Here is a 576,716-nt window from a genome sequence, read left to right on the forward strand (position 1 = left end):
ACAGTGTTTTACGAGAAATCCAAGAGATTACCCACTCATCTCCACCACTCGGGTTGCGCTGGACTAACATCACATAACAAATGGCTTGTAAAAGGTGTCCAAATCTTCTAGATGATTCAACCTAAATAAACTGTCTCCTGTCTGGGATTTTGGTGCCATATCATTTCATCGTATCTGCCTGACCTTCGCCAAAACCGGGAGAAAAAGGCTGAGATTAGGATAAGAATCTAGGAAGCAACACATTACTTTCACTCCCTTTACAAACTAGGTTTGTTTCTGTCTTTTAGTTAGCAAAAAGCAGAGGGCTGTTAGGAAGGTTTGGGTCAGCGGCCTTATGTTCAATAAAGACTGTTAGCTCTCAATATCACTGGCATTTTGGGGAAGGGGGTGAAACGTTGAAACTAAACACAGAGCTCCCCTCATATCTTGAGGGGCGGTCACACAGTTGTCCTGAACCAACAGCGCCTCAGATCTCTGGCCACACTAGGTGTGTGTCTTACGAAGGGGAAAAACAAACTTGCTAGCCAACTGACCTCACCATCAGTCAAAGGGTCAGTAGACCCCATCGAGATTCTTAAAAAACAAGACCATTAACCAACCTTATGTTTTCACAGATTATCCCTAACAACGTCATTGCTTCAACTGGGGGCTACAGGCTTTTTGGGCTATCGGATGACCAAACACACGTAGTAACTGAGCTCTTCCTAGGTATTTCACGTTGTAAAGGGCAGGCGAGATTGCCATGGATCAAGTGTTGACTATGTCCTGGCTACTACATCCTTTATATGTATCCCTTCTTTTTCATCAACACAACCCTGTGAGGTGTGTGGACAGTGAGTTCCCGGTGACAGGAGCTATTGAAGCACGTTTAAGGAGTGTAAGCAGGGGACGGATGAAAGCCTTGCATCACTCGGCAGGGGAACAAAGTGGGCAGTTTCTGAGGCACTTCTTCATTTCCATTTTTTTTAAAGATATAATTCACATACCATAGAATTCACCCTTTTTAAGTGTACCATTCAATGACTCTTTGTGTATTTGCGAAGTTGTGTAACTGTCACCATCATCAAATTCCGGAACATTTTGATCCCTCCATACTCATTTGTATTCTCCCATCTCCCAGCCTCTGGCAACCGGTAATCTGCTTTCTGTTTCTATGGAATCACCTATTTTAGACACTTCATGTAAATGAATCATACAATCTGTGGTGTTTTGTAGCTGGCTTCTTCACTTGGCGTGAAGTTTCCAAGGACCATCATGTGGTAGCGTGCATCATTCCTGTTAATGGCCAGATGATCTTCCATGGTGTCGATGTGCCATTTTGTTGACCGGTTCATCAGCGGATGGACTCTGAAATGCTTTCCACTCTGAGGTTTGATGAACACAGGGTTCCTGTTCCAAATCCAGCCAGGACACTAACATGTAGGACTCAGTTCACCACACTTGTAGCTTCTTGGTGGACATGTCTGTTGACAGACCACTGCCTAAACTCCACGGGGCAAATGGAACTAATTTCCCCTGACAGCCTCCCTCCTTCACGCTTCCCCACTTCTGTTAATGGCAGCACCACCCAGGTGCATGAAACAGTCTTTTTTTTTTTTTAACTCCTCCTTCTCCTGCACAGTGACTTACACGCCAACATTTGTAAATCCTACCTCGACTATACCATTTCCCCCTATTGTCATGACCAATTTCAAGCCTCTTATTGGCTATTCACTCAGCTTTCCACTAGCTTTACTATCTACTACCTGTCCCCTTTCTACTCTACTCAGTGTGATTCAGTTGCTGGATTTATCCTTTTTATGTTCAGCTGTGTCCAAACCTGTCCCAAGATCAAACAGCTGGAATGAAATGCAAATTTCTACCCCCTGGTCCAGCGTAAGTAACTTGCAATTTAGTAAGGGAGAAAGGCAGAAGAGCAATAGTCATGCACTTGTCTTTGCTATTTGATCGTAAACACACGTTTAAGGGAAAAACTGTTTCCACAGCAGGATCATAAAGACAAGGCTTTGGTGGAAGCTAGACCTCCCCTTGAATTCTAGCCATCCCCCTAGGGACATCGGAATCACCACAAGCTTCAGTTACCTCATTTGTAAAAAGAAAAAAAATAAAGGGCGAAAAACAGAAAAACCACTTACCTCTCGGGGTGCTTGTGAAGATTAGGGGTAATGTACATAAAGGGACAGCACCTGCCATGTACTTCGTACGCAATGAACGGTAGCTGCTACTTTCATCCTCCCCAAGATACGGCACACTGCTCTGCAGAGTGGGTACCCAAACATACTTGTCCTGCTAAGTGGCAATGCGGGGGGCTGGCGGACTACAGGGGGAAACCACAACTGCAGAAAGAATTGGACAAAGAGAACGGTAACCAGTGGCTGCAGAAAATGAGAAAAGGGAGCTTGGGAAGACAAGCAAGACATGGACAGATAGGTACGTTCTAGGCTGGTGTCGGAGCAAAGGGTGAGGCAGGAGCCCCTGGAGGCAAAGGGAGGGGGGCAGGGAGGAGGCTAAGCCTGAGTGGAGGCAAAGGGTCACGATGGGTAGGAGAGGGAAATTAAATTGGCCAAATGAATCATGGACATCTCAGAAACCAAGTAGAGTTCAGTCTCCATACAGCAGTCCCCAGGAAGCCATTACGGTTCTTGTGCAGGCAAGTGACATGAGGGTAGTTGTGGGTTTTTGGAAAACGGGACAGGAAGCGAGGCGCATGACAGGAGAGCAGGAACTCCTGCTCGTGCTGGTGTTTTAGATATCCCCATGTACAAAATGACCTGGCCACAGCGGAACAGAGCAAGTTGGAAATCAGAAAGCCGTTTTGAAAGAAAGAAAAGAATCACAGGCCCCAGTAACAAATACTATAAATGACCCCCACCTTTTGCCTCTTTCCCCTAAGGCCAACATTTTAATTTTTTTTCCCCTCAAAACATCTTCAAACACCTTGCTCCTCCAACTCCTCGTTTTCTGAAACAAAGCTAGGAATAAACTGACCAATTAGCCAGGCAACCCTATAGTCACAGCTGCCAAGGTCCTCTGACCCAAGATAGAATGATTCCTGGTTATTTTCATCTACCTGCGTGTGCCCGGTCTTAATTGCAGTTCGGCTCTTCTCTGGTGAGACAGGAAGGAAAACTTTGAGAATGTAAGCCCATCAATCATAATTCACATTTACAGCTCCAGAATCTTCCCCACACACTCCTATTAGAGTGCAGATACCCCACAGGAAGCAAACATTAGGCTCTATATGTATTGCGGCCAAATGTCACTGAAGGCCCAATCAAGTTAGAATTTATTTCAAAGAGGCTACTTTCCAAAAGGAAGAAGAAAAGGTCGAGAAAACCTGAGGCTTTTACTTTCAATAGGTGGCAAAGGCATAGGAACAGTTTTGTTGTGCCTCTTTTCCTTCCACTTGAGCTGTTTATAAATATTTGATTGCATGAAAGCTTCCAAGTTCTCTGGGACTGATTCTTGATGGCTGGACCAGTTTTTCGGATGGTACATTTGCTGGCTAAATAATCAATCCAGCTGCCTCATGTTCCGGGCACTCAACTTTTGTGAATTTGCCAAATTTCATAAACCTTTCAGAAGAGGCCATCCATCAGGACGGGAGTGGGAATGGAGGTAAGATCTGTGTCTTGTGCTCACTTTGGCAGCACACACACTAAAATTGGAATGATACAGAGAAGATTAGCATGGCCCCTGAGCTAGGATGCCACGCAAATTTGAGAAACGTTCCATATTAAAAAACAGGAAAAAAAAAAAAAAGGATCTGTCAGTCTCTCCTCAGCCATTGCTCAAAAGTCTCCTCTGAACCAGGAATGTCAGATCTGCTTCCACAAAAGCCCTCAAGGTTTTTGGCAGTGAGATCGGGACAAAAGGAAAAATGTAAATAATGCCTCATCAGACTAGGTCATACTCAACGAACGAGAGGACTCTATCAAAAGAAGAGATGCCAAAGAAGAGAAGAAATAGAAATTTCCAGGGACAGACTTCAGTGAGTGACATGAAAAGCATACTCTTATTTGGAGAAACACATGAGGCCAGGGGAGGCTACAGCTCACCTGGGACTGCCCAGTGAGCCACCGCTAAGCTGTGCCTTTGTGTTCCTGTGTCACCAACTTCGAAGACTGTCAGGACTAGAGGGACCAGAGGAGAGAGAATCATCACTGAGAAGGCAGAGGTCCAGATGGGGTAAATGACACCTTCCAGGTTAGACAATGAGCTAATGAGAGCAGAGAGTAGAAAGGACTGAAGGTTTGGTTTGGTCATGCTTGCCTGGACTTATGGATGGCTCTCTTCCCATGGATAGGAGGGGAAGTCAGGGAAAACCCCAGAAACCCTGCCCCACATTGCCCTTCAGACCACGATGTCTGGGCTACAGGGTTTGCATTCTCCAGGAAAGGTCTCAAGGTATATGAAATTCATATTCATATTTATATATGAATATGAAAATCACTTATGCTCTTTACTGCAGTAGATATAGTAATATATGCATTTTTAGGAAGATAAAACACAAAGTCTCATTAAATAACCACAGTGTAATTCAGTTTCTCATTAATTAAAAATGTAAGCAGCCCATATATTTTAAGGAAATAAGGATGCTTCCAGACTACCAAGATCTAGCTAAACTGGAAGATAAACCCAGTAGTAACAGCACACTGCAAACGGAAGGAGGCTTTTAGCAAGACGAAAACCACTAGTTACACATGATGGTGAAACTTCTGGGACGTCTGCTATGACCACACTCGACCCCTTTATAATAGTACCAAAGCAGCACAAGTCTAATATACAGGTTTCTTAAAACCAGGTTTTTGGGGCGCCTGGGTGGCTTAGTCCGTTAAGCTAAACCTAACTTCAGCTCAGGTCATGATCTTGGAGTCCTGGATCGAGCCCTGCATCGGGCTCCCCGCTGAGCGGGGTGTCTGCTTGTCCCTCTCCCCCTCTCCTCCCCACCACTCATGCTCTCTCTCTCAAATAAATAATCTTTAAAAAAAAAAAACACAAACCAAAGTTCTTACTAAATCACCAAGTTTTTTTCTTTCTTTACATTTAAAAGAACAACTAGGTTAAACAAGTATATTATTATAGAGGCTAGCAACCAAGTTTTAAAAAATGAACATACATTCTCTCCCTCCTTCTCATTCTCTCCCTCCTTCCCAATCTCTCTCCTTCTCTCTCATTCTCTCTCTCTCTCTCTCACACACACACCCCTAAGCCTAGAGTTTGGATACACAAAACCATTACAAAACATGAAATATGGCTGCAGTAGTAAGAGAGAGATTTACATATTCTAAATTCATTCATTTTTCACCTTTCCTGCTTTAAGTATTTAACTCCAAGAATAAAATACCACCACCACCACCACCTTTAGAGAGACACTGAATACATGCTTGGAAGTTTCTCATTCACTCCCCATAACTCTGTTAAGTATTATTAATCCTGACCTGCAGCCAAGGAAATGGAACCCAGGGGGTAATCTGCTCGGGGTCACCCAGCAAGTGAGCAGAAGAGCTAGAACTGAATCGAACCGTTCCGGCTCTTTTCACCACCCCGACAGTTCTCAAAGTATGGTCTGCAAACCCCTGGTGGTCCCCAAGACTTTTAGGGATACAGGGATTCATAACTATTTTCATTCAACTACTAATTTGGAAACATGTGTCCATCACCATGAGACTTTTCCAATGAGCTCAGTTGTTGATATCAATGTATGTGAGCTTTTGATCCTACATAAAGAAATGTGTCAACATTTGAAGGCCTGCATAGTTCAGTAAACCAGTATTTTCCAAATTACCAATACAGGATATTACAAAATCCTGCATAGGTACAAGACCCCATTCTTCACACACTGAAAGTATAAAATGGACTGATGGATTTTAGTGTCACAAAGTATAAAGAGTTTGGTGATCTGGCCTTAGATTCCACACTGCTGCTCTCTTTTAAGAAACTACCACTTGTCGGGGCACCTGGGTGGCACAGTCATTAAGTGTCTGCCTTCGGCTCAGGGCGTGATCGCAGAGTCCTGGGATCGAGCCCCACATCGGGCTCCTCCGCTGGGAGCCTGCTTCTTCCTCTCCCACTCCCCCTGCTTGTGTTCCCTCTCTCGCTGGCTGTCTCTGTCAAATAAATAAATAAATAAAATCTTAAAAAAAAACAAACAAACAAGAAACTACCACTTGTCAAGTTTCAGTGTAGAATCGAAATACCCACCATCATCTGAAAAGGCTATTAAAATACTTTTCCCTTTTTAAAATATGTCTCTGTGTGAGGCTGGATTTTTTTCATATACTTCAACCGAAACAACACATAGCACACCAGATTGCAGGCAAAAGTAGATACGAGAATCCGGTTGTCTCCTACTACGGCAGACATTAAAGACATTTGAGGCGCTATAAAACACTCTTCTCATAAGTAATTTTATCGTGGAAAACAGTTATTTTTCATAAAAACATGCTAGGGGGTTACAATTATTTTTAAATGAATTAATGTTTTTCATTGGCTTTCTCATTTCTCATGATACATTTTCTCTGTCTCATGTCTAATAAGGTAACTGTCAGTAGGTACAACCACATAAACACAAGCTCCTCCCGAGGCCCACAACAATTTTTAAAAGTATGAACTGATCCTGAGAGCAAAACGATTGAGCACTGCTGCCCTTCATCTTTTAAAATAATGATAGCAGGAAAAAACTACTCTGTACGGATGCTTCTGCAAAACATTTTAAGAATTTCAAGAATTATCAAGATAATTTTAAGAATTATCAAGAGGTACCCTCATTATTGGTCTTGATCAGAATGCATTCGGTGGCCCCAACCCTTTGGTCCCATGTACAAAGAAAGGGATCCCCTGGAATGAAATGCCGTAAAGAAAGCCTTAAGTTATAGGGAAATCCAAAAGCACCCTAATCAAATGAGGGGAAAAGACCTTAGAATAGAAAGAGAGCTCTACCTACCTTAAATGATTTCACACCAAGGCCTCGGCTGACACTCAGGGAACGATGGTGTCTAACAATATGTGGGAAAGCAAACAAGCCCCTTGATGGCTAAAATCAGGCAAGCGCTTGTTGTGAGCAGGACGAATTGTACTTGACATGACAGAAAAAAAAAAAAAAAAAAAAGGAAAAACCTATATCTAGCTATTTATCTGTAAAAAAAAAAAAAGGAAAAACCTATATCTAGCTATTTATCTGTAATGTTTTAGGACATTCGTCATAGTAGGAAGACATCGCGTTCCATTGAAAAGCAACTACTCGTCGGGACAGATCTACCTCTGAGTCTTGTGGCTTGGGAGAGGCAGCCAAAAGTGAAAGAAACTGCTCCCACGAGAGACAGTGCTCCTCCAGGAGCCAGTGCAAATGGAGGAGGTATTCACTTCCCCCCCGGCTATGCTCGTAAACACACCTGCAACTAGGAACAGGTTAATTTCCGCAAAGTATATTTGAAGAGCCATACTTTTTAAAAGGCTTAACTTAAAATAACCTACAAAACACGAAGCATTTCTTGCTACGCTTATTAGATCAGCCAAATATGCCCCTGAACGACTGAAAATTCAAACATCACTCCAAGAATAAGTCAAATGATACCTCTGTGTCAAAACCAACATACCCAAAAGCCAAACTCGGCGAGCCTTCAGAGTTGAAATGGGATCCATAAAAGCACAGAAATGTTGCTACTTTAGTCAGTCCAGCGTTGGGGATAAGAATGGTAGTAAAGACATCAGATTTTCATTTAGGGTAGCAGTAAGCCAAAGTTATTTTCAAGTGAACCATTAATCCCACTGATTTATACACTTAAAAATGGTTAAAATGACAAATTTTATGTGTATATGTTTTACAATTTAAAAAAATATACCCCAAATCACTCAACTGTACACTTTAAAGGAGTGAGTTGTAAGATATGTGCATTATGCCTCAATAAAGCTGTCCCAGGCGCCGCGACATTCCCGGCTGCTGGTGTCCTCGCGAAGCTCACACGTTAAGAGGTCAGCTGGCCGGTCTCACCAGGAAAGATGCTCTCACAAGCAGCAAATGGGGGACGGTCGCTGCCCGTAAGACTAATTACGGCCTCCTTGGTGCCTAAGCTTTTCCAGTGTAACTTGCAGAAGGCCGCTCAAGAAGAATATAAATAAAAAGTCGCATCCTTGGTTCCTTTAAGCATATTTAATATTTGAACTCTCATTTTCTATTTTCCCAGACCCCAGAAAACAGAAAGATTTTAGATGACCAATATTTTGTTCCAGAAACATACAGCCTTATCAGCTAATTCATAAAAGAGCTATTTTACAAAGGTACATCTGGATAATTAGAACAATAAAGTCTTTTAGGCATTTCAAAATGTGATCAGTAAAAATACATGATTATTAATAAAGTTTTTTTTAAAGATAGTTCCAGATTTTTTTAAAAGTAATTTCTGTTAAAGAGTACATGATTGTATGGTGAACAAGGAAAATAAAATGTTCTAGTAGGAAGAGGCTTATTAAAAATAACCAAGAGTGTGCACATGACAGTTACCACTTTTGTAGTACACCTGCTTAGCCGTTGGCACCTGGGAATGGCAGACAGGGCTTTCTTCTACGAGGTACGTGTTTTTTTCTCCCTACCAATTTATTATCAAAACCATCAGTACCAGTGGGGAAGGCCTAAGGAACAAGGCAGAAGAAACTCTTTTCTCGAAGAAATAACCATTTTGCAGATCGCTGAAAAGGGGTGGGACAGTCAGAAGAAAACAGGATTTACAAAACAAAAACTATAACGGTAGAGGGGGAAAACACTAGCCAGCAGAAGGACTAGAAGGTCCTGCCCAATTTTCTATTTTGAGGTCCTCTGTACACACTTCTCAGGGACACCCTCTGTGACATACAGGGAAGGAAATATTGACCACAGCTCCAGCAGCTCAGGATAACAGCACACACCGCCTTCAGAGAGGACGGCTTCCAGTTTGAAATACAGAAGCTCCGTGTAATACACCAAATTTACCAACATCACACACACAAACACCAGTATGCAAGGAAAAGACAACTCACAGGAAGCATAATTATTGTCTTTAGCTTCTAAAAAGAAGAACAAAATAATAAAATAAGCTTTTCTCCTTTAATCATATTAGGTTCCCCCTCTCTCCTCCAAAAACAAATAAAAAATTGTTTTAAAGAGACACATCCTTGGGGCGCCTGACTGGCTCTGTTGGTGGAGCATGTGACTCCTGATCTTGGGGTTGTGGGTTTGAGCCCCACGTTGGGTGCAGAGGTTACTTACAGATAAAATCTTAAAAAAAAAATAAGATAAAGAGGCACATCGTTTCTAACAGTGGTTAGAAGTTGTTTTGGGGAACAGGAAGCCAAAAAGCTAATGAAATATACCTTCTTATGGTACAATGTAATAAATAGTTACAGTTTAGGTTCTAAAAGCCAAGACAACTCAGGCAGTCCAAGTTAGCTGATTTTAAAGTGTGCAAAATATATGGCTTCTAGGGCTGTAATCATGATTTTAAATTATAGCACTTTGGGGGCTTGCTGATTTGCCTTGATTAACTCTGTTCTCTGAAAAGGAAGGAGACACTCCAAATGTAATTTGCCACTTAATAGCAAAGGAGCCATTAGGCCCACAGAAGAGAGCACAGGGTCACAGCAGGTCACTTGAACGGCTGAAACGCAGCACTCCTGCTCTGGGGAGGTTGCTTTGCTCACCACCCTTAAATCCAGCGTCTAGTCAAGTAACTTTGAGAAAACAGCTCTGATGGTGACCACTAGCACTCAAAGACAGGATGAATATCTCATTCCATCATCCTGAAGGGCAGATACCGTAGCAAAGTAAAGTGGATGTGATTATAAAGGCCAAAAGAAAAGGTGGGTGTGGGAGAAGTCGGGCTGGCTAAGATAAAAAGAACACTCAAAACTGTGGAATCTTTTCAGACTTAAGACTTTGTTTTGGGGCTTCATTTAAAAATCCAGATACGAATTTATTTGGAAGTGCAAGAGCTATGGTCAAAGCATTTTTCCAGTTAGCCCAGTTAAACTGCAGGAAAAGAAAAGCGAATTGTTGTTACGGACAAGATCTGGCTGAGCTAGAACAGAAACTTAAAAGTTTCTTAAATGAGTGCTAGAGAATCAAGTGATTACTCTGGATGGTCTGAACTTAAGGTGAAGTTCTATTTTTTATTTACCTTTCTCCTGATTAAATACCAGCTGAGGACACTGGTGGCAGGTGGCTACAGGTGTGCTACCAGTTCAGTTGGGAGTGACCACGTTGTTTCCAACAGCATGTAACCATTCTGTTTCTACTTGCTTCCCTTAAGAGATAGAGAAAGTTCAAGTCCCAAGCTTCACTTACTAGCTTCTGTTTCTAAAATTTTTACGCCTATTCTGATTTAATTGATACTTGGTCTACAACTCAAAATAGCATTCTAATTTAGAGATGAGGTCCAACGATCTAAGTTGAGCTACTTAAAAACCTAGGTCAGGTTTGAAAAGGCAGGAAGTGGGAATGTGGACACAGATGAGCTTGTTAAGTTGTAGTGGTGTTTATGAAAGTAGGAGGGAACCTTTATCACTTGCGGTGAGAGTGCAGGGGAAGAGTAAAACGACATTCCGATCCCGATTACCCACAGGGTTCAGAGGGCACTACTGAAAGATATGAGCAGTGGAGGAACACTTTGCGTATTAACAGAGTTTGAAGATTTGACAAATGATTTAGTTCTAGTTGGCAAAAATACTCCAAAACATATATACCCGATGCACAAAGAAAACCACAGAAAGCCAATATAACTGAAGGAGTTCTCGAGTCCCGGTTCTGAAACATTGATCCACTGTAGGGTGCTGCCGATACTACAATTCATGCTAGAGCAGGCAGTTAGCAACCCCTTGCCCACAGTTTCCAGTGTATGCTCTGGTCTGCTATTGTTAAGGTCAGTCATGCACCAGCGTGGAGAACGTTCTGGCAGTGAAGTCAGAGGAAGTGCTTCTGGAGCTGGTTTGAGCAGCTCTGCCTTCTCCACCACATCCCTCTCCACTCCGCTCGTGGCTCTCCTCTTAACTCAAAGAGCCCTTTGGCACCATCAGTGCAAAATTAATATTAGAGTCAAACCTCCAGGTACTAAAATTTTACTGGCCTTATATTCAGCAGTACCCGTGGCTAATGATAGCCATGGTTCAACTCAGTAGTGATTCAGTTAGCTACCCTTCCCAGACTCTTTCCCCCACTCCCAGGCCCGCCCTGCCTCAGCACCCCACCCTGCCGCCATCTGAAGCATCTCCATTTGTTTGTTTTTTCCTTCCTGCTCAATCTGCAGGGATAATTTTACACAAGTGCCGAAGTCTCATGTATAATTATAAAAATGAAACAATACCAAGAATAACAAATTTATAGCCAAGAAAATAAAATTTGCTTTTGTCTCCCTCCCAAATCCCTACCCTCAACAGAAAAGAAGACAAGAGAAGAAAACACACCCATTTTCAAGTGCCTGCTATTTAGTACACTGAGGATTTTCTGTTACTTGGGGGTGGATCCCAGCTACGGAGAAGAGGTGCTTGCCTCAGGCGGGAGGAAGCCCACCTAACTCTCTGCCCACCTGGGCAGCACACAGCTCCAGTCCTCTGCACACAGGAGCCATGGGCATACTGTGCCTTTGAGGTGCCCTTCCAAGACCAGGACAGCAGAGGGCATGGAATACAGTTGCATGAAGGCTGGATGCTCCTCCCTCCCCCGGCTTCCTTCCTCCTCTCTGCCTCTGGACCCAGCCTCCTAATACCTCCTCCGGAACTCTTGGCTTCAGGAGCAACTGACCCTCGGGTGTACTAAATACGAAGGGCTAAAACTCTCACTACTCAATTAAAACAAAACATGGCAAAATAAAAATTAAAATGTGCTTTCAAATACGGAATGAAGTCAAATAAATACATCTGATTTTCTCTTTTTCTTAAGTCTAAGTAAAATTTCATATCCTACACCCAAAGCTCTATACATTTGGTTTTTGTTCTGAATCAAATGAATTTCCGATCGTGAGGAGAGCAGAGTGAGGGCGTCGGGACTCCCTCACTGACAGACTAGTGCAGCTGCCGGACTGTGAAGAAGCAGTCCCACTCTGGGAGCCCGGGCACATGGCCACCCCCGGGGGCTTCACAGGCAGACCCTCTGTCACACACTCTCTCTGCGTCCATGGTGGAGCCAAGATGGGTGATATACAAGGCCGATGCTCAAAGTCCAACAACCTTCAGTCACCTCCAGGACACGCGGCTCTAACTTTTATCTGGGAAGAATAAAGATACGGAGATCAAATTAAGAAGAACAAATTAACACTCAGAGAATACCTATGACATCTGTGCATCTCGGTATGTCTTTCTGGATCAGAGCGGCCTCACTGGAAAACAGGTCAAGCAAGTGAGGACGAACTGCCGCACTGAGCGGAGACCCACTTGCAGTCACGGGGAGACAGCGCTCTCGCGGTTAGGACCGGCGCCAGGGTACAGCAAGGCCCCAGGGCCACGAGCCTCCCTCATGGCAGCCCTGGCAAATCTCTCAGGAATCCAGGATTTACCAGGCTTACCCCTGCCCCGATTTCTGCTCTTGCAAAGGTGAAGACGGAGGGGATGAGGGGTTGGGGGCGGGGGAGATGGTGCAGGAACTGACAGCCACAGCTCCTCTTAGAAGAGGAAGAGCAGAGTCAGCAAACAGCCTCTGCTTGATCTATGATGTTTGGAAACAAGCGGTTTTTTAAAGACAGGAAAGAAATGGAATCTCAGAAGGTTTCCACTTTTAAAGAAGAATAAATCATTTCATTCGATGTACTGTTCAGGCAGAATGATTCGAGAGTCGGGAATCCACAATGTTCACATACCTGAGTGCTTGTCTGTGAGGGCTGATCCAGCCAGCCTTTGGCAAAGCATGCTGTAACTTTCTTCCACCTTCTGTAAAATAAAACCCATAGGATTTTCATTTGAACATCGTAATTTTTCTTTATGAAAACAGGAAAGCAAGCTTTTTCATATTACCGGTACATACTTCTGGATTTCCACATCAACGTCCTTAAGAATTTTGTTAGTGGGGGGGAAAAGTGAATTCCTTTTACCTGCTTCTCCCTTGAGTGAATAACTGAGAACTTTCTCACGTAAAGGTGATTTTCCCACCCCCAGAGTCGCCCTGAAAATGGTCCCACAGGTGACAAGAGCTCTGTTAGAGCCAACCTGCCCACAACAGCCCCCTGGATGCCTCATCAGCCCCAGGATGACACTACCTACAGTCGCATGAAAAAGGGAAAACCTATCACATGGAGTTGAAAGAAAAACTAAGGGACGCGAGTCTTGAGCTAAAAGGCTAAGAATACTTTTAATGTTGTCCCTAAGGCTTCTAACTAAATGAAGTCATGAAAAAACGTTTGGGCTCCACTGATGACAAACTTTAGGATTAAGTCCTTTTCTCAGAAATCACCACAGAAGTCAGTTTTGAAATAGCGGCCCGTACAGGGACGACCTCAACTCCGACTCACAAAACTCCACTCAGGCCCAGCTCTCCAGATCATGGGGGCCGCTACAGCCAACTTCTGTGTGGCAGAGCGTCTGGGAAACTACCCCCGTCTAACGATTCATGGGTAATTAATAAGGAAAGCATTTCCTAGCCGAGATTCCTAGCGACACAAACCCCGCCTATGTCATTGGTTTGCTGTTCACGGCGACCGGCCAATCACCCCAAACATATCTGGGGTCTTACGCTGAGAAACCCACACAAGCAGGCAGTCTACAGCGCTACGACGTTTTCTGTTCTTGTGATCCGCAACCAGAAGTGCCGTGCTGACCTCGGCTTTTTATCCAAGTCTATTCACGGTAATGGTCAAAGAAGACAGCAAATCCAGAACCTGAACGAGCTCACCGGCATCAGCATTCCGGTTATTCTCGACCTCCTCCCTGCATGAAATACGTTTCTCTACCCAAGCCACGAGGACACTGAGCTCTGAGGTACCTTTAAGTGTTCAAGGTCAGCCTCGATCTTCCGAATGTACTCCATGATCTGGCTCTGAGAGTCTGCACAAGAGGGGGGACTCTGGATCTCAAAACAGGAATCCTCCATAGCCCCCCAGCGCTGCTGGAGCAGGAATTCGGGGGTGAACGGTGAAGCCGCCCCGTCGGAATGGGCACGCTGGGGCGAGTGCTGGTGCGGGCGAGCAGAGTCTGTGGAGGGGATGCCTGCCGGGGGCGGCGGGGGGAGCGAGGAAGCAACGTCCTCATCCGTGGAGCTCTCCTGCACCGCTTCATAGCCGTCAAGAATCAGATAGTTTCCTATGACAGACACAGAACAGCTTGATGAGCTCCGTGCCGCCATCCTCACGTCAAAAAATAGAGACGGGGTGATATGCTGACAACCTTAAAAGCCGTTAAAGAGGGAGAAAAGCCATTAATTCCCCACCTCCCGAGTTCAGTTTTAAGTACATCAGAATCTTCTCACTTCAGGCTGAAGCTAAACTTAGCAAACTTTCCTGTAATTTCCGAATAATTTCAGATTAGTTAGCATCTTAAAAGCTGGAAGCTACAAAGTCCCTGTATGATCTTGCCACCGCTTCCCCAGCCACAGAGCTCTCGCGCCTCATCTCCCACCGCCTCCTCCCTCCCCCTGCACGTGGGCCCGGTTCTCTGCTGCATCCCCTGCTCCCAGACGCCACAGGGCTTCCTCCCCCACTGCCCGAGCCGCTCTGCTCCCATGCTTCCTCACACAGGCCCTCCTCCCTGACCGTCCTGTCTGCCCCTCGGTCTGACTTACGTTTCCTCCTAATTCTTCTTACCATCTGACATCTGTGGGTTTACTTATTTTACCATGACACTTTCCTCACTAGTACTTAAGCTTCGCAAGGATAGTGGATCTTTCTGTGTTTTATTCAATGCTGTATCTTCCAGCACCCAGGATGGGGTCTGGCATGAAGCAGATTCAGGAATTATTTACCGCATGAAAGAGTAAGTCACTCACTCACTCACACACACACACACACACACACACACACACACACACACACGATAATGCGTGGATACCCAAACAATATCCATAAGCACAGATAATAACGATCAAGATCAAAGTTTAAACGTGAAAGAAACTTGCCTGAGATGCGCAAAGTAACATCCTCTTCCTTCCGAACCGCCCCATCACCTTCTGATGGGTTATCATCACTATGTGCTTCACGGGCATCAAAAAAGTGCTCTCCACTCTCATCGAGACTCCCTTCTGGCTCCGCAGGAGGCATCTCTGGGGTCATAACCATGTGGTCCATTACTAAAATGTTACTTGCCTGGCTCTCTTGGAATGCCAGTACCACTGAATCCCGCGGAGCCGAAGATTCAGCTGAAGTCCGTGGACTGTAACAAGTTGCAATGTCACCAATTCCAGTTCTAAAGGGCATCTGTCCTTCACCAGGAGGACAGGCCTTACTATTCTCAGAGTTCTGGGCTCCACCGTTTGTCTGCACCCCTGAAGACGCTGTCCTGTATCTTGGGAAATGTGGCCAGTCTTCCTGAGTGCTCTTCTCAGTCAAACCCAGCTGTTGGACTAGCAACTGCTTCAGCAAGCCCACTGGAAGATTTCGGGAGGGAGGGAAAAAACCACACATTCACAACAATAACTGCAGACTGCCAGAACTAAATTAGTTTATGGAGTTATCCATTATTTCTAAGAGTAAGTGCCTTTTTAATAACATAGACTCAAAATATTAATTTCATGCGATCATTTTTTTTGTTTTGTATTGAAAAACAAAATAAGGCACCATCTAGAGAAGATTTAATATGACACAAGACTTGGAAAGATGTAAGCCTTCTGAATGGGGCGGCACTCCTAAATCACCAAGAGCATGCCTGCCTCTTTTCTCTTCCACATAACCTGAGTAATACCCCAAAGGTACTTCTTAAAAGGATGTTAAGAAGCTGTGTTATGCTAGAAAAGAAGCCCTCCAATTTTGCTTTTTCCAGAAGCAGACACTGTATACACAGGTGTTATTTTTTTCTAATTTTATTAGACACACAGAATGTTTATTTTATCATTTATAATAATAACCCAAGGAATCTCCTTAAATGGTGAAGAAAATAAAGCTGGCCTGAAATGAGATTTACTTTCAATGATTTGTCAGCATGAATCCTTCCAAAGGATAAGAAAATGTTTCTGAGTTTTTAAAAATGCCCTTACTGGTGGCACACGTCCCTCAGGCTGTTGAAAAGAGAAGCAACTCAATTTTCAACGGGCCAGTGTACACTGGGAGGCCACCCCTACAATGACAGTCCCTGCGACAGTGTCAGTCAAACCAGCAGAAATCCTTCTGACTGCTCATTCAGGAGTATCGACAATAAATCAGATCTTAGAGAATGTGATCAACTCCTGACTTTTCACTCTGGCTTTATTTCTATCTTCTGCGTCTTCTGACAGTCTCCACTAGTCTTTGGCCCTCTGTTCTTCCCCTCTACCCACACTTCCCAAGGATGCTATGCATTCCTATGACTCTGACACTCAAATCCATCTCCTCCCTACCCTCTCAAAAGCCCCAGGCTTAAAACTCCAACTTCCTGCTCGTTACTTCCTCTTAAATAGCTTGCCAGTTTTAAAATTGAGCCCATAAGCTCTGGCAAATAGAAAAAGGGGAAAAAAAGAAAGTGTGGCAGTGGGGTGTGGTGGTCCTTTCTGACTTTGATTTCGGACAAGAACATTGAAATCATCTAAGTATTCCCTCTTCTTTGCCCTTGCACCAACCCAGTTGATTGTTTTATTTGTCGACTCTCACTTGACTTTTATTCCTGATACCATTCTAGTCCAAAGCCTTTTAACCTCAAGCCTAGACGACTACAGCGGCTTCACACTAGCCACGCCCTCCTGGCTCATCCCATTCCAACCCTTCTTCCACCCTCTCAGCCTGAGCCATCTGTTCTCACTAGTCGTACCCTAGCTTCAAAACGTCCAATCGTTCTCAGCAGCTACAGCAACCCTTCTCAGCCTTTCCCCTCCTCCAGTACACCTGTGAGACGGGACAGGCTCCCATTTATAAGTGATTCTCAGCCAGGCTGAAGAGGGAGGGGGTAGCAAACAGAATGGCAAGGGCCACCCATCTTGTGGGTGTGCGCTGTGTGTGTGTGTGTGTGAGTGAGAGAGAGAGAGAGAGAGAGGGTGGGCCAGGGTTGAGAGTACTGCAATCTCTACAAGAAATTTAAAAGAATATCTGTAGTTTGGAAAAGCACGTGCTGTGCCATCCTTTTTCTAAAAAAAAAAAAAAAAAAAGAGTGAGCACGTGTGTGTGTGTGAGAGTGAGGGAGGCATAGAAGAAGAGAGGGAGAGAGGGAGGGAGACAAAGAGAGGGAAAGAGAATCTTAAGTAGGCTCCATGCCCAGTGCAGAGCCCAATGTGGGGCTTGACCTCGTGACCCCGAGACAATGACCTGAGCTGAAGTCAAGAGTGGGATGCTCGACGGACTGAGCCACCCAGGCACCCTGTATGTTGTGCCATTCTTAAAATCCAGAGGACTCAATGTGGTGTTGAAGGTTCACAATGGCTGGCCTCAGCATCCCGTCTCCTACCTTTCCAAGCTTGTCTCCAACACCTTGCACTAAAGTGGTCTGCTCACTGCTCTTGGAGCGCCCTTGGGGCCTCCTGCCTCTGTGCTTCTGGTCCTACCATTATTCCTACGTGTATAGCCTCTACATACCCCCGAGTCTTACCCATTCTTCAAGGCAATAATCACCTCTCTCTTGTCTCCTGATGCGTCCCTCTCTGGTCACCACAACCAGATCCGTTCTGACACACCTGCACCCGTTACTTTAAAAAGTGGGCGGTTTTCTATCATCTTCCCAACTAGATGGTAAAATTCTTTAGGGGAAAAGTCAGAGTTCCCACTTCTTCGGGCTCTCCCTAAGTGGCTGCACAGTACAGGACACAACCCTGGTACTTCACAAGTATCTGTGTTAACTCATGAATAAAACTTACAATTCCTCAGTGCATCCAGTGCCCACCGTTCTTCCGAGGCAGGCAAGTGTGGGTCTGGGATTGGGATCTGATAACTTGCTCCGGCTTCCTGCAGAGTCCCATCTGCATGCTGCTCCTTAGCAAACTGCCTCTCGGCCACAAACAGATCATCTACCTCGGATTTCCCAGAGGTCCCCAGTGAATGAGACTGAGGTTTTGACGACATTAAGGGAGACTCTAATCCCAAATCTCTGTCTGTTCAATGGAACAGAAAAAGTAGAATAGATCTTAAACAAAGCTTTAAATTTTTAACGTGAAGCATTCAGGAAATACTTGGAACAAGATAAATACGAGAGCACAGAGATCATCGGCTGTGAAGTAACATACGCAGCGCTCAGAGCACTGTTACGAGGGCACAGAGCAGGCTCCCAAGCGCAGTTTGTGAAAGCCAACAGCTGATGCGCGAAGCTGCACACACCGAAAGACTTCCAGTTTCTCTGCATTTTCCTAAGTCACACACAGACTACATTCTTCCGGGTAAACCTAACAGACCAGTTTACCTGGACTCTGCAGACCAGGGACCGAAATGCTGTGGTGTCCCACCTTTAACTTTGGAGCTGCTTCTTCATCGTTGTCTCCTCTGTGGAAGAAAGAAGATTGTCTTTCAGCGTCGTGAGGTGCCTAAACGTCGCTTCAATGAAATGTAAGAATCACCCATTCCTCTGCTGACCACGACCCCGAGTCCTCCTGCGATGCAGGGGCACACTCACTCGCAAGGTGGTGACTGTGGCAACGGGATGGGCTTTGCGGATTGTTCCTTCACGGATGCGGCCATCCGACAGATTAGGTCTTGCCAGCTGCAGGAGTTCAAAAAGGATCCAAAACCCAACAGGGAAAGAAAAAGGAAAAGAAAATGCCCTTTAAATACACTCAGGAAGAAATAACAACAGAAACAAACAAACTAGAAACCAAACTGAGCCAATCCAACAAAAAACCCTACTTCCACCAGTGTCTTTATTTCGGCTCTGTAAGTAGAGATCATAAAAAACGCTGTACCTTAAAGACAAACCTAATAACATGGATACACTACGCATTAAAAAACTTCACTTGACAGTTCTGAGAATTTTTCTTTAGAAAAGATACTTTCAATAGCATAGAATCAAAATAAGGGACATCAATCTAAAGAGGAACACGTTCTTAGAAAAACACCTTGAAAAGAAGACAGGAGAAGTGCTTGTTTCAATATAGTTTTTGGTTTCCAAAGTAGTATTACAAAAACCAAGTTAAGTTTATGGACTACTATATTCAGCATAATAAAAACTATTAGAGCAAGGTAGCTCTATCTTATACATACACAGTCTTTTCGGAAACTGTCTGTGCCACCAGTTCATAAATTTGGGCTCCATTGTCTGACATAGAGATGACAAATAAAGCTTTGTTATCTGGAAGAAACAAGACAGAAATTACTCTAACAACATGAATATGACCTACAGAGGCCATGAAGATGCTTCTAGGGTCCCGGTTTATTCTGCACCCTAATCTGGGTCAAGGTTAATGGGCTCACTTTGTAAAAATTCATCAAGCTATACATTTAAAATTTGTGCAATTTACAGCATGTTATACTGTATATATTATACTTCAATAAAACCAAGATCATAAAAACTAGCACAGATTCCACAGTAACATCGTAGAAACAAGGAGGTGTCCGTTTACCTGACTTACTGAACACTAGGATGTTTTTGCATTTATTCTGAATTGCCCTTTTGCTAAACAGTTAACTTAATAATATTCGATAAATGTTGGAGAAGAGAGGTCATCAGTTTATCTTGCCGTTATGGAACTAACACATTTTAAAAGGGATTCCACTGTTACTACAGTTAACAAATAATTTGCTAACTTATACTGATTTCAAAAAAACCCAAACTACACCCACCTCTCCATTTTTGTTTGTTTGTTCTTTTATCACAAATCAAAAAGCATACCACTCTAAGGAAAGCTTTTCACTGGTATTACCTCTCAGTTCATCATCTTCCTTGGTGTCTGTCAATGATTCGAACATGGAATAAAGATCAAAGTAGCATGCAGGAAATTTCCAAATGCCAAAAACTGCTCAGAGGAACCTAGGCTTCTCAAATTATTTGGGGGCATAAACTCTTAATTTATTTTCTAAGCAGTAAATACATTCCATTTCATTTGTCTAAGAATATGAAGAAACAAAACTCTATACCAGTCGGGCTATTTGAACAATTCCGAATGTCTCATGCAACTTTACGACGAACCTGAAGGTTACTGTCACCCCGCGGACATACTTGCCTGTTGCCACTTGTCGAACCAACACTGTACTCAACTTAATGACAGGGCTAAATGTGTGTTTGCTGTCAGCGGTAGACGCCAGAATCTTACTATGACATCTTAACACCAGTCTGTCATCCTGCTTTTGTAACAATACAAGAATGTCTTCCAGCAGCAACGTGTATAGATCTAGAAATCAAAATGGAGAGAAGGTGATTAGCACAGAAACTGAAATGTGTTTTATAAACTTTGTAACAATTTGACAGAGAAAATTTATTTCTGTTAAATCTAACACATTTTAAAAGTTGACTTGATATTGTCTTTTTTAGTTTCATTTTTTAATAATTCATTTTTATATTGTATCACACCAAAGTGTCACTCTGTGACTGACAAGGAAAAAAAAAAAAAAAAACACCATGATTCCTCACCACAGATAGTTTGAAATGGAGTGGTTTAAAGAAAGCTTATTAGAAAGCTCATTAGAATACACGAATGATGAAGACAGGACTGAATCACGACAAACTTTTCTGCTTCAGCCCTCTGAATATTTAACGTACTTCACCTAGAACAAAATAACATAAGCAGATCTTCTGCAAAAATTACACAGGGCAGCACTGCTCACTGCTGTCACTGAAACCCATGAACAGCTGTCTCTTCTCGAGGGGACTTTACTTTCTCCACCCTCCCCCAAACTGACGGACATTACACCTACCAATAGTTTTATCTCGGTTCACCTTCCAGACCAATGGCCCTTCATGAATCATCTTCCTTTTTGTTAAATCCAAATTCTGCCAAAATCAAGAGAATTACACACAAATTATTTCCAAGCACTTAGTGAGATGACTGGATTCCAGACAGTCTCTTTTCAAGAAATGCCGCATATAAAAGATGCTATTTACCTTCACTATCATTATTGGTATCTGCCAACTACTGAACATGGAATAAAGACCAAGTTACAGTAAGCTCCATATAATTTCTTAAAAAGTTAGAGGTATCTCGCGGAAAAACATTCAGGAGTGCTGCCTTCTAAATCTCACACTAAATACATCCTAATCGCTTATGAAAATGAAGTGGCAAACATTCAGCCACTGGATTCGCAGCCCATCCCCTAATTTTTCTATGAATAACTACATGAGGATTAGGCATAGCTTGTCGATCTGTAAGAGGCCTGTAAGTGCCAGGCTCTAGTTCCAAACAAAGTTCTAAGGAACAGAACCCATGAAAAAGTCCAGGTCGTACTTGACCTTGCTCTATATAGTAATAATTTATTTATTTTTTTTAAAGATGTATTTATTTATTTGAGGGGGGGACGGGAGCGGGAGAGGAAGAGAGAGAATCCCAAGCAGACTCCCCGCTGAGCATGGAACCCCATGTGGGACTTGATCCTGGGACCCTGAGATCATGACCTGAGCCGAAATCAAGAGCTGGATGCTTACCCCACTGAGCCCACCCAGGTGCCCCTAAATACTAATAATTTAGTAAGAGAATGATCTCTTAGTATAGGTAGCTCTAGAAAAATCTCATTCTCTGGAAATGAAGGGGCTAAGTATGTTAAGCATACTTTTTGATAAGCTGCTATATATGATATAAAAGTCTAGTTAAGCAGCCACCAAAAAAATCTACCAAACCTACCACCTACTGAAACAGTACAAGACTGAAAATCCTAAGCAGTTCCTTAAAACAAAAGCTTCACATAATAGAAATGGCAAACACAAAATACTATCCTTCCTGTAATGGTTTCAACTTTAATGCTTTTGAAGAACTTCATGAAAAAAATTATCATGTTTTACTCAATAATATGGAAAGTTCCCAGAGTAAACACCCTTACTTTCATTCAAAGTATAAGAACAAAATAAAATTAAAGAGTTAATGTTCCTTAAGTCTCCCGCAAATTCCTGTTAAAAAAGTTAGTTTTATACAAAATATTCCTCTAATGGAAGACTAAAGTCATCTTCATAGACCAGATGTTAAAAAGGAAGAACAGAATCATAAATATAGACAATCTATGCTACAAGAACTTCTTCAGGTGATGGATGCCCCTCTGAGATGTTAGTAACCTGCCAGGTCTTCAGTAAATTGTATTTTTTTAAAAATTATGATCAGACCATCTCTCACCCTGAGCTCTTCCACGTTTGGGTACTCTGACAACTTCAGATTGGAGGTATCCAGACGACGCTGATAGTCTTCTAAACGCTGAAAATTAAGACAAGATGGAGGCGACGTTACTGCTTTGGATATCAATGGTCTCCCTGTTCGGAAGTCAAATGGATGTTTTTTACTTGCATGTTACAGAGCTCTCTGCAACACTAGACATAATTGACAGCTCACTTTCTTTCTTTCTTTTGGAGAGAGCACAAGGCAGGAGGATCAGAGGGAGAGGGAGAGAGAAACTCAAGTGGACTCTGCACTGAACATGGAGCCTGACAAGGGGCTCGATCCTACGACCCTAAGATCATGACCTGAGCCAAAACCAAGAGTCAACGCTCAACCGACTACACGCCCCAGGTGCTAACAGCTCACTCTTTCTTAAAATACCCCTCTTACCTGGCTTTGGAGACATCACACCCTCCTCGTCTTCCTCTTCCCTCTTTGGCTGTTCTTGCTCAGTCTGCTCTTCAAACTCACTGACCTCTAACCAGTTTATGGCTATTTTTTGAATATGTAAGTATGTACATGGTACAAAATTTGAAAAGTAATATAAGGCACACAATGAAAATGAAGTCTCCCTCCAATCCTGTCCTCTTGCTTCCCCACCCCCAATTTTCTCTAAAAAAGCAATCCCTAATACCCATTTCTTAGCTAGCCTATTAGAAAAATTCTAAGCAAAGAGAATATATGCATATGTAAGTATGCTTGTTTCTGTACATGTTGTGTGTATATACATCCTTTTAAAAAAGATATGGTAGTATAATATATTAATATACGTACTACTCAAATGGTAACATGATCATACACATCTCTGTGTGTGTGTGTATATCACTCATCAATGTATCTCGGAGATTGCTCCCCATTAGCACATATAGAGAGAACTCACTCTTTAAATGGCTGTATGGTATTCAGCTCTATGAATGAACTACAGTTTCTCTAACTATACTTTACTGATGGACATGTAAGTTACTTCCAATCTTCTCCCATAACAAATAAATACTGTGATAGCATGGCCTTAAAACATACATTTTTATAAACATGTGTAGATACACCTGTAAGATAAATTTCTTAAGAAACAACTGTTAGATCAAACCGTATGTGAATTTTCCTCCATATTATAAAAATGTCCAAGTATACAGAGAAGTCTGTATACTTTTTTGAAGAGAGGTGTAATGGTAGGAATATGGGTGTATAGTGAGCACCCCTATACCTACCACTTACATTCCGGTTAATACTTGATCTATTTGTTTTATCATAGGTCTGTTCATTCCTCTAACTATCCATCAATCCACCACATATTTTGAATGCATTTCAAAATAACTTACAGATGTAAGCACACTTAACCTTTAAACATTTTAGCGTGCATATCATTAACAAGAGTTCGATATTTATAGTTATTTTTAAAGTAAAATTTACATACAGTGAAATGTATACATTTTAAGTGTACCTTCCACAAGTTTTCTCATATGCATGCACCTGTGCAGACTCCTAGCAAGATATGAAATATTACTAACACCACAGAACATCTCCGCATGCTTCCTAGTAGTATCTGTCCCCACACGCCCACTGACAACCACCTTCCTGACCTTTTTCCCACCACTGATCAGTCTGTTCTAGAAGTTCTAGAAGTTCATAGAGATAAAATTACATATATACACTCCTGTCTGCTTTCCTTCACTCAGCATCATGTTGGTGAGATCCACCCATGTCGTGCATATCACTAGTTCATTCCCTTTAACTGCTGGAATTTATTATCCTGGTTTATGACTGTACCTCATTTGGTTTATGCTAGAAACATTCCTGTACAAGTCTGTGGGCACAGATCTTCATTTCTCCTGGGTAGATCACTAGGAACAAAATCGCTGGGTCAAACGGCAGATGTATGAATATGTGCGTTCTTAATTTTAGGTACATACTGCCAAAGTGCCCTCTGGGGTGTTATCATTTTACACTCCAAACAAGACATCTGAAAGTTCCTGTTTTCCTACAGTCGCATCAACAGAGCTGTGGTCATACTCAGTTCCTAAGAAATCATATCCATGTCCAGGGATTCAGTTAGTTCTATATACGCTCCCAGTCTTCCGTTCTTCTCTTCGGCACAGTCCTCTGAGAGGTGGATCCATAGAGCCAAATGTGTACCACACATTCTCACCTCATATGCCAAACCGAACTCTGCAGCTGCCCCACAAATCCGGGGCTTCTTCCCTCAGCCTGTCCACCCAAATGTGCGAGCCAGAGACCTGGGGCTTATTCCTACCATCACAACTCCTCCAGTCCTTCTCTAAATCAGTCACCACATCCTGTCAGTTACCTGCTAAATACCTCCCCAGTTCTTGCATCTCTTCAGCCACCGCCATCTGTCCTGAACCGCTGCAACAGACCAGGCTGAGCCCTTTCACCCTCTCCCTGCCCCCTTCAACCCGTTCTCCATAGACTGGCATGAGTGGTACTTACAGGCGAAAAATCTGAACATGCCACTCTTCTTCTTAAACGTCTATAATGAATTCCTACGGCTCTCAACATCAACATCTTTAACAGTGTCCACAGGAGGGCCCAGTACGACTGGGCCCTGACGTACTGTACCTCATTTCACACCACTCTGACTTTGCTTTTTAGGCACGATCTGTACTAACCTCATCTTTCACTTCCTCAAACAGGTCATGCTTCCTTTTTACCCCAGGACTTTTGTATATGCTGCTCCCTCTACTTGTAAGGTTGCTCCCTTCCACATTCTTTTGGTTTATTTCCATTCATTTTTCAGAGCTTGGGTTACATGTCAATTCCCGAAGGTAGCTTTCTCCAATGGCCACCACCCAACACCCTCAAACCAGGCTCGCTCTGGACCCTCCCACACTAGTTACATACTCCTAGCATCCCCAAATTCTCCTTCATAGAGGCTATCACAAGTCACATAAAATACTTGCACTAAAATCTGTTCAATACTTTCTATCCTGCTGGAAAACCAGCTCAGTGTGGGCACTTATTTATTTACTTAAGCACCCTATATCCTACACTCAGTGTCCACTCAGCATTCAGATGCTCTAGAAATATTTGTTGAATGGACAGATGAATGAGAGCGCAAACAAGCAGCTAGAGATGCTCAAAAAAGCCAAATACAAGTCTGATGTTCCACCACAAAGTGGTCTGGACCCACCTGCTACATGAATAGCTACCAAATGCCCCACCTGTCCATCATGTAATGGTAATTCAATGATTATGTCACAGATTCTAGGTAACACTAACTTAATACTCTCACTACTTCATCCTCTCACCCTTCATCATTCTTGCTTTCCCCCTTCTTACCTGTTTATTTTCTGCCTCCTTGACAGCCTGATTTACATAATTCAAGATCTGACGACAGTGATCTGCAGCTTTCTTCACCTTCTCCCTTTCCGTTGGCCATTCTAAGCATGCAGGGAAATCCAGAATGTAGAATAAAGGAAATCAGAAAGGAACATAAATATAAATATAAATATAAATATACATATACATATGTAACTATAAATATATATATATGTAAATGAGATATCAGTTTATGCCAACAGTTACAAGAACATACTAAGACCTTGAATATTTTTATCCCGGTCTAAAATCTATGGCCCAATCTCAATTCAGATAATCTTTGGACAGGTGAGACATCTTATGACAGCACATTAAAACATAAATACTCATCTTTAAAAAGAAGTCATTGTATAGAATCCCATGTTCAAGGAGATATGCTTTAAATCAAGTATCAGCCCCCCTGTGTTACGCATTTCAGGGGGTGGGTCTCATTCATGTTGTAAGCTATATAAATAGGACCCCTTCTCCCCCTATAATCTCCCCTGAGTGCAGAGCCAATGTGACTACGTCCAGTGGACCTGTTAAGCAATAATTTTTTAATGATAACACAATTCACAATAACTTTAGAATAAGTTTCTTTGAATTTGAGATTACATTTATTTTATCTATTTATTTGAGAAAGAGAGAGTGCCAGGATGAGGGGCAGAGGGAGAGGGAGAAGCAGACTCCCCACTGAGCAGGGAGCCCAATGTGGGGCTCGATCCCAGGACCCTGGGATCATGACCTGAGCTGAAGGCAGACGCTTAACCAACTGAGCCACCCAGGCACCCCTTGAGATTACATTTAAGGAAACAAAACAGATTACAGCATTTGTATCATTGAAAGATGAAATTCACCAAAATGTGTTGAGATTACATCGAGGCCTACAATGTAGAGAATGCCAAAACTGGAATCTTTAAAATCAGAATCATCTGAACAACAGTACACCTATACTAAACAGGTATATTAAAGTATAAAAATTCACATGTATGAGTATTTTCAAGTTCTCAGGCACAGAAAACAGGAGTTTGATTTAATAAAATTATTAATGAGAACGGAATATAAGAGCCTAAAGCTCAACTGAGAAACTGGGATTCACTTCCTGGTGGTAACAGATTGGCTGGGCTTAATGAAAGTACATGTACAGACAGAGAGCATCACTTCACCCAGGATAAGATTTCTTCAAAGCAAGTACGATATACGCTATAGGAAGGAGTGGACAAAGTGCACTTAGTCTGTAAAGCGCCAGATAACCAATATCTAGGGGCTAAATTGCTCTCTGTCACAACTACTTAATTCTGCTTGTTGTAGGGCAAAAGCAGTCAGAGACAATTTGTCAACCAATGAGCACGACTATGTTCCAATCAAACTTTTTTTTTTTAAGATTTTATTTATTTATGTGACAGAGATAGACAGCCAGCGAGAGAGGGAACACAGCAGGGGAGTGGGAGAGGAAGAAGCAGGCTCCCAGCAGAGGAGCCCAATGTGGGACTCGATCCCGGAACGCCAGGATCACACCCTGAGCTGAAGGCAGACGCTTAACGACTGCGCTACCCAGGCGCCCCCAAACAAACTTTTTTTACAAAAATAGAGAATGAGCCAGATTTGGCCCACAATTCGTAGTTCGCCAAATGCTGTGTTTAATGTGCTACTAATGGAGCACATTAAATCAAAGAGCCTCAAGAAGACTGGACTGGATCCTGTTAGAAAATGTTGCCAGACTCTGGAAATGGAACCCTTGGGCACCAGGACTGCGAGAGATTATTTAGCTGGTCGTGGGGTTTTCTGTTTTGTTCCTAAGCTTTTTAATTCCAGTGAGAATGCTGTACCTGTGTATTTGGCAATATTATCCAACAGAAGAGGGTACTTGGTAAGCCTCTGCATTTGGGTAGGAATGATATCCTTCAGCTGCAGACGACGACACAGAGGATTACTCTCAGCATCCTAAAATTAAAATAAAATAAGTGAATTTGTGATTCTTATTAGGACTGTAGTTACCCATCATGTGCCATATATTCATCATGGATGCGTCTAACAACATCACCATTCCGGTTATTAAATCAAGACTTAAAAGATGGTGAGGTGTACCATGGCCACGCTATACTTCTGCTTTCTCCTTTACTCACGTAATGGGGGAGGGGAGCCTTTATCACTAAGCCAGTGGCTTCTTTCTCACGTGTAAGCAAAAACCAAGAACATCCATAATCAACCTTACGTACTGCTTGCTTGTGATAAAACAGTTTTATCCCCACATATTCATTTTCCTATGACTAGCATTCCTACCAAAAGTCAGTCGGCTGATTTGCTATTTGCTATTCCAAATAGGTACCATGGATCATCAGGCTGGGTATACCCCAGCTCATCTCTACCAGGGGGTCTGCAAACTTTTCAGTAAAGTGTCAGACAATAAATGCTCGAGGCTGTGCATGCCATACAGTCTTTGTCACAACTACTCACTCTGCCGTTTTAGCACAAAAACTGCCACAGACAGTGTGTAAAGGAATGAATGTGGCTGTGTGTAGTCAAGAGGTCTGAGATGGCCTTCTAGATTCCCCTCCTCCGGCGTGCACACCCTGTAATCACCTCCCCCGGAGTGTGGACAGAACCTGTGAACACGATGGGTTATCACTCATCTGATTAGGTTACTATCAGTGAACTTTGTGTTGATCAAAAAGGAAAGTGTTTCCTAGGTGAGTCTGACTTAATCAGAGGAGCCCTTACAAGAAAGCTGCCAGAGACACACAATCCTTCTGGCCTGTGAGAAAGGAAGCAACTATCTTGTAAACTGCTGCAGGGGCCACATGGTGAAAGAGATACGGGCATTCTCTAGGAGCTGAGAGCAGTTTCTAGCCAACGAGGACAAGGCGACAGGGATCTGGGTTATACATTTACAAGGACATGAATTCTGTGAACCACCAGGGAGCTTAGAAGAGGACCCCAGTCTCAGAGGAGAACTGCAGCTCCAGCTGTCCCCTTCCTTTCAGCGGTTGCAAGCATGCAGGGAGGACACAACCAAACAATATCTGTACCCCGAAACCACAAAAACTGTGACATAATACGTTTGCATAAAGTTGCTACGTTTGTGGTAATTTATTCTCCTGCAGTAAAAATTTACTACACTGTGTTCCAATAAAACACCACAAAAACATGCAAGAGGCTGGATAGGAGCTGTGGGCCATAGTTCACTGACCCCTGATAGATACCAATATATATACCTCAATAAGCACGACTGCTGGCACACTCTTCTCTGGGCTAGTTACAAGCCCATTCTCCTGCTCTGACCATATTACTGTAACAGCTTACACGGGACATTTCCTGACAAAATCTCCACGGCAATGTGGACTTCTCTGTCAAGTATTTTCATCCTGACATATATTCTTTATTATTTACCATTCCAATACCACCTTTATACTCTCCAGGAACTTAAGAGCTAATGTACGCCTTTAAAGAGGGTTAACATAATCCTTGTAAGAATCTTAGTCTTAGAATTCCCCCAGTTTAGTCTCTATTTGATAAAAAAAGTTGCATTATTTTTTTTTTTTCTTATATGACTCACTCAACTCACTTGCACAAAGGTCTGGAATCGAGAATCCTTTTTCTGACGAGACTTGATCATTTCCAGGGCGAAAGGCTGGTTACTGCAAAAGGTAGCAGCAGCGTGCTTCAACTTGTCCTCTCCTGGTCCACTGAACTGTGCCAAGAATGCAAAGAACACAACAAAGAATGGCAGACGGAGCTTATCTAAGGCCAGGCAAAATGAGAGACAACCACGATCCTTTCAATATTCCACAAGTGCTCTCAAGTGACAAGAAACGGAGACCTACATATCTCTGTGGACTATCAGTGTTTCTCCATTAAAAAGGTCAGACCCTGACACATCCAGATCTTTTCTGGTCACATTCCAATGTTTTCCTGCTCACAGCCTCCCACAACTTATGACCTTTCCAGTCTAGACCACTTCTAAAGTAAACAGAAAGGTTGATACTGGGGGAATAGGAGACACAAAAGGCTTAAAGACTGAGATTAATATTTATTTGATTTTCTTAGAATCTGACAGCTTCACAAAAGTTACTAACTACTCCAGGAAGAAAATCTGTGGGATTCTAATTGATGCTTTACTGTGTCATACTACAAACTTTCTGTCTCAGGGGCACCTGGGTGGCTCAGTCGGTGGAGTGTCTAACTCTTGGTTTCGAGTCGGGTCATAATCTCAGGTTCTGGGATCAAGCCCCAAGTCAGGCTCGGTGCTCAGCGCAGAATTCGCTCAAGATTCTCCCTCTCCCCCTCTGCCCTTCATCCTGCTCATGCTCTCTCTCTCTAAAATAGATGGATAGATAAATCTTTAAAAGAAAATTTCTGTTTCAAGTTGAGTAGTGTGCTGCCAAGCCAAGAGAACTCGGTTACAACTTTCACTGCAAGAAACAAAATGAGCCACACTATCACCGAATTACTGTAGGGTAAGCTGGGTTTTTCAAGGAAGTTAAATCCCCTTCGTAACGATAATGCCGGAGCGGGACTCGAGAAGATGCTCTGGAAAGCTGAGTAAATGCAAGATGAGTGTGGACTGTCGTTCCCTGATCTTTTCTGAGACAAGTGGCTGAGAGAAGCTCTCCTATGGGATTAGTAGATTCTCAGCCACGATCTCAACAGCAACGAAAGGAGTAAGATGAACACTGGTTTAGTCAACTTTCTAGTATTCAATCTCTTAAAAAGTTATCATTGTATAGCAACCAAAATCCTGCGGCATTTTCTCAAGCAATATGCATACCGAAGTAAGTTTCTGTGGGCATATCTGAACAGTTCCTGTTGAACCTGTGTTAACATTTTGAGAACTATGTCACGTGCTTCACTATTACTCACAGCCTTAACTACAGTACTTTGTTTCAAAGTCTGGATCAAGCCCACTCTCCCCTAGGAAAATTTTCTGTATGTCCTAGTGTGGGTCTCCCTGCCAGATCTTCCCATAACAACCTGTACTCTCCCTTTTTTTGTAACTCTTATCAAACTTGAAGGGACAAATGACTGCTTTCCCCCTGGTGGTAAGTGCCACCCAGGCAGGAGCCATGTCCGCTGTGACTGCCAGCACCTCGAACAGTGTACATACTGCGGGCTGCATTCTCGCAAAGACTCAGACAGAAAAACAGAATGCGACAAACAGCTATGATAGTCTCTGAACTCTCTCCTTATATATAAGTGAATGAGATTAAGTAATTTTCACTTTTCTACTTTTGTGGTGGTAGTTCTGGATCTACAACTGTTTAATTTTTTAAAGCACAATTCTGAGATTTGGACAACAGAAGATAGCGAAAATTCTACATTTGTTACATTATTTTTATCAAGATTTGTTTTACCCTCTATTTGTTAAGACACAAAGAACTAATATCTTTAATGTGATGAAAAAAGAGCACTTGGTTTGAATAAGCACTTATTAAAAAAACATTAACGAAAAAAAGATACTAACCAAGAGAATACATACTTGGACCCCTTTCATCTTTGCAGTAGCTTTGCAAAATGGATGAGTTTGCATATTTGGAAAGATTACTCAACCTTGAATCTGATCTTCAAGTGTCTATAAAAACATTAAAATGAAATAGCCAATTTCCTTACCCAGGTCAGCAAATCTTCCCCAATCTGATCAATAACTGAGGTCTCATTCCTCTTTCGAACAGACTTCATTTGCTCATTCAATCCAACTAAGGGGGAAAAAACAATGGAAAATAATTAAACATACACTCATTTTAGTCTGCATTTCTGGTTGTACTGAGAACCTAAGTCTTAAAAAAAAGGATTTTCACAGTAGTATAGCTGCCTCTAGTCTCCTTAAATATAAATGTGAACACATTTCTTATGCATACAGATATCTGTGCGCTCTATCTGAAAAACAGGTGCCAAAGCATAAAACAATGTGGAAACTAGCATATTACATACAGCATAGGAACATCAAACGTGCATTTAACTTCAAGACTCTGTCATAACCATGCTCATAAAGAAATTTAAATAGAACAGGTGATTCTGCCCACTGTTCCTCTCAAAATGTTTATGTTCACAGGCAGTGGACATAATAACCTGAACTTGTCAATGCATGCTGGTGAAACCTAAGATCACCCACAAAGACATAAAAGGCATCAATTTGGTAGGCAGGTGTTGGCAGGTGTTGGCAGGTGGTGATGGCATCCTTGACGAAAGAAAGCTTGAGAATTACGGATCACAGAGATGGAGTGACTTACAAAGAGAGGAACTGTGTCTACAAAAGTCTAAGATGACTATAACCAAGGAAAGCCAGCAAGGTAGAATTTTTTATGTATTTACTCAAGCATTTCAAGCAACAACAAAAGTATTTAATTCCTGAAAATTATCCCATTGTGAAATTATACACTGTGTATTACATGTACAAAATACACACACACATACACAATTATATGGGATATATATATTTAAAAACATATACAATGCAATTGATAAGAAATTTCCAAGGGTAATTTTAACTATTCATATTTTTCATCTTAGACATTAACTTTAGACCCTAAGTCCTGTGGTCACACTTTGTATACAAAAGGCTGATGGTGCAGGTGGGTGTCTGGGGAGGGAGGTATCCAACGACCTAATCACTTCTTTATGTTATGTGCTCACATATAATTATGTAATTTCAGGAATGCTAACATGGATACACTTAGAAGATTTTATTGTTATGGGGCTTTTATATACTCACAATCTTTCATCTATTAAAAATGTTAGGGACAAAGATCAGAGTTGACTTTTCTTACTATGAAGTTGAAGAATATCTTCCAAGTTTGAAAAAATTTTCCGTAGTTCTGAAGGTGACAGAATTCCTTCTCTGGACACTCGCTGATAGAATACTTGATCAAGAACTTTCAGTGTTCGAACATGAGCTCTTTCAGTGTAGAACAATTCTAAGCAGAAAAAAAGGATATATGAAATGTTACCCCTTTTAGAATAATTCCATGAGACCAAACACTGGTGTTAGCTGGAATTAAGCAGCAAATGAGCTCTATAATAATTAAAGTTTTGAAAGGATGTAGTCTCTCTCGTGTCACTTTCTTGATTCCATGAGACCCTCCTACATACTGGCTCTAACTGCTGAATGCTGGCAAATGAAAACTATCATTCAAAACTATTCTGGGGGCATCTGGGTGGCTCAGTCGGTTAAGCGTCTGCCCTCAGCTCAGGTCATAATCCCAGGGTCCTGGGATCGAGTCCCACATCGGGCTTCTTGTTCAGTGGAGAGTCTGTTTCTCCCTCTCTCTCTCTCTCTCTCTCAAATAAATAAAAATCTTTAAAAGAAAAAACAAAAAAACCCCAAACTATTCTGTGTATTAAAGTTAGCAATGTACTCCGAAGTCCTTCTCTGTTTTCACAATACTACCCACCAATCACAGCTACATCAGAAAGCTGTAAGCCCCAACAGCGTATAGCCTTTCAATTAAGCCCTCTTCAGAAAGAACATTACTTTTGGTTATCTAATTTGCCTATAAACCCTCATGTCTGAGGCTAGACTTGTTATTTCACCACGCCTCAAAGTTATCAGACACAGGAAGGGTATTTATTTCAATCGCATCCCAGAGATGGCGGAGGGCATGGCATCCATGTCACCCACATCTCTATCACATAGATGCTAGGGTAAAATAAAGAACACTGCACTAGGATAAAGGGACACCCAGATCCCAGTTTCCTCCCTATCACTTATCAGCTAGCTGTGTGACCTTGATTAATTCAACCAATCACCCTGAGCCTGAGCTTCCTCATTTATAATCTATGCATAAAAATAACTTAGGCCGAAAGTAAAGCGATGGACCAAGGTTGTCTTAATGACTGTTCAAGATCTATAATGCTATGAATCTTAAATATCCTGAAAACTAAACACCTTCTCCTTTTAAATTATCATTAAAAATCATAGAATCATTTGCATTTTTTGAATTGGAAAGCTCAAGGATCATCTATCTAGTTTAATTTCCCTTTGTATGGAACAAAAGGCTAGCAGAAACTGTGAAGCAAATTCTAAAGCTCAGGGGCTTGTTTTAGTCGAATAAAACTCACTATACGGGAACAACAAAATCTAATTAAACTCACCATTAATTACTTCCTGTCTTTTGATCTCAGAAGGCTTTAGTCCCAGTAACACTTCTCGACTAACGAGCTGTTGCCAGTTCGGTGGGTCTGTCTCTAAGTCATTTTCAAACTGTTCATCCTCACTTTGACTTTCTCCAAAAGCTATGCTGTCAAACCTGATGAAAAAAAAAGATGAATTCTATTTGAGGACATCAGATGGACAGTGGGAAATAGCACAAGTTTGTATATTACAGTAGATAAGTCCTATATCTGAAGTAGTGTTTAGCACAGGGCTGAAACATCACCCTCTCCCACAAAATGACTTACATGTGCTATATATGTATCTCTATAGATACCTTTTGCATGATTTCTGTTTATTAAGAATTTTCTTTTATACTATCTAACAGATTTGTGAGCAGGTTTTCTTTTCCTTTAAAACTAGGATGCTTGAGAAAAAAAGATATATTTCTTAAAGTATGCCTCTACTGAAAGTTACTTTAGGATTACTCACTTTCGAAAGGGCTTTGGTGTCCCATGTTCAGTCACCCTAAAACAATGGAGAACAAAGAGTCAACATGAAAACAAAACAGTAATCAAGAAATTCATGCCAAGGGACCTGAACACACATTTTTCCAAAGACATACAGAGAGCCAACAGACACAAGAAAAGATGTCCAGCATCACTCATCATCAGGGAAATGCAAATCAAAACCACAATGAGATATCACCTTGTCAGAATGGCTAGTATCAGAAAGATAAGAAATAACAAGGGTCGGTCAGGATGTGGAGAAAAAGGAACCCTTGGGCACTGTTGGTGGGAATGTAAATTGGTGCAGCCACTGTGGAAAACAGTACAGCGGTTCCTCAAAAAATTAAAAATAAAAGTACCATACAATCTAGTAAGTCCACCACTGGATATTTATCCAAAGGAAATGTGTAAGTCAAGGGGATGAAAGGCACCGCATAGGGAATGGTGTTGTAACAGTGTTTTATGGTGACAGACAGCAGCTACACCTGTGGCCAGCACAACATAACACATAAACTTGTTCAATCACTATGTCCTACACCTGAAGCTAAGGCAATACTGTATGTCAACTATACTTCAATAAAAAGGAGAAAAAAATTTATGCCAGGGATACTCAAAACTGGGTTAGACTACAGTGGCTGATAAGTAATTCTTCTGGATATTCTAACGATTTAATATAAATTAAAGACATTTCAGTACCTAATATTTACTACCAATAAGTTCTAGTGCTTTCCCCCCCAAAAAAACATGTGGGAAAAATGCTACAAAGTATGGCAATAGTATACAATGAAACAGCCGAAGCCACTCTTAACCTCCCCAGCCCCCAAAGATATCACTGAATCACCTTTCCACTTCCCATTCCTCCTCCTGCACTTGGTCCAGAGGAGGAGGTGGGAAATCAAAGACAGTATTCGGAGTCCGAGGGGTGCCATCTACGCAGTCTCCAGATGCTGGTGTTTCTCCAAGTTGCTTTGATCCTGAAAAGACAAAATTCGGACACTCAGATGGTGTTAATGAAGATGATTCCCCAAAAAAATCAGTCCCCAAAGAGAACTTCAACCTATCCATAGCCTCACTCTTATTTAAACAATTGCATGTTAGTTAGAACCCAAATTCTGATATATAAATTTTAAAATGCCCTAAAAAAAACAACCAGGAGTATCATTTTTTTTTTAAGATTTTATTTATTTATTTGACAGAGAGAGAGACAGCCAGTGAGAGAGGGAACACAAGCACGGAGAGTGGGAGAGGAAGAAGCAGGCTCCCAGCGGGGGAGCCTGACGTGGGGCTCGATCCCAGAACGCTGGGATCACGCCCTGAGCCGAAGGCAGATGCTTAACGACTAAGCCACCCAGGCGCCCCTGGGAGTATCATTTTTAAGCAACTTTAAAAAAAATCAACATAATGGGGTGCCTCAGTGGCTCAGTCAGTTAAGCCTCAGACTTGGTTTCGGTTCAGGTCATGATCTCAGGGTTGTGAAATGGAGCCCCAATGTGGAGTTCCACACTGGGCACGGAGTTGGCTTGAGATTCTCTCCCTCTCCCTCCCCCTCCGCTTCTTCCCCTGTGTGTGCACACACACACTCTCTCTCTCAAATAAACAAATAAATAAATAAAAATTTTAAACATCAACATAAGACATGGAAACTCAGAAGAGCATACGATGAGAAACATTCTCTCACAGTCATCTTTTTCTATCCCCTGTGCCAATTTTCTTCAACCACATTTTACTTATTATGGGGGTCTAATTAGAAATAATAACCTCATAATTCTATTTCTTGATTTACTATCTTTAGGTAATATCTATTTCTTTCTCCTCTGAGGATTCTGCCCACTTATACTTCCCACCTTCACTTCCCCATTTCTTCCCAATGTTTAATATTATTATTACTAGTTGGGTTATTGCTTATTACCTAATTTAAATGATAGAATTATAGCTACACTTGTTCCATCAAGGAGTTAGTACCTTAACTCTCTTCCATATCAAATTAGGTATTTAGTACCCCTATCCTTCCCTGTAATTGTATTTCTTTCCTTCTACCGTTCACTTCTTTCAACTACATCTTTCCTTGTGTCATTAGGAGGACTTTCTACATTTCCATGATCTGCAGCCACAACTAAATATTCTGTGCCTTGCCTATCTGGTTGATTCTAAAGGTCTGAAAACTCAGAGGGCTTATGTTATTATGCCAGTCTACATACTGTCATACATAAAATACAATATACAATATATTACATATACATATTATTCCTAACCAGGCTAGGAGATACGTTAGTTAGGATTATGTTTCCTTTTCTGCTGGTCCAATGATGGAATAGAAATAGAATGTTCATTCCACCAAGGTCATCGATTCCACCACTTACTTTAAGATTATGCCATTTTTTATTTTGTTTTATATTTCTTCCTTTCTTCCACCTCCCTCTGTCCCCCCTTCACTCCTTTCTTTTCCCCCTTCCTTTCTTCCTTCCTTCCTTGTATGGTGGCCACAGCTGGAGCCTGGGTAATCTCCGAAGGCATACTTTGTTTCACATTTAAATCATGACTTAACTTTCTTGAACAACTTTGATTTTCTCAGCATTTCTAAATGACTTCATTACTATCAAAGCACTATCATTTTATCAAGTCTCAGATTTCTTCATTTGCTACATCATACTACCAACTGCTTAAAATCTCCCTTTTTCTTATCCCTTAGTCCTTGAGTTTAATCTGGAGCCCCTGCTCCCTTGGCCTGTGACCTAACTATCGTCTGAGACCTGCCTGCCCTTCACCACTTCCCTGGGATGTTTCTGCTATTTCCTAGACCCCATAACATTCTCTTCATTTTTCTCTCATTTTGCTGGACTGTGTATCTTCAAATCATGTTCAAGGAAAGGGTGCATTTCAATTAACATCTGAATCCTGGCATATCTGAAAATGTCTCTGTATCTTCCTTCATTTCCGATGGGTAGCTTGGATGGACATAGAATTCTAAGTCCAGTAATTTTCTTTCAGTAAGTTGCAAGACCTGGCTCCCTTGTATGCTAGCCCCTGGTGTGATAACGAGAAATGTGATGCACCATTAATTCCCATTTCCCTTCCCTTCAAAGCTCTCTCTCTCTGGTGCATGGAAATTTCCAGAGACATTCTAGGTATGGCTCTTGTTCTTATTATTGTTATTACTCTTGTTATTATTCATCATAGGTGGTTCCCTGTTAACTCTTTCTGTCTGAAGCCAAGTCTTCTTCCCTCTGAGAGAGGTTCTATCATTTCTCTAACTGCCTCTCCTCCCTTTCCTCTGCTGATGCTTCATCAGAGAGACAGGCATCAGACCTCTCAAAGTGGCTCGCTACATAATTCTTGTCTCTCTGATTTCTATCTCTTGACATTTCTGATATATGTTCTCAAATATTTCCTTGACTTTATTTTTAGGGACTTTTTTTTTTTTTAACTCTTGGCAGCTGTGGTGGTTTGAAAATATGTGCACAAATTCTTTGCTACTCCTCCCTCCCTTCAGGGGTGGAGCCTAATTCCTCCCCACTTGATTGTGAGCTAGATTTAGGGGCTGGCTTCTAACTTGCTGAAGTGAAAATGTGCACCTACAGAGACTAAGTCGTTAAAGGTATGGGGGTGCCTTTCTCGATCTCTCTTTTGGATCACTTGGGGGAAGATGGCTACCATGTCATGGAACATTCAAGCAGCTCTATGGAGAAGCCCCTATATATGGTGAGGAGCCAAGGCCTCCAGCAAGGAGCTAAGCCCCTCTGCCACCAGCCACCTGCATGAGCGCAGAAGCAGGTCTCTGGCCCCAGCTAAGCTTTCGGATGACTGACTGACATCTTGACTGCAACCATAAGACAGAATTGCCCAGCTAAGCTGCTCTCATGTTGCTCGCAAACCAAAAACACGACATCATAAGTGTTTTTTGTGTGAAGTTACGAAGTTCTGAGGTAGTTTATCACAAAGCAGTTGATAACGAATACAGTAGTTATTGTATTGTATGTAATAGTTATATTAAATCATTTTTTTAGTCTCTGAGTGCTCTTTTCTTCATAGCATTATTATTCTTGTTTTATAGATACAATAATTTTTTAAATTTCCCCAACTATACTATCTCATTTAGAGTTTTTTTTTTTTTTTTTTAAGTTCATGTCTTTTACCTAAGTTAGTGTTTCCTGCTAAGGGCAGTTTTTCTGTTTATTTTGTATTCTCTTTTTCATACCATTAATAAATTAGTTGGGCATTATGCATTATCTTAGGTCTTGATTCTAACAAGCAAATCTTGCCAAGAGTGAGGAGTACTATTCATATCTGAGAGTGCAAGACTGGGTAGCTGCTGTGGCTTTCTGTGGCAGCTGTATGGAAGTAGGTCCATTTCCGCTGGGAGCTCTCTGGGCAGGGTGAGACCTTGGCATGTTTACTGTCAGGCTTTAGGCCCCCAAATGTTAGAACGCCAGGGAACTGATATCATAGAGGACTCATCTCTCCCTACACAATTCATTCAACTTCTCTAAAAGAGAGCACACTCATTTTCTTCGGGTACATAAATGACGGAAGATTTATATTCTACCATGCAAGGATCAGGAACTGCTGACATCATTGTTTTGATTACAGACCTTCAATTAATTCATTATTTTCGGCTTTACTTCTTACTCATGCATTCCATAAGACATGCCAACTCGGAGCCCAAAGTCTCTCCAGGGTTCTGATGGGCAGACTGGCTTCCACCTGGGACTCCTTGAACAAATTATGGACTCCAGCTTTCTCTATGTTGTTTTACCTTTCCAACCACTCTGGTCCACTTTTAATGTCCCCCAAATTTGTTGAAATCTCTTACATGTTGATAACATCTTCTCTTCCTCTACTTCCTTTCTCTTCATGTTTTTTATTTAGCTGCTATTGGTTACCTATCTACCTTGTTTTTATTCAGTGAGAGCTGGGAGCCATGAATTAATGCGTGTGCTCAACCCAACATCTTCAGAATTTCACAGAAGACAAAACCTCCAGATTTTTCTATAAATGTCACCTCTTCTTCTTTGTCTTAAATCCACGCTCCCCTCTCCTCCGCCCCATTCTGCTACAGCCCTCTCAAATAGAGACGGATGTTTCCAACATACACTGTGTACTTCAGGGTAGAGATGAGATAGATACCCTTGTTCCTCAATACTACTTTTAGACCATTATCTTGCCTTCTTATAAAAATCCCTTGCTGCACTGAGGCTCTCACTCCTAGGTATTATCACATGCTCTCCCCCTCCTCATGACAATCATCTGGCAATACTGAACCTTCGGCTGCTGGCTCACAGTTTTCCCCTCCCTGCTAGTATCACATAAGGTGACCTCAAAACCTGGGGATGTTAAGGTATTCCAACTCCTGGCTTTTTGGTCCCTTACTTTCTTCATCTCTAATAACTTCCCCTGGGCCACTTCAGTGACTACTCCCACAGCTTTATCCTTGACTTTGTCATACGAGAAACTGGACTACTTCCAAAGTCACTAATATAGATAGGCATTCCCGTCTCCAAATAAAATCACTGATTCTCCCAGTTCACTTAAGAAATCCATTAAAACAAGTATGAAGAAATATGGTAATAAGCTCTTTTCCCAATGACCTATAATTACTTCACCTCTATCTCTACTCTTCAAGTCCCCTTGCCCTTCTCTCTCTGCTAATAACCTTGCCCTTCATACACACTTTGCCTCTCATCTATACTCTCCTCAAAACTTTGTCCTATTAGTTATATACAGTCTATCACCTGCATCTTCAACCTCTTCCTCTCAACGAGCTTTCTTTAGTATTAAAAAAAAAAAAAAACTCTAGTAACTCAGAGTTTTTAGAAAGTCTTCTTCAGGCTCCCCCCACATCGGCCTCTAACTACTAAGTCCCCCCAACACTCCTTTTACCCTTGCATTACTGGATCTGGCACAATTTCAGTTTTTATTCAAGTGATTATCTCCCCATGAGACTACACAGCGCAGGGTAGGAATCTCTGTATAATTATTGTGTGCTAACAACTGATACAAAGCTAATGCCTGACAAAGACCTCAGTCAATATTTCTTTTTTTTTAAAGATTTTTAAAGATTTTATTTATTTGACAGCCAGCGAGAGAGGGAACACAAGCAGGGGGAGTGGGAGAGGAAGAAGCAGGCTCCCAGTGGAGAAGCCTGATGTGGGGCTCAATCCCAGAATGCTGGGCTCACGCCCTGAGCCGAAGGCAGACGCTTAACAACTGCGCCACCCAGGCGCCCCTCAGTCAATAGTTCTGAACTGATGAAAGCTCAAAATTATCATTCAGCCTGGATTTACCACTGGTTATGGAACATTAAAATGTTAAAAATAAATTAAATTGGGATTCTTGATTGAAATAATATGCCACTCTGTTTCTCAGTGTGATTGCTGTAAAATCCTGACACTTTGTTATGGTCACACTATAGCATTAGCTCACCTGTATCATTCTCTTTCCCTCCTTCCTGGGAAAGAGTGGCCCCTGAAGCCACAGAGGACATGGAATTGGCTGGCAGGTATCCGACGTCCGTTCCTTCACCTGCTAACCCACTCTGGCGCAACTTAGCAGGGTCCTGAGGCTCAGGACTCACGGAAGAGGGTGTGGATAAGTGCTTTGGGTGCCGCTGTTTCTGTAGCTCCATGGCCCTGCCAACTGAACAGAAAGCAGTGGTTAACAATCTATGCTGCAAAAAAGCTAAAAAAAAAAAAAAATGATGTAAAGGATCTAACAAAATGTCTGGAACATGGTGGGCCCTAGGAAAATACGGATTATTGCAGAGTAAGGAACAGACAGACAGATAGGAAGAAATGGCAGAAGAAAGGAGAGAGAAAGAGCACAAAAGGAAGGAAGGAAGAAAAAACAAAAGAAAAGAAAGTAAAGAAAAGGAAGAGGAAGGAAGAAAGAGAGGCAGGCAGGGAAAGGTGGAGGAGGGCTGGAGAGAAGGGAGGAGAAGGTAGAAGATGAGGGGGAGAGACAGGAGGGAGAAAAGGAGATGCGAGCAATGGTGGGGGCGGGAATGCTGAAAGACAGAGGCACACAGACCTGCACTCACTTGTGAGAGTGAAGATGAAGGCTGTTAGCTCTGCGAGCTCCTGGCAAGTTCCCTGCCCCCCTCCCCAACACTTGCAGCTTCATCACCCCAACATGCCTCAGAGACCATGGAGACTGCTCACAGCCTGCTCACTACGCCTGCTCACATCAGGAACCAAAAAGTGAAACACACTCACGTCATCATCACTCATAGCACCGCACCCCCTCATGCAGCTCTGGACATCCCTAATCCTAAAATTCCTCCTCCCCTCATTCCTAAATTCTTCTTCTACATCCCTTGGAACTCACGGTCAGGATCTGTGAGATACTCCATCCTCCTCAACCTCTTCTCTAAGAATTTCCCTCATCTTCTCAGTGCTTCTCAACAAGGGGCACTACCGGTGTCTGACTGAGAATTCCTCATGGTGCAGAACGTCCATGTCACTGTACCATGACCCTGCCCCCACTCCAACCAGGCCAATATTTTCAAACATGGTGCTGCCCAAAGACCACTACGTGACCCGATTTCCCTCCCTGAGGTTCCGCCCTCCCTATTTCTCCCCCAGAGCAGTGGGCTCATCTCTCTCCATTAGGCCTGAGAGTGGAGGGAGGTCAGGAAATAAAGCACAATAGAGAGGGGGAGAAATCGCAGAAGTATGGAGAGCAAGTAATAAGTGTATAGAAAAGATGAAACAAAGAATGGTGGAGAACTCCATGCATGTTTGTTTTTTTTTTTAATTTAACAAATAGAAGTTGAATGCAAACAAAATCAGAATAGGTAAGTAAATTATGTTATGGACAACTGCTAGGATACTGCCATTAAAGAAGATGTTTAAGATAATGATAGAGCCACATGGGGGTAGTTAGTCCAGAAATAACCTTGAACGCAAACAAGGCACATTGGAAGCTCTGTGGAATCATTTCAAGAACACCTTTCTCCAGCAATTCATTCTAGCTAACTAAGCCTCTAAAGGGAAGATGGCAGGGGTTGGTGAGAATGCCGCTTTTCCAACTTAACATACTTGCACTATTGTCATGACGGCTTGGTCTCCTTGGGGGTCCCAGGATGCTGGGGAATCCTCTGCGCTTCCCTTTTTCTTCGCCTTCTCGATCTTTCTTCATACTCTGCTAGAGTCGAGATGCAATCAGAGAGGTAAGAGATACATAACAGCACATTTCTTCTGTGGCTTTCAAATACAGAAATGCAATTCTAATGGGCAGCTGGAAGAACTGGTTAAATGGGAGTGAAGGACACTCACACGAGGCGCTTGGTAGAGGCCGGCACACAGTACCGCGCACACATCAAACTCAAGATGTCTTTCCAACCCCTTTAGAGCTGCCAATCTTTGAAAACCAAGAGGCAGTTTTATAACACATCTACTGGGAGCCCATTCCAAGCAATTTATTCATCCACTGAATGAGTACTTAATAAGCTCTTAATGTGGGAGGGCACTGTGCTAAAAGCTGGGGATATGATGGAGGCCCTCGCCCTCACACAGCTCCACAGCCTCACAGAAAGTAAACAGAAACATCCATAAGGACAAACTGTGACAGGTGCCATACAAGGAAAGACAAAGGCCGTGACAGGATTGGGATGGCATTCTGTATAAAGTGCACTCCTCACAGTCTCACCATTACTTTACATGCCTGGATTTCCCGCTAGACTTCTGAGTTCCTTGAGAACAGGGGCCATATCGCACACCTGTCAGCATGCCCAGCGCTAGCCCACTGAAACAGTAAGGACTAGAAAGGAAAGCACTGCAGCCCGTGGAAAGCAGCACAGAGACCGAACACACTATTATCCAGCCTTACCTTGATTTTTGGAAGGAATCCAATCCGACCCCGCTTGTGCTCCAAATTTCGAGGTTCTTTCACTTTTACCCCCAAATGCTTCATGTACATAAGGATAACATACTGCATTGTTGAACTGGAGGAAAAGGATGAAGTCAAATAAGAATTCTGAGAAGGGAAGGTGGAAAGAATAAAGATATCGAATAGCTTCAAAAACCCCCATGTTGCAATCCTTAGAATTCACTCATCAAGTAAAAACTAAGGAAGCATCTATTCATTGCAAACAGAAGAGGATTCTACTCAAGACACTAGAATATTAGTCGAAGAAAATTGAGGCCACCAGAGGGAGACAGTCTGAATTCTGAAGTTAAAAGAAAGGAATCCTAATTTCAGATTGACAGGAGAAAAGAGAGGGTTTTTTCCCCATAATATTCTAGGGGGAAAAAACCAGTTATATTACCTCTTATCTTCTTCTACAGCCTGAGCAGTCATCCTAAAAATAAAAATATTTCAAAATTAAATACTGATGTTTAATGAAAGAGTTGCTATTAACTCAGATACCCAAAACAACAGAACAGTACCGAATGCTTTGGGCCACCCTCAGTCTCTGTCACCTGGCATAAAACACCAGAAGAATTCAAACCCCTCCAGGGACCACACGCTTTTCTCACTCATGTCATCAACTGTCAGTGTTTTCTGGGCTGAAATAGTTTCAAAGCCTATGAACGGATACCACTGCAAGTGCTCAACCGTTTTTGATCAGTTGGAAATTTTATAGTTACTCATTTTATCAATACCCAGAAAAAGAAACATAAGAACTTTTCTAAACATCAGCAAAAATTAAAAATTACAACATGAAAACCCCAATACATAGCTCCACATACACAACCTGACACCCCTTCTACATTTGCTCCAAGTGTGCTTTCAGCATAATGAGCATCTCAGGAGAGAGGGCATGGCCACAGATACTTCTGTTACTTACAACACTTCTTCAATTTTGGCAACGATCTGTTCTGCACATGCCCGTTCCTTCTCCAAAGTGACCCGGTCCTTGTCTCGCTCTGCGTCAAGTTTAGTCAGTTCGCTTTCAGCCAAGGTCAGCCCCATGCTACGCTTCTGCCTAAAGGAAACAAGACAAACTTCCTGAGGTAGCCCAGAGAAGAAAGATCTCCCTCTGGAGATGCTTCCTCAGAGTTTCCGTAGCTATGAGTTTCTAGCAACAGGCAAAATGTCACAGTTTTCTATTTTGGGGCCCCTGTCACCTGGGACACCAGAGAAAAAGAATTCTGGAGGCGATCACTCAACAGAACATGCACCCTGAGGGAGCACGCTTAGCCTAGAAGAGCAGGGAGCTCAAATCCTGAAAGCGTGTGGAATGGGGACTATGGACTCAGTACCACTCCAACTCTTTGACTCCAGGTGTTCATTTATGTTTTAATCACAGTGATAAAGACTACATGCTAGGCCAAGGACTTCACGTGTAACCTTTTCCTACCTCAAAAGAAGGTTCATTCAGAATGACCATATCAGCTTCTATCACCCACCAAGCTTACCGAAAATCTTCCAAGTGCCTCTGAACTTCTGGGTGGACTCTTTCCTGCATAGTTTGGATATAGTGGCGGTGCAGATCCTCGGGTATAAGCTCAGGTCTTCTTTTTTCTGCATAAAGAAACGGCAAGGAGCTGTATGATTTAAAGGTATATTCTGTGTGTTACAATGGGCAACATATCAATGCTATTTGGTGAGAACTTGGAGTAGGACAAACAGAAGGTCTTCAATGCATTTTATGTATTTTACCTCACAATACAGATTTCATATACTATCCTTTAAATGTATTACAGACTCTCTCTCTGTTGTGATTCAGATGCTCTACTGGTCACCTCATGACAGATAAAACCTTTAGAGATGAGCTGAGCTACGACTACACAGACATAATTCTCCAGGATACCGATGCTCCACACTTACCTAGATCTACTGATATTTCATCAGGCACAGAAACTTTCAGGTGCTAAAACAAAAATGCAAACAAAAAGTCAAACCCCAAGGAGGACTTTCCGAGAGTATACATAGTACTTGTATAAAGCGAAGAGATGCGACTTGGATAGCTGTTTTTACAATCACATGCAGGTGTAAGCTCACTTATCCCATCCAACTGTCACAGCTCCAGAAGGTCCCACTATTTAAACTTGAAAATAAGCCCTTGCCCCAAGGATCATGCTATACGGGAAATATCTGTAGTCACTGGTTAATATATTCAGTTATACAACATCTGACTCAATACAGCTAAAACCTAAACTGTGTGTATACTGAATGAAAAACTTAGTCATACATAACCATGACGTTTTTTTCCTGTATTTGAGACTATTGCCCACATATTGCCAGTAATTTACTTGTAAAAGTTAAAGAACCCTCACTACATTCACGCCCCAATGAGGAGGTATCGGATCAATGTTGAGGCTTTGGAGTATTAAATCGCCAATAACCATCTGTAGTTTTTACTGCTGAGCCAACTGAGGTAACTGAGTCATAAATAACTTCTTAGCTAGGATTTTCCACATAATAACTGCAGTTTCTGGTCTCATTACCACATAGTTGTGTTTTCCCTCTCATCAATCTGGGAAATGTCTTGGGAAAAAAACTTATTTTGCATTTAGAGAAATAATCTTAACCTCTTCGTGCTTACTTTGTATTGCATGCCTACTTAAGTCATCTACGGCCAGAATCTGAATAATTCCTGTAAGATCTAAAGCTTTACCTTTGAAAATAAGTCATTGCTGAAAATTACAAGATCTCTAATATGTCTGAAGAACGTGAAATAGATGTCAAAGTTTTCTCTTTAACTGAAGTTGCCACACAGTAGCTCAAATCAACTGCCCTAGAAGTACTGATAGCACAAATGCAAAAAAAAGATTTACATGCTCATTTCTGTATTTATATGAAATAATTGCCACCTGTGATATAAAAGAATAATTAACAAATAAATCTATCAGCGTTCTTACACTTTAATGTTGATAAATTTAATACAGATCATGAGCAGCAAAATAAAGATTTGACTTAGCTTGGAGCTCTTAAGAAATGTGAAATTAACTTCTAGGGACTTACCCAAAGTAAATGAAAACACTAATTCCAAAAGATATATGCGCCCCTATGTTTACTGCAGCATTATTTACAGTAGCCAAGATACAGAAGCAACCTAAGTGTCCATCGACAGATGAATGGATAAAGAAGATGTGGTAGATACACATAATGGAATATTACTCGGCCATAAAAAACAATGCCATCTAGCCATTCACAACAACATGGATGGACCAAATGGGTATTACACTAAGGAAAATGGTCCACCCAGAGAAGACAAATACCATATGATTTCACTTATATGTGGAATCTAAAAACGAAAACCAATGAGCAAACAAACACACAAAAAGAATAGAAATGGACTCATAAACACAGAGTAGACTGATGGCTGCCAGAGGGCAAATGGGGTGGAAGACAGGTGAAATGAGTGGTGGGGATTAAGAGGTACAAGCGTGCAATTATAAAATAAGTCACAGAGTACAACATTCATTAGTGATAAAAATCCTCCACAAAGTAGGTCTTGAAGGAACATACCTCAACATAATAAAGGCCATATTTGAAAAACCCACAGCTAACATCAGACTCAATGGGGAAAAACTGAGAGCCTTTCCCCTAAGGTCAGGAACAGGACAGGAATGTCCACTCTCACCACTTCTATTCAACATAGTACTGCAGTCCTAGCCACAGAAAGCAGACAATGAAAAGAAATAAGGGCATCCAAATTGGTAAAGAAGAAGTGAAACTTTCACTATTTGCAGATGACATGATACTATATATAGAAAACCCAAAGACTCCACCAAAAAACTGCTGGAACTGATCAACAAATTCAGTAAAGTCGCAAGATACAAAATCAGCATAGAGAAATGTGCTGCATTTCCATACGCTAATAATGAAACAGCAGAAAGAGAAATTAAGAAAACAATCCCATTTACAATTGCACCACAAATAATAAGATACCTAGGAATAAACCTAACTTAAAAGGTGAAAGACCTGTACTCTGAAAACTAATAAAAGAAACTGAAGATGACACAAAGAAATGCGAAGACATGCCACGCTCAAAGATTAGAAGAACAATATTGTAAAAATGTCTCTATTACCCAAAGCGAAGTACATGTTCAACGCAATCCCAATCAAAATACCAGCAGCATTTTTCACAGAACTAGAACAAACAATTCTAAAATTTGTATGGAACCACAAAAGACCCTGAATAGCTAAAGCAATCTAGAAAAAGAAAAGCAAAGCTGCAGGCATCACCATTCGGGGCTTCAAGTTATATAACAAAGTTGTAGTGATCAAAACAATATGGTTCTGACACAAAAAAAGACAAAAACAAATCCACAACTATATGGTCAACCGATCTTTGACAAAGCAGGAAAGAATATCCAGTGGGAAAAGGACAGTGTCGTCAATAAATGGTACTGAGAAAACTGGGCAGCAGCATGCAAAAAAATGAAACTGGACCACTTTTTTACAACATACACAAAAATAAATTCAAACCATTTTAAAAATCTAAATGTGAGACCTGAAGCCATAAAAATACTGTAAGAGAACACAGGCAGTAACCTCTTTGACCCTGGCTGTAGCAACCTTCTTCTAGATATGCTTCTGGAGGCAAGGAAAACAAAAGCAAAAATAAACTACTGGGACTACATCAAAATAAAAAGTTTCTGCACAGCGAAGGAAATGACAAAGCTAAAAGGCAACCTACGGAACGGGAGAAGATATCTGCAAAGGATATATCCAATAAAGAATTAGTATCCAAAATATACAAACTCAACATCCAAAAACCAAATACTCTAATTTGAAAATGGGCAGAAGACATGAACAGACATTTCTCCAAAGAAGACATACAGGTGGCCAACAGACACATGAAACAATGCTCATCATCACTTACCATCAAGGAAATATAAATCAAAACCACAATGAGATATCACCTGACACCTGTCAGAATGGCTAAAATCAACAACACAAGAAACAAAAGGTGTTGACAAGGATGTGAAGAAAAAGGAACGCTCGTGCACTGTTGGTGGGAATGCAAACTGGTGCAACCACTCTGGAAAACAGTATGGAGGTTTTTTAAAAAGTTAAAAATAGAGCTCCCCTATGATCCAGCAGTCACACTACTGGGTATTTACCCAAAGAATACAAAAACACTAATTCAAAGGGATACACACACCCCTATTTTTATAGCAGCATTATGTACAATAGCCAAGATATGGAAGCAGCCCAAGTGTCCACTGACTGATGAATGGATAAAGAAGATAGTGCATATATAGACAATGGAAATTATTCAGCCATAAAAAAGAATGAAATCTTGCCATTTGCAATGACATGGATGGAGTTAGAGAGTATTATGCTAAGTGAAATAAGTCAGTCCAAGAAAGACAAATACCAAATGATTTCATTCATAAAACAAATGAGCAAAGGGAAAAAAGAGAGAGAGACAAACCAAGAAACAGACTCTTAATTAGAGAGAACTGAGGGTTACCAGAGGAGTGGGGTGGGGACTGTGTTAAATAGGTGATGGGGATGAAGGAGGGCACTTGTGATGAACACTGGGTGATGTATGGAACTGTTGAATCACTATACTGTACACCTAAAACTAATATAGTACTGTATATAAATGAACTGGAATTAAAAGCTTATAGGGAAAATAATAAATAAGTTATGGGGATGAGAAGTATAAACAGGAAATACAGTCAATAATACTGTAATAACTTTGTATAGTGACAGGTGGTAACTACACTTTCCGTGGTGAGCATTATGTAATGTACGCAATTGTAGAATTACTATGTTGTACACCTGAAATTAATATAATACTGAATGTCAACTTCAATTTTTAAAAAGGAATATAAAATTTGAATATATTTCAATATATTGTCATTTTTCATGGAAGTAAATTATCTTAACAAGTATGATGTGTAATATTTTAAACAATGGCAGTATAATCACAACCCTAATGAATTCACTCAATAAATATCTGAGTGATCAGTCTGTGCCAGGATCTATTCAGTGTTGGAGAAACAGCAAAGAACAAAAGTATCTGCCCTCATGGGAGCTTTCCATTCAGGGCAGAAGAGCAGGGACAGAGACAAAATAAATAAAATAAAAGTTCTAGGGACAACAATAACACAGGAAAGATGACAGCAAGGGAGAGGGATAAAATTTCACATAGGCTGGTCAGGGATGGGCTCCCTGAGAAGGCAAGTGTATTCCACCATGTGGAGGTGTGTAGGCAACTTTGTAAAGAAAAACAACAAAAATGGGGCAAGAGCTGGAGGGAGAGGTGGAGCCAAAATGTTTCTGTGTATGTCTGCTTTAGGCAAACTCATAACGTTTGCATGCTAATGTGAATGATTCAGTAGAAAATAGAAAACTGACAGGGCCACAGAGGACGACAACTGCTCGGATCCCATTGTTGAGCAGGTGGGAGGAAATACAGCTCAGGTGAACAGGGGAAGAGTAGGGCTTGGAGAAAAGAAGCAAGCTCTGCATGGCCTCAGGAGAAAGGCCAGAGCATATAGGATGATGAAGGTAGGGGATATCTGTGGCAGAAGTTCTCCTGCAGGTACTTCAAACTTCTCACAGAAACTGCAAGGTCCTCCGCTGAGAAAGGACAGGAGAGGAAGCGATGAGGTTTCGGGAGAGGGAAGGTGGGCAACAGTTATCAGAGAGAGAGGTGAACCTGTGGAAGGCCCAGGGAGCAGTAGCACAATTACCCAGGAAGCATTAAGGGTTGTTACTTACCCTACGGCACAGCTAAGAATAATAAAACTCATTAGTTTAAAGACCTTATAAAGATTTCTACTAGTAAAATAAAACACTATTATCATTTATGTAAGATCTTTCTACCACTTTTTAGTTAAACTTGTGCCTCCGAACTTCAAAGAGGCCAACCGGAGTTCATTATGCAAGTATTATCCTTTGGCTCCTAATACATATGTATGCATATCATTTGTGTTCTCTTTTGCACTCTCTTAATTATGCACCGTATTAACTCCAATATACATATGTACCCCCTAACACCTACTGTGAGAATTCATAGCCTACAACTCATTTAGAAATGATAAAAGTAACAGTCAAGAGTAATCAGTAACTGAGATACAGTACAGACATCAGAAAGTCCAAAAAAATAAAATCCAAAACCAGGGGAAGGAAGACTGGAAGTAGGAGTCCAATAACTCAACATACTACAGCAAAGATTATATAATATTAATTGGTAACTTACTGCAGATCGATCCAGGAAGAACTGATGAAACTCAAGGAAGACACGACGAGTCTCCTTGGAATTGGTCTGCTTGTACAGGTCTGAATAGAGATAACACAGCTGTAGTAGAGGAAGAAATGGGAAAGAGAGAAAAAGGGAGAAATCATGAAAAATGTCATCTGCTAGATCTTCAGCAAGTAGGAAAGTTTCCAACAAGTAGGCCACTACAAGCAATGTCATCATTACCATGCAACCAAGTTTTAAAAAAATACATTGCATTTTAACTATCTTACATCTATCCTGATATATTTAGAAACGCATCTTGCAGAAGTGAGAGGTTTTATGGTATAAGAATCAGTGTAAGAACTCTGAACTGGCTAAATGGTCAAACACGTTACCAGCGTCGCGGGGTCAAACTGTGAGACCACGTGGTGTAAGAAAACAGCCAGGTGAGCAGGGCGAGATTTCAGCAGCTCGATGCTCTGGAAACAGCTGCACTGCCCATTGATCTAGGAGAGGAAGTACCAATACATCAAGAATTCCACCACACTGGTGCAAAATGTAAGGTAAACTCAGTTAAATACAACTATCCAAATTTTACTTTGACCTACCCTAAAAAAATTCAAGATTTTAAAAATTTCACTGGAATGTATTAGCACATGGGCTTATGGAATCTCTTCCCCTGAAAATTAATAACCTCTTGGAAACAGGTTGGAAGAAAGACTATCTTAGGAGAATGCAAGTTTAGAAGAAGATGATGATCGAGGAGCTCAGATGTCTACATATCAGGATGCAAAAAACAGCATTAACAACACTTCTAAAAATGAAATGGGAGGTTTTCTGCCTGTTAATGAAATAGATGTCTTCTTTTGAGCTAACGCAGAAATGGTGGTATGAAAATGGAGATGTATAATTTTAAGCAAGACGACTCTGAGAAGAACTGTATGCTCCCTAACTACACTGAACACAAAAAACTAGTTAAACCTAAAGTAACCTCGAATCACAATTTCCACTTAATTTCTCACATCTCTAAATAGAGAAGAAAGTTAATCTAAACAAATAATACCAATTCTTCATGATCTCCTTCAGAAAATACAAGAGGAGGGAACACTTCTCAAGTCATTTTAAGAGGCCAGCTATAGGGGCGCCCGGGTGGTTCAGTTGGTTAAGTGTCTGACTCTTGACTTCAGCTCAAGTCATGATATCATGGTTGTGGGATCGAGCCCCGCGTTGGGCCCTGGGCTCAGGGGGCAGTCTGCTTGGGATGCTCTCTCTCCCTCTTCCTGTGCCCCTCCCCCCAACTCTCTCTCCCTCTCTCTTTCTAAATAAATAAGTAAATACAATCTTTAAGAAAAGAGCCAGCATTACCCAAATATCAAAACCAAAGATACTATAAAAAAAAAAATGACAAACGAATAGTCCCCCATAAAAACTGATGTAAAAATCATCAGCAAAATAATAGCAAATTGAATCTGACAATATATACAAAGGAAGATACATTATGACTAACTGTGGTTTATCCCAGGAATGCAAAGCTGGTTCAACATGCTAATATCAATCAATGTAATTTACCATGTTAAGAGAATATGTTTAAAAAAAAAAAACTCACATGGGGTGCCCGGGTGGCTCAGCTTTCAGCTCAGGTCATGATCCCAGGGTTCTGGGATTGAGCCCCACACTGGGCTCCTTGCTCAGCAGGGAGCCTGCTTCTCTCTCTGCCTGCCACTCCCCCTGCTTGTGCCCTCTCACTCTCTCTCTCCCTCTGACAAATAAATAAATAAAATTTTTTAAAAAATAATTCATGGGGCGCCTGGGTGGCTCAGTCATTAAGCGTCTGCCTTTGGCTCAGGGCGTGATCCCAGAGTCCTGGGATCGAGCCCCACATCAGGCTCTTCCGCTGGAAGCCTGCTTCTTCCTCTCCCACTCGCCCTGCCTGTGTTCCCTCTCTCGCTGGCGCTCCCTCTCTCTCTCTCTAATAAATAAATAAATAAATAAATCTTTTTTAAAAAATTAAAAATTAAAAAAAAAATTCACATGATCATCTCAATCATTCAACAAAGTTCAACATCCATTCATATGGAAACTCTGAACAACCAGAAACAGAAGTAAACTTCCATAACCTAATAAAAAGCACCTATAAAATACCTATAGCTAACACCTCATTTAATGATGAAAGACTAAATATCTTTCTCCCCAAGGTCAGGAATAAGGCAAGAATATCCTGTCTCACCACTCCAATTCTATCTCACAGCGGAAGTCTTAACCAGGGCAATAAAGGTAAGAACAAGAAACAAAAGATAAACAGATTGGAAACAAATAAGTAAACAAGGAAATAAATATGGTTATCTATGTAGAAAATCCCAAAAAGTTATTTTAAAAAGCTCCTAGAAGTAGCATATGAGATTATTAGCAAGACCGTGGGACACAAGGACAAGAATCAAGCCAGTCATATTCCTAAACACCATCAATAAACAACTGGAATTTTAAATCAGAAGAATATATATTTAAAATTACATCCCCCTCTCCCAAAATGAAATACTTAAGTGTAATTCAATCAGTCCTTATCACCTTTAAAAGCAAAGTCATTTCTACTGGTAAAAGTTAAAATAAACAATCCAAGTAATTAAACAATTAATCTTAGTTCTAAGACACAACCTTAAATCTTCACAAACAGAATTCCAATCTTCAAAAAGCATTCATTTTCACAACAAATCAAAAATGTCAAAGAATTAATAATTCGTGTTTTAGAGAAAAATGTCATCACCTGTTCATGTTCAGTACCGAAATCATCATCCTCTGCTCCAATAATATGAGGTGCTATACGGGGAGAGGGACTCCCGATGAGTGACTGAGTATCCTGGTAACATTTAGAGAAAAGGAACAGAAAAATTATCTGTTGGTCAAATCAGGGAAAGAATGAAGCCAAATCATCAAAAAGAAACGGTTCACTAAAACTGATTTCGTTTTATTTATTTTCTTTAAGTGCTTTATTTTCAAAGAAGTGGTTCTCAAATTTTCAAGGCAATGAATCACTTTAGCAAAGAAAACCACAACAGTATGGACTGTTTCTTGGAGAGAGAGAGAAAAAAAAACACTTCCTCTGGAAATAATTAACACCTTTTGCTCACTACACTCTTGGATATCTGATTCTAATCACTGTGTGTGTGTACTCCATTCATTTCATATAGACCTTGTCACAGGCAGAAAGTTGGCTTACGTAAATAATTACAATTCTAAAGGGCTAGAGTAGGAAAAGTGAATGAAGACCACAGGACAAAGGAAAAACGAGAGTGGAAATGGTAAGACGAAGTGAGGAGAGAGGTTAATACAAAGACTTCTATTAACATCGCATAATTGAAAGCTGTTCCTGAACGCTGTTTTTTCATTTTCAATTCATTTTCATAAGTGCATAATGCAGGGTTTTTCAATCCTGGCGCTGCTGACATTTGGGGCCGGATAATTCTTTGTTGTGGGGGCTGTCCTGTGCATTGTACGATGTCGGGCAGCATCCTGGGCCTCTACCCACCCACTCCATGCCAGCGGCAGCCTCCCAGTCATGACAATCAAAAATGTTTCCATACACTGCCAAACGTTCCCTGAGGGACAAAATCACTCCTGGTTGAAAATCACTGGCATAATGCAACGAAATTTTCAAGTAATCACACAAAATTAAAATCATTTTGTATAGAAACAAAGAACTAAAATTGCAAACATAAATTGTAGGCTGGCAGATCTCCCTCCCATGCAATAGCTCATCCATTTGTCAGCTCACTCACAAAGCTGAATTTAGCATGAAAAAGGCAGAGTAAGGGCATTAACATATAATGTAAAAAATATGGGAGGGTTGAAGACCATAAATACTAAAATCTAAGGCCATGCAGTATGAAGAGGAATACAAATTTGGGGAGATCGGGGAAAGAATATGTTTGACTCAAACCTGACAGCAGCTGAACATGCAGGATGTGGGGCTATCCTGATTTGGGGGTCGTCTGTATAGTAGTTAGAGCCGAAGCTATGCCCATGGATCCAGTTATAAACAAAATACTCTGTAGCTGTCGTCTCCCCTCCTTAGGTGTGGCACAGATCTCTATATCTGCATCTTCTAAACTTGATTCTGCGTTTTTTAATATTTGTTTTTTGAACCCCAAGGCTTTAGTCATTTTTTTAAAAAATGGTAAAACAAGAGAAATATGTTTAGAGTGGTGTCAGATAACTTTTGATTTTATAGCTGTTTCAGTGTCTCTGATTTTTCAATAGTCCTTATGTTGCTAATAACTGATGGGTCACAATATGCTGTTAAATCCTTTACCATAAAACTTGATACAAATCTAATTAAAAAACAAAATCAGAACGCCAAAAAGTATTCACTTCAGAATATGCAAAACCCAGCAATTCCACTTCTGAATAAATACCCAAAAGAACTAAAAGAAAGCACCTAAACAGATATTTGTATGCCCACGGTCATAGTGGCATTATTCACAATGGCCAAAATGTGGAGACAACCCAAGTGTTCACTGACAGATGAGTGGATAAGCAAAACGTGGTCTATACATACGATGGATTATTATTCAGCCTTGAAAAGGAAGGAAATTCTGAAACATGCTATGACATGGGTGAACCCTGAGGACATAATGCTAAGTGAAACAAGTCAGTCACAAAAGGACAAACACATATGATGCTTCTCATGTAAGGTCCCCAAAGTAGTCAAATTCAGAGTAAAATGGTGGTCACTCAGTGCTGAGGATAATGGGGAGGCAGGGTTGAATGGGTACTGAGTTTGAGTTGGGGAAGAGGAAAAAGTTCTAGAGCCAGATATGGTGATGGCTGTACAAGAGTGACAATATAACTTACTGACAATGAACTCTGTACTTAAAAATTACTAAAATGGTAAATTTTATGTGATGTGTATTTTACTACAATAATTAAAATAACATTAAACCACCTAATGACGCCAACCAATTATCATGGAGTAGCTCTCTATTTATCAAATCTTTATTAATAAGTTTAAGCTTTTTCTCTCCCAACCTGCACCCCCACCCCATCCACGTTTCTCAGGTGTATCTGTCACTGAAGTAGAAGGAAAGCTAAAGAAAGCACTACCATTTCATGGATTTCATACTCACAGTGTCCTGAATCACTTCGCTTTTCTCTGCGTTTTCCTCTAGATAAATCCTCTCTTTCAGGGCACTCTTGGGACTCTAAAAAAAAGACATTCAGTTCATTTCAATAGGTTCACCAAAAAGGGATAAGGAAAAACAGGGTGAAAAAATAAGGTTCTGAATTTCACATTTGTATTTGAAACCACTAAATATCTTTCATACGATACCTGGCTCTACTATTTGTTTCCCTGACTTTGGCAAGACACTTCTTCTCTCAGCTGTTTTAGTTTTACGTTGATAAACAGCATTACACTAAGAGAACAGTTGTACTTCATCTCTAGGCCTGAGGGCTAACTTCTACCAAGTAACCCTAACTAGATGTATTACGTTCCTCAAACTCAATGTCAAGTCAAACCCTGTCTTTATTCACCTCTTCTAACCCCCTTAGCCCCCAGCTCTTTTTTCTATGCAAGTTAAAAGCATTCTGGACTATTTATATGAATAAAATTAAGCTTCTGTCTATGTTTCTGTATCATGTGAAAGTGATCTGCGGATTCTTATAAAATTTACGTGGTATGTTTGGGATGTCCTAATATAAACCAGAAACAATATGATGTACAGAACTTCAATTCTGGAGGATGAGGAATATCCCAAAGCAAAGGAGCCATTCTGCAGAGCAGCTGAAAATGAGGTATGAGAGATTTCTGTGAGAACGCCAATAGGGAAGATGCATGCTATTTATACATATACCAAGACAGCACTAGATAAAGCTTCAAATACAAACCCCACCCTGGAGAAATGGAGGACTTTGGGTCTGGGGCAAGAGACATAAAAGATAAAGCTAGAATACTCTTGTCACACCAAAAAGTGAGAAAGTTACCCAAGTTACCGGGCAGGCATGTTAAAAGAATACTGAAGACAACTCAAGGGAGCTCCCACTGCCCAAAAGAGGGACAGTTTCAGCAACAACAAAAAGTAATGACTGCAATGGACTAAAACACAATAAGCAAATATGTTAAAGTCTACGAATTCAAAATATTACACACATATGCACATGCGCACACCCCCCGCCACATTAGTGACCATTAGATTTTGTTAGGGAACTGACTCCTCTGGAAACAGATACATAGAGGGATAAGAATCAAGTATTTATCCTGCATTTCCTATATAAGCTATATTTTAAGGTAACCTAAAAGCTAGTAAGAGATAATTCTTTGTAAAATAATTCCACTAGTGAGTACAAAAGGAATGACAAAATTATAGTATCATCCTTTTGAAACCACTAATTAAATAATGGATGCAGGCATTTTGATCATCAATGGTAAGAACATTACATAAAAGCTTAATGGAAAAATTGATTATGAAGGAACCATGCTGACATCATCTGAACACCTTAAACAAACCTACAGTCACAGAAAGACAACCAGACATTCACCTCCTGATGTGATGTAACAGGATGTACACAGTCCCACCCATGAACTGTTCTTGCCAAACAACAGCTCCTAATCTGATCAAGAGTCTAGATCTCACTAATAGCTTTCAGGAAATATATAGAGATGAACACATTAAACGACATCATGAAAATACAATTAAAATGTGAGTTTGTTTTACTGGGCACATGACCCAGTTTCTGTCATAAAAAAATAGCAAGAAACAAAAAAAAGAGGAGGTAACAAATTAAAAGACTTATGAACCAAAGACTGAAGCCCTTGACTAGATCTGGACTCAGATAAACCAACTGCAGAAAGATCATTATGAGACAATTAGGGTAATCAAATTGCATATTAAGAAATTTGATTTTATGATAATGCTATTATGGCTGTATTTTTGAAAAAGTCTTCTTTTCTCTTAAAGACACAGATTAATGAAATAATCTCTTGGATTTACTTGAAAATACTCTAGGATTTGGAGGGTGTGAAGAATGGGGGACACAGCCAAAACAAGTCTGAGCATTTGTTGATGACTTCTGAGGCTGGGTGATCAGGTACATAGAAGGGATCGTTGTGCTGATGCTAGTCTCTATTTTTGAATAGGTTTAAAATGTTCCCACAATAAGTTTTTAAAACAACAGGCACAAAATCATAATGATCAGAGAGGCAGATGCTCTGGATTTTAGAGGATGACTGTGATGAACCAGCTTCTGTTGTGAGAATAGGGTGTGTGGGTATGCTTCAAAGCCTTCTCCGAGGTGACCATACGCAGGGAGCTTTACAATAATAATGATATCACAAACACTACAAGAAGATTATTTTATAAAAGTGAGCAGACAATGGGGAAAAAATTAAAGGCACTGATTGAAAAGACAGGAAGACTGATTGGTTCCAACAGCCTCAATACAGTACCCATGGAATAAACATGGAGCACATCTTCAGCTTCAAAGAGACGCTTGTAGGCATTAAACTAGTTTGTTATGCGTTCCGTGACTATCCTAGTCTGCACTATATCATCTCTCACCTGGATTTTCACAACATCCTTTTATTATTTACCTGGCTTCAGTTTCCTCATCTATAAAATGGCCATGGTGCTTCTTTGATATTATTGGGAGAATTTAAAAGAGTATCTGTACAGCATGAGGCACAAGTGCGGACACAAAGGAGGTGGTCAATAAATGTTAACTATTTATTAGCCACTCAGTGCACATTTGTTAAGGAAGCCGAGACAGATCTCCCTGTCTCTTTATGCTAATTCACATTCACACTGACATGTTTGGTATTTTTTTTTTTTTAAGATTTTATTTATTTATTTGACAGAGACAGCCAGCGAGAGAGAGAACACAAGCAGGGGGAGTGGGAGAGGAAGAAGCAGGCTCCCAGCGGAAGAGCCTGACGTGGGGCTCGATCCCAGAACGCTGGGATCATGCCCTGAGCCGAAGGCAGACGCTTAACGACTGCGCCACCCAGGTGCCCCCACACTGACATGTTTCTGATTGCACCTCTCCCCTGCATGCAAGATAAAGCCCAAACTCTCATTCATTCTGTTGTTCATTCAAATACTTATTAAACACCAATCACATCTCAAACAGTCTCAAGTCACTGGAATGCCTATTTCTATACTTGCCAATTCACTCTCGGTTTCATAAAGTTATATTTCTAAGCCACACATTTTATTGTGACATTCCTCTGAATACACAATAAAATTCCAATTTTTCTTTTGTGCCATTTGTTGTGAATTCCTAATTGTAGGATCTGTCAGGCTTTGGAGACATAAAGTCAAATAAGACTTTCCCTGTCCTCTTAAGAAACTATCTAATGGTAGAGACGAAAACAGAGAGGAGAAGCAGCACTAAGTCTAAAAGGAGAATGCAAGAAGGATTCCTAAAAACAGTGCTGCTAGAACAACGTGAAGCCTTTTACAACCTGAACTCAAGCCTTTGTTTCTAAGATAAACGCCAGCCATTCCATCCATAACCCTAATATACCAGTAAAATTTTCAATGCTCTCCCAAAATGTTATGCATTTCTACTCCTCAGTACCTTTGTTTATATTTAGAGTACTGGTACTTTAGAGCTAGATGTAGGCAGATCACCTATTATCTGGGTAAGTGAGCAAATTAGTTAACTCCCTTTGGCCACAGTTTTTTCTTTCATAAAATTATGTTAACAATAGTACTACTTCATAAAGCTGTTTTGAGAATTAACTAAAATAAGGAACGTAAAACACTCATTACAGCATATGGTATGTATGCCCAATAAATGTTTCTTTCTTGAGACAAAATTGAAAATTCTCATTAAAACCTTTAGCCCATCCAATCATAAGACTGCTAGCATTATCTTTCCAAAAACAAAAACAAAAACAAAAACCTCAAATTTTCCTTGAATGAAGTTCTGAGTCATTGGGCCTAAGCCTCAAAGGTGGCCTGAATGATGGCTTTAACCAGTGGCTTTCAAATTTTATATTACCATGACCTTCAATAAGAAATTTTATATTGTCAACCAGCATGCGAACACACACGTGCACGTACATGTGTATCTGACAAAAGTCACAAGACGTAACACTTACCTTATCTACATTTTGCAAAGCATTATTTCCTATTCTATTCTTTTCTTTTTTTAATGCTAGTCCTAACGCACTAAATTGAGTCTGTGAGCCACAGTTTCAAAACACTGGTTTAGACTATTGTCCTCAACACTTTAAAAAAGGGTGTCTGTTTTTAAGTCATTATTCCTATCACTGCATACTACTTACAAAGAGTTGTTGAGTAAGCAACAGTGAACCTAGCTCGCAAGTACTCATCGACTACGGTGGTACATCATAGTTAACTTGAAATGTTTTCTTAGGATCTTCCTAACAAATATCCATCTTCACCTGGCAATTTGGGGGTTAATCAGGAAAGTGTTACTAAACAAGGGCTATTAACTCAAGTCTATCTAACAGGACTAAGGCTTTTCCTCTTTGTAATGGCAAAGTGCCCCATGATTCAAGACTGAGTCACTCTGACCACAAATGGAATATTAACATGCTCTTAAAGATATCAACAGTTGGCCTCTTGGTTCAGTAAAAAAAAAAAAAAAAACACTAGCATTATTAACTTCTCAACCCACAAACAAGAGGCCTGCTGGGAAATTCCACCTCCTCAAAAGAAACATTTGGCAACGTGGACCTAAGGGAAAAAGTGAACTCTAGAATTAAAAGCTTATATACGACAGTGTCCAGAATTTCTGCTCATCCAACTGCTATACTAAAGGTGGTGGTGATAAACGGTGGGTAATAAGACAACACCTCTAATTCATGTGACTTAAAATCAAATATGGAAAGGAGCGGTAAAGAAGAATACGAGATCAAGGTGCAGAACACGTACGTCTGCGCTGTCACTACTGGGCCGAGAAGCGTCTCCACTGCTAGAGTCAATTCTGCTTAGTCCATCACTAGGATCAGCTTCCACCTCACTGACTGTCAGTGCGTCACCTAAAGGCTTGGAGGATGTAACTGCAGCTCCATCCTAAAACAGATTAGACACACGCACACACACCAACACAATAAAAAAAACTCGTTAGTGACTGCATAAAGAAACAGACTTGCACTGTCATCTAAAGGAAGACTTGTAAAAGCTGGCCACTTTGATGTGATCAAGAATGCTTAAACCTCTAAAAATTTAAAGCATAAATAACTACTAAATCTATGGTTCTAAGACGGCATGATCTTAAAGACAGGGAAAGTGATATTTTAGCAAGGAGAAAAAAAGTTCAAACTTCTGAACAGAGCAAACAGATAAAGTAGTTGGTTAAATTATATAATTCATATTTCCTGCCTATTATAGTAAAGATTATTACACTATAATTTCTGGTTAACTGCCTCCCAACACTTTAGAATCTCAATAAATTGCCAATTCTGGGACACAATGCTGTAATATAATATAGGCTTTTAGACCAGGAACCATGTTTTTATTGTTTGAACAGAATAAGAATGTTGTCTTCGCTCAGTAATTATAACAACATAAAACTGTCAACATTACTGAGGCATAATACTCAAAATCTCATAGAGCTAATGGGATTGAAAGTAATGAAAAAACCTAAATACTGTGTAACTGAAAGTACACTGAACCAGGAAGTCAGGAGACCGTACAGCTGTGTGACCTTGGCTAAGTCATTTAGCCTGTTTAGGCCCTAATTTTCTCAACCGCATGATTTTTTTGACTTCAAAACGAGCAGATGAGGCTACATGATCTCAAAGAATCCTTTGAGTTCTATGAAACTGTGGCTTTCACTCACAGACTCAGGAAGCATAATAAATCAACAGCTTTTACTCATTTCAAATTGTACGGGAATATGTCTGTCCATTTTGCTTTAAAATGAGATACAAAGAGCTTTTCATATCCCAAACCTGAATATTACAGAATAGAAATCTGGTTGAGCTACTGTTTCTAATAAGACCATCATCTCCAGAACTTACACCTGTGTAACGAGTTCTGTTTAAATCTAGTTTAAAATTTCCGTGAAAAATATAGTCATTAAGAATATGAAAGTGCTCTGAATTCATGAGACTGGGTCGAAATTCCAGTTCCATTGCTTTTAAGCTACATGACCTCAGACAGATGATTTAAACTCTGAGTTCCTCTAAGTGAAATGTAAAATGGGGGCAAACAACAGTAGTATCTAATCTGGGGGAGGGGGATGCTGTGAAGATCAACAAGAAAATGCTTGTTCTGTATTTAGCATAATGCATGTCATTCTACAAAATCTTAGGTTCCTACTTAAAAACATTACTGCCATTCTCTTTCAAAATGGGAGAATGAGCCTTGAAATGTAAACATATGTATCTAAATACATTTTAGTAGTTTGTCACATCAAAGCAAAAGCACTCAATTCTTTTTAAAACTATTATGGAACAAAGAAACATGATTATCATGAGCAAGCAAAGAATGAGAAGCCCACATTTCTTTTAGCTAATTATTATTTCTGTAACATGCAATACAGGACATCCTCTTGGCCTATGCCAGAAAAAATAACTTTTAAAAAAGGCAACTGCGATATTCTCTAACACATTCCCAGAAGAAAAATCTCCTGCAAAAAGTTGGGTAGCACTTTTAATAGTGATGCTACCTGAGCAGAGCCCGTGGCTTTGGATAACTGCTCTTGCAGCTGAGGAATGTGTTTCTTGGCCTCTTGGATCTCTTTTAGCAATCTTTGGGCAGGTGTTCGGTTGTAATCTTCCTGCAATAACTGAAAAGTTATAAAAATATTTTGAGAATTAATTACTTATGTCAAGAAAATATAGAAAAAGTCCACTCTTAATAAAATAGCGGATGGCACTGGTTACAATACTGCTTGACTGTCATCACGACAAATAACCAGCTCAACGCAGGCCCACTCACATTTTCACTGGCCTGTAAACAGCCCCGTTTCTAATTTAGTACCTGTAGCCGTTCCTGTTCTTTCTGTAACATTTTTCTCAGAATTTCTACTTTCTGGTTATGAACCACATTGTTTTCCTCCTAGAAGAGAGATAAAAAAAAAAAACCAACAACAACAAACAACCAACCAATACACGGCAAGTGAAGCTAAAATAAAGAGCGGTTATAAGACAGGCTGTGAGACATGACACTCAAAGTCGGAAGGTTACATGGAAATTTCAGCCCTTCTATTTCACTTTTTCTAAACTAGGTTCAAGAAAACATTAAATATTGATATGAGCTGGAGAAATGAAGTTGCCTTAAGTACAAGAATAATATCTTACACTTTCCGTCCTTTGGATCTGTACTGTCAATCCCCATGCATGACTCAAATTCCCAGTACTTCCTGCCTGAAATATTAAGACAGCTCCCTAACTCATCTCCACCATCTCTTCTTGTTTCACAACCCTGTAATATTTGATCTAATTAGCCTTCCTCAAATCCTGCTACAATCACATCACTCTCTGCGCTCCCCCCCCCCCGCCCAGGAAATTTTAATGGATTCTTATTGCCTCTCCAGTTACATGTAAATTAGCGTGGTAGTTGTGATTTTTCAAAATAAATAGTCTTACATTTTCAAGCCTCATATCCTACTGCTTAAATCCTTAACAGGCACCAGCCAAACAAGAGTCCAGAACTTCCCCCCAATACTTGGTGCTTTCTTGGCTCCATCTCTGTTTATTCTACTTCTTTTTACCTGGGCTCCTTTCCTCCCCATTGCCACCCCTTAAGTGTTCCTGTTTTTTCAAGACTCGATTCAAATAATAGTTTTCCATAAAGTCCTTCCTTATTACAACTGGATATGCTTCCTCCCTCCTCTGAATTGTCACAACTTAATATTTTCCCCCTCATAATGTCTACATTCTGCCTTGGTATTATAATTATTCGTATACTCTTTATTCTATCTCACACAAAACAAAGGTTTAAGTATCTACTACATGCCAAGCAATATTTCAGGCACTGGGGACACAACAATAAACAAACAAACAACACTCTGTCCTCTTAAAGTATATATTCTAATTTAACTAAGGACCTCGAACATAGGGTATCTTAATTATATTTTTGTGAATGGCACCCTGTTTTGTATATGGCAGCTGTTAAATATTTCTTAATTCAATCTGCTATCCCAACATTCCGTAATAATTTCAAATTATTATGTAATTTTTTTTATATTAGAAAGCTATTTTCCAGTATCTTGAACTTAAATTTATCAGATCAATACTTTAAAACTCTTAATATAAAGCAAAGGCATCATTACAAACTAAGCATTTAAAAGAAGTTTTCCCCCTCTTACCCCCATGAGCACAGGACTAGTAATTCTCTCCATGTTCCCAGATGCTCCAGGTGAATGAGGGGATGTCATGATGGGAGACATATGTCCAATGACTGATGGCTCTACTTCAGAATCGGCGAGTGGAATCTGGGGCGACCCAGGTGGGCGTCCCTGAACAGTGAGAGCTACATAGGAACCAGCTTGCAGCAGGGAGAGAGGAAGGAAATATAACACTGTCAAAAACCTATTTACAGCATTTCGCTACTTCATCTTTGACAGTTCTGTAAGATCCAGTTATGTGAGCAAGTCTGATCATCTGCTAACCATTGCTCCACAGAAAAAGAAACCAACTTGTCATTTCTTTTTTATGATGCCCTTAAAAATCTAAAAGAACAATTCCACTTTCAGACAGCAAATTACTATTCCTAAAATCAGATATTATACAAAGGCAAATAAAATTTATAATCCCGAGAATTGTTTTTAATTTAGGAAAGGGTGAGTTAACAGCAACCATCTACTAACGGTTATGTTCACTTAATTTCTTTAATGTAAATTTAAGAGATCATCATATTTTGAGATGATGCTAATTAGTCAGGGCTTAACTAATTTTCTGGAATATCATGATGCAATTTTAAATTAACTTGAAAAAATGAGTAAGACAAAAAAAAATATCCCACGAAAACTGGAAAAGAACCAGCAATAAATTAGTGAGTTTTTATTTTTAAAATGTGGAGAAGACAGAAGTTCACCAGGCATATTACAGGAGGAAGAAAGTACAGAAAGCAAAACCAAGCCTGACCAGAGGGACCTGGCCACAGACATTCGTTATTTATCTAGCATCGAGAAGGAGACTTTCCAAATCAATGACTTATCTAGATAACTGACCTCTGAATGACAAAATCTTCCTCTTAGACTTTTCAGTAGAACTTCTAAATGTATTTCACACTTTTCTCCCTATTTAACTGTCCATGGAACTCACTGTCAATTATTTCAGTGTCTGAGGTTCTAAAAGCCTTTATTTATTTATTTATTTTTACACTTAATGGTCACAAATGCTGATTCGGGAGTATTTTAGGGACATACACTTTTTAAGGTTTGTCAATCGTATTTGTCTCTGTCAGAAAGTCACATATTATAGCTTATTTACTTATCATGTATAAGTAAATATATATATACTTATATATAAATAAATATATTTATTTACTTTACTTGCCTCCACTAGCTTCCTATTTCTTCCCTTCTCTTCTTCAGCGATGTTTAAAGTGCTTTCATTTGAAATCCCTCTTATCATGTCCAGAATGTGCGTTACAGAGGAGGACAGGAGGGACCGATACAAGTGGAGTCCACAGGTGTGAGGCACTGCAAATTTAGATCTGTTCTGGAGGCTCACGGTGTTTGATGCTTACTTTAAATTTTTAGCCAGCTCTCAGTATTAGATAAGTCATCTTATCTGCTATAGTGCTAGGTTTTACTTTTTTTAAGTAAAATTTACACCGGAATGAGGAAAATATATAACCTAAAAAGCTAAAGAAATAATTTTATTCTTTACACTCTGCAATAGTTATCGGGCATGTATTTACTTATTATCATAAACGATAATATTTATTAGCACATAAAAATGTATAAATCACAATCTCATTACATAAATAATCAAAATGATTCAAGAATGGGATCTAATTTTGATCGTCCCATTTCTTTTTAAAAAGTACTAAAGTGAAGAACTATGATCACAGGGACCACTGAGAGCCCTGGTAGTCTGATGAAAAGGTAAAAAGGATTTAGGGGTTGCTTTAGTTAAACAAGAAGGTTTTAGTATGGCCAAGAAGGAACTCAGTTTATTAAATTTATTCTAAAGATGTCCACTCTATGAAACAGAAATAGGATTAAATAAAATAGTAGTATTTTTGCTTGGCCATAAACAACTATCTCTTATCTGTAGTCTACTGTGGAAGAGTTTGAGACAGAAGATTCTAAATTCTTTTTTTTTTTTTTTTAAAGATTTTATTTATTTATTTATTTGACAGAGAGAGACAGCCAGCGAGAGAGGGAACACAAGCAGGGGGAATGGGAGAGGAAGAAACAGGCTCCTAGCGGAGGAGCCTGATGTGGGACTTGATCCCAGAACTCTGGGAACACACCCTGAGCTGAAGGCAGACGCTTAACGACTGTGCCACCCAGGTGCCCCGAAGATTCTAAATTCTTAATTCTGGAGACTTCCAAGAGATCACTACCCTGGATTTTATGTAATGATTTACTTATCTGAGGAAACATGACTATGCTAGATGATTTTTAAAGTTCCATTTTTCATCTGGGCCATTCCATCTGAACTCTCAATCTCTTCCCCCTCAGATGACTCACGTATTTCTTTCAAATATATGCTTTCTATATTACCAAGAGTGACAAGGATTTTATGATCAACCACGTATATGAAGTGGACAAAAGACAGTAAATTATCAATTTTCACCTCAGACTTCCTTTAATACAGGGTTAAAGCAAACTTCAGCCAAGAGGCTAAATCTGGCCCACAGACTGTGTTGATAAAATAAAGTTTTACTGAAATACAACCACACCCACTCATTTACATACTGATGATGGCTGCTTTTGCGTTACAAAGAGAAAATAGAGTAGCAGACCATAAGGCCCACAAATCCTAAAATATTTACTATCTGGCTTATGACATAAATGTTTTCTAACCTTGCTTTAAGGGATTCAGAAACCAATGAAAACGGAGAATAACATTCACCTACATTTGATTAGCTTCACCACTTCCAAATGGTTTGAATGAGTCACCAGAGTTCCATTCACCTGTAAGAAAATGAAAACAGCATGTCAGATACATTCCACTGAGACTGAATATATTGACGTTAGGAATTATTATACATAATACAATGAATTATAATATAATATAATATGCAGAACTATATTAAAATATGTATATATTTGGTTCAATATTCACTTTTATCACTATTCTATAATGTATACTCAGCAACAAAATGAACTTGAATACAAAACAAGGCCTTGATTTAAAGGACATCAAAAGTTCCCATGAAAAATGACAAAACATACCATGCAACAGGTTTTACGAGTCGTTCACAGTGAAGGGCTCTTGCAAACAAAAAAAGACCTCTTTGCAAATTCACCGATTTGTCAAAATCATACTAATTTTTTAAAAGATAAAAAAAAGCAATATTTTCACAATTCACAATATTTCCACAATACACAACTTACTTTAAGTTTTCCCACCATGACCTAATCTTTACAAAGGAAATTAATTTTCAAATAGGCTAATTGTAGGAAATGTTATCCAAAGTCTCCACTAAACCAAATTACAAAAAAATATCAAACATGGAACTAATGTTATTTTTCTTGGTGCAAGTAATACTAATTTTTACAAATTCAAATATATCAGTGTCTAAAACAGCAGTGAAAGTATACTAATCACACCCATCAGAGATGATCACTGTTACACATGAAGTTTAATCTCTGAGACACTATTCTAGCATATACACATCAGAAACAGACACACACATATATACATCATAACTGCCTTTTTTTCTGCCAATAAATACTTTTTGTTGTATGTGGTTATTTTTCAATATAGATACACATAGACCTAATCCTTTCTTTTTAACAGCTGTAGATGAAATGTAATTTCTTTCCCTAGCCCTCCATTTATGCACGTTTGCACGGTCTACAATATTTTAAAAAGATTTATTTATTTATTTGAGAGACAGAGAGTGAGTGAGTGCAGAGGGTAGCGGCAGAGGAAGAGGGAGAGAGAATCTTTTTAAGCAGACTCCACACTGAGCACGGGGCCCAGTTGGGCTCGATCCCATGACACTGAGATCATGACTTGAGCCAAAACCAAGAGTCGGACGCTGAACCAACTGTGCCACCCAGGCGCCCCTACAAATTTTCAATATGATAAAGCTGAAATGAATTTCCTGTACATAAATCACTTCACATTTGTACACTTACTTCCATAGTAAGTTCCTAAAAGCAAAGTTGCTGGTCAAAGGTTATATACTTTTTTTTTTTTTAAAGATTTTATTTATTTATCCGACGGAGATAGAGACAGCCAGCGAGAGAGGGAACACAAGCAGGGGGAGTGGGAGAGGAAGAAGCAGGCTCATAGCGGAGGAGCCTGATGTGGGGCTCGATCCCATAACGCCGGGATCACGCCCTGAGCTGAAGGCAGACGCCTAACCGCTGTGCCACCCAGGCGCCCCAAAGGTTATATACTTTTTAAAAGTATAATTCTGGGGGCACCTGGGTGGCTCAGTCAGTTAAGCATCTGACTCTTGGTTTCAGCTCAGGCCATGATCTCAAGGTAATGAGATCCGGCCCTGCATCGGGCTCTACGCTGGATGTGGAGCCTGGTCAAGATATTCTTTCTCTCCCTCTCACTCTGCCCCTCCCCTGCTCTCTCTCTGTCTCTTAAAAAAAAGTGTGTAATTTTAGATACATATTCACAAATTTACATCCAAATAGATTCCATCCAATTTATACTCACAAGTTTAGGAGAGCAGCCATTTTACCATACCTAAACTATGTCAAAGGTACATTATCAATAATGTTCAACATTTCTGACAACAAATATAGTTTCACCTATTATTTTATTTTTATTTTTTTTTAGGATTTTATTTATTTATTTGACAGAGAGAGAGACAGCCAGCAAGAGAGGGAACACAAGCAGGGGGAGTGGGAGAGGAAGAAGCAGGCTTCCCAGTGGAGCAGGGAGCCCAATGTGGGGCTCGATCCCAGGACTCCGGGATCACGCCCTGGGCCAAAGGAAGATGCTTAACGACTGAGCCACCCAGGTGCCCCTTTATTTTATTTTTTAGAGAGGGAGAGAGAAAAGGGGAAGAGAAGAAGAGGGAGAGAGAGAATCTTAAGCAGGATCCATGCCCAGTGCAGAGCCCAAAGCGGGGCTCAATCTCACAACCCGGAGATCATGACCTGAACCAAAATCAAAAGAGTCAGATGCTTTACCAACTGAGCCACCCAGGCCCCCTTCACCTATCATTTTATTTTATTTATTTTTTTAAAAAATTTTTATTTATTTATTTGACAGAGATAGAGACAGCCAGTGAGAGAGGGAACACAAGCAGGGGGAGTGGGAGAGGAAGAAGCAGGCTCATAGCAGAGGAGCCTGATGTGGGGCTCGATCCCATAACACCGGGATCACGCCCTGAGCCGAAGGCAGATGCTTAACGACTGCACCACCCAGGCACCCCGTCACCTATCATTTTAATGTCTACTTCTTTGTTATTAGTGAGGTGAGACATAGCCTCCTTAAGATAGTATTTACTTCAATTACTTTACTGCTTGATAAAATTCTTTGCCCTTTTTTCTATTAGGCTATTTATTTATTTTTCTCTTAGGAATTTAAAAGTGCTCTTTACAAGTAAAGTATTCTACTCTGTAGTAAGTTTCAAATACTTTTTTCCAGATAGTTGTTTGTAAATATATTCATCGTGCCTTTTCCTGTATAATAATTTGATTTTTTAAGTATTCAAATCACTCAATCGTCTCAAGAGTAATGACTAACCAATCCACTCTTCTCATACTGGTCAGAATTCAAGGCCTGTTTCTGGACTGATAGGCCTATATCTAGACTAGAGCAACTTGTTTTGAATTAATCCCTCCCATCTCATCTTGCACAATACCCATATACATAACACTTTTTTTTTTAAGCTATTCTTATACTTCTATAAAATTCATTTGGAAGACTCATCAGTTTGACAAATGACACATCTCCCCTGTCACATTAATATATTTTTATGAGAATTTCTTATTAACAGATTGGTTTGGAGAGAGATGATCTTCATCAAAGTGAGTTACTTCCCTATCTAAGAACACACATGACTTCACTTATTCACGCCTTTTATTATGCCCTTCAGTAAAGAGTAATATTAATTTTAAATGAAATGTTTTTTTATGATCAACAAAGATATCATATATAATGCACTGTTTTTTATAAAAATCCAAGTGAAAAAAATCAAATATGGTTAATATATGCTGTTTTTAAATCTACCATAAATTCCATAATAGTCTTTTCCTTACCTTGATGATTCGATCACCTGTCTGTACCCCAGCCCGCATGGCTGCTCCATCTGTAAGAGAAATTATTTACTTGAAATGTAATTCATTTGCATGTACTGGTAATTTTCTTGAAAGAGAGGCAGAATAACCAAATGGTTAAAAACATGTGCCTCTGCCACTCACTAGCTGTGTGACCATGGATTGATTTTATGTTTTTTTTTTCCACTCTAAGCCTTAGTATCACCTGTACAATGGGGATAAAAAAAAAAAATACCTACCTCAAATTACAGCATTCAATATATGGTAATAGAACATATTATTATTATCATTTTGGGAAAAGTGGATGTTTTGGAGCATATAACCATTTCTTTAATCTGGTCTACCAAATATCTTGGTGTCATGAAGAAATAAAATTCCACAAACTTCTCTAAGTGATGATGTAGAAAGCAACTATGAACAAGGAGTCATACAGTTTCTAAAACTATGTAAAACTGTTTTCTTTCTAGTACGTACAAAGAAAATCCACTGGGGTGAATTCATGCCTATAACTAGGACACTAAAGACCAATCTAACACAACAGGCCATATGACCTGCAGTATGTGATTATTTTATTCTGGTCAATAGACATTAGGCTTTTTTCTTCTTACTCTGTTTGCTCCCAAATGACAAGACTGTTTTAAAAAATGCCTTGCCTTCTTTGACAGACTGTACGAAGACTGGATTGTCTCCACTGACCGTCAGCCCAAATCCATTGTCATCCTTCTGGATGATCACGCAACGCTGAACAAGACCTGCACAAGAACCACAGGGTAAAGAGAGAAGAGAAAATGGGAGAGAAAAAGACATAATCATGTATTAGTAACGAACTGCAATGAACTATATTCTATCTGGAGAGACACAAGACGGCACGTGAAACCCGGATCACAAACCAGAGTACTAACCCCGTAAACAAAACAAACACGAGAACATCACAGAGAGTCATATGTATTGGTTTCTCACTGGAGAGGCAGAGTGGAATTGCTCCGAGATTAAAAACAGCTACGGCAAAGTGGAAAAGATGAAGTATTAGAGACGAGACAGAAGGAAGGCCTATTCACCTCTCTGCTATTTCTTTGTAACATGAAATCCTCCCCACTGCCCTGTGTTTTTGGTGCCCTAATTGGTGTTTAAACCCAAGAAAATCAAACATTTTGGGACATCAGGCTAGAAGCATCCCATGGTAAACCCCAGAGAAATCCAATCTTGCTCTCAGAAAAATAGACTACGTAAAGAAAGGTGGTGCTTGCAGAGCACGGCAGCTCTCCTCCCAAAAGGGAGAAAGAACAAGTTCAAAGCAAAGAAAGACCTGGGCTCATAGAATAAATAAACAGAACAGAGAAAAAAGTAGAAAAGATAAAGAAAGAACCTTTGAGATCAACCAATTCATTTCTTTCAACTTACCTGATTCCTACAGGAGAATTTTTCTTCTAGCAAACAGCAAACAAAAGTAGTCAAGGCAAGGTGAAAGAAAGAGGACCACAACCAGAGGAACAGGGATGTCCCATCACAGAACCCTGATTAGTACCCAGGACTGTTTGATCATAGATCAAGATCTGAAGATCCTGAACTCTGTGTAAGCCAGAGATTTAATACTTTCAGCTTTGCAGAATCTAAATGTTTCACCAAAAATCAATATATAAAACATGTGAGATAATGCAAGGATACTGCTGGTTGGAAAGCAAAAATTTCTTCAAAATAAGGATTTTTATACAAAGAGCATGACCTTTTAAATAAGTCTGATGTACAAAACAAAGGATATGTTAAAGATTGCATATTAATGAATACATATATTTCTTGCTGTTAATAAAATGTCACAAGTATGTAAGCCTGCTGCAAATGAAAGCCTGAAATAAGGGGATCACAGTACAGAAAACACGGACCATGAACTTACAATCCTACACAAAAAATTAACTTAAAGCAAATCATGGACCTAAACACAAAGCTACAACTTTTCATAAGAAAATACAGGAGAAAATCAAGACCTTAGGGTAGGCAGAGATCTTTTAGGATGCAAAATGCACCAACCATAAAAGAAAAAAAAAACTAAGAAATTGGACTCAAAATTTTAAATCTCTGCTCTTCTAAAGACACTGATAAGAAAATGAAAAGGCAAGGCACAGAGTGGGAGAAAACATTCATAATACAAATATCTGATAAAGGACTTGTATCCAGATTATACTTAAAAAACGACTCTATAATTCAATAATGGGGGGACACATTGTAAAAAGAACAAAAAATTCTGGGGCACCTGCTTAGTAGAGTATGCGACTCCTGATCCTGGGGTTGTGAGTTCGAGCTGCATATTGGTCAAAAAGATTACTTAAGAAAAAAAAAAAAAGGACAAAAGATTCGAATAAAAAGCACAAGGAAACATACCCCAGTGACCAAAAAGCACATGAAAAGGTGCTCAACATCTACGGTCATCAGGAAAATGCAAACTAAAAACCACCATGAGGTACCACTGTACACTAACCTGAATGGTTAAAATTAAAAAGACTGATAATACCAAATGTTGACAAGGATGTGGAGCAACTGGAACGCTCACGCATTGCTGGTGGGAGTGTAAAATGGTACAAATACTTTGGAAAACAGTTTAGAAATTTCTTATAAAGGTACAGAGTTACATATGACCCAGCAATTTCACTTCCAAGAGAAATGAAAACTCATGTCCACATAAAGACTGGTACACAAATATCCATGGTAGTTTTGTTCCTAAGAGCCAAAAACTAGAAACTACTCTAACATCTATCAACAGATTAACGGGTGAACAGTCATATATTCGTTATAATAAAATACTATTTAGCAAGGAAAAAAAAGGAATAAATTATACATGCAACAAACATGGATGAATCACAAAAATATCATGCTAAGCAAAAGAAAGCAGATACAAGAGAGAGTATATACTATATGATTCCGGGGAGAACAGGCAAAACTAAAGGACAGTAACAAAAAGCAGATTAGTGGTTGCCTAGGGACACGGTGGGGAGGAAGGGTGAGAATGACCACAAAGAGACATGAAGGAACTTTCTAGGGTGATGGAAATGTTCTATATCTTAATCAAGGTAATGGTTACATGAGTGTATTCCTTTGTCAAAACTCATGAAACTGTACATTTAAAAGGACTACAAGTTATTTTTTGTAAATTGTACCTGAAGAAAGTTGATTTTCCACATCAAAATTTGTTAGCCCTCAATTCTAGAGACTACTATACACCAAACAGTATTTGAATTAGCAAATTCACCACTCCCACAAAATAGTAAATTGTAATGGGGGCAGAGGAAAGAAACCTATCAGAATTCAATCTTTGACTTAATCAAGTAATTGGGAAAAACTATAACTAGAATGGGTATGAATACATAAAATCAAGGAAGAAGCATTCTTTATTAATTTCTAGTACATAATACAATAAATATAAGAGTGAGAGACCCTCAGGATTGAATAAGGACAATGTTTTACTAGAATCTTTTAAAATCCACGCCTGGTTTTGGAAACATAAACATTTGATGATCTCCTTTACAATTATCTAAAATTTGAAAATAAATAAGATATTGTGACTTCAAAATAAAAATCAAGACAAATGCAACACAATATAGATTTTTCTCATACTAAATCAATGTTCCCCAGTTCTCCCATCCCACCTGGTAAGAGCTGAATGAAAATCAGTGAATTAAAGGTTTCTAATGGGGTTTGCTGTGCTCAGCCACTGGGCTTCTTAAACAGACTGTTTTTCTGATCCCTGTAGAGAACAGGATGCTTGTAAAAAATGAGGGAGAGGAGTAGTGGGCATTAAGAGTTTGCTACATTTGGGGGCACCTGAGTGGCTCAGTGAGTTGAGCGTCCAACTCTTGGTTTTGGCTCAGGTCATGATCTCGGGGTTGTGAGATCAAGCCCCATGTCAGGCCCACGTTCTGCAGGGAGTCTGCTCAAGATTCTCTCTCCCTCTCCCTCTGCCCCTACGGCTCTACATTTGTGTATTTCACTTGTATATAATATCTATTAATTATTTAGCTTAATGCCTGACAAATATAAATTAGGACTCACAAATGTTAAGTATTTTATTATGATTAGGGGTACACTGCCCTTAGATTTTCCTGCTCAGAAATATATTACTCATCTATCCATGCCATAAATTAAAAAAATCAATTAAAAACAGTTTCATGTTAAACTCCTATCGTTAATGCAAATGCTCCTTAATGGATCAATCCTCATTTATGTCTTTGTCTAAATTTTGTTTTAACAAACAAGCAAATTAGTTTTGGATGGGGAAGGAATAGAGAAGGGAAATATTATAGAGCAGGGCTTCTTCTAAGAAGGCAACTTTAAAATATAGGAGACAGTAAGAAGGCCTGAAGAAATAAATCACCTTCTCTTGTAAGCTTTTCCTAAATATCCAGATCAGGTTAGGTACCACCTTACAGACAGTGCCCCCTATTTACTCCCCTAGTATCATTATCACTCCCAATTGATTGTATTTGTTTTTACCCACTCACTAGATTACATGCTTCAAGAATGGAGGGGTTCTATTCTTGTTTACAATCTTATTTCAGGAACTGGCAAATGTTCAGACATAGAAGGAAATTTTTTTTAATTGCTCATGAATTAACAAAAATTAGAAAAGTTGAGGAGTGTAGAGATGGATGGAAGCTCAGAGAGGGAGGTCACTGACACACAGTCAATTTTAGCAAACATGCCTAGGGTCCTAACAGACTGCTAAAAATTGAGTAAATGTAGTAGGATTACTTCAGAATATTGCAAACTTGTTTTCTATGATTCAAAATTGTCCAGCCTGAAAACTTTCCCTCTTAATATCAAAAGGAGATGAGGAACAAAGGATAAGGAGGGAACAGAGAAAAAGCTGTGTGCATATCCTATTCATCCTTCTCCTCTCCCCAACCCTACTATATTGTCCATTTATTATTATTCTATCTGCTAATCCGAGAACCTGATATACTTTTAACATATCAGATCATATAGAACCATAAGAATCACTAGAACAATACAAAAGGAAAACATGCCTTCCAAATACAGCCAAATCAGAATCTCTGCCATTCAAATTGATACTATTCTGTCCTAGGAATCTATGCCATCTGCATAAACTTGGATTTGGGGGTCATAATTAAGTAAAAACTAAGCTACCATGCCATTCAAAATTCAGAGATCCAGTTTTCCAAATGCTTAGACCTACTATGTTCCTTCCCATTCAAAATCAAATAGAACGCTTTTTTTTCCCTCGAGAGACATGTTCTACTTGTAGACCAGAAGCTGTTTAACCCACCTCAGAGGAAAAATTCTACCTTTCACACCCTTAACACTGAAATCACAAATACTTCACATTGAAATCACTGATACACCAACACTAAAATCACCAAGGACTAAATTATCACATTGCTGAAATGTCCTTTTTGACAAAAATCCACTTTTTTGTTTTAGCAAATTTGCATCGAACATCTGTCTACCAGTTATTTAACATGGTAGTCTGTGGGTGTTGTGAGGAATACAAAACTACTACAAGTGTGTGCCCGCAAAGAACTTAAAAGCTTGGCAGGAAAGGACAACAGAGACTTAGGGAAACAAGGGCAGTATCTAATGAAGAATCAGAGTATGGGACAGATAACGGGCCCCATAGGTTTTACAAAAGAAGGGAAAGTTAAAAGATGAGCCCTAACTCCAAAATAGCCATTTTCACATTTCATTAATTAAAACCAACCAACCAACCAACACCTTCCATCATTTTTACTTTTTCTGGTTTTTACACACTATACATATAGTCCATGGTTTGTTGGTTGGTTTGTTTTGCTAAATCACTTATTGTCTGTTAGAATTATCATACCATGTGTTTACCTCTGAATATGAGTTTTTCTAAGGTCACAAGTCACTTTAGTGTGAGCTGCATCCAAGCACTATGTGTGAAGACAGGCAGAGGGTGTCCAATAGGTAAGATAATGATGAGGCTCAACCACCCCTGACACTCGGTCATGGTAATACTTCTTCATTCTCATCATTCTTAGTGCCACAGAAGATTTCTTTCACAACTATCTACTTTTTAAGGGCATATGGAGTATAGGTAAACAAGTGCATCATCTCATGAACTTACCACAATTTATTAAGATTCTTCTTTTGTGCTAGACTGTGAACTCCTAGAAAGCAGGCACAGATCCTATTATTTGTGTATCTCTATCCCTCGTCATAGTGCCTGGCATACAATAGGTACTCAATGACTATTTACTATGTAAATTTGAATTTATTCTAGATACAGGACATTTTAAATCATACCCAATCACTTTTTAGGAAAAAGTAAAATCATAGCCCTGAAAACCATGCAAAGTAGAGAAATATTTGTATAAGGACACTAACCTTCTGCCCTGCCTAAATTCTAACTAAAACAATTTGATTTCCCACCTACCCTAAAATAAGTCCTCTAGTTACCAATACATTTTTATTTATTTCCTGTCTGTTAAGTATTATGCTATCTCACCTGGAAGCCAATAATAGATCTCATGCTTCATATCATCAGTGAAATAAAAATGTTCTATAAAATTTATATAAATACTACCCTTTCCTAAATTTTATTTTCTCTTTATAACAAAGGACATTTCTTTTTCTTGTTATGACTGTGGTATTTGAAACCAACATAAAATGACTGTTTCCTACTCAAAAAATAATTACCAAGGATGGTATTTTGAAAGTGAAAAAAATTAAGCCTTTGTAAGGCTCTGGAGTGGGGAGGGGAAGAAGTCATAAAAAGGTACTCTGAAAAAGAGGAGAAAGTACTCTCAGATTTCACTGTAATACATTCCTGGAAAAAGCAACAACAATAGTACCAAACAGCAAATTATGGAAAACGGAGCGTTCAATATGCGAGGCAACATGCTGAACCTTCCATATTGCATTTATTCTAGTGAAAGCATACTAGTCTTTCTTCACCTTTCATTTTATTACATGACCAAACTTCTCTAAGTCTCACCTCTCAAGAATTAGCTGCAGGGAAGGGTGTGGAGAAAGACCATGTGCAACCTCATAAAAACAGCTCATTTTTAAACTGCTGCCAGACATACATGTTTTATGAGTAAGACCTCAGATAATCCTTTGATTAAGAAGCTTCTGGATTCTAAATGCACAATGCTGCCAGCAAGAGGAAGCTTTAACTTCCAAGTATGCTGATTTCATTCTTTTAGACTATTAACAGCAGTTTAAGACTCAGATATCTAAGTTATGTTTTCTTCTGCCTTGAAATTTTTCTGAAAAGAAGAAAAATCCAATCAAGATGAGTCAACAACTTATGTTATCAGTTCTCCTTACTAAAATACTTCATTCTGATATCAATAATCACTCATTCAAAACTCATTAACTGAGTGCCTCCACCGTGTCAGGCATTATGGGAGATGCAAAGATGGACAGAAACACAAATATTAGATACAAAATAGGATGTGAAAGGTTAGACCACAGAGCAGCGGGGCAAACCTAGGAAAGCCCTGTGTTGGAGGCAGTATTTGAACTGGGCCGTGTAGGATAGAGAGTTATGGGAGGTAAACCATTCAAGACAATGGGAACGGCATGAGCAAAGAAAGAATACCAAGCCACATTTGGAAAGGGAAAATTTGGAGGAGAGGCTCGTACCTATAGGTAAACAATAGTAGAAGTAAGGATTAAGTATGGATTAAGGCATAATGACAAACTGGAGGGGTGCCTGGGTGGCTCAGTCGTTAAGTGTCTGCCTTCAGCTCAGGGCGTGATCCCAGAGTCCTGGGATCTAGCCCCACATCAGGCTCCTTCGCTGGGAGCCTGCTTCTTCCTCTCCCACTCCCCCTGCTTATGTTCCCTCTCTCACTGGCTCTCTGTGTCAAATAAATAAAATATTCAAAAAAAAAATTCACTTTAAAAAAAAAAAGAATGATAAACTGGAAACAAATTATAGCACATTTTAATTAACTATTTGTACTTTCCTAGTAAGTGAATGACCAAATCCTTACTTTAATAATATAATCTAACAGACAGTAGAATGGAGAAAAGGAAGTGAATCAATGTGAAAGAAAATTATGAGTCTATGCAAATAGTCTTATGATACGATGGAAAACTGAACAAAACAGTGGCGACAGAACCAAAGAGTAAGAGATGAAAGATAATGTGATGGTGGAATCCACGGGACCTGGCCAATTGTTGACTCCTGAGGACGGGGGAAAGAGAGCAGTCAAAGAGAACTTTAAGAAAACAAGACTAGGTGAGTGGCAGAATGGCAGTGCCATGAAAAGAATCAGGGGAATCATGAGGAAGACTGATGTCTAGCCACAGGGAACAAGCATGAATTGCACATTGGTCATTCTGAATTTACAAGATGGTCAGAATGAAAGTATTCAGTAAACAGTTAAAAATATAAGACTGGGCACAGGGGAAAAGATCAAGGGCAGGCGTGCGGGCCACACCTACATCTATAAAAGGGAAAAAGCAATCAGTAAAGAAAGGACAAAACAACTGCAGAGAGAAAAGAACCAGATTAATGAAATATTACAGAAACCCCCAAAAAAAAGGATGTTAGCATTGCCAATGTGTCAGAGGAAGGTGAGAACTGAGAAAAAGGTGACAGATTTTTAAGTAGGATCTTTGGTTTATCTTCCAGATAGTATGTGTTCAGAAGTCAGACTTCAAGAGGCTAGGAAGTGGGTGACTTATGAGGACACAGAAGTTTCATGTTGTACAATGCTCTCTGCCAGGCTGAAGAGGAAAGCAGAAAGAATAACTTGGGGACTTTTACCTTTATACATCTGAGAAGGCTGAACTTAAAAAAGGTAAGAATTTTTAAAAAATACACTCTGAAGGGCACCTGGGTGGCTCAGTCGATTGAGCATCTGCCTTTGACTCAGGTCATGATCCCGAGGTCCTGGGCTCGAGTCCCATGGCGGGCTCCCTGCTCAGTGATCTTCCCCCCTGCTCATGATCTCTCTTTCTCATGCTTGTGCACTCTCTCTCTCTCAAATAAATAAATAAAATCTTTAAAAAAAAATAAACTCTGAAGTATCCAACCAGGACAGTTCAAGTACTAACAGTTGGCTTCTGTTATGGACTATCATTTGTGTGTCCCCCCCCAATTCATATGCTGAGCCCTAACCCCTAATATGTAATGGTATTTGGAGGTGAGGCTTTTGGGAAGTAATTAGAATTAGATGAGGTCATAAGAGTGGGGCCCTCATGAGGGCTTAATGTCCTTATAAGAAGAGACACCAGAGAGACTGTTCTCTCTTCACCTGTGCTTGCACCAAAGAAGGACCATGTGAGCACAGAGCAAAAAGGTGGCCATCTGCGAGCCAGGAGAGAGCTCTCGGCAGAACCTGGCGCCCGATCTCATACTTCCAGCCTCGAAAAGGGAGAGAAAATACATTTCTGTTATTTAAGCCAAGTCTCCGGTATTTTGTTATAGCAGCCCCAGCAGATTGAGAGAGTTTCAAAAAGACATGGCTTACTTTTTGTACATAATCCTATCAGCTAGAATCTCTTCACGAAGCCAAGATGGAAGGCAGGAAGAGGCTGCTGTCCAACTCCACCTTCCCCCGCTAACTCTCTCATATCCCACAAAAATCCACATTTCTCCATTATGATATTCATGAGAAAAATAGAAAATTAAGAATAATTGAAATTGTAGATCAGAAACACGATCTGCACATGACCAACAGACTCCAAAAGGTACAGAGGGAAAAATAAGGAGAAATGGAATGAATACTGATATACTGCCAGGGCAGAAACTTAACAAGAAAAGTCAACGCAAAACAAACACTTGGTTTTCTTTTAAAATGTGCAAAGTAAATCTATCTCACCAAACAGCTCTAAAATTGGCTAAGACAGTTCAAAATAAATAGTTTGTTAAGTGAAGAACTAGCGTTTGTCGAAGTATCGAGCTAATGAATTCTTCCCTAAGACAGTGCAAAATCTCCGAAGTCAGAAGTGGGCGTGGTAAGAGACCCTACACCCAGGCAATGTCGGCAGCTGGTATGACTCTACTCAACCATATTCCATTATTTCCTAGCTTTTCTTGATTCCCTAGAGATTCTTTTTCATCTGCGCTAACGGCACAGTCTAAGGATGTCTATTCACACAGGTGATAAAATATTTGTAATGTCAAAGAGATTTAAGTTAGCACACTAACTCTGTTCTATCAAGTCATCCCTTTTATACGTGCTTTTTAAGGACCCATGGCTCAGTACCTTCCAAAAAAGGTATTTCGAGGGTTTTCAAGAAACAAACATACCTTATAAGCCACACCTTATTTCCCCATTACCACTTAAAAATGTTTCTATTACTAACAAGTGAATGGCATGTCTGAACTAGTGTTAATATTCCTATCACTGAAATATTAACATCCAAATCAAACAGCAAGCCTTTGCATACATACCTATCAATCTAGCATCCAAATCAAACATCCTAGCATCCAAAGCAAACAGCAAGCTTTTGCATACATACCACAGATCTAGGAAAATGGTGGGGGAGGTGAAATACAACATTGCAAAGGCTACTAGAAAAGAAGGGAGCCAACAAAGATAGTGTTCACATTCCTAAGAAGAGAATAAACGATAGGAAGCTCTTTATATAGAACAGAAAGACAGTCTTGAGAAATTCGGAAGCTATTTCTTACCTAGGAGGAGACAAATACTTTGGTATTTGGTACCATACAGCATGGTACACATTCTGTCTTGAACTACTGCAGAAGATTTAGCTACACACAAAAAGGCACTGGTCACAAAAACTGAAGCCAAGAACTATATTTATTTATTTATCTAACACAGAAGCAATAACTGGTTTAAAAACCATCACTGAGGCCTCATAATATTAAAAAGCATGTGATACTATGGGCTTAAGTGTCAGGAGATATAAATGATAAAATGTCTTAAAGGCAAGGATGGGCACTTTCATGTATTTTTTTGTCCTTTCATGTATGTCAGGCTAGGAAACAGCTACATCTGGGGAAACTACCATTTGATAGACTCGTGGCTCATTTAGAGAAGACCTGGTTTTCCTTTGAGGCCAACTCTGGAATCATCTTAAAAAATATATAACTTATTAGTCTTTCAGAGATTATTTTAAAAGTCTTGGTTCCAAGCAGTGTTTCTCCTATTCACTTTTCTCAAAGCACTAATCGGATGCCAAAACAAGGCAAGAGGGCAGGTAAAACTGTGCAGAGGAAAGGGAAAAACATGTATGAGCTTCACAAACATGGTTTATATTATCTTTGGAAGACAGGACACAGCCTAGAAATATTAGTGCTTCAATCATCTGTTGCAAAAGTTAACCATTCAGATTAAACTTGCTCTTTGTGAAAATTATTTTTAAAAGGTGTCATTTTGACATTTTCCTATTCAGAATAAGCTTCAGGGAAATTTATGAAAGGCATAAGCAAATTCTTCAAGCCATATAAATAAAATACTTAAGGTATTTTTGCTGTTGTGGATAAATCATACATAAACAGCATTTCCAGATGATGAGGCCAATAAAAAGAATTTAAAAAATCAAATAAAAATTCCAAAGAATTGGTAACACCTCTAAGTCACACCAGCACTCTGCTTAGAGGGAAAGACTGGTGCCATGAAATTCTACATGATCCAAACACAGCAAATGGGACATGGGAAGAAGATGCCAAGAATTCAAAGCCCACCCATGTTATGTGGAGGAACCCAACTCAAACATATTAGACATCATCACTTTCCCATCATACACAAGATAAAAGAGAAGATGGGTCATGTGGCCTACTCTTACTCTACGATGTTAGTTTCTAGCAACCTTAAGCTTCCCAGTGGCAGCCACATTAAAACCCCAGGCTCCCTTTCCCTGCAGTAGGTCATGCCATGCAGAGCAGACACAAGGAAGGCTGCAGTTATTTACTTAAAAAAAAAAAAGAAAAAAAAAAAAGAAACAGCATGAAGCAAGCTCCAGAGGTGCAAGGCTGAATTGGCTACATTAGCTTACCATATATCTCGGATCTACTCTCCTCTGAACTAGACTTTGTCTTCTTGGAGGAGCTATCTGCACAGAGCGGGAGAAAAGGAGAGAGATATAGAAAATATGGAGACCAATGTAAGGGGAAAAATTCATGGGGGGGGGGAAAAGAATGAATCATGATCAAGTTAAATCGTGCAAAACGCAAAGTATGAACATCACAGGTGACAGCACTCAGAACACTCACGAACAGCACAAGTAATGACATATTTTAAAGATCTATTGAAGAAAAGACAGTGCAATAAAAATATCTTCAAACAAAACAACACATGAATAGTCTACAAAATATATCATCTGACAATCATAGAGATGACAAAAGCACTAAAAGCTATAATAATCTCATTTTGAAGCACCGCGTACCACTTCGCAAACTCTGTCTTTGGAGATGGGCACACCACAGAGGAATAATACAGAATAAGCCAATCTAACAAGACTCTAGTGTTTACATGAACACAGGGCAGAAACTCATTAACAAGATAATAACTAATCATATTAATAAAAGCCTCTGAGCCCCATGATGTCAAAATTAGGTGTCAGAAATTTAAAAATTATCTTTTAATGGAGATCCAGAAGTTATACCCCACCACCAAAGCCTAAATAAATTGATGATCGGTATTTCATTTTTACCTACGACCCAAGATGCAAGTAAATTATTAGCTATTCACTTCCTATTCTTCCCTTTCTGGATAGTATTTGTTATTTTTTTTTTCAAAATACTGGTTTATACTGAAAGTATGAAACATCTGAGTTAGACACAAAAAATACGCTCTATTAAAAATCGTATTTCTAAACAAAAATATCCAAAAAGATACATTTTATTTATGTATCCATGACATTAGCAATTACCTACTTTATCTTTTGTCATAGGAACATACAACTGAGTAAAACAGTAGGTACACAAAGAACACTTATCAGTTTCAAATGACAAAAGTGAAATTATCCAGCATTTTTTATAAATTAAATGCTGTGACTTTATAAGGAGAAAGCAAAAGCCCATATTTTACAACAGGAGTTCAATCTATTTGTATAAAATTAAGAATATAACTAGTCAGAAATCTACTAGCATGAAAACCTCAGGAAAGAACAACACGACTTAAAAGACTCTCCGAGTTCAGAATATTTTTGCCTGAAGAAAAAGGGATCTCTCTATTCATCTGCTTACTCTAAAATTAGATGATCAATAATCTCTGAAGTTGGATTTTATCTAATACTCCAATTTACCATGATCACACATGAATCTTTAAATGACTACAGAAATCTGTAGTTTTTAGAGCTTTGATTTTATGAGATACTACTGTTCACACTTAATGATTTATTTTAATACTAAGTCCTTGGTCTGACTAGAATCTCCAATTACGATATAATGACTATTTTTATTATCGTCATTGTTTTTGAATAAAAGACACTCTACAATGATGCTTCCTAGTGGAATCCATAGTGTTGAACGTTAAAAATGCTGCATTCCTCCTGAAAGCACAGGTTTTATATTATATCATTGAACAAGAAGGAGAGTCGGAAACAGACCAAACAATAACTCCTGAGGGTTTCAGGTAGTTATATAGCTTAAGTTCAATTATTCTGAACGAAACTACTCTCAATATTCTTTGGGAACAAAGTGTTTTACCTGTAGGATCAAAATCATGTGATGCACTGCGCTCAACTTTCTGCTTCTTATCTGTTGGTGACTCTCGGTTCAAAATACTCCCATGCCTAAATTAAAGTAAAGCAGTCAAATATTTACTACAGGCAAATCAACAGAATAACAACTTAATTTAATTGCAAGTGTGTCTTACAAAGAGAATCCAAGTAATCAGTTTACCTTATACATCTTCCTAAATCTGACTTACATTTTTCAAGAAGTTTTAAATTCAGTCTATGCTATGTGTAATAAAGAATCCAGTTATTTGGTTATAAAAAGTGCTTAAAAATAATAAAAGCAGTATTTAGTATTAAGTCTATTTTATTCTTAGAAATAACTTATGTTGGGGATGCCTGGGTGGCTCAGTCGGTTAAGGGTCTAGCCTTCGGCTCAGGTCATGATCCCAGCGTCCTGGGATTGAGTCCCACATCGGGCTCCTTGTTCAGCAGGGAGTCTGCTTCTCCCTCTGCCTGCAGCTCTCCCTGCTGGTGCTCTCTGTTTCTCTCTCTCTCTCTGACAAATAAATAAATACAATCTTAAAAATAAAATAAAATTACTTAAATTCTTTCAGTTGCTTTCACAGGTTACTATGACTTCCATTGAACAGGTAAGAAAACAGTGCCTGAAAGTAATTCAACACTTTCCCAGGCCTGACCCTACATCTACTATGGTCAGGTTCAAAATCACTGTGTAAATGTAGCATGGATGAGAATAGTTAAAAAAAAAAATCAGTCTTAGGCAAGCCTCACTAAAGTTCTAGCTACAGAAGTCAGGCAGGCCCAGATGACACTAGAATTATTATTTTTCCTATGGCCTACCCAATTATACTGATCAGATAATGGCAGGGCAGCAAATAAGACCCTCACTGTAATGCATACTCTACTAATTACCTGAAATGCCAAGATTAGCATTGGTATCCTGGACCATGCTGTCACTAAAAATGATAAAAGTACTAACATAATTAGGAATGATATACTACTTACATCCTAAATAATATTCATGACAACTAGGATGAGAGAGCAGTGAGAATAAGCACTGAGGAAAAGGCATTTAGTCCCAGGACCTGAATACATAGGGAGATATGGCTGTGAGCACCGGCATATTTGAACATTTTGAATTTTTTCCTTTACTGTCTTAAAGTAATTAAGACTGATTCAGTTTGCCAAAGTTCATTAACTAAAGACAGCTGTAGTTACCCAAGTGATAAAATACATCAAAAACTGGCAAGCCATTTACACTCCCCAAGCTACTCACAACTGCAAACAGTCACAATAGATTTTAAAATTAAATCTCTTCATAGGGAGTGACCTTAACTATCAATTTGAACAAACTTTTAAAATGCTTATATTAAAAACATTGAAAATGTTATCAAAACAATGCTGTCTTCCAGAAAAAATATGCAACACCTGCTATATTTTAAATTTGTAAAACATTTTGATATTTTAAACTACTTAAATCCACATTTTCAAAAGCCACAAAAATCCGCCATAATTTCAAAGGAATGCTTCTAATTAAGATTTAACCTAAGCATATGAAGGGCAACTGAACAACTTACCTTATAGGTTTTTTGAGGGGAAACCTGAAACAAAGGAAAAAGAAAGGAAAGATGTAGTTATTTCAATTATAAGATTATTAAATTTATTCATTCTACTAAATCAGAATAAGAGATTTAAAACTTACGCTAACTTTCCCAAAACAAGATTCAACCAACAGGTGGAGTAAGAAGCTGGATGCTATTTTTTAATAACTCCTTTGTTAAATCTTTTTTTTTTTCCTTTGTTAAATCTTAAATTGCAGGTGCATTTACCATGAGCTGTCACTGAGTATGGGTTCTCTTTTTAAAAATCTAAATACGAATAGCAACAGCTAAATTTACTGAGGGTTTACTACATGCTAAGCACTATTCTAAGCTGTTGACATATGCTATCTCACTGAACCCTAAAAAATATCTATAAAGATATTTCCATTTTACAGATTTTTAAAAACTAAGGCAAAGAGAAATATCTTTTTTTTTTTAAAGATTTTTTATTTATTTATTTGACAGAGATAGAGATAGCCAGCGAGAGAGGGAACACAAGCAGGGGGAGTGGGAGAGGAAGAAGCAGGCTCATAGCGGAAGAGCCTGATGTGGGGCTCGATCCCATTAACGCTAGGATCAATCACGCCCTGAGCCGAAGGCAGACGCTTAACCGCTGTGCCACCCAGGCGCCCCCAAAGAGAAATATCTTACCATTAAAATACTATACTTAGTTTCCCTAGCAAGGAAAGGTTTCTTCCTGTCCATCACCTCTCCCCATACCCCAAGATATCTGGGTGCTGATTACTGCTCTACTGATCTGTGTCTACTATCCTTTGATCATAATCAAATCACAATTCTCATTTATTTATGTTTAGCATTTATAAGAGAAGTCTAGAGAAAATACCATTGCAGTACTACCAGTTACTAAGAATATGTTCCAAAAGTAGAAAGCAAAGGGTACATCTTTTCTTTCTTCAGTTCTATAGGCTATTAAGAACTGCATTTCTTCCTGGATGCCTTTTTTGAAAGAAACATTACTGGAGGCTTCTTGATAAGAATTTGACGTTACACATAAAGTCTACAAGTGTTTTCGGATTTCCTCCCATTCCCCTTTTAGGATCTGTCATTTCAGAAATTACCTCAACCCACGGCATTTTATGTAAAGATTATTTAGCCTGGGTAACAAAAACAGGATTTATTAAGAATATCAATAAAATTGTTAGTTTTTTAAAAAGGTTATTAGTAAACATAGTAAGAAACAAACATAAAACAATGATACTTAAATGACTATTTATCATGGAGATAGTTTAGTTTTAAAAAACCTCTAAAGTACAAGTTTAATTACAATTTCCTTTAACTCCCATATAAACCAGAATTGATCCAAAGAAAAAGACAAAGAATCTAAAAACTTCCACAATAAGTGCATGTTAACTCACAACAAAGTTAGGGATAACAAGGAAAAGAGGTCCTGGGATAAGAGTAAACTGCTCTAGAGAATAGACCGACTACAAAAGATCATCAAATTTTCAGAAATAGGAAGTTCATCCTTACTTGTTGGGGGAGTGTGGGGAGGTAGGAATATGTTTTTTTAATTTAGAAATGAACATAGATGCTGGCAGAAAAGAATTCCCAACTGAGTTTCTACAAAGGATAATACCTGCAGTTAGCAACCTTAGCCACTCTTCCTGATAGCCATTATAAAAACTCCGACCCCAAAACAATGCTGCTTGCGTCAGGACTGCAACATCCAGGGAGATTCTGGTAAAGAATCCCGGAAGTTCCCAGACTACTGATTGTAAGTCAGCTTCCTGAGCTGCTTTCTCTTACGAGGGAATGGAAAAGGAGGGGAAAGAGGACGATAAAAATGAAAGGAAAAGATGAAGAACAAGGACGACTGTACAGAAAAATTTGCTTAACATAATCTATTTACGATATTCTTAAAGTACAGGTGAAGAGCCTCTCTCAAACAAAAATGTTTACATCACAGTACTTTTTCCCTAATCACTAAATTCCACAATTCGCCCAACACTAGGCTGATGAAACAATTCTGGTGCACAAAATCCTCTATTTTCAAGTCCCTGTCCGTTCAGTAACCCAATCATGCAATCGTGACAACCTCCTCTGGTTCTGTATCTATGGGAAAGAGTATGTATCTATGGGAAAGAGCTGTAGTGGAATGCAGAATAACGTTGGATGTGCTTAATCACATTGTATCTGGCTTTCAAAAATATCATATTGATGACTTGGACATTTAGCCAACAATGAACATGTTTGTGCATATTGACATATGTGTGTATGTCTTTTGCCAAATTAAGACGAAGTCCAAGTGCCAATATGAAGAACCGTAATTTAAAAGGGAAAGTGTTGTCAGAAATTAGAGCCATTGGGATAACTAGATGCCCTTATTTTGGACTACCTATACTAAGCATACTTGAATGCCACAAATCCTAACCAAGGGCCTTAAAGTTCACAATTACACTTACTCACTTGACTCAGGATGCCTTTTTCTTATAAGTTCTGAGCTCTAATATTAAAGCCCTAGGTAGCACTACAGAAGCTTCCCCAAAGTTTTTATTTTCATACTCCTCCCAATATGTTATTACAGTGTAAAGGGAGCTGTGATTTGGTAATTAAATAACCCAAACCCAATAAATAATATTTGCTTTAGTAAAACTTCCAGTTTTAGCCAGGTTTAACTACACACACACACACACACACACACACACACACACACATACATATATACACACACACACGTACACATATTTAACTATATAATACATACATACATATACATGATTTTCTAATTGGGATATCCCCTTAAGACTGTTAAAGAGAATTTCTTCTAGATTAAAAACGCTACAAAGGGCCATCAAAGTTTGTGTTATCACGTATTTGCTTAAAATACATAGCCTATTAGAAGTCATTTTCTCCATTTACAGATGATTTTTTTGTGAGAAGAGAGCTAGCCTTTGACATTACTCCTGAAAGAAAGTGTCCTGAAAGGAAAAATTGAGATACCACACTGAAACCTTAATTCCTACCCTCTCTCTCTCCTTCAAAGTATTAGATGTTTTTTCTCTTGGGTTTAGTTATGATAAAGAATTTGGGACTCTGGATGGTTCTTCATAAGGGATGACTGAAACGAGGAGAGTTAAGTTCAGGGTCCCTATGCTGGATAATGGGCAAGTTTTCATTAGCAAACAATGTTAGCTACTAAATTTAGAATTCTCAATAATTCCATTGTACGATACATCCTGACCTTAGCAATGTGAAAAGGCAGGATGAAAAGCCCGTGCACCTTGGAATCAATGAAATAAAGCACTAGCTTATTGGAATTCATGCCAGTGAGGAGAGTTTCTAGACAAAGATCTCTGCAAAACAGACTGCAGTTAAGAGAAGTCTAAGGCTCACTCCTCACAAAGCGATGACAAACATCAAGGCAAAAAATACAGCATTCCAATACCGTTACCGTCCGTGAAAACTGCGTGTGATCTCAAGGCCTCAGGGACAGGGGCTCCTCAGAGAAAGAATAACGAGGTTTGCACTCCAGTTTCACAATTTAAAAGGTGCTTTTACACTTGTACAAGGTGCTCAGACTCTCCAACAATCTTCTGTAAAATAGTGATAATACCAGTCCCTACCTTACAATTTTGTTTTGAGAATTAGAAAATGCGAAGCATTAAATGAGAAGCACTGCCTAGCACATAATAACCACTTAATTATTATCTGTTAGAACAAAAATAAAATCTAAACTTTAGAGACTTAACTTGAAATTAAGTAGAAAAGAAAAATAAACTTAAAGACTAAGAATATTCAAATAGGTTTTTAGCTCAGAAAAATCCACAGAAATGCATAATTCAAAGCCAATGATGAAACTATAGGTTTAACTTGCCAAGTCATATAAAATTAACGTCAATACTCAAGTTAACAAACTTCCCAGATGTTGCAGGGTAAGAGAAAAGATCAGGTTACAACCAAAACTTTTAATTTTCTTAGCAAGTAGGGTCAGGGATTTTCTTTCTTTTTAGGCCTATGAAATTGTGTTGACCATACCTGCCACTTAGTAAGAGAGTCCATTATTTCCGCATCTCCTTTAAAGTATCAAGAGTGATTAAGGCATTCCATGTCCTGGATGTAAATCAAGTTTTTTATTTATCTATTTCTACAAAATAATTTAAATAGTCTGAAGCGCAACACTAAAATTTGAAATTACTCCAATATGAATATGAACCAGCTAGCTCTGGTATTATATCATTTTTCACAAAATAACAAACAAAACAGCTAAAAGGGCATTTGTCTGCAATACTTAAGTACCCTTAAGTATAGGGATTTAGAACATACTGCTGACTTCAGCTACACTGTTAAATCAATCTTTAGATCTCTGGACAGTAAGATTCATAGAACCAAAAGTAGTAATGACCACTACCACTCCTATCCCTCCAAAAAAACACCAGTCATAAATCCTTTCACCACCTACAATTTATAACTGGTCTAGCTTAGACTCACTAAAAGAACTAAAAATTATGGAAATAGCAAAAAAAAAAAAAAAGTCTGAAAATTATCTACCATCATACCTTTTTATTAGGAAATAGATCAAAAGCATGAAAACCTGCTAGCAGAGCTGGCATTAAATATTAATTATATCAGAAAGACTCAAACAGAAGCTACAGCTGACAGGATGACTCACGGAGAATTTTCATGGTGTTGTTATTAGTTTTAAACCTCTGGACCTTGCAATACAAAACCACAGAAACAAGGACCAGGAAGCTCAGTTCTGGTGTAAAACCCAAAAATGATTCACTACAATGTAATGTAAGAAGATCTCAAATTAATTTCTTAAACATAGCTTAGGATACTGCCACTTTTACTGAAGAATGAGCCTTAGTAAGTGGCTCTTCTTTCCTGGACACACTTCGACAAATCAAAGAGTGAATTCTAAATTAACTGCCTCTGCCAGATATTATAAATTGGATATTGGATGTTTCTGAACTGAGAAAAGTAATTCACAATAAAAATAACATCTTATTTATTACATGCTCTTTTTCCCTCATGGACAATCTGGAACAGTATCACTTATGGGAATATCTCCCGTACAGTTCCTAAATAACTCTCCTCTGAGGTCATGAGTATCGTCATTAACCTATGCCATGTCTTTTTAGACTTCTAATTATTCACTTCAAAAAACCAAGCAAAGGGAACTGCCAGAAAAAAGTATGAGAACCTCAACCCACTTAGTATCTTCATTCCATTCAACACCATTCAAACTATCAAATCCATGCTTATATGAGATATTAACACCATTAAACAAATATAAACAATAAACAAACTGTGGAGTCTACAGAATAATCTCAAAATTGACAAAATAGTGATGATTACATAATTTTTGTTGATAGGGATTTATATCTTTTTTAATTAAAATTTTTATTTAAATTCAATTTAATTAACATACTGTACTGTTAGTTTCACAGGTAGAATTTAGTGATTCATCAGTTGCATGTAACACCCAGTGCTCATTATTTCAAGTGCCCTCCTTACCCCCATTCCCTGCCCCAACTCCCCTCCAGCAACCCTCACTTTGTTTTCTAGAGTTAAAAGTCTCAAGGTTTGCCTCCCTCTGTTTTCATCTTATTTTATTTTTCCTTCCCTTCCCCTCTGTTCATCTGCTTTATTTCTTAAATTACACATATGAGTGAAATCATCATGATATTTGTCTTTCTCTCACTGACTTTCTTTGCCTAGCAGATAGGGATTTAAACCTTAATCTTATTTCATAATTCCCTCTTTCAGAATTTGTTTGGAGTGGTGGTTCAAGACGGCAATGTAGGAAGATCGTAAACTCACCTCTTCCCATGGACACAAAGATTCAACAGCTAAAATGGAACAATTTCCTCTGAAAAAGTTCTGAAAACTAGATGAACAGTGCCTCTACAACAAAAGATAAAAGGGCCACATTGAGACAGGTAGGGGAGGCATAGACATGCTCTTGCCAAAACCCATCCCAGGTGCAGTGATCCACAATCAGAAGGGATCTAAAAAAATATGGAACTTTTCCCTGAGGAACAAGGGGTTTGTGCCCCACATCAGACACCTCAACCTCTGGGTCATGCACCAGAGAGATGAGTCCCCAAAACTGAATATAAACGGGGATTAGGTCCAGGAGAACCACAGAAATGCAGGGAATTGAGAACCCACTCTTAAAGGGTCACAGGCTGACTCACTCGCCTGAGACCCAATCCAAAAGCAGCAGTTTGAAAGGCTCCTAGACCATATGTGAAGGAGACCCAATTACTCATCTTAAAGCAACTGCCAGAGGGGGAGGAACCTGTTGGGACTCTCTCCATGAAGAGAAACATTGGAAAGTACCATTTTTTTGATCACATTCCACCTTGCTAATGCTACCTTGCTGATTTTTACAATCTCCCTCTAACCTGGTATCCCCCACAGTGCCTAACCATGCCACAGACAGGCAACCCCCCCAACTCATGATGCCACAGCCCCCCCACAGCCAGCAGGCATGCACAGCACACACAAGGGATGCCCCTTGAGAGCCTGGCTCTGGTGACCAGGAAGACTGCACTTCTGGGTCCCCTGGGTCATCTCCTACAGAAGGCTACACCTTTAAAACTTGGAGATGTAGCTGTTTTGCCTAATACACAGAAACAAACACAGAGACTCAGGCAAAATGAGGAGACAGGAATAGATGGCAAACAAAAGTACAAGACAAAACTTTAGAAAAAGTCTGTAATGAAACAGAGATAAGTAATCTACCTGTTACAGTTCAAAGTAACAGTCAAAAAGATGGCCACCAAACTTGGGAGATGAACAGATGAACACAGTGAGAACATCAACAAAGAGAAAATACAAGAAAGTACCAAAAAGAAGTCACAGGGCTGAAGAATACAAAAACTAAACTAAAAAAATACACTAGAGGGGTTCAACAGCACACTGGATGAAGCAGAAGAACAATCAGTGAGCTACAAGACAAAGCAACAGAACTCACCCAAACAGAGAAGAAAGGAAAAGGAAAAGGAAAAGGAAAAGGAAAAGGAAAAGGAAAGGAAAGAAAGAAACTTTAGGAAAAAAAAAAAAGATATGTTAAAGGACTTTTGGGATAACATCAAGTGGAATAACACTCCCATTATGGGGGTCCCAGAAGGAAAAGGGGGGGCAGAAAACTTATTTGAAGAAATAATGGCTGAAAATTTCATTAACCTGGGGAAGGAAACAGACATCCAGGTTCAGGAAGCACAAAGAGTTCTACACAAAACAAACCCCAAAAAATCCACACCAAGAAACATTACAATTAAAATGTTGGAAGTTGAAGATAAAAAGAGAATCTGAAAAGCAACAAGAGGAAAACAATCTCTTATGTACAAGGGAAACTCCATAAGTCTATTGGCAGATTTTTCAGCAGAAAATTTGCAGGTCAGAAGAGTGGCATGACATATTCAAAGTACTGAAAGGAAAAAGCTTCCAACCAAGAATATGCTACTTGGGTGGGTGGCGGTGGGGGGGAGAATACTCTACCTGGCAAGGTTATTATTCAAAACAGAAGAGAGAAAGAATTTTTCAGATAAACAAAAGTTAAAGGAGTCCATCACCACTAAACCTTCCGTTAAAAAAATGTTAAAAGGACTTCTTTAAGTAAAAAACAATGGCACTAATTAATGACAAGAAAACATATGAAAGCAAAAATCTCACTGAAAAAGGTAATACATGTAGTTAAGGTAGTGGATTAATCACTTATAAAGCTAGTATGAAGGTCAAAAGACAAAAGTAGTAAAAATATCTATAACTACAATAATTCATTAAGAACTATAAGTTTTTGCTTTGTGGTTACTGTGAGGTTCACAAATAACATCTACGTATATAACAGTCTATTTTAAGCTGATGACAGCTTAAATTTGAATACATTCTAAAACTACATTTTTACACCCCCCATGTTTTATTTTTGATGTCACATAAGATAAAAAGTTGTAATGTATTTGTGAACCTCACAATAACCACAAAGCAAAAACTTATACACAAAATGAAGAGAAATCTGTACATAACACTAAAGAAGGTTATCAAACCACACAGGAAGAGAAAAGGAAGAAAGAAACAGGGAGGAACTACAAAAACAGCCAGAAAACAATTAATAAAATGGCAATAAGTACATACCTATCAATAATCACTTTAAATGTAAATGGACTAAATTCCCCAACCAAAAGGTACAGAGTGGTCGAATGGTTAAAAAAACAAGACTCATATATATGCTGCCTACAAGAGACTAATTTCAGAAGTAACACAGAGACTGAAAGTAAAGGGAAGGAAAAAGATATTCCATGCAAATATGAACTGAAAGAAAGCTGATATAGCTATGCTTGTAACAGACAAAATAAACTTTAAAATAAAGACTTTAGGGGTACCTGGGTGGCTCATTTGGTTAGGCGCCTGCCTTCAGCTCGGGTCATGACTCTCAGCAGGGAGTCTGCTTCTTCCTCTCCCTCTACCACTCCCCCACTATTTGTGCTCTCTCTCTCTCAAATAAATTAAATCTTTAAAAAAATGAAGACTTCAATAAGTTAAAGAAAAGCACTACATAATGATAAAGGGGTCAATCCAGCAAAAAGATATAATATTTATAAGTATATATGCACCCAACATAGGAACACCAAAATAAATAAAATAAATATTAATAGACCTAAAGGAAGAAACCAACAATACAATAACAGTAGACATCTATAGATAATCATCCACACAGAAAATCAATAAGAAAACACTGACTTTAAACAACACATTAAACCAGATATTCTTAATAGATATATACAGAACATTCCATCCAAAAGCAACAGAATGCACATTCTTCTCAACTGCACATGGAACATTCTCCAGTACAGATCACATGTTAAGCTACAAAACAAGTTTCAATAAATTAAAGAAGACTGAAATCCCATCAAGCACCTTGTCCCACCACAGTGGTATTAAACTAGAAATCAATTACAAGAAGAAAATGAAAAAACATAAAAATATGGAGATTAAACATGCTACCAAAAAACCACAGGGTCATCAGAGAAATCTGAGCAATAAAAAAATGTCTAGAGACAACTGAAAACAGAAATATGACATACAACAATCTACAGGATACAGCAAAAGCAATTTGAAGAGGGCAATTCATAGCAATACAGACATACTTCAAGAAACAGAATAGGGGCACCTGGGTGGCTCAGTCGGTTAAGTAGCAAACTCTTGGTTTCAGCTCAGGTCCTGATCTCAGGGTCCTGGGATCCAGCCCTGTGCCAGGCTCATGCTCAGCAGAGAATCTGCCTCAGGATTTTCTTTCCCTCTCTCTCTCTCTCCCCCTCTGCCCCTCTCCCCACTCATGTGCACATATGCACACATTCTCTCTCTCAAATAAAGATTTATATAAAGATTTTATATAAAATACGTTAAGATTGAATGTTCAAATTTTATAAACTGAAGCGAGAACTGTGAAAAATTTGTTAGGATGAGCTGCTTTCTGCACATTTGCCGAAGGATACAACTGTACTTCTGAAAGAGTAGAAAGTCTTCGTTAGCTTTTACCTTTTGTATTGAGGTGTCATTGTGACAAACTCCACCATTAATCTTAACTTGAGAACTTTATGAAAATGTAAAATTAAAATATAAAATGTCAAATAACATTATATCTTCTATGATATAAAAAAGTTCTACTCAAAATGTAAATTCTTATATATCACTTTAAAGCACATATATGACACATTTGCAGTTTGTCTGAATTTTTATTAAAGAAAAAATCTAAAACATCCATAAAAATATCACTCCATAGCAAGGAATAGCAATTGAAAAGAAAACAAAATATAATGGATTTATCTTAAATGTTCCTAAACATTTCTTACCAAGTGCCAACACAATTACAAAAATAGGAATCTTATTTTGAAAATCTTAGGAGAAGAAAAAAGTCAGAATTACTAACACCCAAATCATGGAGTATTATTCATGAGCTCTGTTTACCTTCAGGTATTGTACTTGGTATGCACTCATTCCTTAAATACAAAGAAAGCTCATTCACCATCATATCTATACCACAAAGCTGAATAGACAGGATTTGCCAAAAAAAAATCACAGCACAAGAAAACACAGGGAGTCAGAGAAGTATAAACTTAGTTCCCATATACTCTAAAAATGTTCACAATTTCCTTGAACTAAACCGACATAGGCCTATTTCTTATAAAGAAATAAAAACCTCATATACTTTCCAGGAAGAAATCTGAGGATTGTTCACATACCATGTTTTCTACTTATAATTTTTCATATAAGAAATACATTGTAAGTATTTTCGTTACATATCCTTAAATTTATACGTCATACTCCTTAGTGAAATATTTCCATAAATAAATAAAACAGGCTATACGAATATAAAATATCGGTAAAGACAAGACTAAAAATTGATCATAGCCAAAAAATTATATTATTAGATATATATATTATATTATAATATATACTATACTATGAATATAATGAATGTTATAATGCAATTTTTGGCTTTAAACTAGAGACTTCTCTTCACAAAATGCTTTGATTCTGGAATCAAATATTAACAGTTCTTCAATTCCTCTTAGCTATCCACTTAGTTTATCATGAAACCACACTTTCTTTCTTTTTAAAAATATTTATTCATTTGAGAGTGAGTGGGGGTAGGGGCAGAGGGAGGGAGAGAAGCAGACTCCCCGCCGAGCGGGGAACCTGATGAGGGGCTCAATCCCAGGACCCCTGGATCATGACCTGAGCCGCAGGCAGACACCCAACTCACTGAGCCAGCCAGGCGCCCCTGAAATCACATTTTCTATACCAAATCTGAATACCCCAAACTTTCAAACCAGCACAAAGGAAAAAAGACCTCTGATTCTGAGGGGGAAAAGGTGAGAAAATTAGTTCTATGCATGCTATTTCACACTTTCTTTTACAAGAGTTTTTCTTGGCCCAAAACCATAGAATTAAAGTAGGAGGTATATTCTTTATCAGTAACAATAGCTCACCACAGCACTGATTTTGGAAAGTTGGAGGGAAAGTGTTTTAAATATTCTGACATTCCTCTTACATCACTCCAGAATTGGGAATCACTGCTTTACAAAGTTCAGTTCATTTTTAATTCACTGACATTCAGTTCTATTTTCTCCCTTAGATGCTAAAAATGTGACTTATCCTAATACACTTTTAACACGTAAGACTACTGACGTTAATTTCTAAATAGATCTATGTTACTATTTTTATAAATTTTCTGGATAATTCCTCTCCCTCAAGGGACTGAGGAATGAGACTGTTATCTTTCCAAAAGCGTAGAGTTTCCTATAATGCAATGGTTTTCTACTTTTTCACATGAAAAAATACCTCCTTGGGGTACCTGGGTGGCTCAGTCCATTAAGCATCTGCCTTCAACTCGGATCATGATCCCAGGGTCCTGGGATTATGCCCCACATAAGCCTCCCTGCTCAGCAGAGGAGTCTACTTCTCCTTCTTCCTCTGCCCCTCTCCTACTGGTTCTCTAATATTTTTTTAAAAAGATGTATCTTGGGGCGCCTGGGTAGCGCAGTCGTTAAAGCGTCTGCCTTCGGCTCAGGGCGTGATCCCGGCGTACCGGGATCGAGTCCCACATCGGGCTCCTCTGCTATGAGCCTGCTTCTTCCTCTCCCACTCCCCCTGCTGTGTTCCCTCTCTCGCTGGCTGTCTCTCTGTCACATAAATAAATAAAATCTTTAAAAAAATAAAAAATAAAAAAAATAAAAAATAAAAAGATGTATCTTTTCTTTATTCCCAAAAAATACATGTATAAAAATTTTTAAAGTAAAAAGACAAAATAGAAAATAAAAATCACCCATAAACTCAATACCCAGCATTTTTATGAATACGTTCCCCATCTTTTCTAAAGATACAGATTTTTCTATCTGCATATGGTGTAGATACGGTGCATAAAATTTCTTTTTATAAACATTACAGCATATAGGACATATTGTCTGGTAATCTTTTTAACTAATAAAACACTGACATAATTTTACATTATTAGATATTTCACTACAGCACTGGTTTTAAATTGTGCTGCACACAACCCTAAGGATTTAAAAGACGTCCCTCAAGGAGCAAAACTGGGTAGATGAGGACTCTAGGTTCCCCATACATCAGAGCTTCTTAGCTTTTTTTTTTTTTTTTTAAGATTTATTTACTTATTTAAGAGAGAGAGAGAGAGCATGGTGGGGAGGGGCAAAACCAGAGGGAGAGTCTTAGGCAGATTCTCCACTGACCGCAGAGCCAATGCAGGGCTTCATCTCATGACCCTGAGATATGACCTGAGTCAAAACCAAGAGTTGGATGCTTAGCCAACTGAGCCACTGAGGTGCCCCCAGAGCTGCTTAGCTTTTATTTATATGTTAAGCTTCCAAATAAGATAAAGATTTGAAAAAGAGATTTCTAAATAAATAATTCCTGATAGCTGCAAAGTGGTTTGAGATATGGCTATTTACTTAATTTAACCAATTCTCTTTTGTAAATATTTGGACTAGGCCCAGATTTTTCAGTAAAACAGACATTGTTGTAACAAATAACCCTGTAACTCAAGCTACGCACTCCCTCTTGATTTCTTCCTTAGAATGAATTTATCTGGAGTAAGGAATCCACATGGGAGTTTGGACTAGAAGAGTTTGTGTGTGTACCAGGTAAACAGAAAAGAGGACCCACTACTCCCCTATCTCAATTCCACGGACTGATGCCTAACCCTTATGGAAAGACACAGGAGCAAGAAGCTGAAGGCGCCATTTTGGAACAGACTTTTTAAGACAAAGGGCCAGAGTAACATTACTTTGGTGTCCAAGTTGACAGTTTTTCTCACAACATACATGAGAGAGAGTCTCTGTTAGAAGCGAAAAACAGGGGCATCTGGGTGGCTCCGACGGTTCAGGGTCCGACTCTTGGTTTTGGCTCAGGTCATTATCTCATGGGTAGTGAGCCATGTGTGGGGCTCCGTGCTCATCAGGGAGGCTGCCTGAAGACTCTCTCCCTCTGCCCCTCCCCCTTCTCTAAAATAAATAAATCTTTTTTTTTTTAAAAAAAGTGAAAACAATGGTGCCTGGGTGGCTCAGTTGGTTGAGTAGCTAACTCTTGGTTTCTGCTCAGGTGATGATCTCAGGGTCGTGGGATAGAGCTCCATGCTCAGTGGGGAGTCTCCTGGAGAGTCTCTTTCTCTCCCCCCTCCCTTTGCCCCTCCCCCCACTTAATACACACCTGTGCTCTCTCTAAAAATAATAAGTTTTTTTAAGCGAAAACAAAGCAGGGAACCACATAAAACCAGTTAGAGGCATGTTATCCACAAACTGAATAAATACCAAAAAGCTACATTTATATTTTATTAATTATAACACCATCATTACTTTTGAAAAAGTAAACATGGATGTGTAAGATGCACTACTTAATGCGTTGCGGGAACTGCACTAAGTGCATATAGAGAATCTCAGTTCCCCTGCAGTAAACATGAAAGCAATCCCTAAACTGGGAACTACTGTATTTGTTATGGGTTGAATTGTGTCCCCCACAAAGGTATGTTGAAGTCTTAACCCCTGGTATCTGTGAATATGACCTCATTTGGAAATAGGGTCATTGCACATGCTTTGGATGTCTTATCTAAGAAGCCTTTGCTTAACCCAAAGTCACAGAGATTTTCTAATGTATTTTCTTCTAGAAGTTTAATGACTTTCAATTTTACTTTTAGGTCTATGACATTTTGCATTAATTTTGGTATAGGGTTACGAGTTATGGATAAAAGTTTATTATTTTGTACATGAATATCCCATTGTTTCAGCATCATTTGTTGAAAAGACCATCCTTTCTCCACTAAATTGCCTTTGCACTTTTGTTAAGTATCAGTTGTCCATATAGATGTGGGTCTATTCTGGAATATCACAGAGGTGAAGTTTCCTTCTCATCACACATCAAGGGATGTACAATACCAATATGACTTGTCACTCATAATGTTTGGTCAAGGTAGTGTCTGCCAGACTTCGTCCTGTAAAGTTACCTTTTTTCACTTTTCATACTCTATTCTTTAAAAGCAAGTCACTAAATCCAACCCACACCAGGGGTTGGGAAGATTAAGCTCCACCTCCGAATAAGGGAGAATTGTACACATGCTATTTGGAATTCTATAAGGAGTATTTCTGTCTTCTCATTCACTTCTTGATGCAATCATTTACGTCAATACTGAACTCATGTATATTTATTTTATACTATGAGCTCTAATCCAATACTATATTACTTATTTTCTTGCTCAAATTATTTCAGCGTAAGCCATTCAGAGATATTTTAGTTTGGCACCAGTTTCCCTTTGACATGCCCCCAGCCTTTTGTGTTTTCTGAGCAGTTCCTTGCTTCTGGCACTACAAGGTGCTCTAGACTCATCTTTTATTTTCCCTACTCCAACCGTAGAATCAACCATTTCTCTAATGAGCCATTTTATTGGGGAATGGAATTAAGAAACCACGATCTGGGTTCTGGGTGTGCTTGCTGTTACTGCTATGCCTTCTCAACAGACAGCACTAGAAAATCTGTAATTGCTTCAGTATCTATCCATCTATATATCTATATCTTTATTAAGCTAAACATGAGTTCATACTGATGTCTCTAATTCTAATCCAGTACTACAGGGTTCATTCATCCTCCCTCTTAATTAACTTCGCTATCTGATACTGAGAAAATTAGTTTCCACCAACTTTGTATTCCTGAGATAAACTCCACTTGATCATGATGTATTATTCTTTTTATACATTTACATATATGTGTGTGTATACAGGTGTATATGTATAAATGTATGTATGTAGCTGTGTATATACATATAACTACATAAGTGTGTATTTGTGCACACGTACATATACATACATATATTTTATATGTCCCTATACACATAGTTATATACACATATATGTTTGTATATTGGTGGAATTTATAAAATTCTAAACCATATTTCATCTAAGTTGTTAACTTTATTGGCATAACGCTATGCATAATATTCCCTTGTGATCCTTTTAATATCTGTAGAGTCTGCAGTGATGTCACCTCTTTTATCCCTGAGAATGGTAATGTTTGTCTTCCCTCTTTTATTCCTGCTCAGCCTGGCTAGAGTTTTAACAATTTTATTGATATTCTCAAAAGAAACAGATTTTGCTTTCACTGATTTTCTCCACTGTTTTTCTGTTTCTACTTCATTGACTCCTACTCTGATTTTTATGATTTCTTTTCTTCTGCTTACTTTGGTTTCAATTTACTCTTCTTATCCTAATTTCTTAAAACAGAAATTGATGTCATTGACTTTAGATTTTTCTTCTTTTCTAGCAGGTGTTTAATGTTTTTTTTTTTTTAAGTAATGGTTTAGTGGCATCCTGCAAATTCTGATAAATTGTGTTTTTATTTTAATTCAGCACAAAATAATTTCCCATTTCCCTTTTGATTTCTTCTTTGGCCCACAGGTAATTTAGAAGTGTGTTGTTCACTTTCTAAATATTTGGGGATTTTCCAGAGATCTTTCTTTTATTCATTTCTAATTTAATTCCACTGTGGTCAGAGAACATACTCTATATGACTTGATCCTTTTTTTTTTTTTAAGATTTTATTTATTTATTTTAGAGAGAGAGCCTGCAAGGGTGGGGGAGGAGCAGAGGGGGAGGGAATGAGAATCTGAGACAAGACTCTGCACTCACCATGAAGCCAGACACAGGGTTTGATCCCACAACTACAAGCTCATGACCTGAGCTGAAACCAAGTTGGATGCTCAACCAACTGAGCCACCCAGGCTCCCCCTGACTTGATTCTTTTATTTAAACTTATTCATGGCCCATAATATGGTCTATCTTAATAAATGTTCCATGTATACGTGCCAAAAAACCCCCACAAAAAACAGTGTACTACATTGTTGGACAGAATGTTCTTTAAGTGCACATGGATCAAATTGGTCAATAGCGTTAAGTATTCTATGCCCTTACTGATTTTCTATTTCTTTCAATTATTGAGAGATATTGAAATCACTGGTAATAATTGTGGATTTGTCTATTTGTCCTTGCAGTTCTTTCATGAAATTTTAAAGCTCTGTTACCAGATATATAAAAGTTTAGAACTGTTATATCTTCTTTTTCACTTGATGCTTTTATCATTATGTAATGACTTTTTTTATCCCTTATATTTTTGTTCTGAAGTTGACTTTATCTGACATTAATGTATCACTCTAGCTTTCCTTTGATTAATATTAGCATGGCATATCTTCTTCCATCCTTTTAAACTACATGTCTTTATGTTTAAGGTGTGTTTCTTGTACCATATAGGTAGGCTTTGCCGTTTTATCCAATTTGATTATCTCTGCCTTTAATTGGGGTGTTCAGACCATTTACCTGGTAGTAAGTAGTAAGGCCATTTACTGGCTCACATAATGTAATTATTGATATGTATAGGTTTAAGTCTATCATCTTGTGATTTCCTTTTTGTCTCATCTGTTCTGTTTCCCCTTTTCACTTTTTTTGTTTTCTTTTGGATTAAATTATTTTAATTAATTGATTTTTAAAATTACCTTAATACTCTGTTAACTTGTCTCCCTCACTAGACTTTAAATTATCTGAAAGTGAGGACCATGTTTTATCTGATTTTTTATTCTAATTTACTGGTATACTGCTGAGCATATACTAGACAATTCAATACATACTTACTAAATGAACTCATTCATTCAAAATACTTGTATTTAGAAATCTGGAAGACATAAGTGATTCCCAATCCAGACCACAATCCTCCTTTTAACTCCAATTTTATTCAGTTATCTACCACTTAGATGATTCAAGGGAAGCTGACTCCTTTTGCAGCTACAGAGATGGGCCTTTTTGCACTGAATGGTAAATTCATTGTTGAGTAAGTAACCGATTCAGAAAGAGACAAGGAGAATAGAGACAAAGTTTGCTAAAAACATCTGTGAAAGTATTTTCTTACTCTTAAGAAAGAACACGACACTTCTTTCCTCTCTCCCACTGGACAGGAATGAGAAAGCAAGTAGCCCTGCTACTTAGCATCCATCCTTAAGAACTAGTTTAAGATGAAGCGGACATTGATGGCAAGAGTGGAAAATTGGAAAGAACCTGAGCCCTTGACACAGGTAAGCCACTAGATCAAAAATCCCTGAACCCTACCTCTGGACTTCTTTTTATGTGAGCCAGTAAATGTCCCTACTACTTAGGCTTCCTGTTACAGGCCACCAAACACACACTAAAAGTTACACAAACAGCAACCTGTGCCACACACTGTTCTAGTCACTGGAGGTTACATCCAGGAACAGATAAAGCCTCTGCTCTCAAGAAGCTCACATTCTACAAGAAGAAGACTGGACAAATAATTGCACCAAACTGAATCAGATAGTGATAAGAGCTATGAGAAAAATAAAAGAGATGTGACGGTGACTAATAGGGTTAATTCTGTTTATTCACAGAAGATTTCTAGGGCATTTGAGCTGAGACCTAAATGAGGTAAAGGCGCCAGCCATGAGAAGATCTGCGGCCAGAGAATTATAGGCAAAGGTAATAGTAGGACAAAGGTCCCAACGGAGAAGCAGCTTAGTATATTTGAGAAATACAAAGTCCACTGTGGCTTGAGCGTAGAAAATGACCAAGAGAGTAGTAACGAGATGAGATTAACAGATACAGACAGGCACCAGATAATTTAAGAATGTGAGCCATGTTAATGAATTAAGATTTTATTCAAAGTACAGTGAAAACAAGAGGGTTTTAAGGCAGGACCTAACTGATGTGTTAAAGGAACACTCTGATGAATGAATAAGCCTTCATATGGCACAAATCTGAACACCAAGAAGGCCAAATTCAGTGGTTACAGTAACAGTGTATTCTGCCCCAAACAGCAATACCTATGAAGCACCTAACATGTGAAGAACACTACACAAAGTTCACAATGTTGCTTCATTCTGTCCCCACCACATATGAATTCCACCTTACCTTGAAGTTAGATTTTATTTTTTAAAAAGAATAAAATAAAGATGGGGAGGAGAGCTGCTAAATTATCATTTCTTCCTAATTTCTCTAGATAAGTATGAAACTCATAGATGTAACTTTTTTTTTTTTTTTTCTTTTGGAAAACATAACATGACTGAAAGGCATCTGGTAAACTTAGAACTATAGTTCAGCCATTTAGTGTCTGCCCAGGCAAGTGTTTCAGTCCTGTTCTAACACAAGTATTTGGATTTTTCCAAGAGCTGATGTCAGGGCTTTTCACAGAGACAGAACAGCATTTACAGGCCAGAGAAGGAAAAAGGGTTTCCCCAGCAGCTATGCTCAATGTGGCCTTTGTACTGTTCCACTGCTAACGGCAGGAAGACCCTGCTAGATAAAGCTATTTAGTTCCTGAAAAAAATTCTACCCTGGGAGGGTGAAGGAGGATGAATGGCCAGATTCTCCATTAAGGGAACCCAGCTTAGTTTTCTATCAGTGCTCAAACCCAAATTTAAATGAGCTCATCATCAGAACAAAGGTTTCTGAATTCTTACAAGAAAAAAAAATTTCTACTGAACCTGTATTTAAAGAGGAGATGAACTGGCTGGAAATAATTGTAAATTAGAGAGGTGAAGAGTAACACAGCAAGCTGTTGCATATTTCCTGGGGTTGGACTTCCTGAAAAATACTCATTTGGAAAAAATGATTAGTTGAGAAACACTCCAATACCTTCAAGTTACACTGGGTAGTTACAAATTATGCTGGACAAACTGCTCCAAATATATGTCCTCCATTATTCATAAGAATAATGCTTAACAGTTAAAAGCATGATAAGAGCTAAACTTTACTTGACTAGTTCCACTACAGTTCTTAACATATGCCAGTCTCTGCATTAAGCACTTCACGTATATTAATTTAATTCTAACAATAATTCTAAGAGATAAATATCATTTTTAGCTTCATTTTATAACAGAAAAATGTGAGGTTCAAAGAGATGAAGGTAACTTACACAAGTTACCAGTAGATGGAGGACCTTTAATTCAAGCCTTCACAGTCTAGAGTCCCTTTCTCAACCTCTAGACTACTGCATTACCACAAAACATTATCTTCCCTTTGTACAGCTTTTTCTAGTTAACCATAAGTTTTCACATGAGTGAGAATCAGAAAATTAGATCTGGTATAACTACAAAATATTTAGCTAGAAAAGTATTCATACCCTTTATACAGTTGCAGGCAAAGATAAGCCAACATAAACCGGTTACAAAAGAACTCCCAATCCTATAGAATCTGTGTCTCCAAATCCCAAAGCTGAGTGGAGAATTCAGTTAATATCTATGTGCCATATGGGCAACTCGCCAGCTACACATCATAAAGGAAACCTGTTTCCACCTGAATGTGTTTCTTCAAGGCAACACTCTCACAAACCACTGGTTCTTTCAATAAATATGCATTAAATTCCAGGTAAAGATGAAAGATAATAAACAATTTTACTCTACCAGCCTTCCTCAACACTAAAAGCAAAAATAGAAGGGGGAAAAATCCATCTTCTATGAAAGAAGCGCATGATTATAACCTTAAACCATTAAATACAAAGCATACTTGCCAAATCTACTAAATTTTGGATCTATATCAAAAAAGTCTTGGTAGACTGGACAGGAAACCGATTTCTTGAAACGTAAGGATCACATATCTGAGATGAAGATCTAACTGTCCTTTGATTACGAAGTCAATATCCAGGGGCGCCTGGGTGGCTCAGTCGTTAGGCATCTGCCTTCCGCTCAGGGCGTGATCCCAGATCTCTGGGATAGAGCCCTGCATCAGGCTCCTCCGCTGGGAGCCTGCTTCTTCCTCTCCCACTCCCCCTGCTTGTGTTCCCTCTCTCGCTGGCTGTCTCTCTCTCTGTCAAATAAATAAATAAAATCTTTAAAAAAAAAAAAAAAAAGTAAGTCAATATCCAGTGTAGGGATAGAACAAGGGAGTAGGGGACCCTGTAGAGACTCAGGACAGCAGGAGGAAGTAAAATTAAAGAACAAAACATGCTGACATATTCCTAGGCTTATGATACCGCTGGAGGTAAAGTGGAGATAATGAGGGAAAGACAGAGCACCTGCCATCAGAACACAACACAAAGAGCCCTGTGACCTCAAGAACATTGCTATGAACCACAAAGGCCTTTTGAACACAGACAGAAAAGAACAGTAAGCAACAGAAAAATAGAATAGTTAATAATAACAGCTAACATTTACTGTGCATATAACATATGCCAGTTACTGCTGTAACTATATTACATACATTAACTCATTTAATCCTCAGTAAATACTATTATTATCCCTGTTTTATAGATGAAGAAACTAAGGCACAGAAAGATTAAGAAATTTGCCCAAGGTCAATTAGTAAGCAGAGAAGCTGAGATGTGAACCCAGACCTTACAGTTCTTGTTCTTAATCACTCTGCTTTATACAAGTAAAAATAATATTCAAAAATATACCAGAAAAAATCCCCCAAAATACAACAGAAGTGAATTCTGAACAACATACCATACTATAAAAACAGACACAAAATAATCAACACTAACACATACATTGCTAAAGTTATGAAAATATAAGATTTCTAAATAAAGAGTTATAGGACAAGAGCATTTTTCACAGAACTAGAACAAAGAATCCTAAAATTTGTATGGAACCACAAAGACCCTGAATAGCCAAAGTAATCTTGAAAAAGAAAAGCAAAGCTGCAGGCATCACAATTCCAGACTTCAAGTTATATTACAATGCTGCAGTATAAAAACAGTATGGTACTGGCACAAAAACAGACACATAGATTAATAGATCAAAACAGAAAACCCGGGGCACCTGGGTGGCACAGCGGTTAAGCGTCTGCCTTCGGCTCAGGGCGTGATCCCGGCGTTATGAGATCAAGCCCCACATCAGGCTCCTCTGCTATGAGCCTGCTTCTCCCTCTCCCACTCCCCCTGCTTGTGTTCCCTCTCTCGCTGGCTGTCTCTATCTCTGTCAAATAAATAAAATCTTTAAAAAAAAAAAAAACAGAAAACCCAGAAATAAATGCACAACTATATGGTAAATTAATCTTCCGCAAAGCAGGGAAGAATAATGCGAAAAGGACAGTCTCTTCAACAAATGGTGTTGGGAAAACTGGACAGCAGCATGCAAAAGAAAAACTGGACCACTTTCTTACATCATACACAAAAACAAATTCAAAATGTATTAAAGACCTAAATGTGAGAAACGAAACCATAAAAATCCTAGAAAAGAGCATAGGCAGTAATTTTTCTAACATTAGCCAAAGCAATTTTTTTTTCTAGATGTGTCTCCTGAGGCAAGAGAAATAAAAGCAAAAATAAACAATTAGGACTACATCAAAATAAAAAAGCTTCTGCACAGCAAAGGAAATAAGCAACAAAACTAAAAGACAACCTATGGAATGGGAGAAGATATCTGCAAATGACACATCTGATAAAAGGTTAGTATCCAAAATATATAAAGAACTTACAAAGTTAAACACCCAAAAAACGAATAATCCAGTTAAAAAATGGGCGGAAGACATGAACAGACATTTTTCCAAAGAAGACATACAGGTGGCCAACAGACACATGAAACGATGCTCACCATCACTTACCATCAGGGAAATGCAAATCAAAATTAGTGAGACATCACCTCACACCTGTCAGAATGGTTAAAATCAACAACACAAGAAACAAAAGGTGTTGGCAAGGATATGAAGAAAAAGGAACTCTCTTGCACTATTAGTGGGAATGCAAACTGGTGCAGCCACTCTGGAAAACAGTATGGAGTTTCCTCAAAAAGTTAAAAACAGAACTACCTTATAATTCAACAATTGCACTACTGAGTATTTACCCAAAAAATATGAGAACACTAATTCAAAGGAACACATGCACCCCTATGTTTATAGCAACACTATTTACAATAGCCATATGGAAGAAGCCCAAGTGTCTATCAATTGATGAATGGATAAAGAAGATGGGGTGTGTGTGTGTGTGTGTGTGTGTGTAATGGAATATTACTCAGCCATAAAAAAGAATGAGATCTTGTCATTTGCAATGACATGGATGGAGCTGGAGAGAATATTGTTAAGCAAAATAAGTCAAAGACAAATACCACATGATTTCACTCACATGTGGAATTTAAGAAACAAAACAAACAAGCAAAAGAAAAAAAGAGAGAGAGTCTCGAGGCAAACCAAGAAAGAGACTGTTAATTGCAGAGTACAAACTGATGGTTACCAAAGGGGAGGGGGTAAAGGGATGGGTGAAATAGGTGATGGGGATTAAGGAGTGCACTTGTCATGATGCGCACAGGGTAATGTATGGAATTGTTGAATTACTATATTGTATACCTGAAACTAATACAACACTCTATGTGAACCAACTGGAATTAAAATAAAAATTTTAAAAACAGAGTTATTTGAATACCTAGACAAAAAAATTTAAGTCATGGACAAGTGGGAAAGATTAAGTTGGCCTCAAGATTTCTCCACAAAAGACTCCATATGCCATAAGATGTGACTCCAGTGTGAGAAGATAATGATACAACGTCTAAAATTTCTTTAAAAAGCTTTTATGCATACTGGAAATTAAGATAAGGAATCTGTAAAGAAATAAAGAAACAAAGCACCTAATGAGCCCTTCTTGGAGAGAGAGAGAGAGAGAGAGAGAGGAAAAAAAAAACTACAAAGACAAAATCCACCCAATAAAAATATCCTCAAAATGAAGAATTCAGGAATGTAGAAGCTACAGTACATGGATTGAGGGTGAGCACTGGATCAATTAACATACAGAAACAAATACCTGTAACAAAAGCCACCCTTACTGCCATTCAATAAAAAATTAGTATCTCCTCAATGGAGAATTCGTCTTAATTTTGTATCCTCACTATACCCTATATGGTACTCCTGAATTCAGACAGTATTCAAAAAATAAATGCTTTAAAATAATGATCATCTGATATATCACCAACCCAGTCAGCCCCCCCACCTGCAGGAATATAAGCTTCATGATCTCTGGTTCACTGCTATATCCCAGGGCAGGGCTACACATAGAGCAAGTGCTCAAGACGTATTTGTCTAATGATATAATGGGTATTAGACTCAGGCAAATGGACTTCCTCTATCTTCTGGGCTCTAAAGAATTGCTATTTGGGCAAATGCATTTAGATATACCACTGGCATCTCAAATTCAATAAATCCAAAACTAAATTCTCACTCTGCCTCTCAAAACTTGCTTCTCCATCTCAACAAATAGACTTTCATCTACTTACCTGATCTAGTCAGAAATCTAGAAGTCATCAATGACACCTTCCTCTCCTTCCCCACATTTGATAGACCCAACTCTCCATCCACCCAACAATACTTATTGAGCACTTACTATATACCATGCATTGTTCTAAAGGCTGAAGACAGAAAATAAATAAGTCTCCTTTTTCAAGGAGTTAACACCATCATTGCGTTTTACAGATTTTACATTCAACAGATATCTCAGATTTGCTTATTTCTGACCTTCGCCATCGCTAGCTTAAGGCTAGCCACCTTGTCCCAAGCCTAGACTACTGTAATAATTTAACAGGTCTTGCCACCTCTATTCTTGCACACATCCTCCAATTCATTTTCCTATACAGGAACCATCTAATTTCAAAACACAAATCTTAGTATGTCCCTCCCCTGCTTAAATTCTTTAATTTCACATTGCATTTAGAATAAAATCTCAACACCAAACATGGCATGCAAAACCCAAATATAGAATACAGCTCCTGTTACCTTTCTAATTTCAACTTCTACCACTCTCCTGCTCACTTACTATGCCCCAGCTACAGTGGCCTTCCTTTAGTGCTTTACATGCATGCTTCCCCACAAAAAGGATATCTTGCATGCTGCTCTATCTAGGACCCTCTCCCCACTAACCCAATTCCTGAGTATACTTTAGGTCTTTGCTTAAAGGTTACTACCTCAGAAAGGCCTTTCTTGACTTCTTTCCCCAATTTAAATTAGGTTCCTCCTGTTATTGTCTGCCACATTTACCCTGTTCTCTCTCTCTCTTTTAACACATTTTATACTTATTTCGTATTTAATGTTGGTTTATATCATGAGGCAGCTCTATGAGTACATGGTAAATTCAGTCCCTGACACAGCTCCTCAAGGTGTTCAATAAAGATTTCTTCAATGAATTGATTCAACCATGGAAAAGAGACACGTGGAGAAATTCTAAGCAAGGGAAGAAGCACATGCTGATGTGTTTGGAGAAAATCCAAGTAGCTCAGAATGGCTAGAGCATGAGGGTTAGATTGGGGGAGAGTAATAATGTCTGCAGAGGGAACTATAAACCATACAGAGGAATAGAAAGGTTCTTAACCCAGACTTCGGCTTCTAAAGGTATTGAACATTATGGGGTGAGGGAATCTCTAGAGACAGTCTCAAAAGAGGTCCATTAAAAAAGAGGTCTCCTCCAAAGAACCACTGCTAGAGACAATGCAGGAACACTGACAGGTTTTAAGCCAGGCACTAATATGATCCAGTATGTATTTTAGAAATATTGCCTTGGAAACAAAATGAAGAATGAAACCATGGGCCAGGAAACCAATTAGAAAATAGTAATAGTACAAAAATGATGAGGATCTAAACAATATCAAAAGCAATAAAGAAAAAGGAATAAATACAAAAAATATTACAGAAATAAGCACTGAATCTCTAGCAGACCTAGAAAAGGAGGAGTGAAAGAAACTCCCAGGATTTGGGCTTAGATGACAAAACATTTGATTGTACCAATCACCACAGAAAGAAATACAGAGGAAGTTTGGGTAAGAAGCAGTTTTGTTTGTCAAGGTAACTGCAGGACACCATAGTAGATGTGTCTACTAAGGACTTGAGTTCAGAGAAGAGACCAGTTTGGAAATTCAGATTTGGATGACATCAACATGACAGCAGTGTTCATGGGAACAGGTGGGATTCCTCCAGAGATTCACTTAACATCATCTGTAAAATGTTAAGGGTTAGACTCAACCTGAAAGACACTTCTAAAGTAATGTAATGTGATTTTACTCATTAACTGATTTTTATGAAATCAAAAAAAAATCCATAAACTAACAAAAAAAGTTTATTACAGCTGATCCTTAAACAACACGAGGTTGAACTGCACAGGTCTACTTACATGTGGATTTTTTTTTTTTTTTAAGATTTACTTTTATTTATTTGAGAGAGCAAGCACGTGTGTGAAGAGTGGGGGAGGGGCAGAGGGAGAAGGAGAGAAAGAATCTCAAGTAAACTCCCCACTGAGCGTGGAGCCTGACTTGGGGCTTGAATCAGGACCCTGAGATCATGGCCTGAGCCAAAATCAAGAGTTGGACACTCAACCGACTGAGCCACCCAGGTACCCCAGGATTCTTTTCTTGATAAATACAGTACAGCACTATAAATGTCTTTTCCTTACCACGCTCTTAGTAACATTTTCTTTTCTCTCACTTACTTTATTTGTAAGAACACAGTATATAATACATAGAAGATACAAAATATATGTTAATAGACTATGTTACCCGTGAGGCTTCAATCAACAGGAGGCCATTAATAGTTAAGTTTGGGGGGAGTCAAATGTTATACATGGATTTAACAACACCAGGGGTGTTAGTGCCCCTTACCCCCATGTTGCTCAAGGGACAGGGTCAACTCTATTTTAAAGTTCATATTATATATCTATAGTTTCTACTTCCTCATCATGTTCTTACAACATATTTGAATTCAAATTTAAGTCACAACTATTACAGAGCAGAGAAAATACTAAGAAATTGTTTAGTTATAACTTCTCTTGCAATGCCAGAATTTTGGCAGTGGTAGAATTCTGTTAAAAAGGGTATTATCATACCGAAAAATACTGAAAGTCTTTGTTCTTTAAAAATGTAAACGTGTTTTTTTTTTTAATTTATTTATTCAACAGAGATAGAGACAGCCAGCAAGACAGGGAACACAAGCAGGGGGAGTGGGAGAGGAAGAAGCAGGCTCATAGCAGAGGAGCCTGATGTGGGGCTCTATCCCATAACGCCGGGATCACGCCCTGAGCCGAAGGCAGACGCTTAACCGCTGTGCCACCCAGGCGCCCCAATGTGGTGTTTTCTAAATTTTTTTTTTACTTAATTTGAACAAGAATATTATCAATTATGTTTCTAGTTCTTACAGCAATAAACATTCATAAAAAGCCTAACCTGATTACTGGCATCTACAAAAATCTATGCCTGACATCATATTTATGGTGAAGAATAGAAGGCTTTTGCTCTAGGTCAGGAACAGGACAGGGATACCCCCTCTCATCACTTTTACTTAACACTGTACTATTACTACAGCTAGTGGAGTAAGGCAAAAAGGGAGGGAGGGAGGGAGGGAGGGAAAGGAAGGAAGGAAGGCAGGAAGGCAGGAAGGCAGGAAGGCAGGAAGGAAGGAAGGAAGGAAGGAAGGAAGGAAGGAAGGAAGGAAGGAAAAGGAAATAGAAGGCATCCAGATTGGAAAGGCAGAAGTAAAACTGTATTTATATACATTACATGATGATCTATACATAAAATTCTATGAAATCCAACAAAAAACCTACTAGAACTAATTAATAATTAAATTTGCAAGATTCAAAAATCAATAATCAACTGTATTTCTGCATATAAAATACTAGCAATGGACAATCAGAAACTGAAAATGAAAAGATAATACTACCCATGATAACACTAAAATATTAAATACATAGGGTAAATCTGACAAAAGATGAGTAAGACCTGTAAACTGAAAACATAAATGGCTGACAAAAACTGAGACCTAAGTAAATGGAGCTATATGTCATGTTCATGGACAGGAAATCTCAACATTGTTAAAATGTCATTCATCCACAAATTGATCTACAGATTCAATGCAATTCCAATCAAAATCCCAATAAGCTTTTTTCCAGAAATGAATAAACTGATTCTAAAGTTCATATGGAAATGCAAAGGGCCTGGAAGAGCCAACAACTCTGAAAAAGAACACAGCAGGAGGACGAACTCTACTTGATTTGAAGACTTATTATAAAGCAACAGTACTCAATACAGTGTGGTATTGGGGTCAAGAGACACAAACAGATCAAAAGAACAGAGATCCTCATGTCTATGAACAACTGATTTTTGACAAAGGTACAAAAGCAATTCATTCTTTCCAACAAATGGTGCTGGAATATTTGGATATCCATATGCAAAAAAATAGACTTCAATTTATACCTCACACCATATTAAAAAGTTATCTCAAAATGTATTCCAGCCTTAAAAGTAAAGTTGAAACTATAAAGCTTCTAAAAGCAAACACAAGGAGAAAATATTGATTAGGAAAATATTTCGTAGATATATATACTAAAAGCACAATCCATAAAAAGAAAAACTGACAGACTGGAATTCAAAGTTAAAAACTTCTGATCTTTGAAATGTGAACTATATTATCAATAAAGCTATTTAAAAAGAGAGAGAATACTGAAAGAATGAAAAGACAAATCAAAGACTGGAACAAAATATTTCCAAATCAAATATCTAATAAGTGACTCAGATCCAGAATATATAATAAACTCTTACAACTCAGTAATAAAAAGACAGCATACCTAAAAACAAGACTTGAACAGACAATTCATGAAAGGAAAACATATGAATGCTAATAAACACATGGAAAGATGTTCAACATCACTGATCATTAGATAAAATGCACATAAAAACTACAATATGATACCATTATACACCCACTAACATGAATGAAATTAAAAAGACTGACAACACCAAATACTGGTGACACTGTGGAGTAACTGGAATATTGCTGGTAAAAAGTTAATACAATACAGCCACTTCAACAAACAATTTGGCAGTTTCTTTAAAAGTTAAATATACTCCTTCCACATGATCCATCCATTCCACTCCCAGGTGAAATGAAAACATATGTCCATACAAAGACTTGTATGTCCAACATAAATTTATTCTTAATAGGCCAAAACTTGAAACAACCAAATGACTACCAACACAAAAATGGATAAACAAATTATGGTTTATCCATATGTCAGAGTATTACTCAGCAATAAATAGGTATGAACTACTGATACACACAACATGGACAAATCTTAAAATATGCAGAATTTAAAAAGTCAAACAAAAAAGAACATGCCATAAGATTCCAATGATATAAAGCTCAAGAAAATGCAAACTAATCCATAATGACAGTAACAGTGGTAACTGGGGATGGGTGAGCAGGATTCAAAGGGAAGAACTGCAAGAGGCACAAGGAAACTTTTGGGGTGATGAATATGTTTATTATCTTAATTATAGTGGAGAGTTTCCCCATTGTATACAAAAACCAAAACCTATCAAACCGTGTATTTTAAACATAGTTTATTATACAACAATTATACCTCAGTACACCTGTTAAAATCTCAAAAAGCCTAATGTTCAAATGAACCAAAACTACCAGTAAGCATTATATCATACTTCAAGAAATATCTCAAGCAAAAACTCGAAGGTCTGAATATTTTCTACCCATTGTAAACTGACAGCTTTTGAGAGTATACATAAATTAAAGGATAAACCAAAAAGGAACTTTGCTGTGTGTTTGTTTGTTTGCGTATGTGGAATCATCCAATAATGCTTAAGAAAAGTATTTTTAAATATAATATTGGGTAATCCTCTGGGTCATTGAGTTCTATACTATCAATAATTTTGCATGGAGAAATGTTAGCAAATTTACTTGCGTAAATTTGATTATTTTATAGGTTCTCTTCTTTTCAAGATTCTCACACTAATTAATTCTTCAAAAGATCACTGTAATAATAAAATATTTTTATCCCCAACAGACTGTGTTGGTATTAAAAAGTACAAAGTCACTTACATATTTTACCAATGTACTATACAAGTCTATTATTCATTCTTTCATCCCATTATTCAACAAACGAATTTATTACTGCATACTCTGTAGTCAGGCACTTACCTAGGTCCTTGCAATATATCTGGGGTAAAGGGAAGAGGGACACAACAGACAATAATGATCTTAATAAATAAAGGTTTACTGTAACATGTTAGAAGGTGGTATACATTATAACGACACATTAATGAGGCTCTTTTCTATAAGCTGCACATGAAAATCTCCCACACTGAACAGAATCACGTTAGAGCTGAACTTTAAGGTGACTTAGTTCAATCTCACACCTGACAAATGATGTTAAATTATTTACAGAATCACCCAGTATTTGGCAGAGATTAGGATCCCTATATCTCGTGTTTGCTCCACTGGCATCACTCTTTGTGATGTCAAATAATTGTGATAAAATGTTTTAATCTGCTCATATGGAAACAGTGGAAAGAGTTTTAGGGACTTGACTGGCCTAGGCTTCATGGTTTTGTTATATTACTTAACCTCTCAAAATATAAATTTCCTCATCTAAAAAAAGGGATGGTCATAATTTTGTGACCGGGTTGTTATGAGGATTAAACGTAGCACTTTATGGAAAATACCTACATGTTAGTACTGAGTACATAACCAGTACTCGTATCCTAGCACCAAAAATAGTACATCACATGCATGAGTTTTTTATACCCCTCACTAGACTATAAACCTCACATGTATCTAAAGCACAGAACATAATATAAACAATAAGGAATTGTTAATTTGTTAATATTCTAAGGGGTCAATCAGCTTTCAAAATGTGGCAAACAGCAGGATTACTCCTATCACCCTGATGGAGATGATCAAATTAACTGAAAGCTTCAGAGTATGCTTAAAAATGGTTTCAGGCTGTCTTTTCTAAACAGAGCTGTCTGTAGCACTAAACACTTTTTAGTGTCGTAAACTATGGTCCTGAATCTTTCTGTCCACAAGAAAATAACTTCCACGGTGAAAAACACATTCAGGACGAAACAAAAAAGCCTGCAGCATTTCATACCACTTCTTTTCACATTCATGCCTCTGCTCTTGTATTCACAGATATGAATGCAGGAAAAAAAAAAAAGCAGAAGGCAATTCCAATGCCATCACATAGCAATCCGGCAGCTTCTTCATATTTATAACCAACATTTTAGCTGACAAAGGCAAAAATATCACAAACTGAACAAAGGATAAAATAATTCAAATTGATAAGAGTGTTTGGCACCATGGATATAGCCTTTCCCAAATGACACTATGTTTCATTTTAGTTTCAAATGAAAAAACAATCATGAAGATTACCCTATAAAAACATTCCCTCCCCCCACCACAGGATTAATCCCTGTCCTCCCATATCCCATCCGAGGTCCCTTGGGTATCAAAGGGAAACCACCATCCTGAAGCTTCAGATAATTAAATCACAATTTACAGAATAAATCAAAGTTCCCTAGCTAAGATTCAAGAGGAGTTATGTCAATTCAGTGCTAAAAAGGTAAAGGAAGGATGCTGCTTCCTATCCTTTTGAATAGGAATATCCCTGCAATGCTGGATGTTAAAACCTTTGTTCTCAAGCTAAGCAATTAAAGCACAGATTTTCAAAACTAGAAATTTTCTTCCTTTATGTCAAATTAGGCTTTTTAAAAACATGAATAAAACCTTAAAAGCCATTTTAAGAATAATGAACAATGTAAAGATATCCTCTTCCCTTTTCAATCTTGCTCCTCTGTGATAGGTACATCCCTTTCACTGAAGCTATTTTTCTACCATTTTGCTACATTTCATACACCACCGAGAAAACAAAGACTGCTATAGATTACCTGGATCACCGGACAAATCAGCAGACAAGTAAAAGCTCAAAAGGCTTGTTTCCATGGAGTAAAAGAGAATGAAATCCTCACCAAAACACCACTCCCTTAGCAACCTTAAGCTTTTCCTTTATATATACACTCGACATCCTTGGAAAGGCATTTGCCGGATGATTTTACTGCCCACAAGAGGGATGATATGAAGAAACCCCACCTCTTCTCCCACCCCCCGCAGTCGTCTACCATCATCACCCGAAGCCCAACACTGTGCTGCTAAAGGAAAAAGGCAAAGAGCAGCATCCATGAACACGACTCTAGGTTACACCACAAAAATACTTAAATGATAAAGAAAGCGAAGATTTAGCTGACAAGTTTTTTTCTTTTTAAGGGAGAAGGCCAAGCGGCTCCCACAAAATTAAAAATTCTTGTAAAAGATCTAATTGTACAGCCACAAAAATTTATTTTCTTCAGAATTTCCTAAAGTATGATTTTTAGAAAAACATAGTGTCTCTATGAAAAATGGAGTTCCTCAAATATCTTAAAATTTTGTTATTGCTCCTGCTCCTTCCCCTAAAAGCAAATCAACCAAATAAATTAAGATTTACAAAAAGGGTCTCTTTTTATTGGAAGTGTGACCCCTTGAACGACAGTCTGGGACAGGCGGTGGGTAGAGAGGAGAAACAGATAAAAAATGGGAGGAGGAAAAATACTTTCTGCCCCAATAAGCCTAATTAAGTTTGTAAGCAAGGCTGGGAAGATTGAAATTTCTTCATGCTACTTTGTCTGTGTTTGATTATTGTAAATCTTCCCTGGTCTCTAACTATGCCCCAGGCATTATGATGTCTGGCACTCTGTTAACTTGCATCCCTGCCACTTACAGTACAATGAGGGAGGGACAGAGACACACACACATTCAATTTAATCCCTGGAAGCCATGTAATTTTGCTAAAACAATAATTTGCCTCAAATACTGCTCTCTAACAAAGGCATTGCCACACTAAGAAGACGCGTTAGTCTCTATTTTCCTTTCCTGAAGCATCAACCCAATTTGACAATTTGCACACACGTAATTTCTGGGATCAGTACATTAGTAATGAATAACAAACATATTCTTTGTTTGATAAAACATATTCCCTAAAACATCTGAATGTATCTGATTTTAAGTGAAAACCCAGTAATCATGGCACTCGCTTAAATTATAGCCTAGGGTTCTATGAATTTCTAAACAAATTCACAGAACCTCAGAGTCACAGTTAGTGATCTATGAAGAATCAGCTTCCATGGAACCACACCTTGGTGAATGCAGTTTGTAAAAAATAAACAAATAAAGGAAGAAGAACCAAAGGATAGATAGATGAGTAGATTTTTAGGTTTGCTAAACTAGGGACTAATGATTTTAATGCTTTCCCTGGACAATATTAACAAATTTATTGAATTTATGACTTATAAGGACTTCACTGAGAAGCACTGATACAACTTAACATACAACCATGTGACCCAGAAATTGCATTCGGAGGTCTTTTACCCAAATGATGTGAAAATTTCTGTCTCCAGAAAAATCTGTCTGTGATGTTTATAGCAGCTTTACTACCTCATCAGTGCTAAAAATTGGAAGTAACCAGAATGTCCTTCAGTGGGGGAATGGATAAACTAATTCATTCATACACGGAATATTACTCAACAATTTAAAAAGAAGGAAATATCATTTCACACAACTTAAGTGCATTTTGCTATGTTAAAGAAGTCAGATGCAAAATCCAAAGATTTTCATATCATTACATTCACAGGACACTTTGAAAAAAGCAAAATTAAAAACAAATTAGATGAAAACACAGATTAGCAGTTACCAGGGATTAGCAGAGGGGAGAGCAGATGCCTACAAAGGGGATGTACAGGGACACATTTAGGGTGCAGGACCTTCTCCGTACGATACTACAGGTGTGGATACATGACCCTACTCCTGAGTTAGAAAACAAAGAATTGAACATTCTGAATAGTGAGCTTCTATGAATGCTGACCAAATAACAACAAAAATCCATCAACCAAAATGTTGGAAGACTCCAAGATGAAATGCAGAACCATGATAAATGAATCTAACTGCATTACAAATTATGACATAACCGTCCTGAAGGGGTGGGGGGAAAATGAGCTGACCTAACTAACTTTGGAAAGTGATGTTTTCAATGGAAATTGTAAGGCTAATGACAAAAATAAACACTGGACTCTAATTGGAAGGTTTGTTTCTCATGGGTACACAGGTTAACAGTCCTGAAATAGCTTTTCATGTATACTGGAGCTGAACAAATAAATAAATGGATATATGGTTGCTGGAGCCAGGTTTCTCGCTGTGAAATTCACACATAAACAAGAAAGGAAGACTAGAGTGAACCCTGTGGTACTGGATTAAAATCAGATATATCAGGAAGAACTCATGCTTAATATATATACAAATGGATACAAAAACAGTTATAGATACGTGTGTATGCATATATATAAATATACATATACATATATATATATATATACATACATATGTTACCTAGCTCGGTCCCTTGAGAGGGCTTAAAAGCAATGGCACCCCAATAACCATGAGCATACCCAGTACCCACAGTTTGGTTTCTAAATACCATTCTCCTGTAAAAGGACTCATAGCTCCTTGGGGAAATGGCTGCAACTAGGGCAAAAAAAATACAAAATGAGCATCTTAAGAGTACCAGAAAATAAGGAAGTACTCAAAAAACAAAAAAGATAGAGGCAAGTGCCAACCTGAAAGCTTTTCCAATGGTCAAAGCTGGAACAATATGAGCAATAAAATAAAAATATGGTACTGGATTAGAACTCAAAGTATAAAATAAATATACACTAGTCCACACTGATATCAGTAATTAAATAAATAACTAAATGGAAGAAGACACAAAAATCTTCCTTACAGAAGAATTCTAAATCATATATATAGATACTTCTTCCTCCTCTAAGTGTGGATTGCATGTTAAATGACTTGTTTCTAAAGAACACAGTATGGAGAGAGAAAAAGAGTAGCTCTGGAGGGGAGAAACCTGGCAAACACTACCTGAGTTAATAATACCACCAGTGAAATCATATGGATGTCATGTAGACATCATATACCTCTGATACAAAATGAAAGCACTTCATCTCTGTCGTATTCTTTCCAAAAACGTATAACCCTAATAATAAAAAACAGAAGCAAACCCAGACTGCAGGAAATTCTAAAAAATAGTTAGGCTAGTACTCTTCAAATCTGTTAAGGTCATAAAATGTAAGGTAAGCCTAAGAAACTTTCACAAACCAGAAGAGACTTGGGAAACGTGAAAACTGCAACGTGGAATGCTGAATTGGATCCTGGAACAGAAAGAGATCATTAATGGAAAAGCTGGAGAGACCCAAATAAAGTCTGTAATTTAGTTAATACCAATGTCAGTTTCTTAGTTTTGATAGATGAACCATAGTAATGCAAGATGTTAACAATGAGGAAAATTAGGTGTAAGGTATATAGGAGCTCTCAACACTATCTTTTCACCTTTTCTGTAAATCTAAAATTATTCCAAAATAAAGAAGTTATTGAATAGTATATAATGCTATAAAGTTAGTATAGTAGGTACCCTTAGGTAGGACTTGGATTGTTGATTAAAAACATTCCCACAAAGAAAAATCCAGGCTCAGACAACTTCACTGGTGACTGTTACAAACATTTAAAGGAAGAGATAATAACATCCTACACACACTTTCTGAAAACACCTGACACTTCCCAATTCATTTTCTGAGGCCAACATTACACTCAGTATCAAAACAAGGCAATGACATTATAAGAAAATGAAAACCAATACACCTCATGAACACAGATGTAAAAATCTTCATCAAAATACTAGCAAACCAAATCTATCAATATATAGAATGAATAATACAAAATGACCAAATGGGGTTTATCCCAGGAATGCAAGGTTGGCTCAACATTCAAATTTCAATGTAATTCGCCATATCACCAGGCTAAAAAACAACCACCATATATATCATCCTCTCACTAGATGCCAAAAAAATTTTTACAAAATTCAATACCTGTTAATGATAAAATCTCTCACAAACTAAGATAAAAGATAACTTCCCCAAACTGATAAAAGGTATCTAGAAGAAACAAACACATAACATCACACTTAATGGTAACATATTAAATGCCTTCCCTCTACAATTGAGAACAAGGCAGAGATGTCTACATGTCTATGCTCACAATTTCTATTTAACATGTCAGCCAGAGAGATAAGACAATAAAGTAAATATATAAAAAGCTTACAGACTGAAAAGAAAAAAAAATACAACTATCTTTAATCACAGATGACATGATCATCTATGTAAAAGATCCAAAGAAATCAGAGTGCCTGGGGTGGCTCAGTCGGTTAAGTATCTGCTTTCAGCTCAGATCATGATACTAGGGTCCTGGGATCAAGCCCCAAGTCAGGCTCCCTGCTCAGTGGGCAGCCTGCTTCTCCCTCTCCCTCTGCCCCTCTCCGTGCTTGTGCTTTCTCTCTCTCTCTCAAATAAATAAAAAACCTTTAACAACAAGATCCAAAGAAATCTATATTTTAAAAAAATAGAATAAGGTTATTAGTAAGAGAGCAGCACACAAGATCAATATACAAAAAGCAATTTTATTTCTATATACTAGCAACAAATTAACAATTTTTAATTACCATTTACAATAACCTCAAAACACATAAAATATATAGTGTTGAATTAAACTGTACAAGACCTATACACTGAAAACTATAGAATTTTTTGAGAGAAATAAAAGACTTCAATACATGAAGAGTGAGACTATGTTCATGAATCAAAAGAGTCTGACTCTCCCTAACCTGATCTACATTAGACACAATTATCCTTAAAAATCACAGCACTTAAAAAAAAAAACAAATGGACATGCTAATTCTCAAATTCAGATCCATTCAATACAAAGAATCTAGAAAAGCCAAGACAATTTTTTCAGAAAACAACAAAACTGGAAGGCTTAACTATCTTCTTTCTAATATTTAAGATAAAATTACAGTACTCAAGACATAAGGATAGTACACTGAACAGAAGAATACAATATAGAGACAGCATAAATAGATGCATATGTAGAGGACTGAATCAGTTTTTAACACAAATGCCAAGGTAATTCAACAGGAAAAGAATAGTCTTTTCTATAAACAGCACTGGAGAATATGCCAAAACACACACCCACACACACAAACAGACCTTAATCTTTACCTCACATCATACACAAATGTTAACTTGATATATATCATGGGACTAAAAATAAGAGAAAAACTATAAATCTTCTAGAAAAAATTAGGAGAAAATTCTTGCAGCCTTGGGTTAGGTCGAGATTTTTTCAGGTAGAACCCAAAAAGCAAAAATTTTATTTTTATTTTTTTCAGAAGAAGGTAACAAACTGAACTTAATCAAAATTAAAAACTTCTATTCTTTGAAAGACATTATTAAGGAAATAAAAAGACAAGACACAAACTGGAAGAAATATTTTAAAAGCGCATACCTAATAAAGGACTCATAACCTACATCTTGATAATAAAAAGACAAGCCAATTTTTAAAAGATGTGAACAAACACTTCACAAAAGAAAACAAATGGCAAAAAGCACATGAAAAGTCCTTAATATCATTAAGAAGAGAAATGCAAATAAAAAAATACAATGAGATGGCCATTCATACTCACTTTTTTTTTTTAAAGATTTTATTTATTTATTTGACAGCAATAGAGACGGCCAGCGAGAGAAGAAACACAAGCAGGGGGAGTGGGAGAGGAAGAAGCAGGTTCATAGCGGAGGAGCCTGATGTGGGGCTCGATCCCATAATGCCAGGATCACGCCCTGAGCCGAAGGCAGACGCTTAACCGCTGTGCCACCCAGGCGCCCCCATTCATACCCACTTTTAAGACTGATAATACTAAGTGTTGATGAGAATATGGAACAACTGAAACTCCTACCTTGCTAGTGAGAATGTAAAATGATATAGTCACTTTGGAAAACAGTTCAGCAGTTTCTAATAAAGTTAAACATATACTTATCATATAGCTTAGCAATCCTACTTCAAGGTTTTTACAAAAGAGAAATGAAAATGTAAATCACACAAAAACTCAAGTGCCAATGTTCAGATTTATTCAAAATACCCCAAACTGTAAATTCAAATGACCATCAAAAGATAAGTGGATGAAGAAACTCAGGCATATTCGCACAATGGAATAATAAGGCAAGAAAAAGAAACTACCATAACTTGCAACAACCTGGATGAATCAAAAAAGCATTAAAGAAGACAGATACAAAAAGATTATATACACTGTATGATGCACCTACATGACATTCTAGAAAAGGCAAAAACTCCTGTGACAGCAGACCATGGTTGTCGGAAACTAAATGAAAAGATGCATGAGAGAGCTTTCTGGGGTGATGGAGATGTTCTATATCTTAATTACAGTAGCGTTAGTTAAAAACTGTATAAACTTATCAAAGCTCTTCAAAATACACAGGGAAGGGAGGGGTAGAGGGAGAGAGACAAGCAGACTCCACACTGAGCAAGGAGACTGCCCTGGGGCTTGATCTCAGAACCCTGAGATCATGACCTGGGCTGAAACCAAGAACAGGACGTTAACCGACTGAGCCACCCAGGTGTCCCTAAGTCCATAATTGAAATAGCTGATGGGGCGCCTGGGTGGCACAGCGGTTAAGCGTCTGCCTTCGGCTCAGGGCGTGATCCCGGTGTTCTGGGATCGAGCCCCACATCGGGCTCTTCTGTTGTGAGCCTGCTTCTTCCTCTCCCACTCCCCCTGCTTGTGTTCCCTCTCTCGCTGGCTGTCTCTATCTCTGTCAAATAAATAAATAAAATCTTAAAAAAAAAAAAAAAAAAAGAAATAGCTGATAAACTAATTTCTCTAACTCACTACCTAAAATATAAAACCAAGTTGTTGTTTTAAACATAAAATCTTCAGAATTCCACAGAAAAATAAACCTTTATTTCAAAAATAAAATTTGAGGGGCGCCTGGGTGGCTCAGTCGTTAAGCATCTGCCTTGGGCTCAGGGTGTGATCCCAGTGTTCTGGGATCGAGCCCCACATCAGGCTCCTTCCTAGGAGCCTGCTTCTCCCTCTCCCACTCCCCCTGCTTGTGTTCCCTCTCTAGTTGGCTGTCTCTGTCAAATAAATAAATAAAATCTTAAAAAAAAAAAAAACTTGAAAGGCTGAGCACTTTAAAATTTTAATTCTTAGCTCTGAATGTGTTAATCATAAAAACATTTAACATTTCAATGAGCACTATATCAATGTGATGACATACTTCAACAGCTAAAGCCCAAGCAATTACCAGAGCAACTCATCTAACAAGGATATTCATACCAGAACATGACAACACTCCACAGCAAAGAAACCTGACGAACACTACATCGGCCAGGTGATCAAGGTCATCAATAGTCATAAACTGTGTTGATATTACTACCCTTGGTATAATGTGATGAAAATGGCACCATACCTCTGTTATCTTCCTTCTAACAACTCATAACTCCAGTCTAATCATGAGGAAAACAGACAAATTGAAATTTAGAGGCATGTTATAAAATACTTAACCAGTACTCCTCAAAACTGTCAAGATCATCAAAAACAAGGTAAGTCTAAGACACTGTCACAGCCAGGAGGAGCCCAGGAAGACACAACTAAATGAAGTGTGGTATCCCTCATGGGATCCTGGAACACAGAAAGGACAATAGGTAAAAACTAAGGAAATTAGAATAAACTTTGGACTTAATGAATAATAATATATTAAAACTCAGCCATTAATTTTAACAGAAGTACCATACTAATGTAATACATTAATAGTAGGGGAATCTGAAAATAAGTATGAAGTACATGTTCCTCTCTGTATTAACTCTTTAATTTTTCTGTAAATCTAAACCCATCCTAAAAAATGAACTGTAAAAAAACAAAACAAAAACACTCACCTTCCCTCACCCTCCCTCCACTACCAATTTAAAAAGTCCATTGGCAGAAGAACTTAGAACACTACAGGAAAAGGAAACGAAAGATACCAGGGGAAGAGAATCAAGAAGACGACTGTACAGGTGTTAATTTAAAAAACATTAGTACGGCTTGAGTAGAGAACTATGTTATAAAGCTTTTCTTTTCTTTCTCTCTCTTTTTAACTATTTAGTGGAACAAGAGAAAGCATAAAAAGAAAGGTCAAAAGATGATCTAACAGGGATGTTAAAAATACTCTTCCCACTGCTTATACAGCTGTACTGGTGGTGTTTTGACGTCAATCTCAAGACTCCCATGGATTGTAACAACAATTCATTCTTTGGTGTTTGCTGTATAAATTTCAAAGTGAAACCCACTTGTTAATGAATGTTCACAGTTTCCATGATGAGAAGACTAATTTTGCTTAAAATCTGAGAAATACAGTGGCTAACAATGGGGGGGGAAGGAAATAGCGAGGGTCCTTTTGAACATGCTCATTTAAGCTTAAGGGAAGTCTTCTCTCTCAGCCCATTAAGTCATTTATCTTTTCTTTCTTAATCTTCATTGGGAAACTACAGTGAAATACCAATCTCTTTCATTTCTTTTACAAATCTGAAAAAGATTTGGTTGGGTAAAAGCAAATTATTAATGTGCCCTCAACTGAGGACTGATATCCAAAAATGTCTGAAATTTCAGTCTGCAATATCTGTGTTTTGTATGGTAGATTTAACTTAATAGAGTTATATTAGTGATTTGAATCACTAATCTGTATGATTCAATGTAATCAGTTATTCATAAAAGCATATTCTTTGTTAAAACCATCATATAGAATCTTCACTATCTCAAGTAAATATGTTTAAAAAATTTTTTTCTAAATTTGCAACTACAGGAGAACTGATTGTTATATCAAAATTCACAAGGTTAATTTCGCATTTTGGAAGGTAAGTTCTGCTATGTTATATATGCTGTATTGTTTTTTTAATTAAGATTTTATTTATTTATTTATTTATTTGAAAGAGAACGAGAGAGAGAGAGAGAGAGAGCGGGGGAAGGACCAGAGGGAGAGGGACAAGCAGACTCTGCGCTCAGCTTGGAGGGCTCAATCTCAAAACCCTGAGATCACGACCTGAGCTGAAATCAAGAATTAGGGGCTTAACTGACTGAGCCACCGAGGCACTCCATGTTGTATTCTTAGCTTTGTGAACCTTTGGAGCTGAGCAGGAAAATCAGCTAGAGATGCTCAGTAGTTCACTAAAGCTGTTTTAATCAAGTATCCTAACATTCACATACATATTCAGCTGTACACAACAATCCCAACTTTATCTCCAGAAGTACCTCCCTACCCTTTAACGGTGATTAAATCAAAAGGAGTGAATGCGTCTTCTCTACTCAAGGAAAAAATATGCCAACAATGTCAAAATTACAGAACGGTTACAGACATTTTTTTTAAAAAGTTCTAACTATGCAATTCATTTTTATGAGTAAAAGCGTATCTAAAAGTCAAAGCAGCTCTCCTACACCGAACAAAGGCTGCACTCTGAAATGATCATTGAAGGACACAGGAGACATGCAGGAGGAGGTGGTTAATGACAGCTATCAGATCATATTTAAAGGCAGCACAATAAAGGGAAGACATTTGACCATGGGTAACCATAAAAATACGTTTTTCATATTTTAATTTTTTTCTCAATGTCCATCACTATCAAAAAAATAGTCGTTCATTGAAAAGAATACGGAAAAGAAACATAGAAAGGAAAAAAATCACCTGAAGTCTTACCACCCAACATTATTCTACTAAAGAAATTATTATAAACCTATATAATAAAATATGGTACAGCCACAAAACATAGGCACTCACATAGAAATAAAACATATTTTAAAAGTATATTATTGGGGGCGCCTGGGTGGCTCAGTCGTTAAGCGTCTGCCTTCAGCTCAGGGCGTGATCCTGGCGTTATGGGATCGAGCCCCACATCAGGCTCCTCTGCTGGAAGCCTGCTTCTTCCTCTCCCACTCCCCCTGCTTGTGTTCCCTCTCTCACTGGCTGTCTCTCTGTGTCGAATAAATAAATAAAAATCTTTTTTAAAAAGAAAGTATATTATTGCTAAAGGAAAACTTCAAATTACAAAACAGTACATATAATTTCATTTCTGTAAAGCAACTTAATGGTTGCTACATCTAGTAAATCAGATTAAGCAAATGGGTGAAGAGAGGGAACCTGTCACTTTATACCTTCTTCTATGGTTAAAAAAGATTAATCTATAGTTTTAGGGGCACCTGGGTGGTGCAGTCGGTTAGGCGTCTGACTCTTGATTTCGGCTTAGGTCATGATCTCATGGGATCCAGCCTGAATCAGGATCCGGCCTGAATCAGGCACTCAATTCTGGAGCTGACTTGGGTTTCTCTCTACCTCTCCCTCCGCCCCTCCCCCCATCTCTCAAATAAATAAATCTTAAAAAAAAAACAAAAAACCAAAACTATAATTTTAGTATTTAAGCTGCTAACAGTTACATAAAGGTTCATTATGCTATTCTAATTTAATGTACATCTAAAATTTTACATTAGAAAATATACATAAAAGTGTACTTTACATATACTTCTAAGGAAAAAGAATGTTAGAGATTAGCATCCTGAGGAGGCTTTTGTTTGTGTCTGCATTTGTTTTTAATTCTAGAGGCAGGTATCTCAGCTAGATCCCCCCATAAAAAATTATCAACCACCTACAATTTAATAATTAAAAAAATATATTGTTCAATAAATGAAGTAGATATTACAGTAGATATTACAGATAAAGAGACAAAAGCTAAGTCAGAGAAACTAAATAATCTTAAGGTCACTCAGCTAACAAATGGTAGAGAGACAGAATTTGAAACCAGATATATCTGAATGCAAATTCTGTCTATCGATAGTTGGAAAATTTTGTGGGGGAAAACCTTACAAAACTTGAACAGCTGTCTTATCTCTAAGAAATAAACTTCAGTTTCCCATAAATAAATCTTTTAAATGCAAGGAGTTAACCAAGAAAGGATTCCTATACCCTACTGCTCACTTGCCTAGGAAGATCAAGCTATATGAGAGCAGATCAAACGCTGCAAAGCAAACCGATTAGTAACACACCAGGGCAAAGGTCAGCCAGAAAGCGCTCTGTACTGAGCTGGTATATGACACAGTGTGTGTGTACTGAAGCACAAACAAATATAATTCAGAGGCATTAAATAATATCAAGCCCATGTTAAAGATGGTATCTCTATTAGAATATGGGAGAACTTTATTTCCTGAATACAAAAGAAAACATTATCAGCAGATCAGAGCAGTAAACAGTTCTACTGAAACCCAGAGAGTAGTGTTAATGGTGACTGCTTAAATAATGAGGTAATTTACTATCTTTTGTAATTTACAAGGCATTTTTTACTGTAGTAGTGGTTACTTTGTAGTTATTACTACTTATCTAGTGTTCTCTTAAAAGCTTTAGTGGATTTCAGGGTGCCACCAAAAATTCCAATATTCAAAAGTATGAAGGTAACATAAAAATGTTTAGAGTACCACTTTTCTAGATTTTAATCCAAGTTCATGCCTTATAGATTATAAAATTTCCAAGTAACAGTAGTTTAGTCCATGCAAAGGATAGTTTTGGTGAGTTACACTCTTATCCCTTCAGGTTTTTACCAGAGGTCATTAGAAAAGACATTTTAAAAAGTTGCTCATAACTTGTTATAAAACTGTTGCAGGCGACACTGAACCCGTTTTTGTCTTGAAATCTATGTGAATAATAATTTTTTATGAAGTTAATGACAAATAATAAAAATTTGGCTTGTTACAAAGGAGGAAATACACCCACCAACAACCAAATCATATTTCTCTTTTTCCCACAGCATCTGATTTTTAAAAAATTTTCTTTTATTTAAATTCAAGCTAGTTAACATATAGTGTATTATTATTTGGGGGGATTTAGAATTTAGTGTTTTATCAGTTGCATACAACACCCAGTGCTCATTACATCACATGCCCTCCTTAATGCCCATCACCCAGGTACCCCATCCCTCCACCCATCTCCCCTCCAGCAACCCTCAGTTTGTTCTCTACAGTTAAGTGTCTTCAATTTCTTTCTTTCTTTTCTTTTCTTTTCTTTTCTTCCTTCCTTCCTTCCTTCCTTCCTTCCTTCCTTCCTTCCTTTTCTTTTTCTTTCAAGTTTTTAACCCACAGGATCCTGAAAGCAGAGAGGCTTACTCACAATGCTTGTATCAACCCTCATAATTCTCATATTCGCATTTCCATCACTGTAAAAACCTGATTTTCTATTTTCATTTTAATGTCTTCAATTGGGATCTGTGTGTGTATGTGCATGTGTGTTCTTTACTGTAAACCACTTCACATCCTTTTGGGATGTGATACAGAGTATAAGCATTAAAAATAATTTTCAGGGGTGCCTGGGTGGCTCAGTTGTTCAGTGTTTAACTCTTGATCTCAGCTCCGGTCTGATCTCAGGGTCTTGAGGTCTTGAGTTCAAGCCCTAGGTTGGGCTCCACACTGGGTGTAGAGCATACTCAAAAAAAAAAAAAAATAATAAGTTCTAGAAGTCAAAATAAGTTTATGTATTCAAGGTATTTTTCTTTAATAGTATTGATTTTAATAAATATCTACAGTCTCATTTTGGAAAATGGACTCCCCCGCATTAGAAATTACTCTTTTTTGCATCAAGTTTTTAATTGGGAAAAATGATCTAATCTCATTTGAACCTGTAAGGTGGGCAGTGTAAAAGTAAGTATGACACTCCCTATACAGATTAGGAGAGGTAGGCTCAAATAACATAACAAAAAAGTTGACATGGTTAACATATCTTTGAGGGACAAAGCTGGGATTCATTTCCAACAATTCTGACTCTCATATGTTTTTCTCTACCACATCACCTTACATAGGGCTTTCAGCCAAGACAACATAAAATTAAAATATTAGATGATAAAGGAAGCACAGAGGAAAGGAGATGGGAATGGGATTTGGCAGGGGGAAAGAAAAAAGGAAGGGAGAAAGAAAGGAGGAGAGAAGAAGGAAAGGGGGAGAAGGGAAGGAAAAGAGGGAGACCAATAGATCTTCATAACAGCAGTGAACATCATTAAGGCTCTAGGAATTAAACTTAACAAAAAATGTTTTGAGACCTTTATGAATAAAATTACAAATTATCATTGAAGAACATAAAAGAAGACCTGAAATTTCTAAAGAAATACCATGTTCATGTACAGGAAGATGATATCATAAAGATGTTCATTTCCCCTAAATTTAGCTAAATGGTCAATGCAATTACAATAAAAAACTCAGTGGGGCTTTTTATGAAACCCAACGAGCTAATCCTAAAATTTATATGGGAAAAGAAAAAGCCAAGAATAGCAATGAAAATATTGAAAAAGAACTGGGTAAGGAGACTTACTCTACTTATAGGCTTAAGTATGGAGTTTGGTGTTGGTATAGAAACAGTCAAACCAGTGAACTGAGAGTTATTGGGTGGGGAATGGGGTAACTGGGTGATGGGCATTAAGGAGGGCACTTGATGGAAACCAATGAATCACTAAATTCTACCTCTGTAACTAAAAAACAAAAACAAAAACCAGTCAAACCAGTAGAACAGAACAAAAAGCTTAAGAGACATACGCACAAAATATGGAAACATGATATAATGACAAATTTAGCACAGCAAATCAATGGGGAAAAGACAGACTACACAAAAGGGCCAAGACAACTGGTTATCCATAAGGAAAAATAAAACAATCATACCATAATCATATTTTATTAATTAAAAACACCAGTTGCAGAATATATTCAACATGAATTCAATTTTTATGAAGTTAAAAAAATATGCCCTTCAAAGCTCTATAATGTGTGAAGTTACATTAACTCTGTAGAAAAAGTATAAAAACATGCATGAGAGCAACAAACACCAAATCTACCATAGTGTTTACTTCCGCAGAGGAAGAGAAGAGAACAGGATTAGGGAAAAGTACACAGGAAAGACACAACTTTACCTGTAATTTTAGTTCTTCCCCTTCCCCAAAAAATGACGCTGCTTGGTAGCAGGTACATGAATATTCATTATACTATTTTCTTTTTTTTGGCTTCTGCTTGAAATATTTCACAATGAAGTAAAATGAGAGAAAAGAAAATATTAAAATTAGATGTTTCAGCTAATTGAGGCTTCTATTTAGTAACACTGAGAAAGCATAGATTTTTTCCTTTTTTAAATTTAGAATTAATTCACGGAAAGGATATTCTGATATTCCTCCAAAATCCTACTTTTGTTTAAATTGCATCACTCCAATTAATCTCTCTAAAATGACAAATGTAATATTAAAAAGGGCTATGCCACCAGTTCACTGACTTAAAACTCTATAAAACTTATCAGCAAGCACCAGTTCCAAAATAGCTGTCCCTTATCTCTGAAATTCATTGTAAGTTTTTAATTAAAAACAAAAGATTTGTGTGTACACTTCTGTAGTCATTAGTCACTGTATAAGATCACACTGCTATCATGGAAATAGCTAGAAACCAAGGACAAAACCAATTCTACTTTTTCAGCAGCTAAAGAATAACACCTATGTATTATAAATGCTGAAGGCCGGACACTATTTATTATAAACCTTTTTTTTTTCAGATTTTATTTATTTATTTGACAGAGATAGAGACAGCCAGTGAGAGAGGGAACACAAGCAGGGAGAGTGGGAGAGGAAGAAGCAGGCTCATAGCGGAGGAGCCTGATGTGGGGCTCCATCCCATAACGCCGGGATCATGCCCTGAGCCGAAGGCAGACGCTTAATGACTGCGCCACCCAGGCGCCCCTATTATAAAACTTTTCTAAAAGGGAAACGTATGTAGGAAAAAAAAACATGGGTTTTGGTACCGATCAGACTGAGGTCAAAACCTGGCACAGCCATTCAATGCTTTGGGTGACCCTGAGAAGCTTACTCAACTTCACTGAACCTCGATTTCCTCACAAATAATTAAAATAAGGACTTGCTTTACAGGAATGTTGTGAGGATTAAATGAGATAAGCATACAGCCCAGTACTTAGGAGATACCACGTAATAAACAAATACTGATTCCCTTTCATTAAAAATGCCCCTCAAATAAAAGATACTATCTTAAATTCCACATTCCACCTAAATTTTCTTCTCTATTCCACAATACAACCTTTGGGTCTTATTTTATCATTAAAAAAGTATTTCAACACATTTTTTAAAATTATTAAAAGCATGTAAACAACAGAATCTTTTTGTGCTGTTCTATAATCCTTGGAAAACTCCCACTGACATATTTTTCCCCAAAACTACAGAAAAAGTCTCAAAAGTATTCACATATCACAACAGTTCTGAGATGTGCATAGCAGAATTGCAGATCATAAATTCTTTCCTTCCCATGCTGTGGGATTCTTACTTCTGTAATCCCCAAAAGAATCAGATGCGGTGGGACTACTGCAAGTAAGAAGCAATGAAGCTTCCTAAAACCCTACTTTGCAATAACATAGTAATATCCAGCTAAATTTTTTTCTATGTGTTTCTATCCACCTACATGGAATATACGTTATCATGTGACCTCCAAGTAAGGAAGACTGGTAAATTTAGAATTAGGTAACTGGAGTCAGGATCTGGGGGTCAGACAGTGATCATATTAATTTACCTGCTGCTCACAGTCAGAAAAAGTAAGAGATCAGCCAATACTTCTGTGGAAAAATAAGGAACCTCATATTTGATACACAAAACCAGAGCATTCACTGTATTATTTGATTACCCATAGCATCATGAAAAGATCTTAAAAAGAAATCTAAGGTAACTCTCCCAAAGCAGATACATTTAAATTTAAGGATTTTATTTATTTGAGAGAGAGAAAGAGAGAGCACTAGCGAGAGAGCACAAGCATGGTGAGGGGCCAAGGGAGAAGGAGAAAATTTCAAGCAGACTCGGTGCTGGGTGTGGAGCCCGACATGGGGCTCAGTCCCATGACCCTGAGATCATGACCTGAGCCAAAACCAAGAGTCAGACGCCTAATCGACTGAGCTACCCAGACACCCCCAGATATGTTTAAATTTAAATTAAATGTGGAGTCATCAAGAAAGATATTGTCTTGTTTTTAACTGACCCTTTTTCCAGAGTCTTGCCGTGGAGGAATAGTGGCAGGTTCTTTTCTTTCCTGCCTCTTTTGTTATTGTTGGAAATGCTAGCAGGGATACATGTGATTTCTTCAATTTGACCTAAAAATTACCCTTCCTTACTTGGGAGGTAACCTTTTTCGCTAAGATTATAGCTTCAGGAGTGGTGCCCATAAATTGGCGAGCGAGTCAGCTAATGCCTATCAGGACAGCCAGGTCCACTGACTGGCAATCCACAGGGTGACAGATGTCAGAAACGTATTATCTTCATAGTCCTATCACGTATATGTTCTTAACCTTAACAAATTAGAAAGAGGATCTTCAACAACATAGAGGATTTAAAGAAGTATAAGGAAAACAGAACCTGAAGTTGTTAATGACCACATGAAATTTATATGTTCCACAAATAAGAATACATTTTTAAGGGCCAAACTTTCATCTCAAATTCTTTATACTTATATTAAACATCTGGGACAGGGACTTCCTACAGCCCTCATTTTCTTTTATCCCTCTATCTTAGTGGTCACTACAGTCCTCTGCAACCCTATCACCGCTGCCCCAATTCTGTCTCCCACGGTAGCTTCCCAACTGCATTCCTAGTCTCAAGATTTACTTCCCTCTCAGGGCGCCTGGCTGGCTCAGTCCGTAGAGCGTGTGATTCCTGATCTTGGGGTCATGAGTTCAAGCCCCATGTTGGGCCAAAGAATTACTTCCCTTTAGGGGCGCCTGGGTGGCTCAGTCGTTAAGCGTCTGCCTTCAGCTCAGGGCATGATTCCAGAGTCCTGGGATCGAGCCCCACATCAGGCTCCTCTGCTGGGAGGCTGCTTCTCCCTCTCCCACTCCCCTGGCCTGTGTTCCCTCTCTCGCTGGCTGTCTCTCTCTCTGTCAAATAAATAAATAAAATCTTTAAAAAAAAAAAAGAATTACTTCCCTTTAATCATCTTTCAGAATATTACCTTAGTTTTTCATTAAAATAAAAATCAAATAAATAAATAAATAAGTACTAGGTAGAGTTTTCACTTAAAAACAAAACATTTCTAATTACAAAAGGAATATATACTCATCATTGAAAGCCTGGAAAATACAGATAAATATAAAAAGTAAAACAAAAATCATCCATAACCTCACAACCCAGAAACATTTTAAAAATTAGTACATGACCTAGAAGCCTATATATTAAATATTAAACACTATATATGTTTTTTAAACCATAATCGGCATTATATTTGAAGTTTTATCTCCTACTTTTCACATGCCATGGGGATTTTCCCATTAAAAATTACTTGAAAATGTCCTCAGTTCTTGAATATATAATATTCTATCAAATGTCATACATTAACCCTGGAGTCCTGATAGCTCCTTGCCATTACAATCTCTAGGTCTACCTCTTGAGAGCACTAGGCTTAGATTGATTCCTCTTTGCCCCTACTACAAATAATGGTGGGGTTGACATCTCTGCATAAAAATTGACAACTAAAGCTTTATTTCCTTTTATATCTTGAGATATATACCAAAATTGGCATTACTAGATCAAAAGGTTTAAATACTTCTTAGGCTTTTGAGCTATATTGTCAAATTACTTTCTATAAAGTTTAAAACCAATTTATATGCTCAATTGCAGAGTATAAAAAACACTGCTTTACCACAATCCTCCCTGACATGACATATTTGCTTAAATTACAATTAAAAAAAGAAAAAAAAAAAAAAGATAAAGTTCCCAACACAGCAAGGTATGGCCTCAGAGATTTTTCTGAAATTTTCTGCTTGGTACTCAAGATTACGCCTTATGCTATAGAACACTATAACTCTTAGTTTGGGTTTACTTGTTTATTCATTCATCTATTCAAATATTTACTGCCTACTGCCTTCTAGGTATGGAACACAAAAGTGAATCAGACAGACAAGCTCAGTAAAGCTGGAAAAATTAGTTCCATGATTTCTCCATCCAAAGCACAGTCCTCTGCGCTATCAAATTCCCTCCCGACCTTCTGGATCCAGTCTGGGCTCAATTCTTGAGACGAGGCTGTCCCTATTTGACCAACATGACATCTGAGGTAACTGAAAGTGATGAGACATGTTACTGGAAAAGTTAGACAAAGGTCATATCATGAGTAGTCTTAAATGCATGTTAAGGAACTTGCCTTTAACCTGGAGGCTACTGTTTCCCACACTTAAATTCTACCTTGCTGATCTGCCAGTCACATAACCCCTGAACTATTAGTTATTTAATGTTTTCCTTTAAGTACTACTGCTTTCATTTCAGAAGAAAGCCTTATTTCACTTTTATAAATAAAAAGCCAATATATTTGCCACAAATAGAAGGCAACAGTAGACAAAAAAACCAAAAACCATTATTAAAGTTTTAAAAAAGTAAAAGTGAAATGCAAATAAAGCATTCTTGGAAGTAGGAATACTAACAATTAGCACACTTGTTACATGGACATTACAGCAAGCAGCCTTGAAAAAGAAGCATTTCAATGTTTCCTTCTCTTCAAATCTCCTGAAGTCATGACATGCCTTTAGTCATAGAGTAAAATCTGTCCTATTCAGTTCACTGATACTACTGATTGGTCACTTAATGGGAAAGAGCAGTTAAAGTAAGGAAGTGTTAAAAAAAATAAACAAACACTCATATATACCTGAAGCTTCATTCCAATTTAAAATATGTAAGTGTACATTTATTCACCAATTTTTAAATGTAGGATCAAGGCCTTTTCCTTAAATAAGGATGTGTTGACTGGAGTGCCCTATTATCTTTCTTGTATAAACTGTACTAAAATACCTCAGCTATGATTTATTTCCTGTTTCAGTTTCCTTACAGTGGAGCAAGAAACTAAAAATACTCACTAGACTCTACTTTTTTCCCAAATAGCTAGTAGTTGGTTTTCAGTCACATCTAAGAGGACAGCAATTTCTATAGTGACAAGTCTCTACTCGCATTTCCAAAGTGCACACAACTCAGTTGTCACAGAAATACCTTTCTTTTTTATGCTCGTATTTCATCAGTTTTCATAATATTTAACTAAACTATCTAATTCCAATACAAGTACAACAGGTTGGGATTCTGCAGTTCAAACGAAAGCAGAAGTATTCAGACATACTATGAAGTGGACTCCTGCACACAAGTATTTAACCCACTGCAGGTAAAAGTCATGCTCTACAGAGGAAATGGAGTGAGTCCTTTAAATTGAGGTTCACCAAGAGATTTCAACTATTGTTTCTCCCCCTTCTTCTTCCTAAATATATTGGTCACACATGACTTGATCACATTTAGCTACCCTGGATGTTAGAGGACTTCACGAATTCCAAGATGACCACCCATCTTCACCACATTTCCTCCAACAGTTCTGTAACGGTAACTGGCCACCTTGAGATGCTCCAAAATTGGACCTTAACATCAGGAATGATACTCTCCCTGGGCACTTTTGCAGCATCTCTGATGCTGTTATCTGCATGCTTTCTGTCAGCATTATAGATTAAAACATTCATTAAAAATTTTATGGAGATGGGGAGAGAGGGGAGTTAAGATGGCGGAGGAGTAGGAGGAGTAGGGAACCCCTTTTAAGCCGGTCCCCTGAGTCGAGCTGGATAGGTACCAGACCAGCCTGAACAGCCACGGAATCAGCCTGAGACGCAGGAAGATACATCTGGATCTCTACAAATGAACTTCTCCAGTGCTGAGTATTGAGGTACGAAGCGGGGAGCCGTGAAACTGCGCACGGGAGCCGTGAAACCGTGCACAGATATCGGAAGATAAACGGAAGGGGAGGGAGCCGCCGCGTTCGGCCGCGGGGAAGCGGTAGCCACCTGCACTGGGGAGCAGGCGGACTAGGGGACCGGACCGGGAGGGAACAGACTGAGACCGTGAGCCGGGAACGCGCGCCACCAGACTGAAAACCGGAGCTAGGGTGTGCTCACTGGCACCAGACTGAAAACCGGAGCTAGGGTGTGCTCACTGGCACCAGACTGAGACCAGGAGCTCCGGGAGCGCGCGGGGCAGCTGGCGGTGTTAGAAACACAAAGGACAGAGACGCGCCGGCCCTGGAAGTGAGGGCTGGGACGCCAGGTATGGGGTGCACATCCCGGGACACTGCAGGGTTGAGCAGTACCAACAGAATCAGAGTTAAAGTGGCCAGAACATCAGTGGAGAACGGTCCGCAATCCCTCTGTTCTGAGACAGAGGCTGAGATGCGGCTACTGCTGCTCTGACTCTCAGAAGAGGCACAGCAAACCGCCAGGGAAAGCCGCCAGAGAACAAAAGCCTGGAAATACCGGCTCACAGGATGTCCATCCCCATCCCCCCTCGCAGGGGACACGGAGACTCTACACAAACAGGGTTGCCTGAGTATCGGCACGGCAGGCCCCTCCCCCGAAGGCAGGCTGAAAAATCAAGAAGCCCACATCCCTAAGATCCCTATGAAACAAGGGCGCATGGCCTGGGTCCCGGTCAATAATATGGGCTCTGGACAACCCCGCAGCCTCTCCTCATCAGAATGACGAGAAGCAGAAATCCCCCCCAGCAAAGAAAAGACAATGAGTCTGTGGCCTCTGCCACAGAACTAATGGATATAGATATAACCAAATTATCAGAAATGGAATTCAGAGTAACAATGGTCAAGATGATGTGTAGACTTGAAAAAAGTATTAACGAAAACGTTAATGAAAATATAGAATCTCTAAGGGCGGAAATGAGAGCGACTCTGGCAGAAATTAAAAATTCTATCAGCCAAATGCAGTCAAAACTAGAGGATCTGACTGCCAGGGTGAATGAGGCAGAAGAACATATCAGCGAATTGGAGGATGGGTTAGTAGAAGACAAAGCTAGAATAGAATCTGGACTCAAAAAAATCCACGCTCAGGAATGTAGGTTACGGGAGATTACTAACTCAATGAAACGTTCCAATGTCAGAATCATTGGCATCCCCGAGGGGGTGGAGAAAAACAGAGGTCTAGAAGAGATATTTGAACAAATTGTAGCTGAAAACTTCCCTAATCTAGCAAGGGAAACAAACATTCGTGTCCAAGAGGAAGAGAGGACCCCTCCCAAGCTCAACCACGACAAACCTACGCCACGTCACGTCATAGTGCAATTCGCAAATATTAGATCCAAGGATACAGTATTGAAAGCGGCCAGGGCAAAGAAATTTCTCACATACCAAGGCAAAGGTATCAGAATTACGTCAGACCTGTCTACACAGACCTGGAATGAGAGAGAGCATTTTTAAAGCTATTTCAGAGAAAAACATGCAGCCAAGGATCCTTTATCCAGCAAGGCTATCATTCAGAATTGATGGAGAAATAAAGACCTTCCAGAATCCGCCACTGACCAATTTCGTAACCACGAAGCCAGCCCTACAGGAGATATTAAGGGGGTTTCTATAAAAGTAGAAAGTACCCAAGAGTGATACAGAACAGAAAGTCACAATCTATATAGAAACAAAGACTTTACTGGCAACATGGCATCATTAAAATCGTATCATAATCAGTCTTAATGTAAATGGCCTAAATGCTCCCATAAAGTGCCACAGGGTTGCAGATTGGATAAAAAGACATGACCCATCCATTTGCTGTCTACAAGAGACTCATTTTGAACCTAAAGATACATTCAGACTGAAAGTAAAGGGATGGAATACCACCTTTCACGCCAATGGACCTCAAAAGAAAGCTGGGGTAGCTATTCTCATAACAGACAGACTGGATTTTAAACTAAAGACTATAGTTAGAGACACAGAAGGGCACTATATTATTCTTAAAGGATGTATCCAACAAGTGGATATGACAATTATAAATATATATGCCCCCAACAGGGGAGCATCAAGATACACAAGCCAACTCTTAACCAGAATAAAGAGACATATAGATAAAAATACATTAATAGTAGGGGACCTCAACACTCCATTATCAGCAATAGACAGATCACCTAAGCAAGAAATCGGCAAAGAAACAAGAGCTTTGAATGCCATACTTGACGAGTTGGACCTCATAGATATATATAGAACACCACACCCCAGAACCAAAGAATACTCATTCTATTCTAATGCCCATGGAACATTCTCAAGAAAAGACCATGTTCTGGGTCATAAAACAGGTCTCAACCGATACCAAAAGACTGAAATTATCCCCTGCATATTCTCAGACCACAACGCTCTGAAATTGGAACTCAACCACAAGGAAAAATTTGGAAGAAACTCAAACACTTGGAGACTAAGAACCATCCTCTTCAGGAATGATTCAATAAACCAGGAAATCAAAAATCAATTTAAACAATTTATGGAGACCAACGAGAATGAAAACACAATGGTCCAAAACCTATGGGATACTGCAAAGGCAGTCCTAAGGGGGAAATACATAGCCATCCAAGCCTCACTCAAAAGAACAGAAAAATCTAAAATGCAGTTTTTATATTCTCACCTCAAGAAGCTGGAACAGCAACAGAGGGACAGGCCTAATCCACGCACAAGGAAGCAGTTGACCAAGATTAGAGCAGAAATCAATGAATTAGAAACCAGGAGTACAGTAGAGCAGATCAACAGAACTAGAAGCTGGTTCTTTGAGAGAATCAATAAAATTGACAGACCACTGGCAAGACTTATCCAAAAGAATAGAGAAAGGACCCAAATTAATAAAATTATGAATGAAAAAGGAGAGGTCACAACCAATACCAATGAAATTGGGAGGATTATTAGAAACTTTTATCAACAGCTTTATGCCAATAAATTAAGCAATCTGGAAGAGATGGAAGCCTTCCTGGAAACCTATAAACTACCAAGACTGAAACAGGAAGAAATTGATTTTTTAAACAGGTCAATTAATTATGAAGAGATTAAAACAGTGATAAACAACCTTCCAAAAAGAAAACTCCAGGCCCAGACAGTTTTCCTGGGGAATTCTACCAAACATTCAAAGAAGAAATAATACCTGTTCTCCTAAAGCTATTTCAAAAAATAGAAACAGAAGAAAAGCTACCAAACTCATTCTATGAGGCCAATATTACCTTGATCCCCAAACCAGGCAAAGACCCCATCAAAAAGGAGAATTACAGACTGATTTCCCTAATGAATATGGATGCCAAAATCCTCAACAAGATCCTGGCTAATAGAATCCAACAGTACTTTAAAAGGATTATCCATCATGACCAAGTGGGATTCATCCCTGGGATGCAAGGGTGGTTCAACATTCGCAAATCTATCAGTGTCTTGGATTTTATCCAGAAAGAAAAATTCAAAAATCATATGATTCTCTCAATAGATGCAGAAAAAGCATTTGACAAAATACAGTACCCTTTCCTGATTAAAACCCTTCAGAGTGTAGGAATAGAGGGTACATTCCTCAATCTCATAAAAACCATCTATGAAAAGCCTACAGCGAATATCATTCTCAATGGGGAAAAGCTGGAAGCCTTTCCCTTAAGATCAGGAACACGACAAGGATGCCCACTCTAGCCACTATTATTCAACATAGTACTAGAAGTCCTTGCAACAGCAGTCAGACAACAAAAAGGGATAAAAGGTATCCAAATCGGCAAAGAAGTCAAAATGTCTCTCTTCACAGATGACATGATACTCTACATGGAAAACCCAAAAGAATCCACTCCCAAACTATTAGAAGTTATAGAGCAATTCAGTAATGTGGCGGGATACAAAATCAATGCTCAGAAATCAGTTGCATTTCTATACACGAATAATGAGACTGAAGAAAGAGAAATTAGGGAATCCATCCCATTTACAATAGCACCAAAAACCATGTTACCTTGGAATTAACTTAACCAGAGACGTAAAGGACCTATATTCTAGAAACTATAAATCACTCTTGAAAGACATTGAGGAAGACACAAAAAGATGGAAAAATATTCCATGCTCATGGATCAGAAGAATTAACATAGTTAAAATGTCTGTGCTACCCAGAGCAATCTACACTTTCAATACTATCCCGATCAAAATACCGATGACATTTTTCAAAGAACTGGAACAAATAGTCCTTAAATTTGTATGGAACCAGAAAAGGCCCTGAATCGCCAAGGAACTGTTGAAAAGGAAAAACAAAGCTGGGGCATCACAATGCCGGATTTCGAGCTGTACTACAAAGCTGTGATCACAAAGACAGCATGGTACTGGCACAAAAACAGACACATAGACCAATGGACCAGAATAGAGAACCCAGAAATGGACCGTCGGCTCTTTGGGCAACTAATCTTTGATAAAGCAGGAAAAAACATCCGGTGGAAAAAAGACAGTCTCTTCAATAAATGGTGCTGGGAAAATTGGACAGCTACATGCAAAAGAATGAAACTTGACCACTCTCTCACACCATACACAAAGATAAACTCCAAATGTACAAAAGACCTCGATGTGAGACAGGAATCCATCAAAATCCTAGAGGAGAACATAGGCAGCAACCTCTACGACATCAGCCAAAGCAACCTTTTTCATGACACATCTCCAAAGGCAAGAGAAACAAAAGATAAAATGAACTTGTGGGACTTCATCAAGATAAAAAGCTTCTGCACAGCCAAGGAAACAGTCAAAAAAACTAAGAGGCTATGGTGACTAACATAATATAATAAAAAAATCATTAAAAAAAAAAAAAAACAACTAAGAGGCAGACCACGGAATGGGAGAATATATTTGCAAATGATGGTAAGGATAAAAGAATGGTATCCAAGATCTACAAAGAACTTCTCAAACTCAATACGAGAGAAACAAATAAACAAATCATAAAATGGGCAGGAGATATGAACACTTTTCCAACGATCACATACAAATGGCTAACAGACACATGAAAAAATGTTCAAAATCATTAGCCATCAGGGAAATTCAAATCAAAACCACACTAAGATACCACCTTACGCCAGTTAGAATGGCAAAAATTGACAAGGCAAGAAACAACAATTGCTGGAGAGGATGTGGAGAAAGGGGATCCCTCCTACATTGTTGGTGGGAATGCAAGTTGGTACAGCCACTCTGGAAAACAGTGTGGAGGTCCCTTAAAAAGTTAAAAATTGAGCTACCCTATGACCCAGCCATTGCACTACTGGGTATTTACCCCAAAGATACAGACGTAGTGAAGAGAAGGGCCATATGCACCCCAATGTTCATAGCAGCATTGTCCACAATAGCTAAATCGTGGAAGGACCCGAGATGCCCTTCAACAGATGACTGGATTAAGAAGATGTGGTCCATATATACAATGGAATATTACTCAGCTATCAGAAAGAACGAGTTCTCAACATTTGCTGCAACATGGACGGCACTGGAGAAGATAATGCTAAGTGAAATAAGTCAAGCAGAGAAAGACAATTATATGATTTCTCTCATCTATGGAACATAAGAACTAGGAAGACTGGTAGGGGAAGAAAGGGATAAAGAAAGGGGGGGTAATCAGAAGGGGGAATGAAGCATGAGAGACTATGGACTATGAGAAACAAACTGAGGGCCTCAGAGGGGAGGGGTGCGGGGGAATGGGATAGACTGGTGATGGGTAGTAAGGAGGGCACGTATTGCATGGTGCACTGGGTGTTATACGCAACTAATGAATCATCGAACTTTACATCAGAAACCAGGGATGTACTGTATGGTGACTAACATAATATAATAAAAAAAAACATTAAAATAAAAAAAAATCTTATGAGAGTATTCCCTATCTCAACCTCAAAATTGGAACTATGTACAGTCTGGCAGAAATAGTGGAAAAGTCTTCACACATCCATTTGAGATGGAGGAAGAATTTCAAATATTTTGGAAGAAATCTTCAATTTGTGAGATCATATGCGTGACTGAGACAAGCTTTGCAAATAAGCACATCTTGAAAAATATATCTGTTCATGTGAACAACTTAAATTTATCCTGACAAATTGAACAAAGTGAACAAGATAACTGCAAAACAAGAATCACAAGATATGTGAGTTGGGTTTTTTTTTTTCTTCTCTGAAAGGACCACTTGAGGACTCCTCTGAAAAACTACTAAAAATATTTTGAATATTATAAAAGATGCTTGAAAGATTTGATATTTTTTCAAAAGAATTTTCCCAAACTGGATGGCAATAAAGTATAGATGAGGAACCCCTTTATCCATTTCATGAACATCACCTAATAAATAACACATTCAGAAGAACAGATTCTAAAAATTCCTTTAGATGATTTCTTGGAACAAAAGACCTAATATTTATTAGTTTATAACTGCTGATCAAAGTTGTCCATTAACTAGTTTCTGACCTTTCCAACTGCAAATACTTGAGAGTTGGGATTCTTGGTATTTGTTGACATCAAAATTTTAACAATGCCTCTGTCCTAATGATCTTAAGTCTCATCTTAATTATACAATAAGCAATGTCCAAACAAATATCCCTTCATTGCTGCCTAACACCAGTTTTCTTACTGAGGAACTGATTCTCAGGCAGACATTTCTGTAAATCAAAGGATGCATTATGTATTTCATTTTTAATTTTTAAAAATTTAATAATGGTGCATAATTTTCTACTGTTGCCTTCTGTACGTGGCAAAAATACTGATTTTCTATTTATAATAAGGAACTAAAGTTTCCTTTAGAAATGGATTTTCAATTCAAAAAGCAACGTTAAAAAACACATTACAACTCATGTTAAAATTACAAGCAAAATAAAACATAATATTCTATCTTAAAAATATAAGTAACTGATAGTTCAGTGATTATAAGACTATGGCAAATTATTAAGGTAGTAGTATCCAAATAATTTAAATATAGAAAAAAGGAGCCTACAAGATAAAGGCAAGTTCCTTAACATGCATTCAAGACCACTCTAATTATCCTTCCAGTCTCTTTTCTCACCACTTTCCTTCACCACAAATTTCATGTTCTAGCAATATTCCACACATAAAAAAAATACTGTCTAAAATGTCCATTCTATTATCCATATTACCATCACCACCACCTACACACACACACCCCACACCTAAACATCTAACTCAAATCCTTACCTTTTAAAGAGGTTCTTCGCAAACCTATTACCTTCCTCCACGAAAACTTCCCTTAACTATGTCTCCTCAGACTGTATTACAGTCATACCTCATTTTATAGCACTTTGTGTATCCTGCATTTTTCACAAATTGAAGGTTTGTGGTAAACCTGCATCGAGCAAGTCTATCAGTGACATTTTTCCAACATTTTTTTACTTCATGTCTCTGTGTCACAGTTTGGTAATTCTCACAATATTTCAAACTTTTTCGTTATTATTGTATTTGTTACAGTGATCTGTGATCAGTGATTAGGGCTTGCTGAAAGCTCAGATGATGGTTAGCATTTTCTAGTACTAAGTATTTTTAGTTAAAGTATGTACTTTTTTTTTTTTTTAGACATAATTCAACTGCACGCTTAACAGGCTATAGTATGGTGCAAACATAACTTTTATATGCACTGGAAAACCAAAAAATTCATTTGACTTGCTTTATTATATATACTTTACTGCAGTGATCTGGAACTGAACCCACAGTATCTCGGAGGTATGTCTCTATAAGTTATCAGAAACCTTTGTCTTATTCACTACCTATCTTTCTCTGGTTATTAGCATAGTTATTCAATACATAATTGGAAGAGTAACTCTCCCGCGTTTTACTTGACTGCTCTGTATCATTTAGCAATGTTAATTACATTTTACTTTCAACTTTCATCCCTTCCTGAAGTTTCTTTTGTATATACTGTGCTCTGCTGGTACTCCTACTCCTCTGTAATCACTGCCTTGATTCTCTGTAACCATTTCTTAATAGACTTTGAGAGCACTTCTCTTCTCCCCCAAGGTATCATTTTGGCCATCCTTCCCACATAATCTCACTCTTTTGAACTCACATATTCAAATTACTTCAACTACCATCACAAACATAATAGCAGTAGCCCAGCCCTCACTTCTATATAGATGACACATGTCACCGATTAGCCACATACGCCTTGATATTCCCTAGATACCTGTGGTGGACAGCCGCTAAAATATCCCCTAATGAGGGATGCCTGGGTGCCTCAGTCGATTAAGCATCTGCCTTCTGCTTAGGGTCCTGGGATCAAGCCCCACATCGGGCTCCCTGCTCAGCGGGGAGCCTGCTTCTCCCTCACCCTCTGCTCCCCTGCTCCTGCTCTCTATCTCAAATAAATAAATAAAATCTTTTTAAAAATAAAGAAATAAAAAATAAAAATAATATATCCCCCAATGAATTTTCCCTCCTGGAATTCATGCTCTGTATAGGTCCTTCCCCACACTGAATAGAATTGATGTGTGTTACCAACAGACCAGTACAAAAATGACAGTGTGACTTCTGACTAACGTCAGCTCATAAAGGTTATTACGGCTTCCACCTTGCTAAGATCATTTGCTCTGGGTAAAGCCAGCTGCATCAAACATCCTTATGGAGAGAAACTGAGGCCTCCTACCAACAACCAGCACTCACCTGCCCAGCATGTGAGTGAGTCATTCTAGAAGTGGATCCACCAGCTCCATTCAAGCCTTTGCCTCAGGAGCAGACATCTTGACTATAAGCTCATTAGACCTTAAAGCAGAACCACCCAGCTAAACTGCTCTCAGATTTGATTATAGCAAACTGTATGAGATAATAAATGTTTAGCAGCAGTGTCCAGCAGAATTTTTTACAATGATTAAAACATTCCTTTTTTTTTTTTTTTTAAAGATTTTATTTATTTGAGAAGACAAAGAGCGAACGGGGGAAGAGCAGAGTGAGAGGGACAAGCAGACTCTGTGCTGAGCATCAAGCCCGATGCGGGACTTGATCTCACAATCCTGAGATCATGACCTGAGTGGAAACCAAGAGCTACAGGCTTAATCGACTGAGCCACCCATGTCTAATGTCCAACAAGTACCCACTGACTACATGTGGCTGCTGAATTCTCAAATGTGGTTAGTGTGACTGAAGAATTATATTTTCAATTTTATCTCATTTCAACTAATTTAAATTTAAATGGCCAAATGTGTCTTATGGCTATCACGCTGGATAGTGCAAGTGTATTTACTGATTTGGGATCATCTATATGCAGCAGTAGACAACTACTATTGTACGTTAAACAAAATCTGTGCCTTACTATATCTGTTCTCTTCTCGATCTCTCACCTAACCAGTCGACCAAACAAAAATAACAGAACAAAATTTTGCTTCCTCCCTTTGTATTTCCCATCTTGGCAAATGGTACCAACACCACACCAAAGCCAGAAAGGTCCTCATTTTCACCACCTTCCCTTCTCATACTACTGGTATTCTTAACATCTTCTTAATAGCTATTTGTCTCTTCTCTTTTCTGGATATTGTCACAACTTCAGTTTAGGACTTCATTTTTTCATCTGGATTACTGAAAAACGTCTCCTTGTTGGTCTCTCTGCCCCTAAAACTGCTTCTTGAGACTAACCCATTCTTCACACTGCCACCCAAATGATCATTTTTATGACATAATACTGATCTTATTACCTCTCTGATTAAAGGTCTTCAGTGGCTTCCCAAAATCCAGAGGATAAAACCCAACCTCCTCAAAACATAAAAATAATCTGGTGCCTCCTATCACTGCGACTTTATCAACTGCTGTGCCCATCATCAACATCCCTGCTCTAATCACCTACATGCATTCCTAGAAAACATGATCTTTCACCTCTCTGCCTCTGTTCACATTGCTGCTGCTTCTACCTGAAATGCTCTTCTAGCCCTCACCTGTCTGGTAACTACACCCCTTCTTTCAAGATTCAAAGGAAGTATTCACCTCCCTTATGAAGCTATTTCTGATTTATCCAGAAAGTACTGATTCTTCTCAAGTCCCCACTATACCTTGTGCACTTAGATGCCTTACATGTCTCTCTCCATGAGACTAGAACTCCTAAAAATGCAGAAACTGTACCTAAGTCAATGCTGACTAGATCTGGTAGTATAGCATAGTATTTAAGAATACAGGTTGCAAAGATAGACAAATTCAGACTAAAATCCCAGTTTTACCACTCACTGGGCATGCCACTTAAACTTTTCAAGCTTCTCTTTCTTACCCTGTCAAATGAGCATTTTATAACAAAACCCATTACTTCACAGAGTCATTACGAAAATTAAGTAATATGTGTAAAATATTAAAGTACCTATTACATAACTTTTACTCAATAAATATATTTTGGATGGAGATATTAATGGCTGGGTTACTACCTCCTACACAGGTTAAGAAAGGGTGAGAAAGATCAAAATAGAAGGTAACATCTTCGAAATAACTTTTGCTAGGCCACTCTAAAGAAAAATGATAGGTAATCCAGGGAGCCTATTGGGTATCTATCTACTATGTGGTCAGAAAAGTGCAGGGAATGGCAAAAGGACTCAGCTAAAAATAAATAAAAGGTTGAGAAAGAGCAGAGGTTCTAGATGGCATCAGACAGGAGAGATGAGAAGCCTGGCAAAGAGTACATGCAAAAGGGCATGAGGGAGAAGGAAGAGAAGGTAAGAGATAGAAAAACACAAAAATTTGAAAGTAGAATCCTTCCAAGGCATGAAAAGATCTAAGATGTGTTCATATTGATAAAGTTCCCAGGATAAATCAGATGAAATTACAAATATTGGACTGCTTTTGACTAATAAAATGGATTAGACTTTTTAAATAATAAAAGTTGGGGGTGACACACTGATCGCATTTTATGTTCTACCTTTTGCCTTGAGTGCCTGAGATGTAGGGATCATAGGACAATTTGGCAAAATAAAAAATTATATTTCTACTAAAGTGTCCTGATGTTCTCTAGAACACAATTTAGAAAATGCTGCAGTAAATTATATGAAAAGAAACTAAATAACCTTCTTTGGCTGAAACTTCTTATATTTGAATTTTATACTTCCTATTTGTGTCTGGATTCTAACTTTATTGAAATGATAGGTGCCTAAAATTAAGTGCAATAGCAAATACTATGAACCAAGAGTCAAAAGACCTGGATTAGAAACATGGCTCTGAATCTAAATTTTTCCTCATCTGTAAAATGGGAATGATATCTGCCTTGTGATGTTGTTATATGTATTAAATGTAATGCCTATAAAGCATTTAGAATGATGCTTGATAAACAGAAGCTGTTTGTTATTGTTACTAAGTGACGAAACAGTTGTAAAAGTATAGTAAATGCAAATGTAAACTACTACAAATACATATATGAAAGTGACAATAATTTGACTTAGATGTGACAAGACTAAAGTGAATCACACAGTTGTGTGATAATAACCTTCTCATTTTTAAATACAAAAAAATAAGCGTGGGCAAATATTTCTATAATAACCAGGTTATGTATAGACTATGAATTTGTCGTTTACCTCATTATCTTTTCCAATCTTATTTTTTAACTTCAGCAACCCTCAGAACATAACAGAACATACTCCAGACTAGTCATATTGAGAACAGTAAACTTTTCAAGCTGGATAAGCAAAGGTTTCCTTATTGCTAACAGTGTGAGGAAGCAATGCTAGCTAAAACGAGATATGGTAAATATTTATGCAAAATTAACAGACCTTTACCCCACAGGGAGGCTGCAAGCATGGGAAAAAGCAGCTTCCCAGAACTGAGCATAGCGGATGTCTGTAGATCTCCCTAAGGGCTAGAAAAGTCTCCACATCCATAAGAATGCTTCAAAGGGCATTGCTTTTTTGCATGCATCCTCTCTGTGGGTTTTAAACCTAGTAATAAAATTCTCAAATTGTAATTTCCTACTCTTTCTCTACCTTGAAACAGTACTTATTCAATAAAAGATTTAGTCTGTAAGCTTCTTTTTTAAATCAACTATCTGCCTACCTCTGTTCTAGATTCTCTGAGGTTACTAAGACAATGCAAAAAAAAAAAAAAATACAATTTATACTTGAAAAGGATTAGGTTAAAAAATACACTTAAATATCTCTTAAGTGAATTTTCCTTCCAATGTTACAGCATAAAAAGTGGCTGAACTAAACTGATTCATGCCACAGAATTTCAGTAACAACAAAAAAAGTCATTTCCAAAGAAAAAATGAAGAAAAAGTAACTGTTTTATGGCTCAGAAGATAAATCTAGAGCTTTAGAATAAAAGGGATATTTACATATTTCTTTAAGTGGTAGAAAATATAAACTGAATGATAAAATATAAAGGGAAGATCATTACTATAACAAGAGATCCTTAAAAAGAAAGTATTATTTCCATTGCAACTTAACCAAACAAAGACTCTTGCTTAGGAAAAAACTTAAACCCGATTTGCTTAAATCACTTATATTTCACAAAGGCCTGATCACCTAGTATTAAAATCATTCATCTGCCACCTTTTCTTCCTCTTACATACTCAGTATAACAATTCTTTGAGTCCCTTCTTACTGCTTTGCACGCCTACAATACAAAACACACACAACACACAACACACACACACACCCAGAAAACCTCACGAAACTTGTTTTAGATGGGCCTTAAACTTTTTAAAAGAACTTTAGAATAGTTATAATGAATAGTTATAATGGAAAATGATCTATAAGCAATGTATATTAGGCTTCAAAAGAGTCCAGTGTTTACAGATGTGTGTATATTTAAAGCAATGAATAAGAAACTAAAACACAATGTAGCCATTCTTTAGAGGAAATGAGACAAAATCCCTCATGTCAGAAATCTGGAAAAGGGAGTAAGTAAATAGGTGATTAAAAATAGAAGGAATAAAATATAGTTATGAAATTATAATGTAAGACAACACTTGAATGGTGTTGTTGGAAGACAAAAATTCACTTTCTGGGCTTTATCCAACTGATTCAAAAGATCAACTGACTGATCCAGATGAACCAATCTTACTCAGTATAAGCAAGCCTGAGACCAGAAGGCCAAAAGAAAATGAGCATTGGAATCATAATCCCAACTCTTCTGCTTAGAAACTACGTGACCTCATGCAAGTTAGTGAATGTCTTAAAGCCTCATTTTCCTGTTTTAACCTGGGGACAATATTTAACTTACACAGCTAAAAGATTAAAAGAAAGACGATGCACAGAAAGTTCCCGGGACAGTGCCTAGCACTTAATATGTACTCAATAAACGTAAACTCCTTTACCACGTCCCCAGTTTCTTTATAACACTGTATTTCCTCACCTTAAAGTCTTCCTTTGCACCCAGTCATCCTTCCACCTTTCTGGAGTATAGAATGTGAGTCATTAGGAGCTAAGCACTGTTTTGCTAAACAAACTACTGTAGTTTCCAGAATCTTTGATCAAATCAACATATTCACCACTGGATGTACAAAGTATAGGCTTAACAGGCTGCTAGTAGCTTCAAAGAACGTAGCTAATGAGTAGAGAGGTTGTCCTTCAAATGTGACTAAAGCAACACCTAGTGACTAAACAACACCATAGTGACTAAAGCAACACCTAATCATCAAAATGTGATTTCTTCTATTCAAAAGCCATGAACATCTGAAGCTTCTTAAATTTCAACTTAAAACACTGCCCTTTTCACTTTAGGTAACTCACCAAAATAAAATTAAACTGAAATATAAAAAGGAAACGTAACAGGATAGTATGTAACGGGACACAACAATTTAATTTGGAAAATAAGATATATTTCATCATTGATAATTTCATACCACTATTTCCCCAAAATACACATGACTACTCACCTTAATCTTCAGCATGAATCAATGGATAGCACTCCTACAGATAAATTTCTTAATTGTTAAATATAAATTAGCAGGTAGCAAGAGCTCAAATAACTTTGCCAACACAATGACCTACGCAGAGCGGGCATTCATTATTTACTGAATAAATGAATAAACAAATGACCTAATGTTGTAAAGATAGAACTGGACAAATCCTGAGCGATCAAAGGCAGATTTAAACATCAACTGCCAAGCCTAAAAGTCTTACCAATTCAGCAACTAGAGGGGTTATTGTTTCAGTCTGAATGGAAGTAACTGCCTCTTGTGTCTATTCCTCACTTCCAAATGTATCTTAATTCTAAAAACAACCTATAATTTGAAATAGAAAGGATAAGGAATATTATCCCAGCAGGGGAAAAAACACTGTCACAGTAGTAGCAGCAGCAAATACATGTGAATTCAAAATCATTTTACATGCATAGATCAAATTTTAGGAAAACCAGACTAATTTCAGAGATTTAAACAGTAACGGCTACTCTAACTTCTGACCTCTTCTGTTATAGGTACTTAAATACATTCTCACTTAACCTTCAAAACGGCTCTGCAAAGTAAGTATTGTTACCCTCATTTCTACAGATGAGGAAACTAAACTGCTGTTCAGAGAGTTTGCCGACGGTCTCCCAGATATAATAAGCAGCAGAACAAGTCTGACACACTAAGCCAGGAGGCTCTTTTTTCTACATCATCTTCAATCAGTTCTCTTCTATTGGTCTCTTTTACAAAAGCTAAATACACACACACACACACACACACACACACACACACACAAAATAAAGAGCTGAAATATCTTTTCCTTTAACAGCTACTTTTAATTTCTGACAAAGATAGTCTCAAAAAGAATTCTGCCAGTGGAGTCAACATTAATATAATTGCTAAAATTTATCCATATAATATTTTACTTAATTCCTATTTTTGGAAACAGAATTGTACCTTGTAGCCTATTAAGCAATAATTGCATGGGAGAAGCTTCTCTTTTTTTACTAGTCACATCCAGGCAACACACCCAACTTACTTTTAAATGCTGTCTCAAGAATTCTGACCCTGTAGAGCTTCTGGGTAAATCGAGTAACTGGAAACCACAAACCTTTCCCCAAATTGTGCAACTAACAAATGCAACTGAAGTACAAATATATTATTCTGACAAAGGTACCGACAAATTATTATCTCTGAAAACGAATGTTTTTCTCTTATGATACAACAGAAAAATAACATGAACAATGGCCAAGTCCAAGAGTTATTCTCCATGGGAAAAAATGATTTACATTTTAAATAGACTATATTGTCCCAAGCAACCAAAGCCAGAATCAGTTCAATGCCAAGAAAAACTCAAATTTAAATAAAAATTGTATTTACAAGCCAATGATTTTACAAGCCAAGAATTTTCTACTGCAGTTATTACGCGGATCCTGAAATGAGACTAACAATATAACTTAATTAAAGAAAACAAACCATTTGGATACCTACAAAGACCATTTTAACCTAAGTGTCTCTAAGCACAGTGAAAGAAGCCCAACAAGAAAGCAAAACTAGCTAGTAGTACTATACTAAAATAAACTACTTTCATCATGTTATATAAAATAATTTATTCACTAGTCTGTCTAAATCCTCTTGGATCACCTCACTGTCACCTGCCAATCTACAAACTGAAGAAGGGATTCTATCTGTTTAATTTGCTTCCCACTGTTGATTACATAACACCCCTTCCTCAAAGAATTTCCTGTGAAGCTGACGATCCTAGATGCATAATGAAGAAATGACAAGTAAACTTACTGTATTATACTGTATGCTAATAACATCTGTAAAGTCTTGAGTCAAAATGGAGACTTTAAGTCCCTCAGATAACTAACCTGAGCAGTGGCAAGTGGCTTTAATTATTTCTAAAGTCAGACTCTCTTTCTTACTTTTAGATCATCTTAGGGATCTCCTTAAAGAATGACAGCGGCTGCCTCTGCACAGCAAACAGGATAGGTGAATATAAGATTTTTATAAATGGTTCTGATGTTCCTCCTTCAAAGTAAATAACACCACGGACTGGGAACTCCCAAAAGACTTAGAGCCATTAAGGGCTGGGATTCCTTTCAGTTGGCATCATTCCAGCAGAGGCTCAGTGAGAAATGAAACCTCCTGCAAATCAAATCTGTTGCAATGTTATTTTTTCCAGGGGTTAATTACCTGCTTCTGCTACAAACACTCTCTCTCTCTCTCTCTCAAGTGGAGAAAAGGAGGTGCTGGGAAAACAGATGACATTCTGCTATAAGCCTCCTCCAGAAATATTTAGAATGAAATCAAAACAGGTTTCTGGCTGTCAAATTCCAGATGCACTCCATGAACATCCTCTCCCTCTTGACACCTGTCAGTCCCTAGTACCACGACCCTCAAACTATTAGACAGTAAGAATTTACTGAAGGAAGTCAACTTTCGGACTTGATCTCTCAGAGATACTTAGTGAAATATTTATGGTTGAAATATCCGGAAACTGCTTCAAAATCATCTGGTGGAGAAGCAGGGCAAGGAAACAGATGAACCAAGACTGTCCATGCACTGATAATTACTGAAGCTAATGATAGGAACATGGAGGTTCTTCATATTACTCTCTGTACTTCTGTGTATGTTTGAAATATTCCATCAAAAAAAACTTACACAGATTCAAAACAACCCATCTAACAAGCATTTATTGAGCACTTCCTGTGGTAGACTGTTTTTGGTCCTAAATTTTTACTTTCCCCTTCCCTTTCTTAAGAGGATTATACACCCTTACCCATTATTATGTGACTTGCAATGCCACCTGTGGGAGGAGTATTCATCCCTGGCACACTGACAATGAGCTTGACCATATGACTTGCTTGTGGCCAATGACATGTGAATGATTTATGGACACCATGACTGAGGAGTAGCTGTAAGAGCCCCTGCATGTTTGCATCAGTTTTCCTGCTCTTTCCCTCTGCCATGCAAATGACACATCACAGATAGGGGGCTCCTTCAGCCAGGGTTCCAAATATGCTGCAGCCAATTCACAGCTGACAAGGTGTAAGGTAAGCAAGAAATAAACCAGTGTTGTAAACCACTGAAATTTGAAGCTGCTGTTATGGCAGCACAACCTAGCAGAAACTGACAGATATACCTACGATGGAGTAGACACAAAGAATATTAAAATGATAGGCTGCTATATTTGTAAGGATGTTTTGGAAGGTAGACCAAAAAAACCTAACTATGGTTACCTCTGAGGAGAGTATGAGAAGTGGCAGGTGTATAGGGATAGAGGGAAGATCAGAGGGAGACTTAATTATTACCATTATATATCGTTTGAATTTTCTTGTGTATTTTTTTTGACCTGAACAACATCGTCTGAGTAGTTGAATCATTTGGGCTACTTTATCTTCCTTATACTTCTTCATATTAAAAAAGGAATAAAAATACAATAAAGCCAATAGTAATTACTTAAAAATGAATAAGATCTTCCTACCCTTGAGGAACTCGAAACTTAGTTGACAATGTAGCTTCAAAGAAAGCCTCTTCCCCAAAAATATTCATTGTTAAATTTTTAAGTGGCAAAGGCTACATGCAAACCGCCCAAAAAAATCAGAAGTATGACATTTGCAATTCGATCAGTTTGTTCATCTTAAGGTTCCAGCAAAGCCAATAAAGGGTTTTATATATGGGTGGTACAACCACAGATCTCAAAGGAAATTCTCTAAATTCTGTTATTTCAGTATGCCAGTTAAACTAGTGAAGAAGCATGCTCGAACCATTATGTTTTGTGAAAAAGTCTTAACCATTACTATAGACAAGGTATTACTCCATTTAGTTAACCCATGTAGGGTAAAATTATAAAGAGTTAGAAGGGGGAAAAAAAAAAAGGAAAAAATCCTAACCATGACTTACAGTGATTAAATAACACTTGAATGGTTACAGAAGTCAAGGTCCACAGAGCAACGCTTTACTGCATGAGCATGTTTTTCCTTAAATTTGAGCAATATCTGAACATAGCAGTAACTTGCAAATGTGATTAGGAACATGTCTGCACTATTCATCTTAGGATCTCAAAGCACTTCACAAACATTAATTTAACCCTCATATCACCTGAGAGGTAGATATTATACAACATTATAACCATCTATCCTGCCCCTACAAAATATTTAAATACCCCTTCAGCAGTACTTGCTCTGAGAAGGTCTTGCCCAAACAGCCAATAAAACAGGAAATAAGCTGACGGTGCATGTGCCACCAACAATCTCTGAAAAGATCAGACCTTCACCCACAAGAACCACTTCCTCTGAGTAAACCACAGAGACTGTACAGGGCAAACCACATCATACCAGCTTGTGTCTGGAACACAGGCAGATAACCCATCTAAAAATCTATGTAAGGGTCTAAGCCCCTTCACGAGATTTCCTATATGTATTTAAGTGTGGACATCATCCTCAACTTATGAAAGAGTTATGTCCCAAAAAACTCACTGTAAGTTGAAAATATCCTAAGTTGAAAATGCATTTAGTAGGGGGCGCCTGGGTGGCACAGCGGTTAAGCGTCTGCCTTCGGCTCAGGGCGTAATCCCGGCGTTATGGGATCGAGCCCCACATCGGGCTCCTCCACTATGAGCCTGCTTCTTCCTCTCCCACTCCCCCTGCTTGTGTTCCCTCTCTCGCTGGCTGTCTCTATCTCTGTCAAATAAATAAATAAAATCTTAAAAAAAAAAAAAGAAAGAAAGAAAAAAGAAAATGCATTTAGTACACCTAACCTACTGAACATCATAGCTTAGCCTAGCCTGAGAACACTTACCTTAGCCTACGGTTGGGCAAAATCATCTAACGCAAAACCTATTTCATAATAAAGTGTTGAATATCTCACGTAATTTATTGAATACTGCACTGAAACTAAAAAAACAGAATGATTATATGGGTACAGAATGGTTTTCGGTATATTGGTTGTTTCCCCTCATGACCTGGCTGAGAGCAGCGGGCTTGCTGCTACTGACCAGCGCCAAGAGAGAGTACTGCACTGCATGCCACTAGCCCAGAAAAATATCAGAATTCAAAATCCAAAGTACAGTTACTGAATGCATATCGCCTCTATATTAACTTAAAGTCAAACAACTGCAAGTTGGGAATGACCTGTATTTTGGGAACTTGTTATTCTTCTAGACAAGACACAGCCAACTTCTTTATTACATGATCAATTTAACATATAACTTCTTCAGATGCTGATGAAATCTCCAGTTTTTCAACAATATATATAAAATCTACATTTTCTGAATCCAAAGAAGACATACAAATTCCTCTTTGATCTCCTGAGGGTGTGAACCTAAAATCAGCACTTAAATGAAATATTTGACCAAAACAGTAGTCTCAGAGCAATATCTTTAAATGACTATAATAGGCTTTATAACATTAAAGAAAAAGGAGCGTAACAAGTGGCTAATTAATTGTGAGCATTAACTAAACCAGGTTTTCTTCCATTTCTCTGTGAATTTTTTCGTGAATTGTTACTCATAGTCCCAAGACAGGAAATCTAATTTTTCATTGGCCATTAGATTTGCTTGTCTTTCAACACTGGGAAGCCACCCAGGCCTATCATGTGACTATGATCTCAAAAACCAGGATTCAGCATTTGAATTAGTAAAAGATCCTGTTTTGGTATGAATCTAAACTGTCAGCTGCATTGGTGCATGCTAATTCAGTAAGGCAAACTTAAGTGTATTTCTTCTTTTACTGAAAGTCAACAACGTACGCTTATGCAATTTAGGCAAAGCCTCTGACCTTCAGACCATCATGTGTTACCTCCACAGAATCAAAAAGCTAAAAATTATTCTAAGGCACTACCTTCATGAGGTTCTCTTGGGGTTCAAAGCTGCCTCACAAAATCCTTCATATATGGCTATCGTGGCAGTCCACATATTCTAAGTTGAAAAAGTAAAATGCCCTAACTTTGGCATGTTTCCAAAATTCTAAAGTTTAAGGAAACAAAATCACTAGCAAAATACAAAAGAACAAAGACATCTATTTAAGTAACTTTAAACTAAGTTACTATCAATGGAAAAGGTCTATCAATAAAATATTCAAGAGCTCTATAATCTTTTGTATTTTATAATTTAAATATGCACTTTTTCAATTCTTTTATGGTCTCTTATCATTAGTAATAGTTCTTATAAATACAGTGTCAAAAAAGTAAAATGGTATTTCAATTTTAACAATACCGTATTTCACTGGAAAAATAATGCTAAGTATTACAGGTCACGTTCTTTTCACTCATATGTGGGGGAAAAACAGAAAAAATAAGGTAAAACTCAATAAACAAAAAAAATGGAAAAAGTGACATACAATTTAAGGTGAGACTGAAAAACCACTGCAAAAAATAAAAATAAAAAAAATAACAACTTCCATATGTATTTCACCACATTGCAACAGATACTTTAGAGCTACAATCACATCTCTTCATTTACTTACAAGTTCAGAGATGTTTTATCTTCAATTCTGATTGATTTTCAACCAAGGATGGCTCCTACCACTTACTATTTTTGTTTGCTACCCATTTGCCACATAATTGATAACACCCCTTACATTAGGGGCACTCATCTTTTAAAGAAATGCTTTGTAAAGAAGCCTTTTATAACATGAGTAATTGCTTAGTTGGTTTAGTAATTATGCTGTTTGTATAAATTTATTGTTTTATTTGATCGTGACATCTCCCATATCCATCCTAAAAACTATCTAACATAAAAGTAAATTAAAATGAACTTCAGAATCTCTTTAGCCCTAATTTTGGGCTATGCCTAGAGAAAACTGAAGACCCCCTGATTATATTAAACTGAAGTTGGAACTTGCTGCTCTAGAATATGGGTAAGGATAAAATACAGAATACTACATTTTGTTCTAGGAGCACATCTAAGGAAAAAAATCATTTTGCACTAGGACGGCAATTGGAGAAAAGCTAATAAAACATTAAGAGGGACAGGCTGATTTTTAGACAACCCATCAACAGAACATATAACTAGGCTAAGCAAAGAATAAGGGTGCTGGCTAACTGTCTGAACCATTTAGAGTTGTATAAACACAAAATGGGATGACAGCATTATTTAGCCTGCTACAGCAAGTATATACAAGTAACAGGACAGATTAAAAGTTTGAGCTAAAGATTAGGAAAAACTTCCTGACTACAAGATCTATCAGACTGTTGTTCAGTCTCGTGAGGAAGTGACTCGAGCTTGATCCTCTAGAATAGATAAAGTATTAGAAAACATCCTATAAGAGAAAAATCCAACTCTAACTTGGCCAGATCGGAAAATTACTAAAGGAAAGTAGGACAGAAAAAAATAATACACATAGAAAGACAATAATTTAAAGTAAAAAGTGGGGGACTTGAGAGTCAGAAAATCTAGGTTAAAATCGTGGGTCTGTCCTTTCCAGTTTTATCATCTTCACTAAAACTGTATGAGTTGCCTAACTGTAAATGATGATCTGCCTAATGGGGAGTCAAAACATTGTAATGTTAAAGAATCACACTTCAATAAGATATTGTTACTCAAAAAGGAACAAAATATTTGTAATTTTGCTCATTTTAAAATTTCAGTTCAAATGCCACTATTTTGAAGACTCTTAAATTATTAAAAGGGAAAAGAGAATGTCTTCAAATGAAACTTTAAAACATCATCAAGTTTTAACAAAGGAGACTAAAAGAACTTATGCTCCAGCTCCCTGTTCCTGAACATGTGACATGGTCAATTTCTAGGAGATAAGCAATTGTATGATAAGCAACATTTCTAATAATTTTGTCAGACGACCATGATATAAGAGTCTCTCCAATGACCTCTGGAAGGCCATTAAAATATCCTGCTTTCTGCAACCCATATCAGTTTGGTAGGCAATTCATACCCATTTCTTGATGACTTTCAGAAGAGGCCACCACATATGTTTACTCAAAGATTTTCTGTTTTCTCTGGAATCATTATGCTCCACAGAAAAATATGTAAAATCCACCATTTATGGATTTCATCAATGTTTGCCTCAAATTTCACTTTTTAAACTGAAAATCCAAATTTAGTTTAAAAATCCTGAATGTTAACTCAATGTTATCTACTACATCTTAACAATAAAAATCCACCAAAGTGTTAAGCAGCATTACCAGGTTACCCTATTTTTGCAATGATTCAGATAGATTCCGTTGTCACCTCACCAAATAAATATGAACATCTTATATATGTGCCATTAATCAGAAAGACTACAGCTCTGCACTTTTTTAAAAGTTTACTTCATACTGTGCATGTTGACACATGTAAAAGTGTACAAGTGAATGTACTATTGCATGTCTATATGAATCAGGATTTTATACTGCACTGGAAGAACAGTCCCTACTCTTCATTTTGTATTTATCAAATGACTGACTTTACAAGTAAACGGTACAAATAATTAAAGCTTGCAGATGACTCAGGCAACCTTGAAAATAGCACACATACAGGAGTCGTTTTGTTTTGTTTTTTAATCACAAGCATTATATGGCAATGATGTCAGAAAAAGTAACCTGGACGAAAATGTCAATTACTGCATATATGCATATAAACTCACAGGTTTACACACTCACCAGAAGTTTGCTTAAGTTAAACAAATTTACACCTGAACTCAGTACTAAGAAAATGCCAATATATCAAAAACCTTTTTTTATCTATCGATCAAAACAACAAAATCTGTAAATCCTAGACCAAAGATTCATTTATTTCAAGTAAGACACTTACAACAAAATCCCACCTGTATCGTCCCTGAAAATTCACTGTTCTAGAATCTAGCCTGAAATCATTTAGTGAATCCACTGAAAGAGCATTCTCCCCTCTATCTCTCAGAAGAAATTCCATATGCCATAAGACCCCCAAACTTTCAAGGACAGAAGACAGGCGTCTAAGAGGACTGCAAACGATTAGGATATATTTTAGGACTGAATACAGCAATCGATGCAAACTGAAGAACAGCGATCAGATATTTCTACCACTTTACAAGTGCTGATTCTGAAAGTGGAAAACCATACGTCTCACAGAAGTTACAAAGCAAGACACTATATGGTATTCATAAGCTGCTTAGATTTAAAAAAGAAAAAAAACCCCACTATTCAGATACACTACATAAAAACAGTAGCTACCATGAACATAGTTTGGATTTTAAATTGATGACTACACCTTTTAAAAAGGGGGGAGGGGGTGAGGGGTCTGGAGAGTAGAAGATGAAGAGGAAGAGAAGGAAGTAAATGAATGTGTTAATTTAACTGTAAAATAATAACAGGATATAACAGAGTTCTGAGTATCCACAGTGACCAATCAGAGCCTAAACATAGCTGAATTCCATCCCAGCCCCAGCACGTCCCTAACACAAGAATAAAACCCTTCTTATCTTGTTCAGCCATGTGTCGCCTGCCACAAACTGCAAAACAGAACAACGCCCAAAACCAGCTAGTCTGATTTCAAATGAGGACAGGCAGACTCTGTAGTCAGAAGCACCACAATGAAAGAACTCTAACTCACACAGCTGGCCTGGTGGGTCTGCACACTCTACAAAACAAAGCCATGCCACATACAGTACTTCAAACTTGAAAGGATCTTTAAAAAGCTACACTGGCACTGTTAATTTGCCAATAGCTCTAGAATCAGCAAAATATACCTACAGTACACTGGAGTTAGACAGTGAGGAAAGAGGATGAGGTGGACAGCGCTGAGAAGAAGCTAAGAACTACTCTATACTCATAACTTAGCTAAGGTACCTGGAAAAAATATAACACTAAATGAGCATTTCCAGATTTCACCCCAACATATATTTAAATCAGGGATAACTACTCTCCTAATGAGCAAATGGATGCTTGATACTTACAGAGTAAGATGTGCTTAAAGAAAATATAAGTCACCCAAGAATAAGCTTGTTTAAAAAAAAAAAAAAAACAACCTAGTACAAATTCCTAACACACAAGTATCCATACTGTCTCAGCAATGCATTAAATTAAGCAGCTTTTAAAAGGTTTTCCCCCCGTTTAAAAAAGTATGTAAAATCAGCCAACACCTGAACTAATTCAAGGATATTAATACCCAAACCAATTTGCAGATTCATCTTATACTTAGAATACTCGTATTTCAATCCCTTGTGCCTAGCACAGGGCCTGGCAAAGAACAGACATTCATTGACTGCATGTTTATTGTATATTTATATCTCACCTAACTTATTTAAAAAAACCAAAATTCCAAGATTGTACTTCCAAGATAATAAAAAAAAGGAAGAAAATCTCTGAGAAGCAGAGAGGAAGAAGGTTATTATGTGGGTGCTATCAGGTGATTTTCATGTGCAATAAGCTGGTGACCCTAGGTTCTGTTTCTACAAAGCACCCCTAGTATCACAATAAAACTACCAACACTACATTAGTTCCTAATAAGACTTCTCCTCTAAAGGCTCAACACAGGGGGCAAGAATTGAATGAACCAGGAAAATAAAAATAATTACCCACACACCCATTAAAGTGATTTCTCAGTAACAAAACACCCTGAAAGGAAAAAGAATGGGGATGACCTGAAGAAATTAAGATAAGCATTGCTGCTACTCTTTATGGGTACAATCAGAAAAGTTGAAAACTAAAATGCATTTAAAAAAAATACACAAAGAATATAGTTTAAATATTTAATGGAATCTTTTAGGTGAACATTCACGTGACACTGGAAAGCATCAACAGGAAGAGGAAGTTCTGTTTCTGGAGTAGCTGTTATGGTTTGATAATGGAATTTGGCCCTTTTAAAATCAACAAATGAGTCTGACGATTGGGTGAAATTCTCCTATTAGGAAATTCAACCATTTTCTGCAGGAGCACTATTGTTGTGCTTTTCATCAAAGTGCTTTCTTTGGCCCCCTCATTCAGTTATTTGATCTTTTTTTTTTTTAATGATGTAAAACTTTGAATACTGACTTAAAAAAAAAAAAGGTTGACTGAAACTTGAAACCAGCATACAATGTCATAATGAAATTGAGAAATAAAATAAAGGAATTTACTGTTTAACCTAATATTCCAAAGAATAACCCTTCCATTCAAACCACATAGTCTGGCTCAATTCATCAACCACCAGGAACATAGATAAGTAGTTGAAGGACTCACAAAACTCAACAAATCCACCTGCCATGCTTGTACTACCTAATTCGCTTAGGGTTTGTATCCCTTAAATGCAAATGCTTCTGGAAGATGAAATACTAAAAATGCAGCAATTAAAATCAAGTCCCATGACTTTCCCTTCCCCCTTTTTAGCTCCAGCAAGAGCCTGTGATTTACTTGTAATTTCAACATTCTGGAAAATTATTAGATAATAAACACTACGCAGTTCAATATTCAAAGAAGATCAAGTTCAAAAATCACCATGCAGTGCTCTCAGCAATTCCTAAAATCTAACAGTGTCTAGAGAACTGACAGGGCAGGAAAAAACCGATGATGCACCAATACCCGAGCCGACTTCGGGCACTGACCTTCACCCAAAATGACCTTCCTCTGGTTCCAAGATAATAAGTACAGAATCCCAATGCATGCTACAGACAGAAAAACCACAACCATGGCTTTACCTACCCCTTCGCTGAGAATCTGGAGAAAAGTTTCTCTCCAGAAAAAAGCTACATTTCCAAATTCAATCAACTGGGTAACTTGGCAGCAACCCCAGACTAATTGCAGAGCTCCTAAACAAGCCTCTCTCCTATGCCTGTCAACTTCGCTGGTCAAAGGCAATCGGCAATCACCGACTCTGCTAGGTCAGGCCGCATCCAGGGAAGCCAGGCGCAAGGGGAGCTTCATACCAACCTGTCGGTGATAGTAGACTGTGTGCCACTCATTGGGGCCCTTGGCGAGAGGTCCTCCTTTTATCCAACTTGCATTTTACAGTAACACCTCCACCCCACCCCCAGTGCTCTGGGATCAGGCCCGACTCCGTAAGGGACACAAAAGTCCAACTCAAAACTCCATTCAGTCATCTAGGACGTCCGACTGGAAGGGGTCAAGGAAAGGGGATGTAGGTCGGAGCAAAACAGGTTCTCTCCCAAAACAAACCGAGGAAGTCCGCCAGAAGGCGAGTTAGAGAGCTAGAGCTCAATCCTCGGGAAGGCACAAGGAGAAAACTTCGTCACGGAGGGAAGTCGGCGAGCCGTAGGGAAGGGGCCCGGGAATCCCTCCGGGGCTGGGGCGGGATCAGCTCGGGGCTGGGTGTCGGCTCCTCCTCTGGAGTCTCGGGGGCCTGCGAGTCCCCGCCGCCGCGGGGCCGGCCGCTCTGCTCTCCGCTCTCTATCTGGGGCTGCCGGCCGCTCGTGGCCGCAGTTTCGGCCGCGTCTCGGGCCGTCCCGCGCCAGGCTCGCGCGGCTCCATGTCCCCGGGCCGGGGGACCCCTCTCGTCTTCCTCGCCGCCCCCACCAGGCTCCGAGCGCTGGGACGACCGCGGGCGCCGGGGGAGGGGGTCCCGCAGCCAGAGGTGACAGGAACCTTGTCTCTCAGTGCCGCGGGCTGCTCCCCATCCCTGGGAGGCCCGGACTCTTCCGCAGTCGGCACGGGCGGCGGCGGCGGCTCCTCCCCGACGCGCCGGTAGGCGGCCGTTCCCGCGAGGGGCGGGAGGTTCCCGTCCGGCCCGGCCTCGAAGCACCGGCCCCGGAGGCCGGCGGCGGCGGCAGCGCGGCGGCGGCAACCACTCGGAGCGCGGGGGCCGGCTCGCCGGGTCCTGGGGCCCTCGCGGGAGCGCGCGCGGCGGGCGGAGGAGGCCGCCGGCGGTGGGGGCCGCGCGACGATCGCAGGCGCGCGCACGGGTTCCGGTTCCGGTTCTGTCTTCCCGGCCCCGGCCGCGTCCAGCGCGAGCGAGCTCTTCCCCTCCCCCGCCGACTTTTTTTGGCCTCCTCCCCTCTGACTTCGGGAAGCCGCCTCACCCGGGATCCCTCCGCGGCGCGCGGGGCCGCCCCGCCGCCCTCGCCGTCCGGCCGCCCTCGTCTCCCCCACGCCGCCCCGCGCGCCAGTGCCGCGCGGACGCCTCCGCCGAAGTCCTGGTTTGGGGGAGCGAAAAAGTAGTTCTGCAGGGCGGACGGAGGTGGGAACCGGTAGGCCCCGGGAGTCCCACCCACCAACCCAGCGTCGGCCCCAGGGCTCCGGGAGCGCCGGAGAGCTGTACTTTGGAGTCTGGCTTGTACTAAGTGGGCTTTCCCCGGAGACCGCCAAAGAGCACTCCCCCGGTCGCGAAGCGTCCAGGATGAGAGGCTCTTTGGGAATTACCCGCTCCCCTTGCCCTGGAAACGTTTATTCCTTAATGGAATGTACTTGTTCTTATTTTCTGATAACACGTAAAGACCGCTGGTGACTGATGGAAGCGAAGCCTCAGGTCCAGGTGCCGGGACTCTGTCCCTCTCTACTGCAGCGAACCCCAGCAGAGAGGGTTTGGCCTTGGACGCTCACCTGGGGCACCTGCTGGCCTCATCCCAGGACAGGGGCCGCCGCGCACAAATCTTGGCTGCCAGGGGAAAGTTAGAGGAACGAGGTGTGTAGGGCTGGGGGGGGGAAGAGAGTTTGGGAATTAGAGCCAGGATTTCTTGGTATAATATTGCTTTGAGGCTGCTTCTGCCTTGGCAAAATGAAATGTATGATTTGCCAAATGGAGAAAGCATGGTGCTTTCCACAGCGACTTCACAAGCTTGCTGTGGAGAGAAATGGGAGCAGCAAAGAGTGTATTTATCCAGTCGAAAGCATTGCAGTTCTCTCTGAAGACTTCCCATATATTTTTTTTCCCACCGGGTACATTTAGATATCCATCTAGTTTTATGGTTGCGTAATTCCATAGTGTAGCAATTTAAGTACCACATACAATATAGTTCAATTCTGCCTGCCAGTGTCTCAAGTGGCTGCCCCTTTACCTATTTCAGACTTAATGAGTTTAAACCCGTATCGGTGGGTGAGGGTCCTCAGCCCTTTTGTGGAAATCAAGTAGTAAAGCAAATTTAATAAACAGTGGATGTGGAGAGGGGAAACATTTACCTCTTAACAATGCTGTTTCTAAAAGTCAACCTGCAACAGTTCATGAAAAGATCATTATCCCTGAATAGATGCATGAGCTAAGGCTGACGTTAGAACGGGGTAAAAAAAGGAAAAGATAAACAGAGGCCAAAGATGACTCTTTATTGCTTGATTTTTTTTTTAAGTTCAGGGCACAGCCAGCTAATTTTGTAATGTTTATTTTGGGAAAAAATAGCGGCAGATTAACGTTCCAAACCACTTTCCTAACGATCAGACCAGGATACATCGCCACCTGCTGGTGTACCCTAGCATAATTTTACCCTGAGAACTCTTTTTGTAAATTAAATTGCGTATTTTTTTGCGTATTAACTGGAAAGAGCTCCATCCCTCCATATAAAACGACCAAAATGCAAACTTTATCCCCAGACGTATATCTTCCTTAAACATACTTTTTTTCCAGAGTCTAATAATCTACAGGGTAGGTATGAAATTAATTGGACCCAATGACTCATCAAATCATGCCTTTAAAAAATGAGTTCTCTTCCCTTCAAGAATGCCTCACTACTTGAGCTTCAGGAATAAAACAAACTGGGAAAGTTTCCTAATTCACCTTCTCTTCCTTGCATACAAAACCTCTTGGCAGGCTGCTTTCAAGATCTTTCCAAACTTAAACAGACCCAAAGTTCTAGCTGTGAGCAAAGAAGGAATTTGCTGTGGGAAAGCTTCAGAAGATGGTAAGTAAAGGATTTAATTAAGCCAGTGGTTATTCATTCCAGAACTATTTTTTTCAATGGTGAAAATCTCTATGTTCACCCACAAAGCTCTAATGGTAAAAACATCCCTGAAAGCCTCTTTAGAGCTGTTGGTAGCTCTAGACTGTTCTTAAGGCTCTACCGATAGAAAGCCTTCAAAAGAGTCACACCAATCTAGGTAGAACACAGTGCCCGCGGTCATTAGTCCCTTACCTTAAAAATGACACTGGTGACACAATCCATGGCACATGCTCCTTGAGGTCCCCCCCCAGGTGGGGGGCAGGGTAGTTATTCTAAACTACATCCTCACCCAGTCTTTCAATGTTTATTGAGCACCTACTATGTGTCTAACACTGTTCTAGGCATTCTAAACATAGTTCTGAAGAGAGCTGAGGGTCCTTGTCCTCAGGGAGCCCATTCAATATCATCATTCAAGGCAGTGCCCAGGGGTGCTTGTCAGTCGGTTGAGCCTCCAACTCTTGGTTTTGGGCTCAGGTCATGATCTCAGGGTTGTGGGATTAAGCCCCACGTTGTCAGGCTCCATGCTCAGCAGAGAATCCACTTGAGATTCTCTCTCCCTCTCCCTCTGCCCCTACCACCCTCCCACTATAATAAATAAATAAAAATTCAAGGCAACTGCCCAAACAGGTGGCAAAATAATGAAATTTAGTTCTTCCTCTCTCTTTGGCAATCTTTTTCCTGTATGTAGATTGTTGCCCCCAAAAGTAAAGTTATTAGGAATGGTTGATGGTAAGAGCAGATAAAACATATTTCACAGATAAGTATAAATATGGGTCAACATTTCTACAAGCCAAAAGACTTTTTTTTTTTTTTTTTTTACTTCTTGGCAAAACCACAATAAAGATATAAAGGCAGACTCTGGGTTGATAAAAAGTTGTTTATTTTTATAAAATTTAGTACAAATCTCATTGAAATATAAATCTTGAGCAGTATTAGGAATTATTACATAGCAATCCAAAGGCAAGTGAATAAAATACTTCCTTTTGTCTGACCGTACCACATGTTAATTAGCCCTTCGTTTACCTGTGATGTAGGAACTCAGCATCTTAACTGCTGACTCACCTGCATGCCCCATTTTTCTCTCAGGGAGGTTCCTTCATAGTTATTAGTTAAAACGTCAAGAAAAGCTGAAATGAACAATTTTTCTTCTCTTATTATTTAGATTATTCAAAATCCAAAAGAAACCTACGTACATTCCCATGAGACTGCCCCTAAAACAGCAAGGCCTGCAATCCCTTCACTTCTGAGGAGTAAAAAGAAAAAAAAAAAAAATTGGTACCAGATTAAGCCTATTCATTTGTCTGGTATGGAACAGGTTGCACTGTGCCAAAATTTGAGAGCCAGCTTTTTCTTTTTTTAAGCTCCTGCGCCAAGCCACTCTTTTTTACTAGGCTTTTGCTAAAATCAGCATTCCCCGGCATCCAACTTTGACCACAGTTTCGTTGGAAAGAAGCTCACCAGCGTTCTGGGGATCTGATCACAGAAGAAAAGAGCCGGAGATGCTACTGTCAGATTATTTCCATGTGCAGCAAAACTCGTTAACCAGATGACAGTCATTTTAAAAGACCCACTGTTAACATGCCTTGAAAGCTGCTTTTGCCAGAGCAACGATGACTTTATGCGGTTCCAACGCCCCATCATGCCCGGCCAGTGACATCCATTTTCAAGATCACTCATTAGGTCGGCATTACCAGTGACCGTAGAATGGGTGGAGACTTCCTACCGACCTAGGCTTAGCCTTCAGTGGCCCCTCACATTGCTCACTGACTGAGCTGATCAATCACCAGTGGTCTAAACAACAGAATCCATAATCAAATAAATAAATAAACAGCAAATAAATAAATAAATAACACTTCATCCCCCCCCCATAAAAGTCCTACATTAAAGACACCCCTTAATAAAATGCCACAGTATCGCTGTGAAATACACACTGGGGTATTTCATTCATTCACAACAGGGTTTAAACCGAGACCAAGAGTACACAAGTGATCTGGGAAGTGAGTAGCCAAATTAGTCAAAAGAACCCAGAAAGTCTTGATTCCTAACCTCTTGTTCTAAGCTTACATTCTCGCTTTTCCTGGGTGAGATTAGAGACTATTGCACTAAGAAATATTTTGTTTCCTTCCAAGACTGGCCTTGTCATAATATTTTATCTACGGAGAGGGGCATCTTTTTCAGAGAAAGGAAAAGGTCGTTAAGAGGGCTAAAGGGAATGTATATGAAATTAAAAAAAAAAAATTAGCCTCATCTCCCTGTGGCCAGTACACTTGTCTTTGGTTCTGGTTTGCAGTATGTATGTACAGCAGAGCAGAAACTTGAACTGCCATCTCAAGCACAGTGGAATCCACATGGTAAATCCCTATGGAATTCACTCACAGCCTCTCATGCCGGGGAGATTAATGCACAAAAGCCTTGAGAATTGGCATAGTTTTCCCAGTAGGGGAAACAACAGGACTCGGTAAATCTACCCACACCTCATTCATCTCTCATCCAAAGCCCTAGCTCTCTAGTTTTTGTGCAGAAAAGAGTTAACAGGGCAGGCCTGAACTCCTGTCCTTGGAAAGGCCAACTTGCAAGGTTGGCCCTTGGCTGGCATCTGGGAACTTAGATTTCGGGAGCGCTCCCTCCACTAACTGCTGAGAATGGCTCACCATGCCTAAACTGTTTGTGCTAACAATATGGGTCATGCTGAACACCTACTTTCCTGCTGGGAGTCAGAAATTGTTCTACAAGCCAGGCAATGACTGCCTACATGACCACCCCCCAATAAAAAAAAACATGGGCACTGCGCATCTAATGAGCTTCCTTGTTGGACATTTTACAAATATGGCCACAAATTGTTGTTAGAGCCAGTCAGCACATTCTGGGTGATCCCAGCGGGAGAGGACTCTGGAAAGCTTGGGCCTGGTTTCCCTTGGACTCTGCCCCAGGCACCTTTTCCCTTTGCTGCTCTCTTTGTACCCTTTCACTGTAATTAATCACAGCTAGGAGCTTGACTACATTCTGAGTCATGTGAGTCCCCTTAGCAAAGCACCAAACCCGGGGGCGTCTTGGGGACCGTCAACAGTTGGTATAGGGGGACTCAAGAAGTGACCCACCACCACGGCCAGTTTCAACCCATCCTCCTCTCAGCTCTTTCCCTTTGTGTAAGCACATCCAGTTCCCTGATCCGATGCTCAGAATGCCAGACGTGCATCTTCCCGAAAGTTCCTCCCTTTACAGTAAATGGGGTGACTTAATTTAAATTGCTACATGGAAAGCAGGACTAAGCAGGTTTGTTCAAGGAGTCAATTCTCAAAGGAATTCTCAAATTCCTTCCTGAGCTGTCTAGCCATCGGGCATCCCAGAGACAAGAGGACCCAGGGACACCGGGAACTAAAGGGAACGCAGCATTGCTCACCTCACGGTGCTGACATACTCACAACTACCACCGAGTGGTCTCGCTTTTCTACAACTGCGCCACGGTAGACGTTCATGTTTTAATACTGGTATGGGCACCCCTCGAAGACTGACCAAACTGATAAGGTTTAGCCCTTTTTTGAAACCTAAGTTCGTTGGAAGCAGGGTTCTGTAACAGCCGTATCTCCAACCTGGGTCCCGTGGCTGACCAAACCCAATCCACCATCTGCAGAAAGCCTTGGCTAGTGTGTTTTGAGATGGCCGTTGGACTTCAGCTGCCGCTCCTCGCTCCGCCTGCTTCTCCAGGCATGGTACTTCTTGATGCTTTTCCTCCACGCAAAGCGCCAGATGCTAAACATGAAACACCAAGACACAGCGTACATTGCTACTCCCCCAACCTTCACAAACCACTTGGGCTTGGGGGAGACCATTTCACAGAAAAGGAGGCGAGCGCCTACACCAATCCTCACTCCAGTAAACAGGGCCACAAAGAGGAAGTCCACCACATCTCCAGTGAAGCTGTGGTAGTGGCCTGTTTCACGGAGAAACCAGCGCATCTGTAGCAAAGGGTTGGTAATCTCACTTCCAAAGAGGACCGCGTTGACCTCTGTGCCTGACTCTCCGAGCACCAGGGCCATGATGATGCCCAGGATACTCAGTGTGTGGTGGGCCAGCATCAGGGGCCCCTCAGACTGGAAGTAGACGCACCAGCCCAGGTCGAAGATGAAATAGCCCAAGGTGAGACACAGAACGTGCACTTGGAGAGGAGTATTGGGTGAGCCTGAAAGAAACCAAGACAGAAGCAAACTGAGTGGCTGGGAATTGAGCTACTTTGCACCGGGGTCCCATGTTTCCCAAGCTTTCTTTCAATCACCGAGCAAAAACAAAGGCAGGCACATACATTTGAGTGACAACCAAGAAAGACTAAAATCTAAAACCTTGGTCTTTATCAAACCCAATAATGTCACATGCCCAGGAAATGCTGTTTTGATGAACCAGATCTCAATGAGTGATCTGAGCACCAGCCATGATCTCAGTGTCCTCTCTGTGGAGCAGCATAAAATTGAGCTGTTTTGTCCTTTCAATTAAAATCCTAGTTTCTTTCTTTCTCTTTTTATTTTTTTTAAATTATATGTATGTATGTATGTATGTATGTGACAGCTTTAAAAGTCTGTTTCCAGGCTCTTTTAGTTATTCTGCCCTGGATGTCGGATTAATTTCTTAGCTTAATGGGCTCAATTGTCCAGACACTGGTGGCCCTACCCTTCTTGGAAGTGGACCTTGGAAAGAACCCCAGAAGTTAATGTCTTCTCAGCCCAAGAAAATCGAGTGCAAGGACATGACATGTTCAAATCTATTTGAAACCTTCATATAAGACATAAAGCTTAATAGCTGCTTTCATATCAGTTGGATAGTTTTGGGAAAACCTCAGAAGCTCATGATAGGAATTTAAGGAAATTAAAAAAAAAAAAAAAGAATCTAAGGAATTAAAAAGAAATTATATCCTAGGGAACTTCTGGCCTGAATTGTACCCCCAAACTTCTTATGTCGAAGCCCTAATCCTCAATTCTTCAGAATGTGACTGGTATGTGGAGAGAAGGCCTTTAAAGAGGTCATTCAGTTACAGTGCGGTTAGGATGGGTCCTTATCCAATATGGCTGGTGTCCTTATAAAAGAAGGAGGTGAGGACACAGACACAAAGGGAAGACCATGTGAGGACACGGCAAGAAGGAAGCCACCTGCAAGCAAAAGAGAGAAGCCTTAGAAGAAACCAAACCAGCCAACAACTTGATCTTGGACTTCTAGCCTGCAGAATTGTGACAACATCAGTTTCTGTTGTTTATGCTTCCCAGTCTGTGGCATTTTGTTACGGCAGCCCCGTAACAAACTCAAGGGGATACAACCTCTTCTATTCTAAGGAGGTAATACCTGTACATCTAGCAGTTTGAAACTCAATACAGGTGCTGCAAATAATGAGATATCCGTTAAATTAATGATAGTATATGCATACGACACAATATTACATCACAATTAAGGATAAAAGAAATCTGCGTACACAGATGTCCTTTGACTATACAATCAAGGGAAAATTGCAGGTTACCAAAAAGCATGTGTGATACAGTCCGTTTGTGTCTGTTTGGAGGTGGTGGTGGAAGGTGTTGACATTCGCTTTATGTGTTGTATATTTTGGTGGATTGCAATGTAACTAGCATTTAAAATTTGTTTTACAAGAAGAGAGTTACGAAAAGCAGAGAAGTAGGGACATATGCAGCATCAGAGTTCAAAACGAAGATGCCCAATACAAATTATAATGGTAATTATTCTTCGGTATTTTCCAATATTGTATGAATTCTGCGAAAATGTCCCATCCTTCCAAGACTACCCCCCCAAATTATAAACCCCTTAGGGAAAATCCCCTACCTGGGTGGGTAAAAGGCCAGGGGCCATCAATGAAGCCAATATAAGCCGAGAGGCCTATGGAGAGGATTCCATGGGTGAACGTCACCAGCCGGCAGCTCCACTCATAGCTTCGGTGCTTATTCAGGCGGCAGAAAGAAACGTAGAGTGAGAGCCAGCCCCCCAGGCTGCATAGCACCTGCAGACACAGAGCTAATGCCATCCTATGATGAAAAGACCAAAACCAGAAAAACAAAGGGTGCACCCTAAGAAAACGGCATTGGATCCACTGGCGTTATCATCTTCATTTCTCCTCTAGGATAGTACAAAAACATGGCCTTCACTGAAACGCTTCTTCCTTATCTACACAGCTAGGAATCTTCCATTAAAGCATGCCTTTAATTCTGATTCCATGCTCCTTAAAGGTAACTGATAATCAAAGCTCTAACCCGAACACCAGGAACTGCAGTCTGAGTTGCAGACGACCCGATATAACGTGTTGTTACGGTGAGTACATGTCAACAATAACCTGCCAGGGATGACTGACCTTGGACAATGAACATGAGTAATACAACACGCGTATTAGATAATGCGTTCACGCTACAAAAATCCCAATAAGAAGCGCTCAAGAAAAAAACAGAACTGCCACCTGTGGCTTCTGCGAGAGGTCACATGACCCAGAGCAGTTTCATGTGGTTTGAAGCTGATACGAAACTCAGCTGAAGTTTGGATTTGGGTCACAGGTTTATCAGTTAAAATCGAAACTTGAGGTAAACCTGAATAGGGAACTAAACGGAGTCTAGGTATTTCGGAAGCGGGGAAAAATCCTAGTTCTGTTCAGTTCTGAAATCCAACTCAAAGACTGACTAAGGGGGAAGCAGAAGGTGTAAGTGGGAAATTTTTGTTGAGATATTAAAAATATCCTTGAGGCAGGTACTCAGTTAAACATCCAATTAAGAAAGCTACACTTTGAAATTTTTACTGATGACAAATATATCAAGCCGAGAATGACTGTAACTGAGTCAATTTAGCCATACAGGACTAAAATCTTAAAGCAACCAAGATGTTGTTCTTAATACTCGTTAGCTGCTCTATTGAAAGTGCAGATAAAAAAGTCAAAAACATTTCAGATATCTGTCTCATCTCAGCAGGAATTTTCTGCATGGCTACCCTTACTGCTTAACCCTATTCTGACAAGTGAAATAGTATCCGCGGACCAACACTTCAATATACAAACCACTCCCAAGAATGCTATCCAGAGAGAGCTTTATGAAGGTCAAGTTCTGTACAGCGTTCATCTGAAATCTGGTTTCTATTCAAGAAAACGGTAGCTGTCAACCACAGTCCTGAGTTCCAACTCCGTCTGTGCCCCTAAGTAGGCATAAAAGTGTGGGCAAATCACTTTCACCTCTTGAGCGTCCGTTAAAAAAAAAAAAAAGAAAAGAAAAAACAAAGAGAGAAGAAAAGAGGATTGAAAACTCTAATCCGGCCCAGTTCTGACACGGAGTTCTGAGATAAATTTTGTAAAGCATCTAGGCCAATTTTCAGAGCAAGGACCAGAAATACCAAGTACCCAGAGTGAAAAGAACCGTCCTCGCTTATTTCCTTGTAAATGCCAGGGTCACCGGCCAGTAATACGGATCAGCTCATTTGGATCTGCTGATTAGTATTTTTAGAGTCCTCTTCCCTGAATCCTAATTCCCTGGCAGAACAGAGGAAACAGTAGTCTATTTACAAACACTTAAATAAAAGAATAGACGTTTGTAAGGGGCAGATACAAGTCTGTGACCTTGGGAAAGTCACTCCATCTCTGGATTTCGTTTTTGTTTTTTTTACTCTTGGGTAAAAGAACGGAAGGGTATTGGGGTGGCCGATCCCGCGGCTCAGAATTCCAAGGCTCCCGTCCTCGCTCCTCCCGTTCCAGGGCCAGATTCGGGAGGAGGAGCGCTGGGCGGGCCCACCTGGCTCGCGGCCGCGGAGCAGGCGTGGCTGGGCCGAGCCGCAAGCCGGGCGCCCCGCAGGCACCGCGAGCGACTCTCCCTGCGACCGGCCCCCGGACCGCGGGCCACGCCCCGCTCGCGCGCACCTGCGCCGCGCCTCTGTGCGGACCTCCCTGCCCGAGCCCCCAAGGCAGGAGGAGACCCTCCCCCCAGCCCCTCCTCGGCGGCCAGGCGGGGCCTTCTACCCGCCTCCTTCCCCACCAGTGGGCCGGGCGGACTGGGCAGCCCTGGTTCCGAGGCCAGCCCGAGGCCGGCCAGCCGCGCCGCGCTATTACCTGGCCGAGCGCCCCGGGAAGCTTCGGGCGCTTCGGCCCCAGAGCTCAGAGCGCGGATCCCCGGAGCAGGAAGCGGCGGAGAGAGGGAGACAGGACGATGCTCTGACGGCGGCGGAAGAGGAGCCGGGGGTCTGGGGGCACCTTGTGGCTGGGAGGACGGAGCGCAGGACCCGAGCTGGACGAGGGAGGTCCCTAAAGGGAGCGGGAGGGTCCTCCTCCAGCGCTCCGGGCTTGGGGGGGAGGGTGGGGGGAGGCGGGTAGCGGTGTGTGACCTAGTGGTCACGTGAGACCCGCAGGCTGCTGCCCTTGTTTGCGTGATTGTTGTTTGTTTGTTTGAATAATTATCCATCCCGTCCCCCGCCCCCACCCCCAGTTTGGGACAGCCGATCTGGTAACTGAGGGCTCGCACCCCTACTAGGCACCGTGGGAGTTGTAAGACCTCATCGCTGTCCTCACGCTTGAGTCTCAGTTGTGAAACAAGCACGCAAATCACTGATTTGCTAGGGAAGTGCTTGGGCCTGGGAATTAGATGTTAGTTCTTTTCGTGACAGCCCTGTCACCCACTTGGCGGTAGAATATAAGGCTTAAAAATAAACCCGGCTTGGTTACTGACTCTGTGTCTTTGGGCAACTTACTTAACTTCTCTGTGCCTCCATTTTGTCCAACACAGAACGGGGATAGTAATAATAGCCATCTTCTAAGGCTATAGTAAGCATTTTGCACGCTTTACCTGTGTAAACTGCTTAGAACAATGGGCCCAAGGAAGTCACTGTATAAGTGTTAATTATTGTGGTTGGTGACACTTTGGGTAAATCCTTTCTCCTCTTTGAGATCTATTTTAATACCAAGGGAAGTCAGTTGGAAGAGATGACCAAACAAGTATGGAGGCTCAAAGGGGGTAAAGAGGGCATCTGGACTGGTTTATTAGGATGGGTGATAATGGGAGGCTGAGGAGCCCAAACAGTCTTAAAAAGAGAAGTTGTTAAGTAGAAGTGTGAGCCTTTACACTGCGGCTGGGGAGTAGTTAATAATCTAGTTTGGGCATTTATCTTGCCAATCTCTCCCGAGTAAGGATCAAACTGTCTTCATCTTTGTTTTTCTAATACCTGGTAGGAGACAGGTGTGATGGATGTTCGCTGGTTGGATGACTGGGAAATGAGCCTGGAAAAGTGTACTGGAAGCATATTGGGGCTCCTAAACCTTGTTGATCTTCTACACCATTTAGGACGTGTCTTCCAATACCCTTGTAGGCTGTATCTTGAAAAGTATGATTTAGTAGGCTTAGTGTGGGGCCTAGAAATGTGTATCTTTTAAAAGTCATTCAGATACTAGTCGCATTTAAGAACTACTGCTATCAGAGGACTTTACATGACTCTAATGTCAGCCTGAGATGCCAGGCTGAAGCATCTTAGTATGTGGATAACAGAAAGCTTATGATGTTATTGGGCAAGGGGATACTGTTACCATGTTCTCCAAGGCCTTGTTACTCAAAGTGTGGTCCATAGCCCAGCAAAATCGGCAGCTCCCGAGAGTTGGTTAGAAACACAGAATCTCAGGGGCGCCTGGGTGGCTCAGTCGTTAAGCGTCTGCCTTTGGCTCAGGGCGTGATCCCGGTGTCCTGGGATCAAGCCCCACATCAGGCTCCTCCACTGGGAGCCTGCTTCTTCCTCTCCCACTCCCCTTTATTGTGTTCCCTCTCTCGCTGGCTGTCTCTCTCTGTCAAATAAATAAATAAAATCTTAAAAAAAAAAAAAAAAGAAACACAGAATCTCAGAATTCCAATGTGTCACCAAAGTTGAGAATCACTGCTATGCACCCAGCTGAAGTCATTGTGAGATGAACTGGAGAAGCAACCTGCTGCAAGTGGGTTGGAACGGACCAGATTAGAAGTAATGAGAGCCTGAAGAAAGAGAACAGGGAAGGATCCATTTCACTAAATGGATAGTATGCAAATATCAACTTTCCCCATTTGCTTGTAATTATTGTAGTATTTTCTTCTTCTTCTAGTATCTGAATTTGGAACTACTTTCTTGCTGCCACCATTTTCCAGGGAAGAACAGAGTACGAAAAGGCTTCAGGGGTCTAAAAGCTGGGGGAATAAGGGAAAATGCCAGTTCTTCTATTGGAGCCTTTATTGGGCCTTTATCCTAGGGTGATTGATAGTCCAGATTCAAGTTTCATTACCTTGGATTAAATTTATTAATTTATATATGTTTGGCCATGACCCTTGTTCTACCAAATCAGATATTTGTCAACAGTGGCATCCCCCCCACAGAAGTTCTGGGCTATAAGGGAGAGCAGGAGATAGGAACCTCTCCACCAATTTATTAGAATAATAATGACAATAATTGTGATCATAATCACAATAATAACAGACAACACTTACTGTACCAGGCATTGTTCCAAGCACTTTACATATATTATTAACATTTAATTCTCAAAGGTCTGTGAGATGGGTACTATTGTTATCCCCATTTTATAGGTGAGAAACTAAGGCACAGAGCAGTCGCGGAACTTGCTCAAGGAGACTTGATTAGTAGGAGGCAGATTTGAGCATGAACCCAGGCCGTATGGCTCTGGAGGTCATGCTCTCAACCGCCAAGATCAGCTTCCTGCACTGGACTAGAATCCCATACAGATGCGTACTGTATCATTAGGTATTCACAGCTCCTGGCCTCTGTGCAGGGCACTAGAAGTTGTTCAGAGGTAAAAAGGGAAATTAATTTTCAAAAATCTTAATTGCCTTTTATGTACTAGGCACAGTGTTGTTGTTGTTTTTTAAGATTTTATTTATTAATTAACAGTGTTTTTTAAGATTTTATTTATTAATTAGCAGGAGCAGGTGGAGGGACAGAGGAAGACGGAGAAGCAGGCTTCCCGCTGAGCAGGGAGCCCGACACGGAGCTCGATCCCAGGACCCCGAGATCATGACCTGAGCCGAAGGCAGACGCTTAACTGACTGAGCCACCCAGGCGCCCCAGTACTAGGCACAGTGTTAATCATGGGGACATAGAGGAAAAGAGCCTCAGCTATAAGGAGCTTCCCCCCGTCTAGAAGGAGCAGAAGCAGAGGACTCAGCAAATGCAGTGCGTAAGATAGAACAGGTACCTGCAGAGTACACAGGAAGGAGGGCACTGAACCTGAAACCTGGGGGCTCAGGGCAGGATTCCTACCTTGAGTCCTGGAACTACGCTCATTCTCTGAGTTTCACCAAAAGTCCTTAGTATTAGGAGCCCACAGCTGGGCCCACCGGTCTTGAGTCAACTAAAAATTGAAGTACGAACATTTGAAAAATAGCAGGAGCAATTCTTCTCTTTCTTTCTGCCTGGACAGTGACTGGTTTTTGCCCAGATTCTCTTGTGCCTAAGTAGCTGCTGAAGAAGCTAACCAAGCTTTGGTTAACTTCACTGAAATTTTATAGAATCATGCAGACATGAAAGGTGAATCAGTGCCTGCTTCCAGGTTTGACTCTGTTAAACTGTTGTCCAAGACGATGGACAATGGAAGCTACTGGAGGCTGAGCAGTGAGTCTACAATTCTGCGTTTCTTTCATAAAAACCATGGTCAGATAGCCCAGGAATCGACCCTCATACATAGAGTCCACTGACCTCTGACAAAGGAGCGAAGGCAACACAGTGGATAACAGATGGTGTCTTCAACACATGATGTTGGAACAACCAAACATCCACATGCAAAAATGCACCTGGACACAGACCCGACACCCTTCACAAAAACGAACTCAAAATGGATCATAGACCTACAGGTAAAATGCAAAATGATAACATTTCAGGAAGAGCGCACCTAGATGGAGAAGACCTCGATGACCCTGGGTATGGTAGTGCCTTTTTAGATACAACAACAAACATACAACCCATGGCAGAAGTAATGGATAAGCTGGACTTCGTTAAAATTAAAAACATCTGCTCTCAGGGCGCCTGGGTGGCTCAGTCGTTAAGAGTCTGCCTTCAGCTCGGGTCATGATTCCAGGGTCCTGGGATCGAGCCCCGCATCAGTCTCCCTGCTCAGCAGGAAGCCTGCTTCTCCCTCTCTTACTCCCCCTGCTTGTGTTCTCTCTCTCGCTGTCTCTCTCTCTGTCAAATAAATAATAGAATCTTAAAAAAAAAGTCTGCTCTGCATTAGACAAATATCAAGAGAATCAGACGACAAGCCCTGGACCGGAATAAAATATTTACAAAAGACACATCCGATAAAGGACTGTTACCCCAAATAGACAAAGTACTCTTAACATGCAACAATAAGAAAATAAATAACCTGATTAAAAAGGGGGCCAATGACCCGAACAGACACCTCACCAAAGAAGACATATGGATGGCAAATAAGCACATGAAAAGATGCTATACATCATTTGTCATCAGGAAAATGCAATGAAAACAACTGAGATAACTACTACACACGTATTAGAATGACCAAGTCGAGAACACGTGGCAACGTCAAATGCTGGCGAGCAGGTGGAGCACAGGGACTCATACACTGTTTGCAAAAGGGTGCATCCACATTCCGTAGGGACACAGTTTGGAGGTTTCTTACAAAACGAAATACACTCTTACCATACAATCCAGCAATTACGCTCCTCGGTATTTACCCAAAGGAATTGAAAAACTTCTGTCCACATCAAAATCCCACACGCAGATGTTTATGGCAGCTTTCATCATAATTGCTAAAACTTGGAAGCAACCAAGATGTCCTTCGGTAGATGAATGGATAAGTAAACTGTGGTGTATCCAGACAATAAAATATTATTTATTCAGTGCTAAAAGGAAATGAGCTATCAAGCCATGAAGACATGGAGGAATTTTAAATGCACATTACTTAGTGAAAGAAGCTAATCTGGAAAGGCTATGTACTATGATTCTAACTATAGGACATTCTGGAAAATGCAAAGCTATTAGAGACGGTAAAAAGATCAGGGGTTGCAGGGTGTAGAGGGGAGAGAGATGAACGGGCGCAGCACAGACAATCAGGGCAGTGAAAAGACCCCGTACGTTATAATGATGGGTACAGGTCATTATATTTTTGTCCAAGCCTGCAACACGTGCAACACCAGGAGTGAGCTCTAAGATGATCTGTGAGCTCTGTGCGATCATTGTGTGTCAATGTCGGTTCTTCCTTGGTTAAAAAAACAAAACAAAACAAAACAAAACAACAAAGTACTTTCTGGTGAGTGATGCTGATGGTGGGGGAAGCTGTGCACGTGAGGGGACAGGGGTGTATGGGAAATCTCTGTACCTTCCTCTCAATTTTGGTGTATAACTGCTCTAAAAAAAAATGAAGTTGTTTTTTAAAAGATGGAATGAATGAAAACCAGCATGTGGTTCGTGCCCATCCAGGGATGCAAAAAAAAAAAAAAAAAAAAGAAAGAAAAGAAAAGAAAAGAAAAGAAAAGAAAAGAAAAGAAAAGAAAGGAAAGAACACCAGCCTTGTGGACAGTGTGCACGGGCAGGTGAGTACCATTGGGCTCCTGGGTCACAGAGTTATCCCTTTTTATACTTAAATGAGTCCCAAAGGCTCCTCTTTGCCGTCTCTTTGCTGCATACCTAGCTCCTTCCAACTGGATTTTTTCTTGAGACAGTAGCCAGTACCAATAGGCTTTCTTCTCCAGCTTCGTGACATGAAATTTCAGTCCAAATATAAGGCCCATTCGAACATCAGAAATAGTTAAATCTTAATTATTTACAAATAGATTTCCCACTTGGATATTGTTTACAGCAAATGTTTCGTCCCAATTTCAGTTTTTCCCCATATGCCATTACATTTTCGGAGGGCCTCCCTTTCCCACAGGTCAGTGTTTCCTTTAGGAACGGTAGCTGTTTAAATTTTTATTAACCTAAGAAAAACCACCGGGAGAGCTTCCTTGTCCCTCACGCCCCTCAGCAAAAGTCACAGTGCATTCCAAAGCCAAATATATTTGATTATTGGATTATGCTTTGCTTTACGTATCTGCTGCTTCCCATTGTGAATATTTAATAATCGACCTTCAGGATATCTACAATATGAGCTTTTCAGCCTCTGCCTCTAGCTCTGGCATCTGAATAACTTGGTCTTAAACATTTACCGTCCTCCCACTTAAGAATCCTCCCACTTTCAACTAGTCTGTCGCTACTCTGCCCTCAAGGTAGCTCTGTCAAAAAGAGTAAGAACTCTGAACTCTTCCAAGCCCTGTATTAACATATGTCCTCTTTAGCCTCAGTCTGGGGAGTAACAGACTGAATGCACCAATTTGAAACATTTTCCCCAGCCCATTTTTAAAAGTAATCTCTGCGCCCAATGTGGGGCTCGAACTCGCATCCCCGAGATCAACAGTTGCATGCTCCACTGACTGAGCCAGCCAGGTGCCCCCCCCATCCCATTTCACTATATGCACTCCTATCCCCCCCCCCAGCAAAAGACACAGAACAATAATCTAGACCTCTTCTTTCTTATCAATAGCGGAGTCATTATATCATAACTATACAAATTTATTTAGGAACAGAGAGATTCCTTTGAATCTCAACATTTTCTTGGATATACAGTCTTTTTTTTTTTTTTTGAAAAGTTTACCATTTCTGGAATGGCTTCATGTTACATCTCTACACACTGGCCCACAAAGAAGGAGACTAGAGATAATGTCCCCGAGAAGTCAACAAAGATTCCCAGACCATGTGGGAACTCTCTCGTGGAAGCTAGCCCAGTATTTCACACTTTGGCATTTTTTTCCTTTCTTTTTCTTTTTTTAAAAAGGAGATAAAATATTACAGAGATATCTTCAAAATTCACACCTGAGTTAAACATTTTGCTGGAAAATTCCATACTAAGGAGAGAACGTAGCTGCAAAAACAGGAGGGGGCTATATACAGGTATTTTGCCAACATGATTGTTACATATTTGCTTTTGTGTTCTTCCTCCTGCAGCCAGGGGAAGGGACAGTGGACCAGACAAGGAAGGAGAGACAGAATAAACACTCCTGAACTCTGGGGCAGGTGTAGCACGCAGAAGAGCACCTGTGGGCAGAGAAATGTGCCCAGGGGACTGAGGGTGGCTCAGCCTTCTGTAGAGAGGAGGCAACCTGGAGAAGGCAATCATGAGTGGATTTGGTTCTAGAAAAGGGCGCGGGGCTACAGAGAACGTGGGATGAAATGAAGATTCAGTCAGAAAAGTTTGCTCAACAGAGAGAGCATCCAGGCTTTGGTGAGACATCAGATTCCAATCTCCTCACGGATTTTAGAGATCGGTTCAGAGATTGTGGCCAAGTTCAGAGTCAAAACTATGATCTCTCCTTGTTCGGCACACCAGGCAAACTGCTGTCCCCAGAAGCCCACGGATGAGTTGGAAAATAACGGCAAGGTCTCCTTTGTCGGAAAGACTACTGCCCCAGGGAAGCCGTGGGAAGTATTGAGAGCTAGAGGATTGGAGCACAGGGAAAGAAGGTGAAAATGCTGAACACCTGGGGAGGGGGGGTCGGGGATGTGTTTCAAGAGCAGTGGGAGCCTGCACATGATTTAGTCACAGTTTGGATCTCGGCAGGCCCTCACTCCTGAAGAAGCAAGAGTTTGGGTTGACAGTGGGGATTCTCTTCCACTCTCTGACAGTAATCTGTCCGTACGGAGAGGGCATGATTCCCTTCCTTCCAGGGGGGCATACGGGGCCAGGTGGATTCGGAGAAACTTTTTGGTCTCAGTGGAGGTAGGTGGGATGATTCCATCGGTACCAAGATCTGGAAGGAAGAAAAAGCAAGTCAATCCTAAAGCTGCTAATGGGATGAGATGAGGGAAGAGGCGAATGGGCAGCAAACTGCTACCGGGTATGGGCTTTCTTTCTGGGGGTGATGAAAACGTTCTGGAATTGGATTATGGGGATGGTGATGCGAAATTGTGAATACACTAAAACCCACGGCATTGTACGCTTTAGATGGTAAATTTTATGGTATGTGAATTCTGTCTCAAAGCATTTAAAAAAAATGTACATTATATGGTTTTTTTCTCTTTTTTTTGGTGGGAGTGCTTGGGGAGCCCCAATATTTTGGACTGTGCAACTGTGGGCCAATAAGAGCTTTGCTGGATGGCCTGGGTTTGGACAAGTAGATTCATCTCTTCCCACAAGGTAACTGCCTAACTTTCAAGTCTCCGCTTTGTTCTGAATCAGGGAAGAATCTCTCAAAGCACCTGCTCTGAGAATAGTTCTTAGGGCAGACTCTTGGGCCCTGGAGGCCGCTGCCCTCACTGCGTCACAGGTGGGATAGGGAGCGGCAATCCTTCCGTCTCTCGTTCTGTCAGCCACACTGGCAGCTGCGGCTTACATCAGAACACCCCGAGAACAGGGTTCCTGGCGTGAAGTGGAGCACTCCTAAGCCCACTGAAGGACCCGGCCCTTTCTAACAGGAGTGTTTGGAAATTTCCACCCTCCCAGTGGGGATGGAAATTTTGGCTTTGTTGACATCAGCTCCTTGCCAGGACTGCTCACTGGCCGAAGCTTCTCTTTAAAGCCCACTCCCTAGGGATATGGTCCAGCCTGGCTGTCCACTCTGTCCCCCCACTCCTGCCACCCCACTCCCCTTTCCAGCCCCGTGACAAGCTTTCTTTCCAGAGGTATGGACCCAACTCCTTGCACGTCCCTTGACCCTACTGGAATGTCGTGGTACTCTCTCCTCCACCTTACCCTGAAGAGTTAAAACTGGAGGAGCTCACTGCTGCTTTGGAGTTATTTTGAGATGCAGTGGGGCTGTTGGCGTGGAGTCCTGAGCCGGGAGACGAAGGCCTGCTGTTGTTCCCAGGGGAACAGGATGACGTTACTGAGGATGAAGAGAGGCAAAAACAAGGGGAAAATAATGCTGCTGGGTCCTAGGACCTCCTGACATGGCCCTCAGACATGTCTCCCCAGAGAACTCCCACTCCTCCCTGCCTCCCACCCACCTGCCCACCTCCTGCCACGTTAGCATCAACACCCGGCCCCAGAGGGGCTCTCATCATAAATGCTCTTCTCAGCGAGGGCCCTGGAGTGTGGCATAGCTGGTTCTGCCGGTCCAAGACTTGCCAAATGCAAAAGGACAGATGCCAAAATCATCCTACTCCAGGACACACCCTGGGCTGGGCATATGCAGCCCCAGACCAAGAGACGGGAGGGGCCAAAGAACAAGAACTCTCGGAAAGGAGGAGAGGAGGAGACAGAGAGGGAACAGTGAATAGGGGAGGGAAAGAGAATCTGAGAGCACAGCCTTTCTGGTGTGCCCATCTCCACAAAAAAAGATACACGGTCTTCTAGAAAGAGCACAGCCGGGAGAGGGGAGACCCAAGTCTCAGTCCCTGGTCATTCACTAAGTAACTCTGGCCTGTGGCACCTTGTTTCACTTCCCTGAAATGCATTTTTGTCTTCTCTAAAATGACAGATTTGGATTCTCATTTTTGGATTCCCCAAACAGTGTTCCATGAGTGAGGTGACAGATACCTTAATGCCAAGCAAGCCAAGCTACTTGGAGGAGGGGGAAGCAGTGCTGTCGATCATTATGTAGGACAAGAGACAGACACTGGGACTGCCCTGGGCATATCCAGACAGATGGTCACCCTCTTGGTTCTTTGAAAGGCTCTAAGTACTTTTTGAAAAATAGAGTTGTGTAGGAAACTGGTTTGGAAAACCGTGCCTTCAGGGATGTTAAATGCACTCTGGGGCTGAGAAGTGTGGCAACTAAGACAGAAAGCAAACACTTGCTTTCAACTTGGCTTCTTCAGCATTTCCCAAACGTACTCTATGGCGGAACCCTTCTTCTCCTAGCACAGATTTTCAATACCTCCGAAAGACATTTAAGGAATGCTGACTTAAGCAGTTACCGTTCACCTCCGCCATCCGCCAGTTGAAAGGACTTCTGGAGTTATTCCGAAACCCCATGGCAAAGCTCACCTGTTCCAGGCATGGTGCTGTGGACAGGAGGGACAGAGAGGGGGCCCAGAGATCCAGAGGGAGAGACCTGAAAGGCAACAGAAGCTTGTAAATGTCTGTGTCTGCTTCCTTCTCCAATCTTGAGTGCTTCTCTCAGGGTGCTGGGCCCCCAGAGTGCAGACAGCAGGGCTCAGCTTCCTTGATGACTGCCTCATTCCAAACCTACACTCCGTCCCCCACTTCCGCAAGAAGGCCAATGGGCCACGTGAAGCATCGGCTCCAGCTCTGGCCTGCTCCCGCAGCGGCTGCCTGCTGCCGACACCAGGCTCTGCCCTCCCTACTGTGGACCCTGGCAAGGCTCTTCAGCACCACCACACTAAGTGGCCGTGCTGGGTGCTGGGGTGACGAGGGTCGCCTCTCGGCTCCTGCTGGGGCAGACACTGTCGGTTGGCTATCTGTTTGCCAGTCCCCTGTTCTTTTTTTTTTTTTTTAAATAAAAGATCCCTTTGCTCAGGGCAGCAGAGCCTGGCTCTGACAACCCTGTTCCAGGCTTCCCAGCCTGATGTAGGAGAGGACACTTGACTCCCCAGAAAAAAACTGGAGGCGCTGAACTTTGGACTCTGAAGCTTTTCATTTGGCCCTGGAGACCTCACAGCATCATCAGCTCTGAGATTGGGAAGGGACTTAAGAGGTTTTAGTTTAAACCCTTCAGGACTCTCCCCCTTCAGATTACCACCGTAGCACAACCTAGAACAAGATGTAATAGAGAGAATGGGCCCAGGAGCCCAACAGATCTGGGGGTGAGAACCTGGCTCCACCATAAGGCTCCATGTGACTTTGGACAAGTGACCTAACCCCACTGAGATCTGGTTTTCTCATCCATGAGACAGAGGTAATACCTCCCTTATATTTCCTTTTAATTAAGATTTAATAAGATAACATCCATAAAGCTTCCAACTCAATGCCTGGCAAAGAGTGCCAGGCTTGTTAAATGTTTGGTTCTCTTCCTCCCTGAAGGAAGCATCAACTGTCTCTGGACTGTTCGCCTCTTCATTTGAGCTGAAGTCTGCATACCTCGCCTCCCCTTTATCCTCACGCCAATGGGGCAAGCTCCGATCAGTGTTTTCAAAGGGCATTGGAAGGAAGTTCTGCTCGGGGAGCTGGGATTTGATGTTCCTCCCCTCCCTGGTTTGGATCATCCCATCCCAACAGGATGCAGCATGTACTCATTTCCCAATTAATAAAGCTGCATTTCTGCTGTCTTCGGTTACCTGCCCGTTTACAATGAGCCTCCTCAGTAGGCAGGGGGCCCACGAAGGGTGGAGGCAGGTGTGGGGCCGCATGGTAGGAGATGTTATCAACCATCTCTCTCCCTCTTCTCCTCCTCCCCTCCCTACTGGCACACCCAAGAAATTTGTTGTTGTTTTAAAATAAATAATATATGTAGTCACTGTGACCAGCTTCTTCTGTTTCCTTCTGGAGGCAGGCTATGCATATGCAAGCAGATATTTCTATATCTTGGTATATATGGTTCCCCCTTTTTAATTGTTTATATAAACAGTAGCATTCTGCCCATAGTGGCTTGTGCCATTTCGTGTTCTTTTTTTTTTTTTTTTTTTTTTTTTGGCTTAACTGTATGTCCTGGAGATCATTTCATAGCAGAGCAGAAGAAACTATGTCCTAGGGGTGCCTGGGTGGCTCAGTTAATCAGGTGTCTGCCTTCGGCTCAGGTCATAATCCCAGGGTCCTGGGATCGAGTCCCACATCAGGCTCCCTGCTCGTCCGGGACTCTGCCTCTCCCCGCCTCCCACCTCGTGCTCTTTCTCTCACTCTCGCTCTCTCTCTCAAATAAATAAATAAAATCTTTAAAAAAAAAAAAAGAAAAAATTATGTCCCCGTCCCAAGGAGACTGTCCCAATGAGACCTGAGGAGAAGATGGAGTCAGAACATCTTCTCTCTCTGCTTCCTTCATAACATCATGAGCATGAATGTCATTACTTATTTAACATCTTTCTCCCCAACTAGGCTGTCGGCTTCCCAAGGGCAGGATGATGCCTGTGGAGTTCTCCTACGGGGTCTACTGCCGTGCCTGAACTTTGCAGGTGCTGGTAAATACGTGTTGCCTGAACAATGAGAGTGAATCAGGCTCCTTCCCGGCTCCTCTCTGCTTCCCACTGCTTTTCTCCATGTGGGTGTCCTGGGCTGGGGTTGAACCAAAGCAGGAACCTACCTCCCAAAGCCCCATGTTTAAAGATGCCAACGCTCTTCTGGCACGGCTCCATTTCCTGAACACGCCCGACAGAACCTCGCCCCCGCCCAACACTCCAGCCTCCTCATCACCCTCCCGGGGTTCCAGCCCATTCCAGCCTGCTATGCTTCCTCTTTCCACCCTGCCCAGCCTCAGGGCCTTCGTGTACACTCTTTTCTCTGCCTGGAATGTTCTTCCCTACACTCTCCTTCCTGGGCACCCCCACTGCCATTACTGTCTACTTAGGCTTCAGCTGTCAGTTTGAGCATCGTTCCTCGGAGAAGCCCCGACACCCCGCCCTAGGTTAGGTCCTCTAAATCCTCCTGTATCTCCTCTGGAGATTTCAACCTAGAGAGCATTTATTCAACGTCTGCTTTCCCTGCTGGACTGAAAGCAGGGATCCTAAGCGTCCCATACACCCCCATGTCCCAGTGCCAAACATTTGATGGGTAACTCAGTAAATATTTAAGAAAGGAACCGTAAATGAATATCATGTTGCCTCCAACTTCAAATTTGCAATGGTTCCCTGGAGCTTGCGGGGTAATTGAGTCTCTGTGGCCCATCATAACCCAGCCCTCATCCACCTCTCTTAGACTCCAAGCCTTCACTTCAGCCAGATGGAAATGCTTGTGATTCCCCAAATGTAGCATGTTGTTTTATAATTCTGTGCCTTCTCGCAGATGGTTCCCCCTGCCTGGTATGCTGTTCTCGCTAACTTCTAATTTGTTCTGCAAACAAATCAGGGGGTCAAGCCCTCCCAGACTCCATTCTGATTGGAGTGTCTTTGGTCTGTGTTCTGGGCTCCCAGAGCACTCCTACAGGGCTCCTCACGTCTTCACTGGCTCCTCTTCTGCCTCTGAAGGCTCCTCCTTTTTACTGTCCTCCCTTGATCCCCTACCTTTACCCGTCCCTCAAATGCTGGTGCTCCCTAGGGTTAAGATCTAGACTTTTCTCTTGGCTCCTCTGTGTAAACTCCATAACTGAGCTCCTCCTCCCCCAGGATTTCAGCCACCACCTTATGTTTATGTCTCCCTGACCCATGTCTCTATCTTGGCCTTCTCTCTTGACCTCTGGACCCATAATTCCAGGTTTCCGAGGACATTCCCACTTGGGTGTCCCGCAGGCTTCACTGTACATCATAAGGATGTAAAGAACAGGAATTGTCACTTTTTCCTACTCCCAAATCAGCTCTTGCCCTTGTGTTTGCTTGTTCCGCCATGGCGTACCACCTGCCCCATCAGCCCAACCTGAGTGCCGAGAGTCAGCCCAGAGGATTCCCTTTCCTTCATTGTTCTCCTTGCCCTCACCTGATTTCCGATTCGTTACCCAAGACCTAATAATTCTACCTTCTAATTGTCTCTTGAGTCTCATCCCCTCATTCTTAACCACTAGCTTTGCGTCGGCTCTCATTACTTCTCTCCTGGATAATTGCACACCCATCCTAGTTGGTTTCCCTACAACCGGTCTTGCGTCTCTCAAACCACCCTTTGTACTGTAGTCAGAGTGATCATTCGAAAAGGCAAATCTGATGGTGCCAATGGCCTGCTCCTTCAGGACTCCTTCAGTGACTCCTCTGAGGCTTCAAGTTCCTTAGCATTGCGCATAGTCGCCTCGGTCTGGCCCTTGCTGGTCTGTCCAGCCTCGTCTTTCAACATCCCTCTGCAAGGAACCGCCTAGAGTTCTGGGAACGTGTCATATATTCATTCTCCCTGCTCCATCCTACTGTTCTCATACGTGCCCCCATGAGAACTCCACCCCACACTTATTTGCGTCTTCACTCCTTGTCCTTTTAGAATCAGCTCAGGTATTAATTATCTCCTGGGGGAAGCCTTCTCTAACCACCACCTTGCAACGCCTCGTTAGCTGCAACGGCTAAGCTCTCCTCGAGAAATTATCATGTTGTTTATCATTTGTTTATTTGTCTGTCTCCTCTGTTAGGCGGTGAGATCCTCTGGGACAGGGGAGAGATGTTATTTATTTGTGTCTCCCCAGAGCTCTGCACAAACATCAATATATGGTAGATGGTCAAGGAATGTTTGGTGAAAGAATGAACAATGTTGTTGTTTTTATGAGACAGGCATGTTTCACCCCAGACAAGGCTGAATTTCACCCATCCTTGAGTGCTGGAGGATTTGAGGACAATGCCATTGTCCTCAGTTCCCTTAACCTTCCAACCATATCATCCCCAAGGATGAAGAACCTTCCCACCTCTACCCTCCAGGCACCGTCTCTCCCTGGATGGAGAAGATACTTCCTATTCCACAAACTTCCAAGTCTGCCCGAACTGCAAATTATTCCCTGCCCTGACCTCGCCCCTGACCTCCGGAATCATAGATACAACTGTCTACTTGACACTTCCTCTTGGATGCTCAGATGCATGTCCAGCTTAATCTGACCAACTCCACATTCTTAGTCTTTTCCCTCATACCTGCACCTCTGGCATTCTTCATCATCTTAAAAAAAAAAGTGGCAAGACCTCCAACCAGTTGCTCCACCCAAAACCCTTGAAGTCACGTTGGCCTCATTTCTCATGCTCCATATCTGAGCTGTCAGCACATCTTGCTGGCTCCATGGTTGAAGTGTATTCAGAATCCAACCACTTCTTGTCACCCCCATGGCTCCCGTCCTAGCCTAAGCTATCTCTACACTCAGGCTGGTTATTGTAGTTCTCCTTCACCCATATCCTGCTTCTAGATTGTTCTCCACACGGCAGCCCACCTCAGCCACCTCACACTTCTCTACTCACAGCTTTCCAGTGGCTTATTTCATGCAAACTCAAAGCCAGGGTCCTTTCAGTGACCTCCATGAGCTTGGGTGGTCTGCTCTGTGTTACTCCTCTGACTTTCCCTCCTATTCTCTCCTCCTTCCTCACCCTGCCCCAGCTACACTGGCTTCCTTCTCTTCCTCAAGCACGCGGGGTCTTTTTACTTGCTGGTGCCTCTGCCTGGAACACTCTTTGTTCTAGATAGTTCTTTCCTTATCAACACTTTGGGCTCCACTCAAATGTCACCTGACCAGGGAGGTCCTCTCTGACCTCTCTATTAAAAAGCACCTCCCCACCGTTCCTTTCAATCCCCTTACCCTTCTTTATTCTCCTTTATATTATGTAGATTTTATATATGGCATCTTTTTGCTTATTTATTTATGGCATGTCCCTCGCAACTCCCGAATGCCTTCTTCCCCAGGATGGAGAAGACCAAAGAGTCTCCAGGCACCATTCCTATCCCTCCCCCCAGCGCTTAGTGGCAGCTTGGCTCCCAGCCACTCACCAGGCGGGAGTTGTAGATGGGTGATTTGATGGGTGTGGCCACAGGGCAGTTGATTCTCTTCTCCTTCTGACGTCGGTTGCAGAACCAGACTCTTACCACCTCCTTCTCCATGGACAGCTGCTCTGCAATCATGGAGATCTCCTCTGAGCTGGGTTTGGGGTTCTACAGGGACCAAAGGGATAGAATGTGGTCAGGAGGAAAAGGGAACAGGGTCAAGAGTCAGGGGTGGGGACCAGATGTTCCAAGGAAACAAGATTGAACCAGAGATGGATCAAAAGCTTTAGAATCAGACCGAGGATGGAATACGGGCTTTACCAGTTACTGTGCATCCTTAGAAAGCTTTCTTAACCTCTCTGAGCCTCAGCCTTCCATCTATGAAGTGAGAATATTAATGTCTACTATAGAGGACTGTTGTGAGGCTAAAATGAGAAAATGTGTGTAAACTGCCCAGCACAGGGCCTGCCACAGAATAGAGGACCCATAAATGTGGTTCTCTTCTCTCACTTCTTCCTTCAGAAGTTCTGAAAGGAGGGGTCCACTGCTGAGTTGTGTGGGGCAGGCAGAATCCCGAAACCCATGTTCCCTTCGTGACCTGATATCCCTTTCTTGTGTTATTACTTCCTGTCCTACCTCAAAATAGGAAAAGATAAAGCCAAAGCATGTGGATCTATCGAGACTGTGGAGATATAAATATAATATAATAAATATAATAAATATAATAAATATAATATAATATAATATAATATAATATAATATAATATATAGAGAGCAAGCATCCTCTTGTTCCAACCTCTCCCTCCACACAGTCTTTGATCTCAGCCCCCTTCCCTCCTTCTTACATCCCCCTCCCTTGTTCATGCTGCTCCAAGAAACCTAATCAGCAGGAAAAGCCAGCTCTTGTCATCCTGCCAGCAGGAAGCGGCCATCAAATCCTTGAGCCAGATGCCCTGGTGGGTTTGCCAGAATGGGCAGCAGTCTTGGAGGCCTCGGGCCCACCACGTTAAATGAGGCTAAGGGCACATCCTCTAGGGGCCTGTGTGGTGTGGATCGAGGCTCTAGAGGCTGGTACCTAAGGGATCCCGATTGGAAGCTGTTTCGACACAGCTGTTTTCCCCTCGTCCCTTCCCCAGCTCCCACGGGGCATGGAGCTGGTATAACTAGCTTCCACATACTGGCTCGGGAATAGGCTTTTGCTACAAGTTCAAACAAACGTATGTACACTATGATCACAAGCATTCAAATACATGTGGAAGAAAGAAGTAGAAGGAAAGAATTGTAGATGCCATTTGATGGTTGATTTTTTTCTTTCTACTTGGGTTTTCCTAATTGTTTACAATGAGCGTTTACTACATGTGTACTTTTAAAAATATATAAATCAATGCATCGCAAGTAAAGAATTTCAGATGGTAACTACACTTATCACGATGAGCACTTTGTAACGTATAAAACTGTCAAATCCCTGTCATACACCTGAGACTGATATAATAATATATGTCAACGATACATCAACTATACTTTAAAAAAAGAATGTACATACAGTGCTCTGGCTTTGTTCCCTTCACCTCAGCTGGATACAGAGATCCACCCTCTTCTGGGACCCTATACCCCTTTCCTTGAGTCTCCCAGTGAGAGGGACAATGGGCCGTCCAACAATGTCAGGGCAAGAAGGGTCAGTGGGGGAAGAAGTTCCTGGCGGTCCCTCTCATTGGCGCACATGGGGGCCTGCACAGGGTGTGTGTGCTTGCTTGCTGACCCTTTCCCAGGGCAGGTGTGGTGCGCAGGGGGCCTGGGTGCATCCGCTCAGCCAGCTGTGGCCAGCAGCCCACCCGCTCCCACCGGAGGAGCTGCTCACATCTTGAAATCTCTTCTCCAGCGTCAGGCGGATATTGGTCTCGATGCTGGTCCGCTTCTTCCTCTTCCTACCGAACACTTCACTGAGGGTGGGGAAAGAGCTGGGGGTGTTCATCGAGGGCTCTGACGGCGACGTTTCTGTCGGGGGGTGGAAGGCAAAGGAAGCTCAGAGAAGAGGATGCACTGGCCGGGGCAGGCTCCGCGTCCACGGCCTTGAGGTCCAACACGGCTTCCCCGTGAGCTCTGCAGTGGCTCTTTCAGGATCAACCCCCCCCCCCGCCCCCAGCAGGGGGACCGGAACAGGCCCAGCGTCCTGCTCCTCCTCATGGCTCTGGGCAAAGGTCCTCCGGGACTCCCACGCCAGTGCCTCCAGTGTTTGCGGTCATGGTTCAGGGACACTCGGCCCTCGGCGGCAAGGGTAGGTGTGAGTGGGTGCGGGCAGAGCTCCCACGAGGTACGCTCGCGAGTCTGTCTTTTCCCCAAGGATGCCTGGATGTGCATATTGAGTAAAATGGCAAATGGTGTTTTGAGCTAAAAGCAATGGCACTCGGCAGTATGTCGGTGTTGAAGTCACTTTCTTTCCAGTGTTTAAGTGCTGGAGCCGAGGCTGTAGGACCGATGGGCACGGATACCCCTCAGGAAGGATTCAGGCGTCAGGGAGGGGGTCACACGAGAAATGACCTATAAGGTCTCTTCCCCAAAATCCTCAGCCCCTCTGGTCATCTGTCTCACTTCGGTGCCCTGGGAAGAGCTGCTTAAGGGACAACATGTTGGGGGCAGCTTCCTTGCCCCTCCCCATGTTCCAAATGGAGGGACTTCTGAGGGGGTAACCCCCTTGGCTGCCTATTCCCCCTTTCCTTCCTCTCCACAGAAACCACTCGTCCACGTGTATCTACTGACTAGAGCCCTGCCCGCCACAGGCTGTGTTCCTTCTCTCTCTGCTCACACCACTGGTTCTAAGTCAGGGGCCATTTTGTACCACCCCCACCCCCAGGGGACATCGGCAGTCTCGGGAGACATTTTTGCCTGTCTCGGTGGGAGACAGGTGCTGCTGGCGTCTAGTGGGTAGAGACCAAAGACGCTAAGTACCTATAGTGCATAGGACAGCCTCCTACAACAGAGAATGCTCTGGCCCAGGGTATGGATAGTGCCATGGGAACCCCTGTCCCACACTGCTCCCTGACACTAAACTGTCCCATCCAAACACTTTGCCCTTGGCTTACACCCTTGACGTCCTGGAATGCCTCCCAGGGACCCTGCGGACCGAATCCTGCCAACCCCACTCCTGCTGTAAGCTTTCCCCATTAGTCTAGCTCACGGTAACTCCCTGTCCTCTGAAGACCTACTCAAGATTAGCCGGATAAAGGGCGTGTGTTGTGTCTATGGCCTCCCCCCTCCCCCACGAGACCCTAGAGGACCCACTTCCCTATCTTCCCAACCTAGACCCAGTCCAGAGAGCAAGGTGGGTAAGTGTGTTCGCTCTGGGGAGCTGCCCTAAGGTCTAGACCAGGTGGGTCTCTGGTGGAGAAAAGAACGGGGCCAAGTCTTCACGGCTGCAGACCTAACGCCGTGTCCTCCAAAGGGCCTTCTCAGGAATGAAGCCAACATCTCATCTCCATTTGCCTGTCTCCCGTGTCTTATTTCTCAGATGGTTCCAGACGCAGGAGGAGAAGGGGTCTTCCACAGCGACTGCCTCAAGCCCCCCCACAGCAGTCACTAGCCCATTCCCTGCAGAACCGTCTAGGGCACCCTCCGCCCCTGGGTCCCCCGCCTACCTGCGTCGTGCAGCCACTTCTCCAGCAGCGGCTTGAGCTTGCACATGTTCTTGAAGCTCAGATTGAGGGCCTCGAATCGCGAGATGGTGGTCTGGCTGAAGTCGTTGCCGTATAGCTTCCCCATCGCCAGCCCCACGTCTCCCTGCACGTGGGGATCGAGAGGGAGGAGCTGAAGAGACAGGCTCCTTCTCTTCTTTGTCCCCCATCCTAGCGCCCGTCACGCACGCGGAGAACCTCCAAGCACCCGCCCGTCACCTTGGCTCCTTTCCAGGTGTTTTCCCTCTCAGAGGGGGGAATTTGGTTCATTTCCCTCCCCGGACTCCGAGGGGGCCGTGCCCATGTGCCTAACCCCTTGCCTGGCTCTCATTCCTCCTCTGTCCCCCAGCAATGTCTTCACTTTCCTTACCCATGACAACCGTGCCCTGTTCTCTGGGACCAAAGGGACACAATGGGCTTGCCCCAAATACATCGAACCTCGGGTTGCTCCTGAAACGTCCACTCAGGAAGCCCAATCTCCACTCACTCAACCCAATCCCTTCCGGCTCCCCACAAACCAGACCTGTGTGAAGCCCAGCTTAATGCGTCTCTGCTTGAAGGTCTTGGCAAACTTCTCCAGCTCTTCCAGATCACTGGGCTCGTCAGCCCCTCCGGAGCTGGGTAGGTGCTTGGGCACTGGGAGATGCGGTGACGCTTCCAGATGAGGTTCTAAAGAAGATCCTGGCAGCCCGGGGCGCCCGATTGCCTAAGAGGGGACACATGCTGAACAGATCCACGGATTGTCAACTGATCAAATGGCATTTTCTGGTATTGTATACCAACAGGCCCTCTTAGAGGATGACAGACCCCTGGGTACTCTTGATTACCATTTTTTCCAGTGATGTGGAAGTGAGAACTGAGGGTTTCTATGAAGGGACAGCAAATAGCTGGAATAGCTGGGTAGAAACAGTAGGAGTGCAAGACGGGGAGGTGGCCTTTCTGGGTTTTAGGCTATGACTCATTGTTTGACTATGAGCAGGTAACTTCCTTCTTTCCGTTTTCCACCGTAAAAGGAGCTAGCTGGCTTGTTTACAAAGATTCCAAAAACAAATCTCAGAAAAGGACGGGGGGAAAAGGTTGTTTGCCTTGCCTATTCTTTTCCACAAAGCAAAGTAACTGAGGTGTTCAACAGGCATTAACTGAAGATAACAGAGGACATCTGAGACTTGTTATATTAATAGACTTTCCATAGAATTTTAAACTCTTGTGACGGCCATTATACTTTCTAACCCATCCTTTTCTTTCACGAGAGTGTTTTGTTATTGTTATTTGTTTTTAAATCAGCAGTATTTCAATGCCATCTAAAGATAGATTGATCTCATTTATGGTTGTCAGGATGTAGTCTTCCTTCAGTTTATTTTCATAGAGAAATGGACCCTAAAACCTAGAGTCCATGTTGTGCCCTCTTGGGTTCAGGAGTGAATCCAACTCTTGAAGACATCCATCACTCCACAAGAAGCAAAACCCAGACCGAGGGGGCCAGGCCTCATGTCCAGTCCCAGGGCCACTGCCCATGTGGACAACGTGGTCCGAGTCTGCCCTCTTTTCTCCCCTTCCCAGTTGGCTCTTTTCCTAGACTGGGGTTAACTTTCCTCCTTCTCTCCTCCAAGACACGCAGATTTACCACTCAGATGGACATCCTTAAGATGAGGGAGGTAAAAGGACCAAAGAGCAGTGAAGGACTTGTTTCCCCGGTGAAGGATTTTTTTAGAACAGAATGATTCGGAAGTCTTATGGATTTGATCCTGTTTTGCATGGTGGGGTGGCCCTCAGGGCAATGCTTCAGCCCTCCTGAGACTTCCTTTTCCTTGATTTATTTATTCTGTAATCTGACAAATACTGAGTTTCCTTCCCCTTTTACATCCAATCAGATGCAAACTGCATTCCTTCAACTTCCCCAAACATCTCCCCATTCGCCCCCTCCTCTCTACTCTTATTGCCATAACCCTAAGCAAGTCCCTTATTACCGCTGCCCAGGACGATCTTAATAACCTTCTGAACAGTTTCTTTGCTTCTTATATTGTAAGATGTGAGAGTTGATCTTAAGCCTCTGTAAGATCTCTTCCAGACCTGAATCTATGATGATGAGATTCTGAGTCCTCGGGAGGAATTGGAAGATTTCAGGACTCCGGTGTCCCCATTACTATTAGCCACTAGATGGCACCCTCTCCCTTTCCAGATGCCTTCGGTGGCCTCTCTAGCCCTCTAGAGCCAGGGCCCTTCGTAATCCATGGGGCAGCTGAGCACAGAGAAGAGACACTGGGGCTCTGCGGTTGTTCCCAGCTCTTCTGCACGTCTGTCCCTGCAGAGCCATCTCCTGCAGCCATGCAGGTTATTAACTGCACGGGGGCACCCCGATGAGGGGAGGAGAGGCAGCTACCATGCAGCTCCCGCCACTCTTACCAAGCCTCACAGCTGGCACGAGGCTGCATCTGGCCGGAGACGTGCCCTCTACTGGGCAACTGGGTGCTGGGTGGAAACATGGCAGCTCTGCAAACTGCCCCTCTCGCAGATCGCAGACCTCCTGACCCACACATGTGCGCACTGCAGGAGGCAGTCTAGAACAGTGGGTCTTAAGAGGGACCCAGAGGGGAGAGACTGTGGCCTTGTGGTCTTGGGACATCAGGCCTATGGGACTCTGGTCTCCTCCTTGGGGGTTGAGAGCCCCAGTGGCAGGGCTGGCGGTCACCACGGCATCCCTGGAAAGTTAGCTGGCCCCTGGTCCTCAGGGGAGTGAGTGAAGCCAGGGCCTGACTGGGGCCGGAGTGGAGGGCCCGCACTACAGAGCAGGATAACCCGGGAGCTGAAATCTCTGGGCTCTAATTCTGGCTCCGTGGGTGGCATTGGGTCAATCGTGTCTCATGGCTGTGGCTTGCATTCCCCATGTGTGAACAGGGATAATCCCTTGCTAGTCCCTCTTCCCAGAGGGGTAAGTGCACCATCCAGGGGGTGGGGGAAACCAGTGAGCTTCTCTGTCAAGACCTGAGGTATTCCTGGAGGAAACAGGAAGAATGTGGTTGTTTACCTGGGACGCCAGGCCAGGCCCAGTCTGCGGGAGGAGGAGAGAGCTCTGTTGCTGTGGAAAGGGGAGAAGATTTGGCTGCAGACCTGGGTGAAAGGGGAGGGACAAAGGAACAAACAAATAAAATCCAGGCCATCTGAAAGATGTGCTCCACAGCTTTGGAACCGAGATGACTGTCCCCACCCCCTGCGACGTCTTCAGGTCCCTCAACCCACCCCAAGCCCCGTGAACAGGGCCCCCACAGGCACGGCCCCAGCATTGCCACACACAGGTGGAGGTAAAGGTGACACTGGGATGAATGTGTAAACAGCCATCCCCAAACCAGTCCTTCTGCTTGCCCGGCAGCCTGGATTGGTGCACGGGCCGAGGAGGCTCAAGGCAGCTGCTCTGGGATCTGATAACCAGGGCTGAAGGAATCCAACAGGGAAGGAAAGGCCGCTGGAGCTGAGGAGCTGACGAGTTCCATTGTGCCTGCAGAATTAGGCTACAAAGGTCCGGGCAAGCCTGCAAGGATGCCAGACCAAGTAGATGGGGCCAGACGGCTCCACTGGCCAGGGGCTCTTGGCAGAATGACCACATTTTATACTAGGGAGGAAGGGCAGAGAGAGAAGGGAAAACCAGGGGCCAAGGCTATGGAAACTCCATCTGGTGGTATGGCCTCTACCCGATCCTTGGACTGCTTGAGGACCACCTTCTCCTTCCCTCTCGGGGAAAATGGTCCACGAAGGGCTCTGCCTCGTTGCTGGTCATGACAGTGGCCTCCCTCTCAGAAGGGCCACAGCTAGGAGCTCTCACTCGTGTGGTGGGAATGGAGCCATCAAGCTACCAAAGCAGACAATGGAGCAGGTCACCCCAATCACTCAGCCCAAACCCGAACCTTGGGGTCTTTGTTGACCCTAAGCTGCTCGGGACCACTGATGTATGGACCTGCTGTGGTTGACCTTTACGCCCCCCCCCCCCCGCCAGTCTGTAACAGTCAGGCCTTAATTTTTCCTTATTAAAGTAAACAAAAAGCTCTTATAAGGAGCTCTGAACTGGGAGTCAGAGGCTTGAATACTAATAGTAATCTAACATTTATATTGCATTCTGAAATGCACAGAGCCTTTTCACATGCATTATTTCAAATAACTCTCAATAACCTTGCGAGGTAGAATTTTACTCTATTTTTTACTATTATTCCATTTTGTTTCATTTTATTCTATATTTATCAGAGCAGTTAGGTTCACTTTCCCAAGGACACACAGCTAGTAAGTGATTTTTAAAATTAAAAAAAAAATTTAACCAATGAGTTTTCTGACTCCAAATTTTGAGGGGTTTTTGTTTCTTTCTTTGTTTGTTTTTCCCCCTGCATCATACACTGTCCTCATTGGTTATATGTTTCTGTCTGGGCCATTTTGATATCACTATCTTCTAAGGAGGAAGGGAATTAACCACTACCTTCTCTTTCCTATTCCTGGAGTATGATAGACATTGTTTGACTAAAATAAATACATAAAGGTTCAAGTATGTTCTTATTCGTTATTATACAAATGCTCTGAGATGTCGTGGGACCTAGGGATAGGGACTGTAGTTCGGGCAGGTGCTAGGGACGGAAGACAGAGTTGGAGTCCGGATTTCCAAAGCCTCTTCCTGGGATTCATACAGTGGAAAACTCCTACTTCCTCCATCCCTTTGGCCCCAGTTGGTAGAGATGAGGGAGGGAGAGGCTGTACAGGGCAATGGCCAAGATCACAGGTGTTAAGACAAACTGTTATGGAACATTATTATGTCACCGGAGACATAGTTTGACTATCTACCACAGAAGGTTATTTTGAAAAATGTCAGGAAACTTACTCATCAGAGCTCCCAGCATATCACGCTCTAGAAATACTAGCTATTATGATGAATATTCTAATCTGTTTGCTCTCGGCCAAGGAGAACTCTGGCAGTAATTTCCCTGCCCAAGAACACCTGAAAACCCTCTAGAGCCTGTGGGTGGCACTGCAGCCCTACCCACAGTCACGGCCAGCTTTCCGGAGGTGGTGAAGGATTTCCACGGAATTGGGACTTGCCCTTACTGCAGATCCCCAGGAGCGCCTCCTCCCTGTGCTGCCGTCCCTCCCCCTGCCCCCAGCTCCTTGCTACCTTGCACCTCCAGGAAACTGAGGAAGGCGAGAGGGAGAAGCAGAGAAGGATCCTCTGCTTGGAGGGGCAATGCCAGCGTCCCTTCCTCAGGCCCCGAAGTAGACAGGCTGTCTTAAAGCCAGAGGGGTGAGCCACTCACCCCATGCCCCACACTTGGGGTCCCTCCTCCAGCAGGCAGTGGAGGCGCATTTTGCTGGACTTGGCCGATGTGGGGAACGCCAGCCAGGGTTCTTACCTTGCTGCCCAGATTGGGTCTGAGATAGCAGGAACTGGGATACAGACTGTAGGTGGCCAGGAACCAGCACGAGCTGCTGGAGCGGATGGAGGGAGGTCATGTCCTGCACATGGGGAGACACAAACATCACAGAATTTACACTCGCGGGGGGGGGGGCGGGGTTGCTGGCTCCATCTGCCTGCTGCCCATCTGTCCCATGGGGTCTCCAGACTCGGAGGCTTTGTTGGCAGGCCTTATGTCCCTGCGTGGCTCAAGCCCCGGGCACGTAGTAGCTGTCCCATTAATGCTGGCATTGCTTCAGCTCCCGTACCCAGCCAAGAAGTGCCTTGCAGCCCAGCGTACTTCAGCTTTGCTTTGTTATTTAACTTTTGTGTCTGTCAGTCTCGCCTCCCGACTAGACTGTAAAGGTTGGAGGCACAGGCTGAGGCATTCCCAGCTCTCAGAGGTTCGTCCTAGAAATGACATGTAATCCCAATCGTCTAATTTTGTTTTTTTAATCTCACACCGCTTGAGTATGCTGAAAGTCATGTCTTGGCCACGTCCTGGGCCTGAAACTTTCCTGGAGGAAGGAGCAAGTTATTAGGTCTTAATATAACCAGTTTGATTGGACAGAAAGTCCGTGTCCCCTGGGTGCCTTCCACCAGCTCCCAAAGGGGAAACACCAATCCCAATGCTTGGGAGATCCAGACCCGCAGGGCTCGGGGCACAAAGACGGGGTAAACCCCTGCTGGACGAAGAAGAGGAGGAATGGATGCACATTCTAATTTTAAATAGTTCTAGAAAAGGGATGGTATTTCTTCCCCAGGTAATCCAGACCAAGAGAAGGGCTGGCCACATGGACATCCGCCCTCTCAGACATTTGTCGTTACTGTTTCAGGGTGCCTCTTTCTTCCCCCAACAGCACTCTGTTCTCGTTTGGCTTTGATGCAAAAGCTTGAGGGAGGAGAGTGGGCTCACTGGAGAAGAACGGCTCTATATCTGTAGCAGTGGCTGTCATCACAGGGCTCCCCCGAAATGGCTGGCAGACACCAGCCCCATAGCTGCCAGGTCCATTGTCTTGGCAAGATCGGCTCCCTTTTGTCCCAGAGAAGCAGAGGTAGCCAGGCTCCCCCTTTAAGAGAGCTCTCCTGTTTTCCCACCCTCACCCCAGGCCTTCATCCCTTCCTCCCATTCCCTGCAGGGCGGTATTTCAGACCCATCTGGATTCACTGAGAGCCAGGTCTGGAGGTGAGGCATGTTGCAAAGGCTTGAATCAAACTCACGGGCCCTCTGAGACTATCAGGGCTCCCTGGTATGGGCTGGCATTTACCCCGGACATTTGGTTGCCAGGCATCATGGCAGGTCCTTGACTCAGGTGGCATGGCCGATGCGAGAGGGTCTGCTGCAGGGAATCGCTGAGGTCCTCGGTTTTGATCTGTAAGTGGAGGCAGGAGGAGAGCATCAGTTCTGGGCCTCCCCCAGGCAGGCAGAAACGGAGACTTGGGGAAGGTCAAGGTGGATGAGTGATAAGCCCAGAGAGTGAAGAGCTAGCTCGGTGCCTACAGTGCCTACGGGCCCGCAGCCTAATATTCCTGCCTGCCTGCACCCTTCGGCCCAGGGCGGCTGGTCAGAGAGAGGCGAGTGGCGCTCTGGGTAACGATCTGTAAGCGGGTGAGGAGGGATTCACAGATCAATCATCCCCTAGCACCGTTCGCGGGCTGTGCCGATACAAAGTGCAATTTACCCTCTTCCTCAGTGAGACGAGAAAAAAATAAGCCTATTGTAATGACTTTAAACACTTCTTTTCAATTCTGACATATTCTTCTTTTTTTATTTTTCCCTTGGGGGAGATGTTAGAATTTCTTTTATGAAATGATACTGATCCTAAATGGTATTTTATTTTATTTTTATTTTTTATTATTTTTTCTTTAGTAATCTCTATATCTAATGTGGGGCTCGAACTCACAATCCCGAGATCAAGAGTCGTATGCTCCTCTGACTGAGCCAGCCAGGCACCCCCTAAACGGTATTTTAAAAACTCCCCATCTCGCGGGCACCTGGGTGGCTCAGTTGGTTGAGCGTCTGACTCTTGGTTTCAGCTCAGGTCATGACCTCATGGGTGGTGGGATCCAGCGTCCGTTGTCAGGCTCCACACTCAGTGTGGAAACTGCTTGAGATTCTCTCTGTCCCTCTCCTCTGCTCCTCTCCCTGCTTGCACTCTCTCACTGTCTCTCTCAAATAAATAAGTCTTAAAAACAAATAAACAAAAATAAATAAAAACTCCCCACCTTATTAAGTTAAAAAAAAAAAAAAAAAAACAGGCAACCCTTTATCGATCTTCCCCATACTCTGTTTTTTATTTTCCTGGTCCACAAAATCCCAAAGTCTGGGGGCCAGCTTCCCTTCTATCCCCAACTTGTTTTCCATAGCTATCCAGCTTCTGCTCCCTAAGCTGCCTCTGCAACCAGCCCTCTTCGCCCATGTGGCTTTGGTGACGGTCTTGGCCTATCTCCCTACAGGCGGGAACACGTCTCCCTCATAGTCACTACTGCAGTTGCCGCCCGAGGGGCCTGCGATGGCTTCAAAACCCTCTCTAGCCTCTCTCCACCACCTTTGGATGACAGCACACCAACCACCCACCTGTGGGTTTCCCAGGTGTCCAAGGGCAGGGCAGGAAACGCTATTTGTACCCACCCCTCCTCCCACCCAGAGAAAAACTACCTTCTGGCAGCTTTTTGGGAAGTCCACTGGGGAGGGGGGGGCCAAGAGACTGAATTCATAGAATATGACAAAGAGCATAGAGTCTAGACCATACTTTTTAAAAGACACTGGGGAGACCCTCTGAAGGAAATTCTTGGCTATAGATGTCCTGCTTAAACCATTTTCTTGGTCTACGCTGGGAATGTCACCGATACCCTAGAATCTCTCCTGTCTTAGTTTAATCCAAGTTAAAGGTTCAGACTAACAGCTTCATTTGTGCTTCACTGCTGCAGAGAAATGGCCTTTGCATCACAAAAGAAATCTTTCCCTTTGGCTGGAGAGCTAGGAAGATCCTGAGTGACGTCAGAAACCAAGAAAAGAGCCAGTGTCCTAAACGTGGTACCTTGCACATAGTGGGAATTCATGTGAGTTAACTGAATAAAAGATGTAAAGAGAACCCATCTGTCTATAGTCTCCAGTGGGATACAGTCAAGAGAACATTGAACGGTGAGCTAGACCCTGCTTCTCAGTCCTAACCCCGAGTCTAACTTACTATGTAACCTCCAGCCATCATTTTGCCTATAGGAGACTCGGTTTCTCCGTTATGATTCTACATGATTTTTCTCTCTTCCAGTCCAAAAATGGAATTAGATGTTCCAGTTCCCGAGTGCCTTTGGCAGACTTGACGAGTCCAGGCTGCTGTGATGTTCTTAGGTAAAGCGGACCTCCACAGCACCAACAAGCTGGGGTTACCCCCAAATTAGTAAGAGCGTGCTTCTTTCAGGGGCCATCTTTCCAAATCGCTCCTCTCTTCTCTCACCTAAAGAGACCTATTCTGAAGCCTTGGAAGCAGAGAGGAGGAGCGACCGGAAGTAGCACAGTGGGGGCAGAGAGTTGAGACTTTCTGGAAACTCTAAAGCCATGGCCACGCGGGAGGGATTTCCAAGACAGCCCCCATCCCTACACCCCCCAGTGCCCCTCAGCTCTTGCCACCCACACTTGGCATCTCTGTCTCAGCAGCTCTGGTGTCCTAGTTCTTCCCCTAGAAATTAGAGTTTTCACATCCTAGATTCCGGGGAAACATTTGTTAGCAGGTTGAAAAAAGCTAGGAATAGATAAGACTACTTATTTAAAACCACCAACCACCACCACCACCACCCTTAAGGTTTGCTCTAAGAGATTTTTACTGAAGCAAAGCCTTTAGGGGCCAGCCTCCCCTCCCCGCATCTCCCTTCTAGATCCCCCTCCTGCCCCAATGCACCGCTCACCCCAGCAGTGATGGTGGTAGGGGCGGCAGCGGGCGGGGGGGAATGGTGAGGCGGGATGGAGGAAGGGGGACAGACGGAGAACGTGGAAAGTTGGAGCCAAAGCCACGGCGGTGGAACCACCGCGGGCGGCTTGGCGAGGCGCCAGCTCGGAGGCAAGTGGCAGGGTTCCTTTATAGACTCATTATGCGCAATGGAGATAAGAAGGTGCAACTATGACAGAGCTTGAAAACATGTGCTTTGCCTCCAACCTGAGTGCTATCTGTTAGAATCAGTGCCAGATCTTCCTGCAACACTTAATTTCAGAAACCAGCACCATCATAAAAGAAAACGCACCCTTTCATCTGCTTTCTGGATCAATTGCCCTCCAAACTCTTTTGGGGGCACTGCCGACCTCCCAGTTCTAAAAATGAAGTGACTGATAGCAGAAAATCCCTTTGGGTGTTCTGGCAATCCCCCCCCCCACCTCGGGTGTCATTCTCCTGACTTCTTGCTTCACCAACATGTTTCTTCTTTCATTTTTCATCCCTCATTAGCCTTTGGGTGTGAGCTGCTGATGGTAACCGCCAAAGAAGAGAGTCCTATACGAACCAAATCGAGAGACACTGAAGGAGATTCCTTTTTTGAGGACAAGTTCTAAAAACTCTGCTTTGGTCGGTGGGTCTCGGAAAGAGAGGAAGGGAGGAAAGGGCACACTTCAGGGCTCTTCCAGCCTCCAGCAGACTCCGACAATTCTCTAAGAGTCCACGGGCTAAGAAACTACGAAATTAAGAAACAAAGCCCTTCCCAAATCAAAAACTCCCTTTCACTGCGGTCGAATGGAAAAGATTGGAGCCTTTCCAGGCAACTGGGTGTTGGCTGTGGATCTGGATGGTGAGATAGAGAGGCTTCTGTTGGAATCCCATTGACTTCTAATGTGAGAACCCGAGGCAAATTGGGTGAAAATCCAATTTCCCCCGTACTTGTGAAAACCCAACCAAACCCACAGCCTGCCTGGAACCCCGAAGACTGTCTCTAGGGTCCCTTTGGTGGTTCTTCTCACACGAATGAAATCTCTCTCCAGGCCCTGCTCAGGATGGACTAATCCCTGGGGACATGGGCCACCGTGGAGGGCTCTGTCCTATCACAGCCACTGACCATCCCATCCATGCCTTAGACACGGTTTGTTAGTTCAGAATTTTCTCCGCCCGTTGTGCTGTGCACGGGTATTACACTGAGTCTTGGGCAGTGACCAGGGAGGTAAAAAGTCATCGTGCGTGATTATCTCTTCTAATCCCAATGAACTCTCTGACATCACCTGCTTGAGAAAGCAGCAGCCTCCTTCTGGGAGGAGAGAGCCCCCTCTGAGGAGCTGGAAGCCTTCATACATTCCTACTTGGCTTCGTCTCCCAGCCGGGGGTGGGGGGTGGTGTGTGGGGACGAGTATTTACCTTCCCATCTCACGGAGGCCCAGGGAGCTTCAGAGATGGGTATGAAGTTACATAACAAGACACTGGCAAAAGTCCCTTAAGGGAATGCTCCTCTGACTTTCTCCTGGTGCTCTTTTTACAAAACAGTACTACAGACTTCGCAGGGATAGGAGACGGCGTAGACTATGGGTGATGGCAAAGGTGGTGTTCTGGCCCAGACATACCGGTGGACCTCCTTATGTACCGTCTGTTCTGGGGTCATGTGATAGGGCAGGGGGGTGCTGGGGTACGCCTCCTTAGCCCCTCCCATGACAGTTTCACATGGTTCTCTCTGGGGGAAACAGCCCAACGCTAATGAACACATCACTGGCGATGAAGACGATCAAAGCTGTTGTTCTGGTTGCATAACTCGTTTGTGGAAAGTGTTTCATAAACATTTCACAAGAAGGAGAATTTCAAAGCGTGAACATCTCCCAACCTGCCTTCAATTACAGGCAAGACTTTTTTTTTCTTTCCCCCCTTCTACGCTTCTCCCGAGCAGTAAGGAAGAGTTTCTGTTTTGTAACTGATCTATAAAGGGTTGGCAGCGAACACGTTGCTCATGAAAATATCCTAAAAATATATTCCAAGCGGTGGAAGGGGGCAGACAGGTAGCGCATCTCAGTGAACAAGGCTGAGAGTCCCCCAGGAGATGTTGGCTGTACCTTTGCTTGGGGGACTCGCCTCTTGGTTCTTGGTTGTTCCCTGGGAGGCCAAGACTCCCGGCCTCTTCAGACACCCCTGAGAAGAGCCTGGGGAGACGGCCTCACCCATTGCCTGGTCTCTGGTCAGACCTACGACAGACCAGCCTAGACGCACCTTTGCCCATGGACGCTGGGATCTTCTTCCTGACTACATCAAACTTCTAGACAAAGGAAAAGAAGAGACAGGGGCCCTTGAATAAATTAGGAGCTTCTTAGGAAGCCTGGGCCACTTGGAGTTGCCAGCTCCTGGAAAGAAACTTTTCAAAGAGGCATCCTTGTTTTTCTGGCTTGCGCCAACTCTGGAAATGCAACGAGCTTATCAGTCATGTTATTTAATGCTTTGGCTTCAGTTCTTAAGACCTAGCGTTGCTAGTGCTGACACATGCGTGAAAAACCCCATCATTTTAAACCCATAAAAGTTTTCTTCTCCCTCTGGCACAGAAGTCCGTGCATTCAAGTTTAATAACTCTGGGAAGGGGCTGTGCCGTCACGGAGGACACATCCTCACGAATGTTTCTTGGTGCCCAGGACTTGAGCAACTTCATACTGCGTTCCTTCAGGGCCCTCCCGAGATGCCTATGGTGTTCCCTTCCCGTGGGTTGACAGGACCTCTCTTTTTTGACCCAGATCCCCTTTGAATCAGACTTTTCTGGTTCTCATGGGAGCCCACCTGGTGGAGAAGAGCCCAGAGCTACGACTGTCTAGGGAGGAGTTCACGGAACGGTTGACTTGCCCACACAGAGAGCTGTTCTGCCCCCAAATAAATGGGAGTGCAGGAGGTAGGAGGTGCGGTGGGGGAAGAGACACGGAGCATGGTCTCCAAATCAAACCCTGAAAGCGGTTCCTGAGCCCAGCGGCTGTTCTTGGGAGGTGTCTGGTGAGTGAATGCTGTTCACCATCACACCGAGAGCTTCTGCACATACCTGCACTGACGATCCCAGACGGACTTTGCTGTCCTTCCCAGGGCAGGGGATGATTTTTTTAAAAGAAAGAAAGAAAAAAAAGACATCCAGAAAGCAATCACAAGGCTCAGGATCAACCAGGAGTCCCGCCTTGGGGTTCCAACCCTGATTCTAACTAGTTGCGTGATCTGATATTCAGTGACTTCATTTGGTTCTCTAGGCCTAGGCTGTTTCTGCACAAAAGGAGGGAAGGAAACTAGATGGAATCTACTTAAGAAATTCATTATGTATAAAAGAGAGTGGGAGCACACTTGGGAGCATAGAGTATGCTTGTCACCAGACCCATTTCACAGATGAAAAGATCGAGGCTTGGAGACATTAAGAAACTTGCTTAAAGTCACACTGCTGGTGAATAATAGAGCTGAGATTTCAACCCAAGTCGATTTGACTCCACAGTTCTTCATAAACATAACTCTCACCTGTGTGCGTAAAGCAGGCCGTGCCAGGTGCAAGGCAGACATTCAACAGTGTTGATTCCCTTCCTTCCCCATTAGAACTGGAAGGAGGGGCGCCTGTGTGGCTCAGTCGGTTGAATGTCTGCCTTCGGCTCAGGTCATGACCTGGAGCCCTGGGATGGAGCCCTTGCATCGGGCTCCCCCTGCCCCTGCTCGTGTGCTCACTCTCTCTCAAATAAATAAAATCTTTTTTTAATTATAGATTTTATTTATTTATTTGACAGAGAGAGAGCACAAGCAGGGGCAACAGCAGAGGGAGGGGGAGAAGCAGGCTCCCCGCTGAGCAGGGAGCCCGATGTGGGACTCGATCCCAGGACTCTGGGATCATGACCTGAGCTGAAGGTAGATGCTAACTGACTGAGCCACCCAGGCACCCTAAATAGAAAAGAAAAGAAAAGAAAAGAAAAGAAAAGAAAAGAGAAGAGAAGAGAAGAGAAGAGAAGAGAAGAGAAGTAAAGAAAAGAAAAGAAAAAAGAAAAAAGAAAAGAAAGAACTGGAAGGAAATGTAGCTATCACCTGGTCCAGACAGTTCATTTTACAGCTCTGACTCCTGAAGCCCAGAGGGGGTTAATAAGTTGCTTGGGGCAATGCGGCTAGAGTTGCAAGCAAGCCAGGGCCCATTAGGACGGGTCTCCTAACCCCCCACTCAGTACCAGTTCATTCCATTGCACTGCGGCGTGGCTCATTCTTCTATTCCTATCACTCCGATGGTCCTTGTCTACCCTGGCTCCTGCCGTAACCAGCAGTAACTTTAATCCCACTATTCTAATGAAATTACATCAAAAGAAAATGCCCCACTCCAAGTTCTCGATTACTGCACGGGGTGAGGTTTATGTCCAGATAAAGCACACATCTACTAGAGATGATAACGTACTTGGCTTGGAAACCAGAATTCTGTCTTTCCCTGGCATATAGGAATTTACTCCAGGGGTCTGATATTTGCTCTTTCCCTCCCTCCCTCATTATGAGGAAGGTAAATGGGGAGGGGAAAGAGAAGGTTCAGCCACGCCATGAAATCCCCATCCCAGTGTATATTTTACAGTGCGTTCCAAAGGAAAGTAACATAGGGGGGGCGCCTGGGTGGCGCAGTCGTTAAGCGTCTGCCTTCAGCTCAGGGCGTGATCCCGGCGTGCTGGGATCGAGTCCCACATCAGGCTCCTCTGCTGGGAGCCTGCTTCTTCCTCTCCCACTCCCCCTGCTTGTGTTCCCTCTCTCGCTGGCTGTCTCTCTCTGTCAAATAAATAAAATCTTAAAAAAAAAAAAAGTAACATAAGGAAGGGCAGAGGTCCTGCTTGCCCTGGACACACACGCACACACACACGTGTGTGCACACGTGCGCACACATGCGCACACATACACGCGTGCACACACGTGCGCGTACACACATGCACACATACACACGTGCACACAGATGCACACACATATACACACACATGTGCACACACGATACATGCATGCACATGCACACACAGCACCAGCTTGTGGCTGCAAAGCACTCCACAGATTAGTTCCGAGAGCATCAGTTCCAGAAAGAGAGAACATAATATTTTTTAAGCACTTTAGAGATAAAAAGCCCTTTCAAATATATGATCATTTATTCTTCATGATAATTCAATGAGGGAAATGATCTTATCAAATGTTTTTCCAGATGTAGACACAATTAGGAGAATGTACGTAACGTGCCCACCGTCACGCAGTCAAGAAGAGCAGAGCCTGACTTTCTACTAGGATTGTTCACCTCCAGACCCTCCCCCTCTTCTGTCCGTACCACTCTGTGAGGCAACCCCATTGGGCTTCCCCCTCCACAAGAATTTCCCACCCAAAAATATGCCTGTGGAGCCCTGCCTCCTCTGTGTGCCACATTGCTTCCACACGTGGTACACGGTTGGTGTAGACATTTCCACGAGGGGAGCCTGACTTCTACATGGACGTGGGGTCTCCGCGGTTAAGGACAGTAAGGCCTGCCACAGGTCTGAATGGGATTCTCTTCGGCGTTTCCTGGGTAGCTGCCTGGGACCGGGAAGCCTGCCCCTGAGAGTCAGAGCATTGGTTATCAATGAAAGTAAACGGTTTTCCCTGATAATTTTTGTCTTTGAGAACAGTTTTCTAGTAAGGCTGAGGTCCTTGTCTCTTGTACTCCTGTGGCACCCTCAAATAAAGTGAGGCACCCCTCGTGGCCCTCTGACACTGGGTCTGCTCCAATAGCAGTGGCAAAAACTGGTCTCCCATTTGGCATGCTTGAAACACAGGTTTCCTATCCCATAAAGTTTCCCTTCCCAGTTCAGTTTAATGCAACAAGCATTTAGTATGTGCCTACTGTATACTCCAGGGAACTAGCGGCACAAAGGTGAACAGGGGCCTCCCAGGTGAATTAGGACACAGCTTGCAGGAAGGAACCAGCTACCACACGATGCTTGCAGCAATCAGAAGTGTGCACGGTGGTCGCGTGGAGAGGTTGTCACTCACCGTGGCAGGGCAGACCACAGCTAGAGAAAGCGGAATGAGGTAAGGGAGGCCCCACGGAAGAAAAGTCCTTCTGAGCAGCCCTGAACGGTGAAGGGGGCTCACCAGGAGAAGGCAAGAAGGGCATGCCAGGCAGCGGGAAGAGCTTGTCCAAAGTTGCAGAGGGCGAGAGCGACAAGCAGTTCAGCTGCTGCTGCCCCTGCGTGGGGTCGGGGAGAGGGAGGCCTAGACGGGCAGCCAGGGCCCCTGGAAGCCCTGTGTGCCCTACAGAGGAGCTCAGACTGGACTCTGGGGGCAAAGTGTAACAGGAGTAGAGGGGAATAGCATGGAGAGACTGTTGCTCCGCTCTGTTATGCCGACAGCGGTGTGGAGCTCGGGCTGGAAGAGGATACATCCCAAGCAGGGAACTGGTAAAAGGGTGTTGAGTATAACCGTCCAGCTAAGAACCAGTGAGGAGGCACCCAAGGCCCAAACGGCAGGAACGCAGCAGAGGAGACACCACGGAGAGATCTGGGGACGGAAAATATGTTTGTGCCTCTGAAGCTTTATCCTTTGTAACAAACGACTGTCTATTTCGGGAATTCCCTGTTGGGTGCCCGCAGGACCGAAAGAACCAACCCAGACACCAGTCTGAAAGGCCACGGCCAAGCCAACTGCTGGATGATGGGGTGGAGGGCTGTTGGGGTTCCAGAAAGCGTGCACTTGGGAGGTCACACAGTTCTGCAATGTTTAATTTTCAAAAGCTAATTATTAATTTTAAATGAGAAGAAAAAGATTAGAAACAGGAAGCACTCCAAATGTCATGTAGCCGTGTAGATCTTTTTAGTTTACGAGGTGTTAAAGTTAGTTGCAGATTTTCTTCTTTTGCCTGGGGAGAGGAAATGCTTGAGAGGTTTAGGGGCACGTGATGTCAGTGCACACACACACACACACACACACACACACGGATATTCCTGTGTGTGCGTGTGTGTTTAGCAATAAGTAATAACCCAAATCCTCTCTTCTCGCATCTTAAGTCAACGTCTACCAACAGGCACTGCCTGGGATGTGGCCTACAGACCTCCCTTAGACCTTTCCATGATGTTCCACGGTTTACAAAGCACTTTCAAACATACAATTTTGGTTGATTTTCAGCATATTCCCACGAGATTGGAAAGGCGGTGATGTTATTCCCATTTGACAGTCGAGGAAAACAAGGGTGACGGAAGGTAAGAGATTTATCCGAAGTACATGGCTGGCTGGCAGCAGAACTAGGATCTGAACCCAAGTCTTTGATTTAAAATCCAGCATATCTTTCGAATCCTTACGATTCCCCCCGCCCCTCCCACATAAGCAGATTTCCAGTCCCGAAATCTATCCCCTTGCAGCTCCAAAGACTTTTATTTCAATCTGGGATAGGTATCGATTGGTTTCATTTTGAATAGAGATCTTGCTAAAAGGTGATATATACATCTCTACTTTCCCTTGAAGAGTAGCTGAAAGATAATTTAGTGAATGACTCAAGTCATAATTGTGAACTCCTTTTAAAAGCAGTCATGCCCTCGGGGGGACAAAGCGTTTGGCCTCTGTTGGCCGAGGCACTGAACGGCCCCCAATAGTTTTTTTTCTTTAGCTCTGCTCCTTAAACTCCTTTCTCGCACCAGATTTTTATCTGCTACTGTTGGTATGTTTGCTTCTAGCAGCCCCTATTCCAGCTCACATTTGCAGCTTTTATTTGCTAAGGGCTGGAAAAACCAGGTCATTAAGCTCATTACATCTGTTTCTGAAATGAAAATTTAAGGCTCTGAGAAAGGACTTGGTTTGCTCCCTTCTTATTCTTAGTGTGGCTCTAAACAGGTGAAGCTTCGGGCTCTCTGGATAAGCGAGCCACTATAGTAGCTCGACGCAGCTCTCTTTAACATCGGGCTCCCCCTTTGGTTCAATTTTTATTGAGTACGTATCTATCCTGCTACCCCTATTAGCCTGGGATAGGGTTCCCGGGACAAGGGTTGGTTGAACCCCCACAATTGACAGTGTGAGCTAAATTCTCGAAGGCTGGGGAGCAGTTACCAAGTTTGTTATAGAAAGGTTGAGTGAGCTTGCGTCAAAGGATTCTCTAACCATCTGTCTGTTTCCCTGCCTAGAAAGGGAAATAATCTCAGATTCTTACCCAGGTCTCAAGGACTTCGGGCTAAGTGTCTGTAAAATATATTCCAAGGAAGGTGTTCCTTGCTTTTGCCCCCAAAACAACATGAAGATAATGATGGTGCACGTTTATTACCTGGGAGGTCTGTCTTGTTTGCTACGGCCTGCCCAGCAGAGCACGATGCCTGTTACTTACTTAGTAGCTGTTTATTGGATCCGTGGGGGATTAATGCATAAATGCTTCGGACAATCCTAGAATACAGGAAACTGGGTCTCAGAGGAGTCAAATGCCTTCCCAAAGTCCTACAGCCAGGAAGTGGCAGAGGTGGAATGTGCACCTGGGTCTGAAGGGATCTAGAATCAACCCTCTTTCCACCGTATCACACTGACTTAAAAAGTCATACCAAACTAGGCTGATTTCCTTTCCTATAGGGTTCCTTGAAATGAAGATCTGGAGAATGCTGTAATTATTGTACGTACACATGTATTCACGTATATACGCATGTATGTATTACCCCTGGAGGTCAAGATGGGGTCATATGGTCAAGACAGGACTAATTAACAAGTCACTATCATCTAGGAGCGACATCTCCCATGGCATGCCGTAGGACTCTGTGCGTGGTCCAGTCTTGCTAAGAATGCGATCAGTAAATTGGATGAAGCTGTAGCTTGCATACTTCATAAATCTCCGTATGAGGAACAGGGCTACCTAGTACTTTGCCCCAAGATATCAAGTTTAAAAAAAAAAAATCTTGAAAATACAAAGGGAAGGATGGGAAGAAAGTAATAAGATAAAAATGTTGGAGCAAATGTAAGAATCCTCTACTTAGAATATGAAAATTAGCTGTACAAGTTGAGGCAACAGTTAATATTTAAAAATACTTGAGAGACATTAACGAATTCCAAGAGCATGTAAGTTGACAGTGTGATATAAATATCTTTTAAAACAATCCGTAGGCTAGGCTGTACTAACGGAAGCAGAGGATCGAGGGAGGCTCGCCTGTTTGACCACGTAAGTTCCATGAAGACAGGCCGACTATAGGCTGGTCTGTGCTTGGGACGACTGTAATCAGGGCATAACACAGGTAGAGTACTGCTCAATAGAAGTTTGTTGAACGAGGAAATGGATGAGCAAATGAACAAGGGACCCCACTATGCTCTGGCCTATAACCAGATGTCATGTGACAATTGAATGTTGCACACCTGTGGATATCACCCTTAAAGAGGGTGATTGGTAGACCAAAATATATGCAGATAAAGGCATCAAGGCACATAGGAGCTCATCAGAGCCCTGTAAAAAAAAAACAAAACAAAAAAACCCCAAATAAACTTAAAACAGCCCACTGCCCATCAATAGGGTAATAAAAAAGTAAAATTACACTGGAACCATAGAATGTTACGTGGTCACGAAGATCATATAACGATATGTATTGCCATGCAACGATCTATAAATCCCATCTTTAAGTTTAAAAAGAAAGTTGCAGAAGAATACACACAGTATAATGTATACACATATATGTACGTATATATGCACTTTTAAAAACCCACAAGCATTTATACATTTCCATTTGTACCTATGTGCATAGTGCAGGGGCAGAAAGAAAAGTCTTCTAGACATATCCACGCCACACCGAGAACAGGCGTTACCTCTGGGAAGAGGGCTGAGATGGGACAGGGATCAAAAGTCTTCCTTTTTATCTCTATTATTAATTTGTTTACACCCAGAAGGTAGGCCTGTATTATTGTGTGTAGTATTATCATGTGTGCTGTGTGCGTGTGTTATGTGTGCAATTGCTTTCAGCAAAGCAGTCAGAAACCTGATGTGTGGAATCATTTGGGGACTTGTGGATATCAGCATGTCAAGGGCAGATTTCGGGGTCATAGCTCTTCTCAAACATGGAACGGCTGTCAGGAGGAGGGGAAGGACTCGAGGCCTGAAGCTAAGGCAAACAGAGTGACAACGCCAGAGGTCGTGACCACAGGGAGGTTGATCGGGGTCTAACAGGAGAAAAAATGGCCTAACAGCGCCATCGGCTCAACTCTGGAGTGGGCTGCACTTTGGGTGGTGAGACTGAAATCCCGGGTGAGCTTCTGAAGAGACATAGGGGCAAGGGCCATCTAGGGCAAGGTGTGAGATCATTTCATTACATACAGTTAATATTTTAACAACCCCCCCCAAAAGAAGCAAAATCCCAGATGGTAAAAACTGAATATATTTAGCCTCATAAAAATTTGCTCTATTTTCTTCTTTTAAAATGTCACTGCAGATAGTGAAAGCTTAGTTGTAAGATGTCAAGTTATAATAAGTATATTGACATACAAGGTAGAAGGGAGAAAGAAAAAGCCTTTGTGGGGGACAGCAGAGGTCTGGGAAGCCCTTCTGGGAACACGGCACCTCTGACCTATGGGATCCTTTGGTCCTGCGGCTCTGTGTGTCTTTGACTCAGTCTAGAGTTAGAGATGAACCCCAAATTTGCTGATGAAAAATAGTCACAGTGATATCAGGTGTCATTGGAGAACCCTGCCCCCACTGTTTCCAGGAACTGGCCAGGAGAGGGCAGTCCCAGGAGAGCCACATTACCCTAAGAAGCATTTGTTAAGGGGTCTGCTCTGGCTTGGGCTACATGGCTTGGTGCTGAAGCCCACCTCAAAGAGTTTAAAGCACTAGGCTGGTCAGTGTCCTCTAGGCAGACCCTGGATTCCCTAGACAGGGGGCCCTAGCACCAAGCAACCCTGAGCCTCAGCCAACGGCTCCCGGCCCGGCCAGCCAGCAAGCGGAGGAGGAGTTGGGAAATATTTACCCAGAGCCGACTGGATGGAGCCCATGACATACTCTATTTGCATAATCCCAACAAGCTCACCTGCCTGGGGAGAGGGGTGAGTTTTTGTGGATCACTTGCTGAGAAAAAGATGACAGGGAGCAGAGCAGTGTGAAGAACGGAAGGCCGTGATAAGCAGAGAGATGGGAGTTCACGGCACCCAAGACCGAGGGATGGATGGGCAGGCGGACAGTTCCATGCCAATTATCCCTCAACCCATTTATTTAGGAAACACTTGCAGAATGTCCACTCTGTGCCAGGCACTGCTCTACTGGAATAATTAAAATGCAGACCCTTTCCTCAAGTCGTTCACAGTCTGGTCCGGGAGGCAGACCCACTCACGGTAGAAGCCTGTTGAGATACAGAAGGTGGAGGGGATGGTCCCGGGGGGCTGCCTGGAGAAGGAGACCTTTGAGCTGGGTCTGGAAAGATGAATGAGAGCCTGACAGGAGGGTGAGAGTGGGGGTAAACGCCAGCGCCAGGGCTCCCTCCAAACAGAGTCCTGTGTAATTCCCGTTCCTCTCTACCTGCAGGACACCTGCAACACCTCAAAGACAGTTCTCTTGCTTCTCCGGAGCACCCAGCCAGCACTTAGATGTCCTTGCGATCTGGGAAAGAGGGCACCTGACGGCCTCTTGTGAAGTTGGCCTCTCCAGATCCTGCTCCCTCGGAGGCCTGCCCGAGCATTCCCTGAGAACGCTGGGCCCTTGCTGAGTTGCCAGATCCCAGGCAAAGGCTGACCCCCAGGTCCCGCTGCTGTTCCCGGGCCCCTGGGCAAGGCCATGCTCTGGGAAGTACCCTGCTAGTCGGGAAGCTGCCCTCGGTGCTGCCAGGCTGAGTGCAAAGGGGAAGCACCAAGTCCTCAGAAAGGAAGTTGGTTCTGGTTCATGTCAGAGAGGAAGAGAACTTGCCTTTGGGCAGTGGCCTTGTTTCTCGCTGCAGACGGAGTGCTCTTAACCTGTTCTGGCCTGCTGGCTCTCGCCCTAGCAACTCGATCGCTCCTCTCTTTGAGGGTCCCAGCCCAGAGCTAGGGGGCGCAGAGGCGTCCCACCCCTGCCCGTTGCAGGAATCCACGTTTACCGCCAGTGACGGGGTGTCCAAATCTTTCCAGGCCTCATTTACCAGCAAACAAGCCGTCTACAAAACCCACTTCCCAGTCCTCAGATGAGCCTATCCAGGGAGATGGGGCAAAGCTGAAACATTGTTCTTGTTAGGATTACACTCATTCTCTGAGAGATATCACTAGGGGGGTGGGGGAGGGAGTGGGGGGATGGGGGTGGGGGGAGCGAGATTAACGTACAACTCACTTTAAGCAAATAAGTGCAATGGATCATGTTTAGTTCTGACTGTAAAAGGGTATTTTTCATTATTGCAAAGATTCAGTCTGGGGCCCCGGGTGACTCGGTTGGTGCAGAGTCTGACTTCGGCTCAGGTCATGACCTTTGGGTCCTGGGATCCAGCCCCATGTGCGGGCTCTCTGCTCAGCGGGGAGTCTGCTTCTCCCTCTGCCCCTCCCCGTGCTAGTGCTCTCTCTCCCTCAAATAAATAAATACAATCTTTAAGTAAAAAAAAAAAAAAAGAAAAGAATCAATGTAATAGTCCTTTAAATAGCAGGCTCTCTTGGTGAAGAAAGTCAGATTTAGTTTACAAAACTTCGACTTAACGTACATATCGGGAACTGCTCCCTTAGGTATAGTGAGATAGTGAGACAGGCCCGTGTTTGCCTGGCACACACCAAGTCTGGCATATTTTTATTATTGTTCTAGTAACGGGCTGAGTCAGGTCCCAGGGCACAGGGAAGAACCCTCAGAGGAAAGCCAGCGGTCTGGGGTATCTGAGCAGAACTATCATCTGGAAAAAGGTAAACCCCAGACCTCCCAACCAATGTTACTGTGACAGCACCAATAACTCCCGTCTATCGAGTGTTTACCTTGTCCTGGGTACTTTCCATTCAAAATCTCATTTAAACCCATCTCCTAACAATGCTCTAAGGTTCATGCTATTATTTCCCCCCATTTTACAGAGGCAGAAACTGAGGCTGAGAGTGAAGTGACCAGATGACACAGGGCCTGTGGGTAGAGCCAAGATTCGAACCCAGGTCAGTGTGGTGCCAGAGCTGGACCTCTGACCAGCACGCTGTCTGTCATCTGTGAGCCTCAAACCAGGGACACCCTGCAGCAGTCCATGCCAAAGAAATCCGGGTGCCAGCGCAGGAGAGGAGCCGCCAAGAAACAAAAGCAAAACAGGATGTGAACCAAGGATCCTTGGGGCTTGCGAGCCAAGGGGAGTTTAGTAGACACACAGGGCGGAGGCGGGGGGAGTCTTGACGCTTGATGTGAACCCAAGCAGCAGAGGTCCAGGGGGGCTATGGGACGGCAGCTGCGATTAGCAGGAAGATCTGGATTTGGAGACAGCGGACCGGCACCGAACACAGTGCCTGTTAGCAAGGAGACCCTGCATCAAGGTAAACTGAATACGCACTGGCTCGACCACTTACCTGCAAGTTAGTTTGCTATTTTAGGGAACCGAACGGGCACAGAGGTAGGAACAGCTCCTGAGCCCTGGGAGTAGCCTTCAAAGCCATTCTCGGGGCTGGACCAGGAGAAGGAAATTTGAGACGGAAAAAGTATATTTTCAACTGCAGCTGTGAGTCTGGGAGAAGTAATCTCCTGGTTCCTAGAGCTGCCTTGACAGCCCTCTGCCTCGGGGGCAGAGAGAAAGCCAGGTCCCACCCGCGGCCCTGCAGGCACGTACACAGGCAAACACTCCTCTCCTTGCACCCTTCTCACGCACAGGCCCAGGGAGGGGGTGCTTCTCGTGGGGCCAGGGAAACCCTCTGGGTGGGAACCCTTCTTCACCCCACCCTTTACCTGGCACCCTTCCCCGAGCCTGCAGATGTTATCTCTGCCATCCTAGCTGGCAAGCTGTGGCTGTGAGAGGTCTGCGGCAGCCGGTATGAGTGAGAAGGCTCTGGAAATGTGGAAAAGTACTGTACGGGTGTCAAACGAGGGGCTCTGGGCAACGTGAGGTCACGTCTCACCCGCAGGAGCTCGCTCTTTCTCTCTCTCTCTTGCAGCCGGGTACAGTCAGACAGACCTATTGTGTATCTGAGCTCCACCTTGGGTAACTTCCTTAAGCTCTGAGTTACAGTCTCCCCAGCTATCTAATGGGCATAATAATGCTCACTCACCAGGCTGTCGTAAGAATTAAGTGATAGCGAGTAAGATCTAACTCCACGCAAGTGCCCGCACATTCCATCCTCCTCGGTTTGAATCCTGGCTCTAAGCAAGTTCCCTGACCTTTCTGAGACCCCATTGCCCCATCTGTGAAATGAAGAGCATAAAAGCTACTGCACTGGGTTGCTGGCAGGTTTAAATGAGATACTACTTATGAAGGACCCAACCCAGGGTGCTTATTAAGCTGAGGGCTCGATAAATGGTATTAGCTTCTTCCATGATTGGGGCCAAATCCGGTTTCCCTTTCAACACAGCTGCTCCAAAAAGACTCCTGCGTGAGAGGGGGAAGGGCTGGCCCTTCACCAGAGTCTGCCTCCACCAAAGGCAACTCACTGAAATCTCCAAGGGAAGTCCCCCTCTGTATCCCTGCAGAATCAGGGCGAGGGTTAAGAGGCTGGCCTCTTCGCCTGGCAACCTCGCTGCTCTCCATCCCCCCACCCCCGCGCGGAGAGGGAAAACAGTCCATCTCCATGCCCTGTCTAGATGCTTCCATGCACTTACGCCAGTGCTGGAGTAGGGGCCCCAGACGGGCTCCACGGTGGTGTTGGCACACTCTGGTGAGTATGCTAGGGACAGTCTTCCCGAGATTCCACAGCTGCTCCTGCGCCTGTCTGCTCCTCACTGCCCTGCTCTCAGCAAGGCTCGGACCATCCGATACTGGGGCTGAGGCCCGGGGGCCACAAACGCCGAACAGCTGACATCTGAGCCTCGCATGGCTGGCAAAGGAAGAGCCATGCCCAGCTCTCCAAAAGCAAAGACACTGATCAAAGGCTTCCCACCCAAGCTTGGGGTGGGTGGGGGGCTTAGCTTGAGAGCTCAGGGATTGCAGGAAAAATTACCATTCTGGTGGCATCAGCAGCTCATCTAAACTGGTGCGAGCCCAGCTCCGCAGCCACACAGGAAGAGGAGAGGACAAGAAAATTATGGGTTCTCGTTCATCAGAAAGTAATAGGAGCTAATGTTTATTGGTCGATTACCGTATGTCAGAGACTATTCTGAGTTATATATCTCGGCTGTAATTAATCCTTACGACATGCCTAGGAAGGAGACACTCTCACTGCTCTCAGCTTCGGATGAGGGATAGGAGGCACAGTACAATTGGCGCAAGCCTGCTGTCTGATGCCTCCCCCAAGACAAGCAGGGCCATGGAGGGGGGCGAGGCCGGGTTGTCTGGAATCTAGCGGGCCTGGCTTTCAACTCGCCTCTGGATGGCGTGATGGTGGGAAAATGCCTTCACCGCTCAGCGTCTCGGTTTCCTTATCTATAGACCTGGAATGATCCCAACTGCCTCACAGGGTTGCCAGAAGTTTTAAATGGAATAATGGATATTTGACATCATGATAAGAGCTAATAATGCATTTTGCGCTCCGTGCCTGCACACAGGCAGGAGCCAGTAAATATGATTATTGTTCTATTACCTTGACCATTGTGGGGAAATCCCCCTGGAGGAAGGAGTCATTTAATCTTACCCGTCACCTCTTGCCTGAAAATTAATCCTGCGGCTCATCTATCTAAGCCATTCCTTGAGCCCAGCTCATCCCCTGTTCCGGCAGCCCTGGCTGACATAGCGCTCGTCCCGATATTTTTAGGAATGTCTCGGACCCGTCTCCCTCACTGGATAGCAAGTACGTTCTCCGAGGGCAGGGGCTGTGTGTGTAGAAGGACCACAGCCTTCACAGCAAGTAAATCCTGCTTCCCTGGTGGAAGGGACCTGTGTCCCTGGTGGGTCTGGGTCAGCTGTCCTCACTGGGGATGACTGCCAACCTGGAAATCATTTTCTGAAAACTGTGGGGTGATCTTTCTGGCTAATGGGGGGGGGGGAACTCGGTTTGCATTTACCGGGCAGAGGGTAGGCATTCTAGATCTGCTAGTGCAGAAGGGGACACCGAACAAGAAGCGTTTCTGTTCCAGGCACCTTTCATTCAACTTCCAAATGCCGCACCTGACATCTGTGTCCGTGAGCAGCATGCCTGCCTGTGATCATGGGAGCCTAGAACCCAATTCATTTTTTTTTTATAGGAGCACCAAGTATCTTTTGCATACTTTTAATAGGCACTGGCTTTTTTCCGGGGATGCCATTTTCTGTGTAAATTGAGGAAAGATTTTTATCTAATTTTGTTTGGACCTTTATGGAGAATTCACATTTTGGAAAATCACGGCTTTTGAGCTGCCGCTAGAACATACCATTATCAGTCTATATTTGTGTCTGTCGTCTGGACACTAGCATGCTATTGGCTCGTTGAACCTTCCCAGGGAGTATGCCCAAGGATTTGCTTGCTGAAATATCTATTATTTTAGTTTAAATTCTTTTTCATTCTTTTATTCAAATCAGAGCGTCCTGTGAATGTTTATTTGTGTTTTCTATAAATTCCATTCTAGGAGACTAAGGGGGCTTTCTAGAATCCTTGTTCCAAGGGACATTGGGTCTGATAAGGCTGAGAACCACCGTTTTAGAAGGAAGTGGGTGTGTGGGGGTTGGTCCCTTCTGGTCCCTCTGTTCAGACCTGCCTGTTGGCTAGCAGGGACTTTAAGGTCTGTCCTTCCCCAGCTCTACCTGTGTCTGGTGGCCGTGTTTCATTCTTAAGTACGGTCTTTGGAAGCCCACTGTGGCCTTGCATCAAAACCGTGTCTCCAACACAGTTCTGTCAGCCTCCTGTATCTGATTTTCAATCGCTTTGGCACCTCAGAGGGGAAAGAAAATGAAGGATCTTACGTACAAACACTTGAAGTTGGGCAAAATGCAGCTTGCTGGCTCCTCGTCTTCTTCTGCCTCTTAGCCTGCCCCCGCACCCCTGTAATCCTGTCTCTACTCGGAAGCACGGAAGCAGGAGCTGGGTGCCCCGCAGAGGGAAACAAGCCTCAGAGGACCGATAGTCTGGCCAAACTTAATTTCCATCCCCACTCCCACCCGCCCCGAGATCTTGTAGGGAGATCTCAGAGCCTTCCTCCAGCTCATGACCCTGACCTGTGCCTGACAATGGGTGCCTGCCCGGCTTTCTGAAACTTGCAGAACCAGCCCGATTGGCATTAATATCACAGTGCAGGGGACCTCCCTCTCCCCCGCTGCCTCCTCCACTGTGTTTTCTTCCCCACTGGCTGGGAGCTCCTGTGGGCAGGACCCATGTTCTAGTCCCCTCTGACTCCTCACTACCCAGGAAGTACAGGTCGGTGGTACGAAACGGTCGAACTTGGTTGACCAGTTCCTTCCCTTGCCGTCTGGGGCTCGGCTGCTCTAGCGCTGGCTCTCCCGAGGCTGCCCCCTGAGCGGCCAGGGGAGAGCGCTGACTATGCCATCCCTGCAGACCCTCCCTTGCCAGCTTGAGAGCCTGGTCTGGCCTGGCCTGCGTTCCCGTTATGGGCCTCCCTGGAGAAGCCGCTCCATCATTCTGGACCCTCAGAGACCTTCTTCCCTTAGGCTGAATTTTGTTGATTTTAGAGAAGATGCCCCACTGAGCTAATTACATACTACAAATCAACACATCCTGGGAGCAGCCAGAGAACCACGGTGGTTCACGCTCAAGAAAACAATGAAGGGAAATCCCATCCAATTTAAAGCGTAATGCTATATGGGGGCATGCCGGGGTAACTGCTTGTGGCTGGCTGGCATGGGAGAGACACCTACTGGTGCAGGCGAGCTGAGAAAGCTGTCAAGCCTAGGACGGAGAGAAAACCCCAGGTCACAGATTCTCAGCTTTGGTGGCACGAAGCTTAGGGACAAGGACACCTGCCAACTTGCATCAGATATCCTCCTGGCCTCAGAGAACTTTTGGAGTCTTCTAGCAAGATGGCACTCAACAACATACGTGGAAACATTGCTCTGATCTGTCTGGTGGAACCTCGTGGCCCGTGGGGAGCGAGGGATTCAGAAGTCACTGGGACAGAACAGCTTGAGGCTCCCCGGTGGGGGACCCTGTCCCTGCGGACTCTCTAAGGCTGCCTGAAGCCAGTTCGATCATCCGACGTCCTTCTGAAGACAGCTGTTGGTCCAAAGAGCAGGGAATGGAGGCGGAGAGCTGTCCCCTGGGCTCCTGACCTCACTGACAGGGCAACCAGCCATGCCACCATCTCAGACGAGTCCTTCTCTTCTCCTAGGCTACCCCTTCCAGTGGCTCTGTCCTCTGTCCACATTCTCTCTTTTCTGTCTCCTATGCTGATGGTATTTCCTATCCTTCCCCAGACCCACACCCACCAAAGTCTCCCTCATCTTCCAAAGCCTTCCTTTCACACTGTCTCCACTTTAGGCCAATACCCCCCCCCCCCGCTTTGTCACCTCATGAGCATGTCTCTCCCTCATTTCCTGAACTCTGACTTGCCCCCCACCTGCAGCAATCAGGCATCCGTGCTTAGCACAGACACCACAATGAGGACATCGCTGCTCGTCTCACTGCCAACCCAGAACCCGTCTTCAGGCTTCGGGCGCTACGGTACCTCTGTAGCCCTTGACGCTGCAGCTATCCCACTGCCATGAACATCTCTCCTTTGTGGGTGCAGCTCTCCTCCCCGTCCCTTTGACCAGCCCTCCTTCGTCTCATCTGTAGGCACCCACTCCTCAGCCTGTCCCACACGTGATACTTCTGCCGGTCTTCCCAGGGTCCCCATCCTACTCTGCACACCATCTCTAGGGGGCCTTCCTCTCTCCCACCATTTCAGTTAACACGATTCAATGGTGACTCCCTGATATGCATCCTGACCTCTCCCCCGGGTCCAGATCCCAGTTTCTCACTGTGTATTGGTACCTAGAGCCCATTCTCTGCCTTCCAGCTCCTCCATCATCCGGACATACTTGTCCCACCTCCTGGCCTCTTGAGCTCTGCTTGCAGTCCCTCCCATGCTTAGCATCCCAAGCTTAGAAATCTAAGAATCACGCCGAACCCTTCCCGTTCCTTTGCCGTCTAGTCCAAGCTGTTGTCCAAATCCTCTTTTTCTTCTACCAGAGCTCTCTCTCAAATCTGAGTCTGTCCATGCATACTGACACAGTCATAAAAATAGCAAATACCCATACAGCTTATATGCTCTAGACGCTTATCTGAAAGGCACACGCGCTCTCATTTGACCTTTGCAACCACTCTGTGAGATAGGTACCATTGTTCTCCCCATTTTCCAGATGAGGAGATTGAGGAACATAGAAGGTGAGGCATTTTCCCAAGGCCACACGGCCACACGGCCACGATTGCAGCCCAGGCAGCCTGACTGTGTTCCTGTGCTTGACCTCTTTGCTGTAATCCATCTCCTGAACTTTGCCCACTTCTCCTACCCCAACAGCATTCCGTCAGGCCTCTCCTTCAACCTCCCTTCCCTCCTCACCCACACCCCCTCTCATGTCCTTCCATTAAATGAAACGAGTCATGCTGGAAAACACCTAGTGGCTCCCTACTGCCCACAGGAGAAAATTCCTTGCTGTGCATTCAAAGTTCTTCACAACTTGGCCCGACTCACAGCTCCGGGTTCTCCTGCCTCAACTCCCCCCATGTTCATCTTCTCACACTTCCCCTGAAGCCATGCCCTTTCTCAAGTGAGCCCTCACACTCACTGGCTGCTATGCCTGGAAAATTCTTGCTGCCCTCTCCACCAGTCAGATCCCTTGCTCTTTCCCTGTCCCCACTTCAGACACCATTTCTGTGGTGATGTCCTCAGGCAGGTATCCAGGAGCTCAGCGTTACCCATCTCGTACGGAATTCACTGTGCTGTTTTGTAATTTATCTTCTTACTCATGACACCCGCTCTCCAGCGCTTCAGAATGACTAAACATTCAAAGAATGAATGATGGGCCCCACATCCAGCCTGCTGGATCCTTCTGCCTCTGCCCCTACATTTCAAATGATTCTTTTCACTGGATTACATGAAATCATAAAGACTGGAAAGATTTCATGGGACTTTTTCCCCCCACTCTCTCCAGCTCAGGGTAAAGAAATGGACACTCTCTTTCCTATTTCTCTTTAGAGAAAGAAATGAAAGGAGAGTGGGAGTCAAACCAACTAGTCAGAATAGGGCAAGAAAGAACAAGGAAACGTAAGAGACAGATTGTAGGAGCTTGGAGATCACCCCATACAAGCGTCTTCATTCTATCTGAGAGGAAACTGAGGCCCAGTTAGATGAAGATGTCTGTCTAAGGGCAACGACTAGTGAAAGGTAGAGAAACAGCATTGGCACCAGGACGTCCTCCTCCCCATCCGGGGATCTGGTCTTATCCTGCTGCCTCTCCACTTTCTTATCCTTCCCAGGGACGGCAGGGTAACACTGCCTCTGGGCCCTGGGTCTTCCCACAGTCCTCCTCCACATAGGCTCAGGCTGCTTTCCTGGGACCCGGAAGTTAACAGGCTCAGTGTGAAACATCCTGAAGAGCCAGTGGCCCTTGCTCATGCAACTGTAGGACTCTTGAGCCAAGATCTGCTGCGACTTCCAATTGCACCAACTGGCTGAGGCTTTCCAACTGGGGCTTCGACGAAGGGCAGCCGCTCATTCTGTGCTCTCTGGTGTCTGCCAACCCCTTCTCCGTACCATACCAGGCTTCTCCTACACAACCACGCTTGCTTCCCTTCCCCACACCCTCTGCCTCCCATTTCCTCCCAGTTAGTCACAGTGAGGTCACACTCAGCCTCTGGCTCCCAGGCCTCTCCCTGAGGATGGTGTATGTGCCGGGAGCAGAGAGTGGAGGGAGTAGAGAGGAGGATGCAGCCGGGCTTCATGGGAAAGATAGGCTCTGGAGTCCAAGAGATGTGGGTTCGAATCCTGACTCTGCCGGTTGGCCCATCATGTGACCTTCGGCACATTAGCCAATCTTCCAAATCCTTTGCCAAAAAAAGGTGGGGCTGCCTGGGAGGCGCCTTCCTCGCCTGTCGAATGGGGATAGTCACCCTTGGTTTGTAGTGAGAATTCAATGAGATAAAGTGCCCACAGCCCCTTGCACAGAGCTTGGCAGGCAGTGAATGTTGGTTTACTTTCCTCCTTCCCTGAAGTGTGGAGGTATGACCGTCAATGCAGTGCCTTGAGAGATCCCGGGTCTGCAGGAGAGCTGGTGTGAACGTGGACCTGTGGGTGTCCGTGTCGAATGGCACTGAGGGACAGAGTGACAGGTAGCAGGGGGGAGTCGTGGGGGGGGGGCATGGGTGTGTATGCGCGTGAGCAGAGGAGCGCTCCGGCGTAAGAGTGTAAAGGAGTGTGACCTGGCTGAGCCTCTTTCTCCAAAATTCCCCCCTTCTTGAAAGGAAAGATCTGTCATGTCTGTTCTTGTCAGTAATGAGAAATCCAAAAACCCTTTCCAGGGGAGGGAGGAGGGAACAACCCACCCCATGGGGCTCGGCTAAGTGAAGCAAACTCAAGCGAGGCCCGCTCCTGGCAGAAACCAGCATACTTTCTCCTGACTGTTGGACAAACCACACCCCAAAAGATGTTCAAAGGGCCCAGGGCCTCTCTGGAGGCTGCCTAGGGCCACAGGGGCTGCCCCCAGCCTTGTCCCAAGCACGAGGGTTTCTCAAATTTCCAAAAGATCACATAGGCAGTTAAACCCACCAGGCCTGTGGAGCAGGCCACCTCCGGACTGGGCTGGTGTGGTCACATCTTGGTGTGGAATGGGCTCCTCCCCGTGCACCCTCTCCAAGGGCCGGGGACAGTGAGAGGCGGCGCCCAGGCTGCCAGCCTGCCTCCTCGGGGTGGAAAGCACAGGGCACAGGCCCCATCCCAACCTGCTTCGGACTTTCCTTCAGGATCATAGAACCCTTGGGAATCTCCTCCATCCTCCCGCCCTTAAAGCAAACCTGGCAAAACTATCCCCGAGAGAAGAATCGGTCTCATATTCAAAGACCGTCTCTTTCCCTTGGTGGCTGTTCTGGTGTTTAATAAACCATGTTGGCGGCAAGTCCCTCCTCGTAGCTAAGTCTGAAGCCTCTCTCTGCTTCAGGCCTCGAGTACAGAGAGAGAAGTTGGCCTCCACTCATTAGCCAACTTCCACAGTGAACAAAATGCAGAAAGTGCTTGCCTAAGAGGTTTTGGCTTTGGACTCCAGATTATTGCTCTCTGACCACGAAGGATAGGCCCACGAAGCACCCAGCCCTTTAGGAACCATTAGTAGTGACTTCAAATCACGGTATAGATGAAGGAGTCTGATCTCCAGTCCCACCTCAGACCGTCACCTAAACCTGGATGCAGAATATCAGAGCGAGAAGGAACCCGGGATTATCCGGTGCACCCCCACATCGGGATTTTCTGCCCTTCCACCCCGCTTTTCTCTGCCTGAGAGATTCCTACTCACCCTTTAGAGCTAGATTCAAAGATTACCTCCTCCATGAAGTCTGCCCTGAGCTCCCAGGAAGAATGAACTCTTTCCATTTCTGTTTGACACCACGCTTTCTACATACCTCCAGTGAAGCGGAGATGTGAGCGTATTAGGGTTATTCCCTGAGGAGTCTCTCTCTCCTCCCTCTCCCTCTCCTTCTCTCTCTCTCTGTCTCTCTCTCTCTCCCCATGCTAGACTATAAGCTCCTCCAGGGCAGAGATCATGTCTTAAAATTCTTTGCATTCCGACACCCGGCATTGTATACATGCCCCACGCCTCCGGCCAAATTTAGGAATCCATTAATCTTTCAGCTGAGAAAACTCAGACCCCCTTAGCTTTCCTCCCTGCAAGTTACCCTTCCACATCGGCTCTGGCATCATGCTCTGTCCAAACCCTCTCCCCCAGGCTTCCCGCCAGCCCGATATCAAGGGGAAAATTCCTCTCCTTCTGCTCCAACCTTCCCTTCACATCCGGCCAACCCGCACTCTGTCCAATACCACCTGCCTCCACCCGAAGCCCTCCCAGACTAATTTGAACCTCACATGACTCGGCCTTCTCCAAAGGCGCCAAGCTTGTGTCTACACTGTCCCACCGAGCCAGGCTATATACTTTGTCCTGGGCTCTCGTGTTCTGTTCCTCCTCTTTTGTCCCCTATCTTCCCCTTTCCATCAGGAGTTCCCTGAGGGTCCCAGGCCCTCCTTCCTTGGTACCTTCATACATTCCTCTCCATATAGTCGGTCCACACAGACCGACTCACCCAAGAGGCAACTCAGACTAAACGCCGTGATGGGAAGAGAGCTGTGGTCTTAAATTCTGCACCATATCAGCCAAGGACGTAATCCTACATAAGTGCTCCATTGGTCAGCACTCTTTTGAGGGGATAGTGGAGACCCAACACTGGATTGTGGACTGGGGCGGGGGGGACCCCCAAGCCTGAAAGCTACCGAGCCTATGAATAAACACCCTCAAACTTGACATGATCTTCTTTATATCTCCCGCACCTGACGTGGTCTAAGTGGCCGCCCCTCCCACCCCAACATCAATAGAATAAAGGTTTTCTTTCTGAAAGACCTTACCTGCCTGTTGAAATCTAGGCCATTTCGATCATTTCCTGTAAGAGATAAAAATGAAAATATGAGTTGCTAGCAGGATTCAAACAGACTGAAGGTTAGAGGGAAATGGAGATGCGGGGAGGAGCTTGTCTAGATTTCGAAAAGGAACACCCGCTCCCCCTGCGGCCAAAGATCCTCCTACTTATCCTGTTTCCTGGAGAGGTCTTTGGAATACCTCCTCGAACCAGGAAGACTGGCTTGTCCGAGGTCACACGGAGTCACCAGGGATGGAACTTGACATCGCAGAGCGCAGGCTGTCGTGGCTAAGCAAGGAATGACCAGCCGCGGGTCCTAACGCAGTTGCCCCATCCCAGCCCTCCTGGAGAGATGACCCTTAAGTCATGTCAGGTAGACAGGTGTCTGTCCTTGCTTTCTCCCCTCTGGCTCTCATTTCTTGTCTCTTCATCTCTTTCCTTTTATAACAGAACAAGTTATGGTGGGACAAGTAAATGTGCGCTTAATAGAGAAAAAATATTTGGTACAGAAAAAGTATAACCTAGCAGAAAAATCACTCTGCTGAGGGGAAACTGTAATTCATATTTTTGTATATGTTATGGTCTTTTTTTATGCTTGTTTTTCCTCATTGATATTCACCGCTCTGTATAAATTTTACCCTGCTTTTTCCAGTGAACATCATTAATATTTCCCCTATACTGTTAAGGGGCACCATCCGTCTTTTTTTTCTCCTATGCTTGCAAACACCGTTTTTAATGGTTCCTTAATATTCTATTCTGGGGACCATAATTTGCTTAAATATACACCTATTGTTAGGGGATTTGCTTCCATTGTTAGCTGCAATAAAGTTTCCTTTTCCTATAACTCTCTATGGCAGTGGGGGAGCCTGGGTGACTCAGTCCATTAAGCATCTGCCTTCAGCTCAGGTCATGATTCCAGGGTCCTGGGATCGAGCCCTGCATCGGGCTCCCTGCTCAGTAGGGAGTCTGCTTCTCCCTCTCCCTCTGTCTGCTGCTCCCTCTGCCTGTGCTCTCCCCCCCCACTCTGTCAAATAAATAAATAAAACCTTTAAAAAAAAACCACAACAACTCTCTTTGGCGAGAGCCACCAAACGAGCTGCCTTTGTGCACCACGGCTGGCTGGCTCTGTAAGAGCGAGGACAATGACTACTCACTAAATACCGTACGCTCCGAGCCTAGCTCTGGGCTTCGTACATAACAGGGGTTCAAAATACACTGGTTGAGTGAAAGAATAAATGGACAAGTGAATGAATTCAGAACTTTCAATCAGGAAATTCTTCTGCTTTTCATTGGCTCGTCAATAACTTTGGGATAAAGTCTCTGTTTCTTAGCACAACCCACAATTCCCCCTATGACTGTCCCTCAGGATCCCAGCTTGCTCCGTCCCAGGTATCCTGAGCTCATGTGCAAACACACCAAGCCTCTCCCATTTCCGTACTTTCACGCACCACGCCCTGTCACAGAGTGCGTTAGTCCTGCTCTGCTCTGGGCCCCAGGAGCCCTCACTACCACCGCATGGCACATCACGCCATTCCTTTTCTGTGGGCTTCTCTCTCCCAGGAGTCTACGAGTTCCGTGAAAATGGGGACATGACATCCATTCTCAATGGCTACCACCGTTCCTAACCCCGCCCAGGGTCTCAAGAAATGCATGGTAGAAGAATGAATGGGATCTAAGAGAATCCTCTGGAGTTTTAACTTAAGCCCCCTTGCCCTGCTCTGTTCTAACTGAGGATGGGGAAGTGTGCCCTTTCCTGTATGGTTGTGAGGACATCTGCTCCAGCAACCGGCCAGCAAGACGAGAGCAGAGGATGAAGAGGGATGGAGTCCTGAGGCAGGCATATACGGAGTGACCTCTGGATAGCAGCCTGATTTTGAGGTCAATTAAGATAATATATAAAATCCGCAAGGGGAGCTAAAGGTAGGAAGGGCCCACACACTGAAAGCAGTTGCACAGAGAGATAGACTCATAGGTAAAATTGCTTTTTATCTTTTCTTTTAATTGAGGTGTAACTGACATATAACATTATATTAGTTTCAGGTGTACAACATGATTCAACCTCTTCATACATTGTGAACTAACTGATCACTGCCGTAAGTCTAGCGAACACTCATCACCATACATAGTTACCCATTTTTTTCTTCTGATGAAAATTTTTACTTAGCAACTTTCAAATATGCAATCCAGCTTTATTAACTATAGTCACCATGCTGTTCATTACATCCCCAAGACTTATTGTATTTTATAATTGGAAGTTTTGACGCCCTTTACCCATTTCATCTATCCCCATCCCCCACCTCTGGCGACCACCAATCTGTTCTCTATATCTACGAGCTTGGTCTTTGTTTGTTTGTTTTTTGTTTGTTTGCTTGCTTTTTAGATTTCACATATAAGTGAGATCATATGGTATTTGTCTTTCTCTGTCTGATTTATTTCACATAACATAATGCCCTCAAGTTCTGTCCATGTTGTTACAAATGGCAAGATTCCATTCTTTTTCATGGCTGAATAATGTTCCATAGCCCATGTTATGTGTGCATATATACCCACACATGGCATATTTTCTTTACTTATACCTCCACCAGTGGACACTTTGATTGTTTCTATGTCTTGGATATGATTAAATAATACTGCATTGAACTTGGAGGGGGGAGATATCTTTTTGAGTTAGCGTCTTTGTTTTCTTTGGATAAATACCCAGAAGGGGAATTGCTAGATAATTTGGTAGTTCTAGAGTTTAATTTTTGAGGAGCTTTAATCTTTAAAAAAAATCCTTCCATGACATTGTAAAGTTGGCCAGACAGGAGTAATTTTAAAACCTGACAAAAGAGCAAATTCATTCATTCAACACGCATTTCCACAGCCTACTCTAGGTACTAGACACTGGGAATACAATCCTGGAGAAGACGGCAGAAGTCCCTGACTTCTTTTTTGAGCTGAGGAGACATAAAATGAGTAAGAAAATAAATATAGAATTTCATTTAGTGATAATTACTGTGAAGAGCAGTAATGCTTTGTCAGGGGAAGAGCGTGTCAGAGGCTGTTCATAAGCAGGTGGTCTGGGAAGGCCACTCAGGGGAGATGACGTTTTCACCCCGTGAAGTGAGGATGCAACCTTTCGAAGGTCTGAGGAAGATCATTCCAAACAGAAGTAGAGGACCTAAGGCAAGAGCAGGCTTGTGTACTGAGGCATAGTAATGAGGCTAGTATGGCAGAAGAATGGGGTCATCGGGGGCAAGATGACGTGGGTCTGGCAGACGGGTTGTGGTGAAAGCTGAAGGACGACAGGAAGTGATAGAGGGTTCAAGCAGAGGAGTCACGCGATCTGCCTTCAGTGTTTAAACCTGCGGTGATGAGTTGGTAGGGGGTTAGAGAGCAGGAAGGTAGACCAGTTGAGAGGTATTGCTGTGGCCCAGATGAGAAAGGGCAGTGGAGCGGGAGGGACAGTAACCATGGAGGTGGTGAGAAAAGCCTGGATTTAGAATGAATTTTGAATCGATAGCTGACGGGACTGGCTGATGGATGGGAGGTGCGGTGCAAGGAAGAAGCGGAATCATGGATGATTTCTAGGATTTGGGCTTTCTCGATGGAATAATTGGTGTTGCCATTCCTGGAGATGGGGCTGACTCTGGGAAGGGCAGGCTGGTGGTAGAACATCGAGAGCTATGTTTGTGAGTGTGTTAAGTTTGAGATGCCAATGAGATATCCCAGGAGAGGCGGGAAAGTGAGTTTGGACTCAGGAGAGCTGTGAGGTCAGAAGTATAACCTCATTACCTGCTTAGAGGTGGCATTTAAAGCCACAGGGCTCAGTGAGGTTACAAAGGAACTGAGTCCAGATGAAGAAGAAAGAAGGATCATGGCTGGGATGATGATAAAGAGCCAGCAAAGGAGACTGAGAAAGAGTGCACCCTTGAGTAAGAGGAAGACCAGGCAAGGAGTATGGTGACTGGGAGGTAAGAGGAGAAGATGTTTCCAGAAGGAGGTGATACTACAGTGAGAGAAACGGTGGAGGGCCAAGTTTGACTTTGAGGAGCTCATCAGCTTTGTGGACAATTAAAGAAGATCTTTGCTTTTGATTTCTATGAATGGAATTATCACGTTATTTATGAGATCCACAAAATAGGAAAAGATGAGCAAGCAGAATTCGGAGTTTAATTTTAAAACTCGCCAGCCAACAAAATGAACCATCTCTCTTGCCTAGAAGTTTTCCCATGGCCCTTCTCAAGAGGCCCCTTTTCATGAGGATGCACCTGCCGCCCTTGGAGCCTAGTGAGGACATTTCTCCTTCTCATCACATTTACTCTTACCCGCATGGTATCTGCACCTAATCCTCCTTGAATCCCAGGCTAAGTGAATGAGGTACCGGGGTTGGCCAGGACCTCGCAAGGAGACCGGCCCCTGATGCTCCAACAGAGCTGAGAGTGCTCTCTAGCTCAGGGCTGGGCACGTAGGGAGGGCTCAGCTCCCCAGAGCAATTCCTGTTCTGGTTCTGATTCCACTGCTAACACTCTAGATTGAGAGACGACTGGCGAGCCGTTCCCGGGACTCAATGTATTCGTCTTTGACACAGCGAGGAAGGTGTTCCTCTTTCTCAGAGAAAGGAGAGCATGCAGTGATCATATTAGGTGAACTAGTCGTCCATGATCATCAGAAACGTATTTTCTACCCCTTTGCAATGCTCTGTGGAGGAGCAGCAGGGCGTACTTGGAAACAGTCTTGGACTTGAAGTCAGAGAACGGAGGTTCAAGCCTTGACTGCATCACTCCCAGGCGGTGTGAGTTGGGTCAAGGCAGGCAGCTCCAGAGCTTCAGGCTTCTCAGCGGCAAAATAAGGTCATAATTCCCCCCCACCTCCTTTCCAGGAATATAGTAAAGCTCAGATGAAAGAAAGCTGGTGAGCATGTTTGTGAGCTGGGAGGCGCTACCCAGTCACAGAGCCAGGCTCCAGACATCCTGGGCCACTCCTCTATCCAGGCCAAGCCTGGTCTTATGTTAGGGACTTTGCATCTCCTGTGCCCTTCTCTCCCTAGAAAATACACACTCGTCCTCTAATACGAAACTCAAATGTCACAGCCTCCATGAACTTACCCAAAGCAAAATAAGGGATTTTCTCTGTGTTTCCACACCTCTTATTTTTACCTCTTATTGCACATATCCCATTTTTTTAAGACCCAGTGGTTCATGTGTTTGTTTCTCTCATGAAATCATGAGCTCCTAAAGGCCAGCATTATTATATCTTATTCATCTTTGTACCTCAAGTGTCTAAAGGTGTCCAATACTCAGCAGGTGCTGAATGACCATGTGTTTGATCCAAATTACTAAGGAACTGCTCCAAAAACAGATCTTTGGTTCTGACCTGAGAAAGTACCAGGTGCGACCATGTGCAGAAACGTCGAACACATCGCATTTCCAAGCCCTGGCTCCCTCTTTGGAAGGTGGCAGCTGCTTGCAGGAAAAACAAAGCAGGAAGACACACAGAAGGAAGAGTTGGAAGGACACTGAAGTCCAAACTCAGAGGGGAAGCACCTTGCAGAGGACATACAGCCTCAGAGAACTTGAATCAAGACCAAAGCTTGATTTCTCAACTCCTACACTCATACAGTTTTCCCAATAAAGGCACTGCATGGGACGCCTGGCTGGCTCAGTCAGCAGAGCATGTGACTCTTGATCTTGGGGTTTTGAGGTCCAGCCCCACGTTGGGCCTAGAGCTTACATTAAAAAAAAAAAAAAAAAAAGGCACTGCATCCGGTGGCTGATACAGAGAAACCAAGGGTTTGACTTTGATCAACAGCTTAGGTAAATAAATGCTGATCGAACTTGGAAGTGATTCAAAGCAGAAAGGGAGATTAATGCAGAAAACTGGATGATAGAATCAGGATTAGAAAATATTTTGTTATGTTCTAACAGGGAGCCAAAACCAACAAGGTAAAATGTAACAGGACTAAATGTAAAGCCCTGCACTTAGGTTAAACAAAACCAACGGTATATGCGAAAGACAGGGAGGCTGAGCTGTACACTTAGAAATGGTTAAGATGGTACATTTCATGTTTAAATGTTATGTTTTTTGTTTAATTTTTATGTTATTTTTTTTTTAACCTCAACAAAAATGAAAGCGAAAAAAGTAAACTAGAGATTCTTTTTTCAATTAGGGAATTCTGTTTTAACGAATACGCTAGCCCAGAAATCTGCTCTCCTGCTTTATGTTGGGTAGTCCACTAAAGTAGTCAAGTTGCACAAAGTGCTACCCAGCTGGAAGACGGTCGGCTACGTATGACCCAGCAATCCCACTCCTGGGCATATCTCCAAAGGAAATGAAAACAATGCTATTAAGGAGATATCTGCACCCCCACGTTCACTGTGGCAATATTCACAATAGCCAAGATATGGACACAACCTAAGTGTCTGTCAATGGACAAATAAGGAAGATGTTGTTTATTTAAACACACACACAGGGGCGCCTGCGTGTCTCAGTAGGTTAAGCACCTGCCTTCAGCTCAGGTCATGATCCCAGGGTCCTGGGATCCAGCCCCATGTCAGACTCTCTGTTCAGTGGGAAGTCTGCTTCTCTTCTCCCTCTGTCCCTCCCCCCCCCAACACTCATGCTCTCTCTCTCTCCCTCTCCCTCAAATAAACAAACAAATAAATAAATAAATAAAATCTTTAGAAAAAATAAACACACACACACACAGAGGAATATTATTCAGCCACGAGAAAAAAGGAAATCCTGCCATTCGTGACAACATGGATGGAACTTGTGGGCATTATGCTAAGTGAAATAAGACAGAAAAACACAAATACTGCATGGTATCACTTACATGTGGAATCTCAAAAAAAAAAAAAGGCAGAAAGCAGAAAGGGAGATTAATGCAGAAAACTGGATGATAGAATCAGGATTAGAAAATATTTTGTTATGTTCTAACAGGAAGCCAAAACCAACAAGGTAAAATGTAACAGAACTGCCCGACACTCATAGAGGCGCCTGGGTGGTGCAGTCGTTAAGCGTCTGCCTTCGGCTCAGGGTGTGATCCTAGCATTCTGGGATCGAGTCCCACATCAGGCTCCTCCGCTGGGAGCCTGCTTCTTCCTCTCCCACTCCCCCTGCCTGTGTTCCCTCTCTCGCTGGCTGTCTCTATCTCTGTCAAATAAATAAATAAAATCTTAAAAAAAAAAAAAGTCACACTCATAGGAACAGAGCAGGAGAGAGTAGAAAAGTGGTTGCCTGAGGCTGAGGGGGTGGGGGCATAGGGAGAAGTTGGTAAAATGGTACAAACTTTCAGCTGTAAGATGAATAAAGTCTGAGGATATCATAGAAAGCACGGTGACTATAGTTGATAGCATGCTACTGTATCATGGAATTTGCTAAGAGTAGAACTGAAAGGTTCTCTCACGTACAAAAAAAGGTAAATAGGTGAGGTGATGGGTGTGATAATTAACCAGAATGAGGGGATCATTTCCCAGTGGATACACATTCCCAAATCACCATGACATACGATGTGAATATCTTACAATTTTATCACTTGCACGTCAATAAAGCTGAAAAAATACAACACTCCATGCTACGATGGGAAGCCTCATAAAAAACTTTTTCAACAATACCAATAACCAACTTCAAACTACAATAACAATAATCATAGCTGATACGCATGGTGACTAGACATTCAAGCGTGCAGAGTGTAAGCCATTCGGCCACCGAAATGTCTGTCCTCTGCATGTTACATTTTGAGAGAGGCTGACTGTCCTAAAGAAATCCGATATGCCTCCCCTGCCGAAAAAGAAAACCAAAAATGAAGAAAGAATTCTCATGTCTGTTTGTTGGCAGACATTATTTGGAAATAAACCAATCGCGGCTCCTCGCGAGGCGGGGACGCGAGGGGAGGCTGACGTTAGAGTATCCCACGTGGAAAAGAAACCACAGAAAAGGAGATTTTTGAATCGACCGAAGCTCAGGATGAGCCCAAAGTGTGTTGTGTGTGTGTGTGGTGTAGCTGCTTAAAAAGCTAAGGCGGCCCCGTGCGTTCGTGGACGTGCAGACCAAGGCAGCTGCCCGACCCAGAGCATCGTGCCCAGTGCAGGGCATCGGCTGGATGAACTGGGCTGCGGAGCACAAGGACCGAGATGGTCAGGGGCCCAGATGTTGCGCCAGATGAGGACAGGAGATTTAACCTAGAGAACACTTGCTTTTACATAAAACCTTCTTTGTGACGTTGCCATGAGAATTAAATGAGAAATTCATTTTCAGCGTAATAACGGTATGGTAGTTAAGAAGGAATAGGTCTTTCGGTCTTGCAGACGCATCCTTGCCGTATTTAGGATGGAAATGTTGCAATGTCAAGAATTTATAAGAAAATATTCCAGCAGCAGGAAGGGCAGAAACATGATGTGTGTTGAGGGTAGGCAATGAGGATGGGGGGGGGGCTCATTGTATTCGTCTCTCTTGTCATGTGTGTTTGAAAATGTCCACAAGGAAAAGTTGAAAAGGGGGGAAAAAAAAAGAGGACTTCAGAAACAAATGGATAAAGGGAATATGGTGAGATGTTGACAGTTATTAAATCCAGGTGATGGGTGTATGGCTGTTCATTAGCTGTGTTCTATCTTTTCCCTACATCTGAGGTTTCGCAAAATAAAAAAAAAAAATTAAAAACAATTCAATGAGGGAACATTGGAAAGCACTTGGCACGGTGCCTGGTGCATAGTAAGTGCTTAAATAAATATCAGAGGACTTTTCCTTCCTCTCCAAATATTGGCATGGAAGTGAACCTGGCTTAGCCCGCAGCAGCAAAGAGCAGAGCAGGGCCACTGGCGAGGCTGCTGGAAAACAGGCTTCATCGCAGCAGGAGGAAGAATTTTGTGAAAAGTGGATCGGTTCAGCAGTGACACATCGACAGGCTCCCCATTGCTAGGGACACTCAACCAGGGGTGCTACAGAAGTGGTTCTTGAATCAAGGGACAATTTGATGGCATCGAGAGGGGGATTTCAGGGAACCTCTAAAATTCCTACCAAGTCTGAAGTCTTTCTACTCAATGCAGCTGATTGAAATGCCCCAGGGCTTTTTTCTCTCCTCCCAGAAACTGGTCCCTGTCTGCAGCATAGGCAGAAGGAGGCATGGGAAGGACCAAAGAGCTCTTCTTATCATTTCCCTCTGTCCTGTTTGCTCTGCACACAGACAAAAGGTAAGCACACAGAAGGGAAGAGGGAGGGAAGACAGTGCTCGAGGAGGAAGCTTTAGAATCCCCCATTTGGAGGTCTTGGGGGTAAATGAGTAAGATCTATGCTGGAAGGGCCACCCACTGGGGTCTCTCCCAGCTTCTTTGGGGTCTCATGGCCCCCTGGCAATCTCTGGGCCATGAGGCTTCCAGCAAGAAAGCAGGGAGAGAGCCAACACCTGGAAACCCTGGCTCGTGCGCCTGGGGGAGACCTCAGGAGATCATCGGGGCAAGTTCCCTGCCTTCGGGAAGATGAAGCATTATTATTCACCCCATTTCACAGATGAGGAGACCGAGTCTCAGGCAGGTCAAGTCATGCGTACAACCTATCAGGACCCCGGGGCCGACAAGAGGCAAGAGGGTAGGACAGTAGATGGTAGGACGGGCCCTCTGTGGAGTGGCAGAGCTGCTGATTTACATAGCTTTGGCAGCACCGGGATGTGAGTTTGCCTGGGGAGCAATTCTCTGGGGAGGGAGGTGGAAGCACAAGAATGGAGAACTGTCCAAGCAGGATTTTTCACTTCTGCCTGGTAAACAGTGCAGAGTGCTCAGCAGTGGGGCTGAACCTCTCCCAATTCTGGGCTGCTTCTCCGCACCCAGTATAACCCAGTAAGACTTCCAGGGCCACTTTAGAACCACTTGGCAGCTGGCGGGCTCTTCCCAGGAGAGCCGTGATGAAAGCTCCCAGGACCTGGGAAATGCTGCCGCGCGGCCGGCTACCAGAGCAGAGCAGGAGACACTTCCCGGCACAGTCATTTAAACCAGTCAACGCAGTGTTTTTCCAGGACCCCACAGACACCATGCCTACCTTTTCTGATACTTAAGATTCCTCCAAGGAACTGGCAGTGTTGCCTAATGGTCAGAGTTCTGTACAGAGAACACACGGGAAACTGAGCTCGAGGGTTACTTCAAAGGCTGTTTTACGCTGGACTTGGGGCAAGTGGCTTAATCTCCGTAGCCTTCAATTTCCCTTAAATATTAAAACAAAAAAGTTTCTGTCTGCATTCCTGCCACCTCCTTCATAGGGGCAAGGAAATGCCGAGGAGGACCCCCTGAAGAACGGGACGCAGGACCTGGGATGGAGAGGAGGACACGTCCTAGCTTAGGGGTCAGGGGCTATCTGGCCCCCAGGTCTCCACTAGCTCAGTGACCTCAGTCAAGTCACCTGACCTCTGGGGGTGTACACGGCAAATGCAGACATGCATGTGGGTGCAGGCCATGCCCAGGGACGTACCACAAATACGTCACTGCACCCTCTTCCTTGTCCTAACATCCCTGCTCAGCGACTACCACCGACGGTCAGAATGAGCTGTCCTGAAGAGACCCATTTGCTACCCCAGGACAGGATGACCTCTCAGGTTCCTTGACCTCCAACCACCTGTGGAGTTGGGAATGTTCATGATTTAAAGCTTCTTGCTCTCTACCCCAAGAGAGAGCAGCAGAGCAAACCTCACCAGGGATTCCTCGTGACATGGCCCATGTGAGCGACGTCTTTCCTCCACACACACATGCTGGTGACATTGACCCCTGAAGTCTTGCTCTCCGGTCCCTTTCCACGGATCGGGAGCCTGGGGCCGAGCCGCAGTGGACACAAGAGGCTCCGTGGCCCCCCTTGGCTGGACGGGAAGCCCACCGTCCCCAGCTCCCTCTGCCAACTGTCATGATGTTCTTTGACAAACGAAAGGGTCCTCACATGGTCTTCTCATTTTTTAGGCCCTACAATCCCCATTGCTTCTCAGCCTGAGCTGTAGCTGGGACTCCCCGGGGCTCCCCTACGGTACCCCCTCACCTCCTGCTGGCCCAACGCGGGCAGCGCCATCAGCAGCTATGCTGAAGGAGCATTCGGGCGGATGCGCCAAGTTCCAGAAAAACAGGCCAGGGACTCAGGTCCCTGCGGCAAGGAATGTGGCCAGAAGAGCCAGGTCCCTGCCAGAGTCTCAACTCAGAGTCCCCTGAGCCTGGAAAACAAGAAACATCCCACTCCAAGGGAAGAGCTCTGTTCGTAAGCCCAGGGTCCTGGCTGCACTAACGAGCCCCCCGCCTGCGATTTTTCTATCAGGAGTATTTCATGGAGGACTAGAGACTCCTTCCTAATGCTATCCCCGCCATTTACAGGTAAGGAAACTGAGTCCCAGAGAGGACAAGTGATGAGCCCAAGGTCATAGAGGTAATAAACGGCACAGCAGGAACTACTCCCTGCAGCTCAATGCCCAGACTTGAGTCCGCACGACACCCGTGGGGGTTCTTCACAGGCTGACTCCAGCCCAGCACCGTTCTGCCCTTGGCCCAGCCTTGGGAAGGAAGAGGTTCAGAGGCGTAAGGTCAGTCGGAGACTGAGCAGCTCTCTCCTAGCCCTCTTCCCGGAGCAGAGAGAGGTGGGGTGAGAAGGGCAGTTGGAGCCGGCGGAGAGGGCCACACGGTTGGGCTCCGGCTCTCCTGTGGGCACGCAGGTGTCCTTGTGCGGCTCAGAGGGGCCCGTGCGTAGGAAGAAAGCTCGGACGGAGCTCCTATCTCACACTTGTGCAACCACTCATGTGTCCAAAAGCTGCCACCGATAGACTCTCGTCTCATTCCTTCCTCACACCTTGTTCTCCAGACCAGGAAACCGAGGCTGGGTCCCAGTGCCAGCACTGAGGGCGGGGAGCATGGGGGGAGCGGAAAGGAACTTGGCCCTCAGAGCTCTGGCTGCAGGGCCAGCACCCTTGCCAACACACGTTGATCACGGCGACACACACCGGCTTCGCCCCTCTGCTGTGCTGCTCATTGCCATCCCCAGTTCGAATTTGATTCCCACCCCACCTGCCTGGGAGGTCGACAGGACTCCTGTTTCACCAGTGACTAGAGGCTCAGAGACGGTGGGGCTTGTCCTAGGTCACACAGCCCACCGCTGGGCCCAGACCCCACCACCTTGCTCTCTGCTTTCCCCCTTGTAGAGTAAGGTCTTTCTCCCCTCTGGGGCTGGAGGGGCCGCTTCTGAGAGAAGGGTGGTGGGGGGGGAGGCTTAATCCCAGGAAAGGACAAAACAAAAACAAAGGACAGAGGATACTGCCTCTGGGGTGGGGGAAGGTGTTCCTGAAGAAACCTCCCTCTCACATCCCCACCGTGACCTTGGGAAAGTCATTCCCCTTCTCTGACCCCAGTCTCTCCCCCCATAAAACGGGAGAATAGGACGAGATCAGAGAATTTTCAAACATTCTGGCAGCAGAACACTGTTTTCAAATAATAAGGAATAATTAGTAGCTGACATTTATTGAGCATTTACTACGCACCAAGCTCTGTAGTAAACATTTTATACACATGCAGCATTTAATCCTTACAACCGCCTATGAGTATGTGCTCTTATTATCCCCATTTCACAGATGAGGAAAGGAGGCTCAGAGGGCTTCATCGACCTGCCCAAGGTTCCTGATTAGCAAATCACTGAGCAGAAACTCAAGCCCACGTCCATCCACCAGGCAAGGCTGTAGAAACTCGAAGGAAGTAAAGGACCTTTAGATTTTCCAGAACTAGCAGTGTCACCTAATCTCATTAAACCTGGCCTGTCCCTTAGCACTGGGTCCTGGGAGGAGGGGGTCTCTCTACCTGCTCCCTCCCCTTCTTCCTGTCATTTCTCTATTTTCTAAGAAGTAAAGACAAGCTTGAGTCAGGATCTGTACAAGGAGCCCACAGGGATGGAGGTGACTGGCCCCTCTAGCCAGGGAGGCGCTCCGTGGGGTGACCCCTTATCGAGGGCTGCTCCTGGGCCCTTCCCTGACGCAGGCTTCTCACTCCCAAATACAAGTGGCTACAACAGCGAGTTGGCCAAAGGGAATGAATTCATAGGAAGCTCTACTCGGGAGACCGTCTATATTGTTCATAGAGGTTCCCTGGATTGGCTGTTGAGTCCCTGCCCCACTGCGTGGACACTTGCTGCTTCTCATACTAACACTAGCAAACAGCATCACTCTGTGGCAGGCACCAAGGTAAACGTGTTTAAGTTAAATATTGACGCGTTCAACCCTTCCAGCACCCTCGTGAGATAGGTACGATCATTACCCCCATTTTACAGACTAGGGAACTGAGCAAGGAACCATTAAGTAACTAGCCCAAGGTCATAAAACCAGTAAGCAGGGAAGCTGGGATTCTCCTACAGACTCTGGCTCCAAAGTCTACACTCCTCATGGCGGCACCTTGGGGAGCTGGGGCAGGGGTGCAGCAGTTCGCATCATTCCAAGCGTCTTACAAATAATAAGCGGAGGGTGCAGAGGATCGGAGCGCTCTCACACCACAGTATTGTAGAGCTAGAAGTGATTTTAGAGACCCTCAAGGTCACCCCGTCATCCAATGCACACACTCGGGCCCAAGGATGGCAAGTGATTGTCTGAGAGCACAGGTAGGTGGTAGAGGCTAGAATCCGTCTGTCCTCACATCTCCTTAGACAAACAAGAAATGACAGATTGTTTTTCCAATGTCATGGGTAGAAAAACTGAGATGACCAGTCTGTGGTCACCAGAGGGAGGGAGGCTCGAGTCCAGAAGCAGAACACACTCAGTGGTTGGCTCTGAGCTCAAGCGTCCTCAGGACGTGGAGGGGTAAACTGAGTCCAGGGGCGGGAGGGGGACCTACCCAGTTCTACCAGGAGGCAAAGGCCACAAGCATCCAGCCCAGCCTGACCTCTGTCAGCCCTCCTGCGGCCTGTGGAGGCGGGGTGGGAGGGAGTCAGCCAAGTGCCGCCTCCCTTTGATAACTTTGAGCCTGGGGCAGACATGTGCCAGCCGGCTTCACCCCCTTTGTCCGAGCTTCCCTCCTCAAGAAAACCTTAATCATCCTCATTTGAATTTCAAATGACCTCTCCCCTCTCCCCCTCCCCGCCCCAACAGGCTTTGAGGCAGGGATATGGAAATTCACCCTGCAGTATGGAAATCATCGCCCTATGCAAATTGGGCACCAAGACCCCATCGTCATAGCAACCACTGGGTTTCCTCTCCTTTCGGCACCTCTCTGGGCTCTCTGGCTTAGATTTTTTGTTCCTCTTCCCAGCCTGAGCAGGTGGGCGAGTGGGGTGGGCAAGCCCCCTGCCAGGGGCTTTGCTGCGGCCCATAGCAGGCAGGTGGGGTACCCCTAACATAGGTGGCCAGCGGGCGGGGGGGGGGGGGGTGTGTGCCCAGACCTGCCAGCCCACCTGCCTGCTTTCCTCCCGCAAATCTGGACCAAGCCTACCCAAGCGAGGCCCGCCGCTGTGCTTTCGCCGGGCCGGGGCTAATCCAAGGATGGGCTAGGTGGTGGTGGGGGGGACGTTCTGGAGTCTGGAGGACACAGGCCCCCAAAGGAGGTGGCGGGAGAGGGGAGATCTAGAGGGCTTCCACGGTGCGATGGTAGGAGATGAAAAGCCCAGCATGGAACCTGTATGTCAAATGCCATGCAAATGAACACCTATTATTTTTTGAGTCAACAGCACTGGTCCTTTTTGGGAGATGCCTGTAGCTCAGTTTCCCATGCTCCTGGCTTGGCACAAAGGCCTGCCCTCCCTGAGTCTTCCAGGGCCCTCCTGCTACCCCAGAAGTGCCCCCCCCCCCATGAGTATCAGCCCACGGAGGAGGCAGGAGGGGACAGCAATGTCAGTGGCTGAAGTCCCTGGAAATGAAATTTACCACCGGGGTGGGCTCTCCTCATTCTCTGAGCCTGCCCTGCCCAGCCAGATCCCCCGGGGCTCCAGTGAGGGGGGACCAGCCCTAGTTGGGGTGACCTCAGGCAGCTTCCCTTGTAAGGACACTCAGCTCTGCTCCCCTCCCTCTCCTCCCAAAGCTGCTTCTCCCTTTCGACAACTCTTCCTAAGGACGGGTGATTCCAGGCAAAGCCCTTCCTAGGGGAGGTGGTTTCAACATGGGGGACCCACTAGCAAATGCTGGCCTGACACTCTGATATCGGGTCTCCCTAGCGCCTCCAGCAGAGGTTCACAGACACCCCCCCCCAGGAACCCCAGGCTGCCTTTTGAAAGAGCAGCCTTTGCCAGGAGGGAAGACTGCCAGGGGGCGCACCCCCGTGGGCCGGAGGGCTTGGAGGCGCAGATTTTGTGAGTGTGAGTGTGAGTGTGTAAGTGGGTCTGTCTGTGGGCTGTGGGCGGGGGCAGGGGATGCGGGGGGCAGGGGATGGAGGCGCTGGGTGGGACTGCATTTCGGTTACCTGGACTTGGGCTGCTCTTCAAGCCCCTAAAACGCAGGCTACTTTGGTAGCTCCTTTCTCTTTAAATTCTTTTTCCACTTGGTCAGCACTTTTCCACACCAGGTGTTCTTTGCCCTAATTGTTTCTTGAGGAAGAGGGTGGACCCAAGAGACCAAAAGCATTTACTCACACCTGGGAGGGTGGGGGTGGGCTATAAAAGTGGGGTGCCTTAATGAAGGGCTGAGGCCCAGCAAGCGGCAGTGGTCTGAGCCTCCCACTCTGTGTCCGTGGGGCGGGGGGGGGGGGGTCACGCTCCCCTGCCCGCAGAGGACAGCCTGGGACCCACCTCTTCTGCTGGAGCCCCCAGCATCACACCGACGAGACCCACAGTGGGAGGGGAGGAAGGTGAAGAAGATCATAAGAGATACCCAAGGGCGGCCATATCCATGCCAAAGGACAGGGCGATTCTGACACACAATGCCAACTCCTGGAAGGCAGGGCCCCTCAAGGTGCTCCACCAGCCGGGGCTGCTCTGGGAACTGTGTGTAAGAGTCCGAGAGCAGATAGTACAAACACAGAGAGTGAGCTGAGAAATGTTAATAGAGCCCCAAGCCTGTGACGAGTGGGCGCTACCTGTTGATGGCAGGTAGGGACTCGCTGGAACACGTGTGGTGGGTATGACCTACTGTCCTGTGTGGTAGGACCGCGTGCTGGTCTGTGACAGACCGGAAGTGGAACAACCAGTCCTGTACCCCAGCTTGTTCAAGAGGCAGAGGCAGTGCCCCCTAAGGAATGCCCACCGATGAAACCACTGGGATGGTAAAAGCGCAGGGATGCCCCCCACTGGGCTCCCTCTCTTTGTCCCCTCTTAGGCAGAAGAGAAAGGAGGTCCACGTTCTGGGGGCTGCAAAGATGGAGGCAAGGGTGGTGGGGAGACACTTCCTTCAAGAGACCTCCCAAAGTCAGAAGGACTGGTGCCAGGCAGGACTGGCCCGGTCACCCATGGCTCATTTGGGCAGCACGGAGCTGCCTTGGTTGCCCTGGGGGCTTGGGTTTGGGAATGGTGGGGGAGCGAGAGGCTGTGAGTGGTTAAGGCTGGTACAGGTGAGAGCAGTCGTAGTAGCTGTCTTGTTTGCAAGGGTTCTCTGATTGCTAGGCGCACACAAGCAATTTCCGACACCACAGGCTGCTTTCCCAGGATTTCCGGCACACGGAGCCACGGTATGAAGCCTGGGTACTGAGTGGGTACCTTCTCATCTCCCTCTCACCGAAACTGGAAGCGCTCTGGTTTAGAAGGCCATCACCAGAGGCAACAGGCTTATGCTGCAGTGTGCGGGTCTCAGGCAAGAGATGAGAATGGACTTCTAGGCACTGAGGACTATATCCTACAAGACTAGGTGGCCAAGAGAAATCGTGGGCTTAGCTTTCCTTAAGGAAAATATCTCTAAGACCAGAAGATACCTTCATTTTCCAGGGATGGTTTTGAAATGTCTCCAAAGGAAGAGAGAGGCATGGACAAGAATCCCTATATCCTCAAGAATTCATATCAGTGCCCCCCACCTGACACGTGGAAGGGCTGTGGCTTCATTTTCCTCTTCAAGAGAGAGGAGGGGCAGGGCAGGTACAGAGGGAGGCGCAGGACCAGGGTCAGCAGGTACGAATCCTAGAGACCACTTGTCCATCCCCTTCCTTTTACTCTTCCAGCACCCTCCTCCCTCTATTACAATGAGGAAACTCAAGTCTAAAGCACAGGTAGACTTGTCCCACATCGCTCAGTGACAGAGTGTTGTCTTGTCTCCGGAATGTTTCTGATAATTATCAACCTAATGATGGATTGTATTTGTATAGTGCTGCCCCCTTTGCGGAGCACGTTCATACCCACTCTGTCATTTAATCATGAAAAGGGCGGTGTGTGCACGTGTACCTCATTCAGAAAGGGCTGTCAATAGGAGACTCTTCCTCACCTCCCCCGCCCCCAGGACTTCCTGGATTTCTGCTGTCCTCTCTGTCATGGAAAGAATAGTTTTATTCCATAAATATTTGGACTGAAAGCCATACACATCTCTAAAAGGCTTCTGCTTGTTTCTGCCTAGAGCCTCACCTCTTGGTTGTGATGAGACATAATTTCTTTACCCTCATTCTCTTCCTGGGGACTCAGTAGGGTGGAGATGGTGAGGAATGAATTGGTTGAGAAGGACTTTCTAGTCTTGGGTCAGTTACTCACTCTTCCCGTGGGATCTTACGAGAGGCACTAGCCTCTCTGTACTCCCCTACGTGGTCATGCCCATTCCTTCCTAAAACCATGTTGGAACTTCTCAGGGTGCAGGGCAAAAGGGTCCCCAAACAGCTACGATGTCTTGGCAATCCTTCTGGAGGGTGGGGCAGGTGTTAGCCATTCTGCCTCACCGACAGGACAGCTGAAGGTGGAGAAGACTGGCAGGCATGGACAACTGACAAAGCTCAGTCCCTCCCTCATCTCTAGCTCCCTGGCCTCCCCTGGCTCCCCTCACAGAGTTCTTCCTTCCCATATCTCCGAGCGGGACAAGGATGCTAAGGAATTTGCTCCACTATCACCTGGGTTTGCAACCCCACCCTAGTGTCCCGTCAAAGGGTTGGGTGGGGAAGACTGGTGCCTTAGTGAGGCTGTCTTAGAATGAGAGAAGGGAAGGAGAAAATTCTCTCTGAGGCTAGATGCTCACCCTCCCCAGCTCACCAGAGTTCCCGCTCTCCCCCAGCAAGCAGGTTTTGGCCCCAGACAGGGCTTCTGCCCCTTGGCCTGTATCAACCCACCTTCCAGGGGTTTGGCTTCCCTCCTGCCCCGTTGGCCGGTGCCCCCCTCCATAATCCTGGCACCTCTCCTGATGCTACCAGTCTCCTGTGTCCTCTGCCACTGGCTCCTCTGTTGGTCCTCGGTCTTCCCACCACCATCTTTGGGTAGAAAGTCACTAGAAAGACCCAGGTTTAACTCTGTCATTTGCTAGGTATGGGATCTTGGGAAAAATCCACCTCAAATCCCTCATCTTCAAAGTGGGAGGATGAGATCGACCCTCACAGAACTGTCGTAAAGGCCAAATGCACTAGGTGTCTGTGCTCTTTTAGACACAAGTTGACATTATCATCCCTTCTGCCATGAACTCCTGGGATGGAAGGAAAGCCCCTTGAGGACACGGACTGCTTCTTCACCTTTCTGAGTCCAGGGTCTACACTAGTGTGCTCCTTGGATGTTGGTTACGGGACTACCAGCTAGGTCGGAGAGGAGGATCAGAGGTAAATGGAACAAGGAGGTTGGCGGTGTCCAAGGGGACACAGAGAAGGTAACTGGAAAGGAGGGACTAGGGAGGGGCTGAGGGAGATGCCCTGGAGAGGGAGGGCTCCGCTCTGTTACACAAATGCAGGACGTGGAAAGTGATGGCAGAATTGGGAAAAGCAGAACGTGTACACTGTTTTCAAGATTCAGCTCCTAGAGATTATCCAGCCCAAATCCTTCCTTTATGGGAGGAAAAGAAAGGTCCCGGTGGGGAAAACACTTGCCCAATAACCTGCAGGGAGTTAATGGCAGAGCCAAGATGAGAATCTAATGGAGTCAGACAGGCCCAAGTTTGATTCGTCGTTAGAAGCTGTACAGTCCTAGACAAGTCAGTTTCTCATTCTTTAGCCACAATTTCCTCCTTGATAAAAACGGGAATCGTAAGAATGAAATGAGATGATGCATGTGAAATCCTAGGCACACGTCCATGTGCCCAGTTATGGGGAAAGGCTACGTGAACGTGGCTGGACTTTCTCTCCTTTTTCCCATGTCCAGTGTCTCTGTCCTCCCCTGTGTTTGAGGCTGCTCTGCGACCAGTGTGGTCAAAAGTCACAGGGTTAGCTGGGAGTTCGTCAGTTACAGACCCCGGGGGCTTTCGAAATGTGGGTAAGCCTGCATATTCCTATCAACCGCTCAGTTGAGAACAGGAAAAGAAAATGTTGTCAGCCTTAAGAATGAAGGAAAAATAACAGTCAGGGAAATTAAAGAAAAGATAGAAAAGCTGATGATTCAGAAATCTAGAATCTTGGCTCCAGTCCTCTGGGGGTGGGGGGGAAGGGTCGGGGAGGAGGACTGAACAGGGGATCAGGAGATTTTCTGGTCTCTAGTGCTGCCACAAAGCTACTCGGGGGCCTTGGGGACTTAGTCCACCCTCTGTCCATGCCTCGGCTCCTTATAAGCGGGAGGAAAGGGAAGCGAGCTGCCTGCCAGGTCTCTGCCAGCTAGGAGGTCTGTGTCTGGACCTGAGAACGCTCTCCTTTGCAGTCTTAGCCTGTGTGGATGGGGAAATGACTTCCCTTTCCCACCTCCCAACCCTTGTGCCCCTTGGGGATTTCACACAACACAGAAGGTGCTCTCAGTGAGCTGGGGGTTTCTAGGTCACCTTTTGTTTGTAGTTCCTTTAAAACTCAGAGACAAACCACCCCCTAATTCACGCACTGCTGGGAAGGGGAATCTGCCTTTTAAAAATCCAAAGGAAGCCATTTAACCAAGTTGGTAACCATTGTGACTCATAATAAGCTTTTCTCTGTAAAAAAAAATGAGTCAGAATGACTTTCCAGGAAGTTTGGTTACTTTAATTAGCTACCTCTTTTTTCTTGCCCTTAAAAACATACAGTAATTTGATGATCACCTAAGTATGGGTGCTACCGGCCACGGCGCGGAGTCCCTGGAAGCGAAGAATCTAGGGGTGGAGAAGTTGCGGACAGCACAGAGCATGGACTTCTTGGTCTCCTTGGAGTTGAGGAAGACCCACACTGAACCCTTTCTTGAATGTGAAACGAGAAAAACCAGCCTCCAGGGATGACCCACTTGGCCTGAGTGAACGGGAGAAGGGCATCTCAGCTACCTGCGGCCCCAAGGTGCGGAGCAGTGATGCCCCTTCTGTGACCTACAGAATCGCAGGATCATGATGACGCCATTAGACGTAATGACGATCACAGCCGCCATGCGTCAAGCACCGTGCTACGGGCTTTAAACATCATCGCAGCGACATTAATCGGAAGAGACGAGGCTAAACCAACTTATCAGATCATACAACTGGTGAGCAGCTAAGCTGTGATTTTAAACCCATACCCTTCGAAGATCATCTGTTCCTGCCTCCTAAGGAGGCAAAGTGGCTGGGATAAGGTCACATACGGAACTGGGAGTAACCCTGACAAACAGATTCCCAAAGCGCCAGCTTATGTCTGGATTCCTTCTCCTTCAATTTAGTGTGTATGTAGCTCCCAGAGTTTCAGATAGGAGGTGAAAACATGCTCACATCATCTCTAACACCTTCGCCTTCCTAACCCCCACCCAGGATCTGAACCCCCTCTCTCTCCTGGCTCACCTTTTAGAGTCCCATGTAGCTCCTTTCCACTCCCAACACGGTTACCCTGACTTGGTCGCTTAACTAGGAACAGAACACCAGTGCCAGCCAGCCTGCTAAGTGCGGTCTTCTTCCCGCATGGACACTCTCTTAGCTGTGTCCCCACGCACCTGGGGTAGTATACCTGGCCCAGGTGAGCCGAACTGGCTCCAGCCAGCCTGCCACCAGGAAAGGGCAACCCAGCTTCTCCTGGACAGTGGATTCCAGAGTCTGACTCTTCTCCAGGGAGGAGTGTTACAGCCGAGACTACCTATCACTCTCCAGCTGAACTGATTTTATTTTATTTATTTTTTAACGATTTTATTTATTTATTTTGAGATGGAGAGACAGAGATGGAGTGAGCAGGGGGAGGGGCAGAGGCAAAGGGGGAGAGAGAATCCCAAGCAGACTCCACGCAGAGCTCGATCCCATGACCCTGAGGTCATGACCTGAGCTGAAATCAAGGGTCGGATGCCTCACCGACTGAGCCACCCAGGTGCCCCCAGCTGAACTGATTTTAAAGCCTTGCTCCAGTTTTTCAGGTTGGAGGAAATTTGCTTCTCAACTGGGGAGAACAAGAGCCCCCCTCCACAGACCCTTAGGAAAACCCACTCAGCAATTAAATCAATTGAAAAATGAGTGCAACCAGCCCACACTCTCCTAGCCCAGCGATCCCTACTCACAAAGAAAACCAGAGAACCTAGAGCCCCACCTGTGCAGTAGGGTTGTTTAAATGTTAGATTGGGGAGGCGGAAAAGTTTATGGTAAGTGTACCCTGCAGATGCCCCCCCAAGCCCCCCAATTATCTTGCCCCTGACCCAAGCTTCAAGAATGGGATTAGACTGCACCTGAAGACTTGGGAAAAGAGTTTAGCTCTGGGGGACATTGATTCTCTTCCACTTCTAATTTCTACGTCTCTAATGATCCAGATGAAAGACTAATTGAGGTCTTGTTGGAAGGCTATTAAAGTTATTTGGTGGTGTTACAATTTATACTCATGTTTCTTTAAGTTCTTTTTAATTATATGGAGCTTTCAAAGCAAAGCTTGGACTGTGGAGTTAAAAGCAGAGAGCTATGAAACTTTCTTCCCAATTTTTTCCTGCCCTCTTTCTCTTCTTCACAAAGCAAAGTCATCTTCCAGGCACCGAGCCTTTCTTTCTGGGTCTCTTTACCACCCACGTGCATGCAATTTGGAAGAGGAACACTTGGGCACGGGCCTCTTTGGCTAGTTCCTTGAGTAGGCCTGTTGAGAAATCTGGGGTGAAAAGGCCTTGGTGCCCATCTCCTGAAGACACACAGTGCTTTCCATCAGTCAGCAGCGGCTAGGACCACAGCCTGCCGCTTCCACCGTTTTGAAACGGCACATCGAGAAGTTGATCTCCCTAACTTTCCTGTTTCCATTTTGTTTTTCAGGAACTGGCCCTTTCCTAGCCTAGTTCCAGAGATTTTGTCCCCCTCTAGACCACTATGTACTGTTTGAAGTCTCCAGGGTCACATCCTACGTCTCTAAAGGAATCCCTTCATTTCCTAAGACCCAGCTTTGGGGTCCGATTGGCTGAAAGACTGAGCGAGAAAAGATACCGCATTGTTCCATGATGATTTGCAACAACTCGCTCCCACCCGTGCTTTCTTGTTTCATTCCCCGGAAGAGAAGACCCTTACCTGTCTCCACCTGGCTGAGGGCACTGCGAGCATCCGTGGAATCTGCTACATCCCCACTCATCTTGATATCTGCAGGGAAAACACAACTGATTTTAATAACAGGTCACAATTTTTCTTGCTATGACATATGTGGCTTTAACGAAACAGCAAAGATGAATGTGTAATTACAACAACCATCAGACTTTCAAATTCCTGATTCCCGAACATACAACCATTAGAATATTCATAAGCTCAGGGCACCAATCCCCTCCCCCCAGGCGCGCCCCCTTTCCCTGGCCTTTCTTTCCCCCTTCGCTGCTGCTACTGTGGGATCTCTCACCTTTTGCATCATTCATTGTCACTTCCTTCAATCACCAGGCTCAGTTGGTAAAAATTTAACAAGGGGAGGGGTACGGCGAGGTGGGGGGTGGGGGAGAATGCTTCCCATTTTCAATCCTCATTGCCTTTGGGATTTGGGGGATTTATTTTATTTTTTTAAAGTAGCATAAGAAATACCCTTCTCCCCTCCCCACCTCCCCGCCCTGTAATAACCCTACCTAGGGAGGTAAGAGTACCCTTGAACCCAGGCTTGCCCTTCTCACCTTTCTTGACCAATTCCTGCCCCTGTTCTCTGTCTGGTTCTCAGAGGTCAGCCCACTGTCTGGGGATCAAATCCTAGCTCCTGTGTGGCCCTCCGGAGATCCTTCTCCTCTGGGGATCCTTACCTTCTTTCCTACTCCTTCAACGTGCTCGGGGAGAAAAGGATGGTGGGCGGGTCAGTGCCCCGCAGAGAGAGAATACCTACACCAGGCCCGGTCTCAGCCCCCTAGCGCTGCTGGTCCGGCCTCGCTGCCCTGCTTCATTTCAATAAATTAAACATTTACCCATAACAGACAGCTGCCACCACCTAAGAGGCCCCTAAAGTCTCCTCCAGGATCAGCAGAGAGAGGCAAAGAGGCAACTTTGAACTAACTCACTCTCTCAGCTCCTCTCCTTATTAAACCACCCAAATACTGAGGCCGTTAAAGACAGAAGAATATTTTATTCAAATCGTGTTGACCCCCCCCACCACCCCCACCCCCTTCTCTGGGGCAGCACTTTAACTCTTTCAAACCAGATAAAGTCTTGGTGAGACAATTTGCATACCCGGCTCCCCAGCCAATCCCAGTTAAGCATGCAGTCTTAATTTGCATCAGGTAATCAGGCAGTTGGCAGTCTGGACGCCCGAGGTCTGGAGATGATCAGGATGAGGGAAAGGGTGGACCTCCGCCCCGGGAAAAGCGGGGAGAAACCTTTTTTTTTTTTTTTTTAGGGCAATGTTGTGTGTGGCTCTGGCAGAGATTTAAGTTATGGCCCCTGGGGGTGTAGTGACTGCAGTGCAGGAGGGGTGACTGCCGTGCCAAGCAAGACAGAGACGGAGGTTCAGAGGCTCTCCAGCTCTTAGAACACCCCAGAAGCAGAGGACGGGATAAGCAACTTGGGGAGCCACTGTGGTTGGAGGAATATTTTTGTGATGACTCCCAGGTAAATACTTGGAGCTCCATGTCCCGCACAGTCGCAGACCTCTAGGGGAGACCTTGCAAGCACACCTCACCACCTGTCCCACTGTGCTACATTTAGGAAGGCACTTCTTGAGCCTAACCTAAGTCCTTCCTGCTGTAGTTCGAAACTTTCTGTAGAGTCAGTCATGCGTGAATATGCAGAACTAGAGTGGGTCACCTGGACACATCTGCAAAGGGCTGCTGCTCACCTTCGCTCCAATAGAGAAAGGGACTTTGCTTAGCCTAACACAAAGCTGCTCAGCATTCGCTTCCTCCATAGGGATTCTTCAGTGGTGCTGAGGAAAACATCAGAGACTGGCCCCTCGGTTCTCTAAACTGCCTCAGAGGGCCTCGAGTGGCCTCAGAGCATTGGTTTTGGTGGCCCAGAGACCTGGATTTAATCCCAGCGCCATGACTAACTAAGGGGAACGCTGGCCACATATTTGAACCTTCATTTTCTCATCTAAAAATTGGGACTAATGATAACTTCCCAGAGTTCTTTAAAGGAGCAAACAGAATACTGAATGAAAACTGCCTGGCACAGTTCTGGCACAAAGTAAGCTCGCGATCAAATAATGAACTAAACAGATACTTAGGCTTCTCTGTTAGTCCCCTTCTCCCATAACAAGAAATAGCTTTGGTTTTCTGTCTCAGCGCTATCATAATTTGTCTTTTACCTGGGAAGCCACAGACGTTCTCCAAATTCTGACTTCACGGGGCAAGAGCTCATGGGGACAGGATGGGTTTAAGAGGCAGTAAGGCTGGGATGATGACCAGATTCTCAAATCAACTTATTTCAAATTCCTGACATTTAAGAAGGGTAACTGTTTAGCTAAACCACAATTTCATGCCTGTAACCCAGACTCCCTTCTGACACCCTTTCCCTGCATTGCCTTTAAATATAGCCAAAAGCCATCCCTCACTCAGCCTTTGAATTAGCTTAAAAGGTACTCCTAATCATGTCTTAAAATGACTTTGGAAGGAGGTGAAGGCCCACACTCTGCCAGGACAGCTTCTCCTTTGATGGACCCATTATGGGAGTGACATGGTGACACTTTGGGACTGGACAGGGATTGGAGCCTGAATGGAGGGGCAAGCTGAGATGATCCATAGAAGCTCTTTGTAAGTCCCACAGGATGCTAAGGTCCGGAAAACCAGTTCTTGTGGGTGGGAGGCTGAGGCTGATGGGTGGGACGAACTCTTGGGTCTCAGCCTAAAAATGGGCCAACACCGAAACTCCCCAAGAAGCCATAGCCCTTTGCCTGTCCGACAGCACTTGCCGGGGGTGAGCGAGGGAGCCGTGGGGTGGGGCTAGTCTTCTCGGCTCTTATCTCGGCAGGCAGGCGACTGAGTAGGCTCCCTGCCATCACTCCCTTCCCTGGGGAGGCTCAGCTGCTCTGTGTAAGATCCCAGATACCAGACACAGACCCTCTTCTGCCTCACTGGCACCATCATGCTCTGAAGCTGGGGCAAGACATTGGCTGCTGGCCTTGCCCTCCTTGTGCCTTGGCATGACCCATGAGCAGCCCCTCCTCATCCACCTGTGAACCAGGATGCGTGTGTGAGCCTGAAGGAACAAAGCCAAGGGCTGGCATCTCCCCCAGGCTGCAGGCTGAGTGTCTACAATGTACTGAACCCCCAAGTCCAGGCTCTGCCGGGGAGAAGCAGAGCACCTATCCTTCTCTCTCCTACTGTCCAGCTCCATCTCTCCGAAGGGACTGGAGCTCCCTCCTGACTTCTTCCTCACATGCTCACCAATGGGGGCACTTCTACCAGAAGAAAATCAAGGGGCCCACCAGTCCTACTTCTGAGCTAGCCATGACTCCAGCTGTTTCCTGGAATAGACTTCTGTCACTTCGGGGCGCCTGGGTGGTTCAGTCGTTGAGCATTTGCCTTTGGCTCAGGGTTGATCCCAGCGTTCTGGGATTGAGCCCCGCATCAGGCTCCTCCACTGGGAGCCTGCTTCTTCCTCTCCCACTCCCCCTGCTTGTGTTCCCTCTCTAGCTGGCTGTCTCTCTCTCTGTCAATAAATAAATAAAATCTTAAAAAAAAAAAAAAAAAAGACTTCTGTCACTTCTTCTTCAAGATGAAGCCAGTTCTTCTCACAACAAGGCCTTCCAACCTGAATGGTAACCCTGAGCTGTAACTGGTATCGTCTGTGAGCCTTGATCCCAACCTTGACGGGCAACAGCTCACAGTGAAGAGAAAGAAAAAGACAAGCCTGGGGCCAACCAGGTGTTCCTCTCCAAACAAATTCTCACTGTTTTCCTGTTTCTTCTCTCCCTCCGCGGCTGTCTGTCTGACTCTTGTCTACCCCTCTCCCTGTTTTTGACCCTGGAGTAGGGAGGCCTCCCCACACCTTGGCTGGGGTACCCCCATGTCTGGTGACCTCATTCCTGGGGAGAGATGCTCTGTAAAGTACAAAGCGCCCAGACCCCAGGCCGACCTGAATCATGGCTTGCACCCAGGTCATCAGAGTGGAAAGATGGGCAGACTCGGGGGCCACAGAGCTCCTGGACCTGCTTGTGGGACCCGGTGTGAGCCTGTGCCCTATTTTGTGTGCTCTTGCTCCCCCTCTTTCCCTCACTCAAACTGTTCCCATAAAATCAATTGAGGAGGAGTCCCCAAGGGCCCAGGACTGGAAATTCACAGGGAAAGTGCTGTTTGTGAAGAAAAGACAGGACACAGAATTACAGGGTGGGGGGTTGGGAATAAGACTCAGAAGAGACCAAATTTCCACCAAGAGGATCCTGGACTGAGAGACCCTACAGAGGGACCCATAATGAGACACTCCACAGAGGGACCCTCCCTCACAGACCCCACGGCAGGTCCCACACTGAAAGACCCCACTGGATGACCTCAGACTGAAAAGCTCAAGAAGACCCAGCAAGGAGAGCCATCAAATGGAGACCCAGTTAGCGAGAGATCCACAGAAAGTCCCAAGCTGAGGGATCCCTTTGAGGTGCCACTAAAGGGGAAGCAGACACCACTGAGGGGCCAGCCTGCCAGAGCTCTCAGGGTGGTGCAGGCAGACTAAAGAAGTGGGCTGGGGAGGGGCAGCAGGTAAATGCAGACAAGCCAGTCAGGTAACCCACCCAGCGTAGAGGGGAGCCCTACCTTGGATTGCACTCAATCCCCCCTTTTGTGTTGGGAACCCCTGCCTCCAGGAGAGGGCGAGGGAGGCCTCAGCCTGGAGCTGCCTCCAAGGCCAGGGTGTGGGGGGCTTGGCCTTCTCAATGCTCTCCTCTCTGCCAGATCCTCTTAGCCCCTAGGCATTTCCCTGCTGGGTCCCAGCTGTCCCACCTCCTCCCACTTCCCCCAGAGCGTGAGCCTCCAGCAGACAATGAGGTGGAAAACCCCTAGGAAGTCTCTGATCTTGTCCCTGAAGAACTTCCCGCTGAGGGCCCACATTTCTGAGGTCTTGCTCCCATTCCAGCCAAGGCCTTCTTGTTGGGAAGTGAAGTGGGGAGAGCAGGGGAATGGCCCCAGGAATGCCCAGCTCCATATTGGTGCCACGGGGTCTGGAAACAGACTTTCTCCAGATATCGGATGACACCCAGTTAGATGCTTCCTTTGGCCTCACCTGGCCCTTTCTGGCATGTCCTGGCACCTGGGGATCCACATCTCTCCATGAGCCTGACTTTCATTCACTGTTTGGGGAACTGTGGACCCTCGGTCCCCTCGTGCACCCGCTCCTGCCTGTTCTCAGGATTGGTGGGCCCTAGGAAGGGCCAAAGCCTCCAGACTGCTCTGCTCCTTGGGGTGGGTCAGGAAAATTGCCTCTCCTCACTCTTCCTCCCTACTCCTCCAGAAAGGAGACCAGGTACGGAATTCCCATCAACAGCCCTGAAATCCTAACTAAAAGTCACGGGGTGCTGCCCTCCCTCTCTGAGAGGCAAATTGCTGGTTTGAAATGGCCAAATCCGTTTTAGCCTTCTACACCTCGAGTCTGTTCTCCACTCAAACCCTCAGACCTTTAGAAGGCCCACCCTAGCGCCAAGCACGACCATTAGGGATTAGGAGCTCCTGCCCTAGCCCATCTGTGGGAGGCTGGAGCAGCAGGGTGAACAGAGGGGCCTCGGTTTGCACCATGCCCACATGTCATTCACATAGGGGAAACTGACTCCTGGAAAAGCATTTGCATCTCCTAACTTCCTTCCCAGAGGAAAGGGGGGGCTTGGTATCTGAATCCATGGGACATGGGACACAGAGGGTGTACCTCTCACCACCCCCTCTGAGACACAGAAATGGAAGCACCTATCCTATAGGTCCGTGTGGCTGGCTGCTCCTCCTTCAGGGTCCCGCAGAGCTCCTGACCCACACCTGCACGCGGATTCCCCAGCACAGAGCCTAGAGTATCGCCAGTATCCACAAAGCATGTGGGTAGGCACCCCTTCACACATGGGGTCTGCTCCACCTTCCCCCCCCACACACACGAGGACAATAGACTCACCTCTGACACACAGGGACACATGTTTCCACAAGCCCTAATCAATACATTGCACCTGCCCCAGGTGTGCCTCTGTCATTGCCAAGCACCACTCGCTTCTCCTAGCGCCCCCCCCACACCTTGCAAATGCCCACTCTGCCTCTACTTCACATAAAGGACGGAGACACAAAACACGTAACATGTGGATACAAGTATTTTCTTCACTTATGCACTCCCAGGTCCACACCCCTGGCTGAGGGAGTGAGCCACCCTTCTGCGATCAGAGAACAGAGCAACTTCAGCCAGACTACAACAGCTTAGCATACCCAAGTCCCACACATCCGCCACTCTCCAGATTGGAGGCTTCCGAAGCCCTCCCACCCCTCACCCCCCTAGTCCCCACCTCCATTCTTTTCCAGGGTCCCCCGACATCCACCTACCCACGCCGCCCGCCCCTGGATGACCCGCTATCCACACTGTCCTCTCCTGGTTGCTGCGGAAGAAGACCCCCCCCAAGAACGGTGCCCCTCTCCTTCGACCCCTTCGCCCCTTCTTTGACACCTGTCAGCGCTCACTCCCTCCACCCCTCACCTGTGTGCATGGGTTCCAGATTCACCATCCTGCCCCAGGCGGGGCCAAAGCCAGGGCCCCCCCAGGCCCCTCGCGAGTGCCCCAGCCGGGCCCCCTGGGAAGCCAGGGTCTGCCTCCTCCCGCCCCCGGCCGCCGCCGCCGCCGTGGAAGCCGCTGCCGGGCCGTCGCCGCCGCTGTCGCGCGCTCCGCTGCTCCCGCCCGGGCAGCACTCTGCACCGCCAGGATTGCTACACTCCCCAGGTGAGCACGCGGCGCGGCGCGGGGCGGGGGCCGCCGGCCACGCCCCCTGGCAGGGCCCCCGCGCCTGGCCCCGGGCCCATGCAAACCAGTGATTTGCATACGGGGAGCTGGGGACCTGGGGAGGGGGACAGAGGCTGCTGCCGGGGCGGGTCCCGACCCCGAGGAACACCTGTCTGCCCTAACCTGGCCTGGCAGCCTCTCCCTACCGCGCCCACAGAGACCCAGACTCCTGGTCCAGCTGGCCCTTTTTAGGAACCCCTGATGGATTATCCTGCCGGGGCCTGAGCTGCTGTCTGGACAGACTCCCAAAGGGTAAGGGCTGCAAGGAGTCTAGAGCGTTTAGAAAAGCCGTGGGGGTGTTCTGGAAAGAATCTGGCTTTGGAATCCTCTCTCTCCACCGTTTGCCAGCTGGGTGACAAGAGCCAAGGCTTTTCACCTTCTCGCACTCAGTTTACTCATCTGTAAAACGGGGCAGGTGCTCATCATAACTGGCATCTATCTATACGCAGTTTAGCAGGTGGCCAAACTCAGCCCCCCATACGTGCTCACAACATCCCGGGAGCTAGATGGGGCCCAGCTTATTATCCCATTTTCTGGGTGAAGACATTGACCCCTCCCTGTCCTCCAGGTCCCAGGTGGCTCTGAGTTTCTATGAGAAGATGATGTGAAAATTATTTACCAGGGTCAGGGATTATGGGAACAGCCGCCTGCCTCATCTACAGAGCTGGGAAGGGACTCGCCAAAGGTATACAATTCCCTAGTGATAGAGTCTGACTCAATCAGTTCTCTGGACTCCTGCTCCAGTGCTCTTTGTAGCACCCATTATAGACTCATCATCTAAATTCCCCCCACTCTTCTCCTCCATTCCTTAGCTCCCAGAAAGTGATGCCAAGGCCAAGGGACCACCTGTCTGTAAACCCAGAGAGCCATGGGCTGACCCAAGCACAGGACTTTGCCCTCCTTTCCAGACAGGTGTCCTTACCAACCTACCTTCATCTTAGTCTCAAGGACTATTTCCTGCTCACAGAACAGGTCCTGAGCTTTTCTGCCTCTCTGCCTTGTTTATGGTGTTCTTTCCATCTGGTATGTTACCCCCCCATGATCCCCTATTATAATATCCAGCATTTATTGAGCTCCCCGCTGCATGCCAGGCACTGTGCTAACCAACACTTTAAAGGCTTCCGATCTTGTCTCGTCCTCATAACAACTCGTAAATGGGACTCTTATTATTTCCATTTAACAGGTGGGTAAAATGAGGCTCAGAGAGTGGAACTCGCCCAGGGTTGCACAGCCAGTAAGAACCAGGGCTCCTGTTCTGATACAAGGCACGCTACTCCCTCTGCACAGTTCACATGCCACCTCCTTTCTGAAGCTGGAAGTGAAATGATCTTTTACTAAATTAGCGTAACACTTCAGTGCGCTTCATAGCCCAGGTGGCGGCTTCTGTGGGACTTTTTTTTATCCTACCTCCGGGTCCTTAACTAATTGGCTGCCCCCAGGGCGGTGAGCACAAGGCCGGGACACACAGGCTTGGGGGGGGGGTGGCGGAGGGCTCTGTAGGTGCCACAGAGGCCCTGGAGGAGCAGGAAGTGCCCAGTAAGCACCTGTTTCCTACAAACCCCTCTCCCCCAGTCACATCATCTTCCCTTCTTCCCACTCTTGGCAAGACGGAAGAGGACTTTCTTCCTGATCCTTTGGCTGGGGGAAGAGATCAGGAAAGCCTCCTCAGGCGCCTCCTGAACCCAGGGACCCCTCTCAGGACACCTCTAACCTGTCCCTCCTTCCTTCCCTCCTTTCCCTCCCTCCTCCACTCCAGGTCTGGCTCCTTCCCTGAGGTCCCTCTCTTATCTACAACGGTATTTCATCTACCACCATGCTAGCAAAATGCCCGCGTAGTTTATATACCCCTTTATATACCCCGTGTGCTTGCGATCTCCATACGCCCATTTGCATAGCGTCTGCGTGGCTGCATACAACGGGGTCTGATTCTCTGACCACCACGTTTGGGACCCGCTGTTTCTCTTTTCATGTGCGGAGTTACCTTTGTTCTCTGGCCTTTGCTTTTCCAGAAGCCCGGGGTGGGAGGTGGGGGTGGCATGTGACTAACGGCTTCCAAGGGCCTTCCAGCACCTGCAGGCTAGGATTCTGGGGCTCTGGGGATGAGGTGAACCGTTGAGGCAGAGGTGAAACCTGGAAGGCTCACCGTTGGAAGCCCAGCTCTGGATTCCAGACAGGGGGTGGGAGGATGGGAGGGTGAGGGGGTGGGGATGGGGAGAGGGCGACAGACATTACCTCACCTTCATCCCTGGACTCATTCGTTCAATAAATATTGAGTGCTTCCTATCTGCCAAGACAGGTGCCACACGCCGGCCATGTACGGTCTTACTCAGCGCGCCTTTAGAAGGAAGATACAATTTTGGAGACTCCTTTTATAGACAAGGTTCAGGGAGGTTCATACAGCTGGTCGATGGCAGAGTTAGGGTTTAGAGCAGGTCTGCGTGACTCCGAGGCTGGCGCTTTTATTTATTTATTTTTATTTTTAAAGATTCTGTGTATTTATTTGAGAGAGAGAGACAGAGATAGCGACAGAAAGAGCAAGAGAGAGCTCAAGCTGGGAGGAGAGGGAGAAGGAGGCTCCCCGCTGAGCATGACCTGAGCCCAAGGCAGATGCTTAACTTTAACCGCTTAACCCACGGAGCCACCCAGGTGTCCCTAAAGCCGGGGCTTTTAACCCTACCCTCCGTGTCTGTGCTGGAGACTCCCCTTCTCTTCTGTGATCATGTCCTCGAGGTGGAAGGAATCTAGACTGTCATTTATATGAGGAACCCAGGTCCACAGGGGGAGGAGCTCGCCCAAGGTCACGGGGCAAGTGGACAAGTCGCAGCAGAGCAGAGACCCTTCCATTCTCCCTGCTCCTCCTTCATAGGCTCTTCCAGAGTCTTAGCAGGTTGGGTGGGTTTGCAGCATGCAAACATGGGGCAATGGGCAAAGCTGGACAATCTCTATTCCTTCCCTCTCTGCCTTGCCTGGTGATCGTTTCAGTTAGACGAACTGAATGGGAGTGCAAAAAAGACCTCCTTATCCCTCCCTCTTTCCCAGAACTCAGAAGCTCCATGAAACCAGTTTTTTGAGTTCTGGGCAGATGGGAGATCCCTGGGCCTAATACTCCCAGGCCTAATACTCCGCATTCTCTGTTCGGCCTGGGAGAGGAAAAGCTGTGGGGAAGAGAAGAGAGATAGGAGGTTGCCTGGAGGTTAGAAAAGGAACAGAGGAAAGAAAGGGAAAAAGAAGCAAGGACAGGAAATTTCATTGCCTTTGGACATCAAAAGAGGCATATGCAAATGAAATGCAAACGAAATGCAAACGAGTACTCCCTGCTTCCCTTACCCCCACCCTTTCTCAACAGCTGGAGGACTTTTTCAGAGAGTAGCCAAAACCTTACTCCAGGATACTCCCCAAACTGTGATCAACTCTGACACAACCCCAGGTCCGCCTGGTCTTCCTGGGGTGACATCTGATCCCCTTGGAAGTCACTATCTCCGGAGGCCCATTTCTACTTGAGCAGGCCCTCAGCTCCTTTTGCTTCAAGGATAGAAGGCTCCAGGAGCCAGCCTTCCCTTTCAGACACATTGCTGGATGCACTATCTTCCGTTGAGAGAAGGTGCTTGGGGGAGGGAGGTGGGCCCCCTGGCCCTGTTCTCTGCCTCGGCAAAGTGGCCTTCTTGGCTGTGGGCCCTGTTGCTCACTCTCATTTCCTGTCATGTCAGCTGGATTGAGTTGTCAGGGCTGGGAGAAGGGTGGAGAGCGAGGCATCCTGGAAGGCCACCAAACAACAAGTCCCTTCTAGCTCCTTCTGCCTGCCAGATGGGCTGTAGGGCCCGGAGCGTGGGGGTACGGGGTGGGGGTCAGCTCCCTGCCTTGGGGCAACCATGGGGAATGGAATGGATCCCAGCTCAGGCTTCCCAAAAGAGCAGATGGAAGGAAAGTAGAGGCCAAGAAGAACTTGCAGGCCTCTTCTAAAATCACACCTCAGAGGCAATCTGATGGCTTCATTGCCAGGAGGACTATTGTAGAATGGGGGTGGAGGGGGTTAGTGTCAGGTGACAAAGTGAGAGGTGCTCTGGGAACCAGGATAAAGTCACTGTTTCTGGGGAGTGGACCAGAGAGGACAAGGGAGTCAGGACACTGAGCTATTCTCTGCCCCTGATATCCCTAATGCCGAGTCCCCAGTCCCAGGCACGCACTCTCCCCACCCCATACCCAGCCTTCGCTCACCTCTAACGGGAGTAGTACACACAAAGTCACTGCCCACTTGCACTTGAAGGTTCTGAAAAATAGATAGTAATGATATGAACTTGATTTTATTTTATTTGTTTTGTTTTTTTAAAGATTTTATTTATTTATGTGACAGAGAGACAGCCAGTGAGAGAGGGAACACAGCAGGCAGAGTGGGAGAGGAAGAAGCAGGCTCCCACCGGAGGAGCCCAATCGGGGACTCGATCCCGGAACACCGGGATCACGCCCTGAGCCGAAGGCAGACGCTTAACGACTGCACTACCCAGGCACCGCATGAACTTGCTTTTAAAACAGCATAGCAACTGTCTTCCACAGAGCTTTTTTGGTCTTGGGGACTGCATTGGGCCTGGGTCTGGCCACTCTGATGACACCTTCAGCAGAACCCTGCCTCAGTCCTTTCCCGACTCTCCAGGTCTTCTTCAGACCAGGTAAGTAAGCTTCCAAGTCCACCGGCACGCAAGGAGCAAGTCTAAGGCCAGCGCGCCCTCTTGCGGTGATGGGGGATGTGGGACCTCGGCTTGAGCATCCTTAACTTGCAAGACTGGAGAGATCTCACCCCTGTGGTGCCCTGAGTGCCCCTCCGTGGCTGGGGGACTTACGGGTGAGGGTCCCAGTTCCAGGCAAGTCAGAAATACTGAATCTTGGTTTCAGAGTGCTGTTGGGTCTTTGGTCCGCGCTCCCCATCAAAGGCCAGACTTAAGCATGGAACCGCAGTTTGAGTCAGCCAGCCTTAGCCCAATCCATGCAGTGACAGGAGTCCTGGCCTTGTCTGGTGGCCATCTGTTGCTGGACAGCTCTGCTGGTTAAAATGTCCTACCTCCCACATGGCCTCTGGGGCTTCTGAGCTACATGCAGTCGTACACCCCGACACATAGAAGGTCAGTGGCCGTTCGCTCATTCATCCGTTCAGAGCTGTACTGAGTACCCACTGGCACTGTGTGTTAAGCTAGGGGCTGGAAACAGAACGGACACCAGACACTGTCCCCTGTCCTCAGGAAGCTCACAGTCTGGTGATGTTTGCGGGGCGGGGAACAGGAAGGCAAGTCCCTGATACTGGAGCATGTCCTCTAACTGAAAAATGGAGGTGTGCAATGGGGGCCTTAGAGGAATAGACATCTGAGCTGGGACCCCCAGCAGAGGGGAAGGAGCTAGGAGGGGCGTCAGCAGTACCAGCGAAGGGAAGGCCGGCAGGTGCATGGAACACTGGAGTCCCTCAAGCAGTAGAGGCTGGCGGCATCACAGAACATGATGCAGGAACACATGGGCAAGGGAGGGCCTGACTGAGGTGGGAGTGGTCCACGGTGTCGGTAACACACAGCTTGCTACTGCAGACTGCAGCAGAGCCTTGAGTCGCGGCAGTGAGGTTGGGAATTGCGAAGGAGGAGGAGGACTGTGGCAGGAAGCATGACTGAAGACTTGGGGAGAAATAGGGCAGAGGTGGAGAGGGCCCTGGTAGGAAGGGTTTGTTCTTTTGTGTTTGAGGTGGGAAAGATTTCAATACTCTCAGGGCCGATAGGAAGAAGGCAGGAAAGGGAAGGCGGGGGACAGTTTCTCCGGGGCAAAGGGAGGGAGGGCTGGGATTCAGAGCCCTGGGTCTGGAGAGAGGGAGGCACCTCCCACACCCTCACAGCAGGAGGGGATCTGGAAAGGCCTGTGGGCATGCAGGCCCAGCAGAGATGTGGAGGTCTGTGCCTGCTTCCCGTGGCATAGGAGAGGGGGGAGCCATGAGTGGAGTGTCCCCTCATCCCACCTCTCCCTGCTCGAGAGTCAGGACAGACCCTCAGCACGACCCACAGCCGGAGCCGGGGCCAAGGTGGGCAGCTGGTCACTGCAGGAGAGGTGGGCACCACACCCGCCGGGCCTGGGGCCTGAGGTCGCTTGTGACCCGCCTGCCTTCCCTCGCTCCACCTGCAGCCCCTGAGGCCGGGCTCTTCTCCAAGGAGAAGGGATGCACCGAGTCCCTGCCATGTGAGTCTGTGTTTTCCACCTCCCTTTTGCTTTCTTCCTTCCCACTGTCCATTCTGCTGGGTCCCCAGCCGGGACTGCAGCGGTTAGCAGTCAGGGTCTCTGTGGAGAAACCGAATCAATGCAACACAGAGGAATGCCTTTAAGGTACTGCTTATTCAAGGAGACTCGAGCAGGATTAAGGGAACCAGGGAGTTGGGACGCCAAGAGGCTGGGGCTGAAGAGGCAGGAGTTGGAAATTGTAGCCTGGGAGCCCAAGGAGCGCTGGAGCTTGGAGGAAGGAAGCCAGCGCAGAGATGGGGTCCGGAAGCAGCAAGGAGCCTGGAACATAGGGATATATGCCTGGAAATCCCTCTTGTCCTGCCCTCTGATCTCTGGTGCTTTTCACTGGCCGAGCCCGTGGTAAAGGGGCCCAGGTGGGGCCGATCCACAGGTTAGTGTCCTGGGGCGCAGAGAAGAGGAGGGCAGGGAATGAATGAGGTGGGGGTAAGGGGGGCAAACAGGAACAACTAGCAGGGCCGTTACCTACTACCTGGCTACAGTCAATAGTTGAGATCTGAGAGGAAACCCCAGAATGCTTTATTTAATGTTTCTCAAGGTCAAAATGGCCAACAGCGTATCATAAGATCAAGTGATAGCAGGTGTGATGGGGAATTTTCCATGTCAGCTTGGCTAGGCCATGGTGCCTGGTTGTTTGGTCTAACACAAGTCTAGATGCTGCTGGGAAGGTATTTTTGTGGATGCGATGAACAGATCTACAATCCATTGGCTTTAGAGAGATTGCCCTGGATAATGTGGGTGGGCCTCATCCAATCAGTTGAAGGCCTTAACAGCAAAAAGTGAGGTTTCCCCAAGAAGGAATTCTGCTTCAAGACTGTAACAGAAATCCTGTCTGAATTTCCAGACAGCTGACCTGCCCTGCAGATTTCAGACTCAAGATGACAACAACCACTTTTGCCTAAGCTGCCAGCTGTCGGCATTTTGGACTTTCTAGACCCCACAATCATATGAGCTAATTCCTTACTATAAATCTCTCTCTCTTGCTCTCTCACTCTCTGTGTATCTTATTGGTTCTCTTTCTCTAGAGAACCTTGACTGATGCAGCAGGAATGGGGGGAAACGGGCCTCTCATGCCCTTGCTGGTGAGGGTGTAAGTTTGGACAGCCCCCCATCTGGAGGACAGGGTTCTATCAGTCTCTACCAAATACTGGGTTTTGCAGCGCTCCATTTTCAGCATTTCTCTACAGCAGGACTTGGGAAGAGCAAGTCATGGTCAATTCAACTGTCCACTGGTAGCCACCTGCCTAACAATCTGAGGTTGAATGCCAGCCAGCAAGGACACACTGACCGCTGGGTCTGGAAGCCCTTCGAGGCGGCCGCCTCTCCGCAGATGAGAAACTAGAGGCTTGCAGTGGGGGTGACTCACCCCAGATTGCACACGGCTCGGACGGGGCTGGTAGCCGCATTCCTCTTGGGCATTGTTACTCTCCAGCTTTGCTTCTTGCCCTATTTCTTGCCAGACTCCTCGGTGGCTCAACCCACCACATCCAGGTTCTAGGACAGGACTTTCATTGACGCAGAGTGCAGAGAAAGGAGCCTGAAGAAAACCCACAGAACATGGAGCAAGGGCTGGCCCAGGTTGGGGTGACCCTGCCAGGGGCTGCCTGGCACCCTTTGCAGCTTGTCTGGTTTGAAGAGGCTCCGATGAGGCCCAGGTTCCTGGCCTCCCTCCCGGAGCCCTGCTTACCTTGGCAAACGGAACCAAGCAGGGGCCTGCTCCTGCCAACTCCAGTCGCAGGGGACTGGTGTGTGCACCCCCATATATTCAGTGCTTGCTCCTGCAGGACTGGCCCCAGGGGGGGCTGCACACCCCGTACTGCTCCCCCTCTCACCGCCCTGTAGGTGAGCCGCACTCTCTGAGGTTCCCGGGGGCCAGTCTGATAAACCCATCTGGGTTAGCAGTTATGTGCAGAGGAAGAAGGCTGAGACCTGGATCCCAGGGCGCGCTAACTAGCTGTCTGACCTCGGGCAAGTCGCATCATTTTACCGGTGAGCCACATCCAGAAAGTGTCACAGAATTGCTAAAATGAGCCGATGAGCTAAGGGAGGGGAAGGCGCTTCGTCCACTCTGAGGCACTGGAGAAACGAGCTTTTGTTGTAGACACGTTACCTCCCCCGAGGGATTTCGCAGGTGCACAAAGGCCTCTTGAGAAAAGTCAAGTCTTATCTGGGTGTTTCTCAAAGAGCTGACCCTGGACATCTGTTTAATGAGCTGAGCTCCCGAGTGATCCTGATGTACACGGAACCCTGAGAACCTGGCCAGAGAAGTGACTGTACTGTTGGCTTGGGAGGTACTGACAGTGAGGGGGTGGGGAGGGATGGGGGGGTCGCTTGGAATGAGGGGGAGTGTGGGCTTTGCCCGAGTGTGGTGTCCGCCCGAAGTCTCAGGGAATCTTCTCATCCCCATGCCCTAAGACCAGGCAGGGTAGTGTGTGGTGACAGGGTCCAGAAGCCCCCGTATGGCCGGGGACAGGCAGGCTGGGAGGTGCTCGTCACTCCCAAGGAAGATTAGAAAAGCACTCTTTGAAAAACAGCCTTATTTTTGACTATTTGAAAGTGAGTAGAAAAAGTATATGACCTGGGGACCCCACCCCAGAAAATAAGGCACATAGGGGGTGGGAGGTGCATTCTCCAAGCAACCCCCTCCTCCACCCAGAGCAGGCCTGAGGGCTGGGAGTGGGCAGCAGGGAAGGGAGGAAAGCACCCCCCCCACACTCCGGAGGAACCTCCCTCCCTGGCCGCCCAGCATAGCTAAAGCTGGTCCTCGGAAACGGGTTCAGAAAGAGGCATACCTACCTGAAAAGGATGTTTCCCCACCATCTCTAACTTGACATGGCCAAGCAAGCTTGGCTCCCACCACAACCCCCTGGGCAACGGCAGCCTGTTCTGGGGAGCAGAGTAAGGGGGGGGGGTCCTGAAAGCCTGTTTCCCTCTCCAAGGCTGATGAGGGAGAAGCTGACTCCCCCGTCTCCTCCTTCCTAAGGAGACCCCTGTGGGACCCTTGGGGCTTTCCCCAACTTGGAGCGCTCCTGGCCCCGCTCCAGGCCCCGCCCGCCCTGTGCTCAGCTTCCCCCACCGCGCCGAATGCCTGCCACCCTTTAGCTTCACCCAGGGCCCACCTGCTCCAGGAGACTTCCCCCCATAAATTCAGCCTGCACGTCCCCTCTTCGCGGAAGCCCTCCAGCACCCAGCTCGACGCTTTGTATTACAGCCTTTTTATACCAGAAGGTACTCTTGATGCGAAGAGGCTTGGTTTAGCTGTCTCAGGTGTACAGGTGAGGAAATGCCTGCGCTTTTCACTAATACTAACGATATTAATAATGGCGAATACAGTGAGCACTATGTGCTGGGCCCTTCACACGTGTGAACCTCCATCAGTCTCACTATTAAGCTCATTCTATAGCTGAGAGAGCTGAGGCACAGTGAGGGCAAGTAACTTGACCCAAGACTGCACAGGAAATAAGCAGCAAGGCCAGGGTTTGAACCCTGGAAGTCTGGTTCTGGAGTTTATGCCCTTACTTCTTGCCTTCATCTAGCTTGTGCTGGTTACTGTCTGACTTGCTCATCTCTGTATGTGTCTTTCTCTTAAGTGCAGTCTTGTCTCATCCTTCCCTGATATGCACCCCCCACCCCAGACCGCCCCCTGGACCCACAATGGCCAAGCACCCAGCAGGTGCTTTAGAAGGTGTCCCTAGCCGGATCACCGGGAGAGCAACGGAACACTTCTCCTGACACCAGGTGGCAGCATCGGCCAAGAGTTCTCTCAGAACTCGGTGTCGCGGGCTGGCAGTCAAATAAAAATTTAAACTTTTATTTCTGGTACAAATGATAAATACTTTGCATTAAAAATCTGGAATTCAAGTTTTCCTCATACTTCACGCTCCCTCCCTGCCCCAGAACCTACAAAAATATTTCCATTTAGAGGGGGAAGGCTGGTGCCTGCTGTCCCAACAGAGTCTGGGGGTGGGGGGAGGCACGTGTCTCAGGGCTGGGAGGTCCTCACCTGCCCCAGCGTTGGAGGCCAGCGATGACAAGAACGTGCTGTGATCTGGTGTAGGGCTATGGCGAGGGTCCCCGACAGCCCCCTCTCTGGGGCAGGGATCCCCTCCTTGTTGGGCATTCAATGGTGCAGAGGGCCCAGCTCCTTCGAGATGGACGAGTCAGGGGGTGGGGGGATGTATGTGTGGGGAGGTCGGTGTCACAGGCATTGACAGACACCTTCTAGGGTCTAAACCTTCAAAGAGTTAAATAGAATCATGAGCCATCACATTTTGGTTGCTTGAAAGAGAACACTTCAGGGGAGGTTAAGGGGAAGGGGACAAATCTGGAGAGCCCCCTTCTCTCGGTCCCCAAGGGAGGCATAGGGTGGGAGCGGGGGCTGCCTTCATGAGTTAACCCCTGCCATGCCACACCCCTTTTCACAGTCTTGCATGATGGGGCCAGAGGCTCCTGGGATCAAGGGAGAAGGGAAATAAGGCCTCAGTTGGGGGGGGGGTTGCCTCCCCCTCCCCCGGTGGCTGGGCGAAGAGCGGCGGACCCAGAGCAGCTCCCGCAGGGACCACCGCCTGCAGGCCTGCCCCGCTAGGGCTCCTCGTCCCAGAGACACAGCTGCCTCTGGGGTACATAGAAGTCGAAACTGTAGCTCTTCTGGCAGCTGCGGATGCCGCACTTGTAGGGCGCCGGCCGGTCGCGGCTGTGGCAGTATTTGAGCAGGCAGGGGTACCAGGCCAGGCTCAGGCTGTAGCGGCAGACGCAGGGCCTCCCGCCGTCCCCCAGCTGCCCACAGCGCGGCAGCAGCTGCTGCTCCGAGGCCTCGGGCAGAGCCTCAAACACTGAGCTGTCCACCCCTGGGGGAGAGAGGCAGGGGTCAGCCTCGGGGAAAGAGAGGGAGCCCGCCCACCCCTGCCCCTGCCCCACGTGGCCCTTCGGGCCTCCCGGCACCCCTGGGAGCTAAGTGTTATGGTTCCTGTTCCATAGGTGAGAAACCCGGCCCAGAGGGGTTTAATGATCTCCCTGAGGTCACAGAGTAAGAAGTGGAGTGAGGATGGAACCCAGGGCGGTCTGACGCCAAGGCCTCCACGTGGCCACCTGCGCCCTATGCCTGGAAATGTCGCTGTACTAGAATGTGGCGGAATGAGGAGAAAATCAAGGAGAGCTGCTTCAAGAAGGTGGTGGCGTCTAAGGAGGGCCAGCGCGGATGTGCTGGGACGTCAGCGTGGCCAGGGCACGTGCGGGGGTGCTGGAGGGAGATGGCAGTGACCTGGCCCCTGGCTCGGCTCAGTGGCCATGGGAGGGACCGGCCTCGGGGGGGGGGGGGGTGCAGTATCAGACTTGCACTTGCACTGCAGTGTGGGGCACAGCTCACCGGGGAGGGCTGTGTGTGGAGGGCATGGCCACAGCTCTGTCGGGCGTTTCGAAATCCAGGGGTGCCCTGGGAGGGGCAGGCACTTGTCTAGTGCTCAGCCGGCTGGGCAGAAGGACTAGGGACCTGGATCTGTAACTACGCCATCTCCCTGTGCCCCCTACACGGAGGACCCGAGGACGGTCCTGGGCGTGGTGTCAGGAGAGGCACCCACGGTAAAAGCGCAGGGGCTGCAAGGCAGGGAGCACACAGAGATGGGGGCCCTCAAGGATCGTGGGGGAGCACAAAAGAAAGGAGAGGCGCTGACTTTGGAGGGTGGCAGCAGAGGTGGGCGGGTAGGAACGGGTGTCTTTGGGCCCCATCCGACGACAGTCCACCTGTGTCCTCACTAAGGGAAGGAGTGAGGTAGGTGCTGCCTGGGTGTCTCCCTCCACGGGGCCTAGCAAGTCACAGTTCTGTGCATCCCTACCTGGAAAGGCTGACTCCTCTCACTCAAGAGCCACATAGGCACCCCTTCCTCCAGGAAGCCCGCCCTGACCAATCCCATCCCGGTTTAGGGGTCCCTCCTCTGAACTCCTGTATCTCGTGACTCTCTATGGCGGGTGACGCGACACCACCATGGGCAGCGCCCTGCTGACCTTGTTCCAGCCAGAACCGGACGTCCTCCTGGCGGGCGTAGATGCTATCCGCGGCCTCAGCACACACGTTGTGGATGTGGGGGCTCAGCAGGCCCCCCTGGCTGAAGTTGACGGCGATGTCCATGTGCAGGTGCTCCAGGCCCCGCACCTCCTCGGCCTGCCGCACCGCCCGTGGATTCTTCTGTATGGAGAAGAGGAGCCACTCCCACCTGGCCTCCGAATGCTCTCTCTGCCTACCCCTCGCCTGATGCCTGAGTGTCAGACAAGCTGCGGCTGGTCGCCTTTAGAACCCTGGGGCAGGCTGGCTGTCAACGGGAATCCTAGCATCCCCTCCAACTGGTGGAAAAACCAATGCTCGGGGCACAGCCAAGCCTTCCCAGCCAGCCGCTGGCTGACGTCTGGGGCTGATGGGGAATTCTGGCAGTGGCTGGGGGGTGGCGGTGGTGGGCAGCCAGGCAAGCTGTCCCAGGCCAATGACCTCTGGGGTCCTAGACTTTCCAACATGCAGGGAGCAGGGTCTCTGGGAAGCGCCTAGAGCAGAACCCCCTGAAGAGTTTAGGGAACTTAGGTGAGGTTGGGGAGAGGCCCAGGGTCCAGGAAGGGACGGGGCGCAGGCCAACAGGCTGAAGCATTCTGAACACCGCATGTGTTAGCTCATTTAATTCTCAGAATTCATTTCTCAATGAGAAAATAGAGGCTCTGCAGGCGAGGTCACTCCTGCAATGTCACCTGGATGACGAGTGGTGGCACTGGGGCGAAGGCAGATCTGACCTCAGAGTCCAAACCCCCAGCCTCCACCATCAAGGGGCAGGAGCTAAGGTTAGGGGACTGGAGGGATCTGGCAGTTGGGGGTCTGTGCAGATTAGCGATCTGGGGTGATGGGGTTAGCTTTGGCCTGGGGCAAAATCAGGGGGATGAGGACGACAGGGTGAGAGTGGGGTGCCAGGGATGAGGGCCAGGGTGGGTCAAGTGCTGGGTGGGAGACTGAGGTTGCGGTAGCGTCCAAGCTTGGGGCCAGGCTGGCTGCAGGACTGGGGGCTCCGGGCAGGAGCCGGGCCGGGGCAGGCCCGAGGCGAGCACTCACCTGTCGAAGCTTGGCCATGGCCTCACTGGGGATGATCTCATTGTGGTGCAGCCTGGTGACAAAGCAGAGCGCCTGGAACTGACTCTGCCCCTTCTCCAGTTCCCCTAGGATCAGGGCTCGGAAGATCTTCACATCCTGATGGGAAAGGGCAGGAGGATGGGGACCAGCTGGAGCGGGTGGGGCCCCACTCCCAGCCCACCCAGGGCTCAGCTCAGGCCTCAGACAGGACGCACGCCTAGACCCTGCCCTACAACGGACAGGGACATTTCCCTCCTGCTGGTCTAGGAATTTTTATCTTTCCCATTTAGACCCATAACTGAAAAGAAAGAACACAGCCCAGATGTTCCAAAACCTCCTGGAAAATTCACATAGTGAACCACTAAAAAGCTTTTCAAAACAGAGCTGTTTACAAGTACAGAACTTCAACTTAAAAGAGCGAGCACCTCTGGTCGGTGTCTGGTTCATTCACAGCTGATGTGGCCCCTCGGGGGCACCCCTGTGGCACCCGGATGAGGGTGGGTCACAGCCCCTATAAACTACCTGACCAGGGCATAATAGGGGAGGGCCTGAACTTTTTACAAGCATAGATTCCAGAGTTTCTCTCGGAGACATTCTCATTCGGGAGGTGTTGGGGGGAGGCCCAGAAACTGGTGCTCCTCAAAATGCCTCTGATCTGTGCTTCCGATCAGCCCGGCTCCCGGCCACCCCCACCTCCGAGGGAGGTGGCGCGCATAGGACAGCGTTCAGGGCAGACGCAGCACAGGCTGGCTGCAGCTGTTGCCAGATTCTGGCCTGAGGGAGCTGGGATGGCTCACCTTTCCCCTCCTCTCATCACTTCCCCTTTCCCCACGGGGTTACTAATGGCATTACCAGCCGGCCAATGGCTCCTTCCTGTTACTCACTCATTGCATGAATGGGGGAGGCTGGAGGGGAGCAGAGGGAGAAGAGAGAGGCGGCCGCAGGGAAGGATGGAGTCCCCCTCCCAAGCCAGCTGCTGGAACCCTGTGCTCTGACCCACCTGCTCTCACCCAACCCTGTGCCTTGGCTTAACTGTTCCCAGTGAGAAGTCAACAAGTCCCCATCAGAAGTGGTCTCAATCTATCAAGACCCTCCCTGCCAGGGAGGCACCCTGGCCATAATGACCATCGTCCTCCAGAACCCCTACGGCCCGGCTGTGGCACCAAGCACATGCAGCGCCGCGGAGCTATCGACGTACACGTCAATGTACGTGCCCTGATTTCGCCCACCAGGAAAGCCCGCATTCACGGAGGGCTTCCTGAGCGCCTGCTGGCTTCAAGTGCTCTGAGACAGGGGCTGAGGCCCCCCCTCGGGTTCCTGTAAGGCAGTGAGGGGGAGTTGCAGCCCATCTCTGCAATGGATTAGCCAGGGCCCAGCCACAGCTTCGAGCTTCTGTAAGCCTCACCTATAAGACGGGGACACTGCGGCATTTAGGCAGCTGGGTTGTGGTGAAAACTGAGTGAGTTAGGGTACAGGGCACAGAAGAATGCCCACCCCGACTCCGTGCTCAGTAGGCGCTCGCTGTGATTGGAGCCAGTGAGCACCGCCATCCCTGGCCTCTACGGGGACGTTTCTCTTGCTTCCTCTTACTATACATGATCTCTAGGACAAGGAGGTGTGGGCATATACGGGAAGGTTTTCCATCAATAGTGCCGAAAGGGAAACTGGGGCCCAGCTGGTGACAATGGCCCCGTGAGGGTTTGGCTGATGCCAGTCTTGCAGGGAAGATGAATCAGAGCTCGGGTTAACCCCAGCTTCCTCTCAACAGGAAATCCGTTCTTGGGCCATGAGGCTGGAATCTCCTCGCCCCGCCAGCCTGGGCCACCCGATCTTCCATCCGCTCGGGTTGGCTGAGGGGAGACTGGAGGCTGGTCCACTAGTGTATTTTCCACTTAGGGCTCACTTCCTGCCAGGGGAGACCAGATACCAGACTTCCCCTCCGAGGGCTTGGGTCCCTGGCAGGACCCCGGGGCAGGAGCCAACATCTACTTCCTGGGGATTTTCCAGCAATGTCTTTTTAAAAGAACCTTATCTGGAATAGTCACAGCCTCTTCTCCAAAACCAGAGCCACGTGCCACACTCTGGGGTCCAAGAGCTGCAGAGTGGTCTCTTTGCTCGGGGAGATCACCTGCCCACCGTTAAGAGAAAGCATTTGAACTCTTGGACCAGACCAGAGGATTAAAAAAAACACCCGTTCTGAGTCTTTCCCTCACTCTATTATATTAAACAACAATGTTGGAGACAACAGCAAAATGATAGCAAAATGGGAATCTGCCGGTGAAGAGAGGGACTGAGGATTTCTCGTTGAGATAGAAGATTTACTTGGGGAGGGCAAAGATTTATTGAAGTCTATAACTGGAAGGGACAAGTCACTGTTATTATGAGTCAAAAAGGATGCATTGTCCTGTTTAAAATCTTTACAACAATAGGAGGTAGGGAGGATGATTATTACTTAGTTGGGAATGGGTTACTTGCTCAAGGTCACGGGACTAGGAGGAAATGTGGCTGGAATTTTAACCCTGGGCAGTCTGACTTGAAAGCCTGCGCTCTCTCAACCCCCAGGCACCACTGCCTCCCAGATGTCCTTGGTGCCTGGTTCAAGAAACTGAAGCCCAGGCCCAGAGAGGCAGGGTAGTCTGCCCTTGGCCATACAGCTGGCAAGTGGTAGAGCCAGGATCAGAACTCAGCTCCCTCTTCCAGCCATGCCTGGAAGTCCTGTGTAGACCTGCCCTGGGAGTGTGGCAGCTGGCATTCAGGGTTCTGCCTGACTAACAAGAGCCAGTGTCTGACACAGATAGGAGGGCGACATGAGGCCGGGTCACCCTTCTGATCCACCTGCCTGCCTGCTTAGAACCTCTGTGGACCCTACATTCTCCAGTCTGTCTGGTCCTATTTCTCCAGAAAGACCATCTTGCACTTGCTGACCCCTGGGAGGGGGTGGGCACCCCTAGCTTCTGGACCTACTTGCCTCCATCATCCTGACCAGTGTCCCTCCTCCCTTCCACTCTCTACACCTCAGACTCACTGCCAAGCTTCCAGGGGCTCCTTTCCCTCCAGCACAGAGGAAAGGGTAGGGGGAGAGGTCTCCCTGCTTCAGCAAACATCTGGCCAGATGCTAGGCCCAGGCCAAAGGGAAGCCTGGCTCCCAAGCTTCCTCCTTGCCCGAGACTGCCCTGAGATGAGTCACCCGGATGTGGCCTAATGCCCAAGGCAGATGGCACAGCTGGAGATGTCAGGGTGCGGAGGAAGTTTTCTCAGGTCCAGGACTCAGGCTGGGACTCCCAAGATGGAAGTTTCTGTAAGGCTCCTGCTCGCATGAGCTCCCGGGAACCTCCAGCCCACCTGGAAGGTGCCACAGCCGAGCGGGCCACCTGGAAGACGCAGACCGTCCAGTACCAGGGCTGACACCTGGGCGTCAGGGTGTGGCACGTGCACCATGGGGATCGCGAGCACTTGGCGGAAGTCCTCTGTAGTTTTAAGTAAAGCTCAGGAGTAGATAGGTAGTCGGACAGCACGGTAGTTACGAGCAAAGGCTCTGGCGTCCGCACTACCTACGTTCCAATGCTGGCTTTGCTCATACTAGCCGTGAAACTGGGGAATTCACCTCCCCATACCTTAGTTCCCACATCTGTTAAATGAGTTAAACTAACAATACCTACACCTCCAGGGATTACTGTGAGGAAAAAATGAGCCAAAGGTCTCAGAACATAGTGGGCTGAATCCTTTGTTATTGCTGCAATCTCAGGCCTAGCTCCAGCTCCGATCTACTCCCGACCTGTAGAAGCAGGAGCAAAGATTGTTCTCCTCCAGATGCACCTTAGGCCCAGAGAGGTCAGGGCGCTCCTCTGGGGCTTACAGGGAATCAGCAAATCTGTGGGAGAGCTTTGGTTAGCATTTCCTGGGGCACGGCCCTCACAGGCACCAGGCTGGGTGGGAAAATGGCCAAGACCAAGGCAGAGGCCCCTGTCTTCAAGGGGCTCATGGGGAGACTGACCTCCTACAACAGAATCAGTACACCGCATAAGGCCTGGGGTTGAGGTTTATGACAAGTTCTATGGAGCAAAGGATGGATGAAGGATAAGACTGGGAGGCAGGGTGGGAGGGAAGACTTCTCCAGAGCAAGGGACATTTCAGTGGTCCTTAACAGTCAAAGGATGTGTGTGTGTGGGGGGGGGGTTCTAGCAAAGAGAGAGAGAGAGGAATTTACAGAAGACGGAAATGTGAGGCTCTCATAACACCCCCACCCAATCCCTCCACGTTGTCACTGATCTGCCTAATGCCCTTCGGAAGCTCCTTTTGCCCTTGCCCTAAAGTGTACCCTCCCGGGGCTGGCATCCGCCCCCACCGACAGCTCCTCTCACACTCCCTGAGCATTGAACTAAAGAGCCTCCAGTTCCCAGAATGAGCTCGATGAGGCCTTGTGCCTGTCCCCGAGCTGACTCCTCTGCTGGGGATGCTCGGCCCCCTTCTGCCTGCCATCTCTCAGGGCCCAGTTCAAATGCATCCCCTCCTCTGGCCTGTCCTCCCAACACTGCCCCCACCAACCCGCCAGCAGACTCAGCCGGCCCCAACTCCTAACCTCTACAGCACGAATCCCACTGAGTCTGCAACCATCTCTTGCCTTACCTTCCAGACTCAGCTCCTTGGGGCTGGGAAAATAACTTATTTGCAGTGACTCCCCGCCCCCTAGAACACAGCAGGTGCTCCGTAAGTGCCTGGTAATGAATAAACGAAGGAAGGAGCCCACAAACAAGAGCGTGGAAGCATCCTGAGCCGACCACTGGGGACAGGGTGGGGCGAGGGAGGGCAGAGTGGTCAAAGGAAGAGGCGGGTACGAGGGGCAGGGCAGCGGGTCTGACAGTCCAGCAAGGAGTCTGACCTTTAGCTAGCAGATCACCGGCAGTCCCTGGTGGGTTCGGAGCTGGCTCCAACTTGACTCGTGCTGGTCCAGTGTGCACCTGATTTAATGCCTTCCCAGAGGACCCCATCCCCATGTGGCATCTTCTGCCCCAGCAACAAGTCATCCAGGCCCCGCAGAAGATCTGCCCCTGGTTCAAGGGCAGAGGCAGTAACCTCAGGGTCTGGCACAAAGCCCGAGCGCAACACTTAGCAGCTGAGTGAACGCCCGCCTGCATGCATATGCTCTGGGGCCTCGATCGGCCGGCTCCCTTGCCTCCCACAAGAAGACGGGTAGTCCTACAGGCCGGTAGTCCCACCGTTGCTATTTTGGCTTTTAGCAGGTTCAGGGGATCATTGAGTTCGTGACCCAGTGAGGTTCCAGCTGGGGACGGGACCTTCACAAGTCATGCAGCTGCGGAGCCAGGACCAGCAGCCCGGACCTCCTGACTCACAGTCCAGTGATCCCTATGCTCTTCGGAGCTGCCCCCATCAGCCCCTGTCCACACATTGTTCTTCTCTGTTCACTCCCTGCCAGGCAGCACTTCTGAGATCCACCGCGAGAAGGCTGCGCAGGCCCAGCTGTGCTGGGGCTCCGGGCGAACACCTAGGAAGACAGCAGACAGCTGCCTGGGAATAGCAGGGCCCCAGCCCTCTGCACTGGACCGGCAGACACCCTGCGCCGGGCCCAGGTGCCGCCCTCCGGGGGAGAGGCCCCAGGGGAAGCTTAATGCTGGGAGGGGAAGCAACGCTGCACACAGAGCCCCTGGGAGCTCAGTGGGGATGACTGTGGGGCCGTCACACTGCCCTCCGCTGCCGACTTCCAGCCTCAGAGAAGATGCGGGAGAGGGAAACGAACTTCCCTTGCTTTGACCTGCTGTTGGGGGTTTTATGTTACAGCCCAGCGGAATCCGAACTGATACATGCAGATGCCCACCTGCTTTCCCCCATTCACAGGCCACATGCCTGTAATCTTCCTCGCGTACTTGCTGCTTCTCGAACAATCTCTTTCACACACAGCTGCTCCCGTCTCTCCCCGGCCCCTGGTTGCTCACAGGAGCACACTGCCACCCTCAGTGTCCCCCACGGAGCCTCCAACTCACCCCCTTCTCTGAGCCAGTGCGACATCTCGCACATGGCCTCACGCACTCCCTCATACATCCTCTCACCCACGTCGAACAAGGTCCTCACACTGCTGTCTCACTCAGCGCCCTCCTCCAGAGAGCCCGCCTGCTCTCTCAGCCCAGCCCTCCACCATGGGGAGCTGAAAACGAAGGGGGCCAGGGTGGAGAGCCACCCCGTCACTCCCGCTGCCCTCCCGGACACCCAGGCTGGGGGCCTCCTCTCCAGGGTTCTCACCCTGTCCCCCCCACTGCTGCTTGCCCTCGGGAGCGTGCTCTACCATCTTTGTCTCCTTTCCATCACAGCACAGCGCATGCTTCTGCGGCCCAGGCTGAGCCAACCCAAACATTTATCCCTCTACTCCTGGCTGCGGCTGCTTTGTGGCTCAAGAGGGGCCGGTTTCGTGGGGCCGCGGAGGTGAGGAAGGCGGCCAGGAGCCAGCACCTTCCTAACCCCATGCTGGCTGCCCGGTGGCAGACTCGGGAGCACCTTGGCGACCCCGCCCAGTCTCCCTGAGCAGGAGCAGGGGTGAATGGCGTCAACCCAAAGCCAGGCCAGGCCCGTTCCCAGACTTAGGCTGCCCCCATTACGGGAGGCCGGTAGACCCTCAGGGCTGGTTCTGGGACAAAAGCTTCTTGTTAAGGGGATCAGCACAGCCACCAGCCATGAGCAGTGGCCCCCTGCCCTCTCCCAGCCCCCTGAGCCCCCGGTTCTCCGTCAGCCAAATCCCAAAGGTCACTACTGTTCCAACTGCCCCAGGGAACAATGTGAGGCTTTATGCGGATCAACTGCGCCCCACTGTCCTGCTGACTCAGGGCTCTGAAGATGGGGCTCCGACTTCTCTCTCACCCAGATTCCCAGCCCCAACGCCTCCCTTGCTCCCGGCCCTTTATCAGAATGCACAAGTGGCAGCCGCTTCAACACTTGCCAGCCTAAGGGATGGGAGCTCCTAATGCTGCTGTCTGGCCCTAGAGCAGAAATGAAGGTGCTGGAACAATGCGCTTCGAGCCAGGAAGGACAGCTGGGCCAGGGGGACCTGCCTGGGCCCTGGCTGGCATGGCTACTTGCCTCCTCACGTGCTCCGCTGGCCTCCGCTTTGCAACAGCCTCTTAGAATTCCCTTCTCACCCGCCTGTGAGCACCATACTGTTGTCTCTGCCCCGCCTGTGCCACGTCTGAGCCTGGGGCTCCGAGAGGGTGAGTGGCTTGTCACGTCGCATGACTGGTGAAGGGCTGACAAATGTCCACAGCGGCGCTCAGGAGTCTGTGAGATCTCTTGCAAGCGGTCCCTGCTCCCCGGCCTCTCCAGGGGAAGAGTCTCAGGCACAAAGGTGCCAAGGGGTCAGTAGTCACCATATCCACTGGGGGGTTATGGGCTCGGGGGGGGGCGGGGAGGGATCCAGCCCAAGTCTGGACGGAGGAGGGTTTGTTCCTCTGCATTAAGATTTTCTGTCAAGCTCTTTCCCTTTCCCTCTCCCCTCCTCTATTCGGGTTTCTTCATCCTTCTGGAAGGAGCCTACTTATGGTACGGCACGCACAATCGATCGCGATACAGTGGAAGGATCCCTGGGTCCTAATCCTGGATCGTTAGCTACTTGATCTTGTCAAAGTCATTTTGTAGCTCTGAGCCTCAGTTTGCAGATCTGCAAAATGGGGGCAACACCTGTCCCACGATGTAGTAGGGAGAATCAGATGAGGCTGTGTGTCAAAGCAACCGCCCGCAAGTGACTGGAGCGACCACTCAGTGTGTGAGATCCGGGGACGTGCATTTCCCATCTCGAGGCTGCACCTGTCTTCCTGGAAACAGAAGTCTGTCCCGAGTTCTTCTACAACCACTACCACCACCGCTTCTCTGTAGCTGGGCAGCCTGGTGGGGAAGAGCCCCACGCTACCTCTCCCCATGTTATTTCTAGCTGGCCACTCCTCCTGTGGTCCAAGAGGCAATCTTCACTGCCTAATCCACAATCTTCTGCCAGGACTCCCCCTGGACATTGGCATTCAAGGGTGGCAGATGCTTGCCAAACTCCAGGGAGCACGTCTGAACCTTCGGGCAGGCCCGCTGATCCCTGACCCACGGAGGAATTCATCAGACATGGCAGAGGGATTGCTGTTAGATCTGACGGCCCCCACGGACACGAGCCAGGCCATTCCAGCTGGGGACGTCTCACAAACTCCTATGAGGAAGCGCTCTGGTCTCCAGAAATGTCTGGGCCTCTCCTGGAAGCGTTTCTGCTGCCCTCTGTTCCCCAAGAAGATAACCCATCCATCACACGCCCGTGTTCCAAGCTGCTGCGTTTCAGGGAACTCGCATAGACGGGAGAGGGGGAGACTGGTGTCTAAAAGCTTCTCCTGTCTGACCTCTGTGGGATGTGACAATCCCATTATAATAAACAGCCTCTGGCCCTGGCGTAGTCATTTGCACATTCCATATCTTCCAGACTACTTCTGACGGCATGCAGCTTCCCACGCTGCTCCCCCACCCCAACCAGGAGCCCCCAAGGCAGGGGCTCTGGCGCTCTCTGGACTGTTTCTTCCTCTGACTCCCACTCACCCACTGGTGCTCAGGCCAGGGCGTTGAGGGCTCATGTTTCCACACCTCCTGGGTCCTTCAGAGTGACCTTGGGCTGACCCACACCACCATATGTCTCCCCTTATCTTGGCTCCAGCCCACAGCCCCTCAGGATCCCTCCCGCTGCACTTTGGAGTCTGTGGTTCCTTCCTCCCCCACCCCCTTGTCCCCACCACCCCGAAACAGTTGCGCGTGACTTTCTCCTATCTTTCAGCCCCACCCTACCCATCCGGTCAGCACCAAACCACACTGCCTAGAACATGACTCATCCCCTCCCCCAGCTTTTGGACATTCAGACTGGGGGACAAAGGGGAAAGAGAACTTGGACAGGGACACCAGCTTGGGGGAGGGGGACCAAGAGGGCTGAAAGACAAAAAGCCAGGTTAGAGCCTGGGGGTGGCGATGTGCCCGGTGTTAGAAATGCCCAGTGAGTATGCACATACGGGTATAATTACATACACAGGATTCAGATTATAAAAGAGCGTATTGCCTATTGGGTGTGTACCGTGAATTACAGTTTGTGTACGGAGGGCATGTGGAATTAGGCCTAACGCCTATCCGCCGCTTCAAACACATTAGGGTTATTGTGGGTCGAATGACAGGTTGCAAAGAGGTGAGTGAATGTGGGCTCTACCTTCATTTAACAGCCTAACCTGGGCCCTCCTCCAAGTTCCCTCCCCTTCCCTGGGGCAGCCACGCCAGTGGTTCCCAAACTCGCTGTCCACTGGAATCGCTGGGGCCTCTTTAAAAATACTGTTGCCCTCAGAGATCAGATTTCATTGCTATGGAGGGCAGCCCAGACATCGGAAGTTTCCAGAGCAGCCCAGGTGATTCTAATGGGCCTCAAAGTTTGGGAGCCACTGAGCGATGGCACTTCTTTTTAAAGCCTCAGCTCGGTCTGCCTGATGGTCAGCAGCCTTTGGGCAGGGTGTGCAGTGACACAGGATGGCCATTTGATAGCTCCGAGCTACTTGCGGAGCTCATAATCCTTGCCTGCGCTCTGGGCTCTGTGTCCTACAGTGAGCGGATTACTCTCACGGCTCTTACTGCTTCACTGCCTACGGGTCCGGTCCAACGTGGCAGTGGCGGGGGAGAGATGGTGCTAGGACCCTCCCTCTTGGAGGAGACAAACAGATGGGGGATGGGTGCTAGGATGGGCCAGACCCAGGGCTGTGATGCCTCCAGCCCAGGAACACTCCCCGCAGCCTTGCATATTTTGGCAGGACAAGAATGATGGCTCCGGGCTCGGAGGGGCTGGCCACCAATTGTGGAGTGTGACAGTTAATTTTATGTGTCAACTTGGCTGGGTGAAGGGATGTCCAGAGAGCTGCTAAAGCATTACTGCTGGGTGTATCTGTGAAGGTGTTTCCAGAAAAGATGAACATTTCAATTGGCAGAATGAGTAAAAAAGATGGCCCTCACCGGTGTGCATGGCATCACCCAGTCTGCGAGGGTGTGGGTAGAACAGAAAGCAGAGGAAAGGCGAATGCACTGTCTGCCTGAGCTGGGACGTCCACACTCTGCCCTCAGACACAGGCACACCTGGCTCTCAGGCCTTCTGACTCAGGCTGGAACCACCGCCAGCCTTCCTGGGCCTTCAGCTTGCAAATGGCAGCTCCTAGGACTTCTGAGCCTCCAGAATCATGTGAGCCAATCTCTTGCAATCAATTTCTTTCTCTATCTCTTGCTCTGTGTCCTATTGTTTCTGCTTCTCTCTGTTCCAATGCACGGCGCTTCAAGGAGAAGGTTCCGGTGAGGGGCTTAAGGCACCTCCAGGTTCAGCGCAGACTGTGTGTGACTCTGGGTCCATTCTTCAACCTCTCTGAGTCCAAGCTCAGCAGGGAGGACCCACGATGAAATGTGATGTGGACAATGATTATGAAAGTCAGCAGCCTTCTATTTCTTAAGCACTTAGCACAGCAGCCAATGCCTAGTGAGTATTTCAGACATATTACCTATGAGTTCTCTTGACAGACACGGGGTTGGTACCATCATTGCCCCCATTTTACAGATGAAGAAAGGAAGGCCTGCAGAGATCAAGTACCTTGCCCAGGTTAAACCAGGTCTGTGTACTTCAGCCTGGACTGTCTCCCAAAGGTGAGAAAAGGGCAACCATCACTATTCCTAAGTGGACTAGAGACTTTTCCCAAAGCTCCCCAAATGTGTTTGGTATATAAAAGAAATACAACGCCCAAGACTTTTTCCCCACAGGAAAGATCGTTCCTTCCAGATTGAACCTTCAGTGAATCTGCCGAAGACCGAAGACCGTGGGGCATGAGGCGGCCTTGGGAGCTAAGTGGGCCACAGGAGAGGTGAGCCACCCCAGAAGGATCTGCGTATAAAAGCTGCTGTCAGTGCAGACAGTGGCCAGGGGCAGGGGTGAAGGCTGTTCTGCTCAGCCCCAGGCTAGCTGAGCAACTGGAGCCAGAGAGACTCGGGAGGGTGGCTTCCCTTTCTGCACCTTCCACCCCCGATTCCTGCCCTTGCTGGTGAAATTGGAGATGCCAGGGAGGATGTGAAATGCCAGCTTCTGGGTCAGAGGCTAACCCGAAAAGCAGACTTTGGAAACCTGGGTGCAGGTTTGAACCACTGCGGAGATTAAAACGGGCCTCTGGCAATCAGCTCCAAAGGGATCGTCTAACTGGGCTGTCTGCCCCCCAACTATACTCTCAGCTCCAGGCCCTAGTCCTCCACCCCACGGGGCTCTCCCCTCTCCTTGCCTGCAAGGTAGAGCAATAAAATCGTTCATGCTGCAGCTAGGGGTTATAAAAGCTCAGCCCTACCTGCTGTGCCCTAGCCACAGCCTAGGAGAGGTCCCAGAATAGGGAAGTCTGCCACAGAACAATGGGCAATGGGCAGGAAAGTAGGAGACTCTTGGCTCACTCTCAAAGACAAAGGGTTTCAATGGAGGGTTAGAGGGGATTAGACCAATGTGTCCTGAGGGGTCCAGCCACTATTGGGATTTCCCAGGAAAAGAACACAAGAGAAAAAATTCCCCTGGAGTATGGGTGTGGGGAGGCAGGAGGTGTTCTGGCCCTGTCAGCTTCCCTCTCTCCATACTCACTGCCCTTCCAGGCCCCTACCTGAATGGGAGAACCTAGCTTGGCCCTGCCCAGTAAGGAAGGGCTATAAAGTCTTCCCACCTGTGACCACCCCCCACACTCCCACGGTCCACTTATGTCCCATGTTGGTGATAACTCAGTAGTTTGGCGACAGATCAGCAGTCAAACCCTACCTCCACCGTCCACTGGATGCCCCCGCCCCATCCCCTGCCCTGGCGCATGCTATCTAGGGCAGTTTTGCTGTGTCCCTAGCTGACCCCCCAAATTCTGCTCCCTCTCCTCTCAAGCTCCCACTCTTTAAGAGGGAGGAGGGAGAGGTGGCTTGGGGAAGGCTCTATAACCCTGAGCCTCTCCAGCTGTCCGGTTATCTAGCTGTCCCCACCTCTCCAGTCCCCCAGAGACAGGGCCTCTTTTTTAGTAGAAAGGGGGCTGGTGTGTGTGTGTGTGTGTGTGTGTGTGTGTGTGTGTGTGTAGATAAGGAGATTCCCTTTGAGTACCTACACCTCACCCACCCTCTTTCCTTCCAGAATTCCTGCTGCTGGGTCACCGTTAGTCCCTTGCTACCCTTTCAGGCCCATTTGCTGATACCCCCCCCCCCCCAGTTTGTCCACTGCCCCCTGCCCCAACCCCAACAACCTTGGGGACCAGGTTCACCTTCCAGTCCCTCCACAAGGTTCCTTCTGGTTCCTTACACACACACTGAGTGGAGGCTGGTTTCTGTCCCCCTTCCTGCAATCTGGGCCACAACATGGAGGTTGGCCAGCTGTCCTGCCAGGCAGGGTAACGAGTGGCAGCTCTCCCAGAGAGTGGGGACCTCACATGGGGCCTCTCCCCAGGTGCTCCTTCTGCAAGCTTTCCAGCCTTCCAGACCAAATAGGAGAGGTAGCTTCTCCTCGGCTCGGGAGGGACAGAGGACAATCTGCTGTTATCCCACGCCCCACCCCCCTCCATGTCTCCAGTCTAGGAAAGTGAAACAGGAGAGCTGGTTTCTAGTCTCCAAAATGTCAGGGCTGGGATTGCCTGGAGCCACCTCACTGACCTGTACAGAGGTGAAAAAGGAGGTCCAGAGAAGGAAAGGGACTTGCCCAAGATCACAGGGCAAGAACCAGGGATCTCTGATTGCTAGCCCCGCACTTTCTCCTCTGGAGCACTGGGAAATTAGCCCAAGAAGGGAGTCAACATTTTTGGAGAGTCAGCACCTGGAGGGCCCTGGGAGAGCAGGAAGAGAAGTGGGCAAAGGGCTGGTCCGGGAGTGAGAAGGGGCCTGGGAACCCAGAGCAAAGTGGTGTAAGGCTGGAGCGGGCGGCGGCGGAATTCCCGGGACAGAATGAAGGGACCAGGCACTGGGGAGCGCGCACAGAGGTGTAGAGAAGAGCCCGACGACGTGACCCTGGCTAAGTCGCCTGCTTCTCCCCGGCCCTCCTTCCTCCTGCAGGCCTCAGTGCGACCGGGACCCGGGGGCGCTCGGCCTCCCAGGTCCCCAAGTCCCGCTGGGCAAGCGAAGGTGCCTCACCTTCTTGAAGTCGGCGGTGAAGGAGACGAGGGTGCCATCGGGCTTGCGCAGCTCGAGGCTGATGCTGTCGGCGTCGCTGTCCGCCTGCAGGCTCTCCTCGGTGACCTGGCCGTCGGGCAGCCGCACGCGGACCCGCAGCTCGGCCGGCGCGCCCGGCCCCGCGCCCACACCGCGCGGCGCCCCGAGCAGCGGCACGAGCAGCGGCAGCAGCAGTAGCGCGGGGGACGCCGTGGGGACCCCGCGGCGGCCCGGCGGGCGCATCCCCGGGGTCCCGGCCCGCCGCGAGTGCGCGGCGACGGGCGCTGCCAAACTTCGCGCGAAGTTATCGGCTAGTTCGGGGCGCGCGGCAGCGGCTCCTCGGGGCGGGGGGGGCCTCGGGCGCGGGGGGCCCGCGACGTGGCGCGGACGCACGTGGGCTGCGCTCCGCCGCGCGCCCCCCGGCGGCTCGAAGGCGGACGCGGCGCTCCCGGGGCCCCCCGCTCACCCACCCGCCCAGCGCCGCGACTGCCGCGGCCCCCGACTACGGAGCTGCGAGACTCTGTTTTGCACTTTTCATTCAATCCCACCCCCCGTCACTTCCTTCGGAAAACAGAAACCACCAGGACCTGCCTTAAAGAGACCGCGCACCTCTCGGCCCTTAAAGGGCTCGCGGCGGCTCCCCGCACTCCGGCGGTGGCCCGGGGGAGGGGGCGGGGACCGGGGACCGCCGCACAGCGGCTTTGTGGGAAAAGGGCTTTCTCAATCTCCCTCCCTCCCTGCCGCGCCCCGTGCGACCTGGCTGTGTCAGGAGTTGGCTGTCCCGGCAAATCCCTTCCTCCCAGCGCGGGCGGGACGGGTGACTCTCCCCCCCCCCCTTTTGGCTTGTTCTTGTGCCACGTGGACGAAATAATCGGGCTTGGTGCTTTAGGGGTTTTGTTTGGTCTTTTAGTTTCTCTGACACAGCGAATTTCTAGACAGTTTCTGCAAAATCAGACCTCACCTCTCCTTTAGCCTTCTGACTGCCCTGGGTCTGGAGAGATGAGCTGAGGTTCTCGCCCCGCTTTGCCCGTCGTCCCTCCAGTGAGATAGTTTGTAAGTCAGGCCTCCTCTCTGAACGGGGCCCTCGACTTGCCCACATTTTGTGAGCCCCAGGGAAGCTTTTCTTTTTAGTCCGATCTCCCTCACTTGAGGGATTCATGGCCTGTCCTCAGTCCTGCCCACCTCCCAAGACCCCCATGCTCTCTCCCAGCAAATCCAGGGAAATTCAGGAGAATGACTAGGGACTTAGGACACTGGCATTTGACCCACAGTCCCAAGAACATATGACTGCCCTGCCTTGCACCCCAACAGTGACCTGGGTAATGGCAGAGGGATATGGATTCCTGCTTCCTCTGAGGAGCTGTGTGCTTTGGGAACGTTTAAAAAATTCTTTGGGACCAAGCGTTCCCCTGTGTGTACTGGGAGTTGCTGAGACCTACGATGTCCTGCCAATTCCCTGGAAGAGAAAGCCCCTGGGAGATCCTCAGAACCTATTGTTCCCTGATGTCCCTTTCACTTCCGTTTTAGTCTAGGTCCCCCTGTTCCGAGATCTTGATCGTAGGTGGTGAATACTCTCCTCAGCTCTGTGGCCTCCTTCCCTTCCAGGTTCACCCCAGCACAATGTTCTTATTAGTACCAAAGATGACAGCAGGTATCCAGACCGCCAGGTACTGTGAGGGCACCCATAGCAGAGCCCCCGCCCCGACCCTGTGAACTGCAACGTTGAGCCTCGAACCTGTCTGCCTACTGCCCACCCCTGCTCTTCCTACTGCACTCTGCTGCCTACATTGCTAGGACTGAAAGGGATTCAAGAGATTATCTAACTCAGTGTCTTCCAAACTTGCTTTATCAAAAGAATCATCTGGGTGCTTGTTAAAAAAACAAACACCTGGTGGGGCACCTGGGTGGTGCAGTCGTTAAGCATCTGCCTTCGGCTGAGGGCGTGATCCCAGCGTTCTGGGATCGAGCCCCACATCAGGCTCCTCCGCTAGGAACCTGCTTCTTCCTCTCCCACTCCCCCTGCCTGTGTTCCCTCTCTCACTGGCTGTCTTTGTCAAATAAATAAATAAAATCTTTTAAAAAAAATTTTTTCAGCCCTTGTCTTAAAAAAAAAAAAAAAAACACCTGGGTCCCTAAATCTAGCCAAACAGACTCCCTAGAGAAAAGAGCTGAGAATTTGCATTTTTAACAAAGGCCTAGGTGATGCTTGATCTAAGGGGTCTGACAGTAGGTGCTTGACAGAGGGTTGAGCAGAGAGGATCTAAAACAAACAAGGTCTTTCCTGGGGAACTACCCTGGCCCCTAAGGAGTTTATCTTCCTGTCAGGGAGATAAGGCAGGCTGTCAGAGAATAACGGATTAGCACAAAGACTGCTCTCGTGGGCCCTCCCACCCTGAGCTGGCCGGACTGAAGAAGAGATGCCCAGGGTCTCAAAACTGGCTTCCTGCCTGCTAGGCTACTCATCTCCCATCTAGCCTTAGAGCCGGGTCTTCTCACATGAGTCAGTGCACGCGGTCATTAGGGCCTCACCCACATTTCCTAATTTCCCCCGTTTCTGGGCCTGTCCCGTATCCATCATCAGCTCTGCCCCAAGCCATGTTCCCAGGCCCCTTCCCCTTCACCCCAGTGAGATCCCGGAAGTAAGCAGAGAAGCCCTGTGTGTCTGGCTTCTTTTTTTAAGTCTCTGGGGTCTGTCTTTACCTCTGTTCAAATTCTGGGTTTGGAAACAAAGGCAGAAGACCTCATCTCCCCTATCACCCCTTTGCAGTAATCAGCTTCCTCCTTTAGTTTAACCACAGACCAAATTAGATTTTTCTTTTAAGATTAAGTATCTGAAGTCTCAGTCCACCATGTGAGCCCCCGTCTCTGTCCCTAGTCCCTCCTTTTGATTTTACCCAACCCACGCTTCCAGATCCAGGACAAAACTGGAGTTTCCCAGAAAGACTTTCTCTCCACTGCTGACCTGCAGCTCCGCTCCTTCTCTCTCTGGCCTCTGGACTCCCACAACAACAATTATGATAGCGCCTCCCATTCATTGTACCCTTGTTATGTCCAAGTTCTGTGCCAAGCACTTTACGTGTATTATCTTAGCTAATTTTCATGGCAAATCTCCAAGTAGGTTCTATTCTTAGCCTCTCTTTTACTGACTAGGAAACAGTGGCTTACAGAGGTTAAGTCATGTATACCCAAGGTCACACGAGGAGGGGGGCCAGCAGGGACTCAAACACAGGCCTGCCTGACCACAGAGCACCCTTGCTTGTAACCACAACAGTGTGTGCCTGCCAGTGGCCCTTGCTTGCCACAGCCCCTTCAGGCACACATCCTGTGCTGTCTTCCCCTGTAATCTAACGGTTTCATGTGTGGTAGTCTGGCACCCCAGCCAGGCTGTCTGTTCATTCAAACAGGCCAGCCCCCGTTCTTGGAACACGGAGTGCGTCCCTTAAACCAGCCAGGCATAGAAGCATCCATTCTTTGTAACTGTAAAGGCCCTCAGATGAAGAGCTCTAACGAGCCTAATTACCCTGACTACAACCAAAGAGCCCTCATTGTCAGAACATTCTTTATGTCTAATCTCAAGCCCTCTGCCCCACCATAAACCAATTTCCTTTCCTCTCTGATCTGTCGCCCTGGGAGAGCAGTTGTGAGTAGTGGTTCAAAGCCAGGGACCTCAGGATCTCAGGCCTGGAGCTTGGCCACTCACGAGCTGTGTGATTCAGTGAGCCTTTTCTTCATCTGTAAAATGGGCATATCAATGCTTACCTCCCTGGGTTGTTTTGACAATTAAATGAAAGATTGTATACAACACACTTTATAATACGTTTGATGTATAGTAAAGGCCCAATACAGGGTGGCTATTATTACTTAATACTGTTTCTTCTCTCCCATTGTATCGAATATTAAATCCCTGTGTGGCCTGCACACAACCCTCTCCTCCCTTGGCTCACCCTCCAGACACACATACATACACACATACATACACTCATTCAAGAACACTTTTTTCTCTGTATCCTCTTTAGGCTTTCCATTTTATATCGCTGAGGTCCTCTCAAACTGGGCCGCCAAACATGGGGGGGTGGGGTGGGTGGGAGGAGTCTCCTCTTTGCTGTTTGGTCTTAGCGTGCCTTAGTTCGGTAGGAAGAGAAATGCCATGCCATCTCCCAGTCTGTGATGGCGAAAACAGGTGCTGCCAGGATCCTGTAGAAGGTTGAAAGGGAAGCTGAACTGATCACCTCTACCCAGAGAAGGGAAGAGCATGATAAGGAGCTTGTCTTTGCGGCAGTAGAAAGATTTTTCTTTCAATTTCTTTTTGTGGCTGGCGTTTGGCGTGGGTCACGGTATGGCTCCCAGTCACTGGGCCCTTGCAGATAGGGCTGGCCACCTGCGCGTCAGTCTGAGAAGGAACTGGGGGTGCGGTGGGCTGCTGGCTCTCCTTTGCCTCCCGAGGCCGCAAAGCGCGTCACTTCATTGCCCAGCAGAAGTGCAAATGAGCTTTACAGCATTGCACAATTACTCAGTTACATACATCCAAGGGTGTGGTGGGAAAGTGGACTGGAGAGGCAGCGGGCTGGGGTAGAGAGTGGCAAAGAAAGAGAGGCCAGGACAGCTGGGTGAGCAGTCATTCTCCCCAGGCAGAAAGCCCAGCAGAGGGGAAGTTGAGATGGAGTTGGCCTGAATCGGTGACTTTCAGGAAAGGAAAACGAAGCTTGAATAATCAGAGCTGCAAGACAAGGTACGTCTTACTCTGATTCCAGGCCTGTGATTCTAGAAATTCTGGAACATAACCATCTTCTTCTCCATGCTAGTTCTTCCAGGAGGCCTTTCCTGTTTCCCCACCTGGATGCTCACTGGTTTGTTCATCCATCCATCCATCCATCCATCCATCCATCCATCCATCCATCCATCCAGGGTCAGGCACTACTGTGCTCGTTGCTATAGTTACACAATGGGATAAGACAGATGCAGCAATTCCTTACCCTGGGCTGGAACCTACAGCTGCAAGGGGAGTGGGCATTCACAAAATAAGTGTGAAAGCAAATATTTCTATTATAATTGTTGTAGCTGGTACCTTGAAGAATTAGCGGGGACTCAACCGTAGTCCAGGAGGCCTGGGAAGGCAGCAATGTCTAGGCTGACTTAAATGATGAATCAGGATGGCTCAGCAGGGACGAGGTTCCAGGCACAGGGAACAGCTTGTGTATGGGGTCTGAGTCTGGTGGGCTCCCTGGCAACTTTGCCAATACCAGGAGTGATGAGGGTGGAGAGCAGCTCTGAGTAATCCGGGAGAGTTTGGCAGAGGCCAGGTGCTGTGGGCAATGCTAGGATGTGGGCTTTGTTTTCCTAAGAGCAGTAGGCAGTCACTGTGATCGGATGTGCATTTTAAAAAGAATGTTCTGGAAGTGGATTACAGCTGTCCAGATGAACGATAATGGTGGCTTGCACCACGGTGATGGCAGCAGAAATGGAAAGACGTGTTGGACTTGAGCTGCGATTTGGAAGTAGAATTTGGAAATAGGGTTTGATACTTCTTTGTACTTGGGGGTGAGGGAGAAGAGGGGTCAAGGATGACTTCCTGGATTTGGCTTGGGCAGCTGGGTGGCACCGCGAACTGAGATTGGGAAGCTGGGGGAGGAGCCCTCAGATTCCTTTTTTGGTAGCTCTGCATTCCCTGCCTTTTGTTGTAATGATTTCACAGTATTTGTGCTTGAACCAAAGATACAAAAGAACCGAGGCCGGCTATTAGTGGCACTGCTCAGATTAGAAGTCTAGCATTCTGAAGCCAGGCCTAGCCTCCTTCTGTGACCCCACATGGGGTTTCCATTTCATTTCTGGATCTGGCCCATCTTTGTAACCACCTCGAGCTCTTGAGCCTGGTACACAGAGGATGCTCAAAAACGAGGTCTTCTTCAGCCCTGTGTACCTGGCACTCTGCCGTGGGGAAGAGAATCTGGGCCCCAGGTACCTGCCCTCAACAATCTTAGTGGTGTGTGGTCCATGGAGAAAAGGGCCCTCCAGGTAACAAGCTGGGCCTCTTCATCAAAACAGAAGACCTCAGGCCATTTGCACATGCTGGTAATGCTCCCCACCCCTGGAAACCACAGAAAATATGGAGTATACTACAGATCACAGCAGACACTTATGTGTGTCCCTGAGGGCATCCTGTCTCCTCATGCCCTGATGATTCCATCACCAGGGTGTGTACTTAGAGACCTTAAAGAAGAAAGGCCTTGCTCCTGCTCTGTGGAACCATACCCTCAGCTCCGGCAGAGATCTTAGATGCTTGCAGCAAGAGCAGGGGGCCAGGCAGGGTTGTGTGCCTTGTATTTATGAAACCTTTCATGGCTAAATATTCTTTCCTTTATGCAAAGCCCTGAGGAAAATTTATTACTAACAAAAAAAATCGGTTGGATTGTTAGCCCAGCTTCTTACTACTCTTAGGAAGTGCGTGAACACATCATGGCTTGGGATGAGAATTCCTGCCTGCGCATCGGGAAGCTGGGTATGAGCAGGTTGGGCCTGGACGGGGGCCATTCAGACCAGAGCCATAGGCTTTGCCTGTCCCGGCGGCTGCTGGGTCCCTGTAGCATCTGCGTGGGTTCTGGCTCCCACCTGGCTAATGGTATCATCGGGGCTTTGACAGGATGGCCTAGGAAGGGCCTAGGGTTACCCAGAGAGGGAGGGTCAGGTCCCAGTAGGGGCCAAAAGTGGGGCTCCTATCTCTTCCTTATCTGATGGAAAAGGGTCACCCTTTCTCCCAATGAGAAACTCAGAACCTCCATCACTGTTGTTCTAAGATTCATGTTTATGTTTCTGAACAAATGGAAAGATCCTATGTTTATTGATGGGGAAATATTATGAGAATATATACATTTAGTGCATTATCAATTCATATCCCAACAGAGCTTTGCATTGTTTTAATAGATTTTGCTCTTTTGAGCAATTTCAGCTTCACAGCAAAATTGTGTAGAAAATGGAGCACTCCCTTGGGGCACCTGGGTGGCTCAGTCGGCTAAGCATCTGACTCTTGATCTCAGCTCGGGTCTTTTTTTTTTTTTAAAGTACGCTCCATGTGCCCAGCATGGAGCCCAACACAGGGCTTGAATTCACAACCCTGAGATCGAGACCTGAGCCGAGATCAAGTGTTGGACACTTTGACTGAGCCATCCACCCACCCCACCAGCTCAGGTCTCGATCTCACAGTCATGAGTTCAGGCCCTGTGTTGGGCTCCAGGCTGGGGGGGAAGCCCACTTAAAAAAAAGAAAATAGAACACCCCCATATACCCTTTGCTCCAGGACACACACAGCTTCCCGCATTATCTACATCTCCCACCAGAATGGTGCCTTCGAGACGATCACGAGCCTGCACTGACACATCGTTATCACCGGAGACTATGGTTCACGTTACGGTTTATGCCTCGTGTTGTACATTCCATGGGTTTTGACAAATGTATGCCATGTGTCCACCATTACTATTAGAGAGTATTTCCACCACCGTAAACTCACCTATCGTCCCATTATAGATATATATATTTAAGGTGCCTATGATGGCCTTAGGCTACTTGAGAGAAAATAAAACCTGATCGATATTTATTCCAACTGTCCTTCTGAGTTTGTGGCTTTTATAAAGTTAGCACTTCATGCTATTTCCTATTCTGTTTTTCTCAGCATGACTTCATCCGTGGATTTCCGTATATTGACTGTGTTCACATGTTACCTCTGATAGTTCCAGAACATGCCACGGTGTAAACAGTTGAGAGCTCGCTCTAGTTATTTGTTATTATTTTTCTACTGTATGATCTTGCAGAAAAGATTTAGAAGGAGATCAGAATATGATTCGTATATGCATCAATATAATATGAATAAAAAACAATGCTTTTTTGCAAAGGTCGAGCCCTTGGACATAAGCATTAAGCTTATGGGATATTAATTCCTACGGCAGTGGGTTATAACAGGGCCGAAATGGAATGTGCTGTACCATTAGCGCAGTGCCTGCCCCAAATGGAGTCCAGTAAAACCTTTTCCTCTCCCCTTCTTTTGCTGCCTTCCCTGTCCTCTGGTCCTAGAGCGTGTGTGGAGTGTCACCTTGTAACACTCTTGGGTCACCTCAGCTGCTTCCTGTCCCCTTCCCATCCCTCAGACCCCCAGCTCCAACCTATTGCCCCTGAATGCCCCTGAGCTCTCCTGGAGAAGGACAAGGGAGCCAAGAAACCCAAACCAAACCCTGGCTTCCAGGAGCAGAGCCCTGGCCACTCCCCGTTTCTGCCCAGACCCTCCTCCTGGTCCTCCCCTCCTCTTTGTCCAGCTCCCTGCTGTTAGCAATGACTCACAGATCAAAGGACACCCCAGCAGGGATCCTTAACCATGGATAACTTCAGGGTCCGGAACTCTGGAAATCAGAGGCAAACCTTTGTGTGTATTTTTCTGGAATTAGAATCCTCAGGGATCCCTGACCTCTCTAGATAGATTTGCGGTGGGAGAGGGACTCAATGGGGTTTCTTCTGCGTGTTCTAGAACTTCTATTTGAATTTAGGAACTTGCCAACTTGAGTAGGAAAAGTCTGGTCCCAACCACAAAAGGGAGTGAACCAGAGATGAAGGGCCCACCTCTTCCATGAGGGAGGGAATTCCTAGGGGAAGTCAGACTTTTGGCTTAGACACTATAGAACCATTTCTAGCCTCTATTTGGCTTGCTCATTCATTCATTCCTTCATTCATTCCTTCTTCCATCAGTCAGCATTTACTGTTATCTGCTATGTGCTTGGCTTTGCACTAATACTGGACATATAGGCAGCAGACCACTGTTCTTTAAAGTGTGGTCCTTTAGACCAGCCTCGTTAGAATCCTGTGGGTGCTTGTTAAAAATCCAGACCCTTGCCCCTCAGCCACTGAGGGCATTGCCTGGGACTGTGCATTTTAAACAGGCTTCCTGGCCTCATTAAACAAGTCAAGAGCCATTGCTAGAGCCTGGCGTCTTTCATAGCCCTCGGCATTGGTGTGCATGAGGTCCCTGCACCGTGGCTGCACTCAGAGGCTGTCGGGTGGCCCGAGGATGTGGTCCCAATGCTCCCTCTTCCTTCCTTCCCCTTGCCCTTCTTCCCTTGCTGGGCCCTGTGAGGGAGAGGGAAGGAGGAGCTGCCCGCCCTTTCCGCCCACCACAGCCGCGGCACCAGAGGATGCAGTCTCGGGCAGATTGTGAACCCCAGCGGCAGAGACCCTGTCTCAGCCTGCACTGCTCCGTCCTCACTGGGCAAAGATCTGATAGTACCAATTAACGTCAACAAGTCTCCCTCGCCGCCTGGGCCTGTCCTGAGGCTTTGCTAATTAATACCTCTACGGTCCCTTGGGTCCCTGGAATGAGAGGTTTGGGGAGTCCTGGAGAAACCGAATGGTTTCATCCAAAAGGATCTTTCTTCCCAAGGAAGCATACGGAGACTGGGGCTGGCTCTGGTGGTGGCAAGGGAAATGGGATCGAGAACAGTAACAGCTAACTTTTGAGCACTCTACCTGGCAGGCACTGGCCCAGATGCTTTAAATATGGCATCCCACTCCATACCCACTTGCACTCCGGGAGGTAGGGCTATGTCTTACCCACTTTACAGAGGGGCACAGTGAGATACAGTGTTCTGTCCAAGGTCATGCAGCTAGTGTGGCAGAATAGGGCTAAACCCCAGGCTATCTCTTTCCAAAGTCTGAGCACCTGCTCCCGCTCTCCGGGGCCTTCTGCACTCACACGTCCCTCGGTCCCCACCCCAGCCGAGGCCTCTTGCCCAGGGCCAGGTGTTCATTGTCTGTTGGGTCCCACAGAGGGACTGGCAAAGGGAGATGTCCATGTGGCTACAGCCCTTGGATCCTTCTCTTAGCTGTGACTTTGGACCTGATCATAGACTTCCTGTTCCTGCAAAGGGCAATGCCACAGGCGGGTGGCATAGGGCAGGGACAGGCCCTTCCCCTCCTCAGGGTCAAGAGCCTATAGGAGAATCAGCACCCTGCACCCTCCGGGCCAGCGCGGGCCTCCCTACTGGGGAGACGTCTCCCACCTCCCAGAAGAGCGTGGGGGTGGGTTAAGCTGGTGGGGGCATCATACACACGCCACATGGCCAAGGGCTTGCCCAGGGAGCCTGTCTTTGGCATGACTCTGGCGCAACTTAGAGCTGACTTCAGATTTCTAGGAACTGGGGGTCTCTGGGTAGTTGACAGTATCGGTCATCCTCCCCCCCCCAGATTTCTGGCTTGCTTAACGGTGGGCAAATGCCATGCCCCCGAATGGGTAGCACAGCAGGGACAGTAGAAGCAGCTCCGAGTCTAAACTGTGGCTCCGCCCCTTTCTGGCTTGGTGGCCTTGGATAAGTGACCAACCGCTAAGACTTAGTGCCCCAGTTCTTCATCAGGAAAATGGGTGTAATAATTCCTATATCATCAGGTTGACGCGAGAGTTAAAAGTACTGCATTCAGTGCCCTGGGCGCCCAACCCACACCCCTGCCTCCTGGTCGGGCCGGACATTCGCCTCCACAGCCGGGCCTGGGGCAGAGGTGCAGGGCAGAGGGAAAAGTCCACAGAGCGGGAGGTCTTGGCAGCACAGGAAGACGGACCTGGTAAAGGCCATACAAGTGGTGGCAGATTTTCCGTAGGGGCTTGAGCCACTGGCAACGTTGCCCTATATTTATTAATTAGGGCCAATGGAGGCCAATTTGGTGTGACACTTGTAGACCCCAATCAGAGGAATGAAAGAAATAATTCCAGGGCATCTCGGGCACCCCTGCGAGGAGTTCTGCTTTCCCAGTTCCCCTCCTCTTCCCGCTTCTCCCTCAGCCCTGCCTCCAGCACCTCCCGCTCCCCCCCCCCCACATCTGGATTCAACTAGCGAACAACAGGCTTTCTGTGAAGGCCTCCACCTTCTTCTGCCCTCCCGTTTTCCAGTTCAGAACTTTGGTTCTCACGGCGGGGGGGGGGGGGGTGGATGTGGGGAGAAGGGGTCCCCGAGAGAGCCGAGAGAACTCTTCTCCCAAACCTCCAGCGTTGGAGTAAAACCAGCACCAGGCCCCTATCCCTCCCTGTGGTCCCGATTCCAACCATTCCTTGGGGCTCAGGGTTCACCAAGGAGCCGGGAGCCCTAGTTCAGAGCTGGGGCTGGCAGGCTGCAGGCACCAGGAGGAGACGTCAGGGCCCCCAGCCTCCACCCCAATCCCAGGCCAGGGAGCGAGCCCACCCCTCCCCACCAGAGAAGCCCTGCTGGGCGCCTGGAGGCCAGGCAGTAACTTGGAATGTGGCAGTCACAGTCGAAGGCGGCTGTAACTCTCATTAAAGTGCTATGAACCCCACCACGCAGGAGGATGCTGGAAACCCAGGGAAAGGGGGCATTCATCCAGGGAGAACCACAGAAGCAAAGAAAAAAAAACCCATAAATAGAGGAGACGTGGTGTCTGGAACTAATGGTGGGGCCCGGCCCGAGGCCTCCGAACCGGGGGTGGGGGGGGCACTGCAGGCTCAGGGAGTGGGGTGGAGGTCTTAGGCAGGCTGGAGTCTGGCGCAGGGCAAGGGCGCAGCCCAAGCCTTCCCTCTGCTTGATTCTCCTCTGCTCTTTCTGCACATTCTTGGGCTGGACCTGGCGCTGGGAGCAGAGCTGGCTTATGTCCCTGCATGGGGCGGGGTGGGGGGGGCGTTGGGGACAGATCATTGTTCATGGGCTTTCTCAAGGGGAAGAGGAGCAGCTGGCCTTGGCCATTAAAATTATTTCATAGGAGAAATCCTGACCCAGCTACTTGCCGTAGGTCTTGGGAGGGCGAGGGCACCTTTGGAAGCATATTCCTTTCATCAGAACAATGGGAACGGTCACCATGCCACACAGGCTTGGTAGAGGTCAGCAAGTGGCCGTGCGTGGCAGCCTGAAGGTGCTGTTTGTTGAATGACTAATGAGTGGAGAAGTCCCTGTAACTCCAGCCTCTGGGGATTTCTTTCACATCCATTCCCTTCTGCCTGAGTCTGGTTCTGCCAGCAATTTGCTGAGACCCCTTGGGCAAGTGACTAACTTTGGTTCTTTTTTTTTTTTTTCCCCTCGGGGCTTTAGGCTTTTTTCCCTGGGATATGAAGCAGGTGTAGGAGGTCGACTCTGGGGTGGATGGTATTGTATACAGTCAAACGACCCCATTGCCTTGGGGTCTGTGGAACAGCTCAGGTCTCAAGGTCCTTAGGAATAATGGGCTTCATTCTAGAACCTTCCTCTGGAATCCCTCTGGACTCCCTCCTCACCACCCACACCAGGACACTCTGCAGGGAGGCCACACCCACCTCTGCTCTCTAAGACCCCTTGGCAGTGGTGCTAGAGGCTAATCTATTCTGAGGAAGGGGCAAGGCCACCATGCTCGGCCTGTAGGTGGAATGTAGGAGAAAGTGTGGGCTGGAGGAATTCTTGCGTGCTCTGCTTTCACGGACGTCAGAATGACCTGGAGGGCCCATTACATTACAGAGGGGGTGGGGGGCTCCCGCTAGAGTTCTGTTTCAGCAGGTCTGAGGTGGGGCCCAAGAAAAAGTGCACTGGTAATCAGTTCTCAGGTGGTGCTGACCCTGCTGGCCAGAGGGGTCTTGCCAGAATTCAGGCTCCCTTTCCTCCGTGACAGCAGCTCAGGCAAATGGGAGGTTGAGGCCAACTCTCAGATGAGAGTGCACACACTTCCAAGTCACCCGGGAGCCTCAGAGGCCAGCCTCCACAGGTGCACAAGGGGCTGGCCTGGGGCCTTAGTGGAACACTGGTTCTGAACCTTCCGCGAGCTTCCCGGCCATAGAGGGCTCTGCTGTTGCAAGTCCACTTTCCTTGGAGGGCCTCCCCTACTCCCTCCCACCAAAAAGGGTTAGTGGAAAAGGGGATGAGGAGAGAAAAAGCAGAAATTAAACTGGGTGAAATGGTCTAGACGAGCAGTTCGGGTCAATGAGTCGAAAAGAAAAGCAGGACAGCCAGGCTTCCGAAACACCCAGAAATGACGCTGGGCTCGGGAAAGGAAGGGTGATTCATGTCTGCGGAGGGCCAGACAGACGTGGAGCGGGTACAGGCAGCCTGCTGATTTAAAGGGCGCTTCTGGGGCACATCTCAGTCCCAGGGAGGGAGGCTGATGGTGGGTGAATGTGGCCACTGAGACTTCCTGAGGGTCAGGAGCAGGGGTGGCGTGGGGAGTGGGCCAGGAGGGCCACCGGCTTCACCAGCAGGACAAGGCTCACCAACACACAAGGCGCTCACGGGAAGCACCCCAGTGCACCCCATCTGCCGTCGCCTTTCCGGGCACCCCCACTACTGTTCTTCAACCTCTCGAGAAAGCCAGGCCTGAGTCCAAACCCCCCTCCTCCAAGGACAGTGCCCCAGCGCTCAGGGCCTGCTGCCCGCACACCAAACCCACTTCCCATCCTGTAATTAGCGGCTTTGTCACTCGGCCTATACCAGAGTGTTCCAGGCCCTCTAGGGGGCGCCACGGCTATGGCGATCCACTTCCCTCACCTCACAAAATGACACACAGCCCACTGCAGGAAGGGATGAGCTTACGGGGGCACAAGAAAGAATCAATGGAATGAGGACTGACTGAATTTATGGTATGTGTGCTCACAGTGCTAGCCTAGTGTTGTGGGGTGCCCAGCGCTCCACAGTTAGCATTATGGCATTTTGTGCTCCCCACAACCGCATGAGGAAGGCAGAGAGGTTACTAGATCCAATTTAAAAATGAGAAATATGAGGGTACGGGGCGCCTGGGTGGCTCAGCCAGTTGAGCGTCTGACTCATGACCTCGGGGTTGTGGGATTGAGTCCCATGTTGGACTCTGTGCTCAGCGGGGAGTCTGCAGGAGATTTTCTCCCTCTCCCTCTGCCTCTGCCCCTCCCCCCCATAAATAAATAAATCTATGAATAAAATAAAAATAAAAATGAGAAAAATGAGGGTAAAAGAATTTAAAGAACTTGTTCAAAGCAACCCATCTGAGTAAGATTTGGGCCCAAATAGAAATGGCAGCCTCCTCATTCCCAGTCGGCCTCTCTGCTGTCAGGGAATTCAATTCCCTCTTGGAAACTGGCATTAGGTTTGGGGCAGGAGGAGAGAGATGGGAGGTTGTAGTAGTGGGTGATGGGGCGCAGGGCCCAGAGCCCCCTTCAGGCTGGAGGCCCTCACTGGGAGGCTCACAGCTCTGTGCCTGCCGAACCACTTCAGCTGGAGGGAGGGAGTTGTTTTGCCCAAAGTTATGGCCCCGTCTGAGGTGGGGGGTGGGATAGTTTCCATCCAACGATGGGTTGACATGGGGTACAAGGCTGGCCCCCTTGCCACAGGGTGGGACATCTCTGCAGGCCTCCCAGCTCCAGAGTTCCCCATGGGCTCGGCCCAGGCCTTGGCCGCCACTGCCCAATCCTGCCTCCTTCTGCCCCCTCACAGGGGGTTGTCCCAACAGCACCCCAGTAAGTCATGCCAATCTCTGAGAGTGTGTTTCCTGGGGACTTCAGGTAGAAGGAGAAGGGAGCTAACATCAGCAGGATGCTTTTTTTTTTTTAAGATTGTTTCATTGAATATAATAAATCTATGAAATAAATATTTTCATTATTTTATTGTTGAGGAAAGGTTAAAGAAGTTATCAAGACCGAATAGTATCTGGCAAAGCTGGGACTCTCGTCCAGATCCATGGTGACCTGGAGGACACTCTCTGCCCCCTGGATGGAACGTGGAAGAGACCCTTGACCCTGAGCTGTGGGGTCTATAGTGGAAAAGAGCTGACTGGCCAAAGACCGTGTTCAGGTAGGATGCGAACCCCCCTGAGAGAGGCACTCATAGCTCAGATGCAGGTGGGGGGAGCAGAGAGGGGAGCACAGCAGCCCCCTGCCGCAGTCTGTGACGGCCCAGGGGACAGCGGGCAGCTCTGGTGGAGGGAGACCTCAGGCTGACCACAGGTCCTGGAGCCAGAGCCGCAAACACCTCCAGCCCCGACCAGTGGCAGCCATGGCAGCAAAGCCCGAACCTTCTCCCTACAGGCCTGTGGGGTGGAGACTGCTGGCTCTGCGGCTCCCCTGGCCACACGAAGAAGGCTCACCCATGCTCCTGCTGGTTGGCAAGACCCAGGCCTGACTCTGTCCCAGGGAAGGGAAAGGGAGCCTGAGGCATCTCTCCCCTGCCCGGACTCTGGGGCCTGATCTGGTTGTAGTCAGGGAGGGAAGGGGAGTTCAAGGACAGTTCACGGCCGAAGCAACAACCCCATCTTACAGATTTTCCGTTATTGGGCCCCAACGCTCTGAACATTCTGGAGATGCCAATGGAAAGAGGACTCTTCTTGAGCTTTTGTCTCTTGAGGCCCGGATCCAGTTCTAGAGGGAAGCCTAATGCTAGAGCTGTCCCCCCGAGGGGTGGTCACCTGGAATGGCACGTGGGGAAGAGCAGCAGACACCACCCTGGTTCTGGTGGGTTTTCTTAGCATGAATGGCATCCCCTGTCAAACTTTGGCATCACTTTGCAAAGTGGCTCATTTGAACCCACTTTGTCCCCTGAAGATTCTGAATACATATCTATGGTTCATATAAGTAGAAACAAAAACAACTCTTCTATCTTCTATTAAACAGGTCCTTCCACTGTGAACATGAACTGTAGACCATGCAACCTTACCCACGAAGGTTAAGAGGCAGGTGTCTGAAAGTAGCACCTGCTGAATACAGCCTCAGGAATCAGAAATCTCTGTTTCTTAACACACTCAGCCAGAAACTCCCCTCGCCTCAGTAACACCTGCTGAATACAGCCTCAGGAATCAGAAATCTCTGTTTCTTAACACACTCAGCCAGAAACTCCCTCACCTCAGTTACCAAGATGGAGTGCCTTGACATGAAATGGTAACCCAGCTCAGGAGCGGGGCAGCGGGGTTTGCATGCAGGAGGCCTTCACCCGGAAAGGACCAGGAGCAAGGACCTGCTTTCCTCACCTGGTGGGGAATATTCTTTCAGCCCCGAAGGAGGTATGTCCATGACTGCTGTCTTTTTCTTTTCTTTTTTTAAAAAAAGTCGTTGTGAGAAAAATCCTGTGGTTCCACTTGTTTTCTCTGAGTGGCTTGTTAGTTGAGGTGTTCGCACGCTGAGCAACACACACTAATATTTTCGTCTTTAGCAAAACATTAATTATCCTACCCGGTAACCTTTCTCTCAGGCATTTTTTCTTTACCACCCCTGAAGCTGTGGGGCACCAACCAATGTATTTCCCATCATCTCTGCAAGCGGACTGCCATGTCGGAGGAGAGAGCTGTCCCACTAGGCTGGGTGCGGATCCTTCTCTGTGCCCCACAGTGCCCAGCGCGGGCTGTTCTCCATCTGTTTACCTCTCTCGTCCCCCGTGAAGCTGGGAACACGCTCCTGGATTCCCCAGGAAGGGGCCGGGCACGTAGTAGCGGCTCTACGAAGGTTTGCTGCCACAGCAGGTGTATGAATGATGTGGAAGGTGGTGCAGAATAAGGACAAGGGGCCAGGGTCACACATGAGCCTCCCCTGGGGCACCCCCAGCACCCATCTCTTGCCCCTCTGTATAAGAGACAGTTGTCGGTTCCATTTGGGTACTTTGCTCTTCCTGGCACTTGGTGAGTCCCATGCTCTGTGCCCATCTGCAGGCTTTCTCAGTGGCCAGGCAGGCGGAGGGATCACGGGGAGCCCAGATACGTCCCCCCTTCCCCAGCCTCTTTTCGGCGGAGAGTTCAGATAGGGCAGAAGGAAGAATTCAGACCCTGGAGTCTGGAGATGGAGGGACTGGGGAGCAAGTGCAGAGCTTAGCGATCACTTAGCATCAGCTGCTTCTCTCCTACTCTCCCGGTTTAGGCACTTAAGGCCCAGTGAGCTGAGATGTCTAGTTCAAGGCTACGGAGCTGGGGAGTGATGGAGCTGGCACTCGGGCCCAGCAGTAGGGAGGAACAAGAGCCTCCTAATTAATCCTGAGTGTAGGGCCTTTCTAGTCCCTCCTGCTGCCCCTTCTTGCCGGGGAGAAGGGAGTGGCCTCTTTCCCAGTGTGCAGCACGCACCTGTTTCCCGCCTTATTTGGTCCCTGGTGGCTTCCCTCCGAAGCAGGCAGACTGGTGGCGATGGCTGTCTCCATTTTACAGAGGAGCAGACCAGTGCAGAGAGTGAGAGTGACCTCCCCGAGGAAGCAGAGCTGGCCGGTGGCAGAGGCGGGGCTAACATTCGGTCCTCGGTCCAGAGCGTGTGCCCCCACCTCCGCTCTGATCCGGTCCCTTCTGCTGCTCTATCCTTCCCTCCCGGAGCCCCGAGGCATCTGACTCAACCTGCCTCCAAGGGACGTGAAAGATGCTCTGCTCCAGTAGGGAGTCCCTGGAAACAAAGGGCTCTGCCCCCGCTTCCCCGCAGCCTCTCTAGGCGGTCCTGGAGCTTCCTGCTCTGAGACCGGGAGCCTTCAGATGGCTCCAGCGGGCGTGGTGGGTGTCTCAGGGAGCTCAGCACACACCACACAGCAGGCTGACGGGCTCGGTGCCTTCTCGGGTGTGTTCGCTGAGATCAAGCCTCCCTCCAATGGGACGAAGTTTCAAAAGGAAACCTCCCCCCAGCATCCTACCTCGGGAAAGTGGGCAGGTGGCTGGCTGGCAAAAGGCTTCTCTTTCTGCTCCCACCTACCCTTGGGCCCTGAACTCGAGCAAGCTGTTCCCTAGCAGCAGTGAGCCCTGGGCACTGGCTTAGTCCACACTCAAAACGGGGGGCAGGGGGGCTCCCAGGACAGGGTGAGTGATTAAGACACTTCCCTTTTGAGCACGTTGCACCCACACTCCTCATGAGCCCTAGATAAAGGCACCCATGTGACTGCTCCGTAGAAATGTGTTTTCTCCAAGATAAGACTTTGCCTCCTAACTCGCCTCCATCTAAGATTGGTTTTTGTTGGCTGGTCTCAGGGTGAAGCTTAAGGAGAGAAGATTATCTGAGTTTGTCTTGTTTATTGGGGATCGGTTTCCGTCTGGCCCACCCCTATAATGGCAGCCATCCTGCTATAATAGTTTTGTGTGTAAACTAATGCTAAAGGTCACATCCTTGAATCCTGTTACTATCTAGCTTGCCTACCAATGAGCCACCTCCGAAACCCGCATGCCCCACAGTCAGAGGAATTTTGCAGTTCCCGTAGCTGGCCCAGGGGGCTGCTGGTCTGTTCACATCAGTGCCCTGCTCGCAAACCCCGTGGTTCCCCATTAGGGCTGTGCTTGGAGTCCCCCTTCCTCCACCTGGCCCGCGAAGCTCGGCCCCATCTTCCTCCTGCCAGGCTGACCTCCGCATCCCCACGCCCTGGCACATGAGGCTCTCTCCCTTCCTTTCTACCTTCGTTCCTTCCACTATTGAAAGAGCTCCAGACCCTGTGCTAAGTGCAGTGGACTTGCTTTCACTTAGCTTACGTGACAGGGGTGGAACTGGGTACAAGCAGATATTCAAATAAGCAAGGTAGGTTCAGGTAAGCACTGTGAGGACAGTGGAAAGGGTGATGTGGGGTGGGAGTGAGGCCCAGTTCTTCACCCTACCCCCAAGACCTGCACAGGCGAGTGTGGCCCAGAAAGCCCGCCCCCATCCACCTCCAGACTGTATCTGCCTTCTGGCTGGGCACACGGTGGCTTTCAGACAGTCGAGTCCCATCAGGCAGCTGAGCTCTGAGCTCCCCAAGGGTAGGGACATCGTCTCTTCCAGCTCCGTGCCTCTCACTTGCCCAGTGCGTGCCAGGCGCAGAGGAACTGCTGGGAACGTGTGCAAGGATCTCTCCGACCCTACAGCCTAGAGCACATGGGGCCCAGCCCCCGGTCACTGGCTGAGAAGAGAGCCACTTCTGTCCCCTGGAGAGGGAGGAGGAAGGGGCATAGTCAAATGGGAAATTTCATCCCTGGGGGTGGGGGATTTAAACCGATCCAGGTAATTTTCCGAAAGGAACAAGTCAAATTCTTTTAAACTTTTAAATAGTTTGCTTTGACAAGGAGCCTAAGAAGAGTATCATGCCTATTCCTTGGCTTGGAAACGTCTGGAACTATGCATGGAGTGGGGGAAATTTTCTCCTGGTTTATATACTTTGATGAAGAGTAGGGGCTGGGTGTGTGGGACCACTGCGTGGTGGGGGTGGGGGGGCACTTTGCCAGAGTATATTGTTGAGTCTGTGTGCAGTGGGAGTGTTTGTGTGGTATCTGTGGCTGTGTCTGAAGTATCGGCATAGGGTGTGTGTGTGTGTGTGTGTGTGTGTGTGTGTGTGCGGTGATGGCATGTGTGCTCTTGTGTGTGTGTGGTGATGGTGTGTGCATGTGGTGATAGCGTGTGTGTGTGTGTGTGTGTGTGGTGATGCTGTATGTGGTGATGGCGTGCATGTGTGTGTGTGATGATGGCATGTATGTGTGTGGTGATGCCGCGTGTGTGGTTGGGTGTGGGTGATGGTGTGTGTGTGTGTGTGTGTGATGATGGCATGTATGTGTGTGGTGATGCCGCATGTGTGGTTGGGTGTGGGTGATGGTGTGTGTGTGTGTGTGTGTGTGGTGATGGCATGTGTGTGTGTGGTGATGCCGCGTGTGTGGTTGGGTGTGTGGTGATGGCGTGTGTGTGCGTGTGTGGTGATGGCGTGTATGTGTATGTGTGTGTGTGGTGATGGCATGTGTGTGTGTGTCTATGTGGTGATGGTGTGTGTGTGTGTGTGGTGATGGCATGTGTGTGTGTGTGTGTCTATGTGGTGATGGTGTGTGTGTGTGGTGATGGCATGTGTGTGTGTGTGTCTATGTGGTGATGGTGTGTGTGTGTGTGGTGATGGCGTGTGTGTGTATGTGTGTGGGTGGTGATGGAGTCTGTGTGTGGTGATGGCATGTGTGTGTGTGTATGTGTATGTGTGGTGATGCCGTGTGTGTGTGGTGGTGATGACGTGTGTGTGGTTGGGTTTGTGGTGATGGTGTGTGTGTGTGTGGTGGTGATGACGTGCGTGTGGTTGGCTGTGTGGGTGGCAGGGCAGCGGTGGCTGGTGCACATGCGTGTGTATGCTGTCTCCTTGGTGTGCTGTGGAGGGTACGGAGGTGTGCTCCTGTGATCTCCCAGGAGGCAGTGGGGCACTTGCCATGGGCCCCATGAGGGACTTGCACCTTCACAGAGAGACGGCCCCGGGAAAGGTGGAGCAGTGGTGGTCTGGGGTCCTGGGGACCCGGGCAGCTGGGACTTCATGCTCCTGGGTGGTAGCTGGGGCTTTATTTCGGCTTGGAAGCCACCAGAGCCTGACCCTCTCTGCTGGCCCTTTTGGGGGATACCCTTGGCTCTTCAGCTTTCCTTTGATTTACGATCCCTTCGTTTTGAAGCCCTATTCTCAAGCACCCTCCCCACTCCCTAGCCCACTGCCCAGAGCAGACACCAAAATATTTCTGTTTCCTCTGGAAAAATCCTGGGAGGTCTGTTTATGGCTGCAGCAGAGAGCACACACATCTGTGCGGTGCAGCTGGGACAGCTGGAAACTCAGGAACTGGAGCTTTCTGGAACTGGGAGCACGTTGGTGCTTCCCTCTCTGTGCAGGACTGTCACAGCACGGTGGGTTCTTCCTGTAGACGGCCCTCTGCTGCTCCCGGTGTGCACGCACCCACACGTGCAGATCCACTCCTGGACCCAACGTGCCGGTTGACATACAGAGGCAGGCCCGTGACGCACAAGCACTCGGGTGTGCCAGCACGCTGGGAGAACACTCGCAAGCACGGCTCCTCGGGGTAGAGAGGCCCACTTACACACTTGGGGCCGGCACCTTGGGACCCGACCCGCATGTGTGACGCCTCTATCCGCAGAGAGGCAGGACACCTGCGGATTCAGCACACCCACACCCACACACGCCGTGAGTGCACACGGAAGGTGGGATTCACTTTCAGCCTCCTACAGAAACCCACCCTGAGCCAGTCTCTGCGTCAGGCAACACCTGCCCTTTCAGCAAACAGGCTCAGCCTGCCCTCCCCTGGAAGAACCAGGTACTTTCTGGAGCCTGGGAATGCCCCTGTTCCTTCCCCATCCTCTGCTCTTTCCCTGATAGAGGCTGCCCCTCACCTCCTCTTTGGCTCTGGGCACCCTGGTTCTCCTCCTCCCTGGGTCAGCCTGAGCTGCCCTCTGCACCTGTGTGCCTTAGGCCTTGGTGGTCTCCTGATAGAGGGTGGGGGGACTGGGGGGCTGCCAGGGCCCTTCTGCTCTGACACTCTGGACCCTCTCAGCCTGTTTCTCTAGGGCTGACTGGGCCAGGCCCAGGCTGCCTCCCTTCTCGGGTCCCAATGCTCAGGCCATGTGGGGAGGTAGGACCGCCAGGCTCTTGGGAGTACTGGAGGCCGGGTCCGTGTGGAGCCAACTGGGGACAGGGAAGGGGCTCCAGGGGCTGGCTGGGCAGGCAGAGGAGGGCCACTGTGTGTGGGATGCTAGGAGCCACGGCTAGAGGTGCCAGGTGGGGCTTGAGACAGGAGGAAGCTGTCCGGTGGTACAAGGGTTAACCTTGGCTGGTGGTGGAAGGGGCCAGCCAGCCTGGTGCTGGGACTTGAGATTGTTTTCTAGACAGGCCTGGAGGAGAGCTGGGAGAGGGGCCGGCCAGAGTGAGCACTCTGAGTTAGCCTGGCCAGCCTTCCTGGGGAGCCCCTGGAGCGCTGCCTGTCTTCTGCGGACTCTTCAGTCTCCCTTGACTCCGGCCCCTCTCTGCTTTTGCTTCTCACTGCAGCCTACACCAGACAGCCCGGTGGGCTGAGCTGGGACCCAAGTGCCTCTCCAGGGTCCCCAACCACCGTGGCCAGCCCCCTGTAGAGCAGGGGACCCGAGGACCACCCCCCCCATCCTGACCTGCCTCTTTGGTTCCTGCACCCTATATCTCTCCAGGAGCCTTCCCCCTCCCCCTGCCAGGACTGCCTCTGTCTCTGTCCCCATTGCTGACCCCTCCTTCTGCCCCTTTCATTCCTTCAGACCTCCTCTTGGATCTGCAGTTGCTGCCTCTTCTCCGTTAGCCAAACCAGGCCTCCCAGATTCCAGCAAATCTTCCCTGGCCATGATAGGAATTTGCTCTTTAGGGCAGATGGGGGTGGGGGAGGGGAGCAGGCCGAGGAAGGGGGAGAGGGTAAGTGGGAAAGAGAGCGTGGAAAGAAGCAAAGGACCTGACTTTTACTTGGGCCTAGCAGGGAAGGAGGGCTCATTTGGGGCAGTGGCAGGATGCCCAGTCGGCGGGTGGTGGGGGTGGGGTGGGGGAGGGAAGCAGGTGTAGAGGGAGCAGAGCTAGATCTGTGCTCCCCAAGTGCCCCTTGCTTTGCTGGGCACCCATTTTAAGGCCCCACCCGGCCCACATGAGGATAAGACCTATGAACACGGCCTCTCCAGCCCTCTTTCCCAAACTCCTGCTCTCCTCAAGCCGGACCAGGATGCCCCAGAGCTCCTGCTGTGGGGAGTCCCGGGCCTGGAGGGCTCTCTAGTCCCCTCCCATCTGTACACAGGGCTGTCTGGGTGGCCTACCAGGTCCAAAGAAATGTCCAGCCTCGTGGGCCTTCCCAATCCCCCTTGGGGCCCTCCCTCTGCCAGCAAGTGCAGGCTGCACACAGACCCCCCTCCGCTCTCCCAGCTCCCATTCTCAGCTTCCTGTCCATATTCGACAATCACTGGGGTTTCTAACCTAATTGTGGTTGGAAACCCCCTCAGAACTTCACTGGAAACCTCCAGGTATTCTCCATCCTTCATTTCACATTTGTGAGATCTGGGGCAAGTTTCTGTAAGGCTTTATGCCTCAGTTTCTTTCTTTTACTTTTTTTCTTTTACAATTTTATTTATTTATTTGAGAGAGAGAGAGAGCACACGCAAGCAGGAAGAGGGGCAGAGGCAGAGGGAGAGGGAGAACCCCAAGCAGGCCCCCTCTGAGTGCAGAGCCTGGACAGGGGCTCGATCCCACGACCCTGAAATCACGACCTGAGCGGAAACCAAGAGTCAGATGCTTAGCCGACTGAGCCACCCAGGCACCCCTGCACCTCGGTTTCTCAAGGGCAAACTGGAGTTTGCATGTAGCTGCCCTTCCCCACCAGCCCGGTAGCTGTGAGGTCAGCATCTGCTGAACCCGCCCCCCCCCCCACCCGGTGCACAACAGCAGGAGGCCTTGCTGGACATGAGTTCCCTTCTCCTCCCCACCTTTTCCTCTTCTGACACTGTTTAAGCCAGTGGAGAGCAAGCTGACCCTATTGCCCTGGGACACAGGAGCGATGGCCTTGATTCAAGGGCAAAGTACAGGAGTTTTTGATTAACTCAGGCACACCATTGACTTCCAGCAGCCCAGCTGCTGTGGGGTGGGGTGAGGAGGGGAGGGGAGGTTGCTGAGGGAAAATGCTGGAAGGACAGTGGGAAATTCAGAAATCCCCAGGGGACATGAAGGCAGGGAATGCTGAGGCCAAGGCCTTCTCCAGCCTGGTCCTGAAATGAAGGCCACAGCCTGGGGCCAGGCAGTCAGAGGCCCTCCACCAGCCAGCCCAGGGCCTGTCTCAGAGCCCCTGGGAGAAGGCCTTGGATGCCCCCTCCTCTGCCCCGTCTCCCTCTCCCATTTCTGAATGCGTCAGCTGTCTTTCTTTCCTGAACGAGGTCATCCTGGCTTTGGACGGGAGGGGCCGCTCTCCCTCTGGGTCAGTGCTCCTGGGGACCGTGGCCCTGGACTGAGAGCACGGGGTGGCCGTGGGGTGTGGGGAGGAGCCCCTCCTCTGCCTCTAGGCCAAAGGACTGCCAGCCTGCCCCAGGGAAAGGCCAAATCTGCCCTGTCCTTGAGCCCTGATCTACCTGGTGGCCTGGTCCGGCGCAGTCCTCCCGATTTCTAACTTGAATCCTTCCCTGCAAATCCAGTGAAATTCTTCAGGTTTCAAGGAGTTATTCATGAGAGCAAGGAAGCAGTGTCCCCTGGAGGATAAACCAAACTTGGGGAAGATCCTAGCCTGCTTGTTTCCACCCCCTTCCGCCAACTCTAGGCCCTCCCAGCCTCCTCCCCACCCAGCCACATGGGAAAATCCCCAGTTAGCCCTTCCAGTCATGTGAACGAGGCCACGATTCAAAGGCAGTGGGCAAGAAGGAGGCCACATGGAGCAGCCAGAAAGAACCAGCCCTTTGTGCTAGACTGGGGTCCGTGGGGGATGAGTGCATTTTTGGCGTATTTAGAAAGATTTCTTTTTTATAATGAGCAGCTGAGGAGGAAAGGGGAGGGGGGAGAGACGGAGAGGCCCAAGGCAGGACTTGGGAGAAGAGAAGGCCGGGAGGGAGGTTAGGAGAGCAAGTGGAACAATGTCAAGGGAGCTAAGGGCCAGAAATGCGGACAGAGGGAGAAAAGGGCAGTTCTTGGGACAGATGGGAGCGCTGATGGCACTGGATAGAGGGCCGCGCAGAAGAGGAAGATGCTTCTTTGTGTGGAGGCCGGGAGGGGGTGGATGAAACGAAGGTGCCAGGAAAGGATTTTACTTCCATTTTACACGTGGGAAACCAGACTCAGAGGGACGCCAAGTGATCCCAGCCAAGGCTGACTGAGCTCTCCTGCACGCCGGGCACTGGGCTGGGGGCGTCACCAGCCCTGTCTCAGCAGATCCTCACCACTCGCCACGGGGGCCCGGGCTGTCATTATCCCCACCTTGCAGGCTGAGAGCTGGAGACCTACAGAGTTCAGCTGCTTGCTGATGCCTGGCAGAAGGGCAGCCAGCTCAGAAGCCCTGGACGGCTGAACCCACTGAGCTCGTGCTGCTGCTGGGGCGACAGGGTACCACCCAGGGACGACAGAAAGCAAGCCCCAGAGCATGACAGCCGAGCCCACCTGGAGGCCATTCTTGGTCCTAAGAGGATACACCCTTGCTGGCCTTAGAGCCACACCTGGGTTGTTCCTTCAGGGTCGGTTCAGCAGGTCCCACACAGCCTTTGACAGAGCACATTTCCCATCTGACTCCTTTTTCTTTTTTTAAGATTTATTTATTTGAGAGAGAGAGAGAGAGAGAGAGAGAGAATGCATGGGAGGGACAGAGGGAGAGGGAGAGAGAGCCTTAAGCAGACTCTGCTCTGAGCAGGGAGCTGACTCGGGCTTCCATCTCAAGACCCTGAGATCAGGACCTGAGCGAAACCAAGAGTCAGAGGCTCAACCGAGGCAGCCACGCAGGCGCCCCCATCTGACTCCTTTTGAGAAGAGACAGACGTTGTTTTTCTTACTTCAGATGCTCTGTGCCCTCAAGGGCCTAAGAAATACTTCTCCCCCTGAGTTCTCTGGAGAGCAGACAGGAATGGGGCTCCTCAGAACCCCTGTCCCTGTGACCCCACCCTCTTGGGGTCCCTGGTTTTCACTTGGCTTGCTGCACCTCCAGTCCTGTTTCCACATTTGTTTCACCCAGGGATCGCCTTGACTGGCCTCTGGAAGTCTGGCCCCTGGCCCTGCTCGGGCCACAGCTGCACGGTGGTCCAGCATTCCACAAATACTCAGATTCATGCATTCACAGACATTTTTAGAGCACAGAATTGGTACTTGGTGCATGCAAGGAGCTGGAGAACAAGGCACAGTCCCTAGCTGGGGAGATGGATGAGTGATGGGGGTGATTTCAGGGTCCTGGGGGGGCGGGTAAGGAGCCTGGGGAAGTGGCAGGAAGAGTAGCAAGTCCCCGAGAACTTCCTGGAGGAGGTGGGACAAAAAAGAATCTCAAGTCCATCAAATTCTGGAGGATTTTGGTTTGCTATGCCCCTTTCCTTGCTCTCACCACCCATTTAAAAAAAAAAATAGTTCACCCACTTGTTATTTTATTTGCAAAAATCCTTACTGCCTGCCTTATGTGTGTCAGGCTTGGGGCTCGTGTCTGGGAACTCACCGATGACTAAAACATCCCGAAAGTCCCAAACCAGCCAGGGAGCACACAGGCAGGCCAGCAATGACCTCACAGAGACCACCATGCCAGGGTAGTCCTCCCAATGGACCCTCTCTCCCATTGCCATTTACAGAGGTCACAGGGCAAGTAAGCGTGGGTTCTGAGACCCCTCCTCAGTTCTCAGCCTTGGAGGCTCTGTTCTGGCTCTGACCAGCCTGGTCCCTGCAGGATTCGGGCTTACTGCCTGGGGGTGACTGCTCCAGGGGCTCACCTGCCGGCTCTCCCCTAAGAAAGTGGGAACAGTGCACCTTGCCTCCCAGGCTACCTGCGGAAGGTATAGATGCTGTTTTCCTCGCTTCCCTGCTTCCCCCGCAGGCAGGTGCAGCCCAGCCCGCCCCTGAACGTAGAGGCAGCCTCAGAGAAGCAACCACTCAGAGAACCCCTCTTATACTTCCTCATCTCCTTCCTCCCCCCTCCAGCTTCCCGCCACCCCCTCCTCATCTTTCATCCATCCCTCTCCCCGCTCCCCTACTCCGTTACCTTTCCCCTTCTCCTACCCCTGCTCCCTCCCTGTGTCTCCCCCCACCCTCCCCCTTTCATCTTCTCTCTTCCTCCTCCTCCTCCTCCTCCTCCTCCTCCTCCTCCTCCTCCTCCTCCTCCTCCTCTGCTTTGCTCCTTGGAGCTAATTGCTTGAGGGGTGAAGACCAGGTCGACTCGGGGAAAACTCGGATCCATCGCCATGGTGATGCTAATTCAAGCTGAGTTCAAAGGAAATTGTTCCAGTTAAAACTAACAAGCTGGAGCTGGGGCCCCAGGAAGGACCAGTGCCAGGAGGAGTGAGCCCCAAGCCCAGAAAAATAAGAAAAACAAACCCTTTGCGGGGTTTCTCCCTCACACTCGCTCCTTCTGGGTCCTGTGTGCCGCCTGCAGCCTCCAGCCCTGCCCAAGCCCTAGGAGACCTGAGCGGTCACTGCAGGCTGCTCCCAGCCACCTGGACAGCCCTCCCCTGAAGTCCTTACACAGTCTCCCTCAGCTGGTGGTTCCGGGCCTTACCCTTGCCTTCCTTCCGAGAGTTGCTTCCCCATCACGCAAACCCCTCCCATTGCTTTCTAACAAGCAAGGTTTGCAAAGCACGTCTGGAAGTACACGCTCTGGCTAGGGCTGTTCTAACACTTGGTGTCTATGAACCCACGACCCACTGGCTGCCGGTGGTATCACCCCCCCACACTCTTCGGGTGTCCAGGGATGAGAAAGGTCGCAGGGGGAGAACCACCCAGAGCACCATCTGAGCTCAGCTAGGTCCTGCTAGCTTAAGGGATGCCACCCCCTTGAAGGGGGGGGGGTAATACCTAAACAAAGAAAAGGGGAGCGCCTGGTTCCAAAGTGTCTGTGAGTAGCCTTCTGGGCTTTCACTCAGTCCTCCTCCTCAGCCCCCAAAGTGCGATGCCTGCAGCTCCTTCCCTGCCAGCTCATGTCTGTTCCTCTCTTGGTCCAGTGGCCCACTCATGTTTCTTCTTTAAGGGCAGGAGGCATGTCGTGTTTGTCTGTAGCATAGGACTGGCCCAGAGTGGGGTCTGGCTATTATCTCCCTGTGGGAATGCTGGATTGGAAACCCGGCCTCTTGAGAAGGGGGCGAGTTAAGATCCACCAGGTGAAGGGAACCCAAGCCTCCTGGCTTGGGGTGCTCAGTCTCATGGAGGCCAACTGAGGGCCTGCAGGAGGAGCCTCTCTTGGAGGCCTTTGCAATTCTAGGCCATGGGCAGAGGCCAACACCAGAATCCTGCCCTTGGCAATGCTCACCTCTTCACTCTGACCTTCCAGAAGACCTTACTCCCTTGCTCAAGCCTCAGGTTTTTTTCTTCACTCTGAAATATCTAGCGATCCTTCCATGTACTGAAGAGATACTGGTCGACCAGGAGAAGACATTCCTTGGAGGCAAAGCCCGTGTAGGTGCTGGCAACCCAAACACAGGGCTAAGAAACTTGTAGGGGACCTTAAGTATAAAAGAACGAGTAACTTGGGGTCTGGCCTCCCTCTGGGGGAAGGACACAGGGGGTCAGAAGGCTTCAGATCTGCTCTCTCCTCAGATGTGCTGGGAAACCTTGGGAAGCCTCCTTACCTCTTTGTCCCTTACTGTTTTCGGGTGTAACAAAAGGATGCCCATCCCTGAGCCACCTCACCCTCCCCAACCATGCGAAGAGAGAGTCATAACACTATAAATTCATGGGAGCTTCCCCACCAGCATCTAGACCAGCACACGTCCCAGGCGGGGGCCCCTGTGGCTGTGAATTGAGGTTCATGCCTGGCCTGTGTCCTGCATACGCTCTCCGGGAAGACCTCCCCACCCCACCCCACCCCACTGCCTAACTGTCCTGAAAGGAGAGTCCAGTGTCTCTGGATTACTGAGGCGAAATCCAAGCAAGAAGGAGGAAGTGACTCAGCACGGGGGCTGGAGAAGGCCCAGGGCCAGGCCTCCCACTCCCCGGACAGCCTGAGCTGGCTTTGTACTCAACTCGGTGCCTTTCATCCCAGCATCTCAAAGCCCCTTTCAAGCTAAAGCAGCCCTGAGAGTTGGGTCATTATCTCAATTAACAGGAGAAAGCTGGGGTCCAAGCCTGGTGGTGGCAACTTTCCCCTGAATGAGGCCTTGACTCGGTGCCCAGCAAGCCCAGGACCTCCAAAGCCTAGGCGTCCGACGCAGGCTCTGGGCTGCTGGGGTGGTGTAGAAGGAAGCAAGAGCTGGGCTGCTTTCCCCTTGCCTGTCCCCGCACGAGGACTCAGAGGCTGTTTGCAGGGCTGGATCTCCCAGAGGGCAGTGCGGTGGGTGCCCTCCCCCCCACCGCTGCCATATTTGTTATTTGTGGCCAATATGCACAGCTGTGCTTTTCCAAGTGGGACAGAGAGAGAGGGTCCAAGGTGGGTGCACGCAGTCATCAGAGATTCTGGGAATAGGCTCAGCCACCTTTGGGGAGATCTTCCGTGCTGGGAGAAACATCACGAAAGCCCCAGGCCCTGGGGACCCCGAGCTGTTTTAGCCAGCTAACCCCACTGAGTTTCTCCCGTCTGTCACTGTCAGAACATTCATTGCAGCAAATCAGCCAATGCTTGTTGAGGCTGTTATCCAGCCGGAGACAAACAGATCAGAGTCTAGATTCAGCTGTGCAATCCTGGGTAATCGCTTTAACCTCTCTGAACTTCAATTGCCTTGCAGGCTCCTCGGCTCTGTGTCTAGAATGCAGGAGATCCCAGCCCTACTAATATTGCAAGAAGAATTGCCGAGCAAAGGGGCTGGCAAGAACCTTCCTCTTTTCCCTGCAGGGATGAAGCACAGAGAGATGATGTGGAAAGCTCCAGATCGCACAGCCAGGAGGAGAACCAGGCTGTCAAGGAGAAGCCTTCAAAGGGTGTCCATTCTTGCCCTTCTAGGCCTGGAGGAGGCAGCTTGCCCGCTTGCTGACTCAGGCCGAAGACAGGCTGAGCGGTTGATCTCAGCAGGCTGGAATAGGAGAGGGAGTGTGAGGGTGGGGTGTCGTGGGGAAGCCGGGGGCAGAGGAGAGTCTAGGATGTTGCACAAGGAAGGGTGGGGAGGGAGGGTCCATTTTAATGAGGCAGCAGAAGTGGAGAGGGGCTGGCTCCCTGGACAGAGGCTGCCCGCCCCCATGATGCTGGGCCACGCTGCCGCTGGGATCAAAGCTGCCGTGGGCATCATTCGCTGGGAACGGCGCGAGAACGCTGGGCCCGCTACCGCCTCAGCTTCTCACGGGGCCTCCCTGACTGAGCTGCCTCGGTCTCTGTCCTACCCAGCGCCCTGCCTGCACTTGCTTCTGAAGAGGACTGTTCCGGCCCAATTGCCCTCTCCACGCCTCCAGCTTGGGTGGCTGACTCAGTCCACTGCGGGGATGCCCAGGGCCTCCTGTGGCTGCAGACCGTCCACTGTATCCACCCCCTGCTCCCTTCTCTGGCCCACGGTGTCTTCCGGGCCTCAGCACCACCTCCACCTCCCTTTGCCCTTGAGCATGGCTCTGGACTCAGCCACGTTTGTCTGGCTCAATAACCTCGCTGTCTGCCTCTCAGTTTTGCCCTTAGCCTTGGCCTAGGCCGGCAAAATGAGGACAGTGGACCTGGCCCTTCCCCACCCTGGACCTTTTCAAAGCTTCATTCCAGGCTGACCCCTCCAAGTCCCGCCATCGGCCTCTCTGTGTGTGAGCCTCCTTCCTCTCGGCTACTGTGTCTGCGGTGGGCTGCAGGGAGGCCAGCTGGGGTCGGGAGGCCCAGGTCTGTCTCAGGCTTGCCCATCCGGAGAGAGCTGGCTTTGGTTCTAGTGCAGGAGCTGGGGGTGAGGGCAGAGGGAAGCGTGGCCGAGGAGAGGCAGCTGGGAGAGCCCTCTTGCCAAGTCCGGAGGACACATTAGGGTGGGGATGGAAGGAAAGGATTCTCAAGAGGGAGAGGAGCTGGGCTTGGTATCAAAATCGTAAGGAGAAAAGAATTTGAACTTTCTTCTGGGGTTTGTGAGTTCTAGAGAATGGTTTCTTCAATAGGACTTCTTAGATGCTTATCGGAGGTTCTCAAACATTTTCCCGTCAGGGCCTCCCTGCCTCCCTCTGCTCAGATCCCCCTACTCCCCTCTCCTCCAGCCTCTGGCTCCGCATTTTTCTTGAGCTTTCTGCGGTTTTGGGATGGGCTTCACTTCCCGCATTGTGCAGATGAAAAACCCAGAGACTGAGAAAGATCTGGTGATTTACTTACAGACCCACAGCCAGTAATGTTAGAGCTGGAAAAGTGACCAGGTCCACCTGGCTCTGAAGCCTGTGCTCATTCCATTACCCCCCCCTACGGATATGCAGGGCGTGTGTGTCTGTGTCTGTGTGCTTTGTGTGTTGGGGTGTGTGTGATTTTGCAGAAATCCTTAGAGGATTGTTAACTGGCCTTCCCTTCCCTTCCCTTCCCTACCCTTCCTTTCCCTTCCCCTCCCTTCCCTTCCCTTCCTTTCCCCTCCTTCTCTTCCCCTTCCTCCTCTCTCTCCCCTTTGGATGGTGTAATGGGCTGTCTTTGTTCATGGCCTGTTTTCCTTCTAGGCAGAGGAAGATCAGAAATGCCAGCATTTGCTTCCCTGCAGGTTCAGGGCCTCCAGCATCCAGCCCTGTCTCGCTCGGGAAGAGGGAAAGGCTTTTGTAACTCTTCCCACGCACAGTAGCAATGTCTGCACTAAGAGTGGCGTCTGGGTGGGAATAGAACATTTTGGGAGAAAGCAGGAGCATCAGGAGGCCTGTGTTCTTGGCTTGACTTGGTCTTTTACCAATTATATGACCTTGGGCACGTCTCTGAACCTCAGTTGCTTTTTCCTTAACTGGGCAATAGGGATAACATACTACCATCCTCCCAGGAGTTGGGTTAGAAGAGATAACACACGTTAACACGCTTGGCGGACTGTAAGGGGTCACGTTGTTCGTAAATGTCCACCAGGGGAATCAGGGATGTTTGGATGCACTGCCCCCCTCCCCCCACCAGCATCCCACTGGTGATATAATGGGAACAGTATCCTCTCTGTACCCTGGTTAGAGACAGGGTCTAGCTGGATGGACAATTCTAGATGATAATTCTTATTATGGCAGAATGAACTACCTGGTGGCCTCCCCACCTTTCATCAAGGGGATATTAGAAATTAGAAGGAATCTAATTAGTCATTCTAGGTGCTGAGAACACTTAGCAACTGATGTGGTAACGCTTCTACTGAAAGCCAAGCTCGGGAATGAGTGATGCTTTCTTAGGTAAATTAATGCTGGGGTTATTGTTTTATAAGGGCAGGGTCAAAGACAAGCTAAGAGGAAAAATAGCCCTTCCTCCTATGAGAGCAGACTGTGTTGGCTCTGGGAAAAGACCAATTGCTCACCATGCCTGGAGACAGGCTTGCTTCTTGGCTAATGAGGACATTGGCCACAGCTGTCCCGTGGGAGACCCACTAGCAACCACTGCCAAGAGAAGAGTCTTCATAAGCATCTGGCTAAATTCGAGGCCATAAATACGAGAGCTTTCTGTGGGGAGGGAAGGAGTAGGGACACTGGTCCTTGAAGGAAGGGACTTTAGGGAAAGGATGAGAAATTGAGAAGAGAGACAAAGAGATCTGGAGGGGAAGGGGACAGAAGTGTGTCTCAAGGCCGGTGGCTGTGACGCCTCCTTTCTTTGTTGGTACTTGGAAATGAACAAGTTAACTTTCCTCTACTGTTGTATTGCTGTTAAGATCTACCCGATCCTGGAGTGAAATGAACAAATAGACTTTGCCTATCTCCGTTTTACTTCTCTGTTTGATCTGAGACACCCTCTGGGAAGAAGGCACTGAGAAAAGGACAGAACTCTTCCCCCACCTTCTTGCAGGGGATTTTTCGGAGGTGAGACTAGAGGAGCACTGGCTGCTGGTGGGTTCCCAAGTAGAGTTACCACGTACTGGCAGCAGAAGAGGGATCCAGGAGCCAGGTGTGTTGGCGATGACCACTCCAACGTACCCATTCAGGGGAGAGGCTGAATTCCCTGCTGGCTGCTCAGAGGCTGGTGAGGAAGAACTTCTGAGAAACCTGAGTAACATCATATGCTCAGAGTCTCGGTGCAAATATTCCTGAATATTCACTCCAGCTGTAGAAACAGACCCAATAGGTCATCTTGTTCCTCCTCCTGCCTTATGCAGACTTTTTAAAAAATATTTATTTATTAGAGAGAGAGAGAGCACAGAGGGAGAGGGAGAAGCAAACTCCCCACTTAGCGGAAAGCTCAATGTAGGTTCTGATCCCAGGACCCCAAGATCATGACCCAAGCCGAAGGCAGATGCCTAACCGACTGAGCCACCCAGGTGCCCCCAGACTAACTTTTGATGTATTGTTGTCTTAGTGTCTTATATAGATTACTTACCCTGTATCTCATTGATCATGAGACTATGTACCCCTCCACACAACCATCCATCCCTCCATCCCTCCCTCCCTCCATCCATCATGTATTGAAAGATAAGTAAAACAAGGATCCTCTCCTTTAAGAACTCATGGTATATATATAGTCTTTTCAGAGGCTCCAATGCCTAACTAACAGGACTAATTTCTAATGTCTAATTTACATATCTAACATCATCCAATATACAATTTCTAATGTCTAATCTCATGCCTTCGTGTTGTAAACAAAGATAAAGGTAAGAAACTCATTCACTTCTGCATATATTCATCCTACAAATATTTTTGCTGTGTCCTCTGTTCAGAGAGTATTGGCAGACACCCCTCTATTTTGGACATCCTGCTTACTTTTCAAGCATGCTAGGTACATTCCAAGACAGGGAAAGGAGCTAGCATTAACAATGCGGTCAAGTAAGGCTCAGTCGCAACTCTACGTATTCAGACAAAATGGAGCTCCCTCAATTCCTTCTGCTTAAGGATCTCAAAATGTCTAAGAGCATAATCATTTCCCAGAGGGAACAATTGTGTGTTGAGGGTTTCATCCAACTGGCATCGGGCAAGCCTCAGAATTCCTAATCATTGGCCATGAAACCTTTTCCAAAGGAGCAGGTAAGCAAGGCTGGCCTTTTCGCCTCTGTCTGAACCTGCCCCCCAGCCCTTCCCTTGGGTTCCCACTCCCCTCCCCTTGGATCCTCTCAGCTTCCGCTCCTTCCTCTAGAAGGGAAGAGGGCAGAGGGAGGTGGGCTGAGGAGTGGGACAGGAATACCCCTGGAACATTCAGGCTCTCTCCGTTCATCAAAGGGGGGCTAGCTGGTTGCTGGAAGGAGTGGGGGTGGGGAAGAGAGGGAGAGGGCTCTTCAGGCTGGGAAAGATCCAGAACCCTCATTAATGTCTGACACCTCCAATAAAAGCTGCATATTCCCCAAAAGCGATTTTTGAAAATCCTAGTCTCTTTGAAGCTTGGTGTTTAACTGCCACTCCTTCCAGCACTTAATAGGAAACCAAGCCCCTTGGCTTGCTCCCATGGCTCCCACCTGGGGCAATTTCCCTCCTCCAATCATCTGAGGTCCTGGTATGCCTGTTACAGCTGGGCATGAAAGGGAGGCCTTGGTCCTTGCAGAATGAAGGGTGGCTGCCCCCCGGGGACTGTGGCTACAGTGGCAACACCCTTCTGGTCTGGCGCGGGTCGCAGCCGGGTGGCAAGGAAGCAGGGGTAAAACTTTGGAAATTGGAAAGGGGACGGAGTTGAGAGATGTGGCTGAGCCCAAGCAGTTATTTTTCTAGTCTGCCTTTTTTTCCCTCCTTCATTTCACCGAACAAGCAGCACTTCTACAAATACTAAACTAGGAGGATACTGAAAAGTTACCGCGGACAACCGCGGACAACCTAGGAGGATACTGAAAAGTTACCGTGGACAACCTGTCTCCCAACCGGGCAGCAGTGACTAGTAACAGCTTTTTGTGTATCATTCAGAAATTTTCTATGCTTTGTATACACCTCCTTTTTTTTTTTTTTTGGTGGTAAATAGGAACGTATTATACATACTCTTCCTTATATGATTTGTTCTTTGATTTTTTTTAAAGAAGTAAGCTCTATACCCAATATGGGGCTTGAAGTCTTGACCCCAAGATCAAGAGCTGTACGTTCTATCAGCCCCCCTGACTTGCTCTGAAGTGTATCTTAGAGATCAGGTATTTATTTACATAGGTATATACATCTGTTTCATTCCTTGCTTGGTATTAAATAGCATGGTTATACCATAATGTATTTATCCCACCCCCTAATGACAGTCGTTAGTTCTTATGAACAGAACTGTAATGGACAGCCTTCCATACACACGCCTGCGGAAATCTAAGAGGGATAGAGTTGTAGAAGAGGAATTGTTAAGGGAGAGAAACATACCTCGGGTGGGAGGCGTTGCTCAGGCTGTCTTCTGGCTAGCCAGGATTATATCCAAAGTGGTGGGAGAATGGGTTGTCAACCCTGCATCTCCCCGTTCCCCATCTGGGACACCAGTGTTGGGGGCATACTTCCCCCCGTGATGAGAAATCATCTTTGGCTTGGGGACGTGGGAAGAGAGGGCTGTTTTTTTTGGTTTTGTTTTCCAGAATGGCCCCTCCCCATAACGATGTTTGCTTGGGCTGAGCATTGCTTCCCCTGAGCAGAGCCACACTGAAGGGGGACTGCGGGTGCCAGGGGGTGTCAGCTGGGCTCCTCTCAGAGCAGAGCCGCTAGCTGGCCTGCCCCCAGGGGGCTCTATGGGCTTCCCAGCTCTGGTCACCCAACTGCGCTCATGCTGAGATCGTTTGGGTGGTGGACCCAACTTTTCAAACCCTTTTGCAGCCAGCATTTCATTTCCTTTCAGCTGTGGGGGAGGCCAGACGGGAATTGTTGGTTAGGAGGGGAAACAGGGACCCAGAGAAGCTGGGTGCTGCGGTGTGGTCACCAAAAGGGACAGGTTCAAGAGTTGGGGGTCTAAGATTCCGCTCCAGCATGGAGCGGTTAGCTGTGTGGCCTTGGGCCCCTGTGGAAGCGTTTGGGCTGGATGGGCTCCGAGCTACTCAGCCTCGGGGATCTGGCTGGTTACAGTCTGAGGTCTGCAGTTAGCCCGGGGCAGGCTGGCCGCTCGAGTTTCCTTGGGCCACATGGTAGTTCACCCACCGCCCGCATGGTGGCTCCTGGCTGGTACCACGTGCTGTGTGGCTGCTCTAGAGAGAGCAGAGGGTCTCTTCCTCCTTACGGTGATGGCACACCCTCCAGACTCCTCAGGGGTGGGTACTGTGGGGTGTGGAGGAGGGGGAACCGCACCGTGGGCAGGAAGGCACAACAGGGGCGGGAGCTGGTGCCGTTGGTTCAGCCTGCTAGGGAAGGGGCCCCACCTGACCCCTTTCTGAGGCACTATGGGGAGAGCCCCTTCCCCATTAAAGCCCCTATAATTCATGCCATCTGCCCCCTATAAGCCCAACCGATCTCCAGAGTCTGACTCTCCAGATGGCCTTGGGACCTAATCAAAGCCAGACCCCCTCTCTGGCCTCTTCCTCTCCTACTGGTCTGTTAATAGCCTACAGCCATCCAGCTCCAGGCCCCCCTTAACCCCTTCGTCCCTGGCTTCCTCTCTCCCCCCGGATCTCTGTTCTGCACCCCTTTCAAACCCCTGCACTACGGTCACAGGGAGGGAGCCATTCCAAAGTCAAATGTGATTTCTTGGCAGAATTGCTAGGTTGGGATTAGGCGGCCCGGGCTTCTCCCCTGCGGCCACCACTGGCATGCGGTGTGGTTTGTGGGGCCTCAGTTTCCCTATCTTTGGCAACCAACGTTTAAATTGTAATAAAAAGCCTACATAATATTTTTCACCTACTTAACCTCATTTCATCTTCCAAAAGGAGATAATTATGGCCTTCTAATTACCCTCCCAGGGAGAAGTTCATGAGAACCTGGGTTGGGGGAGACTAGAAAGCAGTACCCAGGTCACCAGTTACTGGGCCAGACTGGGGAGGGGTCACTGGAGCAGGTGGTATGAGCCTCTCTCCAGGCTGGTCAAGGCCCAATGGGTATGTGTGTGGGAGTGTGTGTGTGTGTGCGTGCACACGCGCACGCAGGATTTCCAAAAAGCTCCTTGCACCATGATTCTCGAGTTGCTGACAAGACACAGAGGGGGCATGGGACCCTGAGGAGGTCACCCACCACCCAGGGTCCACAGGATGTCACACAGTTAGGGACATCTGCTCCAGGCCACTCAGCTCAACCCAGTAAGGTACGGTATGGAGGGTGACAGACCTTGTGCTTGCAACAGTCACAGGGCCCGTCTCCCCTAAAGACCAAATGGAGGAGATCTGCTAACTAGCAGGGAGGATTTAGGCCAGACCCATGAAGGGCTGTGTCAAAGGCGGCCAGGGCCCTGGGTTGGCTGGTTGAGCAGCGGCGTGGAGACACCCTGTGGTCAGAATGAGGAACCACAGTCTGGTTCCCTTAAAAAGGTGATGGGGCCCAACCCGCAGGAACCTTCCTTGAGTTCACACCTGTGCGGGGCAGGTCCTTTCCACCTGAGATCTCATCGGCTCGACACAGCAGCTCTGGGAGGTAAATAGTCCAATGCCTCCTTCAGTGTGGGACTGTCCCCCTTCTAGCTCTGCCGCTTACCAGCTGCGTGGCCGAGCAGTTTACACAACCTCTTGGACCCTCAGTTTTCTCACCCGTGAAATGGGATACTTCAGAGGGTTGCTGCCGGGTTGGGGGCAAAGTGCTTATTCCTAATATCTGGCATGCTCTAGGAGCCAGATCAAGGTTGGCCACTCTTAGAGGGGTTCCGTCAGGCCCACAGTCTCGAAGCTAGTACAGACCTACACAGCACAGGTTCAACACGGCTTTCTGCCACTCTCCTCCACGAAAAGCAGTGAGCTTGGGACTGTTGAGTGTTTATTCTGTGTTTATTCCTGAGATGAAGTAGGTGGGAGCTAGAGTTCATCTAGGGGATGGGAGGGGCGCATGGCAGACTTGGCAGGCAGGGCATGTAGAGAGTTGATTGACCACACCTCGTTCTCTGGCCAGCCCAATTCAGGCCACTGAGGCAGAACCAGAAGAGGGAAGAGGTGGGTTGCCAGCCCTCCTGTTTCCCTTCTCTGCCACTTTCCCTCCATTCGCCCAGGACCAGGCACCTGGAGCAGATGTGGGGTGTCTCCCTTCCATTTTAAAGAGGAGCTCATAGGCTTGGTGACTCCAAGTGACCTGGGCAAGATAGGACCGGCAAAGGGCAGCCCGAGACGGGGCTGTGGGACTCCCTTCTGCATCCCAGAGCTCAGGCACTGCTCCGACTGCCCTGCGCCCAGGCTAGGGCTCGGGTACGTGGTGTGCTTCTTCCAAGACTCTCAGACCTGGCCCCTCCTGCTTTGGCCTTCCTCGAGGCCCTCCCTGCCCTACCAGGACGGCTGCAGCAGGCTCCCGATGGCACCCACTTTTCTTCCGCGTTGTTCTTGGTTCTCCCAGGAGGATCGCTAGGGGATTAGTCGTGAGAAGAGGGTGAGCATAGGCTCGTGCATCTGTGAGCCACTCCGGTTCCTGAGCTGAGTTCAGGAGAGCTGCCTCTGCTATCGCCCCTCCCTTTCTCTGTTCCCCCTAAAAGGGGCAGCAGGGCTGTCCCCTCCTCCTCGGGAGCCTGCTGGGCAGGATAGGCGGCCAGGGGTTGGGTCCTGCTTTGATTCCCGTCCCTTGGTGTGGGTGTGGCCTGGTTGGGCTGGGATCCTGTCCCCAAGAACGAGGGTGGGACCTCACCTCAGAACATGCTAGAGCCAGCCCCAGGAGGCCAGGCCCCCAGGCCAGCGTCTTAGCACACAGGCTCCAGCTGCCTCCCTGGCTCCCCACTGCGGGGACCCCTCGCAGTGTGACACTGGCAGGGCCAGTCGGCGTGTCGGCGTGTTCCTGCGTGTCTGTGATGGATAAGGGATTCCAGGACGTGGCCCTGGCATGCCAAACTACTCGGCCTAATGGGTCACTCCCGGGGCTGGTCAGGCTGAGCTGTAGGGCTTTAGGCCATTGTCTGGTTGCCAGATTCCTGAACCTCAAGAAAGGGCCAACTGGACCTCAAGTCTGATGTTCGAGAACACTTCCTTTCTTCAGCTTTACGACAATCTTCCCTGGGCCAAGGGCAGGGAGGAGAGTGGAGAGCCAGTCTTTATCACCTCTAGGTCAGAACCTGATGAGTGAGCTAACGCCAGCAGGAGGCACTGTGTTTGGATAACAGGAGGGACTTCCTGGGTGGAGGATGAATCCATGATGGCACGGAAACCATCTCTGTCTGGGCCACCTTCAGTGATAGAAGGCAAAGGAAGGGACTGTTCCTGGGGTGCTCAGATGACCATCCAGAGACTGGTCCTACTTTCCAGAGCCTGACACCGCTGTCCCGATGGACACTGTGGACACAGCAGGCAACCCAGGCTTTGCTCAGTCCTTGGCTCTTAAATGTCCAGGCCAAGTCCCGGCCATTCTTGGTTTCAACCTGTGTAACCAGTGGGCCTCCCCCGGTTCTTGTCTGCTCTGCCCACGTGCTCCAACTGCGGGCTTGCCTAGGGCATTGATCTAAGGGGGAGCTGGGCATCTTAGGTTGAGTTAGGCTGAAGCTACTGCTCAGCTTTCCCCGAGCTCAGAACGCGAGATGCAGCTTCATCACCCCCGTGACTGCTCCCTCACTGCCAGGCACAGCCAGCCACTCCTACACTGCAGTGCTTGGGGGCCCGTGGGTCAGGGTGGGCTCCCTGCCCTGGAGCTGGCCAGCTAGAGCCCATGGAGCTCTGGGGAACTCCCACGAGAAGCGCATCTTATCTATCCAGCTCCCCTGCACCTGCTCACGTCTGGCTGCATAATCCTGGGCAGGTGGCCTCCCCGGGCCCCAGTTTCCTCATTAGGGAAATGAAAATAATAGGCCCCCTCCCAAGACAGAGGGTCCTTGTGAGCATTATATGAGTATATTTGCTCATTCAGCAAGACTTTTCAATCCTGCGCTGTCCTGGGTGGTCATTGGTGTTAGAGATGGGGAATGAATTAAGACTATATGATGCCTGCCTGCAAAGAGGGGAGGGGACCCAGGGCAGGGAAGCAGACCCAGAGACAGAAACCAAGACACTTAATGAATGGGGCTCGGCATAGAGCCCAGTATAAAGCACACCACCCGCGGATACTAGCGGGACTGCCACTGAGAACGAACACCATCTTTGTCTTTCCGGTGCCTGGCTGGACGGTGGATGTCAGAACAGCCCTTAGCCTCCTTGCTCAGGTTGGTCCTCGCCCTCCCCACGCCCCTCCTCCCATGCTCCACAGAACCTCTAGAGCTCAGGCCCCTGCCACCCCCAGATGCTCACTAGACACCGAACTCAGGTCCCCTTTTGCAGGCTGCCGGAAGTCCGAGGGCAGACACAAAGCCCATCCCAGCGTTGGGCATGAAACAGGCCTTTGGGGGGGGGGAGGGGGGGCGGTGGCGGGAGCAGCCTTCAAAGCCGAGCTTGCCGGGGCAGGCCCGGGAGCGCTGAGAGCCTGGGCGCCGCTGGCTTCCCACCCTCCCACCTCCCAGCCGCCTCCGCCGCCGCACCGGCCCGGCCTCGCCACACGGGGGCGCCCGCGCTCCCGGGCCTGTCCCCTCCGCTTCCATCCTTCCCACGTTCCAGTTCATTGGTGAACACGCGCGCACAGGGCTCTGTAGCGCTTTACCGCTTTAGGGAGCACTTTCACCGGCGTTACTCACTTAATCTGCACCACAAACTGAGAGGGTATTAGGATGGCACTCCGAGCATTCGTCACCTAAGGATGCCATTCATTCACTAAGCATCTGCTGTGTGCTACGCTCTGAGGATGCAGTGGCCCGGCCAGACTTGGCAGGCTCTGGACCATCTTAAGGACTTGGGTCCTTACCCTGAGAGAAACGGGAAGCCATGAAGGGACTTCGGTTGGGCAGGCACGTAAAGGAAGGAGGTGATGGTAAGATCAAATTTCTGTGTCAGAAAGTTCCCTCCGGCGGCGGCCTGGAGCATGAATTGGAGTGGGCCAGAGTCCCTGTGGAGGGTGCGGCAGGAGGCTCCTGGCAAGTCCAGCGTGGTGACCGGGACAGGGTCACACAGATGCAGTACCCCAGAGACATATGCATGTGGGATTCAGCCCTGGAGCCGGCCCCTCCTCATTTCTTGCACCCACCTCAAGCCACCCTGTGCCTGGCGAGATCGCATGTCAGGCCTTCAAAAGGGAGTGGTACCTACTATGTGTATGTGTGTATGTGTGTGGGGGGGGAGGGGTATCACTGTAATCTGCAGTCTGTTCGTTGCTTTCACAGCCTGAAGCTTGATTCTGTCAGTATACCTAGAGGCAATCTATCTCCAGGAAACCAATTCATGATAAACAAACTCACAGGAGACAGAAACAGAAAAGTGTAATATCAGTGTAGTGTATAAGATTCTCACAGGTTGGAAGGCATCTTCGCACCATATTTGGCAGACTCAAATATTGAGGACAGACACACACACACACACACACAGCTGTACCAAGAAAGTTAGCTAGTACCGTAATGATTGTAAAGCATCTGCAGCCTCTTGGTCTACCAAATATGGTGCTTCTCTGGGATGCCGATTAAGTTTTGAGGTTTCTCTGTGAGCTTGTACTCAGAACACAGGATGGTTCATCCATTGTTGTAAAACATCACCGGGAAGTCCTAGTGAGGCCCGGTGAGTTCCCCTGTCTTCCCATAGAACACGTTTCCCTAGTGCCTGATGTCCCTGTTCTCCCCAGGGAAAATAGGATAGGTCTCCTCCAGGAGCTGCTGGATCTCATGGAAACATTCTCTCTCTTCTTTCTTGGCCATCCTGCCACTCCATTAATTCTTGATTACCACAGTGTAGAACCTATAAAATGAAATCGAAAATCAAAATAGTCCTATACACATCCAGTACATTGAATTTGTTCCAGACAACTTCTCCACGAAGAAAATACCAGGCCCACATGGTTTCACTGTTTACCGAACATTTAAGGAAGAAATAATACGAATACTACACAAAGTCTTTCAGAAAATATAGTGAGCAGAACCATTTCTCAAGTCTTGTCGGGGTCCAACATAACCTTGAGACAGAAATTGGACAAAGACAAGAAAATTATAGGCCACTATCTCTCATAAACATATCTACAGCGATCCCTATCAAAATACCACCAGCATTTTTCACAGAGCTAGAACAAACAATCCTAAAATTTATATGGAACCGCAAAAGACTCTGAATAGCCAAAAACAATCCTGAAAAAGAAAAACAAAACTGAAGGCATCATGATTCCGGATTTCAAGCTCTATTACAAAGCCGTAATCATCAAGACAGTATGGTACTGGCACAAAAACAGACATATAGATCAATGGAACAGAAAAGAGAACCCAGAAATGGACCCACAACTATATGGTCAACTAATTTTCCACAAAGCAGGAAAAAATATCCAATAGAAAAAACACACTCTTTTCAACAAATGGTGTTGGGAAAACTGGAAAGCAACATGCAGAAGAAGGAAATTGGACCACTTTCTTACACCATACACGAAGATAAATTCAAAATCAATCAAAGACCTCATTGTGAGACAGAAAACCATCAAAATCCTAGAGGAGAACACAAGCAGCAACCTCTGTGACCTCAGCCGGAGCAACTTCTTACTAGACACGTTGCCAGAGACAAGGGAAACAAAAGCAAAAATAAACCATTGGGACTCATCAAGATAAAAAGCTTCTGCACGGAGAAGAAAACAATCAACAAAACTAAAAGGCAGCCTATGGAATGGGAGAAGATATTTGTAAATGACACAGCTGATAAAGGGCTAGTATCCAAAATCTATAAAGAACTTATCAAACTCAACACCCAAAACACCCAAATAATCCAGTTAAGAAATGGGCCGAAGACATGAACAGACACTTTTCCAAAGAAGACATACAGATGCGTAACAGACACATGAAAAGGTGCTCCACACCATGCAGCATCAGGGAAATACAAATAAAACCCACAATGAGCTACCACCTCACACCGGTCAGAACGGCTAAAATTAACAAGTCAGGAAACAACAGATGTTGTCGAGGATGAGAAGAAAGGGGAACCCTCTTGCCCTGTTGGTGGGAATGCAAACTGGTGCAGCCACGCTGGAGAACAGGATGGAGGTTCCTCAAAAAGTTAAAAAGAGAATGACCCTATGATTCAGCGATTGTACTATTAGGTATTTACCCAAAGGATACAAAAATAAAGCTTTTAAAGGCTACATGCACCCTAATGTTTATAACAGCATTATCAACAATAGCCAAACTATGGAGAGAACCCAAATGTCCATAGACTGATGAATGGATAAAGAAGATGAATGGATAAAGAAGGTATATATATATATATACCACATCTTCTACACACACACAGACACACACACACACACACACACACACACAATATTACTCAGGCATCAAAAGAATGAAATCTTGTTTGCAACGACATGGTTGGAGCTAGAGTGAATTATGCTAAGTGGAATAAGTCAGTCGAGAAAGACAAATGCTATATGATTTTACTCATATGTGGAATTTAAGAAACAAAACAGGTAAATATATGGGAGGGGAGTAAGAAAAAAAAGAGAGAGGGAAACAAACTGTAAAAGAGTCTTAAAGACAGAGAACAAACTGAGGGGTGATAGAGGCATGTGGGTGGAAAATGGGTTAAATGGGTGATGGGCATTAAGGAGGGCACTTGATATAATGAGCACTGGGTGTTGTATGTAAGTGATGAATCACTGAATTCTACTCCTGAAACCAATATTTCACTGTGTGTTAGATTAAATAGAATTTAAATAAAAATTAGAAAGGAAAAACCCCTTATATACAAAAGTCTTTAACAAAATATTTATAAATCGAATCCAACAATATATATAAATAGGTAGAAAGAGCACTAACAAAATATTCACAAGTTGAATCCAACAATATATAAAATATATCCGCCTATATGAGGTTTATCCACTTCATATTTGTAAATCAATTATTATAATCCACCTCATTTACAGAATAAAGGAGAAAATTCACGATCATTTCAATAAATGCACAAAAAGCATTTGATAAAATCCCACCTGTTCATGATAAAAACTCTCGGTAAACTAGGAAAATAAGAGACTTTTTCAATCTGGTGAAAGACATTATACGAAACCTACAGCTAATATTATCCTTACTGGCAAAAGACTGAACACTTTCCCCATAAGATCAGGATGTCTAGTTTTACTAGTTCTATTCAACACTGTACTGGAGGCCATAGTCACTGCAAAAAGGCAAGAAAAAGAAATAAAAAATATAAATATTGGAAAGGAAGGGGTAAAACAACATGTTTTTGCAGGTGACATAAAAGTTTATGTGGATAAAAACCTTCCTAGAACTAAGAAGTGAACTTGTTTAAGTTGTAGGATATGAGGTCAATATAAACGTGTACATTGTAATTCCGTATACTAGCAGCACAAAATTGGAAAACAAAAAATTCTACTTATTATAAAGAACAAAATACTTAGGAAAGTCTTTAACGAACGATATGCAAGAACTGTGCACTGAGAATTACAAAACATTGCTGAGTGAAATTAAAGACCGATGGGTGCCTGGATGGCTCAGTCAGGTAAGCGCCTGCCTCTTGGTTTCAGCTCAGGTCATGACCTCATGGGTCTTGGGATCGAGCCCCGAAGTGGGAATCCATGCTCGGCAGGGACTCTGCTTGAAGAGTTCTCCCTTTGCCCCTCCCCCACTCATGAACGAGTGAGCATGCATGTGCGCTTTCTCTCAAATAAATAAATCTTAAAAAAGAAGACCTAAATAAATTTTGATAATTTATTTATTGCATTTATAAAGACTCAACATTGATAAGATGTTATTTTTGCCAAATTAATCAGTAGATTTAATGTTAATTCCCATCATAATCCTAGAAGGCTTTGTTGGCAGCATTTTATAGACTTATTCTGAAATTTATGTGGAAGTTCAAAAGAACCAAAATAATCCCGAAAAAGAAAAACAAAGCTCAAGAACTTATAGTAGATCACTGTAAAACTTACCACAAAGCTGCAGCAGTCAAAGCCGTGTTGTATTGGCATAAGGATACACAAATAGATCAATGGGACACAATAGAGATTCTAGAAACAGACTTGTACTTACTCAGTTAATTGATTTTGGATGGAGGTATCAAAGCAATTCTATAGAGAAAAGAAAACCTTTCAACAAGTGGTGTTGAAACAACTGCGCATCTTTATCTAGAAAAAAAAATAAGCCATGATGGCTGAGCCATAGACCATATATAAAAAAAATTAGAGTCTGTTGGATCATAGACCTAAATATAGTGATTAGAACTATTAAGGTTTTTAAAACAAGCGTAACAGAGAATATTTTTGAAATCCAAAGGTAGGCAAAGAAATCTTGAACGGGACCCAAAAGTCAATAACCATAAAGGAAAAAATAATAAATCAGCTTTCTTTAAAACAACAACAATAACTAAAACTGTGCTTATCAATAAACACTTCTGCTTTCAGCATGATGGAGTCACAGGGACCAGATCTACCCTGAGACCTTAAACAACTAGAGAACTGGACAAAATACATAACGAAAGTTTGTAGATATTAGACAATGGTCAGCACAGGGCCATGATCCTTGAGAGAAGGGGAACAAGTGCAGTGAACCTTACAAATACCTCAGTTCATTTCCTAGAGGCAGTTTCCAGATTACAGAACAGGAAGAGAGAGGCCAGATAGAGGCCGGTGTCTTCACTGAATTGAGGAGAAAGTGACTGGTGTTCAGGGGAGCCGAGGTGATGGACTTGTAGGCAGGGTGCCAAAGAGGAGGAAGCTACAGAGAGAGAGAGAGCTCGGGAGATCTGCAGAGGGGTCCCTTCAGTCTTTGACTGGCTACTGGTCTGTATGATGTGAAAGGAAACGGCCCCAAACGAGGGAAGGGATCACCAGAAAGGAGTGAGCAGAACAATTTCTGGAGTCCACACAGAACTTGGAACTTGTGCTCCCTCTGGCCAGAGTGGAGAGACCTTATAACGGGACATTGGCTAGCATGCTCAGAGGGTATTGCCTTAGGACTGGGGCTAAATTAACCTTGGTCTAAAGGCTGCTGTGGGTCCACGGTAATGAAGCCTAAACACAAGGCTTAAAAGGCTCCAACTGCTTACACGTCCCTTAACTGTGCACCAGGATAAAGTGCAACACCACTTAAAAGCATGCAACAAGAACCACCACCCAACACATAAAATTTACAATGCCTCGCATTTAATAAAAATTTCTAAGCATAAAATGAACTAGGAAAATACAACCCATCATCGGGAGATAAATCAACCAATAGAAAAACATATACAATAAAATTAGCAAACATGAGTGTTCAAAGAAGTATTATAAAGATGCTGCCCAGGTTCCAGAGCGTAGAGGAAGACAAGAACAGACTGTGAGAGAGATGGATAATATAAAAAGACCCAAATGGAACTTCCAGAGATGAAAAGGTACTATCTGAAATAAACAATACATTGGAAGGGATTACTAGCAGGTTAGGTACTGCAGAAAAAAGGATCAATGAACTTGAAGATCCAGCAATATCAGTTATGCAGAATGAAGCCCGGCAAGAAAAACACTAGGAAAATATGAGCAGAGCGTCATCTGATGAGAGCTTTTAGCATCTACTCTCTTAGCTATTTTCAGATACACGATACGGTATTATTAACTATGGTCACCGTGCTGTGCATTACATTCCCAGAACGTATTCATACTTTAACTGGAAGTTTGTACCTTTTGACCACTCTCACCCAGTCCCCTACCCCCTGCTGTTATAACTTTTCCATTCAAAGTGTACTAGAAGTCCTGGCCAATACAAACACATAAGAAAACGAAATAAAGGGTATGTTGTTTTTTTTTTTGTTTTTTTGTTTTTTGTTTTTTTTAAAAGATTTTATTTATTTATTTGACAGAGACAGCCAGCGAGAGAGGGAACACAAGCAGGGGGAGTGGGAGAGGAAGAAGCAGGCTCCTAGCGAAGGAGCCTGATGTGGGGCTCGATCCCAGAACGCTGGGATCACGCCCTGAGCCGAAGGCACACGCTTAACGACTGCGCCACCCAGGCGCCCCAAAGGGTATGTTGTTTTGAAGGGAAGATCCAAAATTGACTTTATTTATAGGCAACATGATTTTTTTGTTTAGAAAATCTTGAGGCGCCCATAAAAAAGCTAGGGTACTAGAACCAATAAGTGAGCTTAGAAAGGTTGCAGTATCCAAATTTAATTTAGAAAAATTAGTTGTATTTCTCTATATTAGAAATAACAACTGGAAAATTTAAATTAAAAATAACATTTACAATAGCATAAAAATGTGACATACTTAAAGACAAGTTAGCAAAATTTATACAGTACACTGAAAACTATGGAATATTGCTGGCAGAAATTAAAGAAGATCTAAATAGAGATATGATATGCCATGTATGTGGACAGAAGACTTGATATTGGTAAGATGTCCATTCTCCCAAATTGACCTACAGATTTAATGTACTCCTAGCCAAACTCTCAGTAGGTGTTTTGAGAAATTGACAAGCTGATTCTAAAATCCATATGGAAATGCAAAGGACTAAAATGGCTAAAAAAAATATGAAAAACAAAGAACAAGGTTGGAGGAATTACTACCTGGTTTCAAGACTTATAGTGAGATTACAGTAATTAAGATAGTGTCATATGGTATAGAGTAGACATTTAGACCAGTGGAATGGAATAGAGAGTCCAGAAACAGACCTACACATAGATGGTTAATTGATTTTTCACAAAGGGGCCAAGGTAATTCAGTGGGGGAAATGCCAGTCTTTTCAACAAACAGTGCGGCTGGAACAGCTGAATGTCCGAAAGAGAAAGGAAAGAAAGAAAGAAAGAAAGAAAGAAAGAAAGAAAGAAAGAAAGAAAGAAAGAAAGAAAGAAAGAAAGGGAGAGAGAGAAGAAGGGAGGGAGGGAGGGAGGGAGGGAGGGAGGAAGGAAGGAAGGAAGGAAGGAAGGAAGGAAGGAAGGAAGGAAGGAAAAAAAGAAACACAGAACCTTGACTTACACCATAAACAATAATTGACTTGAAATGGAGGGTCAAAGACCTAAAATCTTTGTGACGTTGGGTTAGCCTGTTTTTTAGATAGGACACAAAAAGCACAACCCGTACAAGGAAAAAAATCAATAGATTGGATTTATCAGAATGAAAACCTTTTGATTTTTAAAAGACACAGTTTAAAAAATGGTAAGGCAAGCGGCAATGGGGTAAGAAATATTTGCAAAACATGTATCTGATAAAGGACTTGGCTCCAGAATATTTAAAAAAAAAAATTCTCCCCACTCAATAAGAAGACCAACAACCTGATTAAACACTGGGCAAAAGATTTAGAGAAACGTTTCACCCATGGGTGTAAACAACTGGCAAATAAGCACATGAAAAGATGTTCCACGTCACTCATTACTGGATAGACATATATTAAAATTACACTGAGATACCACTGTACAGCCGCTAGAAAAGACTGATTCTACCCTGTGTTGGCAGGATGAGGAACAACTGGAGGTCGTATTTAGTTCATGGGAATGCAAAATGGCACAACCACTTTGGAAACCAGTTTGATAGTTACTTATAAAGTGAAACATACTCTTCTCTCTCACAACCCTGAGATCAAGACCTGAGCTGAGATCAAGAGTCGGACGCTTAAGCAACGGAGCCAACCAGGTGCCCATGAGGTTAAACATATTCTTATTATATGACCCAACAAACCCACTTCTAGGTATTTACCCAGGGGAAGTAAAAATAAACACATGAAGACATTTATGTAAATATCCACAGTAGCTTTGTCTATATTAGCTGCAAATGCAAATACTTAGATGTCCATCAAGTGGTGAATGCATAAATACATTGTGGCTTATCCATACCACAGGATACTATTCATCAATAAAAAGGAACTTCTTATATAGGCAACAATATGGATGAATCCCAAAAACATTATTCGGAATGAAAGAAGCCAGACCTAAATGATTATATACTGCAAGATTCAATTTATATGAAATTCTAGAAAAGTTAGAACCATGGTGTCAGAAAGTAGACTGATGATTTACAGGGGCTAGGGGTGTGGGTTTTGCTACCAAGGAGCACAAGGGGACTTCTTGGAGTTCTAAATCGTGCTTCTTACCGTGGTTCCAGAACTTCACACTTTTGTTAAAAACTCATGGAATTGTTCCCTTTAAATTAGTGAATCTTATGTGAATTATGCCTTAATAAGTCTGATAAAAGGACACCATTAAGAAAATCAATAGGCAGGCCACAGATTTAGAGAAAATAGTCAGAAAACATATATCTGATAAAGGACTTGTTACCAGAATATATAAAGAGCTCCTATAATTCAATAATAAAAAGGTAAGCAACTCCATTAAAAATAGACAACATACTTGAACAGCTACTTCAGAAAAGAAGATATGTGAATGCCAATAAGCACACGAACCATTGCTTGACATCCTTAATCATCAGAGTGACGCACGTTACAACCACCACACACCCACCAGCATGGCTAAATTTTATTTTATTTTGTTTTTTAATTTTTTTTAGGTTTTTATTTATTTACACAATCTCTACACCCAACGTGGGGCTCGAACTCATGACACCGAGATCCAGAGTCGCATGCTCCTCCGACTGAGCCAGCTGGGCGCCCCTATAATGGCTAAATTTTAAAAGCCTGACAACCACCAACTGTCGACCAGGCTGTAGAGCGGCTACGGTGCACACACGTTGCTGGTGGGAATGCAAAAGAACGCAACCACTCTGGAACACGGTTTGACAGTTTTTTATAAAGCTCAACGTACACCTACTCTTTGGGTAATTCCACTCTTAAGAATTCGTGTGCTTGTCTGATCCCTCCTGAGGCTGAGCAGGACGGACTGAGTCAATGCGGGCCTCCCGTGGCTACTACCATCGTCGGGTTAGTCGAACAAGAGGAAAGGAACATTAGCTCCCGGCAGTACGGAATGAACAAGGTTGGAGCTGAAGACCTCAAGTTGTGTGCTTTCCCCCCGTTGACCGGATAACTAGAGCTGTGATGTCTGCGCAGCGTGGGGTTTTTATTATTTTTATCTAAAGATGTCCCTGCTTAGTAATTAAAGTGTGTGTGCACGTGCGCCGTGTGTGTGTGTGTGTGTGTGTGTGTGTGTGTGTGTGTGTGTGTTTAAAGCTTGGTTTTTCTCAATACATATTGAAAGGTTTTTAAATCGTTTTGTATCTGGTCAAGTTGAGATCTTTTAAGAACCTCGTTTTTAATTTGTAATAAAAGTTACAATTTGATTTAAAAAAGTCAACAAACAGCAAACACCTGTTAATAAAGGTCTTCAGTAATAACAATAATAATAATTAAAAAAAGAGATTAGTTTGGGGTGGAGGTGGGTAGTGGGATTGACCGGGAAGGAACATGAGAGAATTTTCCAGTGAGTTGGTAATGTACCATATTATGACAGGGACGTGGGTTACTTGGATAAAAGATTTATCAACATTTCACTGCTAATATTTGTACATTTTAATGTATGCAAATTTTTCTAAAAAATAGCGATGTCAATAATAAAAATTGAGTGGGTGAAAATGTAGGGGAAATAGAGAGAATGGCACAGCTTAATCATTGTTGAAGTGGGGTGATGGGTACCTAGGGATCTAAATTATACTATTATGTTTACATCGTGTATTTTTGAAGTTTTCCATAATAAAAAGTGAAATAGAAGGGAAGGAAAGGATAATTGTGCCTTGCAGGGCTCTTGTGCGTGTATGTGAGACAATGCCGGGGAAAGGGTTTTGTAGGCTGGGAAGTACATTTTGACGTGAGCTTTCTCCCCTTGATCTGCCTCCGTCTCCCTCTCGTTTCTGCTCTCTGGTTCTTGCTCTCGGCTGCATTCCAGCTTCATCGTTCCTGCCGCTCTCTGTCCCATCCCTTGCCCTTTCTCACCTGCCTGGCTACCTCCCCTCCCCGCCCCACTGCCCTTTGTCCACCCGTGGCTCCTGTGGGCTGCTGAGCCAGGGCGCTGGGGGCGGCCGTCTGGGTCAGGGCGTTGTGTCGATGTTGGTGGCTGCAGGGCCAGTGCCCTGCTTCGGGGAGATTATGGGAGGCGCCACTTCTTGCCTTTCTCCTCTCCTGCTCCTGCAGCTCTGTCACCACCCGCCTTCCCCGGGAGCACCTGCTCTCGCTGCACACTGCCCTGTGCGTGCCAGCGCTCTGTAACAGGACGGACAGGCTGCCTTTGCCCAGACATGTCTCCTCACCCGGCCTCCCTGAAAACTGTCCGATTTGAGGGGAATCTGAGCCGGCTTCCCAGCCCTGCGCCCCGGTCCACCTCCTTCCCGGAGCCGCCCCGCCCCACCCCGTCTTCCTTCCATCGAGGGGTAACTGCCTTATGCTTGTTGTCAGCGTTGTTCTTGCCACCAGCCAGCTGAGAGCCTGGCACGGCTCCAGAACCCTCGTGCTCTAGGGCAGGACCCAAGATGCCTACAGTCGGCTCTCTTTTCTTCTGTTCTAACCACCCATTAACTCACCAGGAATTCACTGAGCACCCACTGCGTACCGGGCCCTGACTTAGACGTTGGTGGCCATAGATGTGGCCCAGAGTGGGCGGAGGGGCAAGGCAGCAGCAGGTGAAACAGCCCCAGGGTGAGTCCTCAGTGGCAGGGCCACCTGGAAACTGCAGAAAGTTCCATCTGGTTAGACCCTGAATGAGAGGTGTGGGCCTGGCCGGGAGCGGAGGACTGCTCCCCCCCCCCCCCCCGGAGCGGCCATACCCAGCCTGCCCTGTGCACCCCCGTCCCCCTGGGCACTGCTGCTTCTGCCCGGATGGATCGGGAGGACTCCCACGTGGGAGGGAGTTGGTGCCTGGCTGCGCCCCACCTGTTCCCCATCCTCCCCTCAGCGGTCCTCCCTCTAGACAGCCCTCAGGCTGGGCTGTGACTCGGGCGGAGCTGGCCTCATCTTCCTCCCTGTGACTTACGCCTCTGCCTCTGGGGCATTGGGCGGCCTCCTCTGCCCCCCTTGCCTTTCAGGGAGTGCTCCGCCTGGCTCTGGCTGTGTCTCTGTGTCTGGTTCCAGTCCCAGTTCTGATCCCGGCTGTGGCACTGGTTCCGGGTCTGGGTCTGGTTTCATTGTGGCTCTAGCCACGGGTCTGACGGTGCTGTGGCTGGGGGTCTGGCTCTGGTTCCCGTCGGCTCAGTCACGCCCCCAGGTGAGGCCTTCCCCAGGAAGCCAGACCTCGCCAGGGCCAGGGCCGGGAGGGCAGATCTGCCCTCACAGCCTCCTCCTGGGGAGGGGCCTCCTCCATAGCTGAGCCAGGGTGGCGGCAGGGGCAGCCATGCGGTGGAGGAGAGACTGGAAAAACATGGAAGACATGGAAGGAATTTTGGGACACCACAGACGTAGCTGCTTCTAGGTAACCCTAAAATCTGTTAGGGTGCTTAGCTCCAGAGGAAAAATTAATAGTATGGTTTAAGGGGTAGGAAGGAGAGCTCTGCCACCAGATTCTATGGTGTTGGAAACCCAATTCTGTTACTTATTAACCTTGTGACCTTGGGCAAGTGACTTACCCTCTCTCTGTCTCAGTTTCCTCCTCTGTTACATGGGGAGAATGAAAGTCCCTACGTTGTGAGATTATGGGAGCACTGAGGGAGCGAACCCATGTTCGGGGTTGAGCCCAGGGCCTGCCACATGGTAAATGTTTAATAAACAGTGATAGGAATGCTATTTATTAATGTTACACTGTCCGATCCTTCTGATGGACAGGTGAGTGACCTTTGCCTGCTATCCACTGGGGGGTTTTCACAGGGATTTATTGCCTCCCTCTGCGAGGATGAGAGACCTGCAGACTTGGGGGGGTGCCCTCCATCATCCTCAGATTTTTGGGGGGAAATGTTAGGTTTGGCCGCTGGGATGTCTTCATGACTAGTTCTCGGTCTTGATTTCCTCAATGGTAACATGGGGACAACGCGCTCTCACTGGTTAGTAGGGAAGTTTGGTGTGGCCTGGATGGATGGCACAGGACTGAGTCCCAGCTGTGCTGTGTGACTGTGGGCAAGTTGCTTCACCTCTCTGGGCTTCCGTTTCCTGTTTCCTCAGCTGAACCATGTACCATACACCAGGGAGAGTCGTGAAATTAGGGATAATCCATGGAAGGGGCCTGGCAGAGAGTCTGCCCTCGGTTAGAAATGGTAGCTCATATCGTCACTGATGACGGAGATGGGGAAGAAGCTCAGGAGTCTGGGAGGCCACTGGACATGTCTGCATGTTACTTGGAAGAGAGAGCTACCCTACTGCAACCTCAGGATGAAAAGTACATTTGCGGGGCGCCTGGGTGGCTCAGTCGTTAAGCGTCTGCCTTCGGCTCAGGGAGTGATTCCAGGGTCCTGGGATCGAGCCCCACATTGGGCTCCCTGCTCCACTGGGAGCCTGCTTCTCCCTCTCCCACTCCCCCTGCCTGTGTTCCCTCTCTCGCTGGCTGTCTCTCTCTCTGTCAAATAAATAAATAAAATTTTTTTTAAAAAAGAGAAGAAAAGTGCATTTTATTTCCCTGGATGCCTTTCTGCGATGTTAGCACTGTTGGAACGCAGGCAGGTTTGGATTGAATGTGCGTGGGAGGGGGAGGGGGGAAAGCAGGTGCCTTCCGAGGTCTTGGGAGCAGCCCAGGGCACAGACTTCTTTTGATGACAATCCCTGCTCCGTGGAGTTCGAGCTGATTGACCCCCTCCTAACCTCTGGGCCGGCCTCACCACACCTGTTCAGTCTGCTCTCAGGTTTTTCTTTTCCTTCTAGCTTTCACAATTCTGGGGAAATTAGTTTCCAGAAATCAAACAGCAGGGAGGAAACCCAGAGGTCACCCAATCCATGGTCAACCACAAGGCGGGTCCGCAAATCACCCTCCCCGTCAAAGGAATGGGTGTTAGCTCAGGGGAGACGGACACCCCGCTGTCCGACTCCAGTCCCTCTGGCTGTGCTGTGCGCCTGTTCCCTCTTGTTTGCCCTCTGGAGAAGGGGAGAGAAGCTGGCCAGCCAGCGCCTACATCCAAATAACCCCCCCTGGTTAAGAAGGGTGTTATTAAGCCACCGTCTCCAGGCTAAATAATCCCAGTGCCTTCACCCTTTCCTCTCCGGTTGTGTTTTCCAAGTCTTTAATTATTTTCACTGCCTTTCTCTGTGGGATGCAACCCTATAATCATAGAATTTCAGAGCTGGAAGGTACCTGGGAGATGCACGGGCGAGAGCCAGGGGCAGAGGGTTAAAGGCCTCGCCCCGCCCAGGCTGGGGGACGGGCGGGGGGGGGGGGCGGGAAGGAAGCCCAGTGTCCCCTAGACAACTCCTTCTCCCCCATTCCTCCTCCAGCAGAGGTAAGCCCTGCTCGTGTTTCCTTAAACAGATCCTTGGTGAGCAGTTTTTGTGACCTGTGCACCGTCCGGGCATTTTCACAACTGTTACCTCCTTAATCCCTCAACAGTCCTGCCAAGGAGCTGTGATTAGCCTCATTTTGTAGGCCAGGAAATTGACTCCAAGAGATTAAGTAACTTGCTCAAATTCACACACCTAGAGAGTTCCAGGGCTCCTCCACCCAAACCCCGCACCCCCTACCCTGCATCCCTTACCCCCCACGCTACTCTCACCCCAACCCGCCTGCACCCACAGAGAGCCAACCCCCTCAGGCCCTGATGGAGGGTCCCCTCTCATGAGAAGCTTCTCAAAGCCCCCAGGAGACCGGAGATGGGCTGTGGCAGGACTCGGCCAGGATTCTGTAGAGAAATAGAACCTATAGGATATATATTTATATAAAGAGATTCATTTCAAGGAATTGGCTCACGTAATCGTGGGAGCTGGTAAATCCAAACTCCAGAGGGCAGGCTGGCAGGCTGGAGACTCAGGCCGGAGCTGCTGATTCAGTTTTGAGGCACAATTTCTTCTCCTCCAGGAAACCTCAGGTTTTACTCTTAAGGCCTGTCAACTGGTTCAATGAGACCCAACCACTTTATAGAGGATAATCTTCATTTAAAGTCAACTGACTATAGGTATTAACCACGTCGACAAAAATCCCTTCACAGCAACACCTGGATTAGTGTTTGATTAAATAACTGGGTATTAGAGCTTTGCCCAGTTGACACATAGAGCTACTGATCACAGCCTCCTTTATGGGTGTTGCTGGGGAGCCACGGCGAGAAGTCTAGCCTGATCCAATGGGCCTTTTCCCCAGAGTCCTAGGCAAGGGTCGGGTAGGTGCCAAGCCAGGGGTTAGCGGATCCCTCTGTGGACCTCCCCATTTTGAAGGTGTCCTCGGTCAGGGTTATGCCACCAGACCCAGGCCTGACCACTTGCCCCTGGTGAGGCCCCTCCTTGCTTCTGCTGACCTTGAGGGCTACAGTTAAGACCCAGTGTCTTTTCAGGGGCAAAAGGCCTGGAAAGAGCAAAGGAGCGGCCCTTGGAGTGGGAGGAAGGGTAAGAAGACTATTGCTTGAATCCTGAGGACCCAGTAGGCCAAGGACCCTGGAAGGTGGGGACAGTGTCTCATGTCTTCTGCACCCCAGGCTGGGTCCATGGCTCACTCAAGATGTGCTACAAGCGTCTATTCCTTCCCCTTCCGTTGCCCCCTCCCCTGCAGGTGAGACAGGTAGAAATCAGTCCTGTTTGTAAAGCTGTTTTAAGAAGAGAATTTGAAAGCAGGAGTAGTCCCGCCCAATCCAGAGAATTCTTCTTATACACAGTCTACTCTCCAATTTCAGGATACTCCACACTGTTAGGCTAGCAGAAATGAGAAAGCGAGACTTCTGAAGTTTTCTTATTGCTATGAAGTTTTGAACCACCACAGCCTTCTTGCTGCTGTCCACAGCCAGAGGTACTCCAGGACAGAGATGCTGGAAAAGTCAAAAAACCACAGAAGCACTGGACGAGATCTGTCCCCTCCTGGACACAGTTGCCCCCTATCTCGCCCTTTGCCGGGCTGAGGATCAGTTCCTCATCTCTAACTCCCTTCCTTATAGAATATTTAAGTTAGACTCAAAGAAGAACTTCCGGCAGCCGACAGTCCTCAAGCTTGACGTGGATAGCTGAAAGGGGTGGTGAAATCTCTTTCCTTGTGAGTCTTTCAGAGGACGTTTCTAGATACAGTCTTGTTCAGAGGTTCCCGCCCAACCCTGGGATCCCAAGGAAGCCAGAGGAGTTTCCTCCTTGTAAGGGGTTTCTTCTTTTATCTGGAGGTGATTGGTGATGGAGTCAGGTGTTAACCAGCCACAGCTGTGGGTGGGTGAGGCCGCATATACCTGCTGAATCAGGGGAGGCTTCTAGGAGGGGAACAGCTTTGAGATGCCTCATGAAAGAAGCCTGGGAGGAAGCTTGGGGTTGGCAGGTAGGTGGGCGTGGGACAAAGCGACTCCGTGGGGGCTGGCTGGGCCTGCCTCGTCTGAAGAGGCAGACTTCACCCCAGCTCCATAAGGACACGTCTCTGGAGGCCACACCTGCCAGCTCTTCTCAGCTCCTAAACCTGCAAGGGCTAGGGTAGGGCCGCAGCCAAACTCCACCCGCACCTGGCATAGGGAGAAGCATGGTAGCCAGAGGGCTTTAAGCAAGGCTGGGGGGTGAACAGGATAAGATGGGAGATGAGTGACCAAGGGGGCTCACGGGATCCATTTCTTTCAAGGCCTTTAGAAACGAAAACTTTCCTTTGCTGCCAGCCCCTACTCCCAAGTCACGGGGGTGGATATGTCGGCCTTTGGCGGGCTTTTTGCCAGTTTGCACATGACACATAGGCTCTGTAGGGTACAGGAAAGGCGTTTTTTGGGTTTGGAGTTGCAGAGGGGTGGGCGGGACCTGGGCAAGTCAGGTTGAGTATACTTAGGCCCTTGGGTGGGCACAAAGGGCAGAGTTGGAGGGAGGGGTCTGGGAGCGCTCTGAGGGCGATCACTTCCCATGGATGGTCTTCAGTGCCCATCCCGGACCTGAGTACTCCAGCGGGTAGAAATCCTTGCCTTCCTGGTTCAGCCCCACGGGCTGATGGGCTTGGGGCAGTGTGTGAGGGCTGTAGGCAGCCTGGAAGGACAGCTGTGTCTTTGGCTTCTTCCCCTGAGGTCTTTTCAGCCCCCGGCCTCTGGGGACCCCCAGAAGACTGTACCATCCACCAGGCATTTACAGGGAGCAGTCGCCCAAGGAAGGGTCTGGGGCCCCTGCTCGGGAGGACCAACAAGCCAGTCCACCAGCACTGAGTGCAAATTGAGCCAAATATGTATCTGCTGAGTCAAGTCCAATACTGCTTATGACTGGCGGGCAGGCTGTCCCTGGGCACGGGAAGTGAGCCCTGCTCGGCCTGCTGGGAGGGACCGGCCTCTCAGCGTGTCCTGGACTTCTCTCCTCTGGGTAGCCCGAGCCATTCACACAGATGTCTCTCATTCTCTGTTCATGCCAAATTCAAACGACTGACTCATTGGTCTGTTTTCTCACCAGACGGACTGTAAGCTTCCCAACGGTGAGGCCCGAGACTCATTCATCTCTGTGTGATCAGTTCCTGTTTGGCCCCTGGCACATGGAAGGATGCTCGAGAAATCTGTGTGAGTAAGTGAATCATTGACAGTGTGGTGTGGTCTGAGCTAAATGCCTCTAGCAGGACGGATAGGGATGTGACGGGAGCTCAGAGCACAGTGCCATCGCTGAGGACCTGTGCCAGAGGGAAAGCCTCGTGGAAGAGAGAAATCAGCTTTGGTTTCCATTGCCTTGAAATCCCTTGAACCTGTCTTTCTCCCTCAGGACAATCGAGAGCAGTATTCTCGGGCATCTGTGTTTCTGTCTTCCCCCCTGCAGTCGATTTATCTACCTCAATCACCCACCAATCCTCTGTGGTGTGCGGGAGCCGGCTTGGGAGCCAATAGTGTGGGTCTGTTCCCAGAACTCCTCGTGTTGGTAACTTGGAGTTGGCCAGGGTGGGAGAAATCAGCAAATGCTACAGACCAGTGCTTTTTCACCCTGGAGGGGCCAGGGCTCAAATTTGTCAGTGCACTTACATACCTACTACCTACCCACCTCCTTCTTCCCCTTCCCTTCCCTTCCTTTCCCTCTCTCTTTCCCACCTATCTTCCTTCTTCCCTTTTCTTGTCAATGATTGTATCCAATTTGCCAACTATCTACTCATCCCTCCCACCTACCCATCCATCATCCACCCCACAGCCATCATCCATCCATCTTCCATCCAGACATCCACAAATGTTTTCTGAATATCTACTCAACTTTTTTTAGAGATTTCTTTTATGTATTTGAGAGAGATAGAGCACGAGTGGGGGGCAGGGAGAGAGAGAAGCAGGCTCCCCACTGAGCAGGGAGCCCGACACGGGGCTGGATCCCAGGACCCCGGGCTCATGACCAGAGCCAAAGGCAGACGCTTCACCGACTGAGCCACCCAGGCGCCCCACCCTCCCTTCTCTTGTCTCTTCATGGGCTGTTCTCATAGGAGGGGGGCAACACTATCAGGGGAAGAGGGAGGGGCATCTCCCCATCCAGCAAACTAGTATCTCTCTTGCTCTACCTCTCCCTCCACGCCTCAAGCAAGAGCCCAGGGGAATTGGGCCTGACTTTTTGAGACAGGGTTCTCCACCCCAGAAGGTCCCGGGAGCTCCTAGCCAACTTACCAGTGAGTACCAACAAGAGGGAGCTTGGCGAGGCCTGGGGCCAGAGACCTCAGGTAAGAGGAAACCCCATCATGAAGCCAGTTCGCTCCAGCTCCAGCACCACCCACATCTCTTCTTCAAACTCGGGCTGCTCTGTGAGAAGCTTGTCTCTGCTCCTGTTCCCAGGGGCTGTGACTGCAAAGGATTAGCGAGTTCAGCCTAGTGAGCCGAAGGGGCAGGTGTCCCAGGACTTGACCCAGATGGTAGGGGAGGAAAGGGACACCGACTCCCCTCCACACAGCCCGGAAACTGCCACCTCGCTGGGCTCCCTCCAGCCCTTTCCTCAATGGGGGGTGTTGGCTTCCCAGGACCATGACAGCAGGTTACAGCCAGAGATGACAAAGTGACATGTCTTGACAAAAGCTGAGGGTTCAGAATTCCTGCAGTGGTCAGAACGAGAAAGTGGTGGGAGCCATTTTTCTCACTTTGCTCCCTGAGGTCTGTATTTATACAATTGTCATTGTCCAACAGCTCGCTTCGAAGATGACTGGAGGGCCACACGTTGCTGGCTGCGTGTTGGAGGGTATCGCCTCTGGCCTGGCCCAGAGAGGGCAGGTGGATTTCCTTCTGAGTCACACAGCAAAACTGCTGTGGAGACAGAGGAGAGTGAAGTGTTTGGGCCCTGGGGCCTCAGCCACCTGGCCTGCCGCTGCCTGCATTCCCCTCATTATTGTTGCTCTGTCCTTTCCGTCCAAACAGGTTCTGACCTGCTCTGATGGCAATAACAGAAGAGCCGACAAATACCATATGATTTCACTCCTATGTGGAATTCAAGAAACAAAACAGACCAGCGAAGGATAAACAGAAAAAAAAAAAAAAAGGAGAGAGAGAGAGACAAACCAAGAAACAGACTCTTAACTACAGAGAACAAACAGCTGGTTCCCAAAATGGGGGGTGGGACAGAGGAGGCTGGGTGACGGAGGGCACTTGTGGTGAGGAGCCCCGGGTGACGTGTGAAAGTGTCGAATCACCAAATTCTACACCCGAAACTAATATCACACTGGATGTTAACTAACTGGAATTAAAATTAAAAACTTATTTAAAAAAATCTGAAAAAGTCTGAGAAAAGCTCCAATTAAAAGAAAGAAAGAAAGAAAGAAATGACCTACGGGCCGCATGCATCTCGGCAGGGTCGCTGGGCCAGGCATGACTTCTAGATGTCATCTTCCATTGAGATGTGGGTGGCTCCGTGATACCCGCCCTAAAGAAGGAACTTTGGCAGCTCAAAGGTCTCGGGTTCAAATCTCAATCACACCACTTGATTGAGGCCAGCGAGGTAGCTGTGTAGTTTCGGTTTTCTCGTTTATGAAATGGGATCATTGAACAGGTTGTGTTGGGGATGAAAGGAGGCCCTGTAGGTGACAGACCTGGGACAATGCCTGGAAGTTGGCAAGGAGGCTTCAATAATCAGTAGCCACTCACTGCCTGTCGTCCCATCCAAACCCAACCAGACCCGCCTTTCTCCTTGAGGCCGGGAGAAACTCCACGGTCCCTGGGTGGGAAATCTCTCCTCTGAATCCCGGCCCGCAAATTACAAGGCTATTGGGCTTGTGTGACCCACTTAACAGCCCTCTGTCCCGTGGGCCTCGGCAGACACCTCACCTTTCGCCCCAGGGGCCCTTTGGCTCAGCAAAGCCTGCCCACCCGTGAAGACAGAGGTCCCCCACTTCCCCAGGAGAAGAAGGTGCGTCAGAAAGAAGCAGGCCGGCTTGTTGCTGAGCTGTGGAAAATAATTAAACCAGGGGAGAAAAAAAAACCCCACGGCCTTTAGAAATCAGGTTAGGTATGAATGTGCAGGGCGTGGCCCCCCGTATTATTAGCTGCTCTGCTGGCTCTGGGAGCCGGCCGCCTGCTCTCCCCAGGCCCGTTGCGTCAGGCTTGGGCCCGCTGCCCCTCCTCTCCTCTCCTCTCCGCCTCCTCCTCCTCCTTTCTCCTCCTCCTCCTCCTCCTTCTCCTCCTCTGCCTCCTCCTCCTCCTCCTCCCCCCTGTTCCCTATAGGTGTGTCTCTGGGCTCAGGCTACCTGACCCACTCCCCGAGGAGCCGCCAGCCCGAGAGGTCACCCACCTGCAGCCCCAGCAAGTCCCAAACACGCCAGCCAAGGGACCGGCCATGGAAGCCACAGATGCCTCCAGAAGCAATGGGGCCAGCCCGGAAGCCAGGGATGCCCGCAGCCCCCCGGGCCCCAACGGCACCCTGGAGAATGGGGCCAAGGCCGAAGGCCAAGATGCCAAGACCACCAACGGGCACGGCGGGGAGGCGGCCGAGGGCAAGAGCCTGGGTGGCGCCCTGAAGCCAGGGGAGGGCAAGAGCTCCCTGTTCTCGGGGAGCGAGTGGCGACGGCCCATCATCCAGTTTGTCGAGTCCGTGGACGACAAGGCCTCCAGCTACTTCAGCATGGACTCTGGGGACGGCAAGAGGTCCCCCTACGCCGGGCTCCAGCTGGGGGCTGGCAGGAAGCCGCCCCTCTCCTTCGCCGAGAAGGGGGAGCTGCGTAAGTCCATCTTCTCGGAGCCCCGAAAGCCCACGGTGTCCATAGTGGAGCCCGGGGAGGCCCGGCGGAACAGCTACCCCCGGGCCGACGGCGGCCTCCTCCTGCGCTCCAAGTCGGGCTCCGAGGAGGTCCTGTGTGACTCCTGCATCGGCAACAAGCAGAAGGCCGTCAAGTCCTGCCTGGTGTGCCAGGCCTCCTTCTGCGAGCTGCACCTCAAGCCCCACCTGGAGGGTGCCGCCTTCCGCGACCACCAGCTGCTCGAGCCCATCCGGGACTTCGAGGCCCGCAAGTGCCCCCTGCACGGCAAGACCATGGAGCTCTTCTGCCAGACGGACCAGACCTGCATCTGTTATCTCTGCATGTTCCAGGAGCACAAGAACCACAGCACGGTGACCGTGGAAGAGGCCAAGGCCGAGAAGGAGGTAACTTCTCTACGGGGGGCTCCCGGGCTTGGGGCCTTGAGTCTCCCCTGTCCATGGCTCTTTCAGAATCCACCTGTCGCCCCTCCACGCCCACAGGCTGGGGGTCAGAGGCCATTTCCCTAATCCCCCAAGGCCTCAGGAGACGGAGCACTGCCTCCAGGAGCACAGGGAGTGACTGGGGGCTGGACTGAGGTCGCAGGATAAGTTTAAGTCAGATCGGAGACTCCACTGGGGCTCAGCCCTGGGCTCTGTGCCTGGCTGCAATGTCTCTTCTTTTTTATTTTGTATTTTAGGGAGCGGGAATTCTTACCACCTGAACAGGACTGACTGCTGGGGCGGGGGTCATGGGTGGGGGGGCATCTGGGGGCCACTTAGATACTTTTTTTTTCTTTCCTGACTTCAGAGTCTGCATTTGCTGCGAGTGCAGTGGCGTCTTGCTGCTTATCCGATCCCCCCGGCCAGTCTCTGGACGTCCCCAACGGCCTCCTCTGTCCCCTTCGCTGGGCTCTGAGTGTTTTGTGTGTGTGTGGTTGCAGGTGCGCGAGCCTGTTGGCACACACTCGTGGGGGGGCTGCAGTCTGTGTGTGGCCGGGATGTACGTACGTGTGTGTTGTATACGCAGGTGGATATGTGGAGCATATGTTTGTATACGTGATACGCAAGTGCACTTGCATGACTGCCGTCTGCATGATCGTGCCTGGGCCTCCTTGGGGAGGGGCAGAGGCGTGTGGCGGCCTGTGAAAGTGCTGCACATGGAGAGAGGGTGTTCTGCGCCACAGGCTCGGCTGTGGTTGCTGCCCCTTGCCCCACAGATGCTGGGCCTTTTCTCCCGCAGCCGTCGCACAGCTCGGTCATGGGCGGCCCCCCTGCTGGGGTGAATCTCCTGGTGCTCAATGTGGGGGGGACTTGGCCTCCTTCGGCAGCTTCTCTCTACTGCTCCGAATGGGGCAGCTCCGGACCCCTCCCTGCCCAGCCTTCCTGACCTAGAGTGGGCTGATGACTCTTGGGCGGGGAGAGACAGGTTACAAATGGGAAAAGACTCAAAGATTGTTTTCAGAAGCCTTGTTGGGCCCAGGAAGGTGTTCCTAATTCCCCGACACCCCCACCCCAGCCTGGCTTCAAGCCTCAGGCTGGGAGACAGTGATGGGGCAGAGCCATGGAACCCATCCTTCGGGAGCTTCCTTGGGAAACCAAACCAGAACTGATGGGCAATCATCTTCACCCCTGCACCCCAAAAAACTGCAGAGCCTCAGACTGGGTTCCGGGAGACCCAAACGAGTTCCAGCCCTGGTTTTTGCCTCTAGTTAGCTGTCGAACCACAGACAAGTCCCTTCCATTCTTTCTGTCCTAGTTTCCCTATGTGTGACCCAAGGGGTTGGACTAGATTGGTGGTCTTCAAATTCCCCATGGAGTCCCAGGATTCTTGGAAATGTCAGGGACAAGGAGGGGAACACATTGGTGTGAAGAAGGCAGTGGCTTGAGGCGCCCACTTCCCCTGCAAGCAATATACACTCCTATTTATCGGTTTGGTTTTTTTTAAAGATTTTATTTATTTATTTATTTGACAGAGAGACACAGCCAGCAAGAGAGGGAACACAAGCAGGGGGAGTGGGAGAGGAAGAAGCAGGCACCCAGCGGAGCAGAGAGCCTGATGTGGGGCTCGATCCCAGGACCCTGGGATCACGCCCTGAGCCGAAGGCAGATGCTTAATGACTGAGTCACCCAGGCGCCCCCCTATTTATCTGTTTTATACATAGGGTTTGCCCGCAAATTGCATCTGAAACCAGAGTATCACCTAAGGAAAACCCAAGTGTCCCTGGAGGACTGAAGGGTCTTGGGCAGCCCTCTGTGGAGGCACCGGGAACTTGGAGTTCACCTTCCGGTGCCTGGGGCCGCCGTAGGACTCAGAGACAGAGCCCTCGCCCTTGAGGGCTCACGATGTAGGTCAGGAGGCAGAGCTCAGACGCACAAACAAGCCTGGGGAGCATCCGCCCAGTCACACAGAAGCAGCTCTAGGTCCACATCCAATCGCAGCGGGCGGGATGGCAGGCTGGCTGGAGTCCCCGCGACCTCCTCAGTCTCCTCCTTCACCTCGCAGGTGGGGACACAGGCCCCGGGGGAGGGAGGCACCTGTCCAAGCTCATAGAGGGGGAGGAAGATGTCCCCTAACTCTCTTCCAGTATTTGAGAGCAACTGAGGGGAAGGGCGCCCAGGAGATGGGATTCAGGATACGTGTGCTCTGCAGGGGATTTTGGGGGGAAATGTCTGATCCACTGGAATGACTTTAACGGTGGGAGCTTCAGACAGCGTGTATGTGTGTGTGTGTGTGTGTGTGCGTGCGCACGTGTGCGGGCGTGAGCGCCCTGGTGGCATAGGGGTGGGCACGGAGTGGTGCAGGGTGGCCAGCAGGCAGAGCTGGAGCACAGCTGTTTGTCCAGGCTTGGCTCTGCTGGAATGTCAGACGTGGGGGACGTTGGCACCGAGCAGGGTTAGTGGGTAGACTGGTGGAAATGAATAAGCGTGTCGATCCTGGCTTCCTCTGGAGGCATCCCTCGCAGACCCAAACCTCAGCCCACACACAGTTTTTTGCAAGGAGCCCCGTCTAGAACTTGTTCTGCAGGCCAGCTGGTGAAGGCCCGGGTGAGGTCATCTGAGACTGATCTCGAACGGTTGCACAAGGCTGCAGGTGACAGCCAGGGCCGTGGGTGCTTATCTCCTGGGTTTCGACTCTACCTGTAGCCTCTGAGCGGGGGCCGTGTTGGAGCAAAGGCCACTTGACATGAAAGCATGACCATCCTTCCTCTGGTGGACCTAAGGTCCATGCCGAATGTGCGAAGGGGCCCCACAGATGCCCGCTCCCCTGCCTCTGGACATTTCCCGGGCTGGATTAGGCTGATGAGATTGTCCCAGGTCCATGCCGAATGTGAGAAGGGGCCCCACAGATGTCCGCTCCCCTGCCTCTGGACATTTCCCGGGCTGGATTAGGCTGATGAGATTACAATGTACATCTCCATCCTTCTCTGTGTCTCGTGGCCCATCCTTCTGTCTATCCCAAGTCCCTCCTGCTGCGTCAGGTCAGGATGGATCCCGTTGGGGGCTGGGGGGGGCCCTGCTCTGGGACAGGGTGGGCAAGAAAAGAGAGGGGTGACCTCCGTGGGTACTGAGGGGAAGTAGTTTATCTTGTAAGCTGTTTAGACACAGAGTCAGGGGAGGAAAGTGACAGGCAGGTGGCAGGAGACATTCTAGTTTTTATGGAGTACCAGCTGTTTACCTGTTACTCCTGACAACAGTGCCGTAGGGCGTGGGCTACGCACCTATTTTAGAGATGAAGACATAGGCCCAAAGATGCCAAGAGGCTTCTCCAGAGTGCCAGCCCGGAGTGCCAGAGCCGGGATTCCGACTCCTCTGTTGTAGCTCTTATCTCTCCACCATTTTACACTCTGTTTTCACAGGATGGCGGCCTCTCCGGGGTGGGGGGGGGGTCCTGGAATCAGCTGGAGAATCAAGACACAGCTGCCTGACCCTCTCCCCAGGAGGTTCTCGTTCAGGGGGGTGAGGGCCTGGGATCTGTATTTTTAAGTCTCCCTTGGCGATGCTGATGTGTAACCACGTAGGGAATCAGGCATCTCATCCAACGTCACCAGGAGGACATCGAGGCCTGGTAAAGGTGGGGTGACTTTCTCGAGGGCCCACCGCCAGTCTGGAGACAGCCTGGGAGCTACTCTGTCTCCCCCATCCTGCCCCATCCCTGTGCCGACACCGGAGGAAGCAGAAGGGACTGTGAGCCCCCATCATGCAGACCAGTACTGGGCTATTTGACATCTGGGTGGAAACGGGGAAATCTCTCCAGCATTTCAGATTCTTATCCAGGTAATTACCATTTGTCTGAGAGTACAAATTTGGCAATTAACTGGCTCATTTGGCAAATATCAGAGCCAACGGCCCATGTGGTTAAATCAAGCCGTAGGAGGATCACAGCCTCTTCCTCCTTCCCTGGGGGCCGTGCGGGTAACCCATGTCTGGGGAGCACTCAGGTTCGTTGGCACCGGAAGGCCCATCGGACTGGGGCGCCACCCGCCGCTGTGCCATCACTCTGCTCTCAGGGAAAGCTCTGCTCCCCCAAGGCCGGAAGGATTTGCAGGCAGGGTGGCCTCCCGGTGCCCATCCCAGGCAGCAGGGCAAGAGGCAACCAGACAGGTGTGGGAGAAGGGAAGAAAGGAGGCATTTAGGGACAGGCCTGGGCAGGGTGGAGGGAAGGAACCGAGAGTAGGAGTAAGTGAGGAGGGAGGTGTAGACGGGGATGGAGGGGTGGGGAGCTGAGGCCCCATCAGATAGCAGGGGCTTTCGTCAGATTCCAAGGGAGGAAGGAGACGGAGAGAGAGCTGGGGCCTCAGGGGGCGAGAAGGAGGGTGTGGGGAGGAAAAAGGTGGTAAGGAAAGAGGCAGGGCGGCCAAACTGTACCATCTGTGGGTGGGGACCTAGGCAGGCTTAACGTAGCAGGAGTGAAGGGGAGGGACAGTGTCCTGGGGGATTCGGGGTTAAGAGACCACAGAATGAAATCTGAGTCCTGTTGTTACATCTTGGCCTTAACGGCTTTCTAGCTGTGAAAACTCAGGCAAAGTTCCTAACCTTTTGAGGCCTTAGTTTCTGCATCTGTAGAATGGGGTAACACCACTTGCAGGTGAAAAAAGAAAATGGCCGGCACTCAGTAGGTGCTCAGTAATACAGTGTCCTTCCTTCTTCTAGTTTTGTGGTGGAGCCCAGTATCTTGGAAACTTCCTATGTTATATTCTTTCCTACATCCCAGCTTTTCCGGCTTCATGCAGTCCTGTTAGCAGGGAAAAGTTGCCAAGAGCCACACAGAAGCTCGATACACCCCCAGGGGTCTCGCCCCATGCCCTCCTCCGAAGAGGGGGCCCTCATCCCAGAGGAGAGAAGGGACCATTGGTAGCCACGCAGAGCCCCCAGTCCAAGGCCCCTTCCCCGCTCCCACTGTGTCCTGCAAGTCTGGTCTTGCGAGGCCCCCTCCCAGCCTGTGTCCGACTTCCCCAGTGCCCCAAAGAAATAAGGAGCCGAGTCTGTCTTCCGCCCTGACTGAGTCTTCCGCCCACTGCTGCAGACAGGGTGTCTCTGCTTTTGACCCTGCCCTCACATGCTTCCAGATCAGCTGCCTGCCCCTCCTCCCCTCCTGGGTCACTGGCAAACTCCCCTGGCCCTCCTCGCCACACCTCAGCCAGCCCTGCTGCCCGCTTCCCTCCTTTTCTTCTGCAGCGTGGACCCCCAGGGTCTGATTCCCTGAGCTCTGCATTGTTCTAACCCCCTTCGTTTGTACTCCCTCTTGGCCGGTGAATCCGTGCTTGTCTGCTGAGACTTCCCACCTGCAGCCCCCGACCCAGCCTCATGCTCCCATGGCTCCTGGCAGGTACCCCAGCACCTCTGCTCACTCCACATGGCTCCTCTGGCCTTAGCCTTCTCTGGCCATGCCTTTCCCCACTGGCAAGTTCAGCCGACCCTCATCCCCCTCCCCTCCCTCTGCTCTGTTCTCCGCAGTGTCCTCCAGGCGTCAGTTCACGACCCAGGCCTCTGGGCCCGCACTTCTTCTCCCTGTGTCCTGACAGCGTGCACACTATCCCCGACCCAATACAGTGGCACCTGCCGTCCTCACCGCTGAACACCGCTGAGGCCTTACCTGACTACACCTGTACCCCGCCCCCGCTCACGTGTACCCCATTGGCCTGCTCGCCACACTGCCCCCTCTTCTCCATGCCTGGTGGGAGCGAGAGCATCCGGCACAGCTCCTAGCCCACGGACGGTGCCCCACACAACACGATGCTGGACCGCTGGCCGGGGCTCTCTCTGTGCCGCCACTTACTGAGAGCTTCACTTCCCTGCCCCCAACTCATCCCATGGCCTCTGGGGGGCAGTCCTCTTACTACATCCAGAGAAATAGAGCCACTGAGGCACAGAGAACTTAAGTCACTAGCAGAAGCCGCCTGCCTGGCCGTGGTGGTAACTGGATTCAATTGTTCGGACTCCCAGTCCCAAGTCTCGGTGGGCTCCCTCCTGGACCCCCCATGCTCCTCTATGGGAGGGCTGCCCTTTCCCCGTGCCCGCAGGCCCCAGGGGTGAGAGTGAATGCACTTTTGTTCTCTGCTTTCTGATCCATCAGGCCTTGTTCTGGGGGTGCTGAGGGAGGGGTGAGAAACCCAGGGACCCATGCCCCCCCCAACCGGGTCAGGAGGTGGTCAGCTGCAGTGGGGCGGCTTCCTGCTGTCCCCTTGACCTGGCGCCTTGTTCAGGAGGTCTCCTGGGATGGGCAAGGTGCCTGGCACAGACCCATCGTCCAGCCATTTGTCTCTTCCTTATGGCTCAGATCCTTCCAGGATCTTCGCTATGTCCTGGGCTCTCTGTCCTCAGCTCTCCACCTTCCCCAGCACTGTGTCTATCGGCACCTGGCTTTTCCAGAAACCAGGCCAAATCCCATCCTCATCTCCTTTCACTCCTTTCCTCCTGACAATCATTTTCCAACTCTGTTGATGGCATATTCCATGTAGCAGGATTTGCAGCCCTTTGCTGGTGGGGCAGATGCTTCTTGAGAACCTGGACACTCCTTTCCTGGAAAGCCCAGGAGTGTGGGCAGAGAGGGGGTATGGGGTGGGATCAGGGGCTTTTCTGTCCGGGAGCTGTACAGCTCTTGGCCTGGGTCTTCCTCATCTTCTCCACCAGCTCCCTGACCTTCGGGGCATGATTTCCAAGAAAGCCAGGGAAGCTCTCTCCACTACCAATCCACTTCCCTGGGTGTCTGCGGAGGGACCCCAGTCAGCACCCCGTCGGCCTGGTGGAGCCCTATGGAGGTGTGACACGTCTGTAGCCCACTCAGGACTCCTTGCCAACAGAGCTCACATTCCTAGTGGTTTGTGGCTTCCTCATCTTGACTTTTCTTGTGGATTCCTCAAAGAGATAGCTGGAGAAAGGCGTGGAACTCTGCTCAAAACCCAGGGTAGTGGAGAGACCGTGAGCACCCTGAGGCTTTCTTAGTCTTCCTGCCTGCGGGGTGGAGAGCACCCCCCAGTCTTTCCAAGCTGGAAAGTGCTTTGAGAGCCCTGGCAGGGGTCCCAGCAGAACAGAGAGATGTCTCTTGGCCTTAGCTTCATGCCTCCCCTTTTGTCTCTGTTGTAGCTGCTTTTCAGAGAAGGCCTCTCCCCAGCTGGAAGGAAAATACTATCCATACTTTCCGTATCCATTAGAGTTCAAGTCCCAAGGACTTGTCGGTCCTCTCCCCACCCCCACCCCCAGGCCCCAGCAGCCTGTGTCCTCCCCTGAGCGGGGATCTCTGGAATCTCCGTTTGTCTTCTCCCATCCTCCCTTCACTGCCCCACTCACTGTCAGCCCCCCTCCCCCAGGGACCCTGAACAGAAGTCCCTATCTTGCCCAAACTGCGCACTGCACTCCCTTTCCCATAAACAGGTTTATAGCTGTGCCTGTCCAGACGGAGTCCCTGCTGGTTGCAGCCTGGGCTCCTGCTTGCAACACAGGCCCCACGTCATGGCATAGAAACGCTGCACAGTTACTGCCACGGGACACTCCCTGGGCTGGGCCGCACTGAGCTGGGCTGGGTCCCCTTTCTCCCCAAAGCTTGAAGGAGGTAAGAGCTTCCTTCCCTCTCCCTAGTGGCCTCAGGTCCATTGAAAAGAGTGGGAACCCCATAAATGAACTAACCTTCCTGCTCACTTGGGTGGAGGGACCTGGCAGAGGGTTCAGTCCTTATAAAGGACCGGCTGGGATGCCGCGCCCCAGAGACCCAAGTTGACAGCAACATACATCCGACAGTTTGACTTGTTGCCAGATTCCTGATGACGGGCGTAGGGCCTGGCATCTCTGAGCTCCCAGTGACTGTTCGCAGAATGCAGGCTGAAGGGCTGAATGGGGAGCCCTGCCCAAGCTGGCTCCCTGGCTGGGCCCACTCCCGGATTCTCTGATGCTCTTCCCCCTCCTCCCCCAGACTTCTCTAACCCTGGCTCCTTCCCCGCAGACAGAGCTGTCACTGCAAAAGGAACAGCTACAGCTCAAGATCATCGAGATAGAGGACGAAGCTGAGAAGTGGCAGAAGGAGAAGGACCGCATCAAGGTGAGCCGCCCCTGGGCCTCGGCCTTGCTGTATGCCCACCCCGCCTGTTCTGCCTGGGAGAAGGCAGGCGTCAGCTCCTGCTCCAGGCCTCAGGTCCCCATTTATACCCCACACTTATTCCTTCTGGGTTCTCCCACCCCTCTGGCATCCCCACCGATTCCCCTTCTAAGTCGGGGCCAGGCATTCAGGTGGGATCTTGTCCGTCAGCTCATGCTCATTTGACACCATCCCAGCAAATAAAGGGATCAGCCTGTCTTCTGGCATGCCCTCCAGTGTGCTCCATTGTCTACTCTGTCCACCAGACCACCCAGCCACCAAATGCATGACGTTGTCCTTTCACTGGTCCCAGTATGGCTGGATACATGTCTGCCGTGGTTTGAGTAACTGCAAACCACAATCTGAAATCACCGACTCTTGACTCTGGCTACATAAACATTCTGTCAATTCACTTTCTGAATGATGTTGGGTTCTAGCTGAGGTTTCATTGAGCACCACCTGACTCATGGGGGATCTTCTGGGTCCATGGAGTCACCCAAGTTTGGAATGATGGCTCAAGTCAACCTACCCAGGGGAGGAGTCACAGACAGATAAAGAAGAGTGGGCTGTGAATGAACCTGACCATCTCTGTCAATAGATGGCATCCTTCAAAGATGCCTTTGAACGAGATCCTTAGCCAAACAGCCTTACTGGGTTGGGGCAGTAAAAATGCTCTGACTCTGGGTTGGGAACCGAAAGATACACCCCACTTGGGAAGTTTTTAAAATTCCTGAAGCCCTCCTTCCTCTCTCCTCTCACGCTGGACCCAGAGCTTCACCACCAGTGAGAAGGCGATCCTGGAGCAAAGCTTCCAGGACCTGGTGCGGGACTTGGAGAAGCAAAAGGAGGAAGTGAGGGCTGCACTGGAACAGCGGGAGCAGGATGCCGTGGACCAAGTGAAGGTGATCGTGGATGCTCTGGACGAGAGGGCCAAGGTGCTGCATGAGGACAAGCAGACCAGGGAGCAGATGCAAACCATCAGTGACTCAGTGCTGTTCCTTCAGGTACAGAGCAACTCCTCCACCATGCGATCCCTCGATCCTCACATCCACGTTCCCAGAACCCTCACCCAGCACCCACCAATCCATCACCCAGTTTTGTACCATCCCTCATCCATCCGTCCATCCATCCATCCATCCTTCCAAACTCCATTCCATCCGCCCATTTAATTTTTCCATCCAAGCCATTTCCCTACCTACTCTAAAGATGGCACGCAAATATCACCTTGTACCAACTTCATTTGATATGTACTAACAGTGCTCCAGGCTCAGTAGGAAAGAGTTCTGGGATTGATTAGTGAGGTATGCTTTGGGTGTGGGGCATGGTGTAGAAGTGCTGCCTATGTGTTATCCTTGACCTTATCTCTCTGTCTATTCATCCGCTCATCCTTCCAAGTGCTAGAGTGTTTTGGGTACCACTGCATGCCCAGGACTCTGGTAGGTGCTGCGAAGAACAGAGAAGTACAAGACGTGGTTTTCGCCCTCAAGGAGCTGCAATCCAGCTGGGAAGATAAGACATGTACAATTAGAGAGCAATATAGAAGAGTATGTAATTAAATGATAAAGCATGTGGTTCAGGAGATAAGTGCCTATGGAAGCCCTGGGAAGGGCAAGCGTGCTGGAGTAATCTAACACAGCTTTGTGGAGGAGGTGGAATTTGAACTGGGTCTTGAAGGCCCATAAAGTTTTGAGAAAGAGGAGGGACTCTCCAGTGAGGGGGGAAGGGAGGTGAGAAGCACAAAGTGCAGAAGCAGGCTGTGAGTGTAGTATGTAAAGGTAGCACCATGACTGACCCAGAACATTCTAGAAATACCTTGCATCTCCTTAGTGCTTTCACTCCCAAAGATGTCACAGCCTGTGTCACTCTCAGAAAGCCTGTGCGGTAGGATGATGTGTCCAGTTGTAGAGGCTCGGACCACGGACTCACATACCTGACTACTAGAGCTATCAGGGATGTTACCATCTGGAGCTTGGTCAGACCTTTCATTTTACAGAAGGAGACACATATGAGGACAAGTGGGGCTAGTTCGTAACAGAGCTGTGTCTAGAACCCACAAGGCTCCTAGCATTGACCCTTCCAGTTGGACTAAGAGCTCCCTGAGAGAAGTGTCCCCATAGCTACTAAAGACCTGGAAAGTTAATGGCTTCTTTCCTTCCTTGGTAGGAATTTGGTGCATTGATGAGCAATTACTCCCTCCCACCACCCCTGCCCACCTACCATGTTCTGCTGGAGGGGGAGGGCCTGGGACAGTCCCTTGGCAACTTCAAGGACGACCTGCTCAATGTGTGCATGCGCCATGTTGAGAAGATGTGCAAGGCAGACCTGAGCCGTAACTTCATCGAGAGGAACCACATGGAGAACGGTAGGTGTCCTCTGGGGGCCTGCCCCACGGCCACGGGCACTTTCCTTCCAGGCCGATCCCCACTGCCTGGGCTGGCATCTAGCCAGCCAGCCGCTCATTGCTCCAAACCACCCGTCCTCCCCAAGGTGTCGGGACTAGGATTCAGGGATTGTAACCCTCCGTTGGACGGGCTGCCAAGGTTATGCGGTGTTAGAAGGGCCCCCAAGGGCAGCGAGCATCTGGGCACCGGCTGCACGAATGCCTCCTCTCCGTGGGTCATGCATCAAACTCAGGGACTAATTTCATTCAGAGCTACATCTGATCACGGGGCCCGACCCAGCAGCCGTGTGGGTGCTGCCACTTGTAAGCGCCAGATGCTAACCTGGGGACTTTGCGGACTCCAGCAGACATGACCCAGAACCACATCATGCTGGGACGGAGACCTGGCCCATCACCATGGCCGCGCAGAGCGGTGTTGAGCCCGGGGCCTGGACCTGGCCTCAAGGTCTGGGCTGGGGACGATGGGACACATGTGTCTCCGTGATTCACTGGCTGCCCTGAAGTCAGCTTCTCTTCTGAGTCACGCTGTCCCCCACTGAGGCCAACTGAATCACCTCACCTAAAGCCTCCTCATCTGAGAAACGAATCCATTAAGTCTTTTCTCACCAGCCCAGCCCAGTCCCTTCAGGGCCCGAAGCCAGAGCACTTTCCCCCAAGGCCCCACCCGCTGGCCCAGGCCCAACACAGGGCTTTAAGGGCACTTGTGGCCACAAACACCCTAAGGAAGCAGACCCTGTCTTTCGTCTCCAGGCGGAGCATGGGATTCTTTGGGCATGAGGAAGGGATAATAGTGTGCAGATGTGCTGAGGTGTAGGGGGGCATCCATAGATCTTGGTGATGGTGACATCACACAGTGTCCCTGTGACACATGAGGGACATTCAGCCACACCTGAGGATCCATGAGCCACTGCAGCAAGACAGTCATTTGGCTTCAAGTGGCATTGGGATCCTGAAATCCTCCTTCTGCTGACAATGGTGATGACATGAGCAGTCGCGGCTGACAGTGACTGAGGACTCCTGGTGTGCTGGCTTTGCGTGAGCTCTTTCCTTACCGCGGCTTCCCTTCCCTGCAGGACGCACCGCATTTCACAGATGAGAAGGCTGAGGCTCAGAGAAGTAGCTTTTCAAAGGGCCCGCAGCTGAGTAGGGGATGTGGTTAGGATTCACACTCTGCCACTCGGCCTCCCTCCCGTGTCTTCCCATCCGAGGAGCTGCTGCGGTGGGTGGCCGTGCAGGGCGGTTGGGGGGTGTGATGAACACGGTCCCTGGGGTACAAACCCAGGGCTGGAGCCCCTCTGCTGAGGTCCGGCCAGACCGATGAGGACGGTTATGACGAGGCCAGGGCGGCCCGTGAGCCTTGCAGGGACCTCTGCCTGCCGCCCGTCCACTGTGCCATTTCTAGGTCACGATTGTGCTGGCCATGGCCTCTGAGCAGGTGTGGCCCTGTGCCCTGTGCAAAGTGTGCAGGGAGGTGCTGCCCAGAGCAGGATGGGCGCTGCTGATATCAGCGGCCCCGCACCTGTGCCTGGGGCCCTGGCCGCCATGTTGGTTTGTTGGTTGCTGCTGTGTTGTTGTTGGGAGTGTGTCTGACTATAGGATGAGGTGGGGGCGAATGGGAGGCCAGTGAGTCAGACCTCCTCTCCTCCTGGATGCCAACCTACCCATGAGACCAGGGACTCAGTCCTACCCCAAAGGCCCAGGACTGATCCCCATCATCCTGAGCTTGCAGGGCGGGCAGGGGGTAGGGAGCCCTCGGGGGAAGGTTGGGCCAACACCTGGGAAGACAGGTGTTTGTCGTGGAGTGCCCTATTGTGTGTCAGGCCCCTGCTAGGTACAGGTGATGGAGATGAAGGAGGAGGGCCTGAGCCACTCATTCCTCCTCTTGCCCAGGGGAGGGGGAGAGGGAAGGGCAGAGGGAATGTAGACGATGGGGAAGTAGCAAGCGGAAGGAATGGGGTGGGGGCTGGGAAGGCAAGCGTGGCACCACCGATTTGTCTGGGTTTGGGGGTAGACTGGTGGCTGGGGGTGGGTGGGAAGAGTCAGTGCCCCTCCCTCACAGCTCACTCCCCTCTGCATGCCTCTGCTCAGCCAGCTGGATCCCCAGCCATGGAGGCCGACCCTAGGATCCCCTTGGGCTGCCGACGGTGGCTGGGACAAAGTGAGGAAGTAGGGATGAGGGCCCACGGCGCAGCTCTGCCCTTATTGGCCATGCGACACTGGGCAAGCGGCTTCACTTACCTCCTGAGCCTCAGTTTCCTGGTCTGTCACGTGAGGATCTCCATTCCAGCCCCAGGGTCGGCATACACGACAAATAGGACAGGAACGTCGGTAGCACCTTGTAAACCGCGAAGTGCCATGCCTACGGTCTTACGAGGGTCAGTCCAAGAAAGCAGATGGCTCCCTGCAGACCTTGTCAGCTCCTAGCAGCTCGGGAGCAGAGCGGATGCTGGGCAGGGTGCTGCCTTCTCTGAGCCTGGAGAACCTCGTCTCTGCCTGGGACGGAGGGGTGTGGGCCGACTCAGCAGAGCCCAGGGCCGCCAGGGGCCCGCGTCTCCTCCCCTGCTGACCTCTGATGGCCGACCTCTGTCCCTCCCAGGGGCTGACCACCGCTACAACTATGCTAACAGCTATGCGAGCGAGTGGAGCGCGCCTGACACCATGAAGAGATACTCCATGTACCTCGCGCCCAAGGGTAAGAGAGAGCGTGCTGCCCTCAGGGCCGTGCACCGGGAGACTCAGCCGGTTCCACCTTGCAGAGCGACCCTCCCTGGGTTTGCCTGGGGAAGTCCGGGCACATACCTGCTGTCCTGGCGGAACCAAGTGCCCTCTTCCTCCCTCAGAAGCATCCAAGTTAGAGAGAAATTACCAGCACCCGCCCCTCCTGGCTCCCCTCCCCTCCGGTCCCTGCCTCTAGTCCGAACACATCCTTTGTCCCTTTCCTTCTAGAGGGTCTCCTGGCTGCTGTTCTCACCAGCAACCATCTGCCGGCCCGAGCTGTGTTCTGCTTCCGCTTGAGTTGTTGCCGTCCTGGGGGGGCTGATCCTCCAGAGCCATTCTGGTCCGCAAGGGCGGGAGACGGGCGGCTGGTCTACCTTTCCTCCCCGCTCCCTCCCAGCACACTGCCTGGCCCTTAGCCCTCCCTCTCTGGGCCCTGGACTTCCGGCCTGTGCCAGCCTGGGGGGAGGCAGAGACCAGAGCCTGCCTGTCTTCGCCCTGGGGAAGCCCGTTGCACTCTTTTGCACCAGCAACAAACCACAACAATGCCTGTTACATAAGGGTGGGTGTGCCAGGTGTGTCAGCTCTCAGATAGAGGGTGTGTGTGTGTGTGCATGCACGCGCATGGGGGTGGTCTTCAGAAGAGTGGGGGTGTGCGGAAAAGTGAGAAAGGAGACAGGGAGATGTGGGAAAGGAGCTGGGGACGGGGGAGCCCTCAGGCCTGCATGCTGATTCACACACCTCCGACACACACACACACACACCATGGGAAGGGCGTAGGGGATTTAGAGAGATGAGCTCAGCAGCAGGAACGTCTGTCACTCCACCCAATTTGAAAACAACACCTGGGCCCTGGCAGAGGCCTGGCGAGGCCCCTGGGCACCCCAGTCCCCCCTGCCCCACATTCCTGGTGTGGGCCAGGCCAGCCAGCCTGGCCCCTTCCCTTCCCAGGGCGCTGTCCTTGGGGTCCAGTCCTGTGAGCGGGTGAGCGGCACTAGCCAGCGTCCCCAGGGTCCCTCACCCGGGCCAGTCCTTCTGAGGACCCCGATGTGCATGGATCCCCTCAGCTGGCCCCTGCTCGGCTCCCCCAGCTCTGTAGGAGACTTAGGGGGGTGTGGGTTCCGTTGCAGGTTGTGGGGAGGAGAATAGATCAGCAATTGGGGTAGAAGGAGGAGCACAGACCTGCCAAGATGTTATCCTCAAGCCAGGACCTGCAGGCCTTGGGCAGGTCACTGCCCCCTCAGTACCCCCACCTGAGAGGAGAGAAATGCGGCTCGGATGCTAGGAAGTCTTTCAGCTTGTCCCTGAGTCAGGCGGTGACATTTGTAAGTAGAAAACAGGTTCATCCGGTGTCCCTGCCCTTGCACTGAAGACAGGAGGAAGGAGGAAATCTGCCCTCTGGGAGCTCCCAGGCTCAGTGTAGAGGCAAGGGAAGGGCCAGCGAGAGACAGCAAGGGGATCAGGACACAAGGCCACCCGAGGGCCACTGACACGAGGGCTCAGGCACGGTGGGCTCAGGCCGTGACGCTTCCCAGTGGAGGCTGGCTTCCAGGCCCCTGAAAGAGGGGCAGCGTGCTCAGTAAAGGGGCCTGGCCATGATGGATGGAGGGCAGCCAGGGGAGAGGAACCACAGGGCAGAGGCCGACAGAAGGACCCGCAGGTGCTCGGCCGGCCGGGCCAGAACTGGGAGCGGGGTGCTGGTTAGGTGGGAGGGGAGGCGCTGAGCGAAGGGCCCAGACCCATGTGGGTAGCATGTCTTCTCCATCTGTGAAGTGGGGGTATGGATCCCAGTCTGCCAGCTTCTCAAGATCGTTCTGAGAGGCTCCTGAGCAACGTGAGGTCCCGTCCCTGGAGGGGGAGCACCTGGGAGATGTTGGTGGCCACCGGCCATCATCACTGGTGAGCCCTCTCCTGGCCATGGGCCCGACGCCTGTGCCCCCCCATTGCTATGATCCTCCTTTGTAGCAGGCACCCCATCTCCCAGCTCCTGGGGTCTCCAGCACACAGGGACTGGCTCAGGAGGGAGGTGTTCACTTCTGCGGCCTTGGTGGCCCTCAGAGCCGCCCACGACCGCACGTCCCTATGCAGGCGGCTCCAGCTTTACACCCGAGGCTCTTGCGTACTCACCAGCAGGCTTCCTCTCACTGTTAAGTGTCCTGGTTGGAGGGCGACTGAAGCGGCTGCCTATCCTTAGTGGTGGAACCCGCGTCCTGGGACAGGCAGTGGGAGCAGTCTGGGGACAAGGAGTCCCGCGTAACCGGCCTCAGTCAGAAGCCACGGGCCTGCCTTGAAGCAGACCCAGCTTCTGCGACGACGGTCCCTCCTCATCTGCTTCACAGGTGGGGCCAGGACGTCGTACCAGCCGGGGTCCCCCAGCCGCCTCTCCAAGGAGACCAACCAGAAGAACTTCAACAATCTCTACGGCACCAAAGGTGAGAGAGTGACTCAGCGCGAGGGTGTGCAGGGCCCGTGGGGGACGCGCCGTGGGCCGGGGGGCTGGACTGTGCGAGGGGAATGTGGGGAGCTGGGATGGGCTAGAGGCCCAGAGACAGGCGGGGAGGAGTCCTACTGAGCTCGAAGTGTGTGTGTGTATGTGCGTGTGTGCGCATGCACGTGTGTGTGTGGTGTGTGTGCTCACGTGTGTGTGTGAGAGAGATGGTATGTTTGTGTGTGTGTGTGCATGTGTGTGTGTGTGATGGTGGGTGACATCATTAGTTAGGTTGCAGCAAGGCAGCCGGGCACCTGGGCGTCCCTGGAAATCCCTGAGTCCGTACGATCTTCTCCTCCCTGAAGGGTGAGTCAGGGAAACTGGAAGTGGGGGTTAGGTGTGGACGCTTCCCTTAGCGAGGGTCATGCCCCAAGGACCTGCAGAGGACCCAGGCCCTTTACTGATGGGTGCGTGTCTGCGTTGAGACATCATGGTGGTTAAAAGAGACTAGTGTAGCTGTAAACGGGCTGGGTGGCAGGACATGAAGCGGGGCCGTCCCTGGAGATCCAGGACATACCACTGCCACACCAGGTGAGGGACGTGCCCTTAAGACCCAGAAAAGGTGAGAGAGGAGCTGCCAAGCACAGACACCCCTCTGCCCAGTGCACCAAGGGCTCCCTTGTGCCAAGCGTAGGGCCACGCACTCGAAGAGCCCAGGTTTTTGGAAGCTCTGGGGTGCCAGCCAGCCATGTGCCAGGAGGGAGGGCCTGGGGCAGCTCCACCAGACATGGCCCCGGGAGGTCTGAGGAGGGGAGTGGGGGGCCTGTTCAGTGAGGACATGGGCCCTGAGAGATGGGAGGGTCAGGGGCACCCGTAGACAGGACAACGGCCAGGCCTCTGTGTCAGGGTAGGATTCCCACGGTTACTCCCACATGCACGGTAGACTGCGCGCGCCGGGAGAGCAGAGGCTCGGTCTGTCTGGCTCTCACTGCTGCAGTCCCAGGGCCCAGAAGGAGGGGCTCAGGGAGCACAAGTTGAAAAAGAGGGATGGACAAACGAGTGAATGAAAGGATGGGCCTCTGGCCCCTTGCAGCTCTGGGTGGATGGGCTCACTGGGGGCCATGCAGGAGAGCCCTCCCGAGGTCCCTGTGGCAGGGGCTCACAGTGGGGTGGGCAGGCAGCCCCAGCCACCTCTGACCACTGAGCCCCAATGTCAGGCCCCTGGCCTCCTGCAGGTGGCTGTGGGAGAGGACCACCAACCAGAACTGGGCCCTCTGCCACGGAGTGGGGGCTGTGCCGCTGGACTGCTGAGAGGGTGGGCCCGGGACAGGTGCGTCATCCATGGGGGGCTCTGAAGCCCCCAGACTCGGGTCCCCTCATGGGGTTCCTGCTGTTCCTTCTGCACCCTCCCTGCTGCCTCTTTCCTCTTGACTGCAGGGCTGTCCTTCCAAACGGACCCTCGTCAGCCTCTTCCACTTGGCAAACAGAATTTCAGGACTTGTACCAGCTGCCTCTGTCCCCAAGTTTTAGCATGTGTTTATATTTATTTATTTGTTCTTTCATTCACCCATCAACCACACAAAGAAATCTTCTAGGGACCAGGCTCCGCGCCAGGCGCTGGATATGATGCTGGGCCAGACAGGCATGTCCCCTGCCCCCAATTAAGCTTGCCATTATCAGCCAGGGGTTCAACAGGGGAGCAGAGTGACATGAGGCCCGGAGCTGAGGCCCACGCAGACTCGGGGACGATGACAGGGAAGCTGACAGCAGAAGACCCAACACATTTGTTAAGGACGTACCCGCACCGTGCCTCGGGCAAGAGAATAAGCCTGTGGTGTGGCAGGAGCTCAGAGGCAGCCCGCGTGGAGTGTGGGGTGTCAGAGAGGGGCTGAGGGAGGTGAAGCCAGGCAGTGGGGGTGGTGGCGAGGGTGAGGGCAGCAGCCCCCGAAAGCGCTCTGTGCTGGTTAAGGACTTGGTACCTGGGTCTGAGGGTAGTGGGCCTTCAGGTGGGGTGGGGACTGGTGGTCCTTGGTGGTTTAGGACAAGTTGGATGGTGGGAAGGATTGGCAGGAAGCATAAGCATGCAGGGGTGGGGGGCTGGGCGGACGCACAGAAATGGTCTGGTCCTGCCCACCGCCCCCCACGCCGGGCTGTGCAGTCTGACCCCTCTTGCCGCCCCGCCAGGTAACTACACCTCCAGGGTCTGGGAGTACTCCTCCACCATCCAGAGCTCTGACGACGGGCCTGCTGTCCAAGGCAGCTCCTCCTTCTCCCTGAAAGGTGAGCTCTCCCCACCCTGCCCTGCCTTTCCTGTCTCTCCCCAAGCTCTGCGCTGGCCCCCACTCCCTCCCTCAGCAGCTGCCCACCCCGTGGGGAACAGAGCCGGGCCTGAGAGCCGGGGAGCCGCCTCCATCCCTGTCTCAGCTGTCAGGGGAGGCTGGGCTGGGGCTTGTTTCAGCAAACACTGGTCCCTAACAACGAGCTGCATTGTCAGGGAGGGGGGGATGCCACACCCTCGACACCCCTGCAGTTGCTTCCATCAGACCTAACTTCTGAGTCCTCCTCCTGCAGAAAGTGTAACTTCTTCAGGCAGCGATGGCCGGCCTCTGTTGACTCTAGATTCTGTGGCCACGTAGCGGCCACCAACATCCTCCAAAGAGCGTCCTGTCAGGCGCTCTTTTAGAAACACAGGACTAGATCATCTCTAAAGCCTCCCAGTCTGACCCCGCTCCCCAGACCAGGCTGAGCTGGCCAGGCCCCTCATGTCTCTTCTGAAAGGCCCTAGGGACAGCCCAGTGGGCTGTGGTGTAAGCCAGTCTGTCTTCTGACACCCGAGACATCTGGCCTGGAAGCAAGGATACCAGGCTGGCTGGGGTCAGGGAGAGGGAGGAGAAAGGGCCGGGCAGGCCTGCAAACAGTGGCCTTGGAAGGCGGCCTTATCATTCAGCTGTCCCTTCCAGGCTGGAATCCCAACCTATCTCTGGGGCAGGGATTCTTGGAAGGACCAGCTCAACTTGCTCAGCTTAGAAGATGAATATGACTGGAGGGTCCCAGCCTGTAACACCCCTGGGGATGTCCTCTCCCCAAGCCAGGCCTGGGAAACTCTGGCACATGCCTTGATCTGTCTGGCTCCCAGCAGACCCTCCCTGTTCTCTGGTCAAGCCTAGATCAAAGGCTACGAGTCAGGGAAGAGGGTGTGATTTGGAGCTTTCACGCTCCCCAGTTTCACCCCACAGGCTTGTAGTGCCCCCTCACTTCCCAGCAAAGGCCTTGCCTTAGGAGAGCCCCTCCTCAAATACACCGAGCCCCAGAGAACTAGCCCAGGAACACGTGTGGTCATCAGATCACCTGGGAACGGCCTTGGATGGGGGCTTCTGGGTAGGGACCTGCCTGTGTAAGCAGAAGTCCACCTGTGAGGATGGCCCCCACCTGTTCCTACCCCAGCAGCCCTGGAGGGAGGCAGAGCGCATGCTCAAGGCTCCCTGGCTAGGGCTGCCAGCATAGCGGTGCCCCGGGGTGAGGTGTGACTCCCTCTGGCCCCTTCTGGGACCAGGCTGTGCTGCTAATGCCTCTCTCTCTCCCAGCAGGCGCTGGGAAAGCCCCCTATCAGTTCACCACCTTGGGACAGGCCACCACAGAGTTTTCCAAACCACTGGACGGCAGTGGGCGGTTTAAAAATAATCCTGGTACCTGCCTGTCTTCCCTCCCCTTCTTTCACCCACAGCAGGGCAGATGGGACATCCTCTGGGGCTCTCTGCCACTTCTAGGGTGTCCTGGTCCTCCTCCCCAGAGTTGCTGGAAGAGGGATGCATCCTCCCCCTCCCCAGCACCATCCCTAGCTCACCTTTCCCCTGGACTTCTGTCTGCTGCACAAGGCTGGTCTTCTGGACCACACCCCTGCCCCCATCCCCATCCTTACCTCTCTTGTGCGTGGCTGGCATGAGTTTTTCTTTCTGGGAACTGAGGATTGAGATCTGAATTCCCCCTCTCTCCATCTCCCATTCAGGACCTGTGGAACCCTCTCTTTCCAAGGCTGCCCCCCACCCCCAGATGTAGGGAGAGACATGGGTTCTCTGCTCCATCTGCACCCTCCTGTTAAATGCAAACGGAGGGAAGGGTCAGCCTGGCCGGCAGCCTGGCAGTGCTGAGCTGGTTTCTGGGACTGACCAGCTCATTCTCTCTTAGAGCAGCCAGAATGGGGCTCCGGGCTGTCCCAGCCGAGGACAGACCCTATTTATTTCTCGAGCTTCTCCTGTCGGGGTCATAGTCCGTTCCTTCCCAGGCCCTGAGGCTTGCCCCTGCAGGCCCATGGCTGAGGCTGAGGGTGCTTTCCAGAGTTCTGTGGCCCAAGCTCCTTACAGATCCCACTGGGCTGAGGGGGAGTAGGGCAGGTGGGAGGACCGGGCCCAAACAGGGCCCATGTGCTCCGGGCCCCGTGGGCTTGCTGTCTTAACCGTGGACCTTAGCCACATGGCAAATGACTGCCTGTCCCTGGGCCCAGCTCCTGTTCCTGGAACAGGCGAGAGGCCCTGGAACTGGGCAGGAGGAACACGAGGCTGGGTTTCGGCATCCAGTGAAACCTGGGTTCACATCCTGACTGCCGCTTCCTGGCGGTGCCGCTCAGGGCAAACTGCTCCCAGAAACGGGGTGAGGGTTAACGAGAAGACCTGTGCGAAGTCCTGCACGGTGGTGAAGGGGAATCACTGTCCACACAGCACGGACCATCAGAAAGGGCGCCTCCTGGTGGAAACCCTGGCCGGTTGTGCTCTTGGGAAGGGGCGGGGTCAGTGGTGTGAACCTTCAGGGCATGGGGTGGGGTGGGGGGGGCGGGGGGGGAATCCTTGCACTGTAATGTGGTCCTGATCCTGACCTGGATTTGGGGGCAACAGTCCCCGGCTGCCTGGCCCAGCCTACCTGGCCTGTTCCTCCTCTCTCTGCCTGGGTGACTCCTCCCTCTGGCCAGCCTCCCCAGGATTTTCCGCAGTGCCCACCCCCAGCTGCTGCACTTGGTAGTGGGCTGGCTGGAGCTTGGTGGTCACTTTGGAGATGGTACCCGTGCTGCTGTGGCCCCGGAGGCCCCGACGGCCAGCCGTGCTCCCTCCGACCACCACCTCCTGTCTCTGCAGGCTATCCTTCCCTCATCAGGAGCCAGAGCCCCAAGGCCCAGCCCCAGACTTGGAAATCTGGCAAGCAGACTTTGCTGGTGAGTGAGGGGCTGTCCTGACAACCTGTCTGGGCATAGGCATGTCCAGAATGAGCACTGAACGGGGCTCCCAGGGGCAGCTGGTCATCGATCACCCAGAGGAGGTGCTGGGAGGATATGACCTCTCTGGGCCATGGGACAGAGGGAGTGGGCAGCAGTGGCCTGAATTCTTGCATTCGGCAAAGGGTAGTAGAGACCCAGGGCTAACAGGCCGTGGCTCTGGGTAAGCATGTACTTTCTGGGCCTCAGTTTTCTAATCTATAAAATGGGCAGCCCTGATTCTTTCATTTGGCAAATGGTTGCTGGCTGTCTGTGCTTGCTGAATGAGGACTTTGTCCTCATCAGCTCCAGGAGTGTGAAATTCTCAGTCCGAGGGACAGACGTCCTAGTAATAACCATTCCCCAGCTCTGACAGCACAGAGGCCGTCGGGGTGATAGCGTGGCGAGGCAGAGGCTGTAAAGTCAGGAATAGAGATATTTAGGGGTTCAATGGCTAATGCCCCTGAACCGGGAACTGAAGAGCCACACAGGAGGGAAGCGTGGCCTTGGGGTCCAGCCAGCTCAGGGGACCCTAGGTGAGCCGGAATCCCTCTTTGAGACTGTGTTTCTGCAGATTTTAGAATGCAGTACTGAGATGCGGTGGTCCCTAATACCCTTCAGACCTGACCCCTCCCCAGGACCTCCGTGAGCAGGGCCTTCCTTCCCGGGTTGGGCCTCCACCTCCCTGAATGCTTCTTTCTTAGAGCTGAGGGAGTCAGCCAGCTGCCCTGGGATATGGGTGGCAGCAGGGGCTCGGCTGGGGAGAGGGGCTGGTGTCCTCAGCTCCCTGCTGTCTTTGCAATTGGAGGTCAGAGCATGGGGAGGTGATTTGCTCTGGGCCACGGCAACTGGGGCTGGTTTAATTGGAGAGAATCTTTAATTTGCTGGCGATGGGAGTTAAGTGATCGTGTGTGTAATTTGGAGCTGGGCCCAGGGGCATTGCAACAGCAGGACTGCAAAAAGCAGATATGGGGAGGAAAAAAGAGGGGCTTTGTTCCTGGACTCAGTCCTTGCCCTCCCTACCACACACTCTTCCACCTCCCAGGGCCTGGGTCCCAGCAGAGAAAGCTCATTACCATCTTGAGACCCTTGCTTGGCAGGGCAGGGTTCCGATGTCCGCAGCTGGCACGCAGCACAGGAGGAACGGAGGCAGGTGCTAGCACATGCAAGAGGCTGTCTTGGGAGTCAGGATGCCTGGGGTGTGGCCCTCGCCCTCCGACCCACTTGCTGTGTGACCTCCTGTGAGCCATTGTTTCTTTGTTGCAGTTCCCCCAACTGTAACAGGAGTTGGGTGGCCTGGGTGATTCTACAGCCCGTCCAGCTCTGACATGCTATGACCCTGAACCAGGGAGGGGACAGGGGCAGTCTAGGGAGTTGGGGAGAGCACCCTGCCCCGAGGCCGCGGAGCTCTGTTCCTGCCCGCCTACCACTCCAGGCTCTTCATGGGACAGCGCCATTCACTGACCTGTGATCCACTTTATTGACCCAGCCTTCCAGAAAGAAAGGCTTGAGCCATTTCTATGTCTATTATTGACTACTGTAGGGTCCAAGCCCTGTTCTGCCCCCGAGCAGCTCTGCGGCTCTGGCTAAGTCTCTCTCCTTCCTGGGTGCCTCTGTCTCCGGCATCTGTTTCATAAGTGGTTTAACCAGGGTCTGAGCTAAGGACTCAGCCGCCGCATTCCACAGGCCCCCCCCCCCCAGCCCTGCTCTGGGCCAGACGTAGGCAAGGAGCGACGAGCAGATACAAGTTTCCGGGCAGGCAAGGTTGAAGGCAGGGGCTGGACACATCCTTGGTGTCTCCTACTGGCATCAATAGAATGTGAGTGGGGTTCTGTCTCTGACCCGCTCAGGGACAAAGCCACTTCCAGAGCCCCACGGAGGGCTGAGGGTGCTCGCGCAGGCTAAGCAGCAGCTAACCCGGCCTCCTTGTTGCTGGAGGGAGTTTTCTCACGGCACCGAGGAGCTGACTAGGAGCTCAGGGGGATGCCACACCGAGCTGGTGGGAAGGTTGTTGCTGGCTCCGTGCTGAGGCCAATCCCTGAGTGAGGGGCCAGGATGAGAGGGGCGAAGGCGCTGAGGTTGGGGAGCACACCTCTGTGTCGGACTGGGCAGTTCTTCGCCTTCTCTGCGCCCTCTCTGTCAGGGGACTCGTGCAGAGAGACCCGAAGCGAATGCTCGAAACCCTTGAGACTCAAGGAGTAATGCGGAGATGTGGATGGGCTGTGGGGGCTGGGGGGAAGCTCTGGAGCTAGACTGCCAGGGCTCGAATCCCAGCTCCCCTATGCACCAGCTGGGTGGCCTTGGGCAAGTTGCTTAGCCTCTCTGTGCCTTGGTTTTTTCATCTATGAAATGGGCATGATGATAGTTACCCACTTAGTAGGGAGGCTGTAAAAACTCCATGAGCCCTTCCATACAAAGCACTCATAACAGCAAGGCTAAGAGCAAGGCACAGTCCTGGAGAGGTGAGAACGCTTCTTGAATGGGAGCTATGGTGCTGCTGGGGCGGGGAGGGGGGCTCCTAGGCCACGGAGAAGAGGTGTGATGAGGGGCCAAGGTTCATGCTCACTGACCGACTGGCAGGAGTGAACTCCAAGTAGGATATGAACCCCAAGACTCTGTTAATATTGGGTAGATGGAGACTGCGGGTTGGGCCACGGGCCCCTAGGACCTGCCACGGGCTTCAGAGGACTGCTGCTTCCCCGGGGACAGGTGAAGCTGGGGTGGGTCTGGCTGGTAGGCTCTGCTGCCATCTGCCCTCCCTAACTATTCTTGTTTCTCTCCCCCTCCGACAGTCTCACTACCGGCCCTTCTATGTCAACAAAGGCAATGGGATGGGGTCCAATGAGGCCCCGTGAGTTCCAGACAGGCAGCACCGAGGCCCTGCCACCCCTGCCCTCGCCGGCTGATCCTGCTGCTCTCTACTATGCTCGTCTGGGTGGAAGGGGGCCACCCCCTCCTCCCCCCCTGTCAGCCAGGCCCCATCCAGGCCCCTCTCCAGCTTTGGGACTTCTAATGGTCACCATCTTTCCTGTGCTCAGAGGCCACTATCGCAGGGGTGGGAGATAGGTGGGCTTCTCTCCCTAACCCACCACCCTCCTCTTGGATGGGGTTGTCGGGGCCCACATGGGGGCAGCCCACCTCTCCTGACCATGCCCCTGCTGCCTTGAGGCCTGTTGGCCGTTTCTCTCCAAGGCTCCTTCCCCGTGATGTGGTCTGGATGCTTGGCCAGGAGAGTTGCCCATCTCCTTCCCCCCAGCCCGGCCCCGTCAGGAGACTGGCCCTGAGTGCCCAGCCTGGCCGTGGAGGGGAAGCTCTCAGTGCCTCGGCGTCATCCCGACCTTTTCGGGCGTCACCATAACCACACAGAGTCCGAGGCCCCGGGAGATGGGCTCTCCTGGCTGCGAGGATGGTCTTAGCCAAGACAGGTCCTTCTTCTACCTGCTGAGATAAGCAATCCCTCAACATGATATAATCCAGCCATGAAAATAGTTCCTGGCCCAGCTGCCCAAGGACATGCCATTTCCCTATGGAATCCTGGTCGTCCTGTCGTTCTGTGTCCTCCCTGGCAACGGCAAGTGAGCAGGCCGGGGACGGTGTGTGTCACGGCTGGTCACTTGCAATTTCCAGGTAACTGCTGCTGTTATTTCTAAGGGTGGCTTACCCACCGGCCCCCACCCTCACCCACTGCCCCCATCAGTCTTCCTCCTCCCTCTGACTACCTTCCATATCGCATGCTATCATGGGGCTCAGGGCCTAGAGAGGGACCAAAGTAGAAGCAGCAAGGTGGGGCCCTTCCTCCTTTCACCATCCCTCCCGAGGGCCCCGGGGGCTGGGGTGGGGGGCCAGCTGGCGGGGGTGGGGTGGGGAGGGGGACATTCAGTTTGGGCTTTCCCCTCCTGAATAAACCATTGATCACCGACTTCTTTTGTATTGAACAAACATGTCTCAAGGGTCCCCAGAGGGACTGGCGGCAGCTCCTCTGAACTCTTTCCCACCCCTGATTAGTGTGGGGTCATCTTTCCTCTTTCCTCCAGAAGACGTGGCTCCTTCAAGTCTCTCTCTCACCCCATCAGAGCCCCTGGGGTGCAGTGCAGGAGACTGGACCTTTATCAGGTGTGCCTCGGCTAACAGTGAACCGAACGGAGGATGGGGAGGGTTAGGGCACCCTGGGGTACGTTGAATACCCTTAGGGTTGTGAGTGCTCAGACCACCCCCGTCCAGTTCCTGGCAGGGAGCAGGACCCCAGAAGTGGTTGTGCACGGGCTGAGTGGGGATGTCCCTTGAGCACCGTGCTCCCCCCTCACTCCCCACCAGTTCCACTACCATTGGAGCTGTGATTAGAAAGCAATTGGGGGAATCCTTTCTTGCATTTCTTGAGAATGCCTCCCTCTGCAGCATGAATGAAAACATCGGACCATGGCAGGCCCCGAGTGGCTCAGGGATGGGAGTGAAAGGGAGGGGGGATGTCTCTCCCTGGAACAGGAGAGAAAGAAGAGTAGCAAGACTGTTTCCATTCTTGTTCCTCTCAGTCCCAGCCAAGTCCTGGTCCATGCTCCACTGTGTCTGGGCCCCACCCTGGGCTTTAGGCAATTCCAGGCATGCTGTGGGTAGCGCCTGGCAGATGGGAGACGACCCTCCAGGGTCTGGGGTCTGGGCTGGGGGAAGAGGGAGGCAGAACTGGGGCTCAGCAGGGAGCCCTAGCCAGGTAGTTTTCTTCCTGGGAGTTCTCTTCCTGGCTCAGTCACTTTGGGCTGTGTGATCTGAGCCAGCTGCTTGCCCTTTCTGGGCCTGACCTTCCCCATCAACAGAAAGAGGTAGTGTTTTCACTGGATCATTCCTGAGGTCCTCTCCCAGCTGTAATAGCTTGTGAGGTAAGGATCACAGCAGCAAGGATGGGTGGGAGGGACTGGAAAATTGAGCTTCATTCCAGCTGGGGCTCCATGACCAGGATGGGGTCGAGAGCCAGGTGGATCGGATTCTTAAATCCTCGCGGTGCCCCTTACTCAGCCCAGCTGCCCCTCCTCAGCTCCACACCCTGACAGTCAGGGCTTGGGCCCTTCCCCAAGCAGAAGCCTTCCCTGTTCACAAGGGTGGGGAGCAGGGGGCCTCGGAAGCATGAGTCCCGCTCTGGGCCCAGATCTCCAGGACCCCCAGCAACATGGACTCCATGACATCAGGGGTTATTCCTTTTTGTTCTGGAAGGGTGTGGGCATGTGGGCAGGCCTCAGAGGCTAAGAAGCAGTTAATGAGGGGGTATCTGGGACATTCCTGTGGGGAGCTGACACTTGGAATTCAGACTTTGGGTGACAGTTTGGAGCCAGACTGCCTGAGTTAGAATCCCGTCTGTGGCACTCACCAGCTGTGTGACCTCGGCAAGCTACCCAGCCTGTCAGAAGCAAACAGCATCTCAGAGGATTGCTGGGGACAACAAAACAATGTGCAAAGCACCTGGCCCCAGCAAGTGCTCAATAATTGAGACACAGTAATATTGTTGTCGCATTAACAACAGCAACAGCAGCAAGGACAGCATCCCAACCTGGGACCAAGCTTGATTCGATTCTTGACTTCCCCAGCCTTTTTATCTTTCACCCTTGGATGCTGGATGGGCCGGGGGAGGGGGGTGCTTGCAATTTTGCAATTTCCACTCCCCCAGCCCGGGAACAAGCCCCGCAGCTCCCTGCAGTTCTGAGACATGGCCAGCAGGTGGCAGCATTTCACTGCAGTTAATGGGCACTCAGCCTCCCTCCCCAAGCTGCTGTCAGGACCCCGGCCCCACAACCCTTCCACAAGGAGAGCCCCTTTCCCCACTCCTTCTGCGTTAGCTAAATAGACCTTGCCCTAGACTGTGGAATGTGTGATTACAGGCCTGCAGTCCCCCAGCCGAGCAGGAATGAGGCTTGCTGCTCAGCCTGGCATGGGGGCTGCAGGGTGGGGTGCAGCAAGGGTCTCCTCTAGGTGGGGGGCTGCGGCTCTTGGGCTCTCCCTGCCGGTAGGCAGGCTGAAGGAGAGGGCCTGGTAGGCATGTTAGGTTCAGTTCTGCAGCCCCTGAAGGTTGAGGGGACTCTGTACAGGGCAGGCCACCACGCCAGGTGGTAAATAGACAGCCAGAGTCTTCAAAATCCAAGGCGAGAGAAAATTGAGGGGCAGAGTTCCTTGGCTTCCTTCAGCCTCAGATTTCCTGCCTGCAAGGTGGGGAGATCGGTATCATCTTCCTGATCGACTGTGCAGGAGATCAGAAGGGTAGAAGCTGGGGCCAGGAACGCGTGTCCAGAGGGGGCGGGGTCTTGGAGGCAGAGGTCTGTGCCCAGCTCCTGCCCAGGTCTTCCCACCAGATCCTCAAGTCGCCTCCCAGGAGGGACCCAGGCAGTTGTATCTTTCTGAGTATTGACTATTAAGTTTGAAAACGAGCTGTTGTTCAGCCACATAAACGAGGGAGATAAACACTAATTGCCGGGTGCATGTGCCAGCTCCTGGTTCCTAATCCATCACCCCGCCAAGGCTGAGGCTGAGAAGGGCAAAGATAGGGAGGAGGGGGTGGGGATGAGGATCGTGGGAACCACTAGACCCTCTTGCAAGAGGGGGAGTGGTGGGGAGGCAGGAACCCTCCCCAGGGGCTGAGAACGATGCCCTAGTCCCTGGGGCTCTCCAGGGAGGACAGGAGCCAGGCTGGGGAGGACGAGGAAGTCTTTGGCTCGCACGCGGGGAAGAAATTCACCCTAAATGAACGAATAATTTGTTTCCCCACTGGCTTCGTGGTTGGCCTTGGGGGGCAAACTGCATTTCTCTGAGGTTGGTTCCATCCTCATGTTAGACCCTCAATGGACTGCAAACCCTGGTCCTTCCTTACTGGCAACTTGCCGAAGGCAGATCCGTCAGTGGAAGGCGTGGCCTGGAGAGCTTGTCCCTGAGAAGGATCATGATTTTTCCTTGGGAGGTGAGGTTGTTGGCTCCGGTGGGGACCTGCCTAGAGGGGAACGTGGACCGGATGACCTGAAGCCCCGGATTGGGTCCACTGTGCAAGCCCAGGTGAGAGAGGAGGCTGGGGGGAGGATTCAGGATGGTGGGACAGAGGGGGCTTCCTCATGCTTTCCCCAATCTTCATGGCGTACCAAGACCTCAGCACAGGGAGGCAGGAGGCATGGCTCTCCATGGACCTTACAGGCCGGCAGGGAAGCCGAGGATAAACTCATAAATGAACATGGGCTGATTTAGATGCGATAAGTACCCTGCAGAGGGACGTGGGGGAGCAGGGCTGAGGGAGGAGGGCTCTCCCGGGGGAGGCAGTGGACTTGGGGGTGAGGATCGTCCAGCAGGCAGGGGCTAGCTGGCTGGGGCTGCTGAGGAGGGGACATTGGGCAGCGTGAGGCGGGCGAGGGTCCCATCACACAGCACCTCAAGGGGAGTTGGGGTTTCCCGTAAGTCTGGCACTGCCACCGCAGGACAGTGAGTGATCAGATTAGTGCCCTAAGAAGAGGGCTCTGGGAAAGATGCGGATGATGCTGGAGTGGAGAGTGAAGGTCCAGCTGGAGCATGACAGCCGCCAGAGGCACGGGCGATGGGGTTGAGTGCAGCAGGGGGAGATGCGGGGGGCATTCCGGGTGGAGGGACAGGCAGAGACGTGGAGGCTAGGAGTATGGGAGGATGTGGCAATTTGGGAAGGGGGCCTATGGGCGGGGGAGGTGGGTGGATGAGCAGGTCCCAGCTGCAGGGGGAGGGAGGCCACGGCTCAGCTGCGTGGGCCACTGGTCTCCGGGGGGAGGGACTCTGCCATGGGGCATGGAAGCAGGGAAGGCACCTTTGGGTGACGTGACCCCGGAGATGGCTCCTAGCCTGTCTGTCCTCCTGGGAGGCCGCGTGCTGCCCTGGATCTGAATCCCGATGCTGTCAGGTAGCAGCTGGGCCAATAGAACAAGGTACTTATTCTTCCTGGTTCTCAGCTTTTTCGTCTGTGCGGTGGGACTCATAATAGAGCCCACTTGGGGTTTTTGTGAGGATCCAATGAAAGGAAGCTAGTAAAGGGTCACGACAGTGACTGGCACCTCATATCACCTGGTAAACAAGAGCTCAGTTGCCAAGAACGGGACAGAGGGTGGGCCCTTTACCCCCTTGTGCCCGTTCCCTTCCGGCCCCTGCTTTTGCTGCTGGTGGAGGCAGAATTCGAGCTCACCATCCCAGGGAAGGACCCGCTTATCTGGCAGAACCACCCGGCTCTCGCTCCTGGGGCCGGGCTGAACTGGGGCCCTCCCGGTCGCGTCTGGCTGGGTTACCAGCCTGCAGGAACGGAATCTAATGCTTGTCTTCCCCGAGTGCGGGGCCGGCTGCTACATGCACGGGTGGCCGGGGTAATTAATTTACACATTTCATCCTGCTTAAACTAATAAGCTGCTGTATCCTCCTTCTTCACTGAGTCCCAGACTTCGCGCTGGGCTTGCCAGGGATGTCATCCGGCAGTGATGACTGCCATCACTGCCGTCCCGCGAGCTTGGCCCAAGGCTCCGAGGCCCTGTGTCCACGCTCCCACACCTGCTGGTCCAGGTCGGCTTTGGAGGCCGTCTCAAGGCACCCAATCAACCTTATGGCCATCTGGAGGGAACAGGGGGACCCTGCAGTCCATCCTCACAGCCCTCTGTCCCACTGGCTCCCATCCTGGAGCTGCAGGGCCTGCCTGGTTCAAAGATGATGGGAATCTGAAGACATCCCCTGCAGGGATGAGAACCGTCTCCAAGAAAGGTGGGGAGGGGAATAATGTGGAATGTGTCCTGCTGTTTTGTTAAGAAAGGGGGAGATGGACATCCCAACCTGCTTGGAGAACGGAGCCCGGAGGGATACACCAGAGACTGGCTACCCTGGGGAGAACTGGGGCCCTGCAAAGCGGGGTAGAGGGAGACGTCCGCCCCAGATCCTTCTCTACTTTTTGAGTCTCAAGTGCTGTGAATGTATGGCATATTCAAAATGCATCAGCCGTCCAAAAATCAGTACAAATGTAGCGTCAACACCCCATTTGTGCAGCCCGTGTTTGCTGGAGCTCTCTGTGCACCTAGGCATAAGGATGAAGGAGAGTAGATCATGTCACTCCCTTCCAAGAGTGAGAGGTGGGGGCACCAGGTCATCCTTGAAGAAGATAACCATCGGTGAATGCAGCATCCCGAAGTCCAGGCTCCTTGGGTTCAGGGTAGAATCCGAGTGGAGCTCAGGGCTTCCTGGAGGAGGGAGGCTTGAGCCAATTTGAAGATAGCGAGCGTAGGGTTGACCAGATGGAGAAGAAAGGAAGGGCTGGATGGAGCTGAGGTGTGAGTTCCGATTCTGATCGTTAAAATGTAGGGTGTACCGGGGCCCTGGTATCCACGCCTGTAACGTGGGAAGAGTTTGTTCAGGGAACTTCCAGAATAATTACCAACCCCCCATCACTGTCCTGGAGCCTTTGGTAGGAGCTTTAGGACGCAGGTCTGTGCTGGCTCTGCCTTCACAGACAGGCTTTCTCGTTGGCTGAGGACAGAGGGCCAGCTCCTTCCTGCGGCTTCCCCCTACTTATGGATTCCATTTGTATGCTCCGATTCCAAATCCTGCAGGATTTAATATCCACTCTGTAATCTACTGGCACCAATAGGTATTATCTAACTAAACCTTAAATTGAAAATGCTAGGCTTCCATTTTCCCCACGCCGTCGGGAGAAGCCGGGGCTCTCTTCGTCCGATGTAATTTACTCTTCCGCTAATTAAAGTTTGTCGCACTGCTGTCCTTGGAGGCCCGCGGCCCACTCCCCTCCCCTGACACAGCCCACGGTGCAGCCCGGGGTGGACACCATCAGGCAGGGACTCGGGCTGGCCAGTCTCGGGGCCGCAAGATCTGTCCTGAGTCTATCCCAAGTATCTCTTGCTTTAAGTCCATTTCATTGCATCTCTGGAGAGGTTACTAGTTGACTTGCTGTAATGGACATTTGTTCATTCACTTACTTACTCATTCCGTCACTTGCGCACGTATTAGGCACTCATGGCGGGCAGGGAAATAAAAAATGCTAAACACCTAGTCAGGCTCTTCTTACCCCCCCCCCCCCCCCCGTTTGCCATGACAGTTTTATATGATGCCAATTCCCAGGCCACACCTATTCATAGAGGAGCCCAAGGTGATGGGGAGCACGAATAGTGAATATTATAGATGCTCATTCTTCATCAGACATAAAATAAGTGTTTTCAAAAAATTGAGCTTTTTGAGACAGTTGAAGATTCACACTCAGTTGTAACAAAGAGCACAATGAAATCCCATGTTGCCCCCATAACAGCATCTTGCAAAACCAAGTATGATATCACAAGCAGGCTACTGACGGTGACATGGTCCAGGCGCAGAGCATTACCTTGGTTTCCATTCTTTTTTTATTGTATTGTATTTATCTCTTTGAGAGAGACAGAGCACACAAGCACGGGGGGGGAGGGGCAGAGGGAGATGCAGAATATGCAGACCCCCCACTGAGCAGGGAAGGGAGCCCGACCCCAGGACCCTGGGATCATGACCTGAGCTGAAGTCAGATGCTTAAATGGACTGAGCCACCCAGGCGCCCCCTTGATTTCCATTCTTTCCACGAGGGTCTCTTCTCTTGTCCTTCCACAGATATCCTCACCTCCCCCTGCCCCCTCTTCCCTGACCCCTGGCAACCACCTATCTGTTCTCCATTTCTTTCATTTTGTTATTTCAGGAAAGTCCAATAAATAGAGTCACAGGGTATGCAAGCTCTTGAGATCGGCTCGAAGGACTCCTGTGCGCGGCGAGATAAGCATCACTCATCTACCGTTTACAGAAACCAAGTTGAGGCCGGGGCAGTGAAGTGACCTGCAGGTTGGGATTTGAGCTCGGCTCACCCTGGCCCCCACCCCAGGCTCGAAACTGTCACACTGACTTGAAGGTGTTGTTGGAACCGATGTCTCTCATCGCTCCCGGGGTCAGGGGGAGCTCCCTTGGCATCCAGCACACGCCCGGAGGTCCTGGGTCTGGATTGTTGAGGGTCTCAGCCCCAGAGGCAGGAGGGAGCAGTCCCAGCCTGTCCCACCCGGCCTGACTCCTCAAGGGCAGACAGAAGGGGCCCCTGTCCTGGGACCCCTGCTGTGGTCAGGTGGCTGGGGCAGGATGATTCCTGCAGACAGGCAGATTCCCTGTAGTGTCTGGAGGGGCCGGCAGGTGACTCAGGTGCGCTCCCCTGCCAGACTTCACGACAGGCTGGTTGTGCTGCCATGCGGGGAGGGGGGGGGAGGCTCATGCCCTGAAGTCTCTTCCACCCCCTGCCCACCTGCCCGCCAAGTGCTGTGGAGGCCTCACAGCCTGAGACTGGGTCTCACAGCCGTCTAGTCAGGTCAGCCTCGGGGCCACGACTGGTCAGCTCCGAAGCAATGTCACTTACAGAGCTAGCCAAGCGTGGCATTGCTCAGATTGCTGGAATGAGCGTCTCCCCGTGTGCACCCCCTCCCGTCCGCCAGCTCCCACCTGCGTCCTGCTCCTACCGTAACCTGACCCAGTGGCGGGCGGGGGTTACAAAGCCAGTACCCGTGGCTCCCACATCACTGTGACAGGTGCTTCATCTCCCTGTAGAGGCCTTAGCACCTGCTCTCTAGAGAGGGGGATCTGGCTCTCTCTGCACCGAGGGGGAGGTGGTCACTGCCCAGACTCAGCCCTGTGGTCCCTGGGCAGGGCTGGGCTTGTGCCTGAGGATGTGAGTGGGGGAGGAAGGGCCCCTCCGGATCCCGGGAGTGGAGGTAGCCGTGGTGACCCAAGCCCCTCGGCATCAGGAGACGGCTACGGGGCAGAACCATGGCCAGGGGGAAGGAGGTATGATAAAGGGCAGGCAATGTTAACTCAGCGAAAGAGAGAATTTTCAGGAACTAGAAGCATCCCGCAGTAGAGCAGACTGCTTCGTGGGGTAGTAAGGTGTCCTTGTCAATGAGGTCACTCATTCATTCAACACACCCTGATTGTCTGCCTTGGGCAGGCAATGCACCACGGTGGCTCTCAGCTCCAGGATCTCACAGATGTAGGGTCATTCGAGTTCTCTGGCCTCAGTTGCCTCACCTGCAAAATGGGAATAATACTGGTTCCTTATCTATCTCAGCCGAGCCCAACCCTGCTTCCGATGATGCCCACCACACCCCGCTCCGGCCTTGTGCCTGACGACTCCGCAGGGCTGACTCTGGTCAAAGTGCTGGCAACCAATACTCCCATGTCACCCTCAGGGCAAGCGTCTGCTTAGGTGGGAATGAGTATCATTCACCCCATCTTACAGCTGAGGAAACTGAGGGTCAGGATGGGTTTCCAAACATACAGAGCAGCTGCCTCCCGCTGGCTTTGGAGAGCAGCCACTCCCACGTTCTTGGAACCTTCTAGACTCCGAGATGCAGCAGACCAAAGGCCCTGCCGTGAAAGTGGGACCCTGGGAGGGGCTGAGCGTGAACGAGGCGGTGCAGGCTGGTGGGTGGAACGCGGGTGGCTCCGGCAGCCCCTTCGGTGGACGCCAAGGCCTCTCCCCGGACCCGTGGGCAGAAGAAAACCGGAGGCTTCCCCGCCCAGGGAAGGTGGCTCCGTCTCAAAAGGGAATCACACAAGCACTCTTGATAAACAGCGGGTCGCCCCGCTCCGCGAGCTAACAGGATTAATCTACACACAGACGCAGCTGGGCAAAATCAAAACACAGAACCCAGGCTAAATTACACCACTTACCAGCGGAAACCTCGGAGTCTCGCAACACGTCGCCTGACCGGCTGGCCCTCCGCAGGGGTGAGGATGGCAGGAGGAGGCCATGTGCCATGCCCGTGTGTGGCATGGAGGCCAAGGGGACCCTGGAGGAAGGCCAGGGACCAGGACACTCAGGCAGCTGTGGAGGGGGACAGAGCAGGGGCTGAGGGTCATAGTGTCCGGTGGGTGGGTACCTCCTGAAAGGTGGAGGTGGTCGCCATGGCCTGACGAGGTGGGAGAGGCCCCTGCGTGCTCCTGTGGCCGGCACTCCCATCTGTCAGTCCTGCCTGACTAGAGGGTCCCGGCCCCGGCAACCCTACCCAAGGACGTTCACAGAAACGGAGACCGGGTCTTTCAGTAGCTCTGCCTGGTGGTCTGGCCTCCACGGTGAAGGAAGGGAGGGAACACCTTTACCAGACAACCGCATACAATCCTCGCTACGGAACTGTAACCCCACTTTACAGTTGAGGAAACTGAGGCAGAGCTAGCTTTCAGATCGGCTGCGACCCAGAGCTCATGCTGCTGGCACTGCCCCAAGCTTCCTCCCAAGTCATGGCTTCGGTGAGAAGTAGATCTTCTTTCCTGGGCCTGCCTTGGGCTCCGATCAGCTCCAAAACCAGGGTCCAGATCCCTGCTTCCCTCCGCTTCAGGTCAGGACGCCCATCACCTTGGTGAAGTGAGAAAGACCATGGAAAGGACTTTCTGGGTCCCTCAAACTGGAAGAGAACTGAGTTGGGGGGCAGTCACCACATCCATCCCTCGGCCTCTAGTTGGCAAGCAAACCAAGGGCACATTCCCTTTTCCTCGAGGCTTAAGAATGAGAAAGCCGGTTGCTGGCGTTAATTGAGCACTTACTCTGTGCCGGGAGTTTGCTGAGTTCTTGATCCATTATTTCTCCAAACCCTTCCAAGGGACCCCAGGACATGGGGACTGCTTCTATGACCTCCATTATACCGGGGAGTAGCTGAGGCCACTCCACTGGTAAGCAGGACATTTGGGAGCCAAACCTGGACCCTAAAGTCCTGTGACACCCCCCTTCCCAGGATTTGGCTTGTTTCCTGTTTCCCAGTATCTTGAGTTGAGGCAGTAGAAAGGGAAAATGTGTTTCTTGTTCCTGCTTCCCCAAACGACCTGGTTCGGCGGCCTGGGGCAGCCCTTTCGCCTCTAGAAACGGAAAATTTTCCGTTTGTAAAACCAGGGGAAGGATCTCCGCCTTACCTGCATTGCTGCCTTGTTGTGGGAATCAAATGAGAAAAATCCGCATGACTGGGGTTTTCATGCTGTGAGGCACTACGTAAACATGAGACATGATTCCACGCCCCAGAGCAAGCATGTTCCAGAGCGTGCTGGGGTTTTTTTTGTTTTTTTTGTTTTGTTTTTTTTGCTAATGCTGTCAGGAACGATAATCACTAATAACAATCCCATTGCTTCGGTACACACCTCTACGTGGGGACCTCAACGCTCCTGGGGACGTTCTCTCCACACAGAGCCTAAGAGGAGGGGGCCAGTGTTCCCCATTTTGCAGTGGGGTAAACTGAGGCCCCCCAGCAAGAACAGAGAGCTGACCAAGGTTCCCAGCCCTCCAGGAGAATGTTCTAGGCTTAGAATGTGGGATTTCTAGAATCTCCTCCCTCCAGCTGGGAGGGCTCGCGGGTGCTCCTGAGAGTGATTTATGGCCAAAATTCACAGACAGAGGGCTGTGTCAGCGCTTTCTTCCCCTCCTACCTTCCCATTCCGGTGTCGGCCTCCCTTTATCTGCTGCTCACCCCTACTCCTCCCAGCCTGCAGCTCACCTCCCACTGCTTCTCCCCTCCAGGAGTTGCCCAAGGCTGAGCTGGGCCTGATTTCAGCTCCTTCCTGGAGCTGAGCTGCCACTAGTGGCTGGGAAATTTGAGGCGGTGGGGTGGGCAGGTAGGGGAGAGCAGGATGGAGACGCGCCCCCAGTCCCAGGCAGGCAGTCCTCTGTGGCCCCGGGTGATCTTCCATAAGGCCCCGCGTGAAAAAGGCAGGAAGGAGACTTGGAGGGAGAAAAGCCCATTGCTTGCTTGCCCTCAGTAACCACTGTAGCAGAACCAGCTCCGAGCCCCATGGTCTGGGGGACCCCCAGGCCCACGTGTTGCCTCATCCCCAAGGATGGTAAAGTATGGACATCACGAGAGTGGGCAGAGCTGGCCCACTCAGGGCCACACAGACCCTGGTGTGGAGCCTGTGCTCGCAAGGCGTGAGCCACAGGCACCCAGATTCCAAGTCCCATTGGGGGAACGAGCTTCTGGACTGAGGAGTGGGGGGCAGGAGGCTAGACGGAGACACTGGGCGGTTCTTCCCAAGCTTTCACCAGGACTGGTGAAGCAGGAGACCAAGGACGTTTAGGGAGGCAGACAGGGCCAGCGAGTGGATGCTTCCCAGACAAACAGGCGGGTTATTAGATAGTTAAAAACAACAACAAACAAAGGACAGATATTAAATTTATGAAAGCCAAGCACGCATTGTATTATTAGCTTATTTTTTAACACGAAGAAACTGGAAACTCAGAGAAGTGTTTTAATCCGCTCACAGTCACGCAGCTAATGGATTCAGAAGAGATGGCTCTGGGCTGGGCGGTTAGAAGCCAGGGTGTGGGCCACTCTCTGGCCAGGCCCTGGCTCCTCTCTCCCGGCAGCCCTCGCCTCTTGCAGGATCCAGCACCTGAGGACACCTGCTGTGCCTTTGGCTTCTGAGCTGAGCCAAATTCAGGGCGAGCGTGCTCAAGGTCACTGCTCATCCTCTGATTGTTCGGGAGGACACACTGCTCTCCCTTCACGTTCAAGTCCTGGGTCGGAGCTCGGGAGGGCCTGACATTGCTACGATGACTCTCACTTCGGTGACCCAGAAGGTCAAGTCTGGGGGCACTGGTGAGTAGAGAAGGAACTTGGGGAACTGAAACAGGACGCTGAGGGTTTGAGGGGGATGAGGCGGGGGCTGTCACGGGGGAGAGCAGGTCCTACCCGGCAGGTGCAGCTGTGATCCTTGGGCTGCCAGCTCCTGCCTCTCCACCCCTCTCTTGGCCCTTCGCTAAGTTCTGGGACAATACAAGACTAGTGCCCTGGGCCCATGGGGCCAGACACTCCAGCGGACTCCCTGTGGCCTGATCCCCATACGCTGACTCCGGGAGCAGGCTGGTACCGGCAGACCTTCCATCACATGGACGAACTTGTTATGTATGTTGATTGGCGGGTGATTTGCAGCTAATTCGTTAATCAGCCACGGCCTCCAACGTGGGTTTGGCTGCCTCTCCCAAAGATTCACCAAGCAGATCGCACTCGAAGAGGGGGGCCCAGGCAGCGTGAGGGCAGCTGGCGGTGGCAATGTGAGCGTGGCCTTGAACTCCCTTGCATCCACAACCTCCGAGGACCTCACCGCCCTCGTCCAAAACTGCCTCTGGCTCTCTCGGATTACCCCCACCTTCCCCCACCCGAGACCAGCCACTCCTCCCTGAGGCCACCCTTGCTCTAGGAACTCAGCTGTGTCTCACCTCACCCCCTCCGCCCCAGTTCCCCCATTTCTTGGACAGGTAGCTCCCGGATCTCTCAGTAGGGAAGATGGGTGATATCTGAAAAAGTACCCCACAGTCGACGGGGTGCTAGAGCTGCCTTGAATTGGCTCGCGAGCACCGATTGTTAAACTTACAGTGAGTTTGCAAGCTGGTTGATACACACGGCCATTATTAAAAATTAAATTATACACACTTACAATCCAGTAAGTTATATTAAACACAAAGGTAATAAATACTCAAAACTCATCACTAAGTCCTAATTATTTTACCCCATTTTACTATTATCTATATTCCTAGGTTATTTACATCAACTGTATCTGTATGTTGGAAATACCATATAATGGCACGTGGGTAAGCATCTCTTTCCAAATCCGTGTCCAATGATGTCACGTTGGTAGATTGAAATCAGCCAGGGTGGGAGTCCCCACACCATGGAAATTAACAGATGCTTTAAGTCGGGTCTTCATTTACTGTTTTGTTATGTGTTTAGACACACATAGTGCGTGATGGGGAAAATCTTAATAATGCAGATTGAACTTAGAAGTGTTTCGTGTGTGTAGCTATTACATTGTAAATGGCACCAAAAATTGAGGAAATATTCTTGCAGTAATTGAAGACTATTATCAGAGGCAGGGAAGAAGTCGCTCCCATCGGTGACAAACAGAAAAAAGTTCCAATGAACATCTTGGTGGTTTCTCTTTCTTTTGACCCGTTAACGTAAATGCAAATATCAACCAACATTCAGGTGGGAACTACTCTCATTTGTCAGTTGCAACCGTAGGTTGGCTACAGGTTCGAGTTTTGCAAAAATCAACAGAAGCATTTCGTGAGAGCCCACTGGCTCTGCAGAATTTACAGTAAAGGGTAGTGTACATTTTATCGGTATTTGTAAAATATATGCAACCTATTTTTTATATCAGCAAAATTATGCACATACGCCCACCTCTTTTTTCCTGGAAAGCCAGTCGTTGAACACTCATCAGCACACCACTGACTGTGCTTGGCCTTCTTATCCTCCCCAACTCTGTCCATAAAAACTATTCCTAGCTGTGACTAGGGATATCCGGGGCGGGGGGGATGACAAAGGTGTCTGTAAGGCATGTTCCTGGGCAGAGAGCAGAAGGACCCAAGACCGGAACATGCCTGCTCCGCTCTGGGGGCTCCTCTCCACCTGCTGTCTGACTCACTCTGGAATCTGACCACTGACATCACCTTGGGCAGGGCCACCATCCTCTCTGGCCTGCATTTGGGCAAAAGCCTCCTGACTCGTCTTCCTGCTTCTATCCTTGACCCTCCCTGTAAAAGGGGTCAAAGGACAGCCAACGAGATCCCTTTAAAGCCTAAAGCAGATTGTCTCCTCCTCTGTCAGAAGCCCTGCCAAGGCTCCCCTTTCAGGGCTTTCCAGTGACCCCATGCCCTCCCGCCTCTGCGACCTCATCCCCGTCACCTGCCCCTCTGCCCTCTCTTGCCAACCACACTGGCCTCTTTGGGGTTCCTTGTGCCCGCCAGGCATCTCTCCTCTCAGGGCCTTTGCACTGGCTGTTCCATGCCTGGAGTGCCCTTCCTCCAAATCCCTGCTGGGTGTCTCCTTTGCCCCCTCCAGCTCCCCCTCAAACCTCACTTCCCCTGAGGCTTTCCTGGATCTCCCGACCAACACCAGGTTTGTCCCCCACCTCGCCCCACCCAGTCCCCCTCACCCTCGGCAATCTTCAATTTCTCCATATTATTTCTCGCCTTGTAATATATTATCTAATTTCCTTATTACATTTGCCATGGAAACTGAGTGGCATGAGGGCAGGGACCTTTGTCTGTTTCATTCACGGATATCCCCATACTCCAAAAACAGCGTCAGCCACAAGGCGGGTGTCAATGAATATTTTTTGAAGAAATGCTTTGTGGGAGAAAGGGGAGCTTCTGAGGAGGAGTCCTTGCCAGAGAGCACAGAACACTGCCTCTCTTGATTGACGCCGGGTTGGGCGGCCTGGCCGCCTCAGCCTGGCTTTGCAGCTCATCTCCCCAGTCAGGGCCTGTGCAGGACCCTGTAAGAGTCAGGATTCTGCAGAGGAACAGCCAATAGGTATAGACACAGATACATCGAAATGGAGAGAGAGTTACAGTATGGATTTGGCTTACGTGATTATGGAGGCTGACAAGTCCCAGACCTGCCATGGGCAAGCTCGATCTGCAGGAGAGCCGGTGGGATCCGTCCAGCCCGAGAGACGCTAGGCTTAAGACCCAGGAGAAGCCGATGGATGTTTCAATCCAGTCCAGAGCAGGGGAGAAGGAAGTCCTAGCTCCAGAGACACAGGGCAGGAGTTTCCTCTTACTCCTCCTTTTTGTTCTATTCAGGTCTTCCATTGATTGGATGAGGCCCACCCACGCGGGGGAGGGCAGTGTGCCTGCTTCCTTCTCTGGGTTTGGATGGTAATCCCCTCCTGTAACATCCTCACAGACACACCCAGAATACTGTTCCACTAACTGTCTGGGCTCCCCATGGTACACAGAATTAACTGGGCAGGCCCTTTATCTGCCCCAGGCCTCACAGAGCCAAGGGAGAGCAGAGCACAGCAGGCTTAGTGACACGCGACCTTCTCCCAAGCGGGCAATGTGTCCAGTTAGCACCACTGTCTCTTCTCCTGCTCTCCGGGGGCTGAGAACCTAGGTAATGAGGAGAGGAAGGATGGCTTAGAATAACCTTTGTGGCCCTGGCCTAGCCTCTGTGTTCTTTTTTTCTCCCCCTCTCAAAGACTTTATTTATTTATTTGAGAGAGAGAGAGAAGGAGTGGGGCAGGGAGGGGCAGAGAGGGAGAACCAGACTCCCCATTGAGCAGGGAGCTGGACACGGGTCTCGATCACAGGACCCCAAGATCGTGACCTGACACAACCCACTGTGCCACCCAGGCACCCCCTAGCTTCTGTGTTCTCATCTGTCATACGGACTTAATATCTCACAGCCGCAGGGTTCGAGTGAGAAAATGCGTTGTCAAATATGAAGCATTGTGCAAGCCCAAGGTATTTGTCTTGCAAGCTTTCTGCTCCTACCCAACTCTGGCAAATTCCCATCCCTGCCCAGGGAGGGGTTAAGCCTGCCTTCGTATTTATTCGGTGTCTTTTGTCCTAGGAGGAGGAGCAAGGAACAGAGGCATAAATAGAGGCAGGGTCTTTGAAGACAGCAGCAGTAACAGCACATGTATTTGAGAAGCTAGGCTGAGAACTGATGCTGGCTCCACCCTGAGCCCTGGAGAGAATCATCAGATTGTTGATTTCCCCACTCCTGTGGCCTTGCCCCTAGGGAGAGGCCGCAGTTCTGAAAGTGGTGGATAGATATGATATCAGAGAGCTTCCTGTCTGGGGGCTGTGGAAGAACAGGTCTGTCCCAGGTGAGCTCTGTGCAGGCCCACCTGGAAGCAAGGGGGTGAATGGGAGACCCAAGCTCCTATCTGTCCAAAACAGGTGTATTCCCATTGCTGTTCCCCCACTGCCATTAGCATGTCCCTTTCCCCTGGCCCTGTGTAGTTAGGGATGAGAAATCGGAAGTCACCTTCCTTTCTAGATCTCCTTTCTGGTTCCTCCATCCAGTCATCTGCTGAGCCAAAGTTCAGGTAGAGACTTGTCTGGCAGGATTGCCAAGATGGTCAAAGCCCTCTGCTGTCCATTTGCGAAGATGGAGCATGGATGCCTGGGCCATGATAATGGGTGCCAAGAGGCACGGGGCATCCTAGCACAGGGGCTAGGGAGACGCATGGCTGATGGGAAACTTGCACTGTGGTGTGGTGGGGGCAATACCCAGCAGACAAGATGGCAGGCAGTCCCTGCCCTCCTGTACCCTGCAGAGAGCAGAGGGCATGGGCACACCTCCCCCCTGCCCCCTAGGAACATCACACCCCAATGCCCATCCTTAGCTACTCTGTGCTGGGGTCTTCAGGTCGGGGGCGGGGCTGTGAAGCTCTTTGGTGTCATGACATAGTGATGATGGGGTTCATTCATTTATTCATTCAATCATTTACAGACTTATTAGATATTCATTGAAAGCCAATTCTGTGCTTGTATGCCGGCACTGTTTTAGATGTGGGACCCCAGATCCCTTTGCCATGAGCTTACAATCTAGTTGGGAGACAACTGCGTCCATGTAAGCAAGTGTAAAGAGGGAAACTGGATGGATATGGGTCTGGGCCTTGAATATGTCACTTACTAGCTGTGTGACCTTAGGCAAGCTACTCAACTGCTCTGAACCTCAGTGTTCTCGGCTTTAAAGTCAGGATGATAAAAATACTGATTTCATAGAGTTGTGACGGTTACTTGGAAGAACACATATGGAGAACATAAGAGAGAGTTGGCTGGTGGTAGATGCAGCCCGGATGCATTCTTGTTATTATCAACGTTGCGTATTCAGAAACGGAAGGAGCAGCCTCTCGTTCAGCAAAGTGACACCCTGGAAGAGGTGGGTCCAAATCATCCTAACCTTTAGTTGGTAAAACATCAAAGAGAGCCACCTCCTTGAGTGTTTGGCAACAAACGCTCTGACAACTGACATTTTTTTCCCCATTGGTGGGATCAGGTGGTTATTTGAATTAGATGAACCAACTGGTGGTTCTAATTGGATGAATCCATTCATTGTTCTGGCATCACGGGGACCCAATCTGAGATTGGTCACAATTTGATCCAAGGTCCTGGGTGCTTTGTTTCACAACGCATCTTTCGGCCTGGTTTTGTCTTTTTTTTTTTTTTTTAAGTTTTTATTTTAATTCCGGTTAATTACCATACAGAGTTATGTTAGTTTCAGGTGGCCTGGTTTCGTCTGAATTTGATAACTGTTAAAGCTATGCGATTAAGCACGAGGACACGCACACACGTACACGCGCACACACTCACACAGGGAAAAGCCGTGCCAGCTCACGGTCATCCCTACTGAGTCGGGACCAAGAGAACCCAAACTTTACAGTTTGCCAACAGCTTCTACCTCTTCTCGGCCAGTTCCTTTCCACCGCAGAAGCCAAAGAGCCAAATGGCATCGTCTGAGTTTGGTCACTTTCCTGCCAGCCACTGGCCAAGGCTCTGGCTGCTGGCGCACTGCCCTGCTGCCCCTTGTGAGGGAGCCTCGGCGCTGCCTGGCAGGGACAGGGGAGCTGGCACTGCCCAGCCTGTAGGTGCTTGCAAGAGGAAGCAGAGGATGCTGGTTACTGGCAGACAAACCTGTTGCCACTAAAACTTGGCACGTCTGGGTGGCTTTAGCAGTCCAGACAGAGAATTAGCACGGAGGGAGAGCCTGCCCAGCCACGCCAGCCCTGCTCCTTGGTGCTGCCCGTGAAAAGGTATTTCTTCCTGGGCAGAGAGCATGGGACAGCTCCGAGGCAAATTTCTGTGAAGTGGGATAAAGGGGATCCCAGCATGACTCTGACCCCTTCCTCAGGGAAGGTTCTATACATTCCTTTTGGCTGCATGAGTGGGAAACCTCCATCTTGTGAGTTTTTCTAGAAAGCAAGAGTAGTGAATGCCACTTCTGAGTTCTTGGAAATTGGCAAGCTGATGCTGTCTTGAGGATGTCTCCTGTCTGCTCCGGGAGCGGTGTCTCCCACTGTCACCCCCAGCCCTTGATGGGGTGCATAAGCACTCTGCCTTCCTGGGCCAGGAGGCAGACTGCTTAGCCAGGCTCCTTCGTTCCCTGCTGCTGACCGATGGTGCCGGAAGACCAGCATTCCGGGACCAGCACTGCCTTTTCCCAACCGTGGGATGTGGACAAGTTGCTTAACTTCTGCGGGCCTCAGTGTCCATCGGCCCTAGCCATTGTGGTGAGGACGGAGTGCAGGCATGCAGGATAGATGGGTATACCTCAAACCCATGCAAAGCATTAGATTATGCTCTCCACACACAGCCTTTCCTTCAGACTAGCCCCCTGTGGTAAGTGTTCTCATTGCGTCTTCTCAGAAAGCTGCTGGGGCGCCTGGGTACCTCAGTCGTTGAGCGTCTGCCTTCTGCTCAGGGCGTGATCCCGGAGTCCTGGGATCGAGCCCCACATCAGGCTCCTCCCCTGGGAGCCTGCTTCTTCCTCTCCCACTCCCCCTGCCTGTGTTCCCTCTCTCGCTGGCTGTCTCTCTCTCTCTGTCAAATAAATAAATAAAATCTTTAAAAAAAAAAAAAAAAAGAAAGCTGCTTACTTGGATATAAAACCCTCAAGAGTAGCAAGATGTCCGTCCAGAGGGATCCCCACTCCCACCTGGTCCGTCTGTCTTGATCCATAGATTTCTCTGCACACCGACGCCCCCAGCCTACTCCAAAGCCCGTCCCTGGGCAGGCACAGACTTGAGGAGGGGAAGGGCGAGTGGGAACAACCACAGAAACCAAAGATTCGGGATTCTCTTTCTATTCCTTTTTGGGTTTCCTGTTCTGAGATGGGCGAAGCAGCTTGATTTATTTTTGACAAACGTTATCTGCATTATGAATTATACTGGGGATGGAATTGTTACATTAAATCAAAGTTAATTTTCGACTTCTGTTCAGGGCGCCATAAATAATCAACTCCAGGGTAAGGTTATGGACTGAAGTCACCCAAATTATGCTAATGAGGATGATTAAACTTTTGAATTCTAAGTTTCTGTAAGAATAACAATCAGTTAGCATTTACATTTCTGCCATGCCCTAGGATTTGCTGCTTTTTCTGAAGCCCCTATGAAATATAAATAACAATACCATTTTTTAAAGCCAAGTTGAGCCCTGTGGGGCATATTTAATTCTCTTTCCTGGCGCTCAGTTCCGGCAGATGTGGGTGGGGGCTGAGGCTGGGAGTCTGAGGAAGCAGAGCCCGCGGCGAGGGTGGGACAGAGTGCCCCAGGACTGCGTCTTTGCATCTGTCTTGGAACTACAGAGAGATTTTCAAGTTCTAACAGAGAGAATAATTCAATTTTGCATTGGTCCATTTGGTGAGGAATGCCGGGAAGTCCTGTTGAGCCTGAAAAGTGCTACCCCCCCTCCGTGAGCAGCGATTTCTGAGGTTTTGAACTTAGGACGAGGTCCCAGCTCTTGGCCTTCTCTGCTGGCATGCTGTGGGTCTTTGGCCCATCGCATTAACTTCCTGTGTTTTGTTGTCCCTCCACAGGCTCTGGGGACCCTTTCTAGGAGGCCGCTGGATTCCCTAGTTGAGCTCGAGAAGGAGCAAAAAGGCCCAGTTGATTTCCGGCCTCATGTTTGGCCACCTGTTATGAAAGCCTGCCCCCAAGGTGCTCATCTCCTGATGCCTGCTTGAGGCCCAGGCAGCTGCTGGCGTAGTGACAGGTCAGCTCAGAGGTGAGGCTGCTCAACCTCTACGACATCGGCCAAAGCAACCTTTTTCATGACACATCCCCAAAGGCAAGAGAAACAAAAGATAAAATGAATTTATGGGACTTCATCAAGATTAAAAGTTTCTGCACATCCAAGGAAACAGTCAGAAAAACTAAGAGGCAGCCCACGGAATGGGAGAATATATTTGCAAATGACACTACAGATAAAGGACTGGTATCCAAGATCTACAAAGAACTTCTCAAACTCAATACACGAGAAACAAATAAACAAATCAAAAAATGGGCAGAAGATATGAACAGACACTTTTCCAATGAAGACATACAAATGGCTAACAGACACATGAAAAAATGTTCAAAATCATTAGCCATCAAGGAAATTCAAATCAAAACCACACTGAGATACCACCTTACGCCAGTTAGAATGGCAAAAATAGACAAGGCAAGAAACAACAATTGTTGGAGAGGATGTGGAGAAAGGGGGTCCCTCCTACATTGTTGGTGGGAATGCAAGTTGGTACAGCCACTCTGGAAGACCGTGTGGAGGTCCCTTAAAAAGTTAAAAATTGAGCTACCCTATGATCCAGCCATTGCACTACTGGGTGTTTACCCCAAAGATACAGACGTAGTGAAGAGAAGGGCCATATGCACCCCAATGTTCATAGCAGCAATGTCCACAATAGCTAAATCGTGGAAGGAGCCGAGATGCCCTGCAACAGATGACTGGATTAAGAAGTTGTGGTCCATATATACAATGGAATATTACTCAGCAATCAGAAAGAATGAGTTCTCAACATTTGCTACAACATGGACAGCACTGGAGGAGATAATGCTTAGTGAAATAAGTCAAGCAGAGAAAGACAACTATCATATGATTTCTCTCATCTATGGAACGTAAGAACTAGAATGATCAGTAGGGGAAGAAAGGGATAAAGAAAGGGGGGGTAATCAGAAGGGGGAATGAAACATGAGAGACTATGGACTATGAGAAACAAACTGAGGGCTACAGAGGGGAGGGGGGTGGGGGAATGGGATAGACCGGTGATGGGTAGTAAGGAGGGCACATATTGCATGGTGCACTGGGTGTTATACACAACTAATGACTCATCGAGCCTTACATCGAAAACCGGGGATGTACTGTATGGTGACTAACATAATATAATAAAAAATCATTATTAATAAAAAAAAAAAAAAAAAAAAGAGGTGAGGCTGCTGGCTGAGTGGCTATTGTTTATCCCAGTTTCAATTTCATCGTCATGACAACACACACAAGTCATTGTCCAAGCCGGTGCCTCTTCTCGAAGGTGTGTACCGAGCGGTCGTCCGGGCTCGCCCCCCCACCCCGATGGCCGAGGACCCATCTCGACACTCGTCGGGCTGCTCCTTTCTCTGCTCCACGTGTTCAGAGAGATCTTATTTTCTCCACCGCTTACCTAGAAATTGTTTTTGAAAAGTGCCTCATTTCAACTGAATTTGGCCCAGAATGATTGGGGCCGTCCCTGGGCCTGGATCCGTTCTCCCCAGTCAGCATTCTTGCAAGGCTCTCTGGCTCCCACGGGGTCCCACACCGCTGTGACCAGTGGACGTGGAGGGGGCCGGGCGGTGGGTGGGACCTACGCCTGCTTCCCACCCAGAGCAGTGGAGGGAAGGCTTCCAGAAAGATCCTGCCCCCAGAACTCGGTATGGCACATCCCCCACTGGAAACCTGCCTTCGCGTGGCTTCCCAGCGACGGGTGCCCCTCCTAGATTTTAAGAGACAGATGGCTGGTGTTTCTGTTTTGCTCTACTGCTTTGAGGAATCCTTGAGTCTGTGCGGGGCTGTTTAGACACCAGCTCTGAATGTTAACGTCGGTGAGCCTTGAAAGAATTGCTCTGGCAGAATGGGACGTGTGTCTACTGAATTTCTCTTCTGGGCCGTCACGTACTTTATGATTCTGAAAGCAGAAGTTCCTTTGATTTAGGGAGCAGGCTCAAAAAGGGGCTCGTTTTTGTGTTGGCTTGCTGATGAGTCTGTGGGGAGGAGGCCTCGGCTGGGTTGGCCCATGGCCGAGGGTTACAAGGCAGGTCTTTGTTGGGAAGGAAGACTGCCTGCCCGCACAAGCCTTCTATTGGGCGTGGCATCCCTTGTGACTAGAGGGTCACTTGCTGTGACCAAATTGATGGCTTATTTGCCTGAGTATCATGGTCCAGGATACACACACACACACACACATATATATTTATGATATTGGGATTGCTTTGCCTGAAAGGGGCCGTGAGGGACTGGGTTGCTTAATTGTCTCCAAATCAAGGATGGTTGCTACAGGGAGAGGTGGACCCAATGCTGTGGGAAATGGGGAAATGCTGAGGTTAGGCCCATGTGTCTCAGCCCCTCCGCCATCATGGGGATGGGGCAGGACTGACCTAGGCAGTGGGAGAGGGCAGAAGGCAGGCAGGGGAATCAGGAGGCAGGAGCTGAGCTAGGCCAATCTGAGGCCTGGGGGAGGAACCCTGTTAGAAGGTGGTCAGATAGGGGTCCAGGCTGACACGGCTGGTCAAGCTAGGAGCCAGCAGTGTTCACCTTCTTCATCTTCATTCATTCTACGGCTATTTTGGCGTATTTACTGTGTGCCAGGCCCTCTTCTAAGTCGTCATGAGTGAGTGGTCAGTGAAATAGTCAAAAATTCCAACCATAACAGAGCTTCGCTTTCCACTGGGGGAGCCAGGTGATAAGCAGATCATTTAAACACCGAGTGCATCAGATGGGAAATAAGGTCTACACTAGGGGAGGGGCACAGGGAGTGTGGTGGTGTTGTAATTTAAAATCGGGTGGGCAGGGCATCTGAGATGATGCTTCAGCAGACTGCTAGAGCCATGGGGACATCTGGGAGAAGCAGACCCAGGCAGAGGGAACAGCAAGCATGAAGCCCCCAGGCCTGGCGAGCTGGGGGAATGGAGGGAGGCCGGCTTGACCGAAGTGGGGGAACCACAGGGGATGCTGTCCAAGAAGTAATGGGGCCAGAACACCCTGGGCTTTGCAGCTACTGTAAGGGTGGGGGTGTGATGGGAAGCCACAGGGAGGTTTGACAGAGGAGAGCTCTTCTGGCCACTGTGTTGAGAATACATTGAATTTCGATGAGGTCCTCACTCTGTCCTTGTCCCGGAACTGGAAAAGGTGCATATGATTACCAAATGATCTAACCTCTTCTAGAATTGGAACATTTCTAGAAAAACATTGAGCTGAACGTGTCACACGTTTGAACCCATGAGCAAAGAGGCTGCCTTGGCCCAATCTTGGTATGACCCTTGCCTCATCTTCTGCCCCCACCTTAGGAGTGCCAGCCACGGCCAGCTCTGACACCCAGGCTCCTGCCCTGGTCAAGTTCTCCCAAGGCCTGCAGCTTGTCTTTGTGCTGTGGGGCCCTGCCTCCATCTCCTGTCCCTGGCCACTGAATTATTCGGACACTGATGCTTGCCACAGAGGCCTAGATCACAGCTCCCTCTTCTGAACTGGAGACATCCAAGCAAAACTGCCGTGTCTAACTCAGATCTGTTCGAGGTCCAGGGCCTCTAGCTCTCTGACCTTCAACTGACTCCTACGGCCCAACCAAGACTGACTTGGAGCAGCCCAACCCCCGAGGTTAGCAGTACTTCTGGCCTCCCTGGCGTCCTTGGGAGTGTTAATCCAAGAGTGTCTGGACTTGCCCATCAGATCGGAGTGCTCATTGCTTCTTCCATGATTCAGAAAACAGGAACGTCCGGCCTCCTGCTCTGTGAGAGGCAGGACATGTCAACCACAGGATCTGGAACATGTCCATCCCTGTGGGTGGTCCAGAAGGATGACCATGTGGGTCTCAGTGCTGTGAGAGGGGCTGGGCCCATATGACCCAGGGTCCGTCCCCCTCCAACGTTTAAAGTATCTGTGGGATGTCCCTAGCTGGTGTCCAGTGGGTGGGAACTTACTCTCCTGCCTTACAGGGATGAGTCCAGAGATGTACTCAGGGACGCTCCTAACTGAGTTTCATCTACACCACTGACGACAGGCTTTGTGAGTTACCGACTGAAGACAGATCTGAGCTGGCAGGATCAAAGGAAGTGGGTTTAGGAAAAGATCCAAATTACATTGAGGGAGATCCCACTGCTGTTCCAAGCAGTCAAATACCCCTTTTTGATTGAATAGGCTTGTTATTAAAAAATGCATTTAAAAAAATGAAATTGAAAGCAAATCCCTTCAAATAAGATTTCAGCCTTGTCTCAAATCCAGGGGCTTATTTGGAAGTGCCACCTTCTCGCGCTTCATACAGAGCTGTGCTGGGAAGACCACAGAGCATAGCCCCCGGCCCCCGAGCATGCCGACTCAGGAAGGGACGTATCCATCATGGTCCCCGAGCTGGGCGAGCAGTGGGTCTTCCTCGGGCTGCTTTCTGGGCTACTTGCATGGGGGAGGGCGTCACCTAGACTGTGTTAAATGTTGGTCCACCAAAATTCCCACTTCCCTCGGGGCTGAAGCCCGGACTCATGTGGAGCCTGGGACTCAGTCAGTGGTAGGTTCCTACTCACCGCCCTCAGATTTCTACTCCTCTGTCCACTCCGTCCCCTGAACTTGGTGCTTTCTGCTCCCCTCTGGACCACTTTCACTAAGAAGCTCTTCCCTATTGTATTTGGGGGGTGGGGGGCCATTCTGCTTCCGTGTGGCCTGGAGTCGTCCTTCATCTCCACCCCCTGCAAGAAAGAGAAAGGAGCGGGGAGGTAGGCCAGCCAAGACAGTGTTAACTCGAATCCTGCTTAATTCCAATTCCACGATGAAAGACTCGCTTTGAGACTTGATTGAGGTGAGTTTGGGTCAAATAAGAGGAGGTTTCATTCATCCCCGCAGCCACTTACTGGGCAAGCATTCAGGGCCGGGCACAGAGCTCCAGGCTGAGGGTCAGAGGAACAATACTTGGTCCCTGCCCTTTAGGGAGACAAACAGAAACAAATAGGACCTAAGGACAGAATATGCAAGCTGTTCAGAAGTAAATGTGTGTCCCAGCCCTGGGGAGAACAAATGAGAGACCCCTGGAGTGCCACGGGAGGGGACACTGGGGCTGGGGGATCAGTGAAGAAACGGATTCCCGCGTTGGGTTTCAAAGGCCTGAGTAATAAACTTACGGAAATAGAATTATGGAACTCATTACCTCCCAGAGAGATTACTCGCAGGAACCGTAATGGATTCTGATAGGATGGGAGAGTGTGTGTGGCTGTCACAGGAGGAAGCCGACACCTGACACCTGGGGGGAGGGTCCCCGCCCCTTTTGACAGGAGGTAATACTCGGCCAGTGGCTCAGCATTCTCGTGCCTCCACTTCCTCATCTCTAGAACGGGACAGAGAGTAGCAATGTGTGTTCTGCCGCCTCCTGGGGTTGCTGGGAGAAGGACGAGTCCCAGCCCATTGGAGCATGCCAAAAAAAAAAAAAAAAAAGTCAAGTGCAAAGCAAATTTAAGGGTATTTTGAAGCGTCTTATTTGGAAAGAATTTCAAACTCACGAACATCGCAAAACTAAAAATAATATTAAGAACATCCACATACGCTTTACCCAGATTTACCGATTGTATTTATTTTTAATAGAAAGCTAACCCTCCTCTCTCTAGAGTTAACCATTGTTTTTTAAGATTTTATTGATTTGTTTTTTGAGCAAGAGAGAGAGAGCGAGAGAGAGAACGAGCACGAGGTCACAGGAGGAGGAACAGTGGGGGAAGGAGAAGGAGGGGGGAAGACCCTCAAGGAGACTCCGTGCTGAGCACAGGGCCTGACACGGGGCTTGATCTCACAACCCTGACATCATGACCTGAGCCAACACCAAGAGTTGGATGCTTTTCGGGCTGAGCCTCCCAGGCGCCCCAGATTTGCTTATTGTTGACAGTTTATGCCATCTACTTTGTTCTTTATTCTCTCTCTGTGTACACACACACACACAGACACACACACACACAGACACACACACACACACACGCACTATGTGAACACAGAGTTTTATATGTATATATGCTCATACATAGTTTTTTTTCTGAACCATTTGTGGTAAGTTACATACACCGTGGCTCTTTACCCCAAAACACACACCTCAAGACACACACACACACACACACACACACACACACACACACCCTATCCTGCCCCAGATTAAGGGTAAATAGTCAAGAACTACTTTTATAAGTTACTCGGATTAGTTCCTTCTCTTCTCTCCCCCTTCAATGTGATTATAATCCTCACTCGAAATATAATTAGGCTCATTTGTTTCAGTCTTTTCCTTTCTCCCCATTCTTATTAATTTTCATTTATTTTTGGAATTTGTAGACTGCTGACACGCTCACAAAAGTCAAAACTATTAGAAAGAAAAAAGACACACTCTGAGGTACTGTTTTCTCCCATGACCCTTCCACCCCATCTGTCTCGTCTGCTCGGGCCGCTCTAACAGAATCCCAGGGACTGAGTGTCTTACAGACAACAGAAATTTCTCGCGGTTCTGGAGCTGGAAGGCTAAGGTGGAGGCACCAGCAGGTTTTGGCGTCTAGTGAGAGCCTGCTTCCTGGTTCATAGACTGCGGGTTCTTTTTGCTGGGTTTTCCCGTTCCTGAGGTCTCGACCTTCATGGCCTCATCACCTCCCGAAAGGCCCTACTTCCTCATACCATCCCACTGGGTATTAGGTTTAACACATGAAATCAGGGAGGGGGGACACAACTATTCCATCTATAGCACCATTCCTTCCCACTTCCTCTAGACAATCCACCTCATTATTTTCTGGTTTACCCTTCCTGGGTGTCTTCTGTAATCGTAAGCTGATCTATGCACATTTTCTTATTTTCCTTTATTTCTCACGCAAAAGATAGCGTCCCACAGACGCTTTTTTGCACTTTGCTTTTTTCACCCAATAACATCTGGAAATCACTCCATATCAATTCATAGTGATTTCCTCTTTCTTTTTTTATAGCTGCATGGTACTGTGTGCACGGGCCAGAGTATATTCAACCAATTGTCCATAAAGGCGTTTTGTTTTTCAAGATGGTAGCACCGACCTTGGCAACTTTCCCCTTTGTAAGCTAAATGCACATCATGGGCAACAGGACATTCTGAGCATCTTGGCATCGGCTGGGACTCAGTCCCACCGCTCCTCGTATTGGGGTTGAATGTTTCGGACCATTGGTCTTGTTTGGGGGGGCGGTTCTCCCAACACATATGTGAAGGCACAGGGACCTTCCAGGGATTAAAAGACAAATCTCATCTGCTCTCGGAGCGTGGACACAAACACGGCCGGTGGATGGGGGGCTGGAGGGAGCAGTGGGAAGGATGAGACCCAAAGGAAAGCAGGTAAGGGGAGAGAATGTCAGGGGCACTCAAAACGAACTCACCTGAGTGACAAAGGTATCAGCAAGCCAGACCCAGTGTCTGTCCCGGACCTCCGAGGGGGGTGCTAACGCTTCCAGCCTCCTGCCCCAGCCCCTCGCTGACACACGTGTGGTTTGAGATAAAGGAGCTATGTGTGCCCATGAACTGAAATATCTGTAACATGTGGGTGCTCAGGCCCCTTGCCGTGTGACCGCCCGTGACTGAGGGAGCAGACACACGCTCCTGGTTTGCAAAGTCAGCGTTGCCGCTGGGGGAGAAGCAGGGGAGCGGGGTGAGGGGGTGGGGGTGCTCATCGGAGCAGAGCCTGCTCTGGACTGTGACAGCTCTGGCATGGCCACCAGGGATGGGGGCCGTGGTGGAGGCCATCCCCTGACCCTGTCCAGGGGAGTGGGATTGCTGCTTGACTAACTGGAGAACATTTGTCCTTCTCTCTGTGCTGGCAGCATTTCCCTTTTCACTTTGCCAGGGCGACAGTACCGAGTTTCGGCTTCCCCAGGGCTGGCAAGTGCAGGGGCCGCGTTCCCGGGCTCCGAACTAGGCCTTCACTACAGTGTTAGTGAACTTGGCAGTGGCAAGATACCAGCAGTGGAAAGGAGCCCTAGAAGTAATGCCTCAGGGATGCTGCTGGCCCTGGGACTTGGGTGGTGGGTGCGGAGAACGAGGCCAGGGGGGCTCTGAGCCCAACATGGGACTTCCCTGAAGAGTCTCCGGACTCTATGGGAGCAGTGACAACGCCCTAAACAACTGATCTTCGTGCCACCAGCAGCTGGGGGCTGGGAGCCTTGAGATTTAGGCATTCAGGTTAGTGGGACCGCCTTTTTTACTTCCTGAACGAGGAAGCCTGAGACATGTGGGCTGTACTTGGATGTGGGATCACCATAGACACCACTGATGCTCCCCCTTCTCCCGTGCAGTTGGCCTGACAGATGGACACGTTGCTTCATGCTAATTGGTATTTGTGCCTCTGCTCCTGGGTGTGTGCCTTATGCCCTCCCTCCTGTGCCTGCCTGTCCCCTTGAAGGCAGTGGCTGTCTCTTCCCCCCCGCCCCCGCGTCTCCCCACAATGTGTGTCTGAACTCAGAGGTAGTCAGGCCCTGGGGTTCACAATGGTCCATTTGTGCTTATCACTCCTAGTAACAGGTGCTCAGCTCAGGGCCCGTGGTCTTGAATTCCAGGGAGCCTGACACCCTGCGCTGGGGGAGTAGGAAATGGGGTCCAAGGCTCCTCTGCCCCCTCCTCACCGAGACCTTCCCTGACGCCCCCTGCAGAAACAGCACCCCGGTCACCACCCACCTTCTGACTCTGACTTAGTTTTCTTCGGGGCACTTTTCACTCCCATATTTGCCCATGTCTCTCCCATTAGAACTGGGCTCTATGAAGGCAGCCATTTCTGTTTTGCTCTCTGCTCATTGTCCAGGCCTAGAATAGCGCTGGGCACGGAACAAATACCTTGGCAGATACTTGTTGATTAAATACAATGCCACAGGTGCAAATAATGATGACACCGATGAAAAATTCCTAAATCCTTTTATCTATTCTTTTTTTAAATGGATGAAATATGTTGCTTAATTTTAAAAAATCTTTAAAATTAAAATTTACTATTCTTTAAAAAATCTTAATTGCTAATGGTTTTAAAAGTAAAGAATGTTTCCAAAAGATAAAATATAACATCATTGGTGCAATTTAGTATGGCCTAAATTGCTCCATTTGCAAATGTTTGGGTTTTATTAAAATTCACTTATTAATTTCTAGAAAATTGGTTACCTAAAATGTCATTATTTTTTATTGGACTGAAAAATATATATATATATTTCAATATAGGAACATTTTTATTCTTTGTGTTTCTTTTCTGTACTTTATTATTAGTTTCATTTCATGATTATTACTGAAAATAACTTTGTTGAATATAGGGAAGGTTTTTTAAAAAATCCACCGAGTATGGAATACACTAGGATGCCACGAATATACCCATAGGAGGCAGCTCCTCCTTCGCATGTCCTGCCCCTTGGAACAAGGACCTATGAAGAGCAGGTCCTGCTGTGATGGACAGGAGGGATGTGGAGGAATCTTCTAGAACACTTGAGTTCTGCCATAAAGTGGGACAGCCGTGGTGAACACCCCTCTTGGGTGAAAATTACACGGAGACCCTGTAGTTAAGAGAGAGGGTCAGCTGCAGTATGCTGTAACAAAATCCAAAATAATAGTGGCTTATACAAAACCATTTCTTTCTCTCTCCTACCACAGAGCTGGTATGGGAGTGTCGTAGAATAGGGACCCAGGCCCTTGTAGTCTTGTTCTCTGGCATCCCTAAGGTTGCCCTTGGGGATGGTTAATCTTCTGTGTCAACTTGATTAGGCCATGGGGTACCCAAATATTTGGTCCAATGTTATTCTGAGTGTTTCTGTGCTTTTGGATGGGCTCAGCATTTAAATTGGTAGGATGAGTAAAGCAGATTGCCCTTCCTAATATGGGTGGGCCTCATCCATTCAGCTGAAGGCCCAACTAGGAACAAAAGACTGACCTTCCCTGGAGTAAGGGGGAGTTCCTCCTGTCTGTCTGTCTGACTGCCTTCGTGCTGGGACATTTCCCTGCCTTCAGACCTGAACCGAAGCATTGGCTTTTCCTGGGCCTCGAACTTGCCAGCCTTTGGACTAGAATCACGCCATCAGCTCTCCTGGTTCTCAGGCCTGCAGACTCAGCCTGGCACCTCACCTCTCTTGGGGCTCCAGCCCGCTGACTGCAGATCCTGGGATTTGTCAACCTCCATAGTTGCATGAGTCAATTCCTTATAATACATCTCTTTATATCTACGTGTGTGTCTATTAATATATATAAATAAATATACAATATATATGCAAGTATATATGTTACTATGTGTGTATGTATACACATATGCACACACATACTTCTATACACATATGTGTATTTACATATATGTGTGTATGTATACACACACACATCCCATCGGTTCTGTTTCTCTGGAGAAGTCTGACTGATATACCCTCGTTCGTGTGAGCCAAGATGCCTCCCCACAGCTCTGTGTTCTAACCAGAAAGGGAGAGAGGGGGAGGGCAGGGCACCACCTTTTCCACCAGCCTTGATCCGTAAGTTGCATACACTACTTTTGCTCCCATCCCATTGGCCGCAGGTTAGTTGCATGGCCACATAGAGCTGCAAGGGAGGCTGGAAATGTATTCTTTATTTGGGCTGTTATGTGTTCAGCTAAAAATTCTATCACCACAGAAGAAGAGGAAAATGAGTATGTGGTGACAAACGGAGTTCATACAGACCTGGAACGTTCCTCTTTCCTACCACTGAAGACGGTAACCCAGCAGCAGTGAGCTCATGGTCCTGGAAGGGTCACGGATATCCTATCCATCCTGGGCGAAACTGCTCCAACTTTTCGAATATCCTGCCTTGGAGCTGGGGAGGAACAGAAGGGGTAAGAAATTTGTGCGACTTCCTTTTTGCTGGGTTGCACCCCCGCATGAGCACTTCCCCCTCTTTTTGAAGCAATGTGGTTTTACACATTCAACTCAGCTGACTTGCGTGGATGAATTAAGGAGGATGCGAGTACTCAGCCAATGTTTCCCCAGCTTGCCGGTAGACCCGCTCTGGGTGTTTGTGAAAAGTGCATATACTGATCCATCCTGGAGACTCTGTTCCTCGGTCTAGGATAGAACCCAGGAATATGTAGGTTTAACAAACTGCCCATGTGATTTGGAATCAGGTAAATTTGGGAAACCCTGGGCTATTTCCCTAGCTTATTCCCAACCTGTCCCGAACATGGAGATTCACTACAAGGCTAGTCATGATAACGTCCCAGGACGGGAGCTGGGGCCTGGGGCTTACCCAGGAAGACGAGGTGAGGTGGGGACTGGAGGGGAGCTCTCAGGATGTGGTGTGCAAGGCCCCACAATGGCCAGTGCTTATGGCTCTTCTTTCCAGACCCTCCCTGCCTTCTCTTCTGTGGCTTCTCACTTCTCTGGCCCGTGCCGATGGCTTTCTTCTTTCTTTGTCCTTTGAGACTGTGATCCGGCCTCAGTCAACAAGCCTGAGTCCAGTCCCACTCTCAGAGATGGCTCTGTGAAATGTGGCAAGGAGAAGTGTCCCACTCAGGACGCTGCAAACAAGGGACGGCCATGGAGATGCCACCGTGCTGGGTCTCTGCCCGGCTCAGGCCCGTGGCTTCCAACTTGCCACGTGGCTTGTCCCTCTGCCTCCGCAGAGCCTCACCACGCGGCCTCCTCTTCCTCGCAAGCGTAGGAGTGAGTTATGAGATCCGCCCGGAGGAGTGGAGGAGCTAATCAAAGGGCTTCTTCTTCAAAGCCTCTTACTACACTGAGCGAGCTGACATTATTGAATCTCTCCAGCTGTCGAGGAGGGGCTCTGAGGATCAGGGGAGGACTTTTCTCTCCAGCCTTGTCAGAATCAGGCTGCCCTTCACGTCGCCCTGGGGCAGGGATTGGGGGTGCCGTGGGGAGCCAGGCCACAGGCCGGGGCCTGCCTGGGCGCTGAGTGCTGCCCTCCTAGCCCTCCAGCCGCTGGGAGGTTGGCAACAAGTAGCAGCCCCTCCTCTCCGCGACGAGCAGGGTGATCTGTCCTTCTCAGCCCATTAACACAGCGCAGGGAGCAAGGTTAATGGAGCTGAGATAGGGCTGGCAGGAGAGGGAGAGCCCCGAGGGGACCATGCGGCCCACCTCCTGTCGCTCAGCGCACTCTCCCCTCTTCCCCACTCTGGGCCCATTCAAGGAATGTGTCCATCTGGGCACCTCTGCTTCAAAGAGACACTGGGGAGGAGGGGCTGAGGGAGGCAGAGGCGAGAGGGCCATCCTTCTCCTGCACTCTTGCCCGCAGGGCCCTGAGGGAGGGCAGCCATCCGCTCAGTTAAGGGAGTCATTAGAAGAGAAAATCCGTTTTTACGCTCACAGACAGGTTGTGTGATTGAGTTGTGGGTGCAGACAGAGGCAGCCTGCAAATCTCGGCACACTGGGATCTCCGTGTTTGCTCGGCGAGGTCCTACAAGGGCATGACAGAAGGAGTGCCAGCCACCGGGGTGACCGCCGCTCCCATCAGCCTGGCTCCCTAGAACCACCATTTACTCCTAAGTGGAAGGAAATGGCTCCAAAAGATACAGATGGGTCCAAGGTCTGTCAGCAAATCAGATGCAGATTAGATTGCAGGGAGGAGGTGAGGAAGTCCCCCGGCTTCGGGGGGGAGGGGGTACAAGGTCAGTGGGTACACATTGCACAGATGAAATGACACATTTCACAGCCCAAGATCGGGGTGCATTTTCATACCCACTGACTCGAAAACCAGTCAAAGCTGCTCCCATTCCTTTCCTTCTGATGGAGAAAGGAGAGGGACCTCGCTCTGCGGCTTGCTGGGGAATGGACGTGCTGTGCTGCTCCGTGCGGCCCAGGCCTCGGAGGTGAGACCTTCCCAGAATCCTGCCTTCCTCCCCTCCTGGCCAAGCTCATTCTGCCACAGCAGGACGGGTGTGGAGCGCGTGCACCCAGACAGTCAGGACAACAAGATCGTCATAAGACAGAGGCTCAGGTCCACTTATGACATAAGACAAGAGTGTGTTTCAGGGCTCCCCCATCCCCTTTGGGTCTTTGTTCTTAGCCCAGGGCTCTCCCCGCAAACTGAAATTGAACCCAGACAGGAGAGGTGGGCCTGGAGCCACCGCTGTCCCGAGGCTGCATGGTGCCGGCCTCCCAGGGCAGGAGGGCACCCGCCTCCTTCCACCCGGTTCCTGCAAATTCTTCCTCGACTTCTTTCTTGGGCCGTTTCTCAGCAGGTGCTAAGTGGGGGAGATGGAAAAGTGTCCCCTAACTCTCGGTTCATGGGGACATTCTACACCTCATGGAGAGGTGTAGAATTTGAAACCAGTGGGCTGTGTATGTATGGGCCTGTGTGTGCGTGCGTGCATGGTTTGGGAACAAGCCACTGCTGCTTCCTAATGAAAAAATAAAAGCTTGAAAGGGATTTGTTAAATCAACTCAAAGGGGCCCCTGGGATCTCCGTCTCTCTGATGCACAAACCCTTCCCCCGTGCGCAAATGAATCGGGACCCGCATGGATCCGATTTCACTCAGAAACTGCGCTGGCTTATAAAACCCGGAGAGGAAAATCGCCAAGGGCCAAGTTTGTTTTCATCTCTCTGTCCACACACTCCCAGAAGCTCGTTCTGGCCTCTCTACCCTCTGGGGAGACGGGGTGTTTGCAAGTTTGGGTGGGAAGGGGAAGAAGAAAAGTCCCCGTCATAAAGTCCAGGCCAGATGAACTGGGAAAACTGGGATTAGCCATGTTATTTATCAGAATGTGTGGGTCCTGCTCCCCAAACACGGAAATAGAGGGGGACACACACCTGGGTCCCTGAGAAAGGAGCTCAGGAGATGGGAGAGTATCTTTATCCTCCTTGCTGTCTCTCTAGGTCTTTTTTCTCAGGGTCTGCCTAACAAGATGATGTGCGGGATGGGGCTGGCTTAGAAACATCTGGAAAAAAAACCCTGGGGTCTGCCTGGTGGCCCGAAGATGTGCATCAGGGGATGTTTGAGAAACCCAAGCTCAGCCCACACTTGGTCCTCCCTCTGAGGACTGCAGGATAACGCTGCAAGTTGCTTGTAGTATAATAAAAAAGACTATGTGAGAGAAAATAAAATAAAAACCTCTGGCCTTCCTCTAGGGTTCCTGGCCAACAGCTCCTAAAGCCCTTGGAATCCTCTCAGTGATAAGAGTGTCTTTTCTTCTGCATGCTGATGTCATGACTCCAGCTGGGCTGGAATGTGTGTATGGGACCAGACAGCTTCAGGATGGGGGCTGGTGGCCAGAAAGCCCAAGCCAGGATTAGAGGGTTACAGCTTTCAGCCCCGGGAGGGAGAGAGGGACTGGAGACTGAGTTCCAATCACCAATAGATCTACTCAATCATGCCTCTGTAATGAACCCTCCATACGAAGCCCTAGCCAGGGGCGCCTGGGTGGATCAGTTGGTTAAGTGTCTGCCTTCGGTTCAGGTCATGATTCCAGGGTCCTGGGATCCAGCCCAAGCAGGGCTCCCTGCTCAGCAGGGGTGTCTGCTTCTCCCTCTCCTCCCCACTTATGCTCTCTCTCTCGCTATCTCTGCTGTCTCTCTCTCAACTAAATAAATAAAATCTTAATTTAAAAAAAAAAGCCCTAACCAACAGGGTTTGGTGAACATACCGAGGTGCTGGGAGGGTGATGGGCAGAGGGAGCGCAGAAGCTCTGCCTCCCCACCCTTCTCCCACACCTTGCCCTGAGCACCTCTCCCATTTGGTTGTGTCCTTTCTAATAAACTGGTAAACATAAATAAAGCGTTTCTCTGAGTTCTGTGAGTCACTCTGTGGAATTACTGCCCCCGAGAGGAGGTTGCGAGAACCCCTGATTTACAGCCAGTCAGAAGTACAGGTGGCCCCCAGGACTTTTGTGACTGGTGTTCGGAGTGGGGGCAGTCTTGTGGGACCGAGCCCTGAAACCTGTGGGGTCTGACACTAACTCTGGGTAGTTAATGTCACAGTAGGGTTGAATTATAGGACACACGGTGGGTTGCAGAGAATCGCAGAACAGGTCGTGGTGGGCAGAAGCCACACTTGTCCTTGTCAGACAGAGACACTGCATTGCCAGAGCCCCACCTTGTCAGGCCCTTCATGCGCGGACTGACAGGAAACAGGGGAATAATTATATAAAATGCCCGGTGAGGGTCACGGGAGACCAAAAAAGGGCATAGACAGACCCCAGTTCCCTTGTACCAGCTCCCCACCCTCCCCCCACAGGGTCTCTGTCTCCCTCTCCCGGGGGAACATGCTTGTTTAGCTCCTCTTTTTTTTTTTTAGATTTTATTTATTTATTTGATGGAGAGAGAGGAAAGCACGAGCAGGGGGAGCACCAGAAGGAGAGGGAGAAGCAGGCTCTCTGCTGAGCAGGGAGCCTGATGTGGGGCTCGATCCCAGGACCCCGGGATCATGACCTGAGCCGAAGGCAGACGCTTCACCCACTGAGCCACCCAGGTGCCCCTTGTTTAGCTCATCTTGTCTAGACCACCTTGCCCTGAGCCCCCACAACATGTCTGCAGTCGTGTCTTCTGATCTGGGGGACAGAAGGCCCAGTGACCACCCCCTGCCTGTAGTCTCCATCCCTGTTTCTCAAACCCTCTTCCAAGGGCTTCCAAGCTAAAGCCCAGACAAGTCACATGGCTTGCCCAGGGTCACACAGCATCTAGGCCCGGATGCATGCATCCTATTTTCTACGAAAACGCTGAAGCCTCAGGCCATGCTGCTTCTCCCCTCTCTAGGGGAGTATAGGGTGTCTCAGCACCCCGATGGCCCCCTCTTTCCCCAGCTGCTTGGGTACTGGGGTCCTCTGAAGTGAAGGACCTCCAGAAGTGTCTGGTACCTGAAAAGACAGCTGATTGGCCCCACGACGCCAAAAGAAAACTGCAAAATTAAAATTAATAAATGTTTGATTACATGTCTACAAAACGTGTCCACTAGTCAACTGCCTCTTAACTGAATTCCCAGCTATTCTACATTATAATTAATGTGCAGTGTGTCTGCAGCTTAAGAGGACTGATACATTGTGCGGCCTCCAAGTCTCAGACTGAATAGCAGATGGAGATCATAAGGTGACCCCATCCTTCCCCATCTCTGCTTCTGAATCAGAAAGCTGGAAAAGAACAGAGACGAGGAGCTCCCGGGGGAGGAGCCCAGCTCTGCTCTTGATGTGAGCCTCCTGGCCCACGGAAGGCAAATCTAGTTCATGGCCCACCTTCTCCATCAAATTTTAAATAACTCCCCATTCTCTGTCTGCCGGGCCGACAGAGCTATGGCTAACTCAAAATGATGGCCAATCCCAACATCATCCAATGTTGGCTTTAGGGCAGCATTGCAACCAAATGCCAGACTGGTCCCCCAACTTTTTGGGGCCCAATCCACCTGTGAAGGACTAGGGGTACCACTGGGGTCACGAATGGTCCACATGTATTCAACAACATTCAGCAAATACTTGTGCCAGGCATTAGGTTACATGCAGGGGGGTGCAAAAGTGAGCAAAACAGACCCCCTTACCCTACGGGGGGCCCATGTTTAATGCATAGCAATCGTCAGAGTTTGTGCCATAGCCTTCCTCATATGATTCTCGAAAAGGCCCTGGGAGCAGTCAGGGCAGACATTAGCTTAATTTCATCTCCTTTTTCAGAGAGGCCATTGAGGGTGTCTAAGTCGGCAGCCCTAGGCCTCCAACCCTCCATGTGCTGTTTCTATACACCTTGTGTTCTTCCCAACAGGCCAGGCCCCTCGTCGACAGCCAAGGGGGGCTGTCCCGGCAGTGAGGGACTGCGTGTGAGCCTGCGGGCTTTGGGACCCGCTTTTGGGCTGAGCCTGCAGCCCTGCCCCAGGAGCCTGTGTCCAGCAGCGGGGGGGAGGCGGCTGCCAGGGCCCCCGTGCTGTTCCCTGCACTCTGAGAGCTTCTGATGTTATCTGCAACTAATCAGCTATTTATTTCAGCCAATTCATTATGTTCTCTTTGAACCACGCTTCCTTTTCCGGAGAAAAGCTGCCCTGGAATTGGTTTGAACATTAAGGGCGAAATGTGCTTGCGGGCTGCATTCCGGGGCCAGCTCTGTGCTTCTGGGCCCGCCCGTCAGCCGGTCCTCTGCCAGAGGACCTCGTGGCGCCTTCAGCGGGGGACGGATGGGCTCAGCGGGCGGCTGGGTCTCCGGAGCACACGTCCCGCCAGTCCTGCCTGCCAGGGTGCTCGATCAGCCTCTGCACCACCCCCGGGCCGGCGACTTGGGCCTGGGCATCAAGGCAGCCCGGCCCGTGCATCAAGGCAGCCAGGCCCGTGCTCCATCAGGGCGCTGGGCTCTGCAGCAAATCCTTTGTCTCACGCTTCAATCCCTCCCAAGCCTCCGCCCCGTTCAATCACCCCCTCCCACCCCAGCGCTCGGCTTAGCTGTGCTCCAGCCCTCCCTGTGGGCTGTCACTCCCATCACCCTGCCTGATCCTGTCACCTGCTCTGCCAGCCCCCCCTTCCCTGCAGCCCCACAAGAAAATTTACTTGCTGCTGTCACCCGGCTCCTCTCCTTCCCAGCCTGCCCTACTGGCATCAGATTTTACCCCCCAGTGCACTGGGTTGGGCCTACCCTCTCCACTTTCTGACTCCCAGAGAGGGTAGTTGGGAAGATGGGGTGGGGGGGGAAGAGAGGGTCTCTCTTCCTCTCAGCCTCCAGACTCTCCCCAGGTGCTGGCAGGGTGGGTTGCCCTCACCAAAGCAAGCTGGGAAAAGCCCCGAGCAGTAGGCCACCATGGCCTAAGCTCTTCTCAACCTCTCCCCAGCCTCCAACAGTCAAAAGCCCAGAGCCTGTGGTTTCCCTACAGGATACTCCCTCCTTCTCTCTCCAGGGACCTCATCTTGGGGCTGCATGTCTGTCCCAAGATGGCTGCCTTCCTGGGAATCCAGTTGCCATGGCAACAAGAGGGCAGCCCCCACAGATGCAAAAGGGGCAGGGGGCCAGAGAGTGCAGAGGGACATGAAATTTAACCATGGTGGCTGTGCTCTGCCCTCCTTCCCCCATCTCAAGAGACATGGCCCTTCTGGAGCACAGGTGGGCAGGAGCCCTGCTGCCGGGCTTTATGGCGGAAGGGGCCAGGGAGCAGTAGAGACCACGCCCCTGCAAATGCGGCCTGTCATCCTGGGGGATTTGGGGGACCTGTGAGCTGTGGAGCAGAGAAATAGAAGAATTATCCTCTAAGTCCAAAACCGTGATACATCTGTCTGGCCAGAGCTTGCCTGTGACAGTAGTGCCAAGACTTTATGGGAAAGGCTTTGCCCTAGAAGGCGTCAACCTCAGAGCTGGGATCATGCCCCCACACCTGCCACTCTCCTAACAGCCCCTTTGGAGCCGGCAATCATGAGTGTCCTAAACCCTTCCTTAACCCATTTACATTTTCAGACTGTGACACCTCTTAGGGAAATGATCTCCCTGAATTTATGCCCAGCTGCTCAGTGGAGTGGTCCCCTCGATCTCCTCTGTATCCATCTAATGTAAGTGTTAAAGGAGGCCCCTTGGGTTCGGTGCTTTGGGATTTGGTGAACTACCTATCCTTCAGCCCGCCCTTCCAGCCTTCACGATAGCATACACTTTAATTTCAAAGGAGAGTATTTCGTAATGCCCAATGCGCCCCGGGTGACTTTACAATATTACCTCATTTACTCCTCATGACCTTACGAGGTGGCAATTCTAATCTGCATTTCAAAGGTGAGGAGAGTTGACTTGTCCACCAGCTGGCACGAGGCAGAGGTGGGATTCGAACTGGTCTGACAAGGCGGTCAGTGCGGCTCCCAGGAGGACCCAGCTACTCTTGAGCCTATTGGTCCTGGAAGGGCGAATGTAAATTAGAATAGGACCTTAATGCTCCCTGTTGAAAATGAGGAGATGTCATCCTCCTCTCACTTTTCTTTCAGAGTTTTTTCCTGTGTCCTTTTCAAATGTGTGGTAATCTTTATAATGGCTAGATCAGTCTCCTGCGGGTCTCAGGGCTCAGGCGTTTCCTCAAAGACCTGAGAGCCACCTTTTTGAAATGCAAACATCAAGGGAGATCGTGCCCCTCTCTCTGAGTCCCTGTGGGAGGGTAGGAGCCTAACTTTGGTGGGTGCCTCGCTCGCGTTTGCGGAACCACCTCGGGTTGCAGATTATGCGTTTGTTTTTCTTCTAGATAAAGCCAAGAAGCTAATGCAGGTGGTCGCCCAGTTACCAGGTAGAGGCAGGACAGAATATGGTGACAAATGGTTCTGTTGAGACCTCTTATGCGAGGCCAAGTTCTGGTCTCTCATGGTGCATCAACACGGAGGACGTGTATAATGGGTTGTATCTGCTGGGCTACTGGAGGGGACCAGACTACGCCACCCCAAAGGATGCCCCTTTGGCGCAAGGAATATTTGGCATGGAAGGCCACTGAGGAACAGCAGAAGCAGGAAAACCTCTAAAATCAGAGTCTGAGTTTCCCTTTTGTCATGAAACTTGACATCAATAAAGGAAATTTCCATTTGTACAAGTGTTTCCGTCTCCTGTAGCAGAAGGAGGAGACCCTTAACAGCTCTTATCAAAGGAAAAGGCACAGACTTCAATCTGCGTGACAATCCCCACTTAACAACCCTTGTTTGCCATTGGTTTCCTGGTCACCCTCCCATAACTCTCCTCCCCACCGCCAAGCCCCAAGCCCATTTTTCTTTGTCTAGCCTAAAGTAAGACCCTAAATTCTGACTCCCTTTCGGAGACACATTTTTCTTTGTGAACTCCCATGCACGAGTGTGTGTAATTAAAACCGTTTTGATTCTCTGGTTAATCTGTCTTTGGTCAGTTTGATACAAACCGAACCCAGCCACTGAACCTAGGAGCGTAGAGAGAAAAAGGGTTTTCTCCCCTCTGCTATATAAGGGCTGAGATTCCGTTTTGTCTTTGAAGTCTCTTAGGGGATACGCTGTGATACACGTCATATTCCGGTTTAATGCTTACTCGATAACGAAACCGTCCCCGCTACCATTGTGGAGGTTTTCTGGGTTGAGAGATTTTTTACTTCTCTAACTTTACTTCTGCAGTCCCATCATAGACTCCCTGTCCTTTGAATCTGTGCTCCTCACCCCCACCTCCTCCAAGACTCTGGACGCTCACTGATGTCCAGTGTCCCAGTCTCCGGAGTGAAGCCTTGCTGGCGTGGTAACAGATGTCAGACCCCAGCTAAGGGTGATCCCTCCCTGGCTTCCTAGCTAACTGTGAGGCTTTCCCACATTTCGGGGGAGGTGTGGCTTAGCCCACAGACCTGCCCTCCCCACTGACGTCACTCCCATCTTCAAAAACCTTTGGGGTCTAAGAGATGAAGTCACAACTTAGTCACGTGGGCACCCCATAGGCCAAACTTCTGCTGCTCTTGCAATTTATCTCCCTCTTCCCTCCCCAACCCCCCCCAGCCCCCCGCCCCCCCCCCCCGCAGATAATCCATTCGGCCATGCATTCATGTCATGCCTTTGCTGACCTCATTCCCTCCAGCTTGGAATGTTTCCTCCTCTGTTCTGCACCCGGGCAAGGTCTCTGTTTTCTTCAAGGACATGCCCAGCTGCCCCTCCCTCTGGAACCTTCTCAGGTGTAAGGACTCCCTCCAGCACCGCTCGGCCTTGCCACACTGTGTGCAGCCCTCCTGTCAAAGTATTGTCTTCTCAGCGTCCCCTGCTAGGTCTGTGACATGTCCTCTGCCATACACAGGTCTTTAAGGACATGACCCATCTCCCTTTGCATTGCATCTCCGAACCGCACCAAGCCCAACCGCACCAAGCCCAGGGCCGTCCCTGGCTGCTCGGGGAATGCTCAGGCAGGGCCAGCCTTGGTGACAAGTCTCAAGGGACGGAGTAGATCGGTGTAGGGTTTCCCAAAAGGGAGGAACTGAGAGGCTTCGTGTTTGTTCCTCCTCTGCCTTTTGAGGGTCATAGACTCTTTCTCAGCTAATCAGCACGTGGAAATGTAACCGTCCCGACTGGGCCACCCAGCACAAGGCCCTCCTGCTCCCCTTCTCTCTCCTGAGTAATAAACAGAGTGTTACCAGGTGCCTCGCACAGCCTCCTGCGCTGGCAGGTTATTTATATGCAAATTTGCCTGTCTGTGGTTTCGGAGGCTCATAAACAGGATAACAGAAGCTTCTGCAGGGGCTGGGACATGATGGGGGGTGGGGAGAGGCCCTCCAGCTTCTGCGGAGAGTTAATATGGGATTAGCCACAACCAATTAGATGGTATCAAACCCAAAGGGACCCAGCAGCTTAGCTAAACGGAAGATCCGGCTGAGGGAGGGGGGGGCTGCGGCTGTTAGGGGGGCCTCGGGCACTGGGGGAGCCGTCCCCCTGGAAGCCAGGCTTGGGGGATGAGTCCTAGGCCCAGGCCCCTTGAAAGGGGCCCTGGGAGGAAGGGCACCACCCTGACCATCACACCAGTCCCGGCATGCAGGGATGTTGGCGGGAAGCCTGGGGGCCCGGGAGGTGTGAAGGTAGGGCACCGCAGTACTTTCACGCCCTGGAGCCTTCCCTTGTGCTGACTGACCCCTTCTCTGCCTGGTGGACTGCAAGCCATCCTCTGGATCTCCCCCGGGATGTCCATTCCCCATGCCCCCCCCCCCCACGACATCACACCATTGGTTTCTGGCTCTGTCCCCCATCTGGACTGCAGTGCCTGAAAGCTGCACGTGGCATCCTTCATCCTTAACTCTTAGTGCACAGTGTTTGGAACAAAATAGATGGTCAGTAAACATTCTGGGGGAGACTGGGAAGGGAAACTCAAAGCCAAAAATAGTTGGATGTAAATCCTGACGTTACTTGAGTATGTTCCCCCCTTACATGTCTCTGGCATACGGATTATTTAGAGCTAAAGGCCGTGGAGAGCCAGCAGGTGTAGGCAAAGCTCTCCAACAGGGACCACGTTTTCCTTGTAAAGGGAGTTTATAACAATAAAGGCAATTTCCATTTGGAAAAGTGTCTCCCTGTCCTGTACGGGAGAACAGGAGGCTCTTCAAGACTCCTTCCAGTGGAGCGGGTGTGGACTTAACACCTGCAAACCAAACCCTACTAAACACCTCGGACACCCCCACCCCCATTTTTTCTGGTCACCTTCCCACAACTTGCCACCTCCACCCAGAAGCCCGCTCTCCTTTGGGTGGTCTAAGATGGTGTGTGAGTCCAAGTCTACCCACCCGTCTGGGTGACTCACTGTTGGGTGCTCCCGTGTGTACGTGGGACCATGCACAGGCGAATACGTTTCTGTTTGTTGTCTCTTGTTAATCTCTCTTTGGTCAGTCTCATCACAGGGCTACAGCTGAAGAACTAAGGCTGGAGAGAGGAAAATATTTTTTCCTCCCTGCACACTGCGTTTGTGATCTTGGACAAGTTATGTTACTCTTTGACCTCATTCTGCTCATCTGTAAAAGGGGGTAACAGTCTCTCCGAAGACGATCCTATGTGCCGGAAGTATAAACCTCAATCAAGTTAGTTAATTTCTCCTGTCATTAACTGCTTCCCTTTGCCACCCTCCAGGACATCCGGCCACTGGTCACGTAATTCTCTTTTCTCTCCGGGGAGTCCATTCCCCAGGGAAGGCAATCGGCAAAGCAAAGACTGGTGGATAATAGAGTAGGAGGAGAGAGGAGAATTGGTTGGAGAAAGAGAATGGAAAATGAGCCACAGCCTCTGAAAGTGTCTTTTTACTGAAAGGCCGTCCCTGAGAGGGAGCGGAAGCGTGTGGGAGGCGGGCGGGAAGCGTGCGGCTGCTGAACGCGGAGTCAGGGCCGGTAGCCCTGGTCTGCTCTCCGGGCCAGTCAGCACGCGGGCACTGGTGTCTGCCGTGTCCTGCTCGGTGCCAGGCAGCCGTCCTCCAGCCAGCGGAGGGCCTGCCCGTGAGGCACCAGCAAAGTGGGCTGAAAGAAGACGTAACTCCCTCCATTCTGACCTGAGTCCGTACTTTCTAATTAAGTTCTTCTTTCCCTGCTTCTCTCTAAACTCAGGCAAAAGACCCTGAGCGCAAAGCTGAAACTACCCTCTCAAGCACTAGGGACCGCCCTGAGGCCAGCAGGACCCCATGTGGCCCACCCCAAGACAACAGTCGGCCTGACCTGCACTGCACGGACCCAACCTTTCTCCCACGTTCTCCTTCTATGAACCTGAGGTATGTTCTGCACTTTGGAGACAGTCTGACAGTCCACCGTCTTTCTGCCGTCGGCCTCCCTGCGAGTGGCCCCTGGTCTGTTTGGGACCCCGGGAGCCGGTGCTTCTGCTCTCCTGTGCCCCAGTTACGGGGCCTGATGCTGGGCTCCGAGACCCCTGGGGGGTTCCGGCCCCTTTCCCGGGCTGCTCTGTGTGCCTGTCACTGTGCTGTGACAATGCCTTCTCCGTTGGGCCACTCAAGCTTGTCCTTAGACCTCACAGAATGTGCGGGCCAGGAGGAGCCACATGTCACATCAGGCCCAAAGCACGTGTTTTACTAAGGAGGAAAATGAAGCCTGAGAGCAGAGGGGGTGGGCCTCACCTCACACGGCACTTCGTGGTGGGAAAGATCCCGAGTCCTAGGTCGGAGCTCGCTCTGGGTACTTCCTAGCCGTGCACAGTGGTCATCGGCCTTCAGAACCAACCCTGGGGATCGTCTCACAGGTCACCTGGGTGAAAGAGACCAATGGGCTGCATGGCAGCAGGGTAGCCATGAGAGTTCCTCCTTCCCCTGGGTTCGTAGCTATTCTCAGACTGTCTGGAGGGCCCGCCCCACATACCCCATAACCTCTCTGGGTCTAGTTCCTCACTTCTCGGCACAAACACTCACAGGCTGGACCCAGGCTTTCTAAAACAAAGAGGCAGACTGGCCTGGCAACTTCTTCCTTTTTGCCTTATAACACACAAAAAACGCTGTGAGTTCCCCGCTGTGGGTAAGGAAAGTCCGGGCCTCAAAGCTACAATGGCTTGGCTCCCCTGCTGGGGTGGGAGTGAGGAGAAAGAGGGGTGGACATACCTTTCTTTCCTTACCAGGGAGCCCACAATGGAGAAAGCAAGATACAGCGAGTCCTTCACTAGGCTATTCTGCCACATTACATTCTTAACAAACCACCCTGCCACACTTCCAGAACAAATCTGATCGTGCCTCCTCTCTGCTTAAAATGTGTCAGTGGCTCCCATTGCCCTCTGGATTAAGCCCAAGCTCCCAACACGGAAGCACGTCAGGCGCCGGCTAGAGCTTCTCCTGCCTTGGGGTTATGGCTGCTCTCCCTCCCTCTGCTGTGGCCAGACGGATCTAGAATTTCATCATGTGTTTCACCCTGCCCTCGTAGAGCGTTTTCTCTCACTGAGTCCCTTAGGTAAGCAGTTCCTTCAGCCTGGAATATCTTCCCTTTGCTTAAACTCCTCTTCGTTCTTCAAGATCCAGAGGGTGGGCCCCGTGCAGAGGGGAGATGGTATCACCAAGTATAAGTGAATTCCACCTGCTGAGATGCTCGAGAAATCCAGGGTGCCCCCCCCATTTATCCAGGGTACCATATGACTATTTTATCCTTGACGTTTTTAGCATTATTTAGTCCGAATATCAGAACTCAGCCCTTTGTATGAGATTCATTGCTTCCTATTTTATCTTTCAAATACTCGGTGGAGGAAGTGTCCGTGCAGAGGCAGCTGGGTCCTGTGGAGCTGGGGGGCCTCCCCCATTGGTCTTTAGTTAGAACCACCATCCAGGGCTGGGGCCTCTCTTGACCCCTGGGGGGGGGCCTCCTCAGCACTCATTCCCACACTGAAGTCCCTCACCCTGAAAAGTGTCAGGTCTAGTCGGAGCCATGGCCAGGAGAGGTGGGAGAACAGTGTATCTGCCTCCTGGGGCCCAGATTCATCTGGGTCCGAGGGAGCAGTTCCCCGAATACCTTTTACAAGACTTGTCCTGCAATCCAACTCCCATCCAGGCCATGAGGGGCTTGGGAAAGAAGCAGCCATGGTGCCTCCCCAGGGAGGGCTCCCAGGGGCGGTCCTGCGGCATTGTAGCGGTAGGCCAACTGGACCCGAGTCCCTCAGGGAGGCCCCCAGGGCTAGAGCGCAGTGGAGGGTCCTTCTCCAGGGACAGACACTGTTGCTGTTGAGAATAGCTTCTCCTTCCTCAAGTGCTTACAGAGATTCAGCACGTTTTCTTTTCTTTTACCTGCTTCTTGATGCTGGGAGGTAGGCAAGAGATACAGGCCATGTCAAGGGCTGAGGGTAGTTCTAGCAAGTGCTGATTTATGCTCTGACGCCCAGCGCTGTGTGTGCAATTGCCGCAGAGATGAGCTGCACTGCGGCCCTGATATGGCCTGCTTTGATGTCCTCTGATGGGGCCTTTGCCACTGGAGCCCGACTCTGCATGGGAAGGAACCGCTCCCTTTGCCCTCAGTGATCATCTCACAGCCCCTGGGCATCACATGGAAGTTGGCTTGGCTGCTCGGTGGGTCTCTAGGATACTATGCAGTCAGGACCACATCCTTGGCACTGTGGGGCAAGGGTGGGAACGCTGCCCATGAGAGTTTATAGGTCTTGGAATGCGGCAGGAGCCTGGGACAGAAGACTGGGCACTCAGGGATCAGCATTCCCACGGCACCTTCTCCAGGAAGCATTCCTGGATGACCTCACGAGACATACATTTGCCCACCAGAACCTCACCAAACCATGGTCATGCTTCCACTCTCTCAGCTTCCAGGGCCCACAACTTTGGAGCCCGTGTTCTCTTCCTCCTCCAAAAGTCTCCCTATCAGGTTGGTCACTGGGTCATTTCCATTTCTCCTAAGCAATGTGTTTGAGGCCATTTCGACCCCAGTCAGCCTGGCCTGAGTTTACATCCTACTGGGGCTCCAGACTTTAGACTCTGGCCCCTCTAACCCACTTTTCATATGAATACCCAAATGGGTCTTCCTTACATTCAGCTGTCCTCCTGGGAGGTCTCTACTCAATAGTCTTCCATGGCTCCCTCTTTTCTAGTACCATCTAATCCTTATTCATCCTGAGTTTTGTCGCTTCCCAGCCTGGTTACCAGTGACCCTCACATGTGGGAATCACGGCCCCCTTTCAGTCTTTGCTGTGCGTGGTTTTTTCTGAAATTCTCTTCTCCTCAGATTTCCTACGGCCACTGTATCTCTTCTCCTCCTACCCCTCAAGGACGCCTGCTCAGTTCCTCAGATCATTCCTGCTTCTTTACTTTCTGCCCAAATCTTAAATGTTGATGTTCCCCAACCTCCCATCCTTGGCACTTTCTTCTCCCTCTCTGTCCGTGATCTCCTTGGACGATCTTGTCCAAAGTAGAGCTTGGGCTATTTGTTACATATTTACTTTTGATTTATAAATCTACCTCGTTAGTCTAGACCAGTGATCTTCAAGGGGGTGTGTGCTAGGGGGTCTCTTGAGGTATAAGAGGGAAATATTGCTTTTATTTCTATCTAAAAAGTAAGAAAGAAAATGTCTTTTTTTTTTAAAGATTTTATTTATTTGAGAGAGAGAGAGAGTATGAACAAGGGGGAAGAGCAGAGGGAGAGGGACAAGCAGACTCTGCGCTGAGCGCAGAGCCCCACGTGGGGTTCGATCTCACGACCCTGAGATCATGACCTGAGCCGAAATCAAGAGTCAGCCACTTAACCACTGAACCACCCAGGCACCCCAAGAAAATATCTTTGAAAATATATAATATACGTATTGACATAGAAGAATTATGAACAAATGTACATATATTGGGGGGTATGCGCCCAACAATGTTGATGGGATGGGGTGTGTACAGAGATTCCCAGTCATCCCAGAATGTCCACCCAGCCCTTCTGCCACAGTGATAGAAATGGTCTGTGCCCACGGCTGCCTATAATAACAGCCACAGTGCTCAGCACCCCTCGCAGCCTGATGTAGCCCTGGGACCAGTTTCGGGGCTGTGAACAAAAGTGATGTGTGCGTCTCTCAGGGTTCTGCCCTGTAGGGAAGGGGCCTGCCCTCCCCTTGCCCGATGTCCCCTATCGGCCAGCCGGAAGGCAGATGGTAGTGAGTCATCTGGGATTACGCACATGCACTGAGACAGGAGGAGCCTGGGCCCCGACTCCTTCGAGCTCCACATCAGCCTGGACTGCTTATGCTTATGAGGGAGAAGGAAACCTCGTCCTATTCAAGCCACTGTTATTTCCCGTTTTGTAACAGCGTCTGAATCTGTATCCTAGCACATATAAGATATATGGAGTACCCTGGTCTAGATTTCTCTCCTGAGCTTCAAGTCCATATATGCACCCACATCTGGGGTCTCCACCCGCGGCCCTGTAAGTACAAGCTGTCTGAGCCAGAGCCCATTAGATCCCTCTCGCACCACAGTCTGCTCCTCCCTTACCGTGTTTGGGTCCATTGCGTCACCGTCCCCTGGAGCGGGGCTCCCAGGCCTCTGCGGACTGAGGTGCAGAGCTCAGCTGCTCGCATGCTTGGAGGGCTGGAGCTCCTTGGGATGTCACTCTTCTGAAGTGACATCCCCGGTGTCTTAGTTTTACACTAATAGAGAAGGAAAGTTCTTTTTTGTGTGAGTCTTCCGGGAGGCTGACGGGGACGAGTGAGTGGGGGGAGAGGACTGAAGCCTGAAGCTGAAGGAGCTATTTCCACGGGCACATTGTGAAACTTGGGGTACACGCCGAGCTGCCCCAGGCCCGGGGGTAGCAGAGCACAGAAAGGAGTGCAGAGTGAGCCCTCCCCCCTGCTCTGGCCTCTCAAAGATGGGTGGAGGAGCATGAGGTAGGGTCCCACTGGTAGGACCAACTGGGAAGCATCCTCATGGCAGAAATGATGCCATATTTCTAAATTACAGCCAGAAGAACGTGGACAGAAGTGTTGTACTCCCTTTCTAGTGCTCACTTCCTCCTCGTGCAATTCAATGACTACATCTCTTTCTTTCCTCGGCTGCCTGGACAGTGCTAGAGTGACCTTGGAAGCCACAGGATGGTGGCAGTGTAGGTCCAGACCGCCGCTAAGAGGAGACCCTCCCCGGAGAGCTGCCCGATGGGATACATCCCAAATGTAGGTTTTGAGCAGAAGTTAATGCTGAGATTTGGGGGTTGTTTGTTCCAGAGCCACCATTAATTATTGTAACTAATAGAGTCCTCTAGTGGTTTTGTGAGTGAAGGACAATGACAAAGGGGAGGTGAAGCAAGAGAGAGGGAACAGAGACATTGTGTATTGACTGGAGGTGGCAGGCAGATGCCCACGTGTGCACGTGATGCCCTCCTCAGGGACAACAGGGAGATGAGATCCTATTAACTCCTCAGTCCAGGCAATCTTTCCCTTAATGGTTTTCTATCTTCTCTCCTTTGGACTTTCAAAGGGCCTGGAACACATACTTATAAAAGCGCAGGACCCCTTCTCTGTGTATGCGGGCCTGTGTGTTTCCACACATATGATAATACACATAAGATACATGTTATACACATACTTATAATTTATATTTTTTAAAAAGCCCATTTAATCTTCTGGAGCTTGCACTATGAAATTATAAACAGCATGGGATTTTTTAAAAAGAACCTTTTAATTTCGAGATAATCGTAGAGTCACATGCCATTGTAAGGAATAAGACGGAGAGATCCAGGCACCCTGGTGCCCTTTACCCAGGTTACTGTGATTAGTAGCATCTTTTGAATTTAAATCTAAACTACTTTTAGATTTTAGCCATTCTGGTGTGCGTAGTGCTATCTAATTGTGGTTTTAGTTTGCATCTTTCTGATGACTAACGAGATGGAACATCTTTGCACGTGCTTCTTGGCCATTCGTAGGTCTTCTTCGGAGAACTGTGCAGATTCTTGGTCCATTTTTAAATTAGATTATTTATCTTCTTATTATTGGGTTTTAATAGCTCTTTATATATTCTAGACCCAAGCCCCTTATCAGATACGTAATTTGCAAAGATTTTCGTCTATTCTGGGGGTACCTTTGCACTGTCTTGATGGTGCCCTTGACATTTTGATAGTGTTCACTTTATTTTTTTCTTTTGTTTTTTGTGAAAACCATTGTCTAATCCAAGGTCGTGAAGATGTATGCCTATATTTTTTTTCTAAGAGTTTTAGACTTTTAGCTCTTTCATGTACGTGTTTGGTTCATTTTGAGTTAATGTTTGTACGTGGTGTGAGGTAATAATCTGACTTCATCCATTGTCGACATTTATTTGCTCCTGCACTATTTGTTGAAAGAACTATCTTTTTCTCCATTGAATTGTCTTGTCACCCTTGTTGAAAACCCAGCGACTAACTGTGAGGGTCTATCTCTGGATTGTCAATTCTCTTCCATTGATCTATATCTTCCCTATTATATTCTAACCTCCTTTTTAAAGATGTCTAACTCATCCTCAGGGCCCCTGACTGGCTCAGTCCACACAGCATGCAGCTCTTAATCTTGGGGTTGTGAGTTCAAGGCCCCACGTGGGGTGTAAAGATGACTTAAAAATAAAATCTTAAAAAATAAAAAATAGGGGCACCTAGGTGGCTCAGTCATTGAGTGTCTGCCTTTGGCTCAGGTCATGATCCCAGGGTCCTGGGATCGAGCCCCACATGAGGCTCCCCGCTCAGTGGGAAGCCTGCTTCTCCCTCTCCCACTCCCCCTGCTTGTGTTCCCTTTCTCGCTCTCTACCAAATAAATAAATAAAACCTTTAAAAAAATAAATAGAATAAAACCAAAAGCATCAAAAAAAAAAAAAGATGTCTGACTCATCCACGTAGTCCTGACATATGTTAGGGTATGGATAAATGCAGGTAAGTCTAAGGAATGTCAGTGAGCCGAATAGAAGGCAGGCATGTTTGCTGGCATGTGGTTAAGGACGAGAGACAGACAGATGAGGCTGTCTCAGCCAGCTTCCTCCAGGACGGACAACCCAAGAGTAAGAGAGAACACCCACGACAGAAGCCAAGGCTTTTTGATAATCTAATCTCAGAAGTGACAACCCATTACGTTTGCCGTATTCTATGTATTAGAAGTGCATCACGAAGTCCGGTCTACGCTCCAGGAGAGACGACTGCACAAGGGTGTGAATACCAGGAGGCGGGGGTCTTAGGAGCTGCTACCACCAACGTTTTGCCACCAAAAATCTTTAACTCTAATCTAATTAGGCTCAGGATCTAAGGTACAGTTTACAGGAAATACAGGGAATAAAGCAACAAGTTCAATGGCACCCTAAGGAAATAACCCGGAGAGCTCAAAAAGTGGGACATTTTACCTGAACATCAGCTCCATCACTTCAAAAACTCAATGTCATGCCAAAAAAAAAAAAAAAAAAAAAGGTGGGGGTTCTATTTTTAAAATGGAGGAAGACTCAACAGATAAAACAACCAAATACCATGTTTGATCTTTGGCATCCGCCATTAAAACACAGCTGTAAATGACATTTCTAGAATAATTGTGGAAATTTGAATATGGGCTGGAGAATGGATGATACGAGGAAAGTATTAATTTTTGGAGGCTCGAGAGTGACATTTTGGTTACATAGGAGAATGTCCTTCTCTTTAAGAGATACAGGCTGGAGTGTTTAGGACAACTCTTGATGTCGCAAATTAAATGGTCTAGAAAAATACTTGGATAAAGCAAATTTGACAAAATGTTAATTATAGAATGTAGGTTTGGGGCCTATGGACTATCATTGTATTATTCTTTGAGCTTTCCTGTATGTATGCATTTTTTTCATAGTTAAAAGTTGAGAGGTTAAAAAAAAGTCAGTCTTCTGACCAGAATTATTTAACCCACAGAGATGAACCCTAACACATTTCTCAGGCTCCGTGAAAAATATCTCACTTTTTCTCACGTGGACACTTAGAGGTGCTTGGTTCATGCCTCATCTTGTTCTGGAAAAGATTTAAGGTGACTTCTTGCCCCACCCTCCGCCCTTGTCTTGCTCCTGGGGCAACAGAACTGGGAGGAAGGAGCAGAAGGAGCTGGGTCACAGCAGGCCCGTGTGTGGGTCTCTGTTCTCATGGAGGCGGGGTGGAAGCACAGACAGGCCTGGATTCGGTTCCTGGCTCTGCTGCTTGCATCGACCTTGGGCGAGCTCCTTAATTACTCGGAGCTGTGGTTGCCTCAGTTGTCCAAGAGAAGGATAACCTGCCTCAGGGTTGGGGGGGGAAGGGGTGGGGTTAGAAGCCATGATGTGGCTTTCAGGGAAGGCTGGTTAGGAAGAAGAGAAAGAAGGACCAGGGTGTGAGTTTTCCAGCTCCTGGGATCCCCGATGTTCTGGGTAGGAAGGCAGAAAGACCCTGAGGCCCCTGGGAAGCAGAGGAGGGAGGGGGCCAGAGAGCCCTCTTAGGGACAGATGTGGGTGGGGCGTGGAGAATGAGCAGGGGCCATTACAGGTATGATCTATAAAGCAGACCGTGGGCCCAGGAAGGGACTCCTTTCTTCCTTTCTCACCAGCATCTTTCTTTGGAATCTATCACTTGGAAAATACTTGTACGGCCTTTTCCACTTGGCATAGCTGGGATCACAGCGGACATCTGTCTCCTGTCCGCCTGCCCCCCTCTTTCTCGCGAGTCCAGCTCCAGTGAAGAGGTGGCTTGGCGGGGTTACAGAAGATCACGCAAAGCCTTCCAACACGAGCAGCCTGCCCGCCACTGTCTCCGGAACAAAGCCTCTCTCTTGTCACCGGAAGCTCTGTGGCCTGTGAGATTAGCTGCAGAAAGAAGGAGTCAGCTGGTGAGAGGCACCAACACGCTCATCAGTTCACCCCCCCCAACAGAAGCGAATTTGCTTCCCTCTGCCCCCCAGTCTCCTGGACACCCCAGCCAGAGGCGGCTGCTGGCCTGGCAAAGGCCTAACGTGGCTGCTGAATGAGCCTGTCAGGTTCCCTAGCTTTGCGCATCATCTAGAATCCATAAACGAGATCACAAATGAGCGGAGCCTGGGGCTTTGTGTTCAGCTGGCAGGTGGAGGGATGAGGAGCGGAGTTAAGGGGAGCCGGCTCCTCAGTCAGGGAGAACGCCTTGGAACCACAGGAGGAAATGGGGGATGTCACTGGTGAGTGACCGCCATTAACATGCGATACCTTTGGGTTGAGCATTGACCTTAGACATGGCAAATATCCCCACACGTGTAAGGAGTGAAGTCATGAACCCAGCCCCTCAATAGACCGACTCAACAAGTATGGAGCACCGTCCACGTGACCAGGCCATGCTGGGCTCTGCGGATACAGAGTCAGAGTCCGTCTCTCCTCGCGTCTCCGTCTGTAGTGGGCGATCACAGGGCAGTGCGTAAGGGCTGCTGCAGAAATGAGAGCCCTCATTCTGTCCTGTGATAGCTGAGGCTGAGGCCAGGGGTCCCGGGAACCAGCAGTGCCATCCGCCGAGGGCTGATGGGGGCAAGCTGGTATGGAGGAGACAGGAGCTTTGCTGAGCTGTCCTGGAAGAGCTAAGGAGGCACAGGAAGAAGGCAGGAGGACCAGCCTCTAGGCCGGCCTCCAAGTCCCTTCTCTTCTGATCCTTGGGTCCTCATCTGTTTTCTCGAACTTTGGGAGGCGTGGCCAACTCCAGACTCCCCCAGCCACATCTATAGGGTTGGGGCCTGGGCATCTCATGATCCAAATATGTCCCAGGTGGTTCCTCCTACAGCAGTAAAAAGGTGGCAGGGGATGGGCAGTGAGGGGGAACCTGGGGGCGACAGGAGCTTTCTTCTAACCTCTGAAATCAAGACTTCCTCTGTGATAGGTCCAGAGTTCCAAGGGGTCACCTGAGGGAACTCAGACCTCCCACTGGTGGGTTAAGTGAGGTGAGGCCAGGCCACCAAGCCAGTGGCATTTAGTCTGAGCTCAGTCAGGGTGCATTTTCCCCACTCTCTCTCCGCTGAGTCCCTGCGAGAGTAGTCAGGGCAGAAAAGACAGTCTGAGAGCTGAGAAGCAGGGCAAAACAGGAAATGTCCTCCAAGAAGGGAAAGCGAGAGAGGGTGGGAGTTTGCAAGAATCCCCTTGAGGTCTTAGGCTTTTTTTTTTTGTTTTTCCTTTTTGAGGCCAGTGACAAGATTGGTTTGCCTGATCTCCAGTAAAGGGGCCTTGGATGGGTGAGCCCCCCACCACTGGCATCAAAGAAGACCCCAGAATGGGTGCCTGGCTGGCTCAGTTGGGAGAGCGTGCAACACTTGATCTTGGGGTTGTGAGTTGGAGCCCCATGTTGGGTGTAGAGACCATTTAAAAATAAATAAACTTGAAAAAGAAGAAGAAACTGATGACCCCAGCATGACGCTGGAGGTCCCCGGAGGAGGAGGTGCAGGGAGCCGTCCAGAGGAGGCAGGACTTGGCCCGACAAGGTGGGAGGCAGTTTCCCAGCAGGTTCCCAGGAGGGACCATCCTGCCACTGTCAAGATAAGGACAGCCAATCAACCCACAGGCTTGCTCTGGCACTTAGAGCCGGCTCGCTCGCTCGGGAGATCTCCTAGCATCAGTCCTGCACGGGACAGCCTTTTGGTACCTGCAGGGCAGGGGTCAAGTCAGGAGGCATGGGGAGGACTTTGGGGTGGGGTGGGGCGGGGGAGGCAGGAGCCCAGTGATGGCTGGCTGAGGTGGCAGAGGGTGTGGGGACACGACTGTCCCGTGCTTGCCCTGCACGCCCCGGCATCGGGTCCGTGGTCTTACTGTTGTAAGGTCCCCTCGCGCTTCCACACATGCCCAGTCCCATGTCCTTGCCTCTGCCCATATTGTTTCCCATATCTTCCTGTGCCTCTTTCTCCCCCAGACTTCCCCCTCCTGGAGCTCTCCATCTTTAGGGAAGCTTCCCCAGATAACGTCAGGCCTTCATTTTACAAAGTTTTTTTTTTTTTTTCTTTTTTGAGCCACCAGGGGCCAGAATATAGAGATGAAGGAGCCATGATCCTTGCCTTCAAAGAACTCAGTTAGATTGATATGTAAGTATGCAAACAAAATTAAGACACAAAGATGGGCCACCCAGGGGCCCCGGAGGATTGCATGGCTGTTGGGGGTGGGGGCGGGGGGGACCCGGAAAACTTCCTCTGAAGTAGACCTGGCAGGTTTGGGGAGAGAATGCCCGCACATAGCAGGAGCTCCTCTGTTGAAGGTGTGGAAGACGGGTGGGGGGCAGGGACCCGAGGGTGCCAGGGTCCTGGGCTTGGGGAAGTCCAAGCTGCCACACAGGGAAGTGGTGCTGGGGGAGGGCGGGAGGGGCCCTGGGGCCTCGCTGTGGCTCTGGCAGATCCTGGGGTGTCTGCCCCACAAGGGGCACCAAGTCTATGTCTGACCCGATGTGCCTCCTTCTCTGAGGGCTGGGACCATCCTCACCCCTTCCTCCTGTCCTGCACCGCCGGGTCTGTGGGTCACACAGCCTTGTCCTGAGCGCACAGATGGGATCTGACACATACTGCTGGTAGAATCTTCCTAACGTTCCTCCAGCACCCCCATCACGGTTGCCTTGACACAGTGAGTAAGTCTCCCTGTTTGTGCAAAGTGTGGGAATCATGAAGCCCGCCTGGCTCACACACAGCTCATCCTAGGAGAAACTGCACCCCACCCACCCACCCCCACAGCCTCTGCTGGAGGGGCAGCCTCTTCGGCCAGGTTTTATACCACGTGACCCGTCCTCCCCGGACGCCGAGGGTTGGGTGGCCTGGGAAGGGCTTGCTTAAACCCGGAGGGCGGGGCCAGCCTGGATCTTGTGCTGGAACAGTGGAATCAGGAATCCAGAAGCGTCCGTGAGCCCAGAAGCAGTGGCTGGAGCCTTGCACAGACCACAAGAGGCCCTGATGTCGATTCTGGGCCAGCCTGGGTCAGAGTGGGATGGGAAAGAGAGGCTGGGAGGTAGAGAAAAGGCTAGGTAGAGGGGTGGGGATGGGAGTAGGTAGCAGGGGGAGAAGCAGAGGGAGAGGCAGGTGCAGGGGTGGGGGGGTAAGCCCCACACATTTGTAGCTAAGCCACAAAGACAGAGCGCCAGAGGAAAGGATAATGGCCAAGGTCAGGCACTATTTTAAGAACGTTTATTGTGCTGACTCATGGAATGCTCACGACTATCCTATGGGTAGGTGCTAGGGTAGGTGCTACTCTCCCATTTTATGGATGAGAAAACTGAAGCACCAAGGAGCTTAATGGCTTTCCCAAGCTCACATCACCCATTAAGGGCAGAGCCAGGATCTGAATCCCAACCACAAAGCTCTGCTGGGTCTGAGGGCTGGATGGGGGGATGGGACAGTCTCAGCTTCTGAGCAGTCTTTGGGGTCTCCTATCCAGGAGTCTCGGCCCCACTGTTAGGACTTCCTTGGGGTTCTGGTTTCCTTAGGTATTATTTTGTTTATCTCCTTAACTATACTCCCCCCCCCCCACCCCCGCATCCTTGAGCTCAGGGAAGGCAGTCTGCCCCCTGGTGTAACTGGTTTATCCTTCAAGCTCAATTCAGCTCAGCATAAACATGAAATATTTATTTAAAAATTTTTCTCAAGCCACTGTTTTCAGCTGTACCCTGTTGAATCTCCCTTTCCTGTCCCTTGACAACATCTTGGGCAGACTCTGTAGCTTCTTTCTGGTTGTTAAATAAATCAAGTTAAAGAATCCACATCTTGTATCTGCGCCTCACCTCTCCTCACCGCCTGTGGCCCCGGGGCCTGGAGTGGGGCCAGAGGTGGTCTGCTTTTCGCTGGTTCTCCTGCTCCTGGAGTGCAGGGGGGTGGGGATGGGACAGCTTCCTCTGGCACGTTCCTTCTCCATGCTTGTAGCCCCCCACCCCCACCCCAAGGGAGGCTCCCCACGTGGAGGTGAGGACAGGGAGGGGAGGGACACGTGCCTTGTACCTAGCACTGACTAAGGGTGTGGAGGTCCTCTCTCCATGGGGCGGTGCTGCTTTTCTGGTTGATTCTCTTATGGAGGTCCCCTGGCCTGGCAGGCTGCCCTCTTGGGGGGGGGGGCTACCAGCAAGGTGGCTCAAGCCATTACCTTCTGCGGTGTCCCTTGACGCATGGAAGATGTATCGGCCCCAGCCACATGCCGTGATGAGCGTGCAGGCCACTCCCCGTGGACCCTCACTCCACCCCTCCATCTCCAGTCTCCTTTCCCTGCCCAGCAGATGACCTCTGGCCAGAGTGAGGTGCCAGGGAGCTCTTCTGGCAGGTTCTCCCAACCTCTGAGTCTCTTGGAGCTGCCAGTCCTACTCCAAGCATGACGTCGGGCTAGAGAGCTCTGCCCCCACTCGCATTCCTTTTCTGACTGAAGAGGATCAGCCATGGCTTCCTCCCCGGACCTAAGATCCACACCGCAGCCAGAAAGAAGGACAGATGCAGGAGGAGGAGTTGGGGGCATTGGGCCAGCAGGGCAGCCTCTTCCTAAGCCCTGAGGAGTGGTCTAAGCCTAATTGTTTCAGAATATGGGAGTCTTGATGCCTTTTTTCAGCGGTGGGTCCTAGTTTCCTCCACTGGGGTAGCAGAAAAAGTCTTGCTCCATGTTCTATAGACCCGCAGCCCAAATATCCAAGACCACCCTCCTCAGACGGAGCAGGACACTTGAGGACTGGCCAGCTCCCAATGGCATAGGTATGGCCCTGGCTCACGCTCTGCCTGGACTCACCTTTCCCTGCTCCTGCTGACTGACAAAGGGGTCCCTGATTTCCCAGCCTCCTTGGATGAGCGGCAAGACTTAGGGAGGTCAGGGATTTCTGGAGAGCTAGGTGCCACAAGTAGAGTCAATGTGCCCATTACCCATGCTGCCCTGGCCTGGGCTCCTTCTCCTCCCAGCCCCAGCCCCAGCCCCTATGCTTCTCTTCTAGGTCCTTCTGTGACTTTTCTGCTAGGACCACCTCTGTCCTTGGTCTCTCAAGACCTTCCTCCCACCCTTTAATTCTTTCCAGGGTCCCCTGCTATCCTCCTCCTTGGGCTGTCCTTCCTCCCCATCTAGCCTTGAGTTCCCTTGAAGGGTTGAGCTAGTCCCATCCCCTGGTCAGACGTTTCCACGTCAGAGGCTCCAAGCTGAGGGGCCGAGAGTGGGGTGGGGGAAGGCTGCTTGGCACAGCTGTGGCTTCTGGCCACGGAGCACACATTCAAGCCTGCCAGGGCGGTGGTCCTTCATCTGATCTGCCAGAGACACATGCCCAGCCTGGTGCTGGCTGGCACCGAGCTCATGCACGCTCTTTCTCCCACACGAACACACATGTGCATGCGCAAGCATGCACACACACACACACACACACACACACACACACACACACGTAGCAATTCATAGGGATGTTGCAGACAGGGGAACATTATAAGGTTCATTTAGAAAGCAGTAAAGAGAGGATTTCAATTTCCTTTGAAAATCACAACACAATTCTTTTCTGGTGGCTTCTCCAAGAGATGTGGATTCTGTTCTTGGACCCAGGGCACTGGAGTCGGAGGAAGAGGGTGTCAGGGAGGGTTGTGTGGAGCTTCATGCTTTCATGTGTGGGGGGGCTCCACAGCGGGGGGGATCGTTGGAGCGAGGGATGGGAGGCTGTGTGTGGCAGGGGTCAGGGAAAGGGGGAACTGGGGCAGCCGTGGGGGAGGACTCGAGGGATGGCAAGATGACAGGAGCGAGCTCGCACTCGCACACTGTCCCACAGGCCTGGACTAGGGTGAGGCATGAGGTACCTGGGGGACAGAATTTAAGGAGGCGTTGCTCTCCGCTTTGTTCAAGTGGACTCTCGTTGGTACAGGGTGCTGGCTGGGTTCTGTGCCAAGGGGACACTGTGGATTTGGGCCCTGGCTCACAATCCTCCAACAGACCCATGATACAGACAGAAGATGGAGTGACGATGTGCAGAGAACAGGCAGCAGAGCACAGCCACTGTTTACGCTAACATGGTTGTGCCCTGTCCGGGAAGGTGAAGTTGAGGAGTAGAGGACTCTCCTCTCTCTCTCTCTGGGAAGACTTCCTGGAGGAGGAGGCAGGGCTGGTCTGGAGAGCTCTTTCAACTGTGGCAGAAGGGAGGCAGGGTTGCATGCCTCTGTGTGTGTGATGCTCTGGTCATGAACGTATTACACGCGTCCGCTGAAGGACTACATGGGCTGCCAAGCCTGCAAGGTCAAGCTCAGCAGACAGGGGTCCAGGCTCCTGGGAGCTGGTGCTAGAGGGACTCCTGGCAATGTTCTGAGGAACTCTCCGCACACTCCCTTGCTACAGGCTCCTACCTCAAGTATCTGTCTGTTGACTGATGGAACGGAGTGTTGAGCGTGTAGAACCGTGGAGAGGTTTCACGAGCCTGGCATCAGGGGACCAGCTCTGATGCCTGCTAAACGTGTGACCTTGGGCGATCTTAACCTCTTCGGGCTTCTCTCTCCCTGTGACAACAGCTTACATTTTTACTGCTCTTTAGGCTCTTTTAGTTACTGCTCACAAACTCCTGAGAGGTGACCGTCGATGTGCCCATTTTAGAGGTGAAGAAGACACTGAGGTACAGAAGGACTGTCAATGTTCCGGTTTATTCCTGTGTATAAAATGAGAAAGTGAGGCTGGATGAGCTCTCAGGATTCCTCCCAGATTTATGACTCTATGGAGATTTGCCACCAGAATAGATTCCTAACTGTTTGGACAATGTTTTTGCTTTACCTCATGGGTTAGTTCCCTCTTGCTCCTGTAACAATGACCACAAGCTGAGTGGCTTTAAACAACAAAGATTTATTGTCTTAAGAGTTCTGGAGGTTGGAGTTCCAAAATCAGTCTCCATTGGCCCAAGTTAAAGTGTCAGCCGAGTGGCGTTCTTTCTGGAAGCTCTGACGGGAAAACCCATTTCCTTGCCTCTTCGGTGTGCCCAAGGCCTTCCTCCTGTCCCAGTGTGCAGCTTCTCCCTCCGGCTTCAAAACCAGCCAAGTAGCATCTTCTTCTTCTTCCTTTTTTTTTTTTTTTTAAAGATTTTATTTATTTATTTGACAGAGAGAGAGACAGCCAGTGAGAGAAGGAACACAAGCAGGGGGAGTGGGAGAGGAAGAAGCAGGCTCCCAGCGGAGGAGCCTGATGTGGGGCTCGATCCCACAACGCCGGGATCACGCCCTGAGCCGAAGGCAGACGCCTAACAACTGCCCCACCCAGGCGCCCCTAAGTAGCATCTTCAAATCTCCTTCTCTGACCTCTGCTGGCACCGTCACACCCCCGTTCCTTCCTCTAAGGACCCTTAGGGTTACATTGGGCCCACCCAAATAATCCAGGATAATCTTCCCATCTCAACATCCTTCACTTGACCACATTGGCAAAGGTCCCTTTCACCAGGTAAGGTAACAATTCCCAGGTTGTGAGAACAAGGCTGTGGACACCTTTAAGGGGAGGGGGTCAGTCTGTCTCTCACATAATCCTTTCCCCTTCTGTCCCCCCTCCTCTCCTCTCCCTCCTTCCTCCATGTGTGCTCAAACATTAAAAGTTATCTGGAAAAGGAAAGGCGGCGGGTTGCGCCACCATCCGTCCACTAGTAAACGAGGTTATTATAAAGGTGGGCCCTGCGACAGAAACAGGAGGGGCGTTTCTCGTATCAATAGAAGGAATTAATTAAGGGGGCGCCTGGGTGGTACAGCGGTTGGGCGTCTGCCTTCGGCTCAGGGCGTGATCCCAGCGTTATGAGATCGAGCCCCACATCAGGCTCCTCCCCTGTGAGCCTGCTTCTTCCTCTCCCACTCCCCCTGCTTGTGTTCCCTCTCTCGCTGGCTGTCTCTATCTCTGTCAAATAAATAAATAAAATCTTAAAAAAAAAAAAAGAAGGAATTAATTAAGATATGAGAAGGTAGATATACTGAGGACTGTGTTACAAGATTACAGGGGGAAAAAAAATCTCAGTTGGAAGGCAAAGAATATAGCACGGTGGTTCCTGGTACGGACTGCGCCAGACAGACCTGAGTTTGAAACGCAGCCCCTGCTGCTTTCTAGCTCTGTGAACTTAGACTTCTTTGGGCCAACTCCATAAAATACCAATAAAAATATGAACCGCATGGGGTTTTTCTGAGGATTAGGAGGTAATGTGAGAAAGTGCTGAGATTCTCATGATACAGAAAGCGTGGTCTTGCCCAGAGGTAGGGGTTGGAAGATATGACTTTGGAGAACTTGGGGGCTCCTTGAAGGTGTGGGGCCCCATCTACACAGGCTGAGGATATATTTGACCAACTTTTGCTGTTGGATAAATTCAGAGCTGGACAGCCCTATGGCAGCCCCTCCAAGGGGCTTGCTTGCCCCTCAGCAAGGCTGTGGCCTGTGGAAGGGCCCTGACAGGGATATTAATAAATCACCACGAACTCTGCCCACCCTGTGGGCCTACGGAGCCCGGTGGGGCCACTGACCTTGGGCCCTCGAGGGGGTGGGACCCCTGACTGAGAACAGGGCAGAAGAGGCCCCTTCATCTCAGCAGTGGAAAAACACCCACCCCTTCGCACGAGGCTGGCTCCTCTCTGCGTCAATATGCTTAATGATTTGTGACGTGACTGATGGGGAAAGCGAACTTGCTGTAATCCATCTGTTGAGAAGGAAGCCCTGGCAGAGCAGCACATTGAGGGGAAATCAGGACTCAGTGTCCTGCTCACCCCTGGGGACCTGGGGTGGGGGTGGACGAGAGGAAGGGCAATTTCCAGCAAGCCACCTTGTCTCCAGCCTGGAGCAGTCTGGAGAGAAGGAAAGACCACGTACCGGGAAGGTAACAGGAGCCAGGTGGAGGGGGTAGAGGGAAATGCCTGAGTTAGGAACCCGAGGACTAGGAGTCCCCACTTCCCTGTGCCTGCTCCCGTGGGGCTGGGGTTAAGTGAGCTAACACAGCATGTCTGGGCTTTTGCACTGTAGTGGCTACGGTTGGTGCCCTGCCTTGTGCCCTCGTGTCCCTCTCATGCTCCTGTGTACTCATGGCCCTGCTTGCTTGCCCCACTGCTCACAGCTTGCCTGGGCAGCCTTCAGAGGATGGCTCTGGGGCTCTGGGAGCCCCCTCACCTGGACGTGCCTGGGAAGGGACCTCACCCCTCACCTACCGCCTCCAAGGCGGTGGCACAAAAGCCCGTTACCTTTGCCTTAACGTGGGGAAAAAAAACCTCCGCAGCGTCGTTTACATTCCAGAGCTTTCCATGGGATCAGGCTGAGGCTTTGCTTGAAATCACCCCCTTTCCTGATTTCTTCTCTTCTGCGTGCTAACGGCCCCACCATCTGATTGGCTTCTCCAGGGAGCATTCCTCTCATAAATACCTTCACGTGTTTCCTTTTCCCAGGATCCACTTCCAGAGAGCCCAGCTTAGGACAACCCGAAGCATATTTGGAAGAGGCTCATGGATAGCGGCAGTGAGTCTGCACACTTCCTAGTTTACTTATTTATTTGTATTTATTTATTTTTAAGATGTTATGTATTTATTTGTCAGAGAGAGAGCACAAGCAGGGGGAGCTGCAGAGGGAGAGGGAGAAGCAGGCTTCCCACTAAGCAGGGAGCCCGATGAGGGGCTCAATCCCAGGACCCTGGGATCATGACCTGAGCCGAAGGCAGACGCCCAACTGACTGAGCCACCCAGGCGCCCCCACTTTCTAGTTTAGATCAGGTTGGACAGCGTGGTGGCCCCAGCAGGATGGTCAGGCCTGAATACCCATGCCAGTGGCTGGGGACAGCAAGGCAGACGACCCCAAACCACACATTAGGTGCGTACTCACGTGTACACCTGACTACTCAGGTCTGGCTCTGGAGAATTTTTATGACCTCTCAGCCCAGCCCCACCTCCTGCCTCCTTCTGTCAAAAGCGCATTTGCTTTCCTATGTCAGCTTTGCTTGGGCAGACATTGAAAAGGGCTCACATCCCCTGAGCGCACACACAGTGTGAAGGCTGGGAAATGGGTGTCTTGGTCAGCTCTGGCTACTAAGACAAAATACCATAGACTGGGTGGCTTAAACAACGGATGTTCTTTCTCACAGTTCTGGAGATGGGGGAATCTGAGATGAAGGGTCCCCTTCCTGGTGAGAGCCCATTTGTGGCCTGCGGATGGTTTCCTTCTTGCTATATGCTCCCACGGCCTTTCCTTGGTGTGTGTGTTTGAAGAGCTCTGGTCTCTCTTCCTCTTTTTATGAGGACACGAATCCTAGTGCACCACGGCCCTATCTTTACAACTTCTTTCACCTTAATTACTTCCATAAAGGTCCTGTGTCCAAATATAGTCACCCTGGTTGCTAGGGCTCCGTTGTGTGAATTTGGGGGGGGGGTGTGATACAGTTCACTCTAGAGCAAAGGGGCAAGGCCTTGTTGAGTGAAGGGAATTTGAAAGTCATTTCGTGGGTTCTGCTTGGAGCCCTGCAGCGCCAGAGGGCCCTGGCCAAGGGTTAAACACATGACCTGGATAATCCAGAGAGAATCGGCCACTTCCGCTCATTGGGAATTCACCGTTAACATAAACATGTTCTCAGGACACACTGTGTCCGCCGGCTTAGACTTCCTTGAGTAAGGATTAAAAACAGGTCATTTATTTTTGGCAAGCTTTCCCACTCCTGTTCAGAGGGTGAGTCCCCTGTGTGTTCATTCAGAGAAGTACTTACTGAGTATCAGTTGTATGGACTCCCGCAGTTTTGGTCACCAGGCCTCCGTGGGCCACGTACGAGGTAGCCGCACCCCAGCTCCTCCGTGAAGAAGTCCCGTTTTCCCTTCCCTTTCGGTCAAGTAGCGTTGACTCCGCCTCTGGAGGCGGGCACGTGATCAGGCCTGGCCAATCAGAGGACGGCATCTCCAGGGCGCTGATCAGTTGCAGGATGGTCCCGTGACAAGTCTGGTCCAGTGAGAATTGACTCTGGGCGGGGGGCGGGTGGACATTTTGTTTGGTTCTGGAAAAGAAAAGCTCTAACTTTAACCCGTCGGACATTAAGCGGTGAGGACACAGGTGTGGAACTCTGGGCAACATGTTGCTAACCACAGGGAACCTGAGAAAAAAACCTTCGAAACTGAGAGACTATGTCCTGGGGACGTCGTGTGAGATCCTCGATCCGGCTGTGCCTGGAACCGGACACTGGATTTTCAGATGGGTGAGCCAACGCATTTTTTTCCCATTTACGATAGTTTGGTTTCTTTTGTTACTTTTAAACCAAACCGGGACAGGTGTTAGTTCCAGGAGTGGGAACGTGCAAGCGATAGACCATTCCGCATGGAGGTAGGGTGCAGGGCAGTGAGAACGGGGCACCCTGGGCTGAAAGACTGGGGCCTCGTCACACAGAAGTGACCTTCAGGAAGGCCCGATTGGGAAGTGACGAAGCTTAGGTTGAAACTGGCTTGCTTGAAAGCAGAGGGCTTTTCCATGAGGCTTGACGAAGGGAGCCGCTTCCTGCCTGTGACCTGAAATCCAAAACAGCTGAGAATCCAGAAATCTGGAGGCCTGCAAGGTTTGAAAGCTAAATTATCTTTCCCAACCTAAAATGAATGTAAGGGCAGATAAGTGGGAAACTGCAGAAATCAGATTAGGTCCTGGGAAGGCACTGGTCCCCTAGGCCCTTCCTCAGGTCACCTCCTGTGATGAGAGCCCCTGCTCCACGAAAGGGATGCAGTAGGGGTCAAGGAGCAAAATAATCCCCTCTTAGCCCAAGGCCATTGGTTGCAACGACCTTAGGAAGGAGGAATACAGGATGGAGGCTGGGAACCTGTTGGCTAGGGGGTTGGGTAGAGCGCTGGCCAGGTCGTACCTTCAAACACTGTGCCTTAGCAAGAGTTCTGGCTTCAGGTACGAACCCATGGACCACAGCAGAAGCAAATACCAATAGCCTACTAAAGACCCAAGGGAATTATTCTGTAAGAGAAACACCCAGTCTATTGAATAATCTGTGTAAGATGCCATCATCTAGGATGGTCCTATGGACCTACTGCCTCATTAAGTAGAGAACTACTTTCTAGAGGTTCCATCTTCTCGTGTCCACCTCAAACATGGCCATGGAAGGAGTGGGCAAGGGAGCGTGCACAGAAAACACACCTGCTGTGCACCAGGTACTGAGAGTGGGGTGTGCTATGGGTTGATACCCTCTGTGTTGGTGTTTGCCATTCTATTGCTTATCAGAACTTACTGTGTTCTCTCTGTAGATATACTGTTGATGTTGTAGGGGCAGGGAGGGGATGTTAGCTGCATTGCTTAGACAAAGGTTGTCTGACCCTAGGAGGCCACGTCTGGAAGTGACCAACGAAAGGGCATATCTTGAGGGGCAGGATTACATAGGGTCTAATGCACAGGTTCTGGGAGCAGACTGCTTCCTTTGTGTCCTTCCTCCTTCACGTCAGAGCTGTGTGATTGGAGCAGGTTACTTAATACCTTGTGTCCCATTTCCTTATCCATGCAAGAGGGATAATAACGATGCGAATGTACGCTTTACATCACCGCGCTGTGGCTGCCATCTTGCTCCCACATGGATGCTGAGATGAAGGTCAGTGTGCAGAGGAGAACAGAGCTAGAGGTGGAGCGAGATCGGGCATGACTGACATGGTATGAACCCCTGCTTCAGTCATGCCTGAGTCCAGCCTCATGCCATCCTGGCCACTTGCGTGGAGAATATATTTCCTTTTTCTTAAGTAATCTGATGGGTTTTTATCATTTACAATCAGAAAAGGCTAGCCAATATACCTACTGTATGCATTAATCACTGGATAGACACCCTCTCCCCCAACTCCCACCCTCCAGGAGCTCTGTGCCTAGTGCCAGACAGGTAAGTGGTGCAGTATGGAAAGTATTGAGATGGGGAAGTCTAGGGGGCCATGGGAGCACACATGAGGAATATCCAGTCTTTGGGGATCAGGGGAAGTTCCCTGGAGTTGGTAGCATCTTGGCTGAGTCCTGGAGGAAGAGGCAGAGCCAGCTGAAGGGGGTAGAGTCACTGGAGGTTTTAAGAATGAGCTGGAAACCAACTTGCTGGAAATGTTGAATAGAGGATGTATGCCTTAACTGGGAGGTTAAGTACCATCTTTTCAGTGGTGAATACAGCCCTTGGACACTACCAGGATAGCCTCTAGAGCCCTATCACAACCTGGTGGCTCTTCATTGCTTTGGCCTGAGCATGTATTTCGTTTGGCTCGTACCATGTTTAAAATTTTAAAAACTGGTTGCCAATATTTAAAATTGAGACGGTTCACAGGAAAGCTTGACTTTTTGGCTTCTCTTGAGAAATCAGAGGCCTAACGACACTAGTCGTACTTCCCACTTGCCAAAAATGGGTGGGCCCTGCAGAATGGTGCTCCCTTCACATAGGACTTGGGTATTCCTGGGTCCCCTGCAGTCCCCACCACTCCCTCTTGTCTCACAGTCTTCCCACTTTGCCCATTTCTGTACCTTACTTGTGGGCCCCAGGAGGACTTTGATTTGTGAGCCCTGTTTTAGAGTAAGGACGTGCTGGCCACAGATTAGGCTGCAGGTACCAGTGGGTTATGCTCGAGGGGATGAAATAAACCTGAGTGAATGCGCATTTCTGGCTCTTTCCCTCTGGTGCTGGTGATCGTGGCTTACATGGGCCGAGCAGATTCAGGACCTGGGTTTGAGCACTGGGAGCAGGAGCAGAGTGGGGCTCATGTGGTTTTATGCTGTTCAAGGCCACTGGCCTAGCAATGGACACTTCCACATGGGCCACGCCAGCTTACTAGAGTTCCACAGTGGGGACACTATGGCTGATAAAAAACTTATTTCTTTGTCTTGCTTTCCTCCTTTGTTTCTGTTCCATCTCTTTAAGGAATCTCTCTAGGGACAGCTTTCAGGTATCCCTGAGTCCCCAGGATGGAGTCCATCAATAATAGCATCTGTGCGTGTGTATGTGGGTTCTTCTTTGAACATTTATTTGACATTTGTTCTTTTTATTCTAAGTTTGGGTTAGATTTAAATATTATTAACTTAAAGGTGTTATTTAAACCCAAACTTAAGGTTGTTCATAATAATCTTGTACATGGCCTTTCTGCAGCTTTATTGAGGTAGAATTTATAGGCCTGTTTTGAACGTGTAGAGCTCAGCGAGTTCTGATAGATGCATCCCCTCGCATAAGCACCACCACGGTCACGACATGAGTATTTCCACGACCCCAAGGTTCCCCTGCACTCCTTCCTGTCCAATCTCCTACCACTCGCGGTCCCAGGCAATCACTGATTTGCTTTCTTGTCACCACAGCTGAGATTTCTGTCTTCTAGAGTTTCATATAAATGGAAGCATATGCTGTGTACTCTTTTTATCTGCCTTATTTCACTCAATATAATTTTTTCGAGATGCATCCATTGTGTTGCATGTGTGAGCAGTTCCTTCCTTTTCTTTTCCCTGAGCAATATTCCCCTGATTGTGTAGCTGCAACTGTGGTGTGTTTCTCTCTTCACCTGTTGATGGCTATATGGGTTGTTTCTAGTTTTTGATATTACAGATCAGTCTGCTATGAATGTACATGGATGGGTCTTTGTGTAGACATGTTTATTTCTCTTGGGTAAATATCTAGAAGTGGAATGGTTGGATCTAGCGTATGTTGGGTTCGGTGTATGTTGGGTCTAGTGTATGGGTAACTGTGTGTTTCGCTTTTTAAGAAACTGCCTATTTTCCCAACCGAGCATTGTCCCATTTTACACCCCCACCGGTAATGGATGAGAGCCCACTTCGTGGGGCTCTGAGGTACACACGTGGTGTCCCGTATCCTTGCAACACTCAGCGTCTCATTCTTTTAGATTTCAGTCGTTCTAATGGGCGTGTAGTGGTATCTAATTGTGATTTTAATTTGCATTTCCCTGATGACTAAGGATGTTGAACATCGTTTCACCTACTTATTGGCCATTCATTTATCTATTTGTACATAATAGCACCCTGATACCAACTCTCTCGACCTCTAATAGAGGCAATAGACGAGCATACAGAAAATTCATTCATGATACAGAGAATCAGTTCTATGAAAGGGACTGATAAAAAGATGTAGGTGTGAGAGGGAGGTGAGCTCACATCCGGAAGTGGAATGCTGGGGTTTTGTTATTTTCCCAGAACCAAGCAGCTGGGGCAGGGACAGGGGTCTCAGACCCTTCTCTGTGTTGGGGATGGTTCAGTGTGTAGCTACTGGCCACCTCTCTGTTGGGCTCCCTTGCTGGGCAGATACCTGTGGGGTGGAGTGTTGATGGCAGGAGTGGGTGACCCAGAGCTTCGCCTCCTTTTGTTAGGTTTTCTTGTTCCTGGGTGTAAGTTCTGACTCTCCAAGCCCACTGGAGCCGCTTCTGCCCTTGGCCGCAGCCACTAGGAACGAGGTCCTGACCCTTGGTTTCCCCACTGTGGTTGGGGGCAGGGCTGAGGGACCAACATGCCTGCTGGTCCTGGCCCCAGGCAGCTGGGCAGCAGGGGAGCTGGGCCCCAGCACACTGGTGGCGCGACTCAGTCCCGTGAGGTTGTCACTGTGGGGTGTGCAGATCTAATCCCGACATCAGTCAAGGCTTTAACCCAGCCTGGCTGAACCGTAGGACCTGAACTCATCAGGTCTCTTCTACTGATCCGTCTGTTCAGTCTGCAAACTGCTTTGATTGATTTTCTTTTCGATGACTAGGACTGCTGTCTGACTGTACCAATCAAAATGAAATTTGGCTTCAGGAAGACTCAGCTTAAGGATGGAATGTCTTGTTCTCTTTGTCAGTTTGGCTTATCTTCTATTCCAAGAGCTCATGGATTTGTCATATGCATCAAAGTGCAATAGTCTTCTGCCACTAATTGGCTGTGTTATCAACATGACACAGTGAAAAAGTCATTGGTTTTGGAATGTACTGGAATCTGGCTTTAGTCGCAGCTCTGTCACTTGGAAGCAGTGTGACCTTGGGCAAGTCTGGAAGACCCCAGCTTTCTCCATAATCTGGGGATAGTGAAATCTACCTCACGGTGTTGCTTCGATAATTAAATTTGACAATGGACGTGATATCGAGGTACCTGTGTAGTTCTTATTGGCCTGGGCTTCAGGCTTCTGCTGTGAAGAACGAGGAGGCTGGACCAGGTGATCTCCCAGGGCCATCTTGATCTTAAAGATGATCCTGGGAAATACAGCAAAGCTCTTGTCCAGATCACGAAGTACCTTTCCTTCACAGCGTGTTAATAAATCTCAGGAGCGGAAGACACAGTTTGGTATATAACCAAAAAAATCCAGATTTGTGTGAATAGGAGAAACTTTTTTTTTTAAAGATTTTATTTTATTTATTTGACAGAGAGACAGCCAGTGAGAGAGGGAACACAAGCAGGGGGAGTGGGAGAGGAAGAAGCAGGGGCTCGATCCCAGGACTCTGGGACCACGCCCCGAGCCGAAGGCAGACGCTTAATACCTGAGCCACCCAGGCGCCCCAATAGGAGAAACTTTTAACCTGTACATCAGCCAGTGTGATCCCCACAAAGTACTACGCCGGGGCCAAACTACTTTCCTCTTCCTGCCACCTCTCCAGGCAGCAGCACCATCCAGCAGGCCCATGCGCTGGGGTAAATAACCTACCAGACAAAAGCAAGTCTTAGAGTCAGTGGTCACCTCCTGGAGGAGGTGCCTCATGGTGACTCAGTTTCCCTTTCATCCCAGAAGTTCCACAGGCCTTGCTCATTCCTTCCTTGGTGTCAGAGCTTCGAGTTCTCCTGTCGAATGGCCTCTGAGGTCCTCCAACAGGAGTTGGCAGGATGAGTAGCAAGAATTATTAATTAGTGAAAATATGTATAATCACATAATCGGAGTGTATAATTGATGCTTCGCTGCTGCGGGCAGAAATGGAGGGATGCGTAGATGAAAGCCAGGGAGAAGGAGGCTGCCATACGGTACGAGCCATGTGGAGGGTTTAGCACTCCTGGTACCCTTGCAAAACACGGGGTGACCAAAGGTCATAGGCTGCGGAGCCCAAAGAAACAAGGGGTGATGGAGCCCTTAGCACTAGGAGCCGACATAAATAGAGCTGTTCCCCCAGGAGATTCCTTTATGCCCACATTTGGAGCCTGATGCTGTCGGTTTGTAGCAGCACAAGCCTTCTGGTGAAAGCACCCAGCCGCTGTCCAGATGTCCGCAGTGGCTGAGGAAGAGGTGGGGGCATCTCACTGGCAGCTGGCTAACCCTGGCCTTCTTGTATTTCTGAGTCTTCGATGCTCTGGCAATGCCCAGGCAGAGCTCCCACCCCCTCTCTGGCCCCAGGGGCTTGGGTTATTATAAATGAGACGTGACGTCTGGGATTTATTTGTTTCAGGGCTCATTTGTTGGAAGGAGAGGAATAAGGTGGGAACTGAAGAGTCTCTTCTCAGTATATTGCACTCAAGGATTCCTCTGCTCGATGGAGGATGTGGGAAGGAGGAGTGTGTGTGTGTGTGTGTGTGTGTGTGTGTGTGTGTGTGTGTGTGTCTGCGTGTGGAGCAGGGACAGGGAGCTGGGGCAGCCGTGGGACAGGAAGCAGGTGTGAGCGATTCTCGGAAGAGGGGGATGAAAAGAACAAGGACAATAATAATAGCAGGCGTTTGCGTGCTTCCGGGGTGTCAGGCGCTGGGCTTGGGGCGTGCCATCTGCATTTGCTCATGTCACTGTCATGCGCGTCTACGACGTGGATGCTGTCATGATCCTGTCCTTGGAAAGGACACAGGAGCCAAGGCAAGAGAAGTCACCTGGCCAAGGTCTCCCTGCTGGGAAGTGATGGAGCCAGGACTTCAGTCCAGGTCCTGCTCCGAAGCCCACGTTCTGCCACCACCTGCTCTGCCCCTCCTGGCACACGGTATTTTCCGTTACGCTGCTGCCGCCACTGCCACCTCCACCTGTGTTTCTGCCCCTGCGCGAGCCCCTCCCCCACCTCTGTAGGCTTGTTGTCAGGATCAAATGAGCTGATACCTGTTAAGTACTTAGGACAACAGTTGGTCTTTTGTAAGCATGCATCAATACTAGTTATAATTATTTTTCTAATATGCCACTTCCCTCCGTAGGCTACTCTGCTGGGTGCTGCAGGGCTACAGAGGTAAAAACAGACCTGTTTCCTGCCCTCCGGGGAGCTTAGATTATGATTGGGAGACAGGATAGACCCACACATAATAAAAAGCAATGTGTGATGCCTACATACATCAGCATGGCTCATACAGTAAAGGCAACAGAAGTCCAGAACGAGGAGTGACATTGCCTGGGATGAAGAGGGAGGGCTTCGTGGAGGAGGTGAGGTCAGACCTATGGCTGAAGGAAAGGCTAGGTTTTTAAGGTTTAAGACGGGGTGGAAGAGGCCAAAGGATCCAGGTAGAAATCATAATTCCAGGATGTCAGCTTTTCCATGCAAGAATGAGGGCAGGAATTTTTGTCTGTTCTGTAAACTGCCGTATCCCCAGTGCCTAGAATGGTGCCTGGAAAGAGAAGATTCTCAGAAGCTCTTTGTGGAGAGAATGGACGAGAAAAGGAACGTTCATTGTGCGTTTGGGTGAGACTAGCAGACTGGTTTGGCGGGGTTGAAAGACAGAGGCTGGAGGGCAGTGCTGGAATGGGTCTTGGAGCAGAAGTCTGTTTTTGACAGATGCAGGGAAAAGAAGGAGCTGCGATAAGGCTCGGTGTGGCTTCCCGTGAATGCCCTAGAGAATGAGGGAAAAATTCGCCGGGTACAAGCCTGGCATTTTCCCCCACCTTTGGCACCTGGAAGAGAGGAGGTAAAACCAGGAGCAGGGAACCTGTCGCAGAGCAGAGCACGGGCCCCGGGCTGGTCTGGGGCACAGAAACGGCGAGTGCAATGTGCAGACACCTGCTTCTGTGAGGCTGTCTCCCATCAGCGTGCGTGTCCCGTCACAATTTGCAGTCCACAATATTCGTCTGCCTTGGTTGATGGCAGTGTCCTCACTGTGCCAGCGCTGCTCTCAGCAGATACTTTAAACTGGCTGCTTGGCATCTTCTGTCTAAGCAACTGCTCCGTGGACTCAGTGTTCCTACTTTCCAAATGCCTGCTGAGGGGTGGTGTGAGAATGGTGTGTGCTTTTCCCAGTCACGTGCTGGAACTGCTCCTGTGTACAGCCAGTTCCCAGGTTGGAGCTCTGGCTCTTGGAGGAGTGGGAGGAGTTTGCTGTTTGCCTTCAGGTGCCTGCAGCGGAACTGAAATGAACGGTACAAAGAAATTGATTGAACATTAATTAAGTTCCTGCGGTCACAGTGGACCCAAGCTAATGTTTTCGAGTTGAGTATGGGTAAACCTGGAGAGTGTGGGGTTAGTTAGGCCTGGAGCAGAGCAATCTATTAGTTGATCCCAGAGACACAGAGACAGGACTAAATGTTAGGGTAGGAAGTGATAAAGCAGAAAACATAATGATATTCTCCCATAATTTTCCCAGGTGAGACTCTGTCTTAGGAGGTTGTTAGGAGGTAGTAGAAAAAAAGAAAAATCTTTGAAGTTGACAGAGCTGAGTTTAGTCTCCGTTACTTAGGAGTTTAGTGATCTCTGGAAAATCCCCCTAATGCAGTAGTGCTCAAAAAGGGGTGATTTTTGTCCCCCTAAGGACACTGGGTAATGTCTAGAGGTATTTTTTAAAAGATTTTATGCATTTGAGGGAGAGAGAGATACTGAGAGAGCATACGTAGGGGGGAGAGGGAGAAGCAGGCTCAGCAGAGAGCCTGACGTGGGCCTTGATCCCAGGGTCCTGGGATCATGACCGGAGCCAAAAGCAGACGCTTAACCCACTGAGTCACCCAGGCGCTCCTCTAGCGGCATTTTTGATTGTCCCAATTGGGAGTGTGGTTTTGCTACTGGCATCGAGTGGGGAGAGGCCAGGGATGTTGCTAAATAAACATCCTGCAGTGCAAAGGACAGCCCCCACCGCGAAGAATGATCTGGCCCAAAATGTTAGCAGTGCCTAGACTGAGAAACTGGGTCAGCCATAGTGAGCCTCTGTTTGCTCATCCGTAGAATGAGGTAAGGAGCAGCTACCGTGTTAGTTGCTAGGAGGACAAAATTGTGTGTGTGTGTGTGTGTGCGCACATGTGTGTGCGTAGTAGGGGGAGTCTCTGGCACATAGTAGGCCCTCAGTTCAGTTCTTTCTGTTACCCTCTCAAATGCCTTCTTCATTCCAGGTATACAGAAGCTGGAGCGAATTCAGAAGTGTTGCCAAGCTAATTACAGGGCAGGGGCTAACATTCTGAAGGAACATGAAAAGAACTGGATTTATTTAGCCTGGAGAAGGAAAGTGGCTCAAAGGTGATTTAATAATAGTCTTAAAGCCTAAGAAGCGTTATTATTTAGGGAAGATAATCCACTGCTTTCCATCTCCACTGAGGAATGAAAGTGAACCACAAGCAGGGCAGAATAGGCTAGGTACAAGGCAGAACTTCCTGTCTACAGAGGTCCGCTGAAGGAAGAGCTTCTGTTGTTGAAGGAGCTGTGGGGGTGGAAGGGGGCAGGTGGGCAGAGAGGAAGCACAGCAGTGAGGATGGTGGGATCTCCGCCCTCAAGGACTTAGAGATTAGTTTGGGGTGTCTGGGGGGCCGGGTGGAGGGGATTTGATGCAAATGCCGTGGCAAGCACCAGGCAAAGAGCTCTGGGAGGTCAAAGGCTTCGGGCACAGGAGATGGGGAAGGTGGGTAGCATTTGATATGAATCTTCAAGATCTGTCCAATGTTGGCGGATGCAGACTAGAACCAAGGGGAGGTAGGTGCAGGGGACTGGGGTGTCCAGGAGAAGAGGGTGGAAGATGGGGAAATGTGGGGTGGGTTAGAGGGGCAGCGGAGAATCCTCCAGGCCCAGGGACAGACAAGGCGGGATAAGGAGGTGGGGGCAGACCATGGATTCCCGGGAAAGTCAGGCCAAGGGGTTCTCCATTCAAGAAGTGCAGGGGTGTGGGCGGGTGGTCGCTCTGGCCAGTGCCCCCCAGTCCCGACTCAGTTCTGGCAGGGGCCTGGGGTCTCTATGCATAACAGGCTCCCTGCTGACTCCAGTGGCTGTCTGCAGATGCCCTCTGGTCCCCTGCACTTCCTGAAGCCTCTTCACGGCACCGGGTGGTTTCTCACCACTGTGCCAGGAAGGTAAATAGGTGAAGCTCTGTAGTTTGGGCTGGAGGCAGCCTGTGGGGAGCAGGGTGGTGCATGAAGGACTGTTCCCTGAGGACTTAAGGCAGGTGAGGGGTAATGAGGGTAGTGGTGGCTGGAAGGGGTCGGAAGATCCTCTCCTGAGTGCTCTTTCCTGGGTGAGCCTCTGGTCTGTCCATCAGGGTAGACAGTTTGGCTCCAAGTTGGGCCACTTGCTGATCTAACCGCCTAGAATCCATCCTGAGCACTGGATGCTTCTTCTCTCTGGAAACCTGGAGCATGGCTGGTGCGCTGACGGCCATGGGCTCTGCCAGTGCTGGGGACTCTGCTTGCGGGGGCTCACGGGGCCCACTCAGGCTGGCCAGGGCCCCTGCACCCCCTCAGTGGTCTCCCCCTGTCTGCTCCCGCTTCTCTGCGCCATCCCCGGTGGAAAGGGAGCACGGCAGGAGCCGGAGGGGTGAGGCCAAGGATGAAGAACCATCCAGGCCCGGTAGTGCTGCTGTCAGATCTCCATGCTTGCCTGTGGCTCAGTTCTCTGAGTCTGGGCAGGGTCCCCATAGTGCCTGGCCCCTCCAGGGGCTGCTCCTTCAGCCTGGGGCAGCGGGCAAAACAGAAACAGACCCCCTCTGCCCCCTGTCCCCTGTCCCACCTGAGCAGCAGCTCGAGCTGACAGCCCGGACAGCCCCCCGCAGGAAGTGCCTGCAGAGGGTCTCCGCAGAGGGCTGGTGGGGAGGGGGTGCATTACAGATGAGGGCAGACCCAAGCAAGGACTTCCTGCTCAGAGGCTGTGAGGAGCTGCAAGGTGCTGCGGAGGGGGCCTCCCGTGCAGGCAGACACTGGGGTCCCCAGGGGAGCATGGTACACTCAGAGAGCCCAGGCCCCCGCCGGAACTATTGAGTCAGGATTGGGGGGCACTGGCTCGCTCGCTCCCGCCAAGTCTGGAGTGGTAGGCCTCTGTCCCCTCAGGGCTAGCAGGGACCTCTAAAACCCCAGAGACTTCCCTTCAGAGTTACTCTGATGTGCCCTGGGGCAGCAGCCGGAGGCAGTGGGCTCCTTGCAAAGAGCATGGGGATCTCAGCATTTGGAACACTTGGGGGTCAGGCTCTGCGTCTCTCATAGCTCTGGGACCAGCAGCAAGGTCCAAAGCTGTCCCCAGCCTCCCCTGCCTCGTGCTTCCTGGGAGGGGCCAGCACCCATCTTCTGCAGCTGCTCCGAGCAGGATGTGAAATAACATATTGTCTCTATGGGGTCGGTTCTTAACAAGGAATATCCATTTTTTTCTGTGCCCCAGGGCCGAGCCGAGTGGGCCCAGGGGTTACAGGGAAGCATCCACTCTCAGGTGCCGACCTGGCTTGGGGGAGCCCCAGAGTGGGCCCCTCACTTGTTCACCCTCGTCCTCGCCCCGCGTTGCTCTTGAGCCATTTATAACCTTGGGTGCAGACTCACCCCGTTTAACAGACACTGCAGAGGCCCCTCGAGGATCTCCAAGTCTCCTGGGTGAGGTCGAACAGTAAATAGAGACAGACCATGTGCTGGGCTCAGCAGAGGGAGAGGCAAGTCTGGGTGATGAGGACAAAAGGCAGTGTCTCACCCAGGCGTGGGGCCCAGGGCCAAGGAGGCGACAGCAGAGCAGAGTCTGAAGGATTAACCAGCACGAGTTAACCAGGAGCAATGGGACCTCAGCCCAGTTACTGTCCTTGTTCTGCCACCGGGAGGACAATTTGGCCTATACCTGCTCTGAGATCCTGTGGTTGTGCCCACAGGATGCCAGCCACCTGTACAGAAAGGGGAAAGCTCACCAGATGCTTCCGAGGCTCGGCGGGTTGGCATCCCCGGGCCCTGGCCCCCATTAGCCGCACAAGGTAGCCCCCCGAGGGGTCTGGGAAAATCCCCATCGAGAGCCAGCCTGAAGCAAGGCCGCCAACCTCTTGCTCCTTGAGGAGTGATGGCACTGCAATTCTGAGTCACCCCACTCCCCAATTGCTCTGAAAGGAAGCTTCCATGACAGAGGAGGAGAATCCTACGGAGGCGGACCAGCACTGGGGAAACATCCCCAGCCTCTCTCGGCAGCTGCCACTTTCTGCTCATCTCCTTTCTCTTTGCTGGAGGTGTGGCTCTGACAGGAGCTTCCAAACAGCTTAAGCTCAGGAAATTCTGTGAGTGTGTGTGTGTGTCTCCGAGCGACTTTTATTCCTCCGTAGGTTCAATCTGTCTGCAAAGCCCGCCTTTGTCAGCAGCTGGCAAGGCAGCTCCACAACGGAGAGACACTTGTTTCCCCGGCTGCCAGCTGAGCCGAGCTCCCTCCAGCCCGGGGAGGACATCTGCACGCTGTTATCCATTCACGGTGGAGGGAGGAATCCTCCGCAAGATTTCCCCAGCTCAGTGCCTGGTCCAGAGCTCGCCTCCTCTCTGCCTGCCGCCACAGAGCCCTTCACTACGGCTGGCTGCGCCCCCTGCAGAAATCCCACTCACTGTGGGACAGGGCCGCCTAGGACAGGGAGGTGGTAGACATGACCTCTGCAGTTCCATCCAGACTTTATGATGCATGATTAGGACCATTGTTTCTGTAGGCCTTTGAAGTCCTTTGCTGTTTGAAGCCGTTGTCCTGTAGTAATGGTCAGATTCTCCAGGGCTGCAAAGACTTTGAAAGTCATCTGGTCCCTTTTCTTCTCCCTCCCCGCCGAGGGCCTCCCTTACCCCCATTCCATGCTTACACTTTCTCTATAAGTTGGTCATCACTGCATGTGTAACCTTCTGGCAACAGGGAGCTCAGTGTGTCTTCAGACTCAGGGCCGCCTGGAAGGTTCTATGGCTTTTCCAACCATTGAGCTGAGGTCTGTCTGCACTGCATTGGTACCCCGCCACCCCCCACCCCACCCCGCTCCGGTTCTACCCTCTGAAGCACAAGGATAGAGTCTAATCTCTGTTGCAGACAGCCTGGCTCACACTGGAAGGTGCTAGCATGTAAACCTCCTCCAGGAGAACAGCCCTACCTCCTTCAGCTGCTCTTCTCACACAGAGTTTTAAGTCCTTTTGATTGGAAATGAACACTGGAAATCCATCTCAGTTCAGACTCCTTCCTTCTGGGTGACTTCGCGGGTGGCAGGAATGATCCTGAGGCCGGTGCGTTGGTTCATAGGAGGGGCATCGTAGCTGCTGCCCCCAGAGCAAGTTAGCCCTGCAGATCTGATCCGGCTGGCGCGCACTCACTCTGGCCCGAACCCCAGGCTTGGAGAGGGCGTCATGGAAGGAAGAGACTGAGCTGGCTGCAAGAGCCTCACGGATTACAGCAGGCTCGAAGATACAGGAGAGAGAGGCGCAGTGACAGCCACAGGGAACCCAGAGCAGCGCCGTGGGGGAAGCGCCCCGTGACCCCATGCCAAGACTTTTGGAGGAAGTAGGATCAACATATTTCCCAGTGGCGGGAGGCAGGAGCCAGAGACTCAGGCGCAGAGGGAGCTGGAAGGCCATGCTGGGGGGACCAGGAGATTAGAGGGGGAGATGGGCCATCCACAGGTGGCTCTGGGACCCTGGAAGGAGGCCTTGTGATAGGAACCCTGTGCCTGTGAAAACCTTCTAGCAAGGATGCTCAAGCCCCAGGGGACACGCCAAGGCCAGGGGACCATTTGGATGTGCAACTTGGTGGAGCCCACGTGGCACGCGGCATGCTGGCTTCTTTGTGCGGGTGCAAATGTGTCTGGCTACCAGCACTGTCACTGAAGTGAAGTCAAGATCAGGAATGTCTCAAGGGTACCCAGGAGGCCCTTCTCCTTCCCAGGAGATCCCTATTTGCAATAGACTCCACCAGCTTTGCGAGGTGACTGCTGAGTTGACTTCCCCACGGAACAGCCGGACTGTCAGGTCCGGAGGTGCCTCATCGTGGGCCACCTCTTCCAGGCAGCAGCAGACACTGGGCTCCCCTTGACTCAGACCTGCCGGGGTCTCAGGTCATCTCCAGCCCTTTAGGGAGCTGTCTCCCTGCTTGACAGCCTCCACATCCCCTCCCTCCACCCCTGTGCCTGATTTCCAATTTGTTGCTGTTTTCCATTTCATTTCCCTCCCGCTCACCTTTCCTCCCTGTGGGATCATTGGGGCTTTGATTTCCTTTTGTCAGAATGAGCATTTCCTTGTAGCGCCACCGCCACCGTCCCTCCCTCCCTCCCTCATCCCACCCCCTTGACATTGTTTAATTCAGCTGCTTCCTGCACCTGGCTCTGCCTCACACCCACCGGGAGGAGAGGAAGGATGGCAGCCAGCAGCCCCCCACCCCCCGCCACACCTCTGTTGGTGTAAGACTGGGCCTGTCTGGTTAAACTCGCTTCTGCTCAGGTCAGGAAGGAGTGCGCTCTAATTTCTGGCAGGGCTGTGCTTGGAGAAGCCCCCCACGCCGTCCCCGTGGCCTGGCTGGCATGCTGGCGACAGAATGCCAGGCTATTCCCACAACCCTGTCTCTCTCCTGGTGGCAATTCCAGTCTCTTCCCCTTGCCTGCGGGAGGACTGTGGCCTGGCCTCTCTCTGGATTGGGGAGGGTGACGATGTGGCAGAAGTAACAGCTTTTTTCAAGATCTGTAGAAAAGGAAATTCTATTCTCTGTCTTCCCCCCACTTCCCCACTTCTGGGGTCTTGCTGTGGGAATGAATTGCTGTAACCTAAGTCCTGTCCTCTGCAGTTTTAGGAGCTCCCCTTAGAAGTGACCAGACAGGCTGTGTCCTGTCTCACTCCCCTGGTCTCCAGGGTCAGGAGTCTGGCAGGTGAAGTGTTGTGGGCGGGTGTCCCTGCCTCCTTTGTGACTTCGATCCACAGAACTCCATGTCACCTCTGTCTTCCGTGCAGGCCCCAGAAATGGCTGTTCTCCTGTTAGCATCTCTGTTTCATCGTGCGTAATCCCCAGGGGTGGTGTGAATTGAGACAGCTTCTCAGAGAAAGCACAGGTGACTTATGGGGTGGCTGGTCATTGGACGCTGAGACTCTCATGCCAGGTGTGCTAGGCTGAGATGCAGATCAATGTTCTCCAACCTGTGACCCATGGCCACAGAGATTTCAAAGTGAGGAAAGGCCCTGATCTGCTCAAGTAACCCATTCATCCATTCATTGACTTCTTCATTGAACAAACACTTCCCGATTTTTCCAGCTCCACCAGTCACAGGGTAAAGCAGGGTCTGGGAGGCAGGGTTGCTGAGATAAGAAAACATGGTCCTTCTACCCAAGGCACTCACAGTCTTGGGGAAGACAAATGTATACATACACAGGGCTGTGTGATAAGTGCGTTGTATGTACCAAGTGTCACAGGAACAGTGACTGTGCAGGGGACCTCAGGGAAGTCACCACATGCGTCCCACAAGAGCCTGCCTTCAGAGGAAAAGGGGAGCTGGAGAGGCAGTCAGGAAGAATGTTCTGTTGTTTGGACCAGCAGGTCAATTTAAGTAGCTGTCCATGGTGTTCGTCTCAATGCAAAGAGCACCAAAGTGGCAAAGGCTGTGAAATTATGAAATATATCGTGAATTCTTTTAATTGCGTAGGGTCCCTTGCACGTGACAGATGTTGCCGTTCAGTCGCGGGACACCGGGCCCCACAGACAGCCTTGGAATCAGGACAGGCCCCTCGCCGAGGCTGATGCGGAAATGTTGCTGGGAAAGGGGAGAGGGCTCTGCTTATTGTCTGAGTCCCGAGTTCTTACGGGTGCCGGCTGTGTACTAGTCTAGATTTAGAGGCAGGGAGGACATAAATCTGTTCAGCCAAGGGCCAGGGGAGGCCAGGTTTTGGTGTCCGTTCTTTAATCAATAGCATTAGGCCTTCCAATTGAAGGATCTTAATTTGACAGTCTCCCGGAGGAGTCATTGGTCCTGACGTGGACATACTTCACGGCTTCCTGACGGCCACGGGGCAGGGCCAGCTTCCCAAAGGAAGAGCGAGGCAGCCCTCTCTATGTTCTCTTCAGATCAAGAGCCAGAAATGCGCTTGGTTTCCATCCTAGCTTCAAAGGTTAGAGCTGGAACAGACCTAGTGAGTTCAATGCCTCTGCCCCTGGAAAGATCACGCAAGGTCCTTGGGGGACCACCCTTGCCAGGTGAAAATAGATGCTATCACAAAAGAGAATCCAGGATTTCCTTGTCAGAGGAGTCGGGGAGAGCGCCCTTGGTTACATTTCAATAATTCAAGCTGCGGTTCGGGTGTTCCGCATTTGTTCTTTTGGCTTCCTCCACATTGCAGACCCGGCAAGCTCATCACCGAGGAGTTCGAGGGGAAGCTTTTGAGGTTATGGAAGGTGTTCTGGGTGGGCTGGTGGTCGGCCCCCCGCGTCGGTGCTGGGGAACCGGGGAATCAATCTGTCTGACCTGCAGCTTGATTTTTCAGTTGAACTTAAACCTCACCAAACCTCATTCTCTTATCTGTGAAATGCAATCCTACCTCACCGAATCGCTGTGAGGATTACATGAAATAATAATCTATGTGCAAGCATTTTCTAGACTTTAAAACATAGACATAAAGTGTAGTGCATATCTGATGTTTATCTGTTTGCCATCTCTCCCTCGGGGGACCCACCAGTCCTCAGGGTTTTTACTGGCGTGTCAGTCACCACAGCAGGGCACGGGGATAGACAGGTGACCCCGGCCTGGACAATCACCTCCTCCCTTGGGACCGTGATCAGACTGCGAATTGAGCACGTGACCCAAATAGGGCCCATTAGAGTTCTTCTCTCAAACTTAACGTATTTGTGCTAAGAGATTGCAAAAGCAAACAAAAAGGCTATGAATCAGGGCATTTGAAGGCTGTCTTTCCTGTCACAAGGGGGACAGAGAGCCTTTCTGCTGATGGAATAGACAAATGGAAATGAGCTCTGGATGCAGGGGGGCAGATTTCTGACGGCCCCGGCTCCTGATTCCGGCTCCTGGTGGCTGGATACCTGCAGCCCTTCATTCTTTGAACAGTCTTAGTTATTTTCCACTCTGCAAGCCAACATTTTGCTTAATTAGTTGGAGACAGTTTTCATTTGTATGCAACTAAAAAGAGTTATTCCTGGTCATTCATTTTTTGCAGGTTTTCATTTATTAATTTAGTCATTAATATATTTAACAAAGATTTAATGACTATAGAACACCCTTGTGGTACACAAAGAATTTGACAGATCTTTATTCTTGGTTCCTGGGAGCGAGCTTCTAAACCCTTGAAAGGAATACATTTGTTATTCAGGGAGGGCCCTGAGACTGCACCTGAGGTATGCTAAAAAGGGGGCTGGTTCCTGTCCCTAGAGGGTTGCGTTTGGCGCTACAGTGACTTGGCCTGAACTGTCCTCCATAGAGAGAAGGAGATTTGGAGAGTGAGTTCGGTCACAGCCAAGGATTCCGTCACCCCTTTCTACATCATGAAACCCCAATAAAAATTTTGGGCACCAACGCTCAATGGAGCCCCCTGGTTGATGAATCCATCCAGCTGCTAGGAGGGAACGTGCCTGGATTCCAGAAAGAAAGGGGCTGAAAGCTCTGCGTTCAGGACCCTTCCCCCCCTTATGTCTCGTCATTTGGGTGGTCCCGATCCGCGTCCTTTATCATTAGCTGTAATTGTAAATATTATGCTTTCTTAAGTTCTGTGAGGTCATCTGGAGAATGACCAAAGCTGAGGAAGTTGTAAGAATGCCTGAAATTGCGGCCAGTTGGTCAGAAGTACAGGTGGCCTGGGGATCCCTGAACTTGGGGCTGGCGTCCAACGCGAGGGCAGTCTTAGGGGAGACGATGCCCTTCGTTGGTGGACCCGGCTTGAGCTAAGGCGGTTCGTGCCAGAATCACACGGCGGGATAACAGCCACGCACATGAGCTCGTCCTTTCGCTCTTAGTCTTTACTCAAGAGGAAGGGAAATAGATTTTCATCCGGTGAAAGGTTTTTCACCAGGTGAAAGGTTTGTACATGAATGTTCACGGCAGCTCCATATGTAATAGTTCCAAGCTGGAAACAATCCAAATGCCCATCAGTAAGTGAGTAGATGAACAGGTTGTGGTCTATCCAGTCATTGATAAAAAGGGACAAGTTAATGAAACATGGAACAACATGGAGAGTCTCAAAGTAATCACGCTGAATGAAAGAAGCCCCACAAAGAAAGAGTATGTACTGTATGCTCTCATTTACGTAAAACTCCAGAAAGCACAAACTAGGGACACCTGGGTGGCTCAGGGGGTTAAGTGGCTGCCTTTGGCTCTGGTCATGATCCCAGGGTTCTGGGATGGAGCCCTGCTGCACAGTGGGGAGTCTGCTTCTCCCTTTGTCTGCCACTCCCCCTGCTTGTGCTCGCTCTTCCTCTCTCTCTCTGGCAAATAAATAAATAACATCTTGGGAAAAAGAAAACACAAACTAATCTATAGTGGCAGAAAAGAGATCAGTGGTTGCCTGGGAGGAGAGGAGGGGGGGATAGGAAGGAGGGGTTACAGTGGGCAGGAGGAAACTTTCAGAGTGGTGGGTATGTTCACGATTCGATCGTGGTGATGGTTTCGCGGGTGTCGATCTGTGTCAAAACATACCAAGTTTCATTTTGAATATGTGCGGTTTATTATATGTCAGTTATCCTTCAATAAAGTGGTTTCAAATAACCCCATGGCAGATCCTATGAAATTGCTCAAAGCTTCCTAACATCCGCAGAGCCTCAGACTCAGTATGCCCAAAATGGCACTCCTTTTCTCACCTACTTCCAGTGTGCTCTTGCTCCTGACCTGCCATCTCCTGGTTGGGGGCACTGCCGTCCACCCAGAACCCAGAAACCTGGACATTTTCCTCTTCTTCCACTAATAGCCAATTGGAAATGAAGTTCTGGTGACTCTCCTTCCTTGGTATCTCTTAAACTCGACCCCTCCTCCCCAGCCTAGGTTAGGTCATTATTACCTCACATCTGAGCTCTTGTGTTAGCCTCCCAGCTGGGTCTCTAGACTTCTACGCTGCTTCCAATGCGAGCTTTCTGAACCCTGTGTGTGATCTCTGAAAAGCCTGGATACAACTTGTTTCTTCCAGATAAAAAATAGGAACAAAAAGGTTCTTCTCCTCTCTGTGCCTAGATAATCCTTACCTTAAACATGGCCTCTTCATGGAGACACCCCCCAACCCCAGCTAGTACGTCCCCTGGTGAGGACCCAGAGCTCCCCCTCAGTGGTGGTGTGTGACACCCGTGGGTGAGTTACTGCCTGTCTTCCCACATTGTGCTCTTCATAAAAGAACCGAAGCTGTTCCGTTTATGGCTATTGCCCAGAGCCTTGCTCAGGGTCTGGTATAACAGGAATTCCGTGAATATTGATCAGCCACTCAAGAAGGGTTCAGTCTACCAGGACCAGTGTAGCAGGGATACATACACGTATATTAGGCAAATTACAGGTGCGGTAAAGCACGGCCCAGGTAAAACCCGACAGTGGCGCCGAGAAGAAGGGAGAGACCTGACTGTGGAGTACAGGAGGACCTGGAGAAGGAAGGGGCACGGGCAGCAGGGTCAGGCCGTCCATGGAGTGAGAGTGAATTAACAAAGGGGAAGACGCAAGAACGTCTACAGTGAGTCTGGGGACTAGAACAGTCCGCTTCATATTATATGTTCACAGAATGAAAAGAGTAGGAAGAAGGAAAGCTGGAAATGCCTTGAGGCCAGAGCTTGGAGGGTGTTAAATATCCAATTATTTGGTGGCCCAGGGGGGCCACTGAGGATTTTTGAACAGGTGAATGACTTAATTAGCTATGTTACTGCCAATTTTCTGCTGCTCTCTTCCTCCTCTTCCTCCTCCCCTTCCCCTCTCTTCCTCCTCCTCCTCCTCCCCTTCCTCCCTCTCCCTCCTCCTTACCGTTTCTCCCCCTCCTCTTCCATATCCTCCTCTCCTCCTCTTTGTCCTCTCCCTGCTCCTCTCCCTTCTCCTCCTCCTCCCTATCCTCCTTTGCCTCCTCTCTGTCCACCCCCTTCTTCTCCTCCTCTTGGTCCTCTTCCTCCTCTACCCCCTTCTCCCCCTCCTCTTCCCCATCCTTCCCTGTCCTCCTCCTCCTCCTCTCTGTCTTCTTTCTTCTCCTCTCCACCCTCCCCCTCCTTCTCTCCCTCCCTGTTCTCCCACTCAGGTAGCAATGGAGCCTAACATAGATTCATTAGAAGGAAATAGAGACAGGAGTTGGACACCTATGACTTGGAATACTGTCCAAGAACTTGAGTGTTAACCTTGAAAATGAAGGAGCAGCGTCAGAGGTGAGGGAAGTGGTAGAAATAGACTTTGTGGGACTTGGCACCTGATTACTCAGGAGGGTGAAAGAAACAATACGCTCCAAGATGTATCAGCGGTTTCAACCCTGGTTTACCCGGAGGACGATGGTATTTTTATTAACTCTCACCAAAGAGTTGGTTGTGTGGGGAGTCCGACTGGGTTGGAGAGGCAAGAGGACAAGAGTTTGGAATGGATTTGGCCTTTAGAGCCAGTGAGTGCAATTCCTGGTGGTCTTTGATCAAGAAATTCCACGGGCTTCTTCTCTACCGTGCTCGGTCCTCTGGGAAGCTCTGCCAGTCAAATGGATGGGGGATCCCTCTTCACTAAGAGATTTTTTTCCCCCTTAATAAATAACAATGCTAAATTGCAAGAGTGTGTGGGAGTATCAGGACATCGCTCCTCAATCCTGCTATTGTGTTTGAGCTCTGGGTAATTAGTGTCTGATAGTTTTAAACAGATGGGTCTCTCTGGCAGCAGGGATTACAGCTTGAAATCAATCCTGAACAAATATTATATTAATTTCTCAACTCCCTCTCTCTGTGGACAAAAACCTGTTCTTTTCCTCTGAACACTGTAATGACGAGAACATTAATATTAGATCATTTAGAGATGAAACGGAAGTGGTGGAGAAAAAGAAGGGACTGAACTTAACAGGAGCCGAGGAAGAGGCAGGTACTAAAAGTTTCATGTGGCTGGAGAAGGAAATCCGAGCACCCGCTGGGCAGGGGTGGGGGCCGTTCAGCCTTCCAGCTCGCTCCCCCAATGTCCAGCTTTGGTTTGAAGTTGGCACCTGCTTTGACAATAGGCTGGGCAGTCTCTGATGTTTATCAGCCTCAAAGAGGAGACCAGTTCTACATAAATAGGTCTGCGGGGGGCCTGGCTACACTTCTGACTTTCCAATCACACCGGGCAATCTACAATTCAAAAACAAGATTGCTACCTGCAGTGAGCCTGCAGCCCGTCCCCTGAACCCCCCCCCCACCACCTGGGAAGCACAGCCCCTCTCTTGGACTGTTAAAAAGACCCTCCCCCCACCTACAACCACCTCCTTGTGTAAGGGCATGTGATGGGGCCATTGCTCTTGTTCCCAGCCTTGGGTAAAAGCTAGGTCTGGAAATGTTTAAATGTACAGGCAGTCAGCTCTCGATTATGAATGCTAATGTAATTCCTGAGCCATTTCTCTTTGGCTTTGTAGCATTTTTTTTTTTTAACTGCCATCAGACCTTACCTACCTAATCATGCTTGGCTCAGGTTGACATTAAAACATGAAAACAGCAACAAAGTGGGGCTGTGAAAAAGAGCAGGGGATTTGAAGCTGGTCCTGCCCTGCTAATGATGCATCTCAGTGTCTGGGCATCTGCTAAGCTATCTGTAGAATGGGGACTGAATCAGCCCCCCCCCCACCCCACAGTGGGAAAGTCAAATACAGTGATGGACACACAAGTACCCAAGGATCTGTACAAGCCAAGCACACGTGGGATATGAACATGCCATTGCTGGGGCCCCTGGCTGGCTCAGTCGGTTAAGCGTCTTTCTTGGGCTCAGGTCGTGATCTCGCGGGTCCTGGGATGGAGCCCAAGTCAGGTTCTCTGCTAAGTGGGAAGTCTGCTTCTCCCTCTGCCTCTGCCCCTCCCACCTGCTTGTGTGCTCTCTCTCTCTGCCTCTCTCAAATAAATAAATAAAATCTTTAAAAAGAAAGAAAAAAAGAAACAAAAATGCCATTGCCGCCCCCAAGCACTGGATTCCTGGAGGATGGAAGTCTTCAAGAGAAAACCCACCTGCTGACAAACATGGAGAATCAATGCAGAGACCGGGCTACAAAGTCCTGGAGAGGAGTCTGTGACCGTGGGGTTATTCCAGAATCCGAATTGGAGGCGGGGCTAGTGCAGTTCTGTGTGGGCATGTGGGGGTGGGAGAGGCTCCTAGGAGAGGCCACTGGGGTAGGCACAGCGGCCATGGGATGGGGGGGCTGTTGAGAGCTGGGCGGGGTCTGGGATTTTACTACGCTCGCAAGCTGACCAGTTAGCCTGCCACAGCTTCCTGGATGCCGGCAGAAGACGCAAGCTTCCGGTGAGGGTCAAAGGTCGTTACTCAGAGCGATGGCAGTAGCCAGAGTGTCAGCATGCATGGCTCCCCAGTTCCTACAGGGTGACCAGAAGAGGGCCAGGCGACGCATGCACATGCAATGGGCTGCTCTACCAGAAGGAGTCCTGAGCTCAGGGAGCCTGAACCTTTTATAATGGGGCCTAAGCCGTCCTGACCTTTGCCCCAGAAGGAGACATTCTCTTTATTATACTGGACACTGTGCTAGCTTTTCCTTTGCTCCAGAGACACGCTATCTCCATCTTCCAAAGCTGCTCACTATACAAAATTCTCGAAAAGACAGAACAAAGCCAAGCCAGTTAATCGTAAGACCTGCCCAAACAGTTGTCTTCGCATGGAGTGCTCCCTCTCTAGCTTGAGCAGAAGGCGTTCTGAGCTGAGACTCTATTCCTCATTGCAGTGGGGAGTGTCAGGGATGCTGGGGTCCACTCACAGGACCCACTCACAGCCCACGGGAGTCCACTGCCTCCACAGCAATCAGTCTTAGCACTGCAGCCACGTGGGATCTGACTACTTCTTCAGCTGAAGACACTTCATGGTTCTCCTTCCTCTTCAAGTCCTCTCACTACCTCACATGGCCCAGCACAGGGCAGTGCTGGGACCAGCCGACCAGTGTCACCTGGGAGCTTGGGAGAAATGCAAATTCGCAGGTCCCTCCCCAGACCTACTGAATCTCTTGGGAGGGGGGGCAGCAATCTGTGCTTAACCAGCCTCCTTGGTGACTAACAAATGCTCAGATCTGAGGATCACAGCACTAAAAGGTCTGTGGTTAGCTGGCTCTTGTGTGCTTGTCTCTCAATAATCTTCAACAGTGTAGGGTCCTCTCTAGAACCTACGATCTTCACCCCTTATGTTCGTTCTTCCCTTTTCCTAGAACATGATTTAGCCCCCTGGAAGTTCTCATAGGTAATTCCTACTTATCCTTTAGTTCTTAGCATGGTGGTCACCTCCTCCAGGAAGTTTTCTTGGCTTCCTCTGAGCCTGGGTAAGTTTTCCTCATTAGTGTTCCCAAAGCTCCGTCTCTTTCCCCCATCATAGCACATACTCCCCAAATTGAAATTGCTTGTCTAGCATCTGTCTTCACCTGGAAACTCCACGAGAACCCACAGTTAGGTCTGTCTTGTCACTCCTTTATCCCTGGCCGAAAGCGGACACTCAGTTGGTATTTGTTGATAAATCAGTTAATTATTTCATTTAATTCCAGGTCAGTTAGGTCAGTGCTGTGAAGGATGCCACATCTGGGGCTGGAGGGGCCAGCCAGAAACTCTGAACCTTCTGCTCAAGAGGCTTGACCTCCTGGGAACATTCCTACGAAGCTTAAAGGAAGCTGGCCTACCCATCCTGTATAATGCAACAGGTTCTCTTGGCGAAAGAGCAGGGTCCTCAAGCTCGCCTTCTATGGGTGTTTGGGAACACACAACCTACACCGGCTCAGGTCAGCCCAGCGTCCAGGGGCTGAGAGCAGTGATCCTGTGGGAAGCATCATCTTGGTTCTAGGAAGGGACCAGAAGGAGGGAAGGGAAGCGTGGAAAGTAGCTTTTGCTATATCTTCATATAGCTCAGATACTTCAGACGCATTATCTCACTTAATCTTTACTGAACAGCTCTGTGTGATTGTTACAGCTCCCTCATCTTAGAGACGAGCAGAACAGAAGCTCAGAGAGGCCAAGAGTGGCTTCGAGGTCACAGGGCCTCTAAATGGCAGGGCCAAGTTTCAAGAACACGTTTGTTGAACTTGGTGCTATGACGACTCCTCTTGGAGAATGTATTCACAGAGAGGTTACCAGAGGCCGAAAGGCTTTGCTGTCCCAGGCCCCCACTATCCAGTGGCAGAGCAGGAAACCCCACAGAGCCAGGAGCCCCAGCATAGGTGTTACTCCAAAAAAGATAGAGCCCAGGACTCAGACCAGTACTCAGTGACCCTGGTAGGCCACATCCCCGCTCTCCTTGGTGTCCTCATGGTAAAACTAGAGGGATGGTTGACCTATACGACTTCCCACATCCCTCGCATGTCTGACATGACCCCAGACCCAGCGGCCTGTTTCCACATTCTGCAAATCTTAATGCAGACCACTGAGGTCAGGTTCACCGTGTCTGGGGCAAAGGAACAGTGACATCCTTAACCTTCATCACTGGGCATCCCTCCAGCCTCTCTCCCTCCACTTCAGGTCTGGTTTAAACAGTGGGGGTGAAGACAGGAATGACAAGAGTCTTGAGAAATACGGAAACCATTGACCCCAGCCTCCACAGGGTCATTAATAGGTCTAGCCAATTAGAACAGTGGTTGCATGCTTTGGCCGTGCGTTGAAATCATCTGGGAGCTTTGAAACCGTTGATGCCTGCGTCTTACCCCGAAGTTGTGATTTCATGGGTCTCGGGTGTGGCCCCGATGTTGGGATTTTAAAATACATCCTGGGGAGCATTCTAATATGTGGGTTGAGAGCCACTGAGTCAGAATAAGATTAACACTGTCCCTCTTCCCTCCATGGCCTATACTTTTGACTGGAAGAGCCACACTCTCATGACTTACCCCGAAGAAGGGCTGCAGGATTACATGCTCCCCGCTCACTCCTGCCCGCACCGTGTGCCGCGTGGTGGGCCAAAACCCACCAGCAATTTTCACTTTGGCCTTTCCACCTTCCTGCATTCCAGGTCCACTGGCTGCAGGGTAGCAGCCAAGAAAGACGGAAGTATGCGAGCAGGTGATGTCCAGGCAGGCTGCAATACCTTGTGACTTGACATGCCTGTCCTCTGACTGGGCCTCGGGAAGCGAGGGCAGGTGTGGACTTGACCGGCTCACACTAAGGGCATGCCGCATACCCGGACCTAGCTCAGCCCTGGGCAGCTGCCGGGATTCGTGCATTCAGTCGTTCAAGTGCTGAGCCCTGCATTCGGCCATCCCAGCAGGGTTGAGGGCGGCGGTGGCGGAGAGGTCAGGGGGTCCCCCGTGCACCCCAGCAGGCCCTTGAGGCTGTCTTAGCTCCGGGACTCCGCTCCAGCGTTGGCTCATCGGCCACTCGGATCCATGCAACAGGGACACGAAGGATTTAAAAATCTCAGGCCACACCTGCCTGAAGTGTGTTGGTGAGAGACGACACACTAAATCCCTGTTTTCATTCCTTCCCCCAAATGGAGCTCACGCAAAGCCTTTAAACCATTGGCTTTTATCTGTTTTTAGTGTCCAATTTAGGGCTTTGCGAGGGGCTCCCTCCAGGGCTTTCTCAATGGTTTTATATCACAGCCAGATAGCGTCTTCGAAAGCTCATCTGAGCTGGAAAATAGAGAAACATCCTTCTCCATTGTCAAGTGACAAGTAACAGCACCCGGGCAGCCTGCTGGGGTGCACAGGGGACCCACTCTGGATGCTGTGGCTGGGGCAGGCCCTGTTTGGAGAGGGAGGGCACGGTCCCCTCGCGGTTCTGAATTGCCTTCCCTCTTCTGGGTGCAGAGACTTTCCAACTCTGAGAGCCTTTCCACATGGCACTGGCTGTCCTCTAGGCCTGTCACCTGAGGGCACAAAATGTCAGCTCACTGGCCAACCAAGAGGTGCTATGCACAGAGATGTGTGCGTCGTCGGGGATGGAGGGGAGAGCGCAGAAGCAGCCTGCTCTGGCTTGCCTGGTAGGAAACAATAGCTCTCTTCTTTACCCTAAGCTGACTTCTCCCAGCTTCCAGCAGCAGCTGCATTAACCCCTTCCTCTCTGCCTGGTTTCCCTCTCCTCGCCAGGACATTCATCCGTTCTTTCTTGCCATCTGTATTTACTGAGCACATACTGTATGCCAGGCAGTGTCAGCGACAGGATGCCCATGCCTGAGTTGCTCAGGGTGAGTGGGAGAGGCAGGAAAGCAAGTGGCCGATGACAGGGCAGCGGGTAATTGTGAAGGTTGGGAGACAATCTAGAGCAGAGACCCAGAGTCACGAGTGTCCCAGGCAGCGGTGTTGGGTAGGCTTCCTGACCCCGAGGGTCGAGGCCCAGATGAGTATTCCTAGGATTCCCAGGGCGCTTCCTGGTTTATACCTGTTGTCCTGGCAACACTTTCATTCTAAAAATGTCACCGTTTGGATGACGAACAGGCATAAATCAGAACTGTTCCTGAAAACCTATGAATGTTATATTCACAGGGCACGTGTAACCCAGGGGTGAAATTCCTTGTTTTGTGACAGAGTCAGAGCGCCTGGTGTGGCCCTGTGTGCGTGTGGCAAAGGCCCATTCTGCAGAACATGTGTGCGGGCTCCAGCGAGTCACTGGAAATTTTTAAAAATGACTTGAAGGTTGGAGACGGTGGTCATAGATACAATAGAAATCATTTTCATTCACGTCTCCCTTTCATAGTTCAGGAAACGAGATCCACAGAGGGAAAGGAGGGGTGCAAAGAGGAAAGGCCAGCAGTGGTTGGGTGCCTATTATGAACCACACACTTTGCTGCACACTCTGAATGTGGGTACTTTTTTTACCCTCTCACTGAATCTGAGAAGGAGATAGTGCATGCCCATTTTCCAGATGAGCACGGAGGCCTGGAGAGATTCCGTGACTCGCAGCCGCAAAGTCATGAAGCTCCACGCAGCAGATTTGGTCTCCCGACTCCCGGCCAATGCTTCTCCTGTGACATCACAGCTCATGGAAGAATCACTTGGGCGGCTGGGTCAGAGTTGTGGTAGTTCTAGCTGGCCCCTCTCTGATCTTGCCACTGTCACCTGTCCCCAAGGGGCTCCTCCAGTCTTTTGAGAGGCACGTTTCCGGGAGGCATCGCTGACCACTCAGCCCTTGAGATCCCATCCCAGGACCCTGAGGGACAGGCAGGAAGAGGGGCCTTGAGTGGGGAGGAGGCTGGGGGCGGGTCGGACTTCCTCCGGGATGGGCTCTGGCCCTACCAGCCGTGCACTCTTGGGCGTGTGCGCCCCTCTGGTCCATGCAATCGGGGATGTACCATGAATGACTCTAAAGACCCTTCCAGCTCTCACGTGGCTCTGATTCCAGGGTTAACATGCCCAATTTTGCCATGGGCCCATCCTGATTCCTGTGGTTAAAAATGGGAAAACGAGCATCTTCGAAAACCTTTTTCTGCCCTCTCGTTGCTGAGTGGCAAAGCAGATTCCGTGGAGGTGGCCATGGTCGCGGAGCTCAGAAGCCCAGGGATGAGGCTGGGTGGAGGCCATGGAGGCTGCCTTGGCCACTGAGGGGACGTCGGATGTGAGTGTGCCGTAGAGAGCTGCTGCTCCCTGACCATTGCTTGGCCCCGGACCCGGGTCCCCAGAGGCGTAGCAAGCCTCGGCTAGGAACGCCAGGGGAGGTTTTCCCTCAGTCAGAGCTGGGGATGAGGCTGAGGCTGCTTTTCTACACTGTTGAGCAAAAAGCCCTGCTGAGACTTGCCTCCAGTAAGTCCCATTGGCATGAACCCCCTTGGCTGGCGTCCTTCCCCGATGACAACAACAACGTCAGACCCCTGCCCTGCCCACTCTGAGAACAGCTCGCTGGCTGCTGCCTTCAGAACACCTGCCTCCTCCCCTCCCCCACAGGGGGGCGGTGGTTCCTGCCCTTAGCCAGTGGAACCGGGAGGAAACAATGCAGGATGGAGAGGGTTCACACACCCAGACTTGTTCTCCGGTGCTGCTCTCAGGGTGTGGAGAACACTGAGCTCTCCTGCCCCTCCCAGGTGTGAGAGCTGGCCACGCTGCCAAGCGCTGGGTGGGACTCCACCTAGGTGTTCCTGGCTGGAATTGGTGGGGGGTGGGAGGGGTCAGCCCTATTGTATGAGGGCCGGCGAGGGGCAGAGGGACCCTGCTCTCTGTCTAGCACGGGAGCTCTCTTCTTGCTGCCTGCTGCTTCCCTATACTGCAGGGGCCAGGGACACCGAGCCCATCTCCCACCCCCTTGGCTGGGTCCCCAACCTCCAGCCAAGGTCTCGGGTGTCTGCCATCCTAGGGGATCGTTGGGAAGAGCATCTGTTTTTCTAAGTTGGGATCATGAAACACCATCCTTAGGGACCAGTAGGGAGGGCAGCACAGAGCAAGTTCATGCATTTCTGTGTTTGTGGTGTTTCCTCCTCTAGCTTCCTCTGATCCTGTCTTGCCCCCTAGCCTGGCCCCTAAACGCCTTCAGGGTCAGACCGTGCCTCTCACAGGGTGTTCAGGGTCATAGGAAGAGCTCCTGTATAGTGTGATAGGAGAAGGAGCCATACGAAGTGTGTGTGTGCCCCCGGCATTAATAACTGCATATATCCGGCCCTTGATGCAGTATTTGCACACCCGTTTCCCCACTCGAGGGCTCCATTGAGTCCTGTGAGGTGGCAGGGCAAGGCTCACCACCTGTACCTTCTAGCTGAGGAAGCCTGGGATCTGGGAGGAGCAGTGACTTGTACGAAGTTACAGCCCAGAGCAGGCACAGGGCAGGCCTCCTGTGCAGGCCCCTCGCGTCTGTGCAGCAGTGGTAGGCTCCCTCCCCGACATGCGCTCTGGGTCTGACCGGGCAGCCAGAAGACCAGTGCGGGCTAAGCAGCCCCGAGCCCACAGGGAGGCTGGAGTGCCGAGAAGCCTGCGTGGTGCTGGCCTCCTGGGAGCCTGGAGCTGTGGGTGCCCCGCCAGATGGCCAGGTGGGAACGAGGCTGGCTTAGACCACAGGCTGCCGCTAGGTGTGAAGTGGAAACGCGGAGCTATTTGCAGGCCTTGTTGCCATCACCCCTGTGCTGAGCGCTGGGGTGGAGGGAGCAGGCAGAGGAGCATGGTGCCTGGAAAAACAGCCAGTTGGTGTGACGCAGACATTGGCCAAGTGCGTGCCCTGGGCCTCTCACGTGGGTGGGGGCCTTTGATGGTGACAGCACGCGGCAGCGGGCACGGGGACGGGCGAGCAGGCACGGACGGGTGAGCGAGACAGAACCATGTGGTGGTTCCCCGTGCATCCTCCCCACTCTCAGGCCCCAGCGTTGTGGGGCTCAGGTTCTACTTCCCCAGTTGATCCCATCACGCCGGCTGCTGCCATTCCAGTTTCAGACTCCTCACCGGCTTCCTTGCTGCTCAGCAATGAGGAATCCGCGGAAGCCACACCGTCCTGCTGGCCGGGCTGCCTGGCATCCTGCCGCTCCTGTCCCCGGGCTGTTGAAGGCCAGTGTCCTCCCTGAAGCTCCTCCTGGACTTCTTTCTGCCCCCCAGCCCCGCGCATCTTTCTGCCTTCTCCCCCTCCCTTCCCCAGCACACCTGGACCTATGCCGTGCCCTGGGACTCAGCTTCTCCCTTCTAGCATTTCTGTGCCTTCTCGGGCGGTCACTCTGCTCTGCCATCCCGGGAGCCTGTGGGCCTGACTGCTGTCTCAGCTTCCCCGAGGGGCTCAGTCCCTCCATCCCCAGCAGGTGGGCACTCTCAGGGCCACGGGGCCCATCCCCAGTCTCCACATCACAACCTAGCTTTTCTCCATTAACGGTATCGATTTCCTCCGCTGAACTGCTGGGAACAAAGGCAGCCTTAGCGGCTCGGCAGTTGATTAAGTCCTGGCAGCCCCCGGGGACTGGCCACGGGTGAACGTGTGAGTGGGAGGCCAGGCCGGGGTGCAAGGGCAGGCTGCTGTGGGGGGCACAGCCAGGCCTGGGGCCAGAGGCTGGATACGGATAGAGCAGGCAGGAAGGGCAAGCCTGAGACGGGGCCATGCCGCTGCTGCCGTGGGAGCCAGGCTTCAGGCCCTTCCCAGGACCGACCAGAACCCTGTCTTACCTGGTGCAGCACCTGCCCCCCGCCCCTGCCATTCTCCTGCCGGCCCTCCCTCCAAATACCTGCCAAGCCTTGTGGCCAGCACCCAAGATTAGAGCTTCCCAAGACTATCCCTACCCCCAAGCAGTTCCCATTCCAGTAGAAACACGGATCCCCCCAAACCAAATGGTTCTATTAACACAGAGGAGACAGCCTGAGACAGGGTGGGTTGGCTTGTGTTCATTTCTGAGTGACCCCAAGCCAGGGAGTCAGACAGACAGAGGCCTGGGGCTGGGCTGGGGCAGCTGCCAGATGGGAGCATTTGGGGAAATTCTTACAATGCCCTGAAAGAGTCATTTGCCTTGTTCCGAAGTTTCGTCGTTGGTTATGGTCGGAGTCTGCTCTCCTCCTCTTCTGGAATCACTCACTCCATCTTTCCATCAGCCCGTGTTTACTGAGTGTCTCCTATGTATCAGGCACTATACTTGGCCCTGGGGCTACAGTGGTGAGCGAAACGGACACGGCCCCTTCCCTCTAGTGGACCCTGAATCTGGAAGTAAGCATCCGTCAGCCTGAAAGCACACCAGAGCTCCCGGGATGTGGGAGGCTGGCTCCGAGAAGAGACTGAAGTTTGGGTCAGGACCATGAGGACCCAAACAGAACCTCTCCCTTTTTACCGGGCAGAATTCTATCGTGTCTCCCTACACAGCCTTCCCTAAGGCTGATTCCGGAATTGGAATCCTGTATGAGATCAGGTGGCTTCACAACAAACAGTTACTTCTCCCAGTTCTGGAAGTTGGGAAATCCAAAATCAAGGTGCCGGTAGATTACGTGTCTGGTGAGAGCCACATCCTAGTTCAGAGACGCCAGGAAACCGTCTCAGTGTGTCCTCATGGGGCGGAAGGGGCTAGGGAGCTCTCTCAGGTCTCTTTCATAACAGCACTACTCCTGTTCCCTAGGGCTCCACCCTCATGACCTAAATGCCTCCCAAAGGCCCACCTCCAAATGCCATCACCTTGAGAGTTAGGATGTCAACATCGGCATTTGAAGAAGACGTACATACCCATTCCTTATCTTAGGCCTTGTCAAAACCATGAAGGATAAACATCATAATCCCAATTTACAGACCAGGAAGCTGAGGCTCAAAAGAGCAGTTTAGTTCATGCAAAGTTTGCATGGGAAGAACGTAAGCAGGTCCGGCCCCAGGGCCTCGCCTTCTCCAGCACCACGTTGTGTCTGGGAAACACGCAAAACCTTCACCTCCCTTGCTCCCATCTGAGCACTGCAGACGCTTGAACACCTTGACCTCCTGGAAGGTTGCTGCCACTCGAGGGTCGGGAAAAAATGATAGGGCAAATGCCAGCGTGAATTCTCGCTTTCCTTCTTTAACTTCTGCCCTCCTCCTCCCTGCATCTTCCCGGTTTTGGCAATCCTAGTCTCCCCCCCTTACCCCCTCTCGTCCCAGAAAAATCCCAAAATGGCTTCACGTGACTCTATTTAAATCCCCACGTTCAGCACTAGAACCGGTTCTGCGTGCGGGTGTGCTCGGGTCCCCATCTGGTTTGGAGGCTATTTTGGTCTGCGGGATGCCGATTAGCTGCGGTGATCTGGGCTGCGCTGCTGGAGAGATGCCTTTAGCTACAGAAGGACCATTTAAAAACGAACTCAAAGCACAGAGAACAAATAAATAAATTCCTCTTCCTGTCCCCAACTCTCTGCACCCTGTTCCTCCAGGTAACTGCCGAAGGGTTTTTGCAGCAAACAGGCTGTTTGTAGAGAGTGTGGGGTGCCGCAGAGGAGACCGCGGGCTGGTGGCTTCTGGCCAGAAATGCCAGGCGAGAGGGATGTAGGCTCCATGGGGCCCGGAGAGGGCATCTCCCGGCTCAGGAGCACTGGGCAGTGCCGCACGCCTTTCCGAGGTATCGTGTTTTTGTTCACGCACTCAGGTGGAAGCGTTGGTGGGGCAGAGAATGTCTCCAGTTGTTGGGAAAGGGCCCTTTCAGTCTGCCATGGTCTGCACCCAGAGGACAAATGATGAATGACACCATCAGTGTCGCAATATTTCAGGAGCTCATGACCCCTGAAAATGTGGCTTCCATATCACCAGGTGGGTGGTGGTGAAGGTGTCCTGGCCTGGGAGACAGAGAGGGGCTCAGAGGTGGGAAGGAAGAGGAAGTGAAGATCTCATAGCTTCTGAAAAGCTGTGGGTTCAAAAGAGGAGAAAGGGGAGAAGAACAGAACTCATTTACTGCTCGTGGGGAGGAGAGCTGTACCCTCCCCGGCTCTGAGCAGGGACGTCTGAATTCACCTGGCAAAGGCAGGAACAGAATTCAAACACCTGTCTTCTGCAGGGAGTTCCGGGGCGCTCCTCTGCCGCAGCATCCCCTTGCAGAGTTCTGAGGAGCTGCTGAGCGTTTCGATGAGCAGGGAGGAGATGGGAGATTGAGAGAAGGAGAAGAGGGGGGAATGTTTTTCTCTTTTCTTCTCCACCCCTCTCCTTCCTGCAGCCCTGCACCTTGATCTGACCTGGAGCAGCTGCCCCCTCATCCCTGGACTGTGCCAGGCCCTTGTCATGGTCCGCGGCAGTGTTGTCCACACTGGGCGGCCGGCCTTGATCTGGTGGTGGGGGATGGGTCTGTCCTTTCAGTGACATGGGGCTCAGGGTAGTGATGAAAGTGTATGTCTGAGAAGCAACAGCACCTCTGAAGGCCCACTTTCGGCTGGGTTGGGGCAGAGTAGATGGGAATGGGAGGCATACAGGTGAACCTTGAACCTTTCGTCTAGACTTGCCCCGTGCTGGCTGGGCATGTGGCCTCCTCTCGGCGCCAGGCAGCAGAAGGAAGTGGGCAGCATTAGGGACCTTGTGCTTGTAGCCTTGCCCGAGAAGCCACTGCAGTTGCTTCTCTTTATGGATGAGAACTCAAGGCTCACAGTCGTGTGGATAGCAAGCTATAGGTCTGTCCCGTTCCAAAACTAGAATTTCTATTAGAAAGTACAATAATAACCACAAGTAATGTTTCTGGAGGGCTGTGTCGTGCTGTCTGCTGAGCAATTTGCAGACATCATATCACATAATCTTTATAGCATCCCTGTTCTGCAGATAAGGGACCTGAAGCTGAGAAAGGTTAATACTTTGCCAGGAGTGACACAAATCCTAAATTGAGCCAGACCCCAGACCTGTGCTCTTAACCTCTAGGCAAGCTCCCACTCACAAACGGACCCCAGAGAGACAAGACTGAGGACTCGCATTCCGTGCAGGGCAGGCGTAGGCTCTGCTAGGTGGAGGAGCTGGAGGCAAGAGCTTGTGGCGGGAACATGTGCTGAGTGACTCCTTTCCTTCCCCGCGATCACCCCCCCAGAGGCCTAGAGGCGGCACCCAGCAAGGTGCCCCACGCACCTTTGGTCGTGCATCTGCCCTGGGGCCGGAATGCAGGACGGAGCACTGGGTCATAGTCCTTCCAGGGAGTGCGGAGCTGAGGCCCAGTTAGTAACAAGTCTGTAACAAACGTTGCAGGTGAGGACAGGAGGCCCAGGGGGGTCTAAGTGGTCTCTAGACCCAGAACTTGGGGTTGCCACTTGAGACTGATAAGTTGTCTCCTGGGAGTTTGGGAAGGTTATTACTTTGAAGTTCAAGGATCTTTCTTTCTTTCTTTCTTCCTTTCTTTCTTTCTTTCTTTCTTTCTTTCTTTCTTTCTTTCTTTCTTTCTTTCTTTCCTTCCTTCTTTTTTTAAAGATTTTATTTATTTGTCAGAGAGAGAGACAGCCAGCGAGAGAGGGAACACAAGCAGGGGGAGTGGGAGAGGAAGAAGCAGGCTCCCAGCGGAGCAGGGAGCCCTATGCGGGGCTTGATCCCAGGATCCTGGGATCATGCACACCCTGGGCCGAAGGCAGACGCTTAATGACTCAGCCACCCAGGCGCCCCTCAAGGACCTTTCAAAAGTACCTCCACTCACCACACAATCATCTGACTTCTCTTTCTCTCCATTAGTCCCTTACACCCCTGCCCCTGTGAGCTGAGAGAAGAGGAGAAAGCAAGGTCCCACCACCACGAAGCCCACAAATTGTATCTTGTGTCTCATGACACCCATTTTGCAGGTGTCAAAACTAAGGTTCAGAGAAGGGCCATGCTGCAGATTGAGAACTGAGTCCCACTGGAAAGACAAGACTCCCAAACAGTAGGACAAAAAGATAGTTTCCTCCTTCAAGGCTCAGACCCTCCCTCCTGCAGGGCTCTTTCCCTTAGGAGTGAGCAGGGTGGGTCTGCCGTCCACCCGGAGCTGGTTTGCCGTCAGGATCATGCCAGCAGAACGGAGCTTAGACGGGGTGTTCTGCACACCCTTGATGATACAGATTAATTCAATGGTAAACTTTTTATGATTACCTTCGATCTATGGCAGGGGATATGGCTTCCCATATATAATAATGAGGTAAAATTTCATTTTTAAAAATACTTAAATAAAAATGAATCAATTTAAGGGCAAGTATGAAATAACGAGACTTGACTTTAAAGAAACAACGACTTAAGGGGTACTGGAAAGGTACTCCTGGCCCTGAATTCTCTCCCCTACACGCCCATGGCGATTCATGAACTTAAGATAAGGCATTGCCCGCTCTAGGAGACCCCGGCAGGCTGCTGGAGCTAGCAGGTGTCTTCAGGACCGCCCGGTCCAGCCCTTTCTGTCCGGGAGGAGGAAATGGAAGCCAGAGTTGAAGCCATAGAAGGGGAGTCCTCACACACCTTCTCAGAAGGACCCTGGTTCTGACTCACTTTCCCTCTAAGATGCACAGGGTGCAGGGCTGAGCCAGTGGCCCAGATCTGTGTCCCCACCAGCCAGGTGGAGAAGCACTGGGTGACTTTAGAATGACCAAAGGAGCTTTGGAAAAATATCGATGCCTGGATGCCATGCCCAGAGATTCTGACTGGCTGGTTTGATGTAGGCAGCATTCACAGAAAGCATTCTTGAAACATCTCCCCAGCTGTCCTCTCTAGACTGGAGGCCAAGGACCCCACATGAGGTGGATGGGCGGTACAATACTTGGTTTACCCCATCCTCCTTCTGAATTTTCTAGGCTTCCTAATATCTCATGCGATGAGAGAGAAAGGAGAGAGACAGGGAAGAGACAGAGAAGGAGGGAGAGAGAGAGAAGGAGGGAGAGAGAGAGAGAGAGAAGGAACGAGCAATCAATGGTGGGCTTTGGGCCTGTATGGATCTGGCGTGGTCATCTGGCTACACCACGAATATTTACAAGATGCACTACCCAGAGTCTTTCTTTACTTTGAGACTCAAGTGACCTCCTAGGTAAAATGGTGACAATATTAATGAGTACCTCTACACACTGTAGTGAGTTTTAAATGAGATAATCCATGCAAAGGGCTGAGCATGACGCCCAGCATATGTTGAGCACTCGACGAATGCTAATTCCTAACATCATCATCTGTATCGCTACGGCCAGAAGCCAGAACGATCCTGTTGTTAAGAGAAGCTGGGGACCAAAGTTGGAACATTCTTCAGGGCAGAGGAGGGGTTCATATTAAGTGGCTCAGAAGTAAGATGGGCAGGAGCTAAGGAAGAAGGAGGCTTAATTCCCTAGCACACCCAAGGGAAGGGGTCTCTTTCGGAGATTTGCATTGGCTTTAGTTGATTGCAATTACACTGTCCTTCGTCGTGCTGAAAATAAAATGAAACTCTAACAAAGTTCCAGGTTTAATTGAAATTTCCTGGGATCTGTTATTACATCGCTGTGATTGTTCTGTGCCTCTAATGAGCCTGTGCTAGCTGATTATCCAAGTGTCTCTTCAGTCACTGTTCCATTATTGCATTATTAATGATCAGATATGATTGTCACAGCTGACGGCTTGAACATCAAACAGGCAGAGACAAGTCAGCAAGCCCAACAGATGGACAGATGGCCAGGGTGGGGTGGAGTGGGGCCAGTGGGCAGGGTGCGCGGGCCAACAACCTGGTACCCAGAGCAGGAGGGGGAAGGGGTGCGAATGCTAGCATGGCGAGGAACGCAGCTGAGGGGCCAGGGCTGTGCTGAAGATGGTGGGGGGCTGGGCGTGGTGGTAGCTGGGAGGTCAGGACCTGAGGAGCTGATGAGAGGAACTGTTCCCTGTAGGTTGGTGACTTCTAGGAGTCGTAGCTCTCCATTGTCAGCTTACCTGGAGAAATAGTCAATGGGTCATGATAAACATAAACAAACAAAAACTAACATTGCCTGATTAATGAAGTTAATGGGAAAATGGGAAAAGCCCATGTAAAGAACAGAGATGGGGAGAGGCTGGAAGGGTCCCTCTTCCTATGCAGGCCTGGGTGTTCATTTTCAGGAGATGCCAGGCGCCTCTCTCCCTCTCTGGTGAGCCCAGACCCCCAGATGGGGCCTTACATTGCAGTGAGAGAGGGCTGGTGGCCCTCAAGGGGCAGCCATTTGTCTCAGACACTGTGGGGGAGACCAGGGCTGGATGGGATGACCTCAATGGAGCCCTCCTAGCCCAGTTTTTAACCAGAAGACCTGGAAGGGAACCCACGTGCTGTTGCGACAGGAGAAGTTTGAAGAGTTTTCTGGAAACTGCCAGAGTTGGCCCAAACTCCTGGTTTTCCTTAGAGATGGAAATAAGCTGGGCTCCAGGGGTCTGACTAAGGAGAAAAGCCCCAGACCTCCCAACTCTGTGTGGGCAGGAGGCCCATTAAAATCTAGAGAGCCCACAAGCACCCCAGCTTGGTTTCCCGGCCTGTCACCCTGTGTGCCCCAACCCCCCCTACTTCCCCCGCTTTTCAGGAGGCGTGCTTCCCCGAAAACACCAGACAGGATGAGGTCATATTAGGCACTCGATGACTGCCAAATTTCATTCTTCTAAGATCAGCATCGTGCTAACATGAAACGCAAGCCAGGAACAGGAGAGAGGGACAGGGATAGACTGACGAGATGGGGAGGGAGAAAGCCCACGAGCAGGAGAGAAGGAATTGACATTTGAACATGGTTTTGTAATCAGAAAATTGATCCCAAGGCCGCCCCCTCCCCCGGTGATAGGTGTGGGAGCTGCTGGGGTTTCTCAAAGCCCATGGCGGGGGCCACCTGTTCCGTTACCCTTGCTGCCTCCGGCTCGCTGTCTCCATGGCAAGGAGGCGAGTGGCTGGGGGCTCCTGCAGCCATGGTTTCCCTGGCAACCCTCAGGCGGCAGCCCACCCCGGACCGCACACACTGGCTGGTCCTGGCCACCACTGCACTGCAGAGCTATTTTGGAGCCACGGAGGCCTCTGCCCACGTAGCCGCCCACAGTCCCACCAACGGGCATGCAGGTGGCCCTTCTGTGCGCTCCTGCCTCCGCATGTGGGCTCTTGGCTGAACCCGTCCAGCCTACAGGGGTCTGGGCTGACCAGCCAATCACGGAGACATGCTTGCAGAATGCACGCGGGAGGCAGAGACCCTTCGGGTAGGCATAGCATAGCCTGGACACCTTCCTCCTCCATTCCTCCGGGAGGACTGATAGCTCCCATCAGGAGGACGGCCTCTTCCTCCTCTGCTTCCCCCAGGACCCAGGGCCAGTCAGTGACATGTTGTAGGATGAACGCAATCGTAATAACACTACCTCGCCTATCCTTGGTCCTCCCTGAGTAAGCGGAACAGCTGTTACCATTATCTCCGATTCACAGAAGTGGAAGCTGAGCCCCGGAGAGTTAAGTGACCTACACAAAGCCACGCGGCTCGAAGTGGCGCTCAGACCCAGTGTGCTGGGGAAGGTCTGGTCCCAGGGTGTCTGGAAGGATCTTTGCCCCCGTGTGTTGGTCTTACCACGTGTAGGCAGGGGGAGGTTAGGGACAGGAGTACAGAGAAATTGTGGTCCTGCCCTCGGGAGGCTTCTGGAGGACATAAGACAAGTGCAGGTGTGCGCACACTGCCCATGTTCTGTAAGCTCGCAGAGAACTGGAGGCGGGGGGGTCCCACCTTGTAAGGGGATTGACTGTCTGTGTCGAGGCCTGGAGATGTGAAGGGAACTGTCCCTGGGACTGGGGTTCACCTGTCCCCAAGAACCTGCTAGAACCGAGATCACCTGTGATGGGCTGAATGGTCATGCCCCCTCTGAATTTATATGTGGAGGCCCTAGTGCCCAATGTAAAGGTATTAGGAGGTGGGATCTAGGAGAGGTGACTCAGTTTACATGAGGCCATGAGGATGGAGCCCCCGTCATGAGATTAGCGCCCTTATTAGAAGAGGAAGAGAGACCTGAGCTCTGTTTCTACATCCACGATGTGCAGACACAGCCAGAGGTGGTTCTCTGTAAGCTGGAGAGAGAGCCCTCGCCAAGAGCCAAAGTTGCTGGCATCTTAATCTTAGACTGCTCAGCCTCCAGGATGGTGAGAAATGAATGTCTGTGGTGTGTGGTTGCAGGAGGAACCCAGGAGGGAGTAAGCAGTTCCTGGTTCAGATCCCCAAGGCCTGAGCTGAGCCTGGAGGAGAGGGGGTGAAGTCTGGGAAACAAGGTGGGGTGTATCCTGGGCTGCACTGAACCCCACCGCAGCGGCGGGGCTGGGGGGGCAGAGGCACTGGGATGAGGAAGGGGAAGAGCTCAGGGCAATCGCTTCAGCAGTCGTGAAGCTGAGAGCGAGGACCGGGAAGCTGCCCTGGCTTTTCTTGCCCCTCTGCCCGGCAGCTTTCCTTGGCTGCCTCCCTGACAAGTGGAGATGGGGCTGTGGCTTTCCCCTACAGCTAGTGGGGGCTCCTGGAGCAGCCAGGGAAGAGGATTAAACAATCCCGGGGGCAGCAGCACGCACAGTGAAGCCCCCACCCCCATCAACACATCGGAGCTCTGCACTGGCTCCACTGCACGTGCTGGTTCCCGGAGGGGCCAGACTGCCCCCCCCACCCCAGAGAAGGACCACCCAGGACTCCCCACACCTTTCCTGGGAGAGAAGTGCCAGGCTCATTCTTAATGTTCTCCCAGGAAAGAAATTTCATTCTGGCAGCTTCTTTCCACATCTCAGTCTTTGTCAGGAAATTTAGATGGGACAGATTTTCCAGGGTGTGTTCTGTGCCAGGTAAAGTAATTAACCTCGTCTTAGGTGATCCTTAGCAGAGCCCTGCAGCCCCGGGAGGGCAGGACGATGGCCATTTCACTGGGAAACTGGGAAACTGAGGCTCGGGGACTTTGGGTGAATTGATCTCCCCAGGTACTGGCTCCCAGGGGTCAGAGCTGAGATGGGAACCCTTTGGTTTCAGTCCTACATCCTGTTTCCCTGATATTTGGCCACAGCTCCAACAACACTGCAGTCCTTTTCTACTATGGGTGAAGCAAATAGCTCTACACCCCCCCGCAAATGCTGCGGCTACCTCCCTGGGCCAGGGGCTAGCCAGAAGTCTGATGGGGGAGGCCTGGTGCCACCCGGTGCCCCTCTGACCCACCCGCAGCCCACCCCTTCGCCAGCTGCTCAGCTCAGAACAGAGATCAGGAAGATCCCTCAGTTCTTGTCATCCAGCCTGTCCCCACCCTTTCTGCTCTGGTCTGGAAATGTTGAGTTGATTATATTCCGTGCTTTATCACCAGAAATAATCAATCTGTAATTAAGAGCATCCCCCAGCCCTTTTCCGAGCCTTCCTTAGCCTCCCGCTCCTTCAGCCCCCTCCACCTGCCTCTGCCACCGCCACCCCCTCCCCTTCCCCTCCCACCTGCCTTTCCAGCATGGAATCGTTTTAATGAGATTTCTCTGTTACAAATGACCAGTTTGTAATAATTATATTTTGCGCGGCAGTCGTGGTTTAGAAATGATTTAAAACAGGGAAGTCTCCAATTTATTAGGCATCAAATTTTCTGTGGTGAACTTTTAACTGGAGCCACGCTCCGACACAGAGGGGGCCATCTCTGCCGCCCTGGGATGAGCAATAGTCCTGAAATATTGATGGCTTGTGGATGGGAATGCAGCCGAGGGCGTTTAACTTTTATTAAAATAAATGAATCTCTAAACAACAGCTTGGCTGTCCTGGGTGTCCCACATGCCCTGCCCCCCCTCCGTAGCAGAGGGAAGGGACGCGGGCAGGGGAGGCACGGGAGAGCGAAAGGGGCCTCCAGCCAGAGCGAGGCGGGGAGGATGAGGACGAGCTTCGGCAGTGTTTCCACGCAGGACTTCGCACGCAGGGGAGAGGCATCACCATGTGCACCTGGAGACCCCCTTTAAAAAATTGCGTAAAGACCTGTGGTGAACGCCGGGGACTAGATAGTGCCTGGGAGTTCTGACTTTGGGGTTAACCTGGGTTCAAATGTGGGGTGTGCTGCTTTCTACCTGTGTAGAGTGTTTATGGCCTGTGCCCCCACCCCCACCCCATCATAACCCTCTCCATCCTGACCTTGGCGCTTTGTCCTGGCATGTCTAACCATTTGGGGACTCCAGGGAGGGTTTAAGCAACACGGTTTGCTCTTGGGGTGCTTTCCTCCAGGGCAACGGAATGCCCTTGGCATATTTATGAGCAAAACATGGAGCTTCCAGCTGCTTCTTTGCCCCAAACACTGTCGAGAGCAGTCACAAGCTCCCAGACTCTTCGAGAGCACCGAGGAGAACAGTGGTACTGCTCTATCAACATTCCTGCCTGGGGGGGGCCTGAGGAACAGGGGCCAGGATGTTTCCTCTCTGCTTGCCCCGTCCCTGCACAGAGCCTGGCCCGGGGCAAGTGCTTGATGCATGAAGGGTGATCAGGAGAGGCCCGGAAGCTGACCCTGCAGGGACAGACACCAAGGGAGTCGTTTTGGTCCTGGTTTTCATCTCCTTCAATGGTCCTTCTCTTCTGGACATTCTGGGTGAGCAAAGCTGTCTTTCCCACATGCTTACTCTCCCTCTCCTCCTGCCCCCTTCTCCTCCCCAGACCTGTAGCCACTGGCTTTCTCTTCTCTACCAAGTTACTGTTTATCCGGGTCTCCGCAGCCGTGTTCTAGAGCCATCCCACCTGACCCCCACCCCCACCCCGCCATGCCTCTCTCTTGTGCGAGTCCTCCCACCCCTTGTGCCCATCACCGCAGGCCCCTGCGTCCACCCTGTCAGCTCCCTCCTGGACTTAGGCGTGGGTCTCCTCCCAGCCAGCCTCTCTCTGGCTGTCAACGTACCATGTGACTCCCCAGCTTGAACTTCTTCGGAGGCTTAGCATTATCTTTTCTTCAGCGACGATCAGTATTTATCAAGTACCTACTCTGCACCAGGCGCCCTGGATAAAGTCCCAACTCCCGGGCCTGCGCACCAGGTCCTTCAGGGTCTGGCCCTGCACTATGCACCCCCCACCCCCACCCCGGGGCCGAGTGTGCGAAGTTCCCTAGCCCTCCTGGGCCTGACTGCTCTCCACCTCCTTCCTGTGCCGCTCTGCCTTCTTCCCCTTGTTTCATCAGTCCCTCCTGGCTGCCTCACCTCATCTTCTAAGACAGGTCTGACAGCCCTTCCCCCAAGAACCCTTCCCCACTCACCAGGGGAGGTCAGATGTCCACATGCCCCCCGGGATACGACTTCTCACCCTGTGTTCTAAGCATGTCAACCACCAGTCCCCTCCCCTCTGTGAGCTCCAGGGGCAGGGCCACATCCTACACCCCGAGCACAGCGGGCTCTCACAATAGGCATTCTGAACGAACAACTATATTCATTGGCTCCCATTTATAAGCTGTTTCTTTATTTTTGAGTTTCTTTTTTATGTATTATCTGCAGCAGGGACAAACCCACTGAATAATAATGGCACAGCCATAATTTATTAAGTGCTTACTCTTTGTCAAGGGTCTGCTAAGTTCCAAACATTCATGATGCATTGGGTGAGGCAGGTACTATTAAGCATTATTATTCCCGTTTTACAGATTAGGGAAACTGAGGCTCAGAGAGGTTAACTGATGAACACTTGCACTTGAACCCTTGTGTCCAATTCCAGTGCTTGGCCACTTAAGCACTGGGCTACACGGCCGCCACCCCACCCACCCCCCAGATTAACCTACCTGGCCTCGCTCCTGGGGAGGAGGCTCAGGGGCCCCAGCCGCCTAGGTGAGGCTCGGCGTCTATGGCGCTGTGGCTACTGTCCCTCTGTGTTGCGCATGTCCTACACCAAGCATCAGAGGAAAGGCTTGTCACCCCAGTCTAGGCTGGCTTCTTTCTGGGAGCAGCCGAGCCGTGGCCTGGAGGACAGGGAGGGAGAGGAGGGTGAGCCACGGTCTGCTCCCCACTGGCCGGCTGTTGCACCCTGGTGAGCCAGAGTGTTGGGTGGGTGCAGAGCTTTGAGGGCCCCTGGGAGACCCCGTTCATTTGGGCTGGGAGTCTGTGGCAGAGCTAAATGCTGGAAAGCTCCCACGAGAGGGGCGCAGGAGGCCAGGGCAGCTGCAGCTGGCCTGCTTCTCCGAGCGCCAGGCGCGGAGATCAAGTCACTTAGCAGGCTCCTGCAAGATGGTGGGGGGCCGGCAGCATGAAATGAGGAGGAAAAATGCTTCAAAGGCTGCCTTCCCAGCTAGAAACTCCTCGGGGAAGCAAGTTCCAGAACCATCCAAGCAGCATTTTTTCTGCTTCACTTCCAGGAAGAAGAAGCGGCCCCAGGCTCAGGGTGGGGCTGGAAACGGCGGTCCCGGCTGCCGGAGCAACCCAGTTGGGCCTGTGGCTTCTGACTTCTTAATAACTTGCCATGGAAAGTAAGATTCGATCCCAAGAAACGGGAATCCAAGTTCTTCAGAAACCCTTGCTGGGGGAAGAGTTTGCCCCAAGGTTATTATGCTGTTATTACGCTACTTGTAGCGTCTTATTTTGGGCTCACATCTGAATATGCGACAACGGCCAACACGGTGTAGAGCTGGTAGCTGGAGATCTGGTTAAAACGCGGACTCTGATGTCCAGATCTGCCACGGGGCCTGGGATTCTGCATTTCTTACCAGCACCCACGTGGTGTGGACGCTGCAGGACCGGCTTCACCGTTTCCTGCCCGTGAGACCTGCAGCTGGTATTTCATCTCTCCAGGGCTCAGTCCCTCATCCATAAAATGGGGATGAGAGCAGCCACCTATCAGGCCACCGAGGGGACCGAAGAGATGGCATATGTCAAGTGATCAGTGAGGAGGGCAGCAGGTGGAGTACCCGGCTTGGAGCAGTGTTCAATGCATAAGTCTTGTCTTCCCTTGTTCAAAGTGCGTTTGCTTTCGGTTTCCTTCGAGCCCGTGGCGCAGGAGCCGCTGATGCAATGGATCCCGCTTGACCGCTGAGGACTCACTCACAGTGACTTGGTGGCCGAGGTGTGCTAGGCCCTGGGATTCCTGCCCCACGCTCCGTGCTCTTCCCACTGTAGCACGTCCTTCCCAGGCAGAGCAGAGACTGATGGGTCCACCAGATGAGGAGCAAGTTGGTACCTATGGTGAGAATCCTGACAATACTGCAGAAATCTGTGCAGGGCTCTCACTGGGCAGCCAGCCACGGCTGGCCTTCTGGAATCCTGGGGGAGAGCTTGGAACTTGGAAGACAATGTTCCCATTACATGGCCCCCCTCTGGGCCTGCTTGTGCATTGATCCCAACAAGCATTCAGGGAAGAACGAACCCTTGGACCATCTTCCCCCACGAGCAAGAAAGCAAACGGGTGAGAGATGAAAGGTAGTGTTTCTGCTTTCTCCTGTTGACGCGGGAGTCTTCTCTCCTTGGCCCCAGCTATCAGGGGCAGCAGTAGAGGCAGGGGCCAGAGAAGAGAGCAGGAGGCAGCCCTGGCCTGGCTACCACAGCTCTGGGAAGGTTGGAACAATCCAGCACATTCTTCCCTTCCTCCCAGGCCACCCAGCTACGTGTGAGCTATCGCCTCTCAACTGCCCTGCTCCCCTGCTCTGGACAGGGCTCAGGAAAACCCGGCTGGGGCTCCTGGAGCCTCTTACGCATCCTTCCCAGGGCAGCCCCACTGCACAGCTGTTAGTCTTGTTGGTCAGAGAAGCCAGCGGAGGCTCCAGAGATAGCAAAGGGCACATTTGATCCTAGTCCAGGGACGTGATCTTCTGGACTGTGTGACATTTGGGTCGAGCCCTGTTCACATCAAGGCCTCTGATTCCCATTGGGCTACTTGTCATAAGGGAATTCCAGGGGGCATCCCAGCTGTGACATTTCCATTTTGGCGGTGTGATTGTCCCCAAAGGCCTTCCACGTGGAGCCTTTGTCATTTTGCTGAGGCAGGAAAGTGACTCCCATGTGCCAAGAGGCTGGTGAGCAGCGGTGAGCTCTCGGTTCCTGGAGAGCCAAGTGGAAGCCTTGCCTCATGTCTGTCTGGCGAGGTCTTTCTTGATGAATTGTCACAGCTTCCCGGAGAGGTCGGCGCTGTCTTTGTGTTACAGGGTGGGGGGTGGAAGCTCTACACGGTCTTGTGCGTTTGGACATTCGGAGACTCAAGAGCCATTAGGGTTTATATTCCTCAAGACTGTCCAGAGTTTCCTGGACCTTATTTGTAGGGAATCCCCTGGCTTACGGGAAAGGAAGGAAAGATGAAGACTGGATTTGTTGCAAAGTCCATGGCATTGGTGGGATTTCTAGAAGAAACATCCAGCCCGTTTCCTTTCTGGCCATGAGGTCCAGAAAAAGGATGTCATGGCCTCACTAAGCTCCTTCCAGCAGGTCAGGGGCTTCTGGAATATTCCACTGGAAGGGCCTGGCTTTAGTTGGGCAGCAGGCAACCCTGCAATTGTAGATCACTGGCACCCTGGCTATTAGCCCATGACTGAGTCAGTGCCAACCCCACCCAGGCGAAGACCAGGTGTTCCAGGTCCCATCACTAGCTTGACGAGCCAGGTTGGCTTGCATGTATAGTTATAGAACACTTTCACGTGTGTGGTCTGGTTGGATCCTCGTGATGGCAAGGTAGAGTAGGGTGCTTGTCAAGAAAACCGAGGGAAAGAGCTTAAGGCATTCTGCTTAAGTCACAAAAACTCCAACCAGGGTCTTCCAAATTGGCATGACAGCCTGTAGCTTCTCTTAGCAGCCGACCTGTATGTTCCCTACGAAATGCAAAACACGTTTATGGACGTAATCTCATTTTCATTTCATAACAACCCTCCGAGGTAGACCAAAGTTGGTAATAGTATTCCCATTTTACAGATGGAGAATCTGATGTGCTCCACCTGTACCCAGATGGTTCTGTTGGGGGAAGCAGGGAGGGCGGGTTAGATGTCAGGAGAGGTAGGGGAGGACAGAATCCATGTGTCCATTCAGACCTAGGTGCCCTATTTAGAGGCCTCCTTGCTACAGCATTCTTACCACTTTCACAGAAGGCTGTTAAATTAATTGTCCTTGTTAATAGACTTTGGGGGGTTCCCTAGGGCAGCACAGAGATCTAGACAAGATGCAGGAGGGAGCAACTAACTTCTGGAAAATTGCAGTACCCCCCCGTGTCCCCTCCCCAGCAATTAAGGTGCCTACTCCTGGTTGGGCATCTTCTCTTGCCGCTCTGGAAATAGCACCCTAGCTGCCAACGAGTGCCTTTTGCCACTGTCCTTGACCTGGAAGGGGAGGGCCTTAAGGGTAGCATGTGGAATATGAGGTGGGCATGCCTGTGTACTTTACGTGTGTCTGTGCATAAGAATGAGGGTGGCTATCACGGTCCCTATGCATATAGACATTTGAGTGTATGTGTGTGTGTGTGTGTGTGTGTGTGTGTGTGTGCAGTGCTGCGTGTGACGTCACATGCACCTGTGACCAATGAACATGGCCCCCCACCTGAGCCCCTATTTGGCACACAGCTGTCTCCGTCAGCCCTGGTCTGTCTTATCCCTGTGGCCTGCTGTTTCGGCGAGTTGTCAAATGCAAACATCAACTCCACAGCATCTCCTTTCTGGGGAAGCCAGGACAGGCAGGTAATTTATCAAACATTACTTAAAATAGTCCTCCAGCCTCTTGCTCTCTCTCTCGATGCTGTCTGATTCTCGATTGTTTCTTCTTTCTGTCTCTTGTTTTTCTGCCTGGAGATTGACAACCCCCTGCTAATACAGCCTTAGAAACACCAGGTGCTGGTGGAACCGACACCTCACTCAGCCTCAGCCTCCATCCCACAGCTAAGGGCTCCGCGGCTGACTCCGGTGTCGCTGCCGTGGCTCCTGTCTGCGTTTCTGCACGGCGGGCTGATGGATGAGGCCGCATCCCCCGCACTACAGAACACTCAGGAACCAGGGGCACAGACGCTATGATCTGCTGAGTTATGGACTAGCTAATGAGACTCCTCCTGACACCAGCAAGCCCGTTCCTGCCCCCGTTTTGCACTCTTCCCAATTCTCTCGCCTTTTAAGCAGACCCATGTTTTGTGACTTTATGAACCAGTGTGCTGTCCTCTTAAGAGATTTAAGAGAATGAGATGAATTTGCATTCTCTGTCTTCTCCACTTCCAAGATGAAGGAACCAAGGGCAGCCAAGGGAAAGAGAGTTCTGTTATCGGGAAATAATGGTGTTGGAGTAGCTACCGTTTGCCACGTGCTACGCTAGGTGCTTGACGCTCTTGTCTCATTGCATTCCGTGTGATAGATAGCATCTCCGTGTAGAAAGAACTGACAATGAGGGCGCCCTGAGACTCAGGGGAGGTAAGTAGCCTGCCCTAGGTCAGGGCACCAGAGTTCAGGATGGCAAGCAACAAAACCTGACTCCAGCTAACTTAAATAGAGAAGAAAATTTGGGGGGGACAATGCTGATAGCTTACAGAATGTATAGGAAGCTTAGAATCCATGCGTGAACCAAGATGGCTGAGTGAGGGTCAAGACCACACCAAGAACTCAGAGTCCGTCAGGAGACCACCACACTGAACATTGGATGGCACTTTGGTCACTGCCAAAATGCATTTCAAATGAGTTCCGTGCCTCTATATCCTTATCTTAAAATCCAGAGTGCCAAGTGGTATCATCTGAGGGTTAGTAGGTCATGCTGCCAGGGTCAGGGTACGTTTAGCGGATCTTGACTCCAACCAAGAATCACTCGACGGGCTTCCAAATACAGAAAGGGGGTTCTAGAACTGAGCTGCGAACACCTAATGAGCTGGCAAGCCAGACCAGTGTTCCCAGACACCACGCGGCAGGTGAGAGGTCGAGCAAGCACAAAGCCCTGTCTTCCTGGCTCCAAGTCACATGCTGGTGAAGTTCCAACTATTGAACAGCTGGCGGGACACCGACTCTGGCCAGCCTGAGTCAGTGCCACCACAAAGAAGGGTTCCCCCATGACAATGCCCAACGCTGATTCTCCGTTCTACACACCAAAGCAGAATTAGAACTCAGGTGTCCTGGATGCCTAGGAGCCCATGCTGTTGGGGACATGCTTCCCAAACGTTTTCATAGAAAATGGAAATACCTGATGGCACACTTGGATAAACTTGAGATAATTGAGAAAGCGGGGGTGGGGGGGATGGTGAGGAGAGAGGGAGGGAGAGAGGTAGGGGAGATGCATGGCTTGGTAGAGGAAAGCTCATTATATTTCCCTTACATTATATTATTATGGTATAAATAAAACAAAATCTCTCTGAACTCCAGGCTTTGATAGCCAACCACCTGCTGGACATCTCCACTTCCAAGTGTAATAGATGTCTCAGAAATGTCGTATCTTCCTCTGAACACCTGGCCTCCCCACCGTCGCCACCAGCTTGCTGTATCTGCTGCCTCTCCCAGCTCAGTCAATGGTCTTGTTTATCCTTCTAGCTGCTCAAGCTAAGACCTGTGGAGTCACCTTTGATTTGTTCTTTCAGATTCTACACCCTCTACACATTCTATGGATGTACGCTGGCTACTCGGAAAATCCTCTGGCCTCTGCCTTTGGAATACATTCACAAACTAACCACTTGGGCTGCTCTCATTTTATGCTAAGCCATTGTCACTTCTCCTCTGAATTCGTGCAATAGCCTGCTAACTAGTCCGCCCACTCTGATCTCCACGCCTGCGGGCTTTCCCCAATACAATGGCCAGAGCGATCCTTAGACAGTGTCAGATAATGTTGCTTTTCTGCTACCAGCCCCAGATGGCTCCCCAGTTCACTGAGAGTGAAGAGCGACGGTCTTAAAATGGCCCATAAGCCCCCTTATAATCCGTCCTCCATCACCTCCCCAGCCTTGTCTTCAGCTACTCTCTTATGCTCACTCCTCTCCAATCACAGAGGCCTCCTCGCTGTTCTCTGAACATTCCAAAGTTGCTCTGCCTCAGGGCCTTTGCATCTGGTCTTTCCTCTGCCTGAATCTTCTTCCCCAGATGTCTGCATGGCTCACTTCTTCACTTCTTGCAAATCTTGGCTTGAATGTCCCCTTCTCGATAAGTCCTGCCCTGACCACCTTATGTTCTCAATCGCTTGTGTTCTGCTTAATTTTTTCCTTAGTGCTCATCACCTCACATGCTATATTATATTATTACTTTTTCTTTGCTCCAGTAAAATATAAACTCCGAAGGACAGAGGTCTTTGTCTGTTTGTTCAGGGATATGTTCCCCAAAGCTGGAATATTGCCTGGCTCTCCAATCATATTTGTCGAAGGAGTGAATAAAAATACAAAATATCGGGGATGATATTAAAAAAGTTAAATTTGCAGAGAATTTAGATTTTGGAAATACAGAAACATTTTCTAATTTTTAGATGGTAGTTTTTAATATTGTTTCCACGAACATAACCTTTTGTATCGGGTTTTACGTTTGAAATGCCTCCATGTAATTCTTGTTCCGGGTTTTCAATACAGATCTCTTCAAATTCTTGATAATCCTCATTGACAAGAAACTTTATGTGCAAAAGGCAGCAGCACATTCAACAGTTTACAGCCCTTGAAATTATATTTAAAACCTCTCGGAGAGCTCTGCCTTTTCTTTCATTGACAAATGTAATGTTAAAATATCTTGTGACGATGGTAATGGATTTGAATGCTATGGAACCTTTTTAATGTCAAGTATTTAAAATGATGCCGAGGCTCTAATTTGGAGGAGCTGTGTACATCATTAGAGTGGTTGCCCTGCAGCTTTGCTTGGATGCCGCTAAAAGGGCACAGGAGCTATAAATGTTTAGAAGCATTTGATATTCGTGAAGATACAGAGTTGAAGCCCATGGTGTAGATACATTAGCCGGCCATGCGTCTACCAGCAGCCCTGCCCACCCTCCCGGCCCCCAACCCTGTCTCGCAGCAACTTGAGGTCTATGCCACACACTTGGGGGCACTCCAAACCAAAACTCCCCCAGCAGTTAAAGGGCGGTGACCTGTTCTGAGCTGGCAATTCGAGTAGACAGCCAGGTGGAGCAGCTGTCTCCTGGACCAGGTTTAGCACATCACGGTGTGGCAGAGTGCAATGGAGCTGCTCAGGGTCGCTGCTGGGGAGGACCATAGGACACACCATCAAACTGCTATTTTCCAAGGAACCCGGGCAAGGGCACCCCAGCAGCCCCGCCCCCACCTGTCGGTCTGCAGAGCTTGGAGACCTACTAATAGCTCATCAGTGCGGTGTGGCCCACCATTTGGGAAGCTCTACTTTGGAATCCTTGGGCTGGTGTCCCACTGGTTTGCTAACCAGCCTGGGCAGGTCACCGCACTTCTCTGGACTTAGGTCTCATCATCTATGAATGGGGAGTTTGGATAAAATTAATGCTTTTCCAAGGCTTTGCCACGGACCCCGAGAATTCTGGAAAGTGCCTCAGGGATGATTGGTGACGAAGGAGAAATAGAAAGGGTCTAAGTGGGAAAGACTTCTCCCATGTCCCTCTTCAACCACAACACGTCCACTTTGATCTGTCTTTCGATACTGACATCCCACAGAAGATGTTGATAAGAAGAGAGGCTAACACAAAAGCTTGAAAGCCAGCGTATCTATCTCTCACTCCTAGGCCCTCTACCTCCCCTTGTCCCTTTGTTCAAGGGGAAGATCATTCTGCGTGAACTTTTAATCAGGGTATTGCTGTAAATAAATGCCATTTTTCTATAATAAAAATAAGACCAAGAATTTCAAGTGGCTCCTGGTGGAATTTTCCTGATACTGTGGGGTAGATGGCCATGTCTGTTTTCTGTGTCTGAAAGTCTTCTTTCCTTTGGGATCTTCCTATCTGGCTCCAGCTAACCCTAGCCTGCTTTCTCCTAACACTCAGCCTCAGGGGAGGGACTCTCCCTTTCTTCCCCATGGCATAGGGAAGACGCAGTTGGAACTTGGTTCCAGTAATACTTTGAAGAAACTAGGAAATCCCCATGGGGGAGAATGGGAAGCAGCTGGGCTGTTTGGTTCCAGCTATGACTGGCCCTCCAGGGCTTGAAGACCCCATCGTATCCCCATTGGTTTCAAGAGTTCAGTATCTCTGGATTTTCCTCCACGGGGCAGACACCATTTTAGTGACCATCACGTGGCAGAGCTCAGATAAAATATTTACTGTCCTCAGTATCCGGGCCCATCACATGCCTCCGAGTCTCCCTCACAAATGCAGGTTTCTTCTGGGGGAAGACCCTCTTTCTCTTTGATTGCGCTTTTTTCTGGCAAGATGCCACCTTCTTAAAAGCATTCCCCACAGCTAAACTCTATGATAACCACCCAAAGATTCCCCCTAAAAGTTGGATCTAGTGGTTAACCAGGGGTGTTTCTTTACAGATGCTGAAGCACAGGGGTTGGAGTCATTGTTTTAGTACTCCACAACTTGATGGGGGCCAAGAGGGGGTTCAGATATGGGGCCCTGGACAGGACACCAAGGCTTTTGGTCTACCCAGGGGCCCTTCCCAAGGCCCTGTGGGGCGGGGAGAGAGAACGCATGGGCCCCAGAGCTCTTATCTGTCCCTTGAGACAATCCAAGCAGGGAATTTGGGCAGAGGTGGGGTTGAGCACCCCGCCATCGCCCCCAGTACCTCTGTCCAGAATTCAGATCCCACAGGGATGGCTTTGTTCTGGACAAAGACAATCTAGCCCTTCTGGCACCTTCAGCCCACACATCCCCTCAATGACAGTTGTAGCTTGCAAAAGCTTAGGGACAAAAATGCAGAGAATGTCAGAGCCCAGGGCGCCTCTTTCCCTAAGACTCTGAGATTTGCATGAACACTTTTGTTTGCTTATTTATCCTGTGGCCTCAAATTAGAAGTGAAAACCAGAACAAAGAAACGAGACATTCCTCAGGATGGAATTACCTACATAGCCTTAGCCTTGGGGTTTGCTCTTGCCAAGGCAGTTTGGAGTCTGCCATGCTCTTGCAACATACCAGATATCCCAAGGTCCCCCTTTCATCTGCTGGCTTCGAGGGCTGTGCGAAGGCCAATTCTGAAGGAAGGGGGAGCTGGCCCTTTCTGGGTTTCTGGGGTCACTGCAAGCCTTCTCGGGCTTCCACAGGCAGATTTTCATACATAAAATATCCATTCCGAGCCCTCATCCCATGGGGGAAGTGGCCGGGAAACAGGAGGAGGGTGCTGGGGGAAGGTTGCTGTGTGGGGCTAAGGTCCATCTCCCACCATCCTTTTATCCCAGCTGGAGGCCGCCTCTTTTGAGTCCTGCCCGCTCAGATGTGAGGGGTGCAAAGAAAAGTCCAGGGCATCCTGTTAGGAGACTGACTTCTGCTTACTTTTACTGTCTGCTCTTGGGCAGGGTATCTCCATTCTCTGAGCCTCTGTTTTGTAAAAGAAAAGCCTGAAATGGGGGTCACTCCCATTGGGAGAGCCCATCTCAGATGGATCCGGGAAGCCATGAAGGGAGTGGGGCTTATGCATGTCCATCCCTGCACAGAACATGAACTTCAACTGTAGCTCGTTGCCAAACCGCAGTATCTTTCTTCTTGCAGCCCTAGACAGCAAGCTGCAAATTCAACAGATACTAGAGTCTTTCAGCTAATTGTAATTTTGCCAAACGATTTATGTAAGCCTTCTTGGCATTCCCCTTTTTGCCTTTCAAGACCCTCTGCTTCCCCCCCCCTCAGCAGAGCACTGTTTGGGTCTTTTCCCGAATCTGTGTCTCCCCGGATTGCAATTCCAAAGACCCCAATAAATTTTGTTTGCCTTGCAGCCTCCTTGCAAATTTTGTTTGACAGCTTCCTCCTATGTGAAATAAGGATAATAATATCCCATTATTTTCTTCTTACAGTGCTGGGAAGAATCAAATGAGATAATGCTTATAAACAGCCCTATGAAGTGATAAATACTTTTCAGAAAGTTTCTGCAGTGTGTGCATGTGTGTGTGTGTGTGTGTGTGTGTGTGTGTACATGTGTGCATGAATGTATGTATTATATATGATCCGTTGGGACAGAGAGAGAACTGGCTTCCCCAAGATGTCATTCCAAGGTTCCCACGTAAATAGCTACACAGTGGGACTGGAGAAGATCAGAAGAGCTCAGTACCTCCCGGCAAGAATTAATTGGGGTAGGAAGGGCTGGGGAGGAAGGCCAGCCTTTGAAGTAGCTCTGTTCTCACTCTGTACCCTGGTACCAGAAGGAAAGCAAGAGACCAGAGGTGTTTCTGGGCTCTGATACCTGGAGGAGGGGGATTGGGGGCAGGGACCGTGCCTCGATGTTTCATCTGGAAAGAGCTCCGCTGACTCATTGCCTCACTTTGACCAAGCTTCCTCTACCTTCCCATCACTGTTCTAAAGGTGCCTGGGAGGAGGGGCGCCTGGGTGGCACAGCGGTTAAGCGTCTGCCTTCAGCTCAGGGCGTGATCTCAGTGTTCTGGGATCGAGCCCCACATCAGGCTCTTCTGCTATGAGCCTGCTTCTTCCTCTCCCACTGCCCCTGCTTGTGTTCCCTCTCTCGCTGGCTGTCTCTGTCTCTGTCGAATAAATAAATAAATAAATAAATCTTAAAATCTTAAAAAAAAAAAAAAAGGTGCCCGGGAGGAGCAGACACCCACACCCTGTCCTCTCTTTCCCCTCCCCCTCCCCTACTCGCTGTCAGGTTTCTGAGAGAGAATTGAATTCAACTCCACGAGGATTTATCCAGCCTCTCCGACAGTGCCTCACATTTTTTATGGTGCTCTCCAGTTGACAAAACTCCTATCGATTACCTTCCTTTGATTCTCACTGTAACATTGGAAGGCAGGTGGCAGATAAATTAGCATCCTTAATTTCCAGAAAGAGAAAATGAGACTCAGGGATTACGTGATTTGCCTAAGGGCACTGGGCTTGCAGGACCAGAGCTGGAACTCATGTTTAGGGCTTCTGACCAGGCTTGAAGTCCTTTAAGAGCTTGCTGGGGTTTGCACCTTTCTCCTTACCAGAGCATGAGAAGCTCGTAAGCATCTGCACGCACCTCCCTCTGGTAGGAAGGCTCCCCTAGCTTGCCCACGGGAAGGGCTTATGCCCCCCTGCACATGCCCTGCTTGCATTGTCATTCCATGTTTACTCCCTGAGGGCTGCTCATCTCTGCATCTCCAGCATCTAGCATAGTGCCTGGCACATAATCCACGTTTATTAATAATGAATACATAAAAAAATGGGCATTTTAAGTAGAAAATGATGGAAACAGCCTCAGTGGCCAATAGTAGTCGCGGAATGGTTAAATAAACCATGACACATCCCCTAGATGGAATATTATGCAGCTATTAAAAATTATGCTGATGAAAAATTAATATCGACTTGAAAAATTCTGAAGATATAATGTTATGTGAAAACTCAAAATACAAAGTCACCCATACGTTATGGTCACAGCTATATAAAATGACACAAAAACAAACTCGAGAATTGAACAAGGGAAAAGAAGTTGAGCTGGTGGGTGACTTTTCTTTCTTCCATCTCGCCATAGTGTCCGGGTTTTCTATAATAGACACGCATTACTTTTATAACGAGTACAACAGCGACACAAATGGTAATTGATAGGTGTAAAGATAGTAAGGGAGTTGATTGCTTTCACTGTTCATATCCCCAGGTGCAAGTGACTGACTTCTCTGGTGCTGAAAACTTACTAATAGGATGTCAGAGCCATTGTCTAAAAATCTAGAGAACTCCTGGAAGCTGGTAAAATATCCGGGAGACAGGCAGTCTAAAGATGTTGCACCCAATTTTAGAAAATAAAGTGGTGGTCATTAGGAACTCTGCCTCGGGTTCCCCAAGAATGAAGCCCCCCAGACTCTCCTCATTTTCCTCTTGGATGAAGTTACTCGACGGTAGATAAGGAGAATGTTACAGACATAATGTGTATCGATTCCACAGTATTATTGGCAAAGCCTCTCCCATCCTTATGAACAAGGCTGAGAAATGTGGGCCCGGAGACAGCACTTTTGTAAAGGCGGACTTAAGGGAGATTGAACAACAAATGCAAATCACACAGTTTAATGGCTGAGGGGCTGTTCTGGAGCAGGGATGGCAATCTGTGACACCTACCCCACCCTGCCCTCCCCAAGGCCGGCATTGCTAAGCAACTACATCACTCTTCTCCCCTGAATCCAGATGGAGCTTCGGAATCCTCCTTGGCACAGGGCTCCAGGCAGCCATCAGCCATCAGTCAGAACAGACATGCCACCTATCCGCTATCCTCGACCAGTGGGACAGTCCCAGGGCACATGGCACAGGACTGTTTTGTACTCAATCCTGTTCAACATGTTTATCGATGATTTGGAGTGAAGACCGACCTAGAGAGCGGGTGTATCCAATTTATAGGTGACCTAAAGTCGGGAGGGAAAGATGCGCGAGTCAAATATCAAACCATCTGAGCAGATTATAATATGGGATAGAAACCAAGGAGTAATTTTACAGCAGCATGTATAATCCCGTACTTGAGTTAAAAAAGGAATTGAAAAAAAAAAAAAAAAGGAACAGGATTACCATGACTTGACAGCAATTCATGAAATGGGGGGGAAGGAGGAGACGAACGTGAGGCTTTGGCCGCCTCGAAGCTCACCTTGAGCCACAGAGTACGTGTGGCTGTTGATAGGGTCAATACAATCTTGGGCTTCATTAATGGAACACAGGGGCCAGGATACAGAGGTGAAGATGATCTCAGCTCATCCAGAGCTAGACTTGAACTAAAACTTTAGGGATTCTAAGCACCAAATAGTATAACGGTACACCTGCTCCTGTCAGTCCAAATCTATCAATAGCAGGCCACAAAATGAGAGTAGGTAAAGCCCAGACAGTTTTATGTTTTCTCCAGAAAGCGGTTTTGATGACTTTCGTAGTGCAAAAGATCGGATTTTAAAAAGTTAGTGCCGTCGCTTTGCTGTAGCCCTGAGGATCTGGTAGGTCTGTGCGTTGACTATGCCGACACTGGGTACAGGGCGCTCAGCCCTGGAAGTCCCATTTTGAGAGGGACTTCGCTGTCCCAGGGTCTAGATCTGATTATTCCCGTCTATCTTCCAAAACCTCCCAAGGCTGCCCTGTGCATACAGAATCGAATGCAGTCTCTTAGTCTGGAAGCATTCAAAGCCGGCCAGAGCCTGAAAGAAGCAGCTGCTTTTAAAAATCAGGACAGGGCAAATGAGGGGTCCGTGGAGCAGGTGACTCTGGGGCTCAGGCTTATAAGGTTGAGCCCCACAGTGGGTGTAGAGATTGCTTAAAAATAAAATCTTTAGGGGCGCCTGGGTGGCACAGCGGTTAAGCGTCTGCCTTCAGCTCAGGGCGTGATCCCGGCGTTATGGGATTGAGCCCCACATCAGGCTCTTCCGCTATGAGCCTGCTTCTTCCTCTCCCACTCTCCCTGCTTGTGTTCCCTCTCTTGCTGGCTGTCTCTATCTCTGTCAAATAAGTAAATAAAATCTTTAAAAAAAAAATAAAATAAAATCTTTAGGGACTGCTGGGTGGCTCAGTCAGTTAAGCGTCTGCCTTTGGCTCAGGTCATGATCTCAGGGTCCTGGGATCGAGTCCCACATTGGGCTCCTTACTCAGTGGGGAGCCTGTTTCTCCCTTTGCCTGCTGCTCCCCCTGCTTGTGCTCTCTCTCTCTGACAAATTAATAAATAACATCTTTTTAAAAAAATAAAATCTTTAAAAACAACAGGACAAATGATTTAAAAACCAAAAGTACCAAAAGGCTTATCGTGAACTACGACAGTATTTGGTTCTACCCTTGTCAACAATTTCAGTCCTGTTCCCCAGGGGCTACCATTTTTTATCTTCTCAATTGATTTATTCTGGTAATTACTTTTGGATCTCTAAATAATGTTTCTACTGATATGTCTTGATTTATGTACTTTACACGTTATTCATTGATTCCCTGTGATGATGGTTGAGTGTTTAATTATCTTACCCCCTCCTTCCTTCATCTTTCCACTATTACTATTTTTGGTAAAAATCAATAAATAATTATTACTTTGCTTATGGAAATACTGTTCGCTGCCTCATCAAATTAGTTGCACATCCTTTCTGTAAAACTTTTTATTCTCCCTCGAGTTTCTAATTCCTTTCTTTTTGTCTTGCATTGTTTATTGTTTGTCTTTGTAGAATTCCTCATGTTTTTTGTTTTGGGGGTTTTTTTTTCCTCCACTGTTTCATCACATCAGGTATTCTGTAAGCCTCTCTTGTTTTTCCTGAAAACCTCTTCCCGGACACCTCAGTCGTCCTGTTCCAATCAGGACCCATCGTTCTTTGGATGACCAGGACACCCATCCCAGGATTGCCTCTCACTGCTCTTGTGGGTTAGATCCAGTGTTTTCCGCAGCCCGTATCTTCCTTTCTCTTGAGTTATTCCATTTTTCAGGAGCACACCCTCAGCTAAATCCCTAAGAAAGCGCACACGAAAGATAAATTATCTGAGTCCTGTGTGCCTGAACATATGTTTGCTTTGCGGTCATGCTCGATTAGGTATAGAATTCTAGGTTTCTGGGGTTGAAAGTTATTCCCATTCAGGTTGTTGAAGACTTGCTTGAATGCCTTCTGGAGCCAATGTTACAGATGAACAATGTGATGCCAGTCCGATGCGAGTTGCTAGTTCTCTGTAGATGACCTGTCACTATCTCCTCTCCCTCCCATAGAACCCTTCTAGCCACCCCATCTTTCTTTAACCTAAGTGTTCTCAATTTTCACTCATTTTCTTGAGTGTCCCATAGAACCACTGAATCCAAATTATCCTCTCCAATCCTGGGAAATCCTTTTATAGCATTGTGTTGAAATTTTCCTTCCCTCTGTTTTTTCTCTTTTCTTTTTGGGATTCTCTTCACCAGATGATGGACCGCATCAATTGCTCCTCTATGTCTTTTTTTTTTTTTTTTTCATATTTTCTGTTTCTTCTGGTTCTTCTTCAGGAAGATTTCCTTGACCTTATCGTCTTAACTTTCTATGAAGTTTCTAAAATTTAAGAAATCTTAAATAGGTATATAAATATATTTTCAAGAGGTCTTTTGTGTCTTAATTATTCCTTTTTTATAGCATCCTGTTCTCGTTACATGTATACAATAGCTTCTTCATTTCCCTGAGGATCTTATTAGTCTTTTAGTGTTTGTTTTAAAATTATCTTCTGTTGCCTGAATTATCTTCTTCTGGGGTTTGTTTTTCTGAATGTTATTATCATTTTTTTTAAGTCTCAAATATTGGGGATTCTTGGAAATCTTTTCGTACATAAGAATGAGAAAATAAAAAGCCACTTAGGAGCTTTGTGTTCACGTGCAGGACTGGCTGACTGAGGGACTTCATCTCGGGATGACCGGGCTGTGAGCCAGTCATTTTACTGGGAAACACCTAAGTATCACAGTAAAGCAGGATCTTTTTTTTTTTTTAAAGATTTTATTTATTTATTTGACAGAGATAGAGACAGCCAGCGAGAGAGGGAACACAAGCAGGGGGAGTGGGAGAGGAAGAAGCAGGCTTCCCACTGAGCGGGGAGTCTGATGTGGGGCTCGATCCCATAACGCCAGGATCACTCCCTGAGCCGAAGGCAGACGCTTAACCACTGTGCCACCCAGGCGCCCCTAGCAGGATCTTTGTTTTACGGTTATTCAGTTTATTTTTACAAGAAACTTTTTTTTTTTTTCTTGGTCTGGAGGGTAGAAATATGGTTGCCAGGAACTCTACACAGTGTGGGGCTGGGCAGCTACTATTTGGTACATGGATTTTCATGTTTCCCTGATTTCGCTCCAAATATCACTCTCATTCTCTGATGTCCCTTACATCTGAGATCAAAGTCTGCTCCCCTGACAGCTTGGCTACATTCTCTGTAGCAGATCCCTCTTTTTCTAGCTTTATCAGTGATCATTTCACCACCTGCTTCCTTTAAGACATTTAAAGATATCTCTCGTTTGCTATACCCTCTCTCATGCTCTTTGCTATATATTATTACTATTATTTTTGTAAATTATTATAAACATACTGGTGAGTATGGGGGATAATGTCAAAATATTCATATACCTATCCCTTCAGTTTTATTAAATCATTCATTCGTAACATTTTGCTATATTTGCTTCCTAGCTTTTTAAAAAAAATAAATAAAATGTGATAGATTCGGTTGGCATATACCCTTACCCCATTCTACTTCCCCGCCTGCCTAGTTGCAACCATTGCTGACTTTGGTATTTTTCACTCCCATGCATGTTTTTATCATTTGCTTTATGTATTCAATATAAAGTATATGCTATTACATGAAATGTTTTGTATTTATATAAAGGTATCAAAGTATTCCTAAGAGTCTTCAAATTACTTCTTTCAACATTTTTTGAGGTCCAACATGGAGCTTTACTGCTGTATAGTGTTTAGTTATTCGATTATACTCCTCTTAATGGAAATTTAAATTGGTTCCAATTTCTCACTCTTACGTACAGTGCTAGTCTGAAGATTCTTGTACTTTTCTCCCTGAGCACAGGTGCAAAAATTTCTCTCGACTGTACGTTGTGACTGAACTTTAAAATATTCCAGGAAAGCATAACTAACATTTACATTGTTCGGTACAGTTTGTAAAATGCCTTTTTATCATGGCTTCCAAGGTCAGACGTCTATGTGCCTGTGTGTGTTTCATGATCTCCTAGTCATGAAGCAGTAGTGCACTTGGTTTTGGGTTGACTTAATGAGGAAGTGTGGAAAAGGGGAACAGTCCTACTATTCAGAAACACAGGTCCCCCAACTCTCCTTTGTTTTCTCTGTCAAAGTCAAGAGTTCTGCCCGCAAATATTGGCAGGTGAAACTCATGCTGTAGAAAGCATGACAGACCCTGGAAGAGTGTATGGGTTGTGTCATGGCGTAGACAGTTCTTCAACTTCACACATGTTGGCAAATTGTTCTCCAAAGTAAATACACCAATTAATCCTCCGACCCATCAGCAGCAATGGAGGGCTTTCTTGTTGCACATATTTTCCAATGGTTCATATTGCTAATCTGGTTAGTATGAAAGAGTATCTTACTCTTAGTTTGCATTTGCTTATAACAATCAAGTTGGACATCTTTTAATTGGCATTCAAGCTTCCTCTTCTGTGGACTCAATGCACAAGCATACCTCACTTTATTATGCTTTGCAGGTATTGCATTTTTCACAAATTGAGGGTTTGTGGCAATGCTGTGCTGAGCAAGACCATCAGCACTGGTTTTCCAACAGTATTTGCTCGTTAGTGTCTCTGTGCCACATTTTGGTAATTCTCACGGTATTTCAAACTTTTCCATCATTATTATACTTGTTATGATGATCTGTGATCAGCGATCTTTGATATTACAGTTGTGATTGTTTGGGGATGCCCCAAACCACACCAATGTAAGACGGCAAACTTAACTGATAAATGTTGTGTGTGTTCTGACTGCTCCACCCACCGGGCCATTCCCTCATCTCTCTCCCTCTCCTCCAGCCTCCCTATTCCCAGAGACACAGCAATATTGGAATTAGGTCCATTAATGACCCTACAATGGCTTCTAAGTATTCAAGGGAAAGGAAGAGTCGCACATCTCTCGCTTTAAATCAAAATCTAGAAATGATTAAGCTTAGCGAGGAAGGCACATCTAAAGCTGAGGTAGGCTGGAAGCTGCGCCTGTTGCACCGGTTAGCCGAGTTGAGTGCAAAGGAAAAGTTCTTGAAGCAAGTTACAAGCGCTGGCTACTCCAGTGAACACATGAACGATAAAGCCAAGCAGACTTCCTGCTGATGCCGAGAAATTTGGAGTGGTCTGCAGAGACCATCCGATTAGCCCCAATAGTCCCTTACGCCAAAGCCTAATCCAGAGCAAGGCCCCGACTCTCTTCAATTCTGTGAAGGCTGAGAGAGGTGGGGAAGCTGCAGAAGAAAGGTTGGAAGCTAGCAGAGGTGGGTTCTCGAGGTTTAAGGAAGGAAGCCGTCTCTGTAACCTTAAAGTGAGAGGTGAAGCAGCAAGTGCTGGTGGAGAAGCTGCAGCGAGTTCTCCAGAAGATCCAGCTCAGAGAGTGACGGTGGCTCCACAACACAGCAGATGTTTCAGTGTAGACTGAACAGTCTCCTACTGGACGAAGATGACATCTAGGCCTTTCATAGCTAGAGAGAAAGCAAAGCCTGGCTTCAAAGTTCAGTTTGACTCTCTTGTTAGGGGCTCATGCAGCTGGTGACTTTAACTTGAAGCTAGTACTCATTTACCACTCCAGAAGCCTAGGGCCCTTAAGAATTATGCTAAATCCACTCCGCCTGAGCTCGATAAATGGAACAGCAAAGCCTGGAGGACAGCACAGCTGTTTACAACATGGTTTACTGAATATTTTAAGCCGACTGTTGAGACCTGCTCAGAAAAAGAATTTATTTCGAAATATTACTGCTCATTGACAATGCACCTGGTCACCCAGGGGGTCTGATGGGGAAGTGTGAGATGAATGTCGTTTCCATGCCTGCCAACACAGCATCCATCGTGCAGCCCCTGGCTCAAGGAGTCATTTTGACTTTAAGTCTTATTATTCAAGAAATACATTTCATAAGGCTATAGCAGCCTTAGATAGTGATTGCTCTATGGATCTGGGCAAAGTTAATTGAAAACCTCTGGAAAGGAGTCACCATTCTAGATGCCGTGAAGAACATTCGTGATTCATGGGAAGCGGTGAAAATACCAACATTAACAGGAGTTGGGAAGAATTTGATTGCAACCCTCGTGTAGACTTTGAAGGGTCCAAGGCTTCAGGGGAGGAAGTACCTGCAGATGCGGTGGGAACAGCAAGAGAACTAGAACCAGAAGTGGAGCCTGAAGAGGGGACTGGGTTGCTATGTCTCATGATCAAACTTGAACGGACGAGGGGTTGCTTCTTACGGATGAGCAAAGAAAGTGGTTTCTTGAGATGGAATCTACTCCTGGGGAAGATGCTGTGAAGATTGTTGAAATGACAACAAAGGATTAGAATATTACATTAACTTAGTTGATAAAGCAGTGGCAGGTTTGAGAGGATTGACTCCAATTCTGAAAGAAGTTCTTCTGTGGGTAAAATCCTATCAAACAGCATCACATGCTACAGAGGAATGGTTTGTGAAAGGAAGAGCCAATCGAAGTGGCAGATTTCATTGTTGTCTTATTTTAAGAACTTGCCACAGCCACCCCAGCCTTCAGCAACCCCCACCCCAATGAGTTAGCAGGCATCGACACCGAGGCAGAACCCTCCACCAGCAAAAAGATTATGACTTGCTAAAAACTCAGGTGACGGTCTGCATTTTTTAGCAATAAAGTATTTTTAAATTAAGGTATGTATGTTGCATTTTTAGGCCTAATGCTGTTGCACACTTTAATACAGTATAGTGTAAGCATAATCTTTATAGGCACTGGGGAACCAAAAAATGCATCGCCTCACTTTATCATGATACATGCTTCATCGTGGTGGTCTGGAACCAAAGCTGCAGTATCTCTGAGGTACATCTGTATATAATTTTTGCCCATATTTCTATTGGCTTATCTTTATCTTAATAATTTCTAGAAGGCTTTATATCTGCATAACTTGGGAGCTTTTTAGAAATGCGGAATCTTAAGCCCCGCCCTCGACCCACTGGCCAGGAATCTTCATTTGAACAACCCTCAGGTGATTTGATTGCCGATTGCAGTTTGAGAAGCATTGATTTTAGAACATTTCGTATAAGACTGGGATTCTCTGGGGCGCCTGGGTGGCACAGCGGTTAGGCGTCTGCCTTCGGCTCAGGGCGTGATCCCGGCGTTATGGGATAGAGCCCCACATCAGGCTCCTTCGCTGGGAGCCTGCTTCTTCCTCTCCCACTCCCCTTGCTTGTGTTCCCTCTCTCGCTGGCTGTCTCTATCTCTGTCGAATAAATAAATAAAATCTTAAAAAAAAAAAAGACTGGGATTCTCTGTCTCTTAAATATTTGGTAGACATGCCCCGTGAAACCACCTGAGAATGACGCTTTGTTAGTCATGGCTAAGGTTGTTGATATAGGTAAATGTTTAGTTACTTGCCCAATTTCTTCAATGATTATAGGCTTATTCTGCTTTTTAATTTTCTTCTAAGTTTTAGTAAGTTATTTTTTTTCTAGAAAACACAAATGTGTCTATGGTTCTTAGAATACTTAATTATTTAAAAAAGATATTCATGTGAATCTTATGACTTTTTAAATTCTCTGCTATAGCTGGAGTTATATCTCTGTTTCCACCTTTCTGTGTAGCCCCCCCTGCCCCCCATCAGTCCTGCCAGAGGTCTGTCTGTTCCGTTAGTCTTTTCCAAGGACCAGGTTCTGGTTTTATTAACTTCTTCTCTTATAACATTTTCTATTTCATTATTTTCTGCCTTTACCTTCTTCCCAGTTTCTTTGGGTTTACCCTGTCTTCTTTTTCCAACTTTTTGAGTTGAACTCTTAGCTCATTAACGGCTTAGTCTTTCCTCCTTGCGATCTAAGCATCTGAGGCAATATACTCCCCCCACATTACAGCTCAAGCTGCATCCCTCATATTATGATGCTTTGTATTTTTATTCTCTTTAAGGTCTAAATGTCTTCTAACTCCCCCTTTTTATTTTGTCTTTGGCCCACGAGTTATTTAAAAATGTTTAAAAATGTGTAACTGGGGCGCCTGGGTGGCACAGCGGTTAAACGTCTGCCTTCGGCTCAGGGCGTGATCCCGGCGTTACGGGATCGAGCCCCACATCAGGCTCCTCCGAAATGAGCCTGCTTCTTCCTCTCCCACTCCCCCTGCTTGTGTTCCCTCTCTCGCTGGCTATCTCTATCTCTGTCAAATAAATAAATAAAATCTTTAAAAAAATAAAAAATAAAAAAATAAAAATGTGTAACTGGGGGCACCTGGGTGGCTCAGTCAGTTAGGTGTCCAGCTCTTGATCTCACCTCAGGTCTTGATCTCAGGGTCATGAATTCAAGCCCCATGTTCAAGCCCAGTGCGGAGCCTACTTAAAAAAAAAAATCTAGAACTGTATGGAATATTCAAGAAGATTTTAAAATGTATTGCTGGCTTAGTTATACTCTGGATCGAGTACATAGCCTTTATGATGTTCGTTCCTTGGTGTTTGTCGTGACTTGCTCTGGGACCCACACATGCTCTGTTTTTGTGGATGTGTGATTTGCTCTTGGAAGGAAGGCGCCTCCTCCGATTTTTAGGTGCAGCTCAATCGCGGCTCTATTTGTTCAAACTTTTAATCCTTACTCATTTTTATCTGCGTATCAATCTATCAATTGCTGAGAGCTCTGTTACAATTGTCATTATGATTTTAGATATGTAAATTTCTCCTTGGAATTGTCAATCTTGACTTTATATATTTTAAAGCTGTATTAGTGCTTCACGCAAATTTAGAATTTCTATATATTCACGGCAAATGGATCCTTGTAAACTTATATAGTGTCCATTTCTATTCTTTTGTATTGTGTCCATCTTTAGTCTTAATAATAAAAGCTATGTTAACGTACAATAAAATACTTCTACGCCAGTGTTCTTGGGATTGGTATGTGACAGGTACATCTTTTTCCAATTTTTTTTTTGTTCCACTTTTCTGTGCCTTTTCTTTAACATCTATCACTCCTAAACAACATGAACCTTTCTAAAAAACCCAACCTGACAATCTTTAACAAGTGAGTCTCATCAGTTCACATTCTCATGATTATTTATATATTAGATTTAATGCTGCCATCTTACTTTGTGCTTTTTTACTCACGCTGTATTTCAGTTGCTATGTCTGTATAACAAGTTTTCCCAAAACTTAGTGGTATAAAGCAGACGTTTACTATGCTCCTAGATTCTGTGGGTCAGAAACTGCACAGGGTACAGGTCCACCACATCTGGGGCCTCATCTGGAACACCTGACGGTGGGACTCGTCTTGGGACCTGCCCCCTGGGGGCTGATGCTGGCTGTCTGCTGAGACCTTGGCTGGGACGGTCAGTCCAAACAACCTGCAAACAGCTTTCTGTGTGGCTGGGGTTCCTCACAAGACGGTGGCCGAGTTCCAAGGGCAAGAATCTTGAGAGAGAGCACCAAGTGGAAGGCATGTTGCCTTTTATGCTCAAGACTCAGAAATCACAGAGCATTATTTCCGCCACATTCTCTTTTTCAAGGTAATAACAATGTCTTGCCCGGGTTCAAGAGGAGGAACAGTAGACTTTACCTCTTGGTGGGGAGTGGCAACGTTCTGGAAGACCATGTGGGATTGGAAATAATATTGAGGACATTTTCAGAAAATACAACCCACCACGGTCTGCTTTTTATTTGCCTTATTTTCTTTCTTGGCTCCTACTGGAATAATTGAGGCTTGTAAAAAATTATCCTCTTATTCCACCAATGGTTTTGGAAGTTACACATTCTATTTTGACCTTAGAAGTAGAGAAGAAGAGCCTTGGGCCTCTTGGCTGGTTCAGTCAGTAGAGCATATGACTCTTGATCTCGGGATTGTGAGTTCGAGCCCCACACTGGGTGTAGAGATTACTTAAAAATAAAAAAAAATCTTAAAAAAAAAGTGTGTACCCTTAAATTTTTAGTATCTATGTGTATCATAAAATCCAAAGTTAATCAGTGTCTCTGTTTTCCTCTCAACTAAAATAAGGATCTCAGCACTCCTCACTTTAACTCGCATCACCCCTTCCCCAACTTCTATACCCTGTTGTTGTTGAACTCCTCTTTGATTCATAACTCCAGTTTGTCATTATTATTATGTGGCCTGTCTCTTTTCTTTTAAATAAGAGCGTGGGCTTCTTTCATTTTATTGGCATGTACCATGTTTTTTACGATGATTTTGCTGGGCTTTTGTGCATCCCACAGTAAAAGTACTCCTTTCCACAAAGCTCTGCTGTTAAAGACTCTCCATCATTCCCTATCTGAAAATGTCTTTACTTCACCCTCACTCTCAAAAAAAATGACTTCGCGTTGTATAAAATTCAAGGCTGACAGTTATTTTCTCTCCAAACTTTAGATATATTCTTCCAGTATTTTCTGGACAAATATGCCCCTATTTTCAGTACAAATGTTCTTTTAGATAATCTGTGTCTTTTATCTCTGCTGATTTCAAAGATCTTTTTTGCCTTTAGAGCTCTGAAATTTCACAGTAATGTTTCCCAGTGTGCATTTAGTTTCATCAATCCTTCTTGGGATTCTTCACAAATTCCAGCAAATTCTCAATCACCATCTGCCCCCACATACCCCCTGCCCCCCCCCCTTAACTACTGTGAGACCTGTCAAACATTCCCATTCTGGTCTACACTGTGGCGATTGCCTTTCTTCCTTCGTCTAGCACCAAGGTCTTCATGTGTTTTTAACTTGTGTTGTAAACTCATCTCTCCCAGCCTTTCACCTCTAGGATCCTGGGCAACCCCAGATGAGAAAATGTTCTTTGAAGGACATCTCTTGTTTGCCTATGTTGGGAGTCCCAAATCTATCCACCAACCCAGGACCACTTTTTAATATAAAATCATCAGCTTGTTTATTTCTGTGCATGAAGCTAGGATAAAGTTATAAATGGCCAGGTGAGACCTCCACTCCACTCTTGCTGGGACAAGCTACCTTGTCATCCTTCTGCACTAGCAGAGACTTTTCTATCCCATTCTTCCGTGGGAGTGTAACCACTTGAGGGTCAAGGTTCTATGCAGGGATCTCAGTTCCAACACTCCTGAGAAGGCCCAAAGCCTGGTCCTTGGGCCTCATGTAAGCACGAACCCCACATCCTCAGGTCACTGAAACCGGCAAAATCACACAATTGCTTTTGTGTCCATTCAAGTGCCTCCACTCCACTCCAGGTTCCTTGTGTCTGGCTCTGGGGTGAATTTCTTATTGTCTCAAAAGTCAGTTGGGTTACTTGTCTTTCTAGGGCTTTGTCCTGGGCATGCATCTGGTTATCTAGGCCAGCGCATTGCTGAACGGGAAGTCCTGCCCCTTCTTTCTGAGCCCTAAATCCCACCACAACCCACCCCAACATCCTTCTCTCCAGCCCACAGAGCCTCTGCTCTGCCCCCTAAGTCTTTTCTGGCCGTTCTTGAGCCCCAGTGCTTTCTAGTTCTGGTGCCTGGGGGCTCTGCAGTGAACCCCCAGGCTTCCGTCCTTCCTCCCACAGACTCTTTTCAGTGTTTGGCTTCCTCCACCACCTCCCCTCCTATTCTTTGGGTTCTTGTGAGTTTATGCGTTTCTTTTATTCCTTATTTTCATTGCAGTGGGGATTTGGAAGGGAGAGGAAATAAACACATGCTCAATCCTCCATGGTTAGCTGAAGTCCAGATTGTATCCTATCTTCACATTTCTTCAATTACAAGTGAGCTTGCACTTTCTAACATATGTTCATTTAAAAAAAAAAATCTGCGTTGCCATTCATATCCCTTACCTGTTTTGTGTTTGTTCTCCTCACCCCACCCCACCCTATCTTGACTGTTAGAATGTTCCTTTCAATTTACATATCAGTCATTTATATTAAAACATTAACAGTTGGCCTGAAGGTTGAAAGCAAAATTTTTCTTTGGTCTTGTTTTGAAATTAACAGAAATGTTTTCATAGCGTACTGTCATGGGTCAATGATATCGATTATCGTGCTGGCCTGGCACTCTGTTTTTTATAGAAGTGTTTGGTTTTTTGCATAAATTCTTATTTTTATATAGTTTGATCTGCCAGGTTTTACCTTTCTGCTATTGCTTTTGCCTTGATTGGGAGAGCAGAAATGCTCCCCAAAGACGTGGGGAGAGAAGGGCTCAGGGGAAGCAGAGAGCGATTGGAGAGTTTCATTAGAGTTTTCATTTGACCCCGGTCATCTGTTGGTACACGGATAATTGAGAACTGACTACCACGTGAAATTGATAAACTGACCTTCTTAATTACATGCCAAAGTACCCTATCGTTCACTGTGGGCAGGAAAGCAATTTCCAGGCTTGCCCTTAAGCATGTTCTCACCCACCCCCTTCCTTGAGATTTTGCACTTTGTGACCTGCCCTTCCAGTGAGTTCCCTTTAAAACCCACTGGCCTCCTGATGCCCAAAACTGCTGAAAGATAACAGCATCCAGTCTCTATTGCTGCCTGAGCTCCAGCGCCCCCAGCTAGTGCGTAAAGAGGCCGCAGCATATATCTCACGCGCCTCTGATGGAAGCTGGCATGATGCTTGATAACAGAATTTCTCAGACAACGGGCCCAGGCTGGGGAATTTTCATATTGTCTCTCCCTACAAGTAATTTCCAATGTTTATGCTCTGTGGAGCCCCTTTCGAGTGTCAGAGCAGAACAAATGCCAGTTTTAATGGACTTGCTAAATCATAAAAACTGCTTGCAAAATTGCATCTGATTAAAACAGGAAAATGTTCCATTATTCAGAAAAATCTCCCTGCAGTGGCTCACAGAGGCGGCTGGAGGTGGAGAAATGCTGGGAGTGCCCAGATCCTGTGGAGTTTTCTCTCCACGGAAAAGATGAGGCTCCGTTTACAGTTCTCCTATCCCCTCCCCAGGTCCCCAGTCCTTCTGCCTGCCCCGATGAAAGGGAAACCGACATTAGTCATTTTATAATTAATTTACGTGACAACACATTATTAGCTGGGACACAGCATGCATGACAAGGGACCGCCAGTTATGGGATGGTGGGGTGGGAGTGGGGCCATATTCTGGAACCTCTGAGTCGCCTGCGATGGCTTCCATGGAGCAAAGACCAATCCAGCAAAAGCCAAAAAGCCTGCCCTCCTCAGCCGGACCAAGCTCTCCCGGCTGTAACAGCAAAATACCAACTGAACTGGAATCATCCCACTGAAATAAGTCACCTACTCGACAGCCTCTTCCAGTGGATGGTCAGTGGAGTCCGATTTGGGTATTTGCCTTAATAGGCAGCCCGTTAGACGGGCAGACTAACGGGCCAGCATCACAACCAGGCACCCTTGGTGTGTAGAGAATTGTCCCAACATTGGAGAGAAAGCAGGGCAAAGCACGGTCCTCTCCTCGTGGATCTCCCAGCCCAAGGTGGGCAAGAGGACAGAGAGGAAGAAGGGCAGGGCAGGCACAGTCCTAGACACGGGGCAGGGTCTCTCTAGATAAACAAAGACAAGATGAATGGCAGTCAAGTTGGTCTAGATCATTCCTGGTTGGTGTCGTTCAGTTATCAGAGCCAGGAAGGCAGCCTGGGCACCCTTCCACTATCAGCACCCCAGGGGGAGAGAGTCTGGTACTAATTGGGTGTCTCGGTTATGCGGCGCAGTGTAAGCAACAGCAGTGACTTCTTTACCAGGATTCCAGGGGCAGCTGGGCTCCGCTGGGCAGCTCGTCCACTCCACGTGGTGTCAGCTTGGCTCCCTCGTGGGGCTGCCTTTAGCTGGGGCTGGCGCATCCAAGATGGCTTCACTGCCATGCCTGGCACGTGGGGTGGCTGGCCAGCTGCCCGGCTTCTCCCTCTCCCTGGGCCCCTCCGAACCGTGTGATCTGTCGGCAGCTGACAGTCCAGCCCGTGCGTCTCTGCGTGGTGGCCGGTTTTAGGCCTAGACCCGGCTCTGTGTCACTTCTGCGGCATTCTGTTGGCCAAAGCCCAGTTACGGGGCCAGCCTAGGTCAAGGGAAAGGGGAATAGATCTGACCTCTTAAGGGAGAAGGGGCAGAACTCTACAGGGAGGGGAGACGTCTTGCCTAACACAAGGGCTGGGTTTGAAGTCAGATGACCTGAGTTTCGATCTCATTTCTCCCTTGCCTTGTTGAAAGAACTCAGGAAATCTCGAGACGCCCTGGGTTGTGTTTCCCTCTTCTACAACGTTCCCTGCACCGGGTGTTCATGGGTGCAGATTTCACGAGGCTATGGCTAACATAGCCCCTGGCCCCGGGCGTCCTGCACTAGCTGAGGAAGGGACTGCTCCGGCCGTTCCCACCCCTGCCCCCTGCCCCTGCCCCATTGTTGCCTTGCCTGATCGGGAGCCTTCTCTGCTTCTGTCTCTTAAAATGCATTTTTTTTTTCCCCATTTAAAATGGCTTCACTCCTCTTGGGTTGTTAGATTTCCAGTTCTGCTTGCAGACTCTCTTTCCCAGTGTGTCACCAGGACGCAGCCCCTTCCCTCCCCGGGCCTGCAGCACCAGCGCACCCGGCCAAGGGGCTACAGTTCGGCTGTGCCCAGCCTGCATCCTGGGGCAGACCCGCCTCTGTCCGGGGCTCTCCCGGCCCTGCCACTTGGAGAGGTTCTGTATGTTCTAGGAGCGGCCAACCTGAGGCCAACCCTGATGGGACTGGAGAGGCCAAAGGTGGGGACCCACCAACTGTCAGCCCAGCCGTCAGCCCGCCGAGGCCTTCCCTGCTGCGGGCTGCGTGGCCGCCCACTGCTGCCTGGGATGGAGCTCGCTCCGCTTAACCCTGGGGTTAAGGGCTCTGCCCTGTTTACCCGCCAGCCACTGCCTCCGGGCCTCCTCGGCTTCCCTTCCCGGGCCTCTCAACCTCTCGCCCAGCTGCTGCCTGTCACCCGCTGTCCTCCCTGCTGCAGAAATTATTTTTATAAACTCCTCCTTGACTGAAGAGCCACTTTAAAGAATTTAAAACACCGCTGCTCTCTCCTAATGAGAGGGAGAAGAGACGCAGAGGCACTAAATTCTCTAGAGCTTTCCTGTAGCGTTCTGAAGTCACTATCTCTGGATATATTTCTCTCCCCACAACAGACAAAATATTGGCTGGGGAGCATCACTACCTATTTTAAGAATCATCCCCTTGAGCACTTCGTCTCCTTCTAGGATTTCCAAACACTACACAGTGTCAACACCACAGACTTCAAAAGTTGGGGATGGGGATGTAAGTTGGAATATGATACCAGACCGAGGTTCTAACCTGCACCTGCCACGTGCCCACCATGCCTTCCCCCCCAACTGGGCTGGGCGGGACAAAGATGCCACCCCCGTGGGCTGAGCCAGATGGAGTCACGGGTGCTCTGACCTCGGGAAGGACGGCGGCCACCTCGGGTGCACCATGAGCCCAGCCCTGTCTTTATCTGGAGGGCGCGCCAGGCACCCCTGAAACCCTGGGGTTGTAGCCCTAACACTTCCTACCCTAACCTGCCCATGGCGATCCAGTTGGTCTTTGTTTTTTGGACCTAACCCTCTGACTCGTGACTATTTGGAAACTAGCCTATCTGGCTGTATCTGACGCTTACCCTTACTCTCGCCAGGGGGCCGGGGGCTTCACTGTGGTGAAGGGACTGGTTCTGCAGAACCAGACGTCACTGTTGCTTGGCTGCAAGTATCACCTGTCACCCAAATATCCACCATGCCACCAGAGCCCCTTCTGCCTCTCCAGTGCCCCGGGCATGGACAGCGGGACCTCCGGATGCCTGCCCCACCCTGCAGAGCGAGCCTCTGGAATTGGGTCTCTTCCCTGGTCCACGCTGCCTTCTCCTCCCCAGCGCATGTGTCTGGGACCCCACCAGGCCCACTTCTTGAAATGCTCCCTCATCGTTCATTTCTTGATGCAGACGCTTGAATTCAGGCTTGCCCACATCTCTTGCTTAGATGAGAAAACAGCTCCTAACGTATCTCCCTGCTTCCAGTGATGCCCCTGAAATACATTACTTGTGGTGAAGCCAGAGGACTGTTTCTAAAGCCGCATGTGGACATGTCCTGCCTCACGTGGACATGTCCTGCCGCACCTGGACATGTCCTTCCGCACCTGGACCCCTCGGAGGGCTGCCACTCACGGCCAACCCCGCCCACCTCACGATCAGCCCCGCCCACCCCTCCAGGCTGAGCCCTTTCAGGTCCTGGTCTCAACTCTGCAGCCTTGAGTACTGGGTTCAAAGCCTGACACTGCCCTCAACCAGCAGTGCGACCTTGTCAGTAGGTGAGGTTAATCAGAAACCCCATTTACCAGAAGAGGTGAATTTAGGCTGGGAGACTGACGGTGATTATTATCACTGACAGTGATTATCATGATAATAATAATGACAGCTAATACTCAGATTGTGCAGATTAATTAGGCAAAATATTTAACCTCTTAAAGCCTCAGTTTCTTCATCTGTAGAATGGGATAGTGGAGTTGATGTGAGGCTTAAATGAAATAAAATCGTCATACCCTAGATTTCGCGCCTGGAAAATACAAGTGAGCTGTTATTGTGTTGTTGATAATATTATTGGTGTTGCAACCCCTGGATTCTAGTCCAGCTCCCTCCACTGCCCTGATCCTCTGCCTCCACAACCTGCCTGGATACCTCCTGCTCATCTGTCAAGTTGTATTTTAGATGCCACCTCTTCCAGGAAGTCTTCCTGGGTCCCTTCGATCTGTGTTAGGTGCCACTTCCATGTATTCCTGCTCTGAGTCCTGTTAGAGGATGGACTTCTCATCCTGAATCAGTTGTCTGTTCCCCTTGCTAGTCTGGGAGCCCCTTGAGAGCAGGACCTGCACATTACCAGTATGGTCATCTCATACCCGGTATAATGCTTGTAGTGGATGAGCAGGAAACATATGGTGTGGGAACCAACAAAGGCCTAGCAGGTTCCACATCCAAACACGCTGGTCCCCAGGGCAGGACCAGCTCCGTCCTTGAGGACTTCTTCATCCAGATGGGCCGGCAAGCATAATAAGCATCCAACAACGGTGAATGGTTCAAGATGGTCCATGCGTGCATTACAGAGTGAGCAGAATGGACAATCAGCGAGCCGAGCGCTCAGAGAAGGGAGCTATCACTGTCGGCATATTGAATATTGTTTGAAATAAGTGGGCCATCGACTAGGACATGGAAATTGCTTTTGTCATACAGAAAGTTTCATTGCAATGGTACTTGTGGTAACAGGATTTGACTTGTAATACAGAGCACTTATAGGACCTTTGTGATTCCCAAGCACTTACCATACATTCGTGAAATGCATAGTGTAAAAAAATACCCCAATTGTTAGGAGATTGGCAGCTCCAATTTCCTGCAGCAAGTCTTCAATTGCTCCTTGATCACAACCTTCCGACTAGGGTCTGGAATTTCTCCCCCATAGGTTCATCCGAGGCGGGCGCGAGCCTCTGGCTGGGAAGAAGAGTGTCTCCCCGGGTGCAGGTGGGCCTGTCTGCCCAGAGCGATGCCTCTGGTTTTTCTGAGGACAGACTCTGGCTGCAGGGCCTTCCCTGCAGGCTGAGGGAGGACACCGTGCTTCAGAGTAAGGCTGCAGCTCTTCTGTCTCCCACAGGAAGGGAACCCGATGGACACATTTCAGCACAGCTCTGGTGGGGGCTTTGGGACCCTGCAGCGTTGCTAGCTGATTTGTTCTCCAGATTAGCTGTCCTTGTGCCGAGGGGCACCCGGCCCCCCACCTTAGCATTTCTGTTTGCTGTGACCCACCATGTGCTGCTGGCCAGCACCCGGGCTTTCCGGTTACCTGCCTTGGTCCCGATGCCCTTGCCCCCTCCTTGCCCGCGGGCCACATTCTGCCCCTGCCTAGGGCAATGCCAGGCCCCCGGTGAGCTCCGTCCGAGGGCCGACAGTCCTGACCATCATCACCGTACCACCGTCTCCTTCCGAGTCCAGCTCTATCTCCAGCTCTTACGGATAGGTTTCTGAGTGACTTCACCTAACGAGAATGGAGTCTTCACGCTTGGAACTTTCAGCACACAAAGCCCTTCCACGTATAGATTCTTACTTCAGCCTCACAGCAAATCGGGGCAGGTGAAGAGTGGGGCAGGGAGTGGCATTCACATTTTTCTGGCAGGGAAGGGAGTTGCTGAAAGGTGAAGTCACAGGGACCAAAGTCAGTGACTGTTCTCATCTCAAACCCAGAGCTTCGACTCCCCGTGATGCACAATTTTTGGACCACAATTTACAGTAAGAAATACATTTTATAACAGGGCCTAGCGCACGTGCACGCACACACGCACGCACCCCCACACATCCCACAAAACTGAAACAAAAGTTTCATAAGACAGTACTTCCTTCACTACCTGCAAATCCCCTCCCCTCCCTATCCCCTCCCCACTAGCAGGACATAACCTCATCTGATACTCCATATCTAGGCCTCTTCCTACTCCACCCTCCCACCCCCGGGACTGCTTCTCACCTGAAATTTTTTTCTCCTCACCACTTCCTCAACCCTGATTCACTACTTTGCACTTGTCTGTATGTTGCTTTGCAAGCATTTTAAGGCCTAGCGTGTGTCACTCCCAATATAGGTTATAAAGGAGGTGAGGTCAGGGACTGCCCTGTACTGTCTCCGTGGCCCTTACGGTGCCTGTCGAGGCCTGAGGCCACAGACAGGGCTCCGTGCACTGGTCTGGTGGGCCCAGCCGGAGACTGGCAGCTGGCAGGGGAGGGGTACTGCCTCCCCAGCTCCCTTCCAGCGCTCTTCAAACAACCTTCGCTGCACTCTTGACAGGGCGTATCTCACTGTGATTAATACCGGCCCCTTTCGAACCCTGACACCTGCCGGGACAAATGCTTATTGGGCAGAAGGTACTGGAAATGCAGCATCTAGAGATAGCAGGTCTGGGGCCAGGATGGAGGAGGGGAGAGAGGACAGGCGAGGAGGTGGGGGAGGGGAGGCAGGGGGGCTGGCAGTGAGGCTTCAGCATGACTGTCCCCATGAGTCAGAAGGGGACCCTCCCAGCACCCCCTTGGGCAACGCAAACTCTGGGTGCACTCAGTGCTTGGCCCCCAAGGAAATGTTCATACCTGCTGTCCTTCCCCAGCCAGCCTCTGCTGGGAGAGTCACAGGGCCCAGACCGCTCACCCTGCAGGTGTTCCCAGAGCGCCCTCCGAAGTCTGGTTTCACCTTCACTGTAGCCTGCCGAGAGGGTTACTAGTTCTCTCTGTGCCAGTAAGGGAAACTGAGGCTGTTCAGCAGTACCCCAAAAGTGGTGAAGAGCAGAGGTCGGGTGCCCTTTTCCCCTCACAGGGGCATCTGCTTAGAGCACTGGGTCTCGACTGGGCTACTGGAAATCATTCTTTTTTTTTTTTTTCAGATTTATTTATTTATTTTAGAGAGAGAGAAAGGGAGAGAGCGGGGGGAGGGTCAGAGGCAGAGGAAGAGAGAGAATCTCAAGGAGACTCCACACTGAGCACAGAGCCCAATGTGGGGCTCGATGCCAGGACCCTGAGATCATGACCTGAGCAGAAATCAAGAGTCAGATGCTTAACTGACTGAGCCCCCCAGGTGCCCCTGGAAATAATTCTGATGGCTGGGTCCCCCTCCTACACATTCTGACTTAATTGCTTTGGGTGTGGTGGGCAGGGCAGCAGCCATGGGCTGAAACCACTAATGTGCATTAAGGTTAAAAGTGACCAATTTAGATGCTACTAGAAGGTGCGTGTGTGTGCATGTGTGTGTGTGTGTGTGTGTGTTTGTGTGTGTGTGTGTAGAAGCATCCTCCGGCCGATACCAGCTGAGGTGTCCTAGGGGATACGGTGACCTTGGGCCCGAGGGAAGCAGCTGGGATAGGATGGGGCTGGAGTCATGTCCCTGGAGGGGGAAAGCAGCGCGACCACACTCCACACTGTCTTTGGAGTGCCGTCCTGTTTCCATGACCTGTCTCTTGTCCCCAAGGAGTCACAGGGCCGGGACCTGTGCAGGACAACCATCACACCAGATGGCAAGCATCCCTATTAGCTTCTTAGCCGCTTTCTTCCAGAAAACTCATGAAGACAGTAGGCTCAGTGAGGTCGGAGAACCTGTCTGTGTCCATCGTTATCACTCTGTGAGTGTGACCTGTAGGAGCCGCTCTGCAAAAGTCCGTGGAATGTGGAGTGAGCAGTGAGCAAAACAACGAGCCTGCTTAGCCCTGTTCTACAGACACAGAGGTGGACCTGGAAAGGGAAGGGAAGTGATTATGATGGTGTGTGGGATCGTTCCCACAGGCCAGGCACAAGTGAGGCCCTCCTTCACTAGCTCCCCTCATCTTCCCGCAGCCCTGTGCCTGAACCTCATCAGCCCAGGCTGCGGATAAGGAAACGGAGGCTCAGAGAGGTTCACATTTTGCCCAAGTTTGCACAGCAAGTAAGTGCTGAGACCGCAGGATGCCCCACTGCCCTAGGGCCATAGCCTGCTCCAGAACATTCCAGAGCTCCTCCCTGCCCTGCTCAGGCAGTGAGGCGACTGTACTCTCTCAGTTCTCCCCTCTTCCCTAGCTTCCGAATGGTTAGTAAATTTCATGGCAAATCATGTACGGATCGGCACAGACCTCTCATGCCTGTGAACAGTGTCTTCTCTGGCCAGCAGCGGAGAGTGGTCGGGGAGGCAGCAGCCCAGACGGGAGAAGTGAGGGGGAGGTCTATTCCTGAGAAGAACCTGCAGGCGGCCCCTGAGCACAGGCTGCTTCTGACCTCTGTGTCCTTTCTCATCTGTAATTTCCGGGATTCCGGGATTCCACGGAAGCCTCATTCCTCATGCAGCGCCCTGAGTCGTGGTCCAGCTGAACTTTCGCTAAAGAATGTCAAGCTGTTCGATCACACCCGGTGCTGATTAGCGAGAAGGTGTAGAGTAGCCCGTTTCTGGGGCGCTGCTTTCCTGGGGGTTTGGGCCTCGTCCACAGCCCAGCCTCCCACAGCCAGGGTCCAGGCCTGGCGCTCTCCTGACCCCTTGGAGCCCCAGCTTACCTGGCTCAGGCGCTGAGCAACAAGCAGATGACCCCACGATTTTTGCGATTTTTCCCTCCCTGCCTTCTTCTCTCGTTGCCTGCTTTCTCTTAGGCTCCGGCTTATTCTTCTAGGTCATAGGCTAATGGATCCAGCTTCCCAGCGAAACTAAAGTGTATTTCCGAAGCCAAGCAGGGCGAGGTGGAGCTGGATTTAGGTTGAGTTCGGTGCTGTGTGGAGGGAGTAGCAAGTGCGGCGTTTTCTGCAATCAGGGCCCCCCACGTGCTGGCGATCCAAGCTTCAAAGGTGGGCATGGGGTGTGGCTGTTGGGCCTGCGGGCTCAGCAGGAAGATTCCTGGAAGTGAGGCTGAGCCTTGAGGTCAAGGCTAGTCATTACCTGGGCAACCTTGGGAAATGACTTAGCATCTCTGCATCTCTGTTGAATTATCTATAAAGTGGACACAATCATAGATACCATTGCAACTAATTAATACGGGAACTACAGAGCACTGTGTCTATGACAGCAAATCAAACATTCCATCCAAGTGTTAGGCCTTGTACTTTCAGACGCCTTCCTGATTTATTTGTTTTTTCAGGTTTTTATTTATTTATTTGAGAGAGAGAGAGCATGCAGGAGCTGGGGGAGGCGCAGAGAGAGAGGGAGAAGCAGACTGCTTGCTGAGCAGGGAGCCGGATGTGGGGCTCGATCCCAGGACCCAGGGATCATGACCTGAACAGAAGGCTGACGCTTAAACTGACTGAGCCACCCAGGCACCCCAAATGCCTCCCTGATTTAAAAAGAATCCCTTCTCCTGGAAGGGGTGAGGATATCTCCTCACGCAGGATTCGTTCTCCCACTTCTGCAGTGACCTGTGTCCACACTGAGCGTTCAGGCAGAAATGGGGCACAGTAGGGACTGTGCCTGGTCTCCCTTAAGATCATTCAGCCCCTTCTGCACCTGAGTCATAGCCTGCCTCCTGATCAAAGGTCTCAAATCATCTGAGAGAGGCCCTGGGAGAGAGGGGGGCTCCAGAGCAGGGAGGGGTAGGGTCTCGATGCCTGCTTAGCCCACGTGCCAGTCTCAGCCCCTGCATCAGCCCCAGAAGCGAGGCCCTCCAGCACCACGCTGCCTGGGCCCTGAGCCTCTCTCCTGAGTTCATTCATCGTGAGCTTACACCAGGACCATGGACCTTTGGAGGGTCCCAGCAGGTCGGGATAGACCCCCGACAGGCACATGGCCAAGGGCATCTGTCTGTGCAAGCGTGGGGGTGTTGAGCTGACTCCAGAAGCTCCTACTCTCTGGCATTTCAGCCGGAGGTGCCAACCACACTCCAGGTGCGCGGCTGGGCCTTGGGACGGAGGGGTTGATGGACTGGGGCCCGATCCTGGGCCCTCCTGACTGGGTTTCCACCTCCAGGAGGCCTCCTTGGTGGCCGCAGCAGAAGAGCCGTGCAAGGGATCGGGTTTAACAGGGAAACGCCGAGTTATGAATGACTCCAGAGGCTGTAATTAGCTGGTTCTTGGCTGCTGTATTTTTAGACACAAATATTGTCACCAGACGTTTCGCAGCCGCACCAGAAGCCTGCTCCTCGCAGGAGCCCCGCTCCTTCTTGGCAGGTGGGAACTTACCCTTCTCAGGTAGGGCTGGGATTCCAGGACTCCCAGGGTCTTGCAGCCAGTGCTCCCTCTTCAGTGCCCAAAACCCTCAAGGGTGGTCGAAGAAGAGGTCTGGAGCTAGGAGGCCACGTACCGAGCTTGTAGGCCCGGCCCGTCACAGACTCACTTGGTGACGGGAGCCATCTGGCATCCATGAGCCCCTTCAAAAGCCCAGAAACAGCCAGGGTGGGTTTCTTTCCACTGCAGAACAAGAAAGGGTGCACCCAGCCGGTGGGGTCTTCATTACCTACGTGCTGTGTGACCTTGAACAACCCAAGCCTCAGTTTATCCATCTTAAAAATGGGAAACAAGAGCAGTCACCATCTTATTTTCTTAGTAAAGTGGTCGGGATGGTGAGAGGTGCTCCCACATGGGGACACTCCTGTCCCAGGGATACCCCTCGGTGAGTGTCCCCTTCCTTCACTGCTTCATCTTGGGGAACCCAGAATCTGGAGGCAGCTGATTCGCAGAGATCACGTGCAGACACGCCAGCAGCTCTTTCCCAATGGATGTCACACAGAGCCCCGCCTCCATAGGCTGCCCCTGAGCCCCGCCCCCAAAACCCCCTGGGGGAAAAGGGAAAACTCAGCCTTTTCACTGGTTGTTTGCTTCCCTCAGCGTCAAACACCCAGTTTGACTGACTTCTTCCCATGTGACGTGACAGGCTACCTGCGAGCTGTATTAGAACCAGACTGAGTAAATGTCGATAATGTTGGAACTACTGCCTGGCTTCCTTTAACCCAAAGGAATCGAGACTCGGTGTCAGAAAACCTGGTTTGAGTCCTACCTCTGCTAACTACTAGTATGGTCCTGGCCCCATGTCTGAACTCAGCATCCTCATCTGAGAGGTAGAGATGCTACTACGCCCTTATTTCAGAATAAATGAGATAACGTGTTCGAGAGGCCCTGTGCACTGCAGCGTGCTATAGGAACACATGGGATTTTGGGTAGAGCAACAGTTTGGGTCCAATTGGGTGAGAGAAAAAGTCAGAGAGAGAAGGAAAGGAGGGAGAGAGGAAGAGATCATCATGATAACCCTGTAAAATAGGCGACTAAGATTATTCCCATTTTACAGATAGAAAATTGAACCACGAAGGCAAGAAATAACTTCCCCAAGTTCACACAGCGAGTGGTAGAGCTCTAGAGCCAGAATCCCCCATGCTCTCACCGAGAGTCTGACCCGGACCAGACACAGTGCTGGGCTCTCGAGATAAAAGATGGGAAGAATCCAATCCTAGCTCCCAGGCAACTTTCCTCCTGGGAGGGAGAGGATTCAAGCTGGGATGTTTGTCTTAGACCGGCCATTAGAGATAATTCTGGCCTCCGGGTGAGTTTTCTTGCCAGTGACTCAGTGAAACGAGGAGTCATCAATAGAAGAAAATAGCCATTATGGATTTGACCAGAGCAAAACATTCTTAAAGGTGTCCATCCATAGAATTACATTTTTGGGAAGACAGTTTGTGTTTGCTAAACAGCAGAGAATCGAAAAAAATAAAGAAGAAGAAGAAAAAGAAAACCTAAACGCTACCCATGGCACAGAAGAAAAATATCACAGATGTGTTTGCAGTGCTTTATGGTTTGAAAAATGACTTCATCGACGCTTGCTGTGTCTCGTATTAACCAGAAGGACAGGGGAGAGCCTTTGCAGAACCTTCTTTGTGTGAGGAGAGCAGTGAATGGTGGGCATGTCCTCTCTCCTGTTACACACCCTCCTTCCAAACCGGAGCCCTGCCCTGAATCTCATGGAGTCACCCTCTTCCTACAGCCTCTCTCTGCCCCTAAGTGTCCTCCTTCTCACCCATCCTACCTGCCGTCACTGGCCCACAGAGAACACTCCCTTGTTCTACCTTTTACACTTCCGGCTCAGACTGTCCACAGGAGCGGTGGGAGCAAGGGACAGTCTCCCACGGGAATGATGGCGGCCAAGTAGTGAGGTCCTACGGTGTGCCAAGCGCAGTGCCGGATACGCCAAATTTCATTTCATCTCTCGTCACTCCCATGTTCAAATGCATGATGGAGTCTTGCAGAGCTGAAATAATTGGCCCCATCTGACACAGCCGATGCATGGTGGTGCCGGGATTCAAACCCAGGTCTGTCTGACTCCATAGCCCACGTCCCTAACCATGATGCCGTACTGTCTCTACGCAGAAGAGGACAGACGAAGACTATTTCAGAACATTTGTCTGCTGACCTCTGGGTGGAGGTAACTTCATTCCCTCCTTCACTCATTTTTTCACTTACTGATTCGTGAATATACAAGACAGACGCTGACTCACCATCTCTGGGTGTATTCGTGTTTTCTGCATGGTGGCTGAAAGCGGGGCTGTGGGGTCAGACCACAGGCTTCAAATCCCAGCTCCACCACTTACTGGCTACGGGACGTGGGGCAAGTTCCTTAATCATTTTGGGCCTGAGTTTACTCATTTGTAAAAATGTAATAATTAGTAGCTCCCTCTCAGATTGCTGAATAGATTACAAGAGATGAGACGTGTAAGACACTTAAAATAGTGTTTGGCACACAGTAATTATCCCAACATGTTAGCCATCATTGCTGTTCTTGTAGGAGGCACTGTGCTAGGCCTGCACGAAAAACCTGTGGCCTAAGAATGAAAAGTGACTTTATTCTGTGGGCTTTAGGGAGGCACTGAAAGTGTTTGAATGTAAAGGTGCTGATGTGATTTTGTTTTAGGAACTTTCACCTGGCCGTGGGATCAAAGGGCAGGAAGACGGGCTAAGAGGCCGCATTAGTGGTACAGGCAAGAGATCATTCTAGCCTCCGCTGGTATGGTAGCAGAGACAGCGGGACGGGACAGGATGTGGTGACTTTCTGGATGTGGGCTGCCATATAAGGGAGGGCCGTGTCCTAGAAGGAGTAGGGCTCGCAGCCTAGGGGAATGGGGGCCGCAGGGGTCTCCAACAGAAACGGGGAGCAGAGGAGGAGAGACCACCGGGAGGAAAGCTGTTGATGAAGTCTCTACCTCTGTAGGCCTGGGAAGGGGAAGCTACCCTTGCCCACCGAAGGCTTCAGACCGTTGTCTGGTGTCTTGGCCTCTTGGGGATTGGCCAGAAGACAACCCTGCTTAGAGAGGCTGGGCCATGACCAGAGTCCCCCAGGAGCCCCCCAGGACTGGGCCCATTCTGGAACTTGGCTCTCCCATTGCTAACCCTGGGTAATCCACTGTCAGTTTCCCTCCTTGCTGCCCTGTCTGCCTTTCACATTTTGGGATCAGAAGTCAAGAAAGGAACACTGTCATTGAGACCCCAACCTGCCCACGGGAGTGAGAAGCCCCTTTCTGCTCTAAGGAAATGCAGGGGCCGGTTCCAGGAGGCTGATTTGGGTGGGGGCTCCTGTCCTCCTGGGAGAGGTCCAGGGTACCAGTGCCCGCGGGTGGGCTGGGACCCCTGAGGGGCAGGGGTGGTGGTGCTGCCAAAGGTGGAGCCATTGAAAAGCCAGGTGCTGCAGCTTCAGGTTCAGTACGACCCGTGGCAGAGGGAGGACAACGGGAAGAACCCAGCTCCAGGCTGGGGACCCCCAGGCACGGTGAAGAAGGGAGCTAGCAGCTCAGGGGGACCCCTCTACTTTCTTTATGTCCCCAGTCCCTAGCACAGCAGGTGGCACAAAGGAAATGCTCACTAAGTCCATTGAAGTCATGCATGAACAAATGCCAGATCACCAAGCCCTTTCCACATGGGGTGGGACAGGAGACAGCAGGGAGGGGCGTGGCCAGGACCCATGGCACACCTGCCCGGAGTGGGAGGGGATGGGAGCTGAGATGCCATTGTCTGGTGGACTATGGATGAGCGAGAGGCAGAGCCACCATCTGAGTGGCCCACAAGGGTCACAGAGGGCCTAGTGGCAGAGTGCACAGCGAGGATGGCCGGGGTGGGGGACCTGCTAGGCTGTTGGCCAGAGAAAACCAGCCTGCTGGCCGGCCAGCCCCAGGTTGCAGATCCTGGGATAGAAGGCAGCAGAGGATATGCAAATCTATGCAAATGAGGCCACAGCCATGCTCTCAGGGTTCCCAGAGAAAGGATGTTAGCACCGGGTGCTGGACAGCTGGCCTCTGGCAGCAAGGGTACCAGTCATTACAGCACCATCCTGTGGCAAACGTCCTCCAACCTCCCTAAAATCTTGGAGCACTGGGGTCTCAGTTCAGGCCACTGGAGACAAAAGGATGGAGTGGCAATTGAATTGCAAATGTGCTGTACTGTCTCATCCATGCCATGTTGTCTGAGATGAACTATGACCCCAGGCTGGAGTTTGAAAAGCCGGATGATGGGCAGAGTGAGCTCTGGGCCTTTCCCTGGGGGGGCGGGGGGGGGAGCAGTGAAAGCCGGCCAGCCTTGGAGGTCCCAGAGCTCTGAGGGAGAGGGAGACACAGCTGGGTGGGGTGGGGAGGCTGCCATCTGACACCCTCCCCAGAGGAAGAGGCCAGTGAGACTGGGGTCCCTGGGCCTTAAAAAGCCATTTCACCCTGAAGCCAGAGAGGAGGTGGGTTTGAGGTCAGAGCCAGGACCTTGCCCTTCCACGAACCAGAAAAGACAGGGAGACATGGCTATGGCTGAGGGAGTGTGAACAGAGGGCAGACATCTCTGATGGTGGAGGCAGGGCCAGAGGCTGGACACAGCAGAGCCTGGGAGAGGGGAGTCTGCAGGGGGAACACCATGAAGATGCTGGTCAGGCTTGGGGGTCGAGTCTCTCACGTGTGTGTGCTCCCTCATTCATTCATTCCACAAATGGCCCTTCTGAGGCCATCTCTGTAGTAACCACCGAGGAAGGAGCAGGAACAGGACACAGTACCACGTCTCGTGGACATGCAGTCTGGTGGGGAGAATGGATCAGCAAGCCATTTTTAGGTACACTGACTAAAGGGAGAAGTCAGGGAGCTACGGGAGAACACGGCACGTCTGGTCTAGTCTGGGGTGGCAAAGGAGGCGTCCTGGGGCCCTGGCACTTAAGCTAAGACCTAAAAGATAAATAGGAGTTATGTTAGTAGAAGTCTATTCCAGGCAGCGGGACTAGTAAGTGCAAAGGTCCTGGGGTTGGTAGAAGCAGAAGCCTCCTTAGAAGTTGCAAGAAGACCTGTGTGGCATGACGAGGAGGAGGAGGAGGTGCAGAATGAGTCAAGGGCAGGCAGAGGCCGGGGTACACGACAGGCCATGTTCAGGACTTTGGGCTTGATCCTGAAGGCAGTGACTAGAAGCTATTCGAGGTTTTTAATCGAAGGGGTGGCGTGATCAGATTTATGACTTCAAGATGTCCCCACAGCTGCTGGAGAATGGATGGGGCAGGGGAGAGCTATAAAACTGGTGTCCTTGGGTGGCCTGTGTGATGCTGCCATGGTCATTATGGGATGTCACACTGCTGGATGTGAGAAGCGGGGGGGTGGGGACAGGACTTAGATCTGAGGGATAAGGTCACAAGAAAAAACTCTGCTTCCCGGTCCCCTGGTAGTGGCATAAAAAACTTAGCTATGGTCCCCAAGTGGGGACAAACTAAGCTGAAATCTGAGGTCCTCTTCTCGTCTTCTTTGCTTCTGCGTGGAGGAAGAGGGGGTGGGGCCCCCTGCCTGCCTGTCTGGCCCCCCATGGGGCACCTCTGGAATCATACCTCTGATATGCACCTACTGTAGAAACCACCGCCACCTCCAGTTACCCCCACCCCGGCCAAGAAGGTCCCCAGGGGAGCAGGACCAGCCCAGACTGGCCTCCATTTGCTAGGGCCCTTGTTTTGTGATTTGAATGTTCATCCTTCCCAGGGTCAGTCCTGCTGTTCCAGGTACTTCCCCAAGGCTCCTACTGACAAATAGAGGCTACAGAGGGACAAGGTTGCCTTTCAGAGAAGTGGTCCCCAGCCAGTAATATCTTGTGCCGTGGTTAGAGACGACACAGGCAGGGGTGAATACAGGCCATAAAAGAAAGAGGCAACATGTGACATTTAATTCAAGATTAAAAGAAATCGTCAATTGGAGCTGATTGTGCTCATGCAGATGTCACCAGAAACAGCTGTATGCCATCTGCCGGAGTGGGTCCCACCAGCTGGAGCAGCTCTCCTCAAGACCCTGGCTCTGCTTTTCTCCCCAGCAGAAAGGTAGAGCTGAGGTTGGAGGCCAAGCCACGTGATGGGGACTGATGGAGGCAGAAGTGGCGGGGGCTGGGAGGAGGAGCGGGCAGCACCCTCTCCCCCTCCCCACCTCCCAGGCCTTGTTTATGCTAACAAAGCCAAGTAATGAATTACTGATAAGTGGCCTCTTTTAAAGGGGAATTATTCAAGAGAGCAGGTGAAATTCTGCAGACATTCATCTTCCAGGCTCTGTGAGGCTGGCTGGGAGATGGGGAAAGGTAAGGGAGATGATTCATGGCCGGGGCCCTTCATCCGTCACTCAGGGCGTCCTTAGCAATGGGGAAGCAGGATGGATGGGTCCCGGGTCTCAGGCTGGCAGTGTGGTGGGAAGCCACCGGCTCTATCTCATTAGCCAGACCAACAAGGCTGAGAGTCACGGGGGCGTGTGTACCTGGCACCAACATGATGCCAGGGGGCCATCACAGCAAGGAGCAGGGCAGGGCATGGATTCACTTTGCCGCCAAAAGATGCTTCACGCCTGTGCAGTTAGGACCAGCGGGGGAAATGCCCCTGAGGCAGCTCAGGGTAGATGGGGGATCTTTCTAGAGGCTAGGGGCCGTAAGCGCTAAGACAGCAGTAAAGAGTGCTGGTCTGGGAGCAGGAGGCCCAGCACCAGGCCCAGACCTGCCCCCTCCCCACTTCGTGGCCGCAGTTTCACAGGATGTGTGAACAGGAAATCGCAAACCAGCAGACATCCCCCTCCCCGCCACCCCCCCACACCCGGCAATAGTCAGATGTGCTTTCTTGGATCGGCACAGCGTTGACGCACATCGTGTTTTAAATCTGAATTCATGGTCAGCTTTAAAAGAAAACTCAGCTTGCTAGCTTCCTTGAAAAACAACTAGCAGATCTTGCAGTCAGCTGGGGCTACATACAGCTACTTGCCTTAGGAGGCACGCATTGTCCGCTTTGCCATGGGCCCCATGGATCCTCATGCTCCCTGAGCCCTGAGCATGCAGCACCTTCTAGATCCTTTCGGCCCCGCCTGTCTCCAGTCGCAAAGCCTTCCCGGCTCCCAGCCCTGCGGGGGGGGGGGGGGGGGCTCCACCTGACTTCATGCAGAAGAAATAGGCACAGCCTTGCCTGGTGCCCACACTGTGTGCCCCGGCCCCTCGCCACTGAGCCCTGGGCTTCCCTTTCTGGGTTGAGCTGTGGACCCTGCAGAACCCCTCTCAGCACCCACACTTGTGCAACCTAAAAGTGGGGGGAGTTCACGCTCCGTGAGGCAAAACTTTGATCAATGGAAAATGGGAGCTAGTGGAAAATTCTTCCTTTTCTCCCTCACCGCAGATGCTCCTGAGACATACAGCTTCTCGAAATGGTCTTGCAAGATTGAGCAATCAGTCGCACTTGGCAGCAGCCAGCTCAGTAATGTGTCCTTCTAGTGGCTCTCCCCTCCCTGCCTCCTCTTCCTTCCTGGGATTGCACTCCCTAATAGAGAAGTAGCTAGTCCATGGGCTGTTGGTTCGGGCTCTGCTTTCCGGAAACACACACAAAGACATTGGTATCAGGAGTGGCCCTAGATGGCTGCCCCTCCAGGTGGGGTTTTGGACTTGGGTTACTCACTGAGGTCTGGCATTATGAACCCCATGCTTGGTGATCAGCTGGGTGGAAAACCCCTGACAGGCAGAGGCACCGCTTACGAAAGCTCTCACCTATGGAATTCTAGGTAGACGAGCAGGAGAAAGGTAAGGCATTGGGATACACCGGGGCCATAGTGTCTGAACAATATTGGAGCAATAGCAATAGTAATGATGGTGTGGCACAAAACCTTTTGTCAACTGCATTTTGAAAGACTTGGGGAAAGAAAAAAAGAAAGGAAAGGCTCTTGCTAACTCAAGCATAGAACCCTGAAGCAGGGATGGGAATATATGGATGGATGAAACTGAGACTCTTAGATCTCCAGGGCCCGTGGCCACTTCAAGCTGGCAGGTGGATTCACCTTCCCCCTGATGAGGGAGAAGCCTCCCCTGGCCTGGAGAGCATGCAGTGACTTCACCTACGACAGGGGGCTCTCGAGATGATTCTTGTTTCCCTCAAAATCTGCCCCGTCACCATCTGTTGTCTCCAGGCCAATGACCAAAGAGCCCAAGCTGGAAAATACAGTCCTGCTCCAGGAGAAAAGAGCTTATATGATGAATGAACGGCAGGCCAGGACTAGCAGGAGCTACCAGGGCTAGATGAGCACAGGTGGACATGGACTTGACAGTGTTGGGGGTAGGAAGGTGGTGGGGGAGGGGAGGCTGCATGGGGGAGAATGTAGTACTTGGGAACACTCACCCTGGAGTCAGGATCAAGTGTCAGCTCACAGCCAGTCCCAACAGTATGATGGGATGGCATCTTGGAGCTTGGCCGTGACAGTGGGCTACAGAAATTGAGTAGAAATGCCAGCACTTTCTTGGCATAGCATTGAAGAAGGGGTCAGGAGGCTCAGAGAGAATTCCAGAATGGATTTTCTACGTAGGACCTGGAAACCATTGTCAACAATTGTTATAGTTAACTGCGTCCTCCAAAAAGATACATTGAAGTCCTAACTCCCAGGACCTGTGAATGTGATCTTGTGTGGAAATAGGGTCTTTGGAGATGTAATCAAGTTAAAATGAGGTCCTTAGGGTGAGTCCTAATATAATTGGTGGCCTTATAAAGAGAGGACACACAGAGAAGCAGAGACAGAGACTGGAGTTATGGGGCCACAGTCCAGGGAACTGGAAGAGGCAGGAATGATCCTCCTTTCGGACCTTCAGAGGGAGCCTGCCAACACCTTGATTTCAGACTTCCAGCCTCCAGAATTGCGAGAGAATACATTTCTGTTGTTTTAAACCTCCTAGTTCTAGTATTTTGTTATGGCAGCCCTGGAAACTCCAGTACCCAGAGGGAACCCCTCCCCACCACTATGCCCTGATGGGACTGGGGCAGGGGGAACACCAGCAGGCTGGAGCTGATGGTGAAACTGAGCTCCCTGTTTCTAACGGGCACAATAGGATTTTGGAAGGGCAGAGGTCAGGTAGGAACACTGAAGTGTCAGAGACAAAATGGGCAACAAGGCTAGAATAGCAACCAGATGCCTTGACCTGTAGGAATACTTGGTGGTGACTAATCAGCCATGATGTGAGAACAAGGGACAGTGGGCAAGGGTGTTACTTAACTTATGTAATATTTTGAAACATCAAGAAATGGTAACCAGAAGGGTGACATGAGACCCTCCCTTGGTTTCCAGATCTAAGGCCAGACCCAGGGTCCACTGATAGAAAGGGGGAAGAGAGTCCTTTTGAGGAAGCACCATCCAAGGCTACCACAAGTTTATATGATAAATGCTCCTCCACTCTCTTCCCAAAGGACCGACAGCCATTTGCTAGAGTAACTGTGCCTGGAGGGAAGGGCAACGTCACCCACGTTTCCAGGGACTGTTGAGTACTGGATCTGAGCCCACACTGACAAGGGACTTGACCTGCCTGCCTCCCATCGTGGGCTTCCAGTCAGCATGGGGGCTGCTGGAGCTCAGGTGGCCAAGGGACTTTAGCCCAAGTCTGTCTTTTAGTGGATCCCATGGGCCACCCCCCTGGTTATTTCCCTGGTTCCTGGGCGTGTAATTGGGATACATATACTAAGGAGATGGCAGAAGCCTCACATTTGGTTCCGCAAATGTGAATGAAGGGCCATTATGGTAGGATGGGCCAAGTGGGAGGCTCTGAAACTCTCTCCAGCTCAGTTCCAGCCAAGATAGTAAATCAGAAGAATTATTGCCACATTGTGGGAGAAACTGCAGAGATGAGCGCCGCCATTAAAAACTTAGAGGATGTAGAACTGGTGCTCCCATCACATCGTCATTCGGCTCACCGTTCTGGCCCTGCTAAAACCAAATCGATCATGGGGAACGGCTGTGGACGAGCATTAACCTAACCAGGTGGCAGCCCTGATGGCGGCTTCCATGCCAGATGTGGTAATTTTACTAGAGTAGGTCAGATAGCCCCTGGCATTTGTGTGAGACTATTGATCAAGCAAATGCCTCCTTCCGCATCCATACGGAGGATCAAAAGCAGTTCATTTTCACGTGCTGGGGACACATCGTTGTCTTCCCCCAGGGCTATGCTAACTCTCTTGTTCTCTGTCACAGTGTGATCCGAAGGGACCCCGATCATCCTGAATTCTCCAGAACATCACACCGCTTCACTGCGGTGATGCCTTCACGCGGATTGTACCTGGATGCCCTGGTCAGACACTCGCCAACCACAAGTGGGAGATAACCAGACAACAATCTGGGGGTCTGCCACATTGTGGGTCTGGGAGTCTGGAACATTCTAGGACATCCCCTCTAAGATAAAAGACAAAGTGTTGCATTGCATACCTCCTGCCACTGAAAAAGAGACGCAGTGCTTAGTGGGCCTCTTGGGACTTTTGAGGCAGGACCCAGCACATTTGGGAATAGTACTCTGACCCATTTGTTGGGTGACTTGAAAAGCTACCAGTTTTGAGGGGGCACCAACAAAAGAGGGCTCTGCAAGGGGTTCTGCCTTCGGTGCAAGCTGCCCCGGCTCTGGGTTCGTAGGGCCCAGCAGACCAGAGGGCACCACAGGTCTATGTGATAGAGAAAGATGCCATCACGGGTCTCCAGCAAAGCCTTGGAAGGAGAGTTGCAACGCATACCCCCCAGGGTTCTGGAACATGGCCGTGCCTTCAGAAGCTCCTTTTGGTGTGCTCCTGGGCCCAGGTAGAGACTGAGAGCAGAACAGAGAGCAATTCCAAGTGACTGTGAGACTCACGCTTGTCGTCAAGAGCCAGCTTCTTCTGGGTCCACTGAGTCATGGAGTCAAGCAGGCCTTGTATGAGTGGCAGTCAAGGAGTCCCTTGTATGGTGGAAATGGTATATTCAGGGAGAGGCCCACACAGGATCCAAAGGCACAGATAAGTGAACAGATAAACACACTCCCACATCATTTGCTCTATTGTGCCAACCCTTCTCCCCCCAGCTCACACCTATGAACTCCTGCGGGAGTTCCAAACAACCGACCTTCACGGGGAGAAAGAACTGGGACCTGGACAACAAAGAGGCTTGTTGTTGGGAACAGAGGATGGCCCTGGAGATCAGTGGGGATGGAAAATCCTATCTGTGGGCAGAGCCATGAACAGTAAGTACCCTTGGTTATCCACTCCCTACAGAGAGAAGTATGGAAGTATGCATGTACTTCTGAATATGAATATACATGGACTCCTGGGTGGTGGCAAGTGGCCTGGTTGCCGAGTCAGAGGCTTAGAAAGAACAATATTGAAAGATCGGGGACAAAGAAGGGTATGGCTGGACCTATGGTCGTGGGCACAAACACACAAATCTTTGTGTCACTGGAAGCATCTATGGTTGATTTTCACCAGTCATAGAGAGGATGAGTCATCCTGGAGATGTCAGCCAGCCTTTCTTGTCAGTCATCCGGGAGCAGGCACGGAGTGATAATGGTGGCAGGAATGGAGGCCATGCGTGGGCCAACAGCGTGGACTGCCTCTCACCAAGACCCATGTTGCAACCGCCACAGCTGGGTATGCAAACTGTCAGTAGTAGCAACTCACACTGAGCCCTCAACAGGACGCCATTCCTGAAGGACACGAGTTAGTCACTTGTCGGCAGGTGGATTGCACCAGCCTCCTTCAGCCCTGGAAGGGGCAGCAGTTCATCCTTGCCAGCTACTGCTCTGGACATAGGTCTGCCGTCCCTGCCCACAGAAGCTCCACCAGTACCAGCATCTGAGCATGTCCAAAATACAAGACATCCCGTATGACGTTGTCTCAAACCAAGAAACCCAAGTCATCCAGGGAGGTGTACCAATAGGCTCATGGTCATGGGATTCATGGTCTTATGTACTTATCACCGTGAAGCAAGCAGCCTAAAAGAATGGGAAAATGTCCTGTTAAGCTAAGGTACCAGGTTAGGGACAATACCCTGAGGCTTGGGGTACCGTTCTCTAAGACAAAGTATATGTGCTAAAATAATGACCCATATATGGTGTTGTGTCCCCAGTAGCTAGAAGGCACAGAACTGGGAACCAATGGGTAGAAGTAGCATTAGTCCTCTCACCATGCTTCCTAGTGACCCAGTTGAGAAATCTGTGCCTCCTGGTTCCTGGTGATGAATGCTTCTGCCAGAGGTCAAAGTAAGGATATTACTAATCTTACAGTTGCATCAACTACCTCAGTACTGCGGGCTCTTCGTGTCAGTGGATCAGCAAGTCAAGAAAACAGTGACTGGCTCGGCAGGATTATTCACCTGACATTAACCAGGAGGAGCTAGGGTTTTAGTATATACCCTGGGAGCAGGGAGAAGTATGTCTGGAACTCAGAAGATTTGTCGGGGCATCTCTTGGTGCTTCTATGATAATGACAACCATAACTTAATAGGGGCAAGGCCACTAGGAGCCCTGACTTCTCGGAGATGAAAGGCCAGCTCCCCCAAGGCAAGCAACCCAGACCAGCCAAAGTGCTGGCCAAGAGTGAGGCAGATCTAGGAGGGAGGGTGGAGAAAGAGGATGGTGACTACACACGACAGCCTCAGGACCAGGCGCAGCAGTGACCACTGTAGCTCGTTCCACTAATCTTCTTACCTTAGTCTCTTTACAATTATATCTGGCCGCCATCTTGAGGGAGACGCTGTGACTGATTGTGCCTCTACCTCCCTCTTCAGAAAAGGGGTAAATTCTTTCCTCACAAAAGAAGAGGCCTTGTTTTGTATTCTGAGTGCCAGATATGATGGAAAGTCAAGGTGGGTCTGGCCAGGGTTGGACTATATCTATATCTCTTAGCTACCACTTCAGATGCGATTGGCCGGACCCACGTCTCTTCCTGCTGCAGTGGTGAGCATCTCCCTGTGAGCTCAACCGATGCCATGTGGGTGCTACCCAAGAGGGTCTTGCCTCGGGTCTGTGCTGCCCGCTGCATACCTCTCATCTCCAGCCCTGCTGACACCATGACTCGGGATGCCAAGGGGATCGGCATTCATGGATTACAGTCCAGAAGAGAAGGGAAGTTTGTGCTCAGTGAGGTCAACTTTTGACAAACGGGATATTGGAACTGGTAGCTAAATCTTCCTTCTGTCTCACCCTGACAGACAGTTTTTGCAGGTTTTGGGGAGTGGTTCTTTAAGATTAAGCAATGAGTTGCCCATGGTGGTGGCCACCCTCTTGTCATCTCTCCCTTGATAACACCCTCATGTCATCTCTCCATCCTTCCCTGCCTCTCTCCCCTTGCCCCTCACTCTTGCACTCCCTGATAAAATCATGGCACATAAGCCTTTGCCTCGGGCTCTGCTTTCTGAGGGAAGCCAGGCAAAGACAATCTCCAACATTAAAGGCGGGTGTCAGTTGCCATTTGTCATCTAACCCTACATTTACTCATTCTCATCCCCTTCCTGGTCCCTGTGGCATCTGATTTGGGCCCCTGAACCAAATGATCTCTTACATCCTCTGCTCAATCAGTCTATGGGCTTCTATTTCCAAGAATCAAGGGCACAGATTCTTCCTCAAATTCATTGGCTAAACACTTTTGTTCCTGGGGACTATCTCCTGCCTCTGAGCTCTGAAGGATGAGGTCCTGGGGTTTCAGTTTGTCTTGAATTACTTTTAGGGAGGCTGCTAGAGAGATTCCTAGAATTAATCTGCACCCTCACCCTCCCCCCACCGGTGGGAAGCTCCCTCATATCCAGAATCCTCTGACAAAAGAAGGGCCCCAGAGGAAGTGGATGAGAGAGGACCAACCTGAGGACAAACTGGAGGTGTATGCCACCAAGAACTGGGATGAGCTGTCGGAAGTCTGCTTTGAGAAACAAAAGCCAGTCCCCAGAGTGCTTCTGGAATATCTGCATGGGGTCTTAAGAATCAAGGCTCTGACAACCATCCTATGTGTCTAGAAGGCCTTCAGACAGAAAGGGAGGCAGGCTTTGTGCCCCCACCAGCAGCAGCAATCATCAGCTTTGGCCCCAGTTGGAGCACTCTTTGCCCCCACTACCTACGAGGCACTGGCAATGCCTGGGGGATGGGGAGGAGAGAGCAGAGACACAGACTTGGACGTGCTTCCTGCCAAAATGGGGCTTTCCATGTATTTCTAGGCAACAGAAACTAGTCACCGAAAGAGCCACGTGGGAAAGTGGGTGCCGTGGTCAGGAACGATTTCCCTGAGAAGGTGGGTTGAGTCACTGAACAGCCACACCTTTCACCCCCCAAAAAAACTTATTGATGACCTGTGTTGTGGAAGGTAGGGGCTCTGGCTGTGGACAGGGTGGGGGTGAGGAGGGGGAGATACACGTAACTGCCCACTTCTCAGGGCCTTCGAAGCAGGGAGTTCCGAATCAGCCATGAGTGGCCACAGTGCCAGTCATAGGGGTTGAACCACCAGATGGGTGGGAAACATTAATAAGTCTGGGAGCGCAGAGGATGGACAGAGTCAGTGCCAACTTAAAGAGGAGGCATTCCTGCTGGGATGCGAAAGAAATTTCTTTTCAATAGATGAAAATGGGGCAGAAGAGTGTGGGTTTGGAGAACGGTATGTTCTTCTGGTCCTGCAGCTCCCCATCACGTCTTCCAGGGGCCAGGAGCACCGCCAGCACTGGGGATGGGTTTGGGTTAGGATTGTGTTTAGCAGAAAAGGAACCAGATCTTTTCTGGATCTGGGGATCCCAGGAAAGTAACTGGAGAGGGTTAGCCCGATGGGGGTGCTATCTTGTTTGTTTCCACATCACAGAGTCCAGCGCCCAGGGTGCCGTGTGAGCATTAGGAGGGGCCATCTACCCTCACCCCGGGAGGGGGAGGCAGGAACAGTGCAACAGAGGTCCATGTGACCTGAAGGAGTGGGAGTTAGTCAAGTGGGGGAGGAGACGGAGCATCGCTGGGGTCCGGGGTGGGGACAACAGCGTGCAAAGCATCAGCGTGTCACGGAGGGCAGGGCAGGGCCAGACCAAGAACTCAGGATGGGAAATGAAGGGAGTGGGGCAAAGCCTAAAGGAGCCTTTATGCGCCATTCAGGCTTTGGGGCTTTGTCCCGCAGGCAGTGAGAGGCACCGAAGGGCTTAGGCCAGGAGTGATGAGTCCAGGGTGTGCTTCGGAGCTCAGAGGAACCATAAACTCGGAGTGGCCACCATACAGATCGCATGTGAAGCCAACTTAAAGCCATGTGTCTGGATGAGATTACCCAGAGGCTGTGTGCAGAGAGAAAAATAGAAGTGGCACACAGGCTGAGTTCTGGGCGCCTCCAACGTCAAGATGAAGGGGAGCCAGCGATGAGAGAGGGAATCCGGGAGTGCGCGGGGTCCTGGACTCTTGTGAAGAGAGCATTTGAACAAGCAGGGAGTGATCAATACTGTCAGACGCTGCTGGTGGGTCAGGTAGAGCGGGGAACTGGGGGCTCACAGGAGAATGTAACATTCTGGAAGGTACGAGTGGCCTTGACGAGAATGCAGGGGCAGAGCAGGCTGGCAGGACGAGCCTCTGAACGCGTTAAAGGAGAACAGAGGGAAAGAATCAGAGGCGTGAAGGTGGACAGCTCTTTCAAGGACTGTAGCTGTCCGCTGGAGGAGGAAGCTGGGCAGAGTGCTTTTCCTCTTTTCTTTTTTGTTCTTTTCTTTCCGTGGGGAAGAAACAACAGGTTTGCACGCTGATAGGTGTGGCCCAGGAGAGAATGAGAAACTAGTGATGTAGGTAGAGTAGGGCAGGGACGGTGTTCAGGTGGTGACCTTGTGTGGGGGAGCGTGGGGGCTGGTGCACAAGCCAGGTGGGGGCTGGCCACGGCCAGGAGCTGGGCCGATTCGTCCACAGCACAGGTGCAAAATTTGCAACAGACGCAGCGGGAGGGCAGTGGTAGGGAAGAGAGTTTGTGGTTGTCTTCAATGCCCTCCCACTTCTCCAGTGGCTAGGTAGCAAAGTTATTCGTAGAGATGAGGATGCAGGGGAGGAGCTGGAGGTTTAAAGAGAGAGAGGAGGGGTGCATGGGAGAATGAATGGACCAGAGAAATGATGAATGATGCCAGCCGGCAGCCAACACCCACTCGAGTTGAGGAATCATAAATTCAAAGTGGTAGAGCCTTTGACCCTAGATTCAGAGCTGGGTGTTTGTCAGGAGGAGGGAAGGAAATTGGCAGGGAGTTGAGCAGTGAAGAGCCAGGAGGACCCTCTTCTTCCTCCAGCCCCGGGATGGAGGGACGGAAAAGAGCCCCCAATATGTGCGGGGTGATGGGGAAGAAGCCAGAGAGAGGGGGTTCAGTGAGCGCAAGAGGGAAGGGCATGTTCAAAGAAGAGGCAGAGGGAGGCTGGTGTGTGGAGGGACGGGGTGGGGGTGGGGAGAGGGAACTGCCGATAGTGAGCCAGAGGCACGGACCCCACCTGGTCCGCAGGTGTCCCAGGGAGGGTGAGGCCCCGGGTCCTCCAGCTGCCCCCTTCTCTCCAACCCCCTATGCAAATCTGCCAAGTGCTGCTCGCAGCCTCACGTCTGAGGAACCGGAAAGATAATCATCTTGGAGGCGCTGAAGTGTTCAAACTGCGGCAGGATCAGAGTTTGCTAATATCGCAGTAACACAGCCCAGGGGATGATCCGTCCGTTCGCGAAGCCGCAGAGGCCGCTTATCTTGCAATACATCGCTTCTCTACGAGGGACGCCAAGTGCCTGCACGGTGGAAATGACAGAGGGAAAGGGCTGAGGTGGGGGCAGAGATATTAAAAGAAAAAAAAATCAGTAAAAGCCCTTATTTTTAGGCCTATTGAAGTAGAAAATATGTGCTCAGACTATGAAAACCCAACCACGAAGCCAACGGCACCCTCAGGGAAAGGCAGGGGTCCTGGGTTGCAGAAGCTGCCATTCATTACTTTTGATTTACTGCGGAGCAGACAAGAGGCGCTCACATGATACATAGCTTGTATATTCGTCTATCGATTTCCAGGACTTCGTTTTCTAAACTTCCCATCCATCAGCAGCATCTGTGCCTGCTCTCCCCCAGAGATGAAATAGGGGATGAACCACCCCATCTTGCATCGAGTGGCAAGTTTTATGAGCCTGGAAGATTGGAAACGGGGCTTGACCCATGCTGGCTTCTGCCAACAGGTGAGTTCCCCTTGGCCTGAAGTTGCAATGGGGGGTCTGGGGAAGGGCGTGGCTGCTGGGAAGGGGCGCAAATGCCTTTAGAGCCCAACCAGGGCCAAGGAAGAGCGAAGTAGTATGTTAGAGAAGGGGCATGTACTTGGTGGTTGTTGTCCCTCACGGAGGCTGTCTTGGATGCTGCTACTATAAACACTTTGGAACTAAATAACCAGCATGAATGCTGCCCACATTTGCCATCAGCTTCTCCCTCGCAACAGAAGGGTGGGGATGGTGCCACTGTCGCCAGCCTGTGGACCCCGAGAAGAGAACTGCTCCCCACTGGCTGCCGAAAGAGGTTATCATGCCCCTACCGGAAGACACATTGTTCTGCGCATATAAGGAAACTCGGGTACCCACGTACCACCTTAACTCCTCTTCTCCTGCCAATATTCTCAGAATAGAAAAGGCAAGCATCTGTGATGCTACATCCGCCCCCAACTCCCCCCCAACCCTATTTACAAAAAAGGTTCTTGCGGCTTTCACAAAGCAGCTCTCGATATCGAAGTGGGGGGGCTTGGGGATGGAGGAAAACAGGAAAGCTCTTCACACTATCCCCTTTGAGTCTGAAGCACAAAGCAGGGAGGCAGGGCTGAGGCCCGCCAGGGCCCTGGGGGAATAGAGACAGATACAGAAGGCCTACACGCTGTTGTTAAGGGCACCTTGCCTTTGTGGGGGCACTGGGGAATCTTCGACTGAGCTGAGCGTCTCAACCCAGCTCAGAACATCCCATAACAGGAGAGGAGACAGAATATCAGGAGCTGAGCAAGGCAGCGAAGTCTCAGAAGCCTGAGGCCCGTCCTGCTCTGTGGACTTTGGCCAAACTCCCCCTCGCTTTGTGCCTCAGTTTCCCTCGGAGAAATAGTCTTTTCCAGTTCCTTCACCTCTCTAGGATATTGGGAGGCATCCAGAGAGTCTCAGAAGTGACAATATTACAAATAAGGGAATTATCGATGTGACTGATGGTTTCAATTGAGCCTTGGGGTCTCTGCTATTTAGAGGCTGGATCAATAGTAATAACAACAATAAATAGGGAATAACTCAGGAGAGAGTCTATAAAGGACCCCATGGCAGCAGGGCCAGATTATGCAGAAACAGAGAGAGGCTTCCGTGCTGCCCGCATCCACTCAGCCTCTCGGCTTGCTCTGGGGAGCGGCCACCCCGCTGCATGGCCATCCTGTCCCACGGCCATGGCTGCTCCAGATGGCATTCTAAAGGGGACCTGGCTGCGCGGAGCTGGGACGGGAAGTGCATGAGTCGGCTAAGCTGAAGGAGTTCCCCAAAGGTAGTGCATGGTGTCAACAAGCATGAGATGTGGCCAAGTGAAATACCACCCAAGGGCCCTCAAGCCAGTCCCCAGCCACGTGGGGGACAAATGCCACAGCGTGGGAGGGACCAGCCACAGCCAGGGCCCATTCCATTGGTAGCTTCCAGGAGAGATCAGATGTGCCGGAAAGGACATGGGATGTGGAATTCAAGGACTTGGTTTGAAGTCCTGGCTCTGGAACATCGTACCTGGTGATGGGCTAGTCACCCCACCACCCTGAGCCTTGGGCTTCATGTCTGCAAAATGGAGACCACGCTAGCTAACTTGTTGCCACGAGATAGCACCTGAGAGAAGATTGCAGAAGTTTGCAGCAAAATATTCAGTTTTTATTGAACACTTACTCGTGTGGGATGATGGGCAGTATCCCAGGAACGCCTCCTTTTCCAATGTACTTTCGCCACACCCTACTTACTCCAGGACCAGCATCCTGACCCTCTTCCTCACTGAGGCAGAACTGAGCGGAGATGCTGGGACCTGAGAGAGATGGGATTGCCTCCTTCCTCCCCATTCCCTAACCTGGTCTCTGAGCCGTGGCTGAAACATTTTTATATTACGGGGTTGTTTGCCTCTGACTTTCCTGGTGAGTTGTAAGCCCTTATGTTGCTGGTGGTATAGGCACAGTCCTGACACGCACTAGTGCTCAGTGAGCGAGTGATCCCATGGGGAACTGTGGGTCTCCTCCGGCGAGAACCACCAGCAATGACGCGTCTGTCAAAGGCTTTTCCTCCAGGAGGGATCGGGCAACGTAGCGGATTGGGACAGGTTGCCTCGGGTGGGACCTGGAAAAGGTTCTTAAAGGGGGAAAATTCTAGAGAGGGAATCAATGGGGCTGAAGGGAAAGTCTAGAGAGGGAATCAGTGAGACTGAAGAGAGGGTCTAGAAAGTCTAGGGAGGGAATCCACGGGGCTGAAGGAAAAGTCTAGAAAGTCTAGAGAGGGACTCCAGGGGGCTGGAGCCAAAGTCCAGGTGCTTGAAGAATGTTTTCAGAAGGACCAACCCCAAGCTATCAGGTCCCAGCTCACAGGCCTGAGCCTCGGTGGCTGGAAAGAATCAATGGTGTTACAGCCCTTATTGATAAACTTCCCCTCCAAGAACAAACATCCCAGAAATCAGCAGAGGGACACGTCTCCTGCCAGCAGATTCGGCAGAGGCGCGGAGAGGAACACGGAACCGGGTCACAGCAGAATCTACTTTTATTATGCCATCAAGTAGCGTGTTGTCACACACGATGCGTGGGTGTCGGCGGGCGTGCTGCACGCCCCCACGCAAACACAGGTGCGCACACGCTCCCGTGCGGACGAAGACCCAGACGCACGTAGCTACCTGTGTAAGTGCACACCCGCGCAGGACACGTTTGAACAGTAATTCACACGGTGAAACTTCTCTGCCCTTGGGCCACCGGGGGATTTCCATCCCACTCATAGATTACTGTCCCTGACCCGATAGAAGTCTGGGCTCTCGTAATGACTTAAAATCACAGAATTATAGTTCGGAGGGGCCTTACAAATCAGCTCTTTCAACCTCCAACCTAGAGCATAAAAATCCTCTCTGACATTCTGACGTGTGGACGCATAGCCTCTGCTTCACACCGCGATGATGGAGAACCTATTACCCAACTTGGAACCCCGTCCGATTGTTGTTATTAAGAAGAACTATCATTTATGGAGAGCTGAGCGTGGGCCTGGGGCTACACGTGAGGTAGACCGTGGCAGGTGAGCCAGCGAGGCCGGCATTCTTATCTCTGTCTCGTGGGAGCTTAGACTGAGCCTCACAAGAACTGACTTGTCTGAGGTGACGCATCTCGGGAGGGGCAGAGCTGGGATTTGAACCTGGGGCTGTCTGACTGCATAGTCCTTGCCCTGTCAAGTCACACTCACTTGCCTTAAGTTATATTATGTAGGAAATCGTTGCTCAGAACGAACCAAACTCTGCTTTCCTGTAACTGATCCCCAGATCTGATCTCTGCAGAGGCTCCCACCTGCCCCCCTGTGCCTCCCTTCTCTCCACACTCGTCCCTCTCCTTTGATGCCCTCTGGATGCCCTTTTCCAAATTCAGGCCTCCCACGGAATTCTGTCTTCTGTGGGGCATCACCTCCATCGTTTGGATGCCTTACTTGGAGGGTGCATCTGTAAGATACCACGGGCTTTTCGGACAGCAGCATCACATCACTGGCTGTTTTAAGCAAACTGCCGGGGTTTATTCGACTTTAGTTAGTTAGCTGATTTTATTTTACATAAACTACCATCAGCTACTTCTGTAGTTGAGATTAAAAAACCAACAAAAATGCTTTCAGCTTACTGTTCCCGCTACAGTTAAGATCGTTTTGAAGTAGAGTTTGTCAGGTGATAGGTTAGCCTTGCAGCTTGGAGCTGTTTGCAAATTGGCTAAGCTGAGTTTCTATGCCAAGTCGTTGATCAAAGCCAGGCCAAGATGCAAGGGCTGCATCTCATACTGTCTACTAGGGACTGCCTACCAGGTGACACGGATCTCCGAAACATTTCCCGGGTTCTGATGTCAAATGCCAGTTACAGCTTTGTGTTTGGGCTAAGACTAGAGATATGCCAGGGGTCGCTTTGGGATAAGTGGAGGGCAAAGGTCAATTCCAATCCAGAAGGAAAGGGTAAGGTCAAGGGAGCCATGCCAAACTCGGTAAAAATCACACCTGTCCGGGAGGCAAGGGTGCCGGATCATGGCATCAGGTCTGGAAACGTCCGTAGCTCAGGGGAGTGTATACCAAAGCTAGAGTTTGAGGCATGCACCAAGCTTAGGACTACGCAGACACAAACGAGCCATTTTAGGCAATGTCCAAATGAATTCCAGAAGATTGAGTCCTGCTGCCTGGGGCTCCTTTTAAAGGCACAGATATGGTTTCTGAGTGTGCACCTGGCTGTCTTTAAAGGTACCACCTGCCTTGCTCTACTGGCCTCTGGTCAACTTTAGATCTACTGGTCGGGAATCTTCTTGATGAGATTATTTAACCCTTGTTTCTCCATTTTGCCCATAAGGATGAAAACTGTGGTCAATAACTTTCTAAAATTGAAGTGTTTCATATGTAAGGCATTCATTCCCCTTATATCAGTTAGGATGTTTTTTTCCCTGCAGGTCATAGAAACCCTAAATCAAATTGGTTTAAACAGTAAGGAGACTGCTGGTCTCACGTAACAAGAAGCCCAGAGACGGATGCAGCTTTGGGATTGGTTGATATGGTAGCTTGGTGATGTCCCCAGAGACTCAGATTCTAGCCATCTTGCCCGCCGTCCATAGCGTTACCTTTTCGTTTGTTCGTTTTGGTTTTGTTTGTTTTAATTTAAATTCCAGTTAGTTAATAGACAGTGTGATATTAGTTCCAGGTGTACAAATATAGTGATTCAACACTTCCATACATGACCCGGTGCTCATCACAACAAGTGTCCTCCTTCATCCCCATCACCTAGTTCACCCCTCCCCCACCCACCTCCCGTCTGGTCACCAGCAGTTTGCTCTCTATAGTTAAGAATCTGTTTTTTGGTTTGCCCCCCCTCTCTTTTTTTCCCTTTTGCTTGTTTGTTTGTTTCTTAAATTCCACATGTGCATGAAATCATATGGTATTTGTTTCTCTGACTGACTTCTTTCGCTTAGCATGATACTCTCTATTTCCATCCATATCATTGCAAATGGCAAGATTTCATTCTTTTTTATGGCCGAGTAATATTCCATTATATGTGGAATATCTCACATCTTCTTTATCCATTCATTAATTGATAGACACTGGGACTGTTTCCATAAGTTGTCTATCACAGATAATGCTGCTATAAGCATAGGGGTGCATGTATCCCTTTGAATTAGTGTTTGTGTCTTCTTTGGGTAAATACCCAGTAGTGTGACTGCTGGATCGTAGGGTAGTTCTATTTTTAACTTTCTGAGGAACCTCCATACTCTTTTCCAGAGTGGCTGCACCAGTTTGCATTCCCACCAACAGTGCACAAGGGTTCCTTTCTTCCCACATCCTTGCCAACACCTGTTGTTTCTTGTGTTTTTGATTTTAGCCATTCTGACAGGTGTGAGGTGACATCCCACTGTAGTTCTGATCTGCATTTCCCCAAGGATGAGTGATGGTGAGCACTTTCTCATGTGTCTGTTGGCCATCTGGACGTCTTTTTTTTTTTTTAATGTCTATTCATGTCTTCTGCCCATTTTCTAATTAGATTATTTGGTTTTGAGGTGTTGAGTCTTATATGTTCTTTCTATATTTTGGATACTAACCCACTATCAGATACGTCATTTGCAAATATCTTCTCCCATTCAGTAGGTTGACTTTTCGTTTTGTTGATTGTTTCCTTCGCTGTGTAGAAGCTTTTTACTTTGATGTAGTCCCAGTAGTTTATTTTTGCCTTTGTTTCCCTTGCCTCAAGGAGGAATATCTAGGAAGAAGTTGCTACGGGCGATGTCAAAGAAGTTATTGCCTGGGTTCTCTTCTAGGACATTTATGATTTCAGGTCTCACGTGTAGGTCTTTAATGCATTTTGAGTTTATGTTTGTGTCTGGTGTAAGAATGTGGTCCAGTTTCATTCTTCTGCACGCTGCTGTCCAGTTTTCCCAGCACCATTTGTGGAAGAGACACACGGCATTAGCTTCTTCAAGTCTGATTACTCTCACGCTCAAAAGGTGGCTGTTAGAGAAATCGGAGCAACATGCCTTGTTTCCATCCAGAGAGAGAACCTGGATTCTCTTCTCCAAAGTCTGTCTTCATGTCTCCTTGGCTCAGTTCTGGTAGGTCTGCCTCAAACCGAACCAGTCATCCGGGGGTGGAATTGATGTCAGGATATGTTCACTACATTCCAACCCTCTAGTCCAGCCATGCTCTTGAGAAATAAATGAGATGATTTTGGCTTGGCTCTTGCTTCGTGAGCTCTTGTTGGTTCCTGGTGTTCACCATTTCCCTTCGTGTCCAAATAAACCATCTATTATTTAAAAACCAATGCTAGAGTTTTACCCAGGATGACAGTCTCTGGGATCTTCCTCTCCCTCCCATTTTTGAAGTAAATGGGTCACCATTTACCTCTTCTAATCCCAGGATCCTTTAGAGCAGTGGTTTGCAAATGTAAGTGTGCCAGGGGGGTACCTGTAGAGGGTGTTTCAAATCTACAAGTGGTTGCGTGGCATAGTGGTTCACAGCATGGGGGATTCAGGAGCCAGATTGCCCATGCTCAAATCTGCGCTCTGTCACTTCCCATGACTCAGTCTCTCCAGGCCTCTGCTTTCTTATCTCTAAAATAGAAGTAATGAGAGGATCTCCCACGTGGAATCGTTACAATGATTAAAGGAGAGGTATGTATAAATTGTTTAGAATAGTGCCAGTAAGTGGTATGCGCGTTGGCTAAATAAATAAATGTCACCAGTCCCCAACCTTAGAGACTGATGATTCAGGCCGGGTGAGGGAAGGCTGTGGGCAGAAATCTGCTCTCGATGAGAGTGTCCAGGTGGATTCTGATGTCAGCAGATCGACCACCCTGAGATGATGACGACGTGTCCATCCTGCGTGAAGCTCTTCCGGAGCATTGAGATGAAACACACTTTAGCCCAGAAATTAAAATCCCAAGCAAATACAGGTTTCCTGTGCTATCCGAAAGCAGAGTTCCTATGAAACCTTTTGTAAGCCCAAGTGGTGCAAAGTGGAGAGGCCATTACCACTCGTTTATATGGAAAAACGTTTAGGTGTTCCCAGACCCCCCAAAATAACCTGTTAGGCTTTTCTGATACCTTAGGACACATCTTGCTAATGGATGTACAAAAGAAATTGAGATGAAGCCCAGATGCTCAGAGACAGTTCAAAACTATGGCGGCCGGAGGCCGAGAGGCTGAGTGCAGTTCCCCGGGAAGGAGCGTGGCGGCGCCACTCACTGCTCCAGGGGTCCGCCGCCTCTATCAGGGCTCCCTGCAACACAGGCGAGGAATGCTTTCCTTGATAGGACACGAGCAGGGTGGGAATGTGGTTTCACTCGGGCCTCTCTCAATGTTATAATAACCTCCCTAAAGAATGGGGCTCATTCACTTGTAATGGCTTCAAAAATCTTTAATGTACCCACTGTCCCAGGCCACCCGGGACTATGGTGTCACTGGTACCCTTCCCGCAGCTCCTGGTTGCCTGGGGTGCAGACCCTCCTCCCTCCCCACTCCCCCCAGTTTTGGAAAATGTCCCCCCTCCCCCCGTTACGGCCGAGCTCACCACAGAGCTCCTCCTGGACCAGGGCATTGCCCTATATGGTGCCTCCCTTTTCCCCATCAACCTCAATAGTGATCACAGCGTCCGAACGCAGTGTTTCAGAGCCTCTCAGCCCTCCCAAGCCACCTTCCCTTGTAAAGCCTCTGCCCATGGGACCAACACTGTGTTCTCTGAACCCAGGCTACTGCACCTTCCGAAATTCTATGGTCCATTCTGACTGCCTAGCGCTCCCTCTCATCGCTTATGAACTCTAGGAAGGCTTTGCCCCAAGCTTCCCATATCATTGATCTATTACTACATTAAAAAAAAAAAAACCAACCTACCCCAGTACTCAGTGATTTAAAATGGCAAGTATCTATTTGCTTATGATTCTGCAGTTTGGACCGGACTTCTGCTGGTCTCACTGGGGCTCACCTTCGCGGCTGCCATCGGAGGCATGGCTGGGGGCCAGGCTTCTTCTAGGCACCTCACTTGCTCACATGCCTGGAGGCTAGCAGGACAGCGAGGATGGTTGGGATGGTGGCCTGGTCCCTGTCCCCACCTGTCTCACACCCTCTAGCAGGCTTCCTTACATGGTAACCACAGGGCCACAAGAGCCAAGGCATAGAAGCTGCAAGTACTCCTAAGGTCAGGGCTCAAAGGTCAGGTGGCATCCCTCCTGCTGAATCCTACTGATCAAAGCAGCTGGCATGGCCGGCCCAGATGAGGGGCAGGGAAGGAGACCCTCGGTGGGAGGAACTGCAAAGAAAGTGAGGCCATTTTCCCCCACTGCACTTCCTTTCGTTAAACCTATTTTGAGGTCCTGTGTTGAGGAGACAAGGAAGATGATTCTGATCTCTGGAAAGGACTCAAAATCTGGTGGAAGAAACAGAAAGCTAAAGAGAGCATTACAACACACCGCAGTAAACAGTTATCATTCCAGCTCCTTATGCACTTGCCATCTGCCAGGCACAGTGCTCACGGATGCATTTGCTCCTTCTCGCCAAGCCTGGACTATAACCCTCTGGGGGGAAGTTTGTTAATGATTGTGCCCATTTTTCAGATGGAAACATCAAGGCACAGAGAGGTTAGGTGTCAAGAATGTGAGACGAGATGTAAACTCAGTTGATGCGGGACTCCAGAGCCCTTGCTCTTACCAGGTACCATGACCTTCCTCTCCAAGGTCAGCCAGCAGCACGGAAAGCTTCTTGCCCTAGGCCCTGGCCACAGGAGGAGGTCCATCCATCAGCAAGGAGATGGGGGAGCAGGAGAAAGACAAGGGTGCGCAGCAGATGCCATAGCCCGCGAACAAGGAGACCCCCTGCCCTTCACTGCTCTTCTCTGGGCCCCTGGCAGGCTGCCTGTGTCTTCCACCTGACTCTAAGATGGCCCACCCACACCAAAGGCCAAAGTGGCCTGAGGCTGCATGAAAGGTTTGAGAACAAAGAAGTCACCTCCTCCCCAACTGTCCCAGAGACACGTGATCAGGGGGAAAAAATGTTCCCAAAGCCACGCAGGAAATCACGTCTCTGTAAACTCACCCATGACGTCAGTCCGGCATCCAGAAAGGCCCTTGTACCTTCCTTCCCACTCATCCCTGCATTAACCAATTACTGAAAACAGCTCAAAATAGCACCTGTCCCTCAGCTGGGGCCGCTGCAGGAATATGGTTTGTGATCCTTTTCAAGAAAGAGCAAGTGTATTGGAAATCGGTGCAGTGCGAGATGATTCTCTGGCTCTCACGCCAGGGTCCAGCTCGAACTCTAACCTGCCCGGAGCAGGCTGGGCTGCAGAGTTGGCATGTGTCCTGCAAGACAGGCACGGTGGAACGTGGCCTCTTGTACCAGCTACAGTCTGGGTCTGCCATTGAGGGACAGCACTGGGACTCAACCCCAAGAGCTGCCCAGGCCCCCACAGGAAGCAGCTGCTCTGAGAAGTTGGCCAAGGCACAGGAGTGGTCTGGAGACTTGCTCAGTGGCCTGCTTCAAACCCAGCCCGATTTCTCCACGCCCCAGGACCCCCAGGGATCCCAAGGGCCTCCTATCCCCACCAGGCACTCCTAAACCCATCTTAAAATTCTCCATAGCCGTGTAAAAGGATGCTTATTGTAAATAATAAGAGAACAACAACGACAAAGTAAATATCCATCAATAGGGTCACAGAGAAACATGGGTACCACTTACTGGTGGAACACCATGCAGCAATTAAGTGAATGAGGGGGATCTCTTCACTGGCATGGAAATCACACTAAGGAAATTGTCGAGTGAAAAAGGCAAGCCGCACAAACATCGACCCATCTATCTCCCTATCTCTAGCCATTAGCTACCTACCTACCCATCTATCTGAACAGTCAGCTGAAAATGGGGATTTCCTTCAAGGAGGAGAGAGGGCTGGAGGGAGGGAATGGGGACTTTTGCTTCCCTTGTATTCTTTGAATTTTTACAAGAATGTATTCACGTATTACTTGTAAAATTAAAAATTAAATACATTCCTAAGGAAAGCAAAGCTGGAGAGAATGACCCACTAACAAAAGGTAAACCAGTTCATCCCTAAATCCAGCCTTGCTTTATTTGGGTTTTTCTCCGGCCGGGCATCAGTCCTCCTCAGAAATGGCCTATGTGGCTCCTCATTGCCTCCCAGAGCCCCTTCTCCCTCCTCGGATGAAGGCTCTTGGTTTCACCTGCAAGCCCAGCCTCCCCCACCAGCCTCGACCCAGCCCCCGAAAGCCAGCAGGGAGAGGCAGATGTCTTGGGTCCCGGGTTCTGTCTTAGAACTGTGTCCCACAGCCAGTGACCCTGGGGTCCTATCCTTATGGCAGACTTGGGCTCTTCCAAGTGCCCCTCCTCTTGTCCCCTCAGCTTTTGCTGCCCAGTTTGGGCCCTGCTTCTGGGGCTATATCTCCCACTGGCCCCACTGGTATAAGAGCCCTGACTGGTAGCCGAAACTGGTGGCCCCATTCCAGCAACAGTGAGAAAGGCACGTGTTGTTCTGCTGGGGTCTCCAGAAATGCCATGCTTGCCCCCCTTGCCCTGGAGCAAGTAGCCTGAATGGACTCTCCAAGGACCTGCATGGGCTCGGGAGGGTCTACACTGACAGGTGCTTTGGGTGTTGGTTTCAGTCTCCCATGAGGGACATTCTGGGAGCAGAGCTAGTGAGCAGCCGGGGTGGGAGGCAGGGGTGGGGGGGCAGTCAGCAGGAGGTCCCTCGAATGGGCATCGCCACCCCCTACCTGTCTGCTCGGACTACTCTGACCACCTGGTTCTTCTGGCTAAATCTGCAGGATGAGGCTTTGGAGAGGAGTTCAGGAGTGGGTCTGCCAACATTGTTGTGCATGACTGTAGGGAGCCGTGTCATCTCTTTCCCCAAGAAGACTCTAGAAGGAGGAGAGCTCCTGCCCTCCCCCCACCCCCCAACTCGTTAGTCATACTATTTTATCTGTAGCTGGGCCGGGAAGCAGGCGAATGAATGAAACGCCCCCTGATGACAAGCCCATGCCAGGACCCATCAGACTGGAACACAGTGCTGTGGTTGCCACAAGCCTACTCTCCCCTAGAACTTGCCCTTCTAAGAACATCGGGAATGCGTATTTGAGGGCTCCTGGGATGTCCATGAACTTAAGGAGACACCTGCCCCTCCATGGAGTTGGGCAGGCCTACCACGCGGACAGCTTGCTTTAATATGGATAGAGGCAGCTTCCCTCCGAGAATTAGGAAGGGTTTTTGGTCTCCACCACACACAAGGTAGGGTCTGCCTAGAATTCAGACAGATCCCGCCTCTGACACTTGGCCTCTCTCAGAACCTCGGGGTGTAATGATGAACTTGTCCAGGGCTCTGAATTATCTGTTAACGAATAACCTTCCCTGAGATCACACAGTCCAATTAACAGAAGCTTGGTATAGACAGCGTGGTGGTGGGTGTCGGAGATGGGGCAGACGTTCACACATCTTGCTTGCTCAGGAGGCGAGAGTGCAAGATTGCAGCAGCCCAGGGTCCTTCTGAGGGCACTGGGACCCTCCATTAGAATGGAAAAAGGCCCCCAATGCACAAAGACCCCAGAGAGGGATGGTAACAAAGCCACTGAGAGCCGAGACATTTCTCGGGTTAGTAGCAGCTGCCAATATCTTTTGCATAAGTACTGGTAGGTGGGTGTCTGGTCGAAGCCGATGTGTGGGTGGTGGAAGAAACAGTCAAATTGACGTGAGTTAAGAACTGAGGGTTATTTTGAATTCTTTCTTTCTTTTTTAATTTGAGCTTCCTCCTTTTTCTTGGGGGGAAAAAGTTGTTTCTCTGCGGAGAGGCCAGGAAAGGGGAAAGAAGAAGGCTGGTAAAGAAGGACAAATGTAGGAATGAGCCTTGATTCGTTCCTGGCCTGGTCGTTCCCCCAAAATCCTGCCAGAGGGAGTGGCATGATCCAGAGGACCTTTTGGCACCCTTTTCTGGGGAATCCTGGCTGGGAGGGAGAGTCTAAGAGGCAAGAATGACACCTTTGAGGCTGGAGGGGAGACCTGTCGTCATGGTAACCATGTGATTCAGTTTCCCCATGGGAGTAGGTGCTCCCGGTGTATGAGAGTCAGAATCCACAGGTGAGGGAGACACTCAAATCTGGGCACCCAAATTTCCACCGGAAACCAACATGGCAACTCATGTTCTTGGTGTGAAGGTGGCTCCCTTTGCCAAATACCCCCATGATCTTCCCTTGGGGAAAGAAGGACCAACAGTTAGAAGCTTCTTAGAGACCCAAGTTCACCAAGAGTGGGAGAGCCATAGTATGGGAGAGAGAAATGAAAGGTACCCACCAGGGAGAGTGAGCCTAAACATTCCCGCAAGCTCAAGACTGGAGAATACTGTCATGGCAGCGAAAATAAGTCTAACAACTGGACCAATGTAAGCAGGGTTTGAGTGTCTTGGAGGGCAGAACAACTTTATAAAATATTCTCATCCTTCCCAAGAATCAGATCCCTTTATACTCAGGTCACAGGTACACTGACTAGTCCTCATTCCCCACTCTTCCAACCCAGGCTCCCAGGCACCTGCCCCATCCGCCTTTTCTTCTCTCGCCAGGCTGAAAGTCGTTCGAGCCCTGGTGCACACCTGCTCCTCTGCGCCTGGGCCCCACCGCTGCGCGGAGCCTGGGGAACTCCTCAGCCCTCGGCAGAGCTTAGGTGCTTCCAGAAATGCTACCATCCCCCTTTGCCTCCGAGCAATGCGTTCTAATCCCGGAAGGCAGGAGAGGCAGCTTTTAACTCAGACAATGTTTAAGACACCAGGGAGCAGAGACAAGCTAATGTTTGCATAAATGCCCTCCCACTGAACCTCCTCCCTGTCCATCTGTCCCCTGGCTCTCACACAGCTAGGACCGCCTTTGTGGGTAAATAAGGGAGTCCCCAGAGAGGCAGGAAGCCTTCCTCCTCCTCCCAGGCCCGCCGCCTCCAGGCTTCCGCTCCCACAGCCCAGCCGAGCTCCTGCCTCCTCCTCCTCCCAGCACTGTGTTCGGCTCCCCCACCCCCTTCCCATTCCCTTTATCTCCTTCCTCTCCTTTCCCATTTCTGGCCCTGGCTTAGCCCTCTATAATGACTTAATCTTGCCGACAGGGTGACAAGCGGATGAATCGAACTCGGAGGCTTTTTTCTCCACTCCAGATTCATTTGAAGATTTCTCCCAGATGCGGCACTAAAACCCTAGATTCAATTTCCCTTTGACATAATAACCGAATTAGTCTCATATTGTCATACATAAATTACTAGCCAGTCAGGGTGCCACCAGAGGGAGAGAGAGCTGGAGAGAAAGCAAGGCGTGAGCATCCAAAGGGGTGTGACGGTGACAAGCGGGGACCAGAAGGGTAACAGCTAATCATATCTGACAAACGAGGAGAATTCCCAGGCCGCAGCAAAGGTAAAGTTTATTTACCTTCCTCTCCATGCCCCTGGCCATTAAGATGTCACCATGGGGAGCCGTGTACCTTACAAGAGATACACGGATCTAAATATCTGCTCGATTAAGTAATGCTCTGCTTGCAGAGGCCGCCTTCAAAGAGGAAAATGTAATTCTGTGGAGCATTGCTGCAGCCTCTAGGCCGACACAGAGCTGGGCCGGCAGAGGACCTGTAGGACGCCTGCTTAGGGCACAGATGCCTGTCCTGGGCGCCCCGGGGGCTTGGCCCGGCTGATGCTGAGCACACGAGTGGGGTCCAAGCCTTCCCTACCGAGGCCCTGGGGTTGATTACTGGCCAGGAGTGTGGCCAGATCAGAACCAGCTGGAATGAGGCTTCTCCACCTGTCTGCCAGCCATGTGGCCTCCCCTCCATGTCCCCCAGCTCTTCTGCTAGTTCTGGTCAATTCTTTGTCTGGAAAGTTCTGGCCTCTGGCCTCACCTCTGCGTCCTGTGTCCCGATGGGTGGTTACCACAGCTTCCAGCTTCCTAACCAGTTTTCCTACTTTCCGTCCTCCCTGACACCCCATGCTCCACTCAGCCACGAGAGGCTATCTTTCCAAATGCAAATTTGATGCCAGCGCCTCCCTAAATTAAAACTTACAGGTAGCTTCCAAAAGAGGGACATCCAAACCCCTAGCATGGGCTGTAAGTGAAGCACGATCGTCCATGCTCCAGGTGTGCCCCTCGCCCAGCTCCCTGCACCCACCCTTTCCCCAGTGCACTCTGGGATTTCCCCCAGCTGCTCCTTCTGCCCAGAATTCTCTTCCCTTCCTTTGCTTTTCAGCTTAAACATCGCCTCCATATGAAGCCTCTCCTGGCCTCCCTCGACCCGGTCCAACCACCCCTGCCCTCTCCACACTGCCCCGAAGCCCAAGCTTCTTGTACACGGCGCCTCACGTGTGTTGCTCTTACTTATCATCTCTCTTGCTGGGCACTGAGTTCTCAGAAGGCAGGCACCGGGTCTTATCCATGGCTGTGTTCTCCTGTACCTAGTATACAATAGGAATTCGAGCAATGCTTGAAAAAGAAACATCCAGAACGGTTCATGAAGCCAGCCCAGAGCAAACCAGGGTCTCAGAGACCCTGCACACCCCTGCCCAGAGGGGTTTGCTTGCTGTCCATCATATCTATGCAGGGAAATTGAAGTTTCGATTGCATATCTGCCATGAGCCCGGCATGGGCTCAGAGTTACATGACTTAGGGCATGCTGGTTCCCCCGGTGGTCAGTACAGAGCTTGGCCTGTGGTAGATGTTCAGTGAATGTGTAAGTGATCGTCTGCTGTGGATTCTGTTCTCAGGAGTTGACTGCTTTGGGGGAAACAAAGGGAACAATTACAGAACAATAAAGGACCAGATTAATCAAATATCCCACTGGACCGGAAGCTCCCAGAGGCCGGGATGGCATTCATGTCCGTGTCTCTGTCGAGGCGCACATGTGCCCCAGTAACGCCCAGCAGAGCCCCTGCTCAGTACGAGGTATAAGAACTATGTTGATGAATGCAGATTCGACCTGCAGTTGTCCTCAGGTGGGACCTGGGCTACAGGTGGTGACCTGTCACTCGCCCTTCAACTTTGTATTAACATCACCACGTGCTCGGTTTGTTTCTGTCCTGTGTTGGAGAACTACCTCCTTTTATATTCTTATTTAGTCCTTACAATCCCGAAGACTTTAATGACTTTAAAGCCAATTTCTCGAACAACCGGGCTGGGTGGGAAAATCAGGACACAGCCTCTCCCCCTCTCTACCGCCTTCAGACCTACTCTCTCAGTTGTCCTCTCTGCCCACACACCCACCCACACTACAGGAAGCAGATTCTAGAAATTTTCTTTTCTTGTGACAACTATAATTGTATGTATTTAAAGTATACAATGTGATGATTTGATATACATGTACATTGTAGAATGATTGCCAAGATCAAGGTAATTAACACATCCGTCACCTTCCCTGCTTAACGTAATTAACTCTCCGTGTGTGCGTATTTGCGTGTCGGGTAAAAATACTAAGATCTACTCTCAGCAACTTCCAAGGATGTGATACCACGTTATTAACTACAGTCACGTGCCGTATACTAGATCCTCCAAACTTATCCTTCTTATAACTGAAAATTTGTACCCTTTGACCTGTAGCACCTCCTGTCTTCCTCCCCTCCGGCCCTTAGTAACCACCATTCTATTCTCTGTTTCTAGGAAATTGGCTTTTTAAAAAAGATTCCATATATAAGTGATACCATGCAGTATTTTTCTTTCTCTTTCTGGCTTACTTTACTCAGCATAATGCCCTCTGGATTCATCCATGTTGTCACAACTGGTAGAATTCCCTTCCTTCTCGTGGCTGAATAATACTGTATTATACATGTATTTCACATTTTCTTTATCCAGTCATCCACTGATGGACTTTTTTTTTTAAAGTAGACTCCATGCCAAGCATAGAGCCCAACATGGGGTTCAACATGGGGTTTGAACTCACGACCCTGAGATCAAGACTCGGACGCTCAACCAACTGAGCCACCCAGGCGCCCTATGCACTGAGGACACTTAGGTTGCTTCCATTGGTTGGCTGTCGTGATTAGTGCTGCAATGAACACGGGTGTACAGATATGTCCTCACGATACTGATTTCATTTCCTTCAGATATATTCCCATGAAACTGAAGAGCTTTTGCCAAGCAAAGGAAACAATCAGTAAATTGGAAAGGCAACATATGGAATGGGAGAAGATATTCATGCAACATACAGAAAGAGTAATATCCAAAATATATAGCAAACTCATACAACTCAATAGCAAAAAAAAAAAAAAAAGGCAAATAATCCAATTAAAAAGTAAACAAGACTTTGAAGAGATATTTTTCCAAGCAGACATACAAATGGCCAGTAGGTATATGGAAAGGTGCTCATCAACAGGGAAAGGCAGATCAAAACCACAGTGTATCACCTCACCCCTGCTGGGATGGCTATCACCAAAAAGACAAGAGATAAGAAGTGTTGGTGAGGACGGGGAGAAAAGGGAGCCTTTGTATGCTGCTGGTGTGGGTGTAAACGGGATAGCTACCATGGAAGGCAGTATAGTGGTTCCTCCAAAAATTAAAACTCGAACTACCAAATGATCCTGTAAGTTTTCAATGCAGTATTGTCTATTTTCACGTGTTAAAAAAGTCCATTTCAACCCAAATAAAAACAGCAGTCTCTGCAGTGGGGAAGGGAAGTAACTAGCTGCTTGTCTCGCCTCCTGGCCCTTCTCTTCCTCCTCCCCAGCTCTTGCTGCCTCTGGCTCCTCCACGGTCAGGGTGGGGAGACCGTGATCTTTCTACATGGTTTAACCTGTTGTTGGCTCTCTGGCTGCCAAAGGACCCGGTAGATGTCCAAATGCAAGCTTTGTCTCTGGTGGGTGGATTTTGTGGGTCCTTTGAGATATTGTCTGGGAAACAAGACAGTTTCTGCATAAGACGTTTCCCTGACAGAGGCAGTGGGCTCCCCACTGATCTCTCATGACTCCCCATCATCTGCAACTCAGGGCTGCCCCCACACAGCCTGCCTGGTCTCCCCTTCCAGCCAGTGTTCACTGTAGCACCCTTCAAAACAGCTCAAGCCGGGCCAACCTGTAATGATCCATCTGGCCTTCAGGAGGTAACCTTGCACCTCCAAACTCTGTCCACACGGGCAACTTCCTGCTGCTTGTCTGAGCTCTGCTCCAGGAGAATTGGGGACAGGTCTCTGAGTTTCTATGGTGTAAGCAGTCAGCAAGTGGGGGTAGGGTGGGGTAGGTGCCACTCTTCCTGCTTAGAGACAAAATCTTTCTACATGTGATTTTCTGGAAGCTTCCTTTACTTGGCTTGGGATAGACAGAGGAAGGGAAACTCACAGTACCAGTTCCCCTTCCCAATTCTGTCTCAGACCTTCTTCCCTCTGCAAGAAGGGTGGCTGATGGGTTGAGGGCTGCAGAGCCTGTTTCCCCCTCTCTTGGTAAGGCTGTGGCTATGTCTGGCCATGCGTCTCCAGGGCCAGGTCCTGGCAGGAAACAGATGGCATGCTTAGAGAGGCAACTGAAGGGAATTGAAGAGATTGTTTATAAAGGTGTGGGCAGGGTTCAGGGAACTACAAGGGATTGAGAAACGTCTTGAGTGTGAGGGGCCAAGGGAGAGAGATGTTTCTGGAACCTTAGAAGATCTAGGACTGTCACAGAGGTGCACAGCCTTTACGTGAAGGATCCAGCCATTCTCAAAACATGACCAAGCAGAGAGGAACTGGAGAAATAAATACCGAGCCCTCTGTCCTCTTGCCCTCAGCTCTCCTGCAGGTGTCTCCCCTTGGCTGAGCTCAGCCCAAAACCCCAGAGCAAAGGAGGCCAGTCGATGCTGTCTGTAGAGGTCAGCCAGGCAGGACCAGCATGGAGAACTGTGCTCCAGGGATACACTGGGGGGGAATATCCGGCACACTCCCGTGTCCTTACGGTGAACAGGAACTTGTCACCCACCGTCCTCAGCTTGAAGCCTCAGTGAGGCTATAGCGAAAAGTCCCATTTGTCAACCAATAACCCATGGTGCATTGTCTTCCTCAGCTCGTCCCCACTCCCCCTGTGGTGGTCACTCCCCAGTATGGACTGCAAAGCAGGAGTGGTTAGGTCTGGGAGCAGAGATGGCAGCTCTCATCTTCTGCAAAGAGCGGCTTCATTCTGAGCTCTGTCAACACCAAGGCAGTCAGTGTCCAGACGCAAACTGCAACCCGAGTAAACACAGTGCAAAGAGGACAGGGACTGAGTTTGTGCGATCTGCTGTTGCAGACTTTCAGGGTCACACCATTAAGGGCCGGCCCACGTTTGCTGGCTGAGGAGCTGTGGTTAGGAGTGGAAAGGAGGCAGTTGGGCCCGTGATGCCCAAGGCGAGACAGCATTGCCATTTGACTTTAGGGACATGGGGACGAGGCCCACCGTGTCCTCTCCCTCATCTGTTTCTCTGAGGACTGCTTCCGGGGGTGTCCAGCCCAGGTGGCACGGCCTTGCCAGCAGGGCTGTAGATCCATGCTGGCTACCACACTCCTCGGGAGAGGTGGCTTCTCCTGCAAGTGGGGACTGACTTTGAAAGACTCATTCATCAACGTCAGGGCTCCCACAGACAGGACAAGGCCCGGCGTCACTTGGGCTGGGACGAGTCTACTCAGAGACGCATGGACTCCTTGTCACACAAACAATCGTGGATCATACAATATTAACACTTCTCTGCTTCCGCAGTAAGGGGGGGCAGGGCTGGGGGCTTGTGAGGACACAGGCTACAAGGGGGAGCAGAGACACCAGGCAACTCCATCACAGAGACACCGTTGCTACGGCAGCTCCCCAGGGAAGATGTCCGCAGGCCTCCTGGGGTCCCAGGCGCTGCCCCAGCTGTCTGCAAGGGGTTGTGCGAGTCAAGCCCACACTGCAGGCTGCGGTATGGGAAACCCAGGGCCACTGGGCACCTGCCGACGTTTGATGCTGGCTCAGAGCATAGACTTTTCCATCGGACAGACTTCTGTTGAAATCTTGGCTTTGCTGCCCCCTTGCCTCATGACCTCAGGCAAACTAAGGCTCAGTTTCCTGACTTGGAAAATGGGAATGACAAATCTCATGGGGCTGGACTGAGGATAAGGAGATGATGTGTGTCACCTGCCTATCACAGTGCCTGATGTGCGGTTTGCAGTCAGTAAATGGCAGCCATTACGGCCATTGTTGGCACGCTCCCATGGTTCCTTTTTGGCCAAATCCCATGCAGTAGCAAGTTTATTTACCCAAAAACTATTTACTCAGCACCTCCCACATGGCACTGGAGAAAAAGATGTCTCGAGGAGCTCAAAGTCCAGTGCTAGAGACAGGAGGGGAGCTAACAGCTGTGACACGGGGTGAAGGCTGTGGGTGCACAGTGTCCAACTGCCTGACCCTGGCTGGGATGGTCAGGGAGGCCCTCCTGGAAGAGGCAGCACTCAAGCTGAATCTTGCCCAGTGAGTGGGGCTTAGCCAGGCAGTCACAGTGGGAACGCAGTGAACCAGCACTGACAAGGGCAACACGAGAGAGTGGCAGCTTTGGGGCATCTAAGGGTCAGTGAGGGGAGGAAGGGTGGGCAATGAGCCGGAGAGGAAGTCAACACACTGGATGAAGGTATCTGGACTGCATCCTGGTGGGCAGGGGGATCCATCAAAGGGTGACCAGGAGTCTAGGTCATCAAACGGTCCTCCTGAACTTTATCAAGACTTTGACTGAGGCAACAGACGCTGCAGCCCAAGAGGCTGTGTGGGGAGAACCCCAGAGCCGACACTGCTTCCCTCCTGGCTGCCAGATATCAGACCGCGGCCAGGGAGTGAGTCCTATGGGGCCTCAGGCTATCATCTCCACTGCCACCACCACCTGCCTCACCCCCCAAGCTGGCCCTGCCTGGGCTGATGCCTGAAGGAGAAAGGGCCCCAGCCATCACCTGGCTTCTGCTGGCCAAACAGACACTGTGCTTCGGTCCAGGCTATTGGCGGCTGGTGGAGCCTCCACAGGGGATCCTTCAGGGCTTTCAGCCATCCCCTCTCTGCTGAGGGCACCCAACTTACCCAGCCCCCGATGACTCTGACCATTGTCATTCCTGGAGGCAACAGCTGCATCCACCATCCAATTATACAGACACTCCGCTCCCTCTGCACTTCCAGTTGCTGCTCTTAAGGGACAAGTCAGCTGCGTGCTGTCACTGTGGCTGTAGGGACATGGGAAGCAGGGGGTTGGGGGGCACCCTCCACACTCTCTGAAAACTGGATGTCCTGAGCAGTTGGAAGTTTTAGGCTGCTTCTTCAAGCGACAAGGGCGGCCTGCCTGACGGGAAGGCAAAGTATCGCAATAGAATGGGAGTGGGTAGGCATTGGGATTTGGGACGACGTTGCTAATCTGAGCCCTGGATGACCCCAGGAGAAAGTCACTTGACCTTCATGAGTCTCAGTCCCTCACTCGCCTCATGGGCATGACTGAATTAGGGGTGAAAATTAATTGTGATAATGAACGTCTATGTTTCTCAAACCGGGGGCTCGGACCGTGGGCCTACAGGGTGACATGGTGGGCGGTGTATATTTTCCTCAAGCATCAATTTTACCCAAAGATTTTAGAGAAAAGGACTATATTAAACAAAGACATTCTGGAGACACACGTATCATTTTAATGAATTGTAAAGGCAAAATAGGAAACATCAAAGCAACTCTTTGTAACGCCAGCAGCTCTTCGGCTATCACCCCAGATCTCTGGGTCCTGCTTCCTGCTTCCCTGTCATGGGGCGTGCCTCCGCTGAACCGCCAAGCACGGCGCAGGGGAACGCTCTCTCTCCTTGACATGCTGCACAGAACAAGCGTGGACATCACTCCATTGCCTGAGATGGATCATTCTAGGCTTCGCTTCTTTGGGGCACACTTTGCCCGTGAACTTCCCTTCTGATTGCGACCACAGGCATTTGGTCCATCTTTCTTGTCTTTGATAGAATCGTAGAAAACTATGGGCATCAAAGGACACTTTCCCCCAGACAGCGAACATCCTGGAAGTAACTAGGAGCCGAGGAGGGAGGAAGCCAGCGGAGGCTGGAGGAGGCAGGCCAGGGGAGAGGGGGCCAGACCTGGAGAACAATGGGGACCCGAGATGTGGGACGGGAGGGCCCCCCCGGGAAGCAAGAGCCAAGGAACAACACAGTCCTGAGAATCCCACAGCGGGCTGGAGAGCAGGGGCAGCTGCAGGCCAGGGAGGGAGCAGGGAACGATGGCCCATCACAGGATATGAAAGCGACCTCTCTAAATCCCTGGCACTGATTTACACCCACCACTTTATTGCAGCCCCAGTTTAACAGTGAGTCCTCCGGGGTCCGTGGATCGTGTGCTGCCAGGTTTATGAAAGAGCCGGCTCGGCCCAGCCTTATGACTCTCCCGTCTCCTCGAGCTGAATGCGGCTCAGCTGGGGAACACAGCAAGCTGCTTGCTGGAAGCACGTTAGCCTGAGCTACCGGACTTTTTCCGTGATGGCCTGTGTGATTGAAGCTCTGTAACTACAGACTGCACGCGGGTTTAATGAATAACAATGAAGTATATTTAAAAGTATAGATTTTTTAGCAGCAATACAAATGTCGAAGGGTGAAAAAACGCACACCCCATTTAATTAATTTTATTCCTATCGAAGTGCACGGTTATGGGCCTGGTGCGGGTCATCGATCAGTTTTGATCAAGTGGCTGAGAATATTGTTTTTTAATGCCTGAAACTCTTAGAAGAATGGTGGAATGCGTTCATTTCTGCCTCTTCATTTAAGAAGATGCTTCCCTAGAACTTGCCATTGTCCAAAGATGGGCCTCCGGGTCACACATTCGGGGACACAATTCTGGAGATACTGTGGAGCCACTGTGACAGGCTATGACATTTCAGAATGTCCTGACGTTGGACCCCGAAGGATGACCCGGAAACCTAAAATCATGCCTGATGTTCACCCAAGTCTGTGAATCGCTTCTGAAACCTGACTTTATTATTACCGAATAGCTCTGCAAGTCTCTAAAATATGAGATTCGACTGAGCTGGGCATTTCATCAATGGGAACTAAGCACAGTCTCTCCTTGTCACTTACCCGATCCTCCTGGCCCCATTGAGTCTGAATGTCTCTATGTCCCAGGATAAATCAGAAGTCTCCCCTCCACCCCCCACCCCACAGCTTCAAGTTCTCTGTGTTCAGATTTCCTCAGGGAAAAATAAAAATAAAAAAAGGTCATGAATTACAAGGCATCCAACCCCGTGAGCCTCTCGGTGCTGAGAAAGCATTCTGGGGAGTTCCTCTGACAAGTGTCCTCCACCCAGTGATGGGATGGGCACAAGAAGGAAGTAAATAAACCACCTTGATAACGTTCCCCAATATGTTATGCAATAAACCTGTCTCGAAAACTTAGCAACACACACTCTTACGATGCCTCATGCACTTTCGACGAGAATAACTGTTGAAATCTTTCTCCCTCCTTCCCTGCAGGGACCTCATTGAGGAAGCACCTCGGTTTTTTACTTTTCAACAAAGCTTCTCACATTCCTTACTGGTAGGGGACAAGGGCCCTCCTAGACCAAGCACATGAGATCATTAAGTAAGACAACATGCTTAATGACAAATGTCCAGTGGGCAGCTTGGGGTCAAGCAGGACACAGTTGGCCTGCAGTCCCTAAGTTCTCATAGATAACCCACAGAACAGAATCTGTAAAAAGAGGGCTGTTTAGATAGAGCCTTGGGGAGAAGGAGTCCCCACGGCCAAGTTCTCCAACTTCAGCGTGCCTGTGATTTACTTGAAAAACAGTTTTGGGGTGCCCACCACCCAGGAGTCTGATCCAGGAGCACTGCCGATGAGGGCTGGACGTCTGCGTCTTCTAGAAGCATCCTCGGTGGCTGAGGGGCAGGTGCCAAAGCATCATACTTTGGGTTCCTTGGAATAGAGAGCTCCTCCCAGTCGTTCATTCTTCTGCCTCCAGTCAGACGGGCCCTATCTCCTCCCAGGATCCTCTGATTCCGTGCCGGCACCCAGAGGCACTCCTTCACAACTTCCTAGGCCCAGCAAGAGACGTGAGGAAAAGAAAGAGGCAGCAGAGCTCCTCTGCTCCTTCCTCGTCCAACACAGGGCAGGGATGACCTTTGCAAGCCTGCCTGTAAAACCGTGGATTCCTGCTCTCTCTGCTAACAGCAGCGAGAGTGGCCGGCTCTCAGCTCTCTGCAGCAGGCAGGGCTGTGGCCATAATCCTCCAAGAAACAGTTTACGAGTCTGCCTCTGGTATTTAAAATTAATATACTTATTAAGGAGCAGGAGAGTGCTTTCAGGGTAAATGTCTTTCTATTTTTTTTCCCCGGGGTGAAGGCCACTTAGCTCACATTCGAAGTCAGCTGTCTCCCTGGGGTCTTGGGGGGTGCGGGGCTTAGCTCTAGGGGATGAGCCCTGTTGCATTCCTCACATGGTTGCTGGCTCCGCCCCTTAGGGCTTCAGGGGCCAGCACCGCTGAGCCTTTGAGACCAGGACACAGCCTCATGCCGCTGTGCTCTCGCTGCTCACGCAAGGACCCAGCCACCCCCCAGCCGTCCACCCAGCCATCCACTCGGTAACCCGCCATCCTCCCGCGCTCGGTTTATCCAGCCAGCCAGAGCTTTCATGCTTGGATTCATCATTTATTGAGCACCTTCAGTGTGCCAGGCATCGGGGATACACAGATGGTTAACACACCTCCCCTCTGCGAAGGAGCTCTCATGGCAGGAAATCAGCTTCAAAGGCAAAGGGGGACAACATGCCAAAGCTATGGTTGAGATTTAATAATCTTGTCCGACTATCAAACTCCTACACATCTGTCAAAACCCAACTTAAATATGCCCAACCTACCCAACTCCTGCCCATCCCCCCCAAAGAGATATTTCCCCTATGTTCTTACAACGTGTGGCTAGATTCCATGGCTCTCTTTCAGCCCTGGTCATTGCTGTTAGGACCTGTCTCCTCTGTCCTGGGAGGGCAACAACTAGTCTTTCCACAGTGTCTCTCCTGTGCTAAGCCCACTGCCTGCCACAGAGCAGGTTAGAGGCTTTCCAACTTTTGTGTCTCTAAGAACTACTTGGGAAACCTGCTAAAAAGGCTGACTTTCCAGTTCTACTCCCGCACCACCCGAATCGGTAGGTCTGAGCCTGGGGTCCGGGAATTTGCATTTCTCACGAGCTTCTCAGGTGAATCTGGTGTCTGTGACCCACGGTCGGCGCTGTGATACAACCGTGCCGGTGCCTCGATCAGAGTTTTGAAGGAGTGAAGAAACCCAGGAATGAAAGGTCCAGCCAAGTCTGTGATTTTAATAAGGTCTGTGGATTTCATCAATGTGAATTTCCTAGATTTTATATGGATATTTTATATCCATAATTTATTCAAAGTAAAAAGCATTTTTAAAAAATTCTCTTGTTTTGGGGCACCTGGGTGGCTCAGGCAGTTAAGTGTCCAACTCTTGATTTTGGCTCAGGTCATGATCTCAGGGCCATGGCTCCGTGCTCGGCAGGGAGTCTGCTTGAGTTTCTCTTCCTCTCCCTCTGAGCACCCCCCCCCCGCTCTTGCTCTCTTTCTCAATAAATAAATAAATAAATAAATAAATAAATAAATAAATAAATACAAATAAAACTCTCTTGTTTTTTCCAAGGCCTTAAGGATGTGTGCTTGTAATTTGCTTCAGACCCCCTGTCTCCTGATGTGGAACCCCACCCTCTGGTTATCAGCAATCCACAGATGTTGTCTGTTGAGTCCAGTTAATTATATACTTCATTACTATACAATTAATTCTCTATTATTAATGAAAAGCATTCCTTCTTTGCTTAATTTCTCAATATCCTGCAAAATAATGTCATACAAAATATTTCCTTGTTAGGTAAGGTATACTGACATTCTTTGGGGAAGTGGAGGACAACTTTTGAGACGAGGTAGGTACTCGGTTACAAAGCCAGAATCCAGAACCCTCCCTGTCTTTATGTGTGTGTAGACCCCAGAGGTCCTCAGACTTGGCGGTACGTTGAAGGTGGCCAGGCAGCTTTAACAATCTCGGAGCCCAGGCCACACCTCATTCTAATTAAAATGAGACTTTCTGGGTGGGGACCAGACATCAGTGTTTTTTAAAGCCCCCAGGTGATTCCAACGAGGGTCTAGGCAGTAGGTGCAGGCCGACCGTGAGAGCACGAGGGCACCCGGGGGCCCCGCTCGCGTAGAGAGAAACTCTGAAGTTCTTTCTGATCCGCTGGCTCTAAATTCAGCTCACCAAGAGCCACGACGCTCTCCGAGGGGGGATGGGCCCTGCGGCTTCTCCTTTGCCTTTTCTCACCCCTCAAAGCCAAGGCCAGGAGGCAGGCAGCACTCGTGCCAGCTGTCGAGGGAGCCTTTCATTTTGGCTACCTGCTCTCCACAGGCCCAGGTGCCCTCTTGTCTGTGTGGCTGAAAAACTCCTTTCAAAGCAGATGGGCATCTCACACGGTTTGGACGCCCCTTGGTGGCCCCTGGAGGCCCCCAGGCCTGCCCGGCTTATTTACAAGGAGGCCCACGGCGTCCGTCCAGGTCAGCAACCTCTCGCAACACAGAGTGGGGGGTCCATTCTGAGGACCCTTGTGACAGAAAGAACAGGCTGGTGTCCAGCTCTGGGGGTGGAGCACCAGGCGGAGAGGCTGATGGGACCTCGCCTGTCACAGAAGGGAAGCGGGCTCCCCTTTGGGAGAATCTGTTCTCCCTCTGTGAGGCGGTCCTCTGAGTTCCATGAAGACGGCACTTGTCCAGGCTAGCTCGGGCTCTGCAGATCACGGAGCAGGGGCACGGGGCTGGGAACTTGCAGCCAGCCGTGCTCCTTCTTCTGTCCCTGGGGCTCTCCACTCCTGCTCCGTCCCAGGCAGCTGAGGGAGGCTGGAGGGCCGGGAGGGGTCCTGCACCGACGGTCTGCAAACTGCCACCTAAGACAAGACTTGTGTAGCTGTGTCTAGAGGATGTCATTCACTCGGACTGGGCAGGGCCACCCCCGGAAGCCCCATCAGAGATGGCCTAGTTAGCTAATGGGACCTGGCTTGCTGCCAGATGGCAAAGGCTTCTAACAAGCTCTGGTCTCCACAGACTCATGTGGAGCCCGCTAAACATCTGAGCTCTGAGGACATCTCCCCTGTCTGTACCGAGGCCTGCCCACTCCCTCCAGATCCCTCCTCCCTTCCACTCTCCCCTTTCACTTGGCATTGAGTTGTAGACCAAGCTGGGAGAAAAAGGCCTCACACTGATTTAGAGGCACTGAATTTTATGGCTGTTTTGAACAAAAAAAGTGAACTTTCCTCTGGATGAATTGGATGACCTGAACCGTGGAGCAAGGGCGGTTTGTGATCTTGAGTCTGGCTGCTGTAATGGCCAAGCTTTATTTAACCTGTGTTCTGGATACTGCGTTTGACACATGAAATCCTCCCACCACCACCCCCAATAGCGCTATTATTTTCTCTTGCCCATTTTACAGATGGGGAACTCAAGGCCCTGGCTTTGACTTGCATCAAGAGCCTGCACGTTACATCGGTGGTTCTTCGGTGTCAGCTCCAGAATTCACAGCACTAAGACCAGATGCACACTCTTACTGCTTGGGGAAGGTACCAGAGCCCCTCCCCCTGGGGGATGGGTACACTCCACCGAGGAGGAGGACCCCTGGAGTGGGAGATGGGGGAAGAGGAGCATTATTGACGGTCGGGTGAAGTCTGGCCTAGCGGACAGAGCCCCAGTGTGGAGCAGGGAGGGGAGATTTATAGGCCCAGCCCAGCCCTCGTCTCTGAGGCCCTCCCCAGTCCGCCAGGAAATTTTAGGAAGGGGTTAATGCCAAAGATGAGGCAGCCCAATTTCTGTTCAAATCTGACATGGGCTGTGGAGGGAAGCAGCATCTTGAGGGGATGGTGAGTCCACTTTCAAGGCGAAGCGGAGCAGAGACTCTCCCACCCTGAGCCCATAAAAGGGGAGAAGCTCATGGATCAGCTACACGAATGGAGGATCCGCGTCTTACAGTCTGTGACTTTGGACAATCGCTCGTCTTCATTTTCCGCACCTGTAAATTAGGGTAATAGCAGTACCCAGCACGCAGGCTCGCGGTGAGGCTGAGGTAGCTGTGTGTGCAGAACATTCAGAGCGGTGCCCGGCACACAGTCAGGACCAGGCTGGCAGGAGCTATGGGAGTACAGTCTCTTCCAAGACCGGAATAATTTCCAGCAGGAGACACCGCGGCTAAATCAATGAGCTCCTTGCCTGTTAACACATGTAAGACCTACCAGCATATTCTACGAGGAAACGCAGTAGCCCCTCCTTCCCTGGCCCACTGTATGAGCTGTTCCGGCTGAGGTGAAAAATAATAATAATAAAAGTGTATCTGAGGACCTACTATGCGCCAGGCCCATCTCGTACGGTCCTGACCCCAGCTGGGAAGGGCATTCCCTTTTCCAGAGAAGGAAGCCAAGGCTCAGGGAGGTTAAGTGTCTTGTCCCGGGTCACAAGGGCCACCCGAGCCTCCATGGCATTGCCTGCATCTGGTGACAGAAGATGGACAGACAGGCTGACCTTCTGAAAACGCTCACAGCCCCAAGAATCTCGCTTTGGGCTCGCTCAAGCCACCAGCAAAGTGGAGATCAGAAAATTATCATGCTTTCCTCAAAGTGTCTCTCTCCTGTCACCGTCATAAATTCTCCCGACATTAGCAGGAGCCAGGGGGCCGGCCGGCCCAGGGCACTGACTGACAGCTCTAGAGCGAGCCAGCGTGGACGGAGGGCGGCCTGGCATTCTGTGTGCGGAGGCCGTGGGCAGGGTGATTGCCGGGCTCCCGTGAGAACAGGCGGTCCAAGAGGCTTTGACTCAACACTTTGTAAATTGGTTTCATGCATGGGCTATCAATGGGGGCCTGGCTAGATAATAGGATTTTCCAACACAGTTCTTCCCCCCTCTCCTCCGCAGCCTTCCGCATCTCCATGCAGAGTGCCTGGAGGGATGTGATGTGCTTGGCAGGGTGCGCCCTGGTCAGGCTCCGCGGCTCCGGTGGAGGCCGTGCAGATCTAAGAGGCCATGGTTCAGAGCTGCCTCGAAGGGCGGCTTATGTGCTCCACGAGCAGGTGGCGGGGGTGGGGGGGAGGGCAGGGAGGTAGGGAGGCCAGCATCCTAGGCCGCCCCTGCCAGGCAGCCTATGGGTCCAGGCACTCCCAGCCACACCTGTCCATTCTGGGGGGAGGATGCTCGGGAAGTGCCCATGGGGCCTCAGTGACTACTCATGGCTTGACTGCCCGGTCCTGCCAGCCTTGACCATCCGTGGCGGCTCCCTGCCATGCACACCAAGTCCGACTCCAGAGGAGGCCCCTCAGAGCCCAGAAACCCAAACAGCCCAAATGCAACCCTCTCCTAGAGGCTGAGCCTAGGGAATGTGAGTTACCGGGGAAGCCGAAGAGAAGCAGGTGAGGGGATGAGGTCTGGGCTGACATCAGCTTCAGCCTGGTCCCACGGGGACCCCGGGAGCATGGGTTATACCGCAAAATCAGACTCGCCTTGAGGCAAGGGGGCTGGTCTTTTATGCCCCTGTCTCAGTCAGTCATAGGCTAATGGCTTAAGGCAAGGTGACTAGGGCAGGGTGTTGCTACCCTCTGGGGTCAGGTGCCTCCCATTCGTCTAAGGCTCATTCTCTAGGAAAGGGGGACAGCTGTGAACTTTAGCAGCCAACGCTCAGCTGGGGGGGCGGCGGTGAGTGCACCAGTCCAGGCATGGGGATCTAAGCAGGGCACCAACAGCACCCCTGCACCATATCCCTGGGAACAGAGCCAGGGCTCCGCTCAGCCAGAACCCCATCAAGAGCCAGCCTGGTGACTCTGACTTCCAGAAAGCCAGAAGGCCAAGGAACTACAGTGTGTTACAGTGAGCAGCGTGCACGACAGCCCAGCCATCTCCCCGACCCCTGTCCCTGGAACTACAAAGACGGTAGCCATTCCCATCAAGGCTAGAACCGGGGCCCTCTGCCCAGGCTCCTCGAAGCCAGGGCCAGCCCCGTCCGCATAACGGCACACCTATCAAAGCTATTCTGTGACAACCCAAAGCCTCCTCGCCCAGAACCTCTACTCCAAGTTTATTGCTAAAACAACAAATATCCGATGCGGAAGAGAGATTAAATTGGGAACAATCTTAATTTTTTCTGGCAGAGGGAAGCGAGCGAGGGCTGTCAGTTCCCCAATGATATATTGTTAAGGAAATCCAGGTTTAAAGGTATTTCATAAGTTTGCCTTTGCCTGCTAATAAAGAGAGTCAGCTAACGGAATCCGATCACCAGGCGAGATGGTAATGAGATAATGCGGGGTACTCCACAGAGACCCAGCCGGCTCCTTGAAATTCCTCTGGGAGCGTTTCTGAAGTGCCACATTGTGACGAGGAAGGGAGAGTAGGAGAGAGAGAGAGGAGGGAAAATGGGCATAATTAGCCGAGTGGATTAGGTGATTCAACAAAGATCACACGGTCTCAGCAGGCTGAAAAGCTGTGGTATTTATCAACAGACCTCAACGATGCTTCTTGGTCTCCAGGCCTTTCTGTTTTCTCAGCGAGACAAGTGAGCTCAGCGCTGTCTTCCTGGAATACCTAGAGGCTCAAGGCCTCATCATAAACAAAGGAGCAGATACGCCTACGGTCCTCACGGGCTGCCCAGCAGTGGGGCTCAGCGAGGTCTCCCCGAAAGCCCGCAGGTTTGGGGAAAGAGGGTGTGCTCCAGGAGCCCTGGCCTGGGATGGCGGTCACCCCAGTGGGCGTCCAGTCTGTTATCAACTGCGTGCTGGGTCCTCGGGCTGGGTGGGCCGCAATGGGGCTTGGGTTCCACTTTGAAGCTGTTTAGCTGATGTCCTCCTTGTTCCAGGGCTGAATCGTGACCCAGGCTCTGGGGCAGGTTAGTTCTGTGTGTGCACCTGGGTGCGAATGACCAGCCTGTTTATCAAACCAGAAAAGAGGACCCATCCACATGCCGAGAAAATGTAATTCAAGGCTCAAGGCAATAAAATGAACTTCAAAACTCCTCCTCACTATTAAAGGTTGCTCTGTTTTCCTGCTCACCTTCACCGGCACGGACAGCATTTTGCACTGCAGGGCTGGGGGAAACTGATGAAGGCTATGAAAACTCTTCCCAGAAAAATACAGACATACACACACACCCAAGTTGTGGTACTTTTAAGGGTTCACACACCCTGACCATGTACCCCAGGTCTCAAACTCCAAAGAGGAGGGGATGTTGAGGAGATGACCTGCTCTGTTGGGCTGATCCTGGGTGTACCGCACGGAGGCAGGTGCGGCCTGGGCAGGAGGCCATCCAGAAGCTGCTCAGCCCCTGAGACACGCGGGCTCTGGAGTGGGCTCCCCTGGTTGTGATTTCAGGCCTCGGGGTCTCTGGGCCAAAGAGAAGCCAGTGGCCGGCAGGGTAGAGGCCAGGAACCGTGGTCCTCAGATCTGTGTGGGTGTCCGCACGATTGCCTCTTGTCTGGTAGGATCTTGGTCACCTCCACTGCGTTCTCCAAACAGCCCAGCAGATGATCCCCTGGAAGCAAAGAGGCTTTTGTTCTGGCTCTGGAAGGAGCAAAGAGGGGCCACGGGGAAGATTGTGTGTCTGCAGCAGGCGGGCTGGAGGGCAGAGAAGCCCGAGGGACAGAGTGGCCGCAGTCACACGAGAGGGGAAAGGGAAGGAGTGGAGGCTCTGGGGACTGGAAGAAGGGACGGGGCGTGGCTGGGGTTTGTGCAGGAACGCTGGGTTGTTCCCGGTGGGGACAGCTGGCTTCCTGCCGCAGAACCGGAGGGTCTCGGAGCGGACTCCAGTCGTAAGTTTCGATACCAGCTGTTAGCTCTGCCGTCCAAATGGGGTTTCTTTCCCTCGGTGATCACTGATGTATCGTGTCCCCGTAATTGTGTATTGTATTTTCGCGGTGGTGCATCCAGAGGAGATTGGAAACCCAGATCGAACCCTTCGTCCCTGGCACAGCATCCATCACACACTCAGGGGCTTGGGCAAAGTGAGGGGAGCGGGAAGTCGGGGGTGCTCACAGGCAGCCAGAAAAAAAGGTGGGAATTTCGTCTACTCTCAGAACCCTCCACGGCCCAGTATCTTCTGACGGTACACTCTCCGGGGTCCGGGCCCTGTACAAGGAGAACGGGACCCTGTGAGCGGGGGCCCCGAGATCCCAGGGGCCGGGCCCATCCGCTCAGACATTCACTGGGCGGCATTTTTGGAGCACCCTCTACATCCAGGCACTCTTCTAGGCTGGAGCGATGTGGCAGTGAATGGGATAGAAGGCGGAGCGGGCATTCTAAAGGAGGCTCTCAGGCACAAATCCCTGCCTATGTACCGCACCAGCCAGAGCTCCCTAGCCACACTCCCTTGCGGGGTCGTAGGGCAGGCCCCTCCTCAAAATGGTCCAGGAACAGCTTCAAGGCCTCCAAGCACACCTCGGCCTCCTCTTTCCTTGAGCTAAGAAGTCAAGGTGTGTCTCCTTCCTCTTTCCATCTCACCGTGTGCCAGGCCCGGCTCTGGCAGGGTTCTCTGAGCGACCTAGGGCAAATCACTTCCCTTCTCTGCTCCTCGGTACCCTCAACTATAAAATGAGCCTACTGACACCAGCTCCAGTCTCATCCCTGTGGTTTTGTTAGGATAACGGAACCCACAGAAAGTTCAGATGGGGAAAAGACTCCAGGAGTCATTGAGCCCAATGCCCTTGTTTCATAGAAGAAACTGGGGTCCAGGTGGTACCTAATGAGAAAGTGTCAGAGAAAGCTCTTGCTGAATGAAAACACTGGAGATACGTGAGGGATTGTTCCGTTGTCGTTGTTATGTTTCCTTTGAATGCACCAACTGGTCTCCCATGGCCGGAGCAGGGAGGGGAGGCAGGAGTCAAGAGTCATTCCCTGCAGGTCCCTGAGTCCTTCATTTGCCCTCGAAGACCTCATTGGCCCCGAGCGTCATGTGGCTCCCCCTGCTGTGGCTGCCCAGCCCCACTCAGAGGATGGAAGCTGTTTATTGCTTTCTTGCATGGTGGGGGAGGCTAGAGTTATAGGCTAATTAAACCACAGACAGATTCCTCAGCAGTTGGCGGGGACCATAAGTGCTGTTACAACAGTAAAAGGCCAGAGATGACAGATGGAGCTTTTTCAAGATTATGTCACCGTCACCCCCAAACACAGCTTCCACTCCACCCCTCAGCTTCGGGGCCATGCTCCATGGGGTGATTGCTCTGCATCAGGGAAGCCTAGAGACAACTAGGGGGGAAAGAGCAAAAACAAAAGACAAAAGGATTAGAACAGGCTCAACCCAACTACAATGGCAAATAATGGCAACCTGATCCACACCGTGATCTCCCTGGAATGACATAAAACAGCACAAAATGGTTCTCAATGGGAGAATAGGGAAGTCCTTCCCAAAGTCTAATTGAAATCCCTTCTGTTGCCAAGACACCAAAGAGAGGGGGAAGGAAAACGATGCCCGTGCCAAGGGAGAAGCGAGCTGGAGAACAGCTCCTTTGGGATGATCTCTCCGGGGCAGGCCTTCGAGACTCAGAATGGCTGTTTCTTTTCAAGATCCCCAATCTACAGAGAGCATTATTCTCAATTGTACCTCCTTCCCATCACCTCTTCCAGGAAGTTGATCTAGATGAGATTAAATCAAAATCTTGACTTAACTTTGGTTTCCATGCTACCCACAGTCAACGAGCTGGAGGGAGGAGGGAGAGAAAGGCAAAGGAATGATGTCATCACTTAAAATAACCTGCAGGGAAAGTCTTCATCTGGCTATGGAGCCCGCCAAGTTGGCTTTGAGTCTCCTCTCTGCCTCTTGGACAGTTCATTTAACTTTCTCTGGGCTTCTGGTTCCTCCACTGTAGTAAATACAGCTAAATATTCCTGCCTTGTGGGGGTGTTGAGAAGCTCAAGAGAGATCATGCATTTAAAACACCAAAGTGCTTGGCAGAAGTGAATTGCGGTAATTCAGCCACTCATCGGAGAATGTGGGCTCCAAGAGGAGGTGAACGTTCCTTACCCTGAATAAGAAACATCTCCTTTCCTTGTTAATGATTTCTTTGTCTCCTCGAGAATCAGAATGGTCCCCCTGAAGTCTAGCCTGACTCCACCTGCTGCAAGGCCCCTGAAGGCATAGATCTCAAAGAGTGATTGCAAGATGGTGGGGAGGGGGCTGATATTCAAGGGAGGGCCGGCTCCCACCTCCCTCTGGCTGGAAAGATGCTGTACATCCAGCCAGGCTATCTATCTCCTTCCCTGCCGCCCATGCTCCTCAAAACCTATAAGGTCACTTGGCCCAGCTGGAGTTCCAGCTCAAGCGCTGATGTGATGCATTCTGACAGTCCTGTCTCCCGCCGCCAGGCTGGGGCATGGACGGAGGCTGCCAGGCTGCTGCTCGGAGCAGGGCGGGCTGGGGATGGGCAGCTGTGTCTCAGCCGGCTGGTGGCCTGGGGGAGCCCAGGGGGACCAAGGAGCTGTAAATTGCTATGAGATGGCAGAAGAGTGGGTTTACGAAAAGTTGCCTCCACCCTCCCCTGTCCCCACCTGCCTTCTTCACCTTGCACCAACCGCCCTGAAACCAACCACGGACTCGGCCCGACTGCAGGACACAGGCGAGGAGGAAGAGGGGACCCGAGCTCCTCTCACGCTGCACTGGGAGCAGTCATCTCTCTTCTGCGGTGCTTACACCATGCTGCAGAGCCCGGGTCTCCCTCCTGCCACCTCGTCCCCCATGTCCTGCCTTTTGACCATCCCCTTCAGCTCTCCCAGAAGAGAAGAGGAAGAACGATCATTTGGAGAGCCTCTGCTTTGTGCCAAGGGCTGTCTCCGGCACTTCCATTACCTTGTGGAGTCCTTAGAACCATAATGTCCACTGGGGACCCTGGGGGAGCGGTGACACACTCAATCTCCATCCCATGAAGAGAGTTGACAACTGTTTACAGCGGTGTGGGCGGGGTTAAGGAAACTAACCAAGGCCAGAGCAGCATCCCTAGACTGGCAACAGCAGGGTCCCTTGCCTTCCCTGGGCCTGAAGGGACGACAGAAGGAGAAATTACTGGTGCGGGGAGACAGAAACTTTCAGGGCGCTGGGGAGGGGGCTGCCTGATAGGAGATGTGGCCGTTGGTCGAGGGACACAGCCGACTTGTGGGGATCCTGCGAGGAAAGAGTTAGGGGAATAAATCTGTGACCTTACTGTTCTTTTGTCCTCCGATATTGTGCTGTTGCCGCCTGCCAGACAGCAATCCGTGGCCAGAGAGCAAGGAAGCTCGGTGACTCCGTGCAAGTGGGCGAGCCTGGGGGTGGGGCGGGCCAGCGCAGGGTGAGAAAGGGTGGAGAGGCACCCGGAGAGGCCAACAGCAGGTGGTCAGCACACATAAGATAGGAACATCCTGGTTTACAAGTGCCCAGAGTCAACAACTGATTACAAAGCCAGAGCCTCCACCCATGCTCTCTCCAGTGGCTTGTCTAATGTCTTATCTCTAAGAAAGTAGGACAGCAGGTGAGGGAGGACAGATCACAGAGTTTTCTCATCTCACCTGATCCGTGCTTCCAGCTCCTGACAGCTCCCCAGCCCCTGATACCCTGGGAGTCCCTCAGGTCTACACCAGGTACAGAGTCAACCCCAAGACGACCATCAGCTGGCTCCTGACCTTGAGAAATCCTTGAGGATCTCTGGGCTTCAGCTTTCACATCTGTGAGGGGAAGAAAAAAAAGAAAGAAAGAAAGAAAAGAAAAGAAAAGCTTGATTCTATGATTCTGTCCCCGTTTCCATTGCAAATGTGTTTCAAGGATAAAAGTGAGATATACATGTAAAATTCTCTGGCATTAGAGTCAAGCCACAAATGCAAAAGAAAAAACATTCTTCACTTCAACAGATGCTTATGAGACATCCTATTATGTGCAGGCATTATTCCTGGTGCTGGAGATAGAGCAGCAAACAGAACAGGCAAGTCTCTGCCTTCACGGAGGTGACATCCTCTTTGGGGGAGACAGACAATGAACAAACAAATGAGTACATAGTATGTCAAATGGAGGTAAGCGCTATGGGGCAAAAAGAAGCAGGGCGAGGCATGTAGGGAGTGCGGAAGAGAGGGTCGTGATGACCTGGAGGGTGGTTGTGGAAGTCCTCAAGATAAGGAATCATTTGATCAGAGGCCTGCAGGAAGTAAGGAAGAAAGACATGTGGTAATCCAGGGAGAAGCAGCAGCAGGTGCAAAAGCCCTGGGGCTGGGGTGCCTGGGTAGCGCAGTCGTTAAGCCTCTGCCTTTGGCTCAGGGCGTGATCCCAGCGTTCTGGGATCGAGCCCTGCATCAGGCTCCTCTGCTGGGAGCCTGCTTCTTCCTCTCCCACTCCCCCTGCTTCTGTTCCCTCTCTCGCTGGCTGTCTCTCTGTCAAATAAATAAATAAAATCTTTAAAAAAAAAAAAAGCCCTGGGGCTGAAGCATTCGGGGCATGATGGAGAAAAAACATGGAGGCCAACTTGGATAGAAGAGTGACCAGGATGGAGGGGTTAGGGAGCACCATGCCGTGTCATGGACTGAAGGACAGCAAGAGTGGAAGCAGGGAGGACGCTTAGAAGCTATTGCAATGATCCACATGAGATGAGAGTTTGGGCTGGCTGGAGGCAACGGGGAGCAGTCAGGTCTTGGGAAAACCAAAGGGATTGTTGATGGATCGGATGTGAGGTATGAAAGACAAAGAGAAGTCAAGACTGATTCCAGTGCTCTTGACTGAGCAACCGGAGGATGGTATTGCCATTTGCGGTTGGGAAGGGTTGTGGGTGGAGCCTCTTTCAGAGGGGAAATAAGGGATTCTGCTCTGGACATGTTAAGTGGATATGAATGCTCCTTCTAGGAGTCTGGAAAAGGGCAAGACTGGGCCGGAGTTATACACCTGGGAGCTGCCAGGATATAGATGGTACTAAAGCCACAGGTCTGGGGGAGATGACCCAGGAGTAGGTGTGGAGGGAGAAGGGAGGCAGACCAAAGCCTGAGCCCCGGAGCATGCCAGGTTAGGGTCCAGCCGAAGGGACTGAGAAGCAGTGTCCGGTGACGTATTAGAACCAGATAAGGAGAACACAATAAGCCAGAAGGAAAAACTAAGGACTCATCTCACTTTTGAATATTGCTGCCCCAATCCAAAATAAAATATTAGCCAATCAAATTGAGCAATGCAGGAAGAACTATACCTCATAAGCAATTTGGGTTTATCCTACTAATATAGGCTGATTCAACATCATAAAATGTGTTAGTATAGTTCACTGCATGATAAAGGAAAATGCTATGTGGTTGTCTCAGTACACACCAAAAAAGCATTTGATAAAATTCTGTATATTTTCCTCATTAAAAAAAAAAAGTCTCAACAATGCAGGAAGAAAATTAAGTTTCCTTAATTTCAGAACTTCCAAACAACATTAGAAGCATCTCCATTCTGCCTGGAAACAATATACGGGCACCCATTTTGTTCCAACAAGATTCTGGAGGTTGCATTGAGGGAGGAAAAAGAAGGATGGAGTACAAATAAAAGAAGGATGAATGAGGGAAGTGTTATTTCAGATAATATGATTATCTACGTAGGAAATCAAACAGAATGAAATGACACACTGTTAGATAACAAGATTCCAGCGCAATGGTTGAGTATCAGAAAACTCACTCAAACCCAAAGCTTTCCTCCATGGCACCACTTGAAAAAGTAGATATGCAAAATAGAAACCCAAAACACACGACCACACCAAAGGCCTCTAAGGTCCCAAGGAATGAGCCCAGTGAGATATGAACAAGGTTTTTATGGAAAAAACTATAAAAGTTTGCTGAGGATCGCAGAAGACGATCTGCAGAAACGGGGAGGCCTCTCACGTTCCTGGCTGGGGAGTCTCAGCCTTGGGTCCCCAAATTCAAAGGCCCTTCTGGTCAAAATCCCAACCGAATCCTGATCAACTTAATTTCAATTCATCTGGAAGAGAAGAAGAACAAGAATAGCCAAGCAATCGTTGAAAAAGGAGTATGAGCAGGAGGGAGCTACCCTCGCGGTATGAAAGGTAGTGTAATTACATCAGCCACGGTCCTGAGAACGACAGGTTGTCAGCCTGAGGATGGACAGGTAGTGCAGAGTTCGTGCTTGTGCAGGTGTATACGGGGGCACGATAGCATTTCTAACCAATGATGGGGGATGGACTGATGGGTCACAGGTGGCACTGGGACAACTGCTCATTGTATCAACCGACTGCAAAGGTCTTGACTCAACTCGTTTTCAACGATAAGGAAATACATTGCTTGCATAAGGAAGCCCAGAGGTAGATAATGTGGTGACAAACCTCAAGGTTGGCCCAACCCAGTGGCTCTGACTCCATTCTCGAGGCTTTGTTCATAGCCATGCCCATCTCTGCAGGTGGCCCCATCTTCAGGCTGCCCTCTCAAAAGAGCCATAGCAGCTCCTGGATCCAGAGCCACAAACCATGATGTTCAAAGGAAGAAAGTGTTTGTTTGTTTGTTTGTTTGTTTGTTTGTTTGTGATCCAATCCCAGTGCTTTTTCCCCCCTCCCAATGCTATCTTTTTAGAAGTGAGCACAGTATTTCACCCAGGTGCACTCTGTGAACTTCCCCTCACCTGAACCGTTCATACCGATGATCCCGGACTAATCACCAAGACCGACATGGTGTCCTGCTCTGATGTTTAGGCAAGGTGTATGGGATCACCCCTAACCTCAAGACGCCCCGCCCCAAAGCCCAGGGGATAGACAGGGAAGGGGTGAATGTCTAAATGAAAATCTAGGGAAAGTGGAAATCAACACTATTATTGGTGGGCCACCAATAATGGCCATAGAAGCTATCAATTTGGAAAAAACAGAGCCCACTTTCCACCATAACAAAACAATACATTTCAAGTTGACTAAGATTCATAAGCAAGGGGAACACTATGCAAATATTAGAAGAATATTATAAAAAATATAACCTCGGAGTAGCGAAGATCTTCTTAGGGAACACATAATAAAACCAAAGCCATAAAAGAAAAAAATTGATAAACTGACTATGTCAAAACTAATTGTTTCTGTCTGACAAAAAAAACCTATAAACAAAGTTAAGAGGTAATTGACAGACTGGGAGAAATACATGAAACGTGCGTAACAGATGTGAATTAATATCCAGGATGCATGAAGAGCTTCCACAAAAATGATAAGAATAAGCAAAAAATAGGAACAAGTAATTCATAGAAAGGAAAGATAAATAAACAATGAACATATGAAAAATGCTTATCAGAAATCAGGGAAATTCAAATCAAATCAAATATTTTATTTTGGCGAAGAAGTATAATATGAATAATCTGTCATGTTCAAGAAGGTGTGGGGAACTGGGAAGTCTGAAACACTGCTGTTCAGAGTGTAAATTGGCAGAGTTTTCCAATTAAATATGCACTTACCTTTCTACCAGGAATTTTACTTCTGGGTGTCTCCCCTAGAGAATTCCTCAATTATGGTATGAAAGAGCGAGGACAAAGATGTCCTTTGTGATGCTGTTTCGTTGTTGTTGTTACGTTGTTTCTAACAGCGGAAAAACACGGGACCCAAATGTCCAAGAGAGGAAAATGGTCAAACAATATACACGTGTATATTTACATGTGAAGTATACATATATACATATATAATGTAATACTATTTAGCTGTGAAAAAATGAGGTAGTTCTATAGGCAGTGAAATTGAAATCTCTCCAAGTCATATGGTTAAGCAAAAAAGTGAGAAGAGTGAACTGAAAGCTGTAATACCACATTGTACCACTTACGTAGGACACAAAGCCCCCATATGTTTCCAGTTGTGCATATATGTAAAACAGACAGTCACCTGTCCGTCAAGATGCACGCCAATCCCCCAGTTGCCACTAGAGAAGACCTGGGGGTGGGGGTGGGGGTGGAAGGGGCACTTAGGCTGTATCCGCACTGCGTGGACTTTTAAATGTAACTACATATTTCACTGCATAATTAAAAAGAAAGGTGAGCCTTTCATTGTTCCTCTGCGTTTGCTGAGGGTATGCTATATGCACGTTCTGGCTGACCTTTCTACCCCTCAGATGAAGGAACGACGGGTTTCCAGCCTCTCTGTACTGGGGCTTCCAGGGAACGGGGGGGGTCAAGCTGTGAATTCCCAGAAGCTCCGAAGGGCCGGGAGGTTTGGTTGCAAAGCCCATGGGGTTTGCAGCCAGAAAGCTTCGAAGTCTGAATTGTGTCTGCCCTTCTACCTAGCTCTGCAACTGAAGTCAAGGCACTCTTTGTGCCTCCGTGTTTCTGTCTGGAAAGAGGGCTAACTAATGTGAACACCTGCCTCGTGGGACTCCGGGGGGAGCAAAGGGACGTGGAGACTACCGGGCATTAAACGATATTTCTAAGTGTGAAAATACGAGTCTAACTCCAGGTGTAGGGGTTGTCTGTTCTTTCCAAACACCTGTTGTCTCCCCTCCATCAGCAGGAGGAACGGAGCTGGGTCTTACGTCCCTCCCCTGCCTTCTCGCCCTCTATCTGTGCTCACCAGAGCTGGACCCTGGGGGGCGGGGGCCCCTGGCTAATCTCTGTGAGTAAGTCTTTGTCTCTGGGATTCTCATCCACACACCTGTTAGCAAGCGCTAAGACTGCCCGCCTCCGGGCAGCCCGCATTCCCCTGGCCCCAAGCCTGCTAGGGGTTGGTTGTCTTTCCCCCCTCTATCTTTTATTAGCACGGGGTGGGCTTCCTAGAAGCCAGCTGGGAAAGGTCTTCCAAACCAAACCAAAAGAGCAGATGTTTAGTAATGCTTTGCCCCCCACTCCTCGTCTGATCTGGACCTTCATTCACACCTGCTCCTAGGGGATGAGCGAACTACCCAGAGGCCCCCTCCTCCACTCCCGGTCCTTCTGGGAGGGCGGATAGAGAGGGAGAGAGAGGAAAATCACTCTGGCCTCTCCCAATCTATTGGCCAGCCTGGTCACCGTCCACTGTCTCTCAAGATGCAGCCGGGGCTGGAGATGAGGAAGCAGTGTCCGGCCCAGATGGTCCCCCACTGTTCTGCTCTCCATTTATTAGCCTGTCTCTCTCCTCCAAAAGACATGTCAATCACCAGTGAGCCCCATGCTCTGCTCTGTCTCTGCCTGGGACCAAGAGAAACAGGAAGCCAGAGAATCCTGAGCACAGAGCCCCTCCATTTCCTCCATTCCTCTTCCCCTGCCTGCTCCCCACGAGCCACCCAAAACACACAGCTGAGAGTGTGTGCAAACAAGCATGCACACATCCCCAGGCCTCCCCTGCACAGTCCACTGTTCCACAGTCTCGCTCTCCGGCCCCGGCCTTTGGCCAGGAGGGCACCTTTACTTTAAAGACACCCACAAAAAAAGATTCTATTGCCTTTACTTATCCTTTCAGACCTGGCTCAAGCATCATAGCCTCTATGAAGCTCACCAGAGCCCCTTCTTTCTTTCCCTGGAGTGTACCTCCACTTGTCCCCCAAAAGGCATCAATTCAAGAACTTACTTCAGATAGTATTTCATTTTAAGGCATATACCTATCTACCCCACCACATTGTGCCATGTGTCTAAAACCTCTATACTTAACACAGTGTTGGCACGCATTAGACACTCATTAATGGCGGATGGATGGATGGACAGACGGATGGAAGGAAAGCCTCCCAGAGCATCCTCCCCCGTTTTTAAGAAGCAATGTAACAAAACGCCCTCCTACTTCTCGCTTCCTCAACATTCCTATCTCTGTTGGTCTGTACAGTCGTATATAACCGAGTATCTTCACAGATATTATAGAACTTGGTAGACCAGTGGTTTTCTCCTTTTGGGGAACCCAAGCCCATTTGAGGGTTGAAAGAAAATGGCAAAGTTCAGGGAAATGTTCAAATGCACAATTTTCTCAGTAAGAGACTTGGGGGCACTCCCAAAGAGCACCTATGGGGAACCCTAGGCAGCCATGCACCCAGCTTCAAAATCCTTTCTCGGAGGTCTAGACAGACACCAACACTTTTATCCCTGCATATATGATCTTGGACTCATCAAATGGTGGGACATGGGTGGGCATCTGGCCCTGCTTGACTCTCATAGGCTGAAGACCATTTCTGAGAATCCCTTACGTATTTTTCTCCAAAGCATACACTCATTGCTCATAGGGTGTATGGATAGGGGCTCTGAATTTTATATTGACAACAAACAAGTCTTTACTTTGGGCCAAACTATTCTGTATTAAAAACAGTGTGTCCAATGGCACTTTGGATTCTCTGGATAGTATCCCTCATAGGAAGCCCTGCGGTGGTTCAGGGCAGCCCCAGAACACGGCAGATGTACCCCTCCTGTACGTACCCCAGCCAGAATGGCAGGAACACAGTGTCCGCTCTTCTTTGCTTTAGCAAGAGCTCTGGCCAGATTCAGTGAATTTCAAGTTCAGAGTCGGACGGCCTCATCAACTCAATCCACCAGCACAGTCTGCAGCCGGAGGCCTGGGGGCAGGAGGCGGGAGGGGCTCGGCCCTTCTTAGCTGCAAAAAAAGCAATGAGGTTGAACTTTATATTTATTGATCACAGCTCCTCTAGACCTTTACTATCATTTAACTCTCGCTTCTAACCAAATCCCTTTTATCTCTTTTTGCCAACTTCACTGCCCAAAATCGTTTTTTTCCCTCACCCTGTAAACACATTTCCATTTCACTGCCCAGCCAGCCTGCTGCCAGAGCTCTCTCTGTGTTTATTTTCCTCCCCTGTCCAAGAGTGTCCTCATCATAGGGAAGAATTAAAGGAAGAGGTGGCCTGGAAGGGGTTAAGCTGACCCAGTAAATACATACTGCAGATTCTCAGTTTCTGGAGCAAATTCAAGAAACGTGTATAACTTGGAAACTATGGTTAATTCAAAGATAATTTCTTTTGAGTTTTGACTGAGATGGGGGTCTTTCCATATGGAAATGGAAAGATAATCATGTGTCTGGATTGTCCAGGGATGCTGGCCATTGAAAAAAAAAATTGCAATGAACATTGAGAATTAAAAAAATAAAATAATAAAGTCGCCACTCAAAGGCTAATCTCCCAACAGTCCTTTCTTTGCCCTTATTTGAACCCGCTTCATGCTGGGAGGGGACCCCAGGCAAAGAATCCTGTAAAGAAACAGCCTAAATGAATGTACCCTCGCTCCCTCTAAACTCTCTTAGCGCCTGACTTATCCTCTAATGAGGTTAAAAATGTGCTGGGTCTTGATTAGGCGGAAAATCTTGAAGGCCCCCTTCCCTCTCTTGCAGAACGCTGCGGTAGGCGGCATCAGGCCGTCGGGGCTTGCCGGCCAGAGGACTGGCACACACTCCCCGGAGTTGCTGCGAGCGCTCTCCCTGACGTCTGCCCCTCTGGGTAGCGTTCCTGGGCCTCCCCCAGCACCCAGGCAGGACACGGTATCATCCGTCTGCTGGGGGAGCTGGGCTTGCTAGGGTACAAGCAGAAAGCAGCTTCATTCTGTCATTGTGTTACAGCCCCTTCGAGCACATTCTTCCCTGACCACTGGAGGACCACTTAGAGAAACCTCATAGCTTCTGGAGTGACTCTCAGTTTAAAAAAAAAAAAAAAAAGGCCTGGTCCTTCTAACATCAGAGCCTCTAGTTCGAATCCTGCCTGGAACTCCCATTCCCCAGCTTGCCCTGCACACATGGAAGCCTAAAGAGGGGACACAGGGATGGCCGGTTTTATCACTATGTTCTTACTCTACTCTTCCTCACTCATGCCCGTTGTTGGGACCCCCCACCCCCCGCCAAGGTCAGATAGGGTGGAGATAGGGCAGTGGGGAAGGGGAAAGGCCAGGCAGGTCTTACTTGACTTGTAGGATGGTAATATGGCCTCCGTACCCTCTGGACATGGCAGATTCCAAATGCCAAGTCTTTCCCTTGTCAGGCGCTCATGTGTGTTCCCTCACCCGTGATTCCTTTGATGCGCTGCCATCTCTTCTCCTGGAGGCTTATGACCCCCCCCCCCACCTCCTCCAGTCCCACAGCCAAGGGCACAGCCCAGCCTCTGGTGCTGGCGCGAAGCCTTCAAAGTCCCCAGCATCCGTCTGCAAGGCCAACACCAGCCCAGAGGAAGGAGGCTCTCTCGGTGTCCTGCCAGACTCTGGGAGGACCACAGTTTGAGGCCACCATGTCCCTCTCTGCCCAGCATCCACAGGCCCCGGCCAGCCACAGCCTCTCACCTTTAGACCTTCTTAGGCCTTAGCCAAGCTCTTAAGCGGCTCTGTCGGTGTCCCCTCATTTGGGTAGGTGGGAGGGAAGCAGCCGCCTTCCCTCTCCCATGGGGGATGGAGGGACACAGACCACTGACAGCTCCCTCCAGAGAAAGCCTCCTAACAGCCTCGCTGATCCCTCTGCAACCTGTTTTTATATCCTTGAGACGGGTGAGAAGCTAAGGGTCACACGCCCTGGGTGGTGGGGAGGGCACAGGGGCAGACAGAGGTCTCAGCTTCGGAGCCTCGGCCACATCCTGCTTCCCAGGCACCTCAGTCGGCTTGAATACTCACCCCAAGTGTGTGAAGGCCGAACTTCTTGGGGCCACTCATTCATCACCCACAAACATGCCATGAGCATAGCTCAGGCTGCCCTAAGCAACACCATACACTGAACAGCCTGAACAAAAGAAATTCTCAACGTTCTGAGGGCCGGGAAGTCCAAGACGAAGGTACCAGTGAGATAGTTTCATTCTGAGGTCTCTTCTCTGGCTTGTAGGCGGCTGCCATCTTACTGTGTGTTCAGGTGACGGGGCGGTGGGGGAAATCCCACATGGGGTCCACCCTCATTACCTCATCTAACCCTATCGTCTTCCCCCAAACCTCACCTCCAAATACCACCACGTGGACAGTTAGGGCTCCAACCTAGGAGTTTGGGGGACGCAAACATTCAGTCCCCGACAAGCTGTAGGTCAGGCCCGGCTGACCATAAGAGCACCCGCAGCATGAGGCTTGCTCGCTCCCACTCTTGGAGGAAAGGCCAACGTCTAGGTAAAGCGTGGCACAGCAGTACGGGACGTGCAAAGCAATGGCACAGAGGAGGGGTTGATGGAGGGAGCTTCCAGAAAGTCTAGGAGGGGCTGCAGGGACGTGGGGGGACCCCCAGTGGCCAGATTGCATGGGTGGCATCCAGCAGGCCTGTAGAGACCACTCACCCAGCCTTCCTCCGTATGGATGGGGTGCCCTTGAACAGCTGCTTCTTGGGAGGAACGTGTGCCCGGGCTGTGTAGACATCCTGCTACTAAACCGATGGGCTTTCACTGGCCCTAACTGAACCCCTCCACATGGCTGAACTGGGCCGCTGCTTTCCCCACAAATCTAGAAATCGGGAACCCGACTTTCATTGTGCAGATCAATAAACGGAGGTTGAAATATAGAAGTGGTCTCTGCGTGCTGGAAGGAAACACACTTCCAGCCCAGGAGAAGGCTGCCTGCTCTTTGGGGGAGCAAATCCCTCAACTTTAGCTCCCAGTTCCTGCGGGTTTTGTCACCAAGAGGTTTCCACCCACTCCCAGCTTTTTCCTCGAAATGCCATAAAGGAAAGTTTGTCTAACTCCGGGTTCTTTGCATTCTGTTTAGAGACACAGATAAAAATGTGTTCATTATCCCATCTGCGGCCGCTCAAATGAGAGAAAAGTGCTTCTGTATTAGGCGATGCGATGCACCCAAACCTTTTTACTTCTATTTAAAAAGCATGAAGGCAATTTACCGGGAGGCACCTGTCACCGTTTGAAAAGCAGAAAGGCCTCTTTTATCTTCCGATTTATTTGCAGGTGCAGTCTAGTGACAGAGGCAAGTGTTTTTCCAGTGTAGTGACTTGGAGGGAACTTGGAGGAAAAGCTGCTCTCAGATGCTCCGTTGTCCCTAAAGAGGAGTGTGGGGCTGCCACCATCACACAGGCCCGAAGCAGGTCCCCACCTGCTGAGCCCACCGGCAGACGCACTCCCTCAGTGGCTCCGACCCCTGCCAAGGCAGCTGCTAGGTTTCTGCGGGCTTCCCTCCAATCCAGGTGGAGAGGGGATAAAAATTTGGGGGCTCCTAGTAGGAAATGGGCTCAGAGAGAAGGAGGGGGACTTCCAGAAGGATCTTGTGTTTCCAAGAATCTGCTAGGTACAACACGGGGCCGCAGGGTAGCACTGACATCATCGCCTTTTGGGGAAATTTGAGCGGTAGACCATGAGTTTCTCTGGGGTGGCTTTTGTGTTGTCCTCACTGGAGATATCTTTTGACGTTTTCATGGAAACCTTCTCCAAGGAGCCCTCTGGGCACTGTTTCAACTTCTCTCACTGCAGACACAGAGAAAACACGAAGGAAGAACGGGGCCCGGGAGAGGGGTAATGGTGCTTGGTGCACACATGGTACTTCCAGGCCAGGATCAAATCGGGCATCTGAGGTGACCACAAAAGACCTTTTCTCCCACGGTCAAGCCCATTTATTGGGTCCCTGCCCTAGCTGCCGGGCTCAGCATTCGGGGCTGGAGATACAGGAGCAGGCGAGGTGCGATGCTGCTCAGTCTGGAGAGGAGACAGGCAAGAAAGGGAATCATCCAAACAGGAGGCAGAGCAAAGTAAGCAGCAAGGAGAGGCGTCCGAAAGGCGTTGTACGGGCACCGAAAGAGAGCGGATTCACTCTGAGTTGGGACCCAGGGAAGGTGGCATTTCACCCCAGAAGACAGCATTTTCTTTGGTCTCCAGGAACGAAGGGTTTTCAGAAGACACCTGAGGAGGGGGGAGGGGGTGGAAGTGGCACCTCTTCCACGCAGAGAGTATCCCCTCTGCCCTGCTCTGGACAGAAGAGCTCAGCCGGGGCACAGGCGCACCTCCCGCCAAAGCCCCCCATCATCCTCTGGGGCTTCCGCTGGCTCCAGCCCTCGTTGCCATGGTGCCAGTATCTGGTCCCAGTGACCTGGCCGGTTGCCATGAGCATCTCTGCAGGAAACACTCGTGCTCCCCAGCACCCAGCACCCGGGACCCCACGTGTCGGGAGCCAGAGCTGGGTTGAAACCTTCAGAGCTTCCGGCTGAAACCAACACTGCAAGAAGGGTTTGGAGTGGATGCTGAGTCCAAATTACTCCCTGAGAAGCTCTGAGGGAAGCGCTGGGACCCACATCGTCCATCCTCATGGAGGGCCAGTACAGATTTTGGATTTTTCTATGAAGGACGGTATAGTCCATACCCCTTAGCGTGCTTTCACCACCCTTTACAATCTGACACCTACCTGACCACCTCGCCTGGCACGACACCCACCCCACCCCTCTCTGCACCTTGTGCTCCAACGTCAAGGAAGAGCTTCTCCAGCCCCCTCTGCCTGCACTCTCCTGGGGACCTCGTAGGGTGGGCAGGATCTGCTCCTCCATTAGCCCTTTGCCCTTATTTGACCTTCAAGGCAGATATGAGTGTCCCCACTCTCCAGATGGGGAGATGGGGGGTGCAGAGAAGATGGGTGTTCAACCAGAGCCATGGTCAGCTCTCCTGTCTCCTAATTCTGAGCCCAGCCCTGCCGTGGTGCCGACCTTTCAACTTCCCAGGATCTCTTTTATTGTTTTTTCCTTCCACAGACCCCAGGGACTCCTATGATGTCATCCCCAGCCAATCACAGCTCCCAAGGAGCATGAGATAACCACTGTTAGTGCAGGAATTGACACAATCCCAGTTAAAAGCACAGAAAGCCGATGTTTCAGGTAAGCCTTACGGCCCGAGTGCAGATAACAGTATGATTTCTGTTGGGCTATTTGAGACATTGACAGAAGCTCTCAGAACCTTTTATTATGACTTTCCCTGGGGGTCCGAAGACCTTGGGTTGGGAAATACTGTGCGATTTTTACAGCAACCTCAATTTTCAGGATAAAAATCAGGACCTACGGTGTGACAACTATGAATCCGTGTAAGGAGTGATGAGACAAGCTGTTTGAACTCAGTACTGTTTGCAAAAATCTGGGTTAGGTTGCCATTCATTCACTCACACATTCTCTCACTTATTAAGCGCTCACTGTGTGCTAGGTGCTGGGGGGCATAGTGGGACATGGCTCCTGCCTTCACAGAGCTGCCGGTTCGTTTACACAGAATGACCCCGAATAGTGTGGAACAGGAGCGAGTGTGAAAGTCTGGGAGGTTCTGAAAGCCTGTCTGGAGAAGAAGACATCTGAGTTTAGTTTTGGAGGATAAACAATAATTTGCCATGGGTAAGAACAGAAGATTAGGAGGAAAGAGCATGAACAAAGAAAGGTTGAGGGTGTGAAATTGCAAAACCATGGGAGCTCCAAAAGGTGTCTTGGAATTGTAAAGAGGGAGGCAGAGATGGAGAAGGAGGTTGGGAGAGGCGAGACTCCACGGCAGGAAGGAGCCAGGCGAGGAAGGATCCCGAATGAACAACCTGTAGCAGCACACCCTGGCCCCACCCCCATGCCCCACGGCCGCTAACCCGCAAAAGACAGTCTGAGACAACGCATGTTCCAGGCAAATGCTCCTGACCTCGAACATTCCGTGCTCTTCTTCCTCCACCTCCGGATTCCTGTGGACACTCATCGATCCCTCTACTTTCTCATCACGGCAGAAAGTGGGACAGGAAGCACTCTTGCCCTCATGCAGGTTTTACTCTAAGAGGCAAACATCGATCTAACAATCGAAACCATAAGCATAGATCACAAATATCCATGTGATTTTTATAATTACAAATATGAAATGTAAATATCGAGTGTCAATTAGGAGCAGTGCTATGAGGGGGTGCTACCTGCCTGGTGCTATAGGGGCTTGTAACAGAGAGACTAACTACTCAGAGAGGTGGGAAAGATTTTCCAGAAGTACTATAAACCAAGCTGAGAACCACTGGACAGATAAGGATTAATGTCCCCCTTGCTCTTGGCCCCTTGGATGTTGATAACCTATGTGAACCTCCTTTCTTCGGGTTTGGACTTGGCTTCCTACTTGGCCCCAGGCTTGGCTGGATCCCCTGACTTTTCCAACTTTCCCAGCCTGGGCTGAGAGGGCCCCTCTTTCTGCCCTTCCCAGGCTAGACTCTGGCCTTAGGGCAAAGAGGAGCCACGAGAGGGCTTTCCACAGGGAAAAGATTTTCCACACCTCCAGCCCCAAGTCCTCTCTGAACTCCACACTTGCCAATCCAAGTACCTGTGCCCCGTCCTCAGTCGGGTTAGACCTCCCAAATCTAACTTGGCCAGATAAGGTTTCCAGAAGGAGGGAGCCGTTAACAGCATCAAATTCCAGGGAGAGAAATGGAACGATAAGGGCTGAGAAGGGCCCATCCATATGCAATATGAAGTCATATGTGACCTTGGCCAGACAAGGTCAATGTCATGCAGAGGCAGCAGCCAGGCTACCGTCGGTTGAGGAGATAGGGGAAGTAAGAAAAAAAGAAGCGTCAAGTATAGACTATTCTTTCAAGACACTTGGCTGAGAAGGGAAGGAGGACGAACAGCAACCGGAAAGGCATCCTGGTGGCCAGGAGTTTTGTTTACCACGTGGGACGAACTGAGCATCTTTATGGGCTCAGGGGAGAGGCCAGAGGGGAGGCTGAGGTGGGCTCTATGTGGAGAGGGGCTGGTGGAAGGAGTGTAGTTTCCGGGGCTGGAGGGAGGGGGCCAGATTCATGAAGTAGAGGAGGGGTCTGCGTAGGACAGAGAATAGGCCCCAGAGCCCTCACTGTGGCTGGAGCCCACTGACTCCCATCAGGGTCAGCAGACAGGACAGGAACACAGGCCGCCTCTGACAGGGGCCCATGAACTAGGGCCCAGCTGGCGGCTGCTGGACAAAGAGATAGATATGACGCTGAGGGGGAGGATGGGGGTCGACATGACCAGACCACGTGGGTTATTAAAGGGAGCCTCTCTGGAGCAAGTGATATTTAAGAAGAATGGAGAAGAGCGCAGGGTTTGGGAAAGGACCTCTTGATCCAGGAAAAGGGCTGGTTTGGGGCCTTCCGGAGAGGCAGAGGGAAGGTACGGGGAACCCTGTCTTGACGAGACAGACACACGGGCACACGGATGGAGGAAGAGTCCAGTGCCGTGGTAAGAACATGAATTCTGAAGGCAAGACGCTAAGTTCACACCTGGCTCAGTTTACTACCAAGTTGTGTGATTTGGGGCAAGTTACTGAACCTCCCGGTGCCTTGGTTTCTTCTTCCGTGAAACGGCTGTGATAGCGTATGGGGAAGTGCTCGGGGCCATTATTTTCCAGGCAGCTGTTCCACAGCTCACAAGTTAGTGCTGAGACAGCTTCATGTGCCGGTCTATCTGTTGTAATATATGGACAGACAGACGGACAGCTAGAGATAGGAGGCCTAGACCACATTTATCACCTAGCCTGCTTCCTACTTTGTCAGAAAAAGTGATTTAGGCACCTTTGCCTCTGAGGCACATTTCTAAACTATGGGTCCTGAAATCTGGAATATCCAGGTGGCTGCTTGGTCCGTGGGAATGGAGGGAACAGCCTGACGGGGCAAATACCAGCGTCCACACTGTTCCCTTCTCTTTAGGTCTTTGGCGCAGAGAAACGCGGTAATAAAAGGCCTCCGAGTCCAACAGGAAAACATGGATTTTGACCAGCCTCTCATCCCCTGCCGTCCACCCTCCATCCCACAGCAGAGATGCTGGCTTTCCTCCCAACATTCATTTTCCTCTTATTTCAAAGCAGTAGAATTTTCCTCGGCACATACCACCCAGATGAAGACTACATAACCCGTCCTCCCTCCCAGCGAAGTGTGACTGTGCATCTAAGTTCTGCCCGAAGACAATGGTGTCGTCTGGCAGCTTCCGAGAATCTTCCCTAAATTATAGCTGGCGTGCATGCCCTCTGCCCCTTCCATACTTGTCCATGAAGCCGTCTGGACCATGGCTGTGACGAGGGCCATCTTGAATAATGAGGACAAAGGCTGCTCTGTAGGGGGGCGGGGGCAGAGGAGAAAGTGGGAAGGACCGTGGGGGTCCTGAGGGATATATGGACCAAAGTTTCCATCCCTGCCATTCCCTGGCTGCCTCCAGATTTTCATGTGAGAGAAGAGTAGACTCCTACCGGATATGAGCCCCTATTCACTTGTAGCCGAATCCAGTCCCACCTGGAGCACAGCCCCTCCGGCAGCTCAGGCTCCAGGGTCATATTCTATTGCAATCTTGACTGCTCCCAATTCAAATGAACAGAAAGAGGAGCTACTGCTTCTGACCCCCAGCCTCCATCTGGCCAGAAACTTCACTGGAATGATAATAGCAACCTGTATAATGCTTTATTATTTACAATGTGCTTTCTCAAACATGAGCTCATTAGAGTCGCACAGACACAGTGTGAGGTAGCCGGGACGGGTTATGTCTATGCTCCCCGCTTTCCAAGAGAAGAAAACTCAGTGACAGGAGTTTAACTATGTGGCACACTCCACACCGTCAATAAGGAGCAGAGTCAAGAAACCCAAATCTTGGGGCGCCTGGGTGGCACAGCGGTTAAGCGTCTGCCTTCGGCTCAGGGCATGATCCCGGCGTCGTGGGATCAAGTCCCACATCAGGCTCCTCCGCTATGAGCCTGCTTCTTCCTCTCCCACTCCCCCTGCTTGTGTTCCCTCTCTCACTGGCTGTCTCTATCTCTGTCAAATAAATAAATAAAATCTTTAAAAAAAAAAAAGAGAAACCCAAATCTTGCCAGTCTCAGCTCAGAGCTCTTTGCAGAACACAGCGCTGCATGTCTGCCGCTGGTCCCGGGCAGGACGGAGCAGGAAGAGGGCTGCTGGCCCAGGAGGGGCATGGTGGGGCGGGGGGCTGACGGGCTGCTTTGTTCTGGTTTGTTTTGTTTTTAACAGATTTACTGCTCTCATTCGTCTAAACATTTTTCCTCCTTTTTCTTTTTTTTATTGTGGGGAAAAGAAACACACAACGTGAGATTTACCCCCTTAAAATTTTAAGTACACAGTATGTTCTCGTTCACTATGAGCATGATGGTTACGGCAGATCTCTAGAACTTTTTCATCTTGTGGAACTGAAGCTTTATACACATGGAACAGCGAGTCCCCATTCCCACGTCCTCCCAGCCCCCGGCAATCACCATTCTACTTTCTGCATCTATGCTTTAGAGACTTCCTATAAGTGAAATCACGCAGTGTATGTCCTTCTGTGACTGGCTTATTTCACTTAACCCAATGTCCTCAGGTTTCATCCATCTTGTCACATATGATAAGGTTTTCTCCTTTTTTAAGAAGAAAATAATATTCTGGGGGCACCTGGGTGGCTCAGTCGGTGAAGCATCTGCCTTCGGCTCAGGTCATGATCTCGGGGTCCTGGGATTGAGCCCCTCGTTGGGCTCCCTGCTCAGCAGGGAGTCTGCTTTTCTGTCTCCCTCTCCCTCTGCCCCTTCCTCCTCCCCCTGCTCCTGCTCTCTCTCTCTCATATAAATAAATAAAATCTAAAAAAAAAAAAAGAAGAAGAAGAAGAAGAAAAATAATATTCCATCACAGCAGTAGGTTGGCTGGGCTATTCACAATAGCCAGAATGTGGGAACAACCCAAGTGTCCATCGAGGGATGAATGGGTAAAGAGGACGCGGTTTATGCACGCCCTGGGACAGGGGGCTGTTTAACCAAGCCTAGGTGGCACATCGGACCCCTAAACAGGGCACCTGCCGCGTGCATCTAGGTTACCACAGGTCACAGAGGACTTCCAAGGACGCCTGTGGGAGACGTCATCCAGGGGTTCGTCCAAGTGCTTGGCATTTGCAGCAAAGCGCTTTGCTGATACTGCTGGGGAAACCACGTGGTGAGTAGGCTACAGAACGAGAGTGAGAATATAATTTGCCGTGTAAGGCAGAAGGCACTCTGTGCCGTTGAATTTCCAGGCAATCTAACTGAGCCATATCTTTGGTCACGTATGTGATAGGTTCGGGGCTAGGTACTGAGAACACGGGGGTGAAAAGACAACATAGTTCCTGCCTCCTGGGCTTCCCATCAGGTCCCATCACCCTCCAAAGAGCCAGTGGGTCCCAGAGGAGGTTGCGGTGAAGCCTGGGAGACGGCTGGATATGTAGAGATCGATCTGGGTAAGAGATGCAAGACAAAGATTCTGCAGGCGGGGCTACAATACTGAGTTGCCCGTGCCACATGCCCAGGGCTGTGGCAGGCACATGCGTGCCACTAGAGTGCCGGAAGTGGGGATTGGGGCGGTCAAGGAAGACTTCCTGGAGGAAGTGAAGCTTGAACTGGGACTTAAGGAATGGGAAGGATTGGGCAGGTGGAGAGGGCAGAGAAGAGGTTTCGTGAGTGTTAGGAGTGAATGCTGAAATGTAGCAGACGGCGGTGGGCAAGGAAGGAATGACTCATCTGGCCTGAGCCAAGGGGTCAGGCCGATGAGTAAGTATCTGGCCGACTGGCAGAGTCAGTTTGGGCTCGAACGCCAGGCAGAGGAGCTTGGACCTTATTCCCTAGGTAGTGGAGAGACATTGGAAATGGACTTTGCACACAGGAGAAATGTGCTCAGGATGGTGTCTAAACTTCAAACAGGCCTCCACCAGGGTGTGCAGGAGGACTGACACGAGGCCAGTAAGGGTGACATTTTCAGAGGCAGGTGTATGGACAGGTCCTCAAGTGGCAGCAGGGCTGGGTATGAAAGATGGGGAGGAGCCCATAGGCCTCAGGTGTCTCCATCAGAGGGGATGTCATCGCCGGCCAGACAGCTTCCAGAAAAGGGCCCAGCTTCTGCAGAACAGAGCAGTCCTAGCTCCGCTGGCTACAGATGGGGCTCCTACCCAATGGGGAGCATGCCATGTTCACGGGACCCAGGCTCTCCCCTGTGCAGTCACTCCCGGTGAGCAGAGTCTTAGGGGTTTTCTGCAGGAGAGATGGAGGCCATCTGGGGCTCTACCCAGTCACTGGGAGGCCAAGCAGAGGCCCAGCCCATGAGAGGTCAGGAAGGAGGGGAGTGCCCGGAAAGGCGGTCAGGGCGAGATGCCAACTTCCTCTCTCTAAGAGACAGTCACTCCCTTGCTCCCATGGCCACCCTGGGCTCAGCTCAGAAGAGTCCAAGTTGCGGTTGGAGGAAGGCGAGCTGCAAACACCCAAGAGGGGCTGCCAGGAGTCATGGTCCATTCATCTCTGCCAGGAGTCAATATGGAGCGCACTAAGGAGGGGCTGCCCCCAGTGATTGATGGGGTTTCCAGAGGTTATTAACTGAACTGGACTTAGTCTCTTTGGGCTGATCTATGATCCAGGGACAGTTTTAAAGTATGTGGCTTTCTGGCGCTGGGTTATCGAAAAGAGTTAAAATGGAAGTAGTCACTCAAAGCACTGCCATCTGTCACCGGTTGCTTGCGGGGCTTCTCCAGGTGGGATGGGGAGGTGGGGGCTGGGCCTTAGCCCCCTCTATCCCATGCCATTCCCTGGAGCATCGGGTGCTTCCATTGTCCTTTCTGATGCCAAGGGGGGTGGGTGCTGCTGAAAACCTGCCCAAAGCAGAAAAGGGTGGGGCTGGCTGGGGGAGTGTGTCTCTCAAGCTTTGCGTTCCTAGGGCAAGTCCGGTCCTCCCTCTGACAGATAAAACAATGTCAATGAGAGTATTACTATTAGCATGTGCTGAGGACCTGTCATGTGTCTGTTCTCGTCTCAGCGCTTTACCTGGAGAACCTCACGGAATCCTCACTGAGAGCCCTGCTGGGTAGGTGCCGTTACTGTCATTTTGCAGAGGAAGAGGCTGAGGCCCCAAGTTAGGGGAAAGGAACTTGGCCAAGGTTGAATCAAGGGCAGATACAGTCAGGATCCCAAGTGAGGAGTCTGGTTCTGGAGCCCGGGCCCTACTGCCTGCCGAGGGTGGCAGGTAGATGGAGGAGACACACACACATGCACACGCACATGCACACATACACGCGCACATACACGCACACGCACACACACACGCACATACACGCACGCACGCACATACTCGCACATGCATGCACGCATTCACACACTCTCCCCTTTCCTTCCAGCCACTCCCAGTGCCCTCTCAGCCTCCCAGCCCTAGGCCCTGCCTGGCTCACCCTCCATGCTCTCCATGGCCACAGAGCATCCTCCAGGCCCGGGCTCTGGCCCTGCCCCTCCCCTGCTCACCTGCTCCCACCGTCATGCCTCCCTTCCTGGGACACCGCTGGGACCGGTCATATCTATATTCACTGACATGACTGCCTTTCCTGCTGAGCTCTAAAATCCAAGAGGTCGGACAGAGTCCTGGAATGGAGCTCCTGCCAGGAAGGTAGGTGGTGCCGGGGCGGCTCTAGGGCCCAGTCCTGCTCCCCCTTTCTGACACTAAGTTTGGGTCCCTGGAGCCTGTCCTCCTCTCCCTTCACACTTGTACCCTG

General features: G+C 48.3%; 5 protein-coding genes and 1 non-coding gene across 11 annotated transcripts; 2 read left to right on the forward strand and 4 right to left on the reverse strand.

Annotated features, from left to right (window-relative positions):
• The first annotated feature begins 3,634 nt into the window (after positions 1–3,634).
• LOC123792750 (U6 spliceosomal RNA) lies at positions 3,635–3,741 on the forward strand. Its single transcript, XR_006779790.1, has one exon. It is a non-coding gene; the product is annotated as a U6 spliceosomal RNA (small nuclear RNA).
• Positions 3,742–8,137: 4,396 nt separating this feature from the next.
• Positions 8,138–161,559, reverse strand: ARHGEF12 (Rho guanine nucleotide exchange factor 12). Of its 4 annotated transcripts, none has more exons than XM_045797988.2 (41): positions 161,109–161,558; positions 84,860–84,883; positions 83,290–83,375; positions 81,636–81,692; positions 70,340–70,438; positions 69,669–69,718; positions 66,350–66,407; positions 63,624–63,802; positions 62,294–62,371; positions 61,980–62,099; positions 60,239–60,379; positions 55,466–55,540; positions 53,107–53,199; positions 50,741–50,851; positions 50,364–50,462; positions 45,026–45,068; positions 44,614–44,719; positions 44,043–44,180; positions 43,521–43,553; positions 43,082–43,196; positions 42,292–42,394; positions 40,679–40,891; positions 35,100–35,232; positions 34,242–34,277; positions 33,752–33,906; positions 32,428–32,574; positions 31,271–31,356; positions 29,229–29,354; positions 27,493–27,607; positions 25,646–25,746; positions 22,310–22,387; positions 20,907–20,982; positions 20,216–20,383; positions 19,257–19,344; positions 18,673–18,759; positions 18,463–18,542; positions 17,924–18,157; positions 15,068–15,535; positions 13,940–14,256; positions 12,822–12,891; positions 8,138–12,233 (listed from the first exon to the last, which is right to left on the reverse strand). In XM_045797988.2, exons 1-41 carry the CDS (start codon positions 161,138–161,140, stop codon positions 12,223–12,225), a joined length of 4,629 nt encoding a protein of 1,542 aa, XP_045653944.2. In that variant the 5' UTR covers positions 161,141–161,558; the 3' UTR covers positions 8,138–12,222. The 4 variants fall into 4 exon arrangements, with proteins under 4 accessions (XP_045653944.2, XP_045653943.2, XP_045653946.2 ...); XM_045797987.2 differs by having other exon boundaries at positions 42,292–42,397; XM_045797990.2 differs by lacking the exon at positions 61,980–62,099 and having other exon boundaries at positions 42,292–42,397; positions 161,109–161,559.
• Positions 161,560–164,925: 3,366 nt separating this feature from the next.
• On the reverse strand, positions 164,926–172,313 carry TLCD5 (TLC domain containing 5). Of its 3 annotated transcripts, none has more exons than XM_045797984.2 (3): positions 172,134–172,313; positions 169,883–170,082; positions 164,926–168,242 (listed from the first exon to the last, which is right to left on the reverse strand). In XM_045797984.2, exons 2-3 carry the CDS (start codon positions 170,079–170,081, stop codon positions 167,704–167,706), a joined length of 738 nt encoding a protein of 245 aa, XP_045653940.1. In that variant the 5' UTR covers position 170,082; positions 172,134–172,313; the 3' UTR covers positions 164,926–167,703. The 3 variants fall into 3 exon arrangements, with proteins under 3 accessions (XP_045653940.1, XP_045653941.1, XP_045653942.1); XM_045797985.2 differs by having other exon boundaries at positions 169,883–169,997; positions 172,134–172,311; XM_045797986.2 differs by lacking the exon at positions 169,883–170,082 and having other exon boundaries at positions 172,134–172,312.
• A 6,359-nt stretch (positions 172,314–178,672) lies between these two features.
• Positions 178,673–246,790, reverse strand: POU2F3 (POU class 2 homeobox 3). The gene is made up of 13 exons (XM_087868026.1): positions 246,775–246,790; positions 246,456–246,524; positions 224,064–224,098; positions 197,870–197,974; positions 196,561–196,663; positions 194,205–194,287; positions 191,703–191,885; positions 191,144–191,285; positions 189,370–189,506; positions 187,518–187,679; positions 182,022–182,088; positions 180,786–180,918; positions 178,673–179,844 (listed from the first exon to the last, which is right to left on the reverse strand). Exons 1-13 carry the CDS (start codon positions 246,788–246,790, stop codon positions 179,805–179,807), a joined length of 1,275 nt encoding a protein of 424 aa, XP_087724152.1. The 3' UTR covers positions 178,673–179,804.
• A 16,563-nt stretch (positions 246,791–263,353) lies between these two features.
• OAF (out at first homolog) lies at positions 263,354–280,610 on the reverse strand. Its single transcript, XM_045797983.2, has 4 exons — positions 279,820–280,610; positions 266,641–266,775; positions 265,557–265,737; positions 263,354–264,403 (listed from the first exon to the last, which is right to left on the reverse strand). The coding sequence occupies exons 1-4, from the start codon at positions 280,078–280,080 to the stop codon at positions 264,138–264,140; spliced, it is 843 nt and encodes a 280-aa protein (XP_045653939.1). The 5' UTR covers positions 280,081–280,610; the 3' UTR covers positions 263,354–264,137.
• Positions 280,611–339,806: 59,196 nt separating this feature from the next.
• On the forward strand, positions 339,807–365,430 carry TRIM29 (tripartite motif containing 29). The gene is made up of 9 exons (XM_045797533.2): positions 339,807–340,671; positions 348,704–348,799; positions 349,606–349,839; positions 350,999–351,197; positions 353,833–353,928; positions 356,291–356,383; positions 358,564–358,659; positions 361,506–361,582; positions 364,414–365,430. Exons 1-9 carry the CDS (start codon positions 339,868–339,870, stop codon positions 364,474–364,476), a joined length of 1,758 nt encoding a protein of 585 aa, XP_045653489.1. The 5' UTR covers positions 339,807–339,867; the 3' UTR covers positions 364,477–365,430.
• Positions 365,431–576,716: the final 211,286 nt, after the last annotated feature.

The sequence above is a fragment of the Ursus americanus genome, chromosome 16 (genome assembly GCF_024610735.1).
Source record: "Ursus americanus isolate L20-20 chromosome 16, mUrsAme1.1.p, whole genome shotgun sequence".
Taxonomy (NCBI): domain Eukaryota; kingdom Metazoa; phylum Chordata; class Mammalia; order Carnivora; family Ursidae; genus Ursus; species Ursus americanus.

What these genes read in the sequence shown, in the direction of transcription:
- POU2F3 (XM_087868026.1), bottom strand. An exon ending in GGCCTGGCCTGGCGTCCCAG is followed by an intron (nt 191,886 to 194,204) that starts GTAAACAACCAC and finishes GTCCCCTCTTAG; the next exon opens with GCAATCGGGCGCCCCGGGCT. An exon ending in TTAAGCTGGGCTTCACACAG is followed by an intron (nt 191,286 to 191,702) that starts GTCTGGTTTGTG and finishes CCCCACGTGCAG; the next exon opens with GGAGACGTGGGGCTGGCGAT.
- OAF (XM_045797983.2), bottom strand. Translation starts at nt 280,080, where the DNA reads ATGCGCCCGCCGGGCCGCCGCGGGGTCCCCACGGCGTCCCCCGCGCTA. An exon ending in CCATGGCCAAGCTTCGACAG is followed by an intron (nt 265,738 to 266,640) that starts GTGAGTGCTCGC and finishes TTCTCCATACAG; the next exon opens with AAGAATCCACGGGCGGTGCG. An exon ending in CCGGTTCTGGCTGGAACAAG is followed by an intron (nt 264,404 to 265,556) that starts GTCAGCAGGGCG and finishes TCTCTCCCCCAG; the next exon opens with GGGTGGACAGCTCAGTGTTT.
- ARHGEF12 (XM_045797987.2), bottom strand. Translation starts at nt 161,140, where the DNA reads ATGAGTGGCACACAGTCTACTATCACCGACAG. An exon ending in ACACCAAAGCCCTTTCGAAA is followed by an intron (nt 33,907 to 34,241) that starts GTGAGTAATCCT and finishes TTTTTTCATCAG; the next exon opens with GTTTGACAGCATAGCTTTTG. An exon ending in GGGAAGATTTGCTGACCTGG is followed by an intron (nt 29,355 to 31,270) that starts GTAAGGAAATTG and finishes TTCTTGGCACAG; the next exon opens with TTCAGTGGACCAGGAGAGGA.
- TRIM29 (XM_045797533.2), top strand. Translation starts at nt 339,868, where the DNA reads ATGGAAGCCACAGATGCCTCCAGAAGCAATGGGGCCAGCCCGGAAGCC. An exon ending in ACTCAGTGCTGTTCCTTCAG is followed by an intron (nt 349,840 to 350,998) that starts GTACAGAGCAAC and finishes CTTCCTTGGTAG; the next exon opens with GAATTTGGTGCATTGATGAG. An exon ending in CTCCTCCTTCTCCCTGAAAG is followed by an intron (nt 358,660 to 361,505) that starts GTGAGCTCTCCC and finishes CTGTCTCTGCAG; the next exon opens with GCTATCCTTCCCTCATCAGG.
- TLCD5 (XM_045797984.2), bottom strand. Translation starts at nt 170,081, where the DNA reads ATGGCATTAGCTCTGTGTCTGCAGGTGCTATGCAGCCTGGGGGGCTGG. An exon ending in CTGGCCTTTTACCCACCCAG is followed by an intron (nt 168,243 to 169,882) that starts GTAGGGGATTTT and finishes GGTTTCTTTCAG; the next exon opens with GCTCACCCAATACTCCTCTC.